At 38.5% G+C, this 576,716-nt stretch overlaps 1 protein-coding gene across 1 annotated transcript; it reads left to right on the forward strand.

Annotated features, from left to right (window-relative positions):
• The first annotated feature begins 3,049 nt into the window (after positions 1-3,049).
• On the forward strand, positions 3,050-252,225 carry ADAMTS20 (ADAM metallopeptidase with thrombospondin type 1 motif 20). The gene is made up of 39 exons (XM_055143422.1): positions 3,050-3,232; positions 3,672-4,015; positions 36,910-37,072; positions 57,205-57,455; positions 70,293-70,376; positions 71,873-71,997; positions 73,630-73,670; positions 81,488-81,593; positions 83,489-83,635; positions 86,971-87,112; positions 93,106-93,210; positions 98,101-98,246; positions 99,432-99,613; positions 99,724-99,860; positions 100,824-100,941; positions 108,008-108,103; positions 109,328-109,494; positions 110,553-110,682; positions 116,612-116,738; positions 117,846-118,056; positions 118,185-118,349; positions 118,853-119,017; positions 121,841-121,960; positions 122,490-122,597; positions 123,179-123,343; positions 124,000-124,290; positions 125,302-125,463; positions 128,541-128,717; positions 173,577-173,744; positions 181,612-181,785; positions 181,864-182,028; positions 198,441-198,641; positions 200,128-200,257; positions 205,952-206,046; positions 206,136-206,230; positions 206,998-207,131; positions 216,699-216,790; positions 236,497-236,601; positions 250,465-252,225. The coding sequence occupies exons 1-39, from the start codon at positions 3,142-3,144 to the stop codon at positions 250,552-250,554; spliced, it is 5,715 nt and encodes a 1,904-aa protein (XP_054999397.1). The 5' UTR covers positions 3,050-3,141; the 3' UTR covers positions 250,555-252,225.
• The last annotated feature ends 324,491 nt before the right edge of the window (positions 252,226-576,716 follow it).

Raw genomic sequence — 576,716 nt, forward strand, 5'->3', positions numbered from 1 at the left:
ATGGTCCTTACTTATCATCATCATCATCATCATCATCATCATCACCATCATCATCATCATCCCATTGATCATCAAATTTCTCGAGCAGTCTCAATAATGTCTCCATTTGTTCTACCCCTGAGTTTTTAGAAGCCTCTCTCTACTCGTCCTTCCCAACGATGCCCCATTGGAAGCTCCTTCAGGGTCAGGAGAATGAGACACAGCTTGTTACTGGTTTTGGCATATGAATACACCATGGGGAGTTTGTGAAGCTCTTCCATGTGGGCAGGAAACTTTCGGTAGCTTGCCAGTTTCTCCCAGAGGGAGAAGTAGGCTATAAGATATAGCGCAGCTGCTTCATGGCCATGCGCTTTTGAGAGCTTGCTTTTAAGTCTCTGGCCGATGATGGGATGGATTACACGGGCGCCGGGGGCAGTCCCTGGGTGTGACCGCCTAGCTACTGGAAAATGGGAAATTTGGGCAGAAGAGGCCCAGTCCTGATCTGAGTAGGCTTGGAAGTCTCAATCTCGGGTCCCACACACCTGGGTTCCTCTGCCAGTACCTTCATGCGTGAGGCTCATCCGAACGTGTGGAGAGGGCCTTGAGCATGGCTGTGGCTAGGCTCTGGATGTCATTGGCCACTGGGAACTCTGCTCGGGGTAGGGAGGGAAGCTGGAGCCCATCCCCTCGAGGGCCCGGGGAAGACAGCCAGGCGCTCGGGTTCCAGTAAGAAAAGCAAGCTCCTGGACGAGAGTGACACAGAGTCATGGCCCTTACTATAAAGATGAATTTAAACTGTAATGTAATTGACATTACTGTATCACTGTCATGCCGTTGATCGTCAATTTGCTCGAGTGGGCTCAGTAAAGTCTCCATTTGTCCTAACCCTGAGATTTTAGCAGCCCTCTTTACTCATCCTTCCCAATTGTTCAGCATTAGAGGTTCTTCAGAATCAGGGGAATGAGATCCATCATTGTTACTGTTTTGGGCATATGAAAATGCCACAGGGAGCTTGCCAGGCTCTCTTGTGTGGGCAGAAAACTCTTGGTAGTTTGCCAGGTTCTCCGTGAGGGAGAACTAGGCTATAAGAGGTTGAGCGGCTGCATTTGCTTCCGGAGCTTGGTTTTATAGTCTCTAGATATTGGCCATTGATGGGATTACATGGTGCCAGGGGAACTCTCTGGGTGTGACTGCCTAGCTACTGGAAAATGGGGGATCTGGGTGGAAGAGGCCCAGTTCTGATCCGAGCAGTATTGGAGATCTCAGCCCTAGGTTCCTCACACCTGGGTTCCTCTGCTGGTTCCTTCATGTGTGAGGCTTTGTCCGAGCATGTGGTGAGTGGCATTGAGCATGGCTGTGGCTGGGATCCCGAGCTCTTTAGCTGCCAGGCCTCTGCTCAGGACAGGGAGAGAAATTCAACCCGCCCCCTCCAAGGGGCCCCAATGAAGACAGCCAGCTGCAGGGGTAAGAGTCTCTTATCCCGGGGCAAAGTCTCAGATTATCAGCAATAGAATCCAAAAATAGAAATTCTCAAAAAAGGAGCAAATAAAGAAAAAGCTTCCCAAAAAATTAGGTTTGAGTTTAGCTTTGAGTTTCACAGCTGTAAATCATACTGTACTGAAAAAAAAAAAAACTAAGAAGAAAGATGTGGGATTCTGACACAGCTCAGTGGTAGAGTGCCTACAAGTCAGATGAGAGGCTGAGTAAGATTTGAGTGATTTTACTGTTTGGGATCCCCATACCTCAGCAAAGTACTCTGTTGCCTGTCAACAAAGTGTGTGTGAGCACTGAAGCCAAAGTGTGTGAGCATCACACTTAATGTTTCTTTTCCTAAGTTATTATAAAAATAAAACCAAAAAGAGAGGGGCAAGGTAAAAGATTAATAACTTTAAAGCCATAGAGCTGTGGGTGTAGTCTAGTAATCTATGTTACAGAGCGCATGTTATTTCATGTGACTGAAAGCAATAGAACCAACAAACTTCAGGGTTAAGAGATTAGAGTAGGGCAGCCAGAAACTGTATACTCCTTCGTGGTTGTGAAGATTGGGCCGGAGATTCTTTTGCTTTCTAGATTCTTTTTTTCTTTTGTTGGATTTCAAGTCAACTTGTTCACTCCCTTCACTTTTGTTTTTTTCTTTCTTTTGTAAGGAAGCAATTCTGGAACCTGAAAAACAAACAGGTAGATTTGCAAAAGGAGAAAGTCAATTCTAAAATGACTGTTCTCTATCACTAATGTTTGCACATTTTAACAGACACCACTGGGTTATAGCCACAATAATTGAGAAGGATAACTGAGGACATGTGGTGTCATAATTTAAACTAAGGGAAATTACTATTAACACTCAAAAACAATGGTCCTCAAAGAGGGGCAGACTTCAGCTTTCTAGGACGCAGTGTTAGCATTACGTGGGGGAAGGGCGCCGTACAAAATCAAATACAAAAATGAACATCGCAAAGTAAAAATGAAATGTTACTGGAACTTTGGAAAACCAGATATTTCCTTTCTAGAGTCAATTTAGATAATTGCTAGAAATCTTCATTCGAAGTGGCCCCTGACTGCAATCCCGGCTTCTCCTCCGCACCTACAGCACGCACGCGCCCAGGCCTCGCCCCTCACAGGCAGAGTGCCCTGCCCAGGACTTTCCTCTGTTGCTTGTTTCACTCCGCTGGAGAAATCTGGAACCAGCGTAACACACATAACAAAATTTTGCCACTTGATGCCACTTGGTGCCTCTCCTTTCACCTGAAGTAAAGCCTCACGCGTCCACCACCTCTTTGCGTCCCGATCTCACGGCTCGGACCAACGCTGCTTCTGCTCTTTCCCGGCCCGGGGCCAGCGTCCGGTTGGCTGCCGGGAGCCGGGGCTGGGGGCTGCGCGCGGGAGGCGCCTCGCGCCCATTGGCCAGCGTGGGGCGGGGGGCGGGCTCTCCCGGCCCGGCCGGCCGCGGGCTTCGGGCTCCCGCGGCGTCCGGTCGTCTCCGCGCGCCCGCTGAGCGCGAGCTGAGGAGACGCGCCGAGGCGGCCGCGGGCGCCGGGAGCTGCCGAGCTGCAGGGCGATGCGGCCGCGGCTCTGGGGGCGGCGGCCGTCGGTGTGGCGAGGCGGGCGGGCGCGGCGCGCGGGCTGCGGCGCTCAGGGCTGCTGAGGCGCCGCGCGGGCGGAGTCATGCGGGCGGCCGGGTGGCTGCCGGGGCTGCTCTGGCCGCTCGCGCTCCTGGTCGGCGGCTCGTGGGAAGTCCGCTGGCACCCCCGACAAGGTACTGGCGGCGGGCGCCCGCGGGCGGCGCCGTCAGACGGGCGCAGCGCGGAGCCGGGCAGGGGTTCGAGGCCCCGCGCGCGGGAAGCCGAGAGGCGCGCGGGGGCGTGAGGCGCAGTGAGCTGGGCGCGTGGGGGCGTGAGGCGCGGGGCTCGCGGGGGTGTGAGGTGCAGTGTGAGGCGCAGTGTGAGGCGCGGGGGCGTGAGGAGCAGTGGGGGGGCGTGAGGCGAGGGGGCGTGAGGCGCGGTGAGGGGGCTTGCGGCGCGCGGGGCGCGCGGGTCTCGGGCCACACGTGCCCGCGTCGGCCTCTGGCGCGCCAGGGCGTCGCGGACGCCGGACCGCGGGCGTCGGTGAAGCCTCCCGGGCGTCGCGCACTGCAGCCCGCGCGCGTCCGCGGGCGGCGGGGGGCGGCTGCCCACGGCGGCTCTTTGTGTTGGCAGAGGCGCTGGTGAGGACGCTGGCCTCGTACGAAGTGGTGACCCCCGCGCGCGTCAACGAGTTCGGCGAAGTCTTCCCCGCGAGCCTCCACTTCAGCCGGCGGCGGCGCAGCGCGGTGGCGCCCGAGCCCGCGCCCGCGCGGACCCACTACCGCATCGGCGCCTTCGGGCAGCTCTTCCAGCTGAGCCTGAGCGCGGACGCAGCCTTCCTGGCCGCCTCCTTCTCGGAGGAGCACCTGGGGGCGCCGGGGCCCGAGCCGCCCGCCGACCTGCGCCACTGCTTCTACCGCGGCCGCGTCAACGCGCAGGAGGAGCTCACGGCCGTCTTCAGCGTCTGCGGGGGCCTGGTGAGCGCCCGCGCGGGTGGGCGAGGTCAGGGTGGCCCCGGAGGGAGACCCCAGCCGGGCCCCTGGCCACGGCCTCTGCGGCCGGGGCCGTCGAGCCCTGTGTGGGGAGTTTCTGGGAAGTGTCAGTCAGGTACTGGGCGTTTGAGTCAGGACGCTGAGGGGATTGTGAGGGGATTGTGAGTCCAACCAGTGTTTTTGTTCAGAAACACCCATTCCGGACCACCTACTGAGTAAGAATCCCAGAAGTCCCCTAAATTTCTTTAAAATTGCCTTTTACTTTTCATTTAGAAAATAAAAAGGATGAATGTAAAATGAATAGGTTTGACCAGAAGAAATTGGTTTTGATAAATGGTTTAGGGGTGATCATTAATTCATGGTCACCGGGTGCAATAGGAAAATGTTGGATCTGTTTGAAACTCTTTGTACTTACAAATACAAGGCGGGGGCTGGGGAGATGGTGCAGTGGGCAGGGCTTCTGTCATACACAGGGCTGACTGGGCTCCATGACTGCAGCCTATGTGGTCCCTCTAGCCTCTCCAGTCAGGACTAAGTCCTGTGCTCACCCCACCTGTCCCCAACCTACCAAACAAAAAGGGGCAGCAGTCTCCAAGGATCTAGTGCCAATAAGTAAAAATGATCATTGGAGTTATAAAAGTAAACTTTACTGTGGAGAGAAGAAATGCAATGACATAGTGAAAGACTTTCATTTGTTTCTCTCCCTTCAAAACTCGTCTAAATCATTTTCTTTTTCCTTCAGCCTTCTGGGGAACCAAAAATCTAGGCATAATTTTTAAGCATCTAAAATAACATAGATGGGTGGAGCAATAGTACAGCAAGTAGGGTGTTTGCCTTGCATGTGGCTGACCTGGGTTCGATTCCCAGCATCCCGTATGGTCCTCTGAGCACCGCCAGGGATGATTCCTGAGTGCAGAGCCACGACTAACCCCTGTGCATTGCCAGGTGTGACCCAAAAAGCAAAAAAATAAAATAACATAGAAGTGATTTAATTGACTTTTTAAAAACACTGACATTAATCAAAATATTTCTTAACTAGTAGGTGATGTTCTCTACATAATACATTAAATACAGCCTAAGGGGAAGGGGTTGTGTTTATTACTATACATGGAGTGGCACTGAGTACAAACAACCTATATGAGAAAGTAATTTTTTTATTGGTAACAGAGCTACGATGTTTATGGTTTTAACCGCAATAATAGTTGAAGGAAATGTTAAGTATTGGATAAATGTTAGTGGAAATAACGATGCTAGAGAAAATGTAACTTTCCTTTCAAGTTCAGGTCCAATACGTTGACTATTTGTCATGGCAGGGAAACATTCCAGATGAGAAACAATTCTGAGCGATTTTTATATTTTTTTGCTCATACCGTTTGATTATGTTGGTGGTTATGATTTGAAAATAAGAAACACTTGAAAGGTTTTAGATTTTAGGAGTTTTATCTGTTCCTATCACTGTCAATTTTAATTAAGTTGTCATGAATTTTTATACATGCACTTTCTTTTTGATAGTTTATTGATATCCAGTTTAATATAAATTTCAAGCATTTTAATTTAACACTAAAACTTATATCTGTATAACTCATTTTTATCCTAATTTCCTCATATTTCTAAAACTACATTGAGGATATTAGTCATGATTGAGATAGAAACTTTTAGGATTCTCTGTCTTTTCTTCTCTGAGAGCAGCTTTCCTACCTCAAATCCATCTCCCCGAAAAGTGCTTGCCTGTGCCAAATTTGTCTCCACCCCTTCTTTGGTCAGGAGTAGTTCTCAGTTCCTTGGCAAAGCACTGTCTGCTGTGTGCTGAAATAATCAGAGAGACTAACACCTCAGCAGCTTGGCAGCCTGGTATCCCCTGACCTTACTTCTTCCTAATCATAGCTTCAAACCAGTGCCATTTCTAGGGACATTTACACAGCAGCCAAGTTCATTGGGGCTAGGGCTGTTACAGTAGGGGTGACTAGGACTGGGGCTGGAATTGGGACTCTGTTTGGAAGCCTCATAATTGATTATGCAGGAACTTTTCTATCAAGCAAGAACTATTTTATATCATTCTAGGCATTGCCTTTAAGGAAGCCATGAGACTCCTTTTTTCATCTTTGTCATTATGTGAAGGTGCACACTTCATTTCTAGTAACTATTTCTCCCATGTATTTTCTGCCTTGTATGTTCCTCAGGCAGGCTGGGGAAGATGGTTGACTCAGAGTTTGAGAGAGGGAAGAAAATAATACTATATTGATAAAACAAAAAATTTCAGTAATACAGTGAATGGTTAGCTATTCCAGAATCTAAGAATTTCTTTTATTTGTAGTGTGATCATGACCAATTATAAACCTAAATTATTAAATTAATGAGATTGATGACATTTGATTTTTCTTTTTTGTAATTTTAGCACTTAAGCAGAAAGTATTAGCTATGTATTTATGATTGTGTTTTTGGCTTTTACTATCATGAACTTTCTTTGCTCTCAGGAACTTTTGATATCATGAACTTTCTTTGGAATAACAGTTAATAAAAGAGTGGAATATAGATTTTTTTTAAATTTTATTTTATTGAATCACTATGTGGAAAATTACAATGATTTCAGGCTTAAGTCTTAGTCATACAATGCTGAAACAACCATCCCTTCACCAGTGCCCATATCCCACCACCTAAAAAAAAAACAACAAAGTACGCCTCCCATCCCGCCCACCCCCTCACCCCCCCTTGTAACTGATAACTTTCACTTTACTTTCTATTTACTTTGGTTACATTCAGTATTTCAACACAATCCTCACCAGTATTGTTAGGAGCACCCCACTAGAGTCAGACCTGTTGTGAAGGGAAATGAGGTTGCACGGCCGCTACTGCGGTTTTGGATTTCTGTACATTAAAAACTAAGTCCAGGGAGATTTCTTCCGGATATTGGATCATTGCAAGCTTGTAAACCCCATCTGTGGTCGTCATAATATGGCGGTCCCCAGGCCCTTCATCCCCGGGAAGGGACAGGTGAGAGAGAGGGAAATACCTTTCCCCTCCTGGGTGGGCATGGGGTCGCGGCTTGGTTCTCAGGCTGGAGACATTCTGCAAGTAGCTGCTCATGTTGAATTTGGTTCAGCTGGGTCTGGATTCACACTCGTGCGGCTGCGGAGGGGCCGCACTGCCTGCAGCCCCTGGGGTCACATCTCAGCAGCGGCAGGAGGGGCCGGTGCCTCCCACCTTCCCAAGAGCACCCTCGCGTCCTTTTGCTGCAGTTTTTGTCGTATAATCCCATCTGTGGACATCATAATATGGCGTCCCCATGCCCTTCATCCCCGGGAAGGGACAGGCGAGAGAGAGAAATACTTTTCCCCTCCTGGGCGGGCATGGGGTCGCGGCTTGGTTCTCAGGCTGGAGACATTCTGCAAGTAGCTGCCCATGTTGTATTTGGTTCAGCTGGGTCTGGATTCACGCTCGTGCAGCTGCGTGTGTGCGGCCCCCGGGGTCACATCTCAGCAGCGGCAAGAGGGGTCGGTGCCTCTCGTAATATAGATTTTAAGAGTCTTTGTCATTATAACTTTTATTGTTATTCTCAGATTAGAATTTAATCTTTAGGTTCAGATAAAATATTTTTGTACCTACAACCTGGACCATTTGAGTTGTTTGCATAGATATATTTTCCTGCTGCAAAGCTGAGGGAGTGAATTATGTTAATCTTTTGATCCTACTCCTACTTATTTTCTGATTAACCTATATTACCATCTATTGTCTGTGATGATTTAGCTCTTACATCTGTCACTCCACTGTACACTAAAGTTGAGGTTTACTAAAGGATTTTAAAAGCCAGTCTAAATAAAAACGGAAAGTTCTTTTTAAGTTTCTTTTGCATTTAGTTTTGTTTTTAATCAGGAGTGGATAATTAGACTTTATCAAATGCTTTTCATGAGTATGTTAAAAGAAATCTTAATTTTTTTTCTGCCTTCAAGCATCTGTTGACCGTTGATGAAAATTGGCCATACACAAGGCTGTAGAATGTTCTAAGGTGTTTGTATTGTTTGGGAGAAAGTAGAGAAATAGAACTATCTTGTAGTTTCTGATGTTCCTGTACCCTCCTGGTACCAACAGTTGAATTCTGGGACTGAAAAGGACTTTCTTCTCTTTGCTCTTTTGGAGCTCACTGGTCTTGTTTGCTGACTTGTACCCCTGGAACTCTCAGTGTCACTGCATATCCCTCTGATTCCATTTGATTTCTTGTTTGGCTCACATATTGTGTAGTTCTTAGACTTAAGGTCACTTTGTTCCTGTCAAATTACCCTGCCCTTTTAAGGTGATTTGGTGATGACACTGGTAATCTTCCAGACCCTTCAAAGAGCTTAACCCCACATAGCTTTTGAAAATCAAGGGGACTCAGGTCCTTTTCTTTGCCACTCACATCTAATTTTAGTATGTGTATGGAAGCCCTTCAGAATCTCTGAATTTCATATAACATGCTGCAGCACTTCCCTTGGCAGTTCCCCAATATATCACACCTTCTGTCTCCAGAAACAACTCCCAGTGAAGTAGTTAGTACACATGCCTTTTTTATATCCATTTCCCCCCACCTCCATTACTCTTCTTGGACTTTATTGAGTTTTCCCATTCACATCTCATTTACTTGGATCATTCAGTCTTCCCCTTTGTGGTAGCATCCAACTTTCTTTTTCTCTTATGGTGGAGGAATGTGACTCTTTGAAGTAAAAATTCAAATATTATTTAAATGTTATTTGTTCCTATACATACAACCATTAAAAAATGGCATAGCAAATATTTATTGATTACATTTAGTTATTGGTACTGCGTTAATCTCAGATATGTGAACTCTAATATTTTAAATACTTTTGTATTTTTAAACTTATGGACTTTCTTTCCACTTTTAATAGTAATTATAGGCTGGAGTAATAGCACAGTGGGTAGGGCATTTGCCTTGCATGCAGTCGACCCGGGTTCAATTCCTCCATCTCTCTCGGAGAGCCTAGCAAGCTACCAAGAGTATCTCACCCGCATGGCAGAGCCTGGCAAGCTACCCATGGCATATTTGATATGCCAAAAACAGTAACAAGTCTCACAATGGAGAGAGACGTTACTGGTGCCCGCTCAAACAAATTGATGAGCAATGGGATGACAGTGACAGTGATACAGTGAATGTAATTATACATGTTTCTTGTGCTGTATTACTAAATCGTGGCTAGTATTGTTTAATTTTATTTATTTTTATTTTTATAACGTTCACAATAATTTATTACATTCAGTATTCCAACACCAATCGCAGCAACATTACAAACCTTTCACCGCCATTATTTAGAATTTTCCCACCACCCAAGCCTGCCCCAAAGGCAGATCCCAAATAACTTATTTTGTATTGCTTGTTATGAATAATCCCCTAAAAATGACCCAAGAAGTTTTCCTTAGAGGGAAGTGTGTGAAAATTGTTGCATCTCATCTTGGAGCCATTAAACCCTTGTATAAGAGGTTACCAGCATGTTACAGGTTGAGCCTTGTTTGCTGTACGTTTATATATTTGATTGAGATCAGTTGTCTTCTACTTTATACCCCATCAAATGTGGTGTGCTACTTGTGGTATATCAATGGCATAGATTATGAGGTGTTGAGGCCCCATGCTCAGGAATTCTAGAAGTTTTAATAGGGTGATTGAGTTGGGGTCAAATTTTTAACTGGATGGTGACTTTGGGCTTCAGAGGTATCTCTGCAGTTGGTGACTCTCTTCCTCTGGTTTATGGCCATTAAGAGCTTATTTGGTGCCAGAGGCAGTCCATAGGTGTGACTGCCGGGCTCACAGAAGAACAGGGAGATGGGGGAGGTTGTCCATTCTTAACTCTGTGTGAGCCCGGACATTTTGGTCACAAAACCCACATATCTGAGTTTTTCAGCAGGTTCACTGTTATGTGTGAGGGGCTTGTCCTGAGCCTGTGTGGAGATTGGCTGTGAGCATGGCGGCAATTGAGTTCTGGGTGTTTTCGGCTGCTGTGGCTCTGTTGGGGCGGGTGCTGGGCTCATTCACCTTTCTCCAAGGTGCCTGGGTGTATTCAGCCTGGCACTGGGTTTAGAGGCATTTCTGCAGTTTGTGGCTCTCTTTCGAGATTTATTTGTGAGTCTCTGGATCATGGCCTAACATTAAGGAACTTACAGAGGCATAACTGCTAGGCTCGCAGAAGAACAGGGAGATAGTGTTTTGTGATCACAGATCAGGGAGTGTTAAGGGATACCAGAAAGATTCCGTTTTTAAAAAATTTGGGGCTATGTCTAGGTACTGAGAGGTCTCTCATAGCTCAGTATTCAGGGGTCACTCGTGCACAACCAGGCTCTGTCAGGAACAGAACTTGGGTGCTTTCTGTATGCAAAGCATGTGCTCTAACAAAAATAGTCATTATTATGTGTGTTTATCTTTTTTTCTAATCTTGCATTTTCTATAATTTTTCTTTCTCTTTAGTGTTTTTACCACACAGTTTAAATATTCCTGAATAAAGGTGTTTATAAATTTCTAAAATCCATGGTAGAAATGAAAATGGGACTGAATCGTACAGTTATAAGAAATAAGATGGCTAATCAGACCTTTTATTTCATTGATAACATTTAAGTATATTTGTAGACTATCATAGAATGTATAGTTCATGTATATCTCCATTCAACTTAATTTTCTAATGGTCATATTGTTTTATAACTTAGATTACAAAAATCCTTGCCAAAATAGAGACCAATATATAAGGTGGCATATTTTTGTGTATCATTCTCAGAAAGGCACATGTGTATTATACAGAGGATATTCCTGCTATCTCTTAGGACTCTTCTGCTACCCTTTTTCATCACACAGTGTGTTACCTCTCCAAAAGCTCCTCAGGGATTAACCTGACCACCTAGACTGTTAACTTCTCCTTTTATTGGTGGTATTTGAAGCAATGTAATATTTTCACCTGAAAGGAACAGTTTCCAGATGTCATAAAACCCAGCGTTGCATCTGGTACATTCAGTATTCTTTGGGATAACTTGTAGTCTTATGGTGTGTGTGGTGTGTTGCGTGGTTCGGAGAGTGGTCTGAAGCGTGGCAGTGGCCGGGTAGTGGATAAGACACTTAATACTCATTATTCCTGCACCACATTTGATGGGGTTCAAATATGGTGTGAACCATGATAACATCTCTAAAGGCGATTGGAGGTCGCCCTAAAAGCCTCTATCCCTCTCGGAGAGCCCGGCAAGCTACTGAGAGTATCCTGCCCGCACGACAGAGCCAAGCAAGCTACCCGTGGTATATTCGATATGCCAACAACAGTAACAACAATTAGCCTCATTTACCTGACACCGAAAGAGCCCCCAATACGGCAGTGTTAAGAAAGATGAGCAAGGAGAGGCTGAAAAGATTTCAGGGATGAACTAGATTGCCAAAACGAAGAAAGACTAATATGATTGTCTGTACTTTCAACGCATGTACACTGGCATCAGAAGCATCCATCGAGGACCTGATGGTGCAAGTGCAGACGATCAAGTACAACATCATTGGTCTGACTGAAACGAGAAGACATCAATCACATTATGATATTTTCGACATTGGAGAAGAATTGTTTCTCGGCACATGCGACAACACAGGCGTCGGTGGTGTCGGTGTCCTTGTCAACATGAACTTGGCTATGAGCATTGATTCATTCGAATGCCTAACAACCCGAACTGGATGATTACTCTTGAATAGATATGGCTCACTGCCTGCAGTCTCTATCTTCATCGTCTACGCACCAACATCCAACTACGATGAAGAAGAAATTGAGAGGTTCTACGTGGAACTGGAGAAGTTCTATAAAGAAAACCACACCTTCTACAAGATCATTATTGGTGATTTTAATGCCAAGATAGGTCCAAGAAGGTCGCCTGAAGAACTCCACATTGGGACCCATGGCCTAGAATGGAACGATCAGGGTGAGAGACTGTCTGAATTCATCGTGTCGACCAAGACCATTCATGGTAACTCACAGTTCCAGAAGGCCAAATCTAAACGCCAGACATGGGAGTCTCCTGGTGGACAGTTCCACAATGAAATTGACCACATCATATTCAATCGAAGGTTTTGCCTGACTGATGTCGCTGTTGTCCCAACATTCCAAATGGGATCAGACCACCATCTTCTTTGTGCAAAATTCTACTTCACAGAGCGGGGAGAAAGGTCTGCAAAATTTAAGTCTAAGAAGGCAACTCCCAGAATGACCACCAACTGGGAGCTCTTTGGCACTATTGCAGCAATGTGGGAAGATGCCGTCCTTGACAACATTGATGAGGAATATGATCGACTGGTTCAGCACCTCCATGACTGTGCGAAGAATGCCAAGAGTGAGAAAACCACAGATGCCTGTCTTTGGAAACTCTCGAGCTCATTCATCAACGTGGTTTAGCGTGAGCCTCAGGCAACCACAAGCTAACAAAGCTGTGCAGAGATGCGATAAAGGAAGACCTCAAAGAGAGAAGAGCAGCAGTGTTGGTCGATGTGGCAGAAGCTGGGAAAAGTATTTTCAACACTCGCCTGTCCTTCACCAACTACAAAACCAAGATGACTGCCCTCCGACGTTCTGATGGATCTATCACATCTTCCAGAAAGGCAATGGAGAGGATTATTCACGATTTCTACTCGGATCTCTTTGACAGCCATGTCCACCTGCCCACATACCAAATTCCATGAAATGGATATGTCTTTCCCAACGTCCTCCCTTCTGAAATCCAACATGACGTTTTGTTGGTAAAGACGCGTACAGCACCTGGTCCGGACAAGGTCAGACCCGAACACCTGAAGAATCTGCTGCCAGTACTCGTCAATACATTGGCTTGGCACTTTACATGTTATCTGTCTGAATGCAAGTTTCCGTCTCAGTGGAAAACCAGTAGGACCGTTCTACTGTACAAGAAGGGAGACATCCACGACATCGGCAACTTATCGCCCAATCTGCCTGCTGTCTGTCGTCTACAAGTTGTTCACTCGTGTCATCCTGAATAGAATAGGCAGAACACTAGACGAAGGACAACTATGTGAGCAAGCTGGGTTCCGAAGGGGATTCAGCATGATAGACCATATCCACACAGTGACCAAACTTGTTGAAGTTTCACGAGAGTTCAAGATGCCGCTCTGTCTAACGTTCATCGACTTTAAGAAGGCCTTCGATTCTGTTAAGACTGAAGTGGTCATGGAAGCCCTAGCCAAACAGGGAGTTCAAACTCAGTGTATCAAAATCCTCCTCGAGCTGTATTGTTGATTCACCACCAGGATCTCACCATTCTATAAGGAAGTGATCATTGATGTAAAGAGAGGGGTGCGGCAGGGAGATACCATTTCACCAAAACTCTTCAGTGCCGCCCTCGAGAATGGCAGTCATGCGACGACTGGAATGGGAAGGAATGGAGTGAAGATAGACGGTCGGCAATTACACCACCTCCGATTTGCTGATGACATCGTTCTCATAACACCAAACATTAGCCAAGCGGCACAAATGCTGGCCGACTTCGACCACAAGTGTGGAAAGGTCGGATTATAGCTGAATCTCAACAAGGCGATGCTCATGAAAAATGAACTAGTCCCTGAAGCTCCATTTGCTCTCAATGGAATGAAGATCTCTGAATGCAGCAGCTATGTGTACCTGGGTCGAGAAATCAACATGAGGAATGACTTGGTGCCAGAACTGCGCAGGAGGAAGAGAGCAGCATGGAATGCCTTCAAGAGCGTCGAAGAAGTGGTTAAGAGGATGAAGAACCTCTGACTCTGGGCACATCTTTTTGATTCCACCATTTTTCCTGCACTAAAATATTCCTCAGAGACGTGGGCCCTACGCAAACAGCATGAGAGTGCTACTGGGGTATCCCAAAGAGGAATTGAAAGAGCTATGCTAGGAGTATCACATCTCACTCAAGTGAGAGAAGGAATTGGAGTTCTGACCTCCTTTGATGGTCAAGAATCAAGGACACTCTCGTTTGCCAAGGCATCAGAAATCAGATGGGCTGGACATGTAATGCAATTCAGAGATGACCACTGGACTAGAGCTGTTACTGACTGGATTCCACGGGACGTCAGAAGACCGCGTGGCCGCCCACCAACTAGATGGTCAGATTTCTTCGTCAAATCCCTGAATGAATGATTTGAGGCTCTTCCTGGAGCAATCAAATATCACTGGGCTGCAGTAGCATGCGACAGGGACAAATGGCGACGTTACTGGCGCACGCTCGAGCAAATCGAAGATTAACAGGACAACAAGTGATACAAGTGAAGTGAACTTGTAGTGGCTATATGACTTTTTTGAAGTTTTTCATGTGAACTATTCTGCAGCATGTCAAGCACTACTGCTTTTAGAGGAATGATGACAATCATTCTCATTGCTCTATTTATTCAAAAAAGGAAATAACGATATGGAAGCCAGTGTGTCTTTATTAATTTTAGTCTATTCTGGGAAAACTTTAGTTTTATCTTCTGAACTTCCTATTTTATCAGATCTGATATAGTCCAGATTTAAGGTCTTTACACATGCTGTTCCTATATGCATATTTTTGTTGAAAGAACTGTAACAACCTCTTTTGATTTTTCATGCATTCATGACAGTGAATATTTAGGAGATATATATGTTCTCTACTTTTTTAGTATGTGCTCATCTAGGTTTCTAAGAAGTGCAGAGATTTTATTTAGGAGAAATGATTGTATTAGAGAAGTCAAGAGAGCTGGGACAGTGAAATCTGAAACAGGTGAGGAGAAAGGATATTGAAAATATTTGGTAGAAGGTTCTAAGTTGCTAGGCCAAGCAAGGTTTAGCATTTCTTTCACAGACAAAATTTTGTTGGAAGAGGAGAATCATATCTCCCAAGAATAAATCTCTTTGAATTTCTGTGATGCTCTTTTACTTCCTGGAGTATTGCTAGGATATAAAACTAGGGAAAAAAACACTATGATGAATTTCAAAGCCTTGAAGCTTTGGACATGACCTTGGCCAGTCATGTTCAGCATACTCAGGACCACCAAATAGTGACACTAGGACAACAAATACTTTAGTTTATTAAGTGCTGCTAGTCGAAATGTCCTTTTTCTGCTTTCAGACACTTCTATTAACTTTTCCTGTGCCTGAAAGCATGTTTGTATTCTTGTGGAACTGTTAAAGTATCTGGTGTAAATGCTCATTATTTGAGTATCTGACCTAGAGAATCTTGTGAGTTGAAATAATTGTGGTACATGAAAACATGTTCAAAGAGTAATGGTTTAGTTTAAAACATGAGTTCCTATAGTTATAAAATTGGTTGCAAAACATATCCTACTGGTGTTTTATTTGATCTCCGAGACTTTCAGTAACTAAAATTTCTAGAGCTACAGACTGGAGCGATAGAACAGTGGGCAAGGCATTTGTCGTGACTGCCTGGGCTTCCAGAAGTCTAGGAATGTGAGGGGAGGTGACCCACCCCAATTCCAAGAAAGACTGGAGATTTCAGTCACAAAACCCATGTGTATGAATTTTCAGCAGTTTAGTATCTGGTGAGGTCTGTCCCAAGATGGTTAGTGTCTGGTTGGATGCATTGGGCGAATTTGGATTGTAGAAAGTAGCGGCTGTGGGGATCTCTGTTCGGGTGGGCACCAGGCTAACCTACACCCATCCAAACTGCCCTGGTCTGTTCAGCCTTGCGCAGATCTGAAACAAACTGTGGTTTTTGATCTCTTTGGAGATTTATTTATGGGTCTGTGAAGCAAGGCTGGTAGAAGAGCTTATGTGGTGGTGCTGCAGTTGGTTCATGGGGGTGACTGTCGGTGCTTCCAAGAGTACAGGGAAGTGGATGGGGAGGTAGTGCATCCCAATTCCAAGAAAGCCTGGAGATTTCAGTCACAAAATACTTAAAGCATACCTAATTTTTTAGGTTAATATCTCGGTGAAGTTCATCCAGGCAATGGAGTCTGACCTGGGACATATCAGCGACCATGGATTGTGTTAGCAAGCAGCTGCTGGGTGCTCTGTCTGGGTGGGTGCTGGGCTGTCCAGCCCTCTCTCCAGTCTATCCCGGTTTGTTCAGCCTTGTGTGGGTCCAAGATTAACTTTGGCTTTTGATCTCTTTTGAGATTTATTTATGGGTCTCTGAAGTGAGGCCAATAAAAGAGCTTGTATGGCAGAATTGGGGTGGTTTCTGGCATGGCTCCCTCATAACTAATTTCTGGCCATTTAATTTCTTGGTAAACTTGGTCCTGAGTTGTTGAAGCCTGGCTAGAGACACAGCGATGATGTGGGAATATCATGAAGCTTGAAGGCACCAATAAGCTGCTGATTCACTTGCTCTGTGGGTCGAGGTTGATCTGCTGGCGGCACCATGACCTCTGGGCCCCAGTGCTGATGGCAGCAATGGCCCTGACAGGGACCAGGACTGGGGCCAGGGCTGTGACCATTCTCAGCATGGGCACTTAGGGTGAACTGCAGCCACTAGAGCCTGACCAGGGGACCCAGGTCCCCATCCTGGGTCTCTAGACAGTTGATACTCAGAGAGGTTTTCCTCCATAATATGCTGCAGGTGGTGCAGACCGGCTCAGGGAAGAAATGGCAGTGGAGCTGCTCCGCCAGTGGCGAATTGACAGGGCCCCATGGTCGGAACTCAGGGCGCCCCCTCAACTCTGGGACCTGTGCTCTGTGGTGATGCCACTGGGACCTGAAGAGCCCTGTTCAGACATGTTAAACTCTGCTGCAACCCATCTTCACAAGTCCCAATCTGGGGCCAGCGCTCAGTGTTGGGCAACCAGCTGGTTTTATTTAATAGCACTCTCCCTGAGACAGAATATCTAAGGTGCACTTATATTCACCTATGGAGACATTTTATGACCCCGTTGGTTGTTAGAGCCTTGAGAGCTGCTGTCCTTCTGCCAGCTCTGGCACTTGCTGCTGTGCTGCCGCCAATTTGACTGGAATCTCTCCCCACAAGATAAGTTTTTATTGAGTGAAATTTCCTTAGAAAGATGTGAGGGGAGAGAAAAAGAGGAATAAATATGTGTTCAAGAGCGAACATCAGCTTCTTCAGAGTGGAAACAGGCAGAGAGTGATGTGTGGTCAAGGGATAGCCTGGGCTTGAAAGAGCAAGCTTGAGTCATACAAATACTTGAAGAAAGAAAATACATTTTTTTTCCAAAAACATACTCCTAAGTCATTTATTACATGTCAACCCCTGTTAGGTATTGTTGGTAGAGTAATATGCTTCCTGTTGGAATAGTATTAAAGTAACTGTCAAAATATTTATGAGCTATGTACTATTTTATTACCAGAGTAGTGCATGGGAAAGGCTCCCTGGCTCTTGAATGGCTTTGCTCAAAGGTGATACATACCACTTTTAATTGATAAGAACTAGTTATCTGGCCTTACTTTGGGAAGGGCTAGAAAATGAAGAGAGACAATGTCATCCCTGGGAGGAAGAGAGGAACATAGGTTCTGGTGATCACCAGCAGCCTAATAGAGTCTATCCTGGTCGCCAAATAACTTCACTCTCTTCCCGTACATCAGACCCTCATTTTGTACATAATGAGACAACCTCACATATCTTTGATTCAATGTCCGTATCTCTGAATAAAGCACTCTCATCCATAAATAATTTTGTGATTCTTTTTGTTTTGGCAACTTATGAATTAGATGAATGAGGAGATGGAGAGGTTGTATAGCAGGTGGGGTGTTTGCCTTGAATGAAATTGATCCTGGTTTGATATCAGGAACAACATATGATCCTCCAAACCCACCAGGAGTAATCCCTGATCTTAGAGCCAGGAATAAGCCCTGGGAACAGCCAATTATAGCCAGGTATAGCTATACATGGTCATAGCCCACTATACAAAACAAGACAATCTGTCTTTCCCCCAACCCGATACACAATAATAAAAAAAATGATTGAACTCATAAACTTTTGTTTTTGTTTTCTGTTTTTGGGCCATACCTGGCAGTGTTTATGGCTTAGGCCTGGTAGTAGTAGCTTGCTGGGTTCTCCCAGAGGGATGGAGGAATCAAACCCCAGTCAGCTGTTTGCAAGGCAAATGCCCTACCAGCTGTGCTATTGCTCCAGTCCACAGTATATTATAATATTTAGATAGGGAAAATGTGAAGGTAAATATAACAAAAAAAGATGAGAAAATTGATATATTCATCTAAATAAGAGTACTATGTATTAATAATTTTCAATAAATTTAAATTTATACTAAGAAATATTCTATAATATGTTGTATTTTGGGAAGTATATGCCATGCCCTTTATATTTTAACATATGTGCATTTATTTAAAACATTATTATTATTCTTTCTTTTTGGGTCACACCCAGCGATGCTCAGGGGTTACTCCTGGCTTTGCACTCAGGAATTACTCCTGGCAGTGCTTGGGGGACCATATGGGATGCCGGGGATCGAACCTGGGTCGGCCACGTGCAAGGCAAACGCCCTAACCGCTGTGCTATCGCTCTGGCCCCTAAAACATTATTTTAATAATATATCATGAATGCATTTTTGCTGTATACATACAAAATATTTTTATGGGAGCTACATCTAGTGGTGTTGGGGGTCAAAGGCTACTCCTTTAGATATTCTGCCTGGTGTGTGTCCAGGCTTGGCCCAGTAGTTCTCAGGAGGTTCATGTGCTTATAGGAATTAAATTTCGTATTGGCCTTATGTGTGCTAGTGGTGAATTTAGTATTGGCCTTGTGTGTGTTAGGGATTAGATTTAGTATTAGTCCTTGTGAATGGGCTCTACTACTTAAGTTTTTGCCCTGTCCCTAATACAGAGACAAAGAAATTACAAAACAGCAAACCCCTCTAAAGAAGACTTGTCCTTGCCTTATTCTTACACTCAAGAGCCTAAAGATAAGGGCAGTCTTCCTCATTCTGCCTGTCTCCCAAAACATAATCCTCATTTTATTTCGGTTTGCATGTATTTATTGAGGAACAACCCTAAAAGGAGTTTTATTCTTCATTATGGTTCACACAGGTCTAAAGTGCACCCTTTTCAAAAATTTACTGTGTTCTTTCTCTGTAAAAGCCAGTCTTGAGACTGTGTAGCCAAGATTACTTGGAGGATGTGAAACTCCTGTCTTCTAAATGCCAACTTATTGCCAGTAAAACTCTTTATTGACCCCACACCATGTCTTTAAATTAATTGGCCTCAGTGACAGTGGAACTAGACCTTCAAGGTTACAACCCCATAAAATAATTCTTCATGGTTTCTATTTGTTTTACATTACTACTAGTTCCTCAATTATTTTAGATTTTATGTCTTCATAGATATTTTAGTAAGATTGGAGATACTCTCTTGAAGACTATTGCCAGAGCCCATAAAAATGTGTATTTCTTTGGCAGTACTCTACACTTATTACTAATGAGTTCATATGACTTAGAAATTCCTCAGTGCTTACAAGAAATAAATAAGTAAATTACTCATTATTAATGTCACCAGGACACTATTTGCACATGAGTCACTTGGGTGCATAAGTCTTGGATACTTAAATCCTGAATCTGTGTTCTTGACCTCTGTTGTCTGGGGCTTGGTGAGGGATCACTTTCTTCTAGGTGAGGAATAAGCAGCTCATTTCTTTTTCTCTCCTCTAACTTATACAGGAGATCTGGGATTGTCTGAGGAAGTGGAAACTAAAGAAATGCTGATAGAGAAGAGGAGAAAGACATGAATTCTAAAACATAACGATACATTTTGTTTTGTATTTGGAGTCAGTTGTATTTTCTTCATCGTGTGCATGTGCTCAATAAACTGTTTCATAGGCAAGATCAGTGGAGTTTATAATGAACAACTATAAGGGATTTTTTTTAATTGAACAGAATATTTCAAAATAAAAATATGGGCATCTGGGTTTGTTTATTATTTGTTACATTTTTACTTGATTATCTTAACGAATTATCACTCTGTTTAAGGTAAAAAAGGATAGTTGTAAAATCTGGTCTTTTGTTGCATTTTTTTGCTTTTTGTAATACTGGGAACAAAACCAGGACGTCATTCTTGTAGGCCTTTTCTTTAATATATCTTGTAGATTCTGGTCTGATGTTGAGATCTTTAATCCACCTTGGTCTGACTTTTGTGCATGGCATTAGAGGTCTGAGTTCATTTTTTTGCACATAGCTGTCTAGTTTTGCCAGCACCACTTGTTAAAGAGGTTTTCTTGGCTCCACTTCATATTTCTTGCTTCCTTATCAAAGATTAAATGACCATTTATTTTAATTTTATTTTTTTAATGATGTAGGAGTACTGCTACTTTTGTTCAGCCATTGATTGAGCTGATTGAATTGGGCATGAACTTCACATTACTATTTTTGTTTTTTAATTGTATCCCCGTGAGATAGAGTTACAAAGCTTTCATGTTTGAGATTCAGCCATACAATGATAGAACACCCATCCCTCCACTAGTGCACATTTTCCACCACCCACATCCCAGTCCTCACCCTGCCTCTATGACAGACAATTTCCACAGTACTCTCTCTAATTTTGGGCACTATGTTTTGCTTGAAATTTCCCACCACCATTCAAGCCTACCTGCCAGGGGTAGATGCTAGATAATTTATTTTCCATTGCTCATTTTGAATATCATGAGAGCTCGCACAGCCGCGATTTTAAATGTAAATTTCTAGATTGTAAATCGTTGAGTTCCAGAGACATCTCTGTATGGCAGTAATCCATTTTAGGATTCAATTGGGAGTCTCTGGGTAAGGGCTAAGATGGCACACAGAGGCAAATTCTGGGCATGACAGCCAATCTACTGGGCGGGCGGGGAACTGGGGAGGGACAGCCTGGGTCCTCTGCTGCCATGCGGCCTGAAGATTTAGTTCTGGAGACCGCATACCTGGGCCTTGCTTGTGGAAGCTCTTGGTCACCGGAATTCCGTCTGGAGTAGGTGGGGAGAGCTCACCTGTTCCATGTGGGGTGCCCCGGTGAAATTGGCACGGTATGGAGTCCAGAGATCTCTTGCACTGTGGTGTCTTCTGGGACTCGATGCTGTGTCTCTGGGTCACTAAGATCCACATTACAGAATTTTCAGCAGATTATATGTCTTGGTGAGGTCCTTCCCGAGACGGTGGAGTCAGGCTGGGGGTGTGGCAGCGATTTTAGATTGTGGAAGCAAGTGGCTGCCGTGGCCTCTGCTTGGGCAGCACAGCCCAACCCTCCCCCCTCCGATTTACCCTAGTCTGTTCAACCATGTGCGGATCCAAGATTAACTGTGGCTTTTGATCTCTTTCGAGATTTTTCTATGGGTCTCTGAAATAAGGCCAATAAATTAGCTTGTATAGCTGAGCCAGAGGTGGTTTGTGAGTGTGGCTCTCACATACCTAACTTTTGGCCTTTTAGTTTGTTGGTAAACTTGGTCCCAAGTTGTTGGGTCTGGCCATAAGCACAGTGGTAATTTGGGGGGATCAGGAAGCCTGAAGGCACCATCAGGCTGCTGATGCACTCCCCCTGCAGGTACAGGTTGACCATCTGGTGGCACCATATCCCCTAAAATACCACTTTCTTCTCTTTCATTATTTACATTAGGAAAGCCATGGACATTTTGTTATTGATTTTGTAACCTGCCACTTTGCTATACAAATTTATTGCTTTTAGGAGCTTTTTGGTATAGACTTTAGGGCTCTGTAAGTAAAGTGTCATGTCATCTGCAAATAGAGCTTGACTTTGTCCTTTCCTGCCTGGATGCTCTTAATATCTTTTTCTTTCCTAACTTTTAGGCAGGTACTTCCTGTACTATATTGAATGGAAGTCGTGAGGGTGTGCAACCTTGTTCTGTCCCCGCTGAGAATAATGCTTGCTGTGGGCTTGTGGTTGGTGACTTTGGCTATACTAAAGTTCCTTCAACTCCCAATTTATTGATTTTTTTTATCATAAATGGTTGCTGGATCTTGTCAAATGCTTTCTCTGCATCTATTGCTATGATCATATTTTTTTATCTTTTATTAATATGATAGATTATGTTGATTGACTTGCAAATGTTAAATGATCCTTGTATTCCCAGGATGAATCCCACTTGGTCCTGGTGGGTAAAATACTCCACCAGAGGCGCAGCCAGGGGAGAGCTCCAGCAGCTCTGTGCCTCGGCCACCCAGGTTCGGGGTGTCGGTCCTGGGCTGCTTGTCCAGCTGGGGTGGCCCAGGCCATGGGGCAGAAGGAAGAGGAAAAGAGGACCAAGAAGGTTGATTGATCAGATGCCGTTTATTCCATTCTTCCCTCGCGCCTCTTCCAGTCTCTCTGAGCCCCCCATTCTAGCCTCACACTGCCCCTCATTCTTGTCTCCTGTCTCTCCTGCTCATCAATCCGCGCTCCGTCTCGCAGCCTGGCCTCTCTGGATTCTGACTCTGACCACTTTTCTTCCTTCCCAGCCCCTCATTCCTTGATCTCAGTTCTCTGAATTCTTCTTCTTCACTAGTCTCTCTACCCTTACTTGTCTCTTTGGGTCCAAGCTATACCCAGCAAAATCCATATAACGAAGCCCTTTCTGAGGGTCCACCAGGTTCAAAGGAAACAGGTATCCAACCCCTTGCAGACTGCCCACAGGCAAAATACCTCTTAAAGTGTTTTTCTTCTTTCCTCAGTCCAAAAACTCCATCAACATCTTAAACTAGTTATTTTTGTATGGACACAGTAAGAGATACATTAAGGCTTGTAGGGCAGCTCTCTTGGGAACATCTTGCCACAGATTCAGACTACAGCGTTCATGCCAGATTAATCATTCCTAACCCTAGCAGGGACCAAATCTAGTTATTACTTTTTGGATCATGACAGCATCTGTCCATAACCAAGCTCTTAACTTATAGTTAATCATTAGGCACTTTGGCCAGGCCCATCTCGATGCCAGGGTAGCACATAACTCACTGCTTGCCCTGGGTCCGTTCCATCCCTCGTCGGGACCCTGACTTTGGGGTTGCTAGGAAGTAAGGGCAGCTGAGGGTCAAGAGAACAGATGCCCTGGAGGAAAACATGTGGAGTCAGATGACTCCCAGGTTATAAAAGCATAGCATTTACTACTGTCTTCCTGTACCATACAAAAAGACATTGCTCTGAATAATCTATGCAAAGGACTCAAGGAGAAGAGAAAAACATGTTTACAAGTCAACAGAGCACAAAGAAAGAAGTTACAAATAAACACAGAGGAATGGGAGCACTGTGATGGGCATAACCCAAATAAATCTAAGCTGCCTGTAGCAATGTTATCTTACACTGGTGTATGATGTTTTTGATGAGTTGTTGGATTCTATTTGCTAATATTTTGTTGTGGATCTTCACATCCATGTTCATCAGGAACATCGGCCTGTAATCTTTTTTCGTGGTGTCTCTGTTTGCTTTTGGTATTAGGGTGCTATGTGCCTCATAAAACTGTTTGGGAGTGTTTCTGTTTCTTCAAATTCTTGGAAAAGCTTGAAAAGTACTGGCAATAGGTCCTCTTTAAATGTTGGAAAGAATTCACTAGTGAATCCATCTGGACTGGGGCTTTTGTTTCTGGGAAGACTTTTGATTACCATTTCAGTTTCCTCGATAGTGATAGGTCTATTCAGGTGTTTCAGATCTTCTTGGTTCAGCCTTGAGAGATTAATGGAATCTAGGACTTTTATCCATTTCTTCGAGGTTATTTTGTATGGTGGCATACAACTTATCAAAGTAATTTCTGATGATCTTTTGAATTTCTGTGGTACCTATTATGATGTCCCCCCTTTCATTTCTCATTTGGTTTTTTAGGGTTCTCTCTCTTTCTTATTCTTGCTAATGGTTCATCAGTCTTGTTTATTTTTTCAGAACCAGTTCTTGGTTTCATTGATCTTTTGGATTGTTTTTGGGAATCCAGCTTGTTGATTTGTCCTGTAATTTGTATTATTTTTTTCCTTCCTGTTTGGTTTGGGCTGCTTTTGTTGTTCATTTTCTAAGATCATATATTGTAAAATCAAATTATTTATGTGGGCCCTTTTTTCCTTCCTGAAAAATGCTTGCAGATCTATAAACTGCCCTCTTATGTTTTGTGTCCCACAAGATCTCATAGCTCTTGTCCTCAATTTCATTTGTTTCCAGGAATCTTTTGCTTTCTTCTTTGATTTTCTCTCTAACCCACTGGTTGCTCAGCAATGAGCTGTTTAATTTTAAGGTATTTGATTTATTTCTATGTTTCTATGCATGAGTAATTTCTATTTTCAGTGCATTGTGGTCTGAAAAGATATTTGATACAGTTTCTGTCTTCTCAATTTTGTTGAGGTATGCTTTGTGGCCCAGCATGTAGTCTGTCTTGGAAAATGTTCCATGTGCAATGGTGAAAAATATGTGTTCGGCTTTTTGGGGATGACAAATCCTGTGTATAGCTACTAACCTTCTCTCTTCTGTTTCTTCCTTCAGAGTCAGTAATTCCTTGTGAGATTTAATCTCATTGGTCTATCAACAGGCGATAAGGTGGTGTTGAAGTCACTGACTACTATTGTGTTGCTACCAGTGTCCTCCTTGAAGCCTCTTAAGTATTTTGCTGGCCTTTCATTGGGTTCCTGTATGTTTAGTAGTACAATTTCTTCTTGATGTATATATCCCTTTATTATTTAGAAATGGCCTTCAGTGTCCCTTCTTATTTTTTTCAGCCTGAAATCTATGTTATGTTAGTATGGCTACCCCAGCTTATTTGAAGGAGTTGTTGGCTTGAAGAATTGTTTTCCAGCCTTTGACTTTGAGTCTGTGTTTGCTCTGACTGTTCAAATGTGGTTTTTGTAGGCAACAGAATGTTGGGTTCAATTTTTTATTCCCTTATGCCACTCCGTGTCTCTTAATTGGTGCTTTTAGACCATGGACATTGAGAGAGAATATTGTCATTAATGTCATCTTTCTGTAAAGGTTTGTTGTGTTTGTGGGGTTTGTCTTGTCTTACAGTAGCCCCTTCAGTCCTTTTAAGGTTGGTTTTGAATCTTTGAAATTCCTAAGCTGTTGTTGATCCATGAAGTAGTGTATCATTCCTTCAAATCTGAATGAGTCTTGCTTGGTAAAGTACTTTTTTTTTTTTTTTTTTTTGCTTTTTGGGTCACACCTGGCGATGCACAGGGGTTACTCCTGGCTCTGCACTTAGGAATTACCCCTGGCCGTGCTCAGGGGACCATATGGGATACTGGGATTTGAACCCGGGTCTGCCGCGTGCAAGGTAAACGCCCTACCCACTGTGCAATCTCTCTAGCCCCGGTAAAGTACTCTTGATGAGGCATTCATTTCATTGAGCTTTTTCACTATTTCCCACCACTGTCTTTGGGCTGGTGGGTTTCGTCTGGTAAGTCCACTATAAATTTAAAGGATGCTCTTTTGTTTGTGATTTCCTTGTTTGATCTTGCTGCTTGCAGCATTGTACCTCTATGGTATTCATTATTCTGATTATGGTATGTCTTGAGGCCTTTTTATTAGTGTCTCTTTTAGCTGGTACCCATAATGCTTCTTGTATCTGAATGCCTGCATTCTCCAGCTCTGGGAACTTCTCAGCAATGATGTCTTTATCTGTTACCACCTCGTTGGGATTGCCTCCCTGTACCTCTGATACTCTGCTGATTCTTATGTTGTTCCTCTTGAATTCATCCTGTATGTCTCTTACCTGCCCTTTAGCTATTTTGAGGTCTTTTTTCCATCTTCTGTTGTTGCCTGGATGCTTTCTGCAGCTCATCTTCAACCTCACTGAATCTGTCTTTGGCTATTGTCATTCTTCTGTTGAGGGAACCCACTGAGTTTTTTATTTCATCTACTGAATTTTTTATTAGTGACACTTCTGTTTGTAGCTTTATTTCTGCTGTCATTTCTTCCTGTATTTGATTGCTGCCCATTCCACTGTTTATTTTATATCCTCCTGTATTTTATTGAATGTCTATACCACTTATCATTAAATATCCTCAGCATTTCATCTCTGAATTCTTTATCAGAGAGATTATGTATGTAGGTATTCCCTGTTCAGGCTTCAGGCCTTTTTTTTTTTTTAAATGATTTATTTTTAATTAGAGAATCACCGTGAGGGTACCGTTACAGATTTATACACTTTTGTGCTTATACTTCCCTCATACAAAGTTCGGGAACCCATTCCTTCACCAGTGCCCATTCTCCACCACCCGTAAACCCAGCGTCCCTCCCACCCTCCCCAATCCCATCTCCCCCCCAACCCACCCTGCCACTGTGGCAGGGCATTCCCTTCTGTTCTCTCTCTCTAATTAGCTGTTGTGGTTTGCAATAAAGGTGTTGAGTGGCCGCAGTGCTCAGTCTCTAGCCCTCATTCAGCCCGCAACTCCCTTCCCCCACATGGCCTTTGACTACAATGTAGTTGGTGATCGCTTCTCTGAGTTGCCCTTTCCCCGGAACGTGAGGCCAGCCTCGAAGCCATGGGGTCAACCTCCTGGTACTTATTTCTACAGTTCTTGGGTATTAGTCTCCCACTCTGATATTCTATATACCATAGATGAGTGCAGTCTTTCTATGTCTGTCTCTCTCTGACTCATTTCACTCAGCATGAAACTTTTCATGCCCATCCACTTAACTACAAAATTCTTGACTTCCTTTTTTCTAACAGCTGCATAGTATTCCATTGTATAGATGTACCAAAGTTTCCTCAACCAGTCATCCGTTTTGGGGCATTCGGGTTTTTTCCAGATTCTGGCTATTGTAAACAGTGCTGCAATGAAAATACATGTGCAGATGTTGTTTCGATTGTACTTTTTTGCCTCTCTGGGATATATTCCCAGCAGTGGTATTGCTGGGTCAAATGGGAATTCAATATCTAATTTTTTGAGAATCGTCCAAATTGTTTTCCAGAAGGGCTGAACCAGTCGGCATTCCCACCAGCAGTGAAGAAGGGTCCCTTTCTCCCCACATCCTCTCCAACAGCGGTTGCTTTTGTTCTTTTGGATGTGTGCTAATCTCTGTGGTGTGAGGTGGTATCTCATGGTTGTTTTGATCTGCATCTCTCTGATGATTAGTGATGCAGAACACTTTTTCATGTGCCTTTTGGCCATTCGTATTTCTTCCTTGGTAAAGTTTCTGTTCATTTCTTCGCCCCATTTTTTGATGGGGTTGGATGTTTTCTTCTTGTAGAGTTCAACCAGTGCTTTATATACCATTGATATCAACCCCTTATCTGATGGGTATTGTGTAAATATCCTTTCCCATTCTGTGGATAGTCTTTGTATTCTGGTCACTGTATCTTTTGCGGTGCAGAAGCTTTTTAGTTTAATGTAGTCCCATTTGTTGATCTCTGTTTTTACTAGATTGCTTAGTTCTGTGTCACCTTTGAAGATACGTTTATCTTCAATATCGTGGAGGGTTTTGCCGACCTTGTCTTCAATGTACCTTATGGTTTGTGGTCTAATGTTGAGGTCTTTAATCCATTTTGATCTGACTTTTGTGCATGGTGTCAGGTCAAGGTCTAAACCCATTTTTTTGCATGTGGTTGTCCAGTTGTGCCAGCACCATTTGTTAAAGAGGCTTTCTTTGCTCCACTTCACATCTCTTGCTCCCTTATCAAAGATTAGATGATCATACATTTGGGGTTGTGTGTAGGGATATTCCACCCTGTTCCATTGGTCTACGGCTCTGCCTTTGTTCCAGTACCATGCTGTTTTAATTGTTACTGCTTTGTAATAAAGATTGAGGTTGGGGAGGGTGATGCCTCCCATCATCTTTTTCCCAAGAATTGTTTTAGCTATCCTTGGACGTTTGTTATTCCATATGAAATTTAGGATTGCTTGATCCATTTCTTTGAAGAATGTCATGGGTATACTTATAGGGATCGCATTGAATCTGTATAATGCTTTAGCGAGTATTGCCATTTTGACAACATTGATTCTCCCTATCCACGAGCAGGGTATATGTTTCCATTTCCTCATGTACTCTTTGATTTCATGGAGTAGCGTTTTGTAGTTTTCTTTGTAAAGGTCTTTTACTTCCTTGGTTAAGCTGATTCCGAGGTACTTGATTTTCTGGGGCACGATTGTGAATGGGATTGCTTTTTTCATGTCCATTTCCTCTGCCTCATTGTTTGCATATATGAAGGCCATGGATTTTTGGGTATTGATTTTGTAGCCTGCAACGTTACTGTATAAGTCTATTGTTTCTAAGAGTTTCTTAGTAGAGGTTTTAGGCTTCTCTAGATATAGTATCATGTCGTCTGCAAATAGTGAGAGTTTGATTTCTTCCCTTCCTATCTGGATGCCCTTAATCTCTTTTTCTTGTCTAATAGCTATCGCAAGTACTTCCAGTACTATATTGAAGAGGAGTGGTGAGAGTGGGCATCCTTGTCTTGTGCCCGATCTCAGAGAAAAGGCCCTTAGTTTTTCCCCGTTGAGGATAATGCTTGCCGTAGGCTTGTGATAGATGGCTTCGACTATCTTAAGGAAAGTTCCTCCAAACGCCATTTTGGCGAGGGTTTTCATCATGAAAGGATGTTGGATCTTGTCAAATGCTTTCTCTGCATCTATTGATATGATCATATGGTTTTTGTCTTTACTTTTGTTGATATGCTGGATTATGTTGATTGATTTCCGAATGTTAAACCATCCTTGCATCCCTGGGATGAATCCCACTTGGTCGTGATGTATGATCTTTTTGATGAGTTGTTGGATCCTATTTGCTAGTATTTTGTTGAGGATCTTCGCATCGGTGTTCATCACGGAAATTGGTCTGTAATTTTCTTTCTTAGTGGTGTCTTTGTTTGCTTTTGGTATTAGGGAGATATGTGCTTCATAGAAACTGTTTGGAAGAGTTCCTGTTTTTTCAATTTCCTGGAAAAGTTTGAGGAAAACAGGCAATAGGTCTTCTTTAAATGTTTGGAAGAATTCGCCAGTGAAACCATCTGGGCCTGGGCTTTTGTTTTTGGGGAGGTTTTTGATTACTGTTTCAATTTCCTTAACATTGATGGGTCTATTCAGGTATTCCAGGTCTTCTTTCTTCAGTGTTGGGAGATTGTAGGAATCAAGGAATCCATCCATTTCTTTTAGGTTCTCCTTTTTTGTGGCGTAGAGACCTTCAAAGTAGTCTCTAATGATCTTTTGAATCTCACTGGTTTCTGTTATGATGTCCCCCTTTTCATTTCTGATTCGATTTATTAGAGTTTTCTCTCTTTCTTTCTTTGTGAGTCTTGCTAGCGGTTTATCAATCTTATTTATTTTCTCAAAGAAGCAACTCTTTGTTTCACTGATCTTTCGGATTGTTTTTTTGGTTTCGATGTCATTAATTTCTGCTTTAATTTTTATTATTTCTTTCCTTCGGTCTGGTTTGGGGTCCTTTTTCTGGTCCTTTTCTAAGGTCTTGAGTCGTGAAGTCACGCTATCTATGTGGGTCCTTTCTTCCTTCCTGAGGAATGCTTGGAGAGCTATAAATTTTCCCCTTAACACGGCTTTAGCTGCGTCCCATAGGTTTTGGTAGCTCGTGTCTTCATTCTCATTTGTTTCTAAGTATCTTTTGATTTCTTCCTTGATTTCCTTCCTGACCCACTCATTGTTCAACATTGAATTGTTTAATTTCCAGATGTTTGATTTGATTTTCCGTGTTTGTGAGTGGTTAGCTTCTATCTTCAGCGCATCGTGGTCTGAAAAGATGGTTGATACAATTTCTATTTTTCCGATTCTATTGAGGTATGTTCTGGGGCCCAGTACATGGTCTATTTTAGAAAATGTTCCATGTGCACTGGAAAAGAATGTGTATTCTTTCTTTTTGGGGTGTAAGGCCCTGTATAGGTCTATTAGGCCTCTCTCTTCAATTTCTTCTTTCAGAGTCAGTGTTTCCTTGTTGAGTTTTGTTCTTGTGGATCTATCTAGAGGCGATAAGGCCGTATTGAAGTCTCCGACTACAATTGTGCTGTTAGTGATGTCCTCTTTGAAGTCTGTTAGGAGTTGTTTTAAATATTTAGCCGGTCGTTCGTTAGGAGCATATACGTTTAAGAGTGTGATTTCTTCCTGTTGTACATATCCCTTGATAAACAGAAAATGACCTTCGCTGTCCCTTTTGATCTTTTTCATCCTGAAATCTATGTTGTCGGATACCAGGATGGCCACTCCAGCTTTTTTAAGGGGGTTGTTTGCTTGGAGGATTGTTTTCCATCCTTTGACTTTGAGTCTATGTTTACTCTGTTTGTTCAGGTGTGTTTCTTGCAGGCAACAGAATGTTGGGTTTAATTTCCGGATCCATTTAGCCATTCTGTGTCTCTTGATAGGTGCATTTAGGCCATTGACATTGAGAGAGATTATTGTGATGTGGTTTTGTGTCATCTTTCTGTGGGATTTGTTGTTCTTATGGGGCTCCTCCTTGTCTTACAGTAGCCCCTTTAGACTTTCTTTCAAGATTGGTTTTGAGTCTATGAAGGACCTGAGCTGTTGTTTATCCGAGAAGTAGTGTATGGTTCCTTCGAGTTTGAGTGAGAGTTTAGCCGGATAAAGTATTCTTGGTGAGGCATTCATTTCGTTGAGTTTTTTCACTATGTCCCACCATTGTCTTCGGGCTCGGAGGGTTTCTTCTGACAGATCGGCCGTAAATCTGAGGGGTGCTCCTTTGTATGTGATTTCCTTCCTTGACCTTGCTGCTTGCAGAATTGTGTCTCTATCCATGGTATCCGTCATTCTGACTATGATATGCCTTGGGGTCTTTTTATTCGGGTCTTTTTTTGCTGGTACTCTTCGGACTCCTTGTATCTGGATGCCTGCCTTGTCCAGCTCTGGGAATGTCTTAGCAATGATATCTTTGACTGTGTTTTTTTCATTGGGGTTGCTTCCCTGCGGTTCTGGTACTCCAATGATTCTTATGTTGTTCCTCTTGAAGTCATCTCCCAGGGCTCTGATTCGCTCTATAGCCATTTTGAGGTCTTTGGCCATGATTTGTTGTTGTCTATAAGCTTTCTGAAGCTCATCTTCCAGATCACTGATTCTGTCTTCGGCTGTAGTCATTCTACTGTTGAGGACATCTAGTGATATTTTTATTTCATCTACCAATTGCTTTATTTGTGAGACTTCCGTTCGAAGGTTTGAAATTTCTGCTCTCATTTCTGCTCTCATTTCTTCCTGTATTTTCTTGGTAGACCGTTCCAGCGCTTCATTCATCTCCTCCCTTAATTTATTGGATGTCTGTTCCATATTTGCTTGGAGTAGGTCGACTCTCCTCCAGATTTCCTCTCTGAATTGTTTATCTGAGAGGTCGTAGATGTGAGAAGCCCCTGTTGAGGTTTCTGGTATCTTTTCTTCCCCCTCTCTTCTCGGAGGGGATTTTCGCTGCTCCTTCATATTGTTACGGAAGTATAGAGTTGGAGCTTTGTAGTTATTTATTCCTTTTTCTTCTTGTGGAAAGAAGGTTTTCTGATCGTGCTAAACTTCCCTTATTAACTGACAGCTTTTATAGTGTCAGACTAAGCTAATGGCTATTTTGCGTGTTTGAGATCGCAAAGGTGAATTTTCAAAAAAATACAAGTACCGAGTGAGCTGAGGTAACAATGAATAACTGCGGCCGAGTTAGCGTTGGCCGCTCTGAGAGGAGGCCACGCCCACTTTAGACCACGCCCACTAACATATGGGACACGCCCCCAATGTCTTCCTGCGAGGGCGGGCCGCAGTTAGGGGGCCCGGGGAGGAGCCGGGGCGCAGAGGACACGGGCTGGGGCGGCTGGAAGGTCTCGGGGAGTCCAGGCGGCGGGAAGCGGGCGCGGGAGGGCGTGGCCGAGGGTCTGGGACGGTACCTGCGAGGGCGGGCCGCAGTTAGGGGGCCCGAGGCCTTTTTTTTTTTTTTACCCACTCCTTGAGGTGGGGATCTGCTCTGTTTTTCCATGATGCTGTGGTAGTATGTCGGTGGATTCCCCCAGATCACCTTCAGTGTCCCCCTCTCACTGCCAGGGAGGACTCTGGGCAAGCTCAGTACATTCTGGTCTCCTCTTTCCCCTTTCTCTGTGGTGATCCTGTTTGACTTGGTTGGGACCTCTAGTGCTCATTCACGGGCATGTTCTTTTAGATTGGGGTTGTATGGATTCTTGTGTTCACTGTTATTTTATTTAGGGGGGTGTTTTGATTGGAGTAGACTAGTGGTCTAAAGTGATTGGGATAGCCAGACTGCCCTCGTAAGAATTTGGAACAGGAGGCAGAGATAAGGGTCCAATACACTGTGAACGGGGATACTAACTTTCATCCACTGTTCCCCCAGCCATCGGTTTACCTGTGGGGTAAGGGTCACTCATTAGCACAGATCCTGGGTTACAGTTTGAGTCTCACTTCTATATACTTCTAAAAACTCAGGTGTCCCCTCTAGCTTAGGCGCTCATTCGCTATTTCTGTCCTTTCTGATTGCAGCAGTTTTCCCATTTTGACTCATATTTTTTTGTATGTTGCTGACTACCTGTGCGATCATTTCTTTGAGCTCATTAAACACGGTCATCATCATAGCATCATTAAAATCTCTGAGGATTAATTGAGCCGGTTGGAGTTGTTTGTATCTTCAGTGATGTTGTTTTTGAATTTAGTTGTCTTCTATATGTTTTCTCCATTGGTTTTCTAGTATTGCTATGCTGGGGTGGGTTTTTGTTGTTACATCCCCTGGAAGATACTGAGGGATTGAGATGGGGGCTGTTCTCTTCCTGTGCCTATATTCAGCAAGTGAAAGGAAATATAGCTGAGCAGTGTGTCACTTGCTTTGTAGATCTGTCACATAAAAGGGTGTGCAAGTGAAAGGAAATATAGCTGAGCAGTGTGTCACTTGCTTTGTAGATCTGTCACATAAAAGGGTGTGCACTTCAGGAGCTTGGCTTGGGTCCACTAGTATGGTGTTGGTCGGGTGTTGATGCTACTGGGACCGAACCAGAACGGAGGGGCTCTGCCTCCTGTTCAGGAGTAGGCTCAGTGAGGTCAGCCAGAATAGCGTTACCTGGAATGGTGAAGCAACAAGCAGATATTCCCTACTTCTTACTTCAAAATACATTCAATTTCAAAAATAGTTATTGACATCATTATTACACATTGGTTTTCTCAGAAAATTAGGATGAGTTATTTCTATTTTGCTTCATAAGTCATGTGACTTAAGGGTGTAAGATAAGAAATAATATGGTTGTGTCTTCCTGCACACCCAGTACTTTATATTCAGGTTCTCTTATTACATAGGGTCACTCTGGTTTTCACCATATGACCTGTAATAGGGGCGTCCCAGAGGGGGGCGGGTGAGAGTCCTCCCCTCCCCAAGGGTCCCAGCCCTGGCAGCCAACCTCCATTACCCAACTGTCGCCACACTCCAGGCCGCTTTGCACATACTTGGGCCGAGCCTCATGAATGAGTGAAGTTCCACAGAACCCAGGTAATGTGGAACTTTGTGATCTTGGACTCTGGGCTCAACGAGACCTGGGAGCAGAGATCCTCTGCCTGCTTCCCCCAATCTCCTGCGACCCAGGGGTCACATAAGCCACCTCCTGCTGGTGCCAGATAATCTCCTCACTGGCCACTCTCCAGAACTCATGGCTGCTCCTCCCAGAAGGGACCATAAAATGAGGCCCCCATAACCCTGACACTGGACTCTGCATGAGGGGCATCCCAGAGGGGGGTGGGTGAGAGCCCTTCCCACCCCAAGGGACCCAACCCAACATCCACTACCCCATGGCTGCCACGCTCCAGGCTGCTTTCCATATGCTTGGACCGAGCCTCACACGAGTGAACATATTCCTGGACCGTGCGATACATCATCATAAAGGGAAATATATATATATGTATATAAATTTGTATATATGTGTGTGTGTATATATATATTATATATATATGTATATATATAATATATATATACACCTGACTCTTGGAGAGCCTGGCAAGCTACCAAGAGTATCCCGCCCGCACAGAAGAGCCTGGCAAGCTCCCTGTGGTGTATTCAATATACCAAATACAGTAACAATAACAGTCTCATTCCCCTGACCCTGAAAAGAGCCTCCAGTCATTGGGAAAGACGAGTAAGAAGAGGCTGCTAAAATCTCAGGGCTGGGACAAATGGAGATGTTACTGGTACCCACTTGAGTAAATTGATGAACAATGGGATGACAGTGATGACAGTGATGACCTGTAATTAAAGATTAAAAAACTAAATATTAGAGTTTTCATGGTAGTAATTGCTAGTCATTTAGCCCTTAAATGAAAATCAGATTTTATAATACTGGGAATAATTTATAAATGGAATGTTTCTTAGCATGGTCTCTAATTGCCTTGTTCAATTTTACCTAAATATTGAATGTTGTTCTCTGGTAGCAAGTTTTTAACCAACTGATTTGGGAAATTAGTCCAAATGGTTTAAATTTTATTCTAATTTTTTTAAACTCTTAACTGAAACGAGACAGTACATACAGTACATTCTGGTTTGACTTCAGTACATGTGTTAGCTGTGCATTTGGAAAAAAATATATGCCATAGTACTGAAAAAAGCATATTCAGTCTTGTGGTAACAAGACTGAAATAAGCACATTTTGGAAAATGAATTGTACAAAAATTACCCAAACATATAAAAATTTTGTTCAATGAGAGTAAATTAGAACCAGTTATATAATTTTTATCTTTCAGAACAGCATGGCAAATCGAAAATTATTGCTTCAGGTGATTGGGAAACTTGCCTAAGTGGAAACCGTTGTTCAAGTGAAAACTAGTTTCATTGCTTTTAACAAGCAAAATAAAATGCTTGGAATTTGATTGGCTTTTCTCATGAATCAATTGCAGTGCCAAGTTTAGGTTGCTAAAATATGGAAAAATCTAAACATAATTCATTTTAGCACATATTGGGTCTTCCAGTTCTTACCACATTCCTTCTCAAATTTTGTTCTAAAGAGCCCTCTTAGAAACTTTAGGCAAAACTCTAGTGGATTTATTATTTGAATAAAATCCTCTGCAATGGTGTGACTTGTAGAAAAATTGGTGTTTTCTGTTTTTCTTCAGTAAAATATTCTAAGACCATTATTGATAAATCTAGTGAAATTATTTGAGAACAAATTATTTTCCATTTTCTTATTGAATTTAGTGTTTTATAACAGATTTTTGCTAAAGAAATTGAGTTGAGTTATAAAAGTTATGTTCTCAGTAGACTAGAGTGTTCTCTAAGCACTACTTGAAAAAAGTCATGATGAACGTTGCTGCTCACATTATTGGGCAATACATGTGAATCTATGCGGGTTTTATTGGATCATTATCATAGAGGTTTCCATAGTCAGACTTTAACTAAAAGAAGTATAAATTTTTTTTTTTTGTTTTTTTGGTTACATCCAGCGATGCTCAGGGGTTACTCCTGACTTTGCACTCAGGAATTACTCCTGGCAGTGCTTGGGGGACTCTATGGGGTGCTGGGGATCGAACCCGGGTTGGCTGCGTGCAAGGCAAATGCCCTACCTGCTGTGCTATTGCTTCAGCCCTGAAGAAGTATAAAAATTCTAAGGGATGAATATTTTTAGCATCCTAGTGTAATATTCCAAGTATTTTTGTAGATGAATTTAGATAAGTAACTAGCTACCTCATGTCTATTTGTATCTTTTACCAAGTTACTATCACATTTCTTCTCATCAGCATACTATTTTAAAATGAAGAAAGTGATTTTCCGTGTGTTCTCTTATTGAGGTTTTGAAACCAGTATCTTTAATTTTATCAATATTTATTTTTCTGGGACACAAATTTGGGATTTAGATAAGTATTGGAAACAAGTGATTTGTAGTTATTTTTGGAATATAGGCATTCTTCCACCCAGAACCCTCATTTTCCAGTAGCTAGGCAGTCACACCTAGAGACTGCCCCTGGCACTGTGTAATCTCTTCAACGGCCAACATCCAGAGACTATAAAATCAAGCTCCTGGAAGTTCATGGCCGCATTCGGCCGCAAGACATCTAATATCCTAGTTCTCTCTCTTGGAGAACCTGACAAGCTACCGAGAGTCTGTTGCCCACTTGGGAGAGCCTGGCAAGCTCCCTGTGGTATATTTATAGCCAAAATACAGTAACAGATATATACATACCTCTTGGAGAGCCCAGCAAGCTATCGAGAGTATCCTGCCTGCACGGCAGAGCCTGGCAAGCTACCCGTGGTGTGTTTGATATGCCAAAAACAGTAACGATAGGTCTCATTCTCCTGACCCTGAAAGAACCTCCAGTCATTGGGAAGGATGAGTAAGGAGAGGCTGCTAAAATCTCAGGGCTGAGTGTAATAGAGACATTACAGGTGCCTGCTCGATTAAATCGACGAACAACGGGATGACAGTGGTACAGTGATTTGGGTTTTGGTTACTCCTTAAAGGTTGAGTCATCAGTGCTCAGTCCTCATATGGATTGAGTGTGGGACCTTGAAACAAAGCTCTGTCTTTGATTTCTCTCTATAGACTTCGACCTATCAGTAATTTATTATTTTTTTCAGTAATTTATTATTTTTTGAAATAAGGAGGATTGCAGGTTTGGGTCAGAATTAAGAATGAGAATACTACTCGGTGTGTGTTTGTGTGTGTGTGTGTGTGTGTGTGTGTGTAAAGTGGAAATATAAATTAGCAGATTGGATATTGTATCCTTCAATTTAAAGAGTCTTTGTAAAAACTTTTCAGTAAGCTCTTCAGTACTTACAAATAGACCTTAAATAAGTAATTTGCATCACATTTATGATCTTTTATTAGGTCCCAACATATCTTTTTAGTCTCAGACTATTTCTAGATGGGTTTTTTTTTTCATTTGATGACTTTGCTTATAGCTAGATAGCTAGAATGCCCAGCAATTCTATTTTGTCATTTAGAATGCTGTTTGAATTTCATTAATCCTTATGAGTGAAGAGAGAAAAGTGCCATGGAAAGGAGACTGTTTAGTTGATGTTTTATGAACAAATTTCACATGTTTTTGCTTCTGTATGTTCATTTTAACCTGTCACCCAGTGTGCTTTATATTTAGTGAAAAAGTAATTTCTATTTATTTGTAGATGGGAACGTTTAGAGCACATGACGGTGAATATTTCCTGGAACCTATAATGAAGGCTGATGGGAGTGAACATGAAGATGATCACAACAAGCTACATCTTATATATAGACAGGAATTAAAGAACCAACATTTTCTACCATCTCACAAACCTTGTGATGTTTCAGGTAAATGATAAAGTGTAACTTCTTGATAAAATTATGATACAGTTGAAATATTTTTTATTAGTATTGATATAATTACTTGAATTTTGATTTGTTTTGTTTGGGAGCTATGCCTGGCAGTTCTCAGGGCACATGGAAAAGAATTCTCTCTTGCAGCAAAGGGGGTCACAGATAGTGAACTGGAGGGAACCACCATTTTCCAAGACAGACCACATGCCAGGCTACAAAAGATACCTCAGTAGAATCAGGAAGATAGAAATTGTATCAGCTGTCTTTTTAGATCACAATGCACTGAAGCTAGAAGTTAATTACACACAGAAACGGAGAATCAAATCAAACACCTGGAAATTTAACAACTCATTGATGAAGGAGTGAGTCAGAGAGGAAATAAAGGAAGAAATCAAAAGATACTTGGAAACAAATGAGTATGAAGACACAAGCTACCAGAACTTGTGGGAAACAGTTAAAGCAGTGTTACGGGGAAAATGTATAGCTCTGCAAGCATTTCTCAGGAAGGAAAAAAGGGCCTACATAAATAACATCACAGCTTAAGGTCTTAGAAATGACCAACAAAAGGAACCCAAACAAAGCAGAAGGAAAAAAATAATAAAACTTAGAGCAGAAATTAATGACATGGAAACTTAAAAAAAATTGAAAAATCAGTAAAACCAAGAGCTGGTTCTTTGAGAAAAATAAACAAGGTTGATAAACCACTAGCAAGACCCACAAAGAAAGAGAGAGAGAGAAAACTGAATGATAAACTGAATCAGAAATGAAAAGGGATACATCACAACAGAAAACAGAGAAATTCAAAAGATCATCAAAGATTACTTTGATAGCCTGTATGCCACAAAACAAGAGAACCTAGAGGAAATGGATAAATTTCTGGATTCCTATAACCTCCCAAGGCTGAGCCAAAATATATGGAATACTTGAATAAACCTATCTTCATAAAGGAAATTGAACAATAATCAAAAGTCTTCCCCCAAACAAAAGCTCAGGTCTACATGGAGTCACTAGTGAATTCTTCCAAATGTTTAAAGAGGACCTATTGCCAGTCATTTTCAAACGTTATCATGAAATTGAATAAACAGAAACACCTCCAAACAGTTTCTATGAGGCACCTATCATCCTAATACCAAAAGCAGACAGACACCACAAAAAAAAAATTGCAGATTGATATCACCGATGAATGCAGATGCAAATATTCAAAACAGAATATTAAAAAGTAGAATCCAACAATGGATGAAAAGGATCATACACTGTTACCAAGTGGGATTCATCCTGGGGATGTGAGGAGACTTTAACATTTGCAAGTCAAGCAACATAATTGATCATATCAATAAAAACCATATGATCATATCAATAGATGCAGAGAAAATATTTGACAAGATCCAGCACCAATTTATGATGAAAACTCCCAGCAATATGGGAATTGAAGAAACTTTCCTAAATATAGTCAAAGCCATGTACCACAAGTCCTTGGCAAGCATTCTCAATGGGGAAAAAAACTAAGATTGGGGATAAGACAAGGATGCCCACTCTCACCACTTCTCTTCAATATAATACTGGGAATTCTTGGCATAGCACTTAGGCAAGAAAAGATATTATGGACATCCAGATAGGAAAAGAGGGAATCAGACTCTCACTATTTGCAGATGACATGATTCTATACTTAGAGAACACTAAAACCTCTACCAAAAAGCTCCTAGAAATAATAGACTTATATAGTAAAGTCAGGCTATAAAATCAATACCCAAAAATCCAAAGCTTTCCTATATGTAAATACTGAGAGAGAAGAAAGTGATATGTAAAAAGCAATCTTGTTCACAATCATGCTAAGAAAATCAATACCTTGGAATTAGTTTACCTAAGGAAAGAAAGGACCTATACAAAGAAAACTACAAAATGCTACCTCAAGAAATAAAAGAGGACATGAGAGGATGGAAACACATCACCTGCTCATGGATTGGGAGAATTAGCATTGTCAAAATGGTAGTACTCCCTAAAGCATTATACAGATTCAGTGTGATCCCTAAAGGATACCTGTAGGATAACATGGGGTTTGTCCTTTTAGCTTTGCCACAGGGAACTTGGTTTACCTTAAAGCAATGTCCTTTCTGTATGGACACAGGAAGACAGTTAATATTATGCTTTGTAACTTGGGAGCTGATTGACTCCAATAATATTTACTCCTGGGCTTCTGCTTTCTCAACTTAGTTGCCCTTAGTTCCCAGCACCCCAAAATCAGGGTCCCAACAAGAAATGGAATGGACCCAGGGCAAGCTGTGAGCTACACTGGCATTGAAATAAGCCAGGCCAAACTGCCACAATACTCAACTATAAGTTGAGAGCATGGTCATAGACAAATGCTGTCATGATCCAAAAGTAACGACAAGACTAGGACCCTGCTGGGGTTAGGAAGACCAACCTGACCTGAGGACTGTGGTCTAGAAAATAGAGTGAGATGTTCTCAGAAAGAACCAAACTTTAAGTCTGATATATCTCTTACTGTGCTCATACAGAATGACATTGCTAGAAATATTAGAAGTAAATTTACTATAACTATTTAAGTGGATTATTAGCTGAGGAAGGAAGGAAGTGACACATCCTTGTTTGGATCCCACCCTTGAGCGGATCTCCTAGTAATCTGGAGTAATCTGCTTAGATGAGATTTTGTTAATCTCCTGGAGAAATGGTTTTATCCCTCTTTGTTGATTTGTTAATGTTCAACCCACCTTTGTGTCACCACCATATGTGATTGCTGTATAAACTAAGACTGTAAGGGGAGAAAGGACAGAGACAAGACAGAAGGGCAGAGGTAAGACAGAAGCAAGGAAAAGAGACAGAAGCTGAGAGAAGACACAGAAGCAGAGACAGAGGTCGGAAGAGACCAGAGGAGAGACTATAGAGACAGATACAGAGGTGGAGAGACAGACAGAAGAGAGCACAGTGACACACACAGAAGCAGAGCACAAGGAGGAGCCATCCAGATCCGGTTCATACACAGCAGCTTGAGAGCACCGAATTCAAGGAGAGAGAGAGAGAAAGAGAGAGAGAGAGAGAACCTGAGAGCCCTCAAACAACACCACACACATCACTTCACCCCCTCCCACGCGCTTGCGCTTTTATTTTTTACAGATACCCACGACATTCTTAAAAGAAATTGATCAAACACTCCTGAAATTCATACAAAACAACAAGCCCCCACGAATAGCTATAGCATTTCTGGGAAGAAATGATGGGAGGTATCAACTTCCCCAAACTCAAACTGTATTACAAAGCAGTAATGATTAAAACAGCATGATATTGAATCAAAGATAAAGCCACAGACTAATGGAATAGGGTTGAATATCCTTACACACTCTCAAATATATGATCATCTAATCTTTGATGAGGGAGTCACTGTCATCCCGTTGCTCATCGATTTGTTCGAGCAGGCACCAGTAACGTCTCTCATTGAGAGACTTATTGTTACTGTTTTTGGCATATTTAATACACACGGGTAGCTTGCCAGGCTCTCCTGCGCGGGCTCGATACTCTCGGTAGCTTGCGGGGCTCTCTGAGAGGGGCAGAGGAATCGAACTAGGGTTGGCCGCGTGAATGGCGAATGCCCAACCACTGTGCTATCGCTCCAGCCATTTGATGAGGGAGTAAGAAATATAAAGTGGAGGAAGGAAAGCCTTTTTAACAAATGGTGCTGGCAAAACTGGACAGCTACATGCAAAAAAATCGACTCAGACCTCTACCTAACAACTTTCAGAAAAGTCAATTCAAAATGCATTAAACACCTCAACATCAGACCAGAATCCATAAGGTACACTGAAGAAATGATAGGCAAAACCCTCCACGACATTGAAGCTAAAGGTATCTTCAAAGATGAAATGCCACTGACCAAGCAAGTGGAGACAGAAATAAACCAATGGGACTATCTTTTTTTTTAAAAAAAAATATTGAATAACTATGAGATAGTTACAAGCTTTTGTGTTTGGGTCACAATCACAATGATCAAACACCCATCTCCACCAGTGCACATTTCCCATTACCAGTATCCCTGGTATACCCCCACTTTCCCTCCCTTCCTCTGCCTCTATGACAGACAATATTCCCCATACTCTCTACTTTTGGGCATTATGGCTTGCAACACAGACACTGAGAAGTCATCATGTTTGGTTCATTATCTACTTTCGGCATGCATCTCCCATCCCAACTGGTTCCTCCAGCCATCGTTTTCTTAGTGATCCCTTCTCTATTCCAGCTGCCTTCTGCCCTCCTCTCATGAAGCAGGCTTCCAGCTATGGGGCAGTCCCCCTGGCCCTTGTGTCTGCTGTCCTTGGGTGTCAGCCTCATATTATGTCATTCTATATTCCACAAATGAGTGCAGTCCTCCTATGTCTGTCCCTCTCTTTCTGACTCATTTCACTTAGCATGGTACTCTCCATGTCTATCCATTTATAATCAAATTTCATGACTTCATCTCTCCTAACAGCTGCATAGTATTCCATTGTGTATATGTACCAAGGTTTCTTTAATCAGTCATTTGTTCTAGGGTACTTGGATTGTTTTCATATTTTGGCTATTGTGAACAGTGCTGCAATGAACACGTAGATACAGATGTCATTTCTACTGTGCTTTTTTGCACACTTGGGATATATTCCCACAAGTGCTCTTGCGGGGTCATATGGGAACTCAATTTCTAGTTTTTGAAGGTCTGTCCATATTGTTTTCCAGAAAGGCTGGACCAGTCGGCATTCCCACCAACAGTGAAAGAGCGTCCCTTTATCCCTACATCCATGCCAGCACTGGTTGCTTTTGTTCTTCTGAATATGTGCCAGTCTCTGTAGTGTGAGATGATATCTCATTGTTTTGATTTGCATCTCCCTGATGACTAGTGATGTGGAGCATTTTTTCATGTGCCTTTTGGCCATTTGTGTTTCTTTTTTGAGGAAACTTCTGTTCATTTCTTCCCCCCATTTTTTGATGGGGTTGGAGGGTTTTTTCTTATATAATTATACTAGTGTCTTGTATATCCTGGATATTAATCCCTTATCAGATGGGTACTGGGTAAATATTCTTTCCCATTCTGTGGCCTCTTTCTGTATTTTGGTCTGACTTTTGTGCCTTGCATTAGACAGAGGTCAGAGTTCACTTTTTTTTGCAGGTAGCTATCCAGTTTTCCCAGCACCACTTGTTGAAGAGGCTTTCCTTCTTCCATTTCACATTTCTTGCTCCTTTGTCAAAGATTAAGTGGCCATATATTTGAGGGCCAATGGGACTATCTTAAACTAAGAAGCTTCTGCACTTCAAAAGAAACAGTGACCAGAATAAAAAGACAGTCTACAGAATGGGAAAGGATATTCACCCAATACCCTTCTGATAAGAGGTTAATATCAAGGATATTCAAGGCACTGGTTGAACTCTACATGCAATCCCATCAGAAAATGGGGTGTTGAAATGAACAGAAACTTTCTCAAAGAAGAAATTTGAATGGAGAAAGGTACGTGAAAATATGCTTTTCATCGCTGATCATGAGAGAGATGCAGATCAAAACAACAATGAGATATCATCTTACACCACTGAGACTGCCACATATCTAAAAGAACGAAAGCAACTTGTGTTGGCATTGATGTGGGGAGAAAGGGACTCTTTCACTGCTGGTGGGAATGCTGACTGTTCCAGCTTTTTTGGAAAACAATATGGACGTTTTCTAAAAAAACTAGAAATTGAGCTCCCATTTGACACAGTAATACCACTACTGGGAATATATTCCGGAGATGTAAAAAATTACTCTAGAAATGACATCTGAACTTGTATTTTGTAAATAGAAACACTATTTTTGTTTCTATATACAAAATATAGAAACAAAATATAGTATTTTGTTTACTATATTTTATTATTTTTTACTATATTTTGTTATAAGTTAGTAATATTATATTACTACAATATTATATTTTGTTTCTGTATACAAAATATAGCAACAAAATATAGTATTCCATTGTGCAGATTTACCAAGATTCCTTAATCTGCACAATGGAATACTACGAACCTGTTAGAAAAGACAAAATCGTGAACTTTGCTTATAAGTGCATGGACATGGAGAGTATCATCCTAAGTGAAATGAGTCAGAAAGAGAGGGTCAGACATGGAATGACTGCACTCATTTGTGGAATATAGAATGACATAATAGAAAATTAACATCTGAGGATAGTAGAGATAAGGTCCAGGAAGATCTTGAAATCTGACCTCACATGCTTGGGGAAAAGGCAGCTGGGATAGAGAAGGGACCACTAAGTCAATGATGGTTGGAGGGATCTCTTAGGATGAAAGATGTGTATTAAAAGTAGACGATAAATAAAACATAATGGCCTCTCAGTACCTGTATTGCATACCACAGTGCCCCAAAGTAGAGAGTAAGAGGGAATATGCCTGCCACAGAGGTAGGGGGCTAGGAGGGGTGGAGGTGGTGGGAGGGATACTGGGAACATTGGTGGTGGAAAATGGAGACTGGTGGAGGGATGGGTACTTGAGCATTGCATGACTGAAATATAATCACGATAGTTTGCAAGTCTGAAAAAAATAAAAACAAAAAATATTTGTCTATTATTGTATAATGTTGAATTATTTTAAATATTCCTGTCCTTATATTTTGTATCTGAGTTTCTCTAGATTATGTTTTGCATACTCTCTAAGGACATCTCTGATAGTCTCTGTTTTGCAAGGTGGTTTTATATCAATTATACTTGTAGCAATTTATGAGAGGTGTATTTTTATCTTTTACATAAAATTTGGATTGCTGAAGGCATGATAGGTTAGAATCTAGGAATAAATACTTCTTCAAAGAATAAATTCATTGTTGTTATAAATTAAATTCCATAGATATCAATTATTATGGGCTAGTTTCTTATTTGTATCACTGTATCACTGTTATCCCATTGTTCGTCGCTTTACTTGAGCGGGCACCAGTAACGTCTCTATTACATTCAGCCCTGAGATTTTAGCAGCCTCTCCCTACTTGTCTTTCCCAGTAATTGGAGGCTCTTTAGGGTCAGGGGGATGAGACCTATCGTTACTATTTTGGCATATCAAATATGCCATGGGTAGCTTGCCAGGCTCTGCCGTGTGGATGGAATACTCTCAGTAGCTTGCTGGATATATACATATAGTAACAGATATATACATACCTCCAAGAGGTATGTATATATCTGTTACTATATTTGGGATATGAATACACTACGGGGACCTTGCCAGTCTCTCCCAGAGTGGGCAATAGACTCTCAGTAGCTTGTCTTGTTCTCCAAGAAGGAGAACTATGCTATAGATGTAGTGTGGCTACATTGTGGCCACACACTTCTGGGAGCTTGATTTTATAGTCTCTTGATGTTGGCCATTGATGGAATTACATGGCACCGGGGGCAATCTCTAGGTGTGACTGCCAGACACTTGAAAATGGGGAATCTGGGTGGAAGAGGCCCAGTCCCGATCCGGGCAGCCTGGGAGACTTTGGCCCTAGGTCCTGCACACCTGGCTTCCTCCGCAGGCTCCCCCATGCGTGAGGCTTGTCTGAATGTGTGGAGAGTGTCCCTGAGCATGGCCATGGCTGAGTTGGAGATCCTCAACTGTCGAGGCTTTGCTCAAGGTGGGGAGGGAAATGCAGCCCGTCCCCTCCCAGGGTCCCCGGTGAAGACAACCAGGCTCGGAGGCAAGAGACTGCGTCGCTCTCTTCTGGGAGCTTGATTTTGTAGTCTCTTGATGTTGGCCATTGATGGGATTACACAGCACACCGGGAGCAGTCTCTTGGTGTGACAGTCTAGCTATAGGAAAATGGGGGATCTGGGTGGAAGAGGCCCAGTCCTGATTTGTATTTGAAACTTTATTCTTCATAGAATGGCATACAATAGTATAGTGGTGAAAAGCACTTGCAGTTATCAACAAAGTAGAAAAGTTAGACAAAATAGTTGACTTAGAAGGGATTTATTTGAGATGGTGGGTGTATATAAACTATAGGTCTAAATGCTATGATGTTGTCTATTTGGAAACTTACTAATATGTAGGCTTAGAAGGTTTTTCCTAAGAAGGCATTTCTTAACTTTTAGTATTATAAGAATGACATTTGGAATAGTTCTTACTGGTCTATGGCCATGTTTCAAATCTTTTGAGATAATTGATACCTTTCTTAAAAGAGTTTGATTTTTATGGCTTCAAAGAAAATGCAAATGCATTTGGCTTCACCATAGAATTCTACAGAAGGAAACTTATATCATTATAATCTAACATTCAGCAGCAACTTGTTTAATGTGTTGTTTGACTTCTTAAAAAGAAAATCATCTAGTAGGGATGCTGAATGCATAAATGTTTCATGTAATGATATGCAGTATTTTGCATTCTCAGTGTTCATTATCAGAAAGAAAACGGATCAATACAATCTAGAGTCTTCTGTTTTAATTTTTTTACATTTATTACAAAAGCAGCTAAAAAAGAGCAGCTAGAGGGTTGTTAGATGTTTCTTATTTAAAGTGCATTTCCCTTCCACAGCATTTGTTCACAAAAATGTAAAATGTAGTATTCATCTTCTTTAGTTCTTAATTGACATAATATATTAAATCACTAAATTGGCAATTCTTTTTTTTTTATTGAATCACCGTGAAATACAGTTACAAGCTTTCATGTTTGAGTTTCAATCATACAATGATCAAAACACCCATACCTTCACCAGTGCACATTCTCCACCAGTGTCCCTAGTACACCCCCTCTTTCCAACCCCTGCCTCCATGGCAGACAATTTCCCACATACTCTCTCTCTACTTGAGGATTATGGTCTGCAATATATATACTGAGAGGTTATCATGTTTGGTCCTTTATCTACTTTCAGCACACATCTCCCATCCTGAACGATTCCTCCAACCATCATTGACTTAGTGATCCCTTCTCTATTCCAGCCGCCTTCTCCCCTAGCTCATAAAACAGGCTTCCAACTATGGGGCACATAAAATGGCAATTCTTAATAACCCAATTAGCAGCCAATTTATCTATCATTTTGTTAGTAAAAGTAGAGAGTTGCTAATGTAATTAGCAAAATATTACCTCAGATTTTTTCCCTCTTTGCTTCACTGTAATTCAGAAATACTTATAAGATTTTATATATGGCAAAGGTAAATGTTTATTCAGGAGAATATTTTAGATAGATAATGTAGTAAATGAGAAGTGACTATCCTTTTTTTTTATATTGATGGTTTTAATTCATTATAGCCCTAAAATATTACAATTCTTTGCGATTTCAGTCTTGGTGAATTAAATTGTCTTCAATATCAGTTTTCACTGTGTGCTCTGAGACCATGCATTTGTTATCCAAATCTAGACATTATTAATATCATAGTCCCAGGTAGGTATTAGATGTAATCTAAATAAAATCCAGTGGAAATGTCAAAATAAGTATAGTACATCTAGTAGTAACTTTCCCAAACACCAATATCACTTAAGTGAAGCACAGATACTGGTGTTTTGGGAGGTTTATAATATTGTAGCAGGCAAATTTGGCTTATTGCTATTTACACATCAAAACAAAACAAAGTTAAACCCTGACTGGAGGGAAACTCTTAAAGACTGACAAGAGTACTCTGTTAAGCATGTATGCTTAGAACTCTTTTTTGTTCCCCAGGACACATAGTGAGACTTGCTCTATTCCTTTCTTTTTTTGGTCTTCATTTTCATATTTATTTATTTTTCTTTTCTAAAGTTGTTCACATTAGTTTATTACATTCAGTATTCCAACACCAATTCAACCACCATTACACCCTCTGTGCTATTGCTCCAGTCCAGAACTCAGGGTTAACAGTAAAAAAATGTTCATACTGATTCAATTAGTAATGTGAACAATCCAGTTAATAATATGAAGAAATGGATGCTTGAATCTATGTAATGGTGTTAAAATGCATTTAAATTGCCTAGCATTTGGGGGAGTATCTAGAATGCTCAGTATTAAATTTCTCTCAAGGTTTTTCTGTGTAATTCCATATATATGAAGTAGATTGTTGCATAATGTAGAAAGTCTTGTAGCTTAGGAGCAACTCAAGTTACTGTCTTAAAGCTAGGGAGTAAGTTGATGTCATTTAGAAATGAATGACCATGGAGACTCATGAAAATAGGAAGAGAAGATTGAGATTGTATTTACCACTGTTAATTTTTGTTTATTTTTTTCCACATCTGGCAATGCCCAGGGCTTACTCCTGGCTTTGTACTCAGGCCGTATCCCTCATAGGGCTCAGGGACCATATAGGGGTTCTGGGGATCGAACCAGGGCAGGCCAACTGCAAGCAGCCCTGCTCCCCTGCCCTCCTTTTAATTTTATGCCTTACTCTATCTAAACTTTGTGGCTACACACATTTGTAATATAAATTCATTAGATAACAATCTTCATTAATTCAAAATGACTAATTTTTCCTTATTTAAAATTTTCCTTATTTTAAATTTAAAAAAATGAATTTTTTTATTTTAAATTTTCCTAATTTTAAAACTTTAAAAACTGCATTTGGATTGATTATATTTGTTCACATAGCTAGGAAATACCATAGAACACATAATTATAAAATTTCCAAGCATTGTTTCAAGATTGGCATAACTTTTTAGAATATCACACATATGTGTATGTAATTGTCTAAACTAGAACATTGTACTTTGTTAATTTTAGTTTCACTTTGCTTAAAATTTGTTATCAGAGTAGACTTAGGTTTATTATGTCCGAAAAACTCTAAAATTCAAATGTCTATAAAGGTACTTTTTAGAAATTAGGAAATTTCCTGTGTAGGAAAACCATCCTAAAAAAATGAGAAAGAGGCAACCGATGAATATTCTTTTCTATTATAAAAGTTTTCTTGCCCGCACGCCTGGCTGTCTTCCCCGGGGCCCCTCAGAGGGGATGGGCTCCAGCTTCCCTCCCCACCCCAAGCAGAGCTCCAGGTGGCTGAAAACCACTGGAACCTAGTTACAACGGTGCTCGAGGCCCCTCTCCACACATTCTGACAGGCCTCATGCATGAAGGTATGGCAGAGGAACCCAGGTGTGTGTAATCCCATCAACGGCCAACATCCAGAGAGAGACTTAAAAGCAAGCTCTCAGAAGCGCGTGGCCATGCGATATCCTGTAGCCTGCTTCTCCCTTTGGGAGAAACTGGCAAGCTTCTGAGAGTTTCCTGCCCACATGGGGTAGCCTTGCAAGCTTCCCATGGTGTATTCATATGCTAAATCCAGTAACAAGCTGGATCTCATACCCCTGACTCTGAAAGAGGCCCCAGTGTGACATCCTTAGGAGGGCTGAGTCTAGAGAGACTTCTAAGATCTCAGGGAAAGGACGAAATGAGAGGTTACTGAGCCCACTCGAGAAATTGATGATTAACGGGATTTCGTGATCGTGATTGTGATTAAAAAGGTTTTAACAGTTTGAATTAATTAATGAATCCATGTTTGGTTTCAATTTTCAATCTGTGAAATATCTGCATGAATCTTTAATTCAACTTGTGGGAAAAACTATCTTTTTAATTTAGTTTTATAAATTTGTTTTTATAAAGTTGTTCACAATAATTTATTGTTCAGTATTTCAACACTTGTTATGAATAATCCACTAAAAAGATTCAAGAAAGATTCCTTAGAGAAAAGTGTGTGAAGATTGTTGTGTCTCACCCTGGAGACGTTAAGGTCTTATATGAGATTATGGTTGTTTATGGTTGAGCCTTGTGTGCTACTATATTTTCTTTTGATCAGATCTTTTGCCTTCTATCTTACACCCCATCAAATGTAGTGTACTACTAGTACATCAGTAGCTTAGAGAATGAGATGTCCTAAAATTTTAAATAGGGTGTAGGGCTGGAGTTAAATTTTTAACTGGATGGTGAATGGGATCTGGAGGCATTTCTGCAGTTTGTGGCTCTCTTCTGGGAGTTATTTGTGAGTCTCTGGGTCATGGCTCCAGAGGTAGTTCATGAGTGTGACTGCCAGCATCCTGGAAGAACAGAGAAATGGGGGAGAGTTTCCATTCCTGACTCTGAGACTCCAGAGATTTCGGTCGCAAATCCTGCCTACCTGGGTTTTTCAGCATATCTTTCTTATGTGTGAAGCTCGTTCCAAGCATGTGGAGGAAAACTATCCTAAAGTGCATTTTTAAGAGCAAATGCTATGGTTGTGTTCTTGAGAATGAAAGAAAACATATTTAGTCTGTTATTACTATGTTGCTAGCTCTTTTCAGCACACATAGCACATTGGACTATAATGTCTTCTTGTGGTAGAATTAATGAAAGTAATTTATTGGTTGGTTGCCAGTACCCTCTTAAAAATTTTTTTTTCCTTTTTTGGGTCACACCCAATGATGCATATGGGTTAATTCTGGCTCATGCACTCAGGAATTACTCCTGGGGGATCATATGGGATGCTGGGAATTGAATCTGGTACGGCCGCATGCAAGGCAAACGCCCTACCCGCTGTGCTAGCTCCAGCCTCTGCAGTACCCTTTTTTCCCCTTCAGTGTCACCAAACTGAAAGGAACTCTGGATCTATCCCATGTTTATGTAAGGTAGCCATAAAGCCTTATATCCAAATCTCGGGTCTGCTCTATGATTTTGTATAAAGATGGAATAGTAAATGCCACATTTTCATGGATATGACTAGTTGGTTCCTCTTTTAGTTTCCTAGGAAGAAACATTTTCCATTTTGATACTGGTTACTAAACTGTTAAATTCTACATGTATTATCTCAGTACACCTTTTAATAAAGTCCTGTGATATGATATTCAAGTGTAATAATTTATATTAAGGAAATATGAATTCATTTCTTTGTCATGTTACTTATTTAGCTAGTTGCTGTTGAAATTTCATGCAATTTGTATCATGTCTGAATTTCAAAATGTTCCCAGTAATAGTAACTGATTCAGCTGTGCAGTGAAGAGCTATGATGTAATCATTCTTTTATGTTTCAAGTTTCAGTTGGCCTTAAGCAAGTTAATAGTCTTTTACACATTCATATCTTGTTGGTGGTTGGTTCTCTAATTATTAATTTGAGAGCCTCTTTGTAGTACATATTTTATAAACTATGTAACAATTAATTTCTCTTATAAATGTAAATGAGGATAATCATAGTAAACTATCTTATAAAGTTGTCAGTAGTAAATTAGCTTAGATAAAGTGTATCAGTGAGTTTACTGAGAGTATCCTGCACGCAGGGCAGAGTTTGGCAAGCTACCCCTGGCGTAAAACAAGTTTTGACATGTTATGTCAAAAACAGTAACAATAAGTCTCACAATGGAGAAGTTTACTGGTGCCTACTGGAGCAAATTGATGAACCGCGGGACAATAGTGCTAGTGCTAGTGCTAAAGTGTATCAGTGTTCAGTATATACTGAATACTAAGTGTTCTTCTTTTTATAATTGTTAATAGTAGTTTGATAACAAATCCCCAAAGTGTGACAACCTAGGTTATGTGACAGATCCAGAAAATCAGTAAATCATGAGAAAATACATTAGATGTCATTGTACTTAATATAATCAGTCTTTATTTCAGGGCACACCCAGTGAAGTGAGTTTGAAATGTTGATGACGAATAAAGTTACTTGATTGTATGCTTTGATTTTTAAAATTGGTGGTCATATGCTATTGGGAAATTAGAAATTTGTTTCCTCATCTGGTTTCATACATAGCATTAGCATCAATTCTTTCTTTTCTTCTTCTTCTTTTTTTTTTTGAGCAGTTGGTAGTTGGTAGCGCTCAAAAGACTTATATCCGGCTCTGTGCTTTTGGGTCACTTCAAGTGGGCTTGAAGGTCCATATGAGATGCCAGAGATTGAATCTAGGTTGGCCACCTGTAAGGCACTGTACTATGGCCCCTAAGTTCTTGCCTAAGTCAGTAAACCAGAGAGAATGTTTGTAATTAAAGTTAGGAATGTCATTAGAGCATAGGTAGAATTATGAGTTTCTAATTACATTATTGCGTTTTGTTTGCTTTTGTTTCCCTTGGTGCTTCAGGGTTTGCTCTTTCCTCAGCCCTCAGGGATAACTCCCAGTGGGGCTCAGGGTACCCTATGGGGTGCTGGGGATCAAACCTGGGTTGTGCACATGTAAGGCGAATGCTTATCTACTAGACTATCTCTCAGGCTCTTTAACAACATTATTATTTTTTTTGTAGAGAAACAAGGCAAACTGAGTTTTTGCCTCATTTTTTCCCACTCTCTGCCTTCTTTCCCTTAATCTTAATTCTGTTATCAGTGTTCCCTGGCTTAATTCTAATTGTTTAACTTTCATTTTTTTTAATCTCTATGTCACACATATGGGTGAAGCCATTAAATATTTGTTACATGCTACATGGCTATTTAGGCTTTATGGGCTAGTTGTGATAAGTTTTATTTTTCCATAAATGTGTCTGAAAAAATTTGTAAATTTGTCTGCATTGTTTTTTATGTATTATGTATTCTAATATATAAGATTGTGGTATTTGTCATTTTCATTCTTATTTTTGTATTAATTAATTCTTCCAGAATTGAATGTGGATGAATTGATTAACAAAGTTTAAAAATTGAAATTTATGCATTCTTTCATCCTCAAGACTCTCCTCCGCCTTTGTCCCCATGCTATATTAACACTGTCAACAATTTTTATTTCAGTTAGGCTTTAATTTCTTTAGCTCTTTTATTAAATCAGCTTAATTGTTATTAAGCTGTGCTCCAGAGATCCAGAGGACCCAGTAGTAATTTTCAGCCAGCTGAACTCAATGCTAGTGACAAGGATGTGATGTTGCTTGGCTCTGGGGCCCTGGAAGTGCCCTTAACTCCTGGGTAGCTCCGAGTGTACACTGTGGTGCTTAGGGAACCGTGTGGTACCAGAGTTGAAACCCAGACTGGACACACACCTAAGTGCTGTCTTATCTCCCAGCTTTTCTTGAATTTTTTGTTGTTTTTAGAGTCTTCTCTATCTTAATCCGTCTGACTCCTTCAGCTCATTTTGTGACCTTTATTTGATCATGTTCCTTTTAAATTTACAGCTAGCAGTGAGATAATTTATTTACAGACTGAACAGACTCTGAGAGATTTCTCAGATTGGCAGGCGCTGGTTCTCAGCAATTTTTTGTTTTATAAATTTGACTAGTTTAGAAAGTTCTTATTTTGTGCATTGTTTTTTAGGGGATGGATTGGTGGGTGAGGGGCCAGCACACCAAGCTGTGAGTGCTCAGGATATGCTCCTGACTGCACTGAAGGATCACTCCTGGTAGTGCTTGGGGAATTTAAGTGGTGCTGGTTTTGAGTCTGGGTCAGCCACATGCAAGGGAAGTGCACTGCTTGCCTAGGTTAGTCCTTTTTACAACCAGCTTTACCTGGCATACTATCTGTAGCATGATACCCATTTAATTGTATGCAACAGAATTCGCAGAATTTTCTTATTGAAGCTGATAATTTATTGTTTGTATATACCACGTGTCATTTATTTATTCAACTGTCAATTGCCATTAGCATTGCTTTCATCTTTTGGCTATTGTACATAAATCTGAAGTGAAAATAACTTTATTTGAGAACTTGATTTCAATTAGTTTAAAATTCAGAATTAGAAGTCAGAAGTGAAGTGATGAAGTGATGGACTTTCTTATTCAAATGTAGGAATGTTTTATTCCAATTTCTGTTTAAGAATTATGATTCCTGATACTGTAATACTGTTAATGATTTCAATTCAGGCGTACGATGTTTAAACACCGTACTACCATGAGTTATCAGCATCCATCCATCAATATCTCTAGTTCTCCTCCCAAACTTTACCATACCATCTCAGCAGACTCAGTTCTGTAGGATACCTCTTAGGGTCTGTTGTCATTGGTCATTGTTATTACCTTACTGTGTTTGTAGTTCACAAATGAGAGACACCATTCTATAATTTTCCCCTCTCTCTGACTTCAGCATGATATCCTCTAGTTTAATCTACATAGCAGTAAATTACAAGATTTTTAACCTTTCTTGTGGTTAAGTAGTATTCCATTATGTGAGAAACTGAAGTTGGTTGCTCCCCCCCGCAAGTGGCTTATGAGAGGCAGAGAGGAGATGGTCACTTTCTCCTGATCCACCTCTGCCACTCTGGGAGATTCTCTAAATTCTGTGAAGGCTAGGACTGATAAAGTTTGCAGTGAGCCCCTGGGCACATAGGCCAGAGCCCCACTAGCCTCAGCAGGTGGCCATCAAGCCACACCTGACACCTGCTTGGTCTTCTTGTCATGGAAGTTAGCTGATTCTCACCACCTGATCTCAGGGAGCTGCGGACTTAGGCTGGAGGGAGGAATTGTTCTTAGCAGGAAAGGAAATTAAGTGTTAGGCCTTATCCAAAGCTCCTGTCTTTATCACAGAATGGAATTTCAGGAATAGACAAGCAGTGCAGTAAAAGCAGATTTTATTTAGAGTCTTTTAGGAAGGGGAAGAAGGGAGGGCAAAGGGCAAAGGTAACAGGCTCAGGGGAGAACGTAGGCTTCTCCAGAGATGAGGAGAGCCCCAGTACATATCTCAAGAGGAGACACATTTGCTTGGTACCACATGTGTTTGGCCACATGGGCACAAGCAGCGCCTAGGCTCCGGCAGCATATGCGCGCCCTTTCTCTGTTCAAGGTGGCTTTTACAGGGTTTCTCCAGCCTGTCCCCACATGGGGCTTCTACCTAGGTAAAAGTCAGTTGCTAGGTTAGTTGCTAAAGGAATAGAGTTGGGAATAATTGATGGCCTTCTTTGAAATTCCTTTCACACCCTTTGTCCCTGCTGAGCTTATCTGGGAGGGGAGGCCCTTCCAGCTGCTGGTGTCAGGTGAAGCCTTCCAGGCCCTACTTCCTGTTTTTGCAAAGTGGACTTTTTGCAGCCTCAGGGCTGTTGGTTTTATTATTTCCCAGGAATTCTATTACCCTGGGTGCCCTATGTCCCTGCCTGCTTCAAACCACAGTGTTTTCATTCATCTGTTCTGGGGCTTTGGGTTTGTTTCTAGATCTTGGCTATTGTGGATAGTGTTGTAATGAGCATAGTGCAAATGTCTTTTCAAAATAGTGTTTTTAGATCTGGGGTAGAAGATGGAAAGTGGGATTGCTGGGTTGTAATGGAAGTTCCATTCTTATTCTTTTTGAGAAGCATTCTTACTGTTTTCTGAAAAGGTCAACGCATTGCATTTGACATTCCCACCAGCAGTGAATGCAGATTGCTTTATTTAACCACTTCTAAGCTACCACTGATTATATTTGTTCTTTTTGATATGTCCCAGTCTCGTTGGTATGAGGTAATATCTCATCATTGTTTTTATTTGTATTTCCCTGATAAAAATGATGAAGACCCCTTTTTCATAGGCCTATTTGCTATCTGTATTCTTTGAGGAAATTTATGTTCATCTCTTCTACCCTCTTTTTGATGGGGTTGATTGATTTTTTTTTCTTGTCTTGTCTAATGCCAGTTGATTTGTGCCGGGTTGGTTGCAGAGAATGAGACAAATGAACACATAAGGAGCAAAACAGATATGAACTGTCCCAGCTTTAGGTCTGTGCAGCCATCATTGGTTTCACATCAGGCCATTTATTCGATATATTTTAAAATCTCCCCAACCGAGATCTCAATATATGCTTGAGCTGACAGACATTAAGGACAGTGCCTAAGTATATCAACATACGGTAGTTATAGGTAGTTACATGGGTACCGTATTTCATGTAGACATTCAGCAGACATCAAAACATTCTAAACTGTTGATTTAGAAAAAGTATTCCTTTTTGGGAACATTTTTGCTTGTTCTCTTACCTATTCTTTCCTGTTGCAAATCCTTTGAATTCTAAGACCCAAACTATTTTACCTAAGGGAATGTTCCAACCTTTGGGCTGGGATTTCTCAAAAGTTTTGCAAGTGCTTTATATATATTGGATATTATTCATTGTCCAGATATGTGGTGAGGGAATATTTTCCCCCGGTTAATATTATGTCTTTTTATTCTAGTTATTGTTTCTTTTGCAGTGAATATGCTTATTTTTTTATTATTTTTTTATTATTTTTTTTAAATTTTATTTTATTAAATCACCGTGTGGAAGATTACAATGCTTTCAGGCTTAGGTCTCAGTTATACAATGCTGAAACAACCATCCCTTCACCAGTGCCCATATACCACCACCAAAAAAAAAAAAAACCCACACAGTACACCTCCCATGCCGCCCCCCCACCCCCTACCTTGTAACTGAATAAGTTTCATTTTACATTCTGTTTACTTTGGTTACATTCAATATTTCAACACAAACCTCACTATTGTTGTTAGGAGTACCCCACTAGATTCAGACCTACTGTGAAGACAAATAAGGTTTTGAATTTCTGTACTTTAACAAGAAGTCCAGGGAGATTTCTTCCAGATATTGGATCATTGCAGGCTTGAAAACCCAATCTGTGGTCATCTTAATATGGCGGCCACCGCGCCCTTCATCCCCAGAGAGAAAGAGGCGAGAGAGAGAAATACCTTTCCCCTCCTGGGCGGGCACGGGGCCGAGGCTTAGTTCTCAGGCTGGAGACATTCTGCGAGGAGTTGCCCATGCCGAAAGAGGTTTTGCTGGGTCTGGATTCACGCTTGTGCAGCTGCGGAGAGGCCGCACATGCGTGCGGCCCCCGGGATCACATCTCGGCGGTTATGCTTCTTATTTTTTTGTAGTGCCATTGTTGTTGTTGTTGTTGTCCTTTTGCTTCTGTTTTCTTGACCAATAACATTGAATCATTAAAAATACCTTTAAGAGTTCTGCCTGTGTTTTTTGTGATGTAATTTATTGATTCATCTCTAATTTTGAATTAACTGGTGTGTATGATGTAAAATAGAGAATCAAGATTTTTTAATGTGGATAATCAATTTTCTCAGCACCATTTGTTAAAGAAGCTTTCAGTACTCTGCTTCATACATCTAACTCATTTGTTGAAGATTAGTTGCTCATCTGTATGGTCTGTCTCTAGGCTCTGTATTCTATGCCATTGGTTAGAGAATCTGCCCTAATTCTAATACCACACGGTATTGACTACTATAGTTGTACAGTATAATTGTTATATTGTCCTTAAACATTCTGAAAATTTCTGGTTTGTTCTTTTATTTTTTAATCCTTTCCCCATCATTTTTTTCAGGGGTAAGGGGGCACACCCAGCTGTGTTCAAGACTTTCTCCTCCTATCATGGCTGGTAGGGTATTTACTTTGCACGCAGCTCACCTGGGTTCGATTCCTCTGACCTTCTCAGAGAGCCTAGCAAGTTACCGAGAGTATCCCGCCTGCACAACAGAGCCTGGCAAGCTCCCCGTGGTGTATTTGATATGCCCAAAACAGTAACAAGTCTCACAATGGACATGTTACTGGTGCCTGCTTGAGCAAATCGATGAACAGTGGAACGACAGTGCTACAGTGCTATAGCTTTTCACTTAGGGATCATTCCTAGCGGGCTAGGAGGACCATCTGGCGTGCCAGAGATTGAACCCAGGTCAGCCACATGCAGCTGGAGATCTAAATGGTGTGTCAATGGCAAGTCGGCTTCGTAAGGCTGCTATGTTAAAGCGATTCAACCTGCTTGCTAAGGAAGCTGAGAAGATGATTTACTAGAAGCTAGTACATATCATGCCACTAAGGGTATGTCTGGTTCCTATTAAAAAGCTAAAACTTTGTTGAAATCCTGCTTACAATAACATGACTATGGCTCCTGTATTGTGAAATCTCCTGTATCAAGCAGTGTAGTATGTGAATTAGGAAATCCATTGTCATGTTAAAAATCTTTTTTTTTTGTTTTTAAAGAAAAGAAATAAAAAAATGATACAGGTGACTTAAAGGCTATTTTAATTGTAATAAGAACATAGGGGTTTCTTGATTTAATTTTGTTTTCAATGGTTAGCCAATGTTTTTGAATAGTCATATCTTTGAAATAAGACAGGATATAATTTGTTAGTGAATTTTATAAAAATTTAACATTTTAGTAAAATAAATATTAATGCTCATGATGTGCTATATAATAGTGTTTTTCATAACATCTTTTTGTCATCTTATTGTTTCATATTGTAAACAGATGTGTAAGTATCAAATTTTTGTGTATTTTGTGCAGTGTTTTTAATTACATCCAGTTTAATCACTTAACATTGTTTTTTTTTCTCCTGCCAGAAATGAAAACCAATTTATCCTTACATAACTACAGCAGCATACATGAGTATTTTAATATAAATAAGGAAATAGTTTTTGGACACTCTTCAAGAAATATATCTTTGCAAAATGAAAGAAGTCAGTTACATTCCAGGAAAAAACGCTTTTTATCATATCCAAGATATGTGGAAGTTATGGTTACAGCTGATGCTAAAATGGTTCATCATCATGGACAGAATTTACAGCACTACGTACTAACTCTGATGTCAATTGTAAGTAAACTTATCAGATGCTTTAAATTTCTTAAGTTCTATCATATTTAGTTTGAAAAGTTTTTCTCAAACTCTAGATAGAAGTAAACAGTTTCAAAATTTAAGCCAAAAATGATGTTCTATTGAATTTTTTAATATAGTCTCATGAGCATTATGCTGTTCTAAGTGGAAAACTTTGAAAACATTTGAAAATTTCTGAAAACACTTACAGAAAATGTTTTAATTATTATTGATCACACAGAATAGTTTCTGCCTCCAAGAGATAGGGAAGATTATAGAAACATCTGTCATTTCCTTTTGAATGTGAATTTTAAAATTACCCTATTTTGCATAGTGAAGAGAGAAGTTATTACTGCTATCCTTGCTAAATCAAATTGGGGCAAATGATACTATGATTTGTAAATATTTTTAAGGAATAAACTTATGCTAGTAAGCTGTTTTTAGCAAATTTGGAGTGTAAAATCATAGTAGCAATAAGATCTGCTATTGATATTTTTTTTCTAGCAGTGGTGGTGCAAGTATCCATAGAATGGAATTTAATACTAGTGCAGAGCAATGTGTTAGGGATAGTATCTCTTAATTTGGTTTTCTCTTTACACTTCTAAGAAGTTTTCTTTTCCCCTTCTCATACTTCCTTTTTCTTCTGTCACTTCCTTCCCTCCTACCTCAGAAACTACTATTTCCTGTTATATTTTCTCACTTTCCTTTAGAAATTTCTGTTATTAAAAGGTAGTTTATTTTCTTGATGACTTTCATTGCTTTTCAGAAATATGTTTTTCCCTGGGTCATTTATCTTCAGTAATTTTAATTTTTCTCTAGATAATTATCATCACACATTTCTCATTTTTCTCTGGCAATTTTGCTTCTCTCTGTATTTTCTCTTTTATTTTTAAATTTTATTTTCGTAAAGTTGTTCACAGTAATTGTTTACGTCCAATATTTCAACACCAATACCACCATATTACACCTTCCCACCACCATTATTTTTAATTTCCCCACCACCACTCACATTTTTCTCTTTTCTCACCATTTTTTCCTGACACTAGTTTTACCTTCATTATTTCCTTTTTGTCCTCATTCAGCTTTCCTATTTATTTTTTTTTTTTACCACAGGCCTTTTGGTAATTACATTAGACAATTCAACTTTCTCCTACAATTTTTGATTTTTCTTTTTCTCAGTAGCCTACTTTTCTCTTTAGGCACTTCAGTTGTTCTAATAAACCCTTGATTTTTATCCTCAGACATATATTTTTTCTTAAATTCTTTCCAACTTTCTTTTAAAAATTCTGTTTTCTCCTCTGACACTTTACTTTTCTCTTTTGATATAGATAGTGAAAAGTGGATTAATTCCTGAGTCCTGGGTTTTTGAGAATTATGTAAGATTTACATTAAAAACTCAGAAGCTTAAGAAGTTAGGGTTTCTTGTATAGTTTAAGTAAATGTGTCCAGGTCCTCCTCAATATGCATGCCTTTCCTTTTACCCATGTATGACATTACTCGTCTGGCCCCTTTATGCTTGGCCTATCTGTGACCCCTATGTCCAGCCCATTGTCTGCTCACTTATAGTTACACTTTTCTCAGTCATTTCTTTCCTATCATATTTTCTTTGTAGATTCTTCCCTTTTTATTAGGCACTTCTCTAAAACGTTTTCCTAAAATGCTTCCTTTTTTTTTTTTTTTAATCTCAAACCTACAGTCTTTTCTAGCTATTTTCTTTATCCACATCCCCTCTTCTTTCTCATTCATGTTCCTTTCCACCATAAGCCTTTCCTCAGATATGTCAGTTTCTTGTCAGGCATGTCTTTTCCCAGCCTCCCTTCCCAGACTCTTCTCTGTCTCATCATTTCTGTTTTCCAGTCAGTGCTTACAATTTACTTTTACAAGAAATGTTTAAGCAGACACTATTATTTCTATTCACAAGTTAAACTTTCTTTTCACACATTTCCTGTTTCTCTTATAGTTTTATCATTTCATCTTAGAAATTTTCTTTTTTCCATAAATCTCTTTCTTCATAGTTATTATTCTTTCCTCCTAAAGCTACTTTTTTCACCTTTACAGAATCTTCTTATTTCTCTTCATAGCTTCAGTTTTCCCTTCAGATATTATAATTGAGTTAGAACTTACTATTTTTCTCTCTGATAGTTACTCTTTATCAGACATTATAATTTCTATTTAGTCAAAACCTTTCCTTTTCTGTCACCTTTTCTAGTCAATTTGTCCTTTTTAACCACAGACACGTCTGTTCACACTTTATTTCCTCCTTATCATACACTTTGATTTCTCCTCAGATTGCTGCTCCCTCTCATCCAAATATTATTAGAATTTCTTCAGATACTTTATTTTCCAACAGATTTTATTTATTTATTTATGGAAACTTCCAGTTAGTTCTCAGGGTCCCTAAAGCCCCAGCAGCATTTCTTGGCCAACCAAACTTTAGTTTCAGTATAGGGATTGAGAGAACTGTGCTGTTCAGGCCCTAAGGTTCCGGGATATTTGACCCACAGTGGCAGTGCTGGGAGGCCGTACCAGGCAGTGCGCAGGGGCATCCAGCACTGCACTGGTAAGTCCATGGGAGACCAAACTAGGTCGGGTGTATGCTGGCCCTGACCCTGACCATCGCACTGTTTCCCTGCCCCAGCACTTCTCTCCTTCTTTATATCCTTTCTTTTCTTACTTTACATACTTTTATTTTTCTTCATATGATTTAAATTTCTCTTTTAATGTTACTAGGATCTTCTAAGATTCATTTTTACCCTTTTTTCAACTCTTCAGTTTTCACTTTTAACTATTAAATTTTTTCATATTTTGGTGTGCTCATACATGCATGTATACATACATATTCCTTCTGGGGTGTTAGAAGGGATACGTATTCTGGGTTTCTCTTTTGGAATGATTAGTAAAGCCATCACATTTCATCATCATCCTTTAATATGATTTAATTGTTGAATTAGATGGTAACTTTTTACATAGTTTATGTATTACTTATCTCATGACTAAAAGAATTTCTGATTTCATAAACTTCATGTCCAGTAATATGGAAGTACTCTATGAAAACACTTCTATAATTCATTATAAATTCTCTTAGTTATAACTACTCAATTTTTTACATGATTTAAAACTACTAAGATCTTATTATTTTTATTACATATAGCATTTTATCTCAAATTATATGACTACTCTCCTTTTGGTTGTTACGGTTTTCATTATAGGTAGTAAGTGACCATCATGTTTGGTCAGTAGTCTACTTTCATACGCATCTCCCATCTCGAGTGAGCCCTCTACGCATGATTCACTTAGTGGTCCTTTCCTTATGCCAGCTGCCTTTTTCCACAGCATGTGAGGCTGGCTTCCAAGCTGTGGAGTGATCCTCCTGGCCCTTATCTCTATTACCCTTGGATGTTAGTCTCCCATTCTGTTACTTTGTATTCCACAAATGAGTGCAGTCATTTTATGTCTGTCCCTCTCTCTCTGACTCATTTTACTTAGCATGATACTCTTCATGTTGATCCAACTATATGCAAATTTCATGATTTCACTTTTTCTAACAGCTGTATAGTATTCCATTGTGTAGATATACCAAAGTTTCTTTAACCAGTCATCTGTTCTCGGGCACTTGTTTTTTTTTCCAGATTCTGGCTTGTAAAAAGTTCTGCAATAAAATATACAAGTGCAGATGTCATTTCTACTGTATTTTTTTGAATCTCCGGGATATATTCCCAGGAGTGGTATTGCTGGTTCAAATGAACTCAATTTTTAGTTTTTGGAGGAATGCCCATATTGTTTTCCAAAAAGGCGGAACCAGTCATCATTCCCACCAGCAGTAAGGGAGAGTTCCCTTCTCCCCACATCCATGCCAACACCGGTTGCTTTTGTTCTTTTGGATGTGTGCCAGTCTCTGTGGTTTTAGATGGTATCTCATTGTTGTTTTGATCTGCATCTCCCTGATGATTAGTGATGAAGAGCATTTTTTCATTTTATTGTTTCTTTACTTTTGCGTGGCTGGTGCTCCTTCTCTTGGTTCTTTTCTAAGACCTTGAGCTATAAAGTCAAGTTATTTATGTGGGTCCTTTCTTTCTGAGAAATTCTTCCAGAGCTGTAAATTTTCCCCTTAATACTGCTTTAGCTGTGTCCCTCAAGTTCTGGTAGCTTGTGTCTTAATTCTCCGTTGTTTCCAGGTATCTTTTGATTTCTTCCTTGATTTCCTCCCTGACCCACTTGTTCAACATTGAGTTATTTAATTTTCAGGTGTTTGATTTGATTCTCCTCATCTGTGTGTGATTAACTTCTATCTTCAGTGCATTGTGGTCTGAAAAAATGGTTGATACAATTTCTATCTTCTTGATTCTACTGAGGTATGTTTTGAGACACAGCACATGGTGTATCTTTGAAAATGTTCCATGAGAACTGGCTTTTTGGGGATGGAAAGTCCTGCATATATCTATTAGCCCTCTCTCTTCCATTTCTTCCTTCAAAGCCAGTACTTACTTGATGTTAATCTTTTTGATCTATCCAGAGGTGATAAGGCGGTGGTAAAGTCTCTAACTATTATTGTGTTGCTACCAATGTCCTCCCTGAAGTCTATTAGCAGTTGTTTTAAGTATTTAGTTGGTCCCTCATTGGGTGCATATTTGTTTAGGAGTGTGATTTCTTCCTTCTGTACATATCCTTTGATAATTAAAAAATGGCTTTTTGCTGTCCCTTCTGATCTTTTTTCAGCTTGAATTCTGTGTTGTCGAATATTAGTATGGCCACCCTGCCTTTTTAAGGGAGTTGTTTACTTGAAGGATTGTTTTCCATTCTTTGACTTTGAATTCGTGTTTGCTCTGACTCTTCAGATGTGTTTCTTGTAGGCAGCAGAATGTTGGGTTCAGTTTTTTGATCCAGTTTGCCACTCTGTGTCTCTTAATCAAATGGTACTTTTAGACCATTGACTTTGAGAGAGATTATTTTCACGGAGTTTTGTGCCATCTTCCTGTGGCAGTTTGTTGTGCTTGTAGGGGTTTGTCTTGTTTTATAGTAGTCCTTAGTTCTTCTTTTAAGGTTGGTTTTGAGTTTATAAAGTTCCTGAGCTGTTGGTTATCCTTGAAATGGTGTATCATTCTTTCAAGGTTAAGTAAGAGTTTAGCCGGATAGAGTATTCTTGGTGAGGTGCTCATTTGATTGACTTTTTTTCACTATATCCCACCATATCTTCGGCTTGGACAGTTTTCTCTGATAAGTCTGCTGTAAACATAAGGGGTGCTTCTTTGCATGTGATTTCCTTGCTGCTTGCAGTATTTTGTCTCTGTCTGTGGTGTTCCTCATTTTGATTATAACATGTCTTGGAATTTTTCATGAGGATCTCTTTTAGCTGGTACCCTTCGGGCTCCTTGGATATGGAGGCCTCGTTCTCTAGCTCTGGGAACTTTTCAGCAATGATATCATTAACTGTCGTTACTTCATTGGGGTTGCCTCCCTGTTCTTCAGATACTCCGATAATTCTTATGTTGTTTTTCTTGAGTTCGTTCCCTAGGTCTCTGATTCACCCTAGATCTATTTTGAGGGTCCCCCCCTTCCATTGTATGTTATTCCCTGTATGCTTTCTGTAGCTTATCTTCAAGTTCACTGATTCTGTCTTCAATGTTGCTGTTCTCCTGTTGAGGGTGCCCACTGAGTTTTTAATTTTATCTACTGAATCCTTTATTCAGTATCCTTTATCCACTTCTGTTTCTAGCTTTCTCATTTCAGCTCTCATTTCTTCCTGTATTTTCTTGGCTGTCCGTTCCACTGTTTCTTTCATCACTGTATCACTGTCATCCTGTTGCTCATTGATTTGCTCGAGTGGGCACCAGTAACTTCTCCATTATGAGACTTGTTACTGTTTTTGGCATATTGAATATACCATGGGTAGCTTGCCAGGCTCTTCCCTGCAGGAGAGATACTCTCGGTAGTTTGCTGGGCTCTCCAAGAGGGGCAGAGGAATCGAACCTGGATCGGCCGCATGTCCTCCTTTAATTTACTGAATGCCCGTTCCACCTTTCTTCCTCAACATTTCATCACTGAATTTTTTGTTGGAGAGATTATTTTTGTTGGTATTTTCTATTGAGGCTTCTGGGCTCTTTTCTTCATCCACTCCTCGTGGTGGGGATTTGTGCTGTTTCTTCATGTTGCTGTGGTAGTGTGGAGGTGACACCCTTTAGTTCACTATCAATTTCCAGAAAGAATTTTGGATGTACTCAGAAATGGTGGTCTCCTTTTTTCCCCTTCTAGAATGCTAGTGTCCTCTTTGGTACTCCTCTATGAGTTATGCGAGTTCTCTAGTATAGCGTCAGAGGATGTGTTCCTTAATATTAGGCCTGTTCAGTTTCTCGTGTTCACATTAATTTTGGTGAGATTGGAATAGGCTAGTGGACTGTTGGTGTGATGTGTTTGTGACAGCCAGGCTGTCCTCCTCAGAATTTGGAAATGAGATGTGAGTCCAAAGTGCTGGGAAAGGGGAAAGCAACTGTGGCTGCCATGGAGGCCATGCCCAGCCCTGCTGCGGTACCTGTGGGGGAGTTGGCCGTGTTGGTGCCTTTTCGCCTCTGGCCTGGGTGCTGGCAGGGGGAAGTAGAAGTTCTTGCAGTTCCCTTGGTTTTCTGAGCACGCGGCCCCAGAGGTCATCCCCATGAATAACTTTCAAATCACCATGCTTCAATTAAAAAAAAAGGTCGGGGGGAAGAAAAATGATAAAGAAAAGAAGAGATAGTTTATGCAGCCATTGGTAATGGAAGCATACTTACCATGAAGTATCCTTTGCTGGGAATTCTAACACTAGATGGCGCCAGACAACTACAAAAGATGAAACCTCCCCCAAAGCCTTAGCCTATGTCAATTTTTATTTTTAATGAGGAAAAAGTATTTTATGCAAATTTATTACCTAGTCAAATGCTATTAGGGATCACTTTTTGCATATTTATTTTGGGAGGGACAAGTCCATACATTCAAAATACTACTTTTTTATTGTTTGTAATTTCTTTTATTCTATTTTTTCAAGATATCACTGTATCACTGTCATCCCATTGTCCATCGATTTACTCGAGTGGGTGCCAATAATGTCTCCATCCATCCCAGTTCTGAGATTTTAGCAGCCTCTCCTTACTCGTTTTTCCCAAAGATTGGAGGCTCTTTTCAGGGTCAGGGGAATGACACCTGTTATTGTTCCTGTATTTGTCATATCGAATACTCCATGGGGAACTTGCCAGGCTCATCTGTGTGGGCAGGATAACTCTTGGTAGCTTGCCAGGCTTTTTGAGAGAGACATATATATATGTATATATGTATACATATATATGTATATGTGTATACATATATATATATATACATACACACATATATATATATATATGTACACACAGATCATGATCACGAAATCCTGTTAATCACTGATTTCTCAGGTGGGCTCAGTAACCTCTCATTTCGCGCTTTCCCTGAGATCTTAGAAGTCTATCTCAACTAGGCCCTCCGAACTATGTCACACTGGGGGCTCTTTCAGGGTCAGGGGAATGAGATTCAGCTTGTTACTGGATTTAGCATATGAATACACCATGGGAAGCTTGCAAGGCTGTCCCATGTGGGCAGGAAACTCTCAGTTGCTTGCTACTTTCTCCCAGAGGGAGAAGTAGGTTCTAAGATATCGCGTCTGGGAGCTTGCTTTTAAGTCTCTGGATGTTGGCCGTTGATGGGATTACACACACCTGTGTTCCTCTGCTGGTATCTTCATGCATGAGGCCTGTCCGAACGTGTGGAGAGGGGCCTCAAGCATGGCTGTGGCTAGGTTCCGGTGGTCTTCGGCTGCCGGGAGCTCTGCTCGGGGTTGGGATGGAAGCTGGAGCCCATCCCCTCTGAGGGGCCCTGGGGAAGACAGCCAGGCGTGCGGGCAAGGGACTCTACACACAGATACATACACATATATACATATATACATAACATATATATATATAAGTATATATATATTTCCCTTCCTGATGATGTGTCCAGGAATATGTTCACTCATGCGTGAGGCTTGGCCCGAGCATTGGAAAGCAGCCTGGAGTGTGGTGGCTGTGGGATAGTGGAGGTTAGCTGGTAGGGCTGGGTCCCTTGCATGGGGTGGGAGGGCCCTCACCTGCCCCACTCTGGGGCACCCCTGGTGTGGAGTCTGGTGGCATGGTTAAGGGGGCCTCATCTTATGCTCCCTTCCAGGACAAGCAGCTGTGATTCTGGAGGGTGGCCTATGAGGGTGGCCTGGTGCTGGCAGGAGGAGGCTTATGGGTGTGACCCCTGGGCCACTGGAGACTGGGGGAAGCAGGTAGAGGGTCTCTGCTTCCGGGACCCATTGAGCCCAGAGTCCAAGATCACAAAGTTCAGCATTACCTGGGCTCCGTGGGGCTTCACTCATGCGTGAGGCTTGGCCGAGCATGTGGGAAACGGCCTGGAGCGTGGTGGTGGTGGGGTAATGGAGGTTGTCTGCCGAGGCTGGGTCTCTTGGGGCAGGGAGGGCCCTCACCTTCCCCCCTGTGGGGCACCCCTGCTATGGAGTCTGGTGGCATGGTTATGGGGGCCTCAGTTTATACTCCTTTCCAGGAGGAGCAGCCGTGAGTTCTGAAGGGTGGCTGATGAGGAGATTATCTGCGCTGGCAGGAGGCGGCTTATGGGCATGACCCCTGGGCCACCGGAGACTGGGGAAACTGACTTGGGAGCACTGCCATGCTCCAGGCCACTTTCCACACACTTGGGCCGAGCCTCACGCATGAGTGAAGTCCCATGAAATCCAGATAATGCACAACTTTGTTGTGCAATCAAGTTATTTATATGGGCCCTTTCTTCCTTCCTGATGATGCTTGCAGAGCTGTGAACTCTCTCTCTCTCTCTCTTTTTTTTTCTTTTGTGGGTCACACCGGCAATGCACAGAGTTACTCCTGGCTTTAGTTCTGGCTTTGCACTCAGGAATTACTTCTGGTGGTGCTTAGGGGACCATATGGGATGCTGGGAATTGAACCTGGGTTGGCTTTGTGCAAGGCAAATGCCCTACCCGCTGTACTGTCGCTCTAGTGCAGAGCTATAACCTTTCCTCTTAACTTTTCCTTTGCTGTGTTTCACAAGCTCTGTTTGGTAGTGTCCTCATTCTCATTTGTTTCCATGAATCTTTTAACTTCCTCTTTGACCCACTGGTTATTCAGTGACAAGCTATTTAATTTCCAGGTGTTTGAGCTGTTTCTCTATTTCTGTTTATCTACTTTCAGTGCCTCATGGTCTGAGAAGATAGGTGATATGATTTCTATGCTCTTGATTTATAAAGGTAAGTTTTGTGGTTCAACATGTGGTCTCTTTTGGAGAGTGTCTCGTATAATTGTAGAAGAATGTATATTCGGCTTTTTGAGGATGAATAGTCCTACTACATACTAAACTCCTATTTCTTCCATTGATAAAAGTATTTTCTTGCTGAGCTTTAGTCTAGTTGCTCTATCAAGAGGTGACTGAGTGTTGTTGAATTCTCTAATCAATACTGTGTGGTTGTCAGTGTCTTTCTTTCTTCAAGTCTACTAGCAGTTGCTTTAAGCATTTTCCTGTCCCCTCTTCAGATGCATATATGTTTAGGAATGTGAGTTCTTTCTGATGTACATGTCCCTTGATTATTTGGAAACTTCATTGTCTCTTGTAACCTATTTCAGCCTGAAGTCTATGCTGTGTGATAGTAATACGGCCATCGGACCTTTTTGTGGGAGGTGTTTTCTTGAAGAATTGTCTTCTAGCCTTTGACTTTGAGTCTGTGTTTACTCTGACTAGTCAAATGTGTTTGATACAGGCAGGCGAATGTTGGATTAAAATTTTTAATTCATTTCTCCATTCTGTTTCTCTTTATCGTTGCATTTAATACATTGACATTGAAAGAGATGATTGTTAATGAGATTTGTGCCTTTTTTATGTAGGAGGTTGGTGTGTTTGTGGAACTTGTATTTCATTAAAGTAGCCCTTTAGTTTTTAAAATAATGGTTTTGAGTCCTAAAGTTCCTGAGTTATTGTTCAAAATTTGTGAATTTATGTATTGTTCCTTCAAATCTGAATGCAAGTCTAGGTGGGTAAAGTATTCTTGGTGCGACTTTCATTTCATTGAATTTTTTCACTGTATCCTACCTCTGTCTTCAAGTCTGGAGGGTTTTGCTTGGTAAATCTGGTGTAAATTTTAAGGACACTCCTTTTCATATAATTACCTTCTTTGATCTTACTGCTTTGGGTATTCTATCTCTATGAATGTTTTTCATCATTATAATTAGGATGAGTCTTGGAGTATTTTGTTTTATGTTTCTTTTAGCTGGTACGCTTTGGGCCTCTAGCTCTGGACGCATGCACTCTCCAGCTCTGGTAACTTCTCAGCAGTGATGCCTTTCACTGTTTCTTCTTCATCAGGGATTCCTTCCTGGCCTTCTGGGACCCTTATACTTCTTATGTTGTTTTTCTTGAGTTTATTTCAAAGTTCTCTTGTGAGCTATATTAATATTCAGACTTTTTTCCTTATTTTGTGTTGTCTGGGGATTTTCTGTACCACATCTTGGAGCTCACTGATTCTGTTCTCAGCAGCTGTTACTCTGTAGTGCCCTCGTTTCTGTTTTCATCTTTTTGTTTTATTGTCAGTTCATTCCATTGTTTGTTTGAGCTCCTTAATATCTTCAACAATTCCTCTCAAGTTGTTGTCGGAGAGTTAATATTGCTTGATATTACTGGCTACAATATTCACTCACTAAGTCTGGTGGGATTAATGCTTTCCCATTATGAATTTTTGCAGTCTGGAATTGTTTCCTGTGTTTTTCTTGCATGTTTTTGTGTGGCCCAATGACTAGGGTTAGGATTCTTCGTGTGCTCATAGTTAAATATGAATAGGTGAGAAATGCACAACTGTGTATGCTTTGCAGGCAGTGGGGACCTTGACCTGGGGGGCAAGGTGGCGATCCTCAGTAAGAATCAGGGACCTCGATGCTACTGCTGTGGTGCCTCAGTTTACTAGTACCAGGGCTCATTGAGGCCAGGGAGGAGGGTGGAGGGGTCTAGCTTCCTTCTTCCTCATTTTCTAGTTTGTGGGCAGGGTGGGAAGGGGGGAATTCCTTACCTGGGGGGCAAATGGTCATCCTGAGTAACAGCCAGGGCTTGCAGTGCCACTGCTTTGGTGCCTCAGTTTCCTGGGACTGGAACTCAGAAATACACATTCCATATACCACGAAAACAAATGGTCGAACAATTAATAAACAATAAATATAATTTATAGTTATTTAAAATATAATTATAGAAACATGTTACAATATTATATTACTTTATAGAACATCAAGATACCTTAGAAATCTGGTCTGGCATTTTTGAAGGATTTGGATTCTTGTCTTGTGATTTGCCTCAGAGTGGGGAGAAATGACTATGCCAAAGTTCAGGCAATGCTGTGATAAATTCTCTCTTACAGTTTTATTTTTTAATTTATTCTCAATTTATTTTTATTTTTGGGTCACACCCAGCAATGCTCAGGGGTTACTCCTGGTTCATGCACTCAGGAATTACTTCTGGCAGTGCTTGGGGGACCATATGGGATGCTGAGAATCGAACCCGGGTTGGCCGTGTGCAAGGCAAACGCCCTACCTGATGTACTATCACTCCAGCCCCCTCTTATAGTTTTAATATGTGTGTGCATACATACACCAACCTTTATTAAGTATGTGCATACATACATCAACTTTTATTAATTATCCATGATGATGCTATCTACATTTTAAATTCAGTATTTCCTAAACTGTAGAGGTTTTGCTTTTCAAAACAACTACCTTCTACAACCTGCCCTACCAGCACATGGAAAATATTAATCCAGTACAGTGGACATCGTGATTAAAAGTAATTAGTATCTCAATTAGAATGAAGAAATTGAGAGAAAAGTTGTATAAACCCACTTCCTAAGATGATGACTCCCCACTACCCCCCCCCCCCCCCCACACACACACTGTTATTTCACTTTGGTTGTGATGCTGATGACTAGAGGCTATACACATACCTGGTTGTGGTACTTGCACATCTTTAGCTCTGGTGCTTGTTAGGGCTCATTGTGATGTTCACACACATGCTTGCCAATAATTGTACTTCTGGTCACGGAAGTTTACACATCAGTTACTTGTGATGCTTGCTAAGGGTTATACTCCATCTGGTGGCGCTTACACCTTGTACACATACCTTGCTGTTCTGAGACTGGAACCACTTGCAGCCCCAGGGATTGCAGTCTATATTCCTGTCAGGCTCAAACATCAGGGCAGCCAGGATCATGTTTGTAGCAGGTGGTACACTGGGGATTTAAACTCGTCACCCGTTTCTTGCAATGCAAGTGATCTGATCTACTGCACCATATCTCTGGGCCAGTCACTTTTCATTTTGTTTTTGTTTATTTTTGCTTTTTGGTTACACTCAGTGATGCTCAGGGGTTACTCCTGGCTCTGCACTCAGGAATTACTCCTGGTGGTCCTTGGGGGACCATATAGGATGCTGGGGATTGGACCTGGTTCAGCTGCCCGCATGCAAGGCAAAAACCCTACCCGCTAGTTCTCAAACTTGACTTCATAATGGAATTTTTAAAAACACTGAGGAACTTAAAAAGATATTGATGTGTGGGCTTCAACCCTAGCGCTCCTGATTAAATTGGTAAGGGGTGTGCTATGAGCATCTGAATCCAATAAAAATGTCCTAGAAGTGCAGCTTAAAGGTGTTCTTAAATGTGCAGTTCAACTGGAAAACTAACAGTTTAACACTGATTTCAGCATTATTTGAGAAAAACTATTCATTTTAGATATCAGTTCTGTATATTTTTTCTTGCAGGTTGCAGCAATCTATAAGGACTCAAGTATTGGAAATCTTATAAACATCGTAATTGTAAAATTAGTTGTAATTCATAATGAACAGGTGAGAAATATGTGTAAAATTGTTGATATTATTCATAGAGAACTTTTAAAGTGCAAATATATATCGATCATGAAACTCTTTAGAAATGAAATTTTTGAAATATACATTAAATTTGACTTGAAAAGGAGTGAGCTCTTCTTTTCTGTTGTGGTGGAAGTAAAATGTAATGACAGCCGGGGCAGTGACAATAATGAAGATATCTAAGATTAAAAGCATTGTTTTTTTTTTTATTTTTATTTTTTGGTGGTTTTTTGGATCACACCCGGTGATGCACAGGGGTTACTCCTGGCTCTGCACTCAGGAATTAATTACCCCTGGCGGTGCTCAGGGGACCATATGGGATGCTGGGAATCGAACCCGGGTCGTGCAAGGCAAACGCCCGCCCCGCTGTGCTATTGCTCCAGCCCCCAAAGCATTGTTATCTTTTTGGCTTATTTTCAATGGATATAAAATATATTTACTCTTATTTAATTAACTTTTTTGTGAATCAGGATAGTTTTAAAGAGCTATACAAAGTTACTGATAGTTGCATTTTAGGTATAAAATAACAACACCAATCTCTCCACCAGTATCAACTTCACTCCATCGGTGTTTCCAGATTGCCTCCCCATACCAACTCCAGTTCCACCCCTGCCTGCCAACTTGATGGCACAAGAGTTTTTAGAGTTTTAGAGTTTCAGTGATGGCCACCTAGATCTTGTATTTTCAGTTCGGTTGAATCTGTGTTTTGGGTATATGGCTATACCCCTCACTCATATCTCTCATATAACTGAAACCTGTTAAACGATTACTTCCTGTTCTCGTCTTCCCCACTTGATTTCCTTCTTTCTGTGTCTGTCTTCTCTCTAAACGCTGTGGTCAAGGATCATCTAAGCTTTCCCCAAATGATAGTTTTAATTGATGAAACTTACTTAGGAAGATATGAAGAAAGACAAAGACATGATGTATTCAAATAGAATGTAGGCTTATGCAAAGTGGAAAAACAAGTAAAGATACATAGAGATAATTAATGACAAGTAGTGAGATACATATTTAAGGGAGAATAAGGCTTGAAGAGCTAGCTTAAATAGGCTAATTTTTATAAATTAGTTACATATTGAATCGTTAGAATAAGATGGTCAAATTAGATTTAGATTTGATCCAAGTATTTTAAGAATACTAAATACGTTTGGTATTGAAAAGATGATACAATTTCACTTGCCTATGAAAATACTGCTAAATAGGCCAAGAAAATAGGTCAAAGGACCAAGTGCATGTACTCCAAGTTCAATCCTGCACCACATCGTTTCTTGAGCACCTACAGAAGGGGCACCAACACTGCACCAGGGGTACCCCCTTCAACACTGTAGACATGGCCCAAAACAAAAAAAAGACTATTTGAAAAATTGTATGGATGTTAACAAACTTGGAAAAGAGACCAGATTTTTATTTTAATGATTTATTTGTGCGTGCGTGTGTGTGTGTGTGTGTATGTGTGTGTGTTTGTGTGTGTGTAGGAAGGACCAGTCATCAGTTTTAATGCGGCTACCACATTGCGCAACTTTTGTTTATGGCAACAAACTCAGAATATTTTTGATGATGCTCACCCTTCCCACCATGATACGGCTGTTCTTATCACGAGGTACAGTTTTACAAATAACTTTTTGGTCTTTATCTTTTTTTTCCTTAATGATCACCAGTGCTTCTAATTACCTAATTCTTTACCAAAATATGCGGCAATGTTTTATTTGAACTTGTATTGTTAAACATACTATTGAATGAAAGGTTAAAAACTGATCAGATTACTAGCTGATTCCTTATGAAATTAGCAACATTAGGCTGCTTAATATAAGTTTTGGCCTAATAAGAATGGTTGACTTCTATTAGTGACAGAATAAGAGAACTTGGAAAAATATTTGGAAATTAACTAATGAACTGAGAATAGGTTTTGTTTATTCCCCACTTGTTCTTTCAGGCACTTGGAAAGAGTTTTCAGATTATTTGATTGTACATTTTCATACACTTAAAATAAAAAAAAATTCTTTGGCCTGATGATCAGTGTAGGACTGAATTAGTGAGCTTCTTTTACTAGTTTTCCTCATGTATTGTAGGAGGAAAAATTTCTGCTATTATAAGAATTAGCAGTGCCATTTACAAACACCGCTGTATATTTTGAATTCATAACTTTGTTTTAGCAACACTGATTCTGCCAGAATATTTATATCTTATATTTGTTATTTATTTGTTTGGTTGACTGACTGAAGGAAATAAATCTTTAAGTGGTTGAACTCAGAATACCAGAGTTCTAACTTCCTGAAACGAAAATTTAGTTTATTTGAAATAAGTGATATGTAATTTTCATTCTTTTCCTCTTTTCAAAATTGAGGACACAAAGTTGACTTTATACACTGTATTCTACTATCTGTCCATAACTCTGGATTGCAGTTAGAGGTTAAGCAACAAAGATGGTAGGTAACAATTAAAAGAGTATTAAACATAAAAGCAGAGGTAAAACATATAGATAGCTTTCCATTAAATTCGATCAGGGGGCTGGAGCGATAGCACAGTGGGTTTGCCTTGCAACATGGCCAACCCGGGTTCGATTCCCAGCATCCCATATGGTACCCTGAGCACCACCAGGAGTAATTCCTGAGTGCATGAGCCAGGAGTAACCCCTGTGCATTGCTGGGTGTGACCCAAAAAAGAGAAAAAACAATTTGATCAGACATTTAACAGTACACATTCACTTTTATATAACACCTATTTCGTGATATACACAAATGGTATTGATACTTTACATATATATCTATAGTATTTATATACTCTACATTTAAGATTACTGAGACTGTAAAAACTGGCTTTTAGAAATTCATTTGGGTAATAATCACTGAATACTTTATTTTAATTTTGAATTGTAATATTTTCTCCTATTCCCTCTTGCTGCGGGAAAGAGGGGCTCTGTTTGTGCTATTGCTGATGGCAGCCTTGTTCCTATTCTAGAGTTCTTGCTTATATTCAGGCGTTTCTTCCTGATTGATGTAGGGGCTGTAATGAAGACTTAAGGCTAAGTTCTCTTTACGAAGGTTTTGCTAAGTTTCTCTTATTCACTGATAGTTTTTCTAAAGTTGAAGTAAGCTAATGGGCTATTTTGCATAAGTGATTGAGATGGCTAAAGCGATTTTCACAGAAAAAGACTATACCTATTGTGCTAAGGTAAAAAATAATCTTGAATTGTAATATTTTCTGAAAATACTTAAAAATATTTTGTCTTCAGGGAAGACATTTGTGGATCTAGAGAGAAATGTGACACATTAGGTAAGTTACAGCATAAAAATTGCTTATATAATTATTTATTAATGATTAATTTTCTTTATGTTTTTAGCATTTTATATATGTTTTGATTATATATGATTTTAATTTTAAAGAATATCTAATATTAGGCTATACCTTTTAGAAAATAATAACTAATGTGGGGCTGAGGGATGGCACAAAGATTGAGCCAAGCTTTGTATGCAAAACCCGGAGTTTTATCTTTGGTTCCACATACATCCACTGAGCACTACAGGGTATGGCACAAAAGCAGCAGCACATAACTACTAATATTTGTTAGTTACTGGTCATCTAAGTGCAGTGTAAAGCTTGGCATATATAAAGTACATTAATATTAGCTTTATCCTAAGTATATAGAACAAACTTTATGCAAATTTAAAGCAAAATATTCATACAAATAGCCATGATTAGCTATGAATGATTGTCAGATTTAGAACCTTATTAATATAGTATGTTAAGTTCTTATTCTGTCCTCTTGTTATTTTCTAATAGGTAGACAATTCTCTGAATTGTCACTCATGGATAATTTACTTTTCTTCTCATCTTGTTTTTTTTTGCCTCACTCTCTTGTCATTAACTTACAAATAATCTATAATTTCACTTTTCATATTTAAATAGCATATTTTTAGCTTTTTTTTTGAGATTTTTCTGCCCTGTCACTATTGTGCTTTAAATTAACTTTGTCTAAAGGTATCTCCTAAATAATATCTTGCATCACTGAAGCTTTGTTTGATACTCTCTAAGCTACATGCTATTATTTTCTGTGATTTTATTTATAATTTTTGAGAATTTCAATGTTAGAGTATAATGTTTGATATGCAATGTTTGTTTGAATTTGTTTATACATAAAAAATTTACTTAACTTTTTTTTGAATCACCGTGAGATACAGTTACAAAACTTTCATATTTGAGTTTTAGTCATACAGTGATCAAACACTCATCCCTCCACCAGTGCACATCTTCCACCACCAATATCCCCAGTGTCCCCCACATATCCCACCCCTCCCATTGCCTTTATGGCAGACAGTTATCCTCATACTACCTCTATACTTTTGGACATTATGGTTTACAATACAGATACTGAGCAGCTATCACGTTTGATCTTTTATCTACTTTCAGCACACATCTCCCATCCCGAACTATTCCTCCAACCATCATTGACTTAGTGATCCCTTCTCTGTCCCAACTGCCTACTCCCCCAGCTCATGAGGCAGGCTTCTGACAATGGAGCAATATTCCTGGCCCTGTCTCTACTGTCCTTGGGTGTCAGTCTCATATTTTGTTATGTTATTGACAAATGAGTGCAGTCCTTCTATGTTTGTTCCTCTCTTTCTGACCCATTTCACTTAGCATGATACTCTCCATGTCCATCCACTTATCAGCAAAGTTCATGACCTCATCTTTCCTAACCGGTATGTAGTATTCCATTATGTAGACGTACCAAAGTTTCTTTAACCACGCATCTGTTGTCAGGTACTTGGATTGTTTCCAGATTCTTGCTGTTGTGAACAGTGCTGCAGTGAACATACCAGTGCAGATGTCATTTCTACGGTGCTTTTTTGCACCCTCTGGATCCATTCCCAGAAGTGGTATTTCAGGGTCATATGGAAGCTCAGTTTCTAGTTTTTGAAGGAATGCCCATATTGTTTTCCAAAAAGGGTGAACCAGTTGGCATTCCCACCAACAATGAATGAGTCCTGTTTCCCCCACATCCATGACATCACTGGCTGTTCTTGTTCCTTTTGATGTGTGCCAATATCTGTGGGGTAAGATGATATCTTACTGCTGTTTTGATTTGCATCTCCTGGATGATTAGCGATGTAGAGCATTATTTCATGTGCCTTTTGGCCATTTGTATTTCTTTTTTGAGAAAGTTTCTGTTCATTTCTTCTCCCCATTTTTAATGGGGTTGGAGGATTTTTTCTTATACAATTCTACTAGTATCTTGTATGTCCTGGATATTAATCCCTTATCAGATGAATATTAGGTAAATATTCTTTCCAATTTCATGGGCTCTTTCTGGATTTTGGTCACTGTTTCTTTTGAAGTGCAAAAGCTTCTTAGTTTAATGTACTCCCATTTGTTTATATTTCTTTCCACTTGGTTGGTCAGTGCGTTTCATCCTTAAAGATGCTTTCAGCTTCAATGTCATGGAGGGTTCTGCCTACATTTTCCTCCATGTACCTTATGGATTCAGTCTGATATTGAGGCCTTCAATCCACTTTGATATGACTTTTGTGCCTGGCTTTCGCAGAGGTCAGAGTTCATTTTTTGCAGGTAGCTGTCGAGGTTTCCCAGCACCACTTGATCAAGAGGCTTTCCTTGTTCCACTTCACATTTCTTGTTCCTTTATCAAAGATTAAGTGATCATATATTTGAGAGTCTGTGACAGGATATTCAACTCTGTTCTATTGGTTTGCAGGTCTGTTTCTAGCCCAATACCATGCTGTTGTAATTACTACTATTTTGTAGTACAGTTTGAAGTTGGGGAAGTTGATGGCACCCATCTTTTTTCCCCAAAGATTGCTTTAGCTATTCATGGGGGGTTATTGCTCCATATAAATTTCAGGAATGTTTTGTCTAGTTCTTTGAAGACTGTCATGGGTATCCTGATAGGGACCACATTATATCTGTATAGTGCTTTGGGCAATATTGCCATTTTGATAATGTTAATCCTCCCTATCCATGAGCAGGGAATGTGTACCCATTTCCTAGTGTTCTCTTTTATTTCTTGAAGTAGTGTTTTGTAATTTTCTTTCTAGAGGTCCTTCACCTCTTTAGTTAAGCTGATTCCGAGATTTTCTGAGGCATGATTGTGAATGGGATTGTTTTTTAATATCTCTTTTTTCTCTTTCATTATTTGTATATAGGAAAGCCATGGACTTTGGGGTATTGATTTTGTAGCCTGCCACTTTACTACATAAATCTATTGTTTCTAGGAGATTTTTTTGTAGCGTCTTTAGGATTTCTAAGTATAGTATCATATTATCCGCAAATAGTGATAGTTTGACCTCTTTCTTTCCTATCTGTATGCCCTTCATATCTTTTTCTTGCCTAACTACTACGGGAAGAACTTGCAGTACTATATTGAATAGGAGTCGTGAGGCTGGGCAACCTTGTCTTGTCCCCGATCTTAGAGGGAAGGTTTTTAGTTTCTCCTCATTGAGAATGATACTTGCCGTGGGCTTGTGGTAGATGGCTTTGACTATATTGAGGGAAGTTCCTTTAATGCCCATTTTCCTTAGATTTTTTCATCATAAATTGGTGCTGAATCTTGTCAAGTGCTTTCTCTGCATCTATTAATATGATCATAAAATTTTTATCTTTTATGATGAATTGTGTTGATTGACTTGCGAATGTTAAACCATCTTTGCATCCCTGGGATAAATCTTACTTGGTCATGGCATATGATCTTTTTGATGAGTCATTTGATTCTATTTGCTAGGATTTTGTTGAGGTTCTTTGCGTCTGTGTTCATCAGGGATATCGGCCTGTAGTTTTCTTTGTGGTATCTCTCTCTGCTTTTGGAATCAGGGTGATACTTGCTTCATAGAGACTGTTTGGAAGTGTTTCTCTGCCTTCAATTTCCTGGAAAAGCTTGAAAGGGACTGGGAGTAAGTCCTCTTCATAGTTTTGAAAGAGTTTACTAGTGAATCCATCTGGCCCAGGACTTCATGTTTGGGTAGACTTTTTATTACCATTTCAATTTCCTTGATGGTGATAGGTTTGCTCCTGTACTCTACATCTTAGTGGTTCAGCCTTGGGAGGCTATAGGAATCCAGGAATTTATCCATTTCCTCGAGGATTTCTTGTTTGGTAGCATAAAGATTCTCAAAGTAATCTCTGAGGATCCTTTGAATTTCTGTAATTTCTTTTGTAATGGCCCCCTTTTTGTTTCTGATTTGGTTTATTAGGGTTTTCTCGCTCCCTTTGTGAGTCTTGCTAGAGGTTTATCAATCTTACTTGTTTTCTTGAAGAACCAGCTCTTGGTTTTATTGATCTTTTGGATTGTTTTTGGGGCTTCTATCTCATTAGTTTCTGCTCTGAGTTTCATTATTTCCTTTCTCCTGCCTGGGTTGGACTCCTTTTGTTGGTCATTCTCCAAGCTCTTAAGCTGTGAGGTTCGGTTACTTATGTGGGCTCTCTTTCTTCCTGAGCAATACTTGTAGAGCTATAAACTTTCCTCAACACAGCTCACGTTACTCCTTTTGGCTTCATCCCTATTTTCTCTTGGCATCTGTTGGTTCACTTTGAGGCTCTTTCCATTTTCTGCTGTTGTCTGGAGATTCTCTGCACCTCACCTTTGGGCTCACTGATTCTGTCCTCAGCAGCTGTTATTCTGTCGCTGAGGCCTTCCACTGAGTTTTTCAATTGTCCTACCATGTTTTTCACATCAGATATTTGTTTTTAATTTTGTTTGCATTTTCTTATTTCTGCTCTCACATCCTCTAGTATTTTATTGGCAGTGCCTTACATTGTTTCTTTTAGCTCCCTATGCATCCTTAATAGTTCCTTTCTAAATTCCTTATCGGAGAGATTGTCTAGTTCACTATTACTGGCGTGTTATCTGGGCTAGCATCTTCACTTCCTAAGGATGGTGTGTTTCTGCGTTGCTTTACCATTGTGACTTGTGTAGATTTGACTTTCACACAAACCGTTACTATTGTGTTTTTGGTGTAATATTAATTGAGGTAGTGGTTAATGAAGTATTGACCTAATGTGTTTTGGTAATTAGGCTGCTCTAGTGAAAGGTCCAATAAGAAGCTAATTTATGTTTTCTATGGGGTACAGAGAGGGAGACTAGTTTTCGGCTGTGTTAGCAGTTGAAACTACTGAAGCCCCTCCCAGTGGGATCTGACCTGTAATTGGAGTTTTTTTGGGTCCTTGCAGCTGGAGTCCAGGGTTAGGGCTATATCATACCCTGTGTCCCTGGGGGTCCCATGGAGTTGCAAATGCAGCCCTGGATCAGGCCCTTCCAGCAGGCTTCTGACTGTAATTGGAGTTTTTTGGGTCCTTGCAGCTGGAGACCAGGGTTAGGACTATTCCCCCCTGTGTCTTGTGAGGAGTTGTGAATGCCCTGGTTGTGGCTCTGGAAGCTCCTCCTGGCCTACTTAAAATTTTTTTTATCTTAAATTTTGTTTCTGAACTTACAGTCAAAAGTATGGTAACTCTACTCTTTTGTCTCAAGCTTAGTTTTAGGTATACCTTACTTTTAGATATCTTCTGGTTCCATAAAGATGCCAATAGCTTTTTTTCCCTTCAGAATGCCACTGAGATTTTGATACGAATTTCTCTCAGTCTGTATAATGTTTTGGTAGGATAGTCATTGCAATAATTTTATTACCTCTAATTGATAAGCAAAGGACTCTGGATTTTGTATTTGTAAGTGAAATATAGCTTTTCTCTTTCCCTTATGTCCTTTGCATAGTTACTTTAGAGCAATGTCCTTTTTGTATATACACAGGAAGACAGTTAATGCTATGCTTTTGTAACTTGGAAGTTAATTGATTCTAAATAATATTTACTCCAAGGATGGAGCAATAGCACAGTGGGTTGGATGTTTGCCTTGCACGTGGCTGACCCGGGTTCGATTCCTTCGATCCCTCTCGGAGAACTACCGAGAGTATCCCACCCGTATGACAGAGCCTGGCAAGCTACCCGTGGCATATTTGATATGCCAAAAATAGTAACAAGAAGTCTCACAGTGGAGACGTTACTGGTACCTGCACGAGCAAATCAATGAACAATAGGATGACAGTGCTACAGTGTTAGATTTTCTACATCTGTTGATATTATCATATGATTTTAATATTTTCTTTTTATTGCAACAATTTACATTAACTTATTTGCACATGTTAAACTATCTGTGTGTTTGGAATAAATTCTACTTGGTCATTATCCATTTAATATGTTGTGAATTTGATTCACTAAAATTTTGTTGAGGATGAAAACCCTTATAGTTTTCTTTCTTTTGTTATTCCTATCTGCTTTTATATACCACAATTTCTTTATAGAGTCACCTGCTAGTGGGAAGTTAGGCTGTTTTTATGCCCTGGTTATTGTAAATTATGCTCTAATGAATGTTGTTACACATATTTTTAATTATTGTTTTATAATTTTGATAAATTCATAAGATAAAAATTTCTCTACCATAAGATAATTCTAATTTAAATATTTTGAGCAATCTCCATATAGGTTATTGTAGTTCTTGTACAAATTTACATTCCCACCAACATTTCAGAGTTCCTTTTTTTCTCCAGACCCTCAAACTTTCTAGTCATTTGATATGGGCCATTTTTACAAGTATTAGGTGATTTCTTATTGTCACATTGATATGCATTTTCTGCATTTTCTTCTTCTTCTTCTTCTCCTTTTTTTTTTTTTTGTTTTTTGTTTTTTGGGTCACACCCGGCGATGCACAGGGTTACTCCTGGCTCTGCTCTCAGGAATTACCCCTGACTGTGCTCAGGGGACTGTATGGGATGCTGTGAATTGAACCTGGGTTGGCCGAGTGCAAGGCAAACGCCCTACCTGCTGTGCTATTGCTCCAGCCTCTGATAATGCATTTTCTTATAAGTAAATGGTATTGGACATTTTTTCACATGTTTTTGTCTTCTTTGCAGAAGTATCGATACAGATTTCCTGACACATTTTTTTTAATGGTTGTTGAATTGTGTGCATATATATTTTTGATACTAACCCCTTTTTGTATGATGTGAAAATATATTTTAAGCCCTAGTTCCTTTGTATTTTCCACTCCAAAATGCTTGACTTTTAGATATATGTTCTTTTTTCCTATTTAAGGTATGGTTTAGCTTGGTCTTTAATTATTTGCTGTACATTTTCTCAGATACATGACTAAATGTTCAGTTTATATATTTTAAAGCATGAAATGTAACATTTGGACAGTTACATAATGTTTCACATACATAGTGTTCAGATATAGCCTAAAAATTAACACATGCAAATTCAGTCTCCAGACAAATTAAAAATTCTACTGAAAACATAGGAATAAGTAGTATACTCATGAAAATACATTCAGTTTCAACTTATTTAGACAAAAGAAAAATATAAAATTAACAAAAATACACACATAGACATGTGCTTATAGAATAAGTTTATCATCTTTTGAGGATCAGTAATTTCCAAGTAAAGAAATTTTTAAAAAAAGTTTTTTTCTTGTTTGCTTTTTATCTTGATTTAAGTAAGAGTTTGTGGAGATAATTTTTGCAAGCAAAGCTTGTTTGTAGTGGGGTTAGAGGAGTGCAAGACTTTCATTTTGTTGAAATCAAGTATTAATGGATCAACTCACTAGTCTGATTTTTCTCAGCAATATTAGATATTGACTTAATTTTAATTAAAAAAATAAGATTAGTTTTTGAAAAATGTCAAAAATTAGGGTTAGGGTTAAAAAAAGAAAAAATGTCAAAAGTTTGTGAAGAGAAATTGTTCATTTTCAGTGTTTTGTGCTGTTTTCTTTTTATAATTTTTCTGAGATAATTGTCTTAACTATTAGTCACATTGATGTGACCTAAAACTTCAGCATTATCGATTTGTTCTCTATCTTTTCAAATAATTCATTTCCTGTTTTTTAGCAATCTCTCCTGTAAATATCCATCCAAAATCTTGCTAAAATATTTCAACTACAAATCATATTTTATCTTGTAAAATATTTATGCAACATTAATAGCCAACCTTTCTATTTCTTTACATTCATGGTAAGTATCTTAAAATTTAGCTATTGCTATATAACACTGGTATCATTTCCCATTTTGATGAAATACAAATGTCAAACTTTTCAGGTTTAGCAGAATTAGGTACCCTGTGTGATCCTTTACGCAGCTGTTCTGTTAGTGAAGAAAATGGACTCAGTGCTGCCTTTACAATAGCCCATGAACTGGGGCACGTGTAAGTACCATGAGTCATCTCGGGAATGTGCCTTTTATTTATCACTGTAGAGTGCCTGAAATGTTGTCTTTAATTGAATCGTTAGTACTTGTGCTTATTTAGAAAATATTAGTGTAATTTTTACCCCTGAAATTCTAACTCTGGCTCCTCCTTGAACTATGTTGTGTCAGATTGGCTTCATAGATAATAGACTAAGAAAAGAACTAGAATATGGGAATTATTTTGTTTCGTTTACTGTTTGGATTATTTGACAAGTGCTTCTGGCCCTTATTCCTTATTAGCATATACATGATCAGATATTGTTCTTTACCACATTGTTAGAAGGAATGCAGTGACTCTTGGTTCTGAGAAATTCTGCTCCCCCACCCCCAGTTTTGTAATGCTATTTCTTAATTGTATAATATAGACTTCCAGCAAAATATGTGCCACATGTGAATTTTCTAATCACAAAATTTTTTTTCAAATCCTTACCTACCATCTCCATAGATTTTATTGTTTGCATTTGTTTCTTTGTAAAAATCTTGGATTCAATTCCTGCATTATTTGCAGAAGTTCTAGTAATAGACGCTACGAATTCCTGTAATTATTTGTAATTTATAAAAAAGCAGAAGTTTTTATAAAACTCATCTCCTGAAAAACAACTCTAAAGATAATTAAGGATTTTAATGTTCCTGTGTTCTTGGTTTTTTGTTGGTAATGAATGAAAGATAGTGTTATCTATCTTAGTTTGAGAGCATTTTCTTATTCTGGTCATGTTTTGAAATCATTATTCAGTTGAGATAATTCAAGTGGAGATCATTTTCACCAAAATACTGCCTCTGTAGTTCACTTTTGACATGATTATACTTCATGATATACTCAGAGTTTTAAGATTTTCCTTGCAATGAAGGATAGGATAAGGAGCAGATCAGAGGGCCTGTATACAGTGCAATAATGTTTGAAAAACATTATTTGTTGCTTTCAAGGCTGTTCTTGCAGAAAACCATATTAGGAATTTATTTTCTTCCTTGAAAATCATTAGTTATCTTTAGAATATGGCTAAGTACTTTACTTATAAAAGGCTAACTTTAACACAGATCTCACAGAAAAGAACCTGAATCAGATTATTTAAATAATTCTTTAAAACACAAGTTTATATGTGAACACTCAAGAATGCAGAATGCATAGAATTTGTTTCCGATCAGTGGGTTATTTAATTGCCTCTATGGTAAATAATTGTTTGCCCATTTAGAATATTTTAGTTCAGTCTATCATAACTTATTGATATAGATCAGAAAAAATTCTTGAACATCTTCACATAAAATAGGTGGATACTTTAGAATTATATTTTGAATTTAATAAGTCTTATTGATACTGTGTTAACAGGCACTGGTCTGTAATTTATTGGGAATATTGCCTTTACCTGGCTCTCAGCACATATCTCTTAAAACAAGCACTTTTTGGTTTTTGTTGGGAGGACTACTACCAAATGTGCTTGGGGCTTACTCCTGGCTCTGTGCTCCAGGATCACTCATGAAATTCTCTGGGGACTATAAGTGGTACTGGAGTTGAAATCATGTTGGCTGAATGCAAGGCAAGTTCCTTAGTCCCTGTATTATCTCTCCAGCTCCAGGGTAAAAATTTTGAAATGTGTAGGTAATTTTATATGAATATTATGTCTATGCTATGATGAAATGATCTAGAACCCAAATTTTTAATTTTTTAGTCTCTTAGTAAATCAGTAGACTTAGCTACTGATCAGTGTTCTAGTCTAGAGAACATGTATAAATATAAAGGTTGCCCTCATTTATAATGCAACATGGAGAAATTGATCATATAAATTTGGATACTGTCATATTTATATGTGTTACTAATGTACACATATTTTTTATTCTTATGTTTATTTTTATTTTTAGATTCAATGTTCCGCATGATGATAGTTTTAAATGTAAGGAATCTGGAATTAAGAATCAGTATCATGTAATGGCTCCAACTTTAAATTACCACACAAGTCCCTGGACCTGGTCAAAATGTAGTCAGAAATATATCACTGAATTCCTTGAGTAAGTCTGAATTTATGTTACCTTAGTTAAATAATTTTAAGTGATATAAATTTTGAAATTTCTAAATTAAAAAAAAAATACAATTTTCATTTAGTTTTTATCATCTAAATTTAAGCTTGGTTTTACTGTGCAAAGGAATATTCTTTCTTTTAAAATAAGACTATATATTCATATTATCTTCTAAATTTTTCTTGGAAGGCAGCTTAGACCTATTTTATCATTAAAAACATTTTTGAGGGCAGGCAGAGCTGCAGACCAATGGAACAGAGTGGAATATCTCTACACACAACCTCAAATGTATGATCATCTAATCTTTGATAAGGGGCCAAGAAATGTGAAGTGGAGCAAGGAAAGCCTCTTCAACAAATGGTGCTGGCATAACTGGACAACCACATGAAAAAGAATGGGCTTAGACCTCGACCTGAAACCATGCACAAAAATCAGATCAAAATGGATTAAAGACCTCAACATCAGACCACAATCCATAAGGTACCTTGAAGACAAGGTCGGCAAAACCCTTCACGATATTGAAGCTCAAGGTATCTTCAAAGATGACACGGAACTACGCAATCAAGTAGAAATAGAGATAAATAAATGAGACTATATTAAACTAAGAAGCTTCTGCACCGCAAAAGACACAGTGACTAGAATACAAAGGCAATCTACAGAATGGGAAAGGATATTCACCCAATACCCATCCGATAAGGGATTGATATCAAGGGTATATAAAGCACTGGTTGAACTCTACAAGAAGAAAACATCCAATCCCATCAGAAAATGGGGCGAAGAAATGAACAGAAACTTTTCCAAGAAAGAGATACGAATGGCTAAAAGGTACATGAAAAAAGTGCTCTGCATCACTAATCATCAGGGAGATGCAGACCAAAACAACCATGAGATACCACCTCACACCACAGAGAATGGCACACATCCAAAAGAACAAAAGCAACCGCCGTTGGAGAGGATGTGGGGAGAAAGGGACCCTTCTACACTGCTGGTGGGAATGCCGACTGGTTCAGCCCCTTTGGAAAACAATATGGACACTTCTCAGAAAATTAGAAATGGAGCTTCTATTTGATCCAGCAATACCACTTCTGGGAATATATCCCAGAGAAACAAAAAAGTATAGTCAAAATGACATCTGCACTTACATGTTCATCACAGCACTGTTTTCAATAGCCAGAATCTGGAAAAATCCCGAGTGCCTGAGAATAGATGACTGGTTAAAGAAACTTTGGTACATCTATACAGTGGAATACTATGCAGCTGTTAGAAAAGATGAAGTCATGAACTTTGCATATAAGTGGATCAACATGGAAAGTATCATGCTAAGTGAAATGAGCCAGAAAAAGGGACAGACATAGAAAGATCGCACTCATCTGTGGAGTATAAAATAACTGAGTAGGAGACTAATACCCAAGAATAGTAGTATATAATACCAGGAGGTTGGCTCCATAGCTTGGAGGCTGGCCTCACACGCTGGGGGAAAGTCATCCCAGATAGAGAAGGGAACACCAAGTAAAATGTGATTGGAAATCCCGCGCGGGGAGGGAGATGCGTGCTGAAAGTAGACTAGAGACTCAACATGATGGCCACTCAATACCCCTACTGCAAACCACAACACCCAAAAGGAGAGAGAGAGAACAAACTGGAATGCCCTGCCACAGAGGCGGGGTGGGGTGGGGGAGATGGGATTGGGGGGTGGGAGGGATACTTGGTTCATTGGTGGTGGAGAATGGACACTGGAGGAGGGATGGGCTCTTGAACATTGCATGAAGGAAAAACAAGCATGAAAATGTGTGAATCTGTAATTGTATCCTGAGTGTAACTCACTAATTAAAAAATAAATAAATTAAAAAAAAATAAAAATGTTTTTGAGGGCTAGAGAGATAATATAGAGAGTAGGGCACTTGCCTTGCATGCAACTCCCTGGGTCAGATCTTGGCGCCCTATGTTGTTCCCAGGGTCTGCTAGGAGTGAAACCTGAGCACCCTCAGTGCTGGTCCCAACAAACCAAAAGAAAAAAAAAGATAGTTTTTTTTTTTTAAGGGTTTTTTATTATGACATTTTGTGTGTATGTATGTGGCAGAGGTGGTGGGGTTGAGGGGGAGGGGAGGTAATGAGAGTTATAGCTTCTTTGTGTGTATTTTCATTTGTTGCAAAACTACTAAAATAGTATTTCAACAGACCACTCTTGCTACATTTCTGTCTCATACCAGATTTCTTTACTCTTCAACTATTTTTATCCAAAGAATATTTTCCAGTTATTGAAACTTGTTCAAAAGACAAGCCCAAGCTTATTTTCAGATGATCATTTTTATTTAAATACAATGTTCTTTTATTTTGTTTGCATATTCTAACTGCCAAGTCACATCAGTAGATTCTAGTTACTTCTCTTGTTATAGGAATTATGGGAATAAAGCAGGGTATGCTATAAATGTGTGTTCAGAGTATCTACCATAATTATATTTAGTAATTATTTATAATTACTAATTATATAAATAATATACTGATGGTAACCTTATTTAAAAGCATAGGCTTTCTCTCTTTGCTGATCATGACTGTGTATAGCTTTGTTCAGTGGCTAGCTGAAATACTGTTTTAACGTGCTAAGTTTGTATTAGATAATATTTTATCTCCAGAATTTTTAAAGTTGCATTAAATTTTGGACAAATTTAATATCTTTTCATCCAATACAATTTTAAAAAATTCTATTAATTATCACAGTGTGAAATATTGTTGCAGAACTAACCAAATTGGGATGACTTTTTTTCACAAAGATTTCTGGAGGCTAGATATTGCAACAAGCTAGGAGTAACTAATTTCCCTGAAGCTAACCACTTTTTAAAGTCTTTTAAGTATAAAATGTCACAATTCTGACAGCAGTCTGAAAGATTTTACCACTTTCAATTTTCAGGAGACAAAACTTTGGCTAAATAACTTAGTTACAACCTTATATCTTAGTTATACTCCTTGAGACACCTCTTTAAATAGAGACAAAACTTTTGGAAATTTCTTTATTTTTGTGTTTTAACATAACAAGCAATACATATTTCATAAATTATATTCTGATTAAATTTATTTTTATTATTTATCATAGTTTGCAAATTGCAATTTTAAGGGAAGCTGTGAAGCTCAAATGAGAATAAGTACATATAAAATCTTCTGTAAACTGTGAGGTTTTCTTACTAACTAGAATATGCCTTTTTTTAAAATATAAAAAAAAATAGTGGTATGATCTTTGACAGTGTAGAACTACAGAAAAGATGACAGAAAATTTTATATTTCAGTGTATCCATACACACTAATAATGTTTACTTTCTGTCACGGTACAGTACTGGTCATGGAGAATGCCTCCTTGACAAACCAAACGGAAGAATATATGATCTGTCTTCTCAACTTCCTGGATTGATATATGATGTAAATAAACAGTGTGAACTTATGTTTGGTCCTGGATCACAAGTGTGTCCTTACTTGGTAAGAAAAATATATTGTTTCTTGTTAAAAAGTTTCTTTTTGAAAGTAATAGAATATGTTTCAAAATTCACATTTATTTTCTTAAAAGGAGAGTAAACTTGACATACCAAGTTTTCTAAGTCTTAAAAAAATGTAATGTTTTATAGAAGTTTCAGAAAAGAAAGATTAACATTGATTGAGTCCCACTCCCTGAGTTGCCAGCATTTCCCATATTTTAAAATAAATCATCATACTTGCTATATGCCAGCACTATTATAGATGTGAAAATTACTTCCATTTTTTTTACTGTTTTGAGCAATACCCAGTGACACTTGATGCTCTTGTCTTGGGCTCAGGGATCACTCCTAGAGATTCCCAGGGGATCATATGCAGTCCAGGTGTGAACTTCGGTTTATTGTATAGAAGGCAAATGCATACTCAGTGTACTATCTTCTCAGATGCACACAATATATATACTTTTTATAGGAATCTCTACCTAAAAGTCTATGAAATATTACCCAATAGTCACAGAAAATTAAATTTTAATATAATTATCAAAATCAAATATTTTTATTAAAATTATTTGAAGAAGAAAATATATGCTTTGACAAGGAGTTTTATTTAAGATTTCATCTATTTAATAAAAGCATTTTAATTTATAAAGTTTTGACTTACAGTTTCTTTGTTATCTTTTTATGAATAGTTTAAATGCATTTTTCATAGCTTATATACTTTAAATTTTCACTTCAGAAAAAACTTCATGCTTTTCCTGGATCTTTATTAATTTTTTTGTGGTAAATTTTGGACTTACTTTATTTTTTTTTTTTTTTTAAATGTCAAAGCTCAAGTTTATAATTAAGCAAGATGGGCTACTATTACCTCTTGGCAATATTAGGCACATTAACACTGAAGGTTCATTTTCCATATTCACTTATTCCAGAAATACTCTCTATGTATTAGACCATCTTTTAAAATCTTTTTTATATTATGGAGTGTCCTGGTACTTTTTTTTTATTTTTTTTTTAATTTTTATTAAATCACCATGTGGAAAGTTACAAAGTTCTCAGGTTTATATGTCAGTTATACAATATTCAAACACCCATCCCTTCACCAGTGCCCAAATTCCACCACCAGAAGCCCCAGTTTACCCCCCGCCCCCACCCCGTACCCCCTACTGTATAACTAATGAATTTCACTTCATTTTTTCTTTACCTTGATTACATTCCATAATTCAACACAAAACTCACTATAGTTGACATAACTCTCTCTCTCTCTTTTTTTTTTCTCTTTTTCCTTTTCCATTTTTTTTTTTTTTTAATTTTTCCCCCTCATCCCCCTTCCTGCGCCTCATAGTATGGTGTACTCCACGCCACGTTGGCCAGCGTGGGGCTTTTGCTTAGCTCATAGTCCAGAGGTGGCTGTTACATTAAGAACCTTCAATATTTCAACAAAAACTTACTGTTATTATTTGGAGTTTCCCCCCCAAGTCTGACCTGTTCAAATGGAACCCTTTCACATTGATGACAATTATAAATGTTAAGTCGCGCGGACGCGGCAGCGTCCGCGCGGTTTTGATTTCTGTATAAAGTCCTGGGAAAATTCTGCCAGAAACCAATTCCTAAAGCTGTCTCTGGTTCCCGCTTGTTCCACATCCACCGGCTCTGCAGGGGCATGGGCGCCCGGGCCGAAAACCCGGCCGGCCGGAGCCGAGCACAGGCCCGACTAGGGCTGGCTCTGTATCCTGCGGCTGTTTCAAGTTCAAAGCACACATTTTTTTTTTTTTTTTCGCGCCACCAAGTTCGTACCTTCTCAACGGACCCACAAAATGTCGGACACCACGCCTTCTCCCGGAAGGGAGAGAGACCAAGAAGGAAGGTTCTTTCCTCCGTTAGCCGGCGTGGGGCAAAGGCTTAATTCACAGTCTCCATACATGGGTGCAGGCACTTGCTGGAACCCCAATTCCTAAAGCTGTCTCTGGTTCCCGCTTGTTCCACATCCACCGGCTCTGCAGGGGCATGGGCGCCCGGGCCGAAAACCCGGCCGGCCGGAGCCGAGCACGGGCCCGACTAGGGCTGGCTCTGTATCCCGCGGCTGTTTCTGGACTTACTTTAAATAAATGCAACTACTTTTGATTTATGCCATACTACAAACAGAGGAGTCATACTGTGTTTTTTATTTCTGTACAAACTCTTGCCAGATTGCATACTGAACAATTGTAATGAAACCTCAGACCCAGATTGTAACTTTTTAAAATTTAAGTAAAAAGTGAAAGGAAAATAAATATCACCAATATTTAGTTAAGAATATGTCAAAAGGTGATACAAAATAAGTGTTAATTGTTGAATGAATATTTCTTTTGTTTTTTAAAATTTTTGTTTGAATAAATGTTTCTCAATTGTGAGAACAGGGACATAAAAAGCATATTTCACATAGTGAATTTTGTTACTAAAACCTTAAAATTGTATTCATAAATTTTAGTAAGACTAGAAATCAATGAAAGGGAAGTTTACTCTGATTTTTTTAAAGACAATATAGACAATATATAACCCTAAACTGTATTAGGGTTATAAAAAATATTCAAATGTATGATTTTGATGTATAGAATTACAGCGCACCCTCACTGTTGATGTTCCCATGACCCTGATTCATCACTGTCACCCTTGGTATAACGTTTTTTTTTACATATCACATTTCCTGAATTATTTGTTTATTGAAAGTTATGATTTTATTACATAGTGTTATATTGCTTAGCAATACTCATGTGCTTAAGACCTTACACCCATGCTCCCATCTTACTTCTAGTCAGTCTAATTTTCCCCTCCTCTTTTAGCCCCAAACCTGTCACTGTGTGGTCAGTATTTTAGTATCCAACGTTGATTATAGATTGACATTGTTTATACCCTTTATTTGTTTCTCTTTGTACCACAGATGAATGGTTTGTCTTCCTGTGTTTGTCTCTCTACTCTGGATTATATATGATATAAAGCTCTAGTTCTATCCAAGTTGTAGTAAACTACCTGGCCTTTATTTTTTCTTGAGGCTAAATAGTAGCCCATTGTGTATATATGCTGAAACTTCTTTATTCATTCATTTGTTAGACATTTGGATTACTTCCATATCCTGGTTACTTTGCCAAAGCTTCAGTGGATATAGGTATACATAGAACTTTTCAAATTCATGCTTTTCTGTTTTGGGATTGGTATCTTGAAGTGTGACAGTTGATTTAAACGGGGACTCTATTCTTATTTTTTTTTTTGCATTTATCTCAGTAAGTGTTTATTTATTTATTTATTTAAATTTATTTTATTGAATCACCATGTGGAAAGTTACAAAGTTCTCAGGCTTATGTCTCAGTTTTACAATGCTCAAACACCCGTCCTTTCACCATTGCCCATATTCCACCACCAAAAAAAAAAAAATACCTCCCACCCTCCACCCCCAACCCCCACCCCCCCTGCATAACTGATAAATTTCACTTCCTTTTCTCTTTACCTTGATTACATTCCATATTTCAACACAAAACTCACTATTGTTGTTGGAGTTTCAACATAGAACTCACTATTCTTGTTTTGATAAATGTTCATATTGTTTTCCATAGAGGTGGGAAAATGTGACATTCCCATCAGCAGTGGATGGGGGTTTCTTTTTCTCCAAAGCCCTACCAGCATGTTGGTTTAAATATAAATGAACATAAATGTAAAATATATATATGTATATATATATATATGTATATGTCACCCAGTTTTCCTAACCCCATGTGTTGAGGAGGCTTTCCTTCTCCTAATTTATGTTTTCACTCTTTTCTCATGGATTAAATATTCATAAATCTGAGGATTTTTTTACTCTTCATTCTGATACATTGCTTTGTCATCTTGTCCTTATTCTGGTACCGTACTGTTTAGATTACTATAGAGCTATAGCATAATTTTTTTTAATTTAATTTTAAGCACCATGATTTTCAGTATTGATAATGGTAGGGCTTTATGTGTAAGACACACGTTCCATCAGTGTCAGCTCTCCTCCAACATGTCTCAGTGTCCCCATCCCATCAGATTCCCCCATCCTCTCTAGAATGTTATGCTTTCTACTGAACAAAAGTTCTTAGTTTCTGTTGTCTTTTGTTGTAAGCTACTGTGTTTCTTTGTACCCCACATGTGTGGAAGATCATCTGTATCCACCCCTCTCCTTCTCACTTAACTCAGCACTGTAACTTTCGAGAACTATCTGTGTTGTAGAAAATTGCATGATTTTGTATTTTCTTTATAGAAGAGTCAAATATAAAATCCTTTTGTTATATGGAGTAACAAAATTATTCCATTGTGTATATGTACCATAATTTCTTTATCAGGTCATCTGTTCTTGGACACAGATAATTTTCCTATTTTGGCTATTGCTCCGATGGACATAGGAATGCAGTCTTATGGATGAAATCCGAATTTTTCTTTATTTAAAAATTCTTTTCTGTTTCCTTTTCTTTTTTCCTGATGTCTTGTAACTTTGTCTTCATGGTCACTGATGTATCTTTGTGCTTCTTTTATGAAGTAGTGCTGTGGCCAGTGACTGTATTCTTTAGCTCCTTTTTTATTTTCATGTATTCTTTAAGTTTTTCCAACATTTTTCTTGAAACTATGTGAATCTCTTGTTCAATGCATCTTTTTATATCATTTATTGTTGAGAAGACTACTGGTTTTAGGTCATCTTCAGTCAGTATTAAGCATTCTGGTAAACTTTATGACTTATCTGAACTCGTGCCATTTTCTGTAGAAGCTGCTGAATTATTTTTTTTTTATTACTTCTAACATTTTCTGGATGTTAAGGCTGGGATTTAAATTTTAGGGGATCTTCGCAGTAATCACATTTGCCATTCACAACATTGGACTATTCATTGTGTTTGAATTATTATCTGTGTTCCACTATACTGCTTGGTACTAATTTCTTTTATTATCTGTGTTCCATTATTGCTTGGTACTAATTTCTTTTAGTACCTGTGTTTCACTATTGCTTGGAACTAATTTCTCCTCTAGACCAATAGTATAGAGTCAAATCCCATGCTGCAGTGGCTGGAGAGTAGGGGTCATAATGAGTATAGTAGGCTCACACTGGGAAGTGGGAGTGTGTGAACATGTGCTGCGTTAGGAAGGACAGTGTCTTCCGGGGTCTGCTGCGGAGAGGGAATCTCGGAGCTCATCTGATGAAGGCTGGGAAACAGACAAGCTGATGGGAGTTTCATGCCCAGGAACCTGAAGGCTGGTGGTGCTCTGTGGTTGGCTCTAGGGGAGTTCCCTGCCTTATTTATATATATATATATATATACATATATATATAAAATATGAATGTATTTCCTGTATGATTTCGAAGCTAAGTAAACTTAAAAGCTGAATTTCTTGTTTGAAGAGATAGAATTACCTACTATATAGCTGCAGTGAGCCTTTGTGAATTTTTGTTTTGACTGAAAGCCTCAGATTCCTTTGCTTAAAAGTTGAAAGTAGGGGCTGGAGCGATAGCACAGCGGGTAGAGTGTTTGTCTTGCATGCTGCCAATCTGGGTTCGATTCCCAGCATCCCATATGGTCCCCTGAGCACTGCCAGGAGTAATTCCTGAGTGCAGAGCCCTGGAGTAACCCCTGTACATCACCGGGTGTGACCCCCCAAAAAAAGCAAAAAAAAAAGTTGAAAGTATGCATTTTATTCACAAAATAGGAAAAAGAAATACATTATACAGTATTTCTATGCACATTATAAATACATTCACTATAACAACAGAGTCTTTTAGAAAAACATGCTACAAAGAGAGAAAATTTCTCGAATACTTTTGGATATTTCTACTCTGATTTCTCTGTCTGGTTCTGAAATGTTAGATAAAAATCAAGGAAGTTTTAAAAAATAAGTATGGTACTGTGTCTAAGAAATAATGAAATGTATAAGACACACATAAAGCATTGCTTTGTATTGAATTGGAATGGTGGTTTTGGGGGGCATTATTTTTACTTCATGCTGCCTTTTGTTACTCTGCAGAAACAGTGCAGGCGTCTCTGGTGCACGAGTGCAGAAGGTGTTCATAAGGGTTGTCGCACTCAACACATGCCTCTGGCAGATGGAACAAACTGTGGTCCTGGGATGGTAGGTTTTCTAGAAGGGTGAGTTTTGTATCAAGCGATTATCCAGTGATCCTAGTACTCTGCCTTTTAGCACTCTGCTGTCAACTTTTGTTTTTGTTCATTTCAGTGAATGCCTTTGTCTTTATTTGAATGGTTTATTGTCTAGTAGTACTGTAGCACTGTCGTCCCGTTGTTCATCAATTTGCTCAAGTGGGCACCTGTAACGTCTCCATTGTGAGACTTGTTGTTACTGCTTTTGGTATATTGAATATGCCACGGGGAGCTTGCCAGGCTCTGCCGTGCGGGCAGGATACTCTCGGTAGCTTGTCGGGCTCTCCAAGAGAGACGGAGGAATCAAACCTGGGTTGGCCGTGTGCAAGGCAAATGCTGTGCTATCGCTCCAATCCTGCCTGCATGGCAGAGCCTGGCAAGCTATATGTGGCGTATTTGATATGTCAAAAACAGTAACAACAAGTCTCACAATGGAGACGTTACTGGTGCCCACTTGAGCAAACTGATGAGCAACGGAATGACAAGTGACAAGTGATTGTCTAGTAAATTAAATATTTTTACTTTCTTAGAAACACAGCAGAGTAATACTGAGGATACATATACTTTTTATACTGATAGTTACATCAATAATTATTTAAGTATTTTGTAATTTGTTATTTAAAAATGAATATAGACATGAAAGTTTGGCATTTCAACAAATTCACCTAAATCAGGGATGTAAATTAGTATAATGAAAAATCTTAAGTTACTTCTTCAAAATTTTATTGGTTCTAAATGTATCCTATCTACAAAATAAACTGTCTTCTATAATGTATCTTTATAATTCTAATATCAGTCATGACTTCATCTGAATCTGCTAACAGGTACCAAGTTACAAGACTACTATGGTTATGAAACATGTTATATATGAGGTTGAAATTAGTTCCATTTGGTACACCAGAATGAACCAAGTTTATTTGGTCTAGGTGACTAGTATTGTATATACTGGATAAACATGTTGAAATGTATAAATGTGTAACAATCTGTTTATTTTCCTGCTTATGGTCATTTGGAAATTTTAACTTTTGACTGATATAAAATAAGCTGTTCTGAACATCTGTGTGTAAGTTTTGTGGACATATGTTTTCATTTCTCTGGAATAAACACTTAGAGTATAATGTTGGATCAAAAAAGAGCTTATGTTGGATCAAAGGAGAGCTTAGTTTTCTAATAAAATGACAATTTTCTGAAATAGGTAGACCACTCCTCCTTGCATTGTATGAAAAGTTATTGCTCCGAATGGATAAATTTTTAAAATTTTTAACAAAAAGTTTGATTCAAACATATAGTTATTCTTTGTGAGGTTAGTTGAAATCTCATTGGAGTTTCAATATATTGTTTTCCTGATTGTCTATTCTCATGTGTTACCTAGTCATTTGGGCATGAGTTTGTTGAAATTCAAAGTATATGTGATGTGATACTAAAACCCAGCTGAAAACCCTTATTGATTAAAAGTAGCATTTGAAATATAAATATAGATCATGAATTATTCTTTTCCCTTTTTTATTAGTTGAATATTCTAAGACCCTAGGTATTAGCTGTGTTTAGTATTAAATGGACTTTTTATTCAAGAGAAATTTTATTTGAATGGGTTTTGTTTGTCTGTGGCTTACTCCTGGTTTCGTGTTCAGGGATCACTTCTGGCAGAACTTAGGGGACTATATGGGGTTCTGGGGATTGAAGCTGGGTTTACTTTGTGCAAGGCCAGCTCCCTTTCTAATTTGATATTGTTTTTTTGTTCACTCTTAATGTTTTTCTGGTAATGAATTATTTGTTCAAAGGAGAGCATATAGCAATTTCCTACTAATACACTTGGTTATAAGATTTATTGATTTAATGATTTATTTATTTTTGAGCCTTTTTTTGAAGGGGGAAATATATGTAATAGAGGAAATATATGTAATAGAGGTTCCTCATTCAGATTGTCATATTTCTCAACAGAAATGCCACAGAGAACGGGATGACATATTCACAATTCCAAAAGATAAAAGTTTTCAGACAAAATAATCCACAAATTAGCATTAAAATTTGGTAAAAAAAAAAAAAGAATAGAGTTTACCCTCACCAGACTTGTTCTGCAAGAGTGGTGATAAACAATAGATATTTCAGTTCACCCTCACCAGACTTGTAACGTAAGAAATGTCAAAATTTAGTAGGAAAAGAAAAAAACAAAAGAACACAAAACCTTGAGTATGGTGATTAATATCATTAAGTATAAAAACCAAAAACACAAATAAAAATGACAACAAAACATCAAAGGGGAAAGAACCAAATATGTTTAAGTAAAAATGAATAAGTGATATCAGCACAAAATTACCCAGATAGAGATAGATTGTCAAACCTTATAGTAACAGGAAACAAAATTATGGAGTGAGACGCTTTGGAGAGAATTGAAGAATATGAAACACTAAGAAAAATTATGCAATACAAAATGTAGAAATTAATGGGAAAAGAGACTGAAATTACAACCAACAGAAAATAAAAATAGAATGGTAGTAATTGAGGCCCATAAAATCACCTTCAATGTGAATAATCTGAACCCACCAGTCAAAAGAATATGCCATGACATGATTTTAAAACAAAATAGGATTCATCTATATTAGGTGTGTACAAAACTTTTACCAGAAACTAATACCAAAAAAGGTATTCAGAGACAGAACTAAATGTTCTAAATCCAGTAATAACTCAGAAAAAAAATCGCAGGAACTGTTAGACTGTATATTTACTTAATATAATGCTACTCAACTATTTTTACTTAATATATATATTTACTTAATATAATGCTACTCAATTATTTTTTAAAAAGTGAACTCCTGTCCTTTCAGAAAACATGGATGGAGTTTGTGGTGATTATGCTAAGCAAAGTTAATGGGGAAGTTAAAGACAATTATAGGATGGTTTTACACATTTTTGCAGTAGAAATAACCAAAGAAATCAAGGTTGGAAAACACAACAAAATAGTACATAGATTGAAAGACCTGCTATTTTCAAGGCAGAGGAGAGAGTAGTAGAGGGAATGGCTAGAGCAGATGATTTTGACAGTGTGATGGAATTGGAACCTTGATGATGAATACAATAAAACTTAACAAATTTAGAAATGTGAAATTATACCGCCGGAAGTCAGTATTATTAAACAATAATAGAATTTAAATAGAATTTAAAAATAGTATGACAGAAACATAAGCATGAGAATAAGTAAACCTGTATCTGTACCCTCACGGTGATTCATTAATTAAAATAAAATAAAATAAAATAATTTTAAAGAATTTTAAAGAATTTTAAAGGGAATAAAATTTAAAGGGAAACTTTTACCCATGCTAAAATATGCATAAACTTTGAGACGGACTGAATTAATCAGTCACTCACAAAAATAGAATTTGAAAGGGAAACTTTTACCCATGCTAAAACATGCATAAACTTTGAGAGTCTTGGACTAAATTAATCATTCACAAATAAAAGACATGTAGTATGATTTTGTAAGGTATTGAGATTATGCGTCTCAATGGAATGATAGCACAGCAGGTAGGGCGTTTTGCCTTGCACACAGCTGACCCAGGTTCGATTCCTCCGTCCCTCTCGGAGAGCCCAGCAAGCTACCGAGAGTATCCTGCCCACACGGCAGAGCCTGGCAAGCTACCCATGGCTTATTGGATATGCAAAAAACTAATATTCTCACAATGGAGACGTCACTGGTGACAATGCAACAGTGACAGTATGCAATTTAATAGAAACAAAAAATGGAATGATAGTTGCGAAGTGTTATGAAGAGTGGGAAATTGGAATTGTCTTTGGTATTTAAAGTTTGAATTTACAAACACAGAAATAGGTCTATAAATGGTTGATTGTAGAACAATGTGAATGTACTTAATTCTAGTGAACACTTAAAATGGTTAATAGTAAATTTCATATGTGCACTTTACCACAAAAATAAAGTGAACTTTTAAGTAAAAATTTTTATAAAAGAAAACCACTGTCAAAATCTTAATGCAAATCAATAAAAGTCTTACTCTTAATTTTGTACTCATTTCCTTGTTGACAGTGAGGAACATCTTTGCATGTGATCATATGTTAAAAATTTATTGTATTGGAATTATATAGTGAATAATGCGATAAAAATATACTGATTTTATGGTCATGAATTTTTTTATGTAATCTATACTAAGGGCAAGAAGTCTGAATACTGAACATAGATGTGATGGGGTGAATAGTAGGTATGAACAAAGAATGTGGGAAGATTCTTTTTCTTCTATTTTCGGATGTAAATTAGGAACAAAATGATCTCTGAATTAGAGTAGAAAGTTAGGTAAAAGTGGGAGAATAATATATAATCTGTTTTAAAATGGAAACATGAGTATGTGCTCTATGACTGTAGTACTTGCTTGTTTTAAAAATGCTTTTCACTACATTTGTTTAGGTCTACCTTTCATTAATAAGACTTTAGTTATCAAAGGAAAGGAAATTTTATATTCTTTTTACATTCAATGGATATTAATTTTTTTTCTTTTTGGGTCGCACCTGGTGATGCACAGGAGTCACTCCTGGCTCTGCACTCAGGAATTACCCCTGGCGGTGCTCAGGGGACCATATGGGATGCTGGGAGTCGAACCCAGGGTCGGCCGCGTGCAAGGCAAACGCCCTACCCGCTGTGCTATTGCTCCATCCCCTGGATATTATTTTTAATATTGAGTAGATACTCAGGAAATACAGATAAATAATATCTAATATAGTTACACTTATGAATTTATAACACTGCTTTATATCACATAATTTTGTATGACTGCATTATTCATTGCTATTATGATTACTATAATATTCTAATTACATAGGCATAATTTATTCCCTTTCTTTATCCTCTCTTTAGCATTGCCACCATGGGATATGTGTAAACAAAGAAATGGAAACACGTCCTGTAGATGGTGAATGGGGACCCTGGGGACCTTACAATTCTTGTTCAAGAACATGTGGAGGTGGAATCAAAAGCACATCCAGGCTCTGTAATCACCCCGAGTACGTCTTTTTTATGTCACTGTAAATTAAGATTATCTCAAGGCACCAGAAAATAAACATCAATTTCATTCACTTCTAAACTGGAGGTCAGTCTGTAAGTTTCTGAGATTCAGAAAACTTCTGGAATACTTAAACCATATTACTTTATGTTTTCTTAGATTCAGACTTTAAAGAAACTAAACATCAAAAGAATCTTTAGAATCTGAATGAAGACAGAGTCATTATCTTCATTGTTTTCTGATAGACTATAAATTTGAGAAAAAAATGTATATATAATGACACCATTGTAATGGCATTTTATATTTGCTATTTTTTATTGAAAGATTATAGCTTTTTAATTGAAATATCATTTGCTCTCCAGAACAAGTATGTTATTTCATTTTCAGATTTTCTGTGTTATGTAATTTCACGTGTAATTTTCCTCTGCTTTACATGTTATATATATATCTATCAGTGTCATTTGATTTGCTCAACTAAATACTGGAGCACACCTATCCTCTTTCAAGCTAAAATAAATTTAAAATTTCATATTTTATTCATTGTTATGGAATATGGCATTTTTGCTTATTCTATTAACAAGGGTTTTTAATGCAGAAATGTGACATGCTTTTAATAAAACGTCTTAAGTTATTTTAAAATTTAGAAGTTAAATTTTGTTAAAATGTGTCATATTTTTTAAATGATAATAAATAGTGTTATTTACCTTACCCATAGAGGTGGGGGAGTATTGGTTTATACTCGAAACTTTAATTGGATGATTAAGAAAGATACACATGACAAAAATGGGCATATATATTTCTTTTTAAGTGTAACATAGTCTTATCTTCCTTTGTATTTTTGTTGGATTACTTTGTTTTACTTTTCACAGAAGTTGAAAACACCCTTTTTGAATTTTAAAACAAATTCTTACTGTTAGTTCCTTGTTAATACAGTCATGGATAAGATAGCATTTCTGACCTCCAACTCACAGTGTCTTCTGTAAGTGGGTACTTTTACTGTTTATTAGTCATTGAATGACTTTAAAACCATTACATCTGTTACATCTGTGAAAACAAGCAAACAAAAAATGGTGGTGGGATTTCAGAGGTTTATCAGACCTTTGGTGAATAATGAAAATGGTTATAGAAGTAAAATGGCAGAAAAATTCTGAACTGATATGCTTTAAAATATAATGAATTTGACCAGGCCAAGAAACGGAGGAAAGTACTGTGTGGGCCGCAGGATGAAATTTCGATCATGTAACACTGATTCGTGTCCAAAAGGCAAGCAAGACTTTCGTGAGAAGCAGTGTTCTGATTTTGATGGTAAACATTTCAACATCAATGGCCTTTCCCCTAATGTGAGGTGGCTTCCAAAATACAGTGGGAGTAAGTAATCAATTAATTTCTTTCTGTTAAATTTTTTTGAGACATGGGAACACACAGCTATTTATTGTATACAAAAAATTAACCTTTCAGATTTATTTATTTTTTAACAGTTTCTATAAAAGATCGCTGTAAACTCTATTGCCGGGTTGCTGGAACCACTAACTTTTACCAGTTGAAGGATAAGGTTGCTGATGGGACGCCTTGTGGAACAGAAACCAATGACATCTGTGTTCAAGGCCTATGTCGAGTAAGTAAATTTATGGTATGTAAAGTGACTTTCAGACTAACATTTTTCTTCTTTTTGTCTAATAAGACATCCTTTCTCTCTTGCCAAATATTCTTTCTTTTACTTCAGAATATATTTTTGTGAATTCTAGAAGAACAGTCTTTTCTGGATTCATGCTATTCATAGGATCTTCTTAGGAGACTTGCTCTTAGTCAAATCTCTGTCATCAGGAGTGATTCAAAACCATATGTTGTCTGATTCTGTTTGCCTATAGCACTCAAAATCAAGATGATTTAGATTCCCAAGAAGATGAAAAAAATAGTTGGACACAAAATGGTGAAGTCCATTTTTATACTTCAAATTTGAACCACTATATTGACTTTCTCCGTTAGAAGTGTTAATCCACCATTCCTCTTTCCATCCCTGTCTTTTATTCCTTGAATGGATTAAATGGGTATTTACTGAGTATGTCCTAAATATCACCTATTGTTTTAGTCATAGGTTGAAAGGACAGAACTGAGATCTACTTTAAAGGTTCATAAATTTGTTAGAGGATATGATGCAAGTTACTAGAATGCACTGCTCTGTAGTTATGGTGAAGTGAGGGTGGTTGGGGAGGGCTGGGGAGCATTGGCTTGCACTAATCCTCGAGGATTTTAATTTCTCATTAAAATGTAGACTTCTAGGTTTTCATCTAAGGACTTTAAATAGAAAATTTGATAATGTGCGTTTATAAACTGATTTTGAGGTATGTTGTTGACTCTCTTAAACACTATTTTCTGCTCTGTGATTGTGCATGGAAATATATATATAAAAGATCAGTAGAAAATTTTGAAAAATTTTTGTTGCATTTAATCTTCTGTTAATAGATATACTTATGAAATTAATTTGGTAAAGTACCATACTTATCATTTATTAGTTTCACATATAATTTATTAGTTTTATTTGTTATTTTATATTAATTAGAATTATTATCTTTTGAAGCAAGCTGGCTGTGATCATGTATTAAACTCCAAAGCCAGGAGAGATAAATGTGGAGTGTGTGGTGGGGATAACTCGTCATGCAGGACAATGTCAGGTGTCTTCAACAGTGCTCATTATGGTAAGCTGTGTATATGTTTCTCTCTTACACAATGGAATATAAAGTGAAGGTATAATACTATTGCTTTGTCTGCTTGGCACCATCTGTTTAAAAAATTGTTAAAGAAAAATTTCTTATGTATGAAAATTAAATTATATGCTTCATGCTTACTGAATTTCATATTCTCATGGGAATTATGATTCTTAAAAATGTATTTAGTAGATTTATTAGTAAATTGAGTGCTGTTTGATAATAATATAGGAATAATCCCTCCCCACCCCCAAATAATAAGATTATTCCTATGATCTGAAATGTATATGCTTATAATTTTTCAGGAAACTTGCTTTTAATGTTTTTCATCTTTTGCATACTCTGCCCTTTATTTGGCATCAACTGATATGTTTTATGTTTGTTATTGATGTTATGTTGAAGGTGATTTAAGGTGTAGGATGAAATCATTAATTTAAATACTGATTTTAAATTATCATTACCTAATGGTTTTTTCCAGTAAATCTCTGAATTACAGACATAATTGATATTTTGATTACATCTTTTAAAAATTGTTATGGCTAAATGATATTTTTCATTCTAAAAATTTCAAGGAAGAGCCAGAGATAGTGCAGCCAGTAAGATGCTTTCTGTGAACAACATCAAACTGGTTCAATCACTCTTACCACTACCAGGAGCTATCCCTGAGCACAGAGCCAGGAGTCAGCCCTGAGCATCACAGGGCATGCATCCACCCCAAACTGTAAAAGAATAAAACAAAAATACAAAAAAATATTTTCAGGGGAGACAGTTTTTTCTTCTATGACAATAAAAGCTATAATTAAAATTTTTCTTTTCAAAATAAAGTTCTTTTTTTAAAGCCATATTATTTAGTTTTAAATTGTGTTCACATGTGCTCAATTTGTTGGTATGAAGTTCTTCAATGAAATAAATATAATATAAAACAAAATTATATTTTATTTATATAAAAAGTATAGTACATTTAATGTTTTGGATGTTTGTGTATCTTAGTTCTAGATAAAAAAATGACACACATTATCAAAACTTCTCCCTCTTTGCAAAACATTTTTTCTCTGTATGTGAAAAACATTTTTTTCCGTATAAAGCCCCATGTAGCACATGGAGATAAAATATTTAACCTTTTCTTGAATTAACAGTTTGCAATGGAAAAATATGTTAATTTGTCACATTTCTGCCCCCTAGTGGTAGTTTTCATCTGGCCATCTTTGCAATATTTAGGAATTGTCCTCTTAAAGAATTTAATAGCTAATAGTGAAAGTTGTGGGAAAAATTGATAGTGAAAATCATAGCTAAATTTATTCTCAATATCTGATAATAAAAAGTATATGAATAAAGTCATTTCATATTGTGAAATGAGTCAGAAGCAGAGGGACAGGTATAGAATGATTGCATTCATTTGTGGCATATCATCATCATCATCATCATCCCGTTGATCATCAAATTTCTCGAGTGGTCTCAGTAACGTCTCCATTTATCCTAGCCCTGAGATTTTAGCAGCCTCTCTTTACTCGTCCTTCCCAACGATGCCGCATTGGAGGCTCTTTCAGGGTCAGGGGAATGAGAGCCATCATTGTTACTGGTTTTGGCATATGAATACACCATGGGGAATTTGCAAGGCTCTCCCATGTGGGCAGGAAACTCTTGGTAGCTTGCCAGGTTCTCCCAGAGGGAGAAGTAGGCTGTAAGATGTTACTTCCGGGAGCTTGGTTTTAAGTCTCTAGATGTTGGCCGTTGGTGGGCACCGGGGGCAGTCCCTGGGTGTGACCGCCTAGCTACTGGAAAATGGGGAATCTGAGCAGAAGAGGCCCATTCCCAATCCAAGCAGGCTTGGAGGTCTCGGCCCCGGGTCCCACACACCTGGGTTCCTCTGCTGGTAACCTCATGCATGAGGCTCGTCTGAACGTGTGGAGAGGGACCTTGAGTATGACTGTGGCTAGGCTCCGGAGGTCTTCGGCTGCGGGAGCTCACCCCCTCCTCCGAGGGGCCCCCGGGAAGACAGCCAGGCGCACGGGCAAGAGACTGTCTTGTGGGCTATAGTAAGGGCCTAATATCCACAGTGAGGGGTAAACTGGGGCCAGGAGGACAGGTCAGTGTCTAGAAGCTTGCCACAAGCATGTACGGGGGTGACGAGCACATGTAAAGGGATATATACCTGATAATCTTTCATTAACTGTATTGCAAACCATAAGGCCCAAAAGGAGAGAGAGAGAGAGAAAGAGAGAGAGAGAGAGAGAGAGAGAGAGAGAGAGAGAGAGAGAGAGAGAGAGAGAGAGAGAGAGAGCGCACTATCTTAGATACCTGCATGAGTGTTTTAGTTGGGAAAAAACATTCTTATGTAATATAGTTTTTGCTAAAATGTCTCCTCATACTTTGAGTAGTCCAGTGCTGCTGAATTTAATCTCACAGGTTTTCAAGGGAAGTTTTATGATACAAATATAATATAAACTTAATCACACGTTGTGTGTAATGTCAGTTGGATTGGCATCTTAGACCTCTATCCAGCAAGAGCTTATAACAGAGAACGAGACAAATAAACATATAAGGAGACAAACATACATGGACTTCTCAAGATTTATGGTCACCTGGGCAGCCATCAGTGGTCTCACAAGCAGCCCGTTTATTTATTTATGAGATATAAAATACATTTATTTTCTGATTTACCTAAATTTTTTTTTTATTGAATCACCATGCAATACACAGTTACAAATTTGTTCATGATTGGATTTCAGTCATACAATGTTTCAACACTTGTCTCTTCACCAGTATGCATTTCCTACCACCAGTGTGTGTGGGGGTGGTTTCCTCTTGTCACTTCCACCAGCCTGCCTCTATGGTAGCAGTTCTCTCTCTCTCTCTCTCTCTCTCTCTCTCTCTCACTCTTTCTCTTTTTCTCTTTCCCTGTTTCTTTCCTCTTGAGGTTATGGTTTGCAGTACAGGCACTAAAAGGTTATCATGTTTTTTTTTTCTCTTACCTACTTTTAGCACTCAGTTGAAATTTGTTGAGTGATCATTTCCAACTATCATTTCATAGTGTTCCTTCTCCATCCTAACTGCTCCTCCCACAGCCACTTGAAGCAAACTCCAGCTGTGGACCAGTCCTCCTGGCCCTTGTTTCTACTCTCCTTGGATATTAATCTCACTGTGATTATTTTTATATTTTTATATCCCACAAGTGAGTGCAGCCATTCTATATCTGTTCCTTTCCTTCTGACTCATTTCACTCAACATAATATTCTCCATGTCCATCCATTTATTTCATGACTTCATTTTTTCCTGGTGCTGTCCATTCATTTAATACAATATTGCTCCTCCATCCCCACCAGGCTCCCTAGTGGCAAGCCGTTAAAAGTTGACAGAGACCTTATGGACAGCTAGTAAACATTCAACATTCAGTACATACATAGAGAACAGAGGCTGGGGTATTTCACTCAGCTTATCAGATGGCAGAGTGAAGTATAATGTTGTGACAGTTTCCTCTTCAATTTTTGCCCTTCATCCAAAGGACTCGAGACAGCCTTAGTGTATGCCTGCCTTGGTGCACTTTGCCTGTGGTGCACTTTGCAACCAGCATATATTTTTCATCTATTTTATTCTTTGCTGCTATTCTGTACTTTCCTGAATTTGCAAATCCTTTGTATTCTAAGGCCCTAACTATTTTTACCTAAGGGAACATCCTAACCTTGGTTTTTTTTTTTGTTTGTTTATTGCCTGTAGGTATAGTTTCCCATATGTTAGTAAGTAAAGTTTTAAAAATAATGAAAGAAGTAACAGAAAGATAGTACAGGGGTTAAAGTGGTGCCTTGCGTGCAACCACTCCCAGTTCTGTCTCTAGCAATATTATGGTCCCTGAGCACAGAGCCAGTACTAAGCCCTGAGTGCTGCTGGATGTGTCCCCCCACATTCCCCCCCCCAAAAAAAAAACCCAGAAACAAAACTTGAAGGGAATTCCTATAGGATTCCAAACTAAACTGACTAAACTATGACGTTAAATACTGAAGGAATTTTTCTAACAAAATGTGGTTAACACTATGGTAATTACTATAGGGAAAGAGGAACAATGGGTGCAGGATCTTTTTGGTAGCATTGAAACCTAGGTGTTGTGTGTAGTGAGTCATACACACAGAAGTGTGAGGCTAACTCCTGGAATTCTATAATATTATAAACCAATGATAATAAAAATTAGAAGTCTTCAATAATCAGTTCATGTATAGTGGAGGTTCCACTGCTATAGAAAAATTGAAACCCCCACTAGTGAAACAGCTCATGAATGAATATCAGTGGGTCATTGAAAAATCAGAGAGGAAATCAAAAGATTCCTGGAAACAAACAAGAATGAGGACATGAACATCAGAATTTATGGGGCATATGAAAAGTGGTGTTAAGGGGAAAGTTCATAGCTATGCAAGTATTCTTCAGAAGAAAGCATCCATAAAAATAACTTGATCGAACAGCTTAAGAAGCTGGAAAATGATCAAAAATGGGAGCTGAAGCAGGTAGGAGGAAAGAACTAATATAACTTAGAGCAGAAATTAATTAATTGGAATTTAATTGAAACAATCCAAAAATTAGTGAAACCAAAAGCTGGGTCTTGGAAAAAATAAACAAGATTGATTAAGCACTAGCACGACTTGAAAGTGGGACACTAATATGAAACTCCTGCATCTCAAGGGAAATCTAGTCATTGTATTCAACAGAAACAGCCCATAGACGGGGGAACTTATTTTCCCACCACTCGCCCATTGAAGCATAACATCCAACCCCATTAAAAACGCTGAGAAGACATGAACAGAAACTTCCTCAAGGAAGAAATAAATATGTTCATAAGCCATATGTAAAACTCTATATCACTAATCATTAGAGAAATGTGAATCAAAACAACAATGAGATTTCACCTCATACCACAGGAACTGGCACTCATCTAAAAGAACAGCCAGCATATATGCAGGGAGAAAGGGACCTTCCTTCACTGCTGGCGGTGGTTGACTTGTCCAGCCTCTTATAGGAGACAATAAGGCTGTTCTTCACAAAACCTAGCAGTGAGCTTTCAAAGGAACTGGCGATTTCACTCGTGGGATGTATCCCATGTGTCGAAAAACAATGCAGAAAAGACATCTGCACTCCTGTCTTCATTACAGACTTCATACTAGCCTAAATCTGTAAATAACCCAAATGCCGAGCAAATGAATGAATTAAAATAAACTGTGGTACATCTTCTGGAAAACCAGAAGATGACAGTTATCTTGGTAAACACTTGGTGCATATATACAAAGGTATATTACTTGGACATAATAAAAGATGAATTCATGCAAGGTGCTGATACATGAATCTGGAGATTGCTAAGTGAAATGAGTCAAAGAGAGGGACAGACACAGAATGATCTCACTCATATAGATTATAAAAACATAGTAGGGGGTAACTAAATCCTAAGGTAGTGGAAACACTGAGCAGGAAAACTGGTACTCAGTTGGAAGCTTAGCAGTGGAGTTGGGGGCAGAGGTGGAACGGGACCACCATGACCTTGGTGCAGGGAAGTGATCACTCTGGACCAGGACTCAGTGCTGAAGTAAACTGACATGAACGATAACTATGTCAGTCACACTATTGTGAACCACAGTGCCTAAGAGGGGAAAAATCAGTAAAAAAGAAAAAAGTCCTTGCCATAGGAGAGTGAGGGCTGGACAGAAAGCGGAAATATAGGTACCGGGAAGTGGATACTGCGAAGGGTTGGTGTTGGAACATTGTACACCTGAAATCATGATCCATGACTCATGAAATTCATGGTGATGTATTTTTTAAATTAGGAAATACCTTTAAAAATTCTAAATTGCATATCTGAGCAACTGTAAACTTTTTAATCATTAGTCCTTTGTCCCCATCCGTCCTGAGGAATGCTGGCTCGGGCTCCAACAGCATATCTTTCATGTACACATTCCAACCACATGAGACTTGCTTTATTTGTATATGTATTTTTGTGGGCTGTTATGTTTATGAATTTTTTTCTTTTAAGTTTATCAGTAGCCTAAGTTTCTTTAAAGTTTATCAATCCCCTCAAAGGCGCCCCGGTGAAGACAGCCGGGGGTTGGGGGGCGGGGCAAGAGACTGCGTTGCTGTCTGCCGGGAGCTTGGTTTTATAATCTCTAGATGTTGGCCATTGATGGATTACATGGTGCCAGGGACAGTCTCTGGGTGTGACTGCCTAGCTATTGGAAAATGGCGGATCTGGGTGGAAGAGGCCCAGTCCCGATCTGAGCAGCCTTGGAGATCTTGGCCCCAGGTCCCGCACACCTGGGGTCCTCTGCTGGTTCCTTCGTGTGTGAGGCTCCTCCAACTGTGTGGAGAGTGGCCTTGACATCTAATAGCCTAGTTCTCCCTCTCGGAGAACCTGACAAGCTACCCAGACTCTATTACCCACACGGGAGAGCCTGGCAAGCTCTTCATGGCGTATTCATATCCCAAATACAGTAAAAGATACATACATACCTCTCAGAGAGCCTGCACAGCAGAGCGTGGCAAGCTACCTGTAGTGTATTCAATATGCCAAAAACAGTAATGATAGGTCTCATTTCCCTGACCCTGAAAGAGCCTCCAATTGATGAGAAAGACTAGTCAGGAGAGGCTGCTAAAATCTCAGGGCTGAGTGTAATAGAGACGTTACTGGTGCCCGCTCAAGTAAATTGGCGAACAACAGGATGACAGTGATACAGTGATACAGTCGTTTGTCAAGGCATTATTCAAAAAGGGCACCCTCCCTCTTTATTTGGGGGGGGGGGTGTTGTGTAGATGATTCTGGCTATACCTGGATGTGCTCAGGGTTTATTCCTGGCTCTGTGCTCAGACATCACTCATGGAGGGGCTTGGGGGGACCATATTTGATGTAAGGGATTGAATCCATGTTGCTGTAGGCAAGGTTAGAGCTCTACCCGCTGTACTGTATTTTCAAAAATATGTAATATAATTAAATTGTCCATGCTAATTAAACTGAGTCATTCAGCAGTGTAGCCTCTGAACCATCTCTCTGCTTTTTATGAAATGTGACGTGTATACAATTATATTGCAGGTTATAATGTCATTGTAAAGATTCCCACAGGAGCAACAAATATTGATATCCTTCAGCACAGCTATTCTGGAAAACCAGAAGATGACAATTATCTTGGTAAGCACTTATGGTAAATAGCAACCTATATGTGGTTCATGTGTAATTTCATGTGATTCTGCAACTGATGGAAATTCTTGGATGCCAGGAATAGCCCTTCAACAAACATGCAGTTTATTTTCATTTTGAGTTTTTGCATACATTTTAGAATATATTTTTAGAATATATAGAATATCTTTTTATCCTATATTCTTCTTTATAGTAAAATATTTTATATAATTTTAAAATTACTTACAATTTAGAAAAAGTAGGAATAGTTTTTAAAAAGCTCTTATTATACATGCTAATGTTTAATATTTTTAGCTGTTAATTAAAAATAAGTTTGTAATAGAATAAACAGTTTAACTCAGTTAATTGTCTTTGAACTGTTTCTAGATTATAGATCTTTTGCATTTTTTTAAGCTTTTTAGAAATAGCTTTTGAGTTTAAAGAGTTTCACTAGGTCTAAAAAAATGTTTTGCAAACCTTTTTTCTTTCATATTAGAAATATCTTAATATTTGCTTAATCTGTTGTTTACTAAGTTGAAGTAAGGAGCACTGTAGAACTGATATTAAGAAAGTACCTGTTATACATATATAAAATGTAAAATATGTTCAGGGAATCAATGCTTATAATTGGAATATAACATAGAATTATGCAATATATATATATACTATAACATAATATATTATTTATTATAATATATTAAAGTCATGTAAAGAAGACATTTACTTCATAACTTCATAGACATACAATTTACTTACAGAATGGTCAAAAAGTTTTAGTACTAGATAGAGATGATTGTGAAATCTCACAACTTTATGAATATAATGAATGTCATTGAATTGTTTTTGATGATTGATTTTTGTTACAACAATTAAAACATTTTTAAAATTTATTTTATTTATTTTTGTCTTTTGGGTCACACCTGGCGATGCATAGGGTTTACTCCTGGCTCTGCCCTCAGGAATACTCCTGGCAGTGCTCTGGGGACACTATGGGATGCTGGGAGTCGAACCTGGGTCAGCAGTCCACTTGCAAGGCAAACACCCTACCCGCTGTACAATCTCTCTAGCCCTAACAATTTTATTTTTACAAAATAAAATTATAGTAAAATAAATCTGTTTAAAATAATAATTTTCATTTATATTCATTATGTTCTAAAAAGAATTTAATGTTAAAAGTTAAGTATTGTTTTCTATTGTTGGCTAATTTTACTGCTCATGAATACTATTCTTTTTTAGCTTTATCTGACACTCAAGGGAATTTTCTTTTGAATGGAAATTTTGTTGTAAGTATGTCAAAAAAAGAAATCAACATACAAGGAGCTATTTTTGAATACAGTGGTTCAAACAACTCAATTGAAAGAATTAATAGTACTGATAGACTCGAAGATGAACTTGTTTTGCAGGTAAATTCTCAGTCATCATTATTACTGCTTTAATAATTTTCAGTTGAAATGATTAAATTTTGTGTCTTTTATAAAATTTAAAAGTGCACTGTCCTTGGTGGAGATCTTGGTTTAGTACATAAGGATATCAAGGCATAAAACTAAGTGCATGTTCATAAATTCCATACAATATTTTCTTCAAACAGTTAAGGAGAAACAAAATGTATGGCATAGGGTCTGTGAAAGTTATGCTCCACACAACATCAATAAATATTAGTTGATAGGGGGCTGGAGCGATAGCATAGTGGGTAGGGCATTTGCCTTGCACGCGGCTGACCCGGATTCGATTCCCAGCATCCCATATGGTCCCCCTGAGCACCGCCAGGGGTAATTCCTGAGTGCAGAGCCAGGAGTAACTCCTGTGCATTGCCGGATGTGACCCAAAAAGCCAAAAAATGAAAATATAAAAATAAATAAGTATTAGCTGATCTTTCACCCTTTATTCCCAATAAATGATGTCTTTTATAATGTTTAGTATTGTATATATGTTGTTCATTTAAAATTACGTCCATTGAGGTGTTGGGAGATTATGTAACAATGTGCCCTCCCATTGCTTGATCCCTGTTGTCACACAGCATCCTGAGCAATACCAAGTGCAGCCCTGGACGCAGGTCCTAGAGCACTGCCTGGGTGGCCAGTGCCACAAGGTCAGGGCACACCCATCGTCAGACTGCAGCACTGAATCACCGGTCCAGCAGACAGAGTACTGTTAGGAGCAGCCACTGTGCCCACAGAGCACCAGTTGGGAGCATCCATTTTGCCTTACAAAACCAACAAGAAAATAAATAGTAAAATCATGTACACATAAACCTAATATTATAAACCAACGTTACTTGAATAAAACTCTGTTGTTGGGAGGAAGTGTAGTGACGCTGCAGTGGGTACTGTGTTTGCCTGGAATGAGCCCATCTGGGTTTGACCCTGAACACCTGAACACCAGCAGGTGTGACCCCTAAAACAACAACAATGACAAAAACTATCTTCTGTGTGTTAATTGTATGTACGTTTGTATTTTTGAGGTTTTGTGTGTGGGTAATTTATACAACCCTGATGTACATTATTCCTTCAATATTCCCATGGAAGAAAAAAGTGACCTGTTTATGTGGGATCCATATGGAGCATGGCAAGACTGTACCAAAATGTGTCAAGGTACATGGGAATTAAATGAAAGACATACACATTTATGCATGTTGATATTATTTGTGGGTATTTTTGAGTCTGGCCGTGAAATAGTTCCTACTATCAAATATATCGTATACACATACTATGTTCTAAGTGTTCCCTTCCTTTTTTCTTCCGTTACTCATTCTTTCTGTTTCTCAGAGTTAACATCTTTACCTCTGCCTTTTTAGTAGTCTCCCTCACTGTTCCTCTCCCTCTAAATTCTCATTCTCTAACCTTTCCCAGAAACCTGTGTTCTTTTAGCATTGGAGTCTCAAACATTTTCTCATTGTGTTATTTCCCATCTCTGACATCAGTAGGTTTCTACTGATAATGTGAATAGCTAAAGGGAGAATAGTGAGAAGTTGAAAAGGATGGGAACTTAGAGTAGGAAAAGAAAATGAAAAGACTAGAGTCCTCAGTCAGTAATTGTAGATACTAATTGTATAACGTTATGTTCAAATCAGTAACCATTTATTGAGAGACTGCTTCGTTAGAGAGAAAGACTGATTCTGCATTTAAAGTCTAGTCTCCTGGATAAAACAGGCTGAGTATTTGTAATTGTAATGTCACAGGTATGAAAATAAAGGACCAAGGATAATCAAGGATGATAATCAAAGAATAATCTGACAATATTAAGTATGAAAATATGGAGGCTTTACACACAAAAATTTTCATAAGGATTAGATGAAAGGATTGGGAATTTGGGGAGTAGCAGATCAGAGGACAAGATGCTCAGATTGGTACAGAGTTAAGTGGAGTGGCTAGAAGCAGTAACCACAGATAATAGGCATGCGGGGGATAATCTAATTAGCTGGCTTCAAGTGCCCAAGCAGTTGTTTCATTCCATACATAAAAAGCATCATGTTTGGTATGTGATGTCGAAATGGTGATTAAGACAAGTTATTTCTGTTATATTTTAGCTGTGTCTTAGAAAAGGGAGGCTACAAAGGATAATCCAAGGTCTACTGTATAAATTATGCCGGTAAGATAAAGAACTGTGTTAACAAAGGAAGGAAAAATTCAGCTCAAAAGAAATTATGTTTAATGGGGAAAAAATGGAAGTTTGAAAAGTGAGACCAACATTTTAGCATTGAATAGTCTATGACAATAGATCTGGGGATTTATGAATAAACCCAAGCCCCAGGTAGATGGACCAACATTCTAAAATGTGGAAAATGCATCAAGCAAAGAGTAATAAATTTGATCCAAAAGAAAGGACTGGTGGACAAGACTTGGGGAGGTGATTTGGGGACAGATATCTTTATTTGTTGTGTGTAGAGGAAAATAATCTATGAATTCTATTGCCACACATTGTATTTATCTAAAATTAAGTATCTAAAGATTTTATGCTTATTTTTCTGTGTACTCAGATTTGTAATTACCAGGACTTCTTGTACAAATTAATTTTTGTTCTAATGATCTACTAAACGCATTATTTTATGTTTCAAGAGTTTGTTTGTTTTTCACTTTCTCATTATGTGTCATTACCATTATCTTCTTTTTTTCTGACCATCTGTGCCTTTTAGGCTTGATATTTGAATATTACCTTGAAATTTTTCTTCATTATAATCTTCAGCAATCTTATGGTTCTAAGTTCCATGATATTCTCTTTATTTCCCTTATTGACTGGAACATACTCCCTTAGTATTTTCTTGAAAAATGTAGGGGGCATTAGAATATAAAAAATCATATTGCTCTTTTTTGTAGTTGATCAATAGCTTGGTTAATAAAAACCTCCACACTATATGATTTTCCATAAGAATTTTGAAAGCCTTGTTCCTATCTTCTTTGGGGATCCTTCTTTAATTCTAGTAGTGTGACATGTCAGGACAGTTTGCATAGATTTGGATGTTTCTTTCACCTATTCTCCTATGCAATCAGGATATTTTTTAAATGAAATTTGGAAACACAGATTCTTGGATTTAAGAAGTTTTATTGAATTTAATTCTTGAATAATTCCTGCACATGAAAGTTTCTTCCTCCATCTTTTTAAAATTTGTATTTCGATGTGTGACTTCCTAGACTGAGCACATATTTTTCTAATTTCTTTTTATTCTGCTTTATCTTCCCATACTAGTTTTACTTTTGTTTCATGAATTCATATCTTTTATACTTGATAGTATGTATTAGTCATAATCTTTAAGATTTGTTCTGCTCTCAGATTTATATATGTTTGATCTTGGTTCTGTTTTGTTTTTGTTTACAATGGTATTTTTTGTAAGTGGGTTCCTAATATGTCTGATTTATTTGCTATTTGTTAATATTTTTTAAAATATTAAGATGTTAATTAAAATCACATGAAATCAGATAAAGTAGGGCCTTAATTTTTTTTATAACTAGATCACTAAGTATTCATGTGTCATTGGGTATTTAGCACCAATAGAGTGCTAAAGGAAACCTAAAGGAAAATTGTTCATTGCTAGACCTGGATCTCATCAATCAATATGGAGATTTTCACTTAACCTCCCAGTTTTCCATACATTGCTTTTCTAGCTGTGTCTGTGACTTCAGATTTGCCTCTAGAGCTATGCTATCCAGTATTGTAGCCTTGGCCACATGTGGCTAGTCCATTGAACTGTACTATAGTATGAAATACACAATGATTTTTTTTTTAATAAAAATTTTATTTTATTAAATCACCGTGTTGAAGATTACAATGCTTTCAGGCTTAGGTCTCAGTTACACAATGCTGAAACAACCATCCCTTCACCAGTGCCCATATACCACCACCAAAAAGAAAAAAAAAAAACCCACACAGTACACCTCCCATCCCGCCCCCCCACCCCCTACCTTGTAACTGATAAGTTTCATTTTACATTCTGTTTACTTTGGTTACATTCAATATTTCAACACAAACCTGACTATTGTTGTTAGGAGTACCCCACTAGATTAAGACCTACAGTGAAGACAAATAAGGTCACGCGGCCGCTACTGCAGCCGCGCGGTTTTGAATTTCTGTACTTTAACACTAAGTCCAGGGAGATTTCTTCCAGATATTGGATCATTGCAGGCTTGAAAACCCAATCTGTGGTCGTCTTAATATGGCGGCCACCGCGCCCTTCATCCCCGGAGAGAAAGAGGCGAGAGAGAGAAATACCTTTCCCCTCCTGGGCGGGCACGGGGCCGAGACTTAGTTCTCAGGCTGGAGACATTCTGCGAGGAGTTGCCCATGCCGAAAGAGGTTTTGCTGGGTCTGGATTCACGCTTGTGCAGCTGCGGAGAGCAATACACAATGAATTTTTAAGACAGTCTTTTTTAAAAAATGTAAAATACGTCATCAGTTCTTACGTCAATGTGATGTTAAAAGTCATATCTTGAATTATAAGTTAATGTAATATTATTTTTACCTGTATCATTTTTCTTTTTCGTGTGCCTGGAAAATGTAAAGGATATAACTCACATTCTGTTTTTGAGACGATATTGCTCTCCATTAGGATAGGAGTCCAGCTGTTCTTCACAAATTCTTTTCAATCAATTCTCCATTTTTCAGGCTTACCCCTCACACTTTCACTTCTTTAGAGGAACTTGATGTTTTTGATTCCTGAACTTTCCTTGGATTCTGTGACATGAATGGTTTGTTTCTAATTCACTTTTTTTTTTAATCTATAGACTTACCTTGGCTTCATTATTTCCATCCATTTTTCTTAGTCAAAATTTCCTTTTCTTGCCAACTGTGTTGACTTTCCTATTTAGGTTTAATGCTTTAAAAAATTCCTTATAATTATTTTCATAGAATATTTAGGAAGTAGCAGAGATCAACATATATCTTTATGTTTAGCTAATTAGTTTAAGTGAAAATTTGATTATGTTATTGATGACAAACTCTTTAATGGCTTCTTATTGCAGAAAAATAAAATTGAAATTACTCAGGCTTGTGGTTATGCTACATATAAAAATGTGCCAGTTCCAGAGAATAGAGGTACAGTAAAGTTGGTAAGGCACTTGGCTTGCCCACTGCCAGCTAGTGCCTGATCCCCAGAATCACATGTGGTCCCCAAGCCCAGCCAGGAGTGATCCCTGTGTGCAGAGCTAGGAGTAAGTTGTGAACACAGCTGGATGTAGCCCTCCTCCTCTATCAAAATAAAAGAAAGGGGGGAAATGCCAAATTTTAATGATTTAGAACAACCAAGATATACTTTATTCCTGTAACTTGGCTGAAAATTGGCTATGACCCCTTAGGTTTATATTTGGGCCCATATCATTTAAAACAATAGATTATTTTTATAGCACTTTTAGGTTTATAGAAAATTTAAGTAGTTGTGTGAACGTTCCTGTGGTTGGAGGCGCTGAGATAAGAAACGTGCAAGAAATGTGTTTCATGGAGGTCCAAGGCTCTCTCTGGCTCTTGGCAAAGGCAGAGGGCCCTGTGATCTCCTTTTATTGATCATGGTACCTCTAAAGGGCGCAATACAGTGACATCACCAAAGGCATCAAAAGAAGTTACAGGAAGAACATTGAAGCAGTAGAATATGCATTATTTCCTTGCATCTGCAGGCCAGTATCTTGGCCTCAAGAAAGAAGATGCAAAACCAAAACTGAAACCTTTCTTGGGCTAAAAGCACTTGGATTTACATCCCATAGACAAGGCTGGGCTGCCACATGAAATCTACATGTCAATAACAAAACTAGGCTGCACCTGAAATCTTAATCCCAAAGACTAGGCTGGGCCAGAGCCTGCATTTTGCAGTCTCAAAGATTAGGCCTGGCTAACACTGGAGATCTGCATGTTAAAGACCAGCTGGGCTTCTGTGAGAGAAGGAAAACTGCTCTTTTCAATATACTGAAATTACTTTCTGAAGGCAGCTTGAGGGGGGGAAGTGTTCCTGTCTGTAGTACCATCTATGTGGGCTTGCCCTGATAGCTCAGTCCATCCCCAACATTAAGTTGTAAGAAAAAAAATGTTCCCTTTCTCCTCATACTCCCAGTTTCCCTATTACTAATCTTGCATTAGTATGCCTCATTTGTTACAACTGATGCATTGTTACCAGTGTCCATGCTTTACATTAGGGCTCTTCCTTCCTCTTGTGCAGTTCATAGATATTGAGGGAGAGGTTTGGGACCTACTCAGCAGTGCTCGGGGGCTACTCAAAGCTCTGTGCTACAGGGTTACTTGTAAAGGTTTTCTTCGGGTCTCATGTGTGGACCTGGGGATCAAACCATGCTTGACTGCATGCAAGCCAAGCAGTTTAACTTTCATATTTCCTGACATGTTTTATGAGTTTTAAGGAGTGTATGACATTTATTCACCATGACGATGTTATACAGAATATTTCACTACTGTAAAACTCCCTCCATCTCCTGAATAGCAGCTGATCTTTTCCTTGTCTAGCTATGGGCATTACTCAGGGACGTGAAGAACCACGCCCCCTTGGGGAAGGTGCTTTTGGAGATAAGGAGAAAGAGTACACAGAAAGGGACAAAGAGTTGTAGAGCTTCTTTTTGGAAATGAACTAGGGCACATTTGCTTAAACTTGGTTGAGATAAGTCTCATGACAGTGAGTAGGGAAATGCACTTCTCCCTCAGGAGGTTCCTTAATTTCCCATGGAAATGTGCAGCTCTCTTACAGAAGAAGGGAGGCAGATGCGGACCAACAGTGCAGTCAACTGTGTAGCATCGGCATCACTCCTGGCTACGTAATTCTTCACTAACAACTCTTCATCTTAAGCTTCTTTCTCCAGTATCCTGTCTCACATTCCTTGTGCCTCTTCTCTTAGTAAACTTATTTTTTCGGAGGTTAGCTTATTAGGGAATCTACTGAGCAGTGTCACCTTTCACTATCCCAATATACTAGTCTGCCTTGTTTCCTGGGTAGGGATTTTTCAGAGTTCTTTAGGCTGTTAGCAGAATTAAAGAATTGATTCTACTTACGTGAATTTTATTTTTATTTTCAACTTGCATTTGACTTTGGCCAAGGTATTCATAGAAGAAAACTTACCTGTGTACGGAAGAGTGATCATATGATAGTGTCTGATCAAAGGTGTGACCACATACCACTTCCATTGCTTGTGACTGAAAAGTGCAATGTAGACTGTGAACTAAGGTAAAAGAAAATTAATGATTAATGTTACTAGTGTATGATATAACCAGTTAAAACCAGTGAGATATATATAAAGCAGCTAGTCTAATACTTGGCACAGAGTAAACATGTTTATTCTTGTCCTTGCCGTTAATAAATTTAAGATGAATTTATTGTTAAATTCAGCAATATATTTGAGTTTTTATTCATGATATTTGGTGAACTCCAATGTCATGCCTAAGTGTTTTGTGTAGGATATGGAAACGTTTGTCTGTAAAATTAATATTTTTTTAAATTTTTTTATGCAGATATACAATGTAAACTCTTATCTGAAACCCAAGGTTTATAGATCTGGAACAATAATTTTTAGTATGATTTTATAAGTTCCCTTGAATTTATGAACTAATAAACAACTTGAGTATGTAGGTTATAGAATCAATAGCTTGATTTATCTCATAAGAATGTTTATGGTGATGGGATTGGTGTTTGAATATTAAATGTAATCAAATATTGTGAACTATTTTATAAAATAAAAATTAAATTTAAAAAGAATATATATTTATGATGTTTTTAAGGACATTCATAAGACCTGTAGTGTTAGAATTTTCTAATATAAATTTTATTCTTTGCGTTGCATTATTTGATATTTGAGATGCTTTGGGGGATGAAACTACATTAATTCAGTTTTTACACTGGTACATTAACATTTTATGATAGTTTGCTAAATATGGTTGGAATAATTTGGCTTAGTGCCAGGGTAATGTCAGTAGATATTTGCTTCTTAACCGTCACTTTAACTAGATTAATTTCATTTGTACATACCAGAGGAGCATGATTTTATTTGGTAAAAAAAAAAAAATGTTTCTTACAAGAAGATTCAAGAATTTATGCCATTGGCCATTGGAATACAGATTTCCCAGCTTTTTTACTCACCTGTAACATAAAAGTATGGGCCGTGTAATATCTAAGAACTTTCATCCCTAATTTAATAATATATTAAATATTGTCATTGACTGGGCAGTAAGCTCTAATAGATTCTTAAGTTTTTCGACATAGACATAGATGAGTTTTTCTAAACTCATTTTTAAATTGCACTAATCTTAATACTTTTTATAATATACATTTTTCTAGGTGGCACATTGTTGGCAAAAGCGAATGTTCATCTCATTGTGGTCAAGGTTATAGGTCCTTAGATGTTCATTGCATGAAGTATTCCATTCATAAAGGACAGACCGTTCCAGTCGATGACCACTACTGCAGAGACCAACTGAAACCTCCTCCCCGAGAGCATTGCCATGGAGACTGTGTCTTAAAACGGTGGCATTATTCAGAATGGTCCCAGGTACAAAAAAAAGGCATTGCTAAGGAAAAGTTGCTCCTTTTTCCTGATTATCATATATGTTATTCGAAAGTTCATTTAAGATTTTTAAATATTTTTCTGCATGTTTTACCACTTTTGTTTTTATTCAGTGTTCAAAGAGTTGTGGAGGAGGAGAAAGATCTAGAAAATCTTACTGCATGAATAATTTTGGCCACCGGCTTGCAGACAGAGAATGTCAAGGTCTTCTCCGAATAACAACAGAAAGTTGCAATGAAGTTTCCTGTCCTACTTGGGCTACTAGTGAGTGGAGTGAGGTAACAGTAAACACATAAGGTGTAGAATTATTACTAAATTGTGTGACTAAACTTGATATAATTTATATAAACTAAGACTTCTTATAATTTTTAAATATTTAAATGTATTCTTTTATCTTGTGAATAACTAATACTAGGGCAATTAAAAATGTGTTTTTCTTAAGCTATTTTCTGGATTTCACTGACAGTTCACATAACTTTCATCTATAGCAAATTTTCTAAGAAATTCTTGCCCACATTAGACTAAGTATGGTATCTGTTTATTCTAAGGTTGGTCTTATATCTTGTTTCTTAGACAAATGGATTTTGTGCTAGAATGGGGATTACGCAAGTTTTGGCTGACTGATTTTACTCAGTAAATATTTATGGAGGATTTGAGGGAAAAATGTCCTTTGCAGTGGTCTTTCAGCTGCATTTTAATATGCAAACTGGTTATTATATAATTTTGTAAGGTATTTGTACAAAATAATACCGAAAATAAATAATGACCTGTTGTCTTACAGTGTCTTGTTACGTGTGGGAAAGGAATGAAACAGCGACAGGTATGGTGTCAACTAAATGAAGATAATTTGAATGATGCATTTTGTAATCCAGCTACCAAGCCTGATTCTCTGAGACCATGTGAGCTTCATGCCTGTGCTTTCTGGCAAGTAGGATCATGGGGTTCTGTAAGTATAGAGAGAATCTTCATGACTTAATGCAACTTTGCAAAATAGTGCAAAAATGGCAGATTATTAACTCTTTTGAGGATTTAAAGAAGTTAGGCTTGATATGTTGGTATAAAACTCCTGAAATAGTAACTTTCATCAACCAAATTTTATTGGCATTACTAACTGTGGTAACTTTTAGCTTTACTTTAGAATTTAATTTTTTATTAAGATTTGTTTAAAACATTTTATAGCTTTCAGGTATGCAAACTTATACCTCGATATCTGTATATATTACATTGTGTTACTAATATTCTGGTGTCCATCTAAGACCCTTTACCTGTATGTAGTATGCTTCTTTCTTTCTATTTTGTAGAGACTATTTTGTTCCTACTATCTAAGAATTGTTTTATTTTAAAATTTGTTATATGTGTGTAAATTTGTTTTTTTCTATTAGACTATATTTCACTTAGCATAAAACTCTGTAGTTCCATCTTTGTAATTGTGATAACAGGTTTCACTGTTTTTAAGAGCAAAATAATATTTCAGTACTATATATACTTCATTTTCTTTTTTTACTGATCCAACAATGAATACCAAGATTGTTTTTATTTCTAGACTATAGTAAATAACTATGAAATGACTTAAGAAGTATATATATATCTCTTCAAATTAATATTCATATATTCTACAAATAAATACCTAGCAGTTGGACTGGAGAAATAGTGTAAGGAGTAAGGCATATCCCTTGCATATAGCCAGTTGAACTTGAACCATTTGAAATTGATCCCTCGTATCATATGTGAGCACAGCCAGGAGTGACACAAGCACAGAGCCAGACAGAATCCTGAAGTACCATCCTGTATGGTACAAACCCCAGTAAATAAATACACAAATAAATACCCAGCAGTGGGGTAGCTGATTCATATGACATTTCTAATCCTGATTTTTAAAAGGAATTTCCGTATTGGTTTCTGTAATGGCCACACCAAACATATACCATAAAAAAAACTTAGTTTTTACTAACAGATTTTATGTTTTCATCAGCTTGTACTATACTTTACATATTTTTGTATTATGTAACAAAGTTACTGTATTTTCTGTATTTAAAGTGGGCTTTCCTGGAAAGACAATTCAAGTATATAGCTAGGAATTTGCAGGGTGAACAGTGAGAGTGCACAATTTACTGTCCTATGGACACTTCGTGTTTGCTGAAAAATTTTTCTTAATCTTCCCCTTAATTTTGTCCTACCCAACTGCCACCACGCTCCAGGCCACTTTCACTTCCTACCCATTTTCCATAATTACCACACCATATTTGATGGAGTTCAGACAGTAGGCAACACATCATAGAGTAAAACACACACATACATACACACACACACTTTTCGGAGAGCCCAGCAAGCTACCTAGAGTATCCCCACCCACACAAGCAGAGCCTGGCAAGCTAACTGGCATATTCGCTATGCCAAAACCAGTAATGATAGGTCTCATTCCCCTGACCCTGAAAGAGCCTCCAGTTGTTGGGAAAGACGAGTAAAGAGAGGCTGCTAAAATCTCAGGGCTGGGAGGAATAGAGACATTACTGTTGCTCACTTGAGTAAATTGAGGAACAACAGGATGACAGTGATACATGATAATTTTGTCCTATGCTCTTTCATCTTTACTTATATGAAATTAACTCAGAATATTAAATGACATACATACACCAGGAAATTTTTTTTTAATTGAATCACCATGTGGAAAGTTACAAAGCTTTCAGGCTTAAGTCTCATTTATACAATGCTCGAACAATCATCCCTTCACCAGTGCACATATTCCACCACCAAAAAAAAAAAAGTATACCTCCCACCCCTCTCATACTCTCCCCCCACCCCCCTCCCCCTGCCTGTGTAGCTGATAAATTTCACTTTACTTTCTCTTTACTTTGGTTACATTCAATATTTCAACAAAAAACTCACTATTATTGTTTGGAGTCCCCCCTCCCCAGAATCAGGCCTGCTAAAAAGAAAGCATTTGATAATTTCTTTTCCATTGCTGAGAATGAAGAGATATGAGGTTTTGGGTTTCTGTATTTTAGTATTTTAGTAACTAAGTCCAGGGAAATTTCTGCCAGAAATTGCATCATTGCAAGCTCGTACCTCCCATTAGTGGTCCTCATAAGATGGCGGTCACCACGCCATGCCTCACTGGCAAGGAAAAGGGGAGAGAGAAAAACCTTTATCCTCCTGGGGCACATGGGAACACGGCTTAGTTACCAGTCTAGAGACATTTCTGCAAGAAGCTGCTGGTACCAAAAGTAGTTTAGATGGCCTCTGGAATCATGCTTGTTCAGCAGCGGAGAGCACACCAGGAAATTTTTGAAAAGCAGTTTTGTTTTTCTTTTGTTAGTCTCTAAACTATCAGTTTTATGTTGTAATGACATTTTTGTTTGTTTGTTTTTTTGGACATACTCAGTGATGCTCAAGGGTTACTCCTGAGTCTGATCTCAGGGATGACTCCCAGCAGTCCACAGGGTACCATATGGGATGTTGGGGATACAACCTGGGTCATCAGCATGTAAGGCAAGCACTCTACCCACTGTAGTATCTTTCCAGCCCCAGGTAGTGACATTTTTACATAGATTTATAAAGATACATTAATTGTCAACTGCATTTTTAATATTTTCTTGATATTGACATAAACTTGAGTACTAAATATATGGATTAAATTTCCTAATTTAAAGTTCTGTTGTAAAAGACTAGTAAAGAGATTTACTAAATGCATATATATATGTATATTTAAAAATTCAAGCTCATATAATTTCTGCATAATGTATTGTTGATATCTGTGTGTATTATTTAGTGCACAGTCACATGTGGCCATGGGTATCAGATGCGTGCTGTTCAGTGTGTCAGCGAGCAGTTCAGTGTGGTGTTAGATGACAGAGTGTGCCGCAGGGCTCATCGCCCAAGTGACAGACAGGTAAAGCATGTTGTCATGGACATTAAACACAAAGATTTATGACACAAGAGGATTATATTTTGAGATGTATACCTTTTATAGAATTTATCATTCTTGGTTTTGCAATTTTATAGTTATATTAATGATTTCATTTTTACTTTTCACCTGAAATTTAACACCTATTTTAATCCTTTAAATTGCAAAAGGTGAATGTTTATTATTATCAATATATTGGCTTGCTTTACCATTTACCACAGTGTTTGTGTTCATTCAGAGTGTCTTAGTTTAATGGTGATTTTCAAGGATTAATGCTCATTTCCTTTTCCACTAGCAGATAGAATAATCCAGACTACACAGCATAGTCTCACAGTCTACTTCTAGCCAGCAGCAGTACCTTTTACTTTGAGGAGAAAGTATTGATAATACTTATTTATAACTTATCATTCAATTGTTTTTGATTAAACACATGAAAAAAATACGAAGGATAAGGTTTAATGTACACCAGAATGACTAATTGATCTTTCATGAGAGCTGTTTTTCTTTTGAATAGGACTGTACATTTATACCTTGCCCGGTTATACCTAAAGTTGGGACCACTTCATTACCAGCTGTTCCCATGGGAAAGACGGCACAATGGCGACATGGTTCTTGGACCTCTGTAAGTGAATACCTTTAAAGAGGTACAGTATTTCTGTTATAGAGGCTTTTAGACATTAAAGGAAAATAAAAGGTTGCTATAGATTTACTAAAACAGTGTTATGTGTTCACTCTCCAATGTATTGATATTGTAGTAAAAGTCTATGGTTTGGAATTAGATAGTCTCTAATGGTCAAATCATATTTTGTTTTTCAAGTAATTTAAATTTATTAGTTTTTTACTAATTTGCTAAATGGGGATAACGATATTATTTTACTTGTGTTTCAAGATTATTTTAAATGCTGCCCATATCTTAATATTCTCTCAGATAAAGTGTTTTCTGTTTCTTCAGTTTTGTTAAAAAGTCAATATGTCAAGAACTTGAGGGTTTTGTTCTCATAATTGCACATAACTAATTTGTGAAATTTACTAAACGGAATTGATTATGATACTTTTTGGCCTATCTTTATTTCATTAGAAGTGAAGCTAGGTCGTTTGTCTCAAAAAAACTCTGATGTTTTAGATATTTGAGAACCAGCTGTATACTATGGAAATGAGGCTAGTAATTATAAAACACCCTAATATAACTCAATTTTTTTAAAGTGCTCTGTGTCTTGTGGAAGAGGTAATCAAGCTCGTTATGTAAGCTGCCGTGATGTTCATGATGGGATAGCAGATGAATCATTTTGTGCTCACTTACCACGACCTGCTGAAATATCTGTCTGTTTTAGTCCTTGTGGAGAGTGGCAAACAGGAAATTGGTCACCTGTAAGTATTTTATATAAGAGAAACACTTTTATTCTTAGAGGATACAAATTTAATAAGAATGTTTGATTCTCTGAGGCTGGAGCGATAGCACAGCAGGTAGGGCATTTGCCTTGCATGCGGCTGACCCAGGTTCGATTCCCAGCATCCCATATGGTCCCTTGAGCAGAGCCAGGAGTAACCCTTGTGCATTGCCAGGTGTGACCCAAAAAGCAAAAAAAAAAAAAAAAAAAAAAAATATTTCCAGAGAAAGAGATGAGAAATGAAAGGTCTAGAAGTAAAAACAATTCTATGCCCTGATGTAAGACATGGGTGACCCCAGTGTGGAGTGCTATAAAGTAAAAGGGCGTGTCCAGGAGTTGGGAGTGAGTGAGCCCAGAGTATTATGCCTGAAGATTCAGGTACTGTTTTCTCTGTTTTGAGGGAGGATGGTGCACACCCAGAGGTGCTGGGCACTCCTCTTACTCTTGGTGCAGAAGTCAGGGCCCACTCCCAGTAGAGCTTGGGAAATAAGCTGCTGAGGAATTCACTCCAGAGATGAGCTATCTCCTGTACTCATCTACATTTTATGAGAAAAGCATGATGTGAAAAATTGACGATAATCTTTGATACTCTGGTATTAATATTGATCAATTACAAATGGCTACATTTGTGATCAGTGCTCAGCTTCCTGTGGCCATGGAAAAACAATTCGACAAGTTTTATGCATCAGTTTTCATCAGCCAATTAATGAAAATTACTGTGACCCTGAAGTCCGTCCGCTGATAGAACAAGAATGTATCCTGGCAGCCTGCCCACCCACGTACAGCCACTTCCCGAGTTCCTCTGAACAGCCTCGCCATTTCCCAGGCAGAAATTTTCCACTAATTCACAAACCAGAAGACAATCAGAATCAGGAAATTTATCCATCAATTAGAGGAAACCAATGGAGAACAGGACCATGGGGATCAGTAAGCCATGTGTTTTGAGTTATATTAATTTTATGTTTCTGTTATAGTCTTTTACAGATATTTTTCAATGATTTAAATGCTCTAATGCTAAACTTATCTAAATATTAGCATAATTTTTAGAAGCTCTAATGGTAAGCTTATCTGATGATCAATAGTTTAAATCTTAAAATGCTCCATGTTCAGCGTATCTGAAGATCAATAGTTGAACACATTAAAAATATTTGAAGTCTTAAAAGAGTTAAGCATATTTTTATGTAGGTTGCAGAAGTCTTATTGAATTATACACTAATGTGGTATGATTACAGAGGAATGCACTTAAAAATAATCTAATTAGTGTGTCTATCATACTAAAATTAAAAGAAATCTTCTAAGATTAAGATATAGGATCTCAAATGTTTGAGAAGAAAATCAAAACCAGAAATTATTATGAAGGAAACGTGTAAAATCATAATAAAATGCAAAGGAATAACTATATTTCATAGTTTATAGTATTATATAAAACAAAAATCAATGTAAAAAATAAATTAGTTCTGTCCTTTCAGATTTTTACCTAATGACACTTTCAGATGATTTCAGTCTTTAAGAACTATTGTTTGAAGCTGGAGCAATAGCTCAGCGGGTAGGCCAATTTGCCTTGCACTCGGCCGACCCGGGATCGATTTCCAGCATCCCATATTGTCCCCTGAGCACCACCAGGGGTAATTCCTGAGTGCAGAGCCAGGAGTAACCCCTGTGCATCACTGGGTGTGACCCAAAAAAAGGAGAGAACTATTATTTATACTAAGGTCAGTTTCTGATTATAAGCTTAAAATGTTTCATTTTTAATTGTAAATGATTGGAAATCCCTAGTAAAATTCAAGTGTTTGGTCAAGTTTGTTCTGTTCAAATTGTTATCCCAAGGGAAGTATTCTAACAGAAAATCTGAGTCTGAGTTCAAAATACTGATTTTGTTCTCACCAGATAATTTTCTAATGCAGCATGAGTAATTGTTACGTGTTTACTCCTTGTCAGTGCTCTAGCAGTTGTGCTACAGGTCTTCAACACCGAGTTGTGGTGTGCCAGGATGAGAATGGACAGAGTGCCAGTGACTGCGATCCAGCTTCCAAGCCCCCAGAGGCAAGGCACTGTGATTTGGGACCCTGTCCACAGTGGAACTACGGAAGCTGGGGAGAAGTAAGTACTAATACTGACTCATCTGCGCACCTCTAACTACCCACAGTTTAGGATTTCACGTAACTACCCATGAATAATCTTACCTCACTATATAGTATAAGTACTTAAATTGTGGGTAGCCACGGAATGTGGAAGTTGCGAAAAATTGGGCAACAGTAAATTTTTTAATTAAAATCTCTGGTTTACTATTAATAATGGTTGCTCATGAATATAATCCCAACACCACACTCATCACCGGTGTGTCCACTTCTCTTCCCCAATGAACCCAACTTGTCTTCCTCTCAACACCCTCAACCCAATTGTGTGGCAGAGCTCTCCCATTATGTTGCCTTGGGACCTTTGTGGCTTCCCTGCTGCACATCTTTATGTCCCACATATGAGAGGGATCATTCTGAATCTGTTCCTTTTCTTCTAACTGACTTCACTCGCCATGGTAATCCTCTGGTTCCATCCAGGTTGCTGCAAATTGCGTGATTTTTTTCTTTCTTAAAGCTGCATAGTATTCTGTTGTGGTTGGGCATTTGAGCTGTCTCCATATCTTGACTGTCGTACTAAGTACAGTGATGAAATGGTTTTTGAACATTCAATGATCAAACTCCTCTGTATAATCAGTATGAGGTGTTTCAGCGCATTCAGCCTGTGCTGTGTTTCTTGGGTAGGAAAGAGAAAAGATTTTTCTTAAATCCATTCATAAGGGATTTTCACTCTTCTACATACCCTAAAGTTGTTTTTCTTTTAGTAAAACCATGTTTTTTTTAAATAGATATGCTATCATGGCATTTATTACTCAGTCATAAAAGGTAATGCAAATCTATATTTTATCATAATCTGTCTCTCAAGTACTAATTAATACTTCTGGTACTATTTAAAAATATTTTGGTAAATTAGATCTATAAGTTACATTGATAAAGGTGAAATTATATTCATATGCAATGTTTATATTTTTAAACCACTGTTTGGAGAATCTTTTCCTTCAAAACAGAAAATTTTTAATTGCAGAGCACTTTCCTTCACATACTTGCAATTCTCTAGGCACTAGGATTGCAGGAGTAGGGTTTTCTTTCGTTTGTTTGTTGTGTTGGGGTCACAGCCAGCAGTGCTTAGAGATTATTCCTGACTCTGCACTCAGGAGTTAGTCCTGAGGTGCCTGGGGGACTGTCTGGGACGCCGGGGTGGAACCTGGACTGGCCATGCGAGGCTGGTGCTTTCCTGCTGTACTCTCTCTGGCTCCACAAAAATTGTTTTTAAGTAGTTATTATGAATAAGTTTCACTTACATTGTATATAAAAATAATAAGATATAAAAGCTTATATAATCTTTCGATGAATGAAAACCACTGCCTAAATCTTTTGATTTTTGGTCCAAACCTGCCTGTGAGTTTAGCCCTGGCCCTTTGCTTCGGGTAAAACTCTGGGCAGTTTCCAGGTGACCATGTGTGGTGCTGGGATTGAATTAGGCTCAGCATGAATTAGTGTCAGCAGTATGCACCTCAAGCACTTTAACCTCTGGCAACCTCTCTACAGCCCAAATACCTAATTTATTGTACCAGTTTTTTTCCTAATGATGTTTCAGCAAGATTTCTCTGATTTCTTTTTATGAATTTTAGAAAACATTATACAATAATTGTACACATTTGTACACATCTGACTAGGTGCTAATATCAAACATGTTTTTCAAATGAATGTTTACTATTTTTTAAAATGACTTTATTTCTGAAAGAGACATATATTATGAAAATTCAAATTTGAATTTAGATGAATTTTTGACATTTATGTGAGATACCTGCCAGAAATATGGTGCCAGTGTTGCACCCTACTATTCTTAAAAAAGATCTTCTGAACCTTTTTCTTTTTCATGTGTGTAACTTTATATCTGCCTTATTAGCTTTTGAACTGTATAACAATATTGATCATATATCATACATTATTTAGTTATTACTTAAGTAAATCATATTTGGTTCTTACATAATCTGTTGGTTTCTGCTATTGCCAAGAGTCTATTTTACATTGATCCCTAGTCTTTTTTTTGAAGGGATTGAGTTTTCAGACCCAGTGATGCTCAGGGTCTATTCCTGACTCTGCTCAGGAGTGACTCCTGGCAGTGGTGCGGGTACGTCCTGGTGTTAGGGATTTGATCCAGGGCTGGATGCATGCAAAGCAACTGCCACACCTCCTGTATTCTCTCTGACCCAATCCTCAAACTATTTACTGTTTTTTTCTCTTTGGGATTTTAGGGCCATACCCAGTAATGCTGGGCTGGAGCAATAGCACAGCGGCTAGGGCATTTGCCTTGTACTCAGTCCACCTGGGTTTGATTCCTTCGTCCCTCTCAGAGAGCCTGGCAAGCTAGCGAAAGTATTTCGCCTGCACTGCAGAGCCTGGCAAGCTAGCCGTGGCGTATTCGATATGCCAAAAACAGTAACAACAAGTCTCACAATGGAGACGTTACTGATGCCCGCTTGAGCAAATCGAGCAATAGGATGACAGTGACAGTGACCCAGTATGCTGGAAGCTACCCCTGGTACATTGCTCAAATATTCCTCCCAATTTTGGGAGATCATGTGGTGCTGAGTACTGAATCTTGGCTTCCCATGTTCAAAAACTGTGCATTTAAAAAGCTCGTTTTTTGAACTATCTCACAGGCCCTAGACGAGTAATCTTATGAGTAATGAGAAATACCTTCTGCTGTACTAATTGTAAATATTGCCTTTTTTTGTTTTGGGCCATATGTATTTGTGCTTGGTCTTACTCCTGGCTCTGTACCAGGAGTCACTCCTAGCAAGACTCTGGGAAACATACGCAGTGCCAAGGATTGAACCTGGGTCTGCTGCCTGAATGGCAAGTGACCAAACCTCTGTAACCAAACCTCTGTACTAACTCCCTAGACCCTCAATATTCTGTCTTTTGTAAAAATTATGAAACTAAAGTTTTAATTTTCATACAAAAATACTGAGAATTGTAAAGAAATGATAAACTTCAAACTTCAACTTAAATGATTATGTATTAATTGTTGAAGAAAGCAATGTAAGATTCTCATAAAAGTTACATAATATTGAATTTTCCTATTCTTGGTTTTAGTGTACGCAATCATGTGGAGGAGGCATAAAGTCAAGATTTGTAATATGTCAATTTCCCAATGGCCAAATGTCACAAGAGCAAAACTGTGAAATCTTAAACAAGCCACCTAGTGTAGTGCAATGTCATATGCATGCTTGCCCTGATGGTGTGTCTTGGCATTGGGGACCATGGAAATTGGTACGATAATATTCTTAGTGTCATCTTTTTGTTTTGTTTTACTATGTGCCATTAACTTTCATTTTCTCTTTATAAACTGTGGAATGCACACACTATGTTTGCTCTTGTGTTAGGAAGTGTGAAAAATTTTGAAAAATCCGTTCCATTTTAAGTATCATATATGTAATATATGTAATATGTAATATATGTATTTATTTTATAAGTGAATTTTTAATAATAGCACAATTATTATAAGGGAATTTTTCTCAATATATCTGTGGCCTCTAACCAGAAATGTTTTATAATTTCCATTTGTATAAAGTGTCGATGCTGTGCTTGTAACAGTGGCAAATTAAGTCTATGTCTTGTTTAAGCATATAACTTATGTGGCTTTTGTCTGTCAATATTAGTAACATCTAAAAGCAAATAACTTACTTTAAAACTTTACTTTTCATTGTTAAACTTTTTACTTTGTTTACAAATGTGAAAATATTAAAAAAGAAATCTATCTACTCACAAAAAGTAAATTGTTTACAGTTTATTACATTATGTATGTCATGGAAGAATATGATTTATATAAAAATTTATATTAATATTAATGTCTTCCACTATGTGGAATTACTGTATTTTAGAGGTATATTAAAGTGTTTCTTTTCTTTTTCTTTTTTTTGAACCATAGGAAAAAATTATGTTTTTCATGAATAGTTTATTTTCTCTAGTATTTTCCAAATATGCAGATTTTGAAGTGTAATATTTCAGTATGTTGAAATTAGCATGATGATCTCTTAATATTTTGAATCATATTGAAGTACACACTTTGGTGAAAAATTGATTCTTTACTTCTTTAATGAAAGACTACTTTTGAGTCTATAATCTATTATAAAGTTTAGACTATTATTTACTTAGAAAATGATGACTGGTTTTCTTACCAACCCTATTGCCTCTTAATATTTTTTCCTTGCCCAATTCAGATTTTACAGTGAGATGTCAAAGCAAGACTCAATTGATTCTATGTGGAAAACTAGGACAATTTATAGTATAAGCTAAAATTAATCTTAGTTGTCAAAGTGAGACTGTTGATGCAAAACAATAAATTATTTTAACTTTATAGGAAAGTCTTGAGGTTAAATTGCTGTAACAGAAAACCATGACTTTGTGGGAACTAACCAAGAAATTATACTTAACTGTGGAGAACATTCACATATTTAATAAAACTTGACTGACCATCCTATGCTTTGTACAATAGTGAAAATATTGGTATATATAGTCTCCTATGGAGCTTATACTATAATTTGAGATATTTTAATGGTATTTAACTATAAAAATACCCAATTTTGGGGACCAGAGGCAGTACAATGGGTGGAGTGCTTGTCTTGCATGCAATTAACCGGGATTCAAGCTCTGATACCTTCCGGGTCCTCCACATTCACCAGGAGCCATCCCTGAGAGCAGAGTCAGGGGTCATTATATTTCTGAACATAGATGTTTCATTTTCCCATTCATTCATTATTTTGTTCATTCCTGAAACACTGAATATTTGTTCATATGTGGCTGGGGGTGTGACGATAACTCCATAGGCTGAAGCGCATGCTTTGCTTGTAGGAGCTTAGTGTTGATCCACAGCACCAAATGATCCACTCAGCACCCTTTCCGGAGTATTCCCCAGTACCCTGCACGTCATGGCACAAGAAACCAAAGCATTTACTTCTGCTTTCACTCTATTGAATTACCTAAAGTCTTTTTGAATAAAATCTTCAATCTCAGGATTCAGCAGACTACACCCATTGATCATATCCAGCCTTCTACTTACCTTTGTAAGAAGTTTTATTGGGACATAACCATGCAGTTATACACACACACACGCAAAATCTATGACTGTTTTCACCTTACAACAGTAGTGTTGTTTTCCTACAATAGAGACAGTAAAGCCCTCAAAATATGAATATTTACAATTTTGCCCCTCTTGGGAAAAGTTTTAAGATACTTCTGTTTAATCAACATTATGACACTTTAGAAATTTAACAGGAAGTGTGTAGAATATTAGAATTACAGTGCTCATGTAGGGTCACTTTTAGAGATTTTTGAACTTTTAATTTTTTTAATATTTTAAATGTTTATCAAACTAATATATTTACTATAATATCCACACTTTTACCCAGTATTATTAAGGGTAATATTAAATGTTCATAATTAATTAATGGACATTCAACAGTTTGTAAGTTATACAACATCATGCGATGTTTATATATTGTATTGAAGTGTATATAATACCATATTCTTATATGTTTGAATAGCATAATTTTTGTATATAATTGGTGTCCTGAATAAAGTTCAGTATTATGTATCAGTCAAGTCCTATGCCTAGAGGATTTTTCACTTTGACAAAAACAAATGATCAGGAAAGAAATAATGTAAAATTACAAAATAGTAAAACAGGTACATGTTTTTTCATTGTGTACTTCATATCTGTTCAAAAAAGTTCATTGAGGGCTGGAGTGATAGCACAGCAGGTAGGGCGTTTGCCTTGCACGCGGCCAACCCGGGTTCGATTCCCAGCATCCCATATGGTCCCCTGAGCACCGCCTGGGGTAATTCCTGAGTGCAGAGCCAGGAGTAACCCCTGTGCATCGCCGGGTGTGATCCAAAAAAAAAGCAAAAAAAAAAAAAGTTCATTGAATAATTTAGTCTGTGCACTAGAAGAATTGTACTTTTTGTAATTTGATAAATTATAGATGATTTTAAAATTACAAATTTTTATAGCATATTTTTTACAATTTTTCACTTTGACACTTTCACTTTTTATATTTATAAAACTTTGTCATAGAAGTATTTGAGTTTTTTTATAATATGCAGAATTTTATTTCATTAATTATCCTTTTATATTAAAAGAATTTAAGGGATCTGAAGTTTTATTGTCAAAACCAGCTATTACTTTGTACCTTTTCCAGTAAGTATTGCTACATATTAGCCAAATTTTAGAATACCTCTTATTAACAACCAGTTTAATATTCTTCCATGATAATTTTAATTTCAAAAGATCTTGTTTTCAAATTAGAGAATTAGAAGTATGTGTGTTTTTATATATACATTTATAAACATCTGCATAGATACACACATATAAATGTTATTTTAAAGGAAAATTCAAATGTGAAGTGCCAAATCATTAAAATGCTATTAGGAAGATAGTTGTAAATATACATTTAAATTTTCTTCATGTGTAGAAAATTTTGTTATGTAATATATAAGCATGATTAAAGAAAGGAATAAATAGATCTTAACCTATGTCTGTTAATTACTGTAACTTTGTGACTAGTCAATGTGAAATGATTGTATTCTAACCTTTATTGTGCTTTGCATAACTTATATGTATGTTATAATTTTACTGAATCATTGCTTGATGCTTCAAGTTACTGAACAGATCCTGTATTGAATAAATGCTTTTGTTTTTTTCATGATATTTAAAAATTACAGCTTTTAATTTCATTCATTAAACATTTTATTGTTGAATAGTATGTGCTTTGCTTTTTATATGTTTAATCTGCTTCTGTTGAGATAATTCTTTTAGAAACTAATAATATTTTTATCTTTTTGCGGGGAGGGAACTCTTGGCTTTCTCCTGGCTCTGTGGTCAATGGTCATTCTCGGTGGTATTCAGGGAACCTTTGGGGACACTGGGGATTGAACCCAAGTTGTCCATATGCAAGGCAAGCATCTTACCCACTCTACTATTTCTCCAATCCCAGGAGCTGATGTTATTTTAAAGTATGAGTTTTAGTGTGTAATTTTTAAATATTAGAATTACATATCTATTTTTATTTTATAAATAATGCAAATTTATGGTATAAACTAACTTATTGAAATAGCAATGGTTATAGTACTTATGACCAAGATAATCTACAAAAGGTAAGACTTTTACATATCTTTATATAGAAACAACACAATCATCTATTGCATATAACATAATCAAACTGTTTATGCAGATATTTTCTAAATAAATTTTTATTAATCTCCATATATTTTCCCACTGTTTCCTTTTAAGTGATTTATTTTCTTATACTGTTTTTGCTTCCTGCATAGAATAAAATTTTGGCCAAATAATGTTTATTATGAAAACAGCATCTATTTTTGTATATTTTGCATTTTATAATGATCCAATACAAAAGTAAAGGAGTATTTCATCTCTTTTCATTCAAGATTGATTATTATTAAAGAAACAAAATTATTTTTTCTGACTAAGATGAGAAAATTATTCTAAAAATTGAAAGCTTAAAATGGGGATGTGTCTCAATGGCATGGAACCTGCCTTGCATATTTGAGACCTGATGTTTAATCTGTAAGACCTCAAAAAATTATCATCTAGGGGGCTGGAGTGATAGCACAACGGGTAGGGCGTTTGCCTTGCACGAGGCTGATCCAGGTTCGAATCCCAGCATCCCATATGGTCCTTAAGGTCCCCTGAGCACCACCAGGAGTAATTCCTGAGTGCATGAGCCAGGAGTGACCTCTGTGCATTGCCGGGTGTGACCCAAAAAGAAAAAAAATTTTTTTTAAAAGTTATCATCTAAATAAAAAAATAAATGAAAGCTTTGAGTACTTTTATAGTGCTATTCCCCAACTATTTTTAAAAATATGTTCATGTGTAGCACTGTAAAAATAAATATAATAACACACCTCTACAACAGATTATAATAAACAGTTGCACTTTCAGAAGTGAGCATCTGGTTCAGCACAAACTTAGTAAATCTACAAAATCTTTATAAAGAACTAAAGAATATTTCGAGTAGCTGCTCCAGCATTGTAATGCCTTATCAGGAGGGAATTGACTCAAGAAAAAAGTTATTACTATCTCAGTTGCTCCAAAGGTCAGCAGCAGCCAGGGAAACAAGGTAATGTGTGATGCAAAAATCATTTTAGAAAGTTGTCAATTCTTTGTAGACTGTTTAGTAAGATATTTACAGTGATTTGTTACTCTTAAATTTTGAAAATATGACTATAATAAGTGGATGGAAATCTTTATTCCAAATTTAACAAATAACTAATAATAATAGCCTATAACTATTAATGGTAGCATATAATTATTAATAAAATATTTTTATTATGTTTATTGCAGTACTTTTCTGTGGTACATTCATTGATTCACAAATTATAAGTTTTTTCCTTTATGCTAAGTATTGTGCCAATCACAACATGATCTCTGTGTACAAGAAATGTGCAACTTTGTGAAGAATATACTAAATAAACAGGTGATCAGAGTGCAGGCTGAGGGTCCCTTTTCATCTAAGTAGCAACCATGTGATTTATAATATTAAAGATTCATAATAGGTGGACTCAATAGATTATAATAACCTAAGCTTTCATAATTAGGATTATACTTGAAAGCATAGTAATGAGTAGAATTTTTGAGAATGTTTAAATAAGTAAGTGAACCTTTTATAAATTATTACATTTTCCATTTTTTGTGTATGTATATATATTTCATACCTTTCCAAGAAATTGAGCACAGGTAGATTTGATATTCCTTATATATACATACACACACATATGATGCTCCAAAGTTATTTTCAGTTTTTAAATATTTGACAGGAAAAATCTGAATTAACAACTGATGCTATTACAAAAGAAGTATGAGTGTTATGTTGAGATATATCTGAAGACTGAAGCTATGTGAAAAATTGTGAAGATATTTATTGTGAAAATAAAGTTGTAAAAATTATGAACATATTTAAGATCAGAGTAGTTTGGGTCTGAAGCCGGTAAAAAGTTGGAATGATAAGTCAAGAAGTGCGTGTAGAGCACTGAATACAGACTGCAAAGTGAAGGACTTATTTGATGATTTTTCATTAATATAAGAGGATTGTTACACTTATTTTACAAAAAAATATAAAGTTTAACTTACTAAACATGGTAGTTATTTTAAGTCTGCTAAAATACCAAATTAAATTTGGGGTTTAATTATCTCAAGTTTTGTTGTTATGAGAAAGAATTGAAGTGGAGTAATGCCAGGATTTAAGTTTAACTACACTTACCTGGGTGAGTTTTGTTACATAACATGTCTCTAACGTTTACTTTTTTTTAGAATTAAAAATACTCGTTACTTATAGAGGGTATATTTAAGGATTAATTTAAACAGAGTTAATGTGGTTGGCACAGTGCTTAAAAGGGTAAATAGACATGTCCTCACTTAATATGATGGACAGGCTAATATGTCCCCACTGAATAAGGTATTTCCTCACTTGCTATGAATTGTATAAAGAAGATCCTCAGTATAATAAAGGCTCCGAATAAGCCTCAGGCATGAGAATGAATCTGCTGAAAAACCTAGGTATGCGGGATTTGTGACCAAAATCTCCAGGCTCTCATGGAATCAGGAATGGTTGACCTCCCCACATCTCCCTGTTTTTCAGGGAGCTTGGCAGTCACCCCCACAAATAGCCTCTGGCACCATATAAGCCCATTAACAGCCATGACCCAGAGACTCAAAATAAATCTCAGGAAGAGAGCAACAAGCTGCAGAGATGCCTCCAGACCCCAAAGCCACCATTCAATTAAAAATTTAACTCCAGCTCTACCATTCTATTTAAAATTTTAGAATTCCTGGACACCTCATTCTCACACCACATTTGATGGGGCGTAAAGTAGAAGGCAACTAATCTCAATCCAAAAAAATATGTTTATATATATGTGTATACATATGTGTATATGTATATGTGTGTATATATATATGTTATATATATATATATGCTAACAACATGTTAGCAATCTCTTATCAAGAACTTAATGTCTCCAGTTGAGATACCATGATCTTCACTCACTTTCCTCTAAGGAAACTTTTTGGATCATCTTTAGTGGATTATTCATAACAAGCAATACAAAATAAATTATTTGGGGTCTGCCTTTGGAGCAGGCTTGGGTGGTGGTTTGAAAATTCAAATAATGGTGGTGGGATTGGCGTTGGAATACTTAGTGTGTGTGAACAACTCTATAAAATAAAAATAAAATTTAAATAATGTAGGATGAGAGTGCCTTTTCTAATTAACATAACAAAATGATCAGAGGAACTGCTATAGTTTGTTTTCCCTTCCAGTCATCCAATATATACTCCCTTTCCTCGTGGAGGTGAGAATACTAATAGAGTAAATAAGAACAATTTGGATGATCTGTTCAATAACTTGTTAAAGCATGTTATGCTCTAGTCATTATGCTCTATTAATAGAATGATTTTTGTTGTTGTTGTTTTGGGAGCACATACAACGGGGCTTGGGGGTTACTCCTGGCAGTGCTCAGGGAGCAATTTGCAAGAGATCAACTCCCAGGCTCCTGCATACAAATAATGCACTCCAGCACTTTGAGCCATCATTCTGGCCCCAGAGAAATCAGTGTAAAGTAGTGTTTGGGTTTTCCTTTAAGTAAACTTTGTTACAAAAATTTCTGTAAAATATATTTTATTTTACTTTATTGTCTTTCAAGCCATCTCTGACAAGTGACAGGGTTTGTTCCTGGGTATCACCACTGGCAGTGTTTATAGGACCCTATGTGTTGCTGAGGAAGAAAACTGGGTCAGTCACATACACTGCAATCATCTGTCCATTGTACAGCCATTTCAGTCCCAGCCTGAAAAACTGTAAATCCTAAAGGTTTAATTCAGTAAATTTTCCAAAATGAACACATCTTGTTTCCAGCACCCACACAACAGGGACAATAACATTCTAGAAATTTCTCCCGTGCTTCCTCGTAATCTCTATTCCCCTGTCCCTCAAAAATAAAAAAGAGATAAACACTATTCTAAATCAGTATCATACACGGTTACTTATTTAAACTTTCTATTTAAATAGAACTTAGATTATTTGTGCGAGTAACTGTGTTGGGAGATTCATTCATATTGTGTGTAATTGTAGTTTTCTTTGATTCTCAGTACTTAGATGACCAGAGTATTTGATTATTATTTGTCCACTCAACATTTGCTTTCAGTATTTTTTTGAGACTTTTTGGATTGTCTTTTATCATTCACTCCCCATCTCCTTTTTTTAGGGTAAGTGGTTTTCTGTGGGCAGGAGAAATAGTTGGCTCTGTACTCGGGAATTATATCCTCGGGAGACCTTTATAGTATCCTGATTGTAAGAGAAATATTGATCAGGGAGACTAGGGACCAGGAATTCAGTGTCATCTGTCAGAATCCTCAACTCTGTGGTTTCATGGCTTGATTTCTCCAGAAAATAAGCCAACTACTTTGATAACATGCGGTGGGGCGAGTTGCAGTGTTAGTACAATCAAGTGGTGAGACACTCTGGGTGTCTGTAGGTACAAATCTGTCTTGCTTCATATTACTTTCCATTCTTTTTATTCTCTTTAGGTTTCACAAAGTTACTGAAATGTACTTTAAAATTGGTGAAATGTATTTTCCTCAGACTGGAGCGATAGCACAGAGGGTAGGGCGTTTGCCTCGCAGCCAACCTGGGTTCAATTCTTCCGTCCCTCTCAGCATGGCAAACTACCGAGAGTATCCCGCCCACATGGCAGGGCCTGGCAAGCTACCTGTGGTGTATTCAATATGCCAAAACCAGTAACAACAAGTCTCACAATGGAGATGTTACTGGTGCCCGATCGAGCAAAAATCGATGAACAAAATGGGATGACAGTGCTACAGACAGTGCTACAGTATTTTATTCACCTTGAATTTTCAAGTTTAAAATAACTGAAAAGGACATAATGTATAGGCTAAAAAGTTCATTTTAACTAAAAAGTTTCAAATTATAATGTATATTTGTCTACAATGTTCTAAATATTCTACAATGACTAAAATATTCTATTTTCTCTACCTTTTTCTCTCTATAAGAAAATCTTAAAGTCTGATTTTTTTGGGGGTGGGGTTTTATGAGGGGGGCAGCTTTGGTGTATATTTTTTTCCTTAAAGAGAGCAGGATGAATCTTACTGGAGGGATGCCATCTTCATCTCACCATGGACTGATCCCCTGTGCTGTGTTCTGTTAAGTTTATAGTAGAGAAATCCAAACCACAGATTAATACCTTATATTTTTACTGTGTTTCTGTGTTTATTTTTACTACATACTTTATATTTCTTCAGGACTTTGGAAAGGAACGAAAGATAATATGCATTTAGAGTGGTGTTTCTCAGCAGTGCTTTTTTTTTATAACTTCTCTATTTTCTTCACTTACTTTTTGGGACCCCTTGTGGTCTAGTGCCATGACCCTATTCTAACCCCATTTGCACAATTTTCACCTAAGACCCCTTAAGATATTCTGAGGTCTACAAGGGGCCACATGACAGCAGTTGAAAACGCTTAGAGTTGTTTTTTTTTTAAATTTATTCTTTGAATTACCATGTGGAAAGTTACAAAGCTTTCAGGTTTAAGTCCCAGTTATACAATGCTCGAATACCCATCCCTTCACCAGTGCATATATTCCACCACCAAGAATCACAGTATACCTTCCCCCCACCTCCCCAGTCCCCCACCCCGGATGTGTAACTGGTAAATTTCACTTTATTTTCACTTTGATTACATTCAATATTTCAACAAAAAACTCACTATTATTGATTTGGAGTTTCTCCCCCCTAAAGTCGGCCTGCTGAAAAGAAAGCATTTGATAATTTGTTTTCCATTGCTGAGAATGAAGAGATATGAGGTTGAGAGGCCGCACTAGCAGCCACACGGTTTTGGATTTCTGTATTTTAGTATTTTAGTAACTAAGTTCAGAGAAATATCTGCCAGAAATTGCATCATTGTAAGCTTGTACCTCTCAGCTACTTTATATTCCACATATGAGTGCAATCTTTCTATGTCTGTCTCTTTCTTTCTGACTCATTTCACTCAGCATGATGCTTTCCATGTTGATCCACTTATATGCAAATTTCATGACTTCATGTTTTCTGACAGCTACATATTTAGAGTTTTTTGTCATGCATTGTTGTCAGTTCATTCACACATTAACTTACAAGGTCTCACAACTATGATTTGTAGATATTACATCTTACCCTTTTTTATTTAAAAATAGAAGGATTAGTATCATTAAGCGTGTAGTTCATTTTTGCTCAACTACTGACATAACTGAGATTCAAATGTAGGTTTCTGATTCCAAAGCCCGTGTTCCTTTTGTTATTCTATCCTCCATAGTAAAAAGCATGAAACTCTACCTTCAGTTTTATTTTTGTAAATAAGATGCAATTGTAGCACTGTAGTCCCATTGTTCATCAATTTGCTTGAGCAGGCACCAGTAACGTCTCCATTGTGAGACTTGTTTCTGTTTTTGGCATATTGAATACACCACAGGTAGCTTGCCAAGCTCTGCTGTGCAGGCGGGATACTCTTGGTAGCTTGCCAGGCTCGAGAGGTACAGAGGAATTGAACCCGGGTCGGCCACATGCAAGGCAAATGCCCTACCCACTGTGCTATTGCTTCAGTCCTCTTATTGTAAATTAAACACCATGGTCTAGAAAGTTGTTCATAACACAGGATTTTGATTAGACACCAATCTCACGACAAAGTGACCTCTCTATCAATATTTCCAATTACAAAACCGCCCTCCAAAACTATCCCCCTTAGTAGTAACAATATTTTATATTTCTTATTACAACTGAATGGCTAAAGGAATTATCAAAAACACTTCACTAAAAGTATGTGAAAATTGTCACAGCTCACCTTGGTGTTGTTAAGTCCTTGTCTACGGATTTACTAAGCTGTTGCTAATTGAGTTCCAGTGTCGTAGTTTTTGTTTATTGAGTTTAGTTGGCTTCTGAGCTGCTTTTCCATGTAATTTTGTGTGTTCCTACTGGGATTGGTGTCTTCACTCTCCAGACACTTTAGAATCTAAAGTGGGCTGATCAATTGACCTGGTGTTAGCTGTGGACAATGGGCATAACTTCCAGGGCTTCTGGAAGTCCGGGTGGGGCTGGGGCCGAGCTGCCCACCCCGACTCTTTAAAAGTGTGAGTCCTCAGCCTAGACACCAGGAGCATGGTGTCTCTGCAGAGTGTATTGTTGACGCGGTGCGGTTGACCCTGTGGTGTGGCTACAGCAGTGGATTGTGGGTGTGGCTGCCCCACTCCCAAGGGTGCCCCAGAGTTCTCAGCGAGGGAGACCAGTGTGTCCATTAATTTTAGCTGCTTGGCTTACATCTCCTCAAAGATTTAGTCATGAATTGGTAGAGTGAGTCAATGCGTCTACAGCTATGGGAGGGGGCCCACCTCCAAATTCCACACAATTCATGCTTTTTAAAATGTGATTATAATAATATTTTGCCTTAAAATATTAGTTTAATTTTATATTGACTTTCCCTTATCAGAGCTTTCACAAAGATCTTTTTTATTTCTCATTTTACGGTTCTGTTTATATATTTTTTAGACCTTTATAACCCTACTAGAAAATAACACCCCTTGGATTTATTTCTGTTAACTTCCACAGCTAACACAAAAATCACTGTATCACTGTATTACTGTCATTCCATTGCTCATCGATTTGCTCGAGTGGATGCCAGTAATGTCTTCATTTGTCCCTGTCGCATGCTAATGTAGCCCAGTGCTGTCTGCTCGCTCCAGGAACACGAAGAGCACGTTGTTACTGTTTTTGGCATATCAAATATGTCACGGGTAGCTTTCCAGGCTCTGCTGTGGGAAAATAAATAAAGAAAGAAAAAGAAAAATAAAATAAAGAGTTCGCCCTGAATGTGGTCTTGAATGAGGCCGAGCACTTCAGGAAAAATTGTCACTCTCTTCTGGGAGCTTTGTTTTAAAGTCTCTGGATCTTGGCCATTGATGAGATTACATGGCACTGGGGGGAGTTTGTGGGTGTGACTGCCAAGCTGCTGGAAAAATCACAAATATAGAAATGTGAAATGATAAAACCTGTTGTGTCATTGTTGGCCATTACAGAATTTTGTAAATGTTGCCATAGCAAATCTTTGAATACATTATCTGTAAGAAGGTATGACTTTTAAAAAATTAGTTTTATTACTAATCTCTTTACCTGGTAGGTACTAATCTACCACACTATAGTTTTCTCCTTTTGTTCCATCCTTAAAGGAAGATATCCAAGATCCTTAATATAAATTTAATAGAAGACAGGAATGGAGGTATTATCATGGAATGTAACTTATGCTTGGAAAAGTAATTCCAAGGTTAGCGTTATATAAAAATATGAAGAAAATATAATTCACAATAATGGACCCCCCAAAATATTTAAAATTAGGCAAGATTTATATTCTCATATTGCCATTAACATTTTGCCTTTTACCATATAATTAGATATTTTTTAATGTAATACTGCTACTTGGACTGGAGTGATAGCAAAGCAGCTATGGCATTTGCCTTGCACGTGGCTGACCGGGTTTGATTTCTCCACCCCTTTTGGAGAGCCTGGCAAGCTACCAAGAGTATCTCACCCACATGACAGGGCTTAGCAAGCTACCCGTGGCGTATTTGATATGCCAAAAACAGTAACAAGTCTCACAATGGAGACATTACTGGTGCCCACTCGAACAAATCGATGAGTAATGGGATGACAGTGACAGTGACTGCTATTTATTCAGCCACTGATTTAGCTGAACTCCACGTTTTTAATTTTTTTAATTGAATATCCGTGAGATAGACCGTTACAAAGCTTTTCATAATTTGGTTTCAGTCGTACAATTATTCAGCACTCACCCTTCCACCAGTGTACATTTCTAATCACCAAATTCCCTGTTTCCCTACCACCATCCCCAACACCCTGTCCTCAGCCTCCCACTATGGAAGGCACTTTCCTTCTACTCTCTCCCTTTGTACATTATGGTTTGCAATACAGATGATAAAAAGTCATGGTGTGTTTTCAGGGCACTCGGTATTTTTATCGGGTGGTAAGGCTGGAGTAGTTTTTTAACTGGGTAGTACTTTGGGGTGTTGATATGACTGCCAGGGCTTCCAGAAGTACAGGGAGGTGGGGGAAGGTAGCCCATCCCAACCCCGAGAAAGCCTGGAGATTTCAGTCACAAAACCCACATATCAGAATTTTTCAGCAGATTATGTCTCAGTGAGCTTTGTCCTGAGACAGTTGGAGTCAGGCCGGGAGTATGATAGCAATTTTGGATTGTGGGCGCAAGCAGCTGCTGGGGGTTCTGTTTGGGTGGGCACCAGGTTAACTTGCCCCCCTCCAGTTTTCCACAGTCTGTTCAGCCATGCTCGGGTCTGAGATTTACTGCAGCTCTTTATATGAGTTCCACTTGCTAAGCAGATTTTATTGGGGCAGGGGGATCTGAAATATTCATTGCTCCTTCGTAATACACACACACTATAGTAAGGTAAATAATAGATTACAAGCTTTGAACTGATAGCTAATTTTCGTGAGGTGGTAATTTCCCCTACAAATAGAATTTTGATTTAGAATTTTTCCTATACTTGCAAAACAAATATGAGATTACTGTTTGCAGTCTTGTAATGATTCTTTACCAAATATCTTTAAACTAATGCAAGAATTTTTTATCATTCTAATTAATATGTGTGGAAAAATATACCTGATAAGTGAAAACTTCATTCTGAGACTTTTGCATGAATTATTATAACTTTAATTCATATTTATATTACAAATAAAAATAAGAATTTTTGTTGAAATAATATTGAAAGTATTAAGGGGGCTAAAAATATAGCACAAAGGTTAATGTGTTTGCGTAGCAAGCAGCTGCAGCTCTGACCTTTTGAATTCTAGCACTGCATATGGTTCCTCAAGCACCATCAGGGATGAGTCCTGGGTACAGACTCAGGTGTGGCCCCTGAGCACTACTGGGTGTATCTCCTTAAAAAAACAAACATAAAAAGAGAAAATATTGAAATCTTAGTGTATTAGGTTATACTTTAAAATTGCTTCCAATTTAATTGGACAAATGAATTACATGTGAAATAATTCATATTTCACTAATTGGCACAGAACTGTAAATCCATTGTGTATCCTTAGATATACAGTAAAAATAAAATTTTACAACATGAAAATTAAATTCATTATTATGTATTAATATCCTGAAAGTTTACCAATATATTTGTTGTTTAGCATGTTTCTTTAACCTTTAAGTTGGACAAAACATTTTTGCAAATAAATATGACTAATAATTTTTAAATTGCAATAGATTGAAATAGCTCAGTAATAAATATTTTAAAACCAAATGCTGTCTTGGTTTGTTAAAGTTATTGAAGTAAAATTATAACAGATTTAAGAGAAAACTTTCAAATTCCATTAAACTTTAAAATCCTTAAATGTAATCTTTCAGGAAATATTGTGAAAGATTTAGTAATCTTGGTGCAGATATGCATTCAATTAAAAGAAAAGCAGTTATGGTGTTTCACATAGTCAACACTTTTGAAATGCATATTTTGTCATTTTTTTAAGGAAAGGATATCCAAAGGCAACAAAAAATTAACAAAGGGGACTACATAAAATTAAAGAACTGCATGGAAAAAGGAACAGACTAAAACTAAGAGACAGTTAACTGAAGGAAAAAATATTTTCATTCAACATCTCAGATAAAGGCTTGGTATGCAGGATATTAACTACTCACAAAAATCAACAAAAAATTCAAAAACCCTATAAAAAAGTAGGCAGAGAAAATGAATAGACACTTCTCAGAGGAAGACAGGTGGATGGTCAATAGGTACATGAAAAAATGCTTAGCATCACTTATCAGAGAAATCCAAATCAAGATGGCAATGAGATACCGTCTCACACCAGTGAAATGGCACATATCAAAACAGTAGTAGGAATAATATGTTTGTGGGGATGAGGTGAAAAAAAGGAACCTTTGCACACTGCTGGTGGGAATGTTGTTTGGTGCAACCCCTGTGAAAAACTGCATGGAGAGTTCCCAGTAAACTTAGAATCAAATTGCCATATGATCCAGTAATTCCACTTTGGGTCATCTACGCCCAGGACATATATACCCTCAGAACATAAAAACACTTTTTCAGAAGGACATCTTCACACCATTATTCATTGCTGAACTCAAAACAGTTGGTAAGATATCCAATCAACCTAAGTGTTGAACAACAGATGAATGGATTATGAAGATGTGTATATACATAATGGGATACTATGCAACTGCAAGGAATAATGAAATAAAATTTGCTGCAACCTAGTTGGAACTGGAAGGTATTATGTTTAGTGAAGTAAGCCAGAAGAAGAAAGGTATGGGATGATCTTACTGATCTGGTGTATAGAACATTTGATGAGGAAATGTATTAAAGTAAAAGGGGTATGCTTACATCACCCTTGACCACAGTGTTTAGAGAGAAAAAAGACAGAGAATGAAAGAAATTTAGGGGGTAAGAGAATAGGAAGTAGTGGGAGAACTGGCATGAGGGCTTCAGTTACACTGGTGATGTGGGTGAGTGATATAGCCATATATCCAAACCACATGCTCAACAAAACTGAAAGTGAGACCCCTGAAACTGTAATGTGCCTTTTAATTTGACAGGGATAGGGTGACAGTTGGGTGGAGGAGAATAGGGGAACACTGACAAAGAAAAATCAACACTGGTGTTGGAATTGATGTTGAAATATTATGTGCCTAAAGCAAAACTATCAATAACTTTGTAAGTCACAGCTGTTTAATTTTTAAAAAATGAAAAAATATAATAAAGGATGCCCTATTCTGTTATCCTCCTTTTTCACTGTTTTACTTATTTATTAAAACCTTATTTAATTTATATTTTGTGTTTAACAATTTACTTTTAGTTATTATTTAGACATTGTAATTTACAGTGCTTTTAGGTATACCATATTCCAAGTCCAGACCCACTACCAGTGTCAGCATACCTCCACCTATGTCTCAAGGTTCCTTCCCATCACCCACCTTAGAAGTCACTGGTTTTGATTTAATTATTGTATTTGATTACATATTATAAATAGTGTTGGCTGTTAGGTTTTGACATATACAGTTATCTTACCTCTGCACCTCCAATGTCCAAGGCCCCTGATTATTCCCCTATGTTATCATTGGTCCTTCTCTCTTCCCCTCCCCCATTACCACCTCTTCCTTGGCATCCTCATTTCTGTAATCTAGAGCCAAGGTTTGTTCCTGTTGAATAGCTACATTGTATTGTTATTATATATATTACAGACAACAGAGAGTCTGTTTTTGTCATTATCCCTCTGACTTAATTTGCTTAACATGATGGCCTCCAGTTTCATCCAGTTGCAGAATACTGCTTAATAACCATCTTTCCTGTGGCTGCAGAGTATTCAATTCTGCATATATATTACAATTTCTTTATCCCTTCCTTTGGTTTGAGTTGTTTCCATGCCCTGGCTATTGTACTAAGCTCTGCAATGAATAGAGGTATGTAGTTGTCTTTTCAAATTAGTGTTGTTTGTTGGTATATGTCATATCAGAGCTCTAGTCCTTTCCAACCAATCTCTTAGAATCCACTCATTTTTGTGTCTATATTTTATTGTTTTGGAGCACTGGAGTGATAGCACAGCGGCTAGGGCTTTTGCCTTGCACGAGGCTGACCTAGGTTTGATTCCTCTGTCCCTCTCGGAGAGCCCAGCAAGCTACCGAGAGCATTTCGCCTGCACAGAAGAGCCTAGCAAGCTACCCGTGGCGTATTCAATATGCTAAAAACAGTAACAAGTCTCACAATGGAGACATTACTAGTGCCCACTCAAGCAAATCGATGAACAATGGGAGGACAGTGGACAGTCTTTTGAGAAATCTCCATACTGTTTCACATGGTGTTAACCAGATAGCATTTGCACCAGCAATGAATGAGTGTTCCTTTTTCAATCATATCCCTGCCAATATAGGTTGCCTGTAATCCTAATCCTCTTGATATATTCAATTTTCACTGGTATAGGGTGAAACCTTATTGTCACTTTGATTTGGATTTACTTGATAATAAGTGATGATGAACAGTTTTTGATATTATTATTCTCCATTTGTATGTCCTCTTCATGGAAGTGCCTGTTTATCTCCTCTTTCCACTTTTGGATGGAGTAATAGTTTCAGTTTTCTTTAAATTTACAAAGTTGTAAGAGTTTCGTGTATTCAATGTTTCTACCTATAATCCCACCACCCTGTGACTCCATGCTCCATCTGTGACCCCAGATTCCCTCCACCCCTTAATCAGTAATACTTGAGAGATGCACTTCAAAATTTAATTATTGTAGGTTGGGTCCTTAAACCACTAGATCCAACACTACTGAGGCAATGGTACTGGTTTCTTTGTTGCTGAGTTAATGAGAGATTTGTAAATCTTGATGTTGGTCCTATATTTGATATATTATGTGTAAAATATATTCTCCCATTCATCAGGGTGAAGTCTGATTTTAAGGTATTTTCCACAACTGTAGAAAGGCGCTTGATTACAAAGTAGCCATATAGGATTTTACTGTAGCTTGGTTTTTCTTAGAGAAATAGTTATTGTTGGCTTCCTGAAGATTTCTAAAACCATGGTATTTATGAGTTCTAGATATCACTACATGAGAATGTGAAAAATTTTCAAAGGGGGAAGTTTTATATATTGTTTGAAAAGAAGTTTAAAATTAAAACATAGACACCTCAAAAATATTAACAGTTAAAAATCTAAATGGCAAAAGTCAGTATAACATGATAATTGGTCTAGAGAAGTGAATTTACCAAAGTTGGGGTACAGGGTGTTTGTGTGTTGTGGGGGAGCGGGGGTTGAGGTAGGGTCTGAGATAGTGGTAGAGGGAAGCAGATAATGCAATAATAGATATGTATGTGTGTGTGTGTGTGTGTGTGTGTGTGTGTTATTTTTCCCCATATTGTTAGGGTCTGGTATCTGAAAGACCACAAAGCAATGAACTTTGTACTATGAAATTTTTTTCGGCACAAGTCAAGCAAACGTTGAGTTCAGAAAGCTGAGAAAGCTGACAGATCAGGGCCGTCCCCTCTAGTAGGAGAGCGACCCCCTCCTTAGTTCTCACGCCCTTTTAATCCCTGGTTTCTGCAAATTGCCTATTTCTTGATGCTCTGACTAACTTCCTGGTGACCTTTTCCTTGATTGGCCACCTCCCGCTGGTTTGTGTTGGGCACCTGCTGTGCCAAACAACCTATTGGTTGTTACCATCTGGGGTCCACATCTTGTCTCTATCCGAGAACTGGCCGACTGCAGGTTTCCACATCCTGCTGTGCGTGAGGGTCTCTAGCTAACTGAAATCCTGAGCTATGCCTCAAGGCCACGGGCATAGCCGTACAAATTTTCCACTAAGCACGCTTTGGGTGCAGAATGACTGCCACTTAAAAATGGTGGTGCTTATGCCATGCTGAATAGTATCTATTTTCTCTGGCAGTAGTGGGGAAGGCCCCACGATATACATATGAATAGGCAGCTTATATGTATATATATATTACTTTTTAAAATATCAAAATATATTTTTTGATTTAAAATTATTTGGGGTATGATTTACAATACTGTTAATGATAGAGTTTTACCCATATGTTTTAACACCACATCCACCATTGCGTTATCTGCTTCCCTCCACCACTATCTCAGACCCTACCTCACCCCCCTCACACACACACACAACACAAACACTCCCCTGTGCCCCAACTGGTAAATTTACTTCTCTAGACAAATTATCATGTTTTACTGACTTTTGCCATTTAGATTTTTAATTGTTAATATTTTTTGAGGTGACTAATTTTTAATTTTAATATATTATTTACATTTCACTCTATAATTTTGTTATTTGTGATTCATTTATCTACATATTCCCCCTTTTAATTTTCGTGAGGTACATAGCTTACAAATTTGTATATGTTTGGGTTTCAGTCATATAATGTTCAAACAATCAACCCTTTGCCAGTGTACATTTCCTACCACCAATATCCCCGGATTCTCTCCATCACCCCCTCAGCCTGTCTTTCTGGCATTTATGGCAGACCCTTCTCTCTCTCTCTCTCTCTCTTTCACTCTCTCTCTCTCTCTCCTTATGGTTTACAACATAGGTATGAAAGGTTATCATGTACATCACTTTACCTCCTTTCAGCACTAAGTTATTGTCCAGAATGATCATTTCAGCTATCCTTGTCAAAATGGTCCCTTCTTTGTCCTAACTGACCTCCTCTCCCCAAATGGGGCAGGCTTCAAACCATGAACCAGTTGTCCTGTGATTCTACTGTCTGTGGGTATTAGTCTCACATATTTTTTATAACATCATACAAATGAATGCCATCATTCTACATCTAGCCCTCTCCCTCTGACTCATTTCACTCATCATGATACTCTCCATATCCATTCATGTACATGCAAATTTCATGATTTCACGGCTTCATTTTTTCCCCTAATGACTGCATAGTATTCCATTGTATAGAAGTAGCATAGTTTCTTTTTCTACTCATGTGTTCTTGGGCACTTAGATTGTTTCCAGATAATGGCTATTGTGAATAGTGCTGCAATGAACATAGAGGTGCAGATGGCTTTTCTGCATTGTGCTTATGTGCCCTTAAAATGTCTGTGCCTAGGAGCAGTATTGCTGGGTTATATGGAAGCTCAATTTCTAGTTTGTTGATAAATGCCTGTATTTTTTTCCAAAAGTGATGGACCAATTGGCATTCTCACCAATAGAGTCCCTTTCTCCCACATCCATTCCATTACTGGTTGTTCGTGTTCATTTTGATATGTGCCAGACTCTGTGACCTAATATGATATACCACTGTTTTGATTTGCATCTCCCTGATGATTAATTATACAGGGCATTTCTTCATGTGCCTACTGACAATTTGTATTTCTTCTTTGACAAAACTTCTTTCCATTTCTTCTCCCCATTTTTGATGGAGTTCTATGTTTGTTTCTTGTAAAGTTCTATCAGTACCTTATATATCTTGGATATTAACCCCTTTTCAGATGGGTATTGGGTAAATAATTTTTCCTGTTAATTTGGCTCTATTAGTAGTTTGGTAGTCATTTCTTTTGAGGTGCAGAAGCATCTTAGTTTAATGTAGTCCCATTTGTCTTTGCTTTCACTTATTTGGTCAGTGCTGTTTCATCCTTGAAGATGCCTTTAGCTTCAGTGTCATGGAGAGTTCTGCCTGTGTTTTCCTTATGTACCTCATGGGTATTTAGTCCATTTTGATTTGACTTTTGTTCATAGCATTAGAAAGAAATATGAGTTTTATTTTGTTTGGATGCAGTTGCCTAGTTTTCTCAGCACTACTTGTTGAATAGGTTTTCCTTGCTCCAGCTCATCTTTCTTGGTCCTTTATCAAAGATTAAATGGTTATTATAAAAATCTAATAATTATATTTGAGGATCCATGTTGATAGTAAACTGTACGCCATTGATCAGTGGTCTGTCTAATTTCAATATCATGCCGTTTTAGTTACTACAACTTAGTATTAATTAAAACATTATGAAGTTGGGGAAGGGGATGTGTCCCATCTCCCACTCCCCAAGGATTGCTTTAGCTATCTATGGGGTGTCATCATTGCATATGAATTTCAGGAGTGTTTGATGTCTCGTTGAAAACTGTCATGGATATCCTGATAGGGACTGTATTGAATATGTACGGTGCCCTAGGGAGTTTTGTCACTTTGATGATGTTCATCTCACCATTTCATAATCAGGGGATGTGTTTCCATTTCTTCATGACCTCTTTTATATCTTGAAGTAGTGTTTTGTAGTTTTCTTTGTATGATTTCTTTGAGGAAGTTTCTTTTCATCTGTTCTTCCCAGTTTTTGATTAGGTGTACTTTTTGATATATGTATATATATATATGTGTGTGTATGTTTATGTGGGTGTTTTATGCACATAAGTGTGTATATATTATGAATTATATGTATAATTTTAGATAATATATATTACATATATGTATTATATGATATCTTGAGTATACCATTTGTTAGATAAGTGCTAGGCATATATTTTCTCCAGAGCTGTGGATTGTCTTTTTATTCTGGCCATTATTAATTTTACAATGCAAAAGTGTCTTATTTTGCTATACTCCATTTCTTTTCTTTTCTCCTGTTTAAATTTCCTCACATTCTATGTCATTAAGGGTTATGCCTATGTTTTCATTTAGATAATTTATGGATTTATGTCTGATATCATATTCTTTAATCCATTTTGAATGTTTTTGTTTTGAATGAGGTAAGATAGGGTCTGAGCACATGTATTTGAGAGGTTCCTAACTATAGTATCAGGTAAGGTGCAAACAGGTCCCTATTTTATTGAAAATTTTTATCATGAATGACCTTTTCAGATGTTTAACATGCATTTATTGATGAAATCATATAGGTTTTTATTTTTTGTATTGATATGGTGTACGTTAACTGAATCCATGTATTAAACCATCCTGCATCCCTGGGATAATTCAACTTGGTCATGGTTGTATGATCCTCTTGATGCAGGGTTAGATTCAGTTTGATAATATTCTGTTAAGGATCTTTGCATCTATATTTATCAGGAATATATATCTATAGTTTTTTTCAGTGGAATCCCCATTTACTTCTGTATTATGATATATTTTCCTGTATTCCATTTACTTCTGTATTATGATATGTTTAGATTTGAAAATTTTCTGTCTTTTCAACTTTCTGGGAGAGCCTAAAAAGTATTGGGGATAGATATTCTTTAAAGGTTTGGAAGAACTTTCTAGTAAAACTCTCTGCCTCAGGTTTTTGTTTTTGGAGAGAAATTTGATTGAAATTTAATTTCCTTGAAAACAGGTCTGTTCAAGTGCTGTTTCCTGTTGGTTATAGATCAAAAACGATCATTTGTTTTTCTAAGTTTTCAATTTCAGAGTGAAAAGGTTTTCATAGTAATTACTAATGATCTTTTGAGGTTTTGTTTTATCTTTGTGACGCCTTCCTTTTTATTTCTAATTGGTTTATTAGTTTCCTTTCTTCTCTCTTCTCGCCCCCACACTCACTCTCTTCTCCCCCTCTCTTTCTCTAATGATCAGTATTTGTAAAAATTTCTGCCAGGGGGCGACCGACCTGAGGAGAACCCCTGCGGCTCTCCCCTTCGGCCACCCCCAGGTGTTCAGGGGATCGGTCCTGGGCCGCTCGCCCAGCTGGAGTGGCCCAGGCCATGGGGCAGACAGAGGGGGAAATGAGGGCCAAGCTGGCTGATTGATCAGTTGCCGTTTATTCCATTCTCTCCTGTCTCTCCGCTTCTCTCCTGGCTCTTGATCTTGACCCCCCAACCCACTCTTTTTTTTTTTTAATTTTTTATTGTGGAAAGTTACAAAGTTACAAAGTTTTCAGGTTTAAATCTCAGTTATACAATGCTCGAATACCCATCCCTTCACCAGTGCTCATATTCCACCACCAAGAATCCCAGTATAGCTCCACCCCGCCCCCTCACACCCCAAACACCCCCACACCCCTAGCCCCCCCACCCTAAGCCCCCCCCCCGCCTGTGTAACTAATAAATTTCACTTTACTTTCACTTTGATTGCATACAATATTTCAACAAAACTCACTATTATTGTTTGGAGAGTCTCTCCCCTAAAGTCAGACCTGCTGAAAAGGAAGCATTAGGTAATTTGTTTTCCATTGCTGAGGATGAAGAAGTGTGAGGTCGAGTGACCACACTTAGCGGCCTCTCAGTTTTGGGTTTCTGTAATTTAGTATTTTAGTAACTAAGTCCAGAGAGACATCTGCCAGAAGTTGCATCGTTGCCAACTTGTACTTCTCAGTTACATTATATTCCACATATGAGTGCAATCTTTCTATGTCTGTCTCTTTCTTTCTGACTCATTTCACTCAACATGATACTTTCCATGTTGATCCACTTGTATGCAAATTTCATGACTTCATGTTTCCTGACAGCTACATAGTATTCCATTGTGTAAATATACCAGAGTTTCTTTAGCCAATCATCTGTTTTCGGGCACTCTGGTTTTTTCCATATTGTGGCTATTGTGAACAGAGCGGCAATGAACATGGAAATGCAGATGTCATCTCTACTATACCTTTTTGCCTCTCCGGGATATATTCCCAGGAGTGGTATTGCTGGGTCAAATGGGAGCTCAATTTCTAACTTTTTGAGAATCGTCCATATTGTTTTCCAAAAGGGCTGAACCAGTCGGCATTCCCACCAGCAGTGAAGGAGAGTCCCTTTCTCCCCACATCCACGCCAACACCGGTTGCTTTTGTTTTTGGGGATGTGGGCCAGTCTCTGTGGTGTGAGATGATATCTCATTGTTGTTTTGATCTGCATTTCCCTGATGATTAGTGATGTTGAACATTTTCTCATGTGCCTCTTAGCCATTCGGATTTCTTCTTTGGAAAAGTTTCTGTTCATTTCATCAGCCCATTTTTTGATCGGGTTGGCAGTTTTATTCTTGTGGAGTTCAACCAGTGCATTGTATATCCTTGTTATCAACCCTTTATCGGATGGGTACTGCATAAATATCCTTTCCCATTCTGTAGACTGTCTTTGTATTTTGGTCACTGTTACTTTTGAGTTGCAGAAGCTTCTTAGTTTGAGATAGTCCCATTTATTTATCTTTGTTTTCACTAGCTTAGCCAGTGGCGTGTCAGCTTTGAAGATACCCTTGGCTTCAATGTCGTCGAGGGTTTTGCCGACCTTATCTTCAATGTACCTTAGGGATTCTGGTCTGATGTTGAGGTCTTTAATCCATTTTGATCTGATTTTTGTACATGGTGATAGATGGAGGTCTAAGCCCATGTTTTTGCATGTAGCCGTCCAGTTTTGCCAGCACAATTTGTTAAACATGCTTTCCTTGCTCCACTTCACATTTCTTGCTCCCTTATCAAAGATTAGATGATCATATATTTGGGGGTGTATGTCAGAGTATTCAACCCTGTTCCATTGGTCTGCCGCTCTGCCTTTGTTCCAGTACCATGCTGTTTTAATGACTACCGCTTTGTAGTAGAGTTGGAAGTTGGGGAGGTTGATTCCTCCCATTTTCTTTTTCCCAAGGATTGCTTTAGCTATTCGTGGGGGCTTATTGTTCCATATGAATTTCAGGAGCGCTTGCTCCATTTCTTTGAAGAATGTCAAGGGTATCCCTATAGGGATCGCATTGAATTTGTACAATGCTTTGGGGAGAATTGCCATTTTGACAATATTAATTCTTCCAATCCATGAGCAGGGGATGTCTTTCCATTTCCTCGTGTCCTCTTTTATTTCCTGAAGTAGTGTTTTATAGTTTTCATTATACAAGTCCTTTACCTCCTTTGTTAAGCTGATTCCGAGGTATTTGATTTTTTGAGGCGCAATTGTGAACGGGATTGCTTTTCTCAGGTCACTTTCTTCTCTCTCATTATTTGCATATAGGAAAGCCATGGACTTTTGGGTATTGATTCTATAGCCTGCAACTTTACTGTACGAGTCTATTGTTTCTAGGAGTTTCTTGGTAGAGGTTTTAGGGTTCTCTAAGTATAGTATCATATCATCTGCGAATAGTGAGAGCTTGATTTCTTCCTTTTCTACCTGAATGCCCTTAATGTCTTTTTCTTGCCTAAACGCTATTGCAAGTACTTCCAGTACTATATTGAACAGAAGTGGAGAGAGTGGGCATCCTTGTCTCGTCCCTGTTCTCAGAGGGAAGGCTCTTAGTTTTTCCCCATTGAGGACAATGCTTGCCATAGGCTTGTGATAAATGGCTTTGACTATATTGAGGAAGGTCCCTTCTATACCTATTTTGGCTAGTGTTTTCATCATAAACGGCTGCTGGATCTTGTCAAACGCTTTCTCTGCATCTATTGATATGATTATATGATTTTTATCTTTTCTTTTGTTGATATGGTGGATTATGTTGATTGATTTCCGGATGTTAAACCATCCTTGCATCCCCGGGATGAATCCCACTTGGTCGTGGTGTATGATCTTTTTGATGAGTTGTTGAATTCTATTTGCTAATATTTTGTTGAGAATTTTTGCATCTGTGTTCATCAGGGATATTGGCCTGTAGTTTTCTTTTTTTTTGGTGTCTTTGTTTGCTTTTGGTATTAGGGAGATATGAGCCTCATAGAAACTGTTAGAGAGGGTTTCTGTTTCTTCAATTTCCTGGAAGAGCTTGAGAAGGACTGGCAAAAGGTCCTCTTTAAATGTTTGGAAGAACTCACTAGTGAATCCGTCTGGACCTGGGCTTTTGTTTTTGGGGAGACTTTTGATTACCATTTCAATTTCCTTGATGTTAATTGGACTATTCAGGTACTCCAGGTCTTCTTGGTTCAGCCTTGGGAGATTATAGGAGTCGAGGAATTTATCCATTTCTTCTAGATTCTCTTGTTTCGTGGCATAGAGATTTTCAAAGTAGTCTCTGATGATCTTTTGAATTTCATTGGTTTCTGTTGTGATGTCCCCCTTTTCATTTCTGATTCGGCTTATAAGGGTTCTCTCTCTCTCTTTCTTTGTGAGTCTTGCTAGTGGTTTATCAAACTTGTTTATTTTCTCGAAGAACCAGCTCTTGGTTTCATTGATCTTCCGGATTGTCTTTTGGGTTTCCATGTCATTAATTTCTGCTCTAAGTTTTATTATCTCTTTCCTTCTGCCTGGTTTTGGCTCCTTTTGTTGGTCCTTTTCTAAGGTCTTGAGCTGTGAAGTCAAGTTATTTATGTGGGCCCTTTCTTCCTTCCTGAGATATGCTTGCAGAGCTATAAATTTTCCCCTTAAAACGGCTTTAGCTGCGTCCCACAGGTTCTGGTAGCTTGTGTCTTCATTCTCATTTGTTTCTAGGTACCTTTTGATTTCTTCCTTGATTTCCTTCCTGACCCACTCATTGTTCAATATCGAGCTATTTAATTTCCAGGTGTTTGATTTGGTTTTCTGCATCTGTCCAAAGTTAAGTTTTATCTTCAGTGCATCATGGTCTGAAAAGATAGCTGGTACAATGTCTATCTTGTTGATTCTGTTGAGGTATGTTGTGTGGCCCAGCGCATGGTCTATTCTGGAAAATGTTCCATGTGCACTGGAAAAGAATGTGTATTCCTTTTTTTGGGGATATAAAGCCCTGTATAGATCTATTAGCCCTCTCTCTTCTATTTCTTCCTTCAAAGCCAGTATTTCCTTGGTGAGTTTTAATCTTCTAGATCTGTCCAGAGGAGACAGTGCGGTGTTGAAGTCTCCAACTACTATTGTGTTGCTCGAGATGTCCTTCTCGAGGTCTCTTAGCAGCCGTTGTAGGTATTTAGCTGGTCCCTGATTGGGTGCGTAGACATTTAGGAGTGTGATTTCTTCCTGATGTACACATCCCTTGATTAATAAAAAGTGGCCTTCACTATCCCTTCTAATCTTTTTCAACCTGAAGTCTATGTTGTCCGATACTAGTAAAGCCACTCCGGCTTTCTTGAGGGAGTTGTTTGCTTGCAGGATTGTTTTCCATCCTTTGACTTTGAGTCTGTGTTTGTTCTGGCTATTCAGATGTGTTTCTTGCAGGCAACAGAATGTTGGGTTGAGTCTCTGAATCCATTTTGCCAGTCTGTGTCTCTTAATTGGTGAATTCAGACCATTGACATTAAGGGAGATTATTGTTATGGGATTTTGTGCCATCTTTGTGCAAGGGTTTGTTGTGCTTGTAGAGGTTGTTCTTGTCTTACAATAGCCCCTTTAGTGCTTCTTTTAGGTTTGGTTTTGAGTCTGTGAAGTTCCTGAGCTGTTGTTTATCCCCAAAGTAGTGTATGATTCCTTCTAGTTTGAATGAGAGTTTAGCCGGATAAAGTATTCTTGGTGAAGCGTTGATTTCATTGAGTTTTTTCACTATATCCCACCATTGCCTTCGAGCTTGGAGGGTTTCCTCTGATAGATCTGCTGTGAGCCTAAGGGGTGCTCCTTTGTATGCGATTTCCTTCTTGGACCTTGCTGCTTGGAGTATTGTGTCTCTCTGGAAGATGTCCATCATTGTAACTATGATATGTCTTGGGGTTTTTCTGTTAGGATCTCTTTTAGCTGGCACTCTCCGGGCGCCTTGAATCTGGATGCCTGCATTGTCCACTTGTGGGAAGTTTTCCGCAATGATTTGTTTGACTGTGTCTTTTTCGTTGGGGTTGGTTCCCTGTGGTTCTGGTAGTCCAATGATTCTAATGTTGTTCCTCTTGAAGTCATCCCCTAGGACTCTGATTCTGGCTAGAGCTATTTTGAGGTCTCTTGCCATGGTTTGTTGTTGCCTGTAGGCCTCTTGCAGCTCATCTTCAAGCATACTGATTCTGTCTTCGGCTGCAGTCATCCTATTGTTGAGGGCAGTCAGAGAGTTTTTGATTTCATGTACGGAATCCTTCATTTCTTTTTGAAGGTTTTTTATTTCTGCTCTCATTTCTTCCCGTATTTTGTCGGCTGTCTGTTGTATTGTTTCCGCCAGGTCTTCCTTGAAGTTGTCCATCTTTGCATTGAGTTGATTGAACATGTTGAGGATTTCAAGTCTGAATTCTTTCTCAGAGAGGTCAAGTTTGTAGGAGGCGCCCATTGAGGTTTCCGGACTCCTTTGATCGTCCTCTGGTTGCAATGGGGATTTTCGTTGTTTCTTCATGTTGTTTGTGGTGATATGAAAGAGGGCCCTTGATGATGAGTGTCCCTGTTTCCTTTTGTTGCGAAAAAGGATTGTGGATAGGCTCAGTTAATAGTGGTTGGCTTTTTACTTGCCGGTGTAGAACCTGGTCTCCTACTGAGATGTTCTTATGTGAAGTCTTGTGTTTTATTGTCCTACTGCTTGCGAATAGCTAGGATGTTAGTCTTGGATAGGATGTTGAGAAAACTACTTTCCGCGCGGCCGCCGGCAATGAGGCCACGCCCACCTTTCTTAGGCCACGCCCCCTGGTGGTTAGGCCACGCCCCTTTCCCACAGACCTTTGCGGGAAGACGGGATGGCGGCGGCGCTTGGGGTCGGCGTGCCGGCCACTTGGCCCGCAGTCCGGAGGGGAGGGCCCCAACCCACTCTTACAGCCTAGTTAAATCCCCCCAAACATGAGGGGGTTGGGGCTTACACATAGGTGTGGTCACAATCAATAGGGTTAAAGTTCTTTCCCTCAGGGGATGCTGCTTCTAGGACTGATTCTCTTTCAGCAGGACACCCACCCAAGGGCGGAATCCCATGGGTGTGTTTCTCCTCTCCTTGTCCAACAAACATGTAAGCATTCATAATATTAATCGTTTTGTATGGACACAGTAAGAGTTGCGTTAAGCTTATAGAATTGCTCTCCTGGGGCCATCTCAATCTCAGACTGCAGTGCTCAGGCCAGATTAGTCTTTCCTATCCCTAGCAGGGTCCTAGTCTTGTCATTACTTTTGGATCATAACAGCATTTGTCCATAATCAAGTTCTTAACTTATAGTTAAGAATTGTGGCATTTTGGCCTGGCCCATTTCAATGCCAGGGTAGCTCACAGCTTGCCCTGGGTCCATTCAGTCCCTTGTTGGGACCCTGCTTTTGGGGTGCTAGGAACTGAGGGCAACTGAGGCTTAAGTCAAGAAAGCAGATGCCCAGGAATGAATAATATTTGAAGCCAATTAAATCCCAAGTTACAAAAGCATAATATTGTCTTCTTGTGTCTATACAAAAGGGACATTGCTTTAAAGTAAACTATTCAAAAGACATAAGGAGAGGAGAAAGGGAATATTAACTTACAGTGTAAGCTCAGTGTCCTAGAAAGATCTGACCTTACAAATTAACAGAGTCTGATTTTGATGGGTGAGTTTGATGGGTGTGACCTGGATAAACCTAAGTTCCTTGTGGCTATGTTATCCTACAAGTATTGTTTGTTTTTTCAAAGAAATGGCACCTGGTGTCATTGATCTTTTGAAAACATTTTAAAGTATTTCATTTGATTGATTTCTACTCTGAGTTTTGCATATCCTTTGTTGGTTTATTATTTTCTTTCAGCAGTTTAAGCTATGGTGTTAGGTAATTTATTTGGATCCTTTCTTGCTTCCCAATTAGATGCTGGCATTGCTATGAATTTTTCTCGTAACACCATTTTTGCAGTGTCCATGTGTTTTCGTTACTTGTTCTCCTCATTTATTTCCAGGAATCTTTTCATTTCTTCTCTGTTTTTCTCTTTGACTCCCTTGTAGTACAATAAAGAGTTGTTATAAATTTATATGATATATAGTTTCTTTATTTTCTGTTTTTATTTTATTTTAATTTAAGGAGATATGTTTTGTGACACATCATGTTGTCTTTCTTGACCTATGTGTACTAGAGACAAATGTTTACTCAACTTTTGGGGAATAAAAGGTCTCATTTATGTCATTTTTCTTTCCTCAAGATCAATGTTTATTTGTTCAGGTTTTTTCACTGCCTAGTTTATCCACCACTAGTAATAGAGGTTTATTAAAGTGTCTTAATAGTATTATGTTGCTGTTGATATGTAAGTTAGTTTTATAAAAAAAATTGACGGGCCATAATAAAGGTGCCTATATATTTAGGAGGTTAGTTATTCTTGATTTATTGGTCCCTTGACCATTGTAAATAACCATCTCTTCCCTTATATCTATTTTAAATTTGAAGTCTCATATATGTATGGTCACTTCATCCCTTCTAAGGGATTTTCATGTAAAATTATTTTCCAATATTTGACCATGAGCGCTTGTTCTCTTGCTTGTGCAGTTGTGTTTCTTACAGGCAGCAGTAGGTTGGCTCAGTTTTACAATGCATCCTATCATTCTGTGGCTTTTTATTGCTAAGTTCAGGCAATTGACATTGAGCAATTTTATTGAGATGAAGGAATTAATTGTCATCATTTGTACCAGTTATGGGGATTTGTGAAGTCTTTCCTGGTCTCTTAAAGAAGGCTTTTTAATAATTTAATAATTATTAAAATTAATAATTTAATAATTTAAATCAGTTTGCAAAACTGATTTAAAGTCTATGAGATTCATAAACTGTTATTCGTCTATGACACTTTGTATCCTCCTCATTATTCCTTCAAATCTGAATGATAATCTAGCTGGATAGAATATTCTTAGTGAGGTGTTCATTTCATTGTTGTTTTTGTTTGCTTGTTTTGCTATATCTCATCATTTTTTTCTCCCTGGACATTAGAGTCTCATTGAATATATCTGCTATAAATCTTCTGTAAATTCCTTCTTTGATATTGCTGCTTTTATATAAATTCCTCCTTTGATATTGCTGCTTTCTATATTCTGTTTTTCACTTTGTATTTCATCATTCTGATTACAGTGTGTCTTGGAATAATTTTTTAATTTGAGTCATTTTTCTCTAAGCCACTTGAATCTGGGTGCATTCATTTCTCAACTCCGAGAAATTTTCATCTATAATTCTTTGCTTAGAAATTCAGTAAATTCACCTTTATATTTCTCAGGTACTCCAATGAGTCTTGTATTACTACTCTTGAACTAACCTCATAGTTCTCTGTCATACTGTTCGTCTATTTTTAGTATTTTAGAGGTTTCTGTATCTTATCAGGAGCTCACTGATTATTTTCTCAACTATTGTTACTCTGCTTCTGATACCTTCCATTTTACTTTATTTCTCCTATCATAAGCTTCAGTTCTGTCACCTCTGCTTGTGTTTTCGTATTTCTGATCTTGTACTTTCATATCCTTGTGCCATTGTTTTTATTTATTTATTTATTTATTTTTGAGCAATTAAAACTTCCTCATCCTAGAATCCCTAAAGTTTCTTAGAGGTTATTGAGTTTGCTGTTATTGCTAGAACTTTCCTGGGTATTATCTTGATTCATTAAACTTGGTGTACTTCTACATGGCTTCCACATGTGTGTGCTGTGCTCCGTAAATGTGTCTTTAGCTTCCCCCATAAGTGCTCTCTTAGAGATTAGTCTAAGTGCTGTTCTTTTCTTTCCTGACAGTTCTCTCCTAGTTACTTTTTGCTGTTTCTGGTTTGTGATTTTGAGGCCATTTGGATTATAGGGCTACCTTTAATATCCCCATGATATTAAGTCTCTATGATTTCTTACCACCACCCTGCCTTTTCTGTGGGACAGGTGTACAGAGCTTGGAAAAAAATGTTAATTGCATGAATCCTTTGACAGCAGTCATAGATACTCCTGAATTTGTGGGTTTGGTACAAGAGTGACAAGTGTGTTCAGTATGAGTTGTCATGTGGCCGTGTATTTATCGACACATTTCCGTGTACTGGAGTGTGCAGAAGGACTGGAAAATGCAATAGAGAGAAGCAGGTGAAGAGCTCAGGACTAACCTACCAATCTGTAGGTGAAGTCAGGCAGCCAGGGGGGCAAGGAGGCAGAGAAGGGAGCCTCGGTGGAGAAATCCACTTCTGGTTCAAGAGTGCCAGGGGAAGCAAGTTAAATAGCTCCTCCTTCTCATCTGACATGGAGACAGAAACTTGGATATCTAATGGAGGGGAGCGAGCAGAGAGGTTAAGGGGTGATACACAAAGCTCTGGGTGATTCCAATCTAACAATATAGGAAATGCTAAACTAATACACAAAAATCATTATGAATTATTAACTTTACCTTAAAATTTCTCCTCTTACCAATTGGTGTCATCTTGATTATTCTTTAAAGTGTTCAATTTATAATTTACAGCTGAGGTCAGCTATATTCTAATATCCAAAGTGTCTAGTACTAATTTTCTAATATTATTTATTAACTGTTACCTTTAATACCTTTCGTTGGGGAAGTTTAGCAAACATGTATTATTTTTAAAATTTATTATTTTTAAAGGGTTTTTTTGGTTTTGAGGTCATACCTTGCAGAGCTCACAGCTTACTTACTTCTGACTCTCCAGATATCATTCCTAATAGGGGTTGGCGGATCAGATGTGCTGCCAAAAATTAAACCTTGCACATGGTTTGCCATGCGCAAGGAAAACACTCTACCTGCAATACTATTGCTCTAGCTTGTTTAGCAAACTTTTATATGGGAACATAGCACGTATATATTTGTTATAGATGACACTATTTTTATCACCTGAAATAGTCATTTTAGTCGTATTTGAGTTTAACTATAGTTTCAAATAAATAGTTCATTTAAATAGACCTCAAGGATAATCTGTCTTCTTAACTTTGACTTCATTTGCTATTTTGTAGAAAATTCTTGAGTTTTTTTTTATTTTGGGGATGTTTTCAAAAAAGCTATTTAATGTGCATTTATAGCTAAAGTTGAAGGTTATCATTATTATATGAAACATCTCTAAACTTTAAAGTATACTTTGTATTATTTGCATTATTCTCTTGTAAAATAGATTGTTTAATTTATAAGAGTTTGTAAGACTTGTTTATAACACTGTAGCACTGTATGTAGCACTGTCGTCCTGCTGTTCATTGATTTGCTCGAGCGGGCACCAGTAGCATTTCCATGGTGAGACTTGTTACTGTTTTTGGCATATTGAATACGCAACGGGTAGCTTGCCAGACTCTGCCATGTGAGTGGGATACTCTCAGTAGCTTGCCGGGCTCTCCAAGAGGGACAGAAGAATCGAACTTGGGTCTGCCGTGTGCAAGGCAAACGCCCTATCCACTATGCTATCGCTCCACAGTGTTTATAACAGTGTAAATGTTCATATTGTTTAAGAATACAACATTACCACATATCATACCCATCACCAAAATGTCAATATGGATCCAGCAGAGTCCAATGAGCCAATTCAACCCAGAAATACACACAACCCTTAATAACTTTGATTTTGTAGCCAGTGCAAGGATAACACTCTACCTGCAATACTATTGTAGTCAGTGTGAGTTGGTTTTCAATGAACGAACATTGCCCTTCCCTATGATTTTTTTTATGTAACATGGGAGGATCATCTGGTATTTGTCTTCTGACATTTTGCCCAGCAACCTTCTCCAGTTTCATCCATGTGGCAAAAGGAAGGGTTCATTTTATAGCAGTAGCAGGATAGCACTGTGCAGCAATCCACACCCTTATCCATTTATCTGTCATTAAACATTTGGTTCAATTCTAAATCTTCATTGATGTAAACAGCATATCCGTGAACATAGGTATACTTATAATTTCTTGAATTAGTGTTTTTTATGTTAGTGTACATAAATATCTAAGCTTTGGAATGCTGGATAATGTGCCAGAACTAGTTTTGATATTTTGAGAAATCTTCATACTATTTTCCGTAGAGGCTAACACAGTTTACATTACCACCAGCATGGAATGAGAGTTCATTTTTCTCTATGTCCCTTAAGTAGTTTTTGTATATACTTTTTTATAGGTCATTGCCACTGATGTGAATGATTTCTTGACATTGATTTACAGTTCCATGACGATAAATACTTTGTTGTGTCCATTGATCATCTCTAAATCTTTGTACAAGAATCTACATGTTTCTCCCCATTTTCTTATAGGATTGTGTATGTTTTGGGTTTTGTTAGTCTTTTTTTCAAAAATCTTAAATGATAGTCTTTTGTCAGATTTACAGTGTACAAATTTATCACATTCAGTAGAATGTCTATTTTTTCAGTAATAGTCTCATTCACAGAGTAGAGGTTTTTATTTTGATGTAGTTCTGTTTGCTTAAATTTGCTTTCATTTTCTTTGCCAAAGTAATAAAATCACTGAATACAAAACTGAAACCAATATTATGGAGTACTTTTCATCTATTTTCTTTGATGTGTTTTAAGTATTCAAGTCTCACATAGGTCTTAAATTGATTTTGAATTTGCATTTGTGCATAGTGTGATATTGCAGTCTAAATTCATTCAGCATATGACTATCTACTTTTCTCAGTATTATCTGAAGAGGCTTTCTTTCCTTGACTTTTTCTTGTGCCTTATTTTTGTAAATCAGCTGTTTCTTACAGTTTATTCCTGAGATTTGAATGCTAATCTATTGATGCAAACAGCTTTTATTCTTATACCACATCATTCTGATTACTATAACTTTATAATAGAGTTAAAGCTGAGAATGTGATGTCACTGGTCTTTTTTATCTCAGGATTATTTTGGCTGCTTGGGTAATATGATTCCTTACAAATTTTAGTTATTAGTTGTTCTGTGTTCTTGAGGAATACCTTTGAACATTTTAAAGGAATTTCATTAAATTTGTATAATACTTAGCATAGTATGGTCACTTCAACTCTATTAATTCTCCCATTACATGAACATGGAATAGTTTTACATTTTGCTGTGCATTCCATTTCTTTTAACAACAATTTACTGTTTTCAGTGCATCAGTCTTTTACATCTATTGCTGATTTCAAGATAGGTGATTATTTTCAGTATAATTGAATAGAGTATTTAATTGTTTTATTATATAGTTTTTTGTTTGCTTATAAAATATAGCAGAATCTTGCTTATTGATTTTGTATTCTATCACCTTAATGTATTGATTTATTATTTCTAATAACTTAGTAGAATCCATCAGGTTTTCTATGTATATTATTATTTTGTCATCTACAAATAGAAAGAGTTTACTTTTCCAATTTGAACTTTTATTTTTTCTCCTATTGCTGTGACTTCAACTTCCAATTCTATAGTGAACTATAGTGATGAGCATAAACATTTTATATCTCGTGTCTGAACTTAGAGGAAATTTTTTTAGTTTTCCCCATTAAGTATGACATTATCTGAGGATTTCTTGTGTATGGCCTTTACTTTGTTGAGGACTGTTCCCTCTATTCCCATTTTTAGATGTTTTAAAACCATAAAAATTCATTGAATCATTAAAATCTCTCTCTGGATCTATTGATACAACCATGACTTTTCTTGCCCCATTTCACATGAATGTATTTGAATATATTAAACTGTCATTACATCCCTGGGATAAATTCCACTTGATCGTATGTATGTATGATCCTTTTAATATATTACTGAATTTCGTTCACTGGACTTTGTTTAGAATATTTTCATTTGTGTTATCAAATATATTGGTCTATATTTTCTTTTTTAATACGTGATGTCTCATTTTTGGTATTAGAGTAATATTAGTCTTCAAAAATTAAGACGTTCTTGTTTCTTCACGTTATTGGAAAAAATTGAGGAGGACTATAGTTGGTCTTGTTTTTAGATTTGGTAGAACTTACTAGTAAACTCATTTGAACCCAGACATTTGTCAGGGGACAATTTTTTATTGTTTTAATCTGCTTTCTGATAATTGCCCTGGTCAGGTTTTCTATTTTCTTCTGGTTCACAAATAGATGTGTGAGATGGTGTATGATTCTAAAAAACTGTCTATTTCTTCTAGTTTTCTAATTGATTAGCATAAAGTTGTTTATAATAATCTGATTTTATTTGGATTTTGGTGATATCTGTAAAATTGTCACCATAATTTTTAACTCTATTTATTTGGATTTTGTTTTTTGTGACTCAAGCTACGGTTTGTCTGTCTTGTTTATTGTTTCATAAATCAGCTGTTTGTTTCACTAATCTTTTGTATTGTGTTTTATTTATTTATTTATTTATTTTTAAATAAAGCCAGTTCAGTTGTACTTGAGACCTTAGAACCAATCCTGGTCATTTTCTGCCTATTAGCATGCCCCTGATGATTTAATGTACAAGCTGTGATCCATGGAACTTTGGCCTTCAGGGTCATCGTGAAATGCCAAGGAATTTCCATGTCATGCTGGTGGCTAGCGTTCAGGTTTTGCACATGCTAGGTATGTGCTCTAGCATTTGAGCTATCTCCCAAACACAAGCATTGTGTTAGTATTTTTAGTATTTTCTTCCTGCTATATTTTAAAAATTTCCTTCCATCTATTGAATTTAGGTTGCATTTGTCATTACCTTTGTAGTTCCTTTAAATATAATACTTATTTGAGCTTTTTCTAGTTTCCCGATGTAAACATGCATTATTATGAACTCCTCTCTCTGCATTTATTTTGCTGTGTTCCATATGTCTGATCATTTGTATCTTTATTTTCACTTTTTAACAAGAATTGGTTTTATTTCCTTCTTGTCACTGTAAATATTTAATAGTTTGGTATCTAAATGTTTAATTTGGGAGTGGAAGTTGATTTCTAAGTTTATAACATTATGATCTGAAAAATTACTTGATATTTACATTAATCATCATGACTTTTTGACATTAGTTTTTCATCTTGGTATTTTACTTTTTCTCAAGAATGTTCCATATGTATGAGAGAAGAACACCTCTCTGGCTTATTAAGTTTTGACAGTCCTGAAAATGCCTATTAATTTTTCCTCTTTCAACCCCTTATTTAGATATTAACTAATATTTTGCTTCATTGATATATACAATGGCATACGGTATTTTAAAATCCCCTACTGGTTTCTGCCAACAGTGTTCTGTTTCCTCTCCACCCACACCCTGCCACTATAGAAAACACTTTTCTGCTCCCTCTTTCTCTCTCTTTCTCTCTCTCTCCACCCTTTTGGCTCTGTGGTGTGCCATACTGTTACTGCATATAACTTTACCTCCTTTCAGTATTCAGTTCTTGTCCAGTTCCAATTATTATTTTCATTGTGTACCTTCTCTGTCCTAACAACACTTCCCCACAACTTGTGGCAAATTTCCTGCCATGGATTGACCAGTCTGCCTGGCTGTTGTTTCTACTATCTTTGGGTATTAGCCCCATACTATGTTTGTTTTCATTGTCCTGCAAATTAGTGCAATCATTCTATGTCTGTTCCTCTCCATCTGACTCATTTCACTCGGCATGTTACTCTCCATGTCCATCCATGTCACTGTGTCACTGTATCACTCTCATCCCATTGGTCATCAATTCGCTTGAGCAGACGTCAGTAACATCTTCATTCATGTCGTGTGCTAGTATAGCCTGATGGTGTATTGGGGGCTCTTTCAGGGTCAAGAGAATGAGGACCATCATTGTTACTGTTTTTGGAATATTGAATATGCCACAGATAGTTTGCCATGGCTCTGTCATGATCAGTCCATCCATGTATGAACAAATTTTCATGACTTTATTTTTCCTAATGGCTACATAGTATTCCATTGTGTGGATGTACCATAGTTTCTTTGTTTACTCATCTGTTCTTGGGCAACTTAGGTTGTTTCCAGATTCTGGCAATTGTGAATAGTTCTACAATGAATTTAGGAGTGCAATTGGCTTTTCTGCTGTGTGTTTTTTTGCCTTTGGGGTATATTCTCAGGAGCAGTATTGTGGGGTCATAGATTGAGAAGCTCAGTTTCTAGTTTTTTTGAGGAATGCCCATATTGTTTTCCAAAAAAGACTGGACCACTCAGCATTCCCACCAGCAATAGAATGAGAGTTCCTTTTTCCCTGCATCCATTTCAGCACTGATTATTCTTATTCTTTTTGAAGTGTGCCAGTCTCTGTGACATGAGATGATATCTTATTGTTTTTAGTGAGTGATTCATTAATAATATACAATGTGCTCTCTATCTCATTACAACATTTAAGTCTAAATCTATTTTACATTATATATGTGTATCAATATTCATAGTTTTAGGCTATTTGTATATATGATTGTTTTATGATATCTTATTTTAACCTATTGAGTTCAAATAAAGCTTTTGCAAACAGTGGAATATAAGATCTTTTTTTACTGATTTGGCTATCCACCTGTGCCTTTGATAGGTGAGTTCATGTCATTAATATTTTCAAAAAATTACCAATATAAAATAATTTATGGTCATATTTTATAGCACTTTTGTTAAGCTTGTTTCTTAGTTCTCTTATTTTCTCCCTTTGTATCAAATTCCATTTGTTTCTTCAAAGCATTTTTTAAGGTTATCATGAAATTTATATCTAGAGTTTAAACTTATAATCTATTTAAAATCAATGCACAACTCTCAGGTTTATTGTAAAAAAATCCGTTATTGAGTCAAAGAGATAGTAAAAGATGTAAGGCATTTAACTTGCCTGAGGTTGACCCTAGTTCAATCCCTAACACCACATAAAGTCCCCTGAGTGCAGCCAGAAGTGACCCTGACCCACAATGCAGAAGTAAGCCCCAAGCACTGTTAGGTGAGCCCAGCCCTTGACCACTTATGCCGTTATCAGTCTCCCATATTGTTTTGTTTTGTTTATTTTTGTTCTACACCTGTTGGTATCCAGGGCTCACTCCTAGCTCTGCAGTCATGGGTCACTTCTGGTGGGGTTTGAGGGGCCGAATGGGTGCTGGATGCTGAACTCAGGTCGACCATACCCACTGTACTATCACTTCAAGTTGCTCATACTTCATGTGGAACTTATCTGCTTTTTATAGAAGGCCCTTTAATTTTCTTAGACAATCTAGTTGTCAAAAATATGTTTGTCTAAAAAACTTCTGTGACTTATCTGAATATGAATGGTAACCTTATTTAACAGAGTATTCTTGGTTTGAAGTAATTTTCATTCAACACTTTGGATGGTGTCATTGTCTTCCTGTCTGTAGAGTTTCAGTTAATAATTCTGCTGTGAGTTTTATGAGGATTCCCATTGATTGCAAGTCTTGTTTTCCTTTGGTTGCTTCTAGAACTTAATCTCTATCTTTGAATTTGCCACCTTAATTATATTATATATATTAATTATATTATAGATCCACATAATTCATGTGGATCTATTGTGTTTTTGTTGTCTTTGTTTTATTTTTGAAAATTTTGTTGTTTGTTTTGGATTTTAGACCACACCTGGCAGTGCTCAGCGTTTCCTCCTGGATCTGAGCCCAGGGATCACTCTTAGTGCCTGGATTGAACCCAAGTTGTCTCATGCAAGGCAAATACCCTACCCAGTGTACTATCACTCTTCCCCTATATGTTTGAAGATCTTTGAACTTCCTGTTCATGCACCACACAGTTCTTTCTTCCTGCTGTATCCATCTTCCCTCTCTCTCTCTGCTATCTCTCCTTCAATCAATCCAACCAACAATCTAACCATCCCATTAATCCATTTTTCTCAATGATCCCCCCTTTCCAAGCATCAATCCCCTTCTCTTAACAATGCCCCCTTGCTCCCTGCAGCGGCTCTCTTTATCCTCTCCCCACGCCTCCCCAACCACGCCTCCCCACGTGGAGCATCATCAAAAATGTTTTTTCAGACTTCTCGACCACCGGCAGCCCCTGAGGGCAAAACAGCCTTTAGGTGTGTTTCTCCTCTCCTTAGACCTACAACTTAATCAGCATCTTTAATTCTCCGAATATTGACCATTCTGTATGGACACAGTAATAGACACTTGTAGGTTTGTAAGGTGACTCTCCTGGGGACATCATACCACAGACTCAGACTACAGTGCTTAGGCCAGATCTATCATTCCTAACCCCAGCAGGGTCCAAATCTAGCTATTACTTTTGTATCATGACTGAATTTGTCCATGACCAAGCTCTTAACTTATAGTTAAGCATTAGGGCACTTTGACCAGGCCCATCTCGATGCCAGGGTAGCTCATAGCTCACTGCTTGCCCTGGGTCCATCCAGTCTCTAGTCGGGACCCTGCTTCTGGGGATCTAGGAAGTAAGGGAAACTGAATAAAGGCAAGTCGAGAGAGCACATGTCCAGGTGGCATATTATCTGGAGTCAATCAACCCAAGCCACAGGCTTGTCTTTTTAACTGTCTTCCTGGATCCACATAAAAAGCAACTGCTCTGAAATAATAACCCTGCAAAGGACATTAAGGAGAAGAGAAAGACAATATTTACAAAGGCAATTGACAGGTTGGGGGGCAATCAACAAACACAAGCTCCCAGCAGCCATGGAGGAAGGGCAAACCAGCCATTATCCTACAGATTACATCTTTGGTTTCTGTTATTCTACTCTTCAATTAACTGTTTTAGTTTGTAGTTAAATGACTATATTATTTAATTCATTAAATTCTGCTGGGAATTTTCTTATACTTTTGCTATCCTTGATTTCCTCATTTTAGTGAGCTAATTAGGATTGTGAATTGTGATTTAGGTGTCTTTGTCGCAAAGTTTAGAAAGTTCTTCCCAACCTAGGTCTTCTTATATTTGCAGGTAAATCCCCCCTTTCTTCATTATGCCTTGTATACTTATCCCCCTCGGAGAGCCCAACAAGCTACTGAGAGTATTCTGCCCGCACGGCAGAGCCTGGCATGCTACCCATGGCATATTTGATATGCCAAAAACGGTAACAACAAGTCTCACAATGGAAACATTACTGGCACCCGCTTGAGCAAATCGATGAACAATGGGACAACAGTGCTACAACAGTGCTACAGTGCCTTGTGTACTTGGAATCCAGATGCAGGCCCATGTTTTAGCAGTATAGCACCTATTGAGTTTATGTTTGCATGTTGCAGAGTGATTCTGCTCTGAGTTTGTAACCTGGAGCAATTGTGGACTTTTTGGTCATGGGTGTGCTGTAGCAGCTATGGTAAAGTGGTAAGCCCATGGTAAAGTGGGCTTACTGTGACACAGTGTTTACAGTTGCTATTGCCAGGCCATGACTGTGCTATCAGGTCAAGAAAATCTGGTAAAGCTCTGAAATTTTATGATCATGTGTGTCCAATGGCAGTAGTAATATTGAGGAAACCTGTGTATGCATTGGGGAATTTGTGTGTGGGAGTACCATTGGTAACAGTAATACAGATTCATACAAAACAATGCAGTGTTTCATAGTGCAGAGCTGAAAGGGTTTGGTAAGGCCTTTCACATGAAGTTTTATTAGGCCTGGAGTACAGCCAAGGGATTAAAATCACTGGTACCTGCAGTCCTTAGCAGAAGATTCGAGCCAGACTGGACTGTGACTATTGATTTGAACTGTCAACTGTTAAAGAGGAGTTGTCACTCCTGTGCGTGAAGTCAAGCAAGAAGAGTGCAGATTTGCAGGTTAAGACTGCGAGTCCTCAGGGGCACCTCCTCGAGACGGCCTAGATGGTGGCCCTGGATGCATAATCATAGGTGTTCAGTGGCAGTTAGGTGCCAAATGTGAGCAAAACCGTGTTGACGATTGTGCCTTCAGACACAAATTCACAGAGAGTTAGAGGAACTGAGTGGCTACCGTGGATTCATGATAACCAATTCCTGGCTGCTACCAAACTATAGTCACACAAATCTTGCATGGCAAGAAAATGTTTATTTGTGTGTGTGTGTGTGTGTGTGTGTGTGTGTGTGTTTGGGGGCTTAAGAGAATGCCAGTATATAAATTACTAGGATGACCACCAGGGCTTAATGAGAGCACAGTAGGCAATAGGGCTTCAGTTGCTAACTAGCTGTGTTGTGGAGGTACATAGATTTCTTTATGACTCTGGTGGTGTAACCTGCTTGCTAGAAGTCATATGTGGTCGTGGAGAAACAACGTCCCCTTGTCTGCTAGCTTTAAACTTTTAACCTCCAGTTAGCTTGACTATAAGCTTCGGGTGGATGGCACTCCAGGAATTCGTCCTCAGAATCTGCTTCTGAGAAGAGAATTCCAATATAGTTTCTCCCAGCAAGATTGAAAAGCCACCAAAATAATGTCTTGATCATACCCCTGTCTGTACCTGATAGTTCTATATATTCCATTTCAGTGTTGCAAGTATAGGACTGTGGGAATTATCGGATTTGGGTGTCTGATATTCAGTATACAACTTCCTTTGAGAGAGAGCAATGCATTTTTCAGGGAAAAGTTCTGCACTTAGAAATATCTTCCTGGCTGCACCATTTTGCTCCGTACTGGGGTTTCATCCTTGGTGAAGGTTCCTCTGACTCCGATATGGGTGAAAGCTCCCTTTTCTTTAGCTGCTCTTTTTAAAAGAACACTTGCCAGTGAATTACTGCAGGATCCTGCAACATATATTACACCTGAAATTATTTTCTCCTATATTAAGAAGGAATTTAGAATGGTTCATGTTCATTATATTAGAAGCAAGTGTTTATGGATTCTTCCTCATTTTCATTTCCCCCTACAACATATCTGTTCTTGGTAGAACATATCATGTAGCAGATAAAATGATAATGAACAAGTTTCATTTAATAATATTTCAATAAATAGGTTATTGAAGTGTGAAATGTCTGCAAGAGTTACATCTAACTGGTCTGGGCTGAACATCACACACCCTTCAGCATGGAGGAAGACTTTGCAGAAGCCATGAGATTCTGTTGTTGCTGTTTTGGGGGCCACATCTGGCTGTGCTCAGAACTTCTTCATGATCCTGAGCTCAGGGAGATCATACCTGTAGTGCTCAGGAGACTATATGCAGTACCAGGGATCAAACTGAAGTTGGCTGCGGGCAAGGCAAGTGCCTAAACTCCTGTGCAAATTTCTCTGGCATAGCAATGAGACTTAAAGCAGTACTGAGGAATATGTAAAGCTAAAATGGAGGAAGATTTTGCATGGGAGGAAATTAAGCAAATATTTTGATATGGAAATGAGGCAAACATTTCAAGGAAACAATATTATCTACTTTCATTTTCTGTTTTCTCTCACACTATGGAGACATTGTAAGGATGTTCTTAAAGTAATCAATGTTTTGCACTATTATTATTCCCCTCATCGGTTTCAGTTTTTTCTAAATTTTGTAATACATTACAAGTGATTTTACAGTTTTCTGAATTTCATTATATTGTGCCTAAGTAGCATAAGATTGCATATTAAAGAAACAATACAAATTTGGGAAAAAATATTAACTGAAATTTGGTGGATCAAGAAAGGAACAGCATTGAATTTTTTGTTCGCTGTTAAAGACAAAGACAGTATCGTCAGCTCCTTGCAAAATATACATTGAAAATTATATTTTGCAGTTGTTTTGTTTACATATTAAAATGAAGAATAGAATTAAGAAATCTTGGGGCACACAATAGTACACTTGCCTTGCATACAACCAACCCAGATTTGATTGGTGGCACCACATATGGTCCCTTGAGACCCTCCAGGAGTGATCCCTGAGCACAGAGCCAAGAGTACGCACTGAGTACCGCTTGGTGCAGCCCCCAAACTAAACAACAACAACAACAAATTAACCTCTCCCTCTAAGAGAATATATGATTTATTGTTGTGATGAATAACTATGTGGGGTATGAGTTACATGGCTGAACTAGCAATGCATTTACAGGTTTTGTTCATAGACAAAAATTAGTTTTAGGGCTGAAGCAATAAATGGCACAGTGGGTAGGGCATTTGCCTTGCATGCGGCCAACCCGGGTTTGATTCCCAGCATCCCATATGGTCCCCTGAGCACCACCAGGGGTAATTCCTGAGTGAAGAGCCAAAAGTGAGTGACCCCTGTGCATCGCTGGATGTGACCCATGAAGAAAAAAACATTAAAGTTTCAACATTTACGTTTATATTACAGAGTTTTGTAAAGAATAACCTTTTGACTAAAAAATATCAAGAATTTGGGGCTGAAGAGACAGTACAGTGGGTTGGGCTTTCGCCTTGCACACAGTTGACTCAGGTTCAATCCCTAGCATCCCTTTTGTTCCCCGAACACTGCCAGGTGTGGGACTTGATTTTCCCTGAGCACAACAGGGTGTGGTTCAAAAAATATATATAAAAAAGGAGAGATCATTTACTATTATTTACTAATTGTTCTATTTTTTTTTTAATTTTTCAAAGAACCCTAGGAATTTTACAAAATACAGGTATATGGGTAATAAATAAGATATACCAAATACCTAAATCATTCTTTTAGCTTATAAATGTCTGTGAAAAACCCCACTGTTTCAAGATTAAGGTTTTTTTTTTTTTTGCTTTTTGGGTCACACCCAGCGATGCTCAGGGGTTACTCCTGGCTTTGCACTCAGGAATTACTCCTGGCGGTGCTTGGGGGACCATATGGGATGCTGGGAATCGAACCCGGGTCGGCCGCATGCAAGGCAAATGCCCTACCCGCTGTGCTATCACTCCGGCCCCTCAAGATTAAGTTTAAAGCTGGGATGGAGTTAATCAGCTTGCCTCGCCTGGTGTCATCCTCAGTGTGATCCCAGTAATAGACCCTGACCACAGGCCCCCAAACTTCCAAAAGTATATCCTTAGTAGTTCCTTGTGTGTTTTTATTGTAATTTTAATAATCTTTCATCTTGGAGTATCATTTTTTCTGATTCTTATGGATTTAATATTGATTTAGTTAGAGATTTTAATAGAGCAAATGTCATATAAAAACTATGCATTGGAAAGAAAATAAAGCAGCTTGGAAATTTAAAAAATAATTATGTTTTAATTATTCAGGTGCTTACACAAAGGGGATATAATCATTCACACAATATGAAAAGATAAATTATCCCCTAAACTTATTAAGTTTTAATTTAATATGTTTTAAGCATATAATACTATTATTAATCAGACAGCCTGTGTTTGAACTCACTATATACACAAAATGTATAATATGTTATTTAATGTTCTCAGAACTCACTATGTTTTATGAAATTAAACCACATGTGAGCATTTCTCTGAGTAATAAGAGGTGTCTGAGATCATGTGTTCCTGCTTGTACATGCACTAGACTGAAAAGTTGCATCCTCCTGGAGATTATATGAAGGAAAAAGGCAGAGGAGAAAGTCTCATATTAATCTTCACAATACACCTATAAAATTAATATTGTAACCCCTATTTATTTAACTGAAGAAAACAAGTCTTATACAGTTGGTGAAATGTGCTAATAAAGTCATCCAGCAAGTAAGTGGCAAAGGTGGCATTCAATGTGAGTCCACATTATTTTACTTTATGATCCTGGTTTCACTCATAAAATAGCAATTCACCAAAAAAAAAAAGATACTTTTTTCCTATATCTTTAAATATGTACTAGTGGTTATTGCTTTCTTTTCAGATCAATACAAAAAAATCCAAAGGGAATTACAAAAGAAATATTTTTTTACTTTAGTTTTCTGCATGGGCTGGAGCGATAGCATGGCAGGTAGGGCATTTGCCTAGTACGCAGCAGACCTGGGTTTGATTCTTCTGTCCCTCTTGGAGAGCTCGGCAAGCTACCAAGAGTATCCTGCCCGCACAGCAGAGCCTGGCAAGCTACCCGTGGCGTATTCGATATGCCAAAAACAGTAACAAGTCTCACAATAGAGACATTGCTAGTGCCTGCTCAAGCAGATCAATGCTGCAGTTTTCTGCATTGACATGAGAGAAAATTGATTTTTTAGCTCCAAAACATATTTTGCACTGTGAAAATAATATGGGTCAACCATAAAATAAATTTAATGAACTAATTTTTTTTTCAGTGCTCAGCTTCTTGTGGGAAAGGTTTTAAGTACCGTGAAGTGCTTTGCGTTGACCATTTCCAAGGAAAATTAGAAGAAAAATACTGCAGTCACTTACAGAAACCTCAGACTCACAAGGCTTGTAGATCTGTCAGATGTCCTTCATGGAAAGCCAACAAATGGAAAGAGGTATGTGATGTATTTCATTATATATATATATTTGCATTTGAGATAGAAATTTAGTTTGCACGGTATGATTTTTTTGACACTTTACTCCAGTAATTGTGCTTTATTCTGCTAAACATTTATTACGCTGTGGCTGTGACCAGAATTAGTATTATACACATTTTCTAATTCTATAATTACTCATTTTTTTTATTGTTGCAAGTGGTGTTTTTTTTTTTCTTTTGCTCTTTGGGTCACACCCGTCAATGCACAAGGATTACTCCTGGCTTTGCACTCAGGAATTATTCCTCCTGGAGGTGCTGTGGCAGTGCTCCGGGGACCATATGGGATGCTGGGAACCAAACCCGGGTCGGCCGAATGCAAGAAAAATGCCCGATCCGCTGTACTATCACTCCAGCCCCTATGGTTGCAAGTTTTATGAGAATTCTGTGTCACAGAATAATAAGGTGGGTTATTATTCTTGCCCAAATTTTGTTCAAGGTCATCTAATAGTGTGTATACAAATATATATATACTTAATATACTGCTATATATCAAATAATGGGCTGGAGCGATGGCACAGCGGGTAGGGAGTTTGCCTTGCACGCAGCCGACCCAGGTTCGATTCCTCTATTCCTCAAGGAGCACCTGGCAAGCTAACGAGAGTATCCTGCCCACACTGCAGAGCCTGGCAAGCTACCTGTGGTGTATTAGATATGCCAAAAACAGTAACAACAAGTCTCACAATGGAGACGTTACTGGCGCCCACTCGAGCAAATCGATGAGCAACGGATGACAGTGATGATGATATCAAATAATATATATGATGATATGTGTATTTTATACTTATATGTATATGTGGACACACATATATACTAACTTCCTTGTTTCCATGTGCAAGGCTTACATTTCATGTAAGATTACATCTTAGAGAAGGTATTGGTGAATTCTAGAGGTAATTAAATTATGTGAAGGTTGTAAAGGTGTCACTTGATCACTGAGGCTAGTCTAAGAAAGACTAAGTGAACACACATGAGAAAGACTCAATATAAATGAAGCTGACACAGCAATGAGAACCACGTTGAGAAATCACTTTACAAAAGAAAATACTTGCTTGGAAAATAAGCTCAAAATCTAAATTGGGAGAGACATGAATTTCAGGCAGTTGTCAAGCAAAGACCTGTTTGGTAAATATGGAAGAGGCAAAACTGAATGAAGCATTAACGGGAATAACTTCCTGAAACCTGATTTCAGTGCACTAAGTCTTCAACTAGTTTTCAGGCTATTCTTAGTAATATTGTGAAAGTGCATGTTTATCTGTTAAAGATCGAAGTTTTGTAAAGGAAAAAAAATCTCTCTTCTGCTGATAGAATTAGCTTGTCTCTGTGTTGAAGCTATGCCTCATAGGAAGATAGAAGTTCAGACAGCAGTGAGAAGAAAGAGAGCTCCCGGGTCTCTGTCATCAGAAGCAATATGTGTGCTCTAACAGTGGTGCAGTATGGCAGCTTTTGAATGTCAGAACATCATCATTATTGAGTAAACAGCTCATGCATTGCACATTTAAGGTTTTGTTGGCAAAAAGAGTCTGTCAAATGTCTGAGGCTTAAGTGTGATGGCTTATATTTAACTGAAACTAGGAATAAACTGATAGCACAGCAGGTAGGGCATTTGCCTTGCACAAGGCCGACCCGAGGTTCAATTCCTCTGTCCCTCTTGGAGAGCCCAGCAAGCTACTGAGAGTATCCTGCCCGCACGGCAGTGCCTGGCAAGCTACCCATGGCGTATTCGATATGCCAAAATCAGTAACAACAAGTCTCACAATGGAGACATTACTGGTGCCTGCTCCAGCAAACCCATGAACAATGGGACGACGGTGCTATAGTGCAATGCTATAGGAATAAACGTTTCTGTTTTCCTTCCCAACAAAACCACATTTTGGTGGAGAGTGGAGGGATTTTAGAGCCACAGGTGTTTATTCTTGGTTTATTCCGGGTTTACTCTTGGTTCTGTGCTCAGGAGTTATTCCTGGCGGTGCTTGAGGGTCCATGTATGGTGGCAGGGACAGAGCCAGTCAGCCATATACAAGGCATGTGCCTTCACTGTCTCTTCAAATCCCCAAACTATATTCTTAAAAATGCAATTCAAATTTTAATTTTGATAAAGAATATTCAGTTACTTTTAATATTTTAACAAAGGCAAGACTTAAAATCTCTCTCTTTGGGGGCCAGAGACCCCAAAGTACAAAGTACAGAGCCCTCCTAGTACAGAGCATAGAGCACTGCCTTGCACACTAAGAACCAAGAGGACAGCATCCCATACGGCCCTTTGGGCCCCTTCAGGGCTGATAGCTGAGAGCAAAGCCAGGAATAAACCCTGAGCACCACCGGGTGTCCCCCCAAAGCAAAAAAAAAAAACAAAAAAAACCCACAAACACATATATCCCTTTAGTGAGTTTCCCTAGTGAATGCCACAAATATTTGCTGTTGTTTGGAAACTGAATGGATTCTCTCTTCTCCCTTGACAAACACTCACCCCTCTCCATTAGTCTAGTTCACGGCCCAGGAATAATGTGCATACCCAGGAGTAAGATGGCCCTCGTACATAAATTTTCACTCCAGTTTATTTGCAGGTAGTGTGAGTTCTGGAAGAAATAAAGTATTGTTACCTCTCAATAGTATTTGTTTTTAGGAAGTAAGTCTAAAATCTAACCATGCCTGTTTCTTCATTATCTCCACCAAAGAATCATAGAAACAATAGTTATTTTGTTCACTAAGCTCTGAGTTTAGGATATAGCTAAACATTTTGAATCATTTATTTATTGGGGTAATTGAACCACAACTGTTGTGCTCAGGGGCTGCTCTCAGCCCACTGTGCTTGGAGACCATGAAGTGCTAAGGACTGAATGATGTCAGAGAGGACTGTCTTCTCCCTCCCTCCCTCCTCCCCTTCCTCCCCCTCTCTCTTTTTCTCTCTCTCTTGTTCTATGCTTCTAATTTAGAACTCTGTGATTTAGTTACAAAATTACCTCAATTTACTAATGATATTTGTTATTTGTTATTGTAGCTTGTCTCAAAGAGGGGATTTTCCTTACTTTACTGGAACTAAGACATTGCAAAATAATGACTTTCCCTGAAAGGTATAAAACTAAAGATACCGATTCCAAAATTGGCACTAACTCCCAAATGACATCAGGCAGAGACACTGAAAAACTGGAGGGGAAATGAAGAGATTTTTTTTTTTGCTTGTTAACCACCAATATTCCTGTTGATTCCCCAAATAATTTTGCTGCTATGCAGCCCTGCAGCTGCTGTGGTTTACTTTGCATGAGAGACAATTTCTAACCTTGATCTCCACCCTGTAGCAGTGAATAAATCCTGAGTGCTAACAAGTTGGCTTTGGCTTACCACCAAGAATGAAATTATGTAAGATTCGCTACAAGAATGTATTGGGGGGGGTCTAAGATATAGATATGAATATTCAAAGACTATAAAACACAGATGCATTTGTATTGAGTCTGTTTTTTTTCCTTTTTGAATTGGCTTTCCTTGTCATAGAAATTTGCTTTATCCACCCACACAGTCCCCACATATCCACCAGAAACAAATGACCACTTGTGAAGTCATTGGCTTTTGATTTATTCTATTAAAAGTAACCACATGAAGTTAACAATTGCAGGCTGTCACTGCACTTACACATAATAATATATTCATTTGAAGTGTAATTTCAGAGATAATTACGAGATAATCACTGGTTACTATTTTGTTTCAACGACATAAATTGAAACACTGCCTTAATATTATCACTCAGTATAAAATGATTTCATTTCATTGCTATTTTGCATTATACCTGAAGTGAAAAGAAATTATCATCTGGAAAAATGTGACTAGAGAGGGGCTCTCACGAGTTTTGAGAAGCACTCTCCCTGGGGTTTGACATTTTAAATGAAAAAGCTTATAGTACATTTAATTAATGCTGTAAAATAGGAAAGAAAAACCAGTACACAGGCTATTTGTTCTCCAGATGGATACCTGGAGCCACAAATTAAATACTATTTTTTATGTAGTACTGCTGTTTATTCAGCTACTGATTAAGCTGATTGAAACAGCCTTGAACTCCGCATTACTTTAAATTTTTTTTAATTTTAAAATTTTTCATAAAGTTGTTTATGTTCAATATTTGTTGAATATAAACAAATAGTTGTTTGCATTCAATATTTCAACACCAATCCCACCACCATTGCACCTTCCCACCACCATTACTCTGAATCTTACCACCACCACCCCAGTCTGTCCCTTTGGCAGAGGCTAAATAGTTTATTCATGCTTGCCATGAAAGTGTTATGCAGATGTCAAAGTGTCCATGCACTCCAGGAATTATTAAATTCTTAAATATTTGGGGTCCGGAGGTATCTCTGTGGCATGCTGTGCCCCTCTGAGATTCATTTGTGAGTCTCTGAATCATGGCCGTTAATGAGCTTAAAACTAGAAGTGTGGGGAGATGGGGGTTGGTCACCCATCCCTGACTCCATGAAGCCCGGAGTTTTTCGTCACTGATCCTGCATCCCTGGGTTTTTCAGTGGATTCGTTCTCATGTGTCAGGGGCTCCGGACGAGCCTGTATAAAGCTGGCCGTAAGCGTGGTGGCGATTGGGTTTTGGAGGTTTGCGACTGCCAGGGTTCATTTTGGGCAGGTGGAGGAACAAACCTGCCCCTCTCTGTGGTGCCCTGGTGAAATCAGTCTGGCACAGGGTGGGGCGACATCTCTGCGGTGTGCTGAGATTCATTTGTGAGTCTCTGAATCATGGCCTGCTTTTCATCTCTTTCAAAATTTATTTATGGGTCTCTGGAGCAAAGGTGATAAATGAGCTTGGATTGCTGAACCAGAGGTGGTTTGTGGGTCTGATTCCCACATACCTAACTTTTGTATATTTAATTTCTTGGGAATCTTGGTCCCAAGTTTTTGGGGTCTGGCCAGAGGCACAGTGGCAATTTTAGGGTATCACGAAGCCTGAAGGCACTATCAGGCTGCTGATGCACTCACACACAGGTACAGGTTGACCTGCTGGGCGGCATTGTACCCCCTCTAATATCATTTTTTTTTTAAAAAAAAAAAGCATCCCCCTTTCTTCCTGGAATATGGAGAATTTTTTCATTTAATTTTGTGTATTTGAGAATCCCAGCTTTACTTAAAATTTCAAGTTTTTACAATGTGATGATAGAATCCTCCTGTCTCATGCTCCCTTCCTTAACTCAGTGCTATTCAAATGGTAACAACCCTCTCACTTCCCCTCAACACACACCATACACACACACACACACACACACACACACACACACACACACACACATCCCACCGTCCCCTTGATCATGAGAAATCTGCTAAACAGCTTCGAAAGTAACCTAAAAAGTTTCACTCAACCCTATTGAAACTATTTAGGTGAAATTAATTATTGATTTAACCCTATTGAATCTATTCAGGCGAATTAAATATAGTCAGGTGAAAATACTTTCCTGGTTTCTCTTCACAGAAGCCCATAATTTCTGTTTAGTAGTGTAACATCAGACTTGAAAGCAAAGCCAATGCATTTTCAAAATCTCACAAATATGCAAGCAAATGTCCCCTTTCCCAAAATACCTAATTTTTAAAATATTGGAATTATTATGTGCCATGATTAAGTACATTTGCCATTTCTATAGTTTAAATAATTCTTAAACATATAAATCTATATTTTCATAATAAAATTCTGAACCAATCAAAACTATATGCCATAATCTGCACATAAAACTATTTCTTAACTAATAACTTAGTTCCTTGACTAAGAACTCAGCCAATACATGTTAGCTAGAGGCTGTGATGTTTCTAATCAAAAGGATTGACTGAGGCCCAAGGACAGGTAGGGTCTCTTTCTGCCCACGAGGTTTCCCAGTCTTACTACTGACTAGAGGCAGGTGCTCAAGCACACGACTAAATACCTCGGAGCTTTCCGTATCCTAAACTTCAGAGCCTCCTTGGTATATCAGTCACCAGGTGGAGAAATGCATGAAAATGTTACGGACACAAAGTGTCAGAGAAAATGAGACCTGGAGGTATTGAGGCAAGTGCATCTAAGTTTACAACTTACCAACCAATTTCCCCAAACCTTGTTTAATTAAAATATAATTAAAATATTCATTTAAATATGTCCAGGTAAGAATTTAAATGGTGTTTCAAAAGAATGCAGCGGTCATGCGGGAATCCCGCTTAGGAAACCTCCCCATCAGCACCCTTCTCCGTCTTGCTCCCTACATCCTCTCGGCCAGGTGCTCCTGGCCCCTCGCTGTCCTTCCTGACCGTGTGGGGAAGGACCGGCACGTCTGCCCCGCTGTGCCCACCGCAGAGCCGCCCGGAGCCTGGGCCAGAGTCGGCGCTCAGCAGAGGGAACTGGCAGCACTCAGTCTCGCCCTCCATCTCTCTCGACCTACCTCTCCCTCCCCCCCCAGCCCCCCAGCCCCTAGGGCGGGCATCTGTGCTTCTTCTGGCCACTGTCTGGCAGGGCCGGTGAAGGGGACACCGGAGAGCCGCAGCTCTTGCTCACAGCTCTAAGCGCCCTCTTTCTGAGCCCCGTCTGGGGTGCTTCATCACTGGCAAAAGGGTCTTTTGTTTTTCCTTTTTGGGTCATAGCTGGTGATGCACAGGGGTTATTCCTGGCTTTGCACTGAGGAATTACTCCTGGCGGTGCTTGGGGGACCGTATGAGATTGAGATGCTGGGGATCAGACCCGGGTCAGCCGCGTGCAAGGCAAATGCCCCACCTGCTGTGCTATCGCTCCAGCCCCCCTAAAGGGTCATTTTCACTCTCTTTGTTCTGAACGTGTGTTTTCTCTGCGTCCCCCTTTCAGTCTCCAGGAGGGAAAGGGGGTTCCCAGAGGGACAGTTGCAGGGTGCTGAGGGTGTTCCTTCAGGCTTCCTGAGGCTCAGGAGGAAACTTGGAGCCGGACAGAGCCCTGCCCGATCTCCTCTGGTCTCCATCCAGCTGAGTTGTCACATTCTGATCTCTTATGTCTGGTCACCGGGACCCCACTTGGAGCTCTGGCCCTCATGACCACCTTTATGCTGCTCTGTTTTCAGGCTGCCCTTTGTAGCAAGCGCTCCTTTGGGCCAAAATTTGGTCTATCCCTCTCCCTCCCGCCTCTGCCCCAATGGAAAAAAAAAAAGGGAAAAGGGTCAGAGGAGATAAAGCACTTGCCCAGGTTCAATTCGTGAACTGCCTATGGTCCCTGGAGCACCACCAAGAGTGACCTCAGAGCAGAGCCAAGAGTAAGCCCTGAGCACCAGCGGGTGCAGCCAAATACCAAAGCCAGTAGATAAAAACAATTTAGCAACACCCATTTTGTGGTAAACTGTGTGATAATTAATATGTTGAAATTAAAAGACAAAATTAGGAATTTAAATAGAGTGTTTTGTATAGTGTGATTAATTTATCGTGTTTTGAAGACTTGAAGAGGTACAATAAAAAAAAGAAAATCTGGGCTGGAGCGATAGCACAGTGGGTAGGATGTTTTTGCCTTGCACGTGGCCAACCCAGGTTCAATTCCCAGCATCCCATATGGTCCCCGAGCACTACCAGAAGTAATTCCTGGGTGTGTGAGCCAGGAGTAACACCTGTGCATGTGTGTGACCCAAAAAGCAAAAAGTAAATAAGTAATAAAAAATAAAGAAAAGCTATATATCTGTTGAAGTACTCCAGGGCAGATGTTATTAAAAACACATATATGATATATTTTTATGTAATGAAGGTTTTAATATTAGGATATGTTTAAAATAATGTAAAAACAGGTCATGGTTCTATTTTGTAATTTCTGTATAATTTGGTATCTGTTACCTAATTGTTCAGATTCTTTGGGTTCCCTGTAGTGCTCCGTGACCTGTGGCTCCGGAGTCCAGTGGAGGGACGTCTACTGCCGACGGAGAGGCGTCGGAAAGGTGCCTGAAGAGATGTGTGATCGGGCCACTCGTCCTCATTCCCAGAGGCAATGCTGGAATCAGGATTGCGGACAGTACACGTGGGTGGCGGAAGAGTGGCTGGATGTGAGTACTGAGGAGGAAATCCGAAAGGCTCCTCTCTCAGAGACAAACGTGTCGCTCATTTCACCTTTGCCTTTCTAGTGCTCACCTTCATGTAAGAAAAAGGAGACATACAGGGAAGTGAAGTGCATGAGTGCACAACTCGTCCAAGTGCATGAAAGACTTTGTCATCCTTCAACCAAACCTCTTTCGGTTAAAAAGTGCAGCCCCTGCAAATATCTGGTGGTGACTGGCAATTCGTCACAGGTAAGATCAAGGTAGATGGGGCTGGAGCAATAGCACAGCGGGTAGGGTGTCTGCCTTGCACGCGGTCGACCCGGGTTCGATTCCCAGCATCCCATATGGTCCCCTGAGTACCGCCAGGGGTAATTCCTGAGTGCAGAGCCAGGAGTAACCCCTGTGCATCGCCGGGTGTGACCCAAAAAGCAAAAAAAAAAAAAATCAAGGTAGAAAGCGGAAGCATTTGTTCCACAAATACTCAGTATAAAATTTGAAGCTGAATCCAGATTTCAGTATGGGAGTATATACTGATGCACATATTGATCTAAGGAGTAAAATGCCTTAGATTTTACTTGTGGATGGTGGAATAAGAGCTGGGTGATAGGAATAGAATACTAATAACGTCTAATAAATCTCTAATGCAGTTTTGAAATGTTCACTGATGCTAACTGTGAAAGCAACTGCCAGGAACAGTTTGTGAAATGGCTCTGCATAATTGACTGCTTTGGAAAGAGAAACAAGCAATTATTGAAATATAATTTATATGAAGTAAACTGTGCATGTTTAAACTATACAGCTTGAAAGGTGTTTTAATTATGTATACACCCATAAAACATTACCATGTTTAAAATGAGGAGCTTCTTCATTATTCCCTAAGCTTCCTGGTGCTACTTTATGTTTTCCTCCTTTCCATCTCCCCACCCTACAGGTAACCTAATCATTTTTATCTTAGTGGTGTTACTATAATAGTGTGCATCTTCTAGAGTTTGATATAAATGAAATGATACAATGTGCATCACTAATTGCCTATACTTTGCCTATCTCTTAAGGTTTATCAATAATTTTGCTTGTTTATGTCTATGGGCCATACCCAACAATTCTCAGGGGTTACTCCTGGTTCGGTGCTCAGAAATCACTCCTGGTGGTGTCTGGGGACCTTATGGGATGCCCAGAATCAAACCTCAAATGACCCTCTGCAAGCCAAACGCACTACCTGCCGTACTGGTTTTCCAGCCCTATTTATCCCTATTGTTAAATAATATTTCATTATGTTGGCATTACTAATAATATCTTCTGTGAGGTATCTATCATAGATTCCCATCCAATCCATTTTTCAGTTTAGTTTCTGAGATGTTAGAATATCACAATCATGAATCACAAAATCCCATTGATCATAGATTTCTCGAGCAGGCTATCTCCATTCGTCCTATCCCTGAGATTTTAGAAGCCTCTTTCCACTTCGCCTTCCCAGTGATGCTGCATTGCAGGTTCTTTCAGGGTCAGGGGAATGAGATTCAGCTTGTTACTGGCTTTAGCATATGAATATACGATGGGGAGTTTGTGAGGCTGCCCCATGTAGGCAGGAAACTCTCAGTAGCTTGCCAGTTGCTCCCAGAGGGAGAAGTAGGTTATAAGATATCGCTTCTGGGAGCTTGTTTTTAAGTCTCTGGATGTTGGCTGTTGATGGGATTACACACACCTGGGTTCCTCTGCCGGTACCTTCATGCATGAGGCCTGTCCGAATGTGAGGAGAGGGGCTTGAGCATGGCTATAGCTAGGTTCCGGTGGTCCTCGGCCGCCGGGAGCTCTGCTAGGGGTGGGGAGGGAAGCTGGAGTCCATCCCCTCCGAGGGGCCCCAGGGAAGACAGCCAGGCGTGTGGCTGTCTTCTTAACAGATTCTAATAAACCTGTTAGAATGCACAAATAGAAAAGGGCACATATGAAGACGTTAGCACTCTTGGTTATTAGAGAAATGTAATTCAAGCACAGGATAAGCTAATATCCATACCCTTAGGACGGTCATATTCAAAATAACAGACTTTGGTGGGAGAGATATTACAGGGGTTAAGGCACATGCTTTGTGCAACTGACCCCAGTCTGATCCCTGACACCACAATCCTAATCCTCCGTCCCCCTCAAGGCCCTGAGCACTCCCAGTACTTCCCCTGGGAGCGCCCTGCTCAGCACTGTGGGGGGTGGGAATTCCCTGTACTGCAGTGCCTGAGCAACACCATGTGTTTGGACCAGCACATTGAACTGCCATCTGGTTGACCAAGAATTTCTGGGAAGGCTCCTGGTTATTGAGCACTGCTTGGGAGTATCCTCCACAATGAAAGGCTTAGAAAAGTATTCATACATCCATGAAGAAATTGAAGTTCTCATATCGTTTCTAATAATTTTTGTAATGTAACAGCCTAGGTTATGTCTGATTCATTTTGAATTAAGTTTTATATGTTATATCAAGTTCCCATTGTGGCTATCCAGTTGCCCAGAATAATTTGGGTGAAATACTGTTCTTTTCTCATTGAATTATCTTGACATTCTTATAAAATATTAATTGATTAAAATATGTAGGTATATTTCTGAAATTTTAATTCTATTCCCTATGTGTCCACAACACAATCTTGATTAAAGTAAATTTCATAGTAAATCTTGATAGAAAAATGAGCATAAATTTTGATGATAAATTTTGAAACTAAAAGTATGAGAAACCAACTTTTTTTCTTCATTTTAAAGATTATTTGTCTATTTTATGTCTCACATCTTTATATGTATTTTAGGATAAACTTTGAATATATTTTTTTCTTTCTATCATTGAGCTACCATTATTCATAGTACTGCTAATGGCATTAATTAATTGTAATATGAATAACATTATAATTAGTGAATTATAATGTTTAGTGGAAATGATAATGACCATACTATTAATATCATTAATTATATATGGCTAGTTATTATATATGTAATATTATATAATGATATATACTATATGTACTATTGTGTATGCATCAATGAACAATGAATTAATTGTATAATGCATGTGTCTTACTAAAACTGTACTATTTCTTCCACTCAAATCTGTCATTTTGACAATGGTCTTTCTAGTGGGCATATTATCTTATTTTGTTATTATACAATACACAATGTGTATTATTACACATTTCATATAATAAAATAAAATGGTGTATAATCAAAATGACTGTAAGTATGGGACCCAAACTATAATCGTTAAAATGTGTTTTATAAGGAGGTGGGCTGGGGGTGGAAGGGAACCTGGGACGTTGGAGAAAGGATGCTGAAATTGGTATTGGGGCTGGAGATGGAACATTTAATAAAAGTTACATATATTAAAAGTTACATTACAATGCTTTGTGCACACGTGTTTCTGACCACATGCACCTCCCTAGTGCCCACTTCTCTCTTCCCAAGTACCCTGCCTTAACCCTTCCCCAAGTCAGTTCCATAGTTCTGTCGTCTACAACCAGTTCTCCTTTTTTGGGCCTTTGGCCACTTGTTGTTTCCTTACTATTGCTCTTTATATTTCATACATGCAAGAGATCATTCTTAGTCCGTTCCTTCCTTATGACTGACTTCATTCGACATTATACTCACTAGTTTCATTCACATAGTGATAAATTATACAATTTCATATTTTCTTAAAGAAGAGTAGCATTCCAAAATTTCTTCATCCAATAATCTATTCCTGGTAGTTGAGTTGTTTCTAGATTTTGGCTATTGTGAATAGTTCAGCAGTAAACATGAGTACAAATGTCATTCTGAATTAGATTTTTTGGCCCTTGGGATAGATTCAAGGAAATGGATTTATTGAGTTATATCATAGCTCAATGCCAAGCTTTTCATTTGTGTGATGGAATAACTCATTGTTGTTTTGATTTACATTTTTCTGCTGATAAGTAATAGAGGGAATGTTTTATGACACCTACTGCATATCTAAATGTTTTCTTTAATGCAGATTTTGTTTATTAATTCTCACCATTTTTGATGAGGTTATGTAGTTTATATTTTTAATTTTTTGCATATAATAGTGGTATAATTATTAAAATTTTATTTGTAATTATTTACAAAGCTGTTAATAATTAAGTTTTAGGCACACCGTGTTCCATCTCCAACCCCAATGCCAATTTCAGCATCCTTTCTCCAATGTCCCAGGTTCCTTCCCACCCCCAGCCCACCTCCTTATAAAACACAATTTAGTTTAATTATTGTAGTTTGGGTCCCATACTTACCGTCTTTTTGATTCCACCGTCAATGTGCCATGTCCTCTGATCATTACCCCTATGTTACCTTCAGACCACCTCTACTTATGTTCCTCCCTATGTTTTTTTTTTTTACAATTTAATTTCTGTAACCTAAAGTCAAGACTTGGCTCACTTTATATATATTTCTTCCATTGTCTTGTTATTATATATACCATGGATATTGAGAACATCCGGTATTTGTTCTTCTCTTTTGGACTTACTTCTATTAAGACAGCATCCTCCAGTTTCATTCAAATTACAACAAATTGCATTTTTGTTGTTTCTAAATCCTGGCTATTGTACTAAGTGCTGAAATGAACAAGGATGTGCATATATTTTCTTTTATGAATGTTTTCATGTTCTCAAGATCAATACAAAGAATTGCTGGAACATATGGGAACTCTATTCTTACTTTTTTAGGAAAAAAGTTATCTCGATTTGAATATCCTTAACAGTAAGAGACAATGAACATTTTTTCATACACCTACTAGCTGTATTTTTGTCTTCTTTAGAGAACTGTCTTTTTTTTATCTCCTATCTATCTTTTGCAGAATATTTGAAATTTTGGGTTGATCCTTATGAATAATTAATTTATGTATCTTGGATATTAGCCTATTTGATGTATTACATGAAATATATTGTGAAAAGAAAATTTTTCTCATTCTGTAGCATGACTTTTGCCATGCAGGAACTTTTTTCATACACTTTTAATTTATTTTTTATCGAATCACCATGAGATAGAGAATTACAAAGTTATTCATGATTGGGTTTCAGTCATATAATGTTCCAACACCTGTCCCTCCACAACTGTAATTTCCTAGAACTAATGTCCTCAGTTTCCCTCCACCCCTTAATATCCTCCACCCTAGCCTTCCTTTATGGCAGGGACATTTCTCTCTTTCTCTCTCTTATTTTAGACATTTATGGTTTGCAATACAGATGCTGAAAGGTTGTCATGTATATCTCTTTACCTACTTCCAACACTCAGTTCTTGTTCAGAGTGATCATTTACAACTACTGGTGTCATACTGGACCCTCTCTATCTTAACTATCCTTCACCCCACACACACCTGTGGTAATTTCCAGTCATTGACCAGGCCTCCTGGCCTCTTTGTACCTGGTCTTGGATAATAGTTTCATACTATTTTTTTATATCTCAAAAATGAATGCAGTCATTCTATATTATCCATATCCTTCTAATTCCTTTCACTCAGTATGATACTCCCCATGCCCATCCATTTATAGGCTAATTTCATGGCTTCATTTTTCCTAACAGTTGTATAGTATTCCATTGAACAGATGTACCATAGTTTCTTTATCCAGTCATCTGTTCTCAGGTGTTCAGATTATTTCCAGGTTCTGGCTATTGTGATTAGTGCTGCCATGAACATAAAAGTGCAGATGATGTTTCTGCTGTGTGTGTGTGTTTTTGGACCCCAGGTGAGAAATGTTCATATTGTTTTCCAAAAACGGCTGGACCAGTCAACATTCCCACAATTTCTTGTGTCTGTGCCATATAGATTGTTCTTGTTCATTTTTGGGTTTGTGCCAGTCTCTGGCAGGAACTTTTAATTTAATGTTGTCCATTTGATTATTTTTGTTTCTTGTATATTTGCTAATGAAGAATGTCATTGAAGACACTTTTGAGGTTTAAGTCCTAGATGTTCTTCATATATTTTCCTCAGTGTATGTTTTTATTGCATGCACAGTCCAATTTATTATTTGAACTTTTACAGTTTCTTTAACTTTTAATAAATAATAATTTGTCTTCTTTGAACCAGGCAAAATACTTGTAAAAAATGCAAACCAAGATGATTTATTAAGTTGATTTCCTATTATGTGTTGCTAGAATTATAAGAAAAGAAACCATAATTTATTAATTTATTAATTTTTTATTAAATCACCATGAGATAGTGAAAGCAGTTACAAGCTTTCATGTTTGAGTTTCAATCATACATGATCAAACACCCGTCCCTGCACTAGAGCACATTCTCCACCACCAATATCCCCAGTATAGCCCCCCTTTACAACCCTCCCCCTGCCTCTAGGGAAACAATTTCCCCCATGCTCTCTCTCTAATTTTGGGCATTATGGTTTGCAATACAGATACTGAGAGGTTATCATGTTTGGTCCTTTATCTAATTTCAGCAAACATCTCCCATCCCGAATGATTACTTCAACCATCATTGTCTTAGTGATCCCTTCTCTATTCTAGCTGCCTTCTCCCCCAGCTCATGAGACAGGCTTCCAACTATGGGGCAATATTACTGGCTCTTGTGTCTATTGTCCTTGAATGTCATTCTCATATTATGTTATTTTATGTCCCACAAATGAGTGCAGTCCTTCTTTATCTGTCCCTCTCTTTCTGACTCATTTCACCTAGCATGATATGTTCCATGTCCATCCACTTATAATCAAAGTTCATGACTTCATCTCTCCTAACAGCTTCAGAGTATTCCATTGTATAGATGTACCAAACTTTCTTTAACCAGTCCTCTTCTCTCGGGCACTCAGGTTGTTTCCACATTCTGGCTATTGTGAACAGTGATGCAATGAACATACAGGTGCAGATGTCATTTCTACTGTGCTTTTTTGCACCCTTGGGATATATTCCCAGAAGTGGTATTACAGGGTCATAGGGAAGCTCAATTTCTAGTTTTTGAAGGACTGTCCATATTGTTTTCCAGAAAGGCTGGGACAATGTTGCTATAGATGTCTTTCTTCAAGTCTATGAGTAGTTGTTTTTAGTACTTTGCTGCTCCCTCACTAGGTGCATATACGTTTAGGAGTGTAGGTTCTTCCTGCTCTACAGATCCTTTGATCAATAAGAAATGACCTTCACTGTCTCTTGTGACCTTCTTCAGTCTGAAATCTATGTGATCTGATACCAGAATGGCCACCCAATCTTTTTTGAGGGAGTTGCTTCCCTGTAGAATTCTTTTCCAGCCTATGACCTTGAAATCTGTGTTTGCTTTGACTGTTCAGATGTGTTTCTTGCAGGCAGCAGAATGTTGGGTCCATTTTCTGATCCATTCTGCCACTCTGTCTTTTAATTGGTGGGTTTAGCCCATTGACATTGAGAGATTGGTGTTATGGGGTTTTTGTCCCATCTTTCTGCCAAAGTTTGGTGTATTTGATGGGCTTGTCTTATCTTACAGTAGCTTGTTTAGTTGTTCTTGTAACCATGGTTTGAGTCTATGAAGTTCTTTTTTTAATTTAATTTATTTTTTAATTGAGTCACCGTGAGAACAGTTGCAGGGCTTTTAGGATGAGTCTCAGTCATACTATGCTCAAAACCCATCCCTTCACCAGTGCACATGTTCCACCACCAATAACCCCAGCATACTCCCCCTCCCACTCCCCCTCTGCCTGTGTGGCAGATGATTTTCACTTTACTCTTTCCTTACTTTGATTACATTCAGTTTTTGACAGGAAACTCACTATCATTGTTTGGAGTTTTTCCCCCAACAGTCAGATCTGTCAGAATAGCATCATTAGATTGTATGTTTTCTATTGTTGGTAACAAAGAGCATATGATGTTGCACAGTCGCGAAAGTGGCCGCCCAGATTTGAAATTCTGGTATTAAGTCCAGAGGCATTTCTGCCAGCAACCGCTGCATTTAGAGATTGATTTCTGTGGTGTTCAGGATCATGGCTGTTCAGGAGCAGAGGAGCTGTTCATGGGTGACCGTTCGGGGTATCATTTGGGCAGGAGGCTGGGCCGGTTCTGCTTCCCCCATTGCAAGGTTTCCCATGCATCCCATCTCATCACTGCAAACTCCTACCTCTCTCTCCAATTGGTTCTGAATGGTGGCAGTCACCATGCTGTCCAGGGGGGGAAGGCCAAGGGACAAACCCTTCCCCTCCCGGGCCTGCATGGGGCCTTAGCTTGAGTCCAGGAGTATATCTGCCAGCAGCCGCAGCGTTCTGAGATTGGTTTCTGTTCCTCTGGGATAATGGACACTCAGGGGTGGTGGAGCCATTCCTGAGCATATATTTTGTATATCAGGAAAGGTTGTGCGGCCAAATAAGCGGCCGCGAGTTTTGGAGATGTCCCAGTCCCACATACCGGAGCTGTGTTAGTAGAAGCTCAGTGTCGCCGGGTCTCCATTTGGAGATGGCGGGCTGGCTGTACCTTCTCCGTCTGGCACCCCTGTGTTGTTGGCCTGGTCTGGGGTTTGGAACAATCTCCGGTGCCTTCCGGAACAGCCCCAATTCTTCACTCAGTCTATGAAGTTCTTGAGTTGTTTCTGTGTGTTGTTCCTTCTGATATAAATGAGAGTCTAGCTGGGTAAAGTATTTTTGGTGAGACATTTATTTCATTGATTTCTTTCACTATTTCCCACCACTGTCTTCAGGCCCTGAGGGTTTCATTGCATAAGTCAGCTGTCAATATTAAGGATGCTCTTTTATAGGCAATTTCCTTCTTAGATATTGCTGCTTTCAGAATTTCGTCTCTGTCTAAGGTTTTTGTCCTTTTGATCAGGATGTGTTTGGGGTATTTTTATTTGGGTTTCTTGTAGCTGGTAAACTTTGGGCCTCCTGAATCTGGTTGCATGTGCTCTTCATCTCTGGGAACATCTTAGCAATGATGTGTTTAACAGCGTCTTCTTCATCAGGGATTTTTTCCTGTCCGTCTGGGACTCTATTGATTCTTAGGTTATTCCTCTTGGCCTCACCCTGATTTTCTCTTGACATCTGTTGGTTCATTGTGAGTCTCTTTACCATTTTCTACTGTTGTGTGGAGAGTCCGTACTCTTCATCTTGTAGCTCACTGATTCTGTCCTCAGCAACTGTTACTCTGATGCTGAGGCCTTCCACTGAGTTTTTCAATTCACCTACCCGGTTTTTCAGATCTGTCATTTCCGTTTGTAATTTTGTTTGCATTTTCCACATTCTCCTCTCAAATCCGCTCGTATTTTATTGGCGGTGCATTACATTGTTTCCTTTAGATCCCTCTGCATCCTCCATAGCTCCCTTCTAAATTCCTTGTCAGATAGGTTGTCTAGCACTTCACTACTGGTTGTGTCTTCTGGGCTAGTTTCTTCACTAACTTTAGCCTGTTGGGCTTCTAATTTGCTTTACCATTGTGACTGTGCGATTTAGACTTTCACACTCACTGTTACTGCTGTGTTTTTGATTTAATATTAATTTAGGTGGGGCTAATGACTTATTGACCTAATGTGTTTCTGGTGGTCAAGCTGCCTTAGTGAAAGTTCTACTTATGGGATATGGAGGGGTAGCATCCGAGGCTCCAAAAACACTCCTGACCTGGATGGGGGAGAATAGGCAGATCCCTGAAAGTTGGCTGCTATTGGCATGGTCTGTCTGCCTTTTTTTTTTTATATAGATTCTAACTTAATCTTGAGGTTTTTGTTACACTTTGAGTTTGCTTTTGTATGAGGTCTTAAAAAATGAATTACTTTTTTGAGGATGTGTGTTTAGCCAGTTTTACAAATACCTTTTGTTGAAGAGGCTATATTTATTTCACTTTCTGTTACTCCTTTGCTGTAAACTAATTGCCTATAGAGTTGATCCCTGTGTTCTGTTTTAATCTATTAGTCAATCTAAGATCCTTATTCAAACCCATACCATTTTAATTACTGTTGAGTTTTAGTCTAGTGTCAAGTCAGGCAATTTGACATCTCCTAATCTCTTATTTCTCAGAATATCTTTTACTATTCAGAGTTCTTTATTATTCCATACAAATTTTATTAGTGATCATTCTAAATACTTAAAGAATGTTATGTTATTGGAGTTTTGGTGGGAGTTGCACTGAACTCATATGATAATTTATGGACCATGGTCATTTTGAAAAAGTTTAATTTTTAATTTTCATATTATTTCCTGACTATTCCAATCCATGAAAATGGAATATTTTCTCATTTCCTAAAGTTATCTCCTATTTTTTATAAGTAATTTATAGTTTTCCAGGTACAGGTATTTCACAATTGTTAAGTTGATTCCTAGGTTCTTAAAGTGTTGGATACTATTTTGAATGAAGTGGTCTATTTTCATTTTTGTGTTTCGTTTTGGAGTCATGTCTTGCAGTGCTCAGGGATAACTCTTGGAGGTGCTCAAGGGACCAATAAGTGCCAGGGATTGAACCTGAGTTGACTACATTCAAGGCTTCATAGAGTGGCCTTTGTCACCTCTTCTTTTCCAGTTCTTTATTTACATATATATATAGAAATGCAACAGATTTTTATTTATTGATTTTGTAGCCAGCTACTTTGCTGTATTGGTTTACTGCTTCTAAAAGTTTCTTTAATTGCATTAAAGTGCTGTGATTTACAAAATTTTTGATAGTTTACATTTAGGCATATAATATTTCAAGACCAATCCTACCACCAGTGTCTACTTTCCTCCACCAGTTTTCCAATATTTCCTCCCGCGCCAGCCCCCACTGCTCTCCACCTGTCAGCTTGACAGGCACTAAAAGGGTTAGAGTGGAGTTCTTAGGGTCCTTCCCATTGATTTTCATGTCATCTGCAAATAATGATGGTTTCACTTCATTTACATAGTGGAGTATTTTGGTTTGTTGCCAAATTATTTTTTCTTGCCAAGTCACTGCAGTGAGGACTTCCAATATTTATATTATTGAATAATATTATTGAAAAATCAAGCATAAATCATGTTTTATGCTTGATTTTAGAGGCTCAAGTGTTAGCTTTTCTCTACTGAGTATAATACTGGTTGTGGGTTTGTTGTAAAGGATTGTTGCTGTTTTGAGGAAAATTCCTTCCACACCTATTTTGTTGAGGGCATTTATAATGAATAGATTTTGTCAAAATGTTTTCTGTATAGATTGATGTATCATGACTTTAATCTTTTTACTCACTGATATGACATAGTGCCTTAGTTGATTTGCATATATTGAAGCTCCCTTGCCTTTCTTCATGAATTCTACTTGATCATGGTATGTGATTCCTTTGATATGTCGTTGGATTCTGTTTTCAAAGATTTTGTTGAGGATTTCTGAATTGAGATTCATCTGTGAAATTGATCTGAGATGTTTATTTCTACTAGTATCTAGTATCTAATAGAAACTGATTTGGGTATTAGTATAATGTTGGCTTCATAGAAGCTGTTAAAAATGATTCCTGTTTCTTTGATATTTTGGAAGTAATGTAAGTATTAAAATTTCGTTAATTTTTTTAACCCATTCAAACCAAGGCTTTTGTTCTTAGTGAGATTTTTTAATTATTATGTCAATGTCCTTGATTGTATTTGGTCTGTTAAGGTCTTCTACCTTCTCCTCATTTTGTTTTGGGAAGTCATATGATTCTAAGAATTCATCAATTTCTTCTAGTTTCTCCAACTCAATAGCATAGAACTATTTGTATAACCTATTATATTTTGTGTTTTTGAGGAGTCTTGCTTTTCCTCCCCTTTATGCTATGATGTTGATTTCTCTCTTCATTTCTTCCTGAGTATAGCTAACAATATGGCAGTCTTGATTCTTTCAATAGACCAGCACCTGGTTTCAATGATTCTTTTATTGATTAATTTCTCATTGTTTTCTGCTCTAGTTTGTATTATTTACTTCCTATTACTAAATTTGGGCTTCATTCATTGTTCCCTTCCTAGGTTCTTTTGATGTGTAGTTAGGTTGTTGATTTTAATTTTTTTTTCTCTTCTAAATTGGCCATACTACTCAAACTTTCTCCTTTGCTACTGCTTTGCAATGCTTCATATGTTCTGATAGTTTGTTTCAAGTCTAATTTATTTTGAGAAATTTTCAACTTTGTGTAAGGCCAGCATCTGTAATTTTGTTTGAGATAATTTTCAGTCACAATAAATTTGAGAAATATCCTTTTAGTTTAAAAATGAAGTCTTTATGTTAAAACATCGACCCAAATCATTAAATACCTTTCCATTTATTTAGGTCCTAAAATTTATTTCCAAAGTTTTTTTGTTTTCAGTTTAACAAGTCTTAAATTTCTTTAGTTAAAATTATTTAGAAATAGCTTATTAATTTTATGCATCTGTAAATTGGGCCATACACTACATTTTGTGATCAGATTGCCCTTTTCTTGTTTCAGTATGTATTTTTACATACTGAATCAGATTTATTAGTTCCAATTTTTTTGTCAAGAATTACTTAGAGTTTATATACTATTGTATAAAATCTGCAATTAGATATAATTTTAGATATTCCTTTACATCTGGATGCCTATCACATTTTTTCTTGCCTAACTTCCTAGGACTGGAGCAATAGCACAGTGGGTAGGGCGTTTGCCTTGCATGAGGCTGACCTGGGTTTGATTCCTCCGTCCCTCTCGGAGAGCTCAGCAAGCTACCGAGAGTATCCCGCCCACACGGCAGAGCCTGGCAAGCTACCCAATGGCATATTCAATATGCCAAAAACAGTAACAACAAATCTCACAATGGAGATATTACACGTGCCTACTCAAGCAAATCGATGAACTTCCTAGGCCAGAAACTTAAAAATAGTGCTTAATCTACAAACTTCTAATGGTGGTGAAAACAAACATCTCAATTTTATTTCTGCTCTATACAGGAAAGCTTCCTGTTTTTGTAGATAAATTTGTTACTGTGATTTTGTAGATTTTTTTTACATAACCTACAAGGCATTGGATTCATGAAGTACCATCTTTTCCCATTTTATTAAATGTTTACATAATGAAATTGTGTTGAATTTTATGAAATGCCTTTTCTGCACCTATTGTGATAATCTTGTTTTTTATCTATTTTTCTGTTAGTATAATACATTTAATTTATTGATTTTTCACGTTTAACACTTTCTAGAATAAGTCTCACTCTGTCAAGACAAACACAACATTTTGAGTTCCTGAAATTGTTTTGTAAATGTTCTCTTAAGATTTTTAAGTCGCATTTATTCATTCCAAGCACTGGTGGTGGTTTTCTTTTATTATGTTACTTGGTCTGGTTTTAGCACAATACTGACTCCATTAAATTCTGATTGTTTAAGTTTTGTTATCAGGAATGATTGGAAAGTGATTTCCGTATACATCTCGAAGCAGTCTTTGTAAAGGTCTTTATGTGGAGCTTTAGCACTTAATCAGTTAGTGAAAAATATCTTTAAATTTTAGTACTACTTATACATTTTCTTGATGTTAATGACAGATGAGAGGATCAGTTTTTCTCGGTACTGAACATGTCCACAGCCCTGGAATCACTTTGCATGTTTACAGACTTCTAGAGAGCCATGAATATACTCTCGAAAGACCCAATGAAAATCTTATTTTGCAGGTTTTTTTTTCAAAGACCCAATGAAAACCTTATTTTGAAAGTTTTTCTTTTATGTTTATTTATTTTTTCTTTCTCTTCCTTTGGCATGTCTATTGTTTGCCTCCATTTCTAGAAAGTGCAATGGTTAAACAACAATGATGCTTAATTGTGCTCAACAAATTCCTCGCCGCCCCCCACCCCGTATAAGACTTTTCAACACAAAACAATAAAACAGTCTGTAGTCAAGATAGCCTTATATGTCGGCTTCCAGAAAACCAGCAGTTAAATAATGACATTCTCTAGAAATATAGCTTTTAAGTGTGTCCACTGCTATTCTACCCGCTCAGGTGTTTCCAGCTGTTGATGTTCTGATGTGAGAACATTCCACCATGTTCTCAGGCTATTAATTTTCAAGGCTGCTTTCACGCTTCAGAGTGCAGAAGGAAAATGAATCAAGTTAAAATACCAAAAGCTTTCTCTCTTCACTGAGATTTAGTCTTGTCTCTTGATGATAAGAAAGCGGCATATTTCTGGTTATATTTAGAATCCTGATAAAGTTAGTTTTGACCCAACTTATCACCTTTTTCATTATTATGTAATAGAATTCTTGCACACCTCTCTGGTTCTGCCTTGATAGAGAAATTTCCTCCTCATTTTAGGCTATATATCTCTGCTTCTTCGCATGACAGTTAATAATTTATTGCATGTCAGGAATTATGGCTTTTACCTTTAGTGCATTTTAATTCACATATCTTGACAATTATTTTCATTGGATGAAATTTTATCTTTTTTTGTTGTTGTCACTCATTTGATTTGTTAAGTGAGGCTGTGACCTAATATAGGATGAATTATTCTCGCTGCTCTGGTGAGGTAGTACTGAGTACTTTATCTGTTTGTTCATCCAGTATATATTAGGTTTTCTTCACTGGCTAGAGGAGACAGGCACTGGATTTGGTTCTATATGAATACTAGATTCAGTAATTGCTAAGTCTTTTGATTGGTGTTTTGTTTGCTTAGTCTCACTTGGTATCTTAGTGTATATTATGTGCTGGCCAGGGCCATTTTCTTCATTTTTTTTTTGTTCTAAGAGCTAGAAACTGTTTCAAATATGGCAACAAAAAAGTAGAGGATCACATTGTCTATTTATATCTCTGAGGGAGTACTGTTTTTATTTCCAGACATCCAGTGTCTTAACAGTTATTGGTTTTTTAAAAATTTTTATTTTATTTTTATAAAGTAGCTCACAATATTTGATTGCAATTTATATTTGAACACCAATCCCACCATTATTACACCTTCCTACCACCATATTTTGAATGTTTCCATCCCAAACCACAACCCCTTCCCCAAAGTAGAACCAAAATGATTTAATTTGTATTGTTTGTTATAAATAAACCACTGAAAATGCTCCAAAAAACTTTTCTTAGAGCAGAGTGTGTGAAGATTGTTGTATTTTACCCAGGGGCCATTAAGCCCTTCTATCAGAGATCACTAATATGTTAAGGGTTGATCCTTGTGTGTTTATATATATATTTCTCCTTCCCTCTAAGACTGGTTACCGTCTACTTTAAACCTCATTGAATGTGGTGTGCTACTCTTGGAGTATGAGTAGTGTGAGGTATAAGATGTCCAGGAAAAGGTTCACTTGTGGGTGAGGCTTGGCTGGATCATGTGGAGAGCGGCTGTGAGCATGGTGGAGGTTGAGTTCTGGAGATTTTTGGCTGGCAGGGTTGGGTACCTTGAGGTGGGGAGGGGCCTCACCTGCGCCACTGAGGGGTGCCCTGAATGAAATACTCTGACACAGGGTCCAGCGGTATGGCTATGGCAATGTCGTGTTAGGCTCTATTGTGACAGAGAAGGACAATGAGTCTCTGATCACGGTGGTTGATGAGATTACCTGGCTCCAGCCGGAGGTGTTTTATGGGTGTGATTCTAAAGTTATTATTTTGTACTGTATGCTGAAATTAGATAAAGGACCAAACGTGATAGCCTCTCAGTATCTATATTGTAAACAATAATATCCGGAAGTAGAGAGAGAGTATGGGGGAAATTGTCTGCCATAGAGGCAAGGGGGAGGGCTGGAAAGGGGGAAGTAATACTGGGGACATTGATGGTAGAGAATGTGCACTGGTTGGGGATTGAGTGTTTGATCATTGTATGAGTGAAACTCAAACATGAAAATTTTGTAACTATCTCCTGCTGATTCAATACACACAAAATTTTTTAAGTTATTATTTTGTTTGTATGTTTTTGTTGAGTCATGTTAGAAGCTAGCTTTGTTCTGTCAGTCTGTTTTTTTCTAGAAGCAGAACTTCATTTTAGGTCTATACCCTTAATTCACATTTAACTCATTAACCTATTTGAATGTGCTTGTATTATACAGCACATTATATGTATTAAGATAAATGTCTATTAACTTATATGTAGTTAGCTAAAACCTAGGCTAAGGTAAGAACTAATATTTTTCATTCTCCAAAGACAAAGTTTTCTTCAATCAAGATATTATTGTTTGTGTAAATTGAATACACACAAACTCTACAAATAAACTAGTTTAAATATATTTTGTCGTTACTTTTGTTAAGTCCACACCTGGTCATACTTAGGGATTATTTGTGGTGCCGTTCTCAGGGTGATCCTGGGGATGCTCAGGGGACCATATGTGGAGTTGGGCATCAAAAGAGGGTTGGCCTCGAGCAAGCAGCCTTACCTTCATGTATTATATCTCTGACCCACTCAACTATTATTTTTTAGTTGAATCACTGAATACACAGTTACAAAGCTGTTCATGATCAGTTTTTCAGTCATACAATGTCCTATCACCCATCCTTCCACCCTTGACATTTCTCACCACCAATGTTCCCAGTATTCCTCTTGCCACTCCCCCCCAGCCTGCATCTATGGCAGACACTTCTCTCTCTCTCTGTTTCCCTCCCTCCCTCCCTCTGCCCTCTCTTTCTCTCTCTCTTCCTCCCTCCTTCCCTCCTTCTGTCACCCACCTATTTGAAATATAAATTCTTTTTATTTGTGGGTAGTTTGGGGAAAATTGTCTACTGTCTTTGAAACTGCTCGCCCTATAAATGTAATCAGTAAAAAGGATTGTTGGGACATTAGTAAGCACCTTACAAACATTAAGCTCTAGCTAAGTTCAAGACCATCTTTTTCTTCCTTTGTGTATTTCTTTAGTGTGCAAGTAATTGTGGATCTGACTATCAGCAGAGGATCACGTACTGTGTTAGAATCCAGTCTCCTGAGAAACACAAGCTTCACCAACTGTGGCCTGTGGAGTATCGAGAATGCCCTGTGCTACCTTCCCCTCAGCTTTACAAATGCAGTTTTAGGAACTGTTTGAATGTGGCCACTTGGAAGGTTGGAAGATGGAGCAAGGTCAGTGTACACTTATCACTTAAAACCTAAACAAGCCCTTGGAGGTGTGGAGTCTTGAGTCATCTGCCCACTTAACTAAATCTTTAGGATTGACGCATACTCCTGTTGTCTAAAAAACATTTGTATATTAATAGAGATAAATTTTATATAACAGAAATAAATTTCATATCTCTTTCACTATACATGCCAGAACACACTTTTTAGCAGAAGCCATAACTAACATTTCTTTTTATTTCTCTTTTTTTCTTTTTGGGTCACACCCAGCGATGCTCAGGGGTTACTCCTGGCTTTGCACTCAGGAATTACTCCTGGCGGTGCTTGGGGGACCATATGGGATGCCGGGGATCGAACCCGGGTCGGCCGCGTGCAAGGCAAACGCCCTACCCGCTGTGCTATCGCTCCGGCCCCTCTTTTTATTTCTTAGAGATCAAGATCAAAGCAGCTTTCACTTTGAATATATCCCCAGCATCCGGAGCACTGCCAGGAGGGATTCCTGAGTCCAACCCAGGAGTAATCCCTGAGCATCCTGGTTTGGACTCCATAACTAAACAAAACAAAAAAGTTTTTTGCAATTTTTTTTATTTAAGTTCATTTTAAGTTAAAATTTTAATTTAAATTCACTCTATCGCTGTATCACTGTCATCTCATTGTTCATCAGTTTGCTCGAGTAGGCATCAGTAACGTCTCCATTCGTCCCTGTCGCGTGCTAGTGTAGCCCTATGGCGTATTGGGGCTCTTTCAGGGTCAGGGGAATGAGGCCCATTATTGTTACTGTTTCTGGCATATCGAGTATGTCATGGGTAGCTTGCCAGGCTCTGCCGTGCGGGCGGGATACTCTTGATAGCTTGCCGAGCTCTCCAAGAGGGACAGAGGCTTTTGGGGTGGCCTTTAATCACCTTTACAGGTGTTCCCAGTCTACCGAATGTAAGCTTTTGGTCAACTGGCATGTTGTAATGACCTGCACACTGACAAACACGCACCTGGCTGTGTCTCTGGGAAGCGCCTGGGACATCTGTGGCCTCAGATTGATCTCCCTGAGGTTGATAGAGTGCGCCCGGAGGTTGTTGATCAGCTGGCAGAGCAGGACCCTATCAATGAGGGTCTGTGCCAGGAGAAACACCTGTACCGAGTCCCAGGTCACCCGGTAGTTGGCTAACAGCACCCCACAGTGGATGAGCCACTGTGCACACTGCTGCCAGGGCTCTAATTTAAATTAATCAATGTTTTTAATAGCCATTACTTAGTATAAGTATTTACTATATATAAGTATTTACTAATATCACTATTATTTATTTTAAAATCCAGTAAATTATAAGTAATAAAGTCATACTTATGCCTAAGAATTTCTGCCCCCAAGACATTTGTGTATATACAGTAGCTCTTGACAATATGGATCATTCATAATGATCCAGCCTAAAGGAAGGAGAGTTAGATTTCTAGGCCTTTACACATTATTCTCTGTGTTGGAATTGTGCTTCCTTCATAGTGCTCGGTGACTTGTGGAGTTGGGATAATGGAGAGGAGAGTAGAATGCATGGCTGAAAATGGCTTTCCCAGTGACTTATGTTTGAAGCATTTAAAACCTTATACACAGAAGAAATGTTTTTCCAGTGACTGTAAGTAATATTAAAAATATATCTGTACCGTTCCCTCCCCTCCGGACTGCCGGCCGAGTGGCCGGCACGCCGACCCCAAGCGCCGCCGTCGTCCTGTCTTCCGGCAAAGGAGACAGGGATACTCATCTTCAAGGGCCCTCTTTCATATCACCACAAACAACATGAAGAAACAACGAAAATCCCCATTGCAACCAGAGGACGATCAAAGGAGTCCGGAAACCTCAATGGGCGCTTCCTACAAACTTGACCTCTCTGAGAAAGAATTCAGACTTGAAATCCTCAACATGTTCAATGAACTCAATGCAAAGATGGACAACTTCAAGGAAGACCTGATGGAAACAATACAACAGACAGCCGACAAAATACGGGAAGAAATGAGAGCAGAAATAAAAAACCTTCAAAAAGAAATGAAAGATTCCGTACATGAAATCAAAAACTCTCTGGCTGCCCTCAACAATAGGATGACTGCAGCCGAAGACAGAATCAGTATGCTTGAAGATGAGCTGCAAGAGGCCTACAGGCAACAACAAACCATGGCAAGAGACCTCAAAATAGCTCTACCCAGAATCAGAGTCCTGGGGGATGACTTCAAGAGGAACAACATTAGAATCATTGGACTACCAGAACCACAGGGAACCAACCCCAACGAAAAAGACACAGTCAAACAAATCATTGCGGAAAACTTCCCACAGCTGGACAATTCGGGCATCCAGATTCAAGGCACCCGAAGAGTGCCAGCTAAAAGGGATCCTAACAGAAAAACCCCAAGACATATCATTGTTACAATGCTGGACGTCTTCCAGAGAGACACAATACTCCAAGCAGCAAGGTCCAAGTAGGAAATCGCATACAAAGGAGCACCCCTTAGGCTCACAGCAGATCTATCAGAGGAAACCCTCCAAGCTCGAAGGCAATGGTGGGATATAGTGAAAAGACTCAATGAAATCAACGCTTCACCAAGAATACTTTATCCGGCTAAACTCTCATTCAAACTAGAAGGAATCATACACTACTTTGGGGATAAACAACAGCTCAGGAACTTCATAGACTCAAAACCAAACCTGAAAGAAGCACTAAAGGGGCTATTGTAAGACAAGAACAACCCCTACAAGCACAACAAACCTTTGCACAAAGACGGCACAAAATCCCATAACAATAATCTCCCTTAATGTCAATGGTCTGAATTCACCAATTAAGAGACACAGACTGGCAAAATGGATTCAGAGACTCAACCCAACATTCTGTTGCCTGCAAGAAACACATCTGAATAGCCAGAACAAACACAGACTCAAAGTCAAAGGATGGAAAACAATCCTGCAAGCAAACAACTCCCTCAAGAAAGCCGGAGTGGCTTTACTAGTATCGGACAACATAGACTTCAGGTTGAAAAAGATTAGAAGGGATAGTGAAGGCCACTTTTTATTAATCAAGGGATGTGTACATCAGGAAGAAATCACACTCCTAAATGTCTACGCACCCAATCAGGGACCAGCTAAATACCTACAACGGCTGCTAAGAGACCTCGAGAAGGACATCTCGAGCAACACAATAGTAGTTGGAGACTTCAACACCGCACTGTCTCCTCTGGACAGATCTAGAAGATTAAAACTCACCAAGGAAATACTGGCTTTGAAGGAAGAAATAGAAGAGAGAGGGCTAATAGATCTATACAGGGCTTTATATCCCCAAAAAAAGGAATACACATTCTTTTCCAGTGCACATGGAACATTTTCCAGAATAGACCATGCGCTGGGCCACACAACATACCTCAACAGAATCAACAAGATAGACATTGTACCAGCTATCTTTTCAGACCATGATGCACTGAAGATAAAACTTAACTTTGGACAGATGCAGAAAACCAAATCAAACACCTGGAAATTAAATAGCTCGATATTGAACAATGAGTGGGTCAGGAAGGAAATCAAGGAAGAAATCAAAAGGTACCTAGAAACAAATGAGAATGAAGACACAAGCTACCAGAACCTGTGGGACGCAGCTAAAGCCGTTTTAAGGGGAAAATTTATAGCTCTGCAAGCATATCTCAGGAAGGAAGAAAGGGCCCACATAAATAACTTGACTTCACAGCTCAAGACCTTAGAAAAGGACCAACAAAAGGAGCCAAAACCAGGCAGAAGGAAAGAGATAATAAAACTTAGAGCAGAAATTAATGACATGGAAACCCAAAAGACAATCCGGAAGATAAATGAAACCAAGAGCTGGTTCTTCGAGAAAATAAACAAGATTGATAAACCACTAGCAAGACTCACAAAGAAAGAGAGAGAGAGAACCCTTATAAGCCGAATCAGAAATGAAAAGGGGGACATCACAACAGAAACCAATGAAATTCAAAAGATCATCAGAGACTACTTTGAAAATCTCTATGCCACGAAACAAGAGAACCTAGAAGAAATGGATAAATTCCTCGACTCCTATAATCTCCCAAGGCTGAACCAAGAAGACCTGGAGTACCTGAATAGTCCAATTAACATCAAGGAAATTGAAATGGTAATCAAAAGTCTTCCCAAAAACAAAAGCCCAGGTCCGGACGGATTCACTAGTGAGTCCTTCCAAACATTTAAAGAGGACCTTTTGCAATCCTTCTCAAGCTCTTCCAGGAAATTGAAGAAACAGAAACCCTCCCTAACAGTTTCTATGAGGCTCATATCTCCCTAATACCAAAAGCAAACAAAGACATCAAAAAAAAAGAAAACTACAGGCCAATATCCCTGATGAACACAGATGCAAAAATTCTCAACAAAATATTAGCAAATAGAATTCAACAACTCATCAAAAAGATCATACACCACGACCAAGTGGGATTCATCCCGGGGATGCAAGGATGGTTTAACATCCGGAAATCAATCAACATAATCCACCATATCAACAAAAGAAAAGATAAAAATCATATAATTATATCAATAGATGCAGAGAAAGCGTTTGACAAGATCCAGCATCCGTTTATGATGAAAACACTAGCCAAAATGGGTATAGAAGGGACCTTCCTCAATATAGTCAAAGCCATTTATCACAAGCCTATGGCAAGCATTGTCCTCAATGGGGAAAAACTAAGAGCCTTCCCTCTGAGAACAGGGACGAGACAAGGATGCCCACTCTCTCCACTTCTGTTCAATATAGTACTGGAAGTACTTGCAATAGCGTTTAGGCAAGAAAAAGACATTAAGGGCATTCAGGTAGGAAAGGAAGAAATCAAGCTCTCACTATTCGCAGATGATATGATACTATACTTAGAGAACCCTAAAACCTCTACCAAGAAACTCCTAGAAACAATAGACTCGTACAGTAAAGTTGCAGGCTATAGAATCAATACCCAAAAGTCCATGGCTTTCCTATATGCAAATAATGAGAGAGAAGAAAGTGACCTGAGAAAAGCAATCCCGTTCACAATTGCGCCTCAAAAAATCAAATACCTCGGAATCAGCTTAACAAAGGAGGTAAAGGACTTGTATAATGAAAACTATAAAACACTACTTCAGGAAATAAAAGAGGACACGAGGAAATGGAAAGACATCCCCTGCTCATGGATTGGAAGAATTAATATTGTCAAAATGGCAATTCTCCCCAAAGCATTGTACAAATTCAATGCGATCCCTATAGGGATACCCTTGACATTCTTCAAAGAAATGGAGCAAGCGCTCCTGAAATTCATATGGAACAATAAGCCCCCACGAATAGCTAAAGCAATCCTTGGGAAAAAGAAAATGGGAGGAATCAACCTCCCCAACTTCCAACTCTACTACAAAGCGGTAGTCATTAAAACAGCATGGTACTGGAACAAAGGCAGAGCGGCAGACCAATGGAACAGGGTTGAATACTCTGACATACACCCCCAAATATATGATCATCTAATCTTTGATAAGGGAGCAAGAATGTGAAGTGGAGCAAGGAAAGCATGTTTAACAAATTGTGCTGGCAAAACTGGACGGCTACATGCAAAAACATGGGCTTAGACCTCCATCTATCACCATGTACAAAAGTCAGATCAAAATGGATTAAAGACCTCAACATCAGACCAGAATCCCTAAGGTACATTGAAGATAAGGTCGGCAAAACCCTCGACGACATTGAAGCCAAAGGTATTTTCATAGCTGACACGCCACTGGCTAAGCTAGTGAAAACAAAGATAAATAAATGGGACTATCTCAAACTAAGAAGCTTCTGCAACTCAAAAGAAACAGTGACCAAAATACAAAGACAATCTACTGAATTGGAAAGGATATTTATGCAGTACCCATCCGATAAAGGGTTGATAACAAGGATATACAATGCACTGGTTGAACTCCACAAGAAGAAAACTGCCCACCCGATCAAAAAATGGGGTAATGAAATGAACAGAAACTTTTCCAAAGAAGAAATCCGAATGGCTAAGAGGCACATGAGAAAATGTTCAACATCACTAATCATCAGGGAAATGCAGATCAAAACAACAATGAGATATCATCTCACACCACAGAGACTGGCCCACATCCCCAAAAACAAAAGCAACCGGTGTTGGCGTGGATGTGGGGAGAAAGGGACTCTCCTTCACTGCTGGTGGGAATGCCGACTGGTTCAGCCCTTTTGGAAAACAATATGGACGATTCTCAAAAAGTTAGAAATTGAGCTCCCATTTGACCCAGCAATACCACTCCTGGGAATGTATCCCGGAGAGGCAAAAAGGTATAGTAGAGATGACATCTGCATTTCCATGTTCATTGCCGCTCTGTTCACAATAGCCACAATATGGAAAAAACCAGAGTGCCCGAAAACAGATGATTGGCTAAAGAAACTCTGGTATATTTACACAATGGAATACTATGTAGCTGTCAGGAAACATGAAGTCATGAAATTTGCATACAAGTGGATCAACATGGAAAGTATCATGTTGAGTGAAATGAGTCAGAAAGAAAGAGACAGACATAGAAAGATTGCACTCATATGTGGAATATAATGTAACTGAGAAGTACAAGTTGGCAACGATGCAACTTCTGGCAGATGTCTCTCTGGACTTAGTTACTAAAATACTAAATTACAGAAACCCAAAACTGAGAGGCCGCTAAGTGTGGTCACTCGACCTCATACCTCTTCATCCTCAGCAATGGAAAACAAATTATCTAATGCTTCCTTTTCAGCAGGTCTGACTTTAGGGGAGAGACTCTCCAAACAATAATAGTGAGTTTTGTTGAAATATTGTATGCAATCAAAATGAAAGTAAAGTGAAATTTATTAGTTACACAGGAGGGGGGGCTTAGGGTGGGGGGGGCTAGGGGCGTGGGGGGGTTTGGGGTGTGAGGGGGCGGGGTGGAGCTATACGGGATTCTTGGTGGTGGAATATGAGCACTGGTGAAGGGATGGGTATTCGAGCATTGTATAACTGAGATTTAAACCTGAAAACTTTGTGACTTTCCACATGGTGACTCAATAAAAAATTTTTAAAAAAAACTTCCAAAAAATAATAATAATAAAAATAAATAAATAATTGTAAATTAAATATAAACAAAAATCACAAAAAAATATATCTGTACCTAAGTGCTTCTAAGAAGTTTTAATTACATTCAAAATTAACAAATATTTTAAGAGCTATATACTGCATGAGATGAAGTATCCAGCTTTTTAGAATATAACAATATTTATATGGTTGAGATCAATTTATACTATGTATGGTTTGTTATATTATTTTCCCTGTTCTTGAAGGTAAAACATTTATCAACTGCAAGGAAATTCAGATGAAAAACAACATTACCAAGAATGGTGACTATTATCTCAACATTAAGGGAAGAATAATAAAGGTATTACAAAAGAAGTTCCTATTTGATTTTACTATTTACCATTGAATTTTGAAAAAATTATTTGACAGATTTTTGCATTCTCCCTTTAGATATTCTGTGCAGATATGCATTTGGAAAACCCCAAAGAATATATATCACTGGTCAAAACTGAAGTAGACAACTTTTCAGAAGTATATGGTTTTAGGTGAGCTATGTTTTAACTTACATTTTTATGCTCCTTCAAGAGAATGACAAGTTTCGGAATAAAAGGACTCATAGCATAATTTTAGGAGGTACTTTATGACAGTATTTTAGGAGGAAGTAGACATAACTATCTAACACAGATGTTTCCTATTCAATAATAAAGACTTGACTATTAACATATGCTCATAGAGAGACTAAGAAGAATACTATGGGTGAACAGTGGGGCAATATAGAAGGGAAAAATTTATGACCTATGTATATATTCAGAGAAATAAAATTAATTCTATTAGCAAAAGCTAGGACTCTTAGAACTCAGCTCATTGTTTTTTCACAACTTGACTTTGAAGTTTTCATAGGGAATTTTATGTATTAACCTTGAGTTGGGCTGGAGCGATAGCACAGGAGTTGGGCATTCGCCTTTCACGAGGCTGACCCGAGTTCGATTCCTCCACCCCTCTCGGAGAGCCCGGCAAGCTATCAAGAGTATCAAGCCCGCGTGCCAGAGCCCATGCAAGCTACCCGTGTGTATTGGATATGACAAAAACAGTAACAATTAGTCTCTCAATGAGAGATGTTACTGGTGCCCGTTCGAACAAATCGATGAGCAACGAGATGACAGTGACAGTGACAGCAACCTTGAGTTATTTCTCATTAAAATTGAAATTATATTATTGAAGAAAATAAGGTGTATCCTCTACATCCCAATTTCAAAAATGACCATTTTGTCTAATGAATATTCTAATATTAAACTTGATCTTGTTATTTCAGATTACAAAATCCTTATGAATGTCCTTTTAATGGAAGCAGGCGGCAAGACTGTAAATGTAAAAATGATTACCTGGCTGCTGGCTACACTGTTTTCAGCAAAATAAGAATCTATCTTACCTCTATGCAGATTGAAAGTAAGTGCTAGATCTCTATTTGGAAAGTGTAAAGTCTCCATTTGCTAGTGAAAGTATAACAACATATGTGGTATTGTTGCAGCCATGGTAGAGAGGAGTCTATTATTTTGCAATAATTAATTTTTATTAGTTATTAGTCAAATACCTTCTCTGCAATGAAATGAGAATGGGGATCCATAATAACAACAGTAGCAATGACAGCAATCAGGTGCTGCTCTTCCAAGATACTTCCCTGTATCCTAAAATCCCAAAGTACACAAAGGATTAAGATTCAACCACAGTTGAATTAGTTTTTGTTATTATTTTTTTCCGGGTTTAATACAACAATTACCATTACTTTCAAGTTATATGCCAAGTATTTTCCCACAAAATTTTAATTTCATGTTTGAATAATCCTGTGTTAAGCAGGTATTGGATCACTTTTTTTCAAGAGATAAAATTAAGATCACTGTATCACTGTCATCCCATTGTTCATCGATTTACTCGAGTGGACACCAGTAACATCTCAATTACACTCAGCCCTGAGATTTTAGCAGCCTCTCCTTACTCGTCTTTCCCAACGATTGGAGGCTCTTTCAGGGTCAGGGGAATGAGACCTGTAGTTACTGTTTTTGGCATATCAAATACGCCATGGGGAGCTTGCCTGGCTCTGCTGTGCGGGTGGGATATTCTTGGTAGCTTGCCGGGCTCTCTGAGAGTGATGTATATATCTTTTACTGTATTGGGGACACACTTAAAATTAAGATGCACTTAAAAAATCAAATCACTTGTCCATATACATTCAGTTAATAGCTAGTATTACAAGAGATAAAGTTATACCCACAGACCTCAGATTAAGGAACTCTTGCCCCTGTAGGAAGTAATTTTAAAGTGCAGTCAAGAAGCCAGAGCAATAGTACTGTGGGTAGGGCGTGCACCTTACATATGGCAAACCAACACTCCACCCAAGGCATCACTTATAGTCCCTCAAACTCCACGAGGAGTAATTCCAGAGTGTAGAGCCAGGAGTGATCACTGAGCAACATTGGATGTAGCCTCAATCCAAAATAAAATTTTAAAAACAGTAGAAAAGCCAGAAAGCGGGTTGGAGCTATACTGGGATTCTTGGTGGAATATGAGCACTGGTGAAGGGATGGGCATTCGAGCATTGTATAACTGAGATTTAAACCTGAAAACTTTGTAACTTTGTAACTTTCCACAATAAAAAATTTTAAAAAAAATAAATAAATAAAATGAATTGCAATAAAAAAAAGAAAAGCCAGAAACATTATGAATTTGGTAAGTTATATACCTTGCATGCAAGACTCTGGTTTGATCACATAAGGTCCTCTTGACATCTCAGAGTGATTCTTTAGCAGAGTCAGAAGTAAGCCCTGAGCTTACTTCTTACCACCACATTGTGGCTCCCAAATCCAATGTAAATAAATAAATAAATACAGTAAAGCCAAAACCAGTTATGCAACATAACAAATATTGAGCATATTGCAGTGTCTTACCTTAAAAGTTAGATAGCAATGTGAAAAGGCAAGAGTTCATTTCAAAGACAGATGACCAGATGGAACTGAATTATTAATGTTCAGTACAGAGCAAAACTATATAAAACCAGAGATACTTGATGAAATGGAATGCATGAATATAACATTTCTAAATTTACAGTACAATGAATTATAATTAAATTACAACAGTGTTAATTCACTGATTATTCATCATTACTTAAATGTTTAGTATGATTCTAAGCATAAACATGAAATTATTTGGTCTCATTTACTAGTTATTTGCTATGGAATATGGTTGTATCTTTTTTTAAAACTAAATCACCGAGAATTGCAAAGTTACAATGGTATTTACGATTGAGTTTCAAGCATACATTGTTCTAACACCAATCCCTTCATTAGTGTCCACACCCCCCACCAATACCCGAGTTACCCTCCCTAACACATCTCTCCTACATCTGCCCCAGTGGAAAGCTGCCTATGGATGATCAGTTCTCCTGCTTTGCCACAGGGCATTTGATATTCCACTACAAAGTTTCTTTATTTCCCACACATGAGAGAAAGAATTTCCAAATCTGTTCCTCTTCCTCTGACTGATACGGATGTATCTTTAATCTTAAATTCTGTCATCAGGACCCGGCAAGATACCCGTGGTATATTTGATATGCCAAAAACAGTAACAACAAATCTCACAATGGAGACATTACTGGTGCTTGCTTGAGCAAACTGATGAGCAATGGGATGACAGTGACAGTGACAGTAAAATTAGAATGTGCTACTCTATTTCTTATTTGTTATTTTTCTCTTTTCTCTTCTTCCTCCTTCCTTCCATCATTGTGTCATCCCCTTCTATCATTTCTTCCTTCCTTTCTTTCCTTCTTTCTTTCGAGGGTATATTTGTGATATTTCATGGAAATGTCCTGCATATAGATGCCCTGATATAGCTCTATAACCAATGGTTATTACTTAATAATGTATATTGTGTGACATGGTTAGCATTTTCAAATATATAATGGACACTCAGAAACATATTTGCAGTTTATTAAGCTGAAACTTTTTATTAATTATACAAACTTCTATGGCTAAGCAATGGGCTAGCCCTGGTTATTTACAAAACATGAATTTTTGACTTTCTAGTTTTTCTGATGTTGTAAAACTCCATTATTTATACAAGTAAACACTTTGTTTACATGCTTACACTGTGAAAGTGATTACTGCAGGTGACACTATTTTGAAAAGATATTTGCATTACTATGTTCAATGCAGCACTATTCACAATTGCCCAAATCTAAAACAACCCAAATGTCCCATATGAAGAAACTTGATATATATGTATATGTATATATATAATTGTCTAATTGTCTTCTGACTATAAAAAAGACAAAATTATTCAACTTAATACAAAGTGGATGGTATTAGAGAGTATCATTCTGAGTGAACTTAATCAGAAGGAAAGGGACAGATACAGAATGACATCTGTCATGTGGTATAAAAAAAGTAAGGGAATAATAATATTCAAAGGCAAAATATCCTAAGAAATGCCCTACAGACTAAATTTATTAAAGGCAGGGCTGAACAGGATGGGGCCCTGGGTTAATGGTGTAGGGAAGCAGATAATCTGGTGGAGGCTGTGGTGTTGAAATAGTGTATGCTTGAATCCTTATTGTGAACAGTGTTGTAAATCATTGTCTCAAAAAAAAAAACCCAAATGTACTGCTCTCTAGATAGCTGATCCAATAATAAGTGTTTGTATGTGGACATTTATGCTGTTCAACAGGCTATGGAATTTCTCTATTCTACTCTACACTATTCTATTTCCCATTCTCCTAAGCGTTTAACCCACATCCTCTCCTCTATCTTCAAATTTCAAAAATTTCAAACACAGTAATGTCTTTGCTTCCAATTTCACTGAGAAAATTGGAACAATAAGAGAAATTTCATAAACTATGTCATCACATTACAAACATATCTAAATCTTTACTTACAGACTTGTATTGTCATCTAAGGAAGAAATTATTCCCACTCTCCCAAATGTGAACTTCCTACTTGTGTTCATCACTCTAATTATTTCAACATATTTTATCATTTTAGAAAACTTTTCTTTTTTATTAACTCATCAATACATTCATTTTTACAGCTCTAATTAGATGTAGTTAATTTCCATCTTAGTTCATTCATAAGAAGCATTTGGCATTCAGCACACCAGCTCTCATCATTTGTATCTTTATTGACCCTCTTTTTACTGTATTTTTCACTATTTCTCAGTTGTACTATTCATACTGTTTCAAAATGCTGAATACAAAGTGGTTTAGAACATGGTCACTTCTTAGATCATTTTATTTGTGGATTTCAAATTCCATCAGTACAGTTCAAAATTTACATCACCAATGTAAATTACTAATCTTGAACTTCCATATTATATTATTTTTATAAGATTTTTTGTTGGTGTGATACCTGGGATTTATTTCTAAAGAATACTCCTTTTCTGTTGTTTTGTTGTCTTTTGGGACCACATCTATAGGTGCTCAGACTTACTCCTGCTCTGCACTCAGGAATTATTCCTGGTGATGCTCAGGGGACCATATGAAACAGAGGGGCTCAAATTTAGGTCATCCCTGAGCAAGGCAAGCACCCTACCCACTATGCTATTGCATTGCTTTGGCTCCTGAAATTTCATACTCATCTGTCTCTTAACATATCCATGGTAATGCCTTAGAAGGTACTATATTCAAACCTGAACTTTCAATGTTTAAAATCTAGCAATATCTTTAATTTATTTTATTAAATTAATAAATTTAATTTAATTAATTAATTTTATTTTATTTTATTTTATTTTTTTTCTTTCTCTCAAGCCTTCATTCAATCCAGCATCAAAATAGGGACAGACTCTCAGATCAATGGAATTGAATTGACAATCTAGAGACAGATCCTCATGTAAATGGACAGATAATATTTGGAAAAGGAGAAAAAGTATGAAAATGGTATTTGGAAAACTAGTCAGCAACACACAAAAAAATGAACTCAGACCCCTTTCTAACATCATGTACAAAAGTCAGATCAAAATGGATTAAATACCACAATATCACACCTGAATTCATAAATTGCATTGAGCAAAATATAGGCAGAATTCTCCTATATTGATGATACTGACGATAGAGGCATTTTAAGGAGTCGATGTCATTAGTCATGCAAATAGAAAGAAAGCTAAATAAAACAAAGCTAAATAGAAACAAAGCTAAATAAAAAAAAGTTAAGAAACTTCTGTACCTCAAAGTATGTATTGACAGAAATACAAGACACCCCCACACACACAGATTGGGAGAAATTATTTACCCACAAATCATTTTATAATTAATATAGAAAGCATATAAAGCACTAATAGAACTATACAAAATAATTCAACCTGATCAAAAAATGGGGAGAAGAGATGAACAGAAACTCCCTATGAGGAGACAGACAAAAGGCACATGAAAAAAAAAACCCAAAAACAAACAAACAAAAAAACAATAGATATTACCTCATACTACAGAGACTTGCACACATCAAAAAACAGAAACAAATCCAAAAACATACAACAAGAATAACCAGTGTTGGTATGGATGTGGGCAAAATAAAGAAAAATCATATCATCTTGTCCATTGATGCAAATAATACTTCCAACAGAATCCAATATCCACTCATGATTATAAACCTTTTATAAATAGGGATAAGAAAATATTCAAGATAGTAATACACCTATAACAAATATGAAGCCAGTATCATTATCAGTGTTGAAAATTGAATGCATTTTCTCTGAGATCAAGCATAAGACATGAATATTCATTATCTCCTATTTCACTCAATATAGTGTTAAAAATTATAACAACAACAGCCAGGCAAGAAATCAAAGTGGTTCAAGTTGGAAAAGAAGTCAGATTATCACTGTTGAAGATGACAAGTTCTGTCACACACAAAAATCTGTCATATTCCTACATGCCAAATAAAAAGTTAGAAGAGAGACTGAAAAGACTTCTCCATTCAAAACAGTATCCAATATATCAAGTATCTTTGACTCAAAAAAAGTTAAATACCTATACTACAAAATTGTAAATTATTTATGAAATAATTTGAAGAAGTTCTCAGGAAATAAAAAACATTCTATGTTCATGGTTTAGAAGAATATTGTCAAAATCCTAACTAAATTTTTATATTAAACCATTCTACCTAAATTTTTATATAGGTTCAATGCAATTATCATGAAAATTCTGACAGCATTATTCAAGGAATTACTTTGATTGAACACTAGTGAAGTCTATATGGAATCATAAAAGCACCTAGAAATCCAGCAATCAAAATAACATGATTCTTGATAAGAGTTGATTATTTGAGCAACCGGTTAGAATTTAACACTCAAATATATTCCCTAAATCTAAGGTCAGCTGTGCTGGAGGTGCAGTGTATGAATCTTGAATATTGGCAGACTGGTTCTAGCATACCAGACTGTCCAAGCTATAGGGTCAACTGGGCAGCCATCAGTGGTTACACAAGCAGGCCGTTTATTTCATACAATATCGCTTCCCCACCCAGGCTCCAGACATGTCAGCCATTTTTTAAGTTGCAGCAACTTTAATGACAGTTAATAAGCAGCCCAGTCTTCAACAGGCACATGAGGAGAAGAGGCTGAGATACTTCACATCAGCAGGCACCCTTAAAGTGTAAAGTTCAGACAGTTTTCTATTCTATTTTGCTTATGTTTCCCTTTACATCTTAAATACCCGGAACTGTTTTATTCCATGCATTCCTGCCTGCACTTTGCAACCTTAATATATTTATGATCTATTCTATTCTTTCATGCTATTCTATTCTTTCCTGGGTGCATGTTTGTAACCTTTTATATTCTAAGACCTAAAATGTTTTGCCCAGGGACTAGCTCATTCTTGGGGGGGATTTGTTAGGGAATAATTTCACACACATACATATATACATACATATATATATTTATAAACTACAGAATCAATACTGCAAACCTCAGACAAAAAGCACCATAACAAAATGGAAAAATGTGCCTATTAGGGATGCAGGTTAGGAATGGGAGATAACTTGGGGACATCAGTGGAGGGAAGTTGACTCTGGTGATACAATTGGTGTTGAAACAATGTCTACCTGAAATATTATTGTGGGAAATTTTGTCGATAACAGTGTCTCAAAAAAGTATAGTCCACCCCAAATTTGAGACTTAAAAAAATGCATAAACCAAATACTCCTACCCCCACTTCACCTCTCAAATAGCCAAAGCAAACCTACGAGAAAAAGGGTTTTTATTTTCCCAGTTTCAAATCATATTATAGAACTATAATAATCAAAACTATAATAAACAAGGCAGTGTGCTACTGGAATAAATGCTCATTCTCAGACCAATGCAATGCGAATAAGAATCCAGAGACATATCTTCAAGTATATGGACTTGAAGCTTGTCTTTAGGGCCAAGAGTATAAAGTGAAGGAAGGAAAACCACTTGAATAAATAATGCTGGGAAAATTTGTCAGTCACATATAAGAAATGAACTCAGCCCTTTGTAGCATATAATGCACACAGTAATTCAATATGAAATTAAAGACTTTGCATCAGACCGGAATCCATAAATTATATTGGGGAAAACAGACTGAACCATTCTGCCTATGTTTGGCAATGTCATAGATAGAACCCTATGTCACTGAATTGAGGCATAGTCAATGATTCAATACCATTGGCCAAGCAAACAAAAGCAAATAGAGACAAATGGGACTACATCAAATGTAGAAGCTTTTGCACCATAAGTAAGATGGCTAATAGCCAAGATATATAAAGAATTTGTAAAACATAACAAAAACAAATTAAACAAACAATCAACTCCATTGAAAAATAGGGATAAGAGAAGAACAGAAACTTCCTCAAAGAAAACATACAGATGGCAAAAACGTATAAGAAAAAATGCTCTCTGTATTACTAATTGTCATTCAATGCAAGTCAGAACAACAGTTTTATTATCTCATACCAGTGAGACTGTTACATTGCAAAGAAAAATAAAAGTGATCATTGGCATGGATTTGGGCAAAAAGACCCTTCATCCACTGCTCATGAGAATTTTGTCTGATCAAACCATTTAGGAAAACAATATGGAAACCTCTAAAAAAAAGATAAAATTTGAGTTTCAATATACCCCAGAAATTCCACTTGGTGGAATTCCATTTGGGGGCTCTTTACCAAGGGCCCCCAAACTCTGTTCAGCAAAGACATTTGTGCTCCAACTGTTTGTTGAAGCACTATTCACAATGGCCCAAATCTGTGTCCAAGAACTTTGTATAAGTAAACATATATGTATATGTGTGTGTCTATATTTCATTTAACATTATTAATACATTGAAAAAACTCCATTAAATATATTCCATATATATAGTGTTCCATAGAACCTGTGTGTATGTGCGTTGAATGTGAATAGTAGTACTCAGCTATAAGAAAGGAAGAAATTATACAACTTGCTGCTATGTGGATGAGGCTGGCCAGTATCAGGCTGAGTGAAGTTAGCCAGAAGGACAGGGACATATGCACAATGATCTCTCTCATATGTGGGGTGTCAAAGTGGCAAAATCTGAGAAGTTATCTACAGAACTGAGCATACGATAGCAGTGAGAGCATTGAAGATACAGGAATGTGGAAAGGAGTACCTTACGGCAATGGCTGAAGGCTCTGGACACGCTGGTGGTGGAGTGTGGTGTTGGAATATTGTACACATGAAACCTTATTACTGACAGTATTGTAAATAATGATAATGCAATTAAAAACTTAAGATAAAAATAATAATATAATAATAAATAGTATTTTTGCTGACAATAGCCTAAATAGATACTCATGTTGTCTATCAGCACCTACATATTGCTTTATTATAATTTGTTTTCTTAAAATATTACTCGTAATTTTTCTCCTGATTCTACTTCATCTATTTTAGATACTATGATGTCAAATGTTATTAATATTTTATTCATTTTTAAACTTCTCATTTTATTACAGTAATTTCTCTTTTTAGGGGGACTTGTAGAATTTTTTGCATAAAAGAAAAATTAGGTTTTTTCTTCTATATTTCTGCCAGCTCATCAATTGTTTGTGGGAGTGTCATCTGGTCCACCCTCTATGGAAAACTGGAGATTTCTTAAAAAGTCTAGAATTGAGCTTCTATATTTTCAAGAAATTTCAATTATTAGCATTTTACTAAGAGCTCCAAGAGTATTTAAAAAACAACTTTCATCTCTGGGGCCAGAGAGATAGTATAATTGGTAGGGGGTTTGCCTTGCATGTGGTTGACATGAATTTGATTCCTGGCACCTGGTATTCCTGGCATTTCCAGGAGTAATTCTTGAGTGCAGAGTCAAGAGTAACCCCTTAACATTACTGGGTGTGGTGTAAAAGCAAAAGCAAAAAAGCAAAAATATATATTTGTACTCCTTTGTTTATTGCAGTTTTATTCACAATAGCAGAGATCTGGAAACAGCTCTACTATGAAAGAATAAATGAATCAATAAAGTTAAGCAATGGAATCCTGCTTAGTTATAATGAAAGATGAATTCATGCACTTTTCTGCACTGTCAGTAGAACTAAGGTATCATTTTGAATGGGATCAGTTAGAGGGGTAGGGACAAATAAGGAATGGATTCACTCACACATGGAATATAAAGAAACTTAGTAAACGAATAAAATTTGGAGAATGGTGATAGACCCTGAAAATAACAGAATAGTTTCTGACAAGATGGGGGAGGAGCAGTGCGAAATGGGAGAGATCTTTGGGGCTTCAGTCGAGGGGCACTGACACTCTGGTGATGGTTGTGGTATGAGAACAACAAACTTGTAAATCTCTATTAATTATAGTGCTTTGATCAAAAATAAAAGTTATTAGGAGTCTGATATATATATTACTAATTATAATTGCATAACATTTTTCTTATTTTTTAAAATTATAGTATATACATATATTTAACACTGCAATATGAAGAATATATTTTACAATAGAAACTGGAGAACATATATTATATTTATGCTAAAAGTTTTATTTATTATTTTTTAGCTACAGATCTTCAGTTTGCTCAGACAGTGCATGGAAAGGCAGTGCCCTTTGCCACAGCAGGAGACTGTTACAGTGCTGCCAGATGCCCGCAAGTATATCATATTGGACTTTTTCCCTCTGTATTGAAAATTGGTATTTTTTTCTTTGTGGTTTTGGACAATAATATTTAAAAATCATAATATATAAATGTAAACCTCTTTTATCTTTTATTTTATTAAGACAGTGATTTACAAAGTTGTTCAAATCAGAGTTGTTTCATGCATGCAATGTTTCAATACCAGTGCCTCCACTAATGTCCCCTTCCCTCAGAAGATGTTTCCAGGTTCCCTCCTACCCAAGGGCTTGGTCCCTTCACTGGAATATAACCATTTATTGCCTATTACTTGCTCCAACAAAACTTAAGTGAGTGACTAATGAAATTATCAGAAAATAAAACAATAAAAGTCAATTAATGATGATCAATTCCATATGATATTAACCTATGTAAAGAATTATTTTGCTTTTTGAGTCACACCCGGCGATGCACAGGGGTTACTCCTGGGTCTGCACTCAGGAATTTCTCCTGGCTATGCTCGGGGGACCATATAAGATGTTGGGAATAGAACCCGGGTCGGCCGTGTGCAAGGCAAATGCCCTACCTGCTGTGCTATCACTCCAGCCCCATAGAAATTTAAATAATTTAATAGAATGCCTTATACAGTATACATTGTATAGTACAATATATATATGGTAGCATAGTATAGTGCTGTATACTATACACAGTATAGGTATAAAGTAATGTATACTATAGGATCATATACTATACACTGTACTCTCTATTCTTATTTATATAACATAACTATTATTATTTATATAACTAAGTTTCAATTCTTGCATCTAAAATATATTGCATTAAATTTTATTTTGTTCTTGGATCTTTTTGTGGTAATTACCATGTCTTTCCTGTAATAAATTAAACTTTTAAAAATCATTTTTATATATTTTAGATTTTCCATGAAATATGTAAAATCTACAAATGTAAAATTTAATAAGATTAAGGGAATTAATAACGTTTAAATGGGAAAAGATGAATGGGCCTACAGAAGTACAAAGTCCTGAAAGAACAAAGTAAAAAGAACAGTGTGTTCAATCCCTATATCTCATATGGTCCCATGAGCACTGACGAGTCATTCCTGAGTGCAGTGCCAGGAGTAACCCCTCCGCATCACTGGCTGTGACCCAAATACAGACAAAAAAATAGCCCAAAGAGTTATAAAGTTTTTTATCCTAAGAAAGGGAATTTTGGTTTTATACCAGAAAATGTATTTATAGAGCTGCCTAAGTGTCTGCGTTAATCAGTAAAAGATTGCAATAAAAATACCTGGATGTAAAACAAATCTGATAAAACGTAGTTGTATCAATACAAATGAGACATTAATTTGTTATTGGAAATGTATAAGACCCCTTAGTATGCCAAGAATAAACACACCTTTCTAGTCTCATAGGGACCAGCCATATGCACCATGAGTGAGTGCTGTACCCAATGCCACATGTTTAGAAGTTTCCTGTCCTTTCAAGAAGCTCTTTAAAGGCAGCAGAATGTTTTCAAGAAGCTCTTTAAAGGCAGCAGAATGTTGGGTTCAATTTTCAGATCCATCCTTCACTCTGAGTCTTTTAATTGGTTTATTTTATCCTATTTGCATTGAGAAAGATTATTGTTATCAGGTTTTGTCCTATATTTCTGCAGGAGTTTGGTGTGTTTGAGGAACTTGTCTTAAAGTAGTCCATTTAGTTTTACCTGTATCCATGATTTTGAGTCTATGAAGTTCCTGAGTTGTCTGTGTAGCTGTGTATTATTCCTTCAAGTATGAATGAGAATCTAGCTGGGTAAAGTATTTTTGAAGAAGTGTTTATTTCATTGAGTTTCTTTTTCACTATATCCCCACACTATCTTCAGACCTACAGAAAAGTCTGCTGTAAATCTTAAGGATGCTGTTCTATAAACAATTTCATTCTTTGATCTTGCTGCTTTCAGTATTTGATATCTATCTGTGGTTTTCATCGGTCTGATTACGATGGGTCTTGGAGTATATTTATTTGGATTTCTTTGAGCCAGTACCCTTTGTGCCTCCTGAATCTGGGTGCATGTGCTCTTCAGCTCTGGGGGCATCTCAGCAATGATGGCTTTTATAGCTGCTTCTTCATCAGGATTTTCTTCCTGTTCCTTTTAGACTCCAATGATTCTTTTAGCTTCATCTCAATTTTCTCTTGATATCTGTTGGTTTATTTTGAGACTATTCACTACTTCTGGGAATATAACCCTAGGGTGCAAAAGGACACAGCAGAAATGACATCTGCACTTGTATGTTCAGTTCAGAAACTTTGGTATATCTACACAATGAAATACTACGCAGATATTAAAAATTAAGTCATGAAATTTTCTTATAAATGGACGGACATGGAGAATATCATGAGTGAAATAAGTCAGAAGAAGAAGGATAGATAGAGAATGATTGCAATCATTTGTGGAATATAAAAAAACCCATGATATGAAACAAATACCCAAGTACAGGAGAAACAAGGACCAGGATGAATGGTCCACAGTTGTAAGCCTGCCTCAAGGGTTCAGGGATAAGGAAGTTGGGATGTAGAAGGGACAATTATGACAGTAATAGATGAAGGGGATCACTCTGAATTGGCAATGCATGCTGAAAGTGGGTAAAGGACTGAACATGATGTCCTCTTAGTATCTGTATTACAAACCATAAAGCCCAAAAATAGACAGAGAGAAAGAGATTAAGAGAGAGGGAGAGGGAGAGAGAGAGGGAGATAGGGAGGGAGTAAGAGAGAGAGAGAGTGAAAGAGAGAGAGAGAGGGAACATGCCTTCCATAAGGCATGCTGGCTGGGTGCAGGAGGGATATGAGGACATTGGTTGTGGGAATGTTGGAGGAGGTGGAGGGATGGATGTTGGAACATTGAGGACTGAAACCCAATCACAAAAACTTTGTAACTGTATAACATGTTGATTCAATAATAAATAAATAAATAAATAAGCTCTTTTAATACTTCTTGCAAAACTGTTTTCAAGGCCATGAATTCCGTAAGCTCTTTCCTTCAGTGAAGCTCTTTATCATTCCTTCAGGTAAATGATTATTGATTATCTAGCTGGACAGCGTTCCTGGTGAAATCTTCATTTACTAAAGTTATTGTGCCATATGCTTCCATTCTCTTTTGGCTCATAGAGTGTCAGTTGATAGCTATTCTGTAAATCTAGTGAGCTTTACTTTTTTCCTTCTGTTTTTTATCTTGCTGGGCTAGAGCAATATCACAATGGGTAGGGCATTTGCCTTGCACGCAGCTAACTCGAGTTCGATTCCTCTGTCCCTCATGGAGAGCCTGGCAAGTTACAAAGAATATCCCACCCGCACAGCAGAGTCTGGCAAGCTACCCATGGTGTATTCAATATGTCCAAAACAGTAACAACAAGTCTCACAATGGAGACGTTACTGATGCCCACTGGAGCAAATTGATGAACAACAGGACTACAGTGCTACAGTACAGTGCTATCTTGCGAGCTTTCAATATTCCTGTATATATCCTTGGCTTTTGTCAATTGGAGTATAATGTGTCTTGGAATTTTCCTAGTTGAGTTTATTTTCACTGGGATCTTTCTTCTACTATTCCTCAATTTTGGGAAATTCTTATTATGAGTTCTTTAACTATTGTTTCTTCATAAAATTTGCCTTTCTATTCTTCAAGATCTCTGATTATTCTTATGTTACTGGGGATTTTCTGAGCTGGTTGGTATTGTTTGAGTCTTTGGTGATACCGTTTTCATTCATTAAAATTGCTAGACTTCTACACGTTTTCCCCATTGTTTTTTTTAGCATGTTTCCTGTGCTGGAGTAAGTCTTCATTATTTTGTAGCTAGACTGGCAGATGCCAGAGATTAGTCTGAGGATTTCTCTCTTTATTTTCTGCTAATCTTTGATGCACGACAGGAAGTATGACTGTGATCAACATGTAACTTGCTAAGTAGATCTGTGTGGCCAAAAGGAGGCCAGGTGCTTCAGAAACTGTGATGGTACTCTGTAAATATGAGGAAGGTTGGTTGTGCACGCTGTGGGACCAAGACAAAGGAATTGGACTCTGTCTACGTTGTGGTGTAGACCCAGTGATGTCAAACATAGACTAGCTTTGTCTACACTTGCAGAGTATCAAGCAGTCAGCAACTAGGTCACAGGTCCATTAATATCTGAAAAAGTTCTATTAATGTTAATTCAAAGCTTTTAGATAAATTTGTAACAAAACCTTGTGCCAGTTATATATTTGCTTGAAATATACAGTAGAAATAATTTTAAATTGCATGGATATTAGTTCAGCTTCACATTGCTGTATCATTTGAAAAAGGAGCAAGAAATGTGAAGTGGAACAAGGAAAGCCTCTTCAACAAGTGGTACTGGGAAAACTGGACAGCTACCTGCAAAAAAATGAACTCTGACCTCTGTCTAATGCCAGGCACAAAGGTCAGAGCAAAGTGGATTAAAGACCTCAATATCAGACATGAATCCGTAAGGTACATGGAGTAAGATGTAGGCAGAATCCTCTATGACATTGAAGCTAAAAGCATGTTTAAGGATGAAATATCACTGACCGAGCAAGTGAAAACAACTTGAAGGTCCCTCTTCCATACCACCACAACAATATGAAGAAACAGCTCAAATCCCCGCCACAGGAAGAGGATGATGAAAGGAGTCCTGTTGCCTCAATAGATGTTTCCTACAAACTTGAGCTCTCTGATAAAGAATTCAGAGTTGAAATTCTCAAGATGTTCAATGAACTCAATGGAAAGATTGACAAATTAAAAGAGTACCTGACAGAAACGATACAACAGACAGCCAAGAAATTATGGGAAGAAATGAGAAAAGAAATGAAAAACCTACAAAAGGAAAGTCACAAATAAAGGATTCAGTAGATGATTTAAAAAACTCAGTGGGTGCCCGCAACAATAAACAATAGAATGGGTACAGCCAAAGAGAGAATCAGTGAGCTTGAGGGTGAGCTGTAGGAAGCCTACAGGCAACAACTATCAATGGGGAGAGACCTCAAAGTAGCTCTAGGGAGAATCAGAGTCCTAGGGGATGATTTCAAGAGGAACAACATTAGAATCATCAGAGTACTAGAAGGACAGGGAACCAATCCCAATGAAAAAGCCACAGTCAAATAAATGATTGCTGAAAACTTCCCAGAGTTGGAGAATGCAGACATCCAGATTCAAGGAGCCAAAAGGGTGCCAGCTAAAAGAGATCCTAACAGAAAAACTCCAAGACATATCATAGTTAGGATGATGGACGTAACGAATAGAGACACAGTACTGCAAGCAGCAAGGTCGAAGAAGGAAATCACATTCAAAGCAGACCTTTCAGAGGAAACCCTCCAGGCCTGAAGGCAGTGGTGGGATATAGTGAAAAAACTCAATGAAATGAATGCTTCACCAAGAATACTTTATCCGTCCAAACTCTCATTCAAACTCGAAGGAACAATACACTATTTTGGGGATAAATAACAACTCAGTAACTTCATAGACTCTAAACCAAACCTAAAAGAAGGACTAAAGGGGCTACTGTAATACAAGAAAAACCCCTATAAGCACAACAAACCCTTACAGAAAGATAGCACAAAACCCCATGACAATAATCTCTCTCAATGTCAATGGTCTTAATTCACCAATTAAGAGACACAGAGTGGCAAAATGGATTCAGTGACTGAATCCAACATTCTGCTGCCTGCAAGAAACACATCTGAATAGCCAGAACAAACACAGACTCAAAGTCAAAGGATGGAAAACAATCCTGCAAGCAAACAACTCCCTCAAAAAAGCTGGTGTGTCCTTACTAGTATCAGACAACATGGACTTCAGGTTGAAAAGATTAGAAGGGATAGTGAAGGCCATTTTTTATTAATCTAGGGATATGTACAGCAGGAATAAATCACACTCCTAACTGTGTACACACCCAATGAGGGACCAGCTAAATACCTACAACAGCTGCTAAGAGACCTTAAGAAGGACATTGCAAGGAACACAATAGTAGTTGGAGACTTCAACACCGCCCTATCACCTCTGGATAGATCAAGAAGATTAAAACTCATCAAGGAAATACTGGCTTTGAAGGAAGAAATAGAAGAGAGAGGGCTAATAGATCTATACAGGGATTTGTATCCCCCCCAAAAGGAATACACATTCTTTTCCAGTGCACATGGAACATTTTCCAGAATAGACTATGCACTGGGCCACACAATATACCTCAACAGAATCAGCAAGATAGACATTGTACCAGCTATCTTTTCAGACCATGATGCACTGAAGATAGAAGTTAATCACACACAGATGCAGAAAACCAAAACAAACACCCAGAAATTAAACAGCTCAATGTTGAACAATGAGTGGGTCAGGAAGGAAATCAAGGAAGAAATCAAAAGGTACCTGGAAACAAATGAGAATAAAGACACGAGCTACCAGAACCTGTGGGATACAGCTAAAGCCGTATTAAGGGGAAAATTCATAGCTCTGCAAGCAAATTTCAGGAAGGAAGGGCCCACATAAATAACTTGACTTTACACCTCAAGACCTTAGAAAAGGACCAACAAAAGGAGCCAAAACCAGGCAGAAGGAAAGAGATAATAAAACTTAGAGCAGAAATTAACGACATGGAAACCCAAAAGACAATCTGAAAGATCAATGAAACCAAGAGCTGGTTCTTCGAGAAAATGAACAAGATTGATAAACCACTAGCAAGACTCAAAAAGAAAGAGAGAGAACACTTATAAGCCGAATCAGAAATGAAAAGCAGGACATCACAACAGAAACCAAAGAAATTCAAAAGATCATCAGAGACTACTTTGAAAATCTGTATGCCATGAAACAAGAGAACCTAGAAGAAATGGATAAATTCCTGGATTCCTATAATCTCCCAAGGCTGAACTAATAAGACCTGGAGTACCTGAATAGTCCTATTAATATGAAGGAAATTGAAACTGTAACCAAAAGCCTTCCCAAAAACAAAAGCCCAGGTCCAGATGGATTCACTAGCAAATTCTTTCAAACATTTAAAGAGGACGTATTGCCAGTTCTTTACAAGCTTTTCCAGGAAATTGAAGAAACAGAAACCCTCCCAAACAGTTTCTATGATGCTCATATCTCCCTAATACCAAAAACAAACAAAGACACCACAAAAAAAGAAAACTACGATGAACACGGATGTGAAGATTCTCAGCAAAATATTAGCAAAAAGAATTCAACAACTCATCAAAAAGATCATACACCACGACCAAGTGGGATTCATCCTGGGGATGCAAGGATGGAAATCAATCAACATAATCCATCTTATCAAAAAAAGAAAAGATAAAAATAATATAATCATATCAATAGATGCAGAGAAAGCATTTGACAAGATCCAGCACCCGTTTATGATAAAAACTCTCGTGAAAATGGTTATAGAAGGGACCTTCCTCAATATAGCCAAAGCTGTTTATCACCATCCTACAACAAGCATCATTCTCAATGGGAAAAAACTAAGAGTCTTCCCTCGAAGAACAGGGATGAGACAAGGATGCCCACTCTTTCCACTTCTGTTCAATATAGTACTGGAAGTACTTGCAATAAGAGATTAGGCTAGAAAAAGTTATTAAGGGCATTCAGGTAGGAAAGGAAGAAATCAAGCTCTCACTATTCGCAGATGATGTGATACTATACTTAGAGAACCCTAAAACCTCTACCAAGAAACTCCTTGAAACAATAGACTCGTAAAGTTGCAGGCTATAAAATCAATACCCAAAAGTCCATGGCTTTCCTATATGCAAATAATGAGAGAGAAGAAAGCAACATGATAAAAGCAATCCCGTTCACAATTGTGTCTCAAAAAATTAAGTTCCTCGGAATCAGCTTAACTAAGGAGGTAAAGGACTTGTATAATAAAAACTACAAAACGCTACTTTAGGAAATAAAACAGGACACGAGGAAATGGAAAGACATCCCTTGCTCAGGGATTGGAAGAGTTAATATTGTCAAAATGGCCATACTGCCCAAAGCATTGTACAAATTCAATGTGATCCCTGTAGGAATGCCCTTGACATTCTTCAAAGAAATAGAGCAAGCGCTCCTGAAATTCATATGGAACAATAAGCCCCCATGAATAGCTAAAGCAATTCTTGAGAAAAAGAAAATGGGAGGAATCAACCTCCCCAATTTCAAACTCTACTATAAAGTGGTAGTAATTAAAACAGCATGGTAATAGAAAAAAGGCAGAGCTGCAGACCAATGGAACACGGTTGAATAATCTGACACACACCCACAAATATATGATCATCTAATCTTTGATAAGGGAGCAAGAAATGTGAAGTGCAGCAAGGAACGCATGTTTAACAAATTGTGCTGTCAAAACTGGACAGCTACATGCAAAAATATGGGCTTAGATCTCCACCTATCACCACGTACAAAAGTCAGATCAAAATGGATTAAAGACCTCAACATCATACCAGAATCCCTAAGATACATTGAAGACAAGGCCGGCAAAACCCTCCAAGACATTGAAGCCAGCGGTATCTTCAAAGATGACACGCCACTGGCAAAACAAGTGAAAACAGAGATAAATAAATGGGACTGTCTCAAACTAAGAAGCTTCTGCACCTCAAAAGAAACAGTAACCAAAATACAAAGACAATCTACAGAATGGGAAAGGATATTTACGCAATACCCATCTGATAAAGGGTTGATATCAAAGATATACAATGCACTGGTTGAACTCCACAAGAAGAAAACTGCCCACCCGATCAAAAAATGGGGTAATGAAATGAACAGAAACTTTCCCAAAGAAGAAATCCGAATGGCTGACAGGCACATGAGAAAATGTTCAACATCACTAATCATTAAGGAGATGCAGATCAAAACAACAATGAGATATCATCTCACACCACAGAGACTAGCAGCCCACATCCCAAAAAACAAAAGCAACCGGTGTTGGCGTGGATGTGGGGAGAAAGGGACTCTCCTTCACTGATGTTGGGAATGCCGACTGGTTCAGCCATTTTGGAAAACAATATGGACGATTCTCAAAAAATTAGAAATTGAGCTCCCATTTGACCCAGCAATGCCACTTCTGGGAACATTTCCCGGAGAGGCAAAAAGATATAGTAGAAATAACATTTGCATTTCTATGATCATTGCAGCACTGTTTACAATAGCCACAATCTGGAAAAAAACAGAATGGCCCAAAACAGATGACTGGTTAAAGAAACTTGGGTACATCTACATAATGGAATACTATGCAGCTGTCAGAAAGGATGAAGTCATGAAATTTGCATATAAGTGGATCAACATGGAAAGTATCATGTTGAGTGAAATGAGTCAGAAAGAAAGAGACAGACATAGAAAGATTGCACTCATATGTGGAATATAAAGTAGCAGAGAGGTACAAGCTTGCAATGATGCAATTTTTGGCAGAAATTTCTCTGGACTTAGTTACTAAAATACTAAAATACAGAAATCCAAACCCAGGTGGCTGCTATTGTGGCTGCTCGACCTCATATCTCTTCATTTTCAGCAATGGAAAACAAATTATCAAATGCTTCCTTTTCACCAGGTTCGACTTTGGGGGAAGAAACTCCAAACAATAATAGTGAGTTTTTTGTTGAAATATTGGATGTAATCAAAGTAAAGAAAGCTTTGTAACTTTCCACATGGTGATTCAATAAAATATATATTTATATATGTATGTATATATAATTTGTTTAAAAACACCTCCTATACCATCAAAAAATGGGGAGAAAAAATGAACAGAAATTTCCTCAAAATAGAAATATAAATGGCCAAAAGGCACATGAAAAAGTGCTCTACATTGCTAATCATCAGGAAGATGCAAATCAGAGCAACAATGAGATATCATCTCATACCACAGACACTACACATCAAAAGAAGCAAGAACAGCTAGTGCTATCGCAAATGTGGGTAGAAAGAGACTCTCATTGTTGTTGGGAATGCCAACTGGTCCTGCCCTTTTGGAAAACACTATTGACATTCCTTCAAATCTAGAGATTGAGTTTCCATTTGACCCGGCACTACCACTACTGGGAATATATTCCAAAGGTACAAAACAGCACAGTAAAAATGACATCTGCACCTGTATGTTCATTGCAACACTGTTCACAATACCCAGAATCGGGAAACAACCCAAATGCCCTAGAACAGATGACTAGTTAAAGACACTTTGGTACATCTACCCAATGGAGTACTATGTATCTGCTAGGAAAGATGAAGTTATTAAATTTCTTATAAGTGGAGAGTATCATGCTAAGTGATATGAGTCAGAAAGAGAGAGGCAGGCATATAATGACAGCACTCATTTGTGGAATATAAAATTACATAATATGAGACTGACACCCAAGGACACAAGGGCCAGGAATATTGACCCTTAGTTGGAAGCCTGCCTCATAAGCTTGGGGATTAGGCAGCTGAAATAAACTAGGGATCTCTAAGTCAATGATGGTGGGAGGGATAGTTTGGAATGAGAGATGTGTGCTAAAAGTAGATAATGGACAAAAGTGATAGCCTCTCAGTATCGATGTTGCAAACCATAATGCCCCAAAGTAGAGAGAGTATAAGGGGAATTGTCTGCCATAGAGACAGGAGGAGGGATGGGATAGGGCGGGGGGTACTGGGAATATTGGTGGTGGAAAATGTGCACTGGTGGAGGGAAAGGTTTTTGATCATTGTATGACTGAAACTCAAATACTAAAGCTTTGTAACTATTTCATTGTGATCCAATTTAAAAAATTTTCCATTTAATTAATAAAAATTAATGAAAGGATATATACGTTGCAAGGTAAAGTAATAAAAAGTATTTATTTTTCATACACTAATGCTTACAACAGGGTTGTAACATACCCAGGATAGCTCTCTATTAAATGATATGTAATGCCTTTATTCTTTATTATTTCATTTAAGTTTTATTTACATTATTTTTTTATTACTTCATTTTCAGTTTTATTTACATTATCTTTCTGTCATACCCTGAATTTTCAGTACAGAGTATGCTTTCTAGGAAAAAATTACTTGTTTTTTGCAAAGGACTTTATAGAATCACGTGAAAAAATATTTTTATGATGAGATTAAGAGTTGAAAGCTAGATCAGTATAAACTTTTAAGGATATTCATAGGTTGTTTTAATATCATACACAAGAGCTTCTAATGGATTTATTATATGAATAATTATTCTTAATTATTTTGTTATTAAGAGAAGAAACTAATGTTCTACCGCAACAGTTTTGGAATTTTTCCTTTCCAATTTTCATTGTATCACACAAAATGTCTACCCAGAACGCGGTCTTATCTGTAATTACAAAGGAGATTCACAGGGTCAAAGAGATAGCACAGTGGGAAGGGCACTTGCCTTGCATGCAACTGATTTGGGTTTATTCCTGGGCACCCCATCTGGTCACCTGAGGCTTCCATGAGTACAGAGCCAGGAGTAAGCTCTGAGCACCACAAATTTTGGCCCAAAACCAACAAAAAAAATTTGAAAAGGGGGACTTAAAATAATTATACAAATCCCCTGTTCAGAAACTCATATAGAACCTGCTGAAGTTATATGAAAAAGACTTAGCTGTTCTTTTCAGTCACCAGGTGTTCAATATGCCTCATGTAGAGTCCAGAGTTACTACCTCTAAACTACCTAATATAATCAAAAGGTTCCTAAGCATAATATTGAGACCAAAATATTTAATCATACTCGACTCTAAATTAATTTGTACTTTACAAACATTCTTTATGAAAAGATTAAATTTTTAATCAGTATATGGATAAGAGACAGCATGAGAGGAGGAAAAGTGTGCAATGTAATTATCATCAAATATTTAAATAGTTCCATGGGAGAGAAGTGGGTTATTTACTATCACTTCAGGAGACATTAAACATTCCAGATCAAGATAAACAAGGCTTTTGCAATAAACAGAATGAAAGTTTAGTATCCAAATTCACTGTCACTGTCATCTCGTTGCTGATCGATTTGCTCAATCGGGCACCAGTAACGTCTCCATTGTGAGACTTGTTGTTACTACTTTTGGTATATTGAATATGCCACAGGTAGCTTGTCAGGTTCTGCTGTGTGGGCGGGATACTCTCAGCAGCTTTCTGGCTCTCTGAGAGGGACAGAAGAATCGAACCTGGGTCAGCCACATGCAAGGCAAATGCTTTACCCACTGTACTATCACTCCAACCCAGTATCCAAATTATGAAATCAATATTTTCTATATTTTTATATATTGAACTTTATCTTACAATCTTTCTTAAGTTATTTCTTATGATATAATTTTAGTGGATTTCTTAAGGCTTTCAGATGACTTTTTCCTGAAAATAAATGTAATTTTGCTTATTAATTTACATTTAGATGCCTTTTTATATCTTTTATTTTCCCCTTTTGCTTTATTTACCCAGTCAAAATTTCCAATAGCATGTTGAATAGAAGAGGGAATAGTGGATATCCTTGTCCTATTTTTTTCATTTTAAAGGAAAGCATTCCATTTTTCATCATTAAGTGTGCTATTGTTTTGTTCAGAAAGAAATAATTGCTTAATAAACATTCTATTCCCTACTTAAATGATTCTATTATGAAAAAATGTTGGATTTATCACATATATCTTCTGCATCTCTTAAATATTTTTCCACTATTATAATGCTATGGTATGCTGCACTGACTGATCTTTGTATGTTGGAAGTACTTTGCATTCTGGGACAAATCCCATTTGGCCATGATACATGTGCCCTCTCCAGCCCACCTGTACTATGTTCTTCTTTAAATGTTTTCTAGAATTTACCAGGCATGTGAGGCTTGACTTGTAGATAGCTTCAATTTTTCTATTTCTTTTGCAAGTAAGAAACAAAAAATACCATTTGTAAGTTTTCATAATTCTTAGAAATTATCTATTTATTGAAATTTATCTAATTACTTAAAATTATTCATAGTATTCTTTCATAATCCTTACTCAAAAATAATTTTTTCTCTGCGTCAGTTTTTCCATTAGTGCATTTCTGTATACTATTTGTCAATGATATAATTAGGTGCATAGTGGTTTATAAAATTGCTTTAAGTTTTTGTTTGCATTTAATTATCAGTTAAGATAAAAAATTATTTAAGTCTTTAAGAATTGCCTAAGCAATTATATTTATCATAACACTTTGATTGCTTTTGTTGATTTGTATTTATTTTAGCTTCTACTTGATTTTTGCCCGAAGATGTTAGTTTGTCTAGTAAGACAATCCATAAGTAAGAAATCATCTCAATTTTTGCTTTTTAGACTTTATTTTGATTTAAAATTAGAATTTATTGTTATAAAATTCTTGATTTACAGTTTTTCTCTCTTCAACACTTTAAATATGTTATTGCACTATTTTAGGTTCTCTGCATAAACTATATCACTATCACTATCATCCCATTGCTCATTGATTTGCTTGAGCGGGCACCGGTAACATCTCCATTTTGAGACTTGTTACTGTTTTTGGCATATCGAATACACCATGGGTAGCTTGCCAGGCTCTGCCATGTGGGCAAGATACTCTCGGTAGCTTGCTGGGCTCTCCGAGAGGGGCAGAGGAATCGAAGCCGGGTCTGAACCCGGGTCGACCATGTGTAAGGCAAACGCCCTACCGCTGTGCTATCGCTCCAGCCCATAAACTATATGTCAACTATTTATCTTATTGTAGAATATATGTAATCTTATTTTCTTGGTTCTTTTAGATATCATCTTTCTTCTTTTTTGTTTCCACCACCATTCCATGATTTTTTAATATGAGCCTCACTGGGACTCAGGGGATTACTCCAGTGATACTAAGCCCAGATTGCTGATTTTACAGCAAATGCCTTATCCACTGTGCTGTTTGACTCCATTTTATCATCTTAAGTGGAGATTGTTCACTCTTCAATAAACAACCACTGTCAAGATTTGTTTACTTTGTCAAAACATTTTACATATATGTATATATGAGATGCCATATGAGATGCATCGTACGAGACCCTATGAGATGCAGTAGTTTGAACCCGAGTTGGCCCACTTTACTTATATTCCTCTCTCCAGCTAGCTTTGCTTAATTTTTTCATCCTGGTTTTTACCTATGTTTTCTTTTTTTTTAATTGAATCACTGTGAGATTCAGTTACAAAGCTTTCATGTTTGAAATTTCAGTCACAGGATGATCGAACACCCATCCCTACACCAGTGCACATTTTCCACCATTTATGTTTTCTTCTCAGGTGCTTCTGCCATTTGAGATAAGTGCTTTGAGAATACCACTTAAAGGTGTGAACAGCCTACAAAGAGGTAGTAACAGTCTCACGTTACTACTTCGGAAACCACGTCCTGAGAATATGTTTCTTAATACATGTTGGATTTAGGGGTCTGGACTCTAGTACAGTGGGTAGGGCATTTTCCTTGCACACGGCGGAACTGGGCTCATTTTTGGGCATCTCATATTGTCCCCTCAGCCCCACTAGGAATGATCCCTGAGCTCAGAGCCAGGAGTGAGCCCTGAGCACCGCTGTGTGTGGCCCCCAGACAAACAAAAGTTGGATTTAGTAAGGTTGATCAATAGCAAATAAACAAAATTCTTGGATAGTTAATGTGCAAGTAAATCATCTCACTATTAGACAAAATATGAAACAAATTTATTATATATTATACATACATTATAAATACCTTTATTAGCAACCTTATAGAAAGTATTTTAACACAAATATAATTATAAAATATTATATAGTTCAATAGTGCCACTCAGTTTTTCTCCCTAGTTCTAATTTCTATATCTCTACTTTGTTCTTGTAGTATTGAGAAAATTATGTGGCTATATATTAGGTTAACCCATATTTATTGCTAACAAAATGATATAACCTAGTTATGTTAGTAATCTGTCCAGAGACCCTTGAGAAAATAAGTGACAGAACCAGTAGTAAAATGCTCTTCTCTGCCCATCAAAATGAGTTACCTCTTCTCATTGTTCTCTCTAGGCTTTTCTAGAATGCAAAATTCTATTTTGAAATAGGCTGCTGTTGGGTTTATGTACATGTCATCAGAAAAAACTTTGCTTATTCAGTCTATGTTTAACTGTGTAAGGGTACTGTGATCAAAAATATAAACTTCCCATGTTCTTGGAGATGTTCTGTCAAATATATAAACCAGATTCTGTGTTAAACTACAAACCATTTCCATGAATACTTTTCAGATGTTTGGTGTCACAGAAAGCTTATTCTGTTGTTTGGAATTCATCAAAGCCACATCCTCTGTGTGTTGCATATGACTGCAGGGGGGACATGAGTGATAAAACCAGAATGAGAGGATAGGGCATTTTTTAAGGAAAATAAAATTTGCCACATTAAGTATAAAGTGAATTTAGAATATGATATGACATAAATATACATGAAATGACAAACAGTACAAAATATATGATTTTGGTTGTGTTTTGGGACAGGGACTGGGGCTTGGGATGGAAACTTCCCAAATATGGTGGTGGGAAGGTGTAATGGTGGTGGGATTGGTGTTTGAATATTAAATGTGATCAAATATTGTGAACTACCTTATAAAATAAATTTTTTAAATAAAAAATAAATTAAATATATATATGAAGTAAAATGTGTACTAATTATAGAATTTCATTTAAGGTGAATCTCTTTAACTTATTTGTGCATTTACATGTTTGTATATTTATTGCATTCCTATTGACTATTCAGAGCCAGTTATATATTTTGAATATGGACTTTTACTGACATAGTAGTTCATTATTAGATATAGAATTTGATACATATCATGCAATCTACCCTTTAATTTGCCTTTTTTCTTTAATTTTACTTTATTTGTCTTCTCACTAATGACAGTGTATTTAAATGTTTGATAGCACAGCGGGTAGGGCATTTGCCTTGCACGCAGCTGTCCCAGGTTCTGATTTCTCCGCCCCTCTTGGATAGCCCAACAAGCTACAAAGAGTATCTCGCCCACTCGGCAGAGCTTGGCAAATTACCTGTGGTGTATTCGATATGCCAAAAAACAGTAACAACAGACATTACTGGTGCCCACTCGAGCAAATCGATGAGCAAGGGGATGACAGTGACAGTGATTTTTTAAGAAATATGTATGCATTTTTGCATATGCTGTAAATTTTGTTTCATAAACTTTGCTGTATTATTTGGTTAATAGTCTTAATGTGCTTTGTCTTCTTTGTTGAGAATAGTAGTTTTCATCACTTCTTTGTCAAGTTTTCTTGCTTTGAGTCTTGAATTCTATTTTTTTCCTTATTACTTTGATACCCCTGCAAAGTTTTCATATTTCTTTTCCTGGTATATTTTTCACAGCTCATTTTATTTTAGTTTTTAAAAGTAAATTCATTTTAGTCCTTTACATATGTATAAATAAATAAAATTTGAATTTTATTTGCAAGACAAAAATAGTTTAAGTAGATGTATAGACAGCATTTAAAAATATTTATTGTTGGGGCTGGAGTGATAGCACAGCGGGTAGGGCGTTTGCCTTGCACACGGCCAACCTGGGTTCAATTCCCAGCATCCCATATGGTCCCCTGAGCACCGCCAAGGGTAATTCCTGAGTGCAGAGCCAGGAGTGACCCCTGTGCATCGCCGGGTGTGACCCAGAAAGAAAAAAAAAAGAATTTATTGTTTTATGCCTCAGTATATTTTAGATGGAATAAGTGTATAATAAATTTGTATCTAAATACATAGTTCTGTGAGTTTTGACATATTTAGGGATTTATAATCAGAATACAGAAATTCTGAATAAAGAAAAGGTTCCCTTAATACTTGACCCCACAGAATCAGTTTCTGTCTGTTACTGGTAAATACTTGTTTTGTGTTGCTATAAAATGTTCTTTTCTGGAATGTCACATAAATGTTATTTGATAGAGCCTAGTTGTATATTATCTTATGAAGTTGGTTTTCTTTATTCAACATAATGCCTTTGAGGCCAATTTCTTTCTTTTTTTATTAGTGAATCACCATGAGGTACAGTTACAGGCTTACAAACTTTGATGCTTGTGTTTCAGTCATACAATGATTGAGTGCCCATCCCTCTACCAGTGCTCATTCTCCACCACCAATGGTCCCAGTATCCCTCCCACCACCCCCACTCCGTCCCCTCCATCCCACCCCACCTCTGTGTTGGGGCATTCCCTTTTCCTTTCTCTCTCCTTTTGGGTCTTTGAGGCCAATTTCTATTGTTGCATAGATAGTATTTTATTTCTGAAAATAGTTCCATAATATAGATGTTAAACAGTTTTTGTAAACAGAAGAATGTTGCATTTTGTTTCCTGATCTTTCATTCATCCTTTGCCTTTTAATGAGAGATATTTTGGTTCATTAATTTTGAAGGATATTATTTATGTGAATAAGATTAAAGAAATTTCTGCGAAAAACATGTCCTTTTATCATTTGGCTTTGATGATGATTTAAAAAATTGGCCACACCAGGTGATGCTCAGGGCTTATTCCTGGTTCTGCATTCAGGGATCATTACTGGTAGGCTCAGGGGACCATATAGGGTGCCAGAGATCCAATATGGGTTGGCTCCATGCCAGACAAGTGCCCTACCCACTGTACTATTGCTCTGGTTCTTAGTGATTTTTCAATAAGACAGAATCCAGTATTCTTTTGAATTCTGGTCCTTATTTCTTTTGTGGTGCATTAGCTTCTTAGATGGCAGTCCCATTTGTTTACCTTTGCTTTTGTTTTCTTGACCAATAGCATTGAATCATTGAGAAAATCTTTTAATTCACTGTCATAAATTGTTCTACCTATGCTTTACTCAATGTAATCTATGTAGTTAGGTCTGAAATTAAGGCCATTGATCCATGGAGCGATAACACAGTGGGTAGGGTATTTGCCATGCACACGGCTGACCCAGGTTCGATTCCTCCACCCCTCTCGGAGAGCCCGGCAAGCTACTGTGAGTATCTTGCCCACCCGGCAGACCCTGGCAAGCTACAGTGGCGTTTTCGATATGCCAAAAACAGTAACAACAAGTCTCACAATGGAGACATTACCACTCGAGCAAATCAATGAGAAACAGGATGACAGTGATACAGTAGCCACACCCAGCAGTTATGGGTGCTTAGTCCTGACCCTTCTCAGGTAGGACTAAGAAGTTCTACCTGGACTTTTTTGCTTGGGGGGCAATATGTGGTGCTGGGGGTGAAACACAGTTTGACTTCACACATGTCAAATTTCTTACTCACTATAATATCACTCTATTCCCCATTAATCCATTTCAATTTGTCTTCTGTGCCTGGTGTTAGAAGACACTTGATTTTTGTGATGCACAATTGTGAATGGTATTTTAAAACATTTCTCTCTCTTCTATTCCATTATTTGCTATATATAGAAAAATCCATTGGTTCTTACAACAGTGATTTTATAATCTGCCATTTTACTGTACAAGTCTATTGGTTCTAGGACATTTTTGTAGTTTTTCTATGTATTGTATTTTGTCATCTGCAAACAATGAGAGTTTGATTTCTTTTCTAATCTGTGCCCCCTCATAAACTATATTTAGAAAAGACATTTTTTGCTCCTATTCTCATTGCAGCACTGTTCACAATAGCCAATATCTGGAACTAACCCAGGTGTCTAAGATCAGGTGACTGGATAAAGAAGCTATGGTGCATATACAAAGTGTAATACCACTAGGCTTTAAGAAAAGAAAAAAATCATCTTACTGCCAAGTGGATGGATCTGGAGAGTATCATGATGAGTGAGTTAGTGAGAAGGAGAGTGACAGACACAGAATGATCTCTCTCATATGCAGAATATAAAGAAACACATTGGGAAGGTAACATATGCCCCAAAGCAACAGAAGCTGAGAACTGGCCATTAGCAGTATCACCACTAGAAATGGTCATTAGTAAAACAACCATTAGTAGAATGACCATGGGTGGGGGGATATTATGGTTGGGGAAGACTGGTAAAATGGTGAGGAAGTGCTCATTCATGTAAATTATGCATTAATAATTCTGTAAGACACTGTGTATAAAATAATTTTTTACTAATGCATAACCTGGGTTATTTTGACATACAAATAGTTCTTGTGCTTGAAAATAATTTAATCAGAAATCCACTCTGCATTATGTGTGTAGATCATGAGGCAACATATATAAAAAATACATACACTCCTGTGCACTTAAAGACTTAAGGATTGGAATAACATAATATTCGGCAGTATTGTGTAGTGGGATATCAGGCAGGCCACAGTAATGGAAGACTTCAGGAAATATCTTAAGCATGGAAGTTAGCAAAAAGGAGTGACAAAAGCACTAAAACTAGAGAAATGTTGGTGTCTGGAAAGTATTAGCCACTATGAATCTGCCTTCTGTCAGGGCATGTTTACTTCTGTGCAAATTTTCACTCCAGCGTTTGCTCGGTCTCAGAATCCTATAGTCGGACAAAATACTTTAGCACAAAAAGCATCATCCTGCAATAAATCAGTTATATTGAGTGAAAGTGTGTGAAAGTGTGCGGTAATTTTATGTTTGTTTTAAAAAGGTAGACTATGCTTTAACTTCATGTACATACATTTTCTTGTCAATGGAAAACCCTTGAAAATCATAAAAATTGCATAGTGGGATAAAATAGGAAGGAAAATGAAAAACCCTTCCTGTCAGTAGAAAACACTTAAAAATTAAGTAAAAACTTTTTATGATTCATATCCAGATGTTTCCAACCTAAAGAATTCTTAAATGTTTTAAATTCTGTTTTTGTTTTTGTTTTGCTTTCAACCCAGGGACAATTCAGCATCAATTTGGCGGGAACTGGGCTGAAGATATCCAGTACAGCAAAGTGGCTTGCTCTGGGGAATTATGCCTCTGTCATTATACACAGATCACAGGTAAATCTTGTAGCAAAAAGCCAGTTTGAGAAAAAATTTGTTCTATGATCAGAAGACTTAAGAATTCTTAACCTTAAATTTGAAGTCATAATTAATGATTGTGAGACTTATTGTTACTGTTTTTGCATATCAAATGAGTAACAGGATGACAGTGACAGTGACAGTTAATGATTAATTGATTATATATTATGAGATATATTACATGTAAGTAGCATGCCATTGGTATATAAAATTATGGAACTGAGCTAATTTTTATTTTGTGTAAGTTTTATACATATAAAAATTCTTACACAGGCTATTTAAACATGAAATGTCAGGACAAACAGATTTTTATATAACTCAATATTGGGATTAATAATTTGAACGTATTTCTGAAGAAAGAAGTCTCTTAGCTACAGTTAAATTATTAAAGTTTATACATTTTAATATTTCAAGATATTAGTTAATTTTTCCATTTATTGTATTTCTTTGGGCTGGAGCGATAGCACAGCGGGTAGGACATTTGCCTTGCATGCGGCCGACCCAGGTTTGATTCCTTTGCCCCTCTCGGAGAGCCCGGCAAGCTACCGAGAGTGTCTAGCCTGCATGGCAGAGCGTGGCAAGCTACCCGTGGCGTATTCAATATGCCAAAAGAAGTAAAAACAAGTCTCACAATGGAGACGTTACTGGTGCCCGCTTGAGCAAATCGATGAGCAATGGAATGACAGTGATACATGATACAGTGATTGTATTTCTTTAGTATAATTATGGGGCATATTAGAACAATTTGTTGTTTAAAAAATATCATTGGGTTTCTTTAGTAATCAGTATGGGTTTTTATGAATGCATATCAAGATCAGAACTTCTAAGGTTTTTTTTTACTTGTGATCCCTTTTTGCTTGAGAAACAAAACATGGGCAAGTGCTGCCAAAACAACTTGGGTTCATTTCATGCTTGATTTTACATTAACTTCTTGTCCTTTAATATTCAGAACCTTTTTATTGTTTACGAATTCTTCATGTTACCTCGACCCCCAATTCAGTTACCAAACCCAAATGGGGTTTTAAAAACAGGATCTAGATAACATTGTTATGCTCTTTCATATCATACACACATTTAATATAGAATCTACTTATTTTGTTACTGGTATGGCTTGTTAGCACATCATTTCGAGAGGCTTTTATTACATAAAATTTCTGTGTATTAGTTCACATTACTCTGCCCACTATGAATTAGGATCTTGGTTATAAGATCATAGCTGCTATGCACAAAAATTAACACCATCAATAGCTCCAGCTTATTCCATTTTATCTTATGAATTTTTCTTTTGACAAAAATGACTTCTGCTATAATCATATTTTTGAATATTGTGGACAAAATTATTATTTAATCCACTTGCTATTTAGTTTTCCTGAGACCAAATTTGTTAATGATGCTATCTTTGCTCCACTGCATGTATCTAACACCTTATTCATAGATTAACTGTCCACATGTCTGAGGATTTATCTCTGGGATTTCTAATTCTATTTCATTGTCCTGAAAGTCTATCTTTATTCCAGCACTGCAGTTTTTATTACTGTAGCTTTACATATGCTTTAAAATGAGTGAATGTGAAACCTTTTATTTCATTTTTTTCTGAAAATACTTCGGGGTTTGGGAAACTATAATTCTATAAAAATTTTAATAGCATATGACTTCTTAAAGAATATCATTGACATTTACATTAATTTAAATTTTGCATAAATTTCATTTAATTAGTATACTGTTTGAGGTAGGATGAACATTTTAACAATATTGGTTCTCTCAATCCACAAACAATGAATATTTTCTTTTTCCTGGTGTTTATTTTCTATATTTTTAACAGTTATTTAGAATTTTATTTTCTCTTTTTCCTTCATTTTTTCTGAGTGGTTTTCAGGGCTTACTCCCAACTCTGCACATAGGGATAACTCCTGACAGTGCCAGGGATCTATATGTGGTGCCAAAGATTGAACCTGGGTCTGATGCGTGTGAGACAAGTGCCTTACCCATTGTATTATCGCTCCAGCCCAAAAGACTTCAGTTCTCAGCTCCTCACGTCCTTTGTTGAGTTGATTCCCACAGGTTTGTTTTTCTGAACTAGAGGACCATTTTACTGGAGTCCCACTAAAACAACTATTTTAACTGGGGTAATATTTTTTAAATTTCTCTTCTAGTTCACTATTTGTTTATAGACACATGACTAATTTTATGTATTTATGTTTAATCTTTTACTTTTCTGTGTTGATTTATATTTCTAAATACTTAGGGAAGTAGTTAAGGCATAATTTTCATGTCATCTGTGAGAAATGATAATTGAACTTATTTTCTAATTTGACTGTCTTTGATTTCTTTTACTTTCTTGATTGCTCTTACAAGACCTTCCTGAACTATATTGAATAGTAGTGGAAAAAGTGGATATTCTTGCTTCATGCCTGTTCTCAGAGGGAAGGCTTCTAGATTTGTGCTGTGGATTAAGCTGACTATGGGCTTGATGTATATGGCTGTTACTATCTTTTTTTTTTTTTTTTTTTTTTGGAGGGGGATGCCACACAAAACACTCAAACTTACTTCTGGCTCTGTGCTCAGGGATTGCTCCTGACAGGACTTAGAAAACCATTTAGGTTGCCAGGAATTGAACCCAGATAGGTGTGTACAAGGCAAGCACGCTACCCCTGGATACTATCTTTCCATTCTCTGATGGCTGTTACTATCTTTTTAACATTTTATTAATAACTGTGAGATTAAAAGTTACATAATTTTCCACAATTGTGTTTCAGTCATAAAATGTTCTAACACATCCATTTTTAAAGTATGCTGTTTATATCTTTATAAGTTGAGAGGTGGTTGTTTTTTTAAATAATGAATGAATGTTGCATATAGTGAAACTCTCTATCAATCAATTGACATGATTATATTATTTCAATCTTTTCTTTTGTTATTCTGGTTTAGTCCATTAACTGATTTGCATATTTTGAACCATTCTTGCATCCTCAATAAATTTCACTTCATCACGGTACATCGCTGCTCTTAATACTCTTAATATGTTGGGAATTCGGTTCACTAAGGTTTGGATATTTGCATCGATGTTCTTACGGAATAATGAACTCAGAATTTGTGTTTTTAGCTATATTAAGGAATACTGTTCTTTTGTGTTTTGGAAGACCTTGAGGAATATACATAATAATTCCTCTTGAAAGTTTCGATAGAATACATCTGCACCTAGGGTTTTGTTCTTGGGGAGATTTTTAATTGTTTTAATTTCCTTATTTGTGATTAGTTTGTCCGGGTTTTCTACTTTTTCCTGATTTCATTTTGAGAGGTGGTATGATTTTAGAAATGAATCTAGGAGTGGGGAGAATATTTAATTAATTGAATGGGCTTTCTTCTAGATTCTTCATCTTAGTTCCATAAAGTTGATCATAGTAATTTCTTATAATCTTTTGTATTTATGAAGCATTTGTTGTAGCTTCTCCTCGTTCATCTCTGATCTGACTTAGTGCAGTTATCTCTCTTTGGTTTTTATCTCCTAACTAAGGCTTTGTCTGTACTGTTTTATCTCTTGAGTTTTATCTTGGGAGTCTAATTTAGGGTTTGTCTGTACTGTTTATATTCCAAGACTCAGCTCCAAGCTTCACTGACCTTTAAATAATTTTCTTGAAATCTATATCATTGATTTCTGCTCTACTTTTTACTGTTTCCTTCCTTATACTTTGAGATTCATTTCTTTTTATAGTTTCTCAAGCTGTGAATTTTGTTATTTATTGAAGCATTTTCTTGTTTCCTGACATAAATTTTCATTTGCATAAACCCTTTTACTACTGTGTTCATTTAGCACTGCTTCTTCTGTGTCCCAGAGGCCCCAAGTATTTGTGTCTTTATATTTATTCAGTTAAAAGAATATTTATTTCTCTTTCATTTCAAAATTCTTTGATCCAATGGTTATTTAACAGTATGTTTTACACTTACAAATGTTAGAGATCTATCTGGCTTTCTTTTTAACATGTAATTTCTACCTTTAAGGCATTGTTTTTTGAAAATATTTTTGATACAAATTCTATTTTGGGGAGGGGCAGGGAAATTTTTGAGCACCAAGATTGTGTCCTTGCATGTGGTCTATCTTGAAGAATGTCATATGTGCACTGAAAAAAAGAATATGTGTTCAGCTCTGGGGGATTGAAGAGTCTTTTTTATAGTGTTTTCCATTCTTTATGTGTAGTTGTATAGTTCCATTCTTTATGTAATGTAAACTATAGTTTTATAGTTTCCATTCTTTATGTATTATAGACCTTATCATCAGGTCTATTATCAGGTCTATTGTTTTGCATAATTTGCTGCATACATATACGCTTATTATAAGTCAGCTTGATACTTGATCCCTTGAATATAATAATCAGTATCTAATGATTATTCTCATCTTTTATTACTTTTTAAAAATATATCATTTGGCTTGATTCAAATATGGTTCTTCCTGTCTCCTGACATCTACCTTTAGACTGATTATTTTCCAACATTTCCCTAAGTGCTCTTGGTTATGATTGGCCTTAAAGACATCTCTGTTAAACATCAGTAGGTTAGATTTGCTTTCTTATTCATTTAGATGTTGTGCTTTATAATGAGAGAGAACAGTCTGTTGATATTTGGTGAAAGTATTAATATGAAGAAATTTGCTGTGATTTATCTATATGAATTTTGGATGATTTTCATATTTGTCGTTGCTTTTACTAACTTTTTTACTTAATGAATGGTGATTTGCAAAGTTATTGATAATTGACTTTTAGGCATATAATGTATTTCCAACACCTCTTTCTAGAGGTAATTCATTATCCCTAGCACATATAGGTTACACTCATTAAATCTTTATCTCTCATTTGTCTGAGAATGTTATCATTCCATCAAATATGTTAAGCTTGCAGGGTAAATAATTTCTTGGAGGTCTGTTTATTCAGTACTTTGAATGTATCATTCTTTTATTTCCCTGATTATAGAATTTCATTTGTGAATGTGAATACAAATTACCCCTTTTATGTGAATTCTCACTTCTCTGTTGCCACTCTAAGGAAGTATACCTCTATTTTTAGTTCTTGATATTTTGATTGTAATGTGTCATGTTATTATATTGCTTGGATTGATTTCAATTGCCTGTTATTTGGGTCTCTTGGATCAGTGCACATATTTTCCTCTTCAGTTTTGGAGGTTCTGAGTTATTATCTTTATCTATTTTTCTTTTTTCTCTATTTTTCTCTCTAGAATTCCTATCATTCAGATACTTTTCCTCTTTATTTGTCAAAAATGTCTCTTAAATCATCACTCTTTTTAAGATTTTTTTAAATTTTGTTTTCATAAAGTTGTTCACAATAACTGATTACATTCAATATTTCAAAACCAGTCCCATCACCATTACACCTTCCCACCATTATTTTGAATTTTCCCACAACCACCCAAGCCTGCCCCAAAAGCAGATGCTAAATAATTTATTTTGTATTGCTTGTTATGAACAATATTGACTAATGTGGAAGTCGATGTGGAGGTCTCGTTCTGTTCAGCAGGGAGAACCTTTCGTAGGGCGCAGCCGAAAGAACAGACGCCGAGCCCAGAGGAGGGAGAAAAGGCATTTATTCTATGGCAGTTACAGTATTTATACCTCCCTGTTGGGAGATGATGCCAGGACCCCCAACAGAAATGCAGGGTGTGGCATGGGATTTAGCTAGTAATAAACAAATGTTGATAGGATAAGATCAGTAAGATTAGGAGAGGCAACCTTTGCTAGGTGTGGCATGGGGTTAGCTAGTGATTAAACAAATAGTGACAGGATAAGATCAGTAAGGTAAAATGGCTCCCTACATCTCCCCCTGTTTTGTTTTAAATTAAATGTGGTCAGGGGAGGCATTGTCCGGTATCCCTTGTGACATAAAGACTCCATTTTTGCAGGGAGAGGAAGGAAAGGATGATCGGGTCTATGCAGGGGGCTCCTCATAGGCCCCATCAATCCTTGGTTTTGGAGTAACCTCTAAGCTATACCGGAATACCTCGCAGGGAGCCGGGCCGGGGTATCAGCCCTCCCTTGCAGTGCTTTGCCTGGCAACCTGATCCACAAGAATAAATCCTTGGGAGCCCGGCATCCTCAAGGTAAAGAACTGGGGGAAGATGAGGTCCTACAAATCAAGCCAAAGATCCTTAAACACTCGAAAATCTCATTTGTTACTCTAAGATATTAACCCAGCCCTGGACCCAAAGTAGCACTTGCTGTAGAGTGTCCAATTGTTGCTCAACATCACGGTTGACAGTAGCCTGCATTGTCCAAAGGTGGTAAGAGTCATTTTGTCATGTTTAGACGAAGTTGTGTGTCTTGGACCGAGGCTTGAAGAACTATTCCTGCAACAGCATCAGTGGTGGTTACAGCAATGAGTCCAGGATAGCTGCGATCAGGGGCCCAAGGAATTGTCAGGAGTGCCGGAGCAGTTGTGTCAGGTCTTCAGTCAGGAGCCCTTTATCGGGGGAGCATTGCCATTCTCTGGTCAGGTTCACTGGTAACCATATGCGATCCGGCCCTTAATAAAATTATACTGTGGGGAGAATCTTGGATTGAGAGGGAAGAATTGAGACAGGTAGATAATGCACAATCACCAGAAAAGAAAAATCTTTTTGTGAGTGATCAGAGGTAGTATGAATTTGGGACTTGGTATGAATCCAAGTCTGAAAGTGAAGAGGGAGACAGGGAGGCACTCCAATGCAGACAGGATCAAGTGAGTATCCTAGAGAAAAAATTAAAAGGTGTTTCTTCTTTATTCGGCAGCTGAGGCATCTGTGAATCCCATGGAGGGGGTAAAAGAAAGGAATTGTTAGCCCAGATACTGGGTCCTGGCATGGTCCAATCTACAACCTGTAAAAGTGGAGGGTGAGGAATGTAAGTCCAATAGATATGTTTAGCTTACTAGAATTCAAGAGGATTTCAACTGTTAATAACTATTAATGTTCTCCCAATATGAAATCTGGATTGAAAATTTCAATTTCTTTGTAGGCGCCACATTCTGATTAGAAATCTTTGTTTAGACCTGAATCTAGCAAGCTCCAAAGATACTTAGATCTTTTAAATTGCTGGGCTCCATATCACTCTGACCTCCCTTGATTTTGTTTGCCCAGATCTAAGAATTACTGACTTTAAACTAGCTCTAATACTCGAGTGTTCCACAGACAGAGACAGACAGTCAGACAATAAACATCACACATGTGCACAAATATATACTTGATCGATCAATCTGACCCTTCAAGAATGGCAGGAAAAAACTGATAGACTGAGAAAGGAAAGAGCAGTCCCCAGGGCAAAGTGAGCCCTGTCGGCCGATTGGGAACATTGCTCCCCGTTTCTCTGCCTGAGCAGCCAGTTTTCTGCTTGTTGAAAAAACGGGTCAAGAAAGCACTTTTGTTGATATAAGCTGGCAAAACCTTCTCAAAGTTGTTGAAAAGTAAGCAGAACTAAGAAAGATAATGAGACAATTGCACACACACTAGGAGCACACGCACAAATCTTACTCCTGCACACACTCGGACCGGTCCATCTTTCACGCGGGTGCGCACCCCACTCACCACATTCACACTGAGACTCCCGATCCTGCCCTACGGGCATCATCTTCGGTCTTGAAGTAACACTGGTTCCTGCTCCAGCCAGGCCAAGTCTGAATAACTGTTCTGTGAGCGAGACCACTAGTTGGTCACTCCCGACGCGGCTGACTGAGCAGAAGCAAGTTCCTGGGCAGTGGCAGAAGGGACACTGTCCTCAGAGGATTCATTTATTCTCTGGGTGGAAGTCGGTTCAGCCAGAGCAGGTGTGTCGACCTGCCTTATCAGTCGTTTGGGGAGCCAGCGGGCTACACTATCAGCAGCATCAAATATGCAGGCTGATCCTCGGCCCCATATAAGGACTGGATCAGGGCCCTTCCATAGACCACTCAGAGGGTCTTTCCACCTTACTTTTGCATAAGTGTGGCTGGTGGAAGTATGCCAGAAACGGTCCGCTGCGCTGCGACCTTCTTTGTCCAGTATAAGAAAGTTCATGACAAACAAAGCGTGAGATAGTAACGTCTTAGGGGAAAGTGAGGCTGGGTACAGTTCCTTTTCTGTCTGGAGCTTTTGAATATATGTTTTAAGAGTGAGATGGGCTCGCTCCACTATCCCCTGCCCTTGAGGATTATAGGGGATCCCTGTATGATGGGAAATCTGCAGCTTCTTACAAAAATACTCAAACTTTTTTCCAGTGTATCCTGGACCATTGTCTGTTTTTATTAGCTGTGGTTTGCCCAGTACAGAAAAGCAGTGCAAGACATGAGCAATGACATTTTTTGAGGCCTCTCCAGTCTGGGCTGAGGCGCAAATAAACCCACTAAAGGTATCAATAGTCACATGCACATATTTAAGCTGCCCAAAGGAAGGAATGAGTGACATCCATTTGCCAGATGGCATTAGGGACTAGTCCTCGGGGATTGACCCCTAAGTGAGGCACGGGTAGAAGGGATACACAGGAAGGGCACTGGCGCACAATCTGCCGTGCCTGCTCACGTGTGATTTTAAACATAAGGCGGAGAGTTTGAGCATTCAGATGGTGAAGGGCATGTGCAGTTGTGGCCTCCTGCAGCGGATCTGCTTGTAGAGTTAGCGCTGTGAAAGATCGGGTGGCCAAATCTGCCAAGTGATTACCTGCCGCCAGTGGCCCAGGGAGGTTAGTGTGGGCACGAAGATGACCTATGAAAAATGGAGCTCGCCGGGAGCGAATATACTGTTGGATTTGCAAAAACAATGACGTTGCGGGGGAGGAGGGTTTTATGTAACTAATAGTCTCCAGTAATGGTATAGAGAAGGCCACATAGGCACTATCCGTGTATAAATTGAAAGGAAGAAGGGAAAAATTTTTAAAAACCATTAGAACAGCTGTGAGTTCAACCAGCTGAGCAGAGGACTCCTTTGTGGAAAAAGAAACAGTCTCACCCTCACAGGAATAGGCGGCCTGGCCATTAGAGGATCCATCAGTGAAAATCACTTTAGCCCCAGGGATAGGGCTGGTCTTAGTGACAACAGGAAAAACCCATTGATGTAAAGCCATAAATTGTATCAACTTATTGGGGGGATAATGATTATCTAAAATTCCTGAAAAGGAAGCGCAGGCGATGGGCCAATCATCAGTATTTTGAAGAATCCAATCTATCTGTTCCTTATTGTAGGGTTGAATAACAGAAGCCGGTTCAAGACCAAAGTGTCTGTGAGAGAAACTTCTTCCTTCAATAATTAAGGATGCCACTAAGAGATAGTAGGGTACAAGAACTTTCTTTGGTGTGGCAGGAAGGTGAATCCAAGAAACAGGGTTTTCCTGCCAAATTAAGCCCGTGGGGGAATGAGGAGTAGCGAAGATAAGGAGGTGAAAAGGGCGCTGATAATCTAGAGAGCAAACAAAGTGACCTTCAATCGCTTTTTCTATGAGAACTAGGGATTCTCGGGCTGCTGGTGTCAGACTCCGAGGGGAAGAAGGGTCAGCATCACCGCGCAAAAGGTCATACAGGGGCATAAGGTCTCCTTTGGTAAGTTTCAGATAGGGACTGAGCCATGTAATATGCCCAAGCAGTTGTTGAAAATCATGTAGTGTCTTTAATGAAGTAAGCTTCAGCTGCGTTTTTTGCAAAAGTACACGGGACCCCTGAAGACGAAATCCAAGAAAGGTATAAGGGTCAGCGATCTGAATTTTTTCGGGGGCAATTTGAAAGCCAGACTGAGTAAACGCACGGATCACCTGATTGCAACAGAGCATAGTGGCCTGTGGGTCAGATCCAGCAAGCAGTATATCATCCATATAATGGATCATATAGATGTCGGGCCATTGTGCCCTAATGGGAGCAAGAATTTGAGCCACAAATTTTTGACACAGTGTGGGGCTATTTGCCATTCCCTGGGGTAAGACCTTCCATTGAAAACGTTGCATGGGCTCTTTATAATTAATAGCTGGCAAACTAAAGGCAAAACGGGGGCGATCATCAGGATGCAAGGGAATTGAGAAGAAGCAGTCTTTTAAATCGAGTACTGTCTTATACATTTCTGAAGGAATGACTGCTGGGGACGGCAGTCCAGGTTGAAGCGCCCCGAAAATGACCATGGTTTTATTTACTGCTCGTAGATCCTGCAGCAGTCGCCAACTGCCGTTTTTCTTTTTTATAACAAAAATGGGTGTGTTCCAGGGGGAAGAGGTGGGTTCTATGTGTCCCGCCGCGAGTTGTTCCTGCACTAACAACCTGGCGGCCTGTAATTTTTCAGTGGGAAGCGGCCACTGGTCCACCCATACAGGCTCATTGGACTTCCATATGATCTTATCCGTATGGGGTGCAGGAGGAGCCGTGGCAGTTACTGAGAATAAACCTAAGCCTGCGCGGTCATTTTTCACTGGTTCGAGGGCTAGCGGCGCAGGCGTGCCCTGGAGGTATTTTCCTAGATCCTTTCCGGGAGAATAACCTGCTGAAAGGAGCATGTCTAGGCCCGTGGCATCAATTAGTATAAGGTCCATCTGTGAAAGAATATCCCTGCCCCAGAGATTGAGTGGGAGCCCGGGCAGAACATAGGGGCGTACCATCCCGGATTTTCCCTCCTTGGTGCGCCAATCAAGCGTAAATGAGCTTAACATAGGGTTTTGGGATTGACCTATACCCTGAAGGTGAGTCAATGAGGGGGTGAGGGGCCACCTTTTTGGCCAGTCTTTTTCAGCAATGACTGTTACATCCGCACCAGTGTCAATCAGACCTAAAAATTCCTTCCCGTTGATCTCTAAAGTCATCAGGCCCTTGTGATTAAGAATGTGTTGGGCAAAAAATGCAAAAGTCTCTGACATTGGGGGTGGTTTTTGTACTGTTGTTATAGGAATGAGTATTAGCTGTGCTAGCCGCGCGCCAGCGTCCAAGACTGAAAATGGGGAGAGTGATTCAACTACTACTCCAATCTGCCCTTGAAAATCAGCATCTATAATCCCGGGGAGTACTTGCACGCCCTGAGGGAGCATATTGCCTCGCCCAATAATTAGGCCAAAAGTTCCAGATGGCAAAGGGCCACAGGCGTTGACATACACTATCTGGGGTCCCTGTTCTTTAACTAATATTGTGCGGGAGGTGGCACAGAGATCCAATCCGGCTGAGTATGGGATGGCTCTGCAGAGGGATTGGGTGCTGATGGGTTGAACAGCCCATGATTTTGAGGTGCCCCAGTCATGGGAGAGGGAGCGAATTGGGGGCTGGACGCCGATGGGTTGAACGGCCCATGATTCTGAGGTGCCCCAGACACGGGAGAGGGAGCAGACTGGGGGCCCTGGGGCTGGCCCTGTGCCCAGTTTCCCGGCCTGGCCTTCTGGCGGCACTCTGACGCCCAGTGGAAACCCTGTTTGCACTTAGGGCAAGGACTTCTAGGTCTGGGCCGCGATTTTTTATTGGGACAGTTTCTTAAGAAATGTCCAGGCTGCCGACAGCCAAAGCACAGCTTGTTCTGACTGTTCAATGGTTGAATAGAGAACTGTTTGTAGGCAGCCCCTATAGCATGCCCTATTTTTTGGGTGGTGGGATCAACCTCGGAGCATAGCCGAATGTATTCTGAGAGGGTCTTCCCACGCTTATAGGGGCGGAGTGTGGCCTGGCAGATGGGATTAGCATTCTCATAGGCCAAATGGCGGATCAGCTCATTATCCGTCTCTTCGTTTCCCATGAGTTTTTCAGCCGCCTCCGTGAGGCGCCCTATGAAATCACTATAGGGCTCGTTAGCTCCCTGACGAACCTTGGCTAAGGATGTTACCACCGACCCTTTAGAGGGAAGTGCCTTCCAGGCCCGGAGGGCAGCCACATGTATTTGGGCAAGTAGCCCTGGGGGAAATTGAGCCTGCACCTCATTAGAATCAAAGGGTGCCTGACCCTGAAATTTAGCAAAGATCCAGGATGAGGAAGAGCCTCCTGCCTCGACGTTGCGGCGCGCCATTTCTTGGCATCGTTCTAAATAATCTGCTTTCCACAAGAGATAGTCTCCCCTACTCAGGACAGCCTTAGCGACTGAGAACCAGTCGTTCGGCGTGAGCCATCCCTCACAAAAGGACTCCAAAAGGCCAAGCGTAAAAGGAGCAGTGGGACCGCAAGAAGAGACAGCAGCCTTTAAATCTTTCAGGTCTTCGAATTTCAATCTACGGTAGCTTTGGCGGATTGGTGCCTGCGGAGCTACGTCCTGAGGGGAATTTTCCTCTTGGGAATGTGCCCCTTCCTCAGGCTGATCGGCCTCCTCAACTTCTCTGTCTGAGGGATCATCAGGTGGAGCCGTGGCAGAGGTGGGGTATTTGGGGGCCGAGAATGGGATCTGGTAACTGGGAAGGCAGCCATAGGTTTTGAAGCTAGAGTGTGGCAGGGCAGAGGAGAGACCGAGTTTGCACTAGATTCTTGGGAGAGGGTAGAAGGCTGCAGGGCACTCACTAGTTCCTGAACCAGCTGCCTTATTAAGGCGGCGGTGTCCTGGGCAAGCTGGCGGGGTGCCTCACTGGCGTATGGGGGATTAAAAAAGGCAGTGTCATGGGACAGATAATGGAGTGGTGGAGCTGACGGCTGACACCTCTCCTCCTCATCTACCTGGGTAGCCTTGTCCTCCAGCTTACACCTCTCCTCCTCATCTACCTGGGTAGCCTTGTCCTCCAGGGGCAAGGATTTAAGTTCCGGAGGAGAGGGATCGGGAATATCAGAAGTCACAGGATAAAGTCTCGGAGGTGCCTCTGCGCGGGAGGAGTCAGTCCCCTGCATGGGGGGGTGCCTCATCCCCAAAGACTGAGGAAGCCTCTGAACTCTCATACTTTTTCCTCAAAAAAATCTCAATTTCGGAAACACGGTGCTGAATCTCTGAAAATGGCTGACTTTTTCTCGCCTTAAAAATCTCATTTAAGATCCAAATAAAATTAGCGAGACAAAGGATGCAAATAACTGGGGATTCCCAGGAGTAGGTAGGGATGGAGGAATCAGAGGGTAAGTAGGCCATTCCCGCACCACGGTGTGTGCCAAGAGAAAGGCTACCCTCAGAAATACTCACTTTTTCCGTGAATTCGACAGCCACGTTGGGCGCCAGGTGTGGAAGTCGATGTGGAGGTCTCGTTCTGTTCAGCAGGGAGAACCCTTCATAGGGCGCAGCCGAAAGAACAGACACCGAGCCCAGAGGAGGGAGAAAAGGCATTTATTCTATGGCAGTTACAGTATTTATACCTCCCTGTTGGGAGGAGATGGTGCCAGGACCCCCAACAGAAATGCAGGGTGTGGCATGGGATTTAGCTAGTAATAAACAAATGTTGATAGGATAAGATCAGTAAGATTAGGAGTGGCAACCTTTGCTAGGTGTGGCATGGGGTTAGCTAGTGATTAAACAAATAGTGACAGGATAAGATCAGTAAGGTAAAATGGCTCCCTACAGACTAACAGTGATCCAAAAAGATTTCCTTACAGCAAAGTGTGTAAAAATTGTTGTATTTCATCTTGGAGCGATTAAGCCCCTGTATAAGAGATCATTAACATGTTACTAGAGTTTGAGCCTTTGTGGATTGTCTTCTACCTTACACCCCATTAAATGTGGTGTGCTTCTCTTGGTACAGCAGTGGTATAAAGTATGAGATGTTGTGAGGTTGACTCTATGGGATGCTGAGGATCGAACCCCAATTGGCTATATGTAAGACAAGCACTCTACTAGCCTCTGAAAATGATTTCATCTTTGATTCCCCATGTAACTGTCAAAATTTAACTAAGATTTGCAGTCAGGTATTTCTTCTCCTGTGTCCTCAGACGGAAGTTTGTAAGATTCTCCTATAATTCTGTCTCTCCCTGTTCTTAGGATGGAACCAAAGTCTATGGCAGATGTGGAGGATTCTGTGGAAAGTGTATTCCGCATATGACTACAGGTCTTGCAGTTCAAGTAATATGAACACTGAAGTTGGAAATGTGGCACAAGATGACATAATCACTGGAACCTCCAAATCACCGGTGCTCATTTTTTATACTCTTGAGATTCTATGTGCAAATTGTTGGTGCATTTCTTTCAGGGTGCTCTTCAGGGATTCAGTTTACTATTAAATTTTTCCAAGGTCTTCATAAAAGCTCAAATAAATGACTCAATTCAGAATTTTTAAATTTATAGTAATATGTATGAGAGGATATAAGAATGTTTGAATGACTTTGACCAAAATAATATTGCTGTTAACAACTTGTATTGAATCACAGTTATACATATAAACATACATCTAAATCTCAACTGTATCTTACTGCAAACCAAAATGTTTATTTTATATCTTGTTAAGATGGGGTTAGAAAAATTAACATATTCAAAACTAATGAAATTATTATTTACTCAGGTGTATAGAAGTCAACAGTCACATTTAAAAAGTGCGTAGCCATTATACTTTCTACTGATACAGTTTAGGTACCTTGTTTTATTTTATTTTTAGTGTGAGATATGGTACTTAAAAAGATAGCTCTAAAAATGTGGTAAATTTTATATTAAATACATGCTTGGTTTAAATAATAAACATGAAATTTTGTGGGTGCTATATGGAATGAGATGTGATATAATAGATTTTGCTTTTATATATGCCTCTCATTTATACTTAAAAACAGTATGTTATCTTTATAGTGTCTATATTTAATGCACTTACAATTATAATATGTACATATCTACTTTTTTCAAAAATGTGTTTTTACAGTTATATGCTATATTAATCAAATGCTATGTAATAATTACTGAAATTTTTAAGATCTTCAGTAAACAAATTTTACTGACATAAGCAACATTTTTATTAGAAATGCTCAAGTTGGGGCTGGAGAGATAGCACAGCGGGTAGGGCGTTTGCCTTGCACGCGGCCGACCCGGGTTCAAATCCCAGCATCCCATATGGTCCCCTGAGCACGGCCAGGGGTAATTCCTGAGTGCAGAGCCAGGAGTAACCCCTGTGCATCGCCAGGTGTGACCTAAAAAAGCAAAAAAAAAAAAAAAAAAAAAAAAAAAAAAAAAAAAAAAAGAAATGCTCAAGTTATTTTTCACCTGAGGTTTCTTAAAGCCAGTATATTAAAGGTAGTCTAAAAATTAATTATTCATGTGTAAATTCTCAAGTATTTATAAGGTGAAAAATTTAGTTTTGTATTACATAATAATGTGATTTTAAAGAATGACAGTCAGATATTTTTTTCCCCATGGTATCTTACTCTGCAAATACAGACAAAAGGAAACCATTTTTTCAGTAAATAGCAGTGTACTATTTTTACACACACAGTTTAAAAGTTTTTCACCAAGAATTTATTAGGGTTATTTTGCACCATATAAGGCACTAATGCAATTTTGTGCCATGTGGTGAAATAAATGTGTGAAACTATATATCTGTGTCAGAAAGAAAAAATATTTTCACTATGTGTTAAACCAGTTACAAACATTAATATGGGTTGTGTAATATCTAGAAAGTTTTAAATTTATAATTAGTTTTACTTATATACATCTTAATAAAAATATATTTGTGCCATGCTTTTGTATATTATTTTCATTTTTCTTAAAAAAATAAAAGGAGGGGGCTGGAACAATAGCACAGCGGGTAGGGCGTTTGCCTTGCACGCGGCCGACCCGGGTTCGAATCCCAGCATCCCATATGGTCCCCTGAGCACCGCCAGGAGTAATTTCTGAGTGTAGAACCAGGAGTAACCCCTGTGCATCGCCAGGTGTGACCCAAAAAGCAAAAAAAAATAAAAATAAAAATAAATTTAAAGACCATTTTTATTTAATTTATTCAGAGGGATAGAAATAATTTTTGTCTGGTGTCTACCTGATTCATGGTAGGGGTAGTATGGGCAGGAACTAAGACAAAATTCCAATAATTCTAAAATCTATTGTTCAAAAAATGAAAACCGATATCTACTTATATTAGTCTAATCAAATTGCATAGTCAATGACACAGGGAAATATTGTCCCCCTACAGGCTAGAAGAAGAATATCTTATGAATGATAGTATTTTATACTAATCTATCTTGATTTTTTATAAAAGTTGTAAAACTACTCCCCAAAGTAATCAAATAAATTTAAATTACCCCTTACAGTGGGTAAACATTTTATATGAGCTACATGTGTTTTCTCTTACTTGTAGGGTACAGAATATTTTATTATTTAATTTTTGGTTTACCTGATTGGATGGAGATCCTCTCAGATATGTTTTTTTGCCATTAGATTTTTTGATAAAATATTCTTAGTTAATTTTGCTTCCCTTCTTTTCACCTGTCTGACTTCTCCCACTCTCTATACACAAGGAAAAAAAGAAGCAAACATATTTGATTTTTTTTTTTTGCTCTTTGGGTCACACCGTGGATGCACAGGGGTTACTCCTGGCTCATGCACTCAGAAATTACTCCGGGCGGTGCTCGGGGACCATATGGGATGCTGGGAATCAAACCTGGGTTGGCCTCATGCAAGGCAAATGCCCTACCTGCTGTGCTATTACTCAAGCCCCAAGAAGCAAACATATTTGGGAGTGAAGCAGTTATATGTGAATATGATTTAAAACATTTTAGAATCTGCTATTGATTCACAGCCACTATTCATTCTCCAAGGATTTCTTTCCCCACAAATGATTCATGATTTTCTCTCTTTCTCTCTCTCTTCCTCTTTCTCTCTTTTTCTTTTCTCTTTCTCTCAATCATCTACTGTCTCCTCTTCATCAAATAAACCAGCATATTTCTCTCATATTTTCTCTTCATTGCTTTCCACTTCTCGTCTGTTTTTTGTTTTCTGTTTTTTGTTTTTGCTCTTCTAGGTATGAAACACAGAATCTCACACATGAAAGACAAATAAGTGCTCTACCACTGAACTACTTCCTCCAGCCTCTTCTCAACTTGAAAATTCATTTAAGTTCTTCTCCCCTAGTCTTGTTCTCTCTTCTCACTATCAAATATTCTAGTGGAATCAGTTATCTTCAAGATCTTAATTTTTTTTGAAAAATGGCTATTTATACAACTAATAACCTACATGTTGTTTTCTCTTTGCTTTTTTAACTTGATTTTTAAAATTGAGTTGGTTATCTCACTTGTAGATTAATAGTTTTGTTTCTTCCAATTCTTATAAACTTTTTGTTAATGTGAGTACTATGACGTCTGGCTATGGTCAGTCTGTGTTCCAACCACCAGTCTGTATCCACACCAGTTTGAGAATCCATCCAATAACCCAAGTTTCCCACCCTCTCCCCATTCTGTCTGACCAAACTCACTTTCAAAACATCTTACTTATATTTTGTGTGACATGCTTACACAAGCATTGACTGTTACAATTTTGATGTGCATAATTACTTTACACCTACATCACTGATATGTGCAAGGCTGTTGAATATACGTAATTACCTCCTCAATCTTCCGCCTCTATCCTTGGAAATTTTTTTCCTATAATCCAGTGCCAAAGGTTTCCCAACATTTTTATACCTTCTATTCCCTGCCTTATTGCCATATATTCATAAGCTTTGAGCCGTTACAACATGAGTTTCAACTCTCACTAGTCCATTGAAAGTGGTGACACTAAAATTGTAAATTCTTAGGTGCCAAACACAATTACATTTCGAGTGATTTTTAAATGTATTTTAACGATTTTATTTATATTTGAGCAAAGGATATGCTGTACTGAGGAATAGAATATAGTACAGACAATTCGACTCCATGTGGGAAAGGGCTAATTTCTGTAAACGGCCTCTATCCAGTAAGAAACCATTCAGTGAAGTTGCTTTGGGGTACTTTTGTTTATTTCTGGGTCACACGTGGCTGTACTCAGGGCTTACCCCAGGCGCTTCAGACAAGTAGCACTCCAGGCAGGGCCTGGAACTGTGGTGCTGAGACGGAACGTGGGTCAGCTGAATGCAAAGCCATCACTAGGCACTGTACTGTTGCTCTGAGCCCTTCTGAATACACCTTCAAAGCTTGGTTGAGATTCTATGGTTTACAATATTATGCACAGAATCCTGTCACCAAAACTACCACCAATGCACCTCCCTCTCCCAAGGACCCCAGTGCCTCTCCCTCTCTAGCCCCGCCCCGGAACTCAGTGTGTGGCAGAGGGCAGAGCTCTCCCATTACGTTGCCCCTGTACCCTTGTTGCTACTTTGCTGTGTACCCTTTAAGACCCACATGTGAGAAAGACCACTCGTAACTAGCCCTTTTTTACTGACTTCATTTTGCATGATAGCCTCTAGTTTCATCCTTGAATTCTTTAGAACAGTGACAGCAAAACTGACAGGAAGCTGCCTAATCCCCACCCCCAACCCATAGTGGATATAAGTAGTATACCGGGTGATAAAAAAAAAAAGTACAAATTACTAGAGTCAGGACTGTGCAAAATGGTCCACAAGTATTGTAGGAACCCAAATACAATATCAGGTGACATATCAGACACCAAAATTGCCATAAGATAGCAGGCTAGAACGAAGTTCGAAGGAGCATTTTTTCTTCAATTCAGAACAAAAATAAGAGACCAGGTAAGGGGACATTGGCAACCCCCAGCCAGCATCTTGCCGTGGCCGTCTGATGAACTCAGACATCATAATGATACGCATCATTGCCGGTGAAGAATGAATTCCTCTCCTTGAAAAAGTGTGAAGGGAGGAAGGACAGAGAGAAAACGTCCATGGAGCTGGGAGACCCACAGCTTTGCTGCTGTGGAAGGTGTAGCAGCACTGCATGAATAAAACAGTGACATTGCTTCTCTCTCCAAAAGGAAATTAAAGCCTTAAAATAAGAAAAACATCCTATCAAACAACAGCCAGTGCTGTCTGTTATGTCACAACAACGCAGGGCAAGTACCACATCCGTGCTGGTCTAAAGAGCTTGACCAACCGCACTATTTAGATTTAGATCTGTTCAGTTGTCATCCACCTTAAACAAGTGTTTGACCTTTGCAATCAACCTCATTATCCGCTGGGTGTCTCCCCACCCCTTATCCCTCTGTCAGCACGGTATCTTTTGGCTCTTCATGTATTTTAAACAAAATTTACACACGTAGAGATGGCCTAGTAATGCATATTTTTCAGGATACAGAAAAAGGTACCAAGTAGAAAGCTCATAGCAACCAAAAACAGCTGTTTTAAGCTTGTTCCCCGATGCTGTGATTTGGTCTTACAGACTTAACGGATTAGCCTTAACTTCTCAGAGGTTCGCTAGCGTTCCCAGAGGAAGCCCTGTGCCTCGTGGTGATGACTACAGATATCCTTACTGCAAAGGAATTTCAGACATAACTTCCCGTTTAAGCCTGTAGTTCTGGTTCTTCCCAATATGTCTCTGTCTTCCATCCCATGATTTTTATTTATTACTTATTTCCCCCTTTCTAGGGACATCAGACCACGGGATGGTTAGGATTGAAACATGTGTTGAGGGTACCAGGGATAAAAATTCACAGCCTCGCGCTTGCCGTGGAGGCTTCCTAGCCACTGCCCTGGACTTTGGCAGCTCTCCGGCTGGATTCCTAGCAGCAGAGCTATAGAGCTGTCAGAATCATCCTTCGTTCTTGGGGGAAGCCCTAGAGTTTGGACTCTCAGTCTCTCCTGAGTCACTGAGTCATTCTCCAGCCCCTCCCTTTGATTTCTTTACATTACTTGGCAAGGAAGCAAATACTTTGAAATTCAGTGATTTGTTCAATGCTGGCTTTGGCACACAATTCCTGTGCATCATATGAAAATCTCCAAAAATCAATTTTGTGGCAAGTTGTCTAGAAAACATTTCAGGTTCTCTCTACTAAAGAAAACAAAAACAAAACATTTTTGCACCATGTGCCTTAAATCAACAGCAGATATTAATATGGAATGTAAAACATTATTTAGAAATCAATTGTCATAATAATTAAACATATCATTTATAAAGATTTTCTTTTGTTTTCTGGTCATACCCACTGTGCTATTGCTTCAGTCCAGGGAATATGTTTACTGAGATTTTTTCCAAATGTAATATTATTTTTCTTATATACAATATTAAAATTATTTATAAATAGAATGTTAGTAGTAGCCTACCCATTTACTGTTGAATTCTTTAGTTATAATTGGGGATTTGTTTGTTTTTCCCATAGGTCTTGCATAAATTTAAGGCTTCCATGAATTTAGAAGAAACTTTATGAATCTAGAAACTGTTAGGAGATATAATGCAATTGTTATTGTTAATGAATTCCCCTCATAATTATGAATTACTGTGAAATGTTTTAATATAGCCATACTACTTGTCTTTTTTTTTTGCTTTTTCAATTTTTTTTTATTTAAATTTTATTGAATCACCATGTGGAGGGTTACATAGTTCTCAGGATTATGTCAGTTATACAGTACTCAAACACCCTTCCCTTCACCCGTGCCCATATTCCATCACCAACCACCCCATTATACCTCCCGCCCCCTCCCGCCCCCCCAGTCCCCGCCCTTGTAAGTGATAAGTTTCACTTCGTTTTTGCTTTATCTTGGTTACAGTCCATGTTTCAACACATAACTCACTATTGTTGCTAGGGTTTCCCCCCCAAAAAGAAAAGACAGTCCCACTGTCAAGGAAGCATTTGATGGCTCTCCATTGCTGAGAATGTAGAGATATTAAGTCCCGCTGTTTGTTACATAACTTTTCTATTTATTTTCCTCCCTCGTCCCGCGCCACCGAGATCATGCATGTTTAGTAATCACCACGCTGCCTGACAAAGGGAAAACAAACCAAAAAAGATGGTTCTTTCTCGTCATCAGCCGGTGTGGGGCTCTGGCTTAGTTGATAGTCTGGTAGAATGTCTGCAAGCAGTTTCTGGAACCAAAAGTAATACGCTGGTATCAGCCCCGGCTCAAGATTCCACCAGCGTCCCACTGTTCCAAGTACATAATAATTTATTCCCTTGTATCCCATTCCCACGCCACCAGGTCTGTGTCAGCTTAATGGACATCATACTATGGTTAACGCCACGCCGCGTTTCTTCCCGAGAAAGAAGGATATTTCTTCTCAGCCGGCGTGGGGATATGGCTTAGTTCAGTCTATAGAGATGGCTACCACTTTGGTAGCCTTCGATATTTCAGCAAAAGACTTACTATTCTTGTTAGGATTTCCCACCAAAGTCCGACCCGTTTAAAGGGAACTATTTCATATTGGTGATGATTAAATGACAATAGGTTGCGCGGCCATGGCAGCGGCCTCGCGGCTTTGAATTTCTGTATAAAGTCCAGGGAAAGTACAGCCAGAAATTACACGTCGCTACAAACTTTAACCCTATTATGGTCCCCCCAAAGTCCAACCCATTACAAAGGAACCATTTCATATTGCTGATGATTAGATGACATTAGGCTGCCGCGGCCGCACGGTTTTGGGTTTCTATATAAAGTCCAGGGAAAATTCTGCCTAAAATTCTATCGCTACAATCTTTTATCCTTCAACAAAAAACTTAGTACTATTGTTTGGAGTTTCCCCCCACGTTAAGCCCTGCCAAAAAGGAACATTTACACGTTGCTGACAATCAAGAGATATTAGGTCGCGCGGCTGCGATAGCAGCCTCGCGGTTTTGGATTTCTATATGAAGTCCAGGGAAAATTCTTTTGGTAATTGCATCACTTGCTGGCAGCGCCTGGGCCAGAAGCTCCGAGCACACAGTTTGGAGGCATTTTGGGGGCGCCGCTCGTGTCCAAAGTGGTTCAGTTGCCTCCGGGGTCCATCTCGCGCGGGGCCAGAAAGGAGCGTCCCCACATGGCTCTGTGCTTAAATGTCGGCCAGCACAGGGCGGATCCGGAAGTCCCGCCCACCGGCTATCCCGGGCTTCCTGCATAGTCTAAAAACCGGCTATTGCCTCGCTGCGTTCAAAAAGAAAGAGTTGAGAGAGAAAAGACCATACCCTGCTGGCAGCGCCTGGGCCAGAAGCTCCGAGCACACAGTTTGGAGGCATTTTGGGGGCGCCACTCGTGTCCAAAGTGGTTCAGTTGCCTCCGGGGTCGATCTCACGCGGGGCCGGAAAGCACTACTTGTCTTAATGTTTATATTGTTTGGTATTAATCCACTTATATCAAATTTCTTTTAGTAAGTGTTTTATTAAAGCATTGTTTATCTTCCTTTTATTTTTAAGTGATATATGTTTTGAAGTTGAAGCATGTCCTTTTGGTGAGTGGGTTCGGGAATGTCTTAGTGTCTTGCAAACAGGAAGCCATGCATTCTGTCCATAGTGCTGCCACCTGGCTACCCACCTCCTCCTGGCTATGTTCTGTGGGACCTCTGACACCAAAAGAGAATGCAATCTCCATGCCCAGAGCAGGTATATGCAAGCATCACAACTAAAGCGTACAATCCCCAGAGATCCTCAACTAAATCTCTGACCACCAAAGGCAGGACAGCACCCTTGGTGGGCACTATAACTAGAATGTTGTATGAACACAACTTATGGTGTGCAATCCCCAACAAGTGCCCAGCTTTGGTATGAGCAAGTAACCAAATGTGTGTGAACCCAACTCATCAGAAAATAGCAGAGAAAAGATAAGGGGAGAGGGAAAATGTAAAAAAGTTATGTATTTTGTAAATTGTTGTTTTCTTTTTTCATGCTTAAAGTTGACCTCAAGCAACAACAGTGGTCACTTCTCAGCACAGAGCCAGATATGGCCCCTGAGCACTTTAAATGTAGCTCAGCCTCCTCTGATAAATTGAAATAAGCAACTTAACAGTATCTTTTCTTTTCTTGAAATGTTAAAGATCTCTTACATTTATTGCCACTACTAATGTGATTAGATTTAATATATTATTTTTATTTGGACACTATCATGTATCATCCTTTATTATTTTAAGATCAAAGATGATATTTTGTATGCATCTACTGAATCAATTGTTCCTCTTTGCGGCTTTTAAAAATTAGTTGATTCTGCCACAATGCTCTTGGGCACTCTCCACATGCTTGGGTCGAGCCTCATCCACAAGTGAATCTGCAGAAAACCCAGGTGTTCAGGTCTTGTGACAGAAAACTCCGGGTTCAATGGAACTGGGAATGGGTGACCTTCGTCCATGTCCCCCCACATTTCTGACAACTCAGTGGTCACACCCATAAGGGACCTCTGGCTGGTGCCAGATAGTCTCATCAACAGCCACGATCCAGAGACTCATTGTCCTCTCTTGAAGAGAGCATAAAACAACACAGCCATAGCCGTGCTGCAGGACCCCAGGCCTGGCTGTTTCATTCGGGGCACCCCAGAAAGGGACAGGTGAGGCCCCTTCCCACCCCAAGGGACCCAGCCCCGGCAGTTGAAAATCTTTAGAACCTTCAGAACTCAACCTCTGCCATGCTCACAGCCTCTAAGCACACACTCAGCCGAGCCTCACCCATGAGTAAACCTATCCCTGGGTATCTCATACCTCCCACCACTCCTACTCCGAGAGTAGCGCACCACATCTGATGGACTTGCATGAGACCAACCTGAGAGGGAAATATATTTATATATATATATATATATATATATATATATATATATATATATATATATATGAGCACACAAGGCTCAAACCTTAACAACATATTAGTAATCTCTTATAGAAGGACTTAATGACCCTGGGGTGAAATACAACAATATTCACACTCTTTCATAAGGAAAGTTTTTTGGAGCATTTTCAGCAATTTACTCATAAAAAACTACAAATTAAATTATTTCGGTCCTTCTTTGAGGCAGGGGTTAGGGTTCTGGATGGATGAAAACATCCAAAATATGGTGGTGGGGAGGTGTAATGGTGGTGGGATTGTTGTTCAAATATTAAATGTAATTAAATATTGTGAACTACTTTATAAAAATAAAATAAAATTTTAAAAAATTGGTTGATTATATTCAATTTTGTATTCAACATTTTTTGCATTTTATTTCATTTTATTATTTTTTTGAATTTTTATCATTTTATTTTTTTGAATTTATTTTTTAATAAGTGAGTCACCATGTAGGTACAGTTACAAATTTACCCATCTTCGTCCTTGTGTTTCCCTCATACAATGTTCGAGAACCCATCCCTCCACCAGTGTTCATTCTCCACCACCAATGAACCCAGTATACCTCCCACCCTTTATGCACATGTTTCATTTTCTAAAGTCTGCTAAGAAAGTTCTAATATATACTTAACGTCTCCAAACTTTTTCAACTATTATCAACTACAAATGCAGTTTATATAACTTTTAGTTATGTTTTTTAAAAATATCATAGAAATTTGAATTTTCTATAATTATAATATGTATAATTATGTAGTTATACTCTTCTTGTTCTTGCCATTCTTTCCTATACATCTGAATTTCTAGATTATTTTTTGGCTTTTATTTTGGGTCACAGCCAACAATGCTCAGGGGTTACTCCTGGTTCTGCACTCATAAATTACTCCCAGCCATGTGCAAGGCAAATGCCCTACCCACCGTATTATCACCCCAGCTTCAATTTCTAGATCATTTTAACCCAGCTTGTGGAGATTTATTCATAATCTCTTATAGTGTCTTAGATAATCAGTTTGTCATGAAAAGGTCTTAAAGTTTTCCCAAATTTTTTGTTTTTATTGAGGAGAATTAGTGATTTAATCATTCTCTTAATGTAGTGTTACCACATTGATTTATGCTTATTGAACCACACTTGTTTCCTGCTATTTGGTAATGATGAATGATAATTTTCATTTAAATTTGGTTTTACGTATTTTAAATTTTGTTTTCTATATTTTCCTGAGTTATTTTATACCCATACTCATCAGGACTGGAGCTATAGCACATCGGGTAGGGCTTCTGCCTTGTATGGGATCGACCCAGGTTTGATTCCTCCTTCCCTCTCAGAGAACCTGGCAAGCTACCAAGAGTATCCCACCGCACAGCTGAGCCTGGCAAGCTACCCGTGTCGTATTCAATATGCCAAAACGAGTAACAACAAGTCTCACAATGGAGATGTGACTGGTGCATGCTCATGCAAATCGATGGACAATAGGATGACAGTGCTACCATGATGCAGTGATACCGTGATACCATAATACTGTGATACATACAGTATGCACTACCTGAAGTCTGAAGTCTGACACTCATAGGGAATATTAGCCTGCAGTTTTCTTTTACTCTCTCTCTCTCTCTCTGGCTTTGAAACCAGGATGCAATGATTTGGAAGTTCTCCTCATTCTTGTATTTTTCAGAATTTTAGAATTTATATTGAGAATGGAAAGATATTGCGTCTAGTAGGGCATTTGCTTTGTACACAACTGATTAGGGTTTGATTCTTGGAACTGCATAATGGTTCTTAATACCACCAGGGTATATGTCTGAACACAGAGCTGGAAGAGAACCCTTAGAAATTCTGTATTCCCTCCCTACACACAATTTTTCAATAGAATTGGTTTTAATTCATTGCTAAGTGTTTTTGTAGAATTCACCAGTGAAGTCTTTTATTTTATTAGGACATTATTAATAATCGATAAGACATTAAATGGACTTCAACATTTTATTGGCAGTTGAATGGATGAAAATGTCATAAGTTATAAAACGACATTATTTGGCCTTAAAAATAATAAAATCTTTCATCTTTTAATGAGTAAACATTTCTGGTGAACATAATGGTGAAGTAAAGCAGACACAAAAAATGAATATTACATGATGTCAACTGTATGAAAAACCTAAAAGAGTCAATTTTTTTTAATGTAGGAGTACTGCTATTTACTCAGCTATTGACTCACGAATCACAAAATCCCATTAATCACCGATTTCTCGGGTGGGCTCAGTAACATCTCATTTCGTCCTTTCCCTGAGATCTTAGAAGTCTATCTCAATTTGGCCCTCCTAACGATGTTGCACTGGGGGCTCTTCAGGGTCAGGGGAATGAGATCCATCTTGTTATTGGATTTTGCATATGAATACACCATTGGAAGCTTGCAAGGCTGTCCCATATGGGCAGGAAACTCTCAGAAGCTTGCCAGTTTCTCCCAGAGGGAGTAGGCTAAAGATATCGCTTCTAGGAGCTTGCTTTTAAGTCTTTCTCTGGATGTTAGCTGTTGATGGGGTTACACACACCTGGGTTCCTCTGCCAGTACCTTCATGAATGAGGCCTGTCCGAACATGTGGAGAGGGGCCTCGAGCCTGGCTGAAACTAGGTTCCGGTGGTCTTCGGTCACCGGGAGCTCTGCTCGGGGTGGGGAGGGAAGCTGGAGCCCATCCCCTTTGAGGGGCCCTGGGTAAGACAGCCAGGCATGCGGGCAAGAGACTCTGCATCACTCTCTTCTGAGAGCTTGCTTCTAAGTCTCTCTCTGGATGTTGGACAGGCTTCATGCATGAAGGTACCAGCAGAGGAACCCAGGTATGTGTAATCCCATCAACGGCCAACATCCAGATATTGATTAAGCTAATTGAATTGGGCATGAACTACACATTAGTTTCTTTATTCAGAATGTTAGTTTTATTACTATTATTATTATAATTATTATTATTTTTAATTGCCGTGAGACAGTTACAATGCTTTCCAGTTTGAGTTTCAGTCATACAGTGATCAATCACCCAATCCTCCACCAGTTTTCTTCCACCACCAAGAACCCCAGTATCTCCCCCATCCCACTTCTCCCCCTACCTTGCGACAGACAATCTCTCCCTTACTCGCTTTTGTCTTGCTTGTTTTGAATGGCATAAGATGTCATGCAGCCACGAGAGTGGCTGCATGTTCCTGGTGCTCTAAAATTCAAGATAATGGAGAAATCTCTGCAGTGAGCTGCTCAGTTCGGAGATTCTTCTGTGTGTCTCTGGATCATGGCTGCTAAGGAGCTTAAGTAGCAGTCAGAGGCAGTTTGTAGGCATGACCTCCAGGGTCCCATGGGGACAGGAGGATGAGAAGGACTGGCCCATCACCTAACCTTTGAAGCCTGGAGTTTGCGGTCACTGAGCCCACATACCTGCACTTCTCACTGGATTCTGGATGTTGGTGGCCACCGGAGTTTTTAGGGGGCAGGTGAAGAACCAACACCCGCCCCTGTCTGAGGCACCCTGGTGAAGTCAGTGCCCCTGTCTGGGGCACCCTGGTGAAGTCGGTGACCCTCTCTGGGGCACCCTGGTGAAGTCGGTGACCCTCTCTGAGGTACCCTGGTGAAGTCTGTCTGGAGGCATCACCTGACTTACGGTCCAGAGGCATCTTGCAGCGAGGCTGCTCGGTTCAAGATTCTTTTGTGTTTTTCTGGATCATGGCCCTTGTTTCCATCTTTTCCAGAGAAATAAATCATCGGCATATATGCTTCAGGGTGTGCCCACTCGCCTGCAGCATGCTGTGCCACTGGCCCTAACTGGTTTTTGATCTGAGATTTGTAGTCTCTGAAATAAGGCCAATAAATGAGCTTGTATAGCTGAGCTTGAGGTGTTTTATGGGTGTAGCTCCTAAATACCTAACTTTTGGCTGTTTAATGTCTTGGTAAATTTGGCCCCAAGTTTTTGGGGTCTGGTCAAAGGCACAGTGGCAATTTTGGGGTATCAGGAAGTCTGAAAGCACCATCAGGCTACTGATGCACTCATCCCACCAGTACAGATTGACCTGCTGTCAGCACCATACCCCCAAAAAGAGTCCAATTAAGAACAGTGGAGAGTTTAATAGTGATTACCGAGGTCTGGGTGACAGGGTGGGGTTGGCAAGGAGGCGGCAGGGAGTTAAAGACACAAGGCTTTAGCTATAGACGTTAAGTCCTGTAGATCTACTATAAAGCATAATGACAAGAATTAACCATGGTCTATTGTATACTAAAAATTTATTGTGGCTAAATCTTATGTTAAATACTCTTATCACAAAAATAATAAAAAATAGGGCACAAGGAAAACTTTTACATTTAGTATGTGTGTTTTTGACATAGATTGTGATGATCTTTCACAGTTATACAATTATTTCAATGTTCATCAAGTTTTAACACTAAATATGAACAACATTTTGAATGTCATACATCAATGATATAGTTTAAAGTTTGGTTCAGATACTGTTTTAAACACAGGCCAGAGAACCTCAGCCATCATCAGCCACCATTCAGATTGCATGTCCTTCTCTCCTGAAAGGGAGCATAATATGACACTTGCCATAACCTTGCCTCTGGAATCTCATGTCAAGCTGGTTTCACTCGGGGTGCCCTGGAGGGTAGCAGGGAGGGGAGGGGAGGGGAGGGGAGGGGAGGGAAGGGAAGGGAAGGGAAGGGAAGGGAAGGGAAGGGAAGGGAAGGGAAGGGAAGGGAAGGGAAGGGAAGGGAAGGGAAGGGAAGGGAAGGGAAGGGAAGGGAAGGGAAGGGAAGGGAAGGGAAGGGAAGGGAAGGGAAGGGAAGGGAAGGGAAGGGAAGGGAAGGGAAGGGAAGGGAAGGGAAGGGAAGGGAAGGGAAGGGAAGGGAAGGTCCCACCCCAAGGGACCCAGCACCAGCTGCCAAAATTCTTTAGAACTCAACTGTCACCATGCTCACAGCCTCTCTCCACACACTCCGGCTGAGCCTCACCCATGAGTGACCCCCGGAAAACCCAGGTACTTTGTAACTGAGAACTCTGGGTTCAATGGGACCAGAAATGGATATTCTCTGCCCATATCCCCTGTCTCTGGCAACTCAGCAGTCATGCCCATAAGCCACCTCTGGCTGGCACCAGATAATCTCATTTCGGCTACCATCCAGATCAAATGTCCTTCTCTCCCGGAAGGGAGCATAACATGACACTCGCCATAACTATGCCACTGGACCTGTGCCAGACTCTCTCACTCAGGGCACCCTGGAGGCGGGCGAGTGAGACCCCTCTCTGCCTTAAGGGACCCAGCTCGGCAGCCTAAACCCTCCAGAACTCAACTGCCACCACCCTCATGGCAGCTCTCCACATGCTCGGGCTGAGCCTCACCCACAAGTGAACCTATTCATGGACCCCGTGGCCACATTTGCGGCAACGTAACAATTCATAACACAGACCTGACCCATACTCCAAGAGTACCACACCACATTTGATGGAGCTCAAAGTAGGAGGCAAACAATTTTAGAAGGAATATTTTGAACACAAGCTTCAACTTCTAACACCTTGTTAGTGATCTCTTAAAGAACGTATTAGTGGCCCCTGGGTAAAATACAATTTTACCCAGGATTAACAAACAATAATTGTAAAATACAATAATCTTCACCCTATTTTCTCTAAGGATACTTTTTGGTAGCATTCTCAGTGCTTTTTTATAACAAACAATACAAAATATATTATTTCAGTTCTGCTTTGGGCCAGGGATGAGGGTTCAGATGGAAACATCCAAAATATGGTGGTGGGAAGGTGTAATGGTGGTGGGATTGGTGTTTAATATTAAATGCAATTAAATATTGTGAACTACTTTATAAAATAAAAAAATATAAAAAAGAAAAGCATTTTGTTTCATGCCCACAATACATAAATTAAAAAAAATTGTTGATACATGAACTACATGACTGTGAGTTGATATGTTTGACATTATGAGCCACGGTCGGTAGAGGATGCCATTGCATGTTACATGCATTGTTGTTTCAAAAAAAAATCTACTAGGGTTGTGACTCTGCAAAGAGCAAAAAGGGAAAGTGGAAATGAATTGCAGAGATGGGAACAGCCTGGTGAAAACTTCATGAGATTGACCTCCTATTGGGCAAAACAACAAGGACTGAAAAAAACATAAAAATGAAAAGGAAATTATAAGCAGATGGAGATTTCGTGCCAAAATTGTTCAGAGAATAATACTAGAAAGGGATTTTAAAGACCAGAAAACTATATGATTAAGGTATTTGTACTGTTATCGCCTTCTGTATATGATTTAGTCATCATAATGGCCATTGTGATGACAACTATGACTGTGCAGCCAAACTGTTCTTGGTTTACACAAGTTTGTGGTGGCATATGATATAGATTCAGATTTTTATTTACTCACTTGGTTTTTGACTCTTTGGCAAGGTCAAATATGCACACTACATTTGCAGCATTTTTTTAATTGGCCCATATTGTAGATTCCTTTAATTTATGCTTAGAGATGTTTCTTGCAAGTTCTTGAAAAATAATGTAAATCATTAATATTAACATTTGAATAGGCCTGGAAGACCTTCAAGAGGATAAAAATTTATGATCATGAAGAGTTCAGGAGTTGGCAATTACTGACTGGGACTTAATACTAATTCCATCCTGTTCTATGTGAACTTAAAAATTTAATGTTGGCTCTTTGAACCGCAGTTTCTTCATGAATTATTGAGCATAGTGGTGTATGCATAGTAAACCTTTAGCATGTGTTAGCTATTCTTTATAAACTATTTATTGTTTCATTTGATATGTTAGTAGAGTTATGAGATAGAAGACCAAGTAATTTCCTCCTCTTCAGAGATGAAGGAAAGGCAGTTCAGAAAGTTTGAACTGTGTTTTAGCATTCTTATGACTTAAATGTAAGAGTGGGATTCTAATTGAGCTTTGACTGAGTAAGATACTATGATTCTTTTTTATTTTGTAATCTTAGTATCTTTGGTGTAATTATTATAGGCATAAGAATATTTTTGTGTCATAATTACAACTTCCAAATCAGTGGGACTATAGTGGGATTTAAAAAAACATTATCTGTGACACTCTCTCAGATAAGTGGATTCCCTGGGAATAAATGAACAACAAGAATTTTTACTTAAATAATGAGATGTCATTTCGACTATACTTTTTGGCTTTTCTGGGATATATTCCCAGCAGTGGTATTGCTGGGTCAAATAATGAGAATAACACTACAACAATAATGGCGGGTGTGGTGAGGCTTATGAACATAATAACATATGAAACTGTACTTCTAACATTTATATGTTATCATAAACTGTGAATCAAACAATTTTATTTATTTTTTTAATTTTATTTTGGAACCAGGGCTGGAGTGATAGCACAGTGGTAGGGCATTTGCCTTGCACGCAGCTGACCAGGATACAATTCCTCCGGCCCTCTCAGAGAGCCTGGCAAGCTACTGTATCTCGCCCGCACGGCAGAACCTGGCAAGCTCCCTGTAGCGTATTCAATATGCCAAAAAACAGTAACAAGTCTCACAATGGAGACATTACTGGTGCCACTTGAGCAAATCGATGAGCAACAGGATGACAATGACAGTGACAGATTTTATTTTATTTTTTTTGTATCACTGTGTGATACAGTTACAAACTTTCATGATTACATTTCAGTCATACAATGATTGAGCATGATCCCTCCACCAATACACATTTCCACCACCATTGTTCCCGGTGTCCCTCCCACCACTCCCATCCATTCCACCCCCTGACTCTAGCAGGTACATTTCTTCTTACTCTCTATAATTTGGGGCATTATGATTTACACTACAGATGCTAAGAGGTTATTGTGTTTGGTCCTTAGTCTATTTTCAGCACACATCTCCCATCCAAAGTGATCCCTCCGACCATCATTTACTTAGTGGCCCCTTCTCCATCTCAAATGCCTTTTCACCCAGCACGTGAGGCTGGCTTCCAAACCCAGAGAGATCCTCCTGGCCCTTATCTCTACTGTACTTATGTGTTAGTTGTATATTATGCTACTTTATATTCCATAAATAGTGCAGTCATTCTGTGTCTGTCCTTCTCTTTCTGACTCATTTAGTATGATACTCTCCATGTCCATCCACTTATATGCAAATTTCATGATTTAATCTCTTCTAATAGCTGCATAGTATTTCATTGTGTAGATGTAAGAGTATTTTTAACCAGCCATCTGCTCTCGGGCACTCGGGTCTTTATCCAAACTCTGGTTATTGTGAACATGTTATGATTCTTGGCTATTGGGGCCGAGATCTCCAAGGTTGCTCAGATAGGGACTGCACCTCTTCCACCCAGATTCCCCATTTTCCAGTAGCTAGGCAGTCACACCCAGAAACTACCCCTGGCACCATGTAATTCCATCAATGGCCAACATTCAGAGACTATAAAACCAAGCTCCCGGAAGTGCGTAACACAGAGTGTCTTGCCCCTGCACCTGTGTGGAAGTCGATGTGGAGGTCTCGTTCTGTTCAGCAGGGAGAACCCTTCGTAGGGCGCAGCCGAAAGAACAGACGCAGAGCCCGGAGGAGGGAGAAAAGGCATTTATTCTATGGCAGTTACAGTATTTTATACCTCCCTGTTGGGAGGAGATGGTGCCAGGACCCCCAACAGAAATGCAGGGTGTGGCACGGGATTTAGCTAGTAATAAACAAATGTTGATAGGATAAGATCAGTAAGATTAGGAGTGGCAACCTTTGCTAGGTGTGGCATGGGGTTAGCTAGTGATTAAACAAATAGTGACAGGATAAGATCAGTAAGGTAAAATGGCTCCCTACACACCTGGCTGTTTCCACCAGGGCCCCACAGAAGGGGTGGGTTGAATTTCCCTCCCTGCCCTGAGCAGAGTCAAGGCAGTTGAAGACCTCCGGAATCCAGCCACAACCATGCTCAAGACCACTATCCACACTATTGTGGTTATTGATATATCCATGAAGATATATATATCACTTGTCACTTGTCATCCCGTTGATCTTCGATTTGCTCGAGCGGGCACCAGTAATGTCTCCATTTGTCCCTGTCATGTGCAACTCAATGATATCTGCTTGCTCCAGGCACAGGAAGAGGCTCAAATCGTTTATTCAGGGATTTAATGAAGAAATCTGACCATCCAGGTGGTGGGCAACCACGAGGTCTTCTGACATCCCGTGGAATCCAGTCAGTATCAGCTCTAGTCCAGCGGTTGTCTCTGAATCGCATTACATGACCAGCCCATCTGATTTTTGATGTCTTGGCAAATGAGACAGCGTCCCTGATTCTTGACCGTCAACGGAGGTCAGAACTCCGGATTCCTTCTCTCACTTGAGTGAGACGTGATACTCCTAGCATAGCTCTTTTGATTCTTCTTTGAGATACCCTAATAGCGTTCTCATCAAGTTTGCGTAGGGCCCAGGTCTCTGAGGCATATGTTAGTGCAGGAAGAACAGTGGAATCGAAAAGATGTGCCCGGAGTCGGAGGTTCTTTGTTCTCTTAACTACTTCTTCAATGCTCTTGAAGACATTCCACGCTGCTCTCTTCCTCCTGTGCAGTTCTGGCACCAAGTCATTCCTCATGTTGATTTTTCAACCCAGGTACACATAGCTGCTGCATTCAGAGATGTTCGTTAAATTGAGAGCAAATGGAGCTTCAGGGACCAGTTCGTTTTTCATGAGCATCGTCTTGTTGAGATTCAGCTGCAATCCGACCTTTCCACACTCATGGATATATATATATTTTTTTTTCGACCATGAGTGTGGAAGATATATATATATATATCTCCATGGATATCAGTGTATCGATATATCGGACAACCGATAGCCTAGTTCTCCCTTTCTCCCTCTTGGAGAACCTGGCAAGCTACCGAGAGTTTACTGCCCTCACAGGGGAGAGCCTCGCAAGCTCCCCATGGCGTATTCATATGCCCAATACAGTAACAAAAATGGGTCTCATTCTCCTGACCCTGAAGAGCCTTTAATGAGGCACCATTGAGAAGGATGAGTAAAGAGAAGGTGCTAAAATCTCAGGGCTAGGATGAATGGAGATGTTAGTGGGCCCGCTCGAGCAAATTGATAATCAATGGGATGACAGTGATACATTGATTGTGAATGGTGCTGCAATTAACAGACAAGTTCAGATGTCATTCCTACTGTGTTCTTTTGAATCTCTGGAATATATTCCCAGGAATGGTATTGTTGGGAGTTCAATTTCTAGTTTTTGGAGGAATATTTATATAATATTCATATTGTTTTCCAAAAAGGTAGGACTGCTCAGCATTGCCACCAGCAATGAATGAGAGTCCCTTTCTCCCCACATTTGCACCAGCACTGGTTGTTCTTGTTCTTTTTGATGTGTGCCAGTTTCTGTGGTGTAAGATGATACCTCATTGTTTTGATTTGCATCTCCCTGACAATTAGTGATGCAGAGCATTTTTTTTCATGTGCCTTTTGGTCATTCGAATTTCTTTTTTGAGGAGATTTCTGTTCCTTTCTTCTCCCCATTTTTGATGGGATTGGAAGTTTTTTTCTTGTAAAGTTCTACCAATGTCTTGTATATTCTGGATATTAAGCTCCTATCTGATGAGTATTATGTAAGTATTTTTTTTCCATTCTGTGATCTCTTTCTGAATTTTAGTCTCTGTTTCTTTTGAGGTGCAGAGCCTTCTTGATGTAGTCCCATTTGTTTATATTTGTTTCCACTTGCTTGGTCAGTGATGGAGGGTACTGCCTACATTTTCCTCTTCGAACCTTATAGATTCAGTTTTGATATAAAGGTCTTTGATCCACTTTGATCTGATTTTGTCCTTGGTGTTAGTCTGAGTTCATTTTTTTGTCCAGTTTTTCCAGCACCATGTGTTGAAGAGGCTTTCCTTGCTGCTATTCATATTTCTTGCTCGTTTATCAAAGAAGACGTGACCGTGTACTTGAAAGTCTGTGTCAGAATATTCAACTCTGTTCCGCTGGTCTGCGGGCCTGTTTCTATTCCAAACCAAGCTGCTTTAATTACTGCTGCTTTGTAATACAGTTTGAGACTGGAGAAGGTGAAGCCACCCATCTTCTTTTTCCCAAGGATTACTTTGGCTATTCGTGGGGATTTATTACTCCATATGAATTTCAGAAGTACTTTTTCTATTTCTGTAGGATGACATTACTTTGACCTTTCCCTCCCTTGCCACAAGGAGCTCATCCCGGTTTTTCCCGGAGTTTAGGCTTACCCCAGTCACACCCATCAAGGTGTTCCTGAGTCTTTTCCATCCCTTTGTTTAGCTGTAATCACTTCTCTATGCTCTCTTCCCCAAAACAGTTAATCAGCTTTCTCCCTAATCTGACTCTGTTAATTTGTAAGGTCAGACCTTCCTAGGACACTGAACTTTATGTTATATGTTAATGTTGAATATTATAACACTGAATATTATAATATTGCCTTTCTCCTCTCCTTATGCCTTTTGAATAGTCTACTTTAAAGCAATGTTCTTTTTGTTTAGACACAAGAAGACAATATTATGCTTTTGTAACTTGGGACTTAATTGCCTTCGAATATTATTCAGTCCCGGGCATGGGCATCTGCTTTCTCCACTGAAGCCTCAGTGGCCCTCAGTTCCTAGCACCCCAAAAGAAGGGTCCCAACGAGGGATGGGACTGATCCAGGGCAAGCAGTGAGTTATGTGCTACCCTGGCATCGAGATGGGCATGGCCAAAGTGCCTAATTCTTAACTATAAGTTAAAAGCTTGATCATAGACAAATGATGTCATGATCCAAAAGTAATGACGAGACTAGGATCCTGCTAGGAATAGGAAAGACTGATCTGGCCTGAGCACTGTAGTCTGAGATTGAGATGGCCCCAAGACAGCAATTCTATAAGCTTTAATGCATTTCTTATTGTGTCCATACAAAATGATTAATATTATGAATGCTTATATGTTTGCTGGATGAGGAGAAGAGAAACACACTCATGGGACTCCGCCCTTGGGTGGATCCTCCTGCTGAAAGAGAATCAGTCCTAGGAGAAGCATCCCCTGAGAGAAAGGAACCTTACCCTATTGATTGTGACCACACCTATGTGTACACCCCAAAGCCCTCATGCTGCTGGGGGGATTTAACTAGGCTGTAAGAGTGGGCTGGGGGAACAGATCCAGAGATCCAGAGAGAGATCCAGAACCGGGAGAGAAGCAGAGAGAGAGAATAAATAAACTGATCGAGCAACCAGTTCAGCCTTCTTCCTTCCGTTGCCTGCCCTTGAACAACAGCCACACACAGCGGTTCCAAAGCACCGAACACGGGTGGTTAGAGAGCCGCCCGGAGAGCCCCCGAGTGCACATGCCCATCGGCATGCCTTGGTTTTTCACATATTTCTTTGAAAAATGTCATGGATATCTTTATAGAGACTGCATTGAGTCTGTACAATGCTTTGGAAAGTATTGCCATTTTGAAAATGTAATGTAGCAAAGAGAGGATGCAGAAACCCTGGACCCCAGAGTTTAGGGAGGAGAAAGAAAAAAATCAAGGGGCAAAGGAAGATGATGAGAAAGGGAAGTAATGAATAATAGGAGTCGGGTTATACTTTGGATGTAGGAGAATGGTATAGTTGTTTGACCAAACCACAAACCCAACAACACTGAAAGCATGAGATAGAAGCTGCGACCACTAAACTTATTTACATGCCTGTCAAGGAGAGGTTGTGGGAGGAGTGTGGGGACATTGGTGAAGGGAAACTGATGCTGCATTGTTACTGAAATATTATATGCCAAAAACTCAACTAAAATGACTTTGTAAATCCCAGTTCTCTAAACTTTTAAAAAGTTTTTTTTTTGTATTGCCATCTGCAATAGTTTTTGATAGTCTCTTTTTGATACACTTTCTTTTTCTTTCAAAGCTCTGTCTATCTTTCAGACATATTTTTCCAAAGGCCAAAAGCGATTATACTGTTTCTGCATAAAAATCTTTATTGATTCTCTACCAACCTCAAAATAAAGTCTGAGTAATTATATGGTTTACGAAAAAGAAACCAGCCCTGCATAACCTGTAGCTTTGGTACTACCTTAACCTTGTTGTTCTTCTACTTGAGTAGTACCATTGCATAGATACATCAATAGTAATAATAAATATTAGCATGGGAATAGGGGCCGGAGCGATAGCACAGTGAGTAGGGCGTTTGCCTTGCATGGGGCCGACCAAGGTTCAAATCCTCTGTCCCTCTCGGAGATCCCAGCAAGCTACCGAGAGTATCCTGCCCGCATGGCAGAGCCTGGCAAGCTCCCCGTGGCATACTTGATATGTCAAAAACAGTAACAACAAGTCTCACAATAGAGAGGTTACTGATGCCCGCTCAAGAAAATTGATGAGCAATGGGATGACAGTGATACAGTGAATTCTCCCTATTTATGAGCAGGGGATGTGTCTAATTTCCTAGTGTCCTCTTTTATTTCTTGAAGTAGTGTTTTGTAAGTTTCTTTGTATAGGTCCTTCACCACTTTAGTTAATTTCAAGGTACTTGATTTTTTTGTGACACTATTGTGAACGGGGTTGTTTTTCAGTATCTCTTTCTTCATTGGCATTATTTGTATATAGGAAAGCCATGGATTTTTGAGTATCGATTTTGTAAAATGCCACTCTACTATACAAATCTATTGTTTCTAGGAGCTTTTCTGTAGAGCTTCCAGGGTTCTTTAAGTATAGTATCATGTTATCTGCTAATAGTGATAGTTTGATTTCTTACTTTCCTGTCTGGTTGCCCTTGATATACTTTTCTTGCCTAAGTGCTATGGCAAGTACTTCCAGTACTATATTGAATAGAAGTGGTGAGAGTGGGCAACCTTGTCTTGCTCCCGATTTTAGAGGGAAGGCTCTCAGCTTTTCCTTGTTGAGAATAATGCCAGTTGTGGGCTTTGGTAGATGTCTTTAACTATATTGAGGAAAGTTCCTTCGACTCCCTTTTTGCTGAGAGTTTTTATCATAAGTGGGTGTTGGATCTTGTCAAATGCTTTCTCTGCATCTATTGATATGATCATATGGTTTTTATCTTTCCTTTTATTGATATGGTGTATTATGTTGCGAATGTTAGACCATCTTGCATCCCCCAATGAATCCGACTTGGTTGTGGTGTATGATATTTTTGATGAGTCCTTGGATTCTATATGCTAGTATTTTGTTGAGGATCTTTGTTTGTGTCTGTATTCATCAGGAATATTGGCCTATAACTCTCTTATTTTTTGGTGTTTCTTTCTGCTTCTGGTATTAGGGTGATAGTTGCTTCATAGAACATGTATTCAGCTTTTGGGGAACGAAATAATATAATCCCTGTCTTCCGTTTCTTCCCTCAGATAAAGTATATTCTTGCTCAGGTTGAGTCTGGTTGATCTATTCAGAGGTGATGCAACTGTGTTGAAATCTCCAATTATAATTGTGTTGCAATCAATGTCTTTCTTCAAGTCTATGAGCAGTTTTTTTTAAATACTTTGCTGGTTCCTGACTAGGTGCATGTACATTTAGGAGTGTGAGTTCTTCCTGATGTACAGATACTTTGATCATTAATAAATGACCTTCACTGTCTCTTGTAACCTTTTTAATTCTATGTGGTCTTAATTCTATGTGGCCTGATATTAGTATGGCCACTCCAGGTATTTTTAGAGTTGTTTGCTTGTAGAATTGTTTTCTATCCTTTCATTTTGAGTTTGTATTTGATCTGACTATTTAGATGTGTTTCTTTCAGGAAACAGAATTTTGGGTTCAATTTTAGAATCCATCCTGTCATTTTGTCTTTTAAAAAGCCCAATTTACATTGAGAGATATTATTTTTATGGTTTTTTCCCATATTTCTGCCAAAGTTTGGTGTAGTTGAGGGGCTAGTCTTGTCTTAAACTAGCCCATTTAGTTGCTCTTGTAGCCATAATTTTGAAGCGATGAAGTTCCTGAGTTGTTATTCTGTGAAGCTGTGTGTTGTTCCTTCTGATATAAATGACTGTCTAACTGGGTAAACTATTTATTTATTTATTTATTTATTTATTTATTTATTTATTTATTTGGTGCTTTTTGGGTCACACCCGGCGATGCACAGGGGATACCCCTAGCTCATGCACTCAGGAATTACTCTTGGTGGTGCTCAGGGGGCCATATGGGATGCTGGGAATCGAACCCAGATTGGCAGAGTGCAATGCAAATGCCCTCCCCGCTGTGCTATTGCTCCAGCCCCAGCAGGGGTAAAGTATTCTTGATGAAGTATTTATTTTCATTGAATTTTGTTACTATATCCCACCACTGTATTCAGGTCCTTAGGGTTTCATCAGATAAGTCAGTTGTGAGTCTTCTTTTTTTTTTTCTTTTTGGGTCACACCCGACGATGCTTAGGGGTTACTCCTGGCTCTGCACTCAGGAATTACTCCTGGCGGTACTCAGGGGACCATATGGGATGCTGGGAACCGAACCAGGGTCGGCAGCATGCAAGGCAAATGCCCTACCTGCTGTGCTCCCACCCCTCAGCTGTGAATCTTAAGGATCTTCCTTTGTAGGTAATTTCTTTCTTGGATCTTCCTGCTTTCAGAATTTTATCTCTGGCTTTTGTCATTCTGATAAGGATGTGTCTTGGAGTATTTTATTTGGAATTATTTTAGCTGATACCCTTTGAGCCTCTGAATCTGTTTTCATGTGGTCTTCAGCTCTGGAAACGTCTTGACAAGTACGTGTTTGACAGTTTCTTCTTCATCAGGGTTTTATTCTTGTACTTCTGGGACTCCAATGACTCTTCTGTTATTTCTCTTGGCTTCATCTTGATTTTCTCTTCACATCTGTTGTTTTATTTTGAGGCTCCTTTCCATTTTCTGCTGTTATCTGGAGATTATCTGCACCACATCTTGTAGCTCACATTTCTGTCCTCATCAGCTGTTACTCTGTTGCTGCGGCCTTCCACTGAGTTTTTCATTTCACCTACAAAGTTTTTTAGGTCTGTTATTTCTGCTTGCATTTTTGTTTACATTTTCCTCACCTCTGCTTTCATAGCCTCTTGTATTTTATCAGAAGTGTATTTTTTGATCTCCTTATACTTCCTTAAAATCTCTATTTTAAAATCCTCATCTGAGAGTTTAAGAGATCATTATTACTGTTTAAGTCATCTGGGCTAGCAACTTTAATCATTGGGTTGGTGAGTTTCTGCATTGTTTTACCATTGTGTCCTTTACGTTTTGGAGTTCTTTCCTGTATTGTTGTATTTCTTGCCCCTGCAACTGGGCTATTTTTGTGTTTTTCCATGGCTTATTTATAGGTACATGTGAGGCCCGGGTTAACTAGTGCCTTAAATGAGGGGTGTAGACAAAGTGACTTCTTCATGTGGATGCACTAGTATCCACGTGGGTTTGTGATTAGAGGTCTGGAAGTTATGCCGAATGGTTAGACCCAGGAGGTGATTCTAGGGGTCCACACTCCTGATGAAGAACTTAAGTTTAGTGCTCTGGGGGTGGCAGCTGGAATGAGGTTTGGGTCCTGGCAAGATTCTGGGAGGAGCTTTCCTTTGGGTAGAAGGCTGGGGTGCAGGCATAAGGTATGTGTGCCTGGCCAAGGTGATTCACACACCTGATGGAGCACTTAAGTTTGGCCCTCTGGGGTCAGCAGCTGGCAGGGGGCTGCAGGTGAATCAATAACATTTTAAAGAAGAATCTTTAACCCAAATACATTGAATACTTTTCCCTTTGATGATGTTCATGGAATACTCCTTATTCTGTACTTAGAAATCTAAATACAGATCATCTACACACTGATAATGTATTGTTAGGAGTCAACTCAGAGTTGGTCACCTGCATGCCTTGTCTTCTAAACTCTCTCTCCAGTTCAGACTATAAATCTGCATTTAAATGAGATCTCAAGTAAATTAGTTTTGAAAGCACTAATCTAAAATAGAAGTCAGAAAACTTTTTTTCTGTAAATAATCTGATCATCTCTGGAGATTACGTTGTATTTTACCTTTGAATTTTAGGCTAATCCATACTTCCTCCTCAATAAGGTTAACATGATAATATTGGGTCTCATGAGAGAGTCAAATGTTTCTTTTTCTCTGAATCAGTACCTCAATTTCCCCACGTAAAGCCATGAATTATATTGAGGAAAACATAGGCAGAACTTCCATGACATTGAATTTAGAGCTATCTTCAATGATTCAATGCCATTGGCTAAGAAAACAGAAACAAAGATGTGACTACATCAAATTAATAAGCTTCAACACTGCAAAAGAAATGATGACCAGAATAGAAAGACATACCAAGCTACCCGTGGCATATTCGATATGCCCAAAACAGTGACACAATGTCTCACAATGGAGACATTACTGGTGCCCACTCGAGCAAATTGATGAACAATGGTTCAACAGTGCTACTTCTGGTTTTATTATTATTGAAGTTATTACTTACACTAACTAGTTAAATCAATAGAGCAAAATACACGTCACAACTGCTGTGACTTTTCTTTTATTGGAGATATTATGATTATTAAATATTTAAGGGTATCACTTGTATCACTTGTCAACAGGTTGATCTTCGATTTCCTCTAGTGGGTGCCAGTAATGTCTCCATTCGTCCCTGTCGCGTGTTAGTGTAGACCAATGATATCTGCTCACTCCAGGAACAGGAAGAGCCTCAAACAGTTCATTCAGAGTTTTGACAAAGAGCCACAAACCATTCATTCAGGGTTTTGACCAACTCATCTTGTTGATGAGTGGCCATGAAGTCTTTTGACGTCCTGTGGAATCCACCTGGTAACAGCTCTAGTCCAGTGGTTGTCTCTGAATCGCATTGCGTTTCCAACCCATCTGATTTTTGATGCCTTGGCAAACAAGACAGCGTCCCTGATTCTTGACCATTAAGGGAGGTCAGAACTCCGGATTCCTTCTCTCACTTGAGTGAAACGTGATATTCCAAGCATAGCTCTTTCGATTCCTCTTTGGGATACCTGAATAGCATTCTCATCCTGTTTTCATAGGGCCCAGGTCTCTGAGGTGTATGTTTGTGTAGGAAGAATGGTGGAGTCAAAAAGATGTGCCTGGAGCCGGAGGTTCTTTGTCCTCTTAACCACTTCTTTGACACTCTTGAAGGCGTTCCACGCTGCTCTCTTCCTTTTGCATAGTTCTGGCGCCAAGTCATTCCTCATGTTGAGTTCTCGACCCAGGTACACATAGCTGCTGCATTCGGAGATGTTTGTTCCATTGAGAGCAAATGGAGCGTCAGGGACTAGTTCGTTTTTTTATAAACATCATTTTGCTGAGATTCAGCTGCAGTCCGACCTTTCCACACTTGCGGTCGAAGTTGGCCAGCATTTGTGCTGCTTGGCTAATGTTTGGAGTTATCAGAATGTCATCAGCGAAGTGGAGGTGGTGTAGTTGCCAACCGCCTATCTTCACTACCATTCCTTCCCATTCCAGTCGTCACATGATGTTCTCGAGGGTGGCACTGAAAAGTTTTGGTGAAATGGTGTCGATGTGCAGATCCCCTCCCTCTTTTTACCTCAATGACCACTTCCTTGTAGAATGGTGAGATCCTGGTGGTGAATCCATAATACAGCTTGCGGAGAATCTTGATGTGCTGAGTTTGAACGCCCTGTTTGGCTAGGGCTTTGATGACCGCTTCAGTCTCAACAGAATCGAAGGCCTTCTTTAAATCGATGAATCTTAGACAGTGCGGCATCTTGAACTTCCACAAAACTTCAATGAGCTTGGTCACTGTGTGGATATGGTCGATCGTGCTGAATCCTTTTCTGAACCTGGCTTGCTCACATGGTTGTCCTCCATCTAGTGTTCTGCCTATTCTAGTCAGGATGACACGAGTGAACAACTTGTAGACAATGGACAACAGGCAGATTGGGCGATAGTTGCCGACGTCATGGATGTGTCCCTTCTTGCACAACAGAACGGTTCTGCTCGTTTTCCACTGGGACGGAACCTTGCATTCAGACAGGTAGTGGGTGAAGATCCGAGCCAGTTTATTGATGATTACTGGCAACAGATTCTTCAGGTGTTCAGGTATAACTTAAGGGTACAACTTATATATATAAAAAAACTTAAGTGATAAGTAAAATAGATTTTCATAAGTTTTTGTATCTAGTAACCAGCAGCCCAGTCAAGATAAGAAATATATAGTATCTGTGATTTTAATAAATGTGTTTAGCACTGTAACACTGTCATCCCATTGCTCATCGATTTGCTTGAGTGGGGCATCAGTAACATCTCCACTGTGAGACTTGTTACTGTTTTTGGCATATCACGGGTAGCTTGCCAGGCTCTGCTGTGCGGACAGGATACTCTTGGCAGCTTGCTGGGCTCTCTGAGAGGGACGAAGGAATCGAACCAAGGTCGGCCGCATGCAAGGCAAACGCCCTAACCACTGTACTATCAACAAAGTTAATTGTTGAACTGGATATTTGAGCAAAAGTGCTTTAACCTCAGCCTCATGAGCTTGCAGTTAACAGTCAGCTACATTTTATATTTATTCGTGGGTTTTAGAGACAGTGCTGGGTTTTAAATTTTATCACACATATATTATTTTGTTTACAAGATATGATCTTTGGGTTTTGTTGTTGGTGGTGGGGTTTTGCTTGCTTATTTGTTTGGGGCCACTCCCTGCCATACTCAGGGCTTACTCCTGGCTCTGCACTCAGGATTTATTTCTAGCAGTACTCTGGGACCATATGGGATGCCAGAGAGCGAACCCAAGTTGGCTGTCTACAGATAAGCACATTAGCTGCTGTACTATATCTCTCCGACTGTCTGATCTACATTTCATAAATATAAACTGTGCAGCTTCTACTACGTACCACTCAGGCCAGTTTAGGTCATTTTTACTGTATTAAGTAGCTTTATTATTTTTTATGTAAGCCAAAAATAGCTTATACAAAAATAATTAAGTGGTAGAAAAGAATCTACTTTTAAAATTTCTTTCCAAAATCTTGCTAATAATTTCAGGATTGGAACCTAGTACTTATTTTTCCCTATTTCAAGTGTATTAGGCTCATAGGTACCAATGGTTAGTGATTTCTGGAAACTCATGACTCATAGCTTTGTAGAATATGGCATTTGTTAAGAGTAAAGAAAGTTATGTGAAGCACAAAAAAAAATTTCTGCACTTCATTTATATAGATTTTTTGGTGCATTTTTGTTTCAAGTGGGATTGATTGATAGGCCTTGTTACCCCATTTCATTAGTTTTGCTTTAAAATAAATATATTTATGTCAGATAGTTTTATTCTGGGTGGATCCCTTTCTGGGAAGGATTTGTAGAATTGTAAATAGAGGTATAATAAGAATAAACTCATAAATTGAGAAATTGAAGATAACATGAAGGCACGTTGGTTTGGAATTATGTTATTTTATTAAGGTGCTAAAACACTTTATGAGCAAATGCTGAGTTTTTAAATGTTTAGACTAACTTTAAGTAAAGACAAACATCTTATTGTTTACTGAAAGCAATATTCTTTATTTGTTCTGTACACAGAACCATACCTCTGTGTATGGTGACTTTGAGTGTGATCAAGTTAAAACAGAAGACAGCAGCAGTTATCTGGATCCAATCATCCATTATAGGTAATCTAAATGCCTCCCAAAATATTATAGAAATAGTCAAAAACAAACTTGAATGAGAAGAGTAGGTTCCCATGTCATGAAACTTCTCTGGACGAATAGATGTCAGCTTATATTTGATCTCCTATGTGATTCGTTAATTGTTCACTGTCACTGTCATCCTGTCGCTCTTTAATTTGTTCGAACAGGCACCAGTAACATCTCCCATTGTGAGACTTATTGTTGCTATTTTTGGCATATCCAATATGCCACAGGTAGCTTGCCAGGCTCTGCCGTGCAGGCACGATACTCTCAGTAGCTTGCCGGGTTCTCTGAGAGGGGCGGAAGAATCAAACCGGGTTGGCCACGTGCAAGGCAAATGCCCTACCCACTATGCTATCGCTCCATACTTTATTAGATAATATAAATAAATACCAGACCTCAAAATTTTATATTTTAGTAGGAACGATAGCACAGTGGTTGGGTGTTTGCCTTTCATGTGGCCGACCCTAGTTTGATTCCTCTGTCCCTCTCAGAGAGCCCGGCAAGCTACCGAGAGTATGGAGCCCACATGGCAGAGCCTGGCAAGCTACCTGTGCATACTGGATATGCCAAAAACAGTAACAATAAGTCTCTCAATGAGAGACGTTACTGGTGCCCGCTTGAACAAATTGATGAGCAACAGGATGACAGTGACAGTAGTAGATATATACAAACCAATGTAGATAAAGTATAATTTAGTAAGTGCCAAAAGATAAGTTAAAACTAAATAACAGAGGCTGGAGAGAGAGTACAGTGGTTAGGTGTTTGCCTTACATATGGCCAACCTGGATTCAATCCTCAGTACCTCATATGGTAAACTGAAGATGACAAGGAGTGATCCCTGAGCACAGAGGTAGGATTAAACCCTGAGCACAGCTGGGTGTGACTGAAACCTCATACCCCACAAAATATCTTTAAAAAATAAATAACAAGAATATTCAGAAGCAGGTAAATTCATTAGGCCTTATTACAGATCAAGATTTCATGGAGGAGATAACTTGTAAAGAGTAGTTGAACCAGGGAAGAGTTTCTATAAGCATAGATTTAGATTAAAGATGACTAAACATAACATGCAAAATTGGGGAAGTAAACTGGATAAAAGAGAAATAGTGGAAATTCATGGGTTATGTTATGGTAGTTATGTTATGGTCTAGGTGAAGCATAATCAATAGATATTTCTTGAAACAAAATTTTGAAATGAAATTTCTGTGAAAAGTCACAGAAAAATTCTGGCCAAAATATCAGTAGGATTCGTGAGATCTAGTGTGATATGCTTAAGAGAGACTACTATCATTAGAAAAAACCTGAACAAAACTGAAAAACAGAAATCAGATCCAAGCGATCTTGCAAAAATAGAATCAAAGGGAGTTGGCAACTAAATAAACTGGGACAAGAATAAAGGGAGGATCATTAGATAACTTGGAACTTTGATAGATGATTATTAGACCACTTGGAGATTCTTCAAGTTCTATTTTAAAGGCATCAAAAAACCGTTTAAGTAAACAATGTTAGACTAGCTGCAATTCTAAAGTGGAAGAATCTTTCAGAGATAAGTGGAGGATCTCTAGTGAGGTCTTTCATTTTTTTCTTCTTGAAGATTTTGCTTATTCTTTCAAATAAAAGAAAATAGAGAAAATTGCGACCAACAAAGTTGTCAAGGTCCTGTTGACACAGTGTAACTTAACTTATCTGGAAGAAGAAAAATTAAATGAAAAAAAAAAAACTTACACTTTTAAAACCAAATAGTGATTACCACAAGGGAAGAGGGAAGTGGCTGACCATGTCATATAAAATGACAAAATGAGTCCATCACATGGTAAAGTATACAAGCTAGGCTTTAGCTTAATTTGTTTCACTCTACATCTGAACCCTGCAGGATGTTTTGAATCAATGTTACTTCAGTTATTTTTTTTTAATTAAGGTGATTTTAATTCACTGGTTTCCTCAGTTACCCATTCCAACCAACAAATTTAATGAATTAGCTCAGGCCTAGAAGCATACTTAAAAACTATGTAGGCAAAATAACTGTCGATGCTGTTTTTTAGAAAACTTGTCCCTAAGTATTCCATAAGTCTTGCCTTAGACATTTGACATCTTTTGAAGATGATTTGGAAAAGGGACTAGACTCAGAGCAGAGCTCTATCTTATCTGGACATTCAGGATTAAGGTGACAGATCGGTTAGGCTTCCATCATAGGTAGATATATGGAGCGGTCGATGGACTGGACAGGGGAAGATTTTAACTGAAATTGAAACTTAACAAATTCTCTGCCACCCCAGATGGTCAGTTTGGAAGAGGCTTACATTTATCAGTTTTCTTGGTCAGACTGAATTATCTAGGTCTTGTATCTTGGTGCCAGGAGCATGTTGCATTTCAGACTAGCTATTTCAGACTAGGCTGAAATGCCTCTGCACCTGAAGAGAATGACAGAAATTTTCTACTGAGAATTACTCAGCAGCAGGGAAACCAGGTTTTACTGACTATTTGGGAAGCCTGGGAAATAGATTAAATAGTTAAAGAAAATAAGATGTCACGCTGGGTAAAAAGCCAAAGAATAGCTAAAGGAAGCTTACAAGAAACCTGTTAGAAGCATACAGAAAGTTGAAATAAAAGATGGGGAAAATTTATGCAGTACAGATATCAACCAAAAGTAAGCAAATATAACCAAATTTATAAGAGAAATGCAGATTTAAGGTACAAAACACTTTTGGTGATTAATAAAAATGTTTCATGGTATATAAGAAAAATATTACAATACTCAGTCTGTGTGTCTAGCAGCATGATTTCAAAATGTGATTTTAAAATATGATTTGTAGTCTTCATAGGAGAAAGTGACAGTGTTTAGGTTGCATATGGAAGGTATAGAATGCAGAATATGTAATTAACAAACAGAATGCAACACCTAATAATTAACAAACAGAATTAACAAACAATTGTAATTAACAAACAGAATGCAACACCTAATAATCACATTTATTAATAATCACATTTATTAATCACATTTATTAATAAATGTGATTATTTATTAATAATCACATTTATTAAGTATAAATTTGTACATTTATCAAAATAAGAGAAAATAAAAATGCTAGATATAAGGAGCATGTAACAGAAAAGAAGAATACCTTTGACCTGTCCTTTGATAGACTCAACAAGTCAAGGAAAGCATCACTGAATTTCAAGTAGGTCAAAGGAGAATGAAAGGAAAATAACACTATTCCATAGAAATTTTTAGTGTAAAAAAAAGTTTTTTGTTTGTTTTTTAATTTATTGAATTACCATAAATAATCAGGTTACAAAGTCATTCATAATTGATTTTCAAGTGTACAATAGTTGAACACCAATCCATTCACTACTGTTCCCTTCTCTCTACCAATGCCCAGTTTCCCTCCACCCCCGCCTGCATTTTTATGGAAATGCATTTTTCTTTTTTCCTTTAAGGCATTGTGGTTTGCAAAGCATATAATGCAAATCACTTTACCTCCTTTCAACACCCCTTGTCTCCCAAATTGGCCACTTCTATCATTGTCATAGTGGTTCCTTTCCTGTTCGAATTCCCTTTGCCCACTTGTGAGCAAGTGGGCAAAGGGAATTCTACAACAGTTTTTCTACAACAACATTTTCTACAACAACAACAATAACAACAACAACAAAATACACACACACACAAAACAGTTCTCCTGCAACTTTTTTCCTCTCTTTTTTGGGCATTATTTTATATTGTTTCTTTGTATCCTGCAAATGAGTGAAAACATTCTGTGTCTGTTTCTCGCTCTGACTCATTTTACTTAGCAAGTACCAACAAATTTTATGACTTCATCTTTTATAACAGCTGCATAGTATTCCATTGTGTATATGTACCATAGCTTCTAAATCCAGTCATCTTTTCTTAGGCACTTTTAATTGTTTCTAGATTTTGGCGATTGTAAATAGTGCTTCAATATGTGAAAATGTATTTTTCTGTGTTGTGTTTTGGCCCTAAAATATATTCCCAGGAGTGGAATTGCTGGGTTATTTGGCGCTCAATTCCTGGTAAGTATATTTTCTTTAGAAAGAAATTTATTATTTTAATTGGAGTAACTTTACACTACTAATCAACATCTTATATACTAGTTAAATTTTACTATTAAAACTCCAATATTACTCATCACCATTTAATGTGCTATAAATTGGATGTCAGAGACAAACATAACTCTTCCTATTTTACCTAAAATTTTTTTAACTATTCTTGTTGCTAAAAAATTAAAAATTAGTTAAAAATTTATCTCAAATAAGTTTCGCAGTGTATCCCGTTTTTTTAAATATTGTTAAAAATTATGGATGTTTTCAATATGCTACAAACCATCAGTCTCAATACAGTTAAAACCAATTAAGAAAAAATACTTAAAAAGTACAAATAAATTGAAGTGAAGAAATGTCAGCAATGTCTGCAACTTTTCCCAGAGTTCAGAGGAGGGCAGTTTCTTTAGTTCACAATATTTTTATGTTCTTGTGTTCAACTAGAGACAGCTCATCAAAGACACCAGAATATTTAAATGATGTGCAGCTGTGGATAATACAACACACAGAGAAGAGGTTCTGACAGGATGTGAGAAATTCTTTTTTTAGCTCACATAGAGAAGGGAACACCAGGTAAAGTGTGGTTTGAGGACCCGCACGGGATGGGAGATGCACTCTGAAAATAGAATATAGACCAAACACAATGGCCACGTAGTGCCTCTGTTGTAAACCACAACACCCAAAAGGAGAGAGAGAGAACAAGGGGGAATGCCCTGCCACAGAGGTGGGGTGGGGTGGGGTGGGGTGGGGGTGTGGGGTGGGAGGGTGGGAGAGATACTGGGAACATTGGTGGAGGGGACTGGGCACTGGTGGAGGGATATAAACAAAATGCAAACATGAAAGTTCACAAGTTTCTAACTGTAACTCATGGTGATTCACTAATTAAAAAAAAAATTCTTTTTTGCCCATTCCCAAAGGGGTTTTCAGAGGGTGGGGTTTTAACTCCCACCGCATTCCTGGTCAGCTTGTTCTGTAGATTCTGGCAATATGCCTGCAGTGAAGGCCAGTTCCCAGAAATAGCCTTAGTTATCTGAGACTTGTGATCAAGTACATACTTCTCTATTCTACAACAACAAGGTGCTCGCCCTCTACTCTCAGACCAGGCATTCGTGTTCCTGTATGTGTGGTTTATGCACTCAAGCTTCAGCATGTTTTTACTTCTCTCTGACAGAGAAGACCTTTACTTTTGTTATCTTATTATTTTCGCTTTGTTGTTTGACAGGGGCACAGTTCATTAACTTCTCTCTAGATAATACTAAAGTAACTAATAATTTAAATTCCAATCTACTATTATGTTTTCATTTTGAGTATCTATTTTGAGTATCCCGATTTAAAAAATTAAATCACTTGAAATAACTAGTATACAAACATTTTCATATATAAATTTCATATTGTTCAATTTAATACCTGTAGTCTTCATATATACCCTTTCATTTATATTTAACCTTAAATTCTGAGATTGGAGACGTTACTGAGACCGCTCGAGAAATTCGACCATCAACAGGATGATGATGATGATGATGATGATGATGATGATGATGATGATGATGATGATGGTGATGAAGTTCTGAGATAAATTTTCAAAAGGTTTTTTTCTGGTATCTTTATTTTTTTCATTTATGGTTTGATCTAATCTTTCCATGGCAAACTCTTTTATGTGACATATATTATTATAGCATGGCAGAGCCTGGCAAGCTCCCTGTGGCATATTCGGTATGCCAAAAACAGTAACAATGATGGGTCTCATTACCCTGACTCTGAAAGAGCCTCCAATGGAGCACCTTTGGGAAGGATGAGTCAAGAGAGGCTGCTAAAATCTCAGGGCTAGGACAAATGGAGGCGTTACTGGTGCCCGCTCGAGCAAATCAATGAACAATGGGATGACATTGATACAGTGATACAGTGATATTATTGTAATAATGTTATGTTGGATAAGAGTTGCACTATAGAAACAAACATCAGCACTTAAAACCCAGGTCTGAGATCTGGGGAGATAGTTCAAAGGGCTAGAATGCATGCTTCCAATTCCCAACACCACATGCTTTTCTCTTACTAGCAGGAGTGACCTTAGAAGTGGTCAAGTAAAATGAAATATTTTATGAATAATGCCAGCTCTTTCCAAAATTAGGTGCACCAGTTCCAGTTACCAACCGTGAAACACATAACAATGAAAAATCCAAGGATATTAACTTCTAAAATAAAAGGGGCAGAGGTCCAGAGAACTTCTCATGTTCATCAAAAATCCTTAACTCATTAGAGGAGGACCAAAACCAACAGTCTTCGTGATGGTACAAGAAATAAAACAATCCTTGAAAGAGAAATTCAGAATATCCAAAAAAAAATGCTGCTGCTGAATCTCCCCATCTAGACTGTTCTGGGCTGATACTTCTGGGATCTTCTTAGGATGGGCATAGGCAGGTTCCCTTTTTATCTGAAGGTGTGACCAGCACCCAGCACACTCCCCCAGCATTGAAACAGCCCAGCTCCACAACTGACTCTAACTAAGCTGCCAGCCCACCAAATCTCTCCAGCACATATGGAGCAGTGCGACACCTCAAAGTGTCTTAGTACTGTCTTCCCAGTAGGACCACAGCAAATTTGATAGAAAAGCTGTGTAGAAGAAGTCCACCAGCTTCAATGAACAGAAACAATAACACAGAAGGCTCAAGCAGCACCAACTAGCAGACAAAATATCCAGTCAATGACTTTGTAACACCATTTTGAGATATAACAATCATTACAAAGTGACTTTAACTGATCAATAGATTTGTTGATCTATTGATCAAAAGAAGTCAGTTTGTGGTAAGTGTCACAAATAAGCCATTTCTGACAATTCTGTTTGGTAATTCTATTTTCCTTTGTGTTATAACAAGCAATATGAAGAAAATTTGTGTCTTTTAAGTGAGCAGGATAAGTGGTAGGTGAGAAAATGGGGACATTGATGGAGAAAAGGTCACAGGTGTGGTGAAATTGATGTTGAAACACTGAACAACTGACACAACTATATTATAAACAGTTTGGTACATCATAGAGTTGTAATAAAAATTTTAAGAAGGAAAAATTAACTCACCCAACTTAAAGAAAAAACTGATGCAAAATATTAAAGAACACATTGAAATGAAAAAAGAAAAAAATAAATTAGTAAGTTCATTTGATGGGTTCAGAAAGCCAAACTTTTTAGAGACTTTTCAGACAAAACACAAATAGTATCACAAAAGAAGAAGCAACAGAAAAGCAGTTTTTAAAAATGTGAGAAAGTTTAGAATATTTAATGGATAACAGTAAGAAGAAAATTTTAGAATTATAGAAATACATGAAGGAAAGGCAAAGGGGAATGGGGAAGACAGACTGAAGAAAAATTGCTGAAAATTTCCCCCATAACTGGAGATACACTAGTGCCTAGATTCAAGAGGTTGAAAAAGTAGCAAATAAAATAAATTTAAATAGTAGAACAATCCTAAGACACATTGTAATCAAATTGGCAAGAATCAAAAATAGAGAAAGATCTCTTAGAGTGGAATGAGTGAAGCAGAAATGAAACACAACATGAACCACAACATATTTCTCATGTGATACCATATAAGCAAGAATACAATGAATTGACATATTCAAAAGACTTTAGGGAAAAATATTCATTCCAGAGTTAGAGAATTTCTATACAAAAGTATCAAAAACATCTGCACTTGTATTATTGTTGCAGCACTATTCACAATAGACAGAATCTGGAAACAACCGGAGTGCCAGAGAACAGATGATTGGTTAAAGAAACTATGGTATATCTACACAATGGAATATGCAGCTGTTAGAAAAGAGAAAGTCATGAAATTTTCTTATAAGTGGAGGAATATGCAGAATATCATGCTGAGTGAAATGAATCAGAAATAGAGGGACAGATACACTGGCTACACTCATTTGTGGAATATAAAATAACATAATATAAGACTAGCACCCAAGGACAGTAGAGACAAGGGCCAGGAGGATCTCGCAGGGTTTGGAAGCCTGACCCACGTGCTGGGGGAAAAGGCAGTTGGGATGGAGAAGGAATCACGAAGTAAATAATGGTTGGAGGCAATGCTTTGGGAGTAAACTAAGAATCAAACATGATGGCATCTCAGTATAGTGAAACGGTTACAATATGTTCCTTGCCTAGTTCAAGCCTTAGTACTAAGTATGTTTCCCCAAAGATCTCCAGGAGTGATCCCGGAGCACAAAGCCAAGAATAAGTACTGAGCACAAATGGGTAAGACTCAAACACCAAACTAAACCAACAAAACCAAGCTATTCCAAAAATAACAACCAGGGTACAGACCTGAAGTGTGTTTTTAATAATTTGACTACAACAGTAAAGGTAACAAAAATAAATATTAAAAAATGGAGAACATCAAAAGAAATTTGGGTCAAAACTTGAAAATACCCTTCTTAATGGGGAAATGTTTGCATATTATAAATCAGATAAAGGGCATATAAAGCATTTAGCTTTTCGACAACATAAAAATCTACAACCCCATTAGAAAATTGGAAGAGGAAATGAACAAACTCTTTTTCAAAGAAGTCATATAGATGACAACCAGATATCTGATAAATTGCTCACCACTATTTATTATTAGGTAAGTAATAATAAAATAAAAGCGACAATATGTGGGGGGTTGGAGTGATAGCACAGCGGGTAGGGCATTTGCCTTGCACGCGGCTCACCCAGGTTCAATTCCCAGCATCCCATATGGTCCCCTGCACACTGCCAGGAGTAATTCCTGAGTGCATGAGCCAGGAGTAACCCCTGTGCATCGCCAGTGTGACCCCCCCCCCAAAGAAAAAGCAACAATATGGTAACACCGCCACACTAATGAGAATGGGAGTTATGAAAAGCACTGGAAACAATTAGTGCTGGTGGTGATATGGTGGGGGAAAAAGTAACCCTCATTCACTGTTGGTAGGGATGTAGGTTGGTATTTTTAACTTTTTTTAAAAAAAAATTTATTAGTGAATCACCATGGGGTACAGTTACAGATTTACAGACTTTCATGCTTGAATTTCAGTCATATAATGATTGAGTACCCATCCTTCTACCAGTGCCCATTCTCCACCAATGGTCCCAGTATCCCTCCCACCAACCCCACTCCTCCCCCTCCCCCACCCTGCTTCTGTTTCTCTCTTTCCTTTTGGGTGTTGTGGTTTGCACTAGAGGCTTTGAATAGCCATTGTGTTCTTTCTATAGTCTACATTCAGTTTGCATCTCCCAACCCAAGCTTGTCCTCCAAATACTCGGTGTTCCCTTCTCTATTTGAGCTACCTTTTACCTCAGTATTTGAGGCCAGCTTCCAAACCATGGAGAAAACCTCCTGGTCCTTACCTCTACTATTCCTGGCTGTTATTCTCCCATTCTGTTACTTTATATTCCATAGATGAGTGCAGTCCTTCTATGTCTGTTGACTCATTTCACTTAACATGATACTTTCCATGTTGATCCATTTATATGCAAATTTCATGACTTCATTTTTTCCTAACAGCTGCATAGTATTCCATTGTGTAGATGTACCAAAGTTTCTTTAACCAGTCATCTGTTCTTGGGCACTTGGTTTTTTTCCAGATTTTGGCTATTGTAAAACAGTATTGTAAATAGCTATTGTAAACTCGCGACTTCAACCTTGAGTGTGGAAAGGTCAGACTGTAGCTGAATCTCAACAAGACAATGTTCATGAAAAAAGAAACTAGTCCCTGACGTTCCATTTGGTCTCAATGGAATGAACATCTCCAAATGCAGCAGCTATGTGTACCTGCGTCGACCTCTAGTCCAGCAGTCGTCTCTAAATCACATTATGTGTCCACCTCATCTGATTTTCAACACCTTGGCAAACTAGCACCCCTGGTTCTTGATCATTGACAGAGATCAGAACTCTGGATTCCTTCTCTCATTTGAATGAAACATGATATTCCAAGCTCTTTAAATTTCTCTTTGGGAGACCCCAATAGTGTTCTCATCCTGTCTTTGTAGGGCCCAGGTCTCTGAGGTGTATGTTAGTGCAGGAAGAATGGTGGAGTCGTAAAGATGTGCCCGGAGCCAGAGATTCTTTGTCCTCTTAACCACTTCTTTGATGCTCTTGAAGGTGTTTCACGCTGCTCTCTTCCTCATGAGCAGTTCAGGTGTCAGGTCATTTGTTATGTTGTGTTCTAGACCTAGGTACTCATAACTGCTGCATTCGGACATGTTAGTTCCATTGAGGGCAAATGGAACATTAGGAACTAGTCCATTTCTCATGAACATTATCTTTATGAGATTCAGCTGCAATCCGACCTGTCCATACTCACAGTCGAAGTTGGCGAGCATTCGTGCCACTTGGCTGATATTTGTCTTATGAGAATGATGTCATCAGCGAAGCGGAGGTGATGTAGTTGCCGATCATCTATCTTCACTCCCATTCCTTCCCATTTCAGTCGTCGAATTATGTTCTTGAGGGTGACACTGAAGAGTTTTGAGAAAATAGTGTCGTCTTGCCAAACCCCTCTCTTTACATCGATGATCACTTCCTTGTAGAATAGTGAGATCCTGGTGGTGAATCCGTAATACAGCTCGCAGAGGATCTTGATGTACTGAGTTTGAACGCCCTGTTTGGCTAGGACTTTGAAGACCACTTCAGTCTCAACAGAATCAAAGGCCTTCTTTAAATCAATGAACTTTAGCTAGAGCAGCATCTTGAACTCTCGCAAAAGCTCAATGAGCTTGGTCACCATGTGGATATGATCGATTGTGCTGAATCTTTTTTGGATCCTGGCTTGCTCGCACGGTTGTCCTTTGTGTAGTGTTCTGCCAATCCTATTCAGGATGACTTGAGTGAATAACTTGCAGATAACAGACAACAGGTAGATTGGGTGATAGTTGCCGATGTCATAGATGTCTCCATTCTTGTACAACAGGATGGTCCTGCTGGTTTTCCATTGGGACAGAACTTGCATTCAGACAGATAGTGTGTGAAGAGCCAAGCAAGTGTATTGATGAGTACTGGCGGCAGATTCTTCAGGTGTTCAGGTCTGACCTTGTCAGGACCGGGTGCTGTATGCTACTTTACTGATGAAATGGTGTGTCTGATTTTGAAAGGGAGACTAAAATGACTGACAGTGACCTTGTAGAGGGTGTGGTCTTCTTTATAGAACTTCTCCAGCTCCATGTAGAACTTCTTAATTTCTTCTTCGTCATAGTTGGATGTTGGTGCATAGATGACAAAGATAGAAACTGCCAACAATGAGCCACATCTATTCAAACATAAGCCATCATGCTCCAGGCCACTTTTCGGATGCTCAGACCAAGCCTTACGCATAAGTGAAGTTCCATAGAACCAGTTAGTATGGAACTTGGTGACCTTGGATTCTAGGCTCAATGGGACCTGGGAACAGAGATCCTTTGCCTGCTTCCCCCAATCTCTGGCGACCCAGGGGTCACACCCATAAGACCCACCCTGCCGGTGCCAGATAAATTCCTCATTGGCCAACCTCCACTACCCAACTGCTGCCACGCTCCAGGCTGCTTTCTGACATATCATAACACTTCCTACCCATTTTCCATAATTACCACATATGGTGTGATCTATAGGAACACCTGTAATGGTGATTAGAGGCTGCCCTAAAAGTCTCCATCTCTCTCGGAGAATCCAGCAAGCTACTGAGAGTATCCCGCCCACATGGCAGAGCCTGGCAAGGTACCCGTGGTGTATTCGGTATGCCAAAAACAGTAACAACAATGGGCCTCATTCCCCTGACCCTAAAAGAACCCCCAATGCCACAGCGTTAAGAAGGATGAACAGGAGAGGCTGATAAAATCTCAGGGCCGAACTAGACTATCAAAACAAAGAAAGACTAAAATCACTGTTTGCACTTTTAATGCCTGTACACGGGCATCGGAAGCATCCATCAAGGACCTGATGTTGCAAGAGCAGATCAAGTACGATGTCATTGGATTGACCAAGACGAGAAGATCATGCCATTTTCGGCACTGTAAAAGAAGAACTGTTCCTCAGAACATGTGATAGTGGAGGCATTGGTGGTGTCAGTGTCCTTTTCAACACGAACTTAGCCATGAGCATCAATTCATTTGCATGCTTAAGAACCCTAATGGAGATTTGTCATGAAAAGTGAAAATAGAGATGCCACATGTTCTTGTATTCCACTTGTTGGAGTCTATTCTCCAAACACAAAAATATAAAGAAACTATGGTATTTATGCATAACGGAAAACTATGCAGCCTCATGAAATAATGAAATCATTTCATTTACAGTGAAGTGGCTTGATCTGATCATGTTAAGCAAAATAAGTTAGAGGAAGAAGAGTACTGGATGATTTCACTTACTGTTAAATATAAAGACATAAAACAAAGGACTAGCCAGTGACAAATCATCTTTCTATAACTTAAAATTTATAGATAAAAGGTTGGGGGTCGGGTCAGGAGGAAAAAAAATTATACTGATGAAAGCTTTTGTGTACACTGGTTTTTGTGGAGTGCAGTAAGTTTTGTAGATAAATACCATACTTTATTATTTTTTTATTGAGTTACTGTGGAATATAGTTACAAAATTTTCATGTTTGAGTTTCAGTCATACAATGATCAAACACCTACCCCTCCACCAGTGCACATTTTCCACCACCAATGTCCCCAGTATGCCCCCCTCATCCAAACCCTCCCCCTGCCTCTATGGCAAACAATTTAACCTATACTCTCTCTCTACTTTGGGGCATTATAGTTTGCAAGACAGATATTGAGAGGCTGTCACGTTTTGTCCTTTATCTACTTTCAGCACACATCTCCCATCCAGAACTATCCCTCCAGCCACCATTGACTTAGTGATCCCTTCTCTATTACAGCTGCCTTCTCCCCAGTCCATGAGGAAATTGTCATACACTTTAACAGTATCATAACCTCATAAAACATAGTCATTATAATTTAAAAAAAATGCATACTTAAAGACCTATTCCAAAACTCGTGTTTATTTCTAATGATTAAATGTTATAATACTTCTACTAAAATTTTATAAATACTTATTGTGTAATGTTGAAGGAACAATTATACCATTTACACTAACTTTCATTGTCAGAAAATAGAGGCTATTTCTTTCCTTATTCTAGGTGAAACTTTTTATATTTTGAGTTGAAGTAGGGCAGTTCAAACTAACTGGTCAGCTAAGACCAGATTGATAGTAGGAAGGGCATTTGCCTTGCATGTGACTGACCCTGGCATTCCAAAAGGTCCCCAGAGCACCATCAGGAATAATTCCTGAGTGCAGCCTAAAGTAAACCCTGAACAATGTCAAGTATGACCCCAAAAGGAGGAAAGAAAGGAGGAAAGGAAGAAAGGAAGGAAGGAAAGAAGGATGGAAGGAAGGAAGAAAGGAAGGAAGGAAGGAAGGAAGGAAGGAAGGAAGGAAGGAAGGAAGGAAGGAAGGATTAAAAAAACAAAAAACAAAAACAAAATCCAAAAGGAAGGAAGGAAGAAAGAGAGAAAGAAAAGAAAGAAAGAAAGAAAGAAAGAAAGAAAGAAAGAAAGAAAGAAAGAAAGAAAGAAAGAAAGAAAGAAAGAAAGGAAGAAAGAAAAAGAAAGGAAGGAAGAGAGAGAAAGAAAGAAAGTAAGAAAGAAAGAAAGAAAGAAAGAAAGAAAGAAAGAAAGAAAGAAAGAAAGAAAGAAAGAAAGAAAGAAAGAAAGGAAGAAAGGAGGAAAGAAAGAAAGAAAGAAAGAAAGAAAGAAAGAAAGAAAGAAAGAAAGAAAGAAAGAAAGAAAGAAGAAAGAAAGAAAGAAAGAAAGAAAGGAAGAAAGAAAAAGAAAGGAAGGAAGAGAGAGAAAGAAAGAAAGTAAGAAAGAAAGAAAGAAAGAAAGAAAGGAAGGAAGAAAGGAGGAAAGGAAGAAAGAAAGAAAGAAAGAAAGAAGAAAGAAAGAAAGAAAGAAAGAAAGAAAGAAAGAAAGAAAGAAAGAAAGAAAGAAAGAAAGAAAACAAAAACAAAACCTGAACTAGTCAGCTTAAAGTAAGATTACCAGTTAAAATAGGATGCCTGACAAGAAAAATGGGAAAATAGTAAGGCTCTTTCCTTCCATGTGGCTGACCCAAATTCAGTCAATCCCTTGCACTCCATAGAACTCCTGAGAACTGCCAGCAGAGATTCCAGAGCAAAGACACAGCAGCATAGAACAGAAACAGGGTTCAGCCCTGAGCACAGCCTCCTCTCTGCCTTCAAAAAGCAAAATAAATAAATAAATAGGATTCTCCAAAATATAAATAACAGTCAGTGTATGTCTTATGTCCATAATACTTATATATTACGGGAAAAATAAGTTGCTTAAGTAAAACGCAAAAGAACCAGTTCTTTTTTTGCACAATAAATTTAATTTGGCTTACCCATCTTTAGAATCAAATAGTTATGGATTAGGATAAACCAATTATTAGTCAGGTGATCTAGAAATATTTTTCACTTTCCCTAAAATTCGGTTTCCAAAATCATAACAGAGTAGCAATTATAACAAAAATAAGCACATAAAATAGCAAAAACTGGGGAGCTGCAGAGATGGTCCAGTGATTATCCATCAGGGTTTGAGCCCTGGCACCCAGGAGAGTGCCCTGAGCCAGCGTGACCCCAGAGAACAGAGCCAGGAGTGAGCCCTGAGTACCACTGGGCTCCAAAGTAACAAAAAACAAGAAGTGAAAAATCAACAATCCTAACAAAAGTCTACTGTGGGTGTTGTCCAGATAATTATGCAAGTTTCTGTGTTTTGGTTTGGGGCCACCCCCAGCTGTGCTCAGGGCTTACTCATAGCTCTGCCCTCAGGCATCACTCCTGGGGGCTCTGGGGAACGGATGGGACGCTGGGGTTGCAGATGGGTAGGCTGTAGGCAACACAAGCGCCCCAACTGCTATACTCTCGCTCAGGACACTGCAAGAGTTACTTCCATAACGCAAGTTTTAAGCATAGCTCACAGTTTGTTCACACTTGCAGTTTGTACTATTCATCATACTGTCATATATTAAGACTCTGTAAGACGTAACTTAGTGTTATTACCTCTGGTAATAAGAGAATACAAGTTGAAGGAAGATTTAAAGCTTAATTAACAAGTGGTATTGATTGAAAATTGAAAATGTAAAGTTTGTAGATAGTAATTGCTAAAATGTATAAGACAATTGATTTAACATTTTCTCATTAGTTTCTTTTTCCTTTTCTTTTTTAGTATCATTTCAGCTGTTTAGTAGCAATGCATGTTCATACATGTGATTTTTTTTCTTTAAATCAAGGCTCCCTCTTGTGGTTTTAAGTTTTATAGCTGATTTTGGAAATTTGGACAATTAGCTCCTTATTTAAAACATTTCATTGCGTTGTAAATACTGTCATATTGTTACAAAATTTTCACACAAACTGGGGTGGTTTCATTGTATTTTTATTTGAAGTTTAGACAGAATTTCAAGAATTAAATTAATATTGATTTTTTTTATTCCAAGCTAAAATGTATAAGAATAATCTTCTAGGTCTGTTCTTTCTGTCTACTTACAAAACCATCCTTTTCAAAAAGCCATATATATGCATGTACATGGTTAAGGAATAAACATGTCATACAGTGACACTTAATATAAGTTTATTTTTTAAATTTTCTGCAAATTAATTGCTCGCTTATTGACAAAAATGGGCAAACACAGAGTTCCGTTTTCCAGTTCCATAACAAGACCTACATTTGAGGTACCCTTGTAATTGCATACAATATAACAAGATGATGTTCAGCTATACTGAATGTGCTATTTCTAGAATGCATTAACGTTTACAGAACATAGCTTAGGTTAAAATTTCTTGTATGTGAAGCTGGAGATCTAGCACAGCAGGGAAGACACTTGCCTTACATGTGTGACTGACATGTCTTCAGACTGGGGATTAAGCCCTGGCACCACATGGCCCCAAGCAATAATGGGATCGTTCTGTACCACTAGCACGGCATGCAGGGTGACAGCACTGAACTCAGCATCGCACAGTGGTCAAATATCACCAGGATTGGACACTGTAGGAAGGAATCCTCAAGATTAAAAAGATTAAAGAGTAATAAAAAGGTTCCTATTTCTGCATAAAATGCTTTAGACTACTGTTTTTGCCCAAACTGTGATTTAAAAACTCTTGGCTTTAAAAATTTCTATTTTACAGTAAAAATTTCTTTGGAGCATTATTTTGTTTATAAGAAAAAAAAGGTAATTCTCATTAATTCTATAATTTTATTGTTTTTCTCATTATTTCCCCCAAAATTATTTTAAATGGATTTTAAATTAATTTATTAATTAATTATTTTCCTACACCTATCACTTCACCACTCCTGTCCCTACTCCTACCTACCTCCGTGGAAGGTACTTCTCTCTCTATGTCTCTCTCTCTGTCTCTCTCCCTCTCTCTCACCCTCTCTCTGTCTTTCTCTCTTTCTCCTCTCTCTCTCTCTTCCCCCACTTTATATTCCTCTCTCTTTCCTTCTGAACTTGGTTAAGCCTTAGGAGCTTATAGGAAACCAGGAATTTATTCATTTCTCTGAGGCTCTCTTGTTTCATAACATAAAGATTCTCAAAGTAACCTCTGATGATCTTTTGTATTTCTGTGGTTTCTGTGTGATAGTCCCCTCTTTCATTTCTGATTTGCTTATTAGAGTTTCTCTCTCTCTTTTGTGAATCTTGATAGTGTTTTATCAATCTTCTTCTTTCATTTTCAAACATTTTATTTTATTTTTATAAAATTGTTCACAATGGTTTATTACATTCAATAGTCCAATACCAATTCCACTATCATTATACCTTCCCACCACCATTGTTTCCAATTTTGCCAACTACCCTCAAGCCTACCCCAATATCAGGCCCTACATAATTTATTTTGTACTACTTGTTATGAATAACTCACTAAAAATGATCAAATATATATATATATATTTTTTAGACCTTGAGGTTTTATTTTTTTTTATTTTTTTTTTTACACTAACAGATTTATACACTTTTGTGCTTATACTTCCCTCATACAAAGATCGGGAACCCATCCCTTCACCAGTGCCCATTCTCCACCACCCGTAAACCCAGCGTCCCTCCCACCCTCCCCAATCCCATCTCCCCCCCACCCCACCCTGCCACTGTGGCAAGGCATTCCCTTCTGTTCTCTCTCTCTAATTAGCTGTTGTGGTTTGCAATAAAGGTGTTGAGTGGCCGCTGTGCTCAGTCTCTAGCCCTCATTCAGCCCGCAATTCCCTTCCCCTACATGGCCTTCGACTACAATGTAGTTGGTGATCGCTTCTCTGAGTTGACCTTTCCCCAGAACGTGAGGCCAGCCTCGAAGCCATGGAGTCAACCTCCTGGTACTTATTTCTACAGTTCTTGGGTGTTAGTCTCCCACTCTGTTATTCTATATACCATAGATGAGTGCAATCTTTCTATGTCTGTCTCTCTCTTTCTGACTCATTTCACTCAGCATGAAACTTTTCATGCCCATCCACTTAACTACAAAATTCTTGACCTCCTTTTTTCTAACAGCTGCATAGTATTCCATTGTATAGATGTACCAAAGTTTCCTCAACCAGTCATCCGTTCTGGGGCATTCGGGTTTTTTCCAGATTCTGGCTATTGTAAACAGTGCTGCGATGAACATACATGTGCAGATGTTGTTTCGATTGTACTTTTTTGCCTCTCTGGGATATATTCCCAGCAGTGGTATTGCTGGGTCAAATGGGAATTCAATATCTAATTTTTTGAGAGTCGTCCAAATTGTTTTCCAGAAGGGCTGAACCAGTCGGCATTCCCACCAGCAGTGAAGAAGGGTCCCTTTCTCCCCACATCCTCTCCAACAGCGGTTGCTTTTGTTCTTTTGGATGTGTGCTAGTCTCTGTGGTGTGAGGTGGTATCTCATGGTTGTTTTGATCTGCATCTCTCTGACGACTAGTGATGTAGAGCACTTTTTCATGTGCTTTTTGGCCATTCGTATTTCTTCCTTGGTAAAGTTTCTGTTCATTTCTTCACCCCATTTTTTGATGGGGTTGGATGGTTTCTTCTTGTAGAGTTAAACCAGTGCTTTATATACCCTTGATATCAACCCCTTATCTGATGGGTATTGTGTAAATATCCTTTCCCATTCTGTAGATAGTCTTTGTATTCTGGTCACTGTATCTTTTGCGGTGCAGAAGCTTTTTAGTTTAATGTAGTCCCATTTGTTGATCTCTGTTTTTACTAGATTGCTTAGTTCCGTGTCACCTTTGAAGATACCTTTATCTTCAATATCGTGGAGCGTTTCGCCGACCTTGTCTTCAATGTACCTTATGGTTTGTGGTCTAATGTTGAGGTCTTTAATCCATTTTGATCTGACTTTTGTGCATGGTGTCAGGTCAAGGTCTAAACCCATTTTTTTGCATGTGGTTGTCCAGTTGTGCCAGCACCATTTGTTAAAGAGGCTTTCTTTGCTCCACTTCACATCTCTTGCTCCCTTATCAAAGATTAGATGGTCATACATTTGGGGTTGTGTGTAGGGATATTCCACCCTGTTCCATTGGTCTACGGCTCTGCCTTTGTTCCAGTACCATGCTGTTTTAATTGTTACTGCTTTGTAGTAAAGTTTGAGGTTGGAGATGGTGATGCCTCCCATCATCTTTTTCCCAAGAATTGTTTTAGCTATCCTTGGACGTTTGTTATTCCATATGAATTTTAGGATTGCTTGATCCATTTCTTTGAAGAGTGTCATGGGTATATTTATAGGGATCGCATTGAATCTGTATAATGCTTTAGGGAGTATTGCCATTTTGACAACATTGATTCTCCCTATCCACGAGCAGGGTATATGTTTCCATTTCCTCATGTCCTCTTTGATTTCATGGAGTAGCGTTTTGTAGTTTTCTTTGTAAAGGTCTTTTACTTCCTTGGTTAAGCTGATTCCGAGGTACTTGATTTTCTGGGGCACGATTGTGAATGGGATTGCTTTTTTCATGTCCCTTTCCTCTGCCTCATTGTTTGCATATATGAAGGCCATGTATTTTTGGGTATTGATTTTGTAGCCTGCAACTTTACTGTATAAGTCTATTGTTTCTAAGAGTTTCTTAGTAGAGGTTTTAGGCTTCTCTAGATATAGTATCATGTCGTCTGCAAATAGTGAGAGTTTGATTTCTTCCCTTCCTATCTGGATGCCCTTAATCTCTTTTTCTTGTTTAATAGCTATCGCAAGTACTTCCAGTACTATATTGAAGAGGAGTGGTGAGAGTGGGCATCCTTGTCTTGTGCCCGATCTCAGAGGAAAGGCCCTTAGTTTTTCCCCGTTGAGGATAATGCTTGCCATAGGCTTGTGATAGATGGCTTCGACTATCTTGAGGAAAGTTCCTCCAAACCCCATTTTGGCGAGGGTTTTCATCATGAAAGGATGTTGGATCTTGTCAAATGCTTTCTCTGCATCTATTGATATGATCATATGGTTTTTATCTTTACTTTTGTTGATATGCTGGATTATGTTGATTGATTTCCGAATGTTAAACCATCCTTGCATCCCTGGGATGAATCCCACTTGGTCGTGATGTATGATCTTTTTGATGAGTTGTTGGATCCTATTTGCTAGTATTTTGTTGAGGATCTTCGCATCGGTGTTCATCAGGGAAATTGGTCTGTAATTTTCTTTCTTAGTGGTGTCTTTGTTTGCTTTTGGTATTAGGGAGATATGTGCTTCATAGAAACTGTTTGGGAGAGTTCCTTTTTTTTTCAATTTCCTGGAAAAGTTTGAGGAAAACAGGCAATAGGTCTTCTTTAAATGTTTGAAAGAATTCGCCAGTGAAACCATCTGGGCCTGGGCTTTTGTTTTTGGGGAGGTTTCTGATTACAGTTTCAATTTCCTTAACATTGATGGGTCTATTCAGGTATTCCAGGTCTTCTTTCTTCAGTGTTGGGAGATTGTAGGAATCAAGGAATCCATCCATTTCTTTTAGGTTCTCCTTTTTTGTGGCGTAAAGACCTTTCAAAGTAGTCTCTAATGATCTTTTGAATCTCACTGGTTTCTGTTATGATGTCCCCCTTTTCATTTCTGATTCGATTTATTAGAGTTTTATCTCTTTCTTTCTTTGTGAGTCTTGCTAGCGGTTTATCAATCTTATTTATTTTCTCAAAGAACCAACTCTTTGTTTCATTGATCTTTCGGATTGTTTTTTTGGTTTCGATGTCATTAATTTCTGCTCTAATTTTTATTATTTCTTTCCTTCGGTCTGGTTTGGGGTCCTTTTTCTGGTCCTTTTCTATGATCTTGAGTCGTGAAGTCAAGCTATCTATGTGGGTCCTTTCTTCCTTTCTGAGGAATGCTTGGAGAGCTATAAATTTTACCCTTAACACGGCTTTAGCTGCATCCCATAGGTTTTGGTAGCTCGTGTCTTCATTCTCATTTGTTTCTAAGTATCTTTTGATTTCTTCCTTGATTTCCTTCTTGACCCACTCATTGTTCAACATGGAATTGTTTAATTTCCAGGTGTTTGATTTGATTTTCCGTATTTGTGGGTGGTTAGCTTCTATCTTCAGCGCATCGTGTCTGAAAAGATGGTTGATACAATTTCTATTTTTCCGATTCTATTGAGGTATGTTCTGGGGCCCAGTACATGGTCTATTTTTGAAAATGTTCCATGTGCACTGGAAAAGAATGTGTATTCTTTCTTTTTGGGGTGTAAGGCCCTGTATAAGTCTATTAGGCCTCTCTCTTCAATTTCTTCATTCAGAGTCAGTGTTTCCCTGTTGAGTTTTGTTCTTGTGGATCTATCTAGAGGCGATAAGGCCGTATTGAAGTCTCCGACTACAATTGTGCTGTTAGTGATGTCCTCTTTGAAGTCTGTTAGGAGTCGTTTTAAATATTTAGCCGGTCGTTTGTTAGGAGCATATACGTTTAAGAGTTTGATTTCTTCCTGTTGTACATATCCCTTGATAAACAGAAAATGACCTTCGCTGTCCCTTTTGATCGTTTTCATCCTGAAATCTATGTTGTCGGATACCAGGATGGCCACTCCAGCTTTTTTAAGGGGGTTGTTTGCTTCCAGGATTGTTTTCCATCCTTTGACTTTGAGTCTATGTTTACTCTGTTTGTTCAGGTGTGTTTCTTGCAGGCAACAGAATGTTGGGTTTAATTTCCGGATCCATTTAGCCACTCTGTGTCTCTTGATAGGTGCATTTAGGCCATTGACATTGAGAGAGATTATTGTGATGTGGTTTTGTGTCATCTTTCTGTGGGATTTGTTGTTCTTATGGGGCTCCTCCTTGTCTTACAGTAGCCCCTTTAGACCTTCTTTCAAGATTGGTTTTGAGTCTATGAAGTTCCTGAGCTGTTGTTTATCCGAGAAATAGTGTATGGTTCCTTCGAGTTTGAGTGAGAGTTTAGCCGGATAAAGTATTCTTGGTGAGGCATTCATTTCGTTGAGTTTTTTCACTATGTCCCACCATTGTCTTCGGGCTCGGAGGGTTTCTTCTGACAGATCGGCCGTAAATCTGAGGGGTGCTCCTTTGTATGTGATTTCCGTCTTTGACCTTGCTACTTGTAGAATTGTGTCTCTATCTACAGCATCCGCCATTCTGACTATGATATGCCTTGGAGTCTTTTTATTTGGGTCTCTTTTTGCTGGCACTCTTCGGACTTCTTGTATCTGGACGCCTGCCTTCTCCAGCTCTGGGAATTTCTTAGTAATGATGTCTTTGACTATGTTTTTTTCATTGGGGTTACTTCCCAGTGGTTCTGGTACTCCAATGATTCTTATGTTGTTCCTCTTGAAGTCATCCCCCTGGGCTCTGATTCGCTCTATAGCCATTTTGAGGTCTTTGGCCATTATTTGTTGCTGTCTGTAAGCTTTCTGCAGCTCATCCTCAAGCTCGCTGATTCTGTCTTCGGCTGTAGTCATTCTGCTGTTGAGGGCATCTAGTGAGATTTTTATTTCATCTACCGATTCCTTTATTTGTGAGACTTCCGTTCGAAGGTTTGAAATTTCTGCTCTCATTTCTGCTCTCATTTCTTCCTGTATTTTCTTGGTAGACCGTTCCAGCGCTTCATTCATCTCCTCCCTTAATTTATTGGATGTCTGTTCCATATTTGCTTGGAGTAGGTCGACTCTCCTCCAGATTTCCTCTCTGAATTGTTTATCTGAGAGGTCGTAGATGTTGGGAGACTCTTTTGAGGTTTCTAGTATCTTTTCTTCTCCCTCTCTTCGTGGAGGGGATTTTCGCTGCTTCTTCATATTGTCACGGAAGTGTAGAGTTGGAACCTTGTAGTTATTTATTCCTCTTCCTTTTTGTGGGAAGAAGGGGCTCCGATTGTGCTAAACTTCCTTTATTCACTGATAGCTTTTATACTGTCAGCCTAAGCTAATGACTATTTTGCGTAAGTGTTTGAGATCGCAAAAGTGAGTTTTCAAAGGAATACACAGTACCGATTGCGCTGAGGTAGTAAAGAATAACTGCGGCCGCGTTAGCGTTGGCCGCTCTGAGAGGAGGCCACGCCCACTTTTAGACCACGCCCACTAAGACACAGGCCACGCCCCCAGTGTCTTCCTGTTGATGGGGGGGACGGGAGGGCGTGGCCGAGGGATGGTCCTCGTACCTGATGGACGTGTGCAGTTACAAGCCAGTTTGGGAGACGGGGTGCGCAGGGCGAGCAGGGAGTGACTTCAGAAACTCGGGAGACACAGATGGCAGCGGGAAGTGGGGGAAAGGGAGGGCGTGGCCGAGGGATGGTCCTCGTACCTGATGGACGTGCGCAGTTACAAGCCGGTTCGGGAGACGGGGTGCGCAGGGTGAGCAGGGAGTGACTTCAGAAACTCGGGAGACGCAGACGGCAGCGGGAAGTGGGGGAAAGGGAGGGCGTGGCCGAGGGATGGTCCTCGTACCTGATGGACGTGCGCAGTTACAAGCCGGTTCGGGAGACGGGGTGTGCAGGGCGAGCAGGGAGTGACTTCAGAAACTCGGGAGACGCAGACGGCAGCGGGAAGTGGGGGAAAGTCAAAAATATTTTCTTAAAAAAAGTGTGCGAAGGTTGTTGTATCTTAGCCTGGGGCAATTAAGCCCTTATATAAGAGATTACTAACATGTTGTTACAGGTTAAGACTTTTGTGTTAACAGTGTTAATATTTTCTTAATTGGAATTGTTTACACCCCATCCAATGTGGTGTGCTACTCCTGGTGTCCCAGTGGTATGAGATGTGGTACAGCCTCAAATGTGGCCACCTGTAAAAAACTAAGGCACACCGAGGGGCACATGCACTCACGGGCTCTCTGGGCGGCTCTGTCTCACCGCCCACGTTCGGTGCTCTAGAACCGCTCTGTATGGGCTGGATCGGGACAGCCGTTGACCAAGGACAGGCGAAGGAAGAACGAGGACCAAGCTGGTTGCTGATTAGTTACTGTTTATTCAATCTTCCATCTTTCTCATCTCCCGCACTCCCGGCTCCGGCCTCTCTCTCCATCTACTGCAGCATCTCTCCATCTGTCTCCTCCCTTTTTCCTCTCTTGCCCTTGCCCCTAGGTTACACACCGCCAGGTAGCAAAATCAACATAAGAAAGCCCTTCCTGAGGGCTGTCAGGTTTAAAGGGAACACAACCTAGGGGCATTCCAAAGCCCTTCCTGACTGCCAGTAGGCAAAATACCTCTTAAGGGTTTTTCTCCTCTCCTTATTCCAAACACTCATTAACATCTTAATACTAGTTATTTTTGCATGGACAAAGCAAGAGATACATTGAGGTTTGCAAGGCAGCTCTCCTGGCAATATCTTGCCACAAACTCAGACCACAGCACTCAGGCCAGATTAATCATTCCTCACCCTAGCAGGGTCCAAATCTAGTTATCACTGTTTGGATCATGACAACATTTGTCCATGATCAAGCTTAAGCATTAGGCACTTTGGCCAGGCCCATCTCGATGCCAGAGTAGCACACAACTCGCCGCTTGCCCTGGGTCTGTCTCGTCCCTCGTCGGGACCCTGCTTTTGGGGGTGCTAGGAAGTAAGGACAGCTGAGGCTTAGGTGGAGAGAACAGATGCCCAGGAGGAGAATATCATGTAGAGTCAAATGACTCCCAGGTTACAAAAGCATAGCATTTGCTAAGTCTTCCTGTGTCCATACAAAAAGGACATTACACTGAATAAACTATGCAAAGAACTCAAGGAGAAGAGAAAAACATTATTTACAAGTCAACAGGACACTAAGAAAGAAGCTACAAATAAACAAAGAGGAATAGGAGCACTGTAATGGGAGTAACCCAATAAACCTAAACTACTTGAGGCTATGTTATCCTATAGCCACCCACTCCAGGAATTCTAAAATTTTGAATGGGGGGACAGCTGGAGTTAAATTATTAAATGGATGATGAGTTGGGGGTCAAGAAGCTTCTCTGCAGCTTGTTGATCTCTTTGAAGATTTATTTATGAGTCTCTGGATCATGGCTGGTTAATGAATTTATATGGCACCAGAGGTACTTTGTGGGCATAACTGCCAGGCTTCCAGAAAAACTGGGGGAGCTGGGGGGAGGTAGCCCTTCTCTGACTGTGAGAGCCTGGAGATTTTGGTCACAAAACCAGCATACCTGAGTTTCCCAACAAATTTATTCCTGGATGAGGCTCGTTCTGAGCCTGTGGAGACTCTGGCCTGGGTCTGCATTCCAGCCCTCTCTCTGGAGCTCCTTGAATAAGACTCAGACTAGTGCAGGGTCTGGAGGCTTCTCTGCCATGTTTATTTTCTCAAAGAACCAGCTCTTGCTTTTCTTGATTTTTCGGATTGCTTTTTGGAAATTCAGCTCATTAATGTCTCATTAATGTTTGCCCTAAGTTTTATTATTTCCTTTCTCCTACCTGATTTGGGCTCTGTTTGTTGGTCATTTTCTAAGATCTGAAGCTATGAAGTCAAATTATTTATGTGGGCCCGTTCTTCCTTCCTGATGTATGTTTGCAGAGCTACAACCTTTCCTCTTAGCACTGCTTTGCCTGTATCCCACATGTTCTGGTAGCTCCTGGCCTCACTCTCATTTGTTTCCAACAATCTTTTGATTTCTTCTTTGATTTCCTCTCTAACCACTCCACTGGTTATTCAGTAGCAAACTGTTCTATTTCTAGGTGTTTGATTTGATTCTTCATTTCTGCATAATTCTAAGACTGATATTAAATAAATTCTACACATACATACATATCATTATTTTCACTTTAGACACATATAAAATTTAATCTAATATGTCCACATTTAGACAGAGTATTGAACATTTACTATATAGGCAAATAATGTTATAGAAAATTCTAGGTTTTTTGACCCTTGTTTACGTCACATGACTTAAGCTAATAATGGTGAAGTTATTAGAGGAGAGAGAGGTTAAGGGAACAAACTAAATTATCATTTTTGTGTGTCTTGAACATTGTAAGTCACCCACGATTCTCAATATGATTTATTGAGGCGACAAGAAAACAAAACAAGACACTTCTTCAAAGACCAAAGTTAACATAAATAAAGTGTAACATTTCAGTCTTATGGATATCTCCATGTCATGGATTTGTTTAAACAAACCCTTTAACGGAGTTGTTTCAGGATTTTCATCCAAACAAGAGAATCCTCTAAACAGAGTATCTAGTTACTTTGAAGACCGAACCTAAATTGTTAAAGGGATTTTCTTGGAGAGAAAAATCTGGGGAGAAGACAAAACAGATTGAATTGAGAATCTTGGCCGATATTGTGTGAAAATGAATAATCATTTATACCATCTATTCAAAGTAATTGTTTAAATTATGATATTTTACAAATAAATTTTTATAGCTGGTATAAAATATAAAAAAATAAATTTTTTTATAGCTAGTATACAATGTGAATATTTTCTTAATTGGATTAGATTTAAGAGTTAGAATAAATATTAACAAATTTAAAAAGGACAGAAAATTCATTATTAGCCTTTTTCCTTGTTAAATTCTTTAACATTGTTTCCAAATGTCTGTCACTGGAGCCATAAATTAAACTCTAATAGTTTTTCTAGAATTTTCTGTAAGTGTTGATCTCAGGATTTCAGATCTGTCATTGTGCATTTTTGTTTGTTTTGTGTTATGCAGAAAATATTGCTTTCTAAGAAATGATTCTTCTATTGTAATCTACAAAACGTGGCTATTTTGTTTCAGTGCAAACTGTTTTTTTCATAGGAAATTAAAAAGTTGCTAACTTGACTTTTCCAGAGTACACAATGGTTGAAGAACTGTAAAAGAAAAAAATTAACTGGCAAAGAAAGGAGTCTTATACTTTTGTAACCTAGTGTCATTAATTTTAGACATAACATCTATTATGCTAATCATATATAAACCATAAAAATATACCTCTACTTTGCAAACTCAGAGAAGATCATACTCTTTTACTGTGGGGAAAGATTTGACAATAATTCTATGAATAAATAAGGTGGCTTACTTTTATACAATGAAGTTTATTTTACAAAACCATAGTTTGATAGGCCCATATTGGTTTTGTTTATTCTGGCTCTGAAGGAGTCTGTGCTATGTTTCTGATAAATTTACCCTTGTTTTCAGTTATGACAGATATTCCTTTGAATATGATGTATGAAAATATTCTAGCATCAAACCAAGGATATATAACCTTATTTATGTCTGTATTCTGTTCTTAAACATGAACAGCTGTGCGCACATACATCTGTCTCACGTCTGACCAAGTACTGCTGTCCAGGACTTCATATACACAAATAAATGTTCCCCTTTTATGGGAAATTGTGTTTGGCGCAGCAGGAGTTTCAAACCCACATGCATTTTTCAAATCTTACTTAGACAAACAAAACGAGGAAAAGTATAGACAAACAAGGAATGGAATTGTTGACTTTTAGAGACTACAGATTGTTGAAGAATTACTCTTACCAAAAAAGAGAAAAGGAACAAAAAGAAAAAAAGGGAAGAAAGCATGGAGATCACTATTTTAAAAAACTAAAAAATCTACAATTCCTCAAGACTTTAAAGGAATAATTCATGCCTCAGAGAAGAGAAAGTAATTCTCAATTCTTTGTAGGAAAGATTTTTATGACACAAGAAGCAGTACTGAGTCTTCGGGCAGACCACCCTGAATGAGCCCTATCTCGTCTGAACAGCAACTTACTGGATTGCCATTAGTGAGACCAGACAAGCAAAATGCTTTATACGTTTATTGGTTTATTATTTTCATTTCAGGAAGTTATAAGACAAGCAGATATTCAAGAACACGTTTACTCTAGTAATAAGTTAGAGATAAAACATTTTGCTCTATTTTATATTTTGCTGGTATGTGAACCCAATTATCTTTAATGAACACGAGCTATAATACATTATATTTTTTGAGGTTGGTAATTCAAGTTAGCTATATTAAATAGTTGACAGGCATATAAAGGAAATTAAGAAAAAAATGAAAAAAGTAAAGGAGGATGGGACCAAGATGGCCAAGTAGGAAAAATATTTGTTTTTCTTTCCATAATTAACTGACAAGTTTTACTGTGGGAAGTGGAGAGGGGTATCATGCCACCATAATTTTATTATCCTGTGCTATTAGATTGGAATGGGAAGAAAGAAAATATAAGGTGTAAACTAGGATGAATTACTGGCAGTTATATTGGTGACTGGGAAGATAGTTTTTGCAATTTGAGTTTTATCTACTCTGTGTCCTCAATGTGTCCAGCCCACTAGACAGAAAATAAAATTAGAAGCTCATTCTGAACTATGTTCTCTTCTAAGTTTTGACATTTATCCCAATCTGCCTGCTTTTCTGCACTGACTTCAGATAGTTGTTATTTTGTTAATCTTTTGTATAGTTAATAGCTGTTCTGCAAACATGTTAATAAACTCTGAACTCATTTCATCTTAGAAGTGAATTCTTCAATTAAAACGTGGATTCTTTCTAGTACTATATAAAGATTATTAGAATCTACCTACCAACCAGATTAGATTCTGTCCCATTCTCCATTTGTTCATAATCCATTGACCACACAGGCCTTGTATAAATATACTAAGCTAGTTTTTCTCTAGGGTTTTTTCCTGAGAGATATTTATGTACCTAATTCCTTAACTAAATGCTTGTTAATTTTCATTAAATTAACACAATATGCAAAATCTTAAAACATAAAAATTCAGATTAAGTAATAGGAACTCTTCTGGCAAACATTTATGTGAAAAGATGTTCAACCTAATTGCCGTTGGTGCTTTTTAATCAAAGCTTAAAATAAATCTAAAATTAAACAGTATTTTGTTTTACTTCTTATATGTTGCACTGAAGAACACATAGCATACTGAACATCTCAGGTGCCTTAGTGAGAGTATGCTAGAATTTGTTTCAGATTTAGGATTTTGTTGGGTGAGTCGAGGAACCATTCTAAGAAGTACGACTTTACTCAATATGATGCTGTTCAGAAATGAGATAATTATATAAGTTTTTTTTATTAACCCTAATATGTAATGAGTATAGTATAGACTGAATCCAAAGCAGTAATTGGTTAAAAAGACATGTAGGATGAAGGATGAAGGATGTATGTCACTTGTTGTCTGAAAAATATTTTTTTACTATATTCAGAAATGATTAGTCTGTTTTTCATAGTGATTCTCACATTCTCAGAATGTTTATATTTAACCTGAAAGCACCAAGTTCTAGTTATAAAAGAAAAATATCGGGGGCTGGAGCAATAGCACAGCGGGTAGGGCTTTTGCCTTGCACGCGGCTGACCCGGGTTCGATTCCCAGCATCCCATATGGTCCCCTAGCACCGCCAGGGGTAATTCCTGAGTGCAAAGCCAGGAGTAACCCCTGTGCATCGCCAGGCGTGACCCAAAAAGCAAAAAAAAAAAAAAACCCCAAAAAGAAAAATATCAAAAATAGTTTAAATGTCTTTTGTGAGGAAGAGGCCCAGAATAGACCACAGGAATTAATTTAGCTTTCTCAAGACTCTTTTTACAGGAACCCGCATCGCAAAGTAACTGGTTTTTCTGGCCTTGAGCAAGGAACTCGGATACAGGTGCCCAGAGTTGCAAGTCACGAGAAGGGTGGTGGTCAGACCAGGTAACCAGATGTCTCTCACAAGACCCATGACTGCCCTAAAAACCAGGACGTTCCTAAGCACTGATGCAAATACTGATCTCTAAAACAATAGGCTAAGGAGTGATGTCCTTTCAAATGGATTGGTTAGGAAAGTATGTATTACTACAAACCTATTGGCTATGAAATGCGCGGGCTCTGCTGTAACGGCCGGGGAAGGCCTATATAATATCTCCTTTGGAGAAGCTCGGGGTCTTGCCCAACCTGCTGGACCTGCATGTTCGTTAAAGGGAAATCTTGATCCACGCCCTAACACTATCAAATGGGGAAATAGATGTAAAACATTACATCTAAAAACACACCAGCTGAAATAAGATATATATCTCTATAAGAGCAAAGGTTTATTGTTGCGTGAATGTTCGTTCAGTGGAGACACTGAGACAAGGAATGCGAGATAAATTATTTTTATGGAGGATCACTGAACTCTCTCTGCTCCTATGACAAAAGGCAGAGTGTCCTGAGGTCTCCATTTAGAGGTAGGTAGAGATCATCCTACCTCTAAAGGGCACAATTCAGTGACATCATCAAAAGAAGTTACAGAAAGAACATTGAGGCAGGCATAACATGTATTGTTTCCTTGAGTCTGCAGGCCAGTGGATTTAAGCCTACCGAAAAAGATAAGAAACCAAAACCGAAACCTTTCTTAGGATACAAGCACTTGGGTTTGCATCCCAAAGACTAGGCTGAGCTGTCACTGTCACTGTCATCCCATTGCTCATCGATTTGTTCGAGCGGGCACCAGTAACGTCTCTCATTGAGAGACTTATTGTTACTGTTTTTTGGCATATCCAATACGCACAGGTAGCTTGTCAGGCTCTGCCGCGCAGGCAAAACACTCTCAGTAGCTTGCAGGGCTCTCCCTAGGCTGGGCTAGAGCCTGGAATCTATGTCCCAAAGACAAGCTGGGCAAGCATCTGAAATTTGCATCCCAAAGACCAATCTGGGCCTGATCTACATGTCAGAGATCAGGTGGGGCTAGCACCTGAGATCTGCATGTCAAAGATCAGCCCAGGCTTCTGTGAGAAAAGGAAAACTGCCTCTTTCAATATACTGAAATTTATGAAATTATTTACTGCTATGCTCCTAATATTTGGGAGTTGATTAACTCTGAATCATATATTACTCGGTCATAATTACTTGATTCAGGCTCCAGTTGCTTTAGTTCCTTACACCCCAAAAAGGGAGGTCCTGACATGGGACTAGGATGGACCCGGGGTGAATGGTAAAGCTACCCAGCATTGCAATGGGACATTATAGAAAGCATATTGATGCAAACTATTACAACTTAAGAGACAGGACCCCTGTGGGGAAGGACAAGCTGAACTGTCCTGAGGACTTAGTCTGGGATTTATGGTGAGAGCCCTGCTTACTCTCAGCCTGGAGAACTAAGTGTTGGGATCTTTGTCTCTTACTGTGTTTATCCAAACAACCACAAGTATTGATAACTTATACAACTAGAGGGAAAGATAAAAGCAATGTAGATGTCCCTAGGACAGAGTGTCTTCTTGCTTAATCTTCCAAAGATAATTTTGTCTGCCAAATGTTTATTTATGTAAATGACCAATCACACCTGCCCTTACCTAACCCCCCTTCAGATATTCTACAAGTATGCTAGCAACTCTGCATTAAGTGGGCCATTTTCACCATCAGCGTGTGGGTCCCCAGCCTCCCTGTCTCCCATCTCTCTGTGTCTCTGTTGGGGAGGCCTGGGGAGGTGAGGAGGTGGGGAGACAGCTCTGGGCCACTGAACACAACAGCAGTCCCCGAGGTTTACTTTGTGAATTTACAGTTTATGTTTTTGATATCTGAATCTTTAAGAACTTAGAAAAGTAAATCAGTTTCACAGGGATAGAAATTGCTACCCTTGTCCAACTAAGGCATTAAACACGTAGGTAAGGAGAGATCCAACTTCTATCTGAAGCAAAGATGACAATTTAAGGGCTTCTAGATGAAAAGTCTCAATTTCTCTTTGTCCTCTACAAAGCTAATACTCTCAGCTTTTTTACCTATGAAGAATTAGTGACAGGGTATAGGATGACATTATTTTGTCCTTTCCCCTCTTGCCACAAAGAGCATATCCCAGTTTATACCAGAGTTTAGTTTTACCCCAGTCACACCCATCAGGGTGCTCCCGAGTCACTCCTATCCCTTTGTTTAGCTGTAATCAGTTCTCTATATTCTCTTCCCCAAAACAGTTAATCAGCTTTCCCCCTAATCCAACTCTGTTAATTTGTAAGGTCAGACCTTCCTAGGACACTGAACTTTGTATTATAAGTTATTATTGAATATTATAACACTGAATATTATAAGTTAATATTGCCTTTCTCCTCTCCTTATACCTTTTGAATAATTTACTTTAAAGCAATGTTCTTTTTGTTTAGACACAAGAAGACAATATTATGCTTTTGTAACTTGGAACTTAATTGCCTTCAAATATTATTCATTCCCGGGCATCTGCTTTCTCCACTTAAGCCTCAGTTGCCCTCAGTTCCTACCACACCAAATGCAGCATCCCGATGAGGGACGGGATGAATCCAGGGCAAGCGGTGAGTTATGTGCTGCTCTGGCATCAAGATGGGCAGGGCACCACATAGCACAAAGTGCCTAATTCTTAACTATAAATTAAGAGCTTGATCATAGACAAATGCTGTCATGATCCAAAAGTAATGATGAGACTAGGACCCTGCTAGGATAAGAAAGACTGATCTGGCCTGAGCACTGTAGTCTGAGATTGAGATGGCCCCAAGACAGCAATTCTATAAGCTTTAATGCATTTCTTATTGTGTCCATACAAAATGATTAATATTATGAATGCTTATATGTTTGCTGGATGAGGAGAAGAGAAACACATTCATGGGACTCCGCCCTTGGGTGGATCCTCCTGCTGAAAGAGAATCAGTCCTAGGAGAAGCATCCCCTGAGAGAAAGGAACCTTACCCTATTGATTGTGACCACACCTATGTGTACACCCCAAAGCCCTCATGCTGCTGGGGGGATTTAACTAGGCTGTAAGAGTGGGCTGGGGGAACAGATCCAGAGATCCAGAGAGAGATCCAGAACCGGGAGAGAAGCAGAGAGAGAGAATGAAATAAACTGATCGAGCAACCAGTTCAGCCTTCTTCCTTCCGTTGCCTGCCCTTGACCAACAGCCACACACAGCAGTTCCAGAGCACTGAACACGGCAGTGAGACAGAGCCCTCAGAGAGCCCGCGAGTGCACACACCCATCAGCGTGCTTTAGTTTTTTTACAACAGGGGACCTGGATGCTGTACTGATAGTATAGAATTATAATATCTTGTCAGGGCACTTGCCAGGAGTAGCCCCTGAGCATCTCAGGCGTGCGTGGCTTCCAAACGTAAAAAACAAATTAACAAAAAGGAATTATTGGTAGAGACAAGAGGGAAGATGCAGGAGCAAGTAGGAAATTGGCACTGAGGAAAGGTGTATGGAATATCGCACGGCAGGGCCCAGGATGTACCCGATAGCCTGTGTAACTTAGATGACCTGACACCAGAAGAGAATTAACTCAACATCCTGACTCCGGTTTTACCAGCTCACCTGCTTTAATTGAATGAAAAATACCCGGTTTCCTTTCTTTAAGGATATACAAGCAAAAAATTTTGTGCCCTTCTTTGGAATCCTACTTAAGGAGACCCCTCCCATAGTCCAGAAGCTTCCCTGCCTTCCATTCCTTTCCTTTTCCTTTTTAAAAAATATTTTCTGAATTTGGCCATTCCATCTCTGGTGTTCTGAGCACCTGCTCCCACCCACTGGTAACCAAAACAATGCTGACGAGCCCCTGAGGATGCTGAGAACACTCCTTAACTAGAACCACTTAAGGGCTAACATGACCTTTGCAAGAAGACTGTAAAAATAAAGGGAAAAGGTAGAATCTCAATTCCAGGTAAAGGATTGAGCTTTCAAGAGAAAGAATACTTACAACCCTCCCCTTGAATAAGTGTTCCTCCTCTTCAGTACTGAAGGAGTTAGACAGGGAGGGGACACTTGCTAATTAGTTTTCAGGAAGCAATAAAATCAAGATCAGAATCCCTCTATAAAGTCGCCTCTCTGAAGGAAGCTATCTGTCTAGGATTCACCTACACGTCAGCTTACATGCACACTGTGTGTTCTCTCTTGAGCACCTTGAACTCTTCCAACTCCCCTCTCCACTCCCCAATTTTTCTATCTCTCCCCATATTATCTCTCACCTTCTCCTTATCTGTTCTTTATCCTTTCTCTTTTTTTCCCTTCATATTTTTCTAAATAAAAACAATTTTACTTCACTTTTCAATGCCTTTTGAAATTCTCTTCTGGGAACGATGACAACAACCTGACTGAAGTTAGGACTGATTTTCCTCTTCCTACAATTAACCTTCTTCCTTCAATCTCTCTTGAGTCCATGGAGCCCCCACATTTTTAGATGGTACACACTCTTGTACCATGCAAATAGAGTGGACCTTAGGCTCAGCCTTATAGTCACATCTACATGACATAGTGCAGGTCACTGACTTCACCACTTCCCACCCTCTCATGTTTCACCTCAGGTGAAAAAAGAGGGTCAAACAGAGAGACAGGAACATGCTCCTCTCAAAGGTATTAACCTCCCTTGCTCTCTGCTTCACCTAAGTCACTTGGCAAGATAGCCAGGAATCAGATGACTTGCAATGTAATTGGTGAGTCCACCCACAGAAAGAATGACTGCATATTTTATGAGTCATCTGGGAGACCTACTTCTTTTGGGGGTCACTTTTCCATTCTATATCAAAAGGAAATGAGAACTAACAATTTATGTCCACTCAGTCGACTATCCAGCTGCCCAGTCTTATTCATGTAAGTGTGTCTTTTTCTCCTCTGTTCAATAAAATCACTAAGGGTTTGGAAAGGACTGGCACCTTTGTCAATATGTCTGCATTTCACCTCAAGAGTTTGTTTCTGCCCCAACAGTTTCAGAAACAAGCACAACAAAATTTTGTCCTGGAGAAATAGCAAAGGGATTAAAGAATTTGCCTTGTAAACAGCCGACCCATATATGCACCCCAATACTATTCCCCACAACTGCCACAAGTTATCCCCCACAATGGTTCAGGAGTGATCCCTGAACACGTTGGGGTGGGGAGTCAACCACCACTCAAGGCCAGAGAACAGAGCCGATAATGCAGATCACATAGCGAGGTTTATTGTTCCAGCTAGCTGGGGTCCAAGTGTCCGGCCGATGCAGTGGGCTTCAGCAAGGACCCCAAGCGCTAGGTTCAGCAAGTTCCTATACTTTCATTTTGGCAAGTCAGCATTACTCAGCAATTTCCTGTTACCTACAGAGCACGCATCTATTTTGTGTTGTTTTGGCTCGCAACATCCTGCCCACCTCCCTGACAGTTGTATTCCGGAGACCTAATCTTATTCCAGAGGTGTAATCTTTAACAAAAGCATCTGATTTTCCTGCTTTTCTTGTTCCTGGAAGACGCCTAGGTCACTCAGAAGGCCACAGAGCCTGTCATGGTAGTCGTCCGGCTAAGTGGGCCCTAACAAACATAGTCAGGAGAAAGCCCTGAGCACCACTATGTTTTCTCTAAATAAAGTCTTTGGGAATTCTTCTTCGCTATCCTCTTTTACTTGCAGAAAATGTACCTACGGCTCTTTATTGTGAGAGTTGGAAATCATCCCTGAAATAATCTCCTTCCCAGAGAGGTCCGTCCCATTTACACCAGTATCAAAGATGAACTCTTCAATACATTTCATGCAAAATAAGTTTGTGCCTTGCTTGAAGTTTTGGAAAAAAAAAGAAGAGAAAGTGTGTGTGTTGGGGGAGGGGTGGGAGGTGAAGGGGGGAGGGGGTTAAAAGTTCCGGAAATCCAAAAACAGTTTGGTAAACTTGAAAATGTAATTCAGTAATGCAAACCCTTTAGAATTGCAACAGCACATCTTGTTTGTCTCATTGGCAGTCATAGAAACCCTCTGGGTAGTAATTTTAATGTGGTTACTGCCCTTATATGCATGATCTGAATAATTAGATTAAGACTGGAGGGTGGAATGTTAACAATTAAATAGTTTTCCATTCTCAAAAACATTCAAACCATTCAGATGGTTTGGTTCATCTGATTACAACTTACATCTATTTTCAAAAAGAGGAAAAAAAGACCATGAAAATCTGTTCTTGTGACAGGAAATAGTGTTTGGGGGGTATAGTTATAATTTCAAAACAACATTGTTTAATGAAAAAATTTCTGAAAGTTTTTAGAAGTAGTTTACTTTAACAGTGTCAAGGAAGAGGGAAAAATTCCTTATACTATCTGGGTTCCAACTGAGGCAGGACAAACAACAAATTGTCATCACAGAAAATTGTAAGAAAAATTGCTAAAAGTTAACTATATACGTACGGAGAATTTGATGGCTATAAATTCTAAAGTCAGTGGGTGAACCAGGGTTGTAGTAAGGGTTTAAGGACAGAGGAGAAAGACTTTACATGATAAGAAGTTGTCCCTTGATCTTTATTCTGAGAATAAAAATGACACAGGTAAATCTATAACAGGATTCTCAGGCAAATAAAGATAATAATAATCATTATTTTTATTCATACTTTATGCTGTTGCAAGAAGTAGAAAAGATTATTTTTCTAGGTGGACAAAAGTGCAGAAAGGGATACGGCAAGAGGTCAGGAAGAGATGATCAGGGAGGAGCAGAGTGTTGAGTAGGACGTGAGCTTCTCCTTAACATCTGAGCCTTCCTTGCTCTAACTCAGAAGAGGCTGCATATTCTAACTGAGAATAGCGACTTTCTAATACCTCTCGACCTCGATTGACCTCAGTTACAGATATCAAAGTGACACTTACTGAAAAGTTTTACTCTCGGCATATTTAGAAACTATTGGAGCCTTTAGGGAGCTCAATATCAAAACAGTAATATTATGTCTAAAAATAGTGTTAGCTAGGTTAGATTGTAAGTCAAACTGAGTTCCTTTGGTTACAAATCAATCCCTGTTTCTTTTTCTTTCCTTCCTTCCTTCCTTCCTTCCTTCCTCTCTCTCTCTCTCTCTCTCTCTCTCTCTCTCTCTTTCTTTCTTTCTTTCTTTCTTTCTTTCTTTCTTTCTTTCTTTCTTTCTTTCTTTCTTTCTTTCTTTCTTTCTTTCTTTCTTTCTTTCTTTCTTTCTTTCCCACCCCTGGCAGTATTCTGAGCTTACTCCTGACTCTGTGCTCAGGGACCACATACAATGCCAGGGTATGAAACTGGGGTGGCTGCTTGCCATGCAAACGACTTAGACCCTGAGAAACTTCTCCAATCTCTGTTTTCTTCGTCTTTACAAATTAAAATTGCTTACCTCTTTTGTTGCATTTAATTGAGTAAGTCTGTAGATTAAAAGAAAGTGCTAAATACTACATTAAAAAACTCAAATCACTATGAATTTATTTTCAAACTTCATTCTTCGTGTATTTATAGAATGTTCTAAGCTTGGAAGGTAGAATATGAGTCATTATTTAAAATTTTTGATTTATGGAGAGAAGTGTTTGAAAAGGTAATGGTACTTTTGCAGGCAGAGTGAGAGGGGGGCCCTGGTATGTGTATTGAGGGAAAACCACTGTCTGGAACTGAAATCAGCCCAAAGGCTTGAAGGCCTCTGAACTTCCATAGGAACAGCCTGGAAAACCATGAGATGTAGAATTCCAGATAGAGAGCATGGCTAGACCCCACTGGAGAAGATCACCTAGAACAGAGGACTTGCAAATGTGTCAGACAACATCTGTCAACACTCCTCCCAGCAAGGGCACTAGCAGCAAACTTGCAGGGTGGGAGGATTGGTAACACTGTGTATATACTAACTAACCTAACTTCACAGAGACAAAGGTTTGCACTATCCCATTTTGGGGAAGGGACTGTATCTCTGAAATATGTAATTTCTCAGAGAAATTACTGAAATTAAAAAATCCTGAGATGTGTAATTTTTAATTTTATGATATATATTTTCTGAAGCAGGCATGGTGGTGGGATGGGGAGCTTGGCAATGATTCTTGGGACTAATCAAACCAAAATGGAAGTTAAACAATTTAATCTGTCCCTAGCCCTAAAGCATCAAGGTGTATTCGTGCCAGGCCCACCTCACGGACATAAGAAATAATGTCTCATGGGCTGGAGAGATAGCACAGCGGGTAGGGCATTTGCCTTGCACACGGCCGACCCGGGTTCAAATCCCAGCATCCCATATGGTCCCCTGAGCATGGCCAGGGGTGATTCCTGAGTGCAAAGCCAGGAGTAACCCCTGTGCATTGCCGGGTGTGACCCTAAAAGCAAAAAAAAAAAAAAAAGAAAGAAATAATGTCTCAGGAGATGCTGACTGTTGCCAGCGCAGGCCCAGAGAAGGCTAAACCCCCCTTTGGATGACGCTTCAGCAGGAATAAAGGGTTGTCAGGACAAAATGTGGACACCAAAAGTTTCAAGCTCTTCCCCTTGACAATATCACAATGATGGACTCTTTTTACCTGGGTGGGAGGGAAGTCCTATGTGGGGGCATTTTGGGACAAAACAACCAAACTATGAAACCAACTCTGCAAAGTCAATCAGTATGCCCCTCCCCCAAACTGGGAGAGGAACTGCGTCTCCACCGCGGGTGTGTACTCTCAGTTCTCTTCTCTTTCCTCCCTCGTTATCTCTAAATAAAACTTTTCACTTCACTATTCCTCTCCTCTCCTCCTGAAAATCTTTTCTGTGAAGCAAGTGGTAGACTTGGAAAGCCTAAATAAGAATGTAGGACTGACTTCCCTTTCCTGGGGTTACAGGTACTTCTGACATAATGGGGTATATAATACTCAGTACCTGGCAGAACGGGTTTAAATTCTAACTCTGCACGTTACTAGTTGTGTGATGACAATTACTGAAATTTCTTGTGACTCTTCATTTAGCTATAACAGAGGTATCTAATAGAAATGTATTTACAAAGATGAAAAAACTATTAAATTAGTAATCCACAATATTTTAACATGTGTTATTTGATGTCTAGTGAGTATTCAGTATTGTTATTTTTATATAATTATTCAAAATATATCTGTGGTAATATTTTTTAAAAACAAATATTTATCTATCAATTAAAACATTGGAGTAAAATCCAATATTTTACCTACTAATTTTTAAAAACAAATATTTACCTATAAACTAAAAAATAATATTGGAGTAAAATCCAATATTCTACCAACTTGTGGTAGAATTCTACCTACTCCTTTCTTGGAGTGATTTCATATGCTTTTGTTTTAATTCCTTTGAAATTTATTGAGTTGTATACTCAAATAAATAAGTTATTTTTAAACCATTAATATATATTTTAGTAGATTAGACTAATTATATCAGAGTACTTTAACTTTTCTTTTCTGGGGAATTTTAACCTGATATCTTCAGTTTTGTAATTGGTAAAAACTAAACATCACTTTTGGTCTTATATAGTAAAGTCCAGCCCAGAAAATTCTTTTAGAATTTCAAAGCTTTCTACAAATTTTTAATGTATGTTCTGTTAATAACAGCGTTATTAGTGGGGAACTGATGTTTTTTTTCCCTTTCCCTTATTTCCTGAATGCTGAATCTACTGATGGGCTCTTTAGCAGGTTTTTGCCTGTTCCCGTCCTGAGCAAAGTCCAGCTGCGGCAGAAAGTAACAATTGCCAAATTTTTGGAGAGGCCTTGAAGCTGAGGCATGCTGGAGACCTTCCTGGCATACTGAGCCAAAGAGGGCCCAAGGAGTCAGTAACTACCTCCCCTCAGGCCCTTTCCCTGTACCCTTCTGTCCCTGGCTTTGTTATATTCAGCTTCTTGTTTAATTTGTTTTATTCACACCACAGTACATTGCAAAAGAAACAAGGGCTTGGAAATCTTATCACTTTCCCCAGTATGTCAATGTTCATGGAAATGCCATTATAACACACTGTACTAGATAATGCCCACGTGGTGGGTGCTTATGCAACCTCTCACAAGAGTTTAGAAAAGTTTCAACATGAAATGACAGAAGAAAATTTGAATCTTTGATTTAATTTAGAATAGACTCATTAGAGCATGTGAATAATTAGTAAGAAATATCACAATTGAAAAAGTTACATAACAAAAACTGATTTTAAGTGTAGGTACTTTTCTCCCTGGACTAACTGACAATTTGATATGATATATGTTCTCCAGAAATATTTCTAGCTTTCACTGTAACGGCCACATATCATTTTCTCAACTTTATTTACTAGTTAGTGGACCATGTCCTCTCTGCTGGGATTAGGGAAATAAGAGTAAGTAGATCAACAGAACTCACATACATTTTAGAGTTCTGAGTTTTGGAGAAGGTCCTTTTGAATAACCAGAGTCCATTACTTTTCCCAAGGTACATTTTCCATATTGAACTTGTAAGAGAAATTTTATGGGTATGTTTTAGCATCCATTTGTGCTTAATGTATTTTTGGTGCTGGGGATAGAATAAAAAAAATCCCCAAAACTCTATCTCATGACACTTATATTCTAGTGATGGAAACAAAAAAGAAGCAAAATGTAGTGACAAGAAAATGGTGAAGGCTTTGAAGAAAAATTGAACAGGAACTCATTGGGCAGGTATCACAAAGAGAGGCTATTCCTGTATATGTTTGCTGAGGATATTGAATACCTACCTGAAGGAGGAGGAAAAGGTGAGCGTCACCTTTACTGGTGGGAGAATGTCCCACGCAGAGACATACTAGCTGTAGCTATGGCATTTGGGAGTAGAACTAAGACCTGACTAGAACAGAGCTCAAAATGAAGAGATGATAAATAACAACGAAAAGCAACGGTAAGATCAGTGTTGGCTACTTTAGGACCTTTGTAATAAATTTTAGTTGCTTGTTGTGAGTTGAAAAATATCTTAGAATTACATGAACTAATATATCTACAAGTTCACATTTACTGTTTTGTTGAGAAGAAAAAGCAAAGGACTATAAAGCATGTGAAGAGTTTGAATTCTTAATGCAGCATCAGCAATGGGAACACTGTCCCTAGGAACAAACTCCTAGCTAGTAATTTGAACTGGCTTGGTAAAAATTGTGGGGATGTTGAATGAATGGCACCAACTACCAGCCATTATGAAAAAGAGACATCACTGTAGCCATCTAAATATAGGCCTGGAGAAAAATTACAGAGAAGAAATCAAAACTCTGTTCTGCGTAGCCTGGGTCTGACCGTTGGGGCAGGACAAAATACTAATACTTAAATGAACCAGCGTGTATCAGGAAATCCAATTTGAAAAGACAAATAAATCATACTTATAAGTATTTTATTTTGTGACCATATTTCATGTGACCATTTTGCTTTGAAATTTCTACTCCTGGTCTTTTCACTTTGTGACTTTCATTTGACCATTGCCAAATCCTTCGCCACCCACTACTTCATCATTTTTATTTCCTTCGGATGGAGTTGGAGGGTATATCCAGCAGTGGCAAGGATACTCCTGGCTCTGTGCTAGTGGTTGCTCCGGTGGTGCGGGAGGGGACTAGGTGGTGACGGATTAAATCAGGGTCTTCTGTGTGGTAAGCATGTGGCCAACCTGTGATGCTTCTCTCCAGCTGTGCTAAGAACAGCACCCTGGCAACAAGACTGAAGAATCCTTAAAGAAGCCCCCACTTCCCACCACCAACAAAATCATTGTGATTGTCTCAAATGAGGTGAATGACTCTCTTTTGATAACACCTGTATCCGCACTTGGGGCGTGTGCTATCACTATAATAAACCTGTCTGCTATTATCCATAGTACTTTCTTCTCCTTGAATTCTTTCTCTGACAGAGACGTTTCCAATAAGTTTTACTAATCTCTTAAGTATCTTCAGTAACTTGAAACATTAGACTTAAAAAATAAATCATAAATTTTACTGAAAATCTAGATTATTTTCAAATGAGAATTTCAGCTTGGTTCCCTATTATAATTGTTTATAATTCTAAACTATTTGGGTTTATTGAAAAGAATTATATTTGATTAAAGATATAATAGACATAATAGGATAAATATATCCAGATATCATCTCTTCCCAGCTCCCCTGACACCCTCTGGTCCAATCTCTTTCAGCAGCAACACCCTTCAATCCTGGATGGGCATCTCCTGCCTGGACCAACATTTTTGCCTCCAAGTCTATAGTGTCCCAGAGAACTCTCCCAACTATGCATTTGGTGTTGCATGCCGGGGTAGCCTTGCCCCCAGTCACTCCAACCCAGTCTAGGGCCCAGAAAAAAATGCAAGCATGTATTTTGACTCAGATATCTCTTCTTCAGCTCCATATTTGCCATCCACAAAGCATAATAATGATGAAAATAGAAGAAAATTAGCTTCTTAAGCACAAAAGGGCAGAATCCCATAAAACACCTTGTCACAATTCAAGGAGTCTCAGATTAATGGTTTTGAAAATGAGAGAAGAAATGAAGGAAGCTCTGAAATAGAAATTCAATCATACAGAGTGAAAACTATGCAAGCTATTAAGTAATACATTGAAATGGAACTGAAAGGCGTTAACAGACAGTAACAGATAACAGCAAAGAATTCAGAATGCGACAGACCATCCTGACCCCGTGCCAGACTGTCTTTACTGGGGCACTTCTGAGGGGGACGGGTTGAGTTTCCCTCCCCACTCCAAGCAGCACCCCAGTAGCAGAAACCCTCCAGAATCCAACCGCAGCCATGCTCAAGGCCACTCTCCACCAACTCAGACGAGCCTCACTCACAGGGGAACGTGCAGAAAAATCCAGGTATGCGGGACATGTGGCTGGGATCTCCAGCCCTGCTCGGAATGTTATGGGGCTTCTCCCCACAGCTCCCCAGTTTTCCAATAGCTTGACAGTCATACCCACAAACTGCTCTTGGTGCCATATAATCTTATCAACCAGGACCCGGAGACTATGAAATAAAGCTTGCAGAAGAGAGCAACACAGAATATCCACATTTGCGGCCATGCGTCCTCTTATTCTCCTAGCCCACTGATGTACCAAAAGCAGCACACATTTGTTTGGTTTTAATATACATGCTTGTAATCTCTTATATAAGGGCTTAGATAGCTCCAGGGTTAGATACAACAATCTTAACACACTTTCCTCTTTTGGTGGTGGGAAGGTGCAGGGTGGGGGAATTGGTGTTTGAACATTATTTATGATGAACGATTGTGAACAACCTTATAAAAATAAAAATTGAAACATTAAGAAAAACAAGTCAGGATGCAAAAGACCTTATCTGTGACCTTGAAAACACAGAACAACATCAAGAGAAAAGAAGCAATATAACCTCAACGTTTCTAAAATATGGAGGAAAATATAAAATATTCAATCAATAACACAAAGAGGAACAATCTTTGGATGATAAGAATATGTGAAAGAAAGGAAAAGGAGAAAGGAGAAAGACGAAACTCTTCAGTAAATTGCTGAAAACTTCCCCAATCATTCGGTTTATTAGGATTCTCTCTTTTCCTTTGTGAGTCTTGCTAGTGGTTTATCAATCTTGTTTATTTTGTCAAAGAACCAGCTCTTGGTTTCATTGATCTTTTGGATTGTTTTTTGTGTTTCCATGTCATTAATTCCTGCTATAAGTTTTATTATTTCTTTTCTTCTGCCTGGTGTGGGCTCCTTTTCTTGGTCCTTTTCTAAGATCTTGAGCTGTGAAGTCAAGTTATTTATGTCAGCCCTTTTTTCTTCCTAAGAAATGCTTGCAGAGCTATAAATTTTCCTCTTGACATGGCTTTAGCTGCGTCCCATAAGTTCTAGTAGCTCATGCCTTCATTCTCATTTGTTTCCAGGTATCTTTTCATTTCTTCCTTGCTTTCCTTCCTAACCCACTCGTTGTTCAACATTGAGTTGTTTATTCATGAAATAGTGAATTGTTCCTTTGAGTTTGAGTGTGGGTTTAGCCAGATAAAGTATTCTTGATGAGGCATTCATTTCATTGAGTTTTTTTTTACTATATTCCACCATTGTGGAACTTTGTGATCTTGGACTCTGGGCTCAACAAGACCCGGGAGCAGAGATATTCTGCCTGCTTCCTCCAGTCTCTTGTGACCTGGGGGTTACACCTATAAGCCACTTCCTGCTGACGCCAGACAATATCCTCATTAGCCACCATCCAGAACTCACAGCTGCTTCTCCCGGATGGGAGCACAAAATGAGGCCCCCATAGCCATGCCACCAGACTGCACGTGTGCCAGGCTGTTTTCACTCCCCGCCCCAAGGGACCTAGCCCCAGCAGCCAACCTCCACTACCCAAACATTGGCATGCTCCAGGCCACTTTTTTACATACTCAGGCCGAGTCTCACACATGAGTGAACATATTCCTGGACCATCATCATCATAGAGTGAAATAAATATATATGCCTGGCAAGCTCCCCGTGGCATATTCGATATGCCAAAAACAGTAACAATAACAGGTCTTATTACCTGACCCTGAAAGAAGCCTCCAATCATTAGGAAAGAAGAGTAAGGAGATGCTGCTAAAATCTCAGGCTGGGACAAATAGAGACAGTACTGGTGCCTGCTTGAGTAAATCGATGAGCAATGAGATGACAGTGATACAGTGATACAGTGATTCCACCATTGTCTTTGGGCTTGGAAGGTGTCCTCTGATAGGTCTGCTGTAAATCTAAGGGGTGCTTCTTTGTATGTGATTTCCTTCTTTGACCTTGCTGCTTGCAGTATTGTGTCTCTATCCATGGTATCCTTCATTCTGATTATGACTCCCACTCTGGGTCAGCTGTGAGGTTAGCCTATGATGGGAAATAGTGTAACGCCAGACCCGAGTAAGAGCAGCAAGGGGTCCATCACATTTTCACTAAGCGCTTACCCTGTGCAACCTCCCCTTAGCTTCACCTCGGGGGCGGCTGACAGAAAAATAACCAAGCGCCACATATAAGAACATAGTGATGGCAAGAGTAAGAATCCCCTCACATAGCCTAAGACAGAGCCCCTGCCCCCTCGGGTCTGGAGGCACGTTACATAGCCTAAGACACGGCACCTCACCAACCCAGGCGGCTCTCAGTAGCCCTCAATTTTTTCATATATAAAAACACAGGGGGAGATGTGGGGGACCGGGACCCTGGGAAAAGGAGAACTTAGCCATTTCCCCAGACAGGGAGTGCCCACCAAGATACTGTATTATGAAACAGACATCCCGTACCAAGGGCGAGACCCACAAAGATGACAGGCATATCACGTTCCAGTCTGCTGATCCCCCTTACGCAAATGCCCCGTGAATGCCCTGCGTGATCCACCCTGGCCCCCTTGCAAAAGCCTTGCCCCTCGGCCTATATATTCTGTATACTTTCCTTTAATAAACGAGACCTTGACAACAGTTCCTTGCTTGGTCTCCCTCTTCTTTCTGCCCTTGCTATTTCAGGTAGCGCCTCTTCAGACCCTGGAATAACTTAGTCCCGTGGGACGGGACAGACTTAGATAAAATAGACCCAGTGCTTTATTTGATTCATGAAAGCTGGATATTATAAGAATAATTGTTTCATCTTCTTCATATTAAGAATCCCTAAACCATTATTTGTTTAAATTAAAAAAATTCTACATCCACCGTTTAGCTATCTTAAAGACTAGAACGTTCTACATAGGAATGGAATTCAGATGGTAAGCAACACTACAAATATTTTGTTAATTAATATATTAAAAATCAGCAAATTATTTAAAATACTGAAGTCTCTGTGTTATGTAATAATAAAATGTATATTGCCTCTTGGGAATGGAACTTGTAGATGAAGATGATTCTCAGTCCTACCAGAGTAGACTTATATGAACTGTCAGAAATATCCATAGCATCAATATCCTGTTCTGAAATGACCCAGGATTTAGAAAAAGGGGTATGGCATATGACAAATTGTATGGTGGTAACAGTAGTACTACTGGAGTAGAGGTGTAGTCTCTCTGTATATACACCCAGCAAGTCAGATTGTTGACAGGAATAACGTACCAACCTAAAATTAATATTATAAATTTAATGGGGAGAAATCAAGATTTCTGTGTTCACTCAAAATTTACAGGATCATCTTTCAACTACTAACAATACCACAGAAAGCACACTAAAAATTTAAAAAATATTTTTTTGATTTAATTAATTTAAATTTCAAAATTTTTATAAAATAATTTTGTTTAAAGTATAAGAATTTTATTTATTATGGGAAACAATGTATCACTTGGTAAAATCTATTATATGCAACATTTATACTTGTAAAATGAAAGTAATTTTAAACATTTTTATTTAGGAATTTCTGCATTATATTTTACTTATTAAGTATGCTTAGTTACAAATTTAAATAGGTTTAGAGAGACATAGTACAGGGTAAAAATGTCTCACATTTTAAAAATTTATTTCTATAAATAAAGATTCAATAATTTTTAATGAATAACTAAAAGTCTGCTTATTTTAATCAGGGAATAAGAAATAAGAGAGGTGGGGAAGTCTTTTCGTCTTGTAAAAAGTCTTAATAACTTGTAAAAATTGCATAAAACATACTAAATTTCAAAAATATTTTCACATTATTCTTTTGCTTGATAATATTTTCTCCTTTCACAATTTGCTTCCATTAGTTACTTTCTTTTAATTCAAAATAAAAGTGATTAAATTCTCCAGTCAGGGCATTGAAGCTCATCTTGTTCTCAACTGACAGAAAACATATATTAAAATGATATTAGGGACAAAAAGATAACTCAATGTGCTGACATATGCTTTTCATGAAGGAGGCTTGAATCTATTTTTATTTTATGATTATTTTCTTTCTTTCTTTCTTTCTTTCTTTCTTTCTTTCTTTCTTTCTTTCTTTCTTTCTTTCTTTCTTTCTTTCTTTCTTTCTTTCTTTCTTTCTTTCTTTCTTTCTTTCTTTCTTTCTTTCTTTCTTTCTTTCTTTCTTTCTTTCTTTCTTTCTTCTCTTTCTTCCTTTCTTTCTTTCTTTCTCTCCAAAATCCATCCTTTCATGACTGTACATTTCCCAACACCAATGTCCCCAGGTTCCCTCCTACCTTCACCCCACCCCCACCCACCCTGGTGGTGACAGGTACTTTTCTTTTCACTCTTCTCTCTCTTATTTTATGGTAAAAAGATTCTTAAGGCAATCGCTGATGATTCTTTGACTATCTGTGGTATCTGTTGTTATGTTCCCTCTTTCATTTCTGATTTGATTTATTGGGGTTCTCTCTATCTTTCTCTCTCTCTCCCTTTGAATCTTGCTAGTGATTTATTGGTCTTGTTAATTTTTTCAAGAACCAGCTCTTGTTCCATTGATCTTGAGGGTAGCTTGAATATGATCCTGAGAGTAGCATGGTTTGCCAATGACAAGAGTCAGTGGTAGATCCTCAATATCACTGGAGTTGGGCCCCAAAGCAAGAGAGCAAAACCAAAATGAAATTAGAACTTGGGTTACTCTGATCCAGTTCTCTGAACCTGAATTTGGACCCAAGTTTGGAGCATTTTGGAGCATGCTTTTTCCATTACCTATTCAAATCTACCCTACACTGCTTACAGGAGATGCAAGCATGCCAACAAAGCTTTCACCCTCAAGAGCTAATCTAACCTGCTGGCCAGGAGGCTAAATTCTATCACTGTACCATAGTACCTGCAACAGCAGCAAAAATATAAGATGATCATGCTTCTACCTTTTGGCAAAAGGGAATAAAATCTATGGAGACCCTTAGATCAACTATTTTAAGAAAATTACTTTCTTAGCAGGAAAGTGTTTAAGGCTATGGGACAAGAATTCTGGATATATATATGTATATATATATACACACACATATATTCACAGAGGGACTCGAGAGAATGTAACCTGTAACAGGTGGACAATATAGCATTCTCAAGATGTGTTTATCTTTAAAAAAATCACTTGGAAATCACTTGGATCTCATCTGTCTTTATATATTATTGAGTTTTGTCAAAATATCTTGGCTCACCTACTTGTAGTATGATTTTAGTCATACAGCATGTGCTTATATTTTATAAAGAAAACATTCAGATAACAGGAAAATAAGGGACTTTCTCCTTTAGTCTTTTAACTCTGCTTCACTTTGGGGACCAACTTTCTTGAATGTATCTCGGATACATGCTGAGGATTTTTCTCAGTAGGCAGCCTTTGGAAATAAGCTCAGGGCTGAATCACAGCAATTATAAGCCTGAGATGAAAAGAGTCACATGCACACAGAGACCTCCTAAAGGTCCAGCCAACCTTCATTTCCTCACATAATGGGAGCCAATGGGCCTCTACTGACTAAGAAGTAACTGCAGCAAAACAATGTCTCTCTGTGTGGGTTTTAAAAATAAACCATACAAATGACATTGTAGAAAAAGAAGTGTAGAAAAGCCAAGTTTTAAAAAACCACAGTACTTGAAATCCTTTTCTCTTTTCCAACAGATTTTCTTCCTCAGAATTGCTGCCTAGAAAACTTATCTCTTACTGAGTTCTGCAACTGGGCATTTCAACAATCCCAGGTTTTGCTTTGGGATGTTAGTGATTATAACATAAACAGTGTTTCAGATAAGTTATTATCTGAGAGTTTCACAAATAAACATTGATTTTTAAAGCAAGGTTTTTAAATGTAGAGAATATGCATTTGTTATCTTGTCTGGCTTATTGACAATAAAAATTATTTCTTTTACTACTTGCCAGGAAGGGTCAAGCCATGTCAGCCTCCATTGCAGGAATTTAATGAACTGATTAAATGACACAAATGAATATATCCACCACTATATATTTAATTTGAATAGTTTATCAGTAGGTAATTTTTTCTAGTAAATCACATACTGCACTATTTCCACAGTTAGGATATTGAAGAGACATCAACACATTCTAAAAATAGTAGCTTTTCACTAAGTCTAAGAAGGAGATTTAGAATTTATATAGATCAGTGGCATTATAAAAGAGCAGCATAAAATTATAATTATTATTATTTCTTGCCAGAAGAAACTGACCAAATTATCCAGGCTAAATTTTAAAAAAGTCTTTAGATTTTCCAATTATTATTATTAGTTTTTAGTTTGGGGGCCACACTGGCAGTGGGTCAGGGATTCCTCATGGCTCCGCATTCAGGTGTTGTTCCTAAAAAGCTCAGAGGACCATAGGGAGCTAGGGATAAGAGCCTGACAGCTGTGTGCAAGGAAGGACCTTCTCTGCTGTGCTAACTCTATGGTCCTTATATTTTCTATTATTTTTAATGAAATCAATACTTTATTTATAAAGATTACATGAATTAGTTGAATATCTAGTTAAGATACCATTAATACAATATATATCTAACACACATATATGCATATATATGTATTTGTAGAGGACATTACTACTTATCAATAGAATAACTAAGGAACACAATCCTCAACCAATTGACAGTCATTCTTCCTTCTGTCTATATAAAACATAGATATTTTAACTTTGTAATTATCAGATTATTTATATGGTTCTGTTTAGTTATTTTAGGTGTCTCTCAAGGGGCCACTAGAGCCACCAGCAGTTTTGGAGGAGGGGGCATCTAGAATAAAAGATTTAAAGTGGATCTACCTGCAAGGCATGCACACCAGTCTTTTTTAAAAAAATTTATTTATTGAATCACCGTAAGACTCGTCATACAATAATGAAACACTCGTCCCTTCACCAGTGCACATTTCGCACACCAACAAACCCAGTATACCCCCATCCCACACCCTCCCCATACCTGTGTGGCAGATGATGTCCACATTACTCTCTCTATACTTTGATTGCATTCAATATTTTGACACCGGGCCCACCATTGTTATTTGAGATTTTCCCCTTACACTTAGATCTGCCAAAAAGGCAACATTAGACACTTTGTTTTCTATTGCTGAATATGAATAGCATAGGATGATTTTGGAATTCTGGAATTTTAATAATTAAATCTGGAGGAACTTCTGCCAAAAACCTCTGGGTTGTGAGATTTGTTTCTGAGTCTCTGGGATCATGGCCGTTCAGCAACTCGATCAGGAGTCAGAGAGGCCATTCGCACGGTGACCACACCAGCCTTTTGAACCATCTCCCCGCCTAGTCTGTGAAACAGTTGTAAAGTAATAATTATTTGAAAAACTTGAAAATTCTACTAACATTTCTGATGTCCTAAAATAGTACTACGACAAAGTGAATAAAGATACAGCAGTAAATATCAATAAAACATCAATACAGATCAAATCCAAAAGTTTCTTTTTTTATCTTAACTGTACATATGAAGAATGTTAGGTAGTGCCACTGCCTGGAAGGTTGTGTTCTCAAATAAATGAACGCTTTATGCTTAATTTGGTAGAGCATATCCTTTTAGAGGTTTAACAGCCATCTGTTAAAGAAATAATTTTACTTCTAAGAGATGTTTTAAAGATTTTACTCTTTTCCCACAAAGTTATGATTCTTTTACACATTATTAGAAATGTTTGCATTAAATACTACAAATAATTTTAGTGGTTTTCTCTTAGTTATTAAAGTCACTGACTATGCTAAATAAATATCTCCAATCACAACCTTCAAATCTAAGAAGCAGAAGCATGAAAACATGTTATTTGTCATGCGTTGTTGTGATAGATCATCAAAAAATTAAATTTTGACAGAATTCTAATTCCTTTTAGATATTTAATCATTTTGTGAAGTAAATTGTTTTTATCTAGAAATCAAGAAAGAGAGAAAGAGAAAAAGTGAGACGGGAAAGTGAGATTGAGAAAGAGGAGAGATGGAAAGATGAGTTGTATAGTGGGGGAAAGAAAAATAGAGAAAAGGAGCAAGAAAGGAAGAAATATGTTCAGGAGAGAATGGGGCAGGCTGGGGGCATACTAGGCTGAGTAGAGCGCTGGCCTTGCGTGTGGCCAATCCAAGTTCCATCCGGGTAACTCCACATGGGAATAATCTCTGAGCACAGTCACATGTGCTCCACTACACACGATAAGGAGAAGTCAACTGCTAAACTTTCACTAAAAGTATGTTCAAGGAAACAACTGAGGGGTTAAAAATCACTCTAGAGACCATGAATATTAACACTACTGTACCTACATTACCTAAATTACAATAAAAATTAAAAGATAGAACAGTGAAAAAAATATATGCTACACCGAGTCTAAAAAATTAGCAATGACGTTTTCAAAGATCTTTGCTTTACCTAATTAAAATAAGGAGATAAAAGAGGGACCAGAGAGATAGTCTAGCAGGCAGGATGTTTGCATTGCATGTGGCTTGCATTGCATGTGGCTGACCCAGGTTGATCCCTGGAACCCTATAGAGTTCACAAAGTCTTGCCAGAAGTGATCGCTCAACACAGTCAGAAATAAGCCCTGAGCACTGCTGGGTGTAGCCCTCAAACAAAGCAAAAACAAAGAAGTGAAAAATAAAGCTATTTTTAAAAGAATCATGAAAACATTATTGTATATTTTGTTTCAACATTCAACTTGATGAATTCACCAAATGTTTACAATGACAGAACTATAATTATGCATATTATTTTGAGTCAAACTCAAAAGTTGGCATTATAAAAATATCTTTGGAAAACTAAAAAGAACTTGACAATCTGCTCCACCATTTGCTTCCTTTATGTCTCAGATATGATCAATATTCTATCCTTTACTAAAATCAAACTCTGGAAAATATCTGATCCTTACTTTCCTACGTTCTGTGCAACATGATGACCCCCTCACTAGGCACTAGGCACCTTTTCTAGGATAGTGATGGTTTCTTTTTTTCATTTTTCTTTTCTTTTCTTTTCTTTTTTTTCTTTTCTTTTCTTTTCTTTTCTTTTCTTTTCTTTTCTTTTCTTTTCTTTTCTTTTCTTTTCTTTTCTTTTCTTTTCTTTTCTCTTCTCTTCTCTTCTTTTCTTTTCTTTTCTTTTCTTTTCTTTTCTTTTCTTTTCTTTTCTTTTCTTTTCTTTTCTTTTCTTTTTTATTAGTGAATCACCGTGGAGTATAGTTACATACTTAGAAACTTTCATGTTTGTGTTTTCAATCATACAATGATCAAGCACCCTTTCCTCCACCAGTGCCCATTCTCCACCATCAATGATCCCAGGATCCCTCACAGCACCCCCACACAACCCAACCTCACCCCACCCCGACTCTATAGCAGGGCATTCCCTTTTGTTCTCTCTCTTCTTTTGGGTGTTGTGGTTTGCAGTAGAGGTATTGAGTGGCCATCATGTTCAGTCTATAGTCTACTTTCAACACTCATCTCCCATCCCGAGTGGGTCCTCCAAATACCTTTTACTTGGTGTTCCCTTCTCTATCTGAGCTGCCTTCACCCCCAGCATGTGAGGCCAGTTTCCAAGCTGGGGGACAAACCTCCTTGTCCTATATCTAAAATTCTTGGGTGTTAGTTTCTTATTCTGTTACTTTATATTCCACATATGAGTGCAATCTTTCTATGTCTGTTCCTCTTTTTCTGACTCATTTCACTCAACATGATACTTTCCATGTTGATCCACTTAATTGCAAATTTCATGACTTCATCTTTCTAACAGCTGCATAGTATTCCATTGTGTAGATATACCAAAGTTTCTTTAACCAGTCATCTGTTCTTGGGCAGTCGGGTTTTTTCCAGATTTTGACTACTATAAACAGTGTAGCAATGAACATCCAAGTGCAGATGTTATTTATACTATACACTTTTTTTTTCTTTTTGGGTCACACCCAGCGATGCACAGGGGTCACTCCTGGCTCTGCACTCAGGAATTACCTCTGGCGGTACTCAGGGGACCATATGGGATGCTGGGAATTGAACCCGGGTCGGCCTCGTGCAAGGCAAGCGCCCTACCCGCTGTGCTATCACTCCAGCCCTATACTATACACTTTTGCCTTGATGAGGTATATTCCCAGAAGTGGTATTGCTGGGTCAAATGAGAGCTCAATTTCTAATTTTTTGAGAATCATTCATATGTTTTCCAAAAGGGCTGAGCCAGTTAGCATTCCCACAAGCAGTGAAGGAGAGTCCCTTTCTCCCCAATTCCTCGCCAACACTGTTGTTTTTGTTCTTTTGGATGTGGGCCAGTCTCTATAGTGTGAGATATCTCATTGTTGTTTTGATCTGCATCTCCCCGATGATTAGTGATGAAGAGCATTTTTTCCATGTGCCTTTTGGCCATTCAGATATCTTCTTTGAGAAAGTTTCTGTTCATTTCTTCCCCCCATTTTCTGATGGGTTGAATGTTTTCTTCTTGTAGAGTTCAACTAGTAACTTGTATATCCTTGATATGAGCCCATTATCCGATGGGTATTAGGTGAATATCCTTTCCCATTCTGTAGACTGTCTTTGTATTTTGGTCACTGTTTCTTTTGAGGTACAGAAGCTTCTTAGTTTAAGATCATCCCATTTGTTTATCTCTGTCTCCACTTGCTTGGTCAGTGGCTTGTCATCTTTGAAGATACCTATAGCTTCAATGTCATGGTGGGTTTTGTCAACCATGTCTTCAATGTACTTTATGGGTTATGGTCTGGGGTTGAGGTCCGTAATCCACATTGACCTGACTTTTGTACATGGTGTAAGACAGAGATCTGAGCCCGTTTTTTTGCATGAAACTGTCCAGTTTTGCCAGCACCATTTGTTGAAGAGGCTTTCCTTGCTCCACTTCACATTTCTTGCTCCCTCATTAAAAATTAGATGATCATATATTTGATGGTGTATGTCAGGATATTCCACCCTCCTGTTCCATTGGTCTGTGGCTCTGCCTCTGTTCTAGTACCATGGTGGTTTAATTATTACCGCTTTGTAGTAGAGTTTGAGGTTGGGGAAGGTGATGTCTCCCATCTACTTTTTCCCAAGAATTGTTTTAACTATTCTTGTGGGCTTATTGTTCCATATGAATTTCAGGAGTGTTTGCTCCATTTCTTTGAAGAATGTCATGGGTATCCTAGTAGGGATTGCATTGAATCTGTATAATGCTTTGGGGAGTACTGCCATTTTGACAATGTTAGTTCTCCCAATCCATGAGCAGGGGATGTTTCCATTTTCTTGTGTCCTCTTTTACTTCATGAATTAGTGTTTGGTAGTTTTCTTTGTACACATCCTTTACCTCCTTAGTTAGGCTGATTCTGAAGTACTTGATTTTCTGAGGCATGATTGTAAACGGACTTCATTTTTCATGTCACTTTCTTCTCTCTCATTATTTGCATATAGGAAAGCCATGGATTTTTGGGTATTTATTTTATAGTCTGAAACTTTACTACATAAATGTATTGTTTCTAGGAGTTTCTTGGTAGAGGCTTTAGGATTCTCTAAGTATAGTATCATATCATCTGCAAATAGTGAGAGCTTGATTTTTTCCTTTCCTAACTGAATGCCCTTAATATTTTTTTTCTTGTCTAACTGCTATTGAGAGTACTTCCAGTACTATATTGAACAGAAGTGGAGAGAGTGAGCATCCTTGTCTCATCCCTGACCTTTGAGGGAAGGTTCTTAGTTTTTCCCCATTGAGGATGATGCTTGCTGTAGGCTTGTAGTAGATGGCTTTGACTATATTGAGGAAAGTTCCTTCTATACCCATTTTGGCGAGAGTTCTCATCATAAATGGGTGCTGGATCTTGTCAAATGCTTTCTCTGCATCTATTGATATTATCATATAGTTCTTTTCTTTTGTTGATATGATGGATTATGTTGATTGATTTTCGGATGTTAAACCGTCCTTGCATCCCTGGGATGAATCCCACTTGGTCGTGGTGTATGATCTTTTTAATGAGTTGTTGAATTCTATTTGCTAATATTTTGTTGAGAATCTTCGTATTCATGTTCATCAGGGATATCAGCTTGTGGTTTTTTCTTTTTTTTGTGGTGTCTTTGTTTGCTTTTGGTATTAGGGAGATATGAGCCTCATAGGAACTGTTTGGGAGAGTTTCTCTTTCTTCAATTTCCTGGAAAAGTTTGAGAAGAAGTGGCAATAGGTTCTCTTTAAATGTTTGGAAAAATTCGCTAGTAAATCCATCTGGACCTGGACTTTTGCTTTTGGGAAGATTTTTGATTACAGTTTCAGTTTCATTCATATTAATAAGTCTATTCAGATATTCCAGATCTTCTTGATTCAGTCTTGCAAGATTATAGGAATCCAGGAATTTATCCATTTCTTCTACGTTCTCTTGTTTCATGGCATACAGCCTTTCAAAGTAGATTCTGATGACCTTTTGAACTTTTTTGGTTTCTGTTGTGATGTTCCCCTTTTCATTTCTGATTCCGTTTATTAGGTTCTCTCTTTCTTTGTGAGTATTGCTATTGGTTTATCAATCTTGTTTATTTTTTCAAAGCACCAACTCTTGGTTTCATTGATCTTTTGGATTGTTTTATGGGTTTCCATGTTGTTGATTTCTGTTCTAAGTTTTTTATTTGTTTCCTTTGGCCTTGTTCGGGCTCCTTTTTTTTATTCCTTTTCTAATATCTTGAGTTGTGTAGTTATTTGTGTGGGTCCTTCCTTCCTAAGGAATGCTTAGGAATGCTTATAGAGCTATAGATTTTCCCCTTAATGCGGCTTTAGTTGTGGCCCACAGATTTTGGTAGCTTCTGTCTTCATTCTCATTTGTTTCTAGGTATCTTTTCAATTCTTCTTTGATTTCCTTCCTGACCCACTCATTGTTAAAAACTGAATTGTTTAATTTCCAGGTGTTTGATTTGGTTTTCTGCATCTTTATGTGATTAACTTCTATCTTCAGTGCATCATGGTCTGAAAATATTGTTGCTACAATGTCTATCTGTTGAGATATGCTTTGTGGCCCAGCATGTGGTCTATTCTGGAAAATGTTCCATGTGCACTGAAAAGGAATGTATATTCTTTTTTTTTGGGGGGGGGGATGTAAGTGCTGTATAGATCGATTAGCTCTCTCTCTTGTATTTCTTCCTTCAAAGCCAGTGTTTCTTTGTTGAGTTTTAATCTTCTTGATCTATCCAGAGGCGATAAGGCAGTGTTGAAGTCTCCAACTACTATTGTGTTGCTACCAATGTCGTCCTTAAAATCTGTTAACACTTGTTTTAAGTATTTAGCTGGTCCCTCATTAGGTGCATATACAAGTTTAAGAGCATGATTTCTTCCTGTTGTACATATTCCTTAATAAATAGAAAATGGCCTTCTCTTTCCCTTCTAATCTTTTTCAACCTGAAATCTATGTTATCAGATACTAGCATGGCCACCCTGGCATTTTTGAGGGAGTTGTTTGCTTGAAGCATTGTTTTCCATCCTTTGACTTTGAGTCTGTGTGTGCTCTGACTGTTCAGATGTGTTTCTTGTAGGCAGCAGAATGTTGGGTTCAGTTTCTGAATCCATTTTGTCACTCTGTGTTTCTTAATTGGTGCATTTAGACCACTGACATTGTGAAAGATTATTGTCATGAGGTTTTGTGCCATCTTTCTATAAGGGTTTGTTTTGCTTGTAGGGAGTTTTCTTGTCTTACAGTAGCCCCTTAGTCCTTCTTTTAGGTTTGGTTTAGAGTCTATGAAGTTCCTGAGCTGTTGTTTATCCATGAAATAGAGTATCATTTCTTCAAGTTTGAGTAAGAGTTTAGCTGAATAAAGTGCAGCTTCTTGTGTACACTAGTATTTTGGTGAAATTGGAATAGACAGTGGACTATTGGCCTATTGCGTTTGAGATAACTAGGATGTTACTCACGGAATTAGGCGATGAAGATTGACACATGACTCCAGATTACTGGGAATGGGAAAAAATGACTGTGGCCCCCACCCAAGGCCACGGCCACTACTGCAGAGGCCACGACCCCTGCTGCGGAGGCCATGCCCTTACCATGCTGTAGGTGACACAGGGAGGGTCTGGGTCCGTGAGGCTGACTGGGACACAGGAATGACGGGCCCTCAAGATCACACACCTGGTGCAGGGAACAAGGCAGCGGTGATATTGGCGAACAGGGAGCTGCTGGCCAGGGCTGCAGTTCGAGGGGCAGAGAGGGTCTGGGTCCCAGAGGCTAACTTGGATATTGATGGTTTCTTGCTGGCTTTTAAACTCTCAGCTTGAAGGCCATCTCTCAGCTGAATAGGTCCTGGAAAACTCAGTTCAAACAAGTGCTCATTCACATAGGGCCTTAAATTGTTATCCTATTTTAGTTTCTTCAACACCATTTATAAATTATTTTATTCATGAATGTGCTTATTTTTCTGTATTCACCATAGTACAATTCCTCAAATTCAAAAGTTTCTTCCATGTTTTTGTGTTCCAGTAGTTAATGTTTGATGTAACATACTCAATGTATTTCAAATATTTTGATACAGAATTAATTTTTTAAATTTCATTAACTGGAGCGATAGCATAATGGGTAGAGCATTTGCCTTGCATGCGGCCAATCTGGGTTTGGTTCCTCCGTCTCTGTTGGAGAACCCAGCAAGCTACCAAGAGTATCCTGTCCGCACAGCAGAGCCTGGCAAGCTACCCGTGGCTTATTCAATATGCAAAAAAACAGTAACAACAAGTTTCACAATGGTGCCCGCTTGAGCAAATCGATGAACAACGGGGTGACAGTGCTACAGTGATACATTAAATGAATACCTAGTTTGTGTTTTGTGCTACACTATACAAACATAGTGGATATATATCGAATAACATTTTATCTCTTTCTGCTAATCCAGTAAAGTCAGGCAGTTTGACATTCCTTCCTCAAAACACACACTACTTTTTTCTCTTTTCTCTCTTCTTCTATGCTCTTTTCTCCTTTTCTCTTCTCTCTTCCTTGTTCTCTTACTCCTCTCTCTCCTTTTCACATCTCTCCTCTTTCTCTACTCTCATCTTATTTCCCTTCTCAACCCCACCTCAAACCCCTCCACCTAATTTCCCAGGACTTTATCATAGAAAGAGAGAGCACTGAAAAGAATTCATTGCTACAGGAGTTAAATAGTCTTGTGACTTTCACACTTTGTGACCTTCAGGTATCTATTTAAGTTCATAGACAGTTGTGTTTTCTCACTTGAAAAGCAGGAATGAATGTTCTATTTTATTGCTTTTTTTAACTGAATATAGCAATGAATATGTGTAATAAATATTTTGACGCATTATTGGCTTTCAATAAATGGAAGCTTTTATTACTATTATCTCATGAAACAATCTGAGGTCAATTTTCTTTTGAATAGTTATTGCATAAGACCATTTTATGAGAGGATAATTAACAACTAGCAAGCATACTAAAATACAATGTGCATCATTTATAATGGTCTGATTCCTATCATTTCCTTAAGAATAAACCAAAGGAACATTAAGACTTTGATTTTAACTACTTTATTGATGTGGCTGCTAAAACCTGCAGCATGTGCGGAGGTAGTCATGACCTGAGTAATAAGGAGTAGTAATATTAGAAGTATTGTATAACATCTCATTGTTAGGGGGATATGAGGCCAAGTGGGTGGCTAAGGTGGTAACATCCAATTGATCCAAAACAAAGATGAAGATAGTCATTTGTATCCAAGAAGAAATGCAAACTATATTTGACTATGTCATTTATTTCAAAAATAATTGGAAAGAACATGAGTTAAAGCATTATGTTTATGTGAGTATGATGCTCTTTAGTCATAGTTCTGACTTTGAGGCGAGCGCTGGATTCCTTTAAACCTATACAGCACTGTAGCACTGTCCTCTCATTGTTCATCGATTTGCTCGAGCAGGCACCAGTAATGTTTTCATTGTGAGACTTGTTGTTAGTGTTTTTCGCATATTGAATACACTATGGGTAGCTTGCCAGGCTTTGACATGCAGGCAGGATACTCTTGGTATCTTGCTGGGCTTTCCAAGATGAATGGAGAAACCGAGCCTGGGTCAGCCGCATGCAAGGCAACTACCCTACCCGCTGTTCTACCGCTCTAAAATGCAAGAATGTATTTTAATCCTTTGTTCTAACTAGGGATAACAGGAAGCAAAACACAAATGTAGTAAATTTTATTGTTAAATAATATTGACATATCTGACATAATGACAAAAATAAATTGTTATTTTATGTTTAGCATTTCCTTGTTTAATACAAATTTAGATAATATATCAGTTGCTTGGTTGAGAGAATCTAAAACAATTTCGATTCCATATCTATTTTGTCTTAAATCCATGTTTATGTGTATGCACATCCACACATGTTTATGTGAGTATGATATATGACTGTAATGAGTATTACAGTCATAGTTCTGACTCTGAGATGGGCACTGGATTCCTTTAAACCAACATAACCAAGAATAACGTGCATTTTAATCCTTTGTTCTAACAGGGATAACAGGACAACAGAACTTGGAAACCATAATATTTGTGGGGATTCAGGAGAACTAGGGATATTCTTTTTGTCTAAAGAGTCTAGTGTTGGGTTACTCCAGAATGACTAACATTGATGAAACAATTGGTTTAAGAACCAATCAAGATCCATTTGATATAGAATCTAATTTTAATGCAGATTGGAGTCTAATTGCTTAGAGTTATCTTATACATTTCTGGGACAAATCCCAGAAATATGTTTTCCATAGATTAAAGGGGACTCAATATTTTTTAAGCACGGACACATTTTACTTTAGACTTCCGAGATTGATTCATACCTAAGTATTTCGAAGGGCAGATAAAATAAAAATGAAAAATTTCAGTCTCTGCTGAATATATAAATCAAGTGATAGAAAACATACCTCATTTGTGTGAGACCCTGAGTTCAATTATTGGCATCATATGCTGATCCTTTTCTACCCCCATCCCTAACACCACCACATATTGGGTGTGATTTCTGTTAATTTTTTTTTTAATTATGTTTTTTGGTTTTTTGTTTTTTGCTTTTTGGGTCACATTCGGCGATGCTCAGAGGTTACTCCTGGCTCTGCACTCAGGAATTACTCCTGGCGGTGCTCAGGGAACCATATGGGATGCTTGGAATCGAACCCGGGTCTGCCGTGTGCAAGGCAAATGCCGTACCCACTGTGCTCTCTCTCCAGCCCTCCCCAAAATTATGTTTCTTTTAAAAGGAGCTCAAGAGATTCCTGCTCATGTATGCTGAGTGGCTTAGTAAATAATCTTTACTTAGCATCTAAGACTATAATCTTTATGTTCTATTTACTTAGCATCTAAAACTATAGTATATAGATAAATTTCTATATCTCTATTCATGCTTAACTACCTGGAACATCTGTAATGTTTCTCATGATTGTATATACATGTATAATATCTATCACTCCCAATAAACTGTTAGGCATGTGAAGACTTGCATTAGATCTGTCCAGGTTTATATATTATATCTAGTATTAAGTACAAAGCAAGCCTAGAAAATAATTACTGTGTTTTAAATATTTACTAATTAAGCATTTAAAACACAATAATAAATCCTTACTTTTAAATAAATCCTTACTTTTAAAGCACATAATTTATGCAAAAATGTCAATTTGTTGAAGTTAGTGTGAGGAATAAATGACATAGAACAAATAAAATGCCTGATTTATAATAGGTGCTCAAATACTGCTTCCTCTCTTGTTCTCTAATTAATAGAAGTTTTAGTCACTTAGATATACAGGTCACAGAGACTTCTGGTCAAGATTTCCCTAGATTTTAATTGTATTTCCTTTCCTTTGATCAAAAGCTTGGCTAAACTTATTAACTACAAGGAAAAAAATCAGAGTTCACTTCAGTTATTTGGCAGTGAGAAAGCAGTTCCCCCAAGCGAACAAAGTACTAAATCAGAGCATTTAATTTCATAATTCAGTCTAGAAATCTCAACACTAAAATTCTGGACTTTTACCAACCATCTTGTTCATTCAGTCATTTTTTTTCTATCAAGGTTCTGAATGCAAAATTGTGCCAAAAATTAAGTGTTGAAACAATTTCTAGAATTTGAGATATGGATCAATACTGCACAGGCAGTTCAAGGAAGAAATTTGGAATAAATAATATGTTAGTCTGAACACTTAGGGTCATTTTATTTGCTTTTATTCTGTGTTTAAAACTCTTTTCTGAAAAATCTATCTTCGTATACGTGGTGAGTAAGATGAGTTTTTCCCTTTAGCTTAGAAGCCATTGTTGGAAAACCAGTTCTTAGATATACCAAACCCCCAAAAGTATAGGGAAAGACCCTGTTTCCAGGGTATTTCTAAATGCTATGGGGTGCGTTCTGATAACGTTCTTAGTCATCTGTTAATGGATATTAGTAGTAAAAGTGGAAACTATGCTAAAAAATAAAGTATTTGATTGTTCTTTGCAGAAAATTAATAAAAAGAAGGAAGTGAAATGCTGCTTGTTAATTTTAATGGTTCTGCTTTCCAGCAGGGAGCTTGTATCTCTCTGCTTTTACTTTCTGCTTTCTTTTAGTTCATTATGGTGCACTAAACCACGTAGAATGATGGGCTTTGTTCTAAAGCACAGAGTTCACCAAGAAGTGGAAGGCCCTAGGCTGATTGAGTGTTAATTACATATGAGGTGCCAAGGTGATGATGCAAAGATGACCCCAGGACATTGTTCACTTGGTCACCAACCATGCCTGTCCTGGACTAACTTCTGAGCATATGTGCATTATTACATTGATTCAGCTCTCAAGTGCCCACTGTATTTAGAAGGTGATCTAAGTTACAGCCAGCAATAAAAGATCCTCTTACTTTGGTATTCCAAGAGACATTGTGGTGTAGTTAGAAGCAGCCTTGTTGAACTTTTATTTTTATTCCACAAAAATATATATGTTTACATTACACTCTTTTCTTTTCCATTTCCCTTTATGAAAGACAATTTTTTAAAATTAAATGTTGTGCTGCTGTTCATTTAGATAACCATCTGCGCTGTAAATGTTCTTGGTTATCACTAGCATGAGATCCCCCTAATAAATGATGGCTATAAAAATAATTAACAGTGAAACGACCAAGAAATAAGTATTCCTTCATTTCACCACTATGCTAAATGAGGCAAACTCTTTAATCTAGCCACTTACATGTCTCACAAGCAGCAAAGCAATACAAGGCAACAAATGCAGAAAAAGAATGCTTACAGACACAGAGAGAAGGAAAAAAAATTCTTTCCAGTGCTGTTTATTGGCTATATATGTTTTTTTGTTGTATGAAAAAAATGTTTCTCTTTCCAAATAAGGATTAAACTGGTTGGACTTTGGAAAATTCTTTGAACTTTGTATTAACAAGACCATGTGTGTTTTGGAAAAGAGATAAGCATTCTGGAGAGTGGCTGAGATGCGAAAGTGACACCAGGATCTTGAATGTGGAGAGGGGAGAGGGGCAATGTGGCAGTAGCATTTACTCTGGACTGACTGAGGTTGTGTCTGACACTCCTCAGGCAAAATCATCTGATGATGTTTGTCTGTTTATAAAATCAAGAATTGGCATGACACTGTGCCTGGTTTACTTGCATTTCCACCTAAACATATGTGTTTTTTTTTTTTAACAAAATATAGCTTCTTTTTTGCCAGAACTTTTCAGGCACCATACCCTTAAAAAAAGACTTGCTAGAAATACAGTGTATGTTTATTCATTAGTTGCCAAGCACTTCTGGGCTTAATAACAACTCCCTGTTCATGTTCCTTCAACCTCCACCCACTCTGAGCATACACATGCATACATACACATGTACAGACACAGACTCTCTCTCTCTCTCTCTCTCTCTCACACACACACACACACACACACACACACACACACTGCTCAATGTGGTGCTTATTAACATTCATGAGGAGCTGAACTGGAAACTAACTTGGTGCAGAAAATATATGTTGTCAAAACAAACAGTTTTACTTGTCTTCCTCCAAAAGAGAGAATGTCTGACTAGAATTGTCCTGCTGTATTTAAACACTGCCACAGTTGACAAAAATAAATAATAATAATGAACTTTGCTGTTCTGGTAGAAAACAAAATGAAGCAAGTCAGCCTATTTGAAAACAATAAATAAATTAGAAAGAAAAAAGCAGTTTTTTCTTTTTTCCAAAGCCCAGTAGAAACTCGGTCAGAGCTATTTTTATCTTGTCCCCCAAATGATTTCACATTGTTGTCTCTTCACAACCTTCTGTGGTTGTTTGATCCATTCACTCTGAGAAGTTGCTAAATTGCTGAGCACCAACCAAATTAGGAAAAAAGGGAGTTAATTGGTCTGCAGAAAAAAGAAAATTAACAAAGGAAAGAAAGCAAATATTTTGTCCTGTCATCAATTGTGCTGATACTGTGCAAGAGGGAGTTGCCAGTTATTCCCCAAGGACCTGACTGCTCTAATTGACTTACTAGGAGAATCTACAGGAAAACTGTGAAATGTGGCATGACAAGCCATTCTAGAAACTGAGTGATTGATAAAATTGGGTATGGCTCCATAGAATTGTAAGAGATAATTGTGACAATATTCAACCTTTGCGGGTTCTATAATTTAGAGGGCGTTAATTGGTTAATCACACTGATAGTTAAGCTGTACTATTAAGAGTTACCAATTGAGATACTTTATACCATTTTCATTTCAGAGTGGAAGGCTTTCCTCCACTCTTTTGTGTATTTTGTATATATGCACCTAGAAATTTACAGACACAGAAAATTTTATACCTATACAAAAAGGTGATGCAAATGAACCACGTGCATGCACATGTGTGTCTTTCAGTGACTAAGTGTGTATTTGTATGCATATGCACATGCAAACACACCTCTAGGGAGTGATTTGAGGAGAGGGTAGAGTGAAATATTTTCAACGGTATAAAGCCCTGCTTGTAAATGTTACATTTAAACAGATCAAAAGAAACCTCCTGAGTTCCAGGAGCACCAGAAGTGAGAGCCACACCCCTTGCTGGCACTGAAGTGACCCCTGCTCCCTGCACAGGAAAAGGAGCCAATGGGCGTGCCTGGGACTGAGACCCTGAAGGCCCCTTTCCCCGGCCAAGGCCTCTGTGGAGCGAGGGTCAGGAGAAACCCTGCAAGCCTCAGGAGCGCCAGAAGTGAGCTCCAAACCCCACGTGGGCACTGAAGTGACCCATGGCTCCCTGCACAGCATTTTGGACTCACAGCTCAGCCTCCGTTATTAACTCTGAAGGGGACATCCTGGCTACCCAACCACATTAGGCCAATAGTCCACTAGCCTATTCCAATCAGAATACTCCCCCAGAAACACTGAAATAACAGTGAACACAAAGAATTGAACAATCCCAATGAAAAAGGACAATTCCCATGCAGCTGCACTAGTTAGCGGCCCTTCAGAAGGCACAGAGGAACACCGAAGAGGTTCTTCTCAAAAAGGAAAAGAGAGACCACCATCAACTGAGTCCATCTAGAATCCTCCCTGGCAGTGACAGGTGGTCACTGAAAGTGAACTAAGGAGACCAAACTCCATACTACCACAGCAACATGAAGAAGCAGTGCAAATCCCCACCACGAGGAGAGCATGATGAAAAGAGTCCAAAAGCCGCAACAGGCATTATCCACAAATATGAGCTCTTCGACAAAGAATTCAGAAGTGAAATGCTGAAGAGACACAATACTGCAAGCAGCAAGGTCAAATAACAAAATCACATACAAAGGAGCACCCCTTAGATTCACAGCAGACCTATCAGAGGAAACCCTCCAAGCCTGAAGACAATGAGGGGATATAGTGAACAAAAAAAAACCTCAATGAAATGAACGCCTCGCCAAGAATACTCAATCCGGCTAAACTTTCACTCAAACTCGAAGGAATGATACTCTATTTCATGGATAAACAACAGCTCAGGAATTTCATAGACTCAAAACCAAACCTAAAAGAAGGACTAAAGGAGTTACTGTAAGACAAGAAAAACCCCTACACGCACATCAAACCCTTACAAAAAGATGGCACAAAAACCCCATGACAATAATATCTCTCAATGTCAATGGTCTAAATGCATCAATTAAGAGACACAAAGTGACAAAATGGATTCAGAAACTGAACTCAACATTCTGCTGCCTACAAGAAACATCTGAACAATGAGAGAAAACAGACTCAAAGTCAAAGAATGGAAAACAATGCTTCAAGCAAAAAGCTCCCTCAAAAAAGGCGGGGTGGCCATGTTAGTATCTGAGAACATAGATTTCAGGTTGAAAAGATTAGAAGGGACAGAGAAGGCCATTTTTTTTAATAATCAGGGGATATGTACAACAGGAAGAAATCACACTCCTAAACATATACACAGCGAATGAGGGACCAGCTAAATACTTAAAACAACTGCTAATAGACTTCACGGAGGACATTGGTAGCAACACAATAGTAGTCGGAGACTTCAACACCACCCTTCAACACCACCCTATCACCTCTTGATAGATCAATGAGACTAAAACTCACCAAGTAATTACTGGCTTTGAATGAAGAAATGGAAGAGAGATGGCTAAGAGATGTGTATCGAGCCTTTCATCCCCCCCCCCAACCAAATACATATTGTTTTCTAGTGCACATGGAACATTTTCCAAGATAGAACATATGCTGAGCCACAAAATATAGCTCAATAGAATCAGAAGAATAGAAATTGTATCAACTCTTTTTTCAGACCACAATACACTGAAGATAGAAGTAATCACACAGAGCCCCCACATGAACAGCTGCTCTGCTCCTGAACGACCATGATCCTGGAGGCCCACTAACTAATTTCGAAACCCAGTAGTTTCTTGCAGAAATGCTTCTAGACTGTGAACTAAGCTCATCCTGCCCCGGGAGGGGAAAGGTTTTTCTCTCTTGGCTTTTCCTGTCAGCCATGACAGCGTGGTGACCGCCATCTTTTAGAGCCCACTAAACAGAGGTATGAGCTTGCAGTGATGCGATTTCTGGCAGAAATTTCTCTGGACTTAATTATTAAAATACCAGAAATCCAAAACCGCGCAGCCACTATTGCAGCCGTGCGACTTCATATGCTCTTTATTCTCAGCATTGGAAAACAAATTATCAAATGATGCCTTTTCAGAGGTCTGATTGTTGGGGGGAAAGTCCAAATAATAATAGTGAGTTTTCTGTTGAAATATTGAATGTAATCAAGGTAAAGAGAGAGTAAAGTGAAAATCATCAGCCACACAGGCAGGGGATGGGGTGGGATGGGAGGTATACTGGGGTTCTTTGTGGTGGAACATGTGCACTGGTAAAGGGATGGGTGTTTGATCATTGTATGACAGAGACTTAAATCTGAAAGCTGTGTAACTTTTATCATGGTGAAAAGGGCAAAAAAAAAAAGTAATCACATAGAGAAACAGAGAATCACATCAAACTCCGGGAAATAAAACAATTCATTGTTGAACAATGAGGTCAGAGAGGAAATCAAGGGAGAAATCAAAAGATACCTGAAAACAAGTGAGAATGAAGACACAAGCTACCAGAACTTGTGGGACACAGCTAACGCAGTGTTGAAGGGAAAAATTATAGTTCTGCAAGCATTCCTCAGGAAAGAAGAAAGGGTCCAAATCAATAACCTGACTTCACAGCTCAAGATCTTAGAAAAAGTCCAGCAAAAAAGTCCAGACAAGGCAGGAGGAAGGAAATAATAAAACTTAGAGCAGAAATTAATGACATGGAAATCCAAAAAACTATCCAAAAAAATCAATGAATCCAAGAGCTGGTTCTTTGAGAAAATAAAGAAGATTGATAAACCACTAGCAAGACTCACCAAGAAAGAGAGAGATAGAACCATAATAAACAAAATAAGAAATGAAAAGGGGGACATCACAAAAGAAACCAAAAAGTCCAAAAGATCAGAGATTACTTAGAAATTCTTTTCACCACAAAACAAAAGAAGCTAGAAGAAATGGATAAATTCCTGGATTCCTATAACCTCCCAAGGCTGAGCCAAGAAGATCTTGAACACCTGAATAGATTTATCACCATCAAGGAAATTGAAGCAGTAATTAAAAATTTCCCCAAAACAAAAGCCCAGGTCCAGATGGATTGATTAGCCAATTCTACGAAACATTTAAAGAGGACCTACCACGAGTCCTTATAAAGCTTTTCCAGGAAATTGAAGTAACAGAAACTCTCCCAAACAATTTCTATAAGGTGCATATCACCCTAACCAAAAGCCAAAAGAGATCCCACCAGAGAAGAAAATTACTGGCCTATATCCCTGATGAACACGGGTGCGAAGATCCTCAACAAAATATTAGCAAATAGAATCCAGCGATTCATCAAAAAGACCATACACCACGACCGAGTGGGATTCAACCCGGGGATAATGAATGGTTTAACATTCGCAAGTAAATAAACATAATCCATCATGTCAATAAAAGAAAAGACAAAAAGCATATAATAATGTCAATAGATGCAGAGAAAGCATTTGACAAGATCCAGTTTATGATGAGAACTTTCACAAAATGGGAATTGAAAGAACTTTTCTCAATATAGTCGACACCATCTACCATAAGCCTATGGCAAGCATTATCCTCAATGGGGAGAAACTAAGGACCTTCCCTCTAAGATCAGAGACAAGACAAGGATGCCCACTCTCACCACTACTACTCAGTATAGTAAGGGAAGTACTTGCCATAGCAGTTAGGCAAGAAAAAGACATTAAGGGTATCCAAATAGGAAAGGAAGAAACAAAACTCTCACTATTTGCAGATGCCATGATACTGTATGTAGAGAACGCTAAATCTACCAAGAAACTCCTAGAAACAGTAAGCATGTATAGTAATGTACCAGGCTAAAAAATCAATACCCCAAAGTCCATGGCTTTTCTATACACAAATAAAGAGAGAGAAGAAAGTGATATGAAAAAGGCAATTCCGTTCACAGTCATGCCTCAGAAAATCAAGTACCTCTGAATCAGCTTAACTAAGGAGGTAGAGGATGTGTACAAAGAAAATTACAATATACTACTTCAAGAAATAAGAAGACATGAGGAAATGGAAACACATCCCCTGCTCATGGATTGGGAGAATTAATGTTGTCAAAATGGCAAAACTCCTCAAAGCATTATGCAGATTCAATGTGATCCCTATAAGGGTATGCATGACATTCTTCAAAGAAATGGATCAAACACTCCTGAAATTCATATGGAACAGCAAGCGCCCACAAATAGCTAAGACAATTCTTGGGAAAGAGAAGATGGGGGGCATCACTTTTCCCAACTACAAACTGTACTACAAAGCGGTAATAATTAAAATGGCATAGTATTGGAACAAAAACAGACCCACAGACCAGTGGAATAGGGTTAAACATCCTTACACATACTCTCAAATATATGAGCATATAATCTCTGATAAGGAAGCAAGAGATGCGAAGTGGAGCAAGAAAAAATCTCTTTAACAAATGGTGCTGGCAAAACTGGACAGCTACATGCAAACAAATGGTTTCAGATCTTTATCTAACATCATGTACAAAAGTCAGATCAAAATTGATTACGGACCTCAACATCAGACCAGAATCTATAAGGTACATTGAAGACACAGTTGGCAAAACCCTCCACGACACTGAAACCAAAGGTATCTTCAAAGACGAAACGCTATTGACTAAACAAGTGGAAACAGAGATAAACAAATGGGACTATCTTAAGCTAAGAAGTTTCTGTACCTCAAAAGAAACAGTGACCAGAATACAAAGACAGTCTACAGAATATTCACCCAATACACCTCCAATAATGTTTTAATATCAAGGATATACAAGGCACTGTTTAAACTCTATAAGAAGAAAACATCCAATCCCATCAGAAAACGGGATGATGAAATGAAAGAAACTTTATGACCTAAAGGCACATGAAAAATGCTCTCCATCATTAATCCTCAGGGAGATGCAGATCAAAACAACTATGAGATATCATCTCACACCACAGAGGCTGGCACACATCCAAATGAACAAAAACAACCAGTATTGACACGGTTGTGGGGATAAAGGGACTCCCCTTCACTGCTGGTGGGAATGCAGACTGGTCCAGCCTTTTTGGAAAACAATATGGACGTTTCTCAAAAAGTTAGAAATTGAGTTGTCAGTTGACCCAGCTTCTGGGGATATAGCCCTGAGATGCAAAAAAGTACAGTAGAAATGACATATGCACTTGTATGTTTGTTGCAGCACTATTTACAATAGCTAGAATCTGCAAAAACCCGAGTGCCCAAGAACAGATGACTAGTTAAAGAAACTTTGGTATATCTACACAATGGAATACTATGCAGCTGTTAGAAAAAATGATGTTATGAAATTTGCACATATTTGGATTACCATGGAGAGTATCATACTAAGTGAAATGATTCAGAAAGAGAAGGACAAATCTAAAAGAACTGCACTCATTTGTGGAATCTAAAGTAACATAATGAGAGACTAACACCTACGGACAGTTAAAATAAGGGCTGGAGGACTGCCTCACTGCTTGATAGCGGATCTCACGCACTGGAGGAAAAGGTAGCTGGGATGGAGAAAGGAGCACTAAATAAATGATGCTTGGAGGGATCACTCGGGATAATAGATGCACGTTGAAAGTAGATTATGGACCAACATGATGGTGGCTTGTTATCTGTAGTTCAAACCATAACACCCAAAGGACAGAGAGAGTAAGAGGGATTATGCCTGCCAGAGAGGCAGGAGGTGGGAAAGGGTGGGGGCTGGGAGACGGATACTTGGAACATTGGGGCTGGGGAATGGGCACTGGTGGAAGGATGGGTACTTGAACATTGTTTGACTGAGACGCAATCATGAAAGTCTGTAAGTCTGTAATTGTATCTCACGATGATTTATTAAAACAAAAAATTAAAAAAAATAAATAAACAGATCAAAACTTTTAACAATGGTTGCGATATGTTATCCTCTTGAAGACTTTCTTTACTCATTTACTCATTTACAAATTAACTAGATTAGTTCTAGTAATAGAGTAAGATGATATATTTAATTAATATTTTATTATCTATATGTGAGCAAATGTTATTAATTCCTTTTATCTTTCCACTCTGAGACCTGTCATGAATAACCACCTACTTTTGCAATTTATAATGAAATAAAAAAGATAAGAAAATAATCCACAGTAAACTACTAGAAGAATTAAATGCTTTATCTATATTTGAAATTATAAGTACTGCTGGGATTGGGAAAAATAATGGAGAATTATGTGCTAAGTGGATTGATAGTTTTCAATTTAGCTTCCCATCTACTTTGACTACTATAGAATGGCAAAATAAGGCCATGTGACTAGAAAGAAATCTAAATTTGTCTAAAAATAACTTAAACCACAACTCTCCATCTTTCATTCTTTTCTTGTCAAGACTATTAAGCTAATTATTTTGGAGCAGCAGCATGTAGAGAGAACTCCTAAAAATAGGTAATGCTATTAAGAACCATGGGGAAATACTGTAAGTTGCTTTGCATGTAAATTTTTAAATACATATACAAGAATTACTGCTCAATTATCATAAAATTCCTATGGAATTACACAATATGTTAATAATATGAGCTCATCTTAGCCCACATGTTTTCATACTGAATACCACAGCGCTGTGGTGAAGGGTCAGACAAGACAAAGAAACAGATGATGTAGGTAACCAAGAAGCCAAAACCTAGAGCAGAGAAGCTAAAGACAACAATGTCTTAACTGAGAAAAACGAGGAGGGCAGGGGGTTGTGCAATGCAACTGCTTTGTAAGTTAGTCTCACTTCCTGAAAATGTTGCAATACCATTCCTGTCTTCAAAAGGGTCAGTCCTACTCCCTGCTCTGAAAGGAAGAAGTAAATGGGAATTGCAGAAAGAGCATGCTCTTCCCAGAACAATATAAAAATTTGGCTGCTTTTTCTGGCAGAGCAATGTTGAATTATAGTTTCTTTTGTATAATATATAGCCTTTCTATGAGACTTTTGGGGAAAATGAATCAACATCCTCTCCCACCCTTACAAACTATCAGATTATTTTATTTGTTTTGAAATTTTAAATAGCTAAAAGTTCTCTAAAAGAGATGGGCTAAATGCAAGAATATAAAAATGGAATAGCACACACAATTGCAGTCAAATTTAAATGCAGTTCCTCGTGGACTCCAGACTGTTGTATTTTTTTTCTAATCTCATCCATCAGTAGTCAAAACAATTTGTGGTTAATTTAGTTTCATTTTATCTGATAAACAAGATTAGCTCTAGACAGTAACTTAAGGAAGGTTTAGATTTTGTTTTGTTTTCCTTTTTTATTCCAACCCCCTAAAAAGTGCTCAGGAGAACCCAGGACCGTCTTGAGACACCCAACCAGTCAGGCTGATGGGCAGTGCGTGGCTGGCTCCACGTGATGCTGTCTGGGCAGAAAGTTCTGGAGGTCTCCAGATTGACACTTGACAGCGAGTTGGGAAGGTTCTTTTCATGAAAAAAAAAAATTTAACCCAGAAAGTCAAAATGCTCAGTAAGTTTTTCCTTTTCTAGTCAATTTAAACCCATGATGATCTTGAATAAATTAAACAAATTAGATCCTGGCTATTTTCACTTATTGAGAATTGTGTGGCTTGAGAAATAGTACAGAGGGTAATGTGCCTGCCTTGCATTCAGTCAACCCCAGTTTTAATCCCCAAAACCACATATGGTACCCTGAGCACTGCTGAGTGTGATCCCTTGCATACAGCCACCCCTAGATAAAGGGACTGCATGCTTCATATGCTCTCTTCTAGGCCTTTTGGTTTTGTTTGTTTCTCTCCCAGTATTACCACAAATGTATTCCAAGTAGATACTCATATTACAAGAGCATAAACTTCCATATATTTTTCACTATTAATTTTATTGTCAGAAAAATTATCCGTTCGCTTTCCTGTCTATACTGCCTTTTTTTTTTCTTTTTGGGTCACATCTGGCGATGCACAGTGGTTAACTCCTGGCTCTGCACTTCGGAATAACTCCTGGCGGTGCTCGGTGGACCATGTGGGATGCTGAGATTCGAACCCGGGTCGGCCATGTGCAAGGCAAACGCCCTACCTGCTATGCTATTGCTCCAGGCCCACTGCTTTTAAGCTTTATATAAAATGCTCTCCTGAAGTTCTCTCGTGGACAGTTGACAGTTAATGAGTTAATCTGTCACTATTGTATACTCTGTCATTAATATGAAACCTTGCTTCTCTTGTAAATAATTTGCTAAATTATATATAATTTAACACATACATATGTTATATGTGATTAAATATATGCATATATAACCATATATATGGTTAAATATATAGCCTTATAATTGCTTATAATTATATCCTATAAACATAAATTATAATAGGTTATGATTTAGATGGTAGTCCTAAAGATGTTCTAGTTACTATGTGGATTTTTTCCTCATATGTGCATATACGTAATAACAAATATACTTCTTATTAATAAATATTTTTTGTGAAATAGAATATTGATATTCAGATAACAACTATAACAGCATAGGTGAGAGGAAATGAATATCAGATTATCTTTGAATATGTGAAACTTAGGTCAGCAGGAAACCACAGCTATCATTTAAAGAACTCTCCTTTATAGTGTAGGGACATACCTGATCTTTAGTTGTGTTTCTATTACCCAGTAGAAATTATGGAAACGTTTGCATTGCTGTCTGCAGTAAGGTACCTCCTTGGCTACTAGTACATTTGACAAAAATTAAAATCTAGTGTTTGTATGGAATGGGATTTGGGTGGATAGCAGGAACAAGGCAAAGGGTGTACCACAAATACGGAAAATCAAATCAAACACCTGGAAATTAAACAATTCCATGTTGAACAATGAGTGGGTCAAGAAGGAAATCAAGGAAGAAATCAAAAGATACTTAGAAACAAATGAGAATGAAGACACGAGCTACCAAAACCTATGGGATGCAGCTAAAGCCGTGTTAAGGGGAAAATTTATAGCTCTCCAAGCATTCTTCAGAAAGGAAGAAAGGACCCACATAGATAGCTTGACTTCACGACTCAAGACCATAGAAAAGGACCAGAAAAAGGACCCCAAACCAGACCGAAGGAAAGAAATAATAAAAATTAGAGCAGAAATTAATGACATCGAAACCAAAAAAACAATCCGAAAGATCAATGAAACAAAGAGTTGGTTCTTTGAGAAAATAAATAAGATTGATAAACCGCTAGCAAGACTCACAAAGAAAGAAAGAGATAAAACTCTAATAAATCGAATCAGAAATGAAAAGGGGGACATCATAACAGAAACCAGTGAGATTCAAAAGATCATTAGAGACTACTTTGAAGGTCTTTACGCCACAAAAAAGGAGAACCTAAAAGAAATGGATGGATTCCTTGATTCCTACAATCTCCCAACACTGAAGAAAGAAGACCTGGAATACCTGAATAGACCCATCAATGTTAAGGAAATTGAAACTGTAATCAGAAACCTCCCCAAAAACAAAAGCCCAGGCCCAGATGGTTTCACTGGCGAATTCTTTCAAACATTTAAAGAAGACCTATTGCCTGTTTTCCTCAAACTTTTCCAGGAAATTGAAAAAACAGGAACTCTCCCAAACAGTTTCTATGAAGCACATATCTCCCTAATACCAAAAGCAAACAAAGACACCACTAAGAAAGAAAATTACAGACCAATTTCCCTGATGAACACCGATGCGAAGATCCTCAACAAAATACTAGCAAATAGGATCCAACAACTCATCAAAAAGATCATATATCACGACCAAGTGGGATTCATCCCAGGGATGCAAGGATGGTTTAACATTCGGAAATCAATCAACATAATCCAGCATATCAACAAAAGTAAAGATAAAAACCATATGATCATATCAATAGATGCAGAGAAAGCATTTGACAAGATCCAACATCCTTTCATGATGAAAACCCTCGCCAAAATGGGGTTTGGAGGAACTTTCCTCAAGATAGTCGAAGCCATCTATCACAAGCCTACGGCAAGCATTATCCTCAACGGGGAAAAACTAAGGGCCTTTCCTCTGAGATCAGGCACAAGACAAGGATGCCCACTCTCACCACTCCTCTTCAATATAGTACTGGAAGTACTTGCGATAGCTATTAGACAAGAAAAAGAGATTAAGGGCATCCAGATAGGAAGGGAAGAAATCAAACTCTCACTATTTGCAGACGACATGATACTATATCTAGAGAAGCCTAAAACCTCTACTAAGAAACTCTTAGAAACAATAGACTTATACAGTAAAGTTGCAGGCTACAAAATCAATACCCAAAAATCCATGGCCTTCATATATGCAAACAATGAGGCAGAGGAAAGGGACATGAAAAAAGCAATCCCATTCACAATCGTGCCTCAAAAAATCAGGTACCTCGGAATCAGCTTAACCAAGGAAGTAAAAGACCTTTACAAAGAAAACTACATAACGCTACTCCATGAAATCAAAGAGGACATGAGGAAATGGAAACATATACCCTGCTCGTGGATAGGGAGAATCAATGTTGTCAAAATGGCAATACTCCCTAAAGCATTATACAGATTCAATGCGATCCCTATAAGTATACCCACGACATTCTTCAAAGAAATGGATCAAGCAATCCTAAAATTCATATGGAATAACAAACGTCCAAGGATAGCTAAAACAATTCTTGGGAAAAAGATGATGGGAGGCATCACCATCCCCAACCTCAAACTTTACTACAAAGCAGTAACAATTAAAACAGCATGGTACTGGAACAAAGGCAGAGCCGTAGACCAATGGAACAGGGTGGAATATCCCTACACACAACCCCAAATGTATGACCATCTAATCTTTGATAAGGGAGCAAGAGATGTGAAGTGGAGCAAGGAAAGCCTCTTTAACAAATGGTGCTGGCACAACTGGACAACCACATGCAAAAAAATGGGTTTAGACCTTGACCTGACACCATGCACAAAAGTCAGATCAAAATGGATTAAAGACCTCAACATCAGACCACAAACCATAAGGTACATTGAAGACAAGGTCGGCAAAACCCTCCACGATATTGAAGACAAAGGTATCTTCAAAGGTGACACGGAACTAAGCAATCTAGTAAAAACAGAGATCAACAAATGGGACTACATTAAACTAAAAAGCTTCTGCACCGCAAGAGATACAGTGACCAGAATACAAAGACTATCCACAGAATGGGAAAGGATATTTACACAATACCCATCAGATAAGGGGTTGATATCAATGGTATATAAAGCACTGGTTGAACTCTACAAGAAGAAAACATCCAACCCCATCAAAAAATGGGGCGAAGAAATGAACAGAAACTTTACCAAGGAAGAAATACGAATGGCCAAAAGGCACATGAAAAAGTGCTCTGCATCACTAATCATCAGAGAGATGCAGATCAAAACAACTTTGAGATACCACCTCACACCACAGAGACTAGCACACATCCAAAAGAACAAAAGCAACCGCTGTTGGAGAGGATGTGGGGAGAAAGGGACCCTTCTTCACTGCTGGTGGGAATGCCGACTGGTTCAGCCCTTCTGGAAAACAATTTGGACGACTCTCAAAAAATTAGATATTGAATTCCCATTTGACCCAGCAATACCACTGCTGGGAATATATCCCAGAGAGGCAAAAAAGTACAATCGAAACAACATCTGCACATGTATGTTCATCGCAGCACTGTTTACAATAGCCAGAATCTGGAAAAAACCCGAATGCCCCAGAACGGATGACTGGTTGAGGAAACTTTGGTACATCTATACAATGGAATACTATGCAGCTGTTAGAAAAAAGGAGGTCAAGAATTTTGTAGTCAAGTGGATGGGCATGAAAAGTTTCATGCTGAGTGAAATGAGTCAGAAAGAGAGAGACAGACATAGAAAGATTGCACTCATCTATGGTATATAGAATAACAGAGTGGGAGACTAACACCCAAGAACTGTAGAAATAAGTACCAGGAGGTTGACTCCATGGCTTCGAGGCTGGCCTCACGTTCCGGGGAAAGGTCAACTCAGAGAAGCGATCACCAACTACATTGTAGTCGAAGGCCATGTGGGGGAAGGGAGTTGTGGGCTGAATGAGGGCTAGAGACTGAGCACAGCGGCCACTCAACACCTTTATTGCAAACCACAACAGCTAATTAGAGAGAGAGAACAGAAGGGAATGCCTTGCCACAGTGGCAGGGTGGGGTGGGGGGGAGATGGGTTTGGGGAGGGTGGGAGGGACACTGGGTTTACGGGTGGTGGAGAATGGGCACTGGTGAAGGGATGGGTTCCCAAACTTTGTATGAGGGAAGTATAAGCACAAAAGTGTATAAATCTGTAACTGTACCCTCACGGTGATTCACTAATTAAAAATAAATAAATTAAAAAAAAAAGATACAAAGACAGCCCATGGAATGGAAAGAATTTGAAAAAAAAAAGGCAAAGGGTGTATAGATTTTTTTAATTAAAAATAAAACTATGGTGCTCTTACAAAAAGTCTCTGTAATGAGTTTACTAAGAAGTTTTCATATTGTTTTCCATAGGAATTGTATCAGACAACATTCCCACCAGCAGTGCATGAGAGTTGAACTGTCATATAACCAAAAAGTTCCACTTTTGAGCATCTATTTTTATGACATAAACTCCCTCTCTAAAGGGCATATGCACATCATTACTAACTGCTGCACTCAGGACAATAGTTAAGATAATGGAATCAACCTAGGTGTCAGATTATGAAGATGTGGTGTGTGTTTACATGGATATGTAGATAGACATCTAGATCTAATCTAGATCTAGATCTAGATCTAATCTATATCTATATCTAGCACTGTAGCACTGTCATCTCATTGTTCATCGATTGGCTCCAGAGGGCATGAGTAACATCTCCATTGTGAGACTTGTTACTGTTTTTGGCATATCAAATATACCACTGGTAGCTTGCCAGGCTCTGCCCCGCGGGCGGGATATTCTCAGTAGCTTGCCGGGCTCTCCAAGAGGGATGGAGGAATCAAAGCCGGGTTGGCCGCGTGCAAGGCAAATACCCTACCTGCTATGCTATCACTCCAGTCCATATCTATATATACATGAACATATGCATAAATACACACAATAGAATGCTATGTAACTGCAAGGAACAATGAAAAAATGCAATTTGCTGCAACAGCATTGGAACTGGAAAGTATCATGTTGAGTGAAGTAAGCCAGAAGAAGAAAGACAAACACAGCATGATCTCACTTATCTTTGGTATACAGACTAGTGGTTGAAGAAATGTATTGTAGTAAGTGGATACCTAGATCCTTGATGCCAATATTATCAGGAAATTGATAGAGAAGTAAAGATATCAAGTAGAGAAAGAGAAGTAATGGGTGAACAGGCATCAGGGTTTCAGTTATACCAGAGATGTGAGTGAGGGGTATAGCTATATATCCAAAACACAGATTAACAAAGCTGAAAACATGAGATCTAATCATAAACTACTGAAAATTTGTAATGTGCCTGTCAAGTTGATAGGTAGGGATGGAGTGGGATTTAGGATGGGGAGGGAATCTGGGAACACTGATGGAGGAGTGACACTGGTTGGAGGAATTGGTGTTAAATTGTTGCATGCCTGAAACTCAACTATCAATAACTTTTCAAATTAAGGATCTTTGATAAACATTTTTTCTCAGGAAAATGATTTTCATAGTAAATGAACTACCCTCATTTGAAATTCTAGGAGGCCCGAATATATGACCCAAAGAAATTTTGCTTACTCATAACTTCAAGTAACTGTAACTGAAATCACTGAATTCAAAATCTAAGTGAAATAGAAAGATTTCCAAAACCAGAGACCATTTCTCCGAACCATCATTGAGGGTAGCATGAACATGATTGCTCTTCACTAAATATCTTCTGATCTAAGATTTTTGTTTGTTTGTTTTTGAGCCACGCCCTACAACTTTTAATAGTTACTGCTGGCTCTGCACTCAGGAATTGGCTCCCTGGCAGTGCTTAGAGAAACTTATGGGATTCTGGAAATCGAACCCAGGTCTGCTGTGTACATGGCAAGCATCCTACCCACTGTAATATCTCTCCGGTCCCTGATCCTTTTATTCTAAAATATATACCCCCATATGGCTTTTCATACCAAGCACAACAACCTAGTTATACTTAGTTCAGTTTAGTGGTCTTTTGAGAGAGATTAATGAAGAGTGATAAAAATGGTAAGCAAAAGTTCTTCAAAATTAATAGCATCATACTATACCCTTTTCTGTATCATTGTAACTGTGAAAGAATATGAGAAAATTACTGGATGGAAACAACAGACTTTGTTTTTGCTTTTCCTCCAGTTGTCTTTAAAACTTGAAAACATCATTTATAAGTTTAGCTATCAGAAATTAAAATAGAATGCAGTCTCCTCAGCAAAGTTAAAAGTAAATTCATCTTAAAACTTGATTCACCTGATTTTATGTATCCTTTAAAATAAAATATATATGTGTTATGATTCATATTGATGTTATATTAAAATTTGCAAAGACAAACATTAGTGTTAGAAATGCTGAGTTTGCTTCCTGTAACTAGTGAGGGAGGATTATTTTATTATTAAAACTGTTTTACTTTGAAGTGGACAAGAGAGGGCAGTAGTGTATTTCACATGTAGTTTTGCAAAATTTTCAGCTGTGAAAGGATTGACATTAATGATCCTAAATGCATTAAAATGCACTTAGGGTAATTTTTAATGTAGAGTTAATTTATAACATTGATAAAAATCATTTTAATAGGTAAAAGCAAGCAAAAAAAGATCATTTATAAGAGATTACTATACAAATGGATTTAAAGGGATATTGCCGAGAAATTTAAATAAACAACTATAAACATCCTTTGCCACAGAGTCTGATTTTAATTAAATCTACATAAGCAAGCATTAAAAAGGAATACTATTTGAAAATGAGAAAGAAGGAAAATTTGGCAGAGTCTAGATTTTTTTCTTGAAAAGAATGATGTCTTATGACTGATAACATGGAGTCAAAATCGCAAATATTTATAACTCTAAAAAATGGAGAGGTCTCAAGTTTGTTTCAAGTAGAGAACTCTTTCCAAATAGAGGACTTGGTTCCAAATAGAGACTATTAAGGACAATCTGTTGCCTCCCTTGACTTAGCCTACTGGGTCTTTATATGAGAATGCTGGAAGCTGAAATGTCAGTAATGTCACAGGCTAAGAGAAAGATAAGAGTGGGGCCTTGCTCTGATTCCTTGCCCCCAAACAATTTACTTTTGGTCCAGCCCATCTCCCTACAGAAGATCACAGAATGTTATTTCTAAATGTGTGTGCGCACTTTTCGTTAAAATTTTCAGGTGTCATGTTAACTATTACCTAGGAAAAGTCCTCTGAAAGATTTTCCTGGTGGGCCTTAGAAGAAAAGCTCCCTGGGAGATAACATCCTTATCCAGTGATCAAGATGTGGGGCAACAGCCAGAAATAACCAGGAGCTTCAAAGCAAAGAAAGGAACCAGACATTTTTCCTCTTGGAGATAAGGGATTATTCATTACCATTTTGCCACAAGTATTTGGTTTAGTGCTGAGAACAGTCATAAGTTTTGCTGATTCCAAATATCCTAATGCTTTCATGTTTTTAAACTTTTGCCTTTTGTAATTTAAAACACTCAAAACCAGAAGGAGACAGCACTGTCTCCTAAGTCAATTTCAATTTTTATCAAAACACAGTTCTGTGCAGAGCTGGAGACACTTGTAAATTAGATCTTGTTGTTTATTGATCGTTACATGATTCTCATAAACTGTTGTAATAGCAGCCATTACTTCTGGCACATTATCAATGGGCAATGAGGTTTCTGGAGAGAAAAGATGCAGGAATGTCGCAAAGACAAGATTCATTTACTCTTTAGGCTGTAAGTGAATAGAAGTGAGTTGCCATTTATTGAGAAAGCTTACTGAGTGTCTATCAGTGACACGTCAGGAAAAGAAAAGAAATGAGAAGAATCAAAACAGAATTCCTATGATAAATTCTGTAATCACCAGTCTCAAACTTTTGTTCTTGGAACACTTTTATACTAACAAACATTATTAAGAACTTAAAATCTTATTCATACTTTATCTGTCAACATTTTCCATGTAAGAAATTAAATGGAAAATTAAGTATTTGTTAATTTATAAAAATAATAATAAATATTTCTTTTGCAAAATAATGCATATTTCCACATAATTTAGTTATGATTAGAATGTTTTTTTTTTCCACTTTTGAACAACCTTTAAAGATCTGTATGTTTTGGTGGGGGTTGAGGTTTGGGCCATACCTAGCAGTATTCAGGTCTTAGTCCTGTACGTGTGCTCAAAGATCATTCTCGGTGGTGCTCAGGGAACCGTATGATGTGGGTCTGGGATGAGAACTGAGTCAGTTGTGTGCCAAGGCAAGAAGTTCCTTCTTTTCTCTGTCTCTCCAGCACTTCCAGATCTGGCTTAATAGAATGGGATTACTTTTTGTTCAAAAAAGCCAAATTGCTGTGATCATTTTTTGGGGGGCATATGAAGAAACTCTGATTTCATGCATATTCACAGTTGGAAAAGGGAAAGTATTTCAGTAATCATTTTAAATCACTGCATTACTGTATCACTGTCATCCCATTGCTCATTGATTTGCTTGAGTGGGCAGCAGTAATGTCTCCATTGTGATATTTGTTACTGTTTTTGGCATACTGAATATGCCACGGCTTGCATGTCAGGCTCTGCCGTAATCATTTTAAATAATCATGACAATTATAATACTTGTATACTATATCAAACATTAAAGGGTGTTATTGTTTAAAAGATTAGTTACTATATCACCTTATCCACTGTTCTAACTCTCAGATCCCTACACTAAATTTTACCTGCTGGTTCTAGTACTGGGCTTTTGATAAAGCCCAAGAATTTTCTCTGTGGTCAAAGATACTTTTTTTCTGTTCAGTCTTCCATTTGTTTTAAGGCAGAAGTCAGGTTACACTTTGTCTCAAAAAAAAAATAGTGTTTTTGATCACCTCTGTTCTATTGCTTGTTATTGTTCACTAGCAATTTAACTTGTATTTAAATTTCTCAGCTGGCAATTTAAATTGCTTATCTGGAAATTTAGCATATATTTATTTTCACATGTAGTACCAGTTAACCTGTGTCTATATTTCTCCCACAAGAATCTATAAGCTTCTTGAGACTAGAGATTTTATCATTGAGATATGTTTCCATTTCTAAAGGAAAAAATAATATATTTTGTTCGGAACTTGCAGTATAACCATATTTTATATTTTTATCTGGAGAACCTGCATATTACAAGGTAATATCTATCCATGTAAAAGGAAAAAAATACCTTAACTTAAATTTTTTATACATCTCTTACATTGAACAGACATATGCTCTCCCCTCCCCCCCACCCCCTGATAATTTACATGTAATCTCTCTTTTTTTTTTTTTTGACTAGAGGGTGGGTGGTTGCTATTGGCCTTTCATTACTCAGGAGCTATTCCTGGCTCAGTGCTCAGGAGGGACCTCTGGCAGTGCTCAGGAGACTATATGTGCTGACAGGGATTGGAATCAGGTTGCCTGCATGCAAAGCAAGTATCTTATCTTCTATACTATCTGTTTAATGTGCACTTTCTGTAGCTTTATGAACACGCAAGTGACAATTGCCAGAGTAGAAATCCAATTTTTTTTTTTCTTTTTTTTGGGTCACACCTGGCGATGCACAGGGGTTACTCCTGGCTATGCACTCAGGAATCACCCCTGGCCGTGCTCAGGGGACCATATGGGATGCTGGGATTTGAACCCGGGTCGGCCGCGTGCAAGGCAAACGCCCTACCCGCTGTGCTATCTCTCCAGCCCCCTAGAAATCCAATTTTAAAGTAGCGTAAACTAAAAACAAATGTATTGGCTCATACAATTGTTAAGTCCACAAAACACTGGCCAGTTATGCCCTAGACAAATTAAGACAGACTCTGACATGTGGCTCAGTACCTTTACAATTCTTCAAGTAATTCCACAAATAAGCATGTTATTGGTAACCAGTGTTGTTAGTATGTACAGTTAAACATCACTTTATTTACTGTTTCAAATGCTTTGCTATTTAACCCCCTGCTGAACTGGGGCAGGGGTTGGGGGTGGGGGGAGACTGTGCTTTCCGAAAATAGTCAATTTCTAGAGCTGGCAAAGAATCTCTAATCTTACAAATATAAAGTAATCAGAACTAACACCCCAACTCACAAACTCTTGCCAGACAACTATGGACAACTTCTAGGTATTGAATATGTCAATATTATTTAAAACATCAGGTCCTATGTGTCTTATACAGTTTTATTTCTTTTTTCAGTATAAATTACAATATGGAAGAGCCTGGCAAGCTCCCCGTGGCACATTCGAGATGACAAATACAGTAACAATAACAGGTCTCATTCCCCTGACCCTGAAAGAGTCTCCAATCATTGGGAAAGACGAGTAAAGTGAGGCTGCTAAAATCTCAGGGCTGGGACGAATGGAGACGTTACTGGTGCCCGCTTGAGAAAATCAATGAACAGTGGGATGACAGTGACACAGTGATACTGTGAAATGACAATAAGACTGTCCTCCCTTTTCCTGCCTCCTTACTAAAGCTTTCCCATGCACCTGTTCTCTTACCATACCATTCACGTCCTCTCAGTTTGGCAACTGAGGCTAAGTATCTTTTCATTGTTGCCATCTCCTAATCCATTGATTCTTATTATACTTCAAAATGCATAGGAACTTACTATTTTTTTCTCATCTTTTCTTTTTTTTAAAATTTATTTATTTTTAATTAGTGAATCACCGTGAGGGTACAGTTACAGATTTATACACTTTTGTGCTTATGCTTCCCTCATACAAGGTTCGGGAACCCATCCCTTCACCAGTGCCCATTCTCCACCACCAGTAAACCCAGCATCCCTCCCACCCTCCCCAATCCCATCTCCCCCCACCCCACCCTGCCACTGTGGCAGGACATCCCCTTCTGTTCTCTCTCTCTCTAATTAGCTGTTGAGGTTTGCAATAAAGGTGTTGAGTGGCCGCTGTGCTCAGTCTCTAGCCCTCATTCAGCCCGCAACTCCCTTCCCCCGCATGGCCTTCGAATACATTATAGTTGGTGATCCCTTCTCTGAGTTGCCCTTTCCCCAGAATGTGAGGTCAGTCTCCAAGCCATGGAGTCAACCTCCTGGTACTTATTTCTACGATTCTTGGGTGTTAGTCTCCCACTCTGTTATTCTATATGCCATAGATGAGTGCAATCTTTCTATGTCTCTCTCTTTCTGACTCATTTCACTTAGCTTGAAACTTTTCATGCTGATCCACTTAAATACAACATACATGACCTCCTTTTTTCTAACAGCTGCATAGTATTGCATTGTACAGATGTACCAAAGTTTTGTCAACCAGTCATCCGTTCTAGGGCATTCGGGTTTTTTCCAGATTCTGGCTATTGTAAAGAGTGCTGCAATGAACATACATGTGCAGATGTCGTTTCGATTATACTTTTTTGCATCTCTGGGATATATTCCCAGCAGTGGTATTGCTGGGTCAAATGGGAGCTCAACCTCTAGTTTTTTGAGAATCGTCCATATTGTTTTCCAAAAGGGCTGAACCAGTCGGCATTCCCACCAGCAGTGTAGAAGGGTCCCTTTCTCCCCACATCCTCTCCAACAGCGGTTGCTTTTGTTCTTTTGGATGTGTGCTAGTCTCTGTGGTGTGAGGTGGTATCTCAAAGTTGTTTTGATCTGCATCTCTCCGATGATTAGTGATGTAGAGCACTTTTTCATGTGCCTTTTGACCATTCATATTTCTTCCTTGGTAAAGTTTCTGTTCATTTCTTCGCCCCATTTTTTAATGGGGTTGGATGTTTTCTTCTTGTAGAGTTCAACCAGTGCTTTATATACCATTGATATCAACCCCTTATCTGATGGGTATTGTGTAAATATCCTTTCCCATTCTGTAGATAGTCTTTGAATTCTGGTCACTGTATCTTTTGCGGTACAGAAGCTTTTTAGTTTAATGTAGTCCCATTTGTTGATTTCTGTTTCTACTAGATTGCTTAGTTCCGTGTCACCTTTGAAGATACCTTTATCTTCAATATCGTGGAGGGTTTTGCCGACCTTGTCTTCAATGTACTTTATGGTTTGTGGTCTGATGTTGAGGTCTTTAATCCATTTTGATCTGACTTTTGTGCATGGTGTCAGGTCAATGTCTAAGCCCATTTTTTTGCATGTGGTTGTCCAGTTGTGCCAGCACTATTTGTTGAAGAGACTTTCCTTGCTCCACTTCACATCTCTTGCTCCCTTATCAAAGATTAGATGGTCATACATTTGGGGTTGTGTGTAGGGATATTCCACTCTGTTACATTGGTCTACGGTTCTGCCTTTGTTCCAGTACCATGCTGTTTTAATTGTTACTGCTTTGTAGTAAAGTTTAAGGTTGGGGAGGGTGATGCCTCCCATCGTCCTTTTAATTGTTTTAGCTATCCGTGGGCGTTTGTTGTTCCATATGAATTTTAGGATTGCTCAATCCATTTCTTTGAAGAATGTCATGGGTATACTTATAGGGATCGTGTTGAATCTGTATAATGCTTTGGGGAGTATTGCCATTTTGACAACATTGATTCTCCCTATCCACGAGCAGGGTATATGTTTCCATTTCCTCATGTCCTCTTTTATTTCATGGAGTAGCGTTTTATAGTTTTCTTTGAAAAGGTCTTTTACTTCCTTGGTTAAGCTAATTCCGAGGTACTTGATTTTCTGGGGCACGATTGTGAATGGGATTGCTTTTTTCATGTCCCTTTCCTCTGCCTCATTGTTTGTGTATAGGAAGGCCATGGATTTTTGGGTATTGATTTTGTAGCCTGCAACATTACTGTATAAGTCTATTGTTTCTAAGAGTTTCTTAGTAGAGGCTTTAGGTTCCTCTAGATATAGTATCATATCATCTGCAAATAGTGAGAGTTTGATTTCTTCCTTTCCTATCTGGATGCCCTTAATCTCTTTTTCTTGTCTAATAGCTATCGCAAGTACTTCCAGTACTATATTGAAGCGAAGTGGTGAGAGCGGGCATCCTTGTCTTGTGCCTGATCTTAGGGGAAAGGCCCTTAGTTTTTCCCCGTTGAGAATAATGCTTGCTGTAGGCTTGTGGTAGATGGCTTCGACTATCTTGAGGAAAGTTCCTCCAAACCCCATTTTGGTGAGGGTTTTCATCATATAAGGATGTTGGATCTTGTCAAATGCTTTCTCTGCATCTATTGATATGATCATATGGTTTTTATCTTTACTTTTGTTGATATGCTGGATTATGTTGATTGATTTCCGAATGTTAAACCATCCTTGCATCCCCGGGATGAATCCCACTTGGTCATGATGTATGATCTTTTTGATGAGTTGTTGGATCCTATTTGCTAATATTTTGTTGAGGATCTTTGCATCGGTGTTCATCAGGGATATTGGTCTGTAATTTCTTTCTTAGTGGTGTCTTTGTTTGCTTTTGGTATTAGGGAGATGTATGCTCCATAGAAACTGTTTGGGAGAGTTCCTTTTTTTTCAATTTCCTGGAAAAGTTTGAGGAGAACTGGCAATAGGTCTTCCTGAAATGTTTGGAAGAATTCACCCGTGAAACCATCTGGGCCTGGGCTTTTGTTTTTGGGGAGATGTTTTATTACAGTTTCAATTTCCTTAACATTGATGGGTCTATTCAGGTATTCCAAGTCTTCTTTGGAACTTACTATTTTTAAAAACAATTTCCATCAAGCTTACTTTCAGCACTTTGAGAAATCAATTGCACTTCAATTTCCTACTGTCCTTATAGTAATTTATTTAGTGTGGTTGTTATTGTTTGTCTAATACATACGTGCACATGATTTAAGTAGGAATCCAAAGATTTAAAATAATCTAAGTTGCTGAGCCCTGGCGGCTGAAGACCTCTACAACCCAGCCATAACCATGCTCAAGGTCCCTCTCCACAGGTTCGGAAGTGCCTCATGTATGAAGGAACCGGCAGAGGAACCCAGGTGTGTGGGAGCCAGGGCTGAGATCTCCAAGTGTGCTTGGATCGGAACTGGGCCTCTTCCGATCAGATCCCCCATTTTCCAGTAGGTAGGCGGTCACACCCAGAAACTGCCCCCAGTGCCATGTAATCCCATCAATGTCCAACATCCAGAAATTATAAAACCAAGCTCCCGGAAGCCTAATTTTCCCTCTCGGAGAACCTGGCAAGCTACCGAGAGTTTCCTGCCCACATGGGAGAACCTGGCAAACTCCCTGTGGTGTATTCATATGTCAAAACCAGTAACAATGATGGGTCTCATTCCCCTGACCCTGAAAGAGCCTCCAATGCGGCACTGTTGGGAAGGATGAGTAATGAGAGGCTTCTATGATCTCAGAGCTAGGATGAATGGAGACGTTACTGAGACCGCTTGAGAAAATCGATGATCAATGTGATGATGATGATGATGATGATGATGATGATGATGATGATATCTATTGGGAAGAAAAGTCCACATGTTTAATTAATTTGATTTGTAAATCTATTATAGCTCTATAGAAAAGTGGGCATAAGATAATGTGAAACATTAATATTAGGATTTTCTACTAAAATCTGTGCATGTATTTCTTTTATACTTTATACTACCAAAACCTCTAGATTCATAATTTGATATTTTAATAGTTTTAAAAAAACAGGTTCTTGATAGCTTTTAAAATAGACAGTATATATGGTCAACCAACAATAAGTTTAACCCTGATCACCTCATTAATACTTTTAGCCAGGACCAAAGTCAGGTTAGGATTTAGTCACCTCATTAGTATTTTATTTAGACATCCACAATTTAAAAGATAGGCAAGATATTACTGATGCTAATTTTAAAATACACTTTTAACTAACAAAGGCATGAAATTTAAGGAAGATAAGGGCATGCCAGAAGTTTTCATTAGATGTCAGTAAAATAACCAAAATAAATAAAATCATTGCAAGTATAAGGCTAATATGAATTTTAAAATGTTTCTAACTTATAATTGAACATTCAGATGATATAATGTAATTATATGTATATTTTACAGAAGATTTTATTTGTTTACATTTAGTTATGCTGAACAGTACTGAGCAGTTACTCCTGCTTCTGTGCTCAGAGATCTCTCCTGGTGGTGCTTGGTAGACCGTGAGCAGTGTCAGAGATCGAACCCAGGTAGGCTGTATGTAAATGTCCTACTTGCTGTCCTATTTTTCTGGCCCTGAAGATTCTATTTTAAATCATTACTTGACAGATAAATAACCCAAATTTAGAGAAGTTGGGTAATATACTCAAGGTCACAGAGCAAATAACCAGTGGAAGCTATCTACCTTCAGTGACAGTTGCTTTCTATGCCAGACTTTTGTACATTGTGTTACTTTGAAGTATAGTGTGGTGTGAGAGGTACTGAACTTTGGCCGTGTTTTATAAATATGTGTGTAACAAGGTTAACTCATGGTTGTAGGATGACATGGGGTTTGTCCTTTTAGCCTTGTCACAGGGAACTTTACTTTAGAGCAATGGCCTAAGAAGATAGTCAATATTATGCTTTGTAACTTGGGAGCTGATTGACTCCGATAATATTTACTCTTGGGCATCTGCTTTCTCGACTCAGTTGCCCTTAGTTCCTAGCACCCAAAAACCAGGGTCCCGACGAGGGACGGAATGGACACAGGGCAAGCTGTGAGCCACCCTGGCATCGAAATGGGCCAGGCCAAAGCACCACAGTATTCAACTATAAGTTGAGAGCATGGTCATAGACAAATGCTGTCTTGATCCAAAAGTAACAATGAGATTAGGACCCTGCTGGGGTTAGGAAGATTAACCTGGCCTGAGGACTGTGGTCTGGAATATATAGTGAATGTCCTCAGGAAGAACCGAACTTTAAGTTTATATCTCACTGTGCTCATACAGAATGACATTGCTAGAAATATTAGAAGTAAATTTACTATAACTATTTAAGCGGATTACTAGCTGAAGAAGGAAGAAAAAGACACACCCTGACACATCCTTGTTTGGACCCCACCCTTGAGCGGATCTCCTAGTAATCTCATCAAAATCCTTAGATGAGTTTTTGTTAATTTCCTTGAGAAATGGTCTTACCTTTCTTTGCTGATTTGTTAATGTTAAAGCCACCTTCGTGTCACCACCCTATGTAATTTGCTATATAAACTAAGACTGGGGGGCACTGGGAGAGACAGAAGAACAAGACAGGGGAGACAGAGAAGAAGACAGGTGAGACAGACAGAAGAAGAAGACAGAAGAGACAGAGAAGGAGACACACGAGAGGACACGGGAGAAGAACAGAGAAGACACAGAAGCAGAGACAGAGAGAGGTAGAGGAGAGACTACAGAGACAGAGACAGAGACAGAGAGACAGACAGAAGAGAGCACAGTGGCACACACAGAAGCAGAGCACAAGGAGGAGTTGTCCCCATCAGGTCCTTACACAACAGCTCGAGAGCACTGAACGTGAGCAAGAGCACTGAATGCGAGCAGCACGTATGAGGGAGAGCTGCCTCGGGTGCCCGCGGACAACAGAAAGACACGACACACATCATATCGTCTCCCCCTCCCGTGCGTGCCGCCTTTGTGATTTTTTTACACATGGTGATCTGCTATAGCCATATGGAAATTTAGCTGAATAGAATAAAATAAACTCAGAATATATCTCATGAAAGAAAAGTAAATATTTTTCATGAACTTTTTGTTTCAGTATGCATATGTTCCACATAGAATCTGAATGGAAATGCACTTCCCCCTCTGTGGTGATGGGTTCAAACCATTTGGAAAGCATTTAGAGATAATGAATTAACCCCAGAGATACTGACTAAGCACAAACTGCTCTCCTGGAGGAGAGCTCTGTGTTGTTCTAAGCAATTCCTTTATTTCTTTTGCTGTTCTCCTCCAAGAACACTTGGCATGGAGTTCGCTCCCAGCTGAGCTCAGGGGACCATGTGGTGCCAGGGACCAGATCCAGGCCTCCCAACACAAAGCATGTTCTTAGTCCTTTGAATGATCTCTCTGGCCCGTAACAGTTTTGGTGGCGAATGGTGAAGAGTGAGGATGCAGTTCGGAGCTGCAGAAAAAAGGCCAAGCCTCTGATAGAAACTGCTCTGTGCGCAGAGAATGCCTTGCTTATTTCCCTTCAAATGTAAAATGCTGCATGGTTTCTGTGGTCACATTTCTCTGCTTATTAGGTTGGAAGTCTTTCAGCTCAGATGGCTCATGTAGAGACATGTGACTTTGATTCTTACATGATGAATTTGAGGTAGTCTGCATAAAAGTCATCTTGCTATGAATTATACTCTAATCCTTTTATGGCAACAGACAAGATGTTTCCCTATTTTTGCAGCTGCTGCTGACTCTAGTCAGAAACAAACCACTATTGGTTGGCAGAACTGCCACAACTATCACTTTAATACTAATAAAACTAATATGGCTAAAGAAAATAGCCATATTAAAGAATAAACTAGCCATATTTTGTTCTTTATTTATAGACAAATAAAGAACAAAATACATTATACCAATGCTGCATTTTATTTTTTTCTGAGTAATATTTTGTGGCAATCTGGGAAGTTGATTTTGCCTTTTGTTTGTTTCGTTTTGTTTCCCAGCACATGTAGCCGTGCTTCTGGGACTGTGCAGTGGTTGTAGGAGCTGAACACAGGTCTTCCACATCCAAAGGATGTGTTCAGCCTCTTGGTATAGATCTGATCTTATTTATCTTAATTTTAGTTTGGGATCTGGGTCACACCAAGCAGTGTCCAGGGTTTACTCGTGGCTCTTGTCAAGGATCACTCCTGGTGTGCTTGGGGGACTAGATGTGATGCCAGAGATTGCACCAGTGATGCCCATGCAAGGCAAGTGCTCTACCCACTTTACTCTCTTTTACTCCTGTTCATTTTGCTTTTGCTGACTTTTCCCCCTGACTTTGTTTTGTTGCAGCACGTCCAGTGCTTTTGGGCTACTCCGGGTTTGGTCCTTGGGTCTTGCCCCCAGCAGTACTTGAGGGATCCACAGTACTGGACATAGAGTTCAGCACTCAGAGCCACACGCCTGCTCTGGGAGGCTCATTTTCTTTTGTTTTACTTAAGAGACTCTCTTTGTATGCTTCCCATTGTTTTCTCTGCAGGGGAGGGGAGCCTGAGCAAGGCACCTTCTGCTGGGCCTTGCTCCTGAGAGTTGCGCTGCAGAAATTGTGCCACCTGAGGGCTCCTTTATTTCTTTTAAATTTATTATTGAATGTCCGTGAGATAGACCCTTACAAAGCTGCTCATGATTGGGTTTCAGTCACACAATGCTCCAACAGCCATCCCTCCACCAGTGTACATTTCCCACCACCAGTGTTCCTCATTGTGGCCATGGCTCCCACTTACCTAACTTTTGACCATTTAGTTTCTCAGGAAAACTTTGTCCTGAATTCTTGGGGTTTAGCCAGAGGCATAGCAGAAATTTGGGGATATCAGGAAACCTGAAGACACCATCAGGCTGCAGATGCACTCTCCCCACAGATATAGGTTGACCTGCTGACGGCACCATACCCCCATACTTCCCATTTTTAAGGGAGAAAGCTGAAGGAATATGTCCTGACATATATGTAATATGCAGGTTTTGTTTTAAGACAAAACATATGCCAAATGTTTTTGTTCACTTTCTGTTAGAAGAAAGGAAAAGATACAAATTAAAGGTAATGTTAGAAAAGTACTGTGCCTTCATGAAGGCAATATTTTTTGTCCCCTGAACTTGTTAATCATGGTCACTCACCTTGCCAAGAAAGATCTACTAACAAGATTAAAGATATGGTTTCTAGACAATCTACATGTGTTTCTATGACAGGGTTTTATCAATATTTCTTTTTCCAGTAACGCTCTTCCTTTCAAAACTGGCATCTATCAAGTTGAGGCTTTCCCTATATAAAATAGGACATCTTACTTTCATTTTTGAACTATTACTAAATTAAATTTTGGTTAAGGATTATAATTTACTTGATCATTCCAACTCTTCCCTAATCAGCCACATTTTATGCAAAATTATATTCAAGTTATGGTAAGATAACATGTCATCATTTAAGTTTCTTATATGATGGCATGTATGCCTTGTGATTCTGAATATGCACATACAATTGCACACAGTAGAATGATTTTAAAAAGTTTCCACAGTTTTCTTATATACTTACATTCTAATAAAGTAAAGCCCCAAAGACCCCCAAATTGAAAATATAACATGTAAGGCAGTGAGGATTTATTTTTTTGCTAATTAACAAACCATACAAAAGTTTCCAATTTTCATCAAAATTTTATAGTCAAAACTTTGCAATAATTACCAAAATTTGGTAAACAAGTCATATGTTGGTGCATAGACAAGGTTGACATAATTTGTATCATCTATTCTGGCTGCCTATGCAAATGTTCTATAAAATTATGCATGCCAATATCAAATAAAGGGCTGGAGTGATAGCACAGTGGTTGGGCGTTCGCCTTTCACGCGACCGACCCGAGTTCGATTCCTCCGCCCCTCTCAGAGAGCCCGGCAAGCTACCGAGAGTATCGAGCCCGCGCAGCAGAGCCTGGCAAGCTACCTGTGCATACTGGATATGCCAAAAACAGTAACAATAAGTCTCTCAATGAGAGACATTACTGGTGCCTGCTCAAACAAATCGATGAGCAACAGGATGACAGTGAATATCAAATAAATATTTTTAAAAGTTTTTTCCTTTTTAATATCTGCATTGACATTTAAAAAATTTTAATATTTCAAATTCACATAACACTTCATGTTTTTTAATCAGGAGCAATTCACAGCAGGTGCTGACAAATGACCTACTTAGTTGGAGCATTATGAAGTAGTTTTAGTTAGTTGAATATACGTGAGCCATAAAACATTTACAAACAGCATACAGATTCTTTTTATCATCAATTCTAAAATTAAATTTGCTTATTTAGTAAAACTTCAAAGTGTATATACATATATATATTTATTGAGATAATATGTTTTTGGATATTGGCCATTGATGAGATTACACGGTGCTGGGAGCAGTCTCTGGGTGTGACTGCCTAGCTACTGGAAAATGGGGGATCTGGGCGGAAGAGGCCCAGTCCCGATCCGAGCAGCCTTGGAGATCTTGGCCCTGGGTTCCTCTGCTTGCTCCCCCATGCGTGAGGCTCATCTGAACATCATTTTTTTTTATTATATATGTTTATATAACAGTGATATATGTTTTTGTTTACACCATTAATATATACACACTAGGTTAAGTGGGAATATAGTATGTATTATTAAAAATAAAACTAACCTTAAAATTAGAGAACAACTCTTTCTAAAAATTGAATATCACTGTATCACTGTATCACTGTCATCTTACTGTTCATCAATTTACTCAAATGGGCACCAGTAACGTCTCCATTAATTCCAGCCCTGAGATTTTAGCAACCTCTCCTTACTCGTCTTTCCCAATGATTGGAGGCTCTTTCAGGGTCATGGAAATGAGACCTGTATTGTTACTGTTTTTGGCATATTGAATATGCCACATGGAGCTTGCCAGGCTCTGCTGTGCAGGTGGTATACTCTTGGTAGCTTGTCGGGTTTTCCAAGAGGTGTATATATTTATTTTCCAATATATTATATTATATTGAATATAAAAGAAAAAATTTAAAAATTGTATGCACTGCCTAGTTAGAGAGCAGTCTGCCTATAGCTGTGTTATCTATTGAATTTGCTATTCTATTGTAAAATTAATTTGAAAGCGTTGTCCCAAATACCTAGATTTTATGCATAACTTTAAAACAGTATTAAGTTTGTACTTGTGAACTTACTAAAGTCATTATTTGTAACAGATTTTTGTAAATTCTGTAGGAATTTCTACATGGGTGATTATATTATCTATGAATTTTAAGTAGGTTTATTTCTTCCCAATCTATCCATGACTCCTAATACATTTTTCTTTGGTTTATTTTATTTTTCTGGAGTGGAGGGTTAGGCACACTTGACAGTATTCACAGTTTACTTCTAACTCTATGCTCAGGACTTAATCCTGGTGGATGCTCAGGGCAACATGTGGTGCTGGGATCAAATCAACCAGAAAGTCTGTACTATATGTTTATGGTATATGGCCTTCATCAGGCTGAAGAAGAAACCTTCTATTGCTATTTTACTAGAATTTTTTCATATTGATGAGTTTTGAATTCTGCCAATGTATTAAATAATTCTATTTTCTCAATAGGTGAAGTGAGTTATTTGGTAGAATTCAAAGCATATAGCATCTGACTTACCAGTTTTCTCATCTGTACATAAGTAAACATAGGAAGTTTAAAAAAATTTTTATTTAAAATTGCATTTGAGAGGCTGGAGCAATAGCACAGCGGGTAGGGCATTTGCCTTGCACGCGGCCAACCCAGGTTCGAATCCCAGCATCCCATATGGTCCCCCGAGCACAGTCAGGAGTAATTCCCGAGTGCATGAGCCAGGAGTAACCTCTGTGCCTGACCGGGTGTGACCCAAAAACCAAAAAATAAAATAAAATAAAACTGTATTTGAGGACTGAAAGATAATACAGACTTTATTGTTTGCCTGAAAATTAATCATGTATTATGACATTATAACTTTGTAATTCACAGTGATTAAAAGCATAGTTAAAATTATATACAAATCAGAATGATTACATATTAAAAAAGGAAAAATTCTAGGAGGAAATACATCAAAATATTCACTGTACCACTGTCATCCCATTGCTCATTGATTTGCTCGAGTGGGCACCAGTAATGTCTCCATTGTGAGATTTGTTGTTACTGTTTTTGACATATCGAATATGCCACGGGTAGCTTGCCAGACTGTGCTGTGCAGGCGAGATACTCTCTGTTGCTTGCCAGGGTCCCCGAGAGGGACGGAGGAATTGAACTTGAGTTGGCAGCATGCAAGGCAAACATCCTACCTGCTGTGCTACTGCTGCAGCCCATCGAAATATTAACAATATTTCTGTGTAATGGAATTAAAGATTTCATCTTAGAGCTTTATGTCATCAAAAAATTTTCTGAATCTTAATGGTCTAGGAGACCATATACATCATTGATAAATGAATAATACATGTGTTAAACAATGGCACTTTGATCTGGTTAAGAATGCTAAGCAGGTTTTAGTTAATTATTGTATTTTACTTTCCTTGAAACATCAATTGATGAAGAATTTGTCTATGCAAAATATAATTAAAGATACAGGGGATCATGAGTAAAAGACTCATCCTTGGGCGATATTATATGCTCCTGAATGAAATGAGAAGAATGATATGGGTGCAGAGATAACTTTAAGTGCCAAGGGATAGCTATTCCTATATTGAGCCCAAATGTTAAGACAAAAATACTTGAGGGAGAACAGCATGGTGGTGGTGGCAGAGAGGACCCCAGTGGAGGGGAGGGAGCAGCAGCTGCAGAGGGAAGTGTTCTAATCTGACTTGTGAGAATGGGAACTTTCTTGAATGCAACTAAGGCCCCTAACCCAGATGGGTCAGAAGAGGGACCACGGGTTCCCATATTGGGAGTAACCATGGAGACGATCTGATTTTTTTTTAACCAAGGAGGCTCTGATGGGGAGGGAACAGTGGGGGTTCGGAAGGGCCGGGGCCCTGGCAAGATGGACCACAGACAGAATCACAGAGAGAGGCCATGTCGTGCCTGGCTTCTGAGGGTCAGGAACTACTTTTCTCTGGTACCAAAGTTAACCTTCGCCGATCCTGTAACTTCAAATTACTGGTCAGCTACTACTTTTTGTGTCGACTCTGTGATTATAATCATATCTCTGGTTCCCATTAAAAACCACCATTAAAGTTAAAAAAAGAAGAAAATTTAAAGACCCAAAGATCATAAAGCTACAAAATCTGTCTCCTTAAGTTAGGGTGTTGTATTTAGCACCTCATACAGTGCTGAAACAATTAAAGTGACATTAGCTTAAAAAGTACCTATGTTTGTATTAGAATGGCATTTATATCCAAGAAGGTCATTTCAGGAAATAATAGATAGTCTGTGGTCTGTTTGTACCTCAAGTCTATTTCCTGCCTTGATACTGCTGAGCTGAATTTCTTCCATGCAACCAACTCCTGTATTTATTTTTCTATCCCTAGGCTCTGTCTGAAGCTTCTCAAGATACTGTTACAAAGATCTTTTAAGTGCACTGTCTGAAGGTGTCTCACTTCTGTGGCATGAAAAGGAAGGTAAGGTGATTTGGAGCATAACAGAAACTCAAATGCAAGAGTTGTGAAGATATAACTCTGTCGTTTTCCCTCAGCCCTGCCCCTCCCTCTTTTGTTCTTTAAGGATTTCTTATCATAAATCCTGATAAATCTGGAAGTGCCAGAGGACATTTATTCCTATATTGGGTCCAAATTTTAAGACAAAAATACTTGAGGGAGAAAAACAATAACATGATATTGTGCACATTCTCACCTTTCCTTATTCACATATTTTAAGCTTTGCACCTTTCCCATATTACAAACTCTTGGCAGAAAAGTGTGCTGGCTTTGGGCACAACACCTAGCAGTGTTCAGGGCTTTCTCCAACTTTGGGATCATTTCTAGCGGTCAGGGGACTCTACATTGTGCCAGTACTAGGGAAGGAACCCAGCTGGCTCCGTACAAGTGCTTTAACTCCTGTACTGTCTCTGGCCTCTGCAAGCTCGATTTATGGTACCTATTTTTTCCCACACTACTGGAGTGATAGCACAGTGGGTAGGGTGTTTGCCTTGCACGCGGCCGTCCCGGGTTTAATTCCTCCGTCCCTCTCAGAGAGCCCGGCAAGCTACCGAGAGTATCTAGCCCTGACAGTAGAGCCTGGCAAGCTACCCGTGGCGTGGCGTATTCAATATGCCAAAGACAGTAACAGCAAGTCTCACTATGGAGGTGTTACTGGTGCCTGCTTGAGCAAATTGATGAGAAAGGGGATGACAGTGATACCAGTGATACTCTTTGATTACTTTTAGTCTAATAATTACTAATAGTCGAATATGTTGACTATTTCCAGTGTTAAACTTAAAATTTGGTGAATTTTCATTGCAAAGAAGACATATTTACTGAAACCTGAATCCTAGAATTTTAGATTGATCTACAAACATGTTGTGGGGGAGGGAAGTAAAGGAAGATTGGGATAGCTGAGGGATCGGTACACATATTGAAGACCAGGAGAGAAATATCTATGTGTTGGATAACTCTTGGTTGTCCTTGCTCCTCCTGAAGGGAGCTTAAGATTTATTGAGCCACTCACACAACAGTGCAACTGAGGCACACCCAATTCGACCAGGCACTAATAATCCTAAATTGCTTTTCTCTTTCCTTTATGTCATTTGTATGGGTTATTTAGCAATGTTCTTTTTGTATAGACACAGGAAGACAGTTGATGCTATGCTATATAATATGGGAGTTAATTGACTCCAAAATAATATTTACTCCTGGGCATCCATACTTACTTGACTTAAGTCTCAGTTGCCTTTAGTTCTTAGCATTCCAACAGCAGGGTCCTGATGAAGGACTAATGGACCCAGGGCAAGCTGTGAGCTACCCTGACATGGAAATGGGCCAGGTCAAGTGCCATGATACTTAGATGTAAATTAAGAGCATAGTCATGGACAAACTCTGTCACGACCCAAAAAGATGTAACAATAAGGACCCTGTGGGGATTAGAAAACACTAATCTGGCCTAAGGACTGATCTGGATGCTCCCAGGAAGAGCCAAACTTTAAGCTTGATATATCTCTTACTGTGCTCATACAAAATGACATTGCTAGAAATATTATAAGAAATAAATTTACTATAACTGTTTAAATAGATTTCTAGCTGAGGAAAGGAGAAGCAATACATCCTGGATGGAATCCCGCCCCTTGGGTGGATCTCCTAGTAATCTGGAATAATCTCCTTAGATGATATTTTGTCCTTGAGTTAATCTCCTGAGGGAGTAGCCTTTACTTCTCTTTCGTGGTGGAGATGGATAGAGGACTGGATTGAGGATGACATGAAGGGGAAAAGAGAAGGATGAAAACCTGTAACTAGAAGAGACTTGTGACAGAGATGTGTGGCTGGCAGAGAGACGTGTAGCTGAGAGAGAAACTTGGCGGAAGTAGACTGGACTCTGGGGAGGAGATGCTGAGAAAGAGATGGTGTAGACTAGATGCTGAAGACTAGATGTTGAGGACGAGAAGGTCAATGATGAGATGCTGAAGACAAAGAGAACTGAGACTTTGGAGACTGAGGTCTACGAGGAGAGTAGGATGCTGGAACTCTGACGACTGGGGCTATGGCCAAATTGATGACTAAGACTAAAGGGAGAGAGCAGATGATGCCAGGGAGGATAGAGAAATAAACCGACCACTAACCAGCCTGGGACCTGGGGCTATTTAGCCATTTCCCTCGCCCGTCCTTTGCCTGTCATCTGGTCTGGGAGTCAGCTCTCGGTCTGCCGAATACCATCATTGTGTCCTGGTGGGCCCATCGCAACCATCATCTTTTTCTTTTATCGAAACTTCCATCTGTGTTTTCTTTAAAAGAGATAGCAATATATCAGTAGTAGTAAGTATCAGTAGCATAGTAGTACATTCTTCTGTATGTGAATAGTGAAGAGTTCAGATATTTTTTTTCTGACCAACACTACCTAGAGGAGTCCCTGCTCCCAATACACACATGCTTTGAAGAGAGGCCTGTGTAATTTTTTCCTGCTTAATCATTTGCTTAAGTTCATTTTTAAGAGACACCAATGAAGAGAATTGAACTTTGACCTGCCATCAATGATGACAATCATTATAGTCATTTCGTTGAGTTATTGCAGTTCAGCCCTGATAGAAGAAATGACATTTATCTATTAAAACCAATTAAAATATCCACATCAAATAAAAGATTATCTGACTGTATTTAGGATAAATGAGACACAAAACATACAATTTGTTGGAAGTTTGGAAAATAAAATGGATATAGTAAGGAGAAATCCTTCCGAGTTAGAAAGCATTATGATAGTGGTTTCCTTGAAAGATTGGTGCCTAATGAATTTGTTAATTCAATATTTTGTTATCCTTCTGATGAATTTAATTCATTGTTTTGATTCTTTACAAAGTAAGTTAAAAAATTGGTTAAGTTTTTCCCCTTGTGCTCTTGTCATCTATTATTTGTTGGTTTGTCAATTATGATTAATCTAGCAAACTTAGCCTTTAGGTTTTACCTCAAACCTCATAAAATAGTTTAAACATGGAATAAAGCAAATTCCTTTGCTTGTACAGAATGTAAAAACATGAAACATGAAAGTGAGTGCTTGTTAGATATAGACTGTATAATAGAATAATCTGAATATTTAACACCATTGTTCATACAACCAAGGTCTAAAATTGGATGTATATAGAAATATAATTAAGTCTTAGTTGAATAAAAGCCTTGATTATTCTGCCGAGATGTGACCCCGGGGGCTGCACGCATGTGCGGCTCCTCCACAGCTGCATGAGCATGAATCCAGACCCAGCTGAACCAACTTCAACATGGACTGCTCCTTGAAGATTGTCTCCAGCCAGAGAACTAAGCCGAGACCCCATGCCCGCCCAGGAAGGGAAAAGTATTTCTCTCTCTTGCCTGTCCCTTACCGGGGATGAAGGGCGTGGGGACCGCCATATTATGACGACCACAGATGGGGTTTACCAGCTTGCAATGATCCGGAAGAAATCTCCCTGGACTTAGTTGTTAAAGTACAGAAATATAAAAATGCGTGGCCGCAGTAGTGGCCGCACGACCTCATGATCTCATTTCTCTTCACAACAGGTCTGACTCTAGTGGGGTGCTCCTAATAATAATGGTAAGGTTTGTGTTGAAATATTGAATGTAACCAAAGTAAATAAAAAGTAAAGTGAAATTTATCAGTTACAAGGCGGTGGGGGGGGGGTGCGGGGGTGGGCGGGATGGGAGGTGTACTGTGGTTTTTTTTTTGTCTTCTGTGGTGGGATATGGGCACTGGTGAAGGGATAGTTGTTTCAGCATTTTATGACTAAGACTTAAGCCTGAAAGCATTGTAATTTTCCACATGGTGATTCAATAAAATAAAATTAAAAAGAAGAAAAAAATATTTTAAAATATTTTCACTCAAAAAATACTAGATAAATTAAGATCTTTCTCTGAACACTACACTCATTTTAATTTGTGTGTCCTAAATTTACTGGTTCTTACTTTCACCTTCACTATCACCATCATTCCCTTGATCGTTGATTTTCTTGAGTGGTCTCAGTAACGTCTCCATTCATCCTAGCCCTGAGATTTGATTTTAGAAGCCTCTCTTTACTCCTTCTTCCCAATGGGGCCGCATCGGAGGCTCTTTCAGGGTCAGGAGAATGAGACCCATCATTGTTACTGGTTTTGGCGTATGAATATGCAACACGGGAGTTTGCCAGGCTCTCCCATGCAGGCAGGAAACTCTCGGTAGCTTGCCAGATTCTCCAAGAGAGAACTAGGCTATAAAAAGTTTGGGCTATAAAGTCTCTGATGTTGGCTGTTGATTGGATTACATGGGGGGAGGGGAACAGTTTCTGGGTGTGACCACCTAGCTACTGGAAAATGGGGGAGCAGGCTTGGAAACCTCAGCCCCGGGTCCCACACACCTGGGTCCCTCTGCTGGTTCCATGCGTGAGGCTCATCCAAATGTGTGGAGAGGAGCCTTGAGCATGGTTGTTGCTGGGATCCAGAGGTCTTTGGCTGTAGGGACTCTGCTCAGTGCGAGGAGGGAAACTCAACCCACTCCCTCCTAGGGGCCCTGGTGAAGACAGCCAGGTGTGGGGGCAAGAGACTCTCTGCTTTAGGAATATTTTTTTGCTTCTTACTTTAGGAAATTTTTTGTAGAGCATATGTTAATATAGATGTCTAATGTATTTAATGTGTGACAACTTTTATGTAAATAAATACATATAAAATAAAATGTATTTTAGGTATATTATAGAGCAACCTTTCAAAGTTCCATAAGTTTCTATCAGAATATTACATTATGAGAAAATATAAACAATAAACTTAAAGTTTGTTCTTTCAGAACAGTTATTCTTCTTTTCCTTCAAGTTTGAAACTTATTTTTAAAATAAATAACAGTTAATTTGAAAAAAAGCCTTGATTATTTTTGTAATATAATTATCTCTAATTTGTGTACCCATGGATCAAAATTTGACCCTGAGATAAACCCAAAGAAAGAAACATGGTAAAAAATGAAAGCTAGCTTTCTTGGAATAATTTTAAGTTATTTTTCATGTGTACTACTTAGTATGTGCTCAGCAAAGATTGAAATCCACTACAGGTCTTTGAAATAATATGTATTTCTAGTTTAATATGAGAAATGAGAAATTCTGATTAATTACTCCAACTCTCAACCCTGTCATTTCTTAGATTTGCCTGTTAAAAATTCATAAATGTCCACATAGATAAACCACTGCTACTAAACTTATAAGAAAAAATGTTTTTAAAATTCAAGTGAAATGGGTGCAGTAGAAATGACATTTGCATCTCTGTGTTCATTGCAGCACTATTCACAAAAGCCTGAATCTGGAAACAACCTGAGCGGAGTGCCCAAGAACAGACGACTGGTAAAAGAAACTCTGGTATATCTAAACAATGGAATACTATGCAGCTGTTAGGAACAGTGAAGTTATGAAATTTGTTTATAAGTGGATGGGCATGGAGAGTATCATGCTGAGTGCAATGAGTCAGAAAGAGAGGGACAGATATAGAAGGACTGCACTCATTTGTGGAATATAAAATAACATAATATGAGACTGACACCAAGGACAGTAGAAACAAAGGCCAGGAATATTGCCCCATAGTTGAAAGCCTGTCTCACGAGCTGGGGAGGAAGGCAGCTGGGATAGAGAAGGGATCACTAAGACAATGATGGTTGGAGGGATAGTTCGGGATGGGAGATATGTGCTGAAAGTAGATAAAGGACTAAATGTGATAGCCTCTCAGTATTTGTATTGCAAACTATAATGCCCAAAAGTAGAGAGAGATTATGGGGGAAATTTTCTGTCATAGAAGCACGGGGAGGGCTTGTAAGGGGGAGTAATACTGGGGACATTGGTGGTGGAGAATGTGCACTGGTAGAGGGATGGTGTTTGATCATGTATGAGTGAAACTCAAACATGAAAGCTTTGTAACTGTATCTCATGGTGATTCCATAAAAAAATCCAAGTGAAATGTAAATTTAATATTAGGGCATAAGTATAGCTTTTGTAGCCCTCTAGTGTTCTTAGCCTATGTTATCCTAAATGAGAAAGATGGTACCAAAGGTTGCATGACTCTATACTATACCTATTGTAGGAAACAGTAATAGAGATTTGACTCTACAGATTTAAATTTATGTCAATTTATGATTTTTGGTCTTTATCTAAAATTCAGTGAGAATCCATGGCAGGTGATGAGCAAGGAGTTTATATTTATAAATAATCGTAAATGCCTCTGTCTGGAAAGTATTTTTTAAAGCAGAAATAATGTGTTTAAAACCAGGTAAAAATTGAAGAAGACAGCATTGGTGACTGTGATAAATGGAGAGCATTAGACAATGATCTAGGAGGAGGTATAATGGAAAAGTCATGAAGATCAGTTCACTTTAAGTGATGAGCAGAAGTAAATGGGAAAATAACAAAAACTGTCAAAAAGCTGTAAGAAAATTATTCAATAAGTCCAAAATATCTTCCTATTTGAAAACAACAAAACTAAAAAAAATACTTTAACCAAGAGCAGAAGGAAATTTATATCTAATAATACCAATAGCTATGAATCAAAAATAATAGAAAACTTCATATAATGTCACTTTATGAAATATAGTTTGACACAATATTGTATTGTTTATGAAATATACTTTTTAGGGTTTAATATTTTTTAAACTATGTGTGTTCTATAATTACCAAAATATTTTAACTTAATAATAACATCAATAAAAAAGCTGTTATATGAGATACTCTTTATTTATTCTCCTAGGATTTTCTTTTACTGCTATAATTTACTTTTTCTGTTTTGTAATGTCTTATATATATAGAATTTTAGCATTATAGAATTTTAGTTTTATTATCTTAAAATGAACACAATTGAATATTCTTGAGGGCTTTATTTGCATTTGGGGAATACAGTTGAGGAAAATCGTTGTAACTGTTGAATTATAGCTGTGCAATAAATTATTAAGATTTCATCAATATGTCTGCTGCTATATGATTAAAAGAAGGAAATGATATTAAATCAAATTAAAATCTACTTCCTATGTCCTAGAAAGTCTGTCTATACCCTTACTATTTTCTCCACAATTTTTTCTTCATTTTCTGAATGATGTCTACTGTTCAAGTTTAGACTTTCATCAGTCTTTTACTACTTTCATTTACCTGGACTATATCTCCTGTTTCTAAGTATTACTGCATTTCTAAAATGGTGTTTATATTTGTCTTTGAATTTCCATTTTCATTCATTTTTATTTAAGTCTTGATCAACTCAACTTTATTATTTATTTATCTATTTATTTTTAAAATTGCATCACCATGTGGAAAGTTACAAAGCTTTCAGGCTTAAGTCTCAGTTACATAATGCTTGAACACTCATCCCTGCACCAGTGCACATATTCCACCACCAAGAACTACGGTAAGCCTCGCCTCCTACCCCCCCGGCCCCCAGCCCCCCCCCCCCACCTGTGTAGCTGATAAATTTCACTTTACTTTCTCTTTACTTTGATTACATACAAATAAAAAAAACCTCACTATTATTGTTTGGAGTCCCCCCCACCCACCCAGAGTCGGACCTGCTGGAAAGGAAGCATTTGATAATTTGTTTTCCATTGCTGAGAATGAAGAGATATGAGATCGTGTGGCCACAGTAGCGACCTCAAGGTTCTAGATTTCTGTATTTTAGTATTTTAGTGATTAAGTCCAGAGGGCTTTCTGCCAGAGGTTGCATCATTGCTAGCTCGTACCTCTCTGCTACTTTATATTCCACATATGAGTGCAATCTTTCTGTGTCTGTCTCTTTCTTTCTGACTCATTTCACTCAACATGATACTTTCCATGTTGATCCACTTGTATGCAAATTTTATGACTTCATGCTTTCTAACAGCTGCATAGTATCCCATTGTGTAGATGTACCAAAGTTTTTTTAGCCAGTCATCTGTTCTCGGGCATTCGGTTTTTTTCCAGATTCTGGCTATTGTAAACAGTGCTGCGATGAACATACAAGTGCAGATGTCATTTTGACTATACTTTTTTGCTTCTCCGGGGTATATACCCAGGAGTGGTATTGCTGGGTCAAATGGGAGCTCGGTTTCTAATTTTTTGAGAAGTGACCATATTGTTTTCTAAAAGGGCTGAACCAGTCGGCATTCCCACCAGCAGTGTAGGAGGGTTCCTTTCTCCCCACAACCACGCCAACAGCGGTTGTTTTTGTTCTTTTGGATATGAGCCATTCTCTGTGGTGTGAGATGGTATCTCATAGTTGTTTTGATCTACCACTTAACAAATAATTGACTTCTCTTCTTTCTATAACCTGGTTACATCTGTACTGGTTAGGTAGTTTAGAACATCTAAAACTTTTATAAGTTTTCCAATAAACAGTAAAACTCACCAATTCCCCTTCTGTGTCTTATTTACATCAAGCTTCTGCAACTTAATTAACACTATTCTCCTATAAAACTTCTATAAAGAACATTCAGACTGACCAATGCTCGCATCCTCTTCCAGCTTTATTCTCTCTCAAGCATACATCTCACTGTGTGTCTTTATGTTTCTTTGCTTATTTATTATCAGTCAGGAGAAGTCTGTGTTTTCTCTTGAACACATTTACCTTATTTTTCTCCTCTCAAGTCTTTCTAAGTGATTTTTACTCAATAGAAACTTTAAAAAATACTGACAATTGTCTCAGAACCTAAATTTTCATCTATTTCAGTCTTATGGAATATATTTTATCTACTTATACATTTCACAAAAATTAACAACTAAAATACAATTGATTGCTTAAGACTTAGCTAAAACATACATTTTTATGACACTTTATCCTTTTTCCAACCCAATTAAGCAAACTGAATAAAAAGCTCTGCCTTCTTCTGAGTCTCATGAATACTTAAGGCCTTCTTGGTAACTCTTAACCTGTAGGGATTTATTCAATAACTTTTTAAATTGATATAACTATTTGTAACTAAAATTTAACATGAAAAATTTAATACCATAGTAAGTTAATTATTTTGTGTTTGTTCAAAAAGCTACTATCTTTGGATGGTTTTTACTATTTATTTGAACAATGTTTTATGGGATGAATGGCAGAAAACCAGAATTATTAAAACTATTCACTCTAAGATAATCAGTCATTTACCCCAAAATCATATTTCACTCTATCAAAAAACCAATGCACTTATATGAAATAACTTTAATTAGCATTTATGATTATTTGAGCATGTCCCATAGGGATGTCCTTCACTCTAGATCTCAGTTGTCCTATCAAAAAATCATTTCTACCATTCAGATTCTTCTGTAGAAGAATTTTAGGTATAATATTTAAAAATTCTTCATGTGGAGTTTAATTCTAAGTTTACTTTAAACCCGGCATACTGTTTATCACAGTGGTTGTACCAGACAACATCCCCACCTGTACTGGATTAGAGTTCTTTTTTCACCACACCCCTGCCAATACAGGTTGTTTCTACTTTTTGATATGCACCATTCTCACTGGTGTGTGATAGTATCTCATTGCTGTCTTGATTTGGATTGATCCAGCAATTCCATTTTGGTGCTTCTACCCTCAAGATATAAAATCCCTCTCTCAAAGAACATATGCACACCATTTTTCAATACTGCACTCAGGACAATAGGTAAGATATGTGATCAACCTAGGCGCTCAACAATGGGTGAATAGATTATGAAGATGTATATAAACACAGGAGAATGCTATGCAACTTTGAGGAATGATGAAATCATGCAATTTGCTGCAACCTGGTTTGAACTGGAAGATACCATGTTGAGTGAAGTAAACCAGAAAAGAAAGACTAACAGGGTGATCTCACTTATCTAAGATATATAGAATATTGGATAAGAAAATTTATTGTAGCATGGGGCTGGAGTGATAGCACAGTGGATAGGGCATTTGCCTTGCACGCAGCTGAACTGGGTTCGATTCCCAGAATCCCATATGGTCCCCTGAGCACCGCCAGGAGTAATTCCTGAGTGTATGAGCCAGAAGTAACCCCTGTGCAATGCAGGGTGCGATCCAAAAAGAAAAAGAAATTTATTGTAACAAAAAGTGGATGCTTAGATTACTCTTTATTTCAATGTTTAGAGGAGGAGAAGGGCAGAGAAGGAAAAATCAAGGGGGGGGGGAGGACTTGATATATAAACAGGCAATAGGGCTTCAATTACATTGGTGATACAGGTGAGTGGTATAGCCATATATCCAAAACACAGACTCAACAAAGTTGGAAACATGAGATCTATGCTACAACCAATGAAACTTTGAAATGTGACCATCAAGTTGACAGGCTGGAGGAGAAAATATGGGAACATTGGTGGATGGATTGGTATATAAATGCTATATACCTAAATTCAACTATCAAAACATAAATCACAGTTCCTTGATAAAATATAATTGAATAAAAATGGAAAATGAAATGATCAGAAGATAGATCAATAGAACTCAATTTGTGATAAAAAATTTTTCATTATATGTATTGTGATGCATTTCTGTTCCAAAGTTATTTTAATTGCCTCTGAGAGGTATGTACTAGACAAGCACCTTGCAGTATTTTTTTTCTCTACATTTTGAGCTCCTGGATCTTTCTGCTCTTGAAAAAATCACCAAAAAATGTTACATGTATGGGTATCATGCTGATTGAGGTAAGTCAGAAGGAGAGAAACAGATATAGGATAATATCTTCTGTAGATAGATTGCAAAGAAACATTATAAGAGAACATCATATGGCCAAAGGCTCTGTGGAACCTAAAAGTCAGGTTCTTTTTGAGAACTGGCCTACATAACTGACCTGCAATGATAAGGGATTGGCAGGAGAGATAGATTAAGGTTGGGAAGGACACTCTGGTAAAGGGTGTGGTGTTGGAATTTTGTATGCATTAAAGACTTATCATTAACAGTATTGTAAATAATTGTGTGTAATTTTTTAAAACAATTCTCAACCATTTTAAGCAATATAAGTTGTCACAAGCAATTGCATATTTTTAATTTAAACCAAGTTAATCAGTTCCTATGCAATTCAGAGAATATCTGAGTACGACAACTGATGATAAAGAGTGATGGAGGAGAAAATCAATTTTTCTGAGTACCAATTTATCACTCCCTTAGCAAGGTGAATTCAAACCTTGGCAAGACTCTCCTCACTGACCAAATTTATTATTTAGATTTTTGTCTTCTTATTTTATTATAATAATTGAATTTCTGAACATAAATTGTTATTAATGCCAATTTCAGAGGGTTTTGGCTGCTGCGGGCACTGCAGGGGGCCTCGGGGTCAGAGTGCCCGCGAGTGACTTCCCCCAAACTAGACCGGCAGACACCCGCTGGGCATCTGCTTGCTGACAGCGCTGTGGCACTTGGGGCCCAAAGTGCCCCTGGGACAGAGTCAAGGTCCTTTCTTTCTGATGGACTCCACGGTCCTCTGCTGTCGCTCCAGGAGGGTTTTTTTAAATTATTAATAGTTTATTTTTAATTAGTGAGTCAACGTGAGGGTACAGTTACAGATTTATACATTTTTGTAATCATGTTTCCCCCATACAAAGTTCGATAACCCATCCCTTCACCAGTGCCCATTCACCACCTGTAAACCCAACATCCCTCCCACCCTCCCCAGTCCCGTCTCCCCCCACCCCACACTGCCACTATGGCAGGGAATTCCCTTTTGTTCTCTCTCTCTGATTAGGTGTTGTGGTTTGCAATAAAGGTGTTGAGTGGCCATTGTGTTCCGTCTCTAGTCTATATTCGGCCCGCATAATCCTTCCCCCACATGACCTCCAACCGCATTTTACTTGGTGTTCCCTTCTCTGAGTTGCCCAGAATGAGAGACCAGCCTCCAAGCCATGGAGACAACCTCCTGGTACTTATTTCTACTATTCTTGGGTGTTAGTCTTATAGTCTATTATTCTATATTACACAGATGAGTGCAATCTTTCTATGTCTGTCTCTCTCTTTCTGACTCATTTCACTTAGCATGATACTCTCCATTTCGATCCACTTATATGCAAAATTCATGACCTCCTTTTTTTTCTAACAGCTGCATAGTATTCCATTGTATAGATGTACCAGAGTTTCTTCAACCAGTCATCTGTTCTAGGGCACTCGGGTTTTTTCCAGATTCTGGCTATTGTAAACAGTGCTGCGATGAACATATAAGTGCAGATGTCATTTCGACTATACTTTTTGGCTTTTCTGGGATATATTCCCAGCAGTGGTATTGCTGGGTCAAATGGGAGCTCAATTTCTAATTTTTTGAGAATTGTCCATATTGTTTTCCAAAAGGGCTGAACTAGCCGGCATTCCCACCAGCAGTGTAGAAGGGACCCTTTCTCCCCACATCCTCTCCAACAGCGGTTGCTTTTGTTCTTTTGGATGTGTGCTAGTCTCTGTGGTGTGAGGTGGTATCTCGTGGTTGTTTTGATCTGCATCTCTCTGATGATCAGTGATGTAGAGCACTTTTTCATGTGTATTTTGGCCATTCATATCTCTTCCTTGGTAAAGTTTCTGTTCATTTCTTCGCCCCATTTTTTAATGGGGTTGGATGTTTTCTTCTTGTAGAGTTCAACCAGTGATTTATATACCATTGATATCAACCCCTTATCTGATGGGTATTGTGTAAATATCCTTTCCCATTCTGTAGATAGTTTTTGTATTCTGGTCACTGTATCTTTTGCGGTGCAGAAGTTTTTTAGTTTAATGTAGTCCCATTTGTTGATCTCTGTTTTTACTAGATTGCTTAGTTCCATGTCATCTTTGAAGATACCTTTATCTTCAATATCGTGGAAGGTTTTGCCGACCTTGTCTTCAATGTACCTTATGGTTTGTGGTCTGATGTTGAGGTCTTTAATCCATTTTGATCTGACTTTTGTGCATGGTGTCAGGTCGAGTTCTATGCCCATTTTTTTGCATGTGGTTGTCCAGTTGTGCCAGCACCATTTGTTAAAGAGACTTTCCTTGCTCCACTTCACATCTCTTGCTCCTTTATCAAAGATTAGATGATCATACATTTGAGGTTGTGTGTGGGCATATTCCACCCTGTTCCATTGGTCTGCAGCTCTGTCTTTGTTCCAGTACCATGCTGTTTTAATTGTTACCGCTTTGTAGTAGAGTTTAAGGTTGGGGAGGGTGATGCCTCCCATCATCTTTTTCCCAAGAATTGTTTTAGCTATCTGTGGGCGTTTATTGTTCCATATATATTTCAGCATTGCTTGCTCTGTTTCTTTGAAGAATGCCATGGGTATCCCTATAGGGATCGCGTTAAATCTATAATGCTTTTGGGAGTATTGCCATTTTGACAATGTTTATTCTCCCTATCCATGAGCAGGGGATATGTTTCCATTTCCTCATGTCCTCTTTGATTTCATGGAGTAGTGTTTTATAATTTTCTTTGTAGAGGTCCTTTACTTCTTTAGTAAAGCTGATTCCAAGGTATTTGATTTTCTGGGGCACAATTGTGAACTGGATTGCTTTTTTCATGTCCCTTTCCTCTGTCTCATTGTTTGCATATAGGAAGGCCATGGATTTTTGGGCATTGATTTTTATAGCCTGCGACTTTACTGTATAGGTCAATTGTTTCTAAGAGTTTCTTACTAGAGCTTTTAGGTTTCTCTAGCTATAGCATCATATCGTCTGCGAATAGTGAGAGCTTGATTTCTTCCTTTCTGATCTGAATCCTCTTAATATCTTTTTCTTCCCTGATGGCTATTGCTAATACTTCCAGTACTATATTAAAGAGAAGTGGTGAGAGCGAGCATCCTTGTCTTGTCCCCGATCTTAGAGCAAAAGCCCTTAGTTTTTCTCCATTGATGATAATGCTTGCCATAGGTTCGTGGTAGATGGCTTTGACTATCTTAAGAAAAGTTCCTCCAAAACCCATTTTGGTGAGAGTTTTCATCATGAATGGGTGTTGGATCTTGTAAAGTGCTTTCTCTGTATCTATTGATATGATCCTATGGTTTTATCTTTACTTTTGTTGATATGCTGGATTATGTTGATTGATTTCCGAATGTTAAACCATCCTTGCATCCCTGGGATGAATCCCACTTAGTCGAGATGTATGATGTTTTTGGTGAGTTGTTGTATTCTATTTGCTAGTATTTTGTTGAGGATCTTCGCATCGGTGTTCATCAAGGATATTGGTCTATAGTTTTCTTTGTTAGTGGTGTCTTTGTTTGCTTTTGGTATTAGGGAGATATGTGCCTCGTAGAATCTGTTCGGAAGGGTTCCTGTCTTTTCGATTTCTGCTCCAGGAGGGTTTTAATGCTTGGGCTTAGTTTGGAGGATGTAAGATTACGTCGTGTCATGGCATTGCAGACAACTTTTTATTTTCTTGAGGGAGTCACTTGCCTTTAGCCTATGGGCTTTTTAATTTAAGTTCTCAAACTTAAACAGTCACAGGACGTTTCTTTTTAAATCTCAGTTTATAACTATCTTGCATTTTATTTTATTGACCAATCTGTGTGGTGGCTGTTTTGGATTTGCCTACAGTATTTGATTTGGGTGGAGCGATAGCACAGCAGTAGGGCATTTGCCTTGCATGTGGCCCACTCAGGTTCTTTTCCTTCGTCCCTCTTGAAGAGCCCGGCAAGCTACCGATAGTATTCCGCCCACACGGCAGAGCCTGGCAAGGTACCCGTGGCGTATTCTATATGCCAAAAACAGTAGCAACAAGTCTCACAATGGAGATGTTACTGGTGCACACTTGAAAAAATTGATGAGCGGGATGACAGTGATACAGTGATGCACAAAATGTGTTTTTAAAAAAATTTTATTTATAGTGGAATAGAAGAATGAAAACAGTTTAGACTAATAGCTCACCCATCTCTCATTTTGACAGCCTACTTTCAAAGTACTATTATTACCCATTTGGAAAATGGATTGATGCCAGTGCTCGAAGCACTACTTCTTCCTTCAGCACACCAGATGGTACTAAAAATTCAAAATATTTCTTAGAACAGCTGTATCTTTGACAATAAAATTAGTACCAACTGAAATACCACCTCAAAGAGCACAGTGATCAGTGTGTCATCTAATTTAGCTAAACTAGCCATATTCTAGGGCATCATAAGGACTAAGCAGCAACATCAAAACAATAAAATCAAAAACATGATTTCATCAATTATTTCTGGGTATCAGTCAGATGTTCTTTCTGGTAAAATCAAAAAGAAATAAACAAAAAGAATAGTAGCCTAACCCATTACATTTATCAAGAAATAGTTTATTTTCTCAGAAAGTGGCATACGACTTCCCCTGGGGCAAGCATTAGTCCACTAACACATTTTCACCACTTGATTTTCACAGAGAACATCCCATTTTTATCTTAAGCTACTTATTTAAGGAAATAAATATGTTAAGGAGGATTTTACTAGAATCTTAAATTCTTTTTAGGTTGAAAAAGTATCTTTTTATCACGTTTAAAATACCTTGTAAATAAACAGCATCATGTGAAGAAGAGAACATTAAACCTGTTTTAAAATAGATTTAAGCATGTAACTTGAATCCAAAAGTTTCCTGAACCTGTGTATGTAATTTGTGAAAATCCACAAAAATATTAATCAGATTACAATTATGAAAGTCACATGATCAGAAAGATAAAATGATGAGAAATTAATTTAAGTGCAAAGATAATTGATTTGAAATATAAATAAACACTCACAGGTTTATGAAATAAACATTCTTTTGATAGCCAGTGGAATCCAGTCAGTAAGGGCTCTAGTCCAGTGGTCATCTCTAAATTGCATTATGTGTCCAGCCCATTTGATTTTCGACATCTTGGCAAATGAGGCAGCATCCCTGATCCTCCATCGTTGGTGGAGGTCGGAACTCTGGATTCCTTCACTCACTTGAATGAAATGTGATATTCCAACCATAGCTCTTTCCTATTCAGGATGACTTGAGTGAACAACCTGTAGAGGACAGACAACAGGCAGATTGGGCGATAGTTGTCGATGTCGTGGATGTCTCCCTTATTGTACAACAGAATGGTCCTGCTGGTTTTCCATTGGGAAGGAACCTAGCATACGGACAGGTAGCGTGCGAAGAGCTGAGCCAGTGTATTGACTAGTACTGGTGGCAGATTCTTCATGTGTTCAGGTCTGACCTTGTCTGGACCAGGTGCTGTACGCTTCTTTACTGACAAAATGGCGTGTCGAATTTCAGAAGGGAGAATGCTGGGAATGACATATCCATCCTGCGGAACTTGGTATGTGGGCAGGTTTGGCCAACACTGCTGCTCTTCTCTCTTTGAGGTCTTCCTTTATCACTTTGTGGGCTTGCCCCAAACCACATTGGCAAATGAGCTTGAGAGTTTCTTAAGAATGGCTACTTTCTGTGGCTTTTTAAATCTCAGCATTCCTTGCACAGTCATGGAGGTGCTGAGCCAGTTGATCATATTCCTCGTCGATGTTGTCAATGACGACATCTTCCCATATTGCTGCAATAGTGCCAAAGAGTTCCCAGTTGGTTGTCGTTCTGGGAGTTCTTTTCTTGAACTTTGCAGCCCTTTCTCCCCGTTCTGTGAAGTAGTCTTTCACATGAAGGAGATAGTGATCTGATCCCGTTTGGAATTTTGGGACAACAGTGATATCAGTCAGGCAAAACCATCAATTGGATACGATGTGGTCAGTTTTGTTGTGGAACTGCCCACCGGGAGACTCACATGTTCAATGTTTAGATTCAGCCTTCCGGAACTGCGAGTTACCATAGATGGTCTTGGTCGACATGATGAACTCAGACAGTCTCTCACCCTGATCGTTCCATTCTAGGCCATGGGTCCCGATGTGGAGTTCTTTGGGCGACCTTCTTGATCCTATCTTGGCATTAAAATCACCAACAATGACCTTGTAGAAGGTGTGGTCTTTTTTAGAGAACTTCTCCAGCTCCATGTCCAACTTCTCAATTACTTCTTCGTTGTAATTGGATGTTGGTGCACAGACTACGAAGATAGAAACTGCCAGCAATAAGCCACATCTATTAAATTTAAGTGTCTGATTCGGGTTATTTGGCATTTGAACGAATCGATGCTCATGGCCAAGTTCCTGTTAACAAAGACACCAACACCACCGACACCTCTACTGTCACATGTTCTGAGGAACAGTTCTTCTCCATTGTTAGAAATGGCATGATATGATCGATGGCTTCTCATCTTGGTCAGTCCAATGACATCATACTTGATCTTCTGTGCTTGCACCATCAGGTCCTTAATGGATGCTTCCAATGGGAGCGTACATGCATTGAAAGTACAGATAGTCATTTTAGTCCTTCTTCATTTTGGCAGCCTAATTCGGCTCTGAGATTTTATCAGCCTCTCCTTGTTCGTCCTTCCCAATTCTGCCATATTGGAGCCTCTTTCAGGGTCAGGGGAATGAGGCTCATTATTGTTACTGTTTCTGGCATATCAAATACACCATGGGTAGCTTGCCAGGCTCTGCGAGAGGGACGAAGGCTTTTAGTGTGGCCTCTAATCACTCTTACAGGTGCTCACAGTCTACTGGATGCTAGCTTTTGATCAACTGGTATGTTGTAATGATCTGCACACTGACAAACACGCACCTGCCTGCGTCTCTGGTAGTACCTGTTGGTTCACTCTTCCCTGATGTCACAGTTGCCACCCCCTGCCATGATGAGTCAGTGAATAATCGAGGGGGGAAAAAAAGGAAATGAAAAAAAAAGAAGTTAATATAGAGAATAATGGAACAACATTAGATAGACGTCATCCGTGTTACAGTGGATTTAGAAAGAAAAGAGCAAAAAGGGTATAATTCTTTTCACGAGGTACCATAGTTTGCAGTACTGCTAACGCATACATCATTCGAACACCACACCCATTACCAGATTTTTCTCTTCTCTGTATCCATATCACATGGATCCCTCTCACCTCTCCTTCTTTGAAGATTCCCATCTCCCAGCACTGCCCCATCAAGGTAAGCACAGTTCTGTAGACTATTTCTGGTTCAGTTGTCTGTTCTCAGTTCTAAGTTCCATTGTTTATGGCTAATTGCTGCTCTCGTAATATTTATTTATATCCCAAATATGACAGGAACAGCTATATCCGTCCCTCTCCTCTGATTGACTTCACTCAGCACAATACTAGAGGACTCATCAATCAGTGGAAAATTGCATATTTTCATTTTTTCTTTTACTGGAGTGTTCCATTGTGTATATATGCGATTTCTTCTGTATTCTTGGGCACTTGGATTGTTTCCAGATCTTGGCTATTGTGACTAGTGTAGCAATGAACAGAGAGAGAAAATTCCTTTTGGGAATAATGTTTTGGCATCCTTTGAATAGATATCAAATATAGTTTTGGGGTGGTATAGAAGCTCAGTTCTTAGTTTTTTGAGACATCCATATTGTTTTTCAAAGAGGTCTAACCAGTTGTCATTCCCACTAACAATGGATGAGGTTCCTATTTCCTCAACCCCATCAAAAACTGGTCTTTTTGTTCATTTTTTTAAGTGTACTAATTTGACCAGTGTGAAGTGATACTTCATTATTGTTTTTAATTTTATTTTCTCAGTAATTAGTAATGCATATTGCTTTTTTATATACCTTTTGTCATCGGTATTTTTAAAGAACATCTGTTTATCTATTTACCTTGATTTTTTTATATTTTATTTTAATATCAAATATATATTTGACAGTAATTGATTTTCAGATTAATGTTGGATGAATATTTTTTCTCAAATCTATTTGGTAATTTTCGTTTTTATTTGCTTGACTAATAACATTGAATCATTGAAGTTGACTCTAGATTCAATTTTATGAAGGATTCTGCCTATGTTTCCCTGATATAATTTATGTACTCAGATTTGATATCAGGATCCATAATCCATTCTAGATTAAATTCTAAATAAGATGACATTTTCTTATGTGTCATTGACCACTTTTCCCCACACTCTTATGTAAAGAGGCTTTCCTTTTTCCTCTTAACAATTCAAGCCCTTTTGTTGATTAGTTGACCATATACCCAAGGATCTGTCTCTGGGCTATCAATTCGACTCCATCATTCTGATATTATCTTTATTTAAGTACAACACTGTCATAATTACTATAGGCTTAAGGTTTAATTTAAAGATGGAGAAAGGTCTCCTATCTTCTTTTATTCTGGATTGTTTTGGATATTCGAGTTTTATTGCTGCATGTGCACTTTGGTTTGTGTCTCTAAAGAATGTCATGGATATTTTTATGTGAACTGTGTTTAATCTGCTTAGTGCTATGGGATAATGGTCATCTTGACAGTGTTAATATTCTTGGGCCATGAACATACCATGTGTTTTCATTTTCTTGTGTCTTTTATTCCTTATAACTAGTGATTTAATGTTTTCTGTGTATATGTCTTTCACCTCTTTTGTTAAACTGTTTCCCAGGTACTTGATTTTTGAGGTACAATTATGAATGGAATTCGAAAAATTTTCCTCTCTACTTAGTTGTTTACAAATAGACATTCCATGTGTTTTTGTATGTTTGTTTTTGTAACGTGCCACTTTACTGGACAAGTTTATTTTTTCGAGGAGGGTTTTTTTGTTGTTTGTTTTTGTAGAGTGCTCAGGGTCTTCTAAGTATAGGATCATGTTATCTCCAGAAATTCTATATTATGTAACAGTGGTGAGAAGGAGCAACCTTGTTTAATATCTAATTGTAAAGGGAAGACTTTTAGAGATTTCTCTTTTTTTGCCATTAACTCTGATGTTTCTGTGAGTTTCAATGACTTAAGGTATATTGAAAAAAGATCCTTTACTTCTATTTTATGAGAGTTTTATTGTGAATGGACATTATATCTTGTCTTGTGCTTTTTCTGGGTATATTAATATGATCATTTTAGTTATATCTTCTGTTGAAATTATATATTATGTTGTTGACTTAGTAATTCATCCTTGTATCCTTTGTAAAAATCCTACTTGACTGTGATTTATAATTCTTTAAATATGTTGCTTGATTCAGTTTATCAATATTTTATTAAGATGTTTGATATTCACTTGATAATGAAAGATCCATTTCTTGTTAGCTACTTACCTTCTTAAACGTTTGAGCAATTTGTTTTAATTCATTTATTCTACAATCTGGAAACAATGCCTTGTGAGACTCGAATATTCTTTGGAGGAAAAAAATTTATATTCTGAAACAATGATCAATATAATGGTACTGTTCTCTTCCCTTTACATTATATAGGGATATGAGAATAAAAGGTAGACAGAGAATTTCTTATGTCAAATTACCCACTCACAAAATACATTTGTTTTCTAGTTCTGTAGACATCATTATTTTATTATTATTATTATTTATCATTATTATTATTGGCTTTAGGCCACATCTGACTGTGTCTAGAACTTACTACTGGTTCTGCCCTCAGGAATCACTCCTTGTGGATTGAGGGGACCATATATATGGGTTACCCACAGGATTGAACTGGAGACAGCTTCATGCAAGAAAAGCACCTTACATGCTATATTATCTCTCTAGCCCCTTGCTCCCAAGATTATTGACTCTGTTTATTGATTTTTCATTATCTCATCAAAAGAAACAACAGTGATGCTAGTAATTAGGAATTTAAAATGCTAACTTACCAGTGGAGATTTTTCACAAGATTTAGGATATCAATTTGAAGATCCTTTCGTAAGTAGGAGCTTGAATGCTACCACATGATGCTACCATATGCTACCATAAGATGAGGGCTGAGAGGACTATAGATAAAATACAAGTAATCTCAGGAATATTTTCTTTCACCATCATGTCTCATCTAAATCTTGAATTATATCACTAGCTGGTCAAACTCCAACAAACTCATGTGTAGATAAAATTTAATGAAACCTAGAATATATGGTGGAAAAGGGAAGTCAACTATGTATATATCTAAAACAAATTAAAGAAGAAATAATTATAGTCTGTACATATTGATATGAATATATCTGTATATTCATATACTTAGTGTGTACATGAGTTTATATATGTGTGTGCACATGCATGAATATGTATTATATGTGCATATGTATGCACAAAAGATACCTAATGGAATAATTATTATTTTTTAAAGTTTTAAGTATAGCTGGTAACTATTTACAATACCTAGCATCTGGAAAAAATCCTAGTGCACGAGAACAGACGTCTGGCTAAAGAAACTTTAGTATATATATACAATAGAATACTATGAAGCTGTTAGAAAAAAATAAAGTCATGAAATTTGCATATAAGTGGATCAACATGGAGAGTATCGTGCTAAGTGAAATGAGTCAGAAAGAGAGGGCAGATATAAAAGAACTGCACTCATTTGTGGAATATAAAGTAACATAACAGGAGACTAACACCTATGGAAAGTTGAAATAAGGGTCAGGAGGATTGCCCCAAGGCTTGATAGTTGATCTCATGCACTGGGGGATAGGTAACTGGGATGGAGATAGGAGAACTAAATAAATGATGGTTGGAGAGATCACTCGGGATAGTAGATGCATGTTGAAAGTAGACTATGGACCAAATATGATGGCTGCTTGCTACCTGTATTGCAAACCATAACACCCAAAAGGACAGAGAGACTGAGAAGGATTGTACCTGCCACAGAGGCAGGAGATGGGAAGAGATGGAAGTTGAAGGAGGGACACTGGGAACATTGGGGTTGGGGAATGGGCACTAGTGGAAGGATGGGTACTCAAACATTGTTTGAGTGAGACCCAATCATGAAAGTCTGTAAATCTGTAAATGTATCTCAAGATGATTCATTAAAAAATAAAAAAGAAAAGAAAATATAGCTGGTATAATACTGAATTAGTATCTTGAGTTAACTAGAAGAGAAATAGATACAATATTCTGTGAACACTGAATGAAAGAAACCCCTCAGTGAAAAATATTGATATTCCATTTATGAAGAGAGTAAGATTGGCTTTATATAAATAGTGATTACATTTTATAACTATGGAATAATTTTTAGAAATTAAAGTGTAAGAAAAGTGATGATTTTAATAATGTGTTAGGAAGAAATGAAGTGGATAATTGTTGAATTTTTATAGAAAAGAAGAATTACTTCCCCTATAATATCTAAAAGAGCTTATCTGCTTATTCTTCTGAGATGTCCCGAGAAGAGACTGTGCAATACTATTGAAGGCAGGTGTGATAGACCAGTGTTGCATTTTGAGTTTACATATTTATAGAGGTATAATCTGAATAACAGATAATCTTCACCAATGAGGCAAGGGGTTTAATATTTATCACAATCCTATTATTTTATCACTAGCAGTATTTTTTTCTAGTTCAGAAATATTGAGTTATTTATTAAAAGAGTGAGTCAAGACAGTTATACAAGCTAAGATAGAAAGAATTCTTTGCATTGGAGAAGCTGGAAATTTTTTTAATAATAAATTTATTTATTTTTAATTAATGAATCACCATGAGGGTACAGTTACAGTTATACACATCTGTGCTTATGCTTCCCCCATACAAAGTTCGGGAACCCATCCCTTCACCAGTGCCCATACTCCACCACCAGTAAACCCAGCATCCCTCCCATCCTCCCCAATCCCATCTCCCCCACCCCACCCTGTCACTGTGGCAGGGCATTCCCTTCTGTTCTCTCCCTCTAATTAGCTGTTGTGGTTTGCAATAAAGGTGTTGAGTGGCCACTGTGCTCAGTCTCTAGCCCTCATTCAGCATGCAACTCTCTTCTCCCAAATGGCCTTCAACTACGTTATAGTTGGTGATCCCGTCTCTGAGTTGCCCTTTCCCCAGAATGTGAGGCCAGCCTCGAAGCCATGGAGTCAACCTCCTGGTACTTATTTCTACTATTCTTGGGTGTTAGTCTCCCACTCTGTTATTCTATATGTCATAGATGAGTCCAATTTTCTATGTCTGTCTCTCTCTTTCTGACTCATTTCACTTAGCATGAAACTTTTCATGCCGATCCACTTAAATAAAAAATTTGTGACCTCCTTTTTTCTAACAGCTGCATAGTATTCCATTGTATAGATGTACCAAAGTTTCCTCAACCAGTCATCAATTCTGGGGCATTCGGTTTTTTTCCAGATTCTGGCTATTGTAAACAGTGCTGCAATGAACATACATGTGCAGATGCCATTTCGATTATAATCTTTTGCCTCTCTGGGATATATTCCCAGCAGTGGTATTGCTGGGTCAAATGAGAGCTCAATTTCTAATTTTTTGAGAATCGTCCATATTGTTTTCCAGAAGGGATGAACCAGTCGGCATTCCCACCAGCAGTGTAGAAGAGTCCCTTTCTCCCCACATCCTCTCCAACAGCGGTTGCTTTTGTTCTTTTGGATGTGTGCTAGTCTCTGTGGTGTGAGGTGGTATCTCGTTGTTGTTTTGATCTGCATCTCTCTGATGATTAGTGATGATTAGTGATTAGGCACTTTTTCATGTGCCTTTTGGCCATTCGTATTTCTTCTTTGGTAAAGTTTCTGTTCATTTCTTCGCCCCATTTTTTGATAGGGTTGGATGTTTTCTTCTTGTAGAGTTCAACCAGTGCTTTATATACCATTGATATCAACCCCTTATCTGATGGGTATTGTGTAAATATCCTTTCCCATTCTGTGGATAGTCTTTGGATTCTGGTCACTGTATCTTTTGCGGTGCAGAAGCTTTTTAGTTTAATGTAGTCCCATTTGTTGATTTCTGTTTTTACTAGATGGCTTAGTTCTGTGTCACCTTTGAAGATACCTTTATCTTCAATATCGTGGAGGGTTTTGCCGACCTTGTCTTCAATGTACCTTATGGTTTGTGGTCTAATGTTGAGGTCTTTAATCCATTTTGATCTGACTTTTGTGCATGGTGTCAGGTCAAGGTCTAAACCCATTTTTTTGCATGTGGTTGTCCTGTTGTGCCAGCACCATTTGTTAAAGAGGTTTTCCTTGCTCCACTTCACATCTCTTGCTCCCTTATCAAAGATTAGATGATCATACATTTGGGGTTGTGTGTAAGGGTATTCCAACCTGTTCCATTGGTCTACGGCTCTGCCTTTGTTCCAGTACCATGCTGTTTTAATTGTTACTGCTTTGTAGTAAAGATTGAGGTTGGGGAGGGTGATGCCTCCCATCGTCTTTTTCCCAAGAATTGTTTTAGCTATCCTTGGACGTTTGTTGTTCCATATGAATTTTAAGATTGCTTGATCCATTTCTTTGAAGAATGTCATGGGTATCCTTATAGGGATCGCATTGAATCTGTATAATGCTTTGGGGAGTATTGCCATCTTGAACAACATTGATTCTCCCTATCCATGAGCAGGGTATATGTTTCCATTTCCTCATGTCCTCTTTGATTTCATGGAGTAGCGTTTTTGTAGTTTTCTTTGTAGAGGTCTTTTACTTCCTTGGTTAAGCTGATTCCGAGGTACTTGATTTTCTGGGGCACGATTGTGAATGGGATTGCTTTTTTCATGTCCCTTTCCTCTGCCTCATTGTTTGCATATATATAGGCCATGGATTTTTGGGTATTGATTTTGTAGCCTGCAACTTTACTGTATAAGTCTATTGTTTCTAAGAGTTTCTTAGTAGAGGTTTTAGGCTTCGCTAGATATAGTATCATATCGTCTGCAAATAGTGAGAGTTTGATTTCTTCCTTTCCTATCTGGATGCCCTTAATCTCTTTTTCTTGTCTAATAGCTATCACAAGTACTTCCAGTACTATATTGAAGAGGAGTGGTGAGAGTGGGCATCCTTATCTTGTGCCTGATCTCAGAGGAAAGGCCCTTAGTTTTTCCCCATTGAGGATAATGCTTGCCGTAGTCTTGTGATAGATGGCTTTGACTATCTTGAGGAAAGTTCCTCCAAACCCCATTTTGGCGAGGGTTTTCATCATGAAAGGATGTTGGATCTTGTCAAATGCTTTCTCTGCATCTATTGATATGATCATATGGTTTTTATCTTTGCTTTTATTGATATGGTGGATTATGTTGATTGATTTCCGAATGTTAAACCATCCTTGCATCCCTGGGATAAATCCCACTTGGTCGTGATGTATGATCTTTTTGATGAGTTGTTGGATCCTATTTGCCAGTATTTTGTTGAGGATCTTTGCATCGGTGTTCATCAGGGATATTGGTCTGTAATTTTCTTTCTTAGTGGTGTCTTTGTTTGCTTTTGGTATTAGGGAGATGTGTGCTTCATAGAAACTGTTTGGGAGATTTCCTGTTTTTTCAATTTCCTGGAAAAGTTTGAGGAAAACAGGCAGCAGGTCTTCTTTAAATGTTTGGAAGAATTCGCCAGTGAAACCATCTGGGCCTGGGCTTTTGTTTTTGGGGAGGTTTTTGATCACAGTTTCAATTTCCTAACATTGATGGGTCTATTCAGGTATTCCAAGTCTTCTTTGTTCAGTCTTGGGAGATTGTAGGAATCGAGGAATCCATCCATTTCTTTTAGGTTCTCCTGTTTTGTGGCATATAAACTTTTGAAGTAGTCTCTAATGATCTTTTGAATCTCACTGGTTTCTGTTATGATGTCCCCCCTTTCATTTCTGATTTGATTTATTAGGGTTCTTTCTCTTTCTTTCTTTGTGAGTCTTGGTAGCGGTTTATCAATCTTGTTTATTTTCTCGAAGAACCAGCTCTTTGTTTCATTGATCTTTCGGATTGTCTTGTTGGTTTCCATGTCATTAATTTCTGCTCTAATTTTTATTATTTCTTTCCTTCGATATGGTTTGGGTTCCTTTTTCTGGTCCTTTTCTAAGGTCTTGAGTCGTGAAGTCAGGCTGTCTATGTGGGCCCGTTCTTCCTTCCTGAGGAATGCTTGCAGAGCTATAAATTTTCCCCTTAACACGGCTTTAGCTGCGTCCCATAAGTTTTGGCAGCTCGTGTCTTCATTCTCATTTGTTTCTAAGTATTTTTTGATTTCTTCCTTGATTTTCTTCCTGACCCACTCATTGTTCAACATTGAATTGTTTAATTTCCAAGTGTTTGACTTGATTCTCTGTGTCAGTGAATGGTTAGCTTCTATCTTCAGCGCATCGTGGTCTGAAAAGATGGTTGATACAATTTCTATTTTTCCGATTCTATTGAGGTATGTTCTGGGGCCCAGTACATGATCTATTTTAGAAAATGTTCCGTGTGCACTGGAAAAGAATGTGTATTCTTTCTTTTGGGGGTGTAAGGCCCTGTATAGGTCTATTAGGCCTTTCTCTTCAATTTCTTCTTTCAGAGTCAGTGTTTCCTTGTTGAGTTTTGTTCTTGTCGATCTATCTAGAGGCGATAAGGCCATATTGAAGTCTCCGACTACTATTGTGCTGTTAGTGATGTCCTCTTTGAAGTCTGCTAGGAGTTGTTTTAAATATTTAGCTGGTCGCTCATTAGGTGCATATATGTTTAAGAGTGTGATTTCTTCCTGTTGTACATATCCCTTGATAAACAGAAAATGACCTTCGCTGTCCCTTTTAATCTTTTTCAACCTGAAATCTATGTTGTCGGATATTAAGATGGCCACTCCAGCTTTTTTAAGGGGGTTGTTTGCTTGCAGGATTGTTTTCCATCCTTTGACTTTGAGTCTATGTTTACTCTGTTTGTTCAGGTGTGTTTCTTGCAGGCTGCAGAATGATGGGTTTAATTTCTGGATCCATTTTGCAACTCTGTGTCTCTTTATGGGTGCATTTAGGCCGTTGACATTGAGAGAGATTATTGTGATAGGATTTTGTGTCATATTTCTGTGGTATTTGTTGTTTTTATGTGGCTCCACCTTGTCTTACAGTAGCCCCTTTAGACCTTCTTTCAAGTTTGGTTTTGAGTCTATGAAGGACCTGAGCTGTTGTTTATCCGAGAAGTAGTGTATGGTTCCTTCGAGTTTGAGTGAGAGTTTAGCCGAATAAAGTATTCTTGGTGAGGCATTCATTTCGTTGAGTCTTTTCACTATGTCCCACCATTGTCTTCGGGCTCGGAGGGTTTCCTCTGACAGGTCTGCTGTAAATCTGAGGGGTGCTCCTTTGTATGTAATTTCCTTCTTTGACCTTGCTGCTTGCAGAATTGTGTCTCTATCCATAGTATCCGTCATTCTGACTATGACATGCCTTGGAGTCTTTTTATTCGGGTCTCTTTTTGCTGGTACTCTTCGGACTCCTTGTATCTGGATGCCTGCCTTCTCCAGCTCTGGGAATTTCTTAGCAATGATGTCTTTGACTGTGTTTTTTTCATTGGGGTTACTTCCCTGTGGTTCTGGTACTCCAATGATTCTTATGTTGTTTCTCTTGAACTCATCCCCCAGGGCTCTGATTCGCTCTACAGCCATTTTGAGGTCTTTGGCCATGATTTGTTGTTGTCTATAAGCTTTCTGCAGCTCATCTTCCAGGTCGCTGATTCTTTCTTCAGCTGTAGTCATTCTACTGTTGAGGGCATCTAGAGAGATTTTTAATTCGTCTACTGATTCCTTTATTTGTGTGACTTCCGTTCGTAGGTTTGAGATTTCTGTTCTCATTTCTTCCTGTATTTTCTTGGTGGACCGTTCCAGTGCTTCATTCATCTCCTCCCTTAGTTTATTGGATGTCTGTTCCATGGTTGCTGGAGTAGGTCGACTCTCCTACAGATCTCCTCTCTGAATTGTTTATCTGAGAGGTCGTAGATGTGAGTAGCCCCCATTGATGTTTCTGGAATTTTTTCTTCTCCCTCTCTTGGTGGAGGGGATTTTCGCTGCTTCCTCATATTGTTACGGAAGTATAGAGTTGGAGCTTTGTAGTTATTTATTCCTTTTTCTTCTTGTGGAAAGAAGTATTTCTGATCATGCTAAACTTCCCTTATTAACTGACAGCTTTTATAGTGTCAGACTAAGCTAATGGCTATTTTGCGTGTTTGAGATCGCAAAAGTGAATTTTCAAAAAAATACAAGTACCGATTGAGCTGAGGTAACAACGGATAACTGCGGCCGCCGCTCTGAGAGGAGGCCACGCCCACTTTTAGACCACGCCCACTAAGATACGGGACACGCCCCCAGTGTCTTCCTGCGAGGGCGGGCCACAGTTAGGGGGCCAGGTCAGGAGCTGGGGCACGGAGGACATGGGCTGGGGCGGCTGCAGGGTCTCGGGGAGTCCAGGCGGCGGGAAGCGGGGCCGGGAGGAAGCTGGAAATTTGATGAAATCCAGCTATAAGTTTCTACCTGATTCTCAATGAGCACTTTCTCAATTGCCCTATTAAAATTGCAGTTTTATATCCTCTCTGAAACTTTCCTCCACTCAACTTACACTTTTACTTTTTCTCCTTCCTTCCTTCCTTCCTTCCTTCCTTCCTTCCTTCCTTCCTTCCTTCCTTCCTTCCTTCCTTCCTTCCTTCCTTCCTTCCTTCCTCCTTCTCTCCCTCCCTCCCTCCCTTCCTCCCTCCCTCCTTTCCTCCCTCCCTTCCTCCCTCCCTCCCTCCCTCCTTCCCTCCCTCCATCCCTCCTTCCATCCAGCTATAGCGGGGTGAATTTTCAAAAAGTGAATTCAAAAGTGAATTTTTGAATTCACTCCCTCCTTCCCTCCCTCCCTCTTTCCCTCCCTCCCTCCCTTCCTTTATCCCTCCCCCTCCCTCCCTTCCTCCCTCCCTCCCTCCCTCCCTTCCTTGCTTCCTTCCTCCCTCTCTCCCTCCCTTCCTCCCTCCCTTCCTTTCTCCCTCCCTCCCTTCCTCCCTCCCTCCCTTCCTCCCTTCCTTCCTCCCTCCGTCCCTCCCTCCCTCCCTTCCTTCCTTCCTTCCTTCCTTCCTTCCTTCCTTCCTTCCTTCCTTCCTTCCTTCCTTCCTTCTTTCCTTCCTTCCTCCCTCCCTCCCTCCCTCCCTCCCTTCCATCCTTCCTTCCTTCGTTCCTTCCTCCCTCCCTCCCTCCCTCCCTCCCTCCCTCCCTCCTTCCTTCCCTCCCTCCCTCCCTCCCTTCCTCCCTCCCTCCCTCCCTTCCTTCCTTCCTCCCTCCCTCCCTTCCTTCCTTCCTCCCTCCCTTCTTTCCTCCCTCCCTCCCTCCCTCCCTCCCTCCCTCCCTCCCTCCCTCCCTCCCTCCCTTCCTTCCTTGCTTCCTTCCTTCCTTCCTCCCTCCCTCCCTCCCTCCATTCCTCCCTCTTTCTCTTCCTCCCTCCCTCCCTTCCTCCCTCCTTCCCTCCCTCTCTCCCTCCCTCCGTTCCTTCCTTCCTCCCTCCCTCCCTCACTTCCTTCCTTCCTCCTTCCCTTCCTTTCTCCCTCCCTCCCTCTTCCTTCCTCCCTTCCTCCCTCCCTCCCTTCTTCCCTCCCTCCCTTCCTCCCTCCTTTCCTCCCTTCCTCCCTCCTTTCCTCCCTCCCTCCCTCCTTTCCTCCCTCCCTCCCTCCCTCTCTCCCTCCCTCCCTCCCTCCCTCCCTCCCTCCCTCCCTTCCTTCCTTCCTTCCTTCCTTCCTTCCTTCCTTCCTTCCTTCCTTCCTTCCTTCCTTCCTTCCTTCCTTCCTTCCTTCCTTCCTTCCTTCCTTCCTGTTTTCTCCTCCTGTCCCTCTCCCTCACATCTTTCTTTCTTTTGAAATCTTCTGTAAACCCCCCTTCCACACACACAAACACATACACAAACATACACAAGTGTCTATTACATAGTCAATGATAAATAGTGCTAGAACAAAGCAAGCAATCAATATTTTCATGTGAAATATATTCTTTAAAAATTTGCTTCTAAACTGGAAGTTAAAGATGTGGGATCACTAATTCTTTAAGTTAGTGGAAAGAATCACAGAAAGAATTTGCTACAGAAAATAAATATTCTAGATGGAGTTAAATATAATGTTAGTGTTGTTATTACTCTCTTTATTATGTTACTACTGTTTATATAGTTTGTTATCATTTGTCATTTTCAGAGGGTCACTTCCAAGGATCCCTTTAAGCATGGAATACACCCAACCTACTTGCTTAACGCTAGTATGGGTCACAGTCAGGGAAACTTAGTGAAAACACTTCTTACTCCTGACCATGTTTGTTCTCCCTGCCACTCAGGGTGGGAAACTAACAAAGATTTTTAAACTTGAACAGCTTCTGTTGGTCTCCAAACTACTCCGTGGGATAAGAGAGTAGGCCAAAATTCAGTGTCACTGACTGGACCCACTTAAACTGGAAATTTATGAAGACTCTTTGGTAATGCACCATTTTTAGAAACTTGCCTTCAGGTTAAGTCCAATTTGGGGCTTAATATTACAGGTTATAGCCCTGGTTTTCTTCACTTTTATAATCAGTTGCTTTTAGCTTGCAGAAATAAAATCCAAATTTTCAAGTGTAGAAGTCTAGTCTATTCTTGTCAGAGCAAGGGTCCACTTCCCTGGGAGCATCTCCCCAATAGTGTGAGGATGGAAGCAGGGAATGAGGAAGCAAAGAGACAACTGTGTTCTGAAAATATGAAATTTACAGGGTGAAATTTTAATTTAATTCTTGTCATGATCTTTGAGAAAAAATTGCAAGCACTCACAGAATTTTTTTTAACTTTGAGTTTCCCAAAAGAAAATGGTTCTTCTGAGCTAAGGGAAAATTAGAACATGAAATAATTAATGTCTTTGAGACTGAGATTTTTTCTGTTGTTGGGATGGGGCAGGAATAATACCTAATTATATTAGTGTCAATCTAGAGTTTATCCATAATTTGTTCTTTTTTGGTAGTTATAAACAAGAAATCTTAAGAACATAGTTAAAATTGTGTACCTCAACTGGCTCAGATTCAAGAAATTCTAAATTGATCTAATTGCCACTTAACAAGATAAAACTCATTATCACTGTCACTGTCATCCCATTGCTCATCGATTTGTTTGAGCGGGCACCACTAACATCTCTCATTGTGAGACTTATTGTTACTGATTTTGGCATATCCAATACACCATGGGTAGCTTGCTAGATTCTGCTATGCGGGCGCGATACTCTAGGTAGCTTGCCGGGCTCTCCGAGAGGGGCAGAGGAATTGAACATGGGTCGGCTGCATGAAAGGAAAACGCCCTACCGCTGTGCTATCGCTCCAGCCCTAAACTCATTATAGAAAACTTATTTTCATCTTTAATGATGTGTTGAATTTAATTTGAAACCTGGAAATGTTATTATCATATTGATCTTTGCCTGCTAAGCAAAGATCTGATTTTATTTATTCAACTGGAATTTAGATTACTGACGGACTGAAAGACAAGTGCTGACTTTTTATTTTTATTTATTTATTTATTTTTTATTTATTTATTTATTTTTATTTAATCACCATGTGGAAAGTTAGAAAGCTTTCAGGCTTAAGTCTCAGTTACACAATGCTCAGAACACCCATCCCTTCACCAGTGCACATATTCCACCACCAAGAACCGCAGTAAACATCCCCCCCACTCCTTCACCCTCCCAGCCCCCCCCCACCCCGCCTGTATAGCTGATAAATTTCACTTTACTTTCTCTTTACTTTGATTACATTCAAACAAAAAACTCACTATTATTGTTTGGAGATCCCCTCCCCCCCAGAGTCGGACCTGCTGGAAAGGAAGCATTTGATAATTTGTTTTCCATTGCTGAGAATGAAGAGATACGAGGTTGTGTGACCACAATAGCTGCAGTGAGGTTTTGGATTTCTGTATTTTAGTATTTTAGTAACTAAATCCAGAGGGCTTTCTGCCAGGAGTTGCATCATTGCAAGCTCGTACCTCTCTGCTACTTTATATTCCACATATGAGTGCAATCATTCTATGTCTGTCTCTTTCATTCTGACTCATTTCACTCAACACGATACTTTCCATGTTGATCCACTTATATGCAAATTTCATGACTTCATATTTTCTAACAGCTGCATAGTATTCCATTGTGTAGATGTACCAAAGTTTCTTTAACCAGTCATCTGTTTTTGGGCACTCCGGTTTTTTCCAGATTGTGGTTATTGTAAACAGTGCTACAATGAACATAGAAATGCAAATGTCATTTTTACTATACCTTTTTGCCTCTCTAGGGTATATTCCCAGAAGTGGTATTGCTGGGTCAAATGGGAGCTCAATTTCTAATTCTTTGAGAATCGTTCATATTGTTTTCCAAAAGGGCTGACACAGTCGGCATTCCCACCAGCAGTGAAGAAGAATCCCTTTCTCCCCACATCTGCACCAACACTGGTCGCTTTTGTTATTTTGGATGTAGGCCAGTCTCTGTGGTGTGAGATGGTTTCTCATTGTTGTTTTGATCTGCGTCTCCCTGATGTTTAGTGATGTCGAGCATTTTCTCATGTGTCTCTCAGCCATTCGGATTTCTTCTTTGGGGATGTTTCTATTCATTTCATCACCCTATTTTTGGATCGGGTCAGCAGTTTTCTTCTTGTGGAGTTCAATCAATGCCTTGTATATCCTTGATATCAACCCCTTGTCGGATGGGTATTGAGTAAATATCCTTTCCCATTCTGTAGGCTGTCTTTGTACTTTGGTCACAGTATCTTTTGAGGTGCAGAAGCTTCTTAGTTTAAGGTAGTCCTATTTATTAATTTCTGTTTTTACTTACTTAGACAGTGGCATGTCAGTTTTGAAGATACTCTTGGCTACAATGTCGTGTAGGGATTTGCCGGCCTTGTCTTCAATGTATCTTATGGTTTGTGGTCTGATGTTGAGATCTTTAATCCAGTTTGATCTGACTTTTGTACATGGTGATAGGTGGAGGTCTAAGCCCATTTTTTTGCATATAGCTGTCCAGTTTTTCCAGCACAATTTGTTAAACGTGCTTTCCTTGCACCACTTCACATTTCTTGCTCGGTTATCAAAGTTTAGATGATAATATACTTGGGGTGGTGTGTCAGAATATTCAACCCTGTTCCATTGGTCTGCAGCTCTGCCTTTGTTCTAGTACCATGCTGTTTTAATTACTACCGCTTTGTAGTAGAATTTGAAGTTGGGGAGGTTGATTCCTCCCATTTTCTTTTTCCTAAGAATTGATTTAGCTATTCGTGGGGGCTTATTGTTCCATATGAATTTCAGGAGCGCTTGCTCCATTTCTTTGAAGAATGTCAAGGGTATCCTTATAGGGATCATATTGAATGTGTACAATGCTTTGGGGAGTATTGCCTTTTTGATAATATTAATTCTTCCAATCCATGAGCAGGGAATGTCTTTCTATTTCCTCGTGTCCTCTTTTATTTCCTGAAGTTTGTAGTTTGCATTGTACAAGTCCTTTACCTCCTTAGTTAAGTTGATTACAAGGTATTTGATTGTTTGAGGCACAATTGTGAACGGGATTGCTTTTATCCTGTCACTTTCTTCTCTCTCATTATTTGCATATAGGAAAGCCATGGACTTTTGGGTGTTGATTTTATAGCCCGAAACTTTACTATAAAGTCTATTGTTTCTAAGAGTTTCTTGGTAGAGGTTTTAGGGTTCTCTAAGTATAGTATCATATCATCTGCAAATAGTGAGAGTTTGATTTCTTCCTTTCCTACCTGAATGCCCTTAATACATTTTTTCTTGCCTAAGTGCTATTGCAAGTACTTCCAGTACTATATTGAACAGGAGAGGAGAGAGTGGGCATCCTTGTCTTGTCCCTGATCTCAGAGGGAAGGCTCTTAGTTTTTCCCCATTCAGGATGATGCTTGCTGTAGACTTGTAGTAGATGGCTTTGACTATATTGAGGAAAGTCCCTTCTATACGCATTTTGGCGAGAGTTCTCATCATAAATGGTGCTGGCTCTTGTCAAATGCTTTCTCTGCATCTATTGATATGATCATATGGTTCTTGTCTTTTCTTTTTTTGATATGATAGATTATGTTGATTGATTTCCGAATGTTAAACCATCCTTGCATTCCTGGTATGAATCCCACTTGATTGTGGTGTATGATCTTTTTAATGAGCTGTTGAATCCTGTTTGCTAATATTTTGTTGAGAATCTTCGCATCTGTGTTCATCAGGGATATTGGCCTGTATTTTTCTCTTTTTTGGTAGTGTCTTTGTTTGCTTTTGGTATTAGGGAGATATGAGCCTCGTAGAAACTGTTTGGAGGGTTTCTGTGTTTTCAATTTCCTGGAAAAGCTTGAGAAGAACTGGCAACAGGTCCTCTTGAAATGTTTGGAAGAATTTTCTAGTGAATCCGTCTGAACCTGGGCTTTTGTTTTTGGGAAGACTTTTGATTACAGTTTCAATTTCGTTGATATTAATAGGACTGCTTGGGTATTCCTGGTCTTCTTGGTTCAGCTTTGGGAGATTGTAGGAATCCAGGAATTTATTCATTTCTTCTAGGTTTTCTTGTTTCCTGGCATACAGCTTTTCAAAGTAGTCTCTGATAATCTTTTGAATTTCTTTGGTTTCTGTTGTGATGCCCCTCTTTTCATTTATGATTCTGTTTATAAGTGTTCTCTCTCTCTTTCTTTATGAGTCTTGCTAATGGTTTATCAATCTTGTTTACTTTCTCAAAGAACCAGCTATTGGTTTCATTGATCTTTCAGATTGTCTTTTGGTTTTCCATGTCCTTGATTTCTACCCTAAGTTTTATTATCTCTTTTCTTCTGCCTGGTTTGGGCTCCTTTTGTTGGTCCTTTTATAAAATCTTAAGCTGTGAAGTTAAGTTATTTATGTGGGCCCTTTCTTCTTTCCCGAGGAATGCTTGCAGAGCTATAAATTTTCCCCTTAACATGGCTTTAACTGCGTCCCACAGGTTCTAGTAGCTCGTATCTTCATTCTCATTTGTTTCCAGGTACCTTTTGATTTCTTCCTTGATTTCCTTCCTAACCCACTCATTGTTCAACATCGAGTTGTTTAATTTCCAGGTGTTTGATTTGGTTTTCTGCATCTGTGTGTGATTAACTTCTATCTTCAGTGCATCATGGTCTTAAAAGATAGCTGATACAATGTCTATCTTCCTGATTCTGTTGAGGTATGTTGTGTGGCTGAGCACATGGTCTATTCTGGAAAATGTTCCATGTGCACTGGAAAAGAATGTGTATTCCCGTTTTGGGGAGTATAAAGCCCTATATAGATCTATTAGCCCTATCTCTTCTATTTCTTCCTTCAAAGCCAGTATTTCATTGGTGGGTTTTAATCTTGATCTATCCAGGTGTGATAGGGCAGTGTTGAAGTCTCTAATTACTAGTGTGCTGCTTGAGAAGTCCTTCTTAAGGTCTGTTAGCAGTTGTAGGAATTTTGCTGGTCCCTCATTGGGTGCGAATACGTTTAGGAATGTGATTTCTTCCTGCTGTACATATCTCTGGATTAATAAAAAAAATGGCCTTCCCTATCCTTTCTAATCTTTTTCAACCTGAAATCTATGTTGTTCAATACTAGTAAGACCAGCTCAGATTTTTTGAGAGAGAGTTGTTTGCTTGCAGGATTTTTTTCCATCCTTTGACTTTGAGTTTGTGTTTGTTCTGGTTATTCAGATGTGTTTCTTGCAGGCAGCAAGAATGTTGGGTTCAGTCTCTGAATCCATTTTGCCACCCTGTGTCTCTTAATTGGTGAATTTAGACCATTGACATCAAGAGAGATTATTGGCATGGGATTTTGCACCATGTTTCTGTAAGGGTTTGCTGTGCTTGTAAGGGTTCTTCTTGTCTTACAATCGCCCCTTTAATGCTTCTTATAGGTTTGGTTTTGAGTCTATGAAGTTCCTGAGCTGTTGTTTATCCCCAAAGTAGTGTATCATTTATTTGATACACTAAACTTTAAATGAGAGTTGGGCCAGATAAAGTATTCTTGGTGAAGCGTTCATTTCATTGAATTTTCCCACTATATCCCACCACTGCCTTTGGGCTTGGAGGGTTTCCTCTGACAGTTTGCTGTGAACCTAAGGGGTGCTCCTTTGTATGCAATTTCCTTCCTTGACCTTGCTGCTTGCAGTATTGTGTCTCTATCCATGACGTCTATCATTCTAACTATGATATGTCTTGGGGTTTTTCTGTTAGGGTCTACTTTAGCTGGAATCCTTCTGGCTCCTTGAATCTGGATGTCTGCATTCTTCAGCTCTGGGAACTTTTCAGCAATGATTTGTTTGACTGTGGCTTTTTCATTGGGGTTGGTTCCCTGTCCTTCTGGTACTCCAATGATTCTAATGCTGTTCCTCTTGAAAACATCTCCTAGCACTCTGATTCGCCCTAGAGCTATTTTGAGGTCTCTTCCCATTGTTTGTTGTTGCCTGTAGGCTTCTTGCAGCTCATCTTCAAGCACACTGATTCTGTCTTCAGCTGCAGTCATTCTATTGTTGAGGGAAGCCACAGAGGTTTTTATTTCATCTACCGAATCCTTTATTTCTTTTTGTAATTTTTTATTTCTGCTCTCATTTCTTCCCGTATTTTCTCGGTTGTCTGTTGTACTGTTTCTGTCAGATCCTTTTTTAAGTTGTCAATCTTTCCATTGAGTTCATTGAACATCTTGAGAATTTCAACTCTGAATTCTTTATCAGAGAGCTCAAGTTTGTAGCAAACGCCTATTGAGGTTTCTGGACTCCTTTCATCGTCTCTCCTTGTGGTGGGGATTTGCGCTGTTTCTTCATGTTGTTGTGGTGGTATGGAAGATGGACCTTGAAGATCAGTATCCCTGTTCCCTCGTTTTGCAAAAAAGGATTCTGGATGGGCTCGGTCAATGGTGGTTGCCTTTTTATTTTCCCCTTCTAGAATATGATCTCCCACTCAGATGTTCCTTTGATCCTTATGTGAAGTCTTGTGTTTTATTGTCTTACTGTGCCGAAGACAGAACAGCTGCGGTGCTTGGGGGCGGTGTGCCGGCAACTAGGGCGGCAGTCCCGAGTAGGGGGAAGGCTGGGGTGCTCAGGGTCCGAGGAGCAGGCTGGGACCAAGTGCTGACTTTTTAGATGTATTAATATAATCATTCTATTCAGAATGAATTGCATTTCATTTATTTTTCTCTAACTTTATTTAAAACTGTGGTTTACAAAGTTGTTCATAATACAGGTCTTTTGGGTGTTCAATGTTCCAGCACCAATCCTACCACCAGCATGGCCTTACCCCCACCATTAATCCAAGTTTGTTTCCCACACCTTCCCCCCACCCCAAACCTGCAGAAAATAATTTATTTTATATTGCTTGCTACAACAAAATGATATATAGAATTATAAAAAATAGCTCATAAAAGAAAATTTGTGAAAATTGTTATATCTCACAATGCTGTATTAAGTCATTTCCTAAGGATTTCCTGGGGCGTGGCTTTCCAGTTTTATCTAGCTTAGTTTGCTTCTGTGCTGCTTTCCCATCTAATGTTCTGTGCTCTTTTAGAATTGTGAATTTCTGTGTTGCTCAGTGAGGTGTGCAGTCTCCAGGAGCTAGAGGATACATAGAACTGGGGTCAAAAGCACTGTTAAATGTGACCTCCCCAAATCCAAGTATAGAAAGAAAATTGTGTGCATTTTAATTTTTACTTTTGATATTCTGAATTTTAATTTAAAAAAGATATTTCTAGTCAGTAAGTTATTATCATGTTGGTTTTCTTAATTTCCAATATTTCTAGATGGTTCTGATTTTATTTCTAGATGGTTGTAGAAATGTCTATATTTCTAGATAATTCTAGTAATGTGTAGATAATTTACAGATGTACTGTGACAAATTAAGATGCTAAGGGTGATTTGACATAGAAAATTGAAGCCTAGTGTTAAAATTAGTGTGGTGAAATAAAATAGTCATGTTTGAATTATTAGTGTGCTACTTGTAAAATATCCATTAATTATATTCTACAGTTTATAAATTGATCTGTGTCAATAAGTGGGCCAAACACCTCCACTTACCACTAGATGCCTTTTGTAAAACACATCATGAGACCAGCATGACATTTTGAAAAGTTTATTCTTCACATTAGTGGAAAAATAAAGCTATTCACTGCATTTAAGAAGGTAATAAAGCTATTCACTGCATTTAAGAAGGTGTATTTTTTTTCTAAACATAACACAACTGGAGTTTGGCTATTATTTCCTCCTAAAAATAGACCTTAATATGAAAGTGGAGAGGCAAAGAAAGTAATTCTTTGTTCTTATAACTCCCTTGAACTATATAAAATAAAAATCCTGTAGCTTTTGCATTCTTCTACTCAAATTTTGGAGTGTCCAAAGTGCATTTTACCTTTTTTAATTACTCTTTTAGTGTAGAGGTGTCTATCTATCTAATTCTTTTAAGTCTGGAAAAGATCATGAAAAGATAGTTTATTAATTCTTAAAAGAAGATAAAGTCAACTAACACTGTATTCACACATCAAAACACAGAGGTGAGGTAAGCCTCTGACAGGCCTCTTGGTTCTTCTCTTCTTTTTCTATTACTCATTTTTCCTCATGATTCAAATGAAAGTTAGACCAAGAATCTTCTTATTTAAAATATATAACATTATTGCATAATGTATACTGTCCACAGCGTAAGAATAATGTTATTTTGCTCTGTTTTTTCTTAATATTATTAAATAACTTAGACTGATGATGATTGGATCATTCTGCTTAATGTTTACATTCTGATTGATTGACTGAGCTGTAGGGTCTCCCAAGCAGTAATCAGGAGGTCACAGATCTGTGATTTTGTTCAGTACCAGGGCACAAGGGTGTATTTAACTTAGGTTCTGTAGTTCCAGGAAACCACAGGCCATCCCTGTGGTGTTGGGGTTCTCCAGGGCCACATCCAGTGTTGCTTAGGAGACTGTATGGTGCCATGTATTCCAGCCTGGTCATTCTTCCTCCCTCCCTCCCTCCCTCCCTCCCTCCCTCCCTCCCTCCCTCCCTCCCTCCCTCCCTCCCTCCCTCCTTCCCTCCCTCCCTCCCTCCCTCCCTCCCTCCTTCCCTCCCTCCCTCCCTCCCTCCCTCCCTCCCTCCCTCTTTCTTTCTTTCTTTCTTTCTCTCTTTCTTTCTTTCTTTCTTTCTTTCTTTCTTTCTTTCTTTCTTTCTTTCTTTCTTTCTTTCTTTCTTTCTTTCTTTCTTTCTTTCTTTCTTTCTTTCTTTCTTTCTCTCTCTCTGTCTCTTTCTTTCCTTCCTTCCTTCCTTTCTTTCTTTCTTTTTTTTTTGTCCATATTCTGGCTATTGTAAACAGTGCTGCATTTAATCCACTTTTATCTGACTTTTGTGACTGGCATTAGATAGATGTCTGAGTCATTTTTTTTTTTTGCAAGTAGCTGTCCAGTTTTCCTAGCACCACATGTTGAAGAGTGCTGCTCGGGGTGGGGAGGGAAGCTGGAGCCCATCCCCTCTGAGGGCCCCTGGGAAGATAGCCAGGCGTGCAGGCAAGAGACTCTCTGCCAAGCAAATATAGGGCCACTAAAATTCTACCATTTTGCTTTCATCTAAATCCAGTCCATGATCTACTTGATTGCCCACTGACACACAAAAGAAGAGTACAAAGCAAAAGCAAAACAACAAAAATCAGCAGATTTTTGACCCTGCGCCAGGCTGTCCTCACCAGAGCACATCGGAGGGGGTGGGTTGAATCTCCCTCCGTGCCCCAAGCAGAACCCCGGCAGCTGAAAACCTCCAGAACCCAAGGGCAGCCATGCTCAAGGCCTCGCTCCATACTCTCTCTGACGGGCCTCACCCAAAAGGGGGACAAACCTCACCCAAGACAGGATGAACCTAACTCAAGAGTGGACTGGCAGAAAAACCCAAATATGCAGGAACCTGTGACTGAGATTGCCAAACCCGCTTTGATTGGGACCAAGTCTTCTCTTCCCAGGCCCAGTGTTTTCTAGTAGCTTGGCAGTCACACCCACAAACTTCCCGGGCGCCAAGTAATCTCATCAACGGCCAAGAACCAGAGACTATAAACTAAAGCTCCTGGAAGAAAGTAATGCAGAATTTCCTGGAAAGCGCTGCTGCAGCTGGCCACATGACCTCTTAACACTCTATCTCACTTACTCATCAAAAGTAGCACACATTTGTTTGATTTTAACATACTTGCTTGTATTTTCTTATCTACGAGCTTAAATGGCTCCAAAATGAAATACAACAACCTTCACACACTTCCCTCTTATTGTGGTGGGAAGGTACTCAGTGGCGGGATTAGTATTTGAGTATTATTTGTAATGAATTATTGTGAACTACTTTTATGAAAACAAAATATATATAAAAATTTAAAAACAGACAAAAAAACCAACAAAAATGCAACTGGCAACGACAAACAGTTTTTAATTCTGCATTACTACATTGTGATAAAGTATAGACTCCTTTTTCTTTATGCTAGTATTTCACTTTCTGGTGTTGCAAATTCTCTGTCTTTAGCCAGATGGCATTGAGAAAACAATTGCTCATAATAAAAGAACAATGACATATATACATAGCGCTGTAGCACTGTCTTCCCATTGTTCATCGATTTGCTCAAGTAGGCACCAGTAACCATTGTGAAATTTGTTGTTACTGTTTTTGGCACATCAAATATGCCATGGGTAGCTTGCCAGGCTCTGCTGTGTGGGTGGGATACTCTCGGTAGCTTGCTGGGCTCTCCAAGAGAAATGGAGGAATTGAACCCTGAACCCATGTCAACCATGTGCAAGGCAAACGCCTTCCCCGCTGTGCTATCGCTCCAGCCCATATATATACATAAACATATAATATGTATATATATAATGTGTGTGTATATACATATATATCACAAATTGACAAAACACAGAGTTACCAAAGGAGTCAAGATGATTTCCCCCCAGAACTATTTATTCCAGGTTTTTGCAATTAATGTATTTCTACCTATTGAAATAATCTTTGGAGATTCTTATCTAAGGATACCCATACACTTCTAATTATGTACTCACAAATGCAACTTTTGTTATTTTTACCATCTGTCTCAAATCACTGAAAACAAAACTTTGAAGAACTTTTCTAGATCAGACACTGATTTCAGATTATGTTTCCCTCTCATGGTATGGTAGAAGGAAACCTTTCACACCACCGCTTGATCATGAAAATTACAAGTAGAATAACCACAAAAAAGTTCAGGGGCATTTTAACTTTCTAATTCTATTATCTAATTATAATCGACTCTTCTTGAAAATATTTATTAAAAAAACTATTTTTATACTTACATCAGTATATTCAAAATGACATATTTAGAAAATCTTTCCACCAAAACACTGTTTAGTAGAATAGATCATAATGTTTAAAGTAATATAAATGTCTACAGCACATGCCTGGAACCTAGAGACCTTGAATAAAGGAACATTGATAAACAACTTAGACTTCCAGATTGTTTGAAGTCTTAGATTGTCCAAAGGAAAAAAATGATTATTTCCATAGATTCTGTGATTCATTATAGACCAGACAGTTGCAGTCACAGGTTTGCACCAGTTAGTTACAATATGTAGTTATAAAACAAACTTTTTTTCTGACAGTAGCCTAACATTCACTTAAATTTCGTTTACAGAATTTTTCAAATATATTTAGTCATGTAGTCCTATAAAAACCTTTCTATCTAAATTTATCATTTACTTATGATAAATAATTATTTAAAGCCAAGCAAGGTGTAGCTGCAGTTTAAGCTAAAACCCCTGGAAACCAGAAATGAAACAGAAGCAAGTTCCATGGAGAAAGGAATCTTGGTTCTGAATAACTGTAGGCCTAAAAGGTCCTGCAGGGTAATGGGGACAGCAAATAAAACAATACATATGCAGGTAGGGAAACAGAAACCATATCCACTACAGGAAACCTGGGCCTAGTGCAAGGTATCTACCCTTGAGAAGTGATTGGGAATTTCTAACTCCTCAGCCTACAGTTCTTAAAAGCTGCTATAGAGATTAGAGGCAGCTAAACAATTTGGACATAGGCCAAATCACCCAATGAGTTAGTAAGTAAATTTGTTATTTGCCCAATATCACTGTGGGACAAAAGTTCATCTTTGGACCTAGAGGAGGCTAGTAAGATATAAGAAAATCAATCAAAAAGAGTTATATTCAATCTTGGCACAAAAAACCCCCCACAAGATTCTATTGACATTTTATTAACGTTACACATGTCAACATTTCTTAAATATATATTCAGGAAAATAATCATAAAATGCATTTAAAAATAGGTAGATAAGTATAAATCAAGTCAAATGAATGTAAAAACTTACCAGTTAGCAAATAAAAATAGAACTCAGTAGACAGAAATTCTAGATGGACTATGATTACAGAAAAAGTGTTATAGTATTTAAAATTTTTCCCAAATAGCGCAAAGGAAAATAAGTAAACAAGAAAAAAATGAGAATGACATCCAAACAACACATGTTGAGATGTGAGCACTAGAACTAGTGTATGTACCTCTAGCAAGCTCAGCAACTAGAATGTGCACAAGCATCACAAAACTAGAGTGTGGTCCACACATAGCACAGTGAAAAATGTGCACAGCAACTGAAGGTGTATGAGAACTGGCGGTATTGAAGTGTATTTAACTATTGGTATTTAAAAAAAATGACAAAGGGAAAGGGAAGAGGTAAATAAAGCTCCATTTTCATAATTTCTGTGAGGAAACATTACCTGATCTCTGTCTGAGGTCATCCATCTAGAAATGAAAGAATAACTGTTATATTAAGTTGGTGGTTAGATAGTCTCTGCAGTTAAGGGAAGGTGAGTACTTTATTATCTTTGTTATTGTGATGACTGGGATGGGTTGAGAGGCACTGAACATAAAGTTCAGTTGCTTCAGACCAAAAGACAGGTAATTAAGAGTTGAATTAATAGCATATTTGTGATAGCCATAATATACTGCAAGGGGTAGTTTGTAGTTGAAGTGCTTTTTAGAGACTTTATCTCAATGTTTAGGCTTCTGAAAAAAGAATTCAGAAGTAGAAAAAGAGAGTTCCAGATACTCCTTGTTCATCTCAGATATAACTTTTTCAACTATCAACATCCTGCACAAGAGTGTTGGTTATTTTTATCAAAGATGAATTTACATTGACAAATCAAAATCATCCATTGTTCACTGAGTCTCTCAGTGGCTTCTTTCACTTTGTAATATGTATTTGAATTTTCTTTCTATTTTTTGGGGGTTGGTAGTTTATTTTTTAGTTGTAAATAATATTCCATTATTTGGATATAGTAGTTCATACACTGAGAACATCTGGTTGTTTACAATTTTTGTTAACCATGAATTAAATGTGATGAATACCAATATTTTGTGTAATACAAGTTTTGCCTAAACAGAACTTTTATTCATTTGGGAAAATATAAAAAATGTGACTGTTATTTTATATGGCAAGAATATTTTTAGTTTTGTAAGAAATTATCTAGGGGACTGGAGCAATCGCACAGTGGGTAAGGCATTTGCCTTTCGGCCAACCCTGGTTTGATTCCCAGAATCCCATATGGGCCCCTGAGCACTGCCAGGAGTAATTCCTGTGTGCATGAGCCAGGTGTGACCCAAAAAGCAAAAAAAAAAAAAAAAAAGAAAAAGAAAAAGAAAGAAATTATCTAATTGTCATTGAATGACTGTCTGTACCACTTTGCATTTTTATATTTTTGTACCAGAGTTCTTGTTGACTGACATTTCACGTGGTCAGCGTTTTAGATTTTACCATCTAATAGACGTGCCATTCTATTGGTAGCTTTTTCCGATTTCCATTTTCCTAATGACTGATCATATGGGACATGCATTCTATGTTTACTTGGTAAGTGCATTTCTCTTAAATTCCTTCAAGATTTTCTTTTGATCCTTGATCTTCTGGAATTCAAAAATTATATGCCATTGTGTAGCATTTTAACATTGATCATTTGAGTTCTCTGAGATTCCTGAATGTGGATTTCATATCTGACATTGATTTGAGGTTATGCTGTCATTCTGATTACATTCTTCTGTCTTTTTCTTTTCTTTGTAATAATCCTATTACATATAGATATTCTTTTATACACATTTATTCATTTTATTTGGTATTTTTTTGCTTTTAAGTTTTCAAGAATTTTATTAATTTGTCTTTGTTATCAGATATCCTTTCATTAGCAATTTTCAACTTTTCTGGATATAACTTTCATATTTGCATATGATATTTGTATTTGCTCTGGGTGATTCCTTCCATCTCTGTTTACATTGATCCTCTGTTTTTACGTGCTATTTTTCCATTTGAATCCCTGCATATTTAGTCAAAGTTGTTTTAAATTCCTTATCTGGTAATTCCAAGATCCTTGGTATACCTAGTCCTGATGATTGTATAATCTCTTCAATCATATTTTTTCCTCTTAGTATGCCTTGAATTTTTTTCATGATAGCTGGACATGATATATCAAGTTAAAGGAGCTGATATTGTTAGTGAAAAAGTGAATTTATTCTTAAGCTCTTGGGTTCTCTAGAATTGTATGAAAGATTTGCATACAAACTCAGATACCTATGAAGCAAAGTTTAACTAGCTGGGTCCGGGTCCCTTCCCATTGTCCAGCCTCTGATTTTCCTCATGTAAGTTATCATCCTATCCCTGGTGTCCTGTCCAACTTGTGGTACCCTTGTCCTTTTCCTCTCTATCTACTCACTTCCAGTGGATAATGCTTTCCTAGTTTGAAATCTGTAGCTAGAATCCTACCAGCTGGCTTTCTGCTCTGTAACTGTTACTGTATTTCTCTCAGACTGTGCTCCAGTGAGTCTCTCTCCATGGCTTTTTTTGCTATGCAGCCATGCCACAGCTATCACATGTGTGTGAGATCCCACTCTCCTGCCATCTGTATGGTATGAGGGAGTGAAGAGAGTTGCCTAGCACAGGGCTTCTTTTATTCCTGGTTATTTCCCTCCCCAGCTATCTCATAACCTATTTTGACTGGATATTGTTTTCAGGGCAGTAGATTTCAGACAACCCATTCAAATAACTAGCACATCTGGTGCTCTACCTTTCCATTCCCACAATTAAACATATGAATAGAACTTTACTTACATAGCAATGGGGTTTGAAGAAGTGGGAATTGTGGACTAGGAACTTTGTGTTTCTTCTTTTTCTCCCTCCCCAATTAGGTGAAACAGCAGAGGAAGATGGCATTGATATGTTTTATTTCTTCCACAGGTAAGCTAAATTCTTGTAGGTTTTAACTAGCTTATTTCCCTGAGGTCCAAATTTGTTGAGAATAGAATGTGTTGGCACATTTCAAGTGGTGACTTTTATTTTCTGAAATTTATTCTAGGAACCTGGTTGAGTTCCTAGCAGCAAATCTTATAAGATTGTTGGGGTCTCTCTATGACTGGCTTCCCCGGAGGTTTTAACTCTCAGACTTCAGGTCGTTTGGTGAAAGTATTATTTTCAAAGCATCTCACAATGCAGAATTGGATGTCTTAGGTCAATTTTTTAGTGCTAGGAAGAGAGGCATCCTAGACACAAGGCAAATACACAGACCCCAAGGAAAGCAGTTGAAAGATTAGAGTTGAAGCAATAATTAATAATCTGAGGTCGCTGTTTAGGACAGATCCTTTCCATGTCTACCACTGTGAATGTTAATATCCCATATATGATTAAAGGAGAATTGTGGAAATTCATCCCAGAGCAGCATTTCAAGTATGTTATATACAAACACTTGACAGACTGGAACTAGTTCAATCTCTCGAACTATATGCTCCACACCTACCCCAGGAACACCCCCAGATTCCAGAGAATGGAGTGAGGAACAGACACTGAGCGTGCCCAGTCTGAGCCCAAAATGAAACAGAACAAAACAAAAATATCTGTTAAATGAACAAATGTGTTTTATTTTAAGCATGATTTGAAACTGCGAGGTCTAACAAAGTTAGGTTTCTTCATAATAGAATTTTACAAATGCTATGTTACATTACAATGCCTTATAAACTCACAGGATGGATATTCACAGTGCAGGTTATTTTAATTTTTAAACTTCTAGAATGTAGATAGATATTTCCTTAGAAAAGCTAATGAAATCATCTATAACACATGCTCAAGAATAAAAGCTTCTTTAGGTTTCTCTAGGATAATATTTGTAATATATTTTCTCACAGGTCTAGAGGCACAATATAAATAAAAATTAATCTTCAGGCACTATAAAACTCAACACAAATTGACCACCCCTTATGAACAAAGACCATAATGGTTAAGGTGAAGTCTCACATATGCCAGATTGCCTTGCAGTTCAATCATACTTTTGTTCATTTTGCTTTTCAGTAGTCTGCTTTCTCTCCGGCAGGATAGAGTAATTTTTATAGCTAAAAAGGTCAGTTGTTAAAGGCCTGGTCAATTTTTTTTTACCTTCTTTATTGCTTCAGGAACCTGCTAAGAATGTTACTCAAAGCAGTCCTAGAATGATGTGTTAAGCCACACATAACTGGGTTCTTAAATAACTCTTTGTGCAATTAGTACTGAGTCCACAAATGATGGATAATACATCTCTATTTTGGGACCAAAGTGATGCTTTATTGATCTAAGAAGAACATTTTTTGGAAAGTGTCTTAATTAAAGTAAGAGAATTTTTGACTTGTCATATTACTGGCAAAAGATATGTTTATTTTGTGTGAACATAATCACCAGAGATTTCTTTAACTTTTAGTGGTCACTTTTGCTCATTCCTTGTCAAGTTATTCACTTTATTTGTTCATATTCCACATATGAATAAAACTATCCAAAACTGTTCTATGATTTCTTTTCACTAATAATGATACCATTATTGTCATAATTTATCCATTTTGTATCACAGCACACAATTTTATTTATTCTTGAAATTGCAGAGTAGCATTATATTAATTATATGTGCCACAGCATCTTTATCCATTCTTTATCCTTAATAATTCTCAGTCCCCCGCAATACCAGGGATGAACGCATACACTTCGAGCATGTATACATTTTATAGCTGAGTCACATTCCTGACTCTCAATTTTATAATTACATTTTCCCCAATATTTTCAAGGTGCCAGTGCAAGATATTGAAAACACAGAATTGCTGCTGCAACTTATTCAGAAGCATCAAGACTCTTCTGCTACTTTGCAGAATAATACAGCAATAATTTAATTATTTTGTTTTTTGGATTACACCTGTCTCTGCTCAGAGCTAACTTTTGACTCTATGTGTTCGGATCACTCTCTGTGCATACGGATCACTCCTAGTGGGGCTCAGGGAACCATATGGGGTGCTGGGGATTGAACCCAGCTCTGCTATGTGAAAAGCAAGCACCCCACCAGGTTGACTATCTCTCTGTTCTCTAATATAGCAATATTTTTAATTGCTGAAAAAGAGAATGACATCCAAGCTTTAAAAGAAAGAAATAATATCTGAGTCTCACTTTATTTCTTTTTAAGCTCTATTAAATGGCCACTGAGTTTTCACCATCTTGCGTTGATTGTTAATTTCATGACAACTACCTTTCAGGCCATTTGCATATTGATATACCCATAAATGTATACACATGAATTTATGGAAAAGTGGGAATAATTTTTTACTTTTACAAGATAACATAACTTCCCAAGTTTCTTATTTTTTTTCCTTAATGTCAAGTCTCTGGATAATCTAACTTTCAAAATAAAGTTTGATCTACCATTTAGTTTTTCAAGAACACTTATGATCTCTGTAACTTATGTTTGTACAACTGCTTTGTGTTTAAATAGATAAAAGACCAAGAAGAAAGTGTTCTATTTTTATTTGTAATACAGACAACGTGTTTTCTCTTATTCTTCATTAGTCTTACCTAAGATTTCTTAAATGTTGATCCTTGAAAAGAAAGAAAAAAGTTTGATTGCGGGTGCAGTACCATCAGCAGGTCAACTTGTACCCGAGGTGCAAGTGCACTAGCAGCTTGATGGTGCCTTCGGGCTTCCTGATACCCTCAAATTGCTGCTGTGCCTCTGACTGGACCCCAACAACACGGCCGAAAGTTAGGTATGTGGGCACCATGCCCACAGACCACCTTTGGCTCAGCTATAAAGGTCATTTATCAGCTTTGCTTCAGAAAGCCATATGTAAATCTCAAAAGGATCAAAAGCCACAGTTAATCTCAAGCCTCTACAAGACTGAACAGACCGGGGTAAATTGTAGGGGGCAGGTCAGCCTGGTTCCTGCCTAAGCAGAGCCCCCAACAGCCACTTGCTTCCACAATCGAAAATCACTGCTGTGCCCCGGCCAGAATCCATGGTCTCGGGGCAGACTTCACCGAGATATCTGCTGAAATTTGAGTGTGCAGGTTTTGTGACTGAAGTCTCCAGGCTTTCTCAGGGTTGGGTGGGCTACCTCCCCCCACCTTCTGGTACTTTTGGAAGCCTTGGCAGTCATGTCCACACTCCAAAGCAGCCTCCCAGTTAAAAAAAGCTTTTCCAGCCTTACCTTTCCCCCAAAATACTGAACACCCTGAACAAACATGATGATCTCTTAGTACCTGTATTGTAGATTGTACACACAAAATGAGAGATAGAGAAAGAAGAAAAAGTGCCTGCCATAGAGGCACTGGGTATGTGTCGGAGGGGTGGCACACGTTGGGAGGAAATGGGGGACATTGGTGGTGGGAAATGTACACTGGTGAAGGCATGGGTGCTGGATCATTTTTTGACTGAAACCCAATTTTGTAATATTCTATCTCACGAATATTCAATAATTTTTTTAAGTTTGATGACTAATAAGTTTTGTGAAAACATTTTTTAGAAATGTGTTCCATTAATTTAAAATTTTGCAGGTCTAGGGCTGGAGCGATAGTACAGTGGGTAGGGCATTTGCCTTGCACTCAGCCAACCCGGGTTCGATTCTCAGCATCCCATATGGTCCCCAGCATTTCCAGGAGGAATTCCTGAGTGCATGAGCCAGGAGTAACCGCTGTGCATCGTCGGGTGTGACCCAAAAAGAAAAAAAATTGCAGGTCTGTACTAAATGAGACTAATATTAAATTACTAGTGAACTAAAGTATGCACTAAAGCAAGGGAAATATGAATTGACATGAAAGAGGAAAAAATAATGAAATGAAGAAATGAAGGATAAAAGAGAAAAATGGAAAATTTAGACAAGATCTAATGGATTTCCACTGATGAGTCTGGAATTTGAAAGATATAGGGACTACTTGGGTTCAGTCAGGCAGATAGAGTAAAAAAATTCTAACTATTGTGAATACATCCACATTTTCTATTGGTTTATAAAATTTGATGCTTACACAGTAAATCCATTCGTTTTGAAAATTATGAGGCTGAAATATATCTGTCCCTGTCTTGATGGACACAATCCTAATTATCAGGAAGAAGCTATGAAAATTGCCTAGATATGGAACAGAAAGTGAGTATACTCCAAGAAAGATTATTCATCATGGTTCCATACCTGTTCTAATTGTCTATTTTTAGATATAGCTTGATAAAATGAAAGTTCTAGTACTCAGTATAATTTAAATTCATATAGTTGAACTTCTGATATTAGTAACTAAAATTTAGAAGGTAATTAACATCTCACTTTCAAGAGTAAGTAAATTCTTTTATATAAAGTATTATACAAGTTTTTGCTATAGTATGTCTGCTGAGTCTGTCATCAGACATACATCTAAGCATTATTTTTCACCAGAAAAGTTATACTTTTAAGACTAAGTTAATAAATTATGTTTTTATACTTTAAGCCATTAAAGTATCACATTAAATCCATTTTTATTTTTAAGGTGATTAATGTATTGGATAAGATCCTATGATAAATATAAAATGCTATAATTTTAAGGAATCATACAATATTTTAAGAAATGAGCTTATTAACTCTTGTGTTCATTGTGTTATGCAATATGGATCAGAAGAAGAAGAAGAAGAAGAAGAAGAAGAAGAAGGAGAAGAATTTAATAAGAATTTAAAACAAATTACAGCAGTAATATACTATCTTCTACCTTAGTGTGTCATTGTTGCTTGTGCTATTGTTTTTGTTATTTTTAATTTTCTTCTGTGCCCTAAATTTACTTCTGTTCTATTTTATACATATCTTGGGGTTTTGCTGTATAGATATTTAATACCTGATTTATTAACTGAATTATTTTATCAGACTTGCTATTGCTATTAAAATACTTGAGAGAATAATTTTCTATTGATTTACAAAAATTAAGTATATTTTTGTAAAATAATTGCAAAATAATTGTTTTTACTTGTGTGATATTAACAAAGTTAAGATCATCTCATTCATTTTCTTTATTCTCAAAATCAAAACGTAACATAAAGACCATTTACAATCTTTAGCTTGATACCTATGAACACATAATATATTAGGCTATTCATATTTTTCAAGATTGGTAGTTGTATTTCAGTTCCTTGATTTTATATTCCATAGAACCTGATTCCATATTCCATCTTGCCTTCAATATTTCCTTTACTCTTATAAAAAATGAAATAATCACATTGGAAAGTTGAAAAACCAAGTTTTGTATTTTTTCCTTTATATCACAGTTTCTTTTTCCAAAACGGGTACCACAAAAATATATCTGATTTATTTATGCAGACAACAAGGTATTACTGTGGATTCTTAATGCAGACTATTTGTTTATTATGCAAAGTATTTGGTAATCCTCAACTTACAAGGTGTTAATGTAAAAATAAGACAAACCCAGTCTCACATGCCAAATTAAAAGTTATTAGACTTCTCCAATAATTTTTTAAAATGACTTTAAATATTATTTAAAATTTATCAGCAGCTCTTTATAATTAGTTGATACTCTGTAACAACGTGCTGTATGTGAGATGTACAAATAAATACATTCTGTATTAGTCGAACAATGAACAAATGGTTTTAAACATTTACAGTGGATTTATGGCCTATATATTTTATAAGAATGTTTTTATTACAACCAAACTGGAGAGTTAGCCTGAGATATAGAATATTGAAAACACAGTTTAACACAGCTTTATAAAATAAAATGGACTAGAAATGCTTAATTTAATCAACATGGAAAAATTCTTACATTTGACTAGCACATATGTCCAGTGTTCTTTGTACACTACAGAAATTACCATGGCTTTTGGTCATAAAAAACATTGCTTGCTCTATTTTAAAAGAAAATTTAAATACATTCTAAGTTTGAAAGAGTGAAAATAGCATGAGTGTTTGAATATATCCATTTATAAACTTGCTTCCACTTCTGATACTCAGATGTCATCTGCAAAAATGAAAAAATATCATCTTCCCCAGAGGGCTAAATAATAAAGTAAGAAATGTGTTACCAAAAAAATGGCAAGATTTTAACAGACTAACTGAGGTATAAGTAAGGGTTTAGTAATATGAGATCTTGATATCATTTTCTATTATGTAAGTTAGTCTTCTAGGAACTCTCAAGACAAAAGTACAGGGAAACAGAAAAGACAAAAAATTAAATGCCAGGGTAAAAAAACTTGAGTTTACATTTGTGGATGAGGATAACATCCAAGAACAGTAGAGACAAGGGCCAGGAAGAGTGCTACACAGTTGGAAGACTGCCTTATGAGCTGGGAGAAAAGACAGCTGGGATAGAGAAGGGATCACTAAGTCAATTATGGTTGGAGGGATCACTCGGGTTGGAGGTTGGGAGAAGATGTGTGCTGAAAGTAGATAAAGGACCGAACATGATGGCCTCTCAGTATCCGTATTACAAACCATAGCACCCAAAAGTAGAGAAAGAGTAAGAGGGAAATCGTCTTATATAGAGGCGGGGGGAGGGGAGGATTAGGGATGAGGGATACTAGGGACATTGGTGGTGGAATGTATACACTGGTGAAGGGATAGGTGTTCGATCATTGAAACTCAAACTTGAAAGTTTTATAACTGTATCCTACAGTGATTCAATAACAAAACAAAAAAATTGAAGTTTATTTAACAGATATTAAGGCATTTAAAATATTTCAGGAAAAAATAATATAATTTTGACTCTACCCTAAAATAGTATGCAGATCCTCAAGAAATTTTAGATATAAAATACAGTACTGTTAACTATAAATGGATTTCATTTTAATTTTTTAATATTTCATTTAACTTTTTTTAGTACAAATGAAAATTGATAAAAGCTGGAAAGTGGACAGTGGCAGATGGGGAAGGATAGAGAGCATGCTAATAGGCATTATACATTGTTGAAAAATTCAAAGCTAAGGGCTTGAGCAATTGTACAGACATTAGGACACTTGCTTTGCATGTGGCCTGCCCAGGTTCAATTCCTGGCACCCATTTTGTTCCCTGATCATCTCCAGGAGTTGAATTATCCCTGGGTGCAGAGCCAGAAGTAATCCCTGAGCACTGTTAAGTGTAGCCCCCAAACTGAATACATATATCCATAAGTAAATAAATAAAAATCAAAGCTGGAAAACAATATCCCTTTATAACTTCAGTGAATCTTTGCTTTGTGCACAGAGTTCAGTCTATTTGTAAGAAGGTTTGAACACTGGTTTTGGCTTCTTTGCTTCCCTTAGAGAGAGTAGAGATGAAATTAATTATTTTCCTACCAGCCTAGCAGAACTACTCTGAAACAGTTCAGAACAGCTAAAAAAGCGGTTTGAGACACCTTAAAATAGCCATCTGACCTGTTTACCCCCTAGTATGGCATAAACAATAGATGACAGAAGAGGAGCTATTATTAGCAGATTTAACCTGGAAAAGTAGGACCGGTGATTGGAGGATAAATGGGAATTTGGTGAAATTCAGACATGAATTGTTGGGCTCTTTAAAAAAACTGTCTTCTCAACACAATAGCCTCACAGGAACATCTCTTCCGTTGACTCCTTGAGCAATTCTCATTTGTCAACTTGTCAAATTGAAGAAGGTAGTTGGAGTGTTGGAGGTGCTCAGATACTGTCTTCATGACAATTAACTATGTTGATGCCCACTAAATTGAGCCCCAAACTTTGTGGATGCAAAACTTCCTCACTAATTAATCTCCTAATGTGACACAGAGAAAAATACACTGTAATTTTGATATACAGTAATTTCTGAACATAGCTTTAATACAGAACTTCAAGAGTGCTTGTATTAGCCAGGGAGTGATGCTGAACTAAAAACGGAGTAACAACAGAGCTATCGAGGTGTTTTGCTAGCCGGATGGCAGGGCATGCTATGCAGAAGCTGTAGACTTCAAGTTTTCTCTCAGCAGCAATGTCTAAACATAATTAATAAGTTGTGTTTCACTGTAAGTGACACTAACTAGTTGCACTTTAATTGCCACATATGAAGCAATGTTACTCCATTCTAAGAGTTCTGTAGAGTAGTAACATGAGCTCTTTAATACATTATCATGGATTTTATGTAATTATAGTTCTTCCCAATGGAGTAAAAGGAAAATATTGTATATTTCATCAGGAATCAATAAATAACATATTTAAGCTATTGCAAAAAAAGAGATTTAACCACTTCATCAATATTAGCACAAGTGTGATTAGAATTTTATACAGTTATATGTGCCAGGCCTTGAAACCGAAAATATACCTATTTGCTAGGTATTTCCTTGCTTGATTTTCTCTCATAATGGAAATTACCCTTATTTGTGCTTACTTTTATTTACTCCTGGAATAAGAAGCAAAGAATAGACTAAATTTGATAAACATCAAAGGGGAAATAATAGTGTTTGTAGGTTTGCTTTTGGGGGGGATCACCTAGCCAGGGAGGCCATGCTTGTCAAAGCAAACTGGGGCTCTGAACATGAACTCCACGCACTAAAGTTATCTCCCCATCTCCCAAAATATTGTTTTTTTTTCCTTTTTTGTTTGTTTGTTTGGGGACCACACCCAGTGGTGCTTAGAGCTTACTCCCGGTTCTGTGATCAGGAATCTTTCTGGGCAGGGCCAAGGTGGCCATGCAGAGTACAGAGTATTCAATCTGAGTTGGCCGCATGCAAAGCAAATGTTCTGCCCACTACACTATACCTAAAGTCCCAGAAATATTAACTTAATTTGGAGGGGGAGGGCACACTTGACTGTGCTCAGGGCTTCCTCCTGGCTTTGCACTCAGGGATCGCTCCTGGCAGGGCCCAAGGGACCATCGATGATGCCAGGTCGCTGTATGTAATGCAAGCGTCTGACTTGCTGCACCATTGATCCAGTCAAGAAATATCAATTTTTAACCTAACTTTACTTTTGCGTTCTTCATTTGTTATTTTATTTAATAATTATTTTGGAAAGATTGCAAAAAATGAACTCGTTACATTATTTATAGATCTGACATTATTCATTAAGCTTAGTGTTTCAATTGATTAAACAATGGTTCTTTCTATAAGCTTCTTCCAAGCACTTATAATTCTAAGTTTTGTGCTTTTTTTTTTATCTCGGAGGGCACACCCATTGTGCTCAGGAGCCATCTGCTAAGTAGTCACTCCTGGAGTGACCAGGGGTCATGTGGTCCTTGAATTGACTCTAACTCTCCTACATGCAGCACATGCACTAAGCTCATTGCACTCTCTCTCCACCCTAAGGGTGTGTGTGTCTGTGTGTGTGTGTGTGTTTTAAATTAATTTAGATCATTGCTGATTATTGCTTTTAGCAATTAGACTGTTCCTAGTGTTCTTTGATTTGAAATCTTATGAGATAAAAATATTATGAGCACTTGGAAAAAATGTGATAGTCTTTATAAATGCCGAAAATATTAAAATGAGTAGGAATTCAAAATTGTATAGCTTTCACAACTTACATTTCTTGACTGACCTTGCTATTCATATAGATTTTAACTGCGTTTCCATGAATCTTATTTCCTCTTTCTTTGAATTGTATTTTTATTATATATTGAAAAATTCCTTAATTGCTTCTCCTGGGACTAAATTTGTTTTTGTATTTTTTATTCTAGTTTATACACACACATACACACACATATTAAGAAAACCATGTGTCTTTCTGTATTTCAAAATCTTCCCGAAGGTTTTGAAAAATTTTTAATTCTGAGGCTTATATTTTGTATAAACATTAAATTCTCTCCAAAATTTGTGACAAGTAAAAAGTTTAGTGTTTATCTTCATGTAAGGTATTGCTTTATGAGGACTTCCTAAATTTGTTTGAGGTTATATTTATTGATCTCTCCTCATTATACATCAAATTAACTGAAGAAACTTTCCAAATAAAATTTATTTCTGATTTTTTTACAATTTGTAAATGTTAAAATTCATTATCAGCTATATATGTTCAAGTTCCAGGTTTTACCAAACACATTCAAAATTAACAGTAGTCATTCTTTTCTAATATGTGTTTCTATTTCTAAATATGAATCATGATCATTTTTTCTTGAGGAATCTGCTTCTGTTTATATTTCAATCATTAATAGACATAGTTATACCAAAATTAATTTTTTATTTTTTAATCACTATCAGTGTTACATGACTGCACTGTACAGTATAAGCACCTGTTACAACTTCTTACTATCCTTCTAACCTGCCTTCATTTCAGGATACTTCTCCTAGTTCATATTACAATGGAAGTAGTTTGGTACCTTTTTGAAATACTGTAGCACTGTCCTCCATTGCTCATCAATTTGCTCAAGTGGGCACCAGTAATGTCTCCATTGTGAGACTTGTTGTTACTGTTTTTGGCATATTGAATATGTCACAGGTAGCTTGCCAGGCTATGCTGTGTGGGTGGGATACTCTCAATAGCTTGTCGGGCTCTCCGAGAGGGGCAGAGGAATTGAACCTGGATTGGCTGCGTGCAAGGCAAACGTACTACATGCTGTGCTATCGTTTCAGTTCTTGAATATCATATATCTATAAAACATATAAATAATATATAAAATTTTTATTTTAAGCTTAAAGATTTTTCCCCACAAGTATATTTGGGTTGAGTTGACAAATGTATGTATTTAATGTATTCAATTTGATGATTTGTTATACATTGTAAAATTGTACAGTTAATTGACCCATATCTCAGCCCACATAATAATCACTGATGGAGGTATGTGTTTGTGTGAAAAGAATAACAAAGGTCTACTTTGTTAGAAAATATCAAGTAAGCAATATAGTTTTACTAACTATATTGACTATAGTGTACATCCTAGAGTTATAGCATTATTCAGATTATAACTAAAAGATATTATTCACTGTCAATACCCCTCTATATCTCCCATCTGTTTGATTGTACATTTCTATAATTTTTTTAGTATTTTTTGTTTTGTTTTCTTGTGTGAGTGCTATAAATTTGTCATTCAAGTTCGTTCTTTCTTTTAGGATGTCAGTCGAAAGGACTGTGAACTATGATAAATTGGGTTTTATCACTGGCGGTTATATTGGTGGTTCAATATGTTCAAATAAATTGGTGTTATATAACATTGATGAAATTAGGGTTAAAAGTTATATAATCAAATCAATGACTGCAGAAATTCATTGAATATCATTCAGTATCCATTAATTTAAAATCTTTTAACATGTTAAGTTTAAAAATGAAAATACTAAATATGACAAAGGCACAAATGCAAATAGTAATTACAATTGTGTTTGTAATGGTAAAGGCTAACTTTTCCTTTAGGTCAAGAATAATAGAACAATTTCCATTCTAACTATTTCTATTTAGCAAAATACTGGAAGGCATAGAGAGAGCAATAAGGTGAAAAAGAAAATATACCTAAATAATTCAAAAGATTTTTACAGTTAATATAATTTTCTATATAGAAAATCCTTAAAATTGCAACAAAAACACTGTTAGAACTAATAAATAAAAGATGCCACTTGTCATTTGTCACTTACCCTCCCATTGTTCATCAATTTGCTTGAGTGGGCACCAGTACCAGTATTAGAACCATTTTATATCTATAAAATGAAACTTTTATATACATATAAAATTTTATATTATAAAATGGTTAAAATCAAACCATTTCTCTCCATTCACCCCCGTTGCATGCTAGTGTAGCCCAGTGGCGTCTGCTAACTCCAGGAACACTAAGAGCCTCAAGCCATTTGTTCAGGGTCTTGACAAAGAAGTCTGACCATCTCATAGGTGGGTGGCCAGGCATTCTTTTGATGTCCCATGGAATCCAATTGGTAACAGCTCTAGTTCAGCAGTCGTCGCCAAATTGCATCACGTGTCCGCCCCATCTGATTTTCGACACCTTGGCAAACAAGACAGCATCCCTGATCCTTGATCGTCCCTGATCCTCCATCCTTGACAGAGGTCGGAACTCCAGATTCCTTCTCTCACTTGAGTGAAATGTGATACTCCAAGCATAGCTCTTTTGATTCCTCTTTGCGATACCCAAATAACGTTCTCATCCTGTTTTCGTAGGGCCCTGAGGGCTCTTGTAGGGCTCTGAGGCATATATTAGTGCAGGAAGAACAGTGTATTCGAAAAAATGTGCCTGGAGCTGGAGGTTCTTTGTCCTCTTAACCACTTCTTCAATTCTCTTGAAGGTGTTCCACGCTGCTCTCTTCCTCCTGTGCAGTTCTGGTGCCAAGTCATTCCTCATGTTCTGACATTTGCAGTTCTGGCAACAAGTCATTTGAAATCAAAGATACAAAATACTAATAGTAAACATCCAAAATGTTGGCATTTTTTATACACTAACAACAAATTCTCAGAATCCAAAATTTAGAGAACAATATTATTTATAATAACATCAAAAGCCCAAAAATATTTAGGACTTCACTTAAGCAGGAAAGTGAAAGGCATAAAAGATATAAATGTTACGAAAAGAATTGAATGATACAAACAAATGAAAACTCACCTCTCTGTTCATGAATTGAAAGAATATTAAAGTAGTCATACTACATTTTTCAGTCCAGAAATACAACAAATATGTAACCAAGGCTCTAATTGAGAGAGAAGAGAAGATGGTATCGTCACCACTGTAGATGGCCGAGCCGGCGACAGCCGCAGCAACTCTCAGTGCTCTGGGCTGCGGGCCGCATAGGAACACAGTGTCTGAATGGATGGCTCTAACTGCCCTTTAAATATTCTCCCTTAAAAAGGGCAACCTTCAAAACTGACATGGTGTCAGTTGTGTACTGCCGCTCCCAGAGGTGAGGGGGTTCCCTGGGTTCTAGCCACAGTGGGGGGGGGTGTGGGGGCGGCTCAGGCAGCCTCAGCCACGTGCTGCTGACAGTGTATCCCTGCCACAACTGCTCTCCCCAATCAACCCTCGCCACTATTGCTGTCAGCAGCATATGTTGGAGGAAAATCTCACTGAGGTCCCAATGCCTGGAAACCCAAGGATGGAGGCAAGTGTCCCCTGCTCAGGTTCTGCTGGACCGCTGGCAGTGGCCCACCTGGGGCACCTGAGCCACACATGATAGCCACCCTGACCCTGGTCCTGGACCCATCCATGGCCACTGCCGCCACTCCACCACTGTATTTATTGGACACAGTGCCACTGGCGGGTCAACCTAGACCCCCTGGGTGAGAGGATCTGCCTGAGAGTGCCCTTGGGCTTCCCGACACCCAGAGTCATGCCGCATGCTTCAGCTGGACTCCATCAATTCAGGACCACGTTTTACCAGAAATTGAATTGCCAAAATTCAAGTATGCAGGAACCATGTCCACAAACCATGTCTGGTGCCACCATTCAAGCTTATATCGGCCCTGTTCCAGATACTCAAACAAATCTCTAAAGAGGTCAACATGCTGCAGCAAATCTTTTCAGACCCACACATGGCTGAATCATCTGAGACACATCAGAGGCAGGGGGATTATCCCAGTGCCCACCCAAACAGAGCCCCCTGCAGCCACTTATTCCCACAATCCAAAATTGCCACTATGCCCCATCTGGATCCTTCCATCTCAGGATGGACCTCACTGAGATATTAATCTGCTGGAAATTTGGGTATGCGGGTTTTGTGACTGATATCTCCAGGTTTTCTCAGAGTCAGGGTGGGGGAGAAGGCATTTGGGATAGAGAAGGGCCCACTAGTACAATGGTAGTTAGAAATGATCTCTCTGGATAAGATCTGTGTACTGAAAGTAGATAAAGGAGCAAACAGGATGAACTCTCATTACCTGTATTGCAAATCAGAATGTTTAGAAGGAGACAGGGAGAAGGAAGAAAAAGAGAAAAATAAAAGAAAGAAAAAAGAGTCAGATTATGGTGGGGGTGATGGGAAGGAAATTGGGACATGGAGGTGAGGAATGTCCACTGGTGGAGGGATGTGTGTGGGAACACTGTATGACTGAAACCTGATCATGAACAGCTTTATATTGTTCTATCTCATAGTGATTCAACAAATTAAAAAAATCTAATTCTAAAAAAATTTAATTCTTGGTACATCAGATGAAATTATAAAATATATGTAGAACTATAAATAATCCCAATATATTCAAAGTGATCTTTAAAAGGATGGGAAAAAGGACAGGTAGTGGAATCACATCTTCTTTGTTCGGACTATAATCCAAAGTTACGGTATTCAACACCATATGATATTGATACCAAAACGAATTCATAAACCAGAAAACAAGGGACAAAAAAATGAGCCCACATTTAACCTGAAGGAGAAAGAATAAGCTTTCTAAATAATGGTATGTATATAATGTGTGTGTCAGGGGGCAAGTAGTGGGTCTAGACATCAATGTGCAGAATTATAGAATTTTGTAATTTTGTGTTGTGACTTTATAGATTTATTATTTCTATTAGTTTAGAACTGATAGTTTAATTTCTTATACAATTTGGTTCTTTATGCTTTTTTATTCACCTAATTTCTGTTCAGAATTTTTAGTGCACTATTAAATAATAATTAAATAATTTAGTGCACTATTAAATAATAATAGTGCACTAAATATCTTATGTGGTCACAGAAACATCTTATATTGTACCTGATCTTAGAGGAAAAGGTCTGTTTTTCATCACTGGTAGCTGGAAGTTTATGAGTTTACCATGTAGAAGTTAATATGCCACTTCTATCACTATTTAATTAAGACTTTTTTAAAAATGAAGAAAGAGATGATGAATTTTGCAAAAACCTTTTTTGCATCTTGATATAATAGTATGATTTAAAAAATTTTTTACTTATGTTCTGTGACTAACAATACTGTTAATGGTTTCCATGCAGATAATTTTAGCACAACATCCACCACAAGCGTCCTCAACTCCCTCTCAAGGACCTCCGTGTTTCTCCTTTTTAAGATCCCCCCAACTCAGTTGTGTGGGTCATTCCTTCTGAACCAGCTTTGCTCAGCATAATAACCTCAAGTTCCATACATGGTGCAGCAAATTTAATGATTTTGTTCTTTCTTAGAGCTGCATAGCAATTCCATTGTATACACATACTCTAGCTTTTATTCATTCCTCCAAAATTGAGCATTTGGGGTTTTTTCCCTTATTTTGTCTATTGTACTAAGCTCTTTAATGAATCATTGCAAATCATTGTTTTTGTGTTGAAAGATGGATGCCAAGAAGTAGTGTTGCTGGGTCATATGGGAGTTTTACTCCTATTGTTTGGAAAGACTACCATATTTTTTTCCATAACAGCTGAACCAGACAACATTACCACCAACAGTGAATGAAGGTCCCATTCTCAACACAAATCTGCCAACAAGCTATTTCCAGGCTGTATGATATGTACCACCTTAACTGGCATGAGATAGCTCAATGCTGTTTGGATTAGCATTTCTTTAATCATGGGTGATGATGAGCACTTTTTCATATGCTGGTTGGCCAGCGATATGACTTATATAAGAAAGTCTCTGTTAATCTACTTTTTCTATTTGTGAATGGAGTTGTTGGAGTTTTGTTATTGTTTATTTCTGTTGTTGAGCTTTATAACCCTGGAATGTCAGGGTTATAAAAATATCAAACATTTTTCCTATTGAATTGGGTACTTTTCATTATATTGAGTTCTTTTTGCTGGAAGAAGCTTTTCAACTTGATGTAGTCTTATTTGTCTACTTTTGTTTTGGCTGTGTTTGCTCGGTGGTACTCTCACTGAACACCCCTCTGCAATTAAAGTCCTGGAGAGTTCTGCAGATGTTTACTTTGTTGTGTTTTATGGGTTCTGGTCTAATCTAAAGATATTTTTCTGTTTATTTTTTGGTTGTTTGGGTCACACTGGCAGTGCTCATGGCTTATTACTGACTCTCCACTAAGGGATTACCATTGACTAGCCTTGGGGAACCATATTGAGTACTGGGGACCAATTCTGGGTCAGCCACATGCAAAAAAAGCATCCTACATGCTATATAATCTTTTAGTCCTACAATCTCAAAGTCTTTAACCAATTTTTAGTTTATTTGTGAATGGCATAAAGCTCTAATTTTTTTTAACATATAGCTCTCCAGTTTTCACAACACCATTTGTTGAAGAGGTTTTCTTTACTTCATTTAATATACTTAGTCCCTTTGTCATGTATTAACTGATATGGAGAAAACAAAACCTGATACAATGTTGATAGCATGTAAATTAGTTCAACCACTATGGAAAAACATTACAGAAAATAATTTTTTTAAAGATGGGTTATAGCCCTTTGCTGTAACATGTAAAAAACTGGAATATGCTAACTAAGCAAAATAAGTTAGAAGGGGAAATGTAAATACCAGCTGATCTCACTTGCTATATAAAGGAACAAAACTATGGAAGACAATATATCAGATTAAAACAAATCCTTAGACTCTGGGTTAATACAGTGGGTGGAAGAGAAAGGTTATAAGGACAGTGATAGAGGGATATTAGCACTTTGATGGTAGGCTTGATGTGGTAATATCATGAAGCGGCATACTTTCTGGTAAACCAAAGCTACCTAAAAACATAGCATCTGAGATATTAAAATTAAACCCAAGATCACAAACCTGAGAAAAATAAATTTTGAATAAATTTTATTAAACGAGGATATTAACTTCTTGTCACTTATCATCACTTGTCATCCCGTTGCTCATCAAGTTGCTCGAGCTGGCGCCAGTCTCAATTTGTCCCTGTCATGTGTTAGTGTATCCGAATGGCATCTGCTCGCTCCAGGAACATGAACAGCCTCAAACTGTTTGTTCAGAGTCTTGATGAAGATGTCTGACCATCTCGTAGGTGGGCAGCCAGGTGTTTTTTTGATGTTCCGTGGAACCCAGTCCATAACAGCTCTAATCCAGCGGTCATCTCCAAATTGCATTACATGATTGGCCCATCTGATTTTCAGCACATTGTCAAAGGAGACAGCATCCCTGATTCTCAATCATCTATGGAGGTTGGAACTCCAGATTCCTTCTCTCACTTGAGTAAAACGTGATACTCTAAGCATAGCTCATTTGATTCCTCTTTTGGATACCCGAATAGTATTCTCATCCTGTTTTCATAGGATACAGGTCACTGAGGCATATGTCCGAGCAGGAAGAATGATGAAATCAAAAAGATGTGCCCGTAGCCAAAGATTCTTCGTCCTCTTAACAACTTCCTTGATGCTCTTGAAGGTGTTTCATGCCGCTGTCTTCCTCCTGAGCAGCTCAGGTGCCAGGCTGTTCCTCATGTTGAGTTCTCAACCTAGGTACATATAACTGCTGCATTCAGAGATGTTTGTTTTGTTGAGAGCAAATGGAATGTCAGGAACTAGTTCATTTCTCATGAACATTGTCTTCATGAGATTCAGCTGCAGTCCGACCTTTCCACACTCACGGTCGAAGTTGGCCAGCATTCGTGTCGCCTAGCTAATTATTAGTTTTATTAGAACGATGTCATCAGCAAAGCGGAGGTAGTATAGTTGCCGACCTTCTATCTTCACTCCCATTCCTTCCCATTCCAGTTGTCACATCACATTCTTGAGGGTGGCACTGAAGAGTTTCAGTGAAATGGTATCACCTTGCCGAACCCCTCTCTTAACATCAATGGTCACTTCCTTGTAGAATGAGATCCTGGTGGTGAATCCACAATACAGCTCATGGAGGATCCTGATGTACTGTGTTTGAATGCCCTGATTGGCTAGGGCTTCGATGACCACTTCAATCTCAACAGAATTAAAGGCCTTCTTTAAATCAATGAATGTTAAACAGAGCAGTGTCTTGAACTCTCATAAAATCTCAATGAGATTGGTCATTGTGTGGATATGGTTGATCATGCTGAATCCTTTTCGGAACCTGGCTTGCTCACATGGTTGTAATTCGTCTAGTGTTCTGCCAATTCTAGACAGACAGGGAGACTCAAGTGAACAGCTTGTAGACAACAGACAACAGGCAGATCGGAGATAGTTGCTGATGTTGTGGATGTCTCCCTTCTTGTACAACAGAACGGTTCTGCTGGTTTTCCATTGGGACGGAACCTTGCATTCAGACAGGTAGTGTGTGAAGTGCTGAGCCAGTGTATTGATGAGTACTGGTGGCAGATTCTTCAGGTGTTCAGATCTGATCTTGTCTGGACAAGGTGTTGTACACTTCTTACATACAAATAGGCATTTCAGATTTCAGAAGGGAGAGTTCTGGGAATGACATACCCATCCTGTGAAATTTGGTATGTGGGAAGGTGGACGTGGCTATGGAAGAGATCCGAGTAGAAGTCATGGATAACCTTTTCCATTGCCCTCTGGAAGATGTGATAGATCCATCAGGACATCAGAGGGCAGTCATCTTAGCCTTATAGTTGGTGAAGGACAGGAGGGCGTTGCGAATACTTTTCCCTGATTCTGCCACATCGGCCAACACTGCTGCTCTTCTTTCCTTGAGGTCTTCCTTTATAGCTTCTCTGCACAGTTTTGTGAGCTCAGATGTTACCTTGTGATTGCCTGAGGCTCGTGCCAAACCACATTGGCAAACGAGCTCAAGAGTTTCTGAAGACAGGTCTCTTTTTGTTGCTTTCTCTCACTCGATGTTCCTCGAATAATCGTGGAAGTGCTGAACCAGTTGATTGTATTCCTGGTGGATGTTGTAAACGAGGGAATCTTCCCATATTGCTGCAATAATGCCAAAGAGCTCACAGTTGGTGGTCATTCTGGGAGTTCTCTTCTTAAACTTTGCAGCAATTTCTCCCCACTCCGTGAATTATAATTTTGCATAAAGGAGATGGTGGTCTGATCCCGTTTGGAATTTTGGGACATCAGCCACATCGGTCAGGCAAAACCATCAATTGAATATGATGTGGTCAATTTTGTTGTGGAACTGTCCACTGGGAGACTCCCATGTCCAACGTTTAGTTTCGGCCTCCTGGAAATGCAAATTACCATGGATGGACTTGGTCAACATGATGAACTCAGACAGTCTCTCACCCTGTTCGTTCCATTCTAGGCCGTGGGTATGAATGTGGAGTTCTTCAAGCGACCTTCTCGGTCCTATCTTGGCATTAAAGTCACCTTGTAGTAGATGTGGTCGTCTTTATAAAACTTCTCCAGCTCCATGTCCAACTTCTCAATTACTTCATTGTCGTAGTTGGATGTTGGTGTGTAGACAACAAAGATAGGAATTGAGCCACATCTTTTCAAATGTAAGCGTCCAACTCAGGTTGTTAGGCATTTGGATGAATCAATGCTCATGGCCAAGTTTGTGTTGACAAGTACACTGACACCACTGACTCCTCTGCTGTCACATGTTCCAAGAAACAGTTCTTCTCCAGTGTTGGAAACGACATGATGTGATCAATGCCTTCTCATCTCGGTCAATCCAATGACATCGTACTTGATCGTTTGTGCTTGCACCATCAAGTTCTCAACGGATACTTCCGATGTCAGTGTATGTGTGTTAAAAGTGCAGACAGTCATTTTAGTCCTTCTTCATTTTGTCGCTGTGATTTTAGCAGCCTCTCCTTGCTAGACCTTCTCAATGCTGCCATATTGGGTGCTCTTTCAGGGTCAGGGGAATGAGGCCCATTTTTGTTACTGTTTTTGGCATATCAAATATGCCACAGGTAGTTTGCCAGGCTCTGCCGTGCAGGTGGCATATTGGTTTGCTCTTTGCTGGTTGTCACCATTGATATTAACTTGATAGATATTAACTTCTATCATAATATTTTATTTACATTAGTATTTAAAAAGATTATTTTCAGGTAATTCTCTTTAACAAGAGTTGGAAATTTGTTGTTGCTTGCTTTTATAAGTAATGTATCTTTGTCTTTCAAACTTATTCCCATTGTTTCTGATTATTTATATACATTGAATTCTGAAGGTAGAATCATTCAATTAAAAAACCTGATAATGTCATGACATTTTTGTATATTATCTGTGAGTTCACAAAATTAGCTTGGGTGCTGACACAGTGCATGCATTCAGTGGCCCAGAGGTGCCTCCTGTCCTCCTCAGGCCTTCCCAGCAGAGAGACAGAGAGACAGAGAAATGGGAGACCACAGTCTGATGGTGAAAATGTCTTGTTTGATGTAGAGCTGCTAGCATACTTACAGAACATCCTAGGGGGTTTTAGTATAGCACCTAGGTGTGATTGATCCTTTAAATCTAGAAATTTACATAGATCATTTACATAGGAAGTCATTAGCATAGGAAATTCTCTTGGGAAGATTAATCAGGAGCCACTCTGTCTCCCAGGAACATCTACATTGCGTTTATCTTTCCCTCTAGTTGTATTTGTTATCAATACTTGCAGTTATTTGGATAAACACAGTAAGTGTAAAAGATCCCAACACTAAGTTCTCTGGGCTGTAAATGCAAGCAAGGCTTTTAACATGAGTTCTCTGGGCTCTGAGAGAAAGTAAGGCTTTTGCCATGAATTCCAGACTAAGTCTCATCAGGCCAATTCAGCTTGTCCTTCCCCATGGGGATCCTGTCTCTTAAGCCAAAATAGCTTGCATCAACACCATACATTTATGCTTTCTAACTGTTCTATTTCGATGCTGGGGGTAACTTTGCCACTCGCCCCAGATCCATCCTAGTCCCACAGCAGGACCTCCCTTTTGGGGTGTTAGGAACTACAGCAACTGAAGTCTGAGTCAAGTAACATCCAGGAGTAGATATATTTGAGAGTCAATCAACTCCCTAATATTAGGAGCATAACATTTTGGTGGGTTTTTTTTGTCCTTTTTGGGGGGGTGGTCACAGTCAGCTATGCTCAGGGGTTATTCCTGCCTCTACACTCAGGAATTACTCCTGGAAGTGCTCAGGTATCATTTGGGTTGCTGAGAATCAAAGCCGGGTCAGCTGCATGCAAGGCAAATGCCCTCCCACTGTGCTATTGCTCTAGCCCCACTCTTTCTGTATTTAATCAAAGAACATTGCTCTACATTAAAATATAAAAGGCTATAGGGGGGGACTGGAGCAATAACATAGCGGGTAGAGAGTTTGTCTTGCATGCGGCCAACCCATGTTCAATTCCCAGCATTCCATATGGTCCCCTGAGCACCGCCAGGGGTAATTCCTGAGAGCAGAGCCAGGAGCACCCCTGTGCATTGCCAGGTGTGACCCAAAAAGAAAAAAAAAGGCTATAGGGGACATAGAAAAGCAGGTAAAAATATACACTTTAAATACAAATGTCAGAATTACCAGAAAACTTTGGCACATAAAGTAATTTAGAGTGACTTGGAGAACAATAATAATAAGAACTAAAACACAAAGGAAAGATTAAATATTAATTTCAAGGGGTTATGGTGCCGCCAACAGGTCAACCTGTACTTGCGGGTGAGGGCATGAGCAGCCTCATGGTGCCTTCAGGTTTCCTGATACCCCAAAATTGCCACTGCTTTGGGCCAGATCCCAACAACTTGGGACCAAGTTTACTGAGAAATTAAATGGCCAAAATTTAGTTATGTGGAAGTCAAGCCCACAAACCACCTCTGGCTCAGCTATACAAGCTCATTTATTGGCCTTATTTTAGAGATCCATAGATAAATCTCAAAAGTGATCAAAAGTCACAGTTAATCTAGGACCCATGCATGGATGAACAAAATGGGGTAAATCTGAGGGGGGCAAGTAGGCCTGTGCTTGCCCAGGCAGAGCCCCCAGCAGCCACTTGCTTCCACAATCCGAAATTGCCACCATACCCCCGGCCTGACTCCACTGTCTCAGGACGGACCTCATCAAGATATAATCTGCTCAAAATTCGGGTATATGGGTTTTGTAACTGAAATCTCCAGGCTTTCATAGAGTTGCAATGGGCTACCTCCCCCCACTTCCCAATACACATGGAAGCACTGGCAGTCCCCACGAACCAACTCCAACGCCACCCTCTAAACTTTATTACTGGCCTTGCTTCAGAGACCCATATGGAAATCTTGAAAGAGATCAAAAGACACAGCAGCGAGTCCCAGAAGACATAACAGAGCCGGAGAGCTCTCTGGGTCCCACATCGAGCCAATTTCACCAGGACATCCCAGATGGAGCAGGTGCAGTCTCCTGCCTATTCCATATAGAATTCGGTGACCAAGAGCTTCCACGAGCAAGGCCCAGGTATGCGGGTTCCAGAATTAAATCTCCATGCTGCAGGGCAGTATAGATGCTGTGTTGTCCCTCCCTGGCTCTCCACCCACTTGTCGGCCTGGCTGTGAACCACACAACGTGTCTCCAGGTGCCATCTTAGCACCAGGATAGCCCTGGTCCAGAGATTCCCAATTGAATCCAAAAATGGACTAGTGCCCTACAGAAATGTTTCTGAAACCCAACCATTTACCATCTATGACTCCAGAAGCATGTGGCTACAGCACCCATGATATTCAAAATGAGTAATGGACATTAAATGATCTAGCATCTACCCCTGGCAGGTAGGCTTGAATGGTGGTGGGAAAATTTGAGCAAAACATAATGCCCCAAAGTAGAGAAAGAGTATTGGGGAAATTGTCTGCCATTGAGGCAGGGTGAGGACTGGGATGAAGTTGGGATATACTGGGAACATGGTGGTGGAGAGTGTGCACGGGTGGAGGAATGGTGTTCTATCATTATATGGCTGAATCTTGAAATGAAAGCTTTGTAAATGTATCTCACGGTGATTCAATAAAAAAAAGAAATATTACCTTTAACTAAATTAGGGGTGCTAGCAAGAGCATGATAAACTTCTCTGGGAGGAGGGAAAGGGGTGATTCACTGATGAAGCCTAAAACACTTAGAGTTGATATCCAACATTATCAAGGTACTTTTCAAAATTATCACACAATTAAGATTTTCACTTCTATGAGTTTTTTATAACTTGTGTTTAGTCTTAATATATCCTGAACACACATGTAAAAGCATCATCTTATTGAAACCACTGCAAGAACTAACAACTGTCTGAGACTATCACTTACCTTCACAAAGATTATTGCAAATTGTAGCAGTCTTGAAGAGGTAGGGAAAAGAAATATTGATTCTTTTGTTGTTGTTTGGAATTGTGCAATCTGATTTCTAAGATCACTGTCACTGTATCACTATCATCCCATTGTTCATCAATTTACTTGAGCGGGCACCAGTAATGTCTTTATTACACTCAGCCCTGAGATTTTAGCAGCATCTCCTTACTCATCTTTCCCAACGATTAGAGGCTCTTTTAGGGTCAGGGGAATGAGACCTATTGCTACCGTTTTTGGCATATTAAATACGTCACAGGGAGCTTGCCAGGCTCTGCCAATCTGTAGCTTGATTTGTAGATTTCTAAGATAATTTGGAAAAATAAAAAGTCAAGGGAAAGCCTTATTAATAAATAAATGATGAATGAAAACTTGCCCACCCAGATCATAAATATAGACTTTTTAATAGTCAATATCAGTGGTAAAAGACACATATATTAAAATTATAAGGAACTTTTTTATATAAACTAAAATCAAAAGTTCGTTGCACATTCTGAATATAAATTTGTGGAAAAATGCTCTGCTATGCTTCTAATGAAATTGTTTGTTAGTTCAGTTCCTAAAAAGAACAATTTGTCTGCCAAGAGCGATTCCTGAGTGCAGAACCAGGACTATGCACTGAGCACTACTACATGTGGCCCCAAAACAAAAAAGACAATTAGTACCAATATACATTGCAAATACATACATTCAGGCAAATACATACATTCAGAGCTCCAAAGTCTGAACATGTGCTTAGCATGGATGCCACTGAGTTTCCACGGCACCACTGAGTTTCCCAAGCACAGCCAGGTTTGGCCCCAAACTCCCTCCAAAATGAATGAATATATGTATTCTTTAACTAAAAAGTCTAGAGGAGTTAAGCCTAAATATTAATTTCCTTAAATGACTTCAAAACAATGCATACATTAGATTATTAGCTGCAATTAAAGTTCCAGTTAAATTTTAAATCGATCTAATGTTCCTCAGTCGGGCATGAGTGTGGTGATGGCACCATATGCTGCTCTAGAGCATATTGCACAGTGCATTAGCTTGCAAAGAGATATTCAAAAGCATGAAAGTATTCTCTAATACTTGATATTAAAAATATCCAACTGAGATGTTTAATTTACAAAAATGAGATGCAAAAGTGAGGTAAAAAAAATTCCATCTTAGTACTAGGATTACGTCTCTTGTCTTGCATGCAATCATCTTTGCTTAGATCTCTAGAACCGCATGTGTTTTCCTGAATAGCACTGGGAGTAATACCTGAGCAGAGAACCAAGTGTAATCTCTAAAGAATCACTGGGTGTGTCCCCAAAAGAATGCTATATTTTGGGTAAAATTAGACATAGTTTCTGTATTGACATAGAAAAAATAATAATAATAGTTTCTTTGATGGGAATATGTAGTAGGGTATAAATTACATAGAATTCTGAGCCTCAAATAGTCATGAGAATTTTTACCTATATTATTTTTAGTGGCTTAAATGCCTGAATGGGGGAGAGCCTGGCAAGCTCCCCGTGGCATATTCATATGCCAAACACAGTAACAATGATGGGTCTCATTCCCCTGACCCTGAAGAGCCTCTAATACAGCACCATTGGGAAGGACGAGTAAAGAGGCTGCTAAAATCTCAGGGCTAAGATGAATGGAGATGTTACTGGGCCCGCTTGAGCAAATCGATGATCAATGGGATGACAGTGATACAGAGATTATTTTTAGTACGTTTCTTCTTTTGAGCATATGTCTACATGAAATATCTAAAATAAGTGAAAGTTAATAACATCAAAAAATAAAATAGAGAATGTGACAAGGCTAGAACATTTTAAATATATTATGCAAAATAATAATTGGAAATGTCTTTAGTTGAGTCAAATCATCCAAGAGCTTGCCCAATTTAGTAGTTACAACATCCCCAAGAGATTATGCCTCTCACAAAGGATCTGCTACATAATTCTCTAGAAAATGAGCAGAGAAAATCCAGATTTCTGGTGCAGAGCCCTAACTCCCACTTTATGACTTTGAGTTGTGATGCTATAAAATCACCACTATAAGATATGCATACACAGTAGTTTTATTTGTATCCGGGAGGAGGGAAAACAAGACTTAGTAAAGATATTCTCTCACTAAACTCTAAATGAAGACCAATGAAGAAAATTATTCTTAAAAGCACATTTTGAATTTCCTTTAAAAAAAACCTGCTTGTGACTTTATTACTATTAAAATCTCCTTGATATATTCTTCTATCTCTCACACCGTCACCCCCAGTCATTTTTGTTCAATGGCTGTGGGAGTCCAGAATGAGATGTAGTTTGTGTAAGAAAACATATCTTTGGTGAAGAGTATGAAAGAAGTGTATGAATACTTTCAGAAAAAGCAAGGGGATTGTTTAATGTTGTTTTGTTCTGTGCGATGATGGTAAATTTAGGGTAGGATTTGATGGAACCAATTTGTACATAATGATAATCCTTATGCTCATGGTTTTGTTATGTCTTGGATCACACAATCTGTGAAGATAACTGAGAACCTTAAAATACCTGAAAAAATTCTAGGATAAGAACTTGAGGCAGTTCAAAAGTGGAGAGAGAGTATGGGGAATATCGTCTGCCTTAGAGGCAGGGGGAAGGTGTGGAAAGGGGGTCATACCCGGGATATTGGTGGTGGGGAATGTGCACTGGTGGACGGATGGGTGTTTGATCATTGTGAGATTGTAACCCAAACATGATAGCTTGTAACTATCTCACGGTGATTCAATAAAATTTTAAAAATTAAAAAAAACAAACTTGAGGCAGTTTATGAAGATTTTAATTTTCTTTATGAGATTAAGCTCTGTTTACTAAGAAAAGTAGCTAATTCAGCTGGAACAAACTGGTGATTTCTATTTGACAGACATTGGCAGAAGATGAGGTGTCTGTTTTGTTCTCTTCTCTCTTTTTTTTTCAAATTTTATTGAATCACTGTGAGATAGTTACAAGCTTTCATGTTTGGGTTGCTCTTCTTTTAAGTGTTCTTTTGCTCCCTTCCACGAACCTTGTTATCCAAATCTTAGTTTTATCTTTTCTTTAAAAATTTGTCATTTCTTATTAAAATTGTTTCAGCTTATTTTCTTTTTTTAAATTCTCTACACTTTTATTTCTAGAAATATCAAGTTCTATGATTTGTAAATTTTGTAGTTTTCTTTGTATTTAAGTACTTATAGACTAAATTCTTGCCAATAGCACAGGAAGAAATAAACCTATTCCCTGCGTATAGATTTACTTGTTTTTAGAAGCCTGGCAAAAGTAACAATAACTTTATAAAAATTTTATAAAGTAGTTCACAATATTTTATTACATTTAATATTCAAACACCAATCCCACCACCATTATACCTTCTTACTTTTGGATGTTCCCACCCTGAACCACAATCCCTGCCTGAAAGCAGAAATAAAATAATATATTTTGTATTGTTTGTTATGAAAAAACCACTGAAAATGCTACAAAAAAGTATCCTTAGAGGAAAGAGTGTGAAGGTTGTTGTATTTCACCCAGGGGCTATTAAGCCCTTCTATAAGAAATCACTAACATTTTGTTAAAGGTTGAGCATTGTGTGCTTTTATATATACATATATGTATATGCATATATATATATCTGTAAAAAATATTTTCCTCTAAGATTGATTACCTCCTATTTTGAACCCCATCAAATGTGGGGCAGTCTCTTGGAGTCTGGGTAGGGTGTGTGGTATGAAGTGTTAGGAGGCCAAGAATGCACCTGCGTGGTCCGGGAATAGGCTCACTTGAGGGTGAGGTTCAGCCCGAGTATGTGTAGAGAGGCCGTGAGCATGGTGGTCGTTAAGTTCTGGAGGTCTTGAGTTGCCGGGACTGGGGTCTCACCCACCCCAATCCGGGCCACCCTAAATGAAACAGCCTGGCACGGGGTCCAACAGCATGGCTATGGTGAGTGACATGTTATGTTCCCTTTCAAGAGAGAAGGATATTTCAGCTATTTTTCAACTTGATCTTTTTATTGAGGACATGGGAGTCACTATGCAAATAATCTATCGATACTCATCTGAAAGGTGAGCGATATTACTATCACCAACTTTATCAAGTGATCAATAATAATTTATATATACCTGTGCATCTTCAGTGCATAGTATTGGCACTTGATTATTATTTGATAAAAGGCAAATAATAATGATAAACCTTGAAATGTGCCTTTCCATGATGATACCAGACAGAAAACTATATGACCCATTTTGAAAACAGAGTCAAAGGAAGAAGGCCTGAACTTTCATTTCCTGTCTGCTGGATTCCTTTGATGTGGGAGTAACCTTGACATGAAACAGTCCCAGAATTCGAAGCCATGCCCAGTTGTTTTTGGCCTGATAGTTTAATCCCTGTGATTACTCCCACATGCAGTGGGGTGTCTTTGATGACTCATTAGTCTCTTAGAGATAGGCTTCCAGACACTCGTGTTTCCCTAGTCTCTGCATTCTAACCTTCATAAGAGAAAAGATTTTTTTAACAAACAAAATCAAATGCATTATCTGCTCCCTCTTTTAAATCAAGTCCCCCTCCTTTTATTTTAAAGATACATTCCCCCCCTTTATTTTTCAGAGTAAAACTCTCCTAATACACTGGTTGGTATTAATAAAAATTTATCCTCCTAGTAACAAAATGCTGAAAACTACTTATAAAGTTAGTTTTATAAGGATTTATAAAGAGGGACTCAAATCTACATTTACTTTTTGAGACAAAATAGAAAAAAGAAGTGCTTTATTTGTAAAAATTATCATTAAAAATACATAAAATGCAAAAATTAAAATATGTTTAGCATTAAGACTGAAACCTACTTTTATGTAGTTTTGTTGAGGGAAAAAAAGGGGGGAGTTAGGGTGAGGGCTAGAATGAGGATAGACTGGTTTAAGAATTTCCAAAATTCTCTTCTTTCTAGTAACAAACACTATTTTCTGAAAATTATAATTTCCTTCTTAGAAAAGACTAATCCTCAAAAAGCAAAATATAATACTTAAAGGGGACCCATGTTTGACAAATTAATTTAAATGAAAGAGAAAAATGATTTTCTTCAGGGCAACTAGATTTCTCCCTTTTGAAATCAATTTTATAGAGTAAATTTTTAATACAAAAAGTCAGTAAACATGAAACTCAAAATAAAATTATATTTATATCATGAATATCAGAAGCCCTATCTCCTTAGTTTAAAGTGCATTAAATGGATGTTATTTTTAAAAAATATGCTTACTTTATCCTTTTATGGCCATGTTTACTTTATTGGACTTTTATTTTAAGTGTGTTTTACTTGACAGCAGGCAAAAAATATATATCATTACCTATTTTTAGTGAAGAATTTCATTTAGCAAGATACAGATTCTATATAATAAGGTAGTTAGGTCTGAGGCTAAAGCATCTACATAATATAGATAAACACTTTAATTCTGTATTGTTTAATATATTTGGCAACTAGTTCTGAATAAATATTTTAACATTTTTCACCTAAACATAATATTAGATTTAATGTGTCAGGTTTTTGATAAACTCATAGGTGAACATTCCATCACATGTATCACTTGTCATCCCGTTGTTTGTCGATTACATTTCCATTTGTCCTTGTCACATGCTAGTGTAGTCCAATGGCGTCTGCTCACTCCAGGAACATGAAGAGCCTTAAACCGTTCACTCAGGGTCTTGACAAGAAGTCTGACCGTCTCATAGGTGGGCGACCACATGGTCTTTTGATGTCCCGTGGAATCCAGTTGATAACAGCTCTAGTCCAGCGGTCATCTCCAAATTGCCGTGTCTGGCCCTTCTGATTTTTGATGCCTTAGCAAACAAGACAGCGTCCCTGATTCTTGATAATTGACGGAGGTTGGAACTTCGGATTCCTTCTCTCACTTGACTGAGATGTGATATTCCAAGCATAGCTCTTTAGATACCTCTTTGGGATACCCAACTAGCATTCTCATTCTGTTTGCTTAGGGCCCGGGTCTCTGAGGCATATGTTAGTGCAGGAAGAACCATGGTGTTGAAAAGATGTGCCCAGAGTCAGAGGTTCTTCATCCTCTTAACCACTTCTTCGACCTATTGAAGGTGTTCCATGCCTCTCTCTTCCTCCTTCGAAGTTCAGGTGCCAGGTCATTTGTCATGTTGAGTTCTCAACCTAGACACACATAACTGCTGTATTCGGAGATGTTCATTTCATTGAGGGCAAATGGAACATCAGAAACTAGTTGTTTCTCAGAAAAATTATCTTCATGAGATTCAGCTGCAGTCCAACCTTTCCACACTGACGGTCGAAGTAGGCCAGCATTCATGCCTCTTGGCTGATATTTGGTGTTATGAGAACGATGTCATCAGCGAAGCGGAGGTGGTGTAGTTGCTGACCGTCTATCTTCACTCCCATTCCTTCCCATTCCAGTCTTCGCATGATGTTCTCGAGGGTGTCCCTGAAGAGTTTAGGTGAAAGGCTGTCACCCTGCTGAACTTCTCTCCTTACGTTGATGATCACTTCTTTGTAGAATGGTGAGATCTTGGTGGTGAATCTGTAACATAGCTCACAGAGGATCCTGATGTATTGAGTTTAAATGTCCTATTTGGCTAGGGCTTCTATTACAGTTTCAGTCTCAACAGAATCAAAGGCCGTCTTTAAATCAATGAATGTTAGGCAGAGTAGCATCTTGAACTCTTGCGAAACCTCGATGAGGTGAACATTCCATATACGTACATAAATATGGTTATCTGATATATAATCTTAACTTGCTCTATAACTGTTTAACTTATTATTTAATTATTCTCAATGTATTTTTGTTTGTTTCTCCAGTAAGATGACAGTCCCATGAGGTCAAAAGGCAATGTTGTTTTTTTTTTTCTGATAGAATCTGATGTTGAGTGGTAGAATGGTATTATATAACTGAACATAATCAGAATCAGAACACCCTATTTTACTTTACCGTTATCCCTTGGTGCTATTCAGTTTCTTTGACTAAGAATGGAGCTCTTATCTTTCACAGAGGGTTGACGAGAAAATTACATGAAAGTGTTTCATGAGCTATAAAGTTCTATATGTACAAATATTTAGTTGACTGTCCAAGGGTGAGTAGCAGTCAGTGAGATGAAAGCATGAGAGAAGGAGGAAGTCTGGGCAGCACATGAAAGAGAGGGAAGTGACCAGCTTCAGCTCTCATGCTGTTTCCTGGCCAATTCTTTCTAAGTCTCATGATCACATTGCTCCTCTGGATCCTGCTTGAAATAACATTCCTTTGTAGCCAGGGGCCAAAGCTATCAGCAGGTTACTGTCTGGCCCTCCCTCCCAGAGCTGCTTTGTAACCATCTGTGTCTCTTCTTCACGCTCATGTATAAAATGTTCCTGCTTATCAAAATATTGATTATAACACTCCTTCCTTTTTATTCTCATATTTATCAACTTAGTCAAAGTTCTTGATGCCTCATAAGGAGAAAGAGAAAGATTACAGAACAAAAACAGTAAATATCCTATCCCCAAAGAAGTAGAAAGATTATAGTTTGGTGACTTTATTTATCCTAAATTTAAAACTTATAACAAAAAATTAGTAACCACCTAAAAGGTGATGTGATATAATTTACTTTCTAGCAGTATAGACTAGCAATGTATGAAAGGCATGTTGATGTGTGAATATAGCTGCTAGCTGAATTCATTCCCTCAAGTCAGGTAATTTAAGCATCTCTTCTGTGTTTATGTGATACTGAGGTCAATAATTTTATTCTTTAAAATATAATATTTCCTAAAAAATGAAAGTTTCATAATGTGTAGTGCAGTACAGATGAATGTAAAATGAGTTTTTTTTGTTTTTTAGAATGGGCACATGATTTTTTAATCACCAGGAAAGAAGAAAATCTACATTGATGAGACTTAAGAATTAGGAAAGATTTTCTGGTAGAGAGATGCCTAAAGAAAAAGTAAAAGGTTTGTCACAAGAATAGATACTGAGCCCTGCCCGCCTCGGCTCGGGGCTTCTCCTGAAGCCCCTGCCTGGCACCTTTCTGCCGCCGCCGTCGGATCCTGACCAATCTCCATCCTGCAGGTAAACAGGCAATCCCTTGGAGAGCCTGCCTCAGCGCGGAGAAGCCCCCTCCCCGCCCCCTGCCCGCCTCGGTTATTTTTTTTTTACCATTCCATGCCTTCTCCTTTGGCCACAATTGATAGAATTCATTCCTTCGAAGAACTCCCTGATCATCTTAGTTACTACATGTTAATGCTCAACTAACGCACCCTATCCTAACTTCACGAAAACTGTCAATGAACACATCAACTTGCACACAAAAGTCCTCTGTCAAAGGAGCATAGCCCAAAATCTTCAATTGAGGTTCCTCCCAAGCTAACGAGATCCAGACAGTAAAGCCCATAACAACATGAAGAAACAGAGAAAATCCCCACCACCAGGAGAGAACCAAGAAAACATCTCACTAACCTCACCAGCGACCTCCCAGAAATACAACCTCCTCTCGGATAAAGAATTCAGGGAGGATATTGTGAGGATGGTTCACGAACTCAAAGCAACTATGGAACGAACATCCAATAAATTAAGGGAGGATATGGATGCAGCGTTGGAACGCTCCACCAAGATAATCCAGGAAGAAATGAGAGCAGAAATTTCAAAGCTACGAACAGAAGTCACACAACTAAAAGAATCAGTAGATGAAATGAAAAACTCCCTAGGAGCCCTCAGTAGTAGAATGACTACAGCCGAAGACAGAATCAGTGAGCTTGAAGATGAACTGCACAAAGCATATAGGCAACAACAAATAATGGCAAAAGACCTCAAAATGGCTCTAGAGCGAGTTAGAGTCCTAGGGGATGACCTCAGGAGAAACAACATAAGAATCATGGGAGTGCCGGAACCACACGGAACCAATCCCAATGAAAAAAACACCATTAAAGACATCATTGCTAAAAAATTCCCAGAGCTAGAGAATGCGGACATCCAGATACAAGGAGCCCGAAGGTTGCCAGCTAAAAGGGACCCAAATAGAAAATCCCCAAGGCATATCATAGTCAGAATGAGGGATGCCATGGATAGAGACACAGTACTGCAAGCAGCAAGATCAAAGAAGGAGATCATATACAAAGGCGCACCCCTCAGATTCACAGCAGACCTATCAGAAGAAACCCTCCAAGCCCGAAGACAATGGTGGGATATAGTGAAAAAACTTCATGAAATGAATGCCTCACCAAGAATACTCTACCCGGCTAAACTCTCAGTTAAACTTGAAGGAACCATACACTATTTCATGGACAAGCAACAGCTCAGGAACTTCATAGACTCAAGACCAAACTTAAAAGAAGGACTCAAAGGGCTACTATAAGACAAGGAAAAAGACCTATAAGAACAACAAACCCTACAGAAAAATGACACAAAAATCCCATGACAATAATTTCTCTTAATGTTAACGGGCTAAATGCACCAATCAAGAGGCACAGAGTGGCAAAATGGATTCAGAAACTAAACCCAACTTTCTGCTGCCTACAAGAAACACATCTGAATAGTCAGAACAAACACAGACTCAAAATCAAAGGATGGAAAACAATCCTGCAAGCAAACAGCCCCCTCAAAAAAAAGGCAGGGGTGGCCATACTAGTATCTGATAGCATAGATTTCAGGCTGAAAAAGATCAGAAGGGAAAGCAAAGGTCATTTTATATTCATCAAGGGATATATTCAACAGGAAGAAATCACACTCCTAAACGTATACGCACCTAATGAACGACCAGCTAAATACTTAAAAAAACTCCTAACAGAATTTAAGGAGGAAGTAACTAGCACCACGATAGTAGTTGGAGATTTCAACACTGCCTCATCACCTCTGGATAGATCGACAAGAACAACACTCAGCAAGGAAACGATGGCCCTGAAGGAAGAAATGGAGGAGACAGGGCTAATAGACCGATACAGGGCTATATACCCCAAAAAGAAAGAATACACATTCTTTTCCAGCGCACACGGAACATTTTCCAAAATAGACCATGTTCTGGGCCACAAGTTATACCTTCATAGAATTGGGAAGATAGAAATTGTATCAACTATCTTTTCAGACCATGATGCACTGAAGATGGAAGTTAATCATGCACAGACGTGGAGGACCAAATCAAACACTTGGAAGTTAAACAACTCACTATTGAACAATGAGTGGGTCGCGGAGGAAATCAAGAAAGAAATTAAGAGATACCTCGAAACAAATGAGAATGAAGACACAAGCTATCAGAACCTATGGGACGCGGCTAAAGCTGTGTTAAGGGGAAAATTTATAGCTCTCCAAGCCTTCCTCAGAAAGGAAGAACGGGCCTATATAGATAGCTTGACTTCGCAGCTCAAGATCTTAGAAGAGGACCAGCAAAAGGAACCCAAACCAGATCGAAGGAAAGAAATAATAAAACTTAGAGCAGAAATTAACGATATGGAAACCCGAAAAACAATCCGTAAGATCAATGAAACAAAGAGCTGGTTCTTCGAGAAAATAAATAAGATTGATAAACCGCTAGCAAGACTCACAAAGAAAGAAAAAGAGAAAACCCTAATAAACAGAATCAGAAATGAAAAGGGGGACATCACAACAGAAACCAAGGAGATTCAAAGGATCATCAGAGACTACTTAGAAAGTCTGTATGCCACGAAGCAAGAGAACCTAAAAGAAATGGACGAATTCCTTGACTCCTACAATCTCCCAAGACTGAGCCAAGAAGACGTGAAATACCTCAATAGGCCCATAAATATCAAGGAAATCGAAACTGTAATCAAAAGTCTCCCCAAAAACAAAAGCCCAGGTCCAGACGGATTCACTGGTGAATTCTTCCAAACATTTAAAGAAGACTTGTTGCCAGTTCTCCACAAGCTTTTCCAGGAAATTGAAAAGACAGGAACCCTTCCGAACAGTTTCTACGAGGCACATATCTCCCTAATACCAAAAGCAAACAAAGACACCTCTAACAAAGAAAACTATAGACCAATATCCTTGATGAACACCGATGCGAAGATCCTCAACAAAATACTAGCAAATAGAATCCAACAACTCATCAAAAAGATCATACACCATGACCAAGTGGGATTCATCCCGGGGATGCAAGGATGGTTTAACATTCGGAAATCAATCAACATAATCCATCACATCAACAAAAGTAAAGATAAAAACCATATGATCATATCAATAGATGCAGAGAAAGCATTTGACAAGATCCAGCACCCATTCATGATAAAAACTCTCACCAAAATGGGTTTTGGAGGAACTTTTCTTAAGATAGTCAAAGCCATCTACCACGAACCTAGGGCAAGCATTATCATCAATGGAGAAAAACTAAGGGCTTTTGCTCTAAGATCGGGGACAAGACAAGGATGCCCGCTCTCACCACTTCTCTTTAATATAGTATTGGAAGTATTAGCAATAGCCATCAGGCAAGAAAAAGATATTAAGGGGATTCAGATCGGAAAGGAAGAAATCAAGCTCTCACTATTCGCAGACGATATGATGCTATACATAGAGAAACCTAAAAGCTCTAGTAAGAAACTCTTAGAAACAATTGACCTATACAGTAAAGTCGCAGGCTATAAAATCAATACCCAAAAGTCCATGGCCTTCCTATATGCAAACAATGAGACAGAGGAAAGGGACATGAAAAAAGCAATCCCATTCAAAATTGTGCCCCAGAAAATCAAATATCTTGGAATCAGCTTAACTAAAGAAGTAAAGGACCTCTACAAAGAAAACTATATAACTCTACTCCATGAAATCAAAGAGGACATGAGGAAATGGAAACATATCCCCTGCTCATGGATAGGGAGAATAAACATTGTCAAAATGGCAATACTCCCAAAAGCATTATACAGATTTAACGCGATCCCTATAGGGATACCCATGGCATTCTTCAAAGAAGCGGAGCAAGCAATCCTGAAATTTATATGGAACAATAAACGCCCACGGATAGCTAAAACAATTATTGGGAAAAATATGATGGGAGGCATCACCCTCCCCAACCTTAAACTCTACTACAAAGCGGTAACAATTAAAACAGCATGGTACTGGAACAAAGGCAGAGCTGCAGACCAATGGAACAGGGTGGAATATGCCCACACACAACCTCAAATGTATGATCATCTAATCTTTGATAAAGGAGCAAGAGATGTGAAGTGGAGCAAGGAAAGTCTCTTTAACAAATGGTGCTGGCACAACTGGACAATCACATGCAAAAAAATGGGCTTAGAACTCGACCTGACACCATGCACAAAAGTCAGATCAAAATGGATTAAAGACCTCAACATCAGACCACAAACCATAAGGTACATTGAAGACAAGGTTGGCAAAACCCTCCAGGATATTGAAGATAAAGGTATCTTCAAAGATGACACGGAACTAAGCAATCTAGTAAAAACAGAGATCAACAAATGGGACTACATTAAACTAAAAAGCTTCTGCACCGCAAAAGATACAGTGACCAGAATACAAAGACTATCTACAGAATGGGAAAGGATTTTTACACAATACCCATCAGATAAGGGGTTGATATCAAGGGTATATAAAGCACTGGTTGAACTCTACAAGAAGAAAACATCCAACCCCATCAAAAAATGGGGCGAAGAAATGAACAGAAACTTTACCAAGGAAGAGATACGAATGGCCAAAAGGCACATGAAAAAGTGCTCTACATCACTAGTCGTCAGAGAGATGCAGATCAAAACAACCATGAGATACCACCTCACACCACAGAGACTAGCACACATCCAAAAGAACAAAAGCAACCGCTGTTGGAGAGGATGTGGGGAGAAAGGGACCCTTCTACACTGCTGGTGGGAATGCCGGCTAGTTCAGCCCTTATGGAAAACAGTATGGACGATTCTCAAGAAACTAGAGGTTGAGCTCCCATTTGACCCAGCAATACCACTGCTGGGAATATATCCCAGAAAAAGCCAAAAAGTATAGTCGAAGTGACATATGCACTTATATGTTCACCGCAGCACTGTTTACAATAGCCAGAATCTGGAAAAAACCCGAGTGCCCTAGAACAGATGACTGGTTGAAGAAACTCTGGTACATCTATACAATGGAATACTATGCAGCTGTTAGAAAAAATGAGGTCATGACGTTTGCATATAAGTGGATCAACATGGAAAGTATCATGCTAAGTGAAATGAGTCAGAAAGAGAGAGACAGACATAGAAAGATTGCACTCATCTGTGGAATATAGAATAACAGACTATAAGACTAACGCCCAAGAATAGTAGAAATAAGTACCAGGAGATTCTTTCCATGGCTTGGAGGCTGGTCTCTCATTCTGGGTAACTCAGGGAAGGGACCACCAAGTAAAATGTGGTTGGAGGTCATGTGGGGGAAGGGTGAGGCGGGCTGAATACAGACTAGAGACTGAACACAATGGCCACTCAACACCTCTATTGCAAACCACAACACCTAATCAGAGAGAGAGAACAAAAGGGAATTCCCTGCCATAGTGGCAGGGTGGGGTGGGGGGAGACCGGTCTGGGGAGGAGGGGAGGGTTGTTGGTTTTACGGGTGGTGGAGAATGGGCACTGGTGAAGGGATGGGTTATTGAACTTTGTATGGGGGAAGCATGAGCATAAAGATGTATGGATCTGTAACTGTACCCTCACGATGACTCTCTAATTAAAAATAAGCTAATAAAAAAAAAAAGAATAGATATTGAGGGCTGGAGTGATAGCACAGCAGGTAGGCCATTTGCCTTGCACTTGGCTGACCCAGGTTCGATTCCCAGCATCCCATATGGTTCCCTGAGCATCACCAGGGGTAATTCCTGAGTGCAGAACCAGGAGTGGCACCTGTGCATCACTGGGTGTGACCCAAAAAGCAAAAAAATAATGGATAGATATTAATGAGGAGGTGTAAAGTAACACGCAACCCGGAGATTCTTCTTCCAGCTATTTATTAAGAAACCTTCTCATGCAAACGGAAAAGAAGACGAACGAAGGATGGACGAAGGACGAACGAAGGAAGAGGAATCAGGGGGGAACCCACTAGCTAGGCAGCTTCCCTCCTTATATACCTCTCGCTGTTTGTTTACGCCCAAGTATCTGCAGCTGATAGGCTAGTTACACCTTGTGGGCGTGACAGGACATCCTGTTTTCTTACACCTTGTGGGCGTGACAGGACATCCTGTTTTTCAAAGCACGGTGAAATTAACAAGAACAGGTGTTGTTTATGAAGCACCCGGTCCTGTGGAGGCTCTCCACAGTTCCCCCTTTTTGTTTTAGAACATCAAGTCTGCATAGCAACCTCGGCCCCCTTGGCCTTACCCGTCATTGGGAGCCTTCTCGCTTGTAGGTCCCTGTCTTAGGTTGGTCCAAGAGTCAGGTGGGGTATAGTGCACCCTTTCAAACTCCTCAACCACAGGAGGTCCCCTGCAGTTAAGGGGTCTCAGCTGCATAATACCTTTGCTACATCCGGCGAGACCTGATTGTTCTAAGCGAGAGTAAGCCAAAGCTGCGGGGATTGCTGTGCTTCCAGGGCCGCAAATGCCCGTAAATACCACGCCCTATAAGTAGTTGTTCTTGCTGCATTTTATATAGACACCAGGCAAAAACCAAAGCAGCGAGAAGCAACAAGGACAGTACTGCTCCCACCCCCGCCCACTCTTTGATAAATGGAGGGGACTTCTACTCTGGGCCTATCAAGATGGGTAAGGAAGGGGATAATCTATGCACAGGCGTTAAAGCAGGCCATGTTGTAGCAATGGCCCAGGAAGCTGCTACTTCAGCTCATATCCTCACAGGAATCAGGCTGAGAACGAGCACCAGTTTGCACATCTTAGTCTACTGGAGGCGCAGTCTTCCGTGTCAGGCATTCAGGAATCCACACTGGTTCTGCCCTGACCTGTGGAAAAACACAAAACAGAACCCCTGGCCCAGGTTAACACGGGGCCGGGCTGTGCCATCCACCAGAAAGGGTATAGGTGGTATCAGTTTGGCGATGAATCAGGAGACTCTGGTGGTCTGAGATCCAAATCAGGTGCTTATCATCTGTTGAAACAAAGCATAGCCTTTTCCTCGAATGAGGAGTTTTCCTGCTACATTCAAGTGAGAAAATACCTCCTTTTTGTATTTGATTTAACATTGCATACATCCACTGAAAAATGCAGAGGTGATGGGCTTAAGGCCGCAGTGTTCTATACTGAAAAGGAGTTGTAGTAACTTTATCGGGGCAGGGAATAGGCTGCGCTTCCTGCCGTCCCTGGCTGCAGCGATTATACTGATTGGAGCTCTGAAACTCCACACTGGGGAAAGGGGCTGAAACTGGGAACATCCCCTGATTTTGTGGGGCCTGGGGCTGGTCCCCTTGCAGGTGTCCCGACTTGGGGTCACCCACTACATCAAAATTAAAGCGACAATCTCTGGCCCAATGATTTCCCCTCTTACACCGGGGACAGGGCCCGGGAGGTGTAAGTCTGGCTCTGCAGTCTCTGGCCCAGTGGTTTCCCTTCTTACACCTGGGACAGGGCCCAGGACATGCTCTAGTAGCACAGCTTGGGGGCGCATTGCAATCTCTACGAAAGTTGCCTGGTTTTCCACAATTAAAACATCTTTTCTGAGCTTGTCTCTGTAAGGCATAGACCTGTACCTTATGTTTAGCAGAGCCAACATTCCTGCATGCTTCCAAAAACCCGAATATGTCTTCCTTCTCCTTAATAGGGCGCAGAATGGCCTGGCAATCCTTATTAGCATTTTCAAAGGCCAATAGTTTAGTCAACAGCTCCTGAGCTGCCTTATCTTTAACCTGCATTTCAATGGCCTTCATCAACCTTCCTATGAAATCTACATAAGGTTCTGAGGCTCTCTGGAAAATCTTTGTAAAACTTCCCTTAAATTCTGCTTCTGCATCAACCTTCTCCCATGCACGCAGGGCTATTTCACGGACATGAGCAAGAACAGCATGAGGCAAGGTGACTTGCCTTTCTGGGTCGCGCCATTTCCCTTCACCAGTTAACATCTCACAAGTCAACTGAATACCTGAAAAGTTTTGTCCAGCATGGCCTAGGCCTTGAAGCTTTGCCTTGGCCTCATTATAGAGCCACATTCTCCATTCCAAGTACTGAGAACGGCTTAAGCATGTCTTAGCAACCATGTGAAAATCTTGAGGTACCCAGTAGGATTTTTTACTCCAGTATGCAAGATACTCCCTACAGTACGGAGATGTAGGCCCGTACGAGACACAGGCCCATTTGAAACGACTGAGAGAATCCATCCTTAACCTGCGACAAGATGGATGCTGCTTCTTCTCTGCCTGGACTGGGCGATTGGGAGCATGTACCGAGTGGCCTGGAGGCCGCTTAGCTGAGTCACTCTCGGACTCAGAGTCTGAGTAAGTGATAGCAGACTCATAACCCACATCACTTCCATCTAATACACTAGAAGTAGAGCTATATTCATCAGCCTCAGAAGTATTTTTCCTATGAAAACCCTTTCGAGACTTAGGTGTGGGAGGAGCTGAGGCCGCATTATTCCTAATGTTCTCCACATCAATTGCACTATTCAAAAATAGGAGAATAGAATTAACAATCTCCCATGTAGTCCAGAATTCCCAGGGGATCTTAGTCCCTTTCTTAAATGCCTTATAGACATTTTTCCTAACTTGTCTCCAAATCCTGCTTTCTAGAGTTCCTTCGTCTGGGAACCATGGGTTAACCTCATAAACTACTTTAAGGCAGGACCGAAGTTGGTCTCTGGAAATGTAGAGTTCCGGGTCTCCTATTCTGTGGGAGAGAGACTGAATCAAATTCATAAATGACTTGCCCTCTTCAGTCTGGCTCGAGAAAATATTAAAGATTTTGAAAAGGCCCAGAATCTGCCCCATCTTAGTGGGGGATTGCTGTTCGGATTCTAATCCGCAACACACACACACAGAAATCCTGATCTCCCGCTCACCTTCTACAGTGGGGCACACCGAACGCTTATTCTTACCTTTAGTCGGTAGTTCGCCCCACCCAGGGACGCCAGCTGTAAAGTAACACGCAACCCAGAGATTCTTCTTGCAGCGATTTATTAAGAAACCTTCTCATGCAAACGGAAAAGAAGATGAACGAAGGATGGACGAAGGACTAAGGAAGGAAGAGGAACCAGGGGGGAACCCACTAGCTAGGCAGCTTCCCTCCTTATATACCTCTCGCTGTTTGTTTACGCCCAAGTATCTGCAGCTGATAGGCTAGTTACACCTTGTGGGCGTGACAGGACATCCTGTTTTCTTACACCTTGTGGGCGTGACAGGACATCCTGTTTTTCAAAGCACGGTGAAATTAACAAGAACAGGTGTTGTTTATGAAGCACCCGGTCCTGTGGAGGCTCTCCACAAGGAGGGTTTTTTTTATTGGAGATGAAGGATATACCAAAGTTAATTAGGCAGGAGACACAATAAAACGTACTTGTAAATTAGAATATATTTCCCAAAGTTCACAATTCCCAAACCTGGTGTATCACATATTCAGAGCAGAAAAAGCTTACATTCTTTTAATGATACTCTGAAATCAAAATGGAAAGATATAGGCTACAATTAAGGAAAATAAAATGGATTAGTGCTGTACAGAAAATCTGTGCCCCAATGTTCTGATTAGTGGTAAAGATAAAGGATATGTAGGAATATCTCTAGGACCATTTTTATTAATATTGATTCTTACATCGATCCAGAAATTATTTACTAAGCATTTAGGTCCTGAGATTAAAATATGTTGAAGAATCTTTGCCCCCAAACAGTCCACTGTTGAGTGAAAAGCCTGTTTCTTACAATTTTGTTAGTGACTTAAATTGGACTAATGGATACAAAAAAAGTAGAATTTTGAAGAGGAAGGTTATTTAACAAATCAGTTTCCAGAGTCACTGTCCCTGAATACAAGGAAAAAATTGACTGTTTTATACACTGACTGTAATTCTCATTAATAAGAATTTTTTAGTAACACAAGTTGACAATTTCTGATCAATTAAATCTAGAAGGAAATCTTTCAACTGAAATGGCTTGAGGGATCTATTCTTATGCAAAAGACAAATACAAAGTCATCATTCATATAGGACTCAAAAAAGAAAAAAAAGGTAGAAAGAAATAATTTTTGGTAAACAATTTTAACAGTTTATAGTTAGCATAAAAATGGTACATAAAATTATGATTTTCTATAAATTAGAAAATAAACTTTAATATTAGCATATTTTTGCTGATTGTATGATGTGAGAAAGGCAGTGAGTCTAATAATTTACACAGTTGTTTAGACAATTTCAATGCAGATGCTTTAGTTTCTCATCAGATGAAATATCTCTTAGAAAGCGTACCTGGGGCAAACTTTAATATGTCAACAGCCTGAAGTTTTACTTAGCCAGATGTTCATTTTGTTATTGAGGAATAAATCAAGTACAAGACCTCAGCTGTATAGTACTGTAAATTTTGTGATTATATAACCCCATGTAATTCCCATTGCACTGTAGCACTGTCATCCCATTGTTCATTGATTTGCTCATGCAGGCACCAGTAACATCTCCATTGTGAGACTTGTTGTTAATAAACATATTTTCCTTTACCCAAGAAAATTTCTGTATATTTCTTTAATGTCTTATTTAAATTGGTTAAAATCACTTAGCAATCAATCATCACGAATTAATTTTTATTGATTTATTCTCTAATAATTTCATTTGCCAGTCCTTTAAATTTTATTGAAGCAAGTAATATGAAATAAATTTGTTACATGCTCCCATTGGGGGCTGACTGGGGGCATTGAAGGGAAACTGAGGATAGTTTTGGGGGATTGGGACACAGGTGGGACTTAGGTGGAGAGATTGGTGTTGAATCATTGTATGCCTAAAACAACTCTATTATGAACAAATGTAAATTAAATTATAGAAATCACTAATGAGACTTGAACCTGTTGTTTTATAGTTCATCAAATTTCTTTATGAATATAGATTTTCTTATCTTTTATATTGATATTTATTTATATTTTGTTACATTATATTTTTAGTAAATATGTCCATCTCATCCAGATTTTGAAAAAGAACTATATAAGAGAAAGCCAACTTTCCCTGTAGGTATATCAGCTCAATACTTCTCTGAATGTGTATGTAGCATATCTTAGCAGAATAATTTCCTGGCACTGATAAGCCCAAACTTGCCTCAGAACTCTTTACTCTAGGAAACCAGTTTATCCAGAAATCTTTTAGTCCTTTGATTCTCCCCAGTTGTATTCTTATTTTGATTCTCATGCTAGCAGGCTTTATGTCTATCTAACTAACTTAAAAATGGCTTACTAACTTAAAATGCATATTTTATTGGCTTACTAACTTAAAAATGCATATTTTACAAAATACTTTCATATACTTATAGCAAAATATTTTAAGGGCTTCAGGTTTACTATATAAGCAATAATGCATGTCTATAATAGAAGAAAATGTTCTATATATTTAGGTACAATGTATTGATCACAATATTTGAAAAAATTATCTCTAATATAATTTTGCTCTGTAATATCATTTTTACAGAAAAATTTTAATTTTAATAATTGTATTAACTATTTTGTGCAGGATTATAAGTATTTTGATCACAAATGTATAAAGATACTTTAAAATAAATTTTCATTAAAATATTTAGTATTTCTTTTCCTCATTTAGAACCTTATTCTACTTAGAATGGTATATGAAACAAGAAAAAGATATTAATTCTCCATATAAATAACCCATCAACTATCAGTTTTTGAATGGTACATTTTCCTCACTTTTTCATATTGCCTCCATATAAATGTGAATCATTAGCCTTTTAGGTATTATATGTTTATCACATCGAGCATTTGCCTTGCACGAGGCCGACCCGGGTTTGATTCCTCCGTCCCTCTCAGAAAGCCCGGCAAGCTACTGAGAGTATCCTGCCCACAGGGCAGAGCCTGGCAAGCTACCTGTGGCATATTCAATATGCCAAGAACAGTGACAACAAGTCTCACAATGGAAATGTTACTGGTGCCCATTCAAGCAAATTGATGGACAACAGGATGACAGTGATACATTGCTACATTAATTGTACTCCTTTTAATTTTACCAGAAATTCATATTGTTTATCTCTGAAGAATATGTTAATGTCTACAGTAGCTTATATTGAGTTTTTTCTTTCTTCTTAAACGTTTCTTAATTATCAATTAATTAATTTTTGGAGAACATCATTCAATGACTGGAATGAGAAGGAATGGGAGTGAAGATAGACGGTCAGCAACTACACCACCTCCGCTTCAATGATGACATCGCTCTCATAACACAGCGGCACAAATGTTGGTGACTTCGACCTCGAGTGTGGGAAGGTCGGACTGCATCTGAATCTTCCCGAATCTCACAAAAACAATGCTCACGAAAAACAAACTAGTCCCTGAAGCTCCATTTGCTGTCAATGGAACAAACATCTCTGAATGCAGCAGCTATGTGTACCTGGGGCCAGAACTCGACATGAGAAATGACTTGGCGCCAGAACTACGCAGAAGGAAGAGAGCAGCTTGGAACACCTTCAAGAGCGTCGAAGAAGTGGTTCAGAGGACGAAGAACCTCCGGCTCCGGGCACATCTTTTCGACTCCATCATTCTTCCTTCGCTAACATAGCCTCAGAGACCTGAGGCTCTTCCTGTTTTTGGTGTGAGAAGATATCATTGTGCTACACTAGCATGCGACAGGGATGAATGGCGCCCCCTCGAGCAAATCGAAGATCAATGGGATGACAAGTGATACAAGTGATACAAGTAGGTTTAAATTCTATATGCAGTCACTGTCACTGTCATCCCATTCCTCATCGATTTGTTCGAGTGGGCACCAGTAACGTCTCTCATTGAGAGACTTATTGTTACTGTTTTTGGCATATCCAATATGCACAGGTAGCTTGCCAGGCTCTGCCACGTGGGCTCGATACTCTTGGTAGCTTGCCGGGCTATAAGCATTTTAAACTAGACCCTACAGATATCATATCATTCACGAAGTTGATCATCTCTTTGACCTGTTCTTGCTTCACTCTCAGACTATATTTAATAACTGGATCCTCCCTGGAAATATTGTTTCTCACTTAATCTTCAAATTATTATTCTCTCTTACTACTTGAACTTCTAACCCTGGGGATATTATAGAAATCTTTTACAAAGAAAATAACTTCTGAAATGAAGGCATTTGTGCTAAGCCTACCAATACTTAATAATGAATATTGCTTTCTCATGATTGCAATTTTTCTTAATTTATCATTGTTCCACAATATTACAACATTTCCATGGGGTAGATTTATACCATTGATAAGGCTCATTGCACATACCACCAACGTCCTCATTACCAAACTGTCCCTCTATCCATTCCTTCTTTTTCTGCAGTAAATATGGTTGTTATCCTTGAGTCTGAGGGTTACTTTTGTTGTTTATGATAGTTTACTTACTTTGGTTATTTATATTTGATTATGAATGAAGCCATTGGTTTTATCCTTTATTTTCTTACTTATTTCATTCGCAAATCATTTCAAGTTTTATCTATTTTAAACATAAATATTTATTGAAAAATATTGCATACAAATAATAAAGACATAGACCATCAATGAATTTAGACTGAATCCATGTTTTGCCTGTTATGAGAATAGGAGTGAATTTAGAAGGGGATTAGTCTTGATTTATTACATTTCTAAATTTACTCTTTTTTGGTCAGAGTAAATTCTTTTGGTCCACCAAAGTCACCTTTTCTTTTCTCCAAATTAAAATTATATAATCTATCTCAAGATCCATTTTCATTTACATTGGAAGATTAGTTAAGCCTGAAAATAATTTACTTTTCTGTCTATAAAAGTTTTTCTTTCCCTTTTCTGGTAGAGCTAGGCTAGGTCAGGGTCTCACAGACAAGTAGTAGAGCAAGTCATATTATCTAGCACCGCCTCCCCCAAAACACTTACACAACTGTTTGTTTAACCTTTCTATTTGATAGATGTAATGCTGCCCAATTCATAAATAATTTAGTAAAAGACAAATAGATCTTAAAGATTACACAGTTGGATTCTTATTTAGTGCTTATCAGCATTTTGTTAGCCCTTTTTCTAATCCAGCTTGTACTTTCAAGTCAACTATTTCTTTTTGCTAGAGTCACCTAATATCCTTGTCATTGCTAAAAGATCTAGGTTCTGACTCCTGATTTTTTTTTGAACTTTTTTTTGGTGGTGGTTGGGGGAAGGCAGCATTACCTGGTAGTACTCAGGGCCTACTTCTGACTCTGAGCTCAGGAAAACTCCTGGTGAGGCTCAGGGGAACATATTTGGGTACCAGGGATTAAACATGGTTCAGTCACAGGCAAGCAAGGACTTTACATACTTTGCTATCTCTCTGCCCTTCCTTTCAAATTATATTTTAATTGAATCTTAGAAGATCTCAGTGTCTCAGTGATCTTTCTAATATGTGACCTCTACCATGACCGCTTCTGCTGAGGAGGGTATTCTCCTGGACCTGCTTCAACACATGCCGGAGACTCTCCCTAGGATCAGTTATGTTGATTCATGCACTGTAGCACTGTCGTCCCGTTGTTCATGAATTTGCTCGAGCGGGCACCATAACGTCTCCATTGTGAGACTTGCTACTGTTTTTGTCATATTGAATCGCCACTGGTATATTAAATAAAAATTTATGCACATTAAAACAGAAGCAACTAAGAAAATAATAAACAGAACAAAATAATTTAAATTAAAATATTTAACAACTTGTAGGTGACGAGCAACGGCAGATTGGGCAACAGTTGCTGATGTTGTGGATTTCTCCCTTCTTGTACAACAGAACAGTCCTGCTGGTTCTCTATTGGGATGGAACCTTGCATTCGGCCAGGTAGCATGTGAAGAGCCGAAACAGTGTATTGACGAGTACTGGCTGCAGATCCTCGTTCATGAAAAACGAACTAGTCCCTGATGTTCCATTTGCTCTCGAGGAACGAACATCTCTGAATGCAGCAGCTATTTGTACCTGGGTCAAGAACTCAACATGACGAACGACTTGGTACCAGAACTGTGTAGGAGGAAGAGAGCAATGTGGATCACCTTTAAGAGCATCAAAGACGTTGTTAAGAGGATGAAGAACCTTGGGCTCCGGGCACATCTTTTTGACTCCACCATTCTTCCTGCACTAACATACACCTCAGAGACCTGGGCCCTACGCAAACAGGATGAGAACACTATTCGGGTATCCCAAAGAGGAATTGAATGAGCTATGCTTGTAGTATCACATTTCACTCAAATGAGAGAAGGAATCCGGAATCAGATTCAGAGAGAAGAAATCGGAGAAATCTGACCTCTGTCGATGATCAAGAATCAGGGATGTTGTCTTATTTGCTGAGGCGTTGAAAATCCAATGGGCTGGACATGTAATGCAATTTAGAGACGGCCGCTGGACTAAAACTGTTACCGACTGGATTCTACGGGTCGTCAAAAGACCGCGTGGCCGCCCACCTATGAAATGGTCAAACTTCTTTGAATATGCCATGGCTATATTAAATAAAAATTTAATGAACAAACAGTTTGAGGCTCTTCATGTTCCTGGAGCGAGCAGATACCATTGGGCTATACTAGCACACAACAGGGACGAATGGAGACATTACTGGTGCCTCCTCCAGCAAATCAATGAACAATGGGGTGACAAGTGATACAAGTGAAAATATTGAAGGTAGCCAAATGGTAGTTCTTCCAAATGTTTAACAAATTACGTAAAAGTATATACATATGATAAAATACATAAACCAATAAAATAAGAAAAATAAAGAAAAGAGAAAAGGAAGTACAACAGATGCAACAGAATTTAAAATGGTGCCTGTGTGATCTGGAAACTCCAATTTTATTGTCCCTTAAGAGGCTATCAAATTGAGACCAGTTTCATTGACCCTCAAGGATCAATCGAATTGAGAGAAATGGTGACAGGATGAGAACAAACTTTATTGGTCATAAGCCACCAGGCTGTCATTAAAGTAACCATCCTTTCTGGACAATCATAAAAAGGTTTTATAGAAATAAAAATAGAAAAGCACATTTTATAAATGTGGTTATACTGTGGGCACAAGAATGAGAATAAACCCCCACTTGGGCTGGTCTCCTGAGGAACATTCATTCTTACCTACAAACCTAAAAACTAGTAAGAGTTATGTTTTGGGGAGAAAGACAAAATAAGAACAAACTAATCTTATTTTAGGCTTTGGAGAATTGTCCTTACCTAGAACAGCTTGCTGTTCATAACCACAGGTGAAAAGTTTCAAGATTATGAAAATTTATGGTAAAAATGTTACTCAGATGAAATGGATGTTTCATAGCTTAGATGAAATTGGTCAATTTGCATAATAGTATCAGATGTCAAAACAAATACATCTAGGTATCCTCTAGCAGGTAATCATCATTATTAAACATAGACTAAAAATATTTTAAATAGTGCCAGGGATACTCCCTATCTGGGTACAATCTCTGGCATCCTGTATGGTTCCCTGAGCATTGCCAAGAATAATTCCTGAGCAAGGAACCAGGAATAAAGTCTGAGTATCACCGAGTCTAGCCACCAACCAAAAATAAATAATTAAAAAACTATTTTACTGAATCATTATTTTTAAAAATGCATAGGACCAGAGAGAAAGAAAGAGGGTAAGGCTCTTGCCTTACCCACAGTCATCCCAGGTTCAATCCCCAGCACCACATACGGTTCCTCAAGATCCTTACTAGGAGTTCCTGATATAGAAACAAAACTGAGCTTGGATTATTGTTGGGTATGGCCCCCAAACAAAATTATAATAATGCATAATAATAAATGAAATACATTTTAATCGTTTAATTTAAAATATATTTTACATTAAATGTATTTTATGGAATATATTATATTTGATATATCATATATTTAAGATGTCGTGCAGCCACATTTGCTTCTGAAAGCTTGGTTTTATAGTCTCTGAATGTTGGCCATTGATGGGATTACACAGTGCCAGGGGCAGTTTCTGGGTGTGACCGCCTAGCTACTGGAAAATGGGGGATCTGGGTGGAAGAGGCCCAGTCTCTGATCCGAGCAGGCTTGGAGATCTCAGCCCCAAAAAGACTAGGAACAACCAGTATTCACAGGAATGTAGTAGCAAAGAAACCTATTATTCCTCTTAATAGGAATGTAATCTAGTTCAGTCTCTTTAGAAAATAGCATCAAAAGAAAAATTTTTAGTAAGAATAAAACTATCATATGACCCAGTGATTCTACTTCTTGGTACTTACCTCTAAAACCATACACACAAAAAGAAACACACAATAAAAATTATAGATGATATATGGCTTACCTATTCTTATTGTAGCACTTAGTTCAATCACTTGGATATGTAAATAATATCAATGGCCAATGATTGATGAATGGATAGATTCACATTCATACAATGGAATGCTATGCAGTACAGAGAAGATAAAATCTTTAAATTCACTACAACATGGATGGAACTAGAGGGAATCTTGTTAAGTGGAGTAAGTATGAGGGAAAAGGACAAATACTGGATGATTTAGTCATCTGAGGTAAAGAGAAAACGTTAAACTAGATAGTATCAAATAAAGAAAAACACTTATCCTTGGACTGAAAAACTAAGGTTATCAAGTGGTGGTGGATGTTTAGAGGAAATTAAGAGGTAGACTAGATAAGACATGGCTACAGTGGTCTTAGGCATACTAATGTTGCTGGAGTGTAGTAACTTTGTATGTGAATAGCACAAATGTTAATGGTATTGTAAACTAAATTATAATTTAAGAATAAATCAAGGTTTAGGTCTTCAGTAGGAAGCTTATTACAGGTGGGAGGAATATTAAGGGGAGTAGGACACTGGGGCAATGGTGAACAGAAGCAGACACTGATGGAGAGTGTTGTGCTGGAATTATTTATAAAGAAAACCTTCCAATAACAGTTTTATAAACCATGGTGCCTAAGTAAAATTTAAAAAATCATTTCATTAACGTAATGAGTCAATTATATTAATGTTAACCACATACATAAAATATGTACTTATGGCATAGGACATTTTTGAAAATTTCAACAATTATTAAAAATTAATAATAGAAAGGAACTTTTGAAATTGATGAGATTATATGAAAAAATCTATGGCTAGTAAAATACCCTACACTTAGTGGTGAAATTATATTTATTAACCTTTGTATTTGGAATAAGATAGAGTTGTTGGAATGCATGCCTGTTATGCAAAATGCTCACTATTTGATACTTGGCACGATATTGTGTCACCCTGTGGGACCCTGGGTCCAAACAGCATTGCATCTTTTGCTCCAAATATTGAACCACTGGGCACACACAGTGAAACTATTGTTTGACCTGCTCTAGGCTGCTTGAGAACTGCCTTGGATATGGCACTTCCTTGTCTTCCCCAACAGAAAATTGGTCTGTTACCAATTTCATTTCATAGAATATTTCCTAGTCAATATTATCAGAAAAGAAAAAAAAAAGTCATGGAATTGATGCAGGAGTGGTGAGCAGGAGGGTGGTCTCCATGTTTATCCAAGATTCCCAGGTCTTTTAATATTTTCAAGAAAGAAAATATTGAGTAACAAAGATGCTCAGACTTAGAGTTGGAAAACAAAAAAATTTATTGCAAAGTAGAGAGAAAGGAAAAGGAGCTCCCCAAGTGGGGAGGAATTTGTGTATGACTAAGTTAAAAGTAAGATGGTTTTGTGTTGGCCCTTTAAAGGTTCCCTGGTCAGTTGAATGTCTGATCAATTGACAAATGTTACAGAAGATGCAAGGAAGTTACGGGTAGAGAGTCTTCCTGTAGCACTTTTGAGTTGGAAATTGGGATGTATATATTTCTTATCAACTGACAATGTTCTAGAGGATGCAAGGAGGTTACTGAATGGTCCTGCTAGCTATTTGCCTTAGGCTTTGTTGGCAGCCTGTAAGCCTAAACTCCAAGGCAGATTTTATGGTCCTGGGGAATTCCTTGAATGTTAGGACAGGACTTTGGGGATAAAGTATGGATCGGGTTGATGGGGAAGAGAGGAGTATCTGGCAAGAGGAAACTGGCTTCCTCTCTCACTGGCAAGAGGAAACTGAGGCTTCCTTTTTCAGAATGCTCATCACATACAAAGTATATCATTATCTTTCTTTTTTATTAAACTTTTATTTAAATTTTCTTTTTTTTTGTATTTTGGGTCATACCTGGTGATGCACAGGGGTTAACTCCTGGCTCTATACTCAGGAATGATTCCTGGCGGTGCTCGGGGACCATGTGGGATGCTGGGAATCGAACCCCAGTCAGCCATGTGCAAGGCAAACGCCCTACCCACTGTGCTATTGCTCCAGCCCCGCATTATCTTTCTTTAAAGTTCAAATTAGAATGATAAGAGAGTTAAGTAAGGATAGACGAAGAAAAATTCTCAATAAAAAAATCAATTGAGCATCAACAGATTCTATATTTAGATTATAAACCCTGTCCTCTATCATAACAGTTTGCAGACAATTATGCAAATGATGGGATTACACACACCTGGGTTCCTCTGCTGGTACCTTCATGCACGAGGCCTATCTGAACAAATGTGTGGAGAGGGGCCTCCAGCATGGCTGTATCTAGCTAGGTTCCGGTGGTCTTCAGCCGCTGGGTGCTCTGCTCGGGTTGGGGAGGGAAGCTGGAGCCCATCCTCTCCGAGGGGCCCTGGGGAAGACAGCCAGGCATGCGGGCAAGAGACTCTCTGCATCACTCTCTTCTGAGAGCTTGTTTTTAAGTCTCTCTCTGGATGTTGGCCCAGAGTCTCTTGCCCACACAGCTGGCTGTCTTCCCCTGGGCCCCTCGGAGGGGATGGGCTCGAGCTTCCCTCCCCGCTCTGAGCAGAGCTCCTGGCGGCCGAAGACCACTGGAACCTAGCTACAGCCATGCTGGAGGCCCCTCTCCACATGTTTGGACAGGCCTCATGCATGAAGGTACCTGCAGAGGAACCCAGGTGTGTGTTATCCCATCAACGGCCAACATCCCGAGAGAGACTTAAAAGCAAGCTCTCAGAAGCTTGTAGCCTACTTCTCCCTCTGGGAGAAACTGGCAATCTTCTGAGAGTTTCCTGCCCACATGGGACAGCCTTGCAAGCTTCCCATGGTGTATTCATATGCAAAAATCCAGTAATAAGCTGGATCTCATTCCTCTGACCTTGAAGAGCCCCCAGTGCAACATCGTTAGGAGGGCCCAGTCGAGAGAGACTTCTAAGATCTCAGGAAAAGGACGAATGGAGAGGTAACTGAGCCCGCTAGAGAAATCAGTGATTAACGGGATTTCGTGATTCGTGATTTGTGATGCAAATGGAGAGACTCCTTTTCAGTATGATCTGGGGTTTGGCTGTATAATTTCCTTTGATTATCATTCTGATAATAGCACATAGACAGGTAAAAGGACCCTTGGCAATGAATTTCATGCAAATTTCAATAAGTCTAAATCAAAAAGTGATCTAAAACAGAGTTCTTGTAACATTTCCCAGCTCAGGACTCAGGGTTTGAGCTGAAAGCCTTAGGAGAAAACTCATAAAACACTCCTGAAGGAACTAACAGTCCTTCCCTGATAACCCCCTAGGAATGCTTTGCCACGGTGAGGCAGTTTAGGAAATCCTATAGAACACGGTTTGCAGAGCATACGTAACATGCTCTCATACCCTGCTATTCTGGTTATGTAACTCATTTCCTTTGTAGAAAATATTCCTTTTGGAATAAGGACAGACTCTCAGATCAGTGAAATAGAAATGAGAGGTCAGAGATAGATTGTCAGGTCATTGGACAGAAAATTTTTGATGTAAAGAAGAGGCTGAAAGGAAGATACAAGAAATTTAGTTTTTCAGAAGTTTATATTTTAGCCAATTATCTGGGTGATTCCAAAAGGACATTGAACTTCCTTCAAGAGCCCAGAAGCCCGTAAAGATTTGCAACAGGAACAAATGGGCTGGGTCCTAAAAGAATGTGGCTAAAGGTGACTGTTCCACGTACTTTTGCTTTAACCACCTTTTCCAGCGTCTGTAGTAATGCTTGCTTTGCTGCTCTTGTGTGAACTTTCTAAGTACTAGGATGTGAGTTTGGAGGACTCAAACAAATTATGAAAATGCTCACGAAAGTGCTTGGGCACCAGGATGTGGTTTTTCCTAATAAAAAGCCAGTGCTTCTGCGGTGAAGATGCTGCTCTTGCCTAGCAGGCACCCCCCCAGCTGTCGTCAATGCAGACTCCCCCAAATTCTCATTTTTGGTCTCTGGAGACCTTTAATCACAACCCCACAACAATATAAGAGTAAAAATTATGAAGTGGAACAAGAAATACCATCAGCAAATTGTGTTGGAGGAACTGGTGGACCACATAAAATAATTTCAGAGCATTTTCTAACTGCACAAAAGTCAAATAAAAATGAATTAAAGACCTCAATATTAGACCTAATCCATAAGCTATATTGAGAAAATTGAGGTAGAATGTTTCATGACATTGAATCTAGATATGTCCTCAGTGATCTGATGTCACTGGTCAAGCAACGAGAAACAAAGATAAACAAATGAAACTACATCAAACTGAGAAGCTTCTGCGCGGCAAAGACCTGGGGAGAATATTTGCCACCATTCATCTGATAAAAGGTTGATATCCAAGATATATAAATCTCTGGTACAACTTTATAAGATTGTACAACTTTATAAGATAACAGCAACCAACCCATCAATAATGGAGGTAGGGGTGATGAGCAGAAACTTATTCAAAGACATACAGGTGGCCAAAAGTTATATGAAAATATGCATTGTGTCACTTATCTCAGAGAAACACAGATCTAAACAACAATAATACATTAACCTACACCAGTAAAACTAGCATACATTACAAAGAACAGTAACAACTGTTAGGGCATGGTTCTGTATCTCTGACCGCAGACAAGGGTCCTTGCACAGGAATGCAATTAGCAAGCCGGTAGTTTATTAAGCTGGCAAGCCAGGGTCATGCATACGCACACAGCGACACACAGGTCCCGTATGTGAGGCAAGGCCCCGAGCTTCTTCAAAGGAGATCTTATATAGGCCTTCACCGGCTGTTACAGCAGAGCCCACACATTTCATAGCCAATAGGTTTGTAATGATACATATTTTCCTAACCAATCCATTGAGAAGGACATCCCTCCCTAGCCTATAGTTTTAGAGATCAGCATTTGCATCAATGTTCAGGAATGTCCTGGATTTTAGGGTAGTCACAGGTCTAGTGGCATGGGTTTTGTAAGAGGCATCTAAGAGGCGTCTGGTTATCTGGTCTGACTTGCAACCTGGGGCACCTGTATCCAAGTTCCTTGCTTAGGGGCAGAAAAACAAATTATTCTGCAATGCAGGCTCCTGTAAAAATCTTGAGAAATCTAAATAAATTCCTACGGTCTGTTCTGGGCCAATTCCTCACACTGTCATCCCGTTGCTCATCGATTTGCTTGAGCAGGCACCAGTAACATCTCCATTGTGAAACTTGTTGTTACTTTTTTTGGTATATCGAATATGCCACGGATAGCTTGCCAGGCTCTGCCGTGCATGTGGGATACTCTTGGCAGCTTGCCGGGCTCTCCAAGAGGTGTGTGTGTGTGTGTGTGTGTGTGTGTGTGTGTGTGTGTATATGTATATATATGTATGTATATATATATATATATTACTCTCTATAATTTTTTGCCTACTGTCTGAACTCTATCAAATATGGTGTGGTAAATATGAAAAATGGGTAGGAAGTGTATTATAATGTGTCACACGGCCATGCTGTCTGGAAAGAGACCTGGAGCATGGCTGCAGTTGGGTAGTGGAGATTGGCTGCTGGGACTGGGTCCCTTGGGGCGGGGAGGGTTCTCACCTGACCCCCTCTGGGGCACCCCGAGTGAAAATAGCCTGGCATGGAGTCATATACATATATGCATATATTATATATATGTATACATATATACATATGTATGGATAAGAAAAATTGGGCATATACTAGAATATACTAGAATCATATTTAATAAACATTATCCCTATTGAAATTACCTCCTTAACATAATCTGCTCCATACTCCATTCCCATTAACTAATTTGTCTATGCAAATCCTCTCTCCTTCAGGGCCATTCCGACATTTTCCTCTTGACTTTAATATAATTTTTGCTCTTCACACTGGACCCACATTAGTATATAAAACATTAAGGTTTTCATCTAATAAGGATCTCCAAGAACATTATTTTTATCCTGTAATAATTCACTTACACAACATGAAAATATGAAGGATAATAAAATTTAAGGACCTGTCAGTAATTTAAGACATGCATTCCCATGTTTTATATGAACACATTAAAATAAAGTGATAAGGGGCTGGAGCCATAACACAAGGGGATGGCGTTTGTCTTGCACTCAGCCAACCTGGGTTCGATTCCCAGCATTCCATATGGTCCCCTGAGCACTGCCAGGAGTAAGTCCTGAGTGCAGAGCCAGGAGTAACCCCTGTGCATTGCTGGGTGTGACCCTAAGAGCAAATAAAATAAAATAAAATAAAATGATATACATTAAGAAGAGTTCAAGGTTCGGACAGAAGCAAATGAAGAAGGACATGCAGAGGAACTCACAAACTAGAGTCTCTTGCCCGCACGCCTGGCTGTCTTCCTCGGGGCCTCTCGGAGGGGATGGGCTCCAGCTTCCCTCCCCACCCTGAGCAGAGCTCCTGGCGGCCAAAAACCACCAGAACCTAGCTACAGCCATGCTCAAGGCCCCTCTCCACACGTTCGGATGGGCCTCACGCATGAAGGTACCGGCAGAGGAACCCAGGTGTGTGTAATTTCATCAACGGCCAACATCCAGAGATTTAAAAGCAAGCTCCCAGAGGCGTGTGGCCACATTGTGGTCACTCGATATCTTGTAGCCTACTTCTCCCTGTGGGAGAAATTGGCAAGCTTCTGAGAGTTTCCTGCCCACATGGGACAGCCTTGCAAGCTTCCCATGGTGTATTCATATGCTAAATCCAGTAACAAGCTGGATCCCATTCCCCTGACCCTGAAAGAGCCTCCAGTGTGACATCATTGGGAGGGCCGAGTCGAGAGATTTCTAAGATCTCAGGGAAAGGACGAATGGAGAGGTCACTGACCCACTCAAGAAATTGATGATTAATGGGATTTCGTGATCGTGATGTGATCATGATACATTAATCTATTGTAAAAGTAGCCTCAGGTTAGAGGAAAGCAATAGATTTTGGGAAAGGGAGGCAATACTCAACCAAATAAGCAATCAAATAAACTTATTATCAGTTGATGATAAGCAAAAAATCTAAAATTATTCTGTCTCTACCTGTAGGCACCAAAAAGATAAACACAAAGAAGGAAAAATTAAGTACCCCTTTTAGTACCCCTTGTAAAGAATGTTGAATACTAAGAAACATTTTACGTCATGTTCATAGAAATAATGATACATCATTTCTGAACTGAAAGAGAAATTTAACTTTCTTTTTGATCAAATTAATGTCTTTCAAGTAAAACCATTAAGAGAAAGGATAAGAGCAGGACCATTTCTTGTTTTTCCAATAAAACTTTTATTTTTGCCTTCCTGGATTCTTTTGTTTATGTTTTTTGGGGGCCACACCCAGTGGTGCTCAGGGGTTACTCCTGGCTCTGTGCTCAGGGATCACTCCTGGTAGGCATGTGTCCACATGCTGTACTATCTCTCTAGTCCCAATTCTGCTTTTGCTGCATGACTAGCTTCTCAGACACCTGGTTTTCTTCAGGTAAAAAGCACCACTACTCTCCCATATTTACGAATGATCATCATCTTCATCAGTCAAATCCATGGGAATGATTACTTTTTTAGGATTTCAGGAACCACTTTACACTTAGGATTGAATTGCATGATCCATTAATGTTCCAGCAGCTGTTTAGTGAGAAGAAATATGTGTTCTATACTTTGAAGTTGAAAGGAGATGAGAAAGTAGGGCAGTGGAGAAGAATCTTGGGAAAATTCCTTTAAAGCCATACCTTCTCCAGTGTTATTTCACTCTTGCCCAAAACTTCAGATAGAGTGATTCCTTGGAACAGAAATGCAATGTGGGCAGTACCATGGGTCTTAGTCACACCACTCCTACTTTACCCTGAGAATTACATCTATCTTCACAACATTTTTCCCCTGAGAAGTTGTAGGCTAGGTATACTTGCAATTTAATGACGAAGTTCTCAGCATCAGCCCAATGCTAGGTAGTACTTTTTCATGTTAATTATTCCTGCAATACTCCTGTTTTTCTACAGAAGGAAAAAGTATAGTTCAGAGAAGTCAGAATCATTTATACATATAGAGAGAGACACATTATGAATTAAGAACTGGAGTTTGCATAATTTCCAATACCCTTTTCTCTTAGTTGGAGATCTTAGATTTATATTTTAACTGAGGCTTGGACTACCACATTTTGGTTTTCAATAGCAGTTGCGTTCATAAATGAACAAATCAATTATGTTATTTAGTTTCAGCTGAGACATGCTTGATTAATGCTTGCAACAAATGTTAATACTATTATCATTCATTTATTAGATTTAAAATATAGTAGTTACTTTTGAAAAAATGCAAAAGCAACGAAAAGATGCAAAGCAATACTGTCTTAACACAACCGATTCAGAACAAGATTGAAATCAGCAGGATAGAAGTCAAGGCAGGGCTTGAAAGCAGAATATCAGAGACCCCTTACAACATAATTCTACCACATAGCTATTTTGCACTAGAAAATTGATTAGCTAGGTAGTAAATGAAGACTTTATATCTCCATCTCTTTATCTGTACGTTGGAAATCTTGCCTCTCTCACTGTTACATGGGGTAGGACAAAAAAGTTAATGCTCGAAACAGTGCAGATAATAGGAAGCAATTAGCAAGTAATTGCTACAATATTTAATAACAATATTATTATCTTAATTTATACTTTAAAGGAACCAAGTGGTATGAGTCAGGGAGCTATAACAGTTGACAGTACTTCCTGAAAGACAGTGGGTGTTACATTAAATTTAGAAATGAAAAGAGGAATTTGTATCAACTCCAAAAATATGTATTTTTAAAACTTGAATATATACACCAATGATCTTAAGTTTAAAAATTCCAGTGAAACCTAAGGTATGTCTCCACTATTTAAATGTAAAGCCTCTTCTTAATCCAAAGAATGGCCACATCTAGTTAATGTAAAGACCAGGAGCTGGAAGACCGTCCTTTGCAAAGTTCTGTTCTACATTATCTATTCAGGACCTAAAAAATGTCACTTGATGCGATTTCTCAATCAACTTGGCTGTCACATTGATTAGAACCTGCTCCTTGCAGAAACCCAGACACTGCCTCTAACCTCAACTATGTTCATAGAATACATCTTAGCCTCCTGTTCTCCCTCTGCAATCAGAGAAAGAGCAGTTGATACCTTAATTGCGGCTATCTGGATAACAATCTGTTGACAGATTGCCTCCAGATAGTGTTAAAGGGAAACCTTTTTTTTTTTTTTTGCTTTTTGGGTCACACCTGGCGATGCACAGGGGTTACTCCTGGCTCTCTGCACTCAGGAATTACCCCTGGCTGTGCTCAGGGGACCATATGGGATGCTGGGATTTGAACCCGGGTCGGCCTCGTGCAAGGCAAATGCCCTACCCGCTGTGCTATCTCTCCAGCCCCAAAGGGAAACCTTTAAGTGTAAGACAAGACTCTTCTCAGGCTTGCACCACCTCAGCTGAGCTCCTGAATGAAAGGTCAGTGGCATGATTTGTGGGGGTGCTTTTGCTAATGACTACAGGTGCAATTTACTAATCTTCCTGACTGACATGTGGTCATCATTTACTCAAATTACATTAGAAAAGAAAACCCATAGAGACCTACTAGAATGATCTCACCAGGGATATAGTTCCAGTTTTTAAATAATACCTGGATAATGTATTTAAAAAGATGCTGGAGATGTTCAATCTTGGCACATGGTATATGTTTATAAGTCCATTGTTAAATGGGCATATATTGTAAATCAGCTTAACAAGGATAACTCGGGTTAGATTGCTCCATCCCTCTTGAAGAGCCCGGCAAGCTACCGAGAGTATCCCGCCCGCATAGCAAAGACTGGTGAGTTCCCCATGGCATATTCGATATGCCCAAAACAGTAACAAGTCTCACAATGGAGACATTACTGGTGCCCGCTTGAGCAAATTGATAAGCAACAGGATGACAGTGATACAGTGATCCTGAAAATGTCTTTAATAACTATGCAATTAAAGAATAAGGCTTGATGGCTTTTCTGGATAAAATTCTATTTTAGCTACTTCAACTGCTATTGCTCACATTTATATTTTGAATCTCTTTGTGACCTCAGGAGAATTACTATATTGCCAACTCTAACACCAAGTATTTATCTCATTCTGCTTCTTCCTAGACTTACCCAGTGTCTAATTTGAACAGCTCTATCTATATATGTTCAGTTTTGCAGTGATATCTTTCCTATGTTCCTTCTACTTTTTTCAATTTGGCGTTTGTTACTATCATTTCCATATGTCAACAGGATACTTTGAGATCAGCTGTCTTATAGGGGCCCAAAGAAAAAAATGTGATTTTCATACCAGGAAAATAGTTGTAGAAAAATAATTTCAGTGCTTGAATCAACTAGTTAATTCCAAAACGCTCATTTCCCATGAATTTTTAATTCCTGTACAAATAAAATTTGAGAAACATCTCATATAGGCCCAGATTGATCAACTCCTTTATTTCTCAGACAAATCTTGTTTTCTTTTCTGTACAACTAGAACTCGCTCCCAAAGAGTGATGATGCTCAGTGCTTCATAAACACTGTCAGCTGAAAGTGAATCATATGTTTCTCAGAAGCCTTTTTCACCAAATTATATAGATCAGCTTCTTAACACACATTTTAATGTTTTTTGATGCTGAGCCAGCTGCAACCATTCAACTGTTTGAACAAATGAATGAGTATTTTGAGATATACATTTCTTGAAGAAAATAATATACTGATTTTTAAATTTATTTTTCAATGATTTAAAGTATTTTATTGAATCATTATGATAGTTATAAAATTGTTCACGATTGAGATTCAGTCACACAATGTTCCAACACCCTTCTCTTCACCAGTGTACATTTCTCACTACCAATTTCCCCAGTTTCCTCCTGCACCCATCCTTCCAGCCTGCCTCTGTGGCAGGTACTTCTTTCTTCTTTCTTCTCTCATCTTTCTCTCCTCCTCCTCCCTCTCCTCCTCTTCTACTACCACCACCACTGTGTAAACTCTTTTTCGGAGCTGTGTAAACTCCCTTCGCTTGGGTGAGCTATGAGTGATCACACATTAACAAATGTTCGTGGGCTCTTGGGGTGGCTCTCTCTCACCGCCCGTGCTTGGTGCTCTCAAACCGCTTCCCCATCTGGGACGGCCGTTGCAATAAGTGGACGAAGGAGGAACAAGGGCCAAGCTGGTTGGTGATCAGTTTCCGTTTATTCCATCTCTCGTCTCTCCCAAATTCTCTCCACAACTCACAACTCTCTCCCCAACTCGCCCCAAACTCTCTCCAACTCTCTCCCAGCTCTCTGCCCTCTCTGCTGTGTAATCTCCTTGTAGCTCACTCTCACTCTGCCTCTCTCCGTCCAGTCACCACTTTTAACACCTCTTCTCAAACCACACCTCCCAAACCACACCTCTTTTTGGGAATCAACATGTTTTTCAAGCCTTCCTGACCACCTGCAGCCCAGGAGGGCAAAACAGCACTTAATGTGTGTTTCTCCTCTCCTTAGACCAATAACTTAACATCTTAATTCGACTTCCTAATAGTTGCCATTATGTATGGACCCAGGCTTGTAGGGCAACTCTCCTGAGAACATCTTGCCACAGACTCAGGTTACAGTGCTCAGGCTGGATAATTCATTTCTAACCCTAGCAAAATCTGAATCTAATTATTACTTTTTGGATCATGACAGGATTTATGACCATGTTCTTAACTTATAGTTAAGTATTATGGCACTATGGCCAAAGTGCCATAATACTTAACATCTCAATGCCAGTAGCTCACAGCTGGGTCCATCCACTCCTTCCTTGGGATCCTGCTTTTGAGGATCTAGGAAGAGAAGTAAGGGCAACTGAGGCTTAAGTAGAGAGAGCGGATGTCCAGGAGGTAATATTATCTGGAGTCAATTAACTCCTAAGTTACAAGCCTGTCTTTTTAACTGTCTTCCTGTCTCCATACAAAAAGTAATTGCTCTGAAGTAACTAACCCTGCAAAGGACATTAAGAAGAAGAGAAAAACAATATTTACAAGTCAGCAGAGTCTGATCAGGAGACGATGGTAATTGACAGGTTGGGGGGCAGTCGGCAAACCCAAGCCCCCTGTGGCCAGGGAGGAAGGTCAAACCAATGTTATCCTACAACCATCACCACCTCTCCTGCTCACTCGCTCACTTGCTCACTCTCATTCTCTCTCTCTTTCCTTTTGGGCATTATGGTTTGCAATACAGGTACTGAAAGGTTATCATGCTATCATGTTATCCCTTTAACTACTTTCAGCACTCAGTTCTTGTCCAGAATGATCATTTCCAGTTATCACTGTCTTAGTGGCCTCCATCCTAACTGTCCCTTGCCACCACCACTTATGGCAAGCTATACCAATTTTTAAAAAAGGTGCATCATTTAAGTATAAAATGTCTTAATTTTGCCAAAGTCCCCTGGAGACATGAAGGTCGTCTACAAGGATTCAGTTCTCACAAAAGATTGAAAGCCTTTTTTTTTTTTCAGACTGTAAACATTTATTTTTTTTTTAGGGTACAGTTACAGATTTATACATTTTTGTGCTCAAGTTTCTCCCTTATAAAGTTCAATAACCCATACCTTCACCAGTGCCCATTCTCCACCACCAGTAAACCCAACATCCCTCCCCCCCTCCCCAGCCCCGTCTCCCCCCACCCCACACTGCCACTATGGCAGGGTATTCCCTTTTGTTTTCTCTCTCTGATTAGGTGTTGTGGTTTGCAATAAAGGTGTTGAGTGGCCATTGTGTTCAGTCTCTAGTCTATATTCGGCCCGCATCATCCTTCCCCCACATGACCTCCAACCACATTTTACTTGGTGTTCCCTTCTCTGAGTTGCCCAGAATGAGAGACCAGCCTCCAAGCCATGGAGACAACCTCCTGGTACTTATTTCTACTATTCTTGGGTGTTAGTCTTATAGTCTATTATTCTATATTCCACAGATGAGTGCAATCTGAAAGCCTTTTTGGCAATCAATAATGCATTTGTTTGATGGTTTCAAAGTACCATAACGATGTCAACACAAAATAACACTGGGGTGAAAAGTGAAAAGTCAAATACTGATGCTGCAATAGTTGACACTCTGTAGTCATCTTTCAGGAGATATTTCTCATTTAACTAATTACTTGGCTATTCTAGTATCAATATAGATACACTTATGGTGTTCTAGTAATAAAATACTTTTTAATTCCTTTGGTGTCAGCTTTCCTGACAAGGTGACACAATATTATTTCCATTTCACAAATAGAACTGACACCTATAGAGATGTTTAGGTATGATTGACTCTTATTCAAGAACAAAAGAGGAATAGATCTTTGGCCTGGGTTGGGTTGTCGCATTTTAATTAAATTCTATTATAAACAAAGGGTATTTTGCTATGCACCTGTTAGAAAAGATAAAGTCATAAAATTCGCACATAGATAGATCAACATGGAAAGTATCATGTTAGGCGAAATGAGTCAGAAACATAGGGACCGACATAAAAAATTTGCATTCATTTGTGGGATATAAAGTAACAGAATGGGAGACTAACACCCAAGATTCTAAGTTGTGGATTACTCCACAGCTTAGAATCTGACCTCACATCATCATCATCATCATCAATCATTATCATCATCATCATCCCTTTGATTGTCGATTTTCTTGAGCAGTCTCAGTAACGTCTCCATTCAACCAGCCCTGAGATTTTAGAAGCCTCTCTTTACTCGTCCTTCCCAATGGTGCTGCATTGGAGGCTCTATCAGGGTCAGGGGAATGAGACCCATCATTGTTACTAGTTTTGGCATATGAATATGCTACGGGGAGTTTGCCAGGCTCTCCCATTTGGGCAGGAAGCTCTCGGTAGCTTGCCAGGTTCTCCAAGAGGGAGAACTAGGCTATAAGATGTCGCTCATGCACTTCCGGAAGCTTGGTTTTATAGTCTCTGGATGTTGGCCGTTGATGGGATTATATGGTGCCAGGGGCAGTTTCTGGGTGTGACCATGTATATACTGGAAAATGGGTATCTGGGTGGAAGAGGCTCAGTCCCAATCTGAGCAGGCTTGGAGATCTCAGCCCCAGGTCCCGCAAACCTGTGTTCCTCTGCTGGTTCCTTCATGCATGTGAGGCTCATCTGAACATGTGGAGAGGGGCCATGAGCATGGCTGTGGCTGGGTTCTGGAGGTCTTCAACTGCCGGGGCTCTGCGGGGAGAGAAACTCAACCCACCCCCTCCAAGGGGCCCCGGTGAAGACAGCCAGGCTCGGGAGCAAGAGACAGAATTTGTAATCTTAAACTGTTGACTCTTTTGGTGTCTTTGTATTAAATTAAATAATATTTAGACATGTAGTTTTTGGTTTTGTGTTTGAGCCACATCCAGCTATGCTCTGTAGTTACTCCTGGTTTTGTACTCAGGAATCACTCCTGGAGTTGCTCAGGAGACCATTTGGAATGCCAGGGATTGAACCCAGGTCAGCTGCATCCAAGGCAAATATCCTCCTACCAGCTGTACTGTCACTTTGGTCCCATTTTATTTTTCTCATAACAAGAAAATATATTATTTTTCTTAATAGGAATTATTGTGCCAAAGCTTGCACTTGTTCTTCTAGGTGAAGCTTCCTGTTTTGAAAAGTTTCCAAGTGTAACTTTAATTTTGAATGCTCTATCATGAGCTCCACCTCCATCCTTGGCCTGGTTTACTCGATCAGAAAAAATTCTTTGCATTTTAAATGGAAATATACACCACCCCCCTGTCTATATGTGACTGACCTCAGCATGAGTAAACAGAAGCATATCAACTTAATTTTTTTATTAGAATAAGAGAATAACACTTCTTATAGCATAGACTGGAGGTCACTTGTTTCTGTTACTATTTTAGTAGCACTGTCGTCTGTTGTTCATCAATTTACTCAAGTGGGCACCAGTAACGTCTCCATTGTGAGACTTGTTGTTACTGTTCTTGGCATATTGAACACGCTATGGAAGAACGGGTAGGATACTCTTGGTAGCTTGTCCAAGAGGGATGGAGGAATCGAACCCGGGTCGGCTGCATGCAAGGCAAATGCCCTAGCTGCTGTGCCATAAGCTCCAGTCCTTTAAAAACATAAAATCAGATCATCCAATACAGAAACTGCCAGCCAAGTAGTTAGTGCATAAAAGCATAAAATCTGATATATATTCATGAAAATTCCAGGAAATAAATATATGAAAATGATGTCGCATATGCTAAAGACCCAGTGAATCCTGTTTTAGGAAACAAACTGCTTAGTACTTGAAGGCAAAAGAAACTGGTGAAGGCCCAAGTCTGCCTGTGATATTGCGAGAGGAGAAGTCAGGAGCCACGGAAGGGAGGGTAAACTCCCCCTTGCTTTTAAAATTTTTTAAATTTTTAAATTTTTTATTAGAGAATCACTGTGATGTACAGTTACGAACTTATGAACTTTTGTGTTTGCATTTTACTCATGCAGTGATCGTTTACCCATCCCTCCACCAGTGCCCATTCATATCCACTAATGATCCCAGTATCCCTCTCACCACCCCCACCCCATCCCCACCACCCCACCCTGCCTCTGTGGCAGGGCGTTCCCTTCTGTTCTCTCTCCTTTTGGGTGTTGTAGTTTGTAATAGAGGTATTGAGTGGCCTTCATGTTTGGTCTATAGTCTACTTTTAGTTTGAATCTTCCAACCCGAATGGGTCCTCCCAATATCCTCTACCTCGTGTTCCCTTCTCTGTCTGAGCTGCCTTTTTCCCCAGCATGTGAGGCCAGTTTCCAAGCTGTGGGGCAGACCTCCTGGTCCTAATCTCTACAACTCTTGGGTGTTAGTCTCCCACTCTGTTATTTTATATTCCACAGATGAGTGCAATCTTTCTATGTCTGCCTCTCTCTTTCTGACTCATTTCACTAACCAAGATACTTTCCATGTTGATCCACTTATATGCAAATTTCATGACCATCTTTTCTAACAGCTGCATAGTATTCCAATGTGTAGATGTACCAAAGTTTCTTTAACCAGTCATCTGTTTTTGGGCACTCTGTGTTTTTCCAGATTTTGGCTATTGTAAACAGTGATTCACTGAACATACAAATGCAGATGTCATTTCTACTATACCTTTTTTCCTCTCCAGGATATATTCCCAGAAGTGGTATTGCTGGGTCAAATGGGAGCTCAATTTCTAATTTTTGGAGAAGCGTCCATATTGTTTTCCAAAAGGGCTGAATCAGTCAGCATTCCCACCAGCAGTGAATGAGAGTCCCTTTCTCCCCACATCCACGCCAACACCAGTTGCTTTTGTTCTTTTGGATGTGGACCAGTCTCTGTTGTGTGAAATGATATCTCGTTGTTTTAATCTGGATCTCCCTGATGATTAGTGACATAGAGCTTTTCCTCATGTGTCTTTTAGCCATTCGGATTTCTTCTTTGAGAAAATTTCTGTTCATTTCCATCCCCCATGTTTTGATGGGGTTTGGAGTTTTCTTCTTCTAGAGTTCAACCAGTGCCTTGTATATCCTTGATATCAATCCCTTATCAGATGGATATTGGGAGAATATCCTTTCCCATTCTGTAGACTTTCTTTGTATTTTGGTCACTGTTTCTTTTGAGGTACAGAAGCTTCTTAGTTTGAGGTAGTCCCATTTTTATCTCTGTTTTCACTTGCTTGGCCAGTGATGTGTCATCTTTGAAAATACCTTTAGCTTCAATGTCGTGGAGGGTTTGGCCAACCTTGTCTTCCATGTACCTTATGGATTCTGGTCTGATGTTGAGATCTTTAATCCACTTTGACCTTACTTTTGTACATGGCGTTAAGTAGAGATCTATGCCCATTTTTTTGCATGTTGCTGTCCAGTTTTGCCAGCACCATTTGTTGAAGAGACTTTCCTTGCTCCAATTCACATTTTTTGCTCCCTTATCAAAGATTAGATGATCATATATTTGAGGGTATGTGTCAAGATATTTAACCCTGTTCCATTGATCTGTGGCTCTGCCTTTGTTCCAGTACCATGCTGTTTTAATTGTTACTGCTTTGTAGTAGAGATTGAGGTTGGGGAGGGTGATTCCTCCCTATTCTTTTTCCTAAGAATTGATTTAGGTATTCGTGGGGGCTTATTGTTCTATGTGAATTTCAGGAGTGTTTGCTCCATTTCTTTGAGGAATGTCATGGGTATCCTTATAGGGATCACATTGAATGTATACAATGCTTTGGGGAGTATTGATTGCCATTTTTACAATGTTAATTCTCCCAATCCATGAGCAGGGGATATCTTTACATTTCCTCCTGTCCTCTATTATTTCTTGAAGTAGTGTTTTGTAGTTTTCTCTGTACAAGTCCTTTACCTCCTTAGTTAAGGTGATTTCAAGGTACTTGATTTTCTTTTTTTTTTTTTTTTTTTGGTTTTTGGGTCACACCCGGCGATGCACAGGGGTTACTCCTGGCTCTTCACTCAGGAATTACCCCTGGCGGTGCTCAGGGGACCATACTGGATGCTGGGATTAGAACCCGGGTCGGCCGCGTGCAAGGCAAATGCCCTACCCGCTGTGCTATCGCTCCAGCCCGGTACTTGATTTTCTGAGGCATGATTGTGAACAGGATTGCTTTTCTCATGTCACTTTCTTTTCTCTCATTATTTGCATATAGGAAAGCCATGGACTTTTGGGTATTAATTTTATAGCCTGCAACTTTACTACACAAGTCTATTTTTTTCTAAGAGTTTCTTGGTAGAGGTTTTAGGGTTCTCTAAGTATAGTACCATCACAATCATGATCACAAAATCCCGTTAATAATCGATTTCTCGAGCGGGCTCAGTAACCTCTCCATTCGTCCTTCCCTGAGATCTTAGAAGTCTCTCTCGACTCGGCACTCCCAATGATGTCACACTGGAGGCTCTTTCAGGGTCAGGGGAATGGGATCCAGCTTGTTACTGGATTTAGCATATGAATACACCATGGGAAGCTTGCAAAGCTGTCCCATGTGGGCAGGAAACTCTCAGTAGCTTGCTAGTTTCTCCCAGAGGGAGAAGTAGGTTATAAGATATCTTCTGGGAGCTTGCTGTTAAGTTTCTGGATGTTGGCCGTTGATGGGATTAAACACACCTGGGTTCCTCTGCCAGTACTTTCATGTGTGAGGTTTGTTCGAACAAGTGGAGAGGGGCCTCGAGCATAGGCTCCTGTGGTCTTGGGCCTCTGGGAACTCTGCTTGGGGTGGGGAGGGAAGCTGGAGCCCATCCCCTCCGAGGGGCCCCAGGGAAGACAGCCAGGTGTGCGGGCAAGAGACTCTCTGCATTGCTCTCTTCTGGGAGCTCACTTTTAAGTCTCTGGATGTTGGCCCTTGATGGGATTACACACACCTGTGTTCCTCTGCTGGTACCTTCATGCGTGAGTATGAAGTATACTATACACATGCCTCACATATAGTACCATATCATTTGCAAATAGTAAGAGCTTGATTTCTTCCTTTCCTACTTGAATGCTCTTAATATCTTTTCTTACCTAACCGCTATTGCAAGTACTTCCAGTACTATATTGAACAGAAGTGGAGAGAGTGGGCATCCTTGTCTTGCTCCTGATCTTAGAGGGAAGGCTCTTAGTTTTTCCCCATTGATGATGATGTTTGCCGTAGGCTTGTAGTAGATGGCTTTGACTATATTGAGGAAAGTCCCTTCTATACCCATTTTGGTGAGAGTTTTCATCATAACTGGGTGCTGGATCTTGTCAAATGCTTTCTCTGCATCTATTGATCTGATCATATGGTTCTTATTCGTCTCCCCCTTGTACTTGGCAGTAGAGGGCTGGAGAGCCACTTTCTTTACCATTTGGAGAGCTTTTTGCTGTTCTAGATCCCTAGAGAAAACCACTAGATCCCAGTGCCTTTACATTGAATTCTAAACAAGTTGTTATTGTTCTTTGCTTTTCATCAGAATAGGAAGTTATTTTTAAATCCTGTTCCTCCAGATGCCACCATATATATGTCTTCTAGGATTTTCTTCAGAACTTTGTGGAAAGGGGAGGGGAGAGATCTAGATGAATCGAATTAACTTGAGAATTGATTACTTTTAAAATAGCTGTAAAAGGAACATAACTATCCATTATACTATTCTGTGTGTTTCTACATGTGTTGTGATTTTCCACAATCAACTTTAAATGCAAGTGGATATCAACAGGAGCATGCAAAAACAACATAAAAATTAGCATATTTAATGCAATCTCATTCCACCTCACAGGATCCCTCCCTGAATTGTTGGAGGCTGAGTCACCTCAGAACCAAGTTGAGGTCCCGGTTGCTTGGCTCCTGGTCTCCTGACATCTGGTCTCACATACTGGGGAAAAGACAAGCTCAGTTAAAGAAGGGATTACCAAGTAAATGGCACTAGGAGGATCCACTTGGGATGGAGACGCACCCTGAAAGCAGACTATAGACCAAGCATGATGGCCACTTAGTGCCTCTATTGCAAACCAGAACACCCAAAAGGGGGGAGAGAGAGAGAGCAAGAGAGAGAGAGAGAGAGAGAGAGAGAGAGAGAGAGAGAGAGAGAGCAAAAAGCAATGCCTGCCACAGAGGCGGAGTGGGGATGCTGGGACCATTGGTGGTGGAAAATGGGCAGTGATGGAGGGATGGATACTTCACCATTATATGACTGAAATGTAAACATGGAAGTTTGTAAGTCTGTAACTGTACCTCACGGTGATTCATTATTTTTTTTTATTTTATTCTTTAATTAGTGAATCACCATGAGGGTATAGATACAGATTCACACATTTTAGAACTTGTTTTTCTCTGATACAATGTTCACAAACACATCCCTCCACCAGTGCCCATTCTCCACCACCAATAAACCCAGTATCCCCCCCCCCACCAATCCCAACTCCTCACCCACCCCACCCTGCCTCTGTGGCAGGGTATTCCCTTTTGATTCATTAATTTTTTTTAAAAATGATATTTTGTAAAAGATTGTTTAGGTTGCCACTTTTAAAATATGGGTTTTGTCAGTATATCAGGCCAAAGTTATTTCTTTTCTGTGGCTCAGAAAAAAAATAATTTACAACCATTTAAATTTCATTATGTTAGCTTGCTAGTCCTTTGACAATCACAAACATTGCATTTGAATTTTGTGAGTTACTTTTCACTAGTTACTGAAACTGACCTGCTTTTTAATGTAAACATTATGCAGCCTACAGCCACACAATGGAAAGTCTGTTTGCAACCTGAGCAGAGCTGGATGCAATCTTTCCCACTGGGTATCTATCATTTCAGACACTGCTGAAGAGTCACTGCAGAATTTTTATTTTTCAACTGTTTGTTAAAATCACATACCAAGTCAAATTCAATTAGTTGTATTCATCCGGCAGATGGTACAGCATTCTATAATAAAGTATAAATTCCTTTACTTAATTGAGTAATGCATTTCATATGATCTCTTAAGTTTCAAAATTTATTCTCTTCAAATAGGCCTGCACATTATTTGGAGACAGGCTCAAACAGGTTAAAGTTGATTTAATTCATTCCCCCCAAAGAACATTATGTAAATGAAAGTGAGTCTGCTCTGAGTGACTTACTTTAATGTCTGTTTCTACTTAAATTACATCTGTATTTGAGAAAAAGAGGTGGGAATAAACGTAAATTATGTGAAAATAAGTCTCTGAAACGTTGCTATATGTTACCAAGACAGTCTTATTTAAATACTCCAATTTGTTGCACTCTGGAAAAATTTAATGTTTGTTATCAGTTAATTTAAGTTTTTTATAATGTTAAATAAACTCAGATATTTCCATTTTTTCCCACAATATTCCATTAACCTTAACATTCGAATGGGCAGAAGCTGCAGGGAAAGATGAAATCACGCAGTTTTCTGCATCCTGGTTGGAACTGGGAAATACCATGCAAGTAATCCAGAAGCAGTATGGCAAACATGGAATAATCTTATTTGTCTGTGGTATATAGAATAACTGGATTAAAAAAATGTAATATAGTAAAGATCATCCTTGACCCCATTCTTAGGACAGAGAAAGAAAGAAGTCAAGGGAGGCAGGAAGAAATTGAGAAAGGAAATTAATGGGGACCAGGGGGTGAGTTAAACCGGTGATGTGGGAAAGTGAACTAGTTATACATCTAAATCACAGACTCAATGGCACTGAAAATAGGAGATCTAAACTGCAACCCCACAACTTTGTAATGTGCTTGTCAAGGTGACAGACACGGGGCTGGGGGCATGTGGAGTATGGAATACTGGTGGGAAGTTGACACTGGTGGTGGCATTGTTGTTGAAATATTATATTCCTAAAACTCAACTATAAATAACTTTGTAAATTATGGGTCTTTGATTAAATTTTTTTTGAAAAAGAAATGGAATAGGGGCTAGAGTGATAGCACAGCGGGTAGGGTGTTTGCCTTGCATGCAGCCGACCCGGGTTCGATTCCCAGCATCCCATATGGTCCCCTGAGCACCACCAGGGTTAATTCCTGAGTGCAGAGCCAGGAGTGGCCCCTGTGCATTGCCAGGTGTGACCCAAAAAGGCAAAAAAAAAATGGAATGGCCCAAATGTGCATCAGCAAGTGAAGGGATAAACAATCCATGGCACATTCATACAATAAAATACTACTTATTCATAAAGATAAATAAAATATGATATAAAAAAAGAATTAGGGAAGGGAAGTCTATTTCTATATGGCAATTATATATCATTATAGGCATCTTCAAACCCAATCACATTTTTGGACAGTACATGATGGAGTAGATTATTGCTTTTTTGCTATATCATGAGTGATTGCTCTCTTATTACTACAAACTTTAATGAGATTTGATTTCTCTCCTGAAAGAGAATCATTGCTTCAGATAATTTCTCACCTTTTTCCTGGTTGAGTTTAGAACATACGGAATTATCTTTATATCAACAGTTATCACTAGGCTATATCAATGCATGTTTTCTGGGATAGGAACCAGTACAGCGGGTAAGGCATTTGCCTTGCATGCGGCCAAGCTGGGTTTGATACCCTGCACCCCAGAAGGTTTTCCTGAGCGTGCCATGAGTGCAGAGAGAGCCATGAGTGCAGAGCCAGGAGTAAGCGGAGCACGATGGGGTGTGATCTACAAAATAAAACACACATACACACACGCACACAAAACCAAAGGAGTTATTGAATGCTTGAATTGGGGAAATTTATCTATCTTTTATTTCAGATATATTCTATTCATATACTGGATATTCTTCATATCACTGGGTATTACAGTTAATAGTAATTAATAATGATATATAATTTTTCTCCATTTTCTTTGACAAAGCCTTCTAGATTTTCCAGTGGATGCAGGCTGACTTTTGAATCCTTGTAGAATATGTGTAAAATCAACACACAGATGACCAGATGTTTTTGGTGTCTTAGTTCTTTCATTTCTCAACTCTTAACAGCTTACACATTCTGGGAACCGCAGTAACCATAGAAACAGGAACTTAGAACTAGTTGGAATTGACATTCCACCTAGGCCTACACTGTCCAGGTTCATACTATCCATGTCTAATTCTGTATGAATTGAAGTCCATCACTTGACCACTTGAGTCCTGTGGTTGGTTACTTGATCTCCTGTGCTTTGTGCTAGTCCTTGAGTGCTTTGTACTTACTGTTGGTCGCTTCCTGTGCTTTGTTTCTGCAGGGACATGTTTGTGAGATACCCGGGTTCTTCCTTATCAAATGGTCTACTTTAGGCCTTCCAAAAATTAGAATCAGTATTCTCGGTTCTTGTGATCAGTGTTTAAATCTGGGTTCTTTGTCTTCACTGACAAAAGAGTTTGTGAGTTAGTTTCCAGCCACTTGCTATAAGGAATCTATCCACCTCTTTGTATCATGATGATAGATCCAGCGTGGGGTCCCAATAACCTAATGCCCTAGGAGTAAAGAGAAGGACCAGCGTTAGCCCGTTAGAGAGTTTGCAATTCTTGTGAATGTGCTCAACATCAGTAGCACTGTAGCACTGTCATCCCGTTAATCATCAATTTACTGGAGTAAGTTCCAGTAGTGTCTCCATTTGTCCCAGCCTTGAGATTTTAGCATCATAAACTTTATTCCCTCTTTCTGCAGATGCAGCAGGCCAGCTGAATGTCCTTGGGCATAATGGTGACGTGCTTAGAGTGGATGGTGCAAAAGTTGGTGCAACATCAGTAAGATTTAATTAATACCAAGGCACCACGCCTTCAAGAGCGTCAAAGAAGTTGTTAAGAGGACAAAGAACCTCCAGCTCCAGGCACATCATTTCAACTCCACTGTTCTTCCTGCACTAACATACGCCTCAGAGACCTGGGTCCTACAATAACAGGGCGAGAACACTATTTGGGTTATCCCAAAGAGGAATTGAAAGAGCTATGCTTGGAATATCACATTTCACTCAAGTGAGAGAAGAAATCCAGAGTTCTGACCTCGTCAACAATCAAGAATCAGGGAAACTGTCTCATTTGCCAAGGCATCGAAAATCAGATGGGCCAGACACGTAATGCTATTTAGAGATGACCGCTGGACTAGAGCTGTTACAAGCTGGATTTCATGGGATGTCAAAAGGCTGCGTGGCCTACGAGATGGTCAAACATCTTCATCAAAACCCTGAACAAATGGTTTGAGGCTCTTCATGTTCCTGGATTGAGCAGATACCATTGGGCTACACTAGCATGCATCAGGGACAAATGGAGACATTACTGGCACCCACTCAAGCAAATCAAAAAGTAACAGGATGACGAGTGATACAAGTGATACCAAAAGATAAAGAGGATATTTGGGGCTTTTCTTGACTAAATTCTTAAAACCTGTTGGAAAGAACTGAGGTGAGGGCTAGCAACAAAGGCCCAAAGGCAACATTGTGGGAGAGCTCGGCCACACAGTTTAGTTGGGGGGATTGAAGGGAGTTGGTGATGAGGTCCTTGAAAGAGGCAGAATTCTGGTAATCTCTAGAGGGGGTATTCTGGTAATCAATGTGGCATTTTAATTACATATGAGAAACTTATTAATAGTATTGTAAGAAAAAGAATACAAATTTAAAAGAATAAAACAATATACTCTGTAGCACTGTAGCACTGTTGTTCCATCATCCATCGATTTGCTTGAGCAGGCAACAGTAATGTCTCCATTATGAGACTTCTTGTTAGTGTTTTTGGCATATCGAATACACCACCTGTAGCTCTGCCGTGCAGGCGAGATACTCTCCGTAGCCTGCCGGGCTTTTCAAGAGGGACAAAGGAATCAAACCTGGGTCAGCCACATGCAAGGCAAATGCCCTACCTGCTGTGCTATCACACCATTTAAATATATATAAAATAAATCCAATTAGGGAAGGAGCTCAGGGAGATAACTATTGTGGCCTAACACATGTCTAGCAAGTCACGGAACCCTGAAAATGACAGGGTGTCATAAACAAATACATAAAATGTTAGCACCTGAGCCGGGGGAAGTTTTGGGGGGTGGTGTGGGAAACTAAAGATAAGTGTCCCTTTTTATTTTCCTGATTAACTTGGGAAGCTGAGCTCCCTAGAATGTCATGATTTGCCTGAGACCCCATTACTTGGACAGGTATTTCTGGATAGCATCCAAAACGCAAATTTTAAACTGAGCAGACTGCGTCTGCATCCAAAAGGAAGTTAATCATCTTGCCAGACACTTCAAATGTTACCCTCAGTCGCCTTTTGTAATTCTTCCAGGAGCTCTGTCTGTGGGTGAGCTTCCCTGCTCTCCTAGTTTGGTTCCTCGCCTCAGGAGGCAGTCTTATCAACCTTCCCACTTCATCACCAGGCTTTGCTGGGAGCCTGTTTGGGCACCAGTTCCTCCAAGACCACTCCTGGTGGCAGTAATATTTTCCCTGAAGTCAACACGAGGAGGGCTAGAGACAATCCTTAGAACTAAACCAAGTTTGTCCTTTATTGTGGATCCAATATTCCACTTCTAATTTTGGGGGTTGTAATAGACCAAGGAGGCCAGTTTTAATAGCACAACCAGGCTCTGCCTGAGACCAAAGTTCTGTTTTTCCTCCCATTTTGCAGGACTTGGGCACTGGGCACACCTTGCAGTGTTCAGGTCTTACTCCTGATTATGTGCTCAGAGATTACTCCTGGTTATGTGTTCAGGATTACTCCTGGTCATGTGCTCAGGGATTATTCCTGGTGATACTTGAGGGATTATCATCAAACTGGATGTTGGATATGGGCAGCTAACTTCCCAGTGAACCTATAAACCAGGTGGAAGAAGCATCTTATTATCACAACATCCACCTCTCACCAGACTATTGTCATTGAGTGGGGAGAACCCCTGGAGGAGGCATCCAGAATAAGAGCTGCTACTGAGTGGGAAAAAGTCCATAGTCCTGCTGGTAAAATCCCTCAAATGTTCTCTAAAGAGCCACTGTTCTACAGATAAAAATCTATTGACGTAATGCAGAGCGCTGTCACCCAAAGCATGAAAATCTATGGTCATAGTGTTGAGCACTTAGATGAAAACCCAACAGTGTGAAGCTGCCAGAGCAAGCGCTAACAGAATGGATCTAGTGGATGGCAGCAGAGATGGGGTTTGCCTCTTCTACCCACGCCTGCCCGAGAGAACTATAATTGAATATATGGATGCTCTGAGCTCCTTTCTGTTGTGTTTACCCAAGCAAATCCACTAGCAAGAAAGGCATCCTGGTTCTGAGGCACTCCACCTCCTTCCGGCTTGTAACCGGATACCAACTCCATATGAGACCCAGTGGGTAATCACATGTAAGAGGCATCCCTGGGTCCCATGGGATTGACCAGATGTTTCAGCCCCCAGATCCAAACTTTGTTCTGCCTGAAGGATTTCCAAGTAAATATGAGACCTGCCAAGCAGGCCTCTGCTAGTTTATAGTTCATATGTGGAAAGGCATGCTAAGGCTGAGGGCTCCATCTCCCACTGGCCCCCACTGCAGCCCTCAGTGGGGCTTGCAGCTGTGCAAGGCGGCGAGCTGAAGAAACTGACTGACTCTTAGTTGTGCAGACTGGGGTGCCTGGGACCAACGGAACCACATTGTCAGTTGCTCTCTGGCTGGCTACCCTCTATGTAAGTGGGACTTAAAATGACCAATGGAATCAATTATATTTTCTGGATCTCCCCCTTCGTTTCACTAGAATGTTCATAAATTAGTCTCATTTCTATTATCTTCTAGTATAACGCTTTTATTTTACTGAAAAAGGAATAAAGTCTTGGAGACTTGAAAGAATCGTGCATTCAGTCACACAATGTTTATGCTGCTATTGAATGCCTCTAGACCAAACCAGATATTTTGATCACTATATTGTGTTACTTTTTAATAAAAAGAAGTCTAGAGTACAGGCTATAAGTGAGGATGAATACTTTTTCCAATTTTTGTATGTTCAATAAAAAAAATCTGTGAATTAAGCTGACAAAAGAGAGAATAACAGGCAAAAGAGTACATTTTTATTGATGTTAATATTTAATTTACAAGGGTCCTCTCAGAAAAATAGTAAAATTTAGAAAGTTAGTAGACTTGACTACATATATGATTTTCAGAAAGTTGCAGAGATTTGATAAATTAAGGAAGGTGGTGACTAAAAAAGATTTGTAGTGCGTATATATGTATCTAATGAAAATAATTTTAGTAAGGTTGGTTAACACATTTATTTTGGTGTCCACCTGCCAAAATGAATGAACTAATAAATTCGTCTCATTCGCACACCTTTAAAAAATATATATATATTGACCTGCTTTTAAGAAGTTAGAAGAAAGAAAACTCTTCCTGCATTTAATGATTTTCATTTGCATTTGATTAAAAAACTCTTTGTAGTCCAATGGAGATCATTTTGTTGTGGCTTTTTCTGCTATTCGCCAAATGAAGCAAGGGAAGATATATAAAACTATGATTTCACAAAATTAAGCTACTGTATGAAAGCAAAAAGCAGTTCCTCCATGAATATTTAGCAGCTATCCCATTCTCCCACCTTGATCTCGGACACTTGAATGAGATATATTAAATTTTTATCAGTTTTTTATATATTACCTAATATTTTAGCAGCTTTTTAAGTCCTGACATTAAAAAATACTCTACTTATTTGAACCTATTATATTTCTTTTAAGGATTTATACTCTCAAGTTCTATAAGTAAGTTACTCCTGGTAATATTATTCTGAACTCTCATAAAATCTAGTGAGCTAGAAAATCAATATCATCAAGAAGACAGATTTGTTTTTTGTCTTCTGAAACTGTTCAAGAATGTTGGACAACATTGACCAGTCCTTTCTCCTCAGAGAAAGAAATTTAGGTTTATTGAGTAAAGCCAGGAATTTAGGGTTACTGAGCACACCCATCGCAAGGCTCCTTTGTCACTTGTTACCCCCATTCATCTTTAACTTACCCTTTGTGCTCTCTTCCCCCATCTGTTAATCACTGATTTCCCCTAATCAGACCCTCTGACTTAATAAAGCCAGTCTTCAGAGGTCTCGATTTTGTATTTGTAAGTGAAATATTGCTTTTCTCTTTCCTTTATGTCCTTTGCAGTTTACTTTAGAGCAATGTCCTTTATGTTTAGACACAGGAAGACAGTTAATGCTTTTATAACTTGGGAGTTAATTGACTCCAAATAATATTTAGGTTCTGGGCATCTATCATATTTACTCGACTTAAGCCTCAGTTGCTCTTAAGTCCTAGCACCCCAAAAGGAGGGTCCTAATGAAGAGATTGATGGACCTAGGGTAAGCTGCAAGCTACACATCAAAATGGGACAGGCCTAGTGCCATAAGACTTATAGTAAACTGAGAGCATAGCCATGGACAAATTCTGTCATGACCCAAAGAAAAGTGACTGGACAAGGACCCTGCTGGGGTTAGGAAAGACTAACCTGCCCTGAAGACTGTAGTCTGGGATCTATAGCAAGATGTCTCCAGAAGAGCCACCCTTTAAGTTGAAAATATCTCTTACTTGTCCATACAAAATGACTAGAAATATTATTAATATGTAAGACCATTTATATGATATAGACTAAGGAAAGGGGAAATACACCCCTTAGATGAAATTCTGTCCTTGAGCCCCTTAGATGAAATTCTGCCCTTGAGTGTTTTCTCCTAGCAGGGTGAGATCTTTGTCTTGGAAGAGCTTACCTGTAAGGAAGGGAAGGGCTTTACATATGTTGGTTGTGATGTCTGACTGGTGTTTAATTGCTACCTCTGACCTTGGAAGTTGGCTCTTAACAAAGTCGAGACTGGAAGGGGGCCAGAGTAAGACTGGAATGGAACGGAGTGAAAATGGATGGGCAGGGGGAAACTGGATGGGAAGAGTGAAACTGGGTGGGGTGTGTGAGACTAGGATGAGAGGAGTGTGAGTCTGGAGTGGAGATGGAGATTGGAATAAATGGCAACTGGTCCCCAACTAGCTTGGTGGCCCTGTTCCCTCCACGCCTCCATTGGTGGCGGCAGCTGGCCTGGGCAGGAAGAGGGCTCATGATTGCAGAGCCCCCACACTTTCATGAACACACAAGGAAGACAGATCTTTAATCCAACTTTGCTTCTTGTAAGCAGCAAGATCATAAATAACACCATTATAGACATTTAATTTTAATGCAAATAACTCACTTCGGACCTAGGTGAGGTAATTTTGAAAGATTTTGAATCAAAATGCTACCTCTGCTGCTTCTGATAACTAGTGATATTATACTATTTATATTTATATATAAAATAATATAGTTCTTCATAAAAGAACAGTTAATTTACTGTAGATTTAATCCATTATCTTACTTATTTATTTCCTATTACCTACAAATTCTGCAACTTGAAAGAACTGAAATATTACTTGAAGAAGACAATTAGATCATAGTATTACAGGGAACTGTGGGGGGGAAGAGGGGAGAAAGAAAATCTTGATTTGATTGTTTTTTTATTTCATTATAATTGCCATTTTAATTGAGGAACCAGAACTTAATATAAGTAATATTTTTCCTGTGCCTACTGCTCTGACACCCCTGGCAGTAGATCTCCCTTTCCTCCATCAGGGTCTCTGCCGTCCCTGCCACCTGCCATGTTCCCATGTAAGATCATGTCTATGAAAACTTGAGTTTCAATTAGTTTGACCATTTCTTTTTCCATTCTTATGTTTCCTTTTTATGCACATATTGGGAAATCTCCCTTTTTCTTTCTCTGCTTTTTATTGTGGAGATGGTAAGAACTACACACATATAGATGAATAAACTTAGTCTAGAATTCCACAAATTTGTCGTTCAATGGAAAATTGATGAAGTAAGATTTTTTTAAATATACATGTTTAAAAATATATATAGGTATACACATTTAAAAATATGAATAATTTTGTGTGGCTGGAGTGGTAGTACAGTGAGTAGAGCCTTTGCCTTGCACGCGGCAGACCTAGGTTCAATTTCTCCGTCCCTCTTGGAGAGCCCGGCAAGCTACCGAGGATATTCTGCCCGCACAGCAAAGCCTGGCAAGCTCCCCATGGCGTATTCAATATGCCAAAAACAGTAACAACAAGTCTCACAATAGAGACATTGCTGGTGCTCGCTCAAGCAAATCGATGAACTACAGGAGGACAGTGCGACAGTGCTACAGTGCTAAGTATATCTTTAAATTATCATGAAATAGATCAATCCTACAAATTTAAAAGTTAATAAGAGTAAAGAGTATTAAGAAAATTTAAGAATAAGTTTAAATAGGCCTAAAAATGTATAAATGTGTGTTTTATCCTAAGGAAGGGAGTTTTTATCCCACAGTGAGATACACATTACAAAGTTATTCATGATTGGGTTTCAGTCAATAATGGAACATTACACGAAGAAAGGGAATATTACCTTTTTGTTGAAAAATATATTATAGATAAAATCTTCAGTAAAATATAATAAGCATATGTATACATGCAAAAAATACTTTATCATACATAGAACATGCTTAATATATAGAATGCTAATTTGTTATTTAAACAGTATAAAATTTCATGGAGCTAGAAAGATAGTATAGTGGGTAGGGTTCTTGTGTTGCACTTGGAAAGCCAGGATCAATCCCTGGCATCCCATCTGGTTCCCTATATTTACCAGAAGTAAACTCTGAGCACAGAGCAAGGATTAACCCCTGTGCATCACTGATGACCCCAAAACCTAAAAAGTACTTAAAATTTTTTAGCAGCTAGGAGTAAACAAACTGTTAATCTAGTAGAAACCAACATTAGTGAATGCCATATTCAGTGCCAAATGCTGAGAAAATTGCACTATTTTTTAAAGATGTTCCTTTAATGCATTTTCCAAAACTGATTTTAAGGCTATAAATCCTGAAGCTATTACCTGCCCTTGAGACTCTGTATCATTCCTTCAAATCTGAATGATAAACTAGCTGGACAGAGTATTCTTGGTGAGGTGTTAATTTCATTGCATTTTTGTACTTAATTCCTCCATTCTCTTCTGACTCATAAAGTCTCATTTGATATCTCTGCTGTAAACCTTTTTTTTAAAAAAAAGGAGGGGTGAGGAGGTGGTGCAGGGAAGGGTGGGAAGGAAGGTGAGAAGAGGTGAGGAAGGGCAGGGAGGAGGGTGAGGAGGAGGTCTGGAGGAGTGAATATCTGCTGTAAATCTTATGGGATTTCCTTTGTAAGTCAGTTCCATTTTTGATCTTGCTGCTTTCAGTATCTTCTCTCTGTCTTAATTTTTTGTCATTCTGATCACAATGTGTCTTGGAATTTTCCTAGTTGAATCTATTTTTGCTAGGACCATTTCAGCTTGCATTTGATTGCCTATAAAAAATTTCTCAACTATAGGTCATTCTGGTCCATAATTTCTTTAATTATGGGTTCTTCAACAAATCTATTTTGTGTTCTTCAGGGACTTCAATCATTCTTATATTCCTCCTGAGCTCATCCCATGGCTCTGTGGTAAGCCATTTATTTATTTTAAAATTTATTCTCCATTTTCTGTTCTTTTCTGGATGTGTCCTCCATCTCATTTTAGAATTCCCTGTGCTTTTTCTCAGCTGCTGTTATTCTGCTGCTCAGTGTTTCTACTGAGTTGTGTTGCTGTTGTTGATTTTGAACTTACAAGTCAAACTCAGTGGTACTGAGGGCTTAGCTCTGGCAGGCCCAGGATATTATATGTGGGGCCAGGAGTAGAAGTTGGATTGGTTGCATGCAAGGCAATCACTACCTACTGTACTGTTGCTGGGTCCTTACATTTATCCTTTTATATCACCTATCATTGTCTTCAGTGCTTTCCTTTCTACTTGGCTCTTACACTGTTGGATTATAGTTCTAAACATTTTAAGAAGTAGCATTGGTTTGTCCTTGCTCCTGCACAGGGAGCTTAGATTTATTGAGTTACACTCGTCACAGTGCTCTGAAGCAAAGGCAGTTTCATCAGACACTCCCCATCCTCTGTGTTTGTCTGTATCCTCTCCTTTGTACTCTTCCTCCCCTATGTGTTGATCACTTCCATCCCCAAATCAGACCCTGTATCTTGTAAAGTGAAATTCTTCTGAAAGCTCTGGATTTTGTATATGTAAGTGAAATATTCCTTCTCTCTCTCTTATTTTGTTTATGTCCTTTGCATAGTTTATTTTAGTGCAATGTCCTTTTTGGATAGCCACAAAAGGACTAGAAATATTGTTAAGAAATAAATTTCAGATGACTGTTTAAATGGATACTAGCTAAGGAAAGGAGAAAGGAATATGCCCTTAGATGAAATACTGCCTTGGGCCGATCTCCAAGCAGGAATCTAGAGTGCTGAGAGATTACCCCCGAGTTAAACCCCTAAAAGAACTTCTCCTGAAGGAAGGGCTTTACATCTGTTCATTGTTTATGATAATGTTCAACCACACCTGTGTGTAACTGCAACCGCCTACCCTTCATGATCTCTCTATCACTAATGCTGTGAGAATAGAATAAACAGCTACTGATTACCAACCAGCCTGGTGGCTCCCATTCCTTCATCCACTGATGATGGCTGGCCAGGGAGATGGTGAGTCAGCCCCAGCACACCAGGAGACCCTTAGGTCCACATGGGCGGGCCGGTGACACCCATGAACAGTGACACTATAGTTTCCTGTGATTTCCCGATTACCTATTTCATTGTTTCTTTGAACTCATTAAATATACTCACAATGGTGTCTCTAAGGGATTTACAGAGCTGGTTGGTGCAAATTGAATCTTCTGCGCTACTGTTTCACTTCGTTGAACTTGGACGCTACCATGTATCTTCTCTATTGGATCTTCTATGTTCCTGCTAGGCTGAGGAGGAATCTTTGTTGTAGTTCCCCTGAAACTCTCTGAGAAATTAGGATGAGAATTGAACTGTTGCTTCTCTGTTGGTTATTCAGAATCAGTGTAGGATAACATAGCCTCAGTAGTTTAGGTTTATTGGGTTACTCCCATTACAGTGCTCCTATTCCTCTTTGTTTATTTGTAGCTTCTTTCTTGGTGTTCTGTTGACTTGTAAATAATGTTTTTCTCTTCTCCTTGAGTCCTTTGCATAGTTTATTCAGAGCAAGTCCTTTTTGTATGGACACAGGAAGACTTAACAAATGCTATGCTTTTGTAACCTGGGAGTCATTTGACTCTACTTGATATTTTCCTCCAGGGCATCTGTTCTCTTGACCTAAGCCTCAGCTGCCCTTACTTCCTAGCACCCCCAAAGCACGGTCCCGACGTGGGACAAGAAGGACCCAGGGCAAGCGGTGAGTTGTGTGCTACCCTGGCATCGAGATGGGCCTGGCCAAAGTGCCTAATGCTTAACTATAAGTTAAGAGCTTGATCATGGACAAATGCTGTCATGATCCAAACAGTGATACTAGATTTGGACCCTGCTAGGGTGAGGAATGATTAATCTGGCCTGAGTGCTGTGGTCTGAGCCTGTGGCAAGATGTTGCCAGGAGAGCTGCCTTGCAAGCCTAAATGTATCCCTTGCTATGTCCATACAAAAATAACTAGTATTAAGATGTTAATAAGTTCCTGGACTAAGGAAAAGAAAAAAACCTTAAGAGTGAGGAAGGGCTTTGGAGTGCCCTGCCCTCAGGAAGGGCTTTCTTATGTTGATTTTGCGACCTGGCTGGTTGTAGCCTGGAGGGTAAGGTGGGAGAGACAAGTAGGAGGAGAGAGAGAAGCCAGAGAGAGAAGCAGCAGTTGAGGAGTAGATCGAGAGAGGCCGGAGCTGGGAGTTCGGGAGATGAGAAAGATTGAAGATTGAATAAACGGTAACTAATCAGCAACCAGCTTTGTCCTCGTTCTTCCTTCGCCTGTCCTTGACCACCGGCCGTCCCGATCCAGTCCACACACTGCAGTTCCAGAGCACCGAACGCGGGTGGTGAGACAGAGCCGCCCGGATAGCCCGCGAGTGCACGCGCCCCCTCGGCGCTCTTTAGTTTTTTACAAATCAGAAGGTATAATTGAGCAGTGTCAAATCTTAAGAGGGCCATCAAGTATGTGTCTGTGAGGTTCACGTGATGTGGCTATGGGCTGGTTGAACTGGTGGAGGTCCAGCCTGGATGTTCCCAGGGTCGAGCAGAAGGGAGGGGTATCTATCTCCACTTCCTTAAAGGTCTCAGAGTTTTCAGTCAGGCGATTAATCTCACCTGGGCAGGGTGGTGGTCTTATAAGGGGTGGTGGTGGAGAATGATCAGAGGTTCAGGAGATGTGGATCTGGGTCCAGTGAAATGGCCTTGATTGATTTGTGGACTCTGTGCTTTAAATATTTAGTTCTATCATTTAATACCACCCCTGTACCCTGATCCTTACCCCCTGTTGCTTTTCATCTGTCTCTTCTTCCCCCAACCCTATACTCATTGTCTTTCCTCTTCTATCTATACTTTGGGATGAAGTATAGGAATTCCCCCTTTAAAACATTGCATTTCCTCATCAAGTTTCTGTAAATACCACATATAAGTTATATCATCCTGTGTTTATCCTTCTTCTCCTGGCTTACTTCATTTAACATATCTTTGCATTTCATTCATTTTGTATGATTTTTGTATAAATCATTTTTTACTGTTGCAATCTCTTAACTTTTTAAATCAAGGTGATTTCATAAAATTAAATTTGTGGATAGAAGAGAAATGGACTTGATTGATCATTTTAAAATCTCTTTTGCATGGGGTAAAAGGATGGGGATAAATAAAATATAAACACAGAATACTGAATATACTTTTTCTCTCTCCCTAGATAACACAACTCACACACACACACACACACACACACACACACACACACACACACACACACACACACACCTAGCACTGGAAAGCAGCAAGTACCAAGAACTCAAATCTGGTAACAAGCAGAGCATCATATCTAAGCAGCAGAACTCAGATTGCTGAAGAGAAGACAACAGTGTAGATAGTGAGGAAGTTGCAGAAAGACTATCTTTTGAGATGGCAAGTGGTCAGTGAAATGACATCCAGTAATCAGAGACCAACAAGTGGGGAGTGTCAGATGACAAAATCAGTTTCCAGAAGTGTTTTGAGTTGCTGTGTAAACACTATCATCCCGTTGCTCATGGATTTGTTCGAGCAGGCACCAGTAACGTCTTTCATTGTGAGACTTATTGTTACTGTTTTTGGCATATCAAATATGCTATGGGTAGCTTGCCAGGCTCTGCCATGGGGCGCAATACTCTTGGTAGCTTGCCGGGCTCTCCGAGAGGGGCGGAGGAATCGAACACGGCTGCATGAAAGGTGAATGCCCTACCGCTCATCTACTTCCTCACCAGCACCTTCTGTCTAAACACAAGGGTTCTTTATCTGGAGCTTCTGCAGCCTACAAAGATGATCTAAATGAGATATTAAAGAGCTGTGACACCAAAGATAAAAATATCTTTTTGTCTGTTGGTTCTGTGCATTATTCTTACGCACATTCCACAAGAACCCAGAAGTTAGCTGGCAGCTGCAGTACTACTGATAGATTCCACTCACTTTCTGAGATGGTAGATGAATTAATATTTAACATAGAAGTGTGGGAAAAAGTAACAGCTCACCAGGAATGAATGAATGTGGATAGAATGAATATTTGAAAATACTTTTGGACAAAGAAATAGAAATTATGTGATTTATAGTGATTAAAAAGAAGCCAGTTAACTAACCCTTTAACCTTTCAAAATACATATAACTGATAAAAGATGTTCTAATCAGATACATTCATTACATATGAAAATTCAAAGTACAGAATTATTCATATTTCATAAAAATAATCCTATAGGCACTTTCATCTTTGAATAAAAATTGCTTTCTATAAGTATGCCTTTAGTAACAAGGAAGATATGTATTTACTTTTTAATTTTTCTGGTAAATGATCAGTTCATTTTTTTAAAAGACAAATGATATTGTAGAAGAGCAAACACCTGCCTTCCTAAAATATTCCTATAACAACAGTTTTTGATGGGAGGGGCCCTGAAGACAATTAAAGGTCACCATTAAAATATATTACTTTAAAACATCTCCTTTCAAGATGTCTCCCAGAAGACCTACTCCTGATGGACTTTAAATATGTAGTCCCTTGTTTTCTCATGCCTTCCTTGGTAACTTAGTTAGTAGATCTTTCCTCTTATTAATGTCCTCTGTTTTAGTAAAATTTGCTTATAGAAAGACTATACCACATGGATGACTTACTTAGTTTTTCCAAGCTGTTTCATTGTACACAGGATTAACACATATTTTAAATAAATTTATCCATACTTTTGGTCATCATTTTTATATAACGTGATTAGTTAGTCCCAGCAGTAAGAAAACTAGATGTCATAATTGCTTTACAGGAGACAGATACAAAAATGTTCCAGTAGACATTCCAAGAGTGGACTATTAATGGAAATTCTAAAAGAGACCTTCATCATTTTGCATGTCATTTATCTCCCTGATACAAAGCAAAGAACCCTGTTCTGGGAGAAAAATAATGATTTTGTTCTTTCTCAGGAAGCAAAATTTTGAATTGAGGGGAAGTTAAAAAGCATGGCAAGAGGATATTTAATAATTTGATCACATGTAGAATAACTACATACTTTAAAACTTATTAAAGAATGGGTAACACTGTAGCACTGTCTTCCCCGTTGCTCATCGATTTGCTTGAGTGGGCACCAGTAACGTCTCCACTGTGAGACTTATTACTGTTTTTGGCATATAGAATACACCATGAGTATCTTGTCAGGCTCTGCTGTGTGGGTGAGATACTCTTGGTAGCTTGCCGGGCTCTCTGAGATGAATGGAGGAATCGAACCTGGGTCAGCCACGTGCAAGGCAAGCACCCTACCCCCTGTGCTATAGATAAAGCCTCTGGGGCTGCATGCTGAGCAAGCAGTAGCAGTGGGGGTTGTTTCCTCTGTGGCTGTGACCACTCATGCAGCTGCAGTTATTTTTTCCTTTCATAGTGCTTTGGACTCACATCTCAATCTCCATTACTTAATTCTTAGGACGGCAGCATGGCTGTCCCAAACACATTAGGCCAATAGTCCACTAGCCAACTCTAATCAAAATATTCCCCACAAAATGATGGGGACCACAAGAATAGGAACAAGCTTAATGTAAAAGAATGCATCCTCTGAAGCTGCACTAGAGGCCCCACATAAATCACACAGGAGCACCAAAGAAGGAGTTAGTATTCTTGAAAGGGAAAAAGGAGACCACTATCATTGACCAAGCTCATCCAGAATCCTGTGAGAGAAGTGTCCTGATAGCAAACTGGAGGGATCTATCTCCATACTCCTATGTGTAGCAACATGAAGAAACAGCACTGATCCATACCACAAGGAGAAGAAAAGAGCTCAGAAGCCTCAACAGGTGATACCCACATATACAATATCTCTGATAGAGAATTCATAGATGAAATGTTGAGGATGTTCAATGAGATCAAAGAAACATGGGATGGACATCCAGTAAATTAAAAGAGGATATGAAAGAAACAGTGGAATGGAGAGCCAATAAAATACAGGAAGAAATGAGAGCAGAAATAAGAAAGATATAGATGAAAGTGTCACTAATAAAAAATTTGGTAGATGAAATTAAAAACTCAGGGGGTTCCCTCAACAGTAGAATGAAAACAGCTGAAGACAGAATCAGTGAACCTGAAGATGAGCTGCAGAAAGCCCACTCGAGTAAATCAGTGAACAATGGGATAACAGTGATACAGTGATACTTTTAAATTTTATGTTCCTGTAATAAATTCCCATAATAAAGAACATATATAAATATAGTTTTGAAAAAATGTATCAACACTGATAAAAAATTTGTGAAATTTCATGAGTTTAGCTTTACTTATCTACATATGTGTAGAAGTCACCACCTACGCAATAAATAATGGAAAAATGCATCTGTCTAATCAGAGGGTTATAAAGAAACATATTAAAGTAACAATAAGCAATGTGTTAAATTCATCAAAACCCGTGATATTATCTACAGAACTGATAATATCTCAGATGAACTGAGTTTATCTGAGAGAGGCTATGGCTAGGAGGAGTCTTGGGACAGTGATGAAGGGAAGCAGATTCTCTTGTCATGAATATGGTGTTGAAATAATTCATGCATAAAAAGATAATTAACAATATTAACAATATTGAAGATCGTGGTACCTCAATGAAAAGGATAAAGACAACTCTGCTTTGCTCACTGTGTGAAAAACAAGTGCCTTAACTCCAACTTTTGGTTCTCCCCCCTCCCCCTAGAAGTTCTATCTTTCAGATAGGGAATATTTTTCAGACTGATGAGCACAGAGCTAATTAATAACTTACTTTGTAGGCAAATCCTTTGAGGCATACTCCATTGTATCGACAATGTTTTTGGTTTTGCTTCTGTTTCTGGGTCACATCTGGCAATGCTCAGGGGTCACTCCTGGTTCTGCACTCAGGAATTACTCCTTGTGGTACTCAGGATGCCTAGGATCAAACCCTGATTAACTGTGTGCATGGCAAACACCCTACTCACACTACAATCCTTCCAAAGCTTCACTCTAAAAATCTTGGTGTAAGTTTCTGGTCTCGTGTCTGTGTTGCAAGCCATAATGCCCCAAAGTAGAGAAAGAGTATGGGGAATATTGTCTGCCATGGAGGCAGGGGGAGGGTGGGAAAGGGGGGTATACCAGGGATATAGGTGGTGGGGAATGTGCACTGGTGGAGGGATGGGTGTTCGATCATTGTGTGATTGTAACCCAAACATGAAAGCTTGTAACTATCTCACAGTGATTCAATAAAATTTAAAAAATTCCAGAGAAGAAGGATGTTTATCATAGAACGCTTTTCTTACGATTTGTTAGCCTCAGGTACACTATATTTGATGATGTGAATTCGTTCATATTTTTTTCCTACAAGAAGGTAAAAACAGAGTAAGATATAAACAGTAGATTTGGTAGATTAAAGAACAACAACAACAAAGAGAGTTTAGTTAGGGCCTGAGTGATAGAATAGAGGTGGGTGTTTGCCTTACATGCAACAGACCTGGGTTTAATCACCAGCATCCCATATGGTCCCTGGAGCACTGCCAGGAGTGATTCCTGAGTGCAGAACAAGGAGTAACCCCTGAGCATCCCTGGGTGTGACCCAAAAAGCCAAAAACAAAAACGAGAATTTTGTTTCTGTGACTGGAAAGATAGTACAGCAGGTCGGGCACTTGCCATTCCAAGGGCCTGTAGGATTCAATCCTTTTCTCGAACTTGACCTGGAGTGATGCCTGAGTCCAGGAAGAAGCCCTGAGAACTGCCCTACAAAAGAAATTCAGTTGCCATTATTATCTTATTCTTGGTGCAGAGGAACAAAAAAATCTTAGACAACAAATATTCTGTAAGTTTTAACAGTCTGTTACTAGAAGAGTTTCTTCATTCTTTAAAATTTTGAATTCAGCTCTTAATTTCTTTTTTTTGGGGATTCAAAATCTCGTTTGTCAATAAACTTTGTTAAAATACAAATTTACAATGGGAAAATACATCATTTGTTAATTGCACTTAACATCCTCCAATAATAATTATGTCATGCAAATCAGTTATTGCTCTGACATCAAGTTTTTACGATGTCAAATGTAGGGTTACTTAAAAATATTTTCAGTATTTGATTAATACAAATAAATATCCTACAGATGAGAGATAGCAGTGCAGTATTACCAATCTTATATAACCCTAAATTCAGTTGATTGCTAACTTACACTTTGAGTTGTGTCACAAATTAGCAGAGAATATGCAAAACCACTCCCCTAAATATGTGATACTATTTATATTACTAGGTCATTATAATCCCAATGAAAATTTTTAGTAATTCCATAGGTTGAATTTTAAAAGGTTAATATTTCACTGAGCACCAGAGTTTTTCACAAATTCTGAGTCTCACTGGTAGTTAATACAACATTTATTCTGCAGAAGTAGCTATTTCTGTGAGTGCCAAAATGATTAGTCAATTTGTTAGTAATAAATCAGTCTTCCTATCACTTGGGAATATAAAGAGAAGTGGTTATCTTTCTATTTTTACCCACATTATTGACATGTATGAAACACAAGTTGAAATTCAGAGAAAAATCAAGAAAAATGAATCAGAAAATATGCCATGCAGTTAATAATGTTCTGTTAGAGATAGTTTAATTTAGTATCTCCATAACATTGAAAAGCATTTTCTAGAAATAAAATACATTTTTTTCATTTTAATAAATTATATAATATGGAAATAAAATTATTTTTAACAATAAAACTTAAAATAAATATTCTAATTTTCTATTTATTAATCCATGTTTGCATAAAATATTTCTTCCATAAGTTTAATTATCTATGACAAACTCCATAGGGCCAGGGATTTTTGACTCAAGTAGTAGAGTACCTGTATCTTGCATGTGTGAGGTTGTGATTTCAAGTTGATATTGCTGGTGACCCCAGTGACCACCAGCACTAAGCCCTGCACCATGGGACTCAGCATCACTGAGTGACTGCCTTCCCAACAACAACCGAATCCTTTGTTTTTATCACCTTTGGAATTAGTCAGTGAGCCAGACCACATTTCTTTTAATGAAAGCTAAGTTCTTCAGGCTCACTCATCAATGAAATGTAAGCAATTTTATTAAATGACTTCTTATAGAAATTGTATCTAAATATAGCTTCATTTTTGTTTCAAACAATTCACTTAAAATTAGACAGATTCCAGCCTTTTTCACACATTGATAACAAAATCATATGATTAAGGTGTATTACAAAATAGTCTTTCAAAAACAGACATATGTGACATATAATAATATAGAGGCCTCAAGATTTTGTTAACAGAATATGACTTTACAATTTGGCTAGCTTAGATACCCAGATTTAAGGTTCTGGCTTAAGTTTCTGATAGTTTGTTTCTAACACAAATACATTTCTTATTTGAGTAGGGGCCACTCAGCCATTCTCAGGGCTTACTCCTGGCTCTGTGCTTAGGAATTACTACTGGCTGTTTTCAGAAGACCATTTGGAATGATTTAGATCACACTCGAGTGGACCACTTACAAGGCAAGTGCCCTACCCACTGTACTATCTCTCGAGCCCCACACGTATATCTTAAATATCACATATTTCTACAAAGATTTTAAATGAAAGCATTTAAATATTGTAAATTAACTAAAAGCTAATAATATTAAAAAGCTAGATTCAATGAATGTTATATTTACATTTTTAGCTTCTTTCAAAAGAGTTAGTATCTACTGTCTAAGTATTGGATTCTAATGTTCTAATAATCTCAACTCCTCTAGCATGGTATGGCCATACCAGGACCACTTATCATATAACCCGGAGGGGGCTGGGTACTAGTCCATCAGGTAGAGTGTTTGCATTCCATACTGCGCAACCTGAGGAGTAAGTCTGAGAGTGGAAGGAGTGAGGCCTGAAGGTGCAACCCCCTACCCAACCTAGAGCTATTTGGACTGTCCTGGTCCTGACAGAGCAGGGGGGAATGAAATACCACACAGCGATCTGGTAAATAACTTTAAGACTCACTTCAGGTAAAGCATGTTTTGTTTTGTTTTTTGTTAAAAGGGAAAATGTGACACAAACTTAAAATTCCTGTTGAAATTTGAGTTAGGACTGTTTGATCTTTGTCCTTTGCTCTGGTCTCTACCGAATCTCTACTCCCTGAATTATCTATTTTATGTAAAGTAAATTGCAGGGTTTTTTAAAAAAAAAAAAACCTTCAGAACATAAATTTAGAAATCTCTATTCTTTTTGTGTGTTTGTGTCTTTTGTGGGCCATACCCAGCTCTGTCCAGGGTGTATTCCTGGCTCTCCTCAGGTATCCTTCCTAGTAGTGCTCAGGGGACTGTGTGTGGGACGGGGATCAGACCCAGGGCAGCTGCTTTCAAGGCAAGTAGTCTACCATCTATGATATCACTCAATCCCCATGTTATTTCTTTTTAAATTTTATTTTATGAAAGCACTGTGAGCCACAGAGTTATTTACAGTTGGGGTTTGACATACAGTCTACCATCAAAGATCCCATTATCAGAGTAAACTTCCCTGCACCAGTGCTTCCAGCTTCCCTCTCCTACCCTGCTCCCAGCCCCATCTGCCATCTGGACCAAAATCTTTAGCATTTGCTTACTAAAATTTGGGTTTCATGATTTCAGTGTTTTTAACTCTGTGATTTGAATAGTTAGCTCTCTCATTCCTTAACACCACCGATGTACTTACATCCCTTTGGCCCCCGTCCTTGTGCCAATCCATCTCTTCTATCTTTCCCATTCACTAGCTTTCTTTCCTTCCCCTCCCTATACTCTGGGACCAATGATGATCTAGGCATTCCCTCACCCTACAAACCTTGCATTTCATCATCCAGTTACTCTAAACAGCGCATATAACTGTTATCATCCTGTGATTTTTTTAAGTTTTCATGGTATAGATCTCCGACCTCTTTTGTTAAATTGATTCCTAGGTATTTGATGCTCTTGGACAGTATTTTGAAAGAGATAAGTTATTTCACCTCTCTCTCCTCTGATTCCTTATACATATGCAAGAAGATGACTGATTTTTGTGTACTGACTCTGTACTGGCCTTTGTGTGCTTTGACTGTGCATAAACTTGTTGTATTGGTTTATTATTTTTGTTATTTTATTATTTCTAGAAGGTTTTATTATGTCTAGAATGTTTTTGTGGACTCTTTTAGGTTTTCTATGTATAATATCATGTCACCTGAAAATAGAGATAATTTGATATTTTCTTTTCCAATTTGGACTATTTTGATTTTTTTATATTTCTTGATTGATGTTGCTTGGACTTCTAATACAATGGGAAAGAGTGGAGACAGTGAACATCCATGCCTTGTGCCTGATTTCAGTGGAAATGCTTCCAATTTTACACCATTAAAAATAATATTTTGCTGTAGGCTTACTAAAAATGGCCTTCACAATTTTCAGAGAGATTCCATCCTCATCTATTTTGTGCTATTCTTTTTTCTTTACTTTTCTTTTCCTTTTTGATTTTGATATGTTGTTGGACTTGGTTTGCTAAGATTTTGTTGAGGATTTTTGCATCCATGTTTATCAAGGAGATTGGCATGAAATTTTTTATTTTTAGAAATATCTCTGTCAGCTTTGCATATCAGTGTAATGTTAGCTTCATAGAAAGTGTTAGGAAGGATTTCTGTTTCTTCAATATTTTGTAAGGGAGATGCAAATCAAAACAACAATGATGTTCTTGTTCTTTTTGATGTGTGATGTTCTTACCATGGTACCTTTCTTACACCACAGATGGTAAGAACATCACACATCAAAAAGAACAAGAACATCCAGTGCTGATGTGGATGCTGGAAGAAATGGACTCTCATTCATTGTTGGTGGGAATGCCAAGTGGTCCAGCCTTTTTGGAAAACAATATGGACATTCCTCCAAAAACTAGAAATAGAGCTCCCACATGACCCAGCAATACCAATCCTTGGAATATATCCTGGAGATGCAAAAAAACCCCACACAGACACACTAGAAATGACATCTGCACTTGTATGTTTATTGTAGCACTGTTCACAATAGTTAGAATCTGGAAAGAACCTGAGCGCCTGAGAACAGACGACTGGTTAAAGAAACCCTAAGGACCAAACATGATGGCATCTTAGTATCTGTATTGCAAATAATAATTCCCCAAATTAGAGAGAAAGAAGGACTTTACCTGCCACAGAGGCAGGGAGTGGGATGGGGTAGGGGTGGCGGGAAAGATGCTGGGAATAATGGTGGTGAAAATGTGCACTGGTGAAGGGATGAGTGCTGGAGCATTGTATGTCTAAAATATAATCATGCAAGTTTGTAACTGTATCTCACGGTGATCCAATAAAGCTTATTAAAAAATATTTTGTAAGAGCTCGAGGATTCAAAGCAGTAAGACTTCTCTAAAGGTTTGATAAAAGTCACCTGAAAACCCATCTGGACCAGGAATTTTGTTTTGGGGGGAGATTCTTAACTACTGTTTCAATGTCCTTCCTTGTGATTGGACTGTTTGGACTTTCTATTTCCTCTTCATTCAGTTTTGGAGATTACCTGCTTCAAAGAATCTGTCCATTTCTTCTAAATTCTCCAATTTAGTAGAGTTTTCATAGTTAAGCCCTCATGATATCTTAGCTTTCTGAGAGTTCTGTTACAATTCATTCTCTTTCATATCTGAACCTACTTATTTAAGTGCCTCCTATTTTTTCCTCATTAATCAGGCCAAAGATTTGTCTAACTTATTTATTCTTTCAAAGAACCAGGTTTAGGTTTTATTGATCATTTTTGTATTACTTTCTTAATTTCTTTATTGTTGATTTCTACTTTCAATTTTATTATTCCCATCCGTGGTCTTTGGATTCATTTGCTGTTTGTTCTCCATATTTTTAAGATGTGCATTTAGTTACTGATTTTATTCCATTTTTTATTCTTTCTAACATAGGCCTGTATTAAGTATGGCTTTGGCTATGCCCTATAGATTTTGATAACTTGTTTCTTTATTATCATTATTCTTAAGGAATTTTTATGACTTCCTTGATTTTCTCTTTAATCCAGCTGTTTTTCAGTAGCATGTTGTTCAGTCTCCAAGTGTTAGTTTCTCTACATCTTTTCATAATTGATTTTTTTTATCTCTGTGGCATTGTGGTCTGATAGAATACTTAGTATGATTTTTATGTTTGTCAGTTTATGTAAGTTTATCTTGGGCCCTAATATTTGATTTACTCTAGAGGATGTTCTGTGTTCATTAGAGAAAAATGTGCATTCATTATTCAGGAAGTAAGGCCTTGCATTTATCTAATAATGACAGCTCTTCTAGTTCCTCATTTAGTGCTCTCATTTCGTCATTGACATTCTGTCTAGGTGATCTGTCTAGTGGTGACAAATGAAGTATAGAAGTCCCCACTACTATTGTGTTTCCATCATTATGTTTCTCTAGATTTGTGAGTAAAAGCCTTATAAACTTTGCTAATCCTATGTTTGGTACATATATGTTAATTAAAGTTAGTACTTATTAATCTATATTTAGTTATAATATTAATTTAGTTATCATTTCCTTCTCTTCACTCACTCCTCTGTCATAATTATTCTCATACTTACAGCTAAAGTGTGTGTATTGTATAGTATCTTGTTCAGTTTTTTTTTCTTTTTTTTTTTGGCTTTTGGGTCACACCCGGCGATGCACAGGGTTACTCCTGGCTCTTCACTCAGGAATTACCCCTGGCGGTGCTCAGGGGATCATATGGGATGCTGGAATTAGAACCCGGGTCGGCCGCGTGCAAGGCAAACACCCTACCCGCTGTGCTATCGCTCCAGCCCCCTTGTTCAGTTTTTATAGTGCTGAGACACTACAGAAATAATAGATCTGTGAGTCTGGTCTCACCCAGCAACCTCACTCCTTACCAAATCAGAATGGTGACCGTTTTCATCAATTTCTATTTTTATTTTACTTTGTTTGTTAATTTAAAGATGTGCATGAATACTCCAAGCATATGCACTTTATTTATAAGACTATAATGTAACACTTAGGGTTTTTTTTTGGGGGGGGATGTCACGCCTGGCGATACACAGGGGTTAGTCCTGGCTCATGCACTCAGGAATTACACCTAGCCATGCTCAGGGGACCATATGGGATGCTGGGAATCGAACCCGGGTCAGCCATGTGCAAGGCAAACATGCTACCCTCTGTGCTATCACTCCAGCCCCTGGCAAGCTACCAAGAGTTTCCAGGCTGCATGAGAGAGCCTGGCAAGCTTCCTGTGGCATATTCATATGGCCAAACCAGTCACAATGATGGATCTCATTCCCCTGACCCTGAAAGAGCCTCCAGAGAGGCTTCTAAAATCTCAGGGCTAGGATGAATGGAGACATTACTGAGACGGCTCAAAAAAAATGACGATTGATGGGATGATGATGATGATGATTATGATGATGATGATGATGATGATGATGACTTCTTAATCTATTGCTCCCTTAACCAATAAGTAGTGTCCAACACTACCTCTAATTACATTCTTTAGATTTAATGTTGTGTGGTCTGGTGTATCGCTGTCCCAGCATTTTTCTATCATTGGCTTGTATGATTGTTTTCTATCCTTTTACTCTGAGCATGTGTATGTACTGTGATTTTAGGTGTGTTTCCTATAAGCAGCAAATAGATGGATTTTATTTCCAATCCATCATGCCACTTTATATCCTTTGATGAGAGAATTCAGTTCACTGACATTCAGGGAAATTATTGATATAAAGGGTTGTGTTGCCATTTCACCCTGTGGGGTTGTTGCTTCTACAATTTACTGGTTTATATAAATAGTTGTTTGGTATTTCACTCAGGGCTAGTTTAGTTATAGCAAATGGTGTCAACTTTGTCTGTCTAGAAATGTTTTTATCCTTTCTCCCATCTAAATGAAAGCTTTGCAGGATAGTGGAAGTTTTTTTAGTGAGTAATTTGAAAATGTCATGCCGCTCTTTTCTCTCTTAAACCATTTTATAAGAGAGCTCTGTAATTACTTTGTATTAGAGCTCTCAAAGTTCTACAAACTAGTGATGATTATACAAAAGCAATAAAAACCTCATCTCCTTCAATGCTTTAGTCAGGAACTAAATCTCATCATCACAGTATATGCCTTACAGCAGAGCTTTACTGATTTTCTCCAAATATCACAGGTCACAGGAAGTAATTAGACATGGGTGTCTTGAAGGAAATTGCTATTTCTCTTGATGATCCATCTCAGAAATTGTTGTTTCTGGAGATTTTCTTCTAACACCAAGATGGCTACAGCACTGCCACAGCAGTAGACTGTATGCTTCCATCACATGTTGTCAGTCCAGCAGATTATATCAATGGCAGATCATGTTGATGTTTCGTTGAATTGGGGCAAACCTTGAATGTCATATAGATAGCAGGACCATTTTTTAAAAAAAAAATTTAGTTTTAGTTTTGAGGATGGAGCTGAGCAGATCAATACATTTGCCAGGAAGCATCATTTGCTTCATGGAGATATCTTGCCAGTGATGAGAGCTAGCAGGTGGAGATTTCAATATTGCAGTGCAATGGCATTACCTGGTAAATAAATTACATTTGGAGTAGCACTCATCATAGCATGATGGATCTTTATCACCCACGTCTTTTGATTTCTGTATATTTCTTGTTCATACTTCGTTTAGCATTTTTTTCTTTTTATTGAATCACTATGTGGAACGTTACAGAGCTTTCAGTCTTAAGTCTCAGTTATACAATGCTCGAACAACCATCCCTTCACCAGTGCACATATTCCACCACCAAAAAAAAAAAAAAACACAGTATACCTCCACCCATACCCCCCCACCTGTGTAGCTGATAAATTTCACTTTGCTTTCTCTTTACTTTGGTTACATTCAATATTTCAACAAAAACCTCACTATTATTGTTTGGAGTTCCCCCCAAGAAACAGGCCTGCTGGAAAGGAAGCATGTGATAATTTCTTTTCCATTGCTGAGAATGAAGAGATATGAGGTTTTGGATCTCTGTATCTTAGTATTTTAGTAACTAAGTCCAGGGAAATTTCTGCCAGAAATTGCATCATTGCAAGCTCGTACCTCCCATTAGTGGTCCTCATAAGATGGCAGTCACCACACTGTGCCCCACCGGCAAGGAAAAGGGGAGAGAGAAAAACCTTTCCCCTCCTGGGACAGCATGGGGCTGTGGCTTAGTTCCCAGTCTGGAGACATTTCTGCAAGAAGCTGCTGGTACCAAAAGTAATTTAGATGGCCTCTGGAATCATGCTCGTTCAGCAGCGGAGAGGCCTCACACATGCGGCCACCGGGGTTACATCTTGATGGTTCTCGGGGCCAGTACCTTGTTTAGCATTTTGTTTCTTCTGTTTTATGTCTTGCTATCTGTCCACTCTCAATGCCCTACATACTAACTCTTATTCATTGTATTTTATCAAAGAAAAAATGGTATACTCTCTAAAAGTTTATTTTGGGTGTGTGCATATTTTAAGTACTGCATTTTACAAAATGATAATAAGTAATACATAAATAAGAAAAAATATAACTAGTATTGACTTATAATTTATTATATGCCACCTGCTGTCCTAATAATCTATAGAAATAAGTTCACTTATTCCTCTTAAAGCATCACTTGACTCTATGAGACACACATCACTCTAATACCAAAAACAGAATAAGAAAATTCTACAAAAAAGAAAATTACAAAAAATATCCCTGATTAACAGTTATGCGAAGATCCTCAACAAAATGTTAGCAAATAGAATCCAACGACTCATCAAAAAGATCCGACACCATGACCAAGTAGGATTCATCCCGAGGATGCAAGGATGGTTTAATATTTGCAAGTCAATCAGCATAATCCATCAATAAAAGAAAAGATAAAAAATATATGATCTTATCAATAGACGCAGAGAAAGCATTTAAAAAGATCCAGCACCCACTAATGAAGAAAACACTCAGTAATATGGGAATTGAAGGAACTTTCCTCAATATAGTCAAAGCCATCTACCACAAGCCTACAGCAAGCATTATTCTCAAAAGGGAAAAAAACTAAAAGACTTCTCTCTAAGATCAGGGACAAGACAAGGATGCCCACTCTCACCATTTCTATTCAATATAGTACCGGAAGTACTGGCCTTTCAACCCCTATAAGGATACTCATGACATTTTTCAAAGAAATTAATCAAACACTCCTGAAATTCATATGGAACAATAGGTCCGAACGAATGCCTAAGCAATGGGGGGTGGGGAGGGGGGAAAGGAATGATGGTCACCTACTCCAGATGAAACTGTGGTGGCCACGAGCTTCCAGAAGAAACATTCAGGGACGAAGACTCCGGGCCACATGCGGCAGCAGAGATGGTCTGTCCCTTCCCATCTCCCTGCCCACAGGTCCGTGCTATCACACCTGTGATCTGTCTCAGGCGCCATCTCAGTGCATCAACAGCTTAGATCCAAAGACTCAACAAATGAATCTCAAAATAGATTAGCTCCCTACAGAGATGTCTCTGGACCCCGATCATTTACAATTTTAGAATTCCAGAAGCTCTTGCCACTTTTGTGGCTGTGCGACCTCTCTGATATTCATAACAAGCACTGGAGAATACATGATCTAGCACCTGTTCCTGGCAGGCAGGCTTGAATGGTGGTGGGAAAATTCAAAATAATGGTGGAGAGAAGGGGGTGGGATTTTTGTTGAAATGTTGAATATAATAATTTATTTTTAATTTTTTATGGTATTCCACTTTATAATTTTTATTTTAGTGAGTCACTGTGAGATACAGTTACAGACTTACAAACTTTCATGCTTACATTTCAGTCATACAATGATCAAGTACCCATCCCTCCACCAGTGCCCATTCTCCACCACCAATATTCCCAGTATCCCTCCCCCACATCTCCCCTTCCTCACCTCTGTGGCAGGCGGATGCCCTGTTTACTCTCTCTCTCCTTTAGGGTGTTGTGGTTTGCAACACAGGTATTAAGTGGCCATCATGTTCGGTCTATAGTCTATTCTCAGTACACATCTCCCATCCCTAGCCGGTCCTCCAAGACCCTTTACTTAGTGTTCCCTTCTCTATCTGAACTGCCTTTTCCCCCAGCATGTAAGGCCAGTTTCCAGGCCGTGAAGCAATCCTCCTGTTCCTTGTCTCTACTATCTTTGGGTGTTAGTCTCCCATTTTGTTACTTTATATTCCACAAATGAGTGCAATATTCCTATGTCTGTCTCTCTCTTTCTGACTCAAAATGTTGAATATAATCATTTAATGTGAACAACTTTATGAAAATAAAATTTAAAACAAGGGGGGAAAATGGGAGGCATTGTAAAGAACTACTCATGCTGAAGGGTGTGTGTTCACGGGATCTCGAGGCAGTTCTGTCTCAAGGTTTGGTGCTCTGGAGCTGCTGTGTATGGGCTGGATCAGGACGGCTGTTGGCCAAGGACAGGCGAAGGAAGAACTAACACCAAGCTGGTTGCTGATTCATTACCGTTTATTCAATCTTTTGTCTCTCTCATCTCACGTACTCTTCCTCCCTAGCTCCTCACTTCTCCATCCCCACTCTCTGGATTCTCTCCTTCTTCTCTAGTCTCTCCTCCTACTTGACTCTCTCCACCTTGCCCTCTGGGCTACACCCAGTCTGGTAGCAAAATCAACATAAAAAAGCCCTTCCTGAGGGCCACCAGGTTCAAAGGAAACACCACCTAGAAGTATTCCAAAGCCCTTCCTGACTGCCCACACAGGTAAAATACTTTTTAAGGTGTTTCTTTATTCTTCAGTCCAAAAACTCCACCAACAACTTAATACTAGTTATTTTTGTATAGACACAGTAAGAGATACATTGAGGTTTGTAGGGCAGCTCTCCTGGCAACATCTTGCCACAGACTCAGACTACAGTGCTCAGGCCAGATTAATCATTCCTAACCTTAGCAGGGCCCAAATCTAGCTATTGCTTTTTAAATCATGACAGCATTTGTCCATGACCAAGCTCTTAACTTATAGTTAAGCATTAGGCACTTTGGCCAGGCCCATCTCGGTGCCAGGGTAGCACACAACTCACTGCTTGCGCTGGGTCCATCCTGTCCCTCGTCGGGACTCTGCCTTTGGGGATGCTAGGAAGTAAGTAGGCAGCTGAGGCTTAGGTCAAGAGAACAGATGGCCAGGAGGAAAATATCATGTAGAGTCAAATGACACCCGGGTTACAAAAGCATGGCATTTGCTACAGTCTTCCTGTATGATTAAACTATGCAAAGGACTCAAGGAGAAGAGAAAAATAATATTTACAAGTCAGCAGAACACAAAGAAAGAAGTTACAAATAAACACAGAGGAATGGGAGCACTGTGATGGGAATAACCCAATAAACCTAAACTACCTGAGGCTATGTTATCCTACAAGGCATGACCTTCACCAACTTCAAACTGTACTGCAAACCGGTAATAGTTAAGACAGCATGGTATTGGAAGAAAGATCCGCAGACCAATGGAATGAGGTTGAATATCCTTAAACATACCCTCAAATATATGACCATTTAATCTTTGATATGGTAGCAAGAAACATGAAGTGGAGCAAAGAAAGCCTCTTTAACAAGTTGTGCTGGAAAAACTCAATAGCTATGTGCAAAAAAAAAAAAGGGGGGGCTCAGACCTCTACCTAACACCATGCACAAAAGTCAGATCAAAGTGGATTAAAGATCTCAACATCAGACCAGAATCCATAAGGTATATTGAAGAAAAGGTCGGTAAGACCCTCCACGATATTGACGATAAAGGTATCTTCAAAGACAAAATGCCACTGAATAAGCAAGTGGAAGCAAATATTAACAAATGGGACTATCTTAAACTAAGAAGATTCTGCACCTCAAAAAAAGTGACTAGTATACAGACAGTGACCAGCCTGCAGAATGGGAAAGGATATTCACCCAATAACCTTCTGATAAGGAGTTAATATCAAAGATATACAAGGCACTGGTTGAACTCTACAAGAAAAAAATCCAATCCCATAAGAAAATGGGGTATTGAAATGAACAGAAACTTTCTCAAGGAAGAAATTCGAGTGCCAAAAGGCACATGGAAAAATGATCTTCATTACTAATAATCACAGAGGTACAGATCAAAACAGTGAGATATCATATCACACCACAGAGACTGGCATATATACAAAAGAACAAAAGCAACCAGTGTTGGCATGGATGTGGGGAGAAAGGGACTCTCCTTCATTGTTGGTGGGAATGCCAACTGGGTTCTGCCTTTTTAAAAAACAATATGGAAATTTTTCAAAAAACTAAAAATTGAGCTCCCATTTGACCCAGTGATACCATGTCTGGGAATATACTTTGGGGACCCAAAAACACACAGCAGAAACACCATCTGCACTCCTATGTTAATTGCAGCACTATTCACCATAGCCAGAACCTGGAAACAAACCTGAGTGCCCAAGAACAGACGAATGGGTAAAGAAACTATGGCACATCTGCACAATGGAATACTATGCAGTTGTCAGGAAAAATGCAGTCATGAATTTGCCTATAAATGGATGGACATGGAGAGTATCATGCTGAGTGAAATGAGTCAGAAGGAAAGGGACAGATACAGAATGACTGCCTTCATTTGTGGTATATAAAGATGTATATAGTATAAAACTAATATCCATGACCAGGGAAAACAGGGTTTAGGAGGATTAGTCAATGGTTGGAACTAACCACAAGTGTGTGTGTGTGGGGGGGGGGCTGAGGGTAGGTAAGATATAGAAGAGACCAGTATCACAATAATAGCTGGGAACAGTAGACAAGATCTGAGAGTTACCTAGGTCAGGGATATTCTTGATAACCTTTCCGTATCAATATTGCAAACCACAATACCCAAAAGGAGAGCAAAAGGAGAGAGACAGAGACAGCCAGCAGCAAGACAGAGAGAGAGAGAGAGAGAGAGAGAGAGAGAGAGAGAGAGAGAGAGAGAGAGAGAGAGAGAGAGAGAGAGAGAGAGAGAGAGAGAGAGAGGAAAAGTGCCTGGATAGAGACAGGCAGGAGGTGAGGGTGAAGTGTGATGGGAGGGAACCTGGGGACACTGGTACTGGGAAATGTACACCGGTAGAGGGATGGGTGTTGGAACACTGAATAACTGAAATACAATCAAGAACAGCTTTGTGTCTATCTCACCATTATTCAATAAAAAAAGTTGAAAGAATGAAAAAGAAAAATAGATGAAGTCATGGATCTAATTACAATATAAACTTCTCTGGTTATGCTTATCACAACTTTAAAGGAAGTTCTAAGATATATTAAAACTGTTTCCATGTAAATAATTGGGTCCCATAAACCCCCTCAAATAAATTCTATAAGAATTTAAGAAGTTTTTAGAGGTTAACATTTAATATTCTAAAATTCACACTACTTGCATTCTGCAATGAAGTTGAAAAATATGAATATGGAAAAGAAAATTAAAAAATAGAAATTTATCTAGAAATAGTAGAATAGTATACTTAGTTTTAAGCAGCATAAAATTATCATTACCATATCACTGTATCACTGTCATCCTGTTGTTCATCGATTTGCTCGAGCAGGGGCCAGTAATGTCTTCATTTGTCCCTGTTGCATGCTAGTATAGCCCAAAGGCATCTGCTTGCTCCAGGAACACGAAGAGCTTGTTAATGTTATTGTTTTTGGCATATCAAGTATGCTGTTATTGTTTTTGGCATATCAAGCTACATAGGTAGCTTGCCAGGTTCTGCCATGTGGGAAAAAATAATAAAATTAAATTAAAATAAAGAGCTTGCAGCCACGTGCTTCAGGGAAAGTTGTGTCACTCTCCTCCAAGAGCTTTGTTTTATAGTCTCTGGATCTTGGCCGTTGATGAGATTACATGGTGCCGGGGGCAGTTTGTGGGTGTGACTGCCAAACTACTGGAAAACTGGGGGTCTGGGTGGAGGAGGCCAAGTCCCAATCCCAGCATGCTTGAAGATCTCAGCCACAGGTCCCGCACACCTGGGTTCCTCTGCCAGTTCTTTCATGGGTGAGGCTCATCTGAGCATGTGGAGAGTGGTCTTGAGCATGTCTGTGTCTGGATTCTGGAGGCTTTTGACTGCCGGGGATCTGCTTAGGGTGGGGAGGGAAACTCAACCCACTCCTTTCTGAGGGGGCCCCGGTGAAGACAGCCAGGTGTGGGGTAGGAGATTCTGCCTATATTATCATGTATTCTATATATTTAATTAAGAATAAAATGCATATGTTAGAGAAATGTGAAAGATAAAAATGAAAAATTAATCCTTCTCCTCCTCCTTCTTTCTTCTTCTTCTTCTTCTTCTTCTTCTTCTTCTTCTTCTTCTTCTTCTTCTTCTTCTTCTTCTTCTTCTTCTTCTTCTTCTTCTTCTTCTTCTTCTTTCTTCTTCTTCTTCTTCCTTCTCCTCCTCCTTCTCCTCCCCCATCCTCTTCATCCTCTTCCTCCTCCTCTTTCTTCTTTATCACTCATGGCTGTGCTCAAGGCTTACTCCTGGTTCTGTGCTCAGGAATCATGGGTTGGGCTTAGGGACCATATGGGGTCTTGGGAATCAAACCAGGATCAGCTGCATTGCAGGACAAGTACTTAACCCTATCTTATCTCTCCAACTCTCAAAATGTCTAAAAAAGTTTTGTTTGCATGTTTTTCAATTAAATTAAAATAATTTATTTTTATAATTTGTAAAATTATCAGCAATAGCATATTGAATATAAAAAATTAAAAGGGCCCTTCTCCATAATTTTTACATACTTCTTTGACTAAATCAGAAAATTAAAAAAATAATGCATAATTACAATTTATAATAAAATATATGTAAATGTAAATGTCTTATGTTGTGTAGTTCTTGAAAATAAGAGTAAAATCTTATTTTCTTTGTAAAGTATGTTAATTCTTACAATAGAATGAATACAAATATTAAAAAAAGTAATGTAAAAAAGTGCCTCAGTCCTAAGCAGGATGTACAAATATATTTTCTGAGATGGTTATTCATACCTTTATGCTTTTATCTACTAGTTTTGTTCCTTTGCATTTTATTTTTTAATTCAATTTACTTTTTGGTGTACAATATTATTAATAATGGTTCCTCATGGACTTCATTCCAATACCACAGCTATCATGAGCATAATTATCTCCTCCTACTAAGGATACCAACACTCATCATTTCATCATCTCCCCCAACTCAATTTTGTGAATCGGTTCTCCTTTGTCTTCCTTTTGGACCTTGTTGCTATCTCACTATGCATCTTTTAGTTCACATATGAAAGAGATCATTCTATTTCTGTCCATTTCCTTCTGGCTGGCTTTTCTCAACTACACATGAATGGATCAAAGTTGTGGTATAAGAAAGAACAAAATGTTATGCACTTAAATCAAACTATAGTATCCAACAGATTTTGTATACTTTATATTAGATTTAAAAAATACTCTAACAACTTTCCCATCATTCAAGTGACCATAAGCATATTAATTGCTAAATTTCAAGGAAATTTTACCAGACTTACAGCAGAAGGCAATTTCTCCATTATAACATATACAGAAAATTCTACAATGCATTCATTAAACATTCTCTAATGTGGCAAAATTATTTAGGTTATTTGACACTCCTGTCAGAGAGAAAGAGTATTTATTATCCTTTGCATCTAGTTGGGTCTGTATTCACTTGTAGAATAAGGAGAAAATGACATTCTGTGATTTTTGAGGCTATTTTAGCAAAGATTACACACTTTCTTATTCTCTTGGGATGCTTGCTTTTGGAACATTTCTCTTAATGAACTGTGTTATAACTCACTTATAGGTTGGGGGAAAAGCCATCCACCTAGATAATTCATGTGTAGGTATTTGGATTGAAACCAGTTTTGCAAACATCTCAGCCTTTGTCCCATATGCTATGAATGAGGAAGTCTCTAGAATATTCCAACCACCACCTTATACCCATTTGATAATCCCCAAGATATTCCAATCTTCCCTATTGAATATTCAGGTATGATTAATCTGAGGCTTCTTTATTTCTTGCTTAAATTTTTTGACACATTATTTATGTGTATAACAAAATGGTAGCTTTAAATAAAGTGGGGAATAATTAATGAAGATAGGAGAGATAGTACAACAGGTAGAGTGCTTGCTTTATATGCAAACAACCCAAGTTCAATCGCCCTGACATTTTTTGTGGTTCCCTGAGCACCACCAGAAGTAATTTCTGATTGCATAGCCAGGAGTAACCCCTTAATATTTCTAGATCTGAGCCTAAAACCACAAAAAAATAATAAGAATTAATTTTATATAATTTCTCAACAAATGGCAGAATTCTTGGGAAGAAATGAAGGTCCGTGCACAATTCCTAATTCCATTATTTAAGGTGTGTTGATAAACTCTGAGATTATTTTATTAATGTGTGGATGAGGAAAAGGTAGGAATTGGAAAACCACTTAGGAAACTTTATTAATTGGCCAGAGAAAAGATGAAGGTGGCATGGATGCAGGAAGCACTAGTAGGTATGATAACTAGATTTTAACACAAAAAATATAGTTGGGCTTCATATGGAATGTGTGAGAGAAAAATAAAAAACAACTAATAATTTCAAATTCAGAGATATCTATTGTCACATAAAAGGCAAAGTGTCACATAAAAGATAGAACTCAGATGGCTGAAGAAGCAGGATAGCATGCAAGGCAATTGCATTGTACAGCGCCAACCTGCATTTAATTCTAGGCACGCCATATGGTTCTGATGCTTGCCAGAAGTGATCTCTGACCACAGAGCCAGGAGTAGGCCTTGGGTACCACTGGGTATGGCCCAAAACTTAAAAAAAAATGTTCAAGGCATTTTGAAATGTCTATTTTGGATTCCTATCCACTCTCTCCTGCTACTTCAAAAGGGTCACCTCAATAGATATTTTGACCAAAAAAAAAAAAAAAAGGAAAAAAAGAAAGCAAAGCTGGAATCGCTTTAGTTACTGTAGAAAAGAAGTTTTTTATCTGAATTTTTTTTTAACTTAGAAAACTTAAAATATTTGCTCTGGAACACTGAGGGCCTGCAGTTGCTTTGAGGATTTGCTTTCAAGCATTCTAAACTCAACCAATTATTACTCAGATCCGAGAGAAAAAGGAAAGTTATTTTTATGTTCTTGAAAAGTTTTAGATTGGTTCAAAATAACTACATATGGAAAGAACATTCAACTAGGACACAAACCAGGTTTTGGTACTCAGCATTACCACCATTGTATGTACCAGCATTATAAAGAATTAAATATAACTTTAAGATCCAGATTTCTCAGATCCAGATTGGATAAGTAGTAATTTTCAACTAGTAGATATCAATTGTATATAGCACTTAATATCTGCTCCAAAATTTGTTACATTCAAATTTTTATCTAGATGTCTCATGCTTAAAGAACTATCTCAGTGTATTGTCTTCATGGCCAATCTAAAGGATTTGAAGACAAAAAAGTTATTGTTTCTTTTTCTTTTTTTCTTTTCTTTTGTTTTCTTTTTTGGCTATTTGGATCACATCTAGTGATGCACAGGGATTACTCCTGGCTCATGCATTCAGGAATTACTCCTGGCAGTGCACAGGGGACCATATGGGATGCTGGCAATCGAACCCAGGTCAGTCACTTGCAAGACAAATGTCCTACCCACTGTACTATCGCTCCAGCCCCAGTTATTGTTTCTTATAAAAACTGGAGAACATTTGTAATTTATGTTATTAGAGTTCTTTAGTTCTCAAAGGAGAAGGTATATTATTTTTAAGATTAAACAAATTCGGGGCTGGAGTGATAGCACAGCGGGTAGGCGTTTGCCTTGCACGCGGCCGACCCGGATTCAAATCCCAGCATCCCATATGGTCCCCTGAGCACCGCCAGGGGTGATTCCTGAGTGCATGAGCCAGGAGTGACCCCTGTGCATCGCCGGGCGTGACCCAAAAAGCAAATAAATAAATAAATAAATAAATAAATAAATAAATAAATAAATAAATAAATAAAAATTAAAAAAAAAAGATTAAACAAATTGGAAAATAAGTATTTTTAGCTTATTTGTTAGGAAATAGAACACTTTAAGTATAGAATTACATCATCATGATAAGCAGGTTCCACTATCTTTTGTTTTACAAATAAGGAAAATGAGGTTTAAGGAGGTCAAATCACTTTACGAATGCTGCACCATAGGAGGTATTGGGTCCAAATCCCACAATAAACTTTTTCTACTGGATCCAAAAATTATTTTCAATGACATTGAATTTTTTAGTAATATTATAATTGAAATATATATTTATTAAGAGAAGAATTTATATCCTTAATTATTTGCAAAGTATCTTTATTCTATGAGCAGGTGATAGGACATGGGGACCTGGAATTAATAATTAGGACACAGAAGTTCATAGTTGTTCTATTTATTCCTTCGTGGCTCTGACATAAATCTTTGAAGCTGCATTCACTTTTGGTTTTGACAGTTGGGCAGAGAGAGGATCTATGTAAGACATAAAGCAACCAAATAGGAACAAGCTAATTTCACTGCACTTAGAACCTTAAGATTCTTTTTCAGTATGAAAGGCTGTTTAAGCTGGATTTTTGTTTGTTTTCTCCCTTTTTGAAAGTGTCAAGAATTGACAAAGATTGAAACTAATAATTTTGTATTTCATTAGGTTGCATAAACAGTTCTATTGACTATACAGATATCATCCCATAAAATGTAGAAATATTCTTTTAAAATAGGAATACCCTTATTTGAAAGTATTTTATAGGCAACTTAGTGTCCCAAGAAAAGAGCTAATATAGCATAAGTAATAACAGTTTATTCTACTTTACATAGAGAAAAAACATTGACTAAATTTATATGGTGGTAGCAGACTCTAAGGCTGGATACAAAGAGATAGCTAAAGTTTAGAAACATTCATTAAGAAAAAATAGAGAAATCTGCTTCTTGAGAATAAGCTAGACATCATATGGAACGATTTAAGGTAGCAAATGAGACCCCACATTACTTTCAGACATGGTTTTATGGGAGACTTTCTGCTCTCAGAACAATATCATAGTTACCATTCTTCTTTAATTTCTCGTTTCTAATTTACTATTCCAGGGCTATTCCTGGCTCATACTTTTTTCTGAGATATTTGTGGCCTTTTTCTAGAATTCATTGTTTGGCTTTTCTTTTGTTCCTATCTTTCGGTCATTCTAGGTGGGGGAAGGGAGAAAAGCTAGAAACAATAGTCTGCCACCAAAAATTTAATACCAAGCAGGTAGCCTTCAAACACTGCCATGTATAGCTCACAAGCAAGCAATTTAAAACAAATTATTTTCTATGCTAAGTGCAAAATAGAAAGAGAACATATATCTTAGACATAATTCTCACAAGGTAGAAAAGTTTCAATTCATCAATGCAAAGTTGGACTTGCATTTGCTAATCAATAAGACATTATCACTAAGATACAAAGTTATTATTTAATTTCTTAGTATATTAGCACTGAGTGTAAGAAAACAATAAGGATTGTATTGGGACATATTTTAGTGTAAACATATACTGAAGGTTTTCCTTACATGTAGATTTGAAAAAAACTGGAAGTCAAAAGTTTTCCAATGATTTGAGTGAAAAAAGGATGAACTAAATCTGTTGCGGAAAGAGATGCTAAACATGAAGCAGATTTCCAACTTCCTAGGGGCCATAAAAGCCATTTTAGATGGAATGCAAACCAGACCCCACCCCTTCAATTATGGATTTCTATAAGAAGAATGCAAATGTATGGTCACCAAAATAACACCCAGTCCTCTGGCTTTTAGTTAGTAATTAGGCAAGATGATTTAGAATGTTAACCATCTCTTTTATTACTTGGCAGCTTTGGGATATCTGATTTAAGCCATAAATAATCCCCTTTGAAAACAAAAAATCTCCTCCAGAGGGATAATTAGACTATTACTAAGGACAAACTATTCAACATCAAAAGCACAGAATCTTAGAAGTCATGCTACAGTCTTCTCCTAAAATTAAAAGCATGTTCAGTATTAGAGGTCACAGAAATAAGTATAGGGATGTAAAATAATTACTTAAAAGTTTGGTAATAAAATGCAGCAAATACTATTTTTAAAAAGTGGCTTCTGAAAAGTGAATGTGGTAATTATATACAGTGTTCGAATTGGTTCTTGGAAGGCTGTCTTCCACTATCTGATTGAGTCATTAATCAATTTTGTCAGATAACTATTATTCCAAGTGATCCTTAATAATATAATTGAGAGTATTGTTGCTAATAGAATTACAAATGGAGGCATGGAAGTCAAAAGAAGGCACAGTGGTATTTTCTAACTTACAAGACTATGTTCTCTAGAGATTTACAAAATCTTTGTGCGAAAGAGTACAACTAAGGGGCTTTTAATATATATTATAATATTTAATATATAACAGTTGGACTTCCATTTGCTAACCAATAAAACATTATCACTAAGATACAAAGTTATTTAATTTCTTCGTGCAATAGCACTGAGTGAAAGATAACATAAGGTTAACCCAAACCTAGAGCATGTCCACTTTATTTATTAATTTAATTAGAATAAAAAAGTTCTGTCTGCATATGACTTTTATTAAGCTGGCTTTCAAGTAACCCCCCAAGTTGACCATCCTTTCTAATAAATTATTAGAGTGCAGTTATTTCATTTACATACTTCTAAGCACACCCTATTCAAGGGCTTGTTTGTAGCACAAACACAAAATTATCTGTGGCAATGGGAGATGGTATGAAATAACAATTTTAGATTTTCTATTAGTACTATTATTAAGGACTGGAGACATAGCACAGCAGGTGGGGCGTTTGCCTTGCATGCAGCTGACCCGAGTTTGATTCCTCCGTCCCTCTCGGAGACCCCAGCAAGCTACCAAGAGTATCCCGCCCGCACGGCAGAGCCTGGCAAGCTACCCGTGGCGTATTTGATATGCCAAAAACAGTAACAACAAGTCTCACAATGGAGACGTTACTGGTGCCCGCTTGAGCAAATCGATGAACAGCAGGACTACAGTGCTACAGTGCTACTATTATTAAACCACTTTTTACACCAGCCATTGTGCACATATAGTACATCTTTTATAATCATTCATCCTTTGATAAGATACATAGGTAGTTTATTTCTATATATTGTTGAAATAAAAATGAAAGAACTGATAACTCTAAGATTCTGTTTTCATTTCCATTGAATGTAGTCCTAAGAACTGAAATTTTTGGTCATATAGTAGCTCTGCTTTTAAATTTTTGAGGAACCTCATAATGTTTTCCCAGCTTTTAGTCCTATGAGCTACCCTTTCATAACATCCTTCCCAATATTTGTTATTGCTTATCTTCTTGAAAATAGCCATTTTAACAGGCAATGTGGTAATATCTCATTATAGCTTACATAGCAAAAAAAAATGCCTTTACTGAATAATTTAATATAGAATTCTGGAGCAATAGCACAGCAGTTGGGCATTCGCCTTTCTTGTGGCCGACCCGAGTTCGATTCCTCCGCCCCTCTCGGAGAGCCCGGCAAGCTACCGAGAGTGTCGAGCCTGCGCAGCAGAACCTGACAAGCTACCCGTGTGTATTGGATATGCCAAAAACAGTAACAATAAGTCTCTCAATGAGAGACGTTACTGGTGCCCGCTCGAACAAATCGATGAGCAACGGGATGACAGTGATAGTGACAGTGATCCACCACTGACTTAAATAAAAATTAGGCCTTATCTCACAAAAAAACTATGTTCATTATATGTATATAGTCAAGGAATACCCTCAGAACTGTAACTTTTCTCAGGAGATTTACTAGTAAGGTTATTTGGTGAGTCTGGTACTTGCTTTGCATGCAGCCTGCCTGGGTTGTATCTCCAGGACACCATCTGGTTCCTCAAACCCGCAGGATTGATCCATGGGGACAGAGCCAGGGTCACTGGTCTGAGTGCTGTTGGGTGTGACTCCAAAGCCATAACATAAATCAATTAATTTATTAAAATAATATTATTTGGAAGATGGAATACATTTTTTCTTAAAAGTGGTTTTGCAAAATGATGATTAGATGTTCAGATAAACTAAGAATTATGCTTCCTCTGTCACTGTCATCCCGTTGCTCATCGATTTGTTTGAGCAGGCACCGGTAACGTCTCTCATTGTGAGACTTATTGTTACTGTTTTGGGCATATCCAATACACCATAGGGATCTTGCCAGGCTCTGTTGTGCGGGAGAGATACTCTCGGTAGCTTGCCGGGCTCTCCAAGAGGGGTAGAGGAATCAAACACGGGTCGGCTGCATGTTTTATAAATAATTCTATGTGCATATCATATGGCTGTATGTGTGTTAAACTTGCTTTTAACACATATGGCTACAAGTTGGAATACTTTTTTGAAGGAGTTAAAGTTAGTGTGTCAGACTGATGCCAGATATCTCCTACCTCAGACCCAAGCAGCAGAACCAGACACCCCTGCAAGCCCAATAGCAGAAAGGATGTCCTCCCTTTTCAAGCTTGCAAACTCTCAGGATATGTAATGATATCTCTCAGGATATGTAATGATACCTCTCTCCGTTGGACCATAATAGTCACAGCAGTTTCTTTCTATTTACAAAAGAATAAAACAACTTTCTAGTGGTATTAAACCAAATATGGAAGTAGCTACTTATCCCAGGGTTAAAAAAAAGATCCAGTTTCCCAGCACAAATTTGTTTGAGTTTTATTAATTCATATACCATACTTATTCTCAAAATAACTTAAAGAAAGTCATAGATTTACTTGTGCATGTAAGATAGTTCATGGTTTTTTAATTAAGAATACATGAACAAATGTAAAAGGAGGCATGAGAGTTTGGTAAGACCAGGTATTGTTACAAAGGAGATCATCTTGAACATTTAAGTCTCATACTTGTCAGAGTTCCAGTAACTGTCTATAAACATTTTGGCACCCAGCAACAGAAATTTAGTAGGATTCCTGTTGTTCACATTATAGAAATGAAGGAGAAAAAACTGAAATAAAGACAATTCAGTTCACACAGCTTTTTCTGATACTGAAACTAAAGATGAAACTTTGGTTTGCTCTTCAAGCCGGTGTTTTGCGAACACATTTTGTTTGCCTATTTCCACTGGGGGGAAGCTGTGTTTTCTCTTGAACACGTTTCTTCCTTTCTCTCCCCTAACATCTTTGTTTCTAAATAGGCTTCAAGAAAAGCTAACTTATATAACAAAAAATGATTTATTTTTTACATAGACATATATGTGTATGCATATGTAATACAGAATGTAAGTAGCATTCTTTTTTGTTGTAGGGAGTTCAATAAAATTTTCTCTTGTAATAGATAAGTCTGTTAGAATTTAATTTAATATGATATGTTATATTAATATGGAGTCTCTTGTCCCCAGGTCTGGCTGTCTTCACTGGAGGCCCTCGGAGGGAAGTGGGTTGAGTTTCCCTCCCTGCCCCGAGCAGTGCCCCAGCAGCCAAAGTCCTCTGAAATCCAGCCACAGCCATGCTCATGGACCCTCTTCACATGTTCAGATGAGCCTCACACATGAAAGAACTGGCAGAGGAACTCAGGTGTGTGGGACCCGGGGCTGAGATCTCCAAGTCTGCTCAGATTGGGACTGGGCCTCCTCCACCCAGATCCCTCATTTTCCAGTAGCTTGGCAGCCACACCCACAAACTGCCTCTAGCGCCAGGTAATCCCATCGACGAGGACCAAGATCCAGAGACTATAACACAAAGCTTCCAAAAGTGTGCTGCCTCTTATAGCTTAGTTCTCCCTCTTCGAGAACCTGACAAGGTACTGAGAGCATCTTGCTGGCATGGCAGAGCAAGATAAGCACTTTGTGGCGTATCAATATGCTAAATGTAGTAACAATGATGGGTCTTACTCCTCTTACCCTGAAAGAGCCTACAATGCGGCACCACTGGGAAGAACAAGTAAAGAAGAGGCTGCTAAAATCCCAGGGCTAGGACAAATGGAGACATTACTGGAGCCTGCTGGAGCAAATCAATGATCAATGGGATGACAGTGATATAGTGATGATATATTATTATTCCAAGATCATTTGACTTTATCAGTGGGAGTGGGACTATGAATTTCAAGTTGATAGGGTAAATTTCAGAACATATACAATATAATTTCTCTCAGCTGTTTTGTTTTTGGTTTTGTGCCACACCTAGTGAAGCTTAGGGGTTACTCCTGGCTCTATGCTTAGGGACCATATAGGATGCCAGCAAAATAAGCACCTTGCCCACTGTAATATCTCTCAAGCTCTCAGATTTTTGGCCTCCCACACTTCCCCAAGGCATTCAGTATCAAGGTAATATACATTTTTGTGAGTAACCAAAAACAGTTGCCTTCTCTTTTCAGCTGAGAACCTGGACTTGAGGTAGTATTGATATTCTACTCCTGAAATGATTGGAAAATAAAACCATGGTGGCTGCCAAGAATACAGATGATTACTATACTAAATGTAATGTTACAGTACTTTGGGCCAGAAAATATGTAAAAATGAAATATTACTAAAATAATATCTGAAGTTCCTATGTAAAGGGACACTTGACAATGTCTTTGGTATTTACCCTGAACTTTAATTTATGGCTTTTTTAGGGGGTTTTTTTCTTTGTTTGGGGGCCACACCTGATGACATTCAGGGCCTACTAGTGGCTCAGGGATAATTCCTGGTGGTTCTTAGGGCACCATATGGAGTGCCAGAGATCTAATGTGGTTGTGTATAAGGCTCCTAGCCCCTATATTTCAGTAAATATTTTTGAAATGTGCTGATTATCTTTAGAATTGTTCAACAATATGCAAAACACATTTTTAGCTCTTAGGTTAATTTCAGGACACTTGTAAAGAAAACTTGAGACATAAAATTGATGGGAAAAATTACTAAAATTATTTTTCTATTTATATTTTGAACTTTATTTAGTGCTATGCTAATTTATTTATTTTGGGAGGTGTCACACTCGGCAATGCACAGGGGCCATTCCTGGCTCTGCACTCAGGAACTACTCCTGATGGTGCTTGGGGAACCATATGGGATGCTGGGAATCAAACCCAGGTTAGCTGCATGCAAGGCAAACACCCTCCCTACTGTGCTTTCTCTCCAGCCCCTATATTTTGAACATTAAAAATAAGTAGTTATAGATTCAGGACATTGGTTGGAAGAGGTGTCAGTCCTATTAGAAGTCAATAGACATAAACATTCCTAATAGCAGTTTACTTAAACTGCCTCTTGAAAAACAGGGTTCAAATATCTGTGGTATTTAACAAGGTGCAAAAGTTCTTTGCTTTTCATCCACTAAGAAGTAGAATCTAATTATTTTCCTTTTGTTTTCAGCCATCTTTAGCTACTTGTTTAACCAATGAAATCTAATGAAGATGAACCTCATAGTTTCTATCTAGATCTTTTGTAGCAGTTGGTTTTAAATAGCTGTTTGAAAATCAACTATCCTGAAACAACTGTGCTGTGAAGAAATTGAGGATAACCATAAGGAGAGAAAAAGTAATACTGGTTACCACTTCCCTCCATCTTGTCTTCCAGCCATCAGCACAGGAGCCAAGACTGTGAACAAAATCATAGTGGATCCTCTAAATCAGCTCTCTAGCCCAGTTAATACCAGGCAGAACAGAGGAATTACCTAGCTGAGCCCTGCCTATATTCCTAATTATCATACTCACATAAGATAATACTAGAGTTATCTTAAGCCATCACATTTTCAGTCAACAACAGATAATTGGCACAACATCTGAATCACATGATACACTTTATATCCTGACTGATTTCAAGGAAATATTCTGTGAATTAAATACATTTGCTTATTCTTTTTTAACAATAACCACTTTGCATGAGTAATATATAGGGAATCTACTGGAAATAGGGCAAAAAGTGAGCAAGACATGATTCTTATCCTTAATTGCTTTCCCTTGAGTGGGCTCAACATGCAATTAATGTAATAGTTATGGTTTAATGATATGTTATACAAATACAGAAGTGCATTCATATCTGCAAGCTATGCAAATAAGCCCACCTGTGTTGAATACAAGCAGCTCTTCAAAAGGCCAGCGCCAGGAATTTTTTTTTGAGAGTTAGGTAGTATAGAGGACCTGATGATAAATACCTGAAGAATTTACAGAAAAAGAAAAGAACTTACCCAAAGGTTTTTAATTTTTACCACTAAGATGTAGAGGGGAAAAAAAGCACAATGAAATGCTATTGATAATATAGTTTAGGGATGATGACATTATTACTAATGTATATAATACAGTTAGGTATATATATATACATATATATATAATTAAATTATTAATCGGCTTGGACTTCTCTGCATCCTCTTCCACCTTGCCGCGGCGGCCACTCCAGACCAGCGCCGCCCCATCTCCCGCGTCTTGAACAGGTGAGGACCGACCTGAAACGCTTCCCTGCGCTGCGCGAACCTGCGAGAAACTGCGACCCTGCCAGGAAGATTCTGGGGGCGTGGCCTGTATTTCAGTGGGGTGGTCTCAAAGTGGCTTGGCCTTCTGTCCGAGCGGCCAACGCTAATGAGGCCGCAGATATTATCTCCACAGAGATTATCTCTGACCTTAGCACAATAGGTATTGTCTATTTCTTTGAAAATCACTTTTATCATCTCAATCACCTATGCAAAATACCCACTAGCTTATTCTAACTTTATACAACCTATCACTGAATAAGGGAAGCTTAGCACAAACAGAAACCCTATTCCTGTTCCCAACAAGAGGGAACAGGAATAAAGAACCACAAAGCTCAGACTCTTCACTTCCATATCAAGATGAAGAAGCAGCGAAAATCCCCTCCACCAAGAAAAGGAAATGAAAAGATTCCAGAAACATCATCAGGGCTACTCACATCTACGACCTCTCAGATAAAAAATTCAGAGAGGAAATCTGGAGGAGAGTCGACCTATTACAAGCAACCATGGAACAGACATCCAATAAGTTACGGGAGGAGATAGATGAATGAAGCACTGCAACAGTCTACCAAGAAAATGCAGGAAGAAATGAGAGCAGAAATTTCAAATCTACGAACGAAAGTCACACAAATAAACGAACCAGTAGATGAACTAAAAATCTCATTAGATGGCCTCAACAGTAGAATGACTACAGCCGAAGACAGAATCAGTGACCTAGAAGATGAGCTACAGAAAGCTTATAGACAACAACAAATCATGGCCAAAGACCTCAAAATGGCTATAGAACGAATCAGAGCCCTGGGGGATGACTTCAAGAGGAACAACATTAGAATCATTGGAGTACCAGAACCACAGGGAAGTAACCCCAATGAAAAAAACACAGTCAAAGACATCATTGCTAAGAAATTCCCAGAGCTGGAGAAGGCAGGCATCCAGATACAAGGAGTCCGAAGAGTACCAGCAAAAAGAGACCCAAATAAAAAGACTCAAAGGCATATCATAGTCAGAATGACGGATGCTATGGATAGAGACACAATTCTGCAAGCAGCAAGGTCAAAGAAGGAAATCACATACAAAGGAGCACCCCTCAGATTTACAGCAGACCTGTCAGAGGAAACCCTTCGAGCCCGAAGACAATGGTGGGACATAATGAAAAAACTCAATGAAATGAATGCCTCACCTAGAATACTTTATCCGGCTAAACTCTCACTCAAAATCGAAGGAAACATACACTACTTCTCGGATAAACAACAGCTCAGGAACTTCATAGACTCAAAACCAAACTTGAAAGAAGGTCTAAAGGGGCTACTGTGAGACAAGTAGGAGCCCCATAAGAACAACAAATCCCACAGAAAGATGACACAAAACCACATCACAATAATCTCTCTCAATGTCAATGGCCTAAATGCACCTATCAAGAGACACAGAGTGGCTAAATGGATCCGGAAATTAAACCCAACATTCTGTTGCCTGCAAGAAACTCACCTGAACAAACAGAGTAAACATAGACTCAAAGTCAAAGGATGGAAAACAATCCTGCAAGCAAACAATCCCCTTAAAAAAGCTGGAGTGGCCATCTTAATATCCGACAACATAGACTTCAGGTTGAAAAAGATTAAAAGGGATAGCGAAGGTCATTTTCTGTTTATCAAGGGATATGTACAACAGGAAGAAATGACACTCTTAAACATATATGCACCTAATGAGCGACCAGCTAAATATTTAAAACAACTCCTAACAGACTTCAAAGAGGACATCACTAACAGCACAATAGTAGGCGGAGACTTCAATAAGGCCTTATCGCCTCTAGATAGATCGACAAGAACAAAACTCAACAAGGAAACACTGACTCTGAAAGAAGAAATTGAAGAGAGAGGCCTAATAGACCTATACAGGGCCTTACACTCCAAAAAGAAAGAATACACATTCTTTTCCAGTGCACACGGAACATTTTCTAAAATAGACCATGTACTGGGCCCCAGAACATACCTCAATAGAATCGAAAAATAGAAATTGTATCAACCATCTTCTCAGACCACGATGCACTGAAGATAGAAGCTAACCACTCACCGACACGGAGAATCAAATCAAACACTTGGAAATTAAACAATTCAATGTTGAACAATGAGTGGGTCAGGAAGGAAATCAAGGAAGAAATCAAAAAATACTTAGAAACAAATGAGAATGAAGGCACGAGCTGCCAAAACCTATGGGACGCAGCTAAAGCCGTGGTAAGGGGAAAATTTATAGCTCTCCAAGCATTCCTCAGGAAGGAAGAAAGGGCCCACATAGACAGCTTGACTTCATGACTCAAGACCTTAGAAAAGGACCAGAAAAAGGAACCCAAACCAGATCGAAGGAAAGAAATAATAAAAATTAGAGCAGAAATTAATGGCATGGAAACCAAAAAGACAATCTGAAAGATCAATGAAACAAAGAGCTGGTTCTTCGAGAAAATAAATAAGATTGATAAACCGCTAGCAAGACTCACAAAGAAAGAAAGAGAGAGAACCCTAATAAATCGAATCAGAAATGAAAAGGGGGACATCATAACAGAAACCAGTGAGATTCAAAAGATCATTAGAGACTACTTTGAAGGTCTTTACGCCACAAAAAAGGAGAACCTAAAAGAAATGGATGGATTCCTTGATTCCTACAATCTCCCAACACTGAAGAAAGAAGACCTGGAATACCTGAATAGACCCATCAATGTTAAGGAAATTGAAACGGTAATCAAAAACCGCCCCAAAAACAAAAGCCCAGGCCCAGATGGTTTCACTGGCGAATTCTTCCAAACATTTAAAGAAGACCTATTGCCTGTTTTCCTCAAACTTTTCCAGGAAATTGAAAAAACAGGAACTCTCCCAAACAGTTTCTATTAAGCACATATCTCCCTAATACCAAAAGCAAACAAAGACACCACTAAGAAAGAAAATTACAGACCAATTTCCCTGATGAACACCGATGCGAAGATCCTCAACAAAATACTAGCAAATAGGATCCAACAACTCATCAAAAAGATCATACATCACGACCAAGTGGGATTCATCCCAGGGATGCAAGGATGGTTTAACATTCGGAAATCAATCAACATAATCCAGCATATCAACAAAAGTAAAGATAAAAACCATATGATCATATCAATAGATGCAGAGAAAGCATTTGACAAGATCCAACATCCTTTCATGATGAAAACCCTCGCCAAAATGGGGTTTGGAGGAACTTTCCTCAAGATAGTCGAAGCCATCTATCACAAGCCTACGGCAAGCATTATCCTCAACGGGGAAAAACTAAGGGCCTTTCCTCTGAGATCGGGCACAAGACAAGGATGCCCACTCTCACCACTCCTCTTCAATATAGTACTGGAAATACTTGCGATAGCTATTAGACAAGAAAAAGAGATTAAGGGCATCCAGATAGGAAGGGAAGAAATCAAACTCTCACTATTTGCAGACGACATGATACTATATCTAGAGAAGCCTAAAACCTCTACTAAGAAACTCTTAGAAACAATAGACTTATACAGTAAAGTTGCAGGCTACAAAATCAATACCCAAAAATCCATGGCCTTCATATATGCAAACAATGAGGCAGAGGAAAGGGACATGAAAAAAGCAATCCCATTCACAATCGTGCCCCAGAAAATCAAGTACCTCGGAATCAGCTTAACCAAGGAAGTAAAAGACCTTTACAAAGAAAACTACAAAACGCTACTCCATGAAATCAAAGAGGACATGAGGAAATGGAAACATATACCCTGCTCGTGGATAGGGAGAATCAATGTTGTCAAAATGGCAATACTCCCTAAAGCATTATACAGATTCAATGCGATCCCTATAAATATACCCATGACACTCTTCAAAGAAATGGATCAAGCAATCCTAAAATTCATATGGAATAACAAACGTCCAAGGATAGCTAAAACAATTCTTGGGAAAAAGATGATGGGAGGCATCACCCTCCCCAACCTCAAACTTTACTACAAAGCAGTAACAATTAAAACAGCATGGTACTGGAACAAAGGCAGAGCCGTAGACCAAAGGAACAGGGTGGAATATCCCTACACACAACCCCAAATGTATGATCATCTAATCTTTGATAAGGGAGCAAGAGATGTGAAGTGGAGCAAGGAAAGCCTCTTTAACAAATGGTGCTGGCACAACTGGACAACCACATGCAAAAAAATGGGTTTAGACCTTGACCTGACACCATGCACAAAAGTCAGATCAAAATGGATTAAAGACCTCAACATTAGACCACAAACCATAAGGTACATTGAAGACAAGGTCGGCGTAACCCTCCACGAGATTGAAGATAAAGGTATCTTCAAAGGTGACACGGAACTAAGCAATCTAGTAAAAACAGAGATCAACAAATGGGACTACATTAAACTAAAAAGCTTCTGCACCGCAAGAGATACAGTGACCAGAATCCTAAGACTATCCACGGAATGGGAAAGGATATTTACACAATACCCATCAGATAAGGGGTTGATATCAATGGTATATAAAGCACTGGTTGAACTCTACAAGAAGAAAACATCCAACCCCATCAAAAAATGGGGCGAAGAAATGAACAGAAACTTTACCAAGGAAGAAATACGAATGGCCAAAAGGCACATGAAAAAGTGCTCTGCATCACTAATCATCAGAGAGATGCAGATCAAAACAACCATGAGATACCACCTCACACCACAGAGACTAGCACACATCCAAAAGAACAAAAGCAACCGCTGTTGGAAAGGATGTGGGGAGAAAGGGACCCTTCTTCACTGCTGGTGGGAATGCCGACTGGTTCAGCCCTTCTGGAAAACAATTTGGACGACTCTCAAAAAATTAGAGGTTGAGCTCCCATTTGACCCAGCAATACCACTGCTGGGAATATATCCCAGAGAGGCAAAAAAGTACAATCGAAACAACATCTGCACATGTATGTTCATCGCAGCACTGTTTACAATAGCCAGAATCTGGAAAATAACCCGAATGCCCCAGAACGGATGACTGGTTGTGGAAACTTTGGTACATTATACAATGGAATACTATGCAGCTGTTAGAAAAAAGGAGGTCAAGAATTTTGTAGTTAAGTGGATGGGCATGAAAAGTTTCATGCTGAGTGAAATGAGTCAGAAAGAGAGAGACAGACATAGAAAGATTACACTCATCCATGGTATATAGAATAACAGAGTGGGAGACTAACACCCAAGAACTGTAGAAATAAGTACCAGGAGGTTGACTCCATGGCTTCGAGGCTGGCCTCACGTTCCGGGGAAAGGGCAACTCAGAGAAGCGATCACCAACTACATTGTAGTCGAAGGCCATGTAGGGGAAGGGAGTTGCGGGCTGAATGAGGGCTAGAGACTGAGCACAGCGGCCACTCAACACCTTTATTGCAAACCACAATAGCTAATTAGAGAGAGAGAACAGAAGGGAATGCCTTGCCACAGTGGCAGGGTGTGGTGGGGGGGGAGATGGGATTGGGGAGGGTGGGAGGGACGCTGGGTTTATGGGTGGTGGAGAATGGGCACTGGTGAAGGGATGGGTTCCTGAACTTTGTATGAGGGAAGTATAAGCACAAAAGTGTATAAATCTGTAACTGTACCCTCACGGTGATTCTCTAATTAAAAATAAATAAATTAAAAAAAATTTTTTTTTCCCATGCATCTAGACTGTGAACTGAGTTACAACCCCATGCCGCATTGGGAGAGGAAAGGTTTTCTCTCTCAACCCCCTCTTGCTCTGGGGGCGGCGGCAGCGGCGGCAGCAGCGGCTCCCACTCGGTGACCACCATCTCCTAGATCCCACTACTTAGAGATATGAGTTTGCAGTGACGTGGTGTGCAGGCTCATGGGTTGGGGGTATTACCAGCACGCTCTCCGCCCAGATGAGATCCGGAGGAGCCGCACACAAAAACAGCTCCTCTGCTCCTTAAAGACTATGAACTTGGAGGTCTACTAACCAAGTTTGGTACCCAGCGGCTTATAGAAATGCAGCTAGGCTGTGAAATGAGCTAAACTATCAGAAATCCAATTCTTCATTCTCAGCAATGGAAAACAGATTACGAAATGATGCCTTTTCAGCAGGTTTTATTGATGGGGGAAAATTCCAAATAAGAACAGTGAGTTTTCTGTTGAAATATTGAATGTATTCAAAGTATAGAGAGAATAAAGTGAAGATCATTAGCCACATAGGTGGGGAGGGGGGTGGGATGGGAGTGTATACTGGGGTTCTTGGTGGTGGAACATTTGCACTGGTGAAGGGATTGAGGTCGATCATTGAGTGACTGAGAATTTAACCTGAAAGCTTTGTAACTTTTTCCATGGTGATTCAATTAAAAAAAAAGAAAATTAAAAATAAATAAATAAATAAAAATATTTTTTTTCTTTTTGGATCATACCCAGTGATGCTCAGGGTTTACTCTTGGTTCTGCACTCAGAAATTACTACTGACGGTGCTTGGGGGACCATATGGATGCCGGGGATAGAACCTGGGTTGGCTGCGTGCAAGGCAAATACCCTACTAACGTTTCGGTCCCAGATCCCATTCTTTTTTTAAAATTTTATTTTATTGAATCACCGTGAAAATAATACAAAGCTTTCAGGTTTAAGTCTCAGTCATATAATGATCAAACCCACATCCCTTCACCAGTGCACATGTTCCACCACCAAGAACTCCATTATACCCTCCTCCCATCCCCCCCACCTGAGTGGCTAATGATCTTCACTTTATTTTCTCTATACTTTGAATTCATTCAATATTTCAATAGAGAACTCACTATTATTAATTAGAATTCTCCCCCAACAATCAAGCCTGCTAAAAAGGCATCATTTAATAATTTGTTTTCCATTGCTGAGAATGAAGACTCTATGAGCTCGCGCAGCCGCCGTTGTGGCCGCGCAGTTTTGGATTTCTGATATTTTAGCTCAGTTCACAGTCTAGATGCATTTCTGTAAGAAGCCACTCTGGGTACCAAAATGGATTAGAAGACCTCTCGGATCATAGTCTTTAAGGAGCAGAGGGTCTGTTTTACACGCAGCAGCTTTAGATTTTATATGGGCGGAGAGTGTGCCAGATCCAATTCTTCTTGAATAAAAGCAAAAAGAAAACAAAAACAAAGCACAAAACAAAAAAAATAACACACCCATCCCTCTACTACTGCATATTTCCCACCATGAATGTCACCCATTTCCCTCCCACCATCTCCCAACAACTCACTCCCCACCCCCAGCCTGCCTCTATGATAGGAAGTTTTCTTCTTTCTCTCACTCTCTCCTTCCTTTTGTGCACTATGGTTTGTGACTCAGGTATTAAGAGATGCTTGTGTTTGTTCATGGCGTTCAGTAGTATTATTGGTAAGGTAAAGCCGGGGTAATTTTTTAACTGGTGGCAGCTTTGGGACATGTGGACATGGCTGTGAATGCTTCCAGAAGTACAGGGAGGCCAGACGAAGAAGTCCATTCTGATCCCAAGAAAGCCCGGCGAGTTCAGTCACAAAACCTGCATACCCTCATTATATCTTGGTGAGGTCCATCCTGGACGGTGGAGTCCCGCTGGGGGGCATGGTGGTGATTTTGGATTGTGGAAACAAACAGGTGCTGGGGGCTCTTTTGGGCAGAAACAGGCAGACCGCCCCACTCTGATTTACTCTGGTGTGTTCAGCCTTGTAGGGGTTCAAGATTAACTGAAACTTTTGATCACTTTTGAGAGTTTGAGATTTATTTATGGGTCTCTGAAGCAAGATTGATAAACAAGCTTGTATAGCTGAGCCAGAGGTGGTCTGAGGGTGTGGCTCCCACATACCTAACTTTTGGCCATTTAATTTCTTAAGAATTCAAGATATCATTAGAGGTTACTCTTAATATTTATATGTTTTTAGGCTAGAGAACTTAGAAGAAACTGACAGATTTTTATAATCATGTAATCTTCCATAACTGAGTGATGAGAAAATAGAAAACCAAGAAATGGGAGATATAGTACAAGTGGTAGGGTGCTTGCCTTGCGTATGACTCATCTGGGTTCAATCAGCAGCACCCCGTATGGTTCTTCAGGAGTGATCCCTTGATCCCTGAGCACAAAGTCATGAGTAAGCCCTGAGCACCAACATGTGTGTCCCCAAAACAAAAACAAACAAAGAAATATGAATGGGCTAACCACAAGCAAGGAAGTTGGAACAGTCATTAAAAATCTTCCCACGAGCCACACTAGATGGGTTCATTGGTAAGTTCTATCAAACCTTCAAAAAAACTTAATACCATACTGTTAAAGTGCTTCCAAAATACTGATAGATATATGGGCAAAATATTAATAGAAATATTCCAAGTATTAAAAAAAGTGCTCTTCCTAGCAGCTTCAATGAAGCCACCATTAAACTAATACTCAAAGCAGACAGGAAAACTACTAGAAAAAAATTTCAGGTAGTTTCCCTGATCAATTTCAAAGCAAAAATCTTCAAATATATTATAGCAGACTGAACTCAACAGAATAACAAAATATCATACAGCATGATAAATTGGGGTTCATTTCATAAATGCAAGGATAACTTAACATGTTAATTTATTTGCATTGCCACATTAAAGCAGTTAATATAAAAATCATATGAACACAGAAATTGGTGCAGAGAAAGCTTTCAATAAGATCTAACATCCATTCATGTTAAAACACAACAAAATCATCTGGGAGGAAGAAATATTTTTCAAGATAGTAATGGCCACATATAAGAAAACCTACATCCAGTATCATTCTTCTGATTAAAATCTGATGACATTTCCTCTGAGGTCAGGCACAATACAAAGATGTCCAATGCCTCTGCAATTATTAAATATTGTATTATAAGTTTTAAGGACAGCAATTAGGAAAGAAAAAATGAAAGGGATCCAAATGGAAAATAAGTTGAACTATCACTTTGTATATGCTGATCATTTATATAGAGAGCCCACTTAGGCTCCTAGAAGCAATAAACCAAAATAACAAAGTCAACACACAAAACTCTGTCTCATTTCTACATGCAAAAATAACATTAATTAAAAGAAAATGAGATCAAAGATCCTACTCCACTTAAAATACTGTCCCCAAACATTGAATACTTTGGAAAGAACCTAATTAAAAATATGAGAGATCTCATCATCATAATTATCATCATCATCCCGTTGATCATCGAATTTCTCAAGCGATCTCAGTAACGTCTCCATTCGTCCTAGCCCTGAGATTTTAGAAGCTTCTCTCTACTCAGCCTTCCCAACGATGCCGCACTGGAGGCTCTTTCAGGGCCAGGGGAATGAGACCCAGCTTGTTACTGGTTTTGGCATATGAATACACCATGGGGAGTTTGTGAGTCTCTCCCATGTGGGCAGGAAACTCTCGGTAGCTTGCCAGTTTCTCCCAGAGGGAGAAGTAGGCTATAAAATATCCTACTTTGAGGCCACGTGCTTCCGGGAGCTTGCTTTAAAGTCTCTGGATGTTGCCATTGATGGGATTACACGGTGCAGGGGTCAGTTCCTGGGTGTGACAGCATAGCTACTGGAAAATAAGAAATCTGGGTGGAAGAGGCCCAGTCCCGCTCCTAGCAGGCTTGGATCTCAGCCCCGGGTCTCATACACCTGGGTTCCTCTGCCAGTACCTTCATGTGTGAGGCTCATCCAAATGTGTGGAAAGGGGTCTTGAGCATGGTTGTGGCTAGGCTCCGGAGGTCCTTGGCCGTCGGGAGCTCTGCTCCGGACGGGAAGGGAATCTGGAGCCCATCCCCTCCGAAGGGCCCTGGGGAAGACAGCAAGAGACTCTCTGCATCAGAGAGAGATCTATATCTTGAAAACTATATCATTTTTCAAAGACATAGGAGAATACCGTATAAAATGAAATAATATTCTTTGTGAATGAATTTGAAGAATCAATATTATATAAATGACCATACTACTAAAATACACACACATACACACATATATATATATCCATATATAATATATATATCCAGTTATCCAATGTAATCCCCATCCAAATTCAAATGACATTCTTGGAGGACTTAGAATAGACAATATACAACAATAAAGTTTGTATAGAACCAAAAGGTACAATGAATAGCCAAAGGCATAATGAGAAATAAGAAATTAGGAGATATATCATTATCTAACTTGAAACTATATTATACTATGCTGATACTAGACTTAGTGATACAAACTGCATGGTAGTTGAATAAGGATAGACTCTCTGACCAATGGGTTAGAACCAAGTACTGAAAGACAAATCTCCAGATCTATGATCAAGGAATTTTTGACAAAGGAGCTATATCTATGAATAAAGATAGCTTCTTTATCAAATGTGTTAAGAGAAAATCTCTAACCACATGTTTAAAAAAAATGAAGCTGCTTATCACATTTTATTTATTTATTTATTTATTTATTTATTTATTTATTTATTTGCTTTTTGAGTCACACTTGGCAATGCACAGCGGTTACTCCTGGCTCTGCACTCAGGAATTACCCCTGGCCATGCTCAGGGGACCATATGGGATGCTGGGAATCCAACCTGGGTCGGCTGCGTGCAAGGCAAACACCCTACCTGCTGTGCTATTGCTCCTGTCCCTGATTCTCACATTTTAAAGAAAAGTAAATTTAAAGTGAATCAAAGACCTTGAGATCAGACCATAATCCATAAAGTACATAGAGGGCATCTACAGAATGTTCCAAGATTTGGACTACAATGGTGCTTTTGATGATATGATACCATTGGCAAAGGAAACAGAAACAAATGCAAACAAGTGGGACTATATCTAGTTAAAGAGCTTCAGTATGGAAAAATAACCATGCACTAAAAGCAAACGTTACCCCGCTGAATGAGAAACAATGTTTGCACTTAAAACATCAGATAAAGTTTTAATATACAAGATATATAATATTCAAAAACAGCAACTATAAAAAACTATAAAAAGCAACCCTATCAAAATCTATGGGGAGGAAATAAACAGAAGCCTTTCTGAATAAAATAAATGAAAGGCCAATAATTAAATACAAAGTGATTACTATCCATTATTATCAGGTAAATCCAAACCAAGACAACTGTAAGAAATCATCTCACACCAATGAAAATGCCACATTAAAAAACAAACAAGCTTGGGGGGCTGGAGAGATAGCACAGCGGGTAGGGCGTTTGCCTTGCACGCGGCCGACCCGGGTTCAAATCCCAGCATCCCATATGGTCCCCTGAGCACGGCCAGGGGTAATTCCTGAGTGCAGAGCCAGGAGTAACCCCTGTGCCTCGCCAGGTGTGACCCAAAAAGCAAAAAAAAAAAAAAAAAAAAAAACAAGCAAGCAAAAATAGGAACATTCTATGATGGCAGGGATTTGGTGAAATCAACTGCTAGTTGGGATGTTGTCTGGTTCAACCCCTATGAAGAACAGTATGAAGATTTCTCAAGAAAATTAGGAATAAAGATGCTAAATGGCCCAGCAATTTCACTTCTTGGTATTTACTTTAGGACACAAAAATAATTGATTCAAAAGGACATATGACACAGTATTATTTACTGCAGCACTTAGCACAATAGCTAGGATATGGAATCAACCTAGATGCCTGCTGGTGGATGAATGGAAAATATAGACACAATGTAATACCATGTGGCTGAAAAAAGAGATTTGATCTTGCAATTTTCTGCGCAATTCATTATAAAAAATACTGGATGATCTCACTTATATAAAGTGAAAGCACAGTGAATGCAATGTATCAAAAGGGTGATGGATGCCTAGATTACATTGGTAATTAGATTATAGGACTGAGAATGATGGAGCAGGAATAAAATCACAGGAGATGAAAGAAAAGGTAGATGGGAGATATAATAGAGGTTGGGGACATATTGTCAGTGTTCAGTTGTGTTTTACTTATATATCTATCTGCACTACAGAACTAAGAAAACTTACAGCGTGAAATCCAAACTAAAACAAACACATTTCAAATTGCACCTATCAAAGAGGTTGGGAGGAAGAAGGAAGCTGGTGATACCAGTAGAGAGAAGCTGACACTAGAGATGAGATTGATATTGGTATGTTGAAACTCAACTATAAATTACTTTCCAATCATTGTAACTTAATAAAAAACAAAAATTTAATACCTAAAGACTAAAACAACCCCTAATTAAAAGTATTTAATAAAGTTAAAAAATAAATAAAGACCAAAAAATAAAGACCTAAAAGAAAAAGATTGTTAAAATATCAATTCATTTAATCCTTTAGGAAATTAAAAAATTTAATTTTATTATTAATAGTCAATAATGCTTTTGAAATTACTATGCAACTGAATTTCTGAACTTGAGGTGATGATATCAACTGATCAAACTGCAGCTAATGCTGATGTAGAGAAAGAAAAATCCAGAGTTCAAGAGAGATGTTAAAGAGAATGAGATATTTTGATCAAAGGGAAAATTGAAGGATGAGGAAATAATGGAATAAGGAGAGAGTTGGCACCAGAACTGTCTTATTGCTAATCATATCTGAAATTTTGGTCTCCTGAGTGGGCTGAGAACTCTGCTCTTGCACTGTCCCACGGCAGCAAGCCCTATCTGACTGCTGCAAGGCTGTAACTTCCGGTCTTCTCAGGTTAGAAGCCGGAGAGGGGTGGTTGTGGTCCCCTTAACTACATGGCAGCCCCTCATGTGGCCACCAGTTAATTTTCCCCCTCATGTGCCAAAATAAACCAAAAAATGAAAAGAGAATGTCAGGATGAAGTGGAAAAGAACAGCATAAGAATCATTGGAGTACCAGACAGGCAGGAACACTGATGAAGAAGTAAAGGTCCAGCTGTCTTTACTGAGAAGTTTAGGAGCTGAAGAGTGCATGCACCCAAATCCAGGAGGCCTGAAGGTAACCAGCTAAATGAAATCTGAACAAAAATACCTCTAGGCACATCCTAGTCAGAATGGCTAAAGTCATAGATAGAGATAGAATACTGAAAACAGCAAGATCAAATAAGGAAATTGCTTATAAAGGAGCATCCTTTCACAGAAGACTTACCAGATTAAACCCTCCAGGCCCAAAGATAGTAGTGAGATATAGTGAAAAAACAAAAAGCAGTGAGATGAATGCCTCACCAAGAATACCCAGCCAGATTCTTATTCAGATTTGAAGGAACAATACACAACTTGACAGATAAAGAACAATTCAAGGACTTCATAGACTCAATGTAACAATGGTTTTATTATAACAAGAACTAAATGGGATACTTTAAGACAAGACAAGCCCCATAAGTACATCAAACTCCTACATAAAGACGGCTCAAATCTCCATCACAACAATCTCTCTCAATGTCAATGGATTAAATATACCAATTAAGAGGCACAGAGTGGCAGGATTAATTAGTAAATTAATTAATTAAACATTCTGCTGTCTGCAAGAAACATATCTGAACAGTCAAAGCAAACACTGGCTCAAAGTCAAAGGCTGCAAAACAATTCACCAAGCAAACAGCCTCCTTAAAAAAGTTATGGTGGCCATACTAATATCAGACTGATGTAGGCAGGTAGATAGGGAAAGGCTCTTGGCAATGAAATTTAGATAATCAAAGTCTCCGGGAAGTAGAATCCTGAGACTGACCCACCCTGTGGATACAGAAAACAGACCTGATAAGACCTTCAGCAGACCATGAAGAGGTTAGACCCTCTCCCCATGAAGTTGCTCGAATTCCCTGGATCTCTCCCTTAATCTGATTAACTTCAGTGACCCAGCTCCAAGGAGACTCCAGAACATTCCAGATCAAGACGAGCTGAAAAGAACCGATAAAAGCCAGCCCAATAGCCCATTCAAGGCTCTCTCCATCCTCGAAGAAGCCCGCGTTCTCTCTTGAGTGCGTTACTCCTACTGTTTTTCTTTTCCTCTTATCCCTTCCTCCTTCCCTCAAAACCCTCTAAATAAAATCTGTTACTTCACTGCTTGTCTACTCCTAAAATTCTTTTCCGCAAGCAAGACAAGAACCCAGTAACCCTGGGTCCTGGGTGATAGAGGCGGTTGGGGAGAAAGTGACCGTCTTTCTCCTTCCTGCTTCACATAAGTCACCCATGGGGCCCACCGACATCAAGACTGCAAGCATAGACTTCAGGCTGAAGAAAGTTATGAGACAGTGAAGGTCATTTCTTAAGGATCAAGGATCAGTGGGAAGAACTCCCACTCCAAAATGTATATGCACAAAGGAGGATCAGTGAAATACTTAAAAGAATTGCTAATAGACTTGAAGAAAGATATTGATAGCAACACAATAGTAGCTAGAGATTTCAATACCACTTTGTCACCTCTCAGTAGATCAACTAAATTATCTAGTAGATGAATAAATCTCTGCAAGGAGATACTTTATTTGAGGGAAGAAATGAAAAGGTTGGTGTTATAAGCAGGACTTTTCATACCCCAAAAGCTGAATACGCATTTTTCTCCAGTGCACATGGCACATTCTCCAAGATAGACCACATGCTGGGTCACAAAACATACCTCCATAAAATGAAGAAGATAGAAATTGAATCAACTATTCTTTCAGACCATGATGCACTGAAAACAGAGTGAATCACACCCAGAAATGGAGAATCAAACAAAACACCTGGAAAGTAAATGACTCACTACTGAAGTGGTTAGAGTTAGGGTTAGAGAAGAAATCAAAGAGAAAATCCAAAGATTCCTGGAAACAAATGAGAATGAGGTCACAAGCTACCAGAACATATGGAAGACAGCAGAATTATTAAGAGGAAAGTTTATACCTCCACAAACATTCATTAGGAAAGAAGAAAGGGCTCACATGAATAACTTAATCTAACAGATTATTTTTTGGAAAATGACCAACAAAAGAGGCCCAAACCAGGCATGAGGAAGGAAATAATAAAAATTAGAAATCAATGAACTTGATTCCCAATGAAACGAAGTTCAATGAAATGAAGAACTAGTTCTTTAAGTAAATAAGCAAGATTGATAAACCGCAGGTGAGACTCACAAAGAAAAAGAGGGAGAAACCTAATAAACTGAATAATAAACAGAAATACAAAGAAGAAATCACAACCAGAACCTCAGAAATCCATAGAATCATCAGAGACTATTGTGTAAATCTTTATGGCACAAAACAAGAGAACCTTGAAGAAATAGATAAATTCCTGGATTCCTATAATCTCCCAAGACTTAATCAAGAAGATTTGTAATACATGAAAAAACCTATCACCATTGAGGAAATTGAAATAATAATCAAAATATTTCCTCCAAACAAGAGCCCTGGCCAAGATGGATTAAGTAGTGCATTCTTTCAAAGCTTTAAACCTTTAAAAAGGACCAATTGTCAATGCTTTTTAAGCTTTTCTAGGAAATTGAAGAAACAGAAACACTCCCAGTTTCTCTGAGGCAAACATCACCTTGATACCTAAAGCAGACAGAGATACCACAAAGAAAAGAGAGGAAGGAAGGAAGGAAGGAAGGAAGGAAGGAAGGAAGGAAGGAAGGAAGGAAGGAAGGAAGGAAGGAAGGAAGGAAGGAAGAAGGAAGGAAGGAAAGAAAGAAAGAAAGAAAGAAAGAAAGAAAGAAAGAAAGAAAGAAAGAAAGAAAGAAAGAAAGAAAGAAAGAAAGAAAGAAAGAGAAGAAAGAGATAGAAGAAAGAAAGAGAAGAAAGAGATAGAAGAAAGAAAGAAAGAAAGAAAGAAAGAAAGAAAGAAAGAAAGAAAGAAAGAAAGGAAGGAAGGAAGGAAGGAAGGAAGGAAGGAAGGAAGGAAGGAAGGAAGGAAGGAAGGAAGGAAGAAAGAAAGAAAGAAAGAGAAAGAAAGAAAGAAAGAAAGAAAGAAAGAAAGAAAGAAAGAAAGAAAGAAAGAAAGAAAGAAAGAAAGAAAGAAAGAAAGAAAGAAAGAAAGAAAGAAAGAGAAAACTACAGACCGATGGCCTGATGAACCCAAATGCAAAGATCCTCAACAAAATACTAGCAAAGAGAATCCCAAAACTCATCAAAAAGATCTCATACCATGACCAAGAAGGATTATCCCAAGTATACAAAGATGGTTTAGCATTTACAAGTCAATCAACACAATACAACATATCAATAAAAGAAAGGATAAAAACTATGTGATCATTACTATAGACACAGAAAAAGCACATGGTAAGGTCCAGTTTTTACTCATGATAAAAACTCTCAACAAAATGGTAGTTGAAAGGACTTTTCTCAATATAGTCAAAGCCATTTACCACAAGCCCACAGCAAGCATTATTCTCAATGGGGAAAAACTAAAAGTTTTCTCTCTAAGATCAGTCACAAGACAAGTTTGCCCACTCTCACTACTTCTATTCAGTACAGTACTAGAAGCACTTGCCATAACAATTAGGCAAGAAAAAAAAGACATCAAAGGCATCCAAATGGAAAAGAAGAAGTGAATCTCTCACTATTTGCAGGTGACATGATACTAAGAGAATCCTAAAGATTCCACAAAAAGCTACTAGAAACAATAGATTTCTGTAGTAGAGCAGCAGGTTACAAAATCAATACCCAGAATTCACATCTTTTTATATACAAATTATCAAAGAGAAGAGAGAGATTAGAAAAGTAATACCATTCATAGTCATGCCTCAGAAAATTTAGGACCTTTGAATCAGTTTAACTAAAGAGGTGAAGGACCTGTACAAAGAAAACTAAAAAACACTATCCCAAGAAATAAAAGAGGACTCGAGAAAATGGAAACACATCCTCTGTTCATGGATTGTGAGAATTAACATTGTCAAAATGACAATACCCTCACCCCTAAGCATTACACAGATTCAGTGCAATTCCTGTATTGCATTCAAGGATACTCATGCCATTTTTCAAAGAAATAGATCAAACAACTCTGAAATTGACATGGAACAAGAACCCCCACAAATTTCTAAAGCAATCATTGGAAAAAAGTAAATGGGAGGTATCACCTTCCCCAACCTCAAACTGTCCTACAAAGCAGTAGTAATTAAAATTACCTGGCATTGGAATATGAACAGACTTTCAGATCAATGGAACAAAGTTAATATCCTGAAAACAACCTATGGACACCTAATCTTTGATAAAGTAGCAAGAACTATTAAGTGGAGCTGAGAAAACTGGGAAGCTATATGCAAAAAAAAAGAACTCAGGCACAAAAGTCAGATCAAAATAAATTGAAAACCTCAATATCAGACCTGAATTCACAAAGTTAATGCAGGAAAATGTGGGCAGAGCCCTCCATGAAATTGACACTAAGGACACCTTCAAAGATGAAACACTACTGACCAAGCAAGGGGAAGCAAATATAAATAAACTCAAATATACATTAAACTCAGAAGCAAATGTACATTAAAGAAAATGTATATTTGCATAACTGTACATTTGCATATAGCAAATATACATTAAACTCAGAAGCTTCTTCAACTCAAAAGAAACAGTGAAAAAGATACAAAGACAGACCACAGATTGTGAGAAAATATTTACTCAGTACCCATCTAATAAAAGGTCAATATCCAAGATATATAAGGCACTGGTGGAACTTTACAAGAAAAGAATATTCAACCCCATAAAGAAATGAGGAGAGGAAATGGGAAATGAATAGAAACTTCATCAAAGAAGAAATACAAATGGCCAAAAGACACACACCAAAATGCCCTACATTGTTAATCATCAGAGAGATGCAAATCAAAACAACAATGAGACATAATCTTACACCACAGAGACTGGCCCACATCAGAAAGGACAAGAGCATCCAGTGCTGGAGTGAATGCAGGGAAACAGGGACTCTGCTTTATTGTTTGTGGGGATGCTGCTGACTGGTTTAACCTTTGTGGAGAACAGTAAGGGCATTCCTCCAAAAGCCAGTAATTGAGCTTCCATAAAATCCTGCAATACCTCATCTAGGAAAATACCCCACGGGCACAAAAACACACTGCAGAAATGCCATCTGCACTTCTTTATTTATCACAGCACTATCACAATAGTCAGAATCTGGAAACAACCTAAATGCCTGAGAGCAGATGACTGGTAAATGGGGCCAGAACAATAGTATATCAGGTAAGGAGTTTACCTTGCACATGGCCATCATGAGTTTGATCCCTGGCATCCCACATGGTACCCCAGTACCACCAGGAGTAATTCCTGAGTACTGAGCCAGGAGTAACCCCTGAGCATTGACAGGTGTGACCCATAATGACTCCTCTTCCCCCAAGAAACTATGGTGCATCTATACAATGAAATACTATGCAGCAATTTGGAAAAATGAAGTTTTGAAATTCTCTTATAAATAGATGGGCATGGATGAGTCAGAAGGACAAGGACAGAGAATGATCACACTCATTTGTGGAATATATAAAAGCATAATATGAGACTAATACCCAACAGTAGAAACAAGGACAAGGAGGATTATTCTACAGTTGGAAGTCTGCCTCAAGTGCTGGGTAAAGAGACAACTGGGATAGAGGAGGAACCATTATAGTAGAAATGATCCCTCTGGATAGGAACTGTGTGCTGAAAGAAGGTAAAAGAACAAACATGATAACCTCTCACTATCTGTGTTGCAGAATGTAGTGCCCAGAAGGATAGCAGGGGAAGGGTTGCAAGAGGGAAACTAGGGTCATTGGTATTGAAAATGGACACTGTTAGAGGAATGGGTGTTTGATCATTGTATGACTGAATCATGAACAGTTTTGTAACTGTGTATCTCATAGTTACATCAGTTAAAAAAATTAAAAATTATCATATCTGAATTTTCAAAGAAGACAGGACAAAGAGTTTTCAAGGATATAGGGACCTGAGCTAAAGACTCAAACTCAAATATTTGGAAAAAGGGAAATTTTTATATTCTTAGAAAAACCATGAAAATTAATTTGTCCTATATGTGTTTCCCAGAAAAGTAGAACCAGTAATAAACATCTACTTGCAAATAAATACTCAATCAAATTTATCATGTGATTATGTGTAGGATAACAATGCTATACTACAATTATGGAAGTTTCTAAGTACCACAGTATACCATCTACAACCTGGAGACCTAGGAATTCCATGAGAAAGATAGATACTAGTCCAAGTCTAAATGTATGTGCCATGGAAAATGAGAAGCTGGAAATCTGCCAATGACTGACTCAGCCTGGGCCCTGCCCTCTGTATACAAAAACTGGAGGCCAAGATCTCACCCAGCCCTGAAGAGGGCATGGGATGGACTCCTAACTGCCAGGGTACTCCTATGGAGGGCGAGAGGTCTGAGGCCACACCCAGTTCAACCTGAAGGCTCTGCCTCTAGTTCATCGTGGATCTTATGTCCAAACCTGGAGTAGCCCTGACATGAGGTAAAATATTAGATGCCATTATTGGTGTGTGTCCTGCTCTGTCTTTGACCGGTCTCTAGAATCTCTCAGAAAATAATGGGGTACCCCAAATGAAACCAGTCTTGCTGTATTTATGCCAAAGAATGAGCCAGATTTATTCAACTGTCTGGCAAATTTAAAATGAAGGAGGAGAGAAAACCATGTTTCCGTAATTAGCCTCCTTTGTGAAAATCAGATTCTAGTTATACAAAGGTGTCTAATAATTGGGAAATTCAGTAAGTGAGCTGCCTAGTCTATAAAGAAACTCAATATTGTACATGCTATCACCAGTCTAGCCAGAAAAGTGGAAGCCAGACCTTTACCAGGGTGGGGGGCACCTCAGTCCAAAGTGCAGGATCAATTGCCTTCCCCCAGCCTGTCAATCAGCTAAAGTGCTGAGAGTGGAGGTATAAACTGGTTCTAAGCATGCTTTCTTCATTTTATTAATACACACAGCCATTTGGAGAGAACAGAGATTTTTTAACAGTTCTTAATTCTTGTTCCATCAAGGGATTAATACCCCATTTAGAGAATATTTCCTCAAAGCCAGAACACTCTGCAGAAGAGGAAGAATGGGTAGTGGAGCAAGGTTTCCAAAGGAAGGTTGAAGGGTGGGTTGCCAAGCAAGGAAAACTGCTTACCCCTGGACCAATGCAGTCACTCAGAACTGCTTTCTGTATCGTTACTAAACCTAGTGGAAATCTTGGGTTTCCCCTCCTACACCCACCTGTTCGATATCAGGGACTTATCCAGGGGAGAGACCGGCAGCTTGACTTCATGCAAAAGATCAAATATTCAAATGTTTCAGGTACAAATATCTATTGGTTCTTATTGATAGCTTCAGTGGATTTAAAGAAGCTTTTCCAATCTCTACCGAGAAAGTCAGAGAGGTGGCTTGGTGTTTCTATGTAGATTAGAAAGATCTGGACACAGAAAGTCATTTTCTATCAACCAAATTCATGGGTGAGGGAGTTATTACTTTTCATTTTTATGATGACTGGGAATGCCGTTCTGCTGCTTTGCTTTCTGTTGTGTTCACTGTCTGGCTAGTCAATGTGCTAGTGAATCTCCCGTCCTGGAACGTAACACATGCTGTTGAGTAAAAGCATAATTCACACTACACTTCCTCAGTCATTTCACTCTATTCAAGGCCTTGGATGATTTGTATGATGCCTACCCATGTCAGGTAGTGTGGGTTGTTTTACTTAGCCCACAGTTCAAGTGTGTCCTCTAGATCATCTTCATAGACATACCAATAAATAGCGTTCAACATGGAAGCATACATGGTGGAACTCCCTACTCCAATTCGTATTTTGAAAAACAATCCCATAGTCTCTGTTAAATTGACACACAAAAAATGAAAAATCACCTCTTTTACTCTCTTCTGTTCTATGAACTATCGACCTCTTAGGAGGCTCTGAAACCTGCATCTGTATTCCTTAGCAGAGGAATGTCGAGAATGTCTGAGCAGAAAAAAGACAAAAGAGAAAAGATTGACTTTTAGAAATAAAGAGAGGTTTAGTCAGAGGCAAGAAAAAAGTCAATCGAGAAAATCACTGAGAAATATACTGAGGAAATCACTAAATTTTTTATATTGTCATTTAAATATATGTTCTTATTTTTCTTTGCAATGCTTTTCAACCATTTTAAAGACTTGCTTAAAACTGGAAATATATTAAGCCTATGAAAAATATACAAGAGTTTGTTTTATTCTTTTTCAGTAAAAGAAAATACAACCATAAAAAACTCAATGTGTGAATACAATTGCCTTACATACATTTTTGTCTAAATATAAATCTCATCTGGTTATCATTACTTTCCTATCTTGATGGGAATATCCTATTCTTACTGTTAGTCATTTCTGTTTAGAATGGATATTTGATGTGTTGCTTTAATCATTTAGGCCAAAGAAAAAACTGTACATTATAAGCCCTCACTTTACAGACTCGGGCAGGGAGGAAGTTTTGACAACCTGAATGCTGCTATTCAGTATTCCTGGAAGGAAAAAAAACCAGGGGCACATCTAACCACAAAGCAAGCAGAAATCTTCCAAGAACTACAGGAGGAAATACAAGATTTCTTCTCTTAACTCTATTTAAAGACGTTTCAGTCAAAGGTATTTTCAAATGATTTTGGAGTGATTTATTAAATTTTTTTCTCCAGCAACCCCAAATCAGATAGCCTTGCTCTAATAAAAATATAAAACACAGTGTTAAATTTCTTAAAACTAATATCAAAATTCAAATATCACCAAATGAAGAAAAGAATTTGCCTTTGGGGGACATTAACATTTTGCATTAATCTCAATAAAGATGTCTTCATATTTATGTAGCTAGCACCAGATGTGTTATACAGTTTGGAAGTTTTAGTTCAGCAGACTGAAGTTCAGATCCTGCTTCTGAACATATTAACTCACACAAGAAAATTACTTTATAGGTCTTAATTATATTTTTGTATGCATTAAATAATACACATGTCAAGTTGCAATACCTAGATACCTTTTATTCATGATGGTTTCTTCTTTGACTTTTTAAATCAGTTTGTTTTTCTTTAAATATATTTCATGCTACTAGTGCATAAAATGGTGGGTAAAGTTGCTATTTTATATCCACAAAATTAGACCTATTTTACATGATTAATATTTGTGATACAACCAAATAATAAAAATGCCTTTAAAATATTTATTTTAAAAGTTTTTACAAGGGCACCCAGGTGATGCTGGAGTCGGCAGTTTGACCTGATGGTTGATGCCCCGTGGGTGTTTGGGGCACCAAGGCTCCACCCAGTAATGAGTGATTGGTGGGAGTGGGATGTGGCACTAATTCAGCTGAGGGTTTTGCACATGTTAGAAACCTGCTCTACAACTTGTGCTATCTCCTTCTCCCCAATGAGGGAGTTTTGGGGTTTTTTTTGTTTGTTTGTTGTTTCTTTTTAACCAGCAGCAAACTGAAAATAGCTGGAGTTGAGAATTATCCCAGGTAACTCATTAATTATTTACTTACTCAGTCTTTGCTGTGTTTGAGAGCTAGAAAGGTTATTAAGGAATATTTCAACTCTAAAATTTGGTAATGGATTTAAATTAGTTTTTAGTCTTTTGGGGGATACTATGGTTGACAATACTGCCAATGACGGTTTCAAGCACGTATCATCCCAACATCATGCCCATCACAAGAGGGGTCAATTCTTTCCACCAATGCCGGGATCCTGGACAGTCGACCCCGGCTCACTGGAGCATGATCCCCCGAAGTTGACCCCGGCTCATTGGAGCATGATTCCCCAAAGCTGCCGGACTTACTCCCTATGGGAGAGGGAGTGGGAAGGGGAGAAGCCTCTTCCCTGGCCCTCTGCTCACCTTGAGATTCCTGCCCTGCCACCACCGAGAAAGAAACCGAGGAAGATCGCAGCGGGGGAGTCTGGTGGGCAGGCTCCGTTTATTGACTCTTACACAGGGGATTTTATATACACCATCTGGCGGGGGAGGGCATTCCACGCATGTATCACGCATGCATCACTCTTATCTCGCCGAGCTCAGTACAGATGCTAGTTAATGATTTGTATTCCCCAATCTCAGGACCGGGTTAACTAGCTCAAGCAACTGTTAACTGTCACACACCTCATCCCATTGTCTCCTCAATCAGAGTGCCTGTGTGTGAAACGCTGGAGTGTGTGGAACGCTGAAGTGTGTGGAATGCAGGCCCCTGGGCCCCTGTAAACAGGGTGGGCTCTTGCTTTCAGGGGCAGGGGGTTTAGTCAAAGTCTCAGGCTGGCTGCTGAGACCCCAACACATCAAGGTCTCAAAGTCCCTCCTGTTCTCTGTTTCTATTGCCTTTGGTTGTTAGTTATTGCTCCCCTACTGTGTATCTTTAAATCCTATTTATACATATGTGTCTCTCCTTTTCTTTCTGAGTCACATTGGTCAACATTATACTCTCAAGTTACATCCTTGAAGCTGAAAATTGAGTAATTTTATTTTTCTCACAGCTGCATTGCATTCCTTTGTGTATATGCATACATAATTTCTGATTTACTTATCTACAGTTTGACCATAGCTTGGTTATTGTCCTAAGCACTGAAATTAATGTAGGTATCACTTGTATCACTTGTCATCCCATTGCTCATTGATTTGTTTGAACGGGCACCAGTGATGTCTCAATTTGACCCTGTCGCATGCTAGTGTAGCCCAATGGCGTTTGCTCACTCCAGCAACATGAAGAGCATCAAACCGTTAGTTCAGGGTCTTGATGAAGAAGTCTGACAATCTCATAGGTGGGTGACCAGGTGTTCTTTAGATGTCCAATGGAATCCAGTTGGTAATGGCTCTAGTCCAGTGGTCCTCTCCAAATCGCATTACGTGTCCAGCCCATCTGATTTTCAATGTCTTGGCAAATGAGACAGCATCCCTGATTCTCAGTCTTCAACAGAGGTCAGAACTCTGGATTCCTTCTCTCATTTGATTTAAACATAATATTCCAAGCATAGCTCTTTCGATTCCTCTTTGGGAAACCTGAATAGCATTCTCATCCTGTTTTCGTAGGGCCCAGGTTTCTGAGGCATATCTTAGTGCAGGAAGAACGGTGGAGTTGCAAAGATGTGCCCAGAGATGGAGGTTCTTCAGGAGGTTCTCTTCCTCCTGTGCAGTTCTGGCACCAAGTCATTAGTCATGTTGAATTCTCGACTCAGGTACATGCAATTGCTGTGTTTGGAAATATTTATTCCATTGTTGGTACTGTCACTGTCACTGTCATCCCATTGCTCATTGATTTGCTAGAGCAAGCACCAGTAACATCTACACTGTAAGACTTCTTGTTACTGTTTTTTGGCATATCGAATATACCACAGGTAGCTTGCCAGGCTCTACCATGCAGGTGAGATACTCTTGGTAGCTTGCCGGGCTCTCTGAGAGGGGCAGAGGAATCGAACTCAGGTTGGCCGTGTGCAAGGTAAATGCCCTAGCCACTAGGCTATCGCTCCATTGTTGGTATACAAATATAATTTTAAATTAATGATTTTTGTGCTTTTGGTGTGGATGTCAAGAAGTGCTATCACTGAGTCATATGGGATTTCTGTTCTCTAACTCTTTTGAAAAATCTTCTTATTGCTCTCCAGAGACACTGAACCAGATGATATTATCACCAACAGTGAATGAGAAATTCTTTCTCACCACAAGCCTGCCAACGCAGGACATTTCCAGACTTTTAGATACATGATATCATCACCGATGTGGTGTAATTGTTGACTTTACTTGCATTTTTGTAATTCTATGTTTGGACGGCACTTTTTTGCATAGTAGCCATTTATATGTCTTCTTTTGGGAATTGTATGTTAATTTTTCCCCCAGTTTTGGATGGAGCTGTTGGATTTATGTAGTTAAGATTTTGGAGTGCTTTATAGATCTTGGGAACTTTATCTCATGTACTATGTGAAAATGGACTGGGGCGATAACACAATGGGTAGGGCATTTGCCTTGCATTCAGCCAACCCGGGTTCGATTCCTCTGTCCCTCTTGGAGATCCTGGCAAGCTACCAAAAATATCCCGCCCGCATGGCAGAGTCTGGCAAGCTACCCGTGTCGTACTCAATATGCCAAAAACAGTAACAGCAAGTCTCACAATGGAGACAGTACTGGTGTCTGCTTGAGCAAATCCATGAACAACGAGATGACAGTGCTACAGTGCTACTATGTGCAAATATTTTCTCCCATTCAATACAGTGTGTTTTAAATTTAGCTTGTTAATTATAGCCTTTATGGGATTTCATGGCATCTATGCTCCACTAGTATCAGGCCTTGCCTCTTTCTCTCATTCGCCAATCCCTCTTTTGATCTTGTCACATTCTAACTTCAGCACACTAAAAGCTTGTATTCTGGACTAATGTGATATTTATTTTATGAATTTTTTTGCTGAAAATGTCTTCTCAGTTTATGCCATATGATTTTTCTTAAAGATACAATCCAACATATAATAATCCCCTTAATTCATCTTCCTTTTTCCCCCTTCCAGCCTCAAGGCTTTCCACTAAGAAACGTTAGTTGTCATTCCTAGAGTTTTCATAGCATCTTCATACATTTCAATTATTTTAATTCTACATTTATTGATCAATGTGAACCATTTAGGCTGAAGCTAATTAATAGTTGAGCTTTTTTTCAACACATCAACACATTAGACACATTTTTTCAACACATCAACACATTTTCAACACATTAGAAAATTATAAGAGATTAATAGGATAAGTGAATGAACTAATATCTTTACATTAGAACATTTATTGATTACATAATGTAATAGATTTGGACTTTGTCTCACATTGTTATTGGTCTTAATGAGGTGAAGAGCTCCTGAAGTTGAAAACTGCAGACAAGAGCTATTCAAATTTATGCAGTTTGACAGTGAATGATCACAATTATTCAAATTTGAAGTTTGCAGAAACCATTCTGTAGTTTTCAAATCACTTTATATTATGTACTTATTTACAAGCACATGAAAGCTGTCAATTAACTGACTCATTTTAAAGATATGGCCACTTATGAGAAAATATTGTATTTCAAAGAGTCTAGTAAAACATAGAGGAAAGATTAAAAGACCTTTACCCTTTACCCCTGAAATGTATGTGGAACCCCAAACTAAATTTGAACTCATAATAACTGAACTGCCAAGGACTATACTTACTAAAATAGATACAGGCACTAGTCCAAACAGGCAGGGTGGTCTTTCTCAAATATTCACATTCCACACACAATCACAGGCATACCAAATCAAAGAAAGCCTTAATAAGGAAACAGAGGAAGTAACCACCTCTGCAGTGTGATTTCAAACATATTATTTTTTACCTAGCCTCTGAAATACATGTTCTTATATTAGATGAAATGTTACAAATTGAAATATTTTTCTGCGTTCATGTTTTGATGTAGCTGAAACTGATGTCTTCTGATATACGTGCAAAGAAAAATAGAAATAGCTTTTTTTATAAATAAAAATATTAAATTCTTTTCTGATACTAGTAATGTTAAGATGGAGAAAGTTGAGAGCATGGGTCTCTAAAAATTAGAGAAGATAGTATCTTAAGTTAGAGAACGGTAAAATGAAAAGAATGTAACCAACAAAGGTGACTTTGATATTTTCTTAGTGTGGGGTTTAAACTCAACATCTTATAAGGGAAAATATTAGCAAAAGCAAAACACAGAGTGGATGGAGTTGTATATTTCTTTCTCTTGGCTCAGTTTTTTCAATGAGTAACATTTTCTATATGAAAGTTTATGTTTTCTATCTGAAAGTTTACGTATTTGTTTTCAAATTCTTAATATGATACAAATAATGTGCCAGAGCATTAGGTTTCAAGAAATTTATACCAATTTAAACAATGCAACTTAGACTGATTTAGCCTGGATTTACTTGGAAGGAGTTCCAGGGGAGTGGCAAGAGTCAAAAACCTTTCAGACACTTTTCGGCATGATTTGGCTTCATGACTCAACTCCTAGCTTCAGAGCACTATTGTCTGAATATAAAGAGCATCACTAAGCAGCACCAATCCAGCATCCAATTTACGATCAAAGTAAATGTAGCATCTAATACAATGAGAATGTAAGAACATCAAAACCCAGGAAGATAACAAAACCCTAGGGATGTCACTAGTGACATCAGACCTCTGTGATCTGCTTAGAGATACCAATAGGACAAAAACTGTAACTATGCTCAATAATCTGAAAACTATGTTTAAGCAAAGCATCAATAAACTTGAAGAGATTTTGATGGGAAAAATGAGAGAAATCATCTGAATAGATGTAACAATTTAAGAATTCAATAGCAAGTCTTAGAATCAATATGGATGAAGCCAAAAGTGAATTAGTACACTTGATACATACAGTAAGCATACAGTAAGTATACATACAGTAACAAACACATTTTGCTTACAGTAAGAAAAAAACACTAAATGAGAAGAGGAAATAGAAAAGAGATTGAGGAAAAGTAAAGAGAGCACAAGGAAAGTTATTGGCATTGACAAGAAAATAAAATTTCAGAATCATATGAACTCCATAAGAAGAGGAAATAAGGAAAGGAGTATAGAAGTTAGAGAGCTAATTGGGGAGAATTTCCAAACCTGAAGAGCAAGATAGGAGCACAGATACAGGAGGCCCAACGAGGAGCAGCCAGAGTAAAGCCAAATAAAACTACAAGACATTTTGTAACCAAAATGGCAAGACCCCTAATCTGAGACAGTTTCCTTATAGCCACAGTAGGAACAAAACTCCACGAGTGACAAAACATTAGACTCACGGCAGATTTCCCTGGTGCGGTTCTACAAGCAACACATATAACATGTACAGTGTTAAGTAAAATGAACTTCCAACCAAGAATTCTCTACACAGCAAGTTTGTCACTCAGAGTGGAAGAAAAGATAAAATCATTCTCAGATAGCACCAGTTGCAGACATCTAACCCAGTTCTGTACATCTAACCCAGTCCTAACACTGAAGGTTTGGTTGCTTGTGCAACAAATGACAACAAATACCTCTATATGAAGGGACTGAACTCCTCCATAAAACCATAGAATAGTAAGATGAAGCAGGAAACAAAAAGCAGCTTTCTCTTGTTAATAGGAGATACACTTAAGTCCCTATGATAAACATGGTTAAGGGCTGGAAAACAGGCTAATAGCAGACAGAGAAAATAGCAGAGACAGCCATACTGGTTTAGAGCAAGTAGAATTCAAACTAAAGAAGATACTAAAGTATACAGAGGACTTTGCATACTGTTTAAGTGATCAGTAGAAGACTTATCTTTCATCATGATATTTGCACCAAATAAAGGAGCAGAAAAATTTACAAAGTTTACAAAGCTAAGAAACCAGAGGAAGCACTATTTTGCCAGCACTATTCTGCCAGTACTAATAGCAAAGACTCCAAAACACTACTCAAACATTAGATAGACAAAGCAGGCAAAACATCAATAAAGAAGCAAGAACCCTAAATGAGGAAGTATAAGAACTGACTCCAGTAGAAATATTCAGGATCCTCCACTTTGCCTCCAAATTGAATGTGCATTCTTTGTCCCATTGCACAGGGACATTCTCCAGAATAGACCACAAGCTGTGCCACAATTTGAACAGCCATAGTAGTAAAAGTAGAAATCACATCATGTATATTTTTAGAGCATAAAGCTAAAAAGTAGAAAGTAATCATAAAAGGGAGTGGCAAAAAGATGAAATGCCTGGAGATTAAGCCATATACCACCAAATAGCAGTTGGATCAAAAAGGAAATCATTCCCAGAAACCATTATATTTTCCAATTTTTAACATTAATACAAATGTATACAATCAAATATGCATAGTAGTATGTTAAAGATAGACCTGCAGACCAATTAAAGAGTCCTGAGTTAAGCCCCCAGATTAATGGATCTATGGCAAAAACCTATGACAGAAGAGTTAAATATACAGGCAACTTGATGTGGACAACTCAAGATTACAGTAGGATCCATAAAATACTTGAAGAAAATATTGGCAGAATTTTCTAGGAAATTACTGGAGAGGAGTACTCAACAAGAAGATCACAGTGGCAAAGATAAAATTTTAAATAAACAAATGGGACTACATCAAATTCAAAATCATATTCACAGCAACCACAACAACAAAACCAAGCTATAATAAAAAAGACACCTACTAAATGGAAGAAAATATTGTCACAGTATACAAAAAGTAAGGGTTTATATCCAAGTTCTATACAGTACTTACACAACTCAACAATTAAAAAATATAGTGACTTGATCTAATATGGAGTGAGGAGATGAACACACACTTTCCAGCAAGATATCAGATGACCAAAAGGCATATTAAAAAGCACTCATCATCACCATGATTAGGTAAATACAAATAATAATATTGAGGGATCCTCTAAGACCAGCAAGAATAACACCCATCAAAATACTCTGGTAACAGCCATTGTTGGTCTGGCAGTAGGGAAATTGGAAACCTCATTCATTTTTCCTTGGGGTGTCAACTGGTTCGGACTCTATAGGAAGAAATACTGAGTGGTATCCACTGAAACAGTAAAAAAAATTCCATTTGATCCAGCAATACCACTTCTTGGCATCTATCTTCATGACACAAAAATATTTATTTAAGAGGATATGTGCAAACCTATGGGTTTTCCACAAAGTTACCAGCCTAAGGATGAGGAAAACTGATTGGATCTAATTTGCATGGTGTTATTAATCTTTTTGTGTATACATCTTTTTCTTCAATATTAACTTACTAAAAATGTCTAATCTCAAACATTTCTCTCTGATAATTTACCTCCAACTTAATTTCTATTTAAAAAATACACACTGTACAAATATCTACTAGGAAACTCTACTGCTCGATTAAAGGATCTGAAATGGGAACATCATTCAAGTTGGTATCATTTCCCCATCCCTAGTGCAATGGGAATAGCCTATTAAGACAATTTGTTGTGGATATTTCCCCAAAACAACAATCTAGAGATGGAATTTGAATTGGCTCCAAGATCAAGCTTCATTTGTTAAAAGCTTTATTTAGAATATTCCAAATAATTTTAAATGTATGACAATTTTGAATAATCAAACCAGAGATTAAAAAGAGAGAGGAGGGGCTGGAGAGATAGCACAGCGGGTAGGGCGTTTGCCTTGCAAGAACCCCACATTGGGACACATGGCCTAGAATGGAACGATCAGGGTGAGAGACTGTCTGAATTCTTCATGTCGACCAAGACCATCCATGGTAACTCACAGTTCCAGAAGGCCGAATCTAAACGCTGGACATGGGAGTCTCTTTGTGGACAGTTCCACAATGAAATTGACCACATCATATTCAATCGAAGGTTTTGCCTGACTGATGTCGCTGTTGTCCCAAAATTCCAGACGGGATCAGACCACCGTCTCCTTCATGTGAAATTCTACTTCACAGAGCCGCGAGAAAAGTCTGCAAAATTTAAGTCTAAGAAGACAACTCCCAGAATGACCACCAACTGGGAGCTCTTTGGCATTATTGCAGCAACATGGGAAGATGCCATCCTTGACAACATCAACGAGGAATACAATTGACTGGTTCAGCACCTCCATGTCTGTGAGAAGAATGCAAGAGTGAAAAAGCCACAAACAGACGCCTGTCTTCAGAAACTCTCGAGCTCATTCATCAACGTGGTTTAGCACGAGCCTCAGGCGACCACAAGCTAACATCTGAGCTCACAAAGCTGTGCAGAGATGCGATAAAGGAAGACCTCAAAGAGAGAAGAGCAGCAGTGTTGGCCAGTGCAGAAGCCAGGAAAAGTATTTGCAACGCTCGCCTGTCCTTCGCCAACTAGAAGACCAAGATGACTGCCCTCTGACATCCTGATGGATCTATCACATCCTTGAGAAAGGCAATGGAGAAAATTATTCATGACTTCTACTCAGATCTCTTTGACAGCAATGTCCACCTGCCCACATACCAAACTCTGCAGGATGGATATGTCGTTCCCTACATTCTCCCTTCTGAAATTCAACACGCCATTTCACTGGTAAAGATGCTAGAAGAATAAGAAGTAAATTTACTACAACTATTTAAGTAGATTACTAGCTGAGGAAAGAAGAAAGCACCACACCCTGGATGAGATTTGTCCTTGAGATGATCTCCTGGAGAAGTGACCTTACCACTCTTTGTTCATTTGTTAATGTTCAATCCCACCTTTGTATCCCCAACACACATTATTTCTATATATACTATGCTGTAAGGGGCTGGGGAAAAGTCAGATAGTCAGGTGAGATCAGATAGTCACAGGGTCGTCGTCAGAATGCTACACGGTCACAGGGTTAGAAGAAGTCAGAAGAAGAAGAGACCAGAGAAGGAAGAAGAAGACAATGACAGCAGACTAGAGAGCAGAGGCCGCGAGGACTTAAGAGACGAGCACAAAGGCACACATAGGAGCAGAGCGCAAAGGAAGAAGAGAGAGCGCACAGCACCGAAGAGAAGACAAGAAGACAAGGAGGAAAACAGACTTTGGAGACTTTGAGGTCCGCGAGGAGACTAGGATGATGAAATTCTGATAACTGAGACTATGACTGCGCCATGAAGGGAGAGATCGGACGACAATGGGGAATCCGCCCAACCCCCCTCCTTCGCCCATCACCCTGGAAGGTTCCTGGGGAGGCCGCTGTTGGTTCACTGAATGCTGCTTCCTCATCCTGCCTGCGCCCAGCCTGCGTGTGGGCCTGCCTTCGTCTCGGCCAACCATTCGTTTCTCATTTCTTATGTGTTTTGCGTGTTGAGTTGAGTTGAGTGAGACAGAAAAACTCTAGAGCTGGACCTGATCCCCCAAGCACAGAGAAAGGTGAAGCTTCCAAACACTGCCAGGTGCTGCCCAAACCACCATCCTCAAAAATTAGAGGTATAAATCTGTAGTTAAGAAACTGCTTGAGAAAATAGGTTTGGATTTAGTGCCTATCACAAGAATTTGGAATAGGTAGGAGAAACAGGCAATCTTGGTCCATAAATGATTATGGGGAAATCACTAAAAACTTTCTTCTATTTCAATAATCCTCCAAAGATCATAATCAATATAATTATTTTGGGCTTAAATAAAACTCAGGAGATGATATATATTTAATACTGAATTTAAATGAACATACAATTTTATTCTCGCTTTTTTAAAACAGCAAATCAACATAAAGAAGCAGAAATATCAAATGTGGAGAAAGACCAAAAGGTTAATTTACAGAGAAGTAAGATGTAGAGAAAATGTATGCATGCAAATTGTCTGTAAAATACAGATTATTCATATTTATTTTGTCTACAAACATCCCTTAGGTAGTATATAAATAGGTCTTTTGTATCATTAACAATTTGTTTAAAGATTTACAGCTATAGCTAATCCGTTTCCACCTAACAGCTTTTAGGTATATTTCTAAGGATTTTGTTAGGAATTTGAAACACTGAGAGAGATTTGTATGAACTAGAGTCAGACAAAGGATGACAAGGCTTGTTATTATAGAATGTTAATGCTTAGGAAATTCTATTATGCTTCTGTCAGTCAAAATAAGCTGAAGCATCAAGAGCTTTCATATGTGGATTATCTTTCCATCATCACAGATAAAAGAATGTTGATGCTGTTACTTATATTAATCCTTTGACATGGAAGATTTTCTATAATTTCCTCTGAAAAGGTAATGCATAAGCGAGAAAGACCAGAATGCTGACATAGGAAAATAAATAGGTCTTTTCTAAACTAAGTTTTAAATATGGACTGTCAAACATGTAATGATTAAGAACATACCTTTGAAGAATATATATTTTTAACTGAGAGGGAATAACATTTCCCTAGTTTCATAGATACCATGAACTTGTTCAATGAAAATTTATTAAATAATAAGTAGAAGTGTGGTGATTTTTTTTAAACCTATAATCTATGGATGAGTTTTGCTATATACACAAGTTCATAGTAGTTCCATTTAGGAATTGTCGTCAAAATTACTTTCTCTTTTTAAAAAAATTTATTCATTTATTTAAATTTTTTAAAATTTTATTGAATCACTGTGAGATAGTTACAAGCTTTCAAGAGCATACAGATAGGAAAGGAAGAGGTCAAGTTATCACTATTTGCAGACGATATGGTACTATACTTAGAAAACCCTAAAGACTCTACAAAAAAGTTCCTAGAAACAGTGGATCAGTATAGTAAAGAGACAGACTACAAAATCAACACCCAAAAGTCCAAGGCTTTCTTATATACAAATGATGAAAAAGAAGAATGAGACATTAAAAAAACAATCCCGTTCACAATAGTACCTCAGAAAATCAAGTACCTTGGAATAAGCTTAACCAAAGAGGTGAAGGACCTATATAAGAGAGAGAATATTTTTTAATTTTATAAAGTAGTTCACAGTATTTGATTACATTTAATAGTCAAACACCAATCCCACTACCATTACACCTTCCCACCATCATATTTCAGGTGTTTCCATCCCAAACCCCAATCCCTGCCCCAAAGCAGAACCAAAATAATATAATATTTCCCTCTAAGATTGGTTTCTCCTACTTTAAGTCCCATCAAATATGGTGCGATACTCTTGTAGTACGAGTAGGTGTGTCCTATAAAGTGTTGTGTGGCCGTGAGTATGGTCCCACGGCCCAGGAAAAGGTTCACTAGTGAGGGAAGTTTGGACCGAGCATGTGGAGAGTGGCCGTGAGCATGGCAACAGTTGAGTTCTGGAGTGTTTTGGCTGCCCGGTTTGGGTCCCTTGGAGTGGGGAGGGCTCTCACCTTTTCCCTTCAGGGGCTCCCCGAGTGAAACAGCCTCAAGGGGATCCAGTGTCATGGTTATGGCGAGTGTCATGTTATTTTCTTTTTTAAAAAAGAAATGCTTTTATGGAAAAATTTATTATTGATGAGCTATTTAGGCCCATGGATGTGATTCACTTATAGTACAGCTACCTAGAGTACATGAGGCTGTGGGTGCAATTCCCGAGACTGCTCCACCTGTCAAGTATGATCGCTGGCACTGCTATTGTGATTCCTGAATGCCGCAACTATTGAACCTCTAGAGCCCGGGAACTGAGTATGTGTGAGCACTGTACCATCGTGTGTGATTCCCTCCCACCCCATGAATACTACAACTATTTTAGGAAGACCCAGATCACAACAGCAGCAACAATAAAGAAAAAGCAAAATAAATGGACTATTCACTTATCTTTGCAACGTTATGGACCCATTTGTCATCCCACCATTAACTGAGGAAAAACATAATTTAAAAGGCCAGATAGCGAAATAAATGGTAAAGCTAAAAGTATTTCTAAAAGATATTTATTACTAACAATAATAACAATCACTGCCATGTAGTAGGCTAGATTCTGTACAAGAATCGCTGCATTTAATTCAACAACCTTTTTCATTGATATGCAAATTAACAGAAAAAATAAGCAAATAAAATAAGCTGAGTGTGTAAATAAATAAACAATTATAGCTTGACAACACTTTGCTGAAAAAAAGAGACTGGAAAATAATGAATGAAAAATCATACTTGGACTGTAACAACAGGACTTAAGTTGACCAAGGTGGAGAAGAGGAGGGAAGAGTGTTGGGAGAAACAAGTTGGAGAATATTAACACTTCTATGTAAAATACAATAAAAATCAATTTTATGAAATAATATAACTATTCCATTTAGTAGATAAAATAACAGTCTCGGAAAGTCCCAGTAACTAATACATGACCCATCATTCAGCTATTAGGTAGGTCCAGAATTTAAGTACATGCAAAGTTCCTTGGACAATGTTAATACAGCCTTTTCATTCCTTATGCTACCTTCCTTTCCTTTATTGTTAAGATACAAAAGACTGACTGTGATTTAATATCAACTACCTTCTACCTTTGTTCTGCAACTATAATATTTTCACGCTTTCTACTGTAGAAGATCACAAATTCTCCTGAATAGAGAATTAGTGAACATAAACATGAGCATACTTTTCCAGTGTTTGTTTTACATAATCATATTCAGTCTTCTCAAAGCCTGCTTGAAGTAATTATTTTGTCCACTATGAAGAATCAAAAGATGAAGTTTATCTTACTTAAATAACTTCCTCAATATAATAAGGGTGTGACTACACTTTAAAACAGAGGCTTACTTAAGTATTCTATAAATATATCTTAATAAATAAAAGAGCAAATCATATCTGAAGTATTTAACCCATATCATCTAACTTAAGTTTAGTTTTTAGGAAGCAAAATCTATAGGAACAATTTTTGACATGAGATAGCATTCTCAAGATCAAATTTTATTCAAGAATTAACAGCTATATACTTTATACATCTTTATACTTTATACTTTATATTAGCTAAGGAAAGAGTTATCTTTATAAAGACTGAACTTTAGAAAAATCAAGAAAACTTAGAAAATGAATTTTAATCAGATTAATATAAGAGAATTGTAAACTTTAAATCATTTAAATATTCTGCATTGATAGCTTGAAGTAATAAATTTAAAAGAATCTTATATATTATTATATAGAAGACAACAATTTATTATGACTATATATATTCTTATTTGCTCACATGATTACATAAAAAGAATTTAGTTTAGGTAGGAATCCTAGCAAAGAAATTCAACACTCATGAATGATATGTGATCATTTTATTGTGGGTCAGGAGACAGAGTATCTGCGGTTGTAAATCTAAATTTCAGGAAGAAACAAAATGATTGAGTGATAGTGTATTCTCATTAGTTACAATTGAATATGTAGTCAATATTTAGAGTGACATTGCAAGCATCTATTGTTCAACTTCAGTTGATTCTCTGGTCATTAAATAAAAGTGAGGAGTACTCTGAAATCCTGTCATCAGTGCTTCAAGTAAGTCAGTGAAGATGATGCCATCCTATTCTTCCAGACAGTATACCTTTGGTGAAGCGGTTTTGGAGACAGCAACACATTTTCAGTAAAGAGGTTATTCTCTTGGAACCAGAGTTAACTTTTAAATAAATACATGTAGAGGAACTATGATTAAAGTATGCCAATGAGATGATTCTAAGAGAATCTACTTTTGAAAGAAGAATATTTTGTTAAATCTTGTACAGTCATGTAATGGTGATTAGATAAGGGCCATAAAAAATACCAAACTCAGTAAGATTTCCTCCAATCTTCTTAATAATAAAAGGTCAACATATAGCCTCTACCTCTCTCATTAATATTCCAACACAATTACTAACAATTGCATAAAATTACTAAATTTTATGATAGAAAATAACTCTTGTAAACATGAAAAGCCCTTCTGTTCTTAGTGACAGTTTAGACCTTCCTTCCCTTGTCTCTGAGTCACCCAGAAAGACTTCATACATAACATGTCTTTTACCAGTTTTGTTTCATCCATTTCATCCTTGACATTCTTGACAATTATGCAACTTCTTGTTCAAAATTTCCCTGGTCCAAATAGATACCACAGTGAGAGGACACTTGCCTTGCATGTGGCTGATGCTGGTGGAGTCACCAGAACCTCATATTGTCCCTGAGCACTCTACAGGAGTGATCCCTGAGTGTAGAGCTAGAAGTAATCCCAGAGCATCACCAGGTGTGATTCCAAAACAAACAAAGAAACAAGAAAAAAAAACATAAAATCTCCCCAAAAGTTATTCTTCTGCTTGAAATTTCATTATCTCTCCATTGAAAGAAAATTCAATTTTTTAAACAATGTATTGCTAGTCTCTTTCTCCAGCCCTATTGTCATAATTCTTCTTGATCCAGTCCTTCCATTAAAATGCATTTAGAATTGTGCAATTTTCTACTCACTTAACATTTTGTTTATAATTTTATAGTACAGATGATTACATTGTATTGTAAATAAAGCATAGGTGTTTAAATTCATCTGTAAAGTCTTTTTAGAATATAGATTTAGTTAAACCTCAAAGTTTAGCATTTTCTTCTTAAAAAACTTTCCTAAAGCTCCATTTTCATTGAGAATAAGTACAACTAGAAGGGAGAGATAGATATGTTAATTATGTGACAGGAAACAGTCTAACCAAAAATACATGCATATGTATTGTCCACTTGGAAAAGCCATTCAGCAAACTTGGCTTTTATTCATGTCTCACCTATTTTCTATTCATGTTTTTTCCTATAAACTTGAAAATTTTGAAAACTTAGAATTCAAATAATTATGTTATTTTAGAAACCTATCAACTATTCAGTAAGATTTGATGAGAACTATTATAGAATTATGAGCACTTTAAGGTATAAATTATGAACAATTGTGCAGAGAGTTATAAACCAATAATGTAAACAGGAGAATGCCTAGTGTTATAAATAATGCAAGAGTTCATGGAAAAACTAGTCTTGAGTGTCTGCTTTCTTATCTGTCGAGAACAGAGTTGATGTTGATGACAAGACAGTTTATATAACTCAAAGGCATGCAGGATGCTATTTTGCCTTTACACAGTCATAAGATCTGTGAGCTGGAATTGACAGTAATGGTTTTCATCTAGCAGAGCCCTTGTGAAAGTCTTAAAGGTTCAGCAATGTTTCTATTGTATCATATTACTGTTGTATTGCTCTAATGTGGCATTAATATGGTACAGATGTATTAATTTATTATGGAATCACAAATATTGAAATATATTAACAAAAGAAGTGTGTGGGGAGAGTTAAGAAGTCCAGTGAGAATTCCTCAGTGATCCAAAAGAAATCACTTCCCAGAATGAAGCTCACTTACAACAGAATAACCACACTGTCTAGACTGCCTAAATTAGTGGTATGGGAAAAATGCTGCAAGTAGATAATTGAATCAAAATGGCAAATACCTGCCATTTGGGTTTCCGGAAAAATAAAAAATCATATTAATTGTAAAAGACAATGATCTTAAGTGGGGTTAATGCTACTTTGTCTCCAGAGACAATTGTCCTCAATTCTTTCCTCTGATGGAAAACTAATTCAAAGTGCTTCTTTACCATACAAGGACCTCTTTGTTCAGACTGGTTACTGACATTCTAAACAAACTCACACTCAAGATAAGATTATCCTCTCAAAGGACACAGACACTTTTTTCCCTTACCATCATCAACTTGCCAACATTAAAGGCAGTATCACTTTTAAACACATTGTGCTTGAAGCACATTCAACTTTAAGAAGATTACTGCAAGGCCAAGGCTCAGTGTCTTGTATTACATCCGGATCACATAGGTGCCGTCAGAGAGCATAAGTAGTCATGATTTGTAAAAGGGGGATTACAGTTCTGGATTAGTAAATGTCCAATACAGTGTGTTGTGGAATATAGGACCCCGTTACCCCACAAATAAACTGGAAAAAAGTAGAATCTTAGAATTAAACTAATAGAAATCTCTTTTCCTAATATTTAGTGACTTTTACAAGTGTCACTTAATTTGTCTATGAAACAGAGCATCTGTATACAACCTTTAGTTCCTAAACAGATTATTTTCACTGTCCTTTTGTTTCTCATTTATTCTCATTATGTACATGTTGCAGGAAGGCTTGTACCTGGAGGGACCTTTTATGAAGCTATCAAATTATTAAAACATGCATCAGACCCCCATTTAAGACTTGAGTTTGCAACTGGATTCATGGAATTGATGGGAAGAAAAGGACAAGTAACTAGTCTTTTTGTAGAAACTGCTTCCCAGAAAATTGATATTTAACATTTTTTTAATTTTTTAAAATTTATTTGGCTTTTTGTGTCACACCTGTCAATGCACAGGGGTTACTCCTGGATCATGCACTCAAGAATGACTCCTGGGCTTGCAACATGTATGCAGACTGTGAACTAAGCTTTTGCCCCACGCCGGCTAACGGAGGAAATATCCTTCTTTCTTGGTCTCTCTCCCCTCCTGGAGAAGGCTTGGTGTCCGACATTTTGTGGGTCCTTTGAGCAGGTACGAACTTTGTGGCGCGGAAAAAAAAATGTGCTTTGAACTTGAAACAGCCGCGGGACACCTGGGCAATCTCGGGCTGGGGCCGGAGCTCGGGCTCCGGCTGAGATTCGACCCGGGTGGCCATGCCTTTGCACAGCCGCGTGGATGTGGAACGAGCAGGAACCAGAGCCAGCTTTATGACTTGGGGTTCCAGCGAGTGCTTGCAACCATGTATGCAGACTGTGAACTTAGTTTTTGCTCCATGCTGTTCCAGGAAGGGAAATGATTCATTTTCCAACTTAAATCTTCCTGGACTTCATTACTATAATACAGAAGTTGTAAACCTTTTTATCTCTTCATTCTCATCAGTGGAGAACTTATTATCAAATATTTCCTTGTCAATAGAGCTGTATTCTTGGGGGATAAATTCCAACAAAAATAGTGAGTCTGTGTTGAAACTCCAACAACAATAGTGAGTTTTGTGTTGAAATCTGGAATGTAATCAAGGTAAAGAGAAAAGGAAGTGAAATTATCAGTCACGCAGTGGGGGGTTTGGGGGGTGAGGGGTGGGATATATACTGTTTTTGTTTTGTTTTGTTTTTGTTTTTATTGGTGGAATATGGGCACTGGTGAAGGGACGGGTGTTTGAGCATTGTATAACTGAGACATAAGCCTGAGAACTTTATAATTTTCCACATGGTGATTCAATAAAATAAATTAAAAAAAAAAAGAATGACTCCTGGTGGTGCTTGGGGGACCATATGGGATGCTGGCAATCTACCCAGATTTGCCGCGTGCAAGGCAAATGCCCTACCCGCTGTGCTATTGCTCCAGCCCATATGTTTTGATTTTTAACAATGTTTATTTGTCAAAAAATAAAACTAGGAAGCACCATGTCTGTCAAAAATTATTGCCTTTTATTTATTGATGTGTTATCTTCTTTGGAGAGAGCATGGTTTACAGTACTGTTAATGATGGGGCTTCAAGCTTACAGCCCTCTAACCCCCAGAGCTCTTCTTTCCCTCCACCATTTTTTCACTGCCCCCCCCAACACACACACACTTCACTTGACGCCCAATGTCTAAGTAAGCTCAGTAATGTAGATCTATGCTCAGGTTCTGTTGACTTTGGTCATTTGTAATTCTACTACTGTGTTTCTTTATATCTCACGTAGGACAAAGATCATTCTGTATTGTGCATCTCCTTCTGACTCAGCATAAAATTCTACCTGGATTGCCATGTAGCACAATAACCTTAACTAGTCATTTGTTTTTAAATATTTAGTTTATTTCAGGGTTTAGGTTATTGTGTGTCTCATGGGTAGTGCTATAATGAACACTGAGACTCAAATGTGTTTTTTTTGTAATAGAGATTTGAGGCCCTTAGGGAAGATGCCAAAAAGAGGGGTCATATGGAAGCTCAAGTTTTAACTTTCTGAGAAATGATTATTTTGTTTCCCAGAAAAGTTGTTAAATTGGTTGATATTTCAACCAAAAGTAGATGGAGTGCCATTTTCCTCACATACATACCAACACTGAATGTTTTTGTTCTTTTTTGGTGTATGCTATTCTCACTGATGCAAGGTGATTTCATATTGTTCTTCTGATTTTCTTTCCCTGATGATAATTTATAAAAAAAATAACTTTTCATGCACCTATTGGTCATCTGTATATTTTCATTAAAATTGTTTGTTAATCTCTTCTCCCCATTTTTAACAGGATTGTTATTTGCTATTAAATTTTACAAGTGATTTAGTAATCTTGGAAACTAACACTTCATCAGATGAGTTGTGGTAAATATTTTTTTTGAAATGTGGGAGTGGCTTTTATCTTGTTCATCATCTCTTTTTGGGGGGTTCTTTTATTTTTTTTATTGAATCACCATGAGATAGAGCATTACAAAGTTGTTCATGATTGTGTTTCAGTCATACTATGTTCCAACACTCATCCCTCCATGAGTGTGAATTTCCAGCACCAGTGTCACCAGTGTCCCTCCCACCCACCCCTTCAAGCCATGACCCCTCCAGCCTGCTTCTGTGGCACACAATTCTCTTTTCTCTCTCTGTTTCTCTTTCTCTCTCATTTTAGGCTTTATAGTTTGAGACACAGATGCTGAAAGGTTATCATCTATATCACTCTACCTGCTTCCAACACTTACGTTCTTGTTCAGAGAGATCATTTACAACTAGTGTTGTCATAATGGACCCTCCTCTATCTTAACTACCCTCCATGTCCCACACCATCTCCCAACCATTGACCAGTGCTCCTGGCCCATTTTTCCTGGCTTTGGATATTAATTTCATATGTTTTTTTATAATATCCCACAAGTGAGTGCAGTCATTCTATATCTGTTCCTCTCCTTCTGACTCATTTCACTCAGAATGATACTCTCCAAGTCTATTCATTTATAGGCAAATTTCATGACCTTATTTTTCCTAATAGCTCTGTAGTATTCCATTGTGTACCATATTTTATTTACCCATATGTCTATTTCAGGCATACAGGTTACTTACAGATTCTAGCTGTTGTGAATAGTGCTACAATGAACATAGGTGTACAGATGACTCTTTTTCATTGTGCCTTCCGGCTCCTGGATACCAGAAGCTGTATTGCTGGGTCTTATGGAAGCTCAATTTCTAGATTTTTGAGTAATGTCCTCATTGTTTTCCAGAAAGTCCGGGCCAATCAATAATGAATGAGAGTCCCTTTCTTTTAAACTTGAAGTCTGTCTTGTCTGATGGAAATGTAGCTGCACAGTCTTTTGATGGCAACTGCCTGTTAGATTGCTTTCCAGCCTTTGACTTTGAGTCTGTGTTTATCCTAACTGTTCAGATGTGTCTCTTGTACACATGATGATGACTGGTGCTGTGGGAGAAATTTTTTTTTACCTGAAAATTATCTAACCAGAGGGTTTGGGTAAGGATTTGGGTTCCAGAGGCAGTGGGGCTGGTCTGGGGTGGCGGGGTGGGGGAAGGGAGGGCACCAATCAAGTCTGAAGGTGAAGGCAAGCCTTTATGCAGATAGGCAGACTGAGCCACTGGGAGACTAGGATTTAGTGGAGAGTCTTCTTCCTGTCTGGAACAAACAGCCAAATGGTTCTTTCCTCACCAAAGAAATGGCCGGGGATGGAGTGTTTAAGGATGGATGGTGACTTGCAGAGGTGGAGAAGGGGAAATTAAATTCCTCCCAAATTTTGTGGAGACAGCTATTTATGTTTTACAAATTGCCAATGGTCATTTAGAAAACACTTTTCTACATGACACCATTGTATAGACAGGAAGTTGAAGGACATAGAGATTATTAGGATGACAAACACTTTCGCTTGTCTCTTCATTTTATATTTTTGTGGTTCTTCGTTTGAAAGAAAAAATTAATCTCTCTTTACTGTATGCTAATTATTTACACTTCTTCAAATCATTGAAATGTCACTTTCACTCTGTGAACAATGGTTGAGCTTTTCTGGGTACATATGCACAGATACGTATCTCTGTAATTTCTGCTAATTATATATAATCAAGTACTGACTTTACACTCCATGATCCCCTTTTCCTCTAGGAATGTTTAATAATTTTAGGAGTAGTTTTAGAAATAGTTAAAGCTCTAACACAGACTAGGGCCATCAAATTCTAAGAAAGCTAAACTTTATGTATCAATATACTTTTGTAGCTTAGAAGAGAAATATTAAGGAGGAATACAACAGAGAAACAAAACAAGGGAATAAGCAAAAACAAATGGATCAAAGCCAGCCTTTGGCTACAAAACGTATTACCAAGTAGTGGGGAGAAGAAGAAGAAGAAAAAGTGAAATAGGGGTGAAGTAAGTTTGTGGCAGTTTGGTGTTAATGCAGGTGCAGTAACTTTGTAAATCAAAACCATGAATCATAACACAGTCAAAATACCTAAACTATAATAAAAACAAATTAAAAATATTAAAATGACCTTTGATTCTTTTGTTTTATATTTTAAGTGTTAACTTAAAATTGAGACAAGGAATACAATGAAAGTCTATATTTTGAGAGATGCTTTTAGTATTTATTTGCATCAAATTTGGTGAGAAATTTAGGGTTATTAGTAAGAAAAATAAAAGGCTGTGTGACTTTTAGTTTAGAATATTTGATAAAATTATAATTAATACAGAAAATATGTGAGTTTGTAGAATAATATATATAAATAAATCATAAATTCATATTTGGACAACTACATTAAAGACAAGTATGCTAAGTAAGGAAATGATGCCGAGAGCCTAGATGTGGTTCAGATCATAAAGGGTATTTAAGTTGTGCTAAAAATATTAGGAGGGGTAGGTTAAAAGCAGAGATGTCACCAGGCTATATTTGAATTTTTAAATAGCACTTAGGCTTGTCTGTAGGGTAATATTGTGTGTAGTAAGTTAGTTATCACAGCAGAAGTTTTGTTTATAAAATATTTAAGGTGCACAACATTGATGGACTAAATCGGGGGAATATAAAGAAAGATTGAGAAATAATTATCAGATAAAGTAGGTAGGACTGGCTGTTGTTTATACATGGGATCTGAGAAACAGAAAATAATTTATGATGACTCCATATTTCTGTCTGCAATGACTATCTGGATAACATTGCAGTTAATTAACATTGGAAACATAGGAAGAAAGAGTGGGTTTGGCAAGAGAAAAAATTCAGATCTTCTTTGAAGATATTATATTTAAATATGATAAAAATATATTGAAATGCATTTATACAGAAGCTAATTAGATGTATGAACTCAATGGCAATACCAGAAGTTGTAGATCTGGATTTTAAATCTACAATCAGAATGTTATAGTGGTAATTCATCTATTAATTGCACCTACTTTGTTGTTAATTTCTGCTTGTTTAATATTTTTTCATATGTTTGACCATGAGTTGAAACTTGCTAAGTATAAAAGAAGCTCCCTATCTGTCTGTCGTCTACTTAATATCCTAAACATTATTACCCTCATATCAATGTTATGGACCTATTGATTTTACCTGACTGAGCTATACTTAAAATACGTATCTTTCCAGAAATGCCCAACAATTGCTAGCATGGATGTAAATACATGCTAAGCACATTAGCCAGACCAGGTATGAGAAAGTGGCTGAGGAGTGCAACACCTGATACCACCACCGCCAAGTATGTGACAGCCAAAACACAAAGAACATTATACACCCTAGCAACAAACACTATACGTGACTTGAGCACTAAGACTCGCAAACGCAATAAAGATGATAAGAGCAACTGAGGGAAGGACAAAGGAAATCTGAATCCAATTTTTTTCTCCTTAAATTGTTAGCTTATTTCACTCCTGAAATTTATATGGAACAATACCCCCCCACGAATAGCTAAAGCA

Source organism: Sorex araneus, chromosome 6 (assembly GCF_027595985.1).
Source record: "Sorex araneus isolate mSorAra2 chromosome 6, mSorAra2.pri, whole genome shotgun sequence".
Classification (NCBI taxonomy): domain Eukaryota; kingdom Metazoa; phylum Chordata; class Mammalia; order Eulipotyphla; family Soricidae; genus Sorex; species Sorex araneus.

Bases quoted from the DNA above. Each gene is read 5' to 3' on its own strand.
- ADAMTS20 (XM_055143422.1), top strand. From the start codon at position 3,142: ATGCGGGCGGCCGGGTGGCTGCCGGGGCTGCTCTGGCCGCTCGCGCTC. The intron at 4,016-36,909 runs GTGAGCGCCCGC...ATTTATTTGTAG, and splicing joins TCAGCGTCTGCGGGGGCCTG to ATGGGAACGTTTAGAGCACA. The intron at 216,791-236,496 runs GTATATCATATT...CTTTCAACCCAG, and splicing joins GTGCTGCCAGATGCCCGCAA to GGACAATTCAGCATCAATTT.